General features: G+C 41.4%; 4 protein-coding genes, 1 long non-coding RNA gene, 1 other non-coding gene and 3 pseudogenes across 12 annotated transcripts; 3 read left to right on the forward strand and 6 right to left on the reverse strand.

The window, feature by feature from the left end:
- The first annotated feature begins 3696 nt into the window (after window positions 1–3696).
- On the forward strand, window positions 3697–213261 carry CRYBG1 (crystallin beta-gamma domain containing 1). The gene is made up of 22 exons (XM_003824339.5): window positions 3697–4055; window positions 91476–91614; window positions 154989–156598; window positions 162692–165029; window positions 168702–168749; window positions 168837–168955; window positions 170867–171032; window positions 173738–173877; window positions 182655–182781; window positions 184835–184870; window positions 186309–186466; window positions 187439–187565; window positions 187656–187801; window positions 194702–194828; window positions 195034–195066; window positions 196295–196407; window positions 198607–198736; window positions 201317–201456; window positions 203628–203751; window positions 204167–204325; window positions 206584–206746; window positions 211287–213261. Exons 1-22 carry the CDS (start codon window positions 3883–3885, stop codon window positions 211379–211381), a joined length of 6411 nt encoding a protein of 2136 aa, XP_003824387.3. The 5' UTR covers window positions 3697–3882; the 3' UTR covers window positions 211382–213261.
- RTN4IP1 (reticulon 4 interacting protein 1) lies at window positions 196163–273212 on the reverse strand. 7 transcript variants are annotated; one of them, XR_008625741.2, is made up of 12 exons: window positions 271768–272332; window positions 265867–266018; window positions 264474–264542; window positions 262303–262427; window positions 245932–245980; window positions 235212–235348; window positions 230444–230627; window positions 226111–226203; window positions 214826–214915; window positions 214387–214501; window positions 213776–213879; window positions 202217–202912 (listed from the first exon to the last, which is right to left on the reverse strand). XR_008625741.2 is itself a non-coding variant. In XM_055113997.2 (11 exons), exons 1-11 carry the CDS (start codon window positions 272892–272894, stop codon window positions 202838–202840), a joined length of 1107 nt encoding a protein of 368 aa, XP_054969972.1. In that variant the 5' UTR covers window positions 272895–273212; the 3' UTR covers window positions 202217–202837. The 7 variants fall into 7 exon arrangements, 6 of the variants coding, with proteins under 6 accessions (XP_054969971.1, XP_054969972.1, XP_054969973.1 ...); XM_055113997.2 differs by lacking the exons at window positions 213776–213879; window positions 271768–272332 and adding an exon at window positions 272861–273212 and having other exon boundaries at window positions 202217–202908; window positions 214399–214501; XM_055113998.2 differs by lacking the exons at window positions 213776–213879; window positions 271768–272332 and adding an exon at window positions 272548–272653 and having other exon boundaries at window positions 202217–202908; window positions 214399–214501.
- On the forward strand, window positions 250769–250868 carry LOC112440213 (U6 spliceosomal RNA; annotated as a pseudogene).
- Window positions 272572–309675, forward strand: QRSL1 (glutaminyl-tRNA amidotransferase subunit QRSL1). Its single transcript, XM_003824337.5, has 11 exons — window positions 272572–272723; window positions 283690–283849; window positions 284164–284262; window positions 286341–286437; window positions 292370–292546; window positions 295530–295705; window positions 295788–295903; window positions 298051–298243; window positions 298937–299054; window positions 306293–306498; window positions 309093–309675. The coding sequence occupies exons 1-11, from the start codon at window positions 272700–272702 to the stop codon at window positions 309311–309313; spliced, it is 1587 nt and encodes a 528-aa protein (XP_003824385.1). The 5' UTR covers window positions 272572–272699; the 3' UTR covers window positions 309314–309675.
- A 71201-nt stretch (window positions 309676–380876) lies between these two features.
- LOC112440180 (U6 spliceosomal RNA) lies at window positions 380877–380983 on the reverse strand. The gene has a single exon (XR_003028368.1). It is a non-coding gene; the product is annotated as a U6 spliceosomal RNA (small nuclear RNA).
- Window positions 380984–388268: 7285 nt separating this feature from the next.
- LOC130541606 (uncharacterized) lies at window positions 388269–429576 on the reverse strand. The gene is made up of 4 exons (XR_008955689.2): window positions 429264–429576; window positions 398098–398254; window positions 391565–391715; window positions 388269–389210 (listed from the first exon to the last, which is right to left on the reverse strand). It is a non-coding gene; the product is annotated as an uncharacterized LOC130541606 (long non-coding RNA).
- A 63644-nt stretch (window positions 429577–493220) lies between these two features.
- LOC134730557 (protein GVQW1-like) lies at window positions 493221–506249 on the reverse strand (annotated as a pseudogene).
- A 16441-nt stretch (window positions 506250–522690) lies between these two features.
- LOC112440296 (small nucleolar RNA U13) lies at window positions 522691–522771 on the reverse strand (annotated as a pseudogene).
- A 51203-nt stretch (window positions 522772–573974) lies between these two features.
- Window positions 573975–574392, reverse strand: LOC100976289 (non-histone chromosomal protein HMG-17-like). Its single transcript, XM_034963365.3, has one exon. It carries the CDS (start codon window positions 574257–574259, stop codon window positions 573987–573989), a length of 273 nt encoding a protein of 90 aa, XP_034819256.3. The 5' UTR covers window positions 574260–574392; the 3' UTR covers window positions 573975–573986.
- Between the last annotated feature and the right edge of the window lie 2324 nt (window positions 574393–576716).

The following is a 576716-nucleotide window of genomic DNA, read 5'->3' on the forward strand; positions in this document are numbered from 1 at the left end:
GAGTGGTGTTTGTCAAAACAGCTACCTGGAGTGGTTGAGGATGCTTGGGCTTCAGTCTTGCTCTTTGGCTCTGTCGAATATTCTATGGGCCACCTAAAATCCCGTGGTAGGTTAATTTACTGCCTAAATAAGTCTGAGTGGATTCGTTCTTGCAGTGACTGAAAAACAACAACTGACCCACATTGGTTAGGACACTTACCAAGTTTCACTATTCATGTTTTCTTAAGTATCTGTCTCTCCCACTACATTACTCTCAGGTACTGTGTCTTATCCTTCTATGCAGAGTTCTACTTTCTTAACTCTTATAACAAATACATGTTGAGTGCCTACACTGCGCCATACGCTGTGCTAGTCATTGAGGACATAATTGAGAAAAAGAGACTTGTAAGATTTTTTCTTATGAAGTGTACAATTTAAAAAATCTGTCTGAGACCAGGCATGGTGGCTTATGCCTGTAATCCCAGCACTTTGGGAGGCTGAGGCAGAAGTATCACTTGAGCTCAGGAGTTCAAGATCAGCCTGGGCAACATAGTGAGACCCCATCTCTTAAAAAAAAGAGAAAAAAAGACCTGTCTGAAACATCCTAGGTGTCCAACTGAGTGAGTACACCAATTCATTTAATTACTTACTTTACTTACTGGACATTTGCGTCTGGAAAATATAAGAATAAATGAGAAATGTTCTTAAGTTTCTCTGAGGCTAATAGGAGATATAGAAATGTAAGCCAGTTTGATGCAACCTGAAAGGTGTGATAACAAAAATATGTTTCTGATTCACTGGTGGCACAAAGGAGGGGTGGAGTGAAAAATTCTGCTTGGAAAAGCCAGGAATGAAAGACTAAGTTACTGAACGTAGAAATATTTTTGAGTGTGCATAAAGATTTCTTCTTGTCCCTTTTCCCCCTTTTCTTCTCTTTTCCCTTCTTCCCTTTCCCTTTTCTTTGCCTTTTCTTACTGTTCCCTTTGCCCTTTAAGGTTCAATCCAGGGGCCATCTTCATAGTAAATCTTTACTGACCACTCCCCTTCCTCCCTTCCAAACTACCACACTAAGTTAGTAACTTTTCTAAACTCCCCTAATACCTTGTACTTACCACCACTGATTCTTTTAGCCTTTGATGTGTGTTTGTGTACATATATATATGTATATCACATGATATATATATATCAGATGATTATATATATATATATATATATATAATCTATGCATCTGTCATTGCCTCCTCCCCCAAGTCAGGGCCTGGCACATAATTAGTACGGTACTCAATAAGTTCAATAACTGTTTCTTGAGGAAATATAAATTAAAACTGCAATGTGATACCACCACATCCCCATCAGAATGGCCACAATGAAAAGGATTGTTAATATCAAGTGTTGATGAAGATATTGAAAAACTGGAAATTTCAAACATGCTAGAAAGAATATAAATGGGAAACTTTTTTGGCAGAATTCACTAAAGCTGAACATATGCATATTGTATTACCCAACAATTGAACTTCCGGGTATAAGTATCCAACAGAAATGAACGTGTACATCTCAGAAGGTTCATATCAATTTTATTCATAATAGCCCCAAACTGGAAACAACCTAATGTCCATCCACAATAATGGATAAATGAATTGTGGCATATTCATATCATGGAACAGTATACAATAATTTTTTAAAATGAAAAACTGCTATGGGTCAGGTGCAGGGGCTCACCCCTGTAATCTCAACACTTTGGTGGGAGGCTGAGGCGGACAAGTCACTTGAGCTCAGGAGTTCGAGACCAGCCTAGGCAACATGGGAAAACCCAGTCTCTACAAATGTACCCCCTCCAAAAAAAAAAAAAAAAAACCCGGTCCTGTGGTGTGTGCCTGTAGTCCTGGCTGCTCAGGAAGCTGAGGTGAGACGATCACTTGAGCTCAGGTGGTCAAGGCTGCAGTGAGTGCAGTGAGAGGTGATGGTAACAGTGTACTCCTACCTGAGTGACAGAGTGAGACCCTGTCTCAAACAAAACAAGACAAAAAACTGCTACAATATAAGCAACAATATAGATGATTTTTACCGACTAATATTGGGCAAAGCAAACCAGAAACAGAGTACATATTGTGATTTTCCACTAAAATGAAATTCCAGAAAAGGTCAAATTAATCTCCAGCAAAAGAGGATGAAATAATGGTTAACTTTTACAGGTGGGAGGGGTAATGTACTGGAAGAGGACAGTAGGGAGATTTCTAAAGTTTTGAAAGTAGTCTATATTTTTATAATTATATATATTTACCTATTATTATTATTTGAGACATAGTCTCATCCTGTTGCTCAGGCTGGAGTGCAGTGGCGCCATCTCGGCTCACTGCAACCTCTGCCTCCTGGGTTCAAGTGATTCTCATGTCTCGGCCTCCCGAGTACCTGGGATTACAGGCGCACCTCCACCACCACGCCCAGCTAATTTTTTTTTTTTTTTGTATTTTTAGTAGAGAAGGGGTTTCACCATGTTGGCCAGGCTGGTCTCAAACTCCTGACTTCAAGTGATCTGCCTGCCTCGGCTTCCCAAAGTGCTGGGATTACAGGCGTGAGCCACCGCTCCTGGCCTATAATCATATATTTAAAAGCCACATACGGAAGAATTTTCTAGGACAATGTCAACTCTCCATTAAAAAACTTTTCACACCCCAACCACATAAATATGTAAAAATTTGAGTTTTACCCTTATGATTTGTGCATTTTACTGTCTATAAATTACATCTTGATAAAAATGTAAATAAAAACAAATAAAAATGAATGTTCCTTGAATGAGTGAATAAACGAATGAATGAGTTGTGTTTTCAAAGAGGAAAATAAAGACATTACCGTGAAAGAGGATCTTGCACTGCATTGAATTTTTAAGTAGTGCTTAGTTCTTGCACTTTCTTTGCTCTAATGATGCCCAAAATAATTGTTCGTTTACTTACTTTGCTTAAGTATTAATTTCCTTTGCTATTTAGCCACGACTGTGAAGTTAAGACAAGAAAGTCATCAACAGTAATGCAGATGATGTAAATACCTTGTGGGACTGGCATTTAATTTACTGCGAGGGATCTATTAAGCTCTTGGGGAATTGGGGAATATGCCTAATTCCCTTCTGGCGTTTTTAATTTTTTTAATCCTTTTGTGTTTTATGAGATGTGAGTACAAATTAATTATTCAGACTCGAGAGAGGAGACGAGTTGGCGGAGTTGCCACCCGTGTTCACGAACAGGAACAGAAGCCACCAGCACATGACATTGCCCAAGCCACCCAGAGATCAGAGTGGAAGAGTCCTAATTGCTGGGCGGCCCAGCCCCGGGATGTGCCTCTCCCATCCTTCTCCAGGCGGAGCTCGTGGCTAAGCAGCGACTCACCCTGCCAGCCTGTCACAGGCCAAGAGCGGCCAACAACTCCGCAGGCGACAATGGCCGCTGCACCCCAGGCGCTGTGGAAGCCCGACCCAGCTCTGGGTCCCATCTTAGAGCCTGGGTTGCAGTGTCGGGAGTCGCGGTGCCCAGAGCATCCAGTAGGTGTCGCTGTCCCACGGCCGCCGCGCGCCCCCGGGGTGGGGAGCCGGGGCGTGTCTGCCTCACCTGGGGCTCCCGGCGCGCGCGCCTCACCTGGGCTAGCGCCCCTTGCCGCCCGCGCCGCGCGGGGGCGCTCTTCCGCGGCTGGGTCCCCGCCTCCGCCCCAACAGCTCGGGCTGCAGTGCTGCTCGCGCTGCGCTGGGTGCTGGTTCTGCAACCCGCTGCCGTCCCCCGCATCCGCGACGAGGGGCGGGGTCCCACGGCGCGCTGAGAAAGGCGGGCGAGCTGGCGCTCAGGTGTGTTCTTCCATAGGGCCCGGGCGGCAGAGAGGACCGCGTCCCGGCAGTCGGAGCGGGAGGAGGACAAGACGATGCCGCTGTCCCCGCCAGCCCAGGGCGACCCCGGGGAGCCCAGCCCGTGCAGGCCCCCTAAGAAGCACACCACCTTCCACCTCTGGCGCTCCAAAAAGAAGCAGCAGCCGGCGCCGCCTGACTGTGGGGTGTTCGTTCCGCACCCGCTCCCGGCGCCTGCCGGAGAGGCCAGGTGAGCTCCTCTCCCGAGCCCTCCAGTCCCACCTCCTCCTCCTGCTCCTTCTCCTGCTGCGCTAGCCCTTGGACTCCTGACCCCACTTGGAGGAGGGGAAAGCCCCGGGGTCTGTTTCACTCCGCAGGAGGGTACCCGGGTCCGGAGGGGAGCGATCGTAGCCGCTGGGGTTGACGAGGTTCCTCGCGGCTTTTGGCTCAGACCAAGCACCGGCGAGAGGAACTTGTGCTCACGCATGTGGCCTTTAGTATGACTGCAAAGTTTTCATGCAGGAGCCTCCCGCATCAGCCTGCTAACCAGAGCGGCGGGGAGTGAGGGTTGTTACCGTCCTAAATGATGGCGGGAACTCTGCTTTGGGGTTAGGCACTGCTTTTGAGCTAGTGTCTTTATTGTAAAGCTCTTTATTGTGAATATCTGTAAGATCTGTGCTCTTACAGATGTTATACCCCCATTCTCCTCGCAACATACGAAGGGAGGAGGAAGTGGCAGGAATGGTTACCCCCATTTCATAGGTGGAGGAACTGAGACCAAAGGATAAATGGCTTCTCCCCATTGGAGCCAGTGGCAGAGCTAGAGAGCACCTAGTTATCAAAACTGTAGTTACCATTGTGCTTTTTGATTTTTATCATGGTTTTGAAGTGGTTTTATTCTATATGTATAATTATTCAACTATACCATCAGAGTTTATGCATTCGTTGAATAATAATCAATTTGAAGTAACAGCGTATTTACATGGCTCAGAGGTGTGAAATATTTATAGTGATGGACAATTGACAATGTCCAGTAAATCCTTCTATATGTGTTTTTAAAATACACCCTATGAGGGCCAGAATAAAATTGTGCAAAATTTGCATTTTAGACATGGTTTTCCTTTTATTTATTTATTTATTTATTTATTTCTTTTTTTTCTGAGACGGAGTCTTGCTCTGTCGCCCAGGCTGGAGTTCACTGGCCCAATCCCGGCTCACTGCAAGCTCCACCTCCCGGGTTCACGCTATTCTCCTGCCTCAGCCTCCCGAGTAGCTGGGACTACAGGTGCCCGCCACCACGCCCGGCTAATTTTTTGTATTTTTAGTAGAAACGGGGTTTCACCGTATTAGACAGGATGGTCTCAATCTCCTGACCTCATGATCTGCCCGCCTCGGCCTCCCAAAGTGCTGGGATTACAGGCGTGAGCCACCGCGCCCGGCCTCTCCTTTTATTTCTAAAAAAAGTCAATTTTACGATCTATTTTCATTCACTTATTGTATTGAGTACCTTAGCTAAGTGCCATGTACTGCGATATAAAAAACAATGAGAGACAGGAATAATTGTGTCATCAAAGAATTGTTAGTCTCTTGTGGATGCCAAAAAATGCAATGATAGATGCCAGCACACAGGAGGGGATCAGGGAGGCTTCCTGGAGGAGGATAGGTGAAGTGGCTTAGGCAGAAACAGGGAGGAGCAGGGAGTTCCAGGCAGGGGCTGCACTGTGCACATCACCAGCACTTAGAAGAGCGTGGCACTTCCTGAGAAGCGCAAGTGGTTGGAGCGGGGAGGTCTAGGTGTGAGTGGGTAAGGGTAGGAAAGCTAAGAAAGAAGTCATTTTATTTTTCTCTCATATTTTATCATCCACATTGGTAATCAGTTGTAGTAGAAATATATTACCTATTCAAACATTTACTGTGCCTAATTATAGATTATACTTTCTAACAAAATACAGTATTTAATGTACCCAACATTGAAGTTCTTTTCTATTACCTCAGTAAATATTTTAAACATTTCCATCGTGGTTTTCCTTTTAAGATCTAGTCTTATCATTTACTGTCTATCCAAACATAATAATACACAGCTATAGGTAATTTATTCAAATGTAAATACATTTTAGTATAAAATTTAAAATAGGAGATTTGCTTCTCTCCTTGAGTTTTTTTATATTTTAGTGCAGTCTTGAAACACTTCATTTTTTCCTTCAGAACCATGATGAACTTCGTATTAATAAATGTTCTGAAAAACTAAACGTACTAGTCTGTCTTTGGGATGTTTTTCTAGTTAGATCATCTTTATAAATATTTCATTTACTTCTAAGAGAGTGTACTTCTTTCTGGTTTAAAGAGAGTGGCAAAAGCACCCTTAGATTTCTAGCCAGTTTGCCCAGTGTGGCTCTCTTAAGCCTCCTGACTATATCCCTTCATTTCTGTCCAGGACTTGGAAGTGATGGAATTTGGCTGGAATGTGCAGCACTCACTGTGGTTTTTGTCTCTAAATAAGGAGGGGACAGTCAGGTAGCCACCCATATTTGCTTATTTGATTAATATTATGGGTGTTTAGGTCAGAAAAAAATGAATTTATCTATTAGCTTTGTGACCTTGGGCAAGTTATTTCACCTCTTAAAATCTCAATTTCCTCATCTGTAATATGGAGACAATAGGATGCTGACTCTGTAGGGTTGTCATGAATATTAAATGAAAGTTTATGTTATTAAGTGCAAAAACCTTAACACACTTCTGAGCACAAAGTAGAAACTCAGTAAATGCAAAAGCATCCTGGTCGTCATCATCATCATCATCATCAAAGCAAAGGTCTAATGGAAGAAATGGAAAAAAAAAGGTTTGGATAGGGGAAAACCAACTCTAGGAAGATCTTTTCCTAGAAAAGTTTACCAGTCCAGCTGGGTGCAGTCACTCACGCCTCTAATCCCAGTACTTTGGGAGGCCAAAGCAGGTGGATCACCTGAGGTCAGGAGTTTGAGACCAGCTTGGCCAACATAGTGAAACCTCATCTTTACTAAAAGTACAAAAAAATTAGCTGGGCATGGTGGCTCACACCTGTAATCCCAGCTACTCAGGAGGCTGAGACAGGAGAATCCCTTGAACCCAGGAGATGAAGGTTGTGGTGAGCCAAGATCATGCCATCGCACTCCAGCCTGGGCAACAAGAGTGAAACTCCATCTCAAAAAATAAAAAAAAAAAAGAAAGAAAAGCTTGCCAGTCCAAAGATGATTTAAAGTTTATTAAAGTCAGATTTTCGTATTCTGCAAATATTTGTGGCTTTTGGTATAGACATTCTAATCAATTATTTCTTTATATGAAATAATTTGAACTTGGCTACTTCTCTTTCCAAAATTTACTCTTAAAGTTTTTTTTCAGCTTGGTTTTGGTAAACATGGTCATATGATGTTATTTTTCACAAAGATAGAGTTGCTGCCCTCCTGAGTCAGCCCCATCCCCTGTCTAGTCCATAATTCTCTTGCCATTAGAGGGTCTAGTGGTGTGGTGGAATGAGCATGGCGAGCTGTGGCCAGGCCACTTAGCGCCACTAGTGGCACTGTCATTTACCACATTTTAAATTATACTCTGTCTTGTGAATAATGTGCTCAGAATGTGGATTCTCTACTTGGATTTAAATTCTTGTTCTTCTGTTAATACTTACCATGACACCGAATCCTATCATCCTAGGAAAGTTATTAACATTTTTGTGCCACAATTTTCTCATTCACAAAATGGGAATCATAAGAGTTGTTATAAAAATAGACGAGTTAATGCATTTCAAGTGCTCAGAACAGTGGTTGGCACATAGTATGTGCTCAACCAATGGGAGTTGTTTCTCTTTTTCTTACTAGTATCTTGCTTATGCCTCCTTTGGAGTAGGAATTTTGTGTGTTTTTCTGCTATATAATGAAAGTGGTACTTTCTTTTTATCTATTCAAGCCACTTTGTGTTATTTTGGTTTTTTTTAATATTAAAAATTGTAAAAATATTAAAACATAAAAAGGCTGCATGTGGTGGCCCACACCTGTAATCCCAGCACTTTAGGAGGTGGAGGCGGGTGGATCACCTGAGGTCAGGAGTTCGAGACCAGCCTGGCCAACATGGTGAAACCATGTATGTAAAAATACAAAAAATTAGCCAGGGGTGGTGGCGGACGCCTGTAATCACAGCTACTTGGGAGGCTGAGGCAGGAAAATCACTTGAACCTGGGAGGTGGAGGTTGCAGTGATCTGAGATCGTGCCATTGCACTCCAGACTGGGTGACAGAGTGAGACTCTGTCTCAAAAAAGGCAAAACGAAACAAAACCAAAAAAAAAAAAAAAAAACACCATAAATAGAGACAGGGTCTCACTATGTTGCCCAGGCCGGTCTCAAACTCCTAGGCTCAAGCAGTCCTCCCGCCTTGGCCTCCCAAGTGCTAGGATTACGAGTGTGAGCCACCACATGTGGCCATACTTTTTGTTATTTTGATTAGAAGTGGGTCCTTAGCTAAAGGTCAAAAGCAGTGAATTATTTCCATTGAGTTCTTTGTTTAAGAACCTATATTTTTTTTTTAAAAAGCAGTGAATTAAAAATTATCACCATTGAACTGAATTGAACTCCACATCTAGAAACAAGCATTAATACTCCCTGCAGGAGAGCCAAATTCAAGCAGTAGATGGGTCTCATAATCCTGTGAAAATCAGCTCGCCTTGTTTCAGTTGGAGGAAAAGTGTAGCCAGTGTCAAGGGCAGAGCATCCTCATTGGGCAGGCAGAGATCTACCTCTGAGTGAAGGCCAGCAGGCTCAAGTTTCAGAACTATAGACAATCCCTTAGTTTTTCTGTACTCAGTGGACCTTTCCCTTCTATGAAGAGAAAACAACTAACTCCCTGTTTATATCACTAGAATGTTGTAAGGATAAACTATTGTTATTGGGAGGGTTTTTCTTTTTTCTTCAGAAGAAGAACAGTCATTTAAAATGTTATTTGAAAGCATTCTGGAACTGTAGAGTGTTAGTCTTCATAACTTAAAATTGATTCTAGTTTCCAGTCTTTTGTGGCTGATTTGGTGCTTAGAACGCTAAACAGGTTTAATTATTTTCTAGCATAAAGAACATAGCCAGGTAAGTCTATTTTTGTTTTATGTAATGTTAGATTTAAACTGGTTAGTACTGAGTTTTCCCTCTTATTTTCCTTATACTAAAGGAAAGAGTTTTAATTTTTAGGTTTATTTTATTTAACCAGTGATAAACCAGGAATTTAAAAGTAAGTCTGCCACTAGCTGTGAGCTTCTTGGGAAGTTAGTTTACCCCGATAACTTCTGTTGTATGATCTGTGACCTACCTCTTAACGTTGTTTTTGAGAGTTATAAATATATTTTTTTAAAAAATGACTAGCCTAGTGCCTGGCAGATAACAGAAACTCAGTAAATAGTACCTCTGAAAGCATGCCACAGTCAAAGGATAGTAGACTTTGGTGTTGGGCAGACTTAGTTTCAAATCTGCCTCTGCCGTTGGGATAGATTTTTAACGTCTTTAAGTCTCAGTTGCTCTCAGGAGTTTGAGAGCAACCTGGTCAACATAGCGAGATCCCATCTCTTAAAAAAGATACATACACACACATACACACACACACACACATCTGTCTTAAAGTTTGAGTTCAGCTAAGGGGTCAGTTATGTTTCAGGAATGTCCATGCAGAAGAAAAGTGATTTATGTATTGAAAATCTGTGTCTGGTCAACATGAGACGATCGTTTGAAGCTTGAATGGTGTGTTCTTCTGTCTACCTTGAAAAACTTGTCCCAAAGTGAGTTTTCAAGATACAGGGTGTATGACTGTCTAATGCTTGTGAGGAGCTTGGCAAGAATGACTAGCAAATTGCTTATGAGTCTCATTAGCTCATTTACAGTTGCCTTAAAACATAGCTGCATTGGGCTAACCCAAATGCCTCATCAACATACCTGTACAGATTCAAATATATGAGAAGTCTTCCCTCTAGAGAGTGAGCCCTTGCTTAGTGCTGCCTTTACAGCACTGTGCATCTTCTGGATTGTTCTGTTCAGTGGAAGAGAAGCAATGACCCCTCATAACAGAGACCTAGATTGAGTTGCTAATTATTCAGCCAGTATACAGTATATACTATAGTGTAGTTACTGAGATACTGAATAGTTTAAGAGTTTCTGCCATAATTAGTACCTCACCTACTACTTAAAAAAAATAAATAACCATAACTTAATTCATGTTTTCAAAAAAAATTTAAAGCTTGAAGGAACCATATTTATAACAACAAAATGTCACTTAAAATGATGGAGCCTATGCAAGAACTCCCTTTACAGAGCTTGAAGTAATGCTAGTAATGTGACACATAATATATTTTATTCATGATTTGTCATTTAAATGTGTTCAGAATACTGATGGATTCATAAATATCTCATGAAAGCATACATTTTGACAAAGTACCAGGAGGCCCAAGGACATACAAATGGGGCAGAGAATCAGAATCCATTTGCAGTGTCCCCGACCTCTCTCACTGGCATGTTACAGACAAGTAAAGGTTGCACCCGTAGCTAACACACACAAAAAGAAACACAATTAACAAGTACCTTTTGTTTGTTACCTTCTCATAAATGGCAATTAAATGAGCAAAAGTAGGTTGGTGTTAAGCTTGGCAAAAGATACTGTGGGGAAGAAAGTTGGCTGCTGGTTGTGTTTATTGTTTGTGCCATTTCAAGCTAGCAACCCTAACTGAGTCTCAGTCATTAGAATTTAGGTTTATTCCAAAGGTAATATCGACAGCTCAAATATGAGATTTGGCCAACAGTTACATAAAGTCACCATGCAGAGTATACCTCTTAATTTTTTTCAAATTTGTTTATAAGTAGTAGCATAAGCTCATGATAGTCTTTGGATTCGTTTTTTAATCTTATGATTAGGATCAAGCGTCAAAATAATATATGCTGCATATAAGATAAGAAAATAGAGGAAGCATGTGCTTTATAATAACTTTAGACCATGTCTGTGAAAACATTGTTTCCCATCAATATTTGATTGAGAGATGCAGTTTATTCAATATGCACTATGTATCAGACACTGTTCTAAGTGCTTTACAAATATTAACCCACTACAGTTAATTTATAACTTTCCTCAGAGGTAGGCACTATTATTAGTCCCATATTGAGGAAAAATCAGGCACAGAGGGGTATGATTATTTGGTCAAAGTCACAGAGCTCATTAAGAGTGAGGCTGGGATTCCCCAACCGGTGATCTTGAGTCCTTGTGGTTAATCACTGCAGGTAAATCACTGCAAGTTAATCACTGTGGTTAATGGTGCTTTCTTTATATTCTTATATGAGTTCATTTAGCCTCTAGATCTCACAAGTAGAAATTAAAATACATATGATAAATTAAGTTTTGGTACTAGACAATTTCTTTGTTAAGTAGTGGAAAGAAATATGTTAATTAATAGAAATATAAGTTCATTAAAATCTTAGATGAAAAAAGATTTTAAAACAGAAATTCAAAAGTATATATTATAAATGAAAGTATCATGTGTAGATTCTGAGTTTGGGGCTTCTGCCCAAGCTGTGTCAGAAAAAAGCATTACCAAGAGGTGGACCTACTTCGTACCCCTTCTTCTGCCCTGGCACAGGCAGGAGAATGCAAGGTCAGAGATAAGTGGTAGATAGGGGGCCCTCTAGTTGCTGCCCATGCTAAAGAGGCATGGCAGAATTTCTCAAGTAGTTGCTTTACCAGTTGCTGCAGAAAGCTGCTCCTGGCTGCTCTAACTTTAGGCCTCTAGAAGCCCTGCTGCTTGAATCCATTGGTTTTACCTCCTGACTTATTCTTGAGGATTCCCTGGCAATGAATACAGGTTCCACCTTACATTGACCTTACACTTCAAAGATTGTAAACCATTGCTGATACTTTATCCCATTTGAGGCTTATAAGGGTTCTGTGAAATAAGCCCATACCCTCATTCTGAGGATAAGGAAACTGAAGTTCATGGAAGGTAATGCAGGTGGAGGAAGCAGGACTAAAACTCAGATTTTCTGATTTTTTCTTAGCTGTTCTTTTGGGTTCTCTTGCATTGTGTACTATACCTCCACTCCTGGCCTGTACCCACCTTTGACAGGAGCCCAACTGACTCATCTGACTTCCTGATGACTATTCCCCTGGAAATCTTCCCTTAGTTTCATAAACTAACAACGATGAGACTGTCTGATCCCTAGATTGAGTGACTAGTTATTCAGCCGGCACCTATAGTCTGGTTATTGACATACTGGATAATTTCTGGGTTTCTACTATAATTAGTACCTCACCTACTACCTAAAAAAAGCCAACAAAAATAAAAATAACTCAATTCATGATTTTTAAAAAAGCTTGCACAAGCCATATTTTATAACAACAAAATGTCACTTAAAGTGATAGAGCCTATCAGTATGATATTGTACCTATGCAAGAACTCCCTTTACAAGGCTTGAAGTAATGCTGGTGCTGTGACACATAATATAGTGTATTCATAATTTGTCACTTAAATGTTTTCATAATACTGATGGATTCATAAATATCTCATGAAAGCACAGCTTGAGTTTTTGCATCTGCTATTAGTAAGAGGTATGATAGTTGAAGCAACTGTTGACATTCACACTGAAATTCAATGTCTCCTTTATCATGCATGTCATTACAAACCTAAGAACGGGCCCTTTTCAAGCCTGGGCAGAGGAGGCTCACCCAGGCCTTGCCAGCCACTCTTGGCTCTACTGCCTTGCATCTTTCCCCACTGTTGGCTTCCTTCCCACCATTTAGCTCCCACGAACTAAGCGGTTGTTATTATCAGCAAAACAAGAAAATGTAGTTACTGCAAGGGTGGGATTACCGAACTATTCTCTTTTGTATTGGCTATCCAAAACAATTTTGTCTGGAGTGGACTCAATTATCAATCAGGAGTCCTTCACTGGAACATACTTAGGGTTTGAAACAAGAGCACTTGTATTACTGTGTATCAGTATACATGTTTAAACAAGCTTGTCTTAAACTAGATTTTGGATTTCTTTCAAGATAAAAGCAAAGTAGGACTGAATGTCTGCATTTGCTCAAAAGTTTTGACCTTTACTAATTTGCATTTTGTGATTGTCGTAATGTTGCCCTGTAAAAGGTTTCAAGTACTTTGGCCTAGAAGTCTTAGTAGCTAGGTGCATTGCTGGCACTTAATTATATCCTTTCCCGTTGTTCCACTTTTATTAAAAGCTTTTTTGTATGCCCATGAGGAAACAACCAGTCACAATAGCTGATAACTGTTGACGACGTAGAGAGGCGATGTCTCCATCATCATGTAGTTTCTTCCTACAGAGACGCTCCTCAGGAATTTATGCATCCGCTTTCTCACTGCAGGATTTCTGGTTGCCTTTCTGTGTATAAGCATACATTGGCTACAATTCCACTAATTTACAAAGCCAGAAGTTAAACAAAGAGGAGCACCATTTTATATCTTAATGCCACTCCATAACTGATCAACAAAGAACAAAAGTATAAGTTGGTGCAAAAGTAATTGAGGTTTTTGTCATTACTTTGTTTTTGTCATTACTTTTTTTTTGTAGATAGGGTCTCCAGTTGCTCAGGCTGGAGTGCAGTGGCACAATCTCAACTCACTGTAGCCTTGACTCCCTGGGCTCCGGTGATCCTCCCACCTCAGCCTCCTGAGTAGCTGGGACTACAGGCATGTGCCATCACACCCGGCTAATTTTTGTATTTTTAGTAGAGACCGGATTTGGCCATGTTGGCCAGGCTGCTCTCAAACTCCCGACCTCAGGTGATCTGCCCACCTTGGCCTCCCAAAATGCTGGGATTACAGGCATGAGCCACCGCGCCTGGCCTTTTGTCATTACTTTTAATGGCAAAAACTGCAATTACTTTTGCACCAACCTAATAAAAACAGTTGGGTTTGAGCATGTTCACTGAGAAAGATGGGTGTGGCATGCGGGAATGAAGGGAAAGGATTCTTTTTGGCCAGATAATTCTCAATCTCTCCTATAAACTAAATAAACATAAGGAAATTTTGTCAATTGTGTATAAGACAAGGGACATGAACAATTCCTTATTATGTGACAGTTGCTTTCGTATCAGTGTATCTCATTCAGTCTTCATAGTAGCTGTGCCAAATAGGTATTTCTACCTTCATATTTATAACTGAGAAGACAGAACCTGAAAGAAGTATTTTAGCTAATAAATGACAGAGCAGTATTTGAAATACTTCTTTCTGGCTCTAAACCTCAAAATATTTTCACCACACCATGAAAAAACTAAAGCTCATTGAACGAGTAGTTGGTAGAGGCTGTGTGTGTGTGTACAGGGGAGGTAACTAGCTAATGAATAAAGCTTCCCGTAGAAATGTAGGTACCCATTTACTCTCAGAGCTATCTCCCTGAGCAGGGAAGCATTTCCTCCTTTTGATTACATGCACCCTACTTGGTCCCATTGTACAGAAGGGTATCCAGGAACAAAGAATTCATATGCCTTATAAAGTTAATGGGGCATTCTTGTTTTCCTGGGAACCCTTGACTTGAAATGATTCTAAGAAGAATCTGTGACTCAGTTCCTGAAGTGTTAACTAAACCTGTTGCACCTGATTTCCAATCTAGCCACAAAGTCTTAGTACCTGCTACTGGGATGATTCACTGAGTATGTAAAGGAATCTAAGGTGACAAATGTTGAGGATTTTTCACTCTGCATAAAGGTCACAGCCCCAAAAGAGGAAAGAAAATGCTGGTGACCCAAACTTCAAATTTGTAGGCGATACAGTTGGCGTGAAAGATGTAGATCTACAGAGTTTGATGCAAAAGGATTATGAAAACCTTGTAAATAATCTTTGTCTTTAGTACCCATTTCTCTCAAAACTGAGCTTTATTTTGATTTTCATGTATGTGAGTTTTAAAATTATGTTTAAGAATGTTCATTAGTTTCTATGAATATTATTATATACACAGAGCTAACTTCTATGTCTGTAGGTCACAGAAAAGAGTAACTTTCTGTTTCCATTTTACCAGACTGGAAATTTATATGCTCTGGTATTTAGATTACATGTTGTTGGCTTAAAGCCTAAATGATTATAGTCATTAATACTGTTCATTTTCCAAAGTACAACTGGAAATTTGCTACTTTGTCTTAAACCACTCTCTTTTATTATAGACTTTCTCTAATTTTAAAAACAATTACCCAGTGATAATGGTAATTGAAGCAGAAGGTTGGTTTGCTTCTTTTATGTGTGACTGTAACTGAGCAGATGTTACTACTTCTCTCCAAAGTGGTCTTGATGTATGGTTTTCAGTGACTGTGCTTGTCACACTCAGAAGGGTAAGTAACTGTGATAGTGAAACTGCACTAGTATAATTCATTTATTAAACAAACATTTATAGACACCTGCTGTATGTGAGGCCCTGGAGTGTGGGCTGGCAAACCAGTTCAAGTTCTGTGGTTGGCAAATTGAGTCTCACTCCCCTATCTTCTAGAGAAGCTGTAATATTCACCATTAAAATGATAAAAAGTTGCTACACTTACCGCTATAATAAAAAAGAGATATTCAAATATGCATAAGACAGCCTGGCACGGTGGCTCATGCCTCTAATCCCAGCATAATGTGAGGCTAAGGTGGGAGGATTGCTTGAAGCCAGGAGTTGGAGACCAGTCTGACCAACATAGGAAGACTATATCTCTACAAAATAAAAAAATTAAAAACAACTGAGCAGGGTGGCATGCACCTGTAGTCCGAGCTACTTGGGAGACTGAGATGGGAGGGTTGCTTGAGGCCAAAAGTTCAAGGCTGCAGTGAGCTATGATTGTGCCACTGCACTCCAGCCTGGGCAACAGAGCAAGACGTCTCGCTAAAAACAAACAAATATGCTCAAGACAGAGGCTGAGAGATAAAAGAACTTAATCCTCACAGAGGATGAAGAATTTATAATTCTTGAGTGTAGTTGTTACTGCTAAAGGAATTCCAGAGAACACTTGATGATGTTAGTGTATATAAATTCTCTAAATGGATGGTTCTATTTATATCTATAAAGATATACATATTTATATATATGTTTGTATATATAGACACATTCATACATATATACACATACATACATTCTAGCACTAAGTTCTTTACTGATATATGTACTCAGTGCTAGATTACCTACTTAGTAAATTAAACATGTACTTACGACATCAGCAAAGCAGGAATGAGAGAGAGAAAAGCCAAAATATGCCTGAAAGTTCTGTGTTATTTTCAGATATTAAATTTTGTTGTAGGGTTTAGAATGGTTTTTATTTTGAATGACATATTGAGGTGGGGGGGGCATAACCTTTTTGATGATTAAAGTTTCTAAAGATAATGATGCAGACCTCTGTATATACCTTGTTTAAAGAGCATTGTGGCCAGGCATGGTGGTGGCACATGCCTATAATCGCAACACCTTGGGGAAGCTGAGGCGGGAGGATCACTTGAGGCCAAAATTTGAGACCAGCCTGGACAACATAGTGAGACCCTGTCTCCATAAAAAAAATTTTTGAAATTAGCCAGGCGTGGTGGCATGTGCCTGTAGTCCCAACTACTCGAAAGGCTGAGACAGGAGGATTGCTTGAGCCCAGGAGTTCAAAGCTGCAGTGAGCTGTGATTAAGCCACTGCCCTGCAGCCTGGGAGACAGAGTGAGGCCCTGTCTTTAAGTAAGTAAGTAAGTAAGTAAATAAATAAATAAATAAATAAAAGAGAGCATTGGCAGGGGTTAGGGTGGAGGTGGGAGAAAAAGTATGATGTGAACTGTGGAAGGTAATAGAGAAATATGCCCCATTTATTCTTGTGTTCATCTCATGAGTCGGATTCTAGGCCCAAAGGTACCACTTTATCTTCCTTAAAGAGGCTCAGTTGGTTAGCATCACTTGTTAAATGTCCTGTCCAGTTGTGTGGAAATGGTCAGATCGGTGAACTTCTCAAGTAACTGTTCTTTTATGGTTTGAGACTCCAGTTTTATTTTTTGATACATTTACTTTTCGATACACTTGGCTTAGCTGTTTTGGAGGCTTCACCATATTGAGTAGTTCCCCTTCACCCCTGGGGGTGTACATGCCAAGATCCCCTGTGAATTTCTGAAACTGCTGATAGCACTGAACCCTCTATATACTATGTTTTTTCCTATATACATGTACCTATGATAAAGATAAATTTATGAATTAGGCACAGTAAGAGATTAACAATAGTAAATAATAAGATAGAACAATTATAACAATATACTATAATAAAAATTACATGAATATGGTGTTTCTCTCTCTCTCTGTCAAAATATCTTATTGCATGTAACATTTTTGGACCACGGTTGACTGAGTGACTGCAACCATGCATAAGGGAGGACTGCTATAGTTATAATAATTCACAATCTCACTATTTATGGATAACACTGTTAACATTGTGTTCCTTTTTGGTACATATTTTCACATAGCTTAGCAGTAAAGATGAAATTATAGAGGGAGTAATTTAGATGGCTTTTGTATCTTGTTTTGTTTTTCATTTCACATTTTATCATAAGCCTCTCCCTACTTCATTAAAACATGTAAAATAATTTCCTTACTCATCTCCCTCTGTGTAAAACCTTTATCCACATCTTGAACCTCAGTCTCTGGATATTCTCTATTTGTTTTTCCAGACCCACTCTCCACCCTCCTCTGTGCTCAGAGGCTGTATTTAATGACTACATGAACCTAGCTCTTTGTCCTCTGGCTTCTATAACAGTTAGGTTCTGCCAGTGGGAAGCTTTGGAGGAGAGGGCAGGAGTGGGAGGTCAGGCTGGAGTTAGGTAATGGTTTTGTTACTTCGCAGAAGGCCACAGGTTCTGATGGGTCAACCTCTTCTATAGCTCAGATCTTGGCAGTTCCAGTACTCACTCCCTCCCCTTGCCTTTATGCTTAGGGGTAGTAGTGGCTTCCTGCCATTGGGAGCCCTGGTCTGCTTACCATTCCTTAGTGGTTTTCCCTTACCTGTCCACATCTTGTAACTAGTCAGTTATTTAAACACTTCTCAATTATCTCTTTGTGTGTACCATCGATTCTCTGCTGAGAACCTGGCTGACATCTGAATCCAAGTGGTACGCTCTTTATATTTTAGGTTTAGGGCTTTGTACTGCAGAAGGATAAAAGATAATTCAGGATTAGGTAAGGGAGTTAAATTAGTTAAGATCTGAGCTGGTGTTACTGAAAAATGGCATAGACTAAATTAAATGACACTTACAGAAATATAAGCAAATTGTTTCTGGAACAGAGAAAAAGGAGCAATCAATTCTTGCAAGCATTGTATTGAACACCTGTGCTTAAAAGGCAAGCAGGATACCTTCCCTGCCAAATGTTTCCAGTTCTCTTGTCTTATTTGGATAGTATTAGTTCAATTGTTTCATTTCCCTTTTCAACCTGGGCTTTTGTGACTAATTCCCTTCTGCTTTTCCTCCTCGCTTCTGGGCAGTTTGCCTATCCATACATACAGTCCTCTATCTCCACTTGGATAGTCCTTCTTCATTCTTGTGTTGCTCCCTTGTAGAAAGCACTCTCAGGGTTTTGTGAGCTGAATGGATACCATGTTTTTGGCATGCTCCCTTATATGAACAATAACCTTTTCTTCCTTAAAGGAGACACAAAGCATGTAGCAAAAAGTTAACTTCATTCCGTTTTGCTTCAGCTCTAGATCTGAGTCATGACTTTTAAAAACAAATGCCAAAGCGGTCATCAGACTTACTAGGGGCTGTTAATACTTCACAGGCCTTTTAAATCCAATAAATGTAACGGAAGAATGTCAGTGTTTTCTGTGATTACCAGGTTATCACTGACAGAATCTCTGACTGAGAGAATATTAAGGCTTATTCCATGGCTCACTGTGTAACTCATAAGTCCTAGTGGTTATATATATATATATATATATATATATATATATATATATATATTTTCATTTGCAGTCTATCCAAGATTTAAATAAATTTTGTCTATTTTTAACCTACTTTTAAAAATGTCATTGCTGATCAGATATTCACATGATATTTCATGCTCTTAGAAGTGTGAATTACTCTTAGTGTATCCTACCACAGGTATAAATAAGTATAATTTACTTAAAATTCAGTATACAAAATTTCCATCATTTACCAGTGACCATTGATGGCAGAAAAGACAAAAACAAAAATTTATTGATATAGAAATGAGAGGACTTGGGTTTTAATTTTAGATTTCTCAGTTACAAATTAGGTGACTTTTAAGCAAATCACCTAAATTCTTTGTGCTTCAGGGTATTTTTCCACAAAATGGGGATGATCCCAATCTCCCTGCTCCCTAACCAGCCTGTTGAGTGGCTCCCTTGAAGCCATGTATGAGAGCATGGTGAGGAGTGGGAGGCCTAAGGCTTAGGGGAGCCCTGTCACCCCCCGGTCATCCCTCACACAGCTCTCACCACTTCTTTTCTGGAAGCCTTGAGCATTCTTTTCCCTCTTCCTGTGGTCTTCCCAGAGGTGAGTAGACAGAGGGCAGGATTCACTTTCCCCTACCTTGTGTCCATTCTAATCTTCTCTCTAGCTATTCCTCTCCAGCTTCTCAACTTATTTCTGAAACATCTCCAAAATTCTGTTCTGAAGCTGGTACAGGGCATTCCCATTCATTTCCCTGTGCAAAGTGGCAAGGTGGAAGTGTGGGGCCTGTAGATCCCATCACTGCCACTGCTCAGGGCTCGGTCCTCGGCACTGTTCCCCACTCACCTCGGTTTTGCACCACCCAAGTGCCTGTGGGGATTGCTGTGCCTAGACACACATACCCATATTTCTTCTTTAGCTGCTGCTACCAGGTTGCCCTCTCTTACAGACACTACATATTTCAGAGGAAGCACATATGGGCTTCCCAGATAATTTCCAGAGGTAGTTAGGTTTGGTTGTCTCCATTTCACAGATTAAACAATTGAGGCATGAAATTGTTTAATGAGAGTTGCAACTGTATCTTCAGAATTTTAGCTAATGCCTCTTCCACTGTAGCTCCACAAGTATTTCACTACAGTAGATAGAAAGAGAAAAATCTGTTTTGTAGTTTTACTGGTTTATTGCAATGTCTTTTTTTCCTCCTCCTCCTGTTCTTCTTCTTCTTCCCTTTTTTTAAAACTTAAAATTAATGGAATAAAATGATGCTGGCCAGGTGTGGTGGCTCATGCCTATAATCCTAGCACTTTGGGAGGCCAAGGTGGGTAGATCACCTGAGGTGATCGAAACCAACCTGGCCAAAAAAGCGGTGAAACCCCGTCTCTACTAAAAATACAAAAAATAGCCAGGCTTGGTGGCAGGCGCCTGTAGTCCCAGCTACTTTGCTGAGACTGAGGCATGCAAATTGCTTGACCCCGGGAGGCAGAGGTTGCAGTGAGTTGAGATCGCGCCACTGCATTTCAGCCTGGGCGATAGAGCCAGACTCTGTCTCAAAAATAAATAAATAAATATAAATAGAACAAAATGATGTTGAAGTAAGAGAGTAAATGAAAACACTTATTTGATTAGTAAAGTAAAATAATAACCTTTTTTTTCCTTTCTTTTCTTTTCTTTTTTTTTTCGAGACAGAGTCTCTCTCTGTTGCCCAGGCTGGAGTACAGTGGCATGATCTTGGCTCACAGCAATCTCTGCCTCCCGGGTTCATGCCATTCTCCTGCCTCAGTCTCCCAAGTAGCTGGGACTACAGGCAGCTGCCACCATGCCTGGCTAATTTTTTGTATTTTTAGTAGAGACGGGGTTTCACCGGGTTAGCCAGGATGGTCTCGATCTCCTGACCTTGTGATCCACCCGCCTCAGCCTCCCAAAGTGCTGGGATTACAGGCGTGAGCCACCGTGCCTGGCCTCTTTTCTTTAAGAGATGAGGTCTCACTCTGTCATCCAGGCTGGAGTGCAGTATACGATCATAACTCACTGAAGCCTCCAATTCCTGGGCTCAAGCAATCCTCCCACCTTAGCCTCCTGAGTAACTGGGACTACAGGTGTGCACCACCATGCCTGGCTACTTTTAAAACAATTTTTGTAAAGATGGGGGTCTCACTGTGTTGCCCAGTTTGAGGATTGCTTGAGGCCTAGTCTCCAACTCCTGGCCTCAAAAAATCCTCCTGCCTTGGCCTCCCAACGGGCTGGGATTACAGGCATGCCTGCCATGCTCAGCCATGATTTTTACATTCTAATTACAGATCACACTAAGGTGAACATTACAATTTTAATATAATAAATTCTATATGTAGAAAATAATGAATTGTCGTTAGTAACAAATGGCTGGCCATTGAATCCTTAGTTTGACTCTCACTTACTTTGTGCTCTTTTGAAATACACTGTCTCTAGGGCATTTCCATGTTTAGAGTTTGATAACCAAAGACACTGCCCTGACTTGTGCAATTTCAAAAAAGAAAAACCCCAGAAGTTGTCACCCCACAAGATACCTTTCTGATCAGAGCTGTTCATATTCAGGTCCCAACATGCAGCTTCAGTTTTTTTCTTAAGTTGAAATTCAGTACCATTGAACATAATGTATTTAGGAAATTTAAATATTGAGCAATTTCAAATATCTCTAGAGTAATTTCCTTTGGGAACTTGTGATTTGAAAAGGTTACTATTTGAATTCCCAAGAGATTCTGGAACCTAAAATTCAGGGCTTGGATGTGGGACAGGAACCCAGAGTAACTGAAATCCAGCTTCTCTGAGGCATCACAGCTTGGTCATGGGTCAGAGGGCTGATGGACTAGCCACCTAAATGACTCTAATGGGTTAGCACAGAGAGGAGGGTGTGATTAGGTGATGTTACCTGTTTCTGTGACAACCTTTGGAAATTCTTCTGTGTTCTAATAATTTAGATGAATTCAGAAAGAAGATGAGTAATCAAACAATAAAGAAATCCAGAGACTTGGATCTTTGCTAATATTAGCTATGTTTATTCAGTGATGCCACTTGACTTTCTTGAGGCTTAGATTCCTCATTTATAATAGGAAGGGTGAATTCAGTCTTTTATCATAGGGTTTGTTCTGGTCTTAAAGTCTCTGAATTACATAGGTTAGTTTATAATTTTTACAGGAAAGTTTGTCATGTAAGTACAATAAGCAGCAATGTGTAATGTGTAAGGAAATTGAATTCATTCCAATGATAGTTATTTCCACCCTTTTCAGTGGGGGTGCCCTTGATGAAATGTAGAGTCATCAAAATCAAGATGTTTCAAACCCCTTCTGAGTAGAAATCGTAAACATCTTGCGATTGCAAATGGGAAAGAGGAAAACTGCAAAAATTATGTATTTATTTTAGACACATAACATGAAAGAGTGGATTACATAAATGCTATTTCAAGGAATCTCTTAAGATGTACATACATTTGTGTCTGTATGTTTGATGATCACTTTACAAATTCAGCATAGGATCATAACATAGAAACTGAGGTATGTCCAGACACTCCTATATGCAGCATAGAAGAATTTAACTAATGACAAAAATTCAGGGGACAAAAAAGTTTACAAAATTTGTGTCTGGCTTCTTTGTAGTCATAATGTGTCTGTTGACTTAATAAAATAGCATATTGCTTTCTTTACAGGTTTGAATCATTGTGTCTTGTGGCCAAAATTCCTAAATTCTGCTCACGGTTCAGCCATTTCCTGGGTGTGTTACCTTAGGTAAAGCATTTTACCTCTTTGGAGCTCAGTTCTTTCAACCATGAATCCTAAGTGCTAAAAACCATATCCAGTGAAAGACAGTTTTACTGAGAGAAGGTTACCTAGGAGATTGGCATCTTAGGTGAGTTCAGCTAGAAGCAAACTCTATGACAAGGATGTAAATATAGATGTAATTTAGGAAATACCTGTGGGAAGTGAGTAAGAAGCCAGCCAGTAAAGGAGAAATTATAATGCCAGTTTCCACTGTTGGTAAATAGAGGTTGATCCTCTTGGGAAATTCTGGACACCATTGCAGAACTCAGAACTATGCCGTCTTTGGGCAGAGGAGCTGGAGTATTAAAACACCAAGTTCTGCCAGTCATTGGTTAAGGGCCGATCCTGCAGGCACTATTTCTCTGGTACTTTCTGCTTTGGGCAATGTGTGCTCCTGCTGGCCAGAAAGCCCCCAGGTGGTTGGAAGTCCAGTTGTCCCAGGCTATATTATCTTGAGGAGATATGGACAGGGCATGGACAATGTCTGACATAATCTACTTACAGGGGTACAGCCAGAGTACATCTAAACTGCTAGACTATGGTGCACCAAGGGAAGATAGATACGCACTCACTTCTAGAAGGAAACACCTCTAAGAGACACTGAAGCAGGACACCAGGAAGCAATGAACAGTCCTCCTCAGCTGTGTCAGTTTCCTGTCTACCTCTAAACAAAGGCATGCAACAGCCAGGGAGGGGCAGGCTTCTGAGCTCTTAATAGCCTTAGATTTGGGAGGCCAGCCATGGGCATTGCAAAAAACATGTTGACAGTACACGTGTGGTCAGTAGTCAAAATTGCAGGGCCTAATTGCTGGCTACATCTAGGACATAGCACTTTAAGGGGAGTAGTATCCATGAGGACTTTGTTGATGCAAAGGGCAAAACTACACAGGGAATCTGATTTATTTTGTGGAAATTCTTCTTTTGATGGAGAAAGAAATTCTCTGGTATGTTGTAAAAGAATATTAGGAGATACAGAAATTTTTATTAGGTTTTATGGGAAATCAAACCAGTTATTAGCAGCATTCCTGAAAGATTTTGAAACATCTGGACTTTGAAATTTTTGTTCCTTCAGTGTCACCAGTTTTGTGAAAACTCCCTATTGCTTTCTAGGTAAAGTTGGCTTCTAAAAATGAATTTTTTGGCCAAGCATGGTGGCTCATGCCTGTAATACCAGCACTTTGGAAGGCCAAGAATAAAATAAAAATAATAAAAATCAAATTTTCTACCAATTGCTCTTTATACAATGGAAAAGAATGTAATCTCTGTTAGAATTATAATTTTCTTTCATATTTTTGTAATAATTTTGATTTTATTTTTAATATTTATGCCAGAATCAAAAGCCAAGTGTTTGGAAATAGTTTCTGTGCTATTGGCATGCAAAACCTAGCTTTGGATGATAATCCATACACTTGTGATTATTATAAAAAATTGTGATTAACTATAACATTACCTGATGAATCATTGTCCTTGAGTTAGCCACATTGCAAAAGACAATTGTAATTAGAACATCATGACTTTATTATTATTAAGTAATCTGCTTACTACAAAATTATTGATATCCAAGTAGGGCTAATGGGAAATCCTGCAATTTTTTTTGTGTGTCTCTATATCCACGAAAGGCAAGTAAGTAATCAAGCGAGCAGAAAGACTCTTGAGGTAGCTTTTTCCAGAATGGAGGTAGTGAGTTCAACTTGAACTAGTCATGGAACCAGAATTTTAAAGATTTTTTAAAAGTATATGAAGATATTACCTCATCTAGTATTTCTCAAAATGTGTTAAATATCCAAATCAAAATCACTCAGGTGTAAAAAGCAGATTTCTGTTCCTCTAGAAATTCAAATTTGACAGATCTGAGGTCTGCATCTTAACCTCCATAAGTAGTCATTAAAGTTTGAGAACCAAGGATCTAGCCCAGTTGGGATTAGGAAACTGAAATCCCAAAAGGGACTTGTCAAGGGCACCAGGCTATTCAGTGGCAAAGCTGGGGCCAGAACCAAGCTTTCTCTAGTTTAATGTTCATAAATGCATGTTCCAAACTTATCCTTTGCTTAAGTGATGATAAGTAATCTTTTACTATAGAATCAAATACAGCAGATGTATTAAGTCTCAATCCTTTCATAAATGTAAATGTGTAAATGAAATTTACACAGACTAGAATAATAGAATAGTTTATAGTTTTGAAAGGCTGGACTTTAGTTCCTGAAAGACTGTGAAACAAAGCAGACAAAAAGTGCTGGTATGAACAGATCTCTAACAAGGCTCCCATATGAATGTATCATATGATATGTCACACATGTTTTTCCTCTGATCAGTTCTTTATTTCCACATCTATTGCTCATATTTGGCAAGTTTGCAACAGATAACTTCCTCCTGCAGTTTTTCATATGCAATCTCCTAAGTGTTCCAATGTGAATACACTACTTAGAACCACATTGTTGATGACTATCTGGGCTGGTGAGTTTTTGAGATTAGTACATGGGGCTAGGGAAGTTATAATTGTGGTTCTCAACCCTGTGTGTGGCCAGTCAGCTTTGCACAGAGAGGAAAAAAAGAAGCTTCCTTGTTCATAAACTGCATTTCTAACAAGGCAAGTCTTCCTGCAGATGTGTAGTGTTGGCCATGCAGGTACCAGGTGACAGCAGGTGTGAACTCAGCACAGCACATCACCTCTATTGAGGAGCAGCTTGCAGAGCACTTACTGCTGATGGTGTGAGGTCAGTGTCACCTTTGTTTAGGATGGAAAATAGCATGAGTTTAAACTGTGACCCAAAACAAGGCTACAGAGACTCCTCTTTGACCTACTGGCCTTCTGGGGACTTCCCATCGGTAACTGAGGCCCTGTTCTTTAGAGCAGTGGTCCCCAACCTTTTTGGCACCAGGGACCAGTTTCATGGAAGATGATTTTTCCATAGACCGGGGGAAGACGGGGACGGGGATGGTTTCAGGATGATTTAAGTGCATTACACTTATTGTGCACTTTGTCTCTCTTATTACTACATTGTAATATATAATGAAATAGTTATACAACTCACCATAATGTAGAATCAGTGGGAGCCCTAAGCATGTTTTCTTGCACCTAGGTGGTCTCATCTGGGGGTAATGGGAGAGAGTGACACTCGAATTGCGTTGTTTATGTCCAGTCTACTCCGTAATCTCATTTTGCTTGCAGTCACTGAAGAAAACCCTGCTTCACAAAGATAGGATGTTGGAAATGGAAGCATGCTTCTCAGTGCTTTTGTGGCAATCTCAGAATATTCTGGCTTGATTCCATCCAGAATGTATGGAGATTTGAAGTTTTCTCATACTTTTAAGTATGTTAAGTATGTTTTAAAAGTAAAACATACTTTTAAGGCCACCCTCATTTGTGATCTCAAGCAGGTGATCCTCTTCTAACTCAGACAACATCAATTCACCTGGCTTATTCACAAATGGGTCACAGATACATTCTTCCCAGTTCAGGTGTCTTTTGTGGTTGGGGAGTAATGCTCAAACTCTTTTGAAAGCTGAGATAGGTGATCATGCACCAACTGGGAGAAAGAAGGCCCTGGCTCAGTCTCTTTCAAAATCTCTGCTAATGTTTGAAACATGTGAGAAATCCCAATGTTCACTCATCACTCCCATAATTCCAGCTTGGCTTTGAATGCAGCCACTTTATCTGCCGACTTGAACATAGTTGTCATTCTCCCATGAAGTGACAGATTGAGTTCATTGAGCAGGTTGAATATGTCACACAAGTAAGCAAGTTTTGCCACTGATTCTGTGTCACTGAAATGTGCTGCCAGTGGTGACTATTTTTCTAAAAGAAATCTCTGAAACAGCTCTCATAACTTAAAAACTCTGGCCAGTGATCTACCTTTAGAAAACCATCTCACTTCTGTGTATAAGAGAGACATGTGTGCTCTGCATCCATCTCCTCTCAGAGCTGCTCAAACAGACCTGGGTTAAGGGCATGTACTTTAATGGTGGTTGATAATATTAATCACATCCTGCAAGACATTGTTAAGTTCAGGTGACAATTTTTGGCTAGCCAGCATTTCTCTACTGGATAACACTGTGCATAGCCTCACATTCAGAAACAATCTCTTTGACCTGAGCAGTGAAGCCAGAAAGCCATCCAGTCATGGCAGCTATTCTGTCCATGCATATACTGACACAAAATGACCAATTCAGTTTTCCTGATACATAATCATTCAAAGACTTGAATAGTTCTGCAGATGTGATGCTGGTTGGTAATAACAATGCACATAACATATCTTCATGCACATCCTCCTGAAAAATATATCGCACAAAAACAAGCATTGTTGTTTCATTGTAAACATCGGTAGACTCGTCAACCTGAATTGCATACCACGGTGACTCATTAATCCTCTCTAACAATTATGTTTCAATATCCTATTCATCAGTTCGTCTAGTTATGGTGCTAGCCCAAAGAGGAACACGTGCCACCTTTTGAACCACAGCCCCTCTTAAAAATTCATGACAAACGTTCTTAGCAGCAGGCAGGATCAACTCTTCACCAATAGTAAAGAGCTTCTTGGCTTTAGCAATGCAGTTAGCCACTAAGAATGATGCTCTCAGTGCAGGCACATTTGATGATGATGGCCTTCAATAACTGCTTCTGTTCTTGGTGTTCACATTAAAACAAAACAAAACAACAACAACAACAAAAAACCTCCAAAGGCTCATCTTTTAACACAGGGTGCTTGGTCTCCATGTGGTGAAGCAGTTTTGAAGGTTTCATGGCTTCATTGGATAGCCAGTCACAACATATTATACAAAGTGGGCTTACAGAATGTGAATAACCTGTTGCAATGAACCTGTAACTTCAGTAGGACTCGGTATTTTCTTTTAAATGCAGCTTTCTTTTTGTTGGCAGTCTTATAGGCTTCTGCTGTCTAATCACTGGGTCTTTCCCCGTTTTTCAAAGAAGCTCTCCAGTGACATTTGTTTTTTACTAATTTTGGCTAAGGTTGGCTTGTGAGCTTACCAAAACTGTGACTGAGACAAGTGCATAGTGCAGGAAAGAGGTGTGGACAGAAGTGGTAAATAAAATAATGGATAGGCTGTGTGTGGACTAAAATAAGTGTCAGATTCTGACATAAAGCCTGCCACCAGTTGCAGCTTAATTGTCACTTGCCACTCACTGTTAGGGTTTTGATATGAGTCTGCAAGCAATTGATGTATTATGGTCTCTGTGCAGACCTCTCTGCTAATGTTAATCTGTATTTGCAGCTGCTCCCCAGTGTGAGCATCACTGCCCCAGCTCCACCTCAGATCATCAGGCATTAGATTCTCATAAGGAGCATGCAACCTAGATCCCTTGTATGTACAGTTCACAATAAGGGTCGCACTCCTATGAGAATCGAATGCCACCGCTAGACATACCATCAAGAGGCAGAGCTCAGGTGGTAATGCAAGTGATGGGGATCGGCTGTAAATAACAGATGAAGCTTCGCTCACTTGCCTGTCATTCATTTCCTGCTATGTGGCCTGGTCCTTAATAGGCCCTGGACCACTGTCCGTCCATGGCCCCAGGATTTGGGACCCCTGCTCTAGAGGAGACAGAGTTGAGACAGGGTTGATTTGGAAACAGGGTTGATTTTGACATTGCTTAAAGTAAAATTGAGACAATAGCTCATATTTCATCTACTCTCTTTTCTTTTATTCTTGTAACTGTATCTTTAGTAAGGATTTCAAGGGATTTACCATGGAACATAAAATATAACAAAGTAGCATAATTTAAAAGTATAGTAAAACAAGGAAGAAAATACCCAGAGGTGGAACCCAAGTTAATAAGGAATAAGGCTAAGCCAATTGGTCATAGTCTAGGATCTGATGTGCAAATTAATAAAATATCAGTATGAAGTTGTAAGGATTTATGGAACATATTGAATTATCAGAATTTCCATAGTAAGACTGTCACTGGAATTAGAAAATCTTTGAACTCTGAATGGAAAAAAAGTTTGTGATACAAATACTGGGAGAAGTGAGGAGGGAAAAGGAAGCTGAGGAAGATAATCTTGTAACCTGCTTTCATACCCAGGAGAGATGGAAGAGACTCTGCTCCCCTCATGGGATCTTAAGCATGAAAGGACTGTACGTCCCTCTATACTCACAGCCAATTCCTACAGGCACCATTGCTCCTTCCTCCTGCTGTCACCTCCCTGTCTCTTTTTTGCTCAACAGGTACTAATTACTTTTATTCTTGTCACACCTCCACCCTAGTAAGGGTTTTAGATACTCGACAGGACATTTGCTATCCATGCAAAGTTTTTTCTATTGCTGTGTACAATTCTGCTCAACCCCAGATGGATAGGTTTAACAACGGGTTAACTCAATTGGGTTGAGTGAGGGTAGGAAATTTTGTTGTGGGGAGGGGTGTCTCTAGCACTCTATGCTTGGTATAGTGCAAGAAAGGAGCTTTTTAGATTCTCATGGTAACAAAATTATGAAGACCCATAAAAATAACTCAAAATTATGAAGACCCATAAAAATAACTCAAAAATAGCTTTTTCCTGTGTACTATCATCCATGAATGTCACTTGTGAATTCTCAGGTGCTCTAAAGATTATCAGTGACCTTTTATTCTTCCATTGGAGCAATTATTTCAGGTCCTGTCTGCTACTCTTTAAAACATTTATTAAGCCATGAGTGTGCCAGGTTAGGGCATTGGTAGGAAGGCCATGTGTCCTGGTTTATGCCTGTTTTCCCTCGACAGTTATTACTGGCACTCCCTTTGACTCTGAGCAGATCCTTGTTTGGATGTCTAGTTATGCCACCTCACCATGAACCTGGCTTGTACTATGAATCCTTTTCAAGCTCCTGCTGCCACAATAGTAGAGGGGTAAATCACGTGCACTTCTTTTCTATGTATGTTGAAAAACTTCCTCAGAAGTCTGAAAATCACTGTGTAGATAGGCTTGCCATGTTCATTTTGGCACCTCCCAAATTTTCTAGGTCCTGAACTATCCTGGGGCTAACATCAAGTGTTTTGGCCATGCACTTATTTAATAAATTTAAGGAAAGAAGGAAGGAGAGAGTTGATCCCCTTTTCCACCTGCCCCTCCCTCTACCCCCAGCCCAGAACCTGTCTTCTTTATAAATTTTTGGCAAATGTTTTGTTGAATTGCCCTTTCTAACTTTATTATTAGCAACTTAAGAGCAAAGGCTCTTATGGTTTAATAATATTTTGAATATGTAATTTTGTGTGTGTTAAAAAGTTTCATTTTAAGCAGGAGCCTCTTAAAAAGGGGAACATACTTCAGTTCTAGAGTAGAATTATAATTTCTGGCATCACTCCTCATTGTGCAGAGAAAAATATCATCTGACATATGACCTTATGAATTATGCTTTTTACTTTATAGGTTCCAGTTGGCAAGTTTATTTCTCAAGTTGTTTCTTTTTATGTACTTTGCTGATGATTAGAATAAGATGCCACCATATAAGAAACAATATTTTGGTTATCGCCATCTTGTAAAATCACTAGGTTTATATCAGAGGGATGACTAGCTGAGAGAAAGATCAGTGCTTTTCACAATATTATTTACTTTAAAAGAAAAACCGAATTCTTTATCATGATAGTTAGGACTATTTTGTACTTTTAAACCTAAAGAGACTGTGCCTAAGCAGAGAAATTGACACTGGCATAAAGTCAGTACCATTTTCACCAATTTTTTAATTGCCAGAGTCTAGTTTATGTTTATTTTCACCTAGTTATCCTCAGCTCAGTACTGAAGTGACACTTGGGATTAAAATTTCTTTCCCAAATCTTCCTTCATAGTTTCCTCTGTGACTTTTTATCATTTTGTAAATCTTTTTTTTTTAGATTAAAAATTGCTTTTTGTTATATGATTTGTGTTTGTTTGATTACTAGGGAATTAGAAAATTGCCATATATATTTATTGGCCACTTACTTGTATTTATTCTTTTGTGGAATGTTCTTTTCCCATTTTAATATTGGTGTGTTTGTGTTTTCTTAATTGATTTGTAAGAACTCAGTGGTAAAATTAAATCGGGCACCCTTGATTTGGCTCGAGTTGGACAACATTATGCTTTTTCTTAAGATTATGAGTGAAACTAGTTTTCTTTTACAGAATTCAATTCTACATGTCCAATTAAAAAATTTTAATCAACCATAGTAGTGTTCCAAAATTTGTCAAAATTAATGTATTCTTTCAAAAATATACTATGAAATAAACAGATCAGTTGCATTAAAAAGCAAGGTATTGATCTCATTTGTTTAGTTTGTCTTTGCAAGTCACATTTTAGAAAAATAGCAATTTTTTACCTCTGTCTCACAGATGAAGTGTGAGCTTTCTTTCCTGAGCAGGAATATGAAGTAACTTATATATGTTAGCTGGGTACTTTTGTCTGTGGGAGAGATAGTTGAGTCTTTTTGGGTAGTTGCTTTTATGGATATACTTATATATAATATAAAAGCATATTTTTATCACTTTATATATTTTTGCATATGTTTTGGTTCAGTCGACTCCTATAGTGAGAGGCAGGTTTCTGTTGTATTGTGATGTTTTAACTTTTTTCAGCTGCTACAGCTTAAGCCCTTAATATGAAATATTAACTTTATTTCATAATAGCTATGAAAATATTTCGTTGTTCACCCTTTTGGCAAAGGATACTTTTTGTGTAAACCTTTGGAAAAATTGTTGTTTTTGTATGCCTATGCTGATTTTAATTGGAAATAATCCCTAGGTCTAGGTAAACAGTTTAATTAATTTTTTTGAACATTATTTTTCCAGGTTCCAGGCTTACAGTTTAATTAATTTTATCCATGAAGCCTGTTATTGTTCAGGGACAAATAGCATTAAGATGAATCATTTATAAAATGGAGCTGTAAAGAAAACTATGTTCTGATCAGAAATACCAAAGAACAAATATCGTATTGTTTGGAAATACTACTTGGTTTTAGGGACTTAGTATCAAAGCAGGAAATAGGATTACAAAAGTTACCATTGGTTCTTTGGTACTTCCTTACTAAATCACATTGTCTAAAGCAGTGACATGTTATAATAAATCTGATCTCCTCTCCCCTCCCCTTCCCTCCTCTCTCTCCCTTTTCTTTCTTTTCTTCTCCCTTCTTTCCCTTCTAATTGTGGTATATCTTACATAGAGCAAAATATAAAAATATTAAGTGTAAAGATCAATTAATTTTTACATTTGTGTATATACATGTAACCACAATCCAGATAAAAATATGAAACATTACTGTTACTCCAGAAGGCTCTCTTGTGCACTCCCCCTATGCCCCTGTCATGAAAATAACTACCATTCTGACTTCCATTCACCGTAGATTAATTTTGTTCTTTTTCTTTTCATCTCATTGGAATCATATGATATGTGTCTGGCATCTTTCACTCAATATTATGTCCATGAGAGTCATTCATATTTTGAATAGCAATAGTTATTGCTATGTAATATTTTATTTTATGACTGTGTTACAGTTTATTTTATACATGCTATTACCATTGGATATTTGGGTTATTTCTAGTTTTTTACTACAGTATTATGAGAAAAGGTCCTATGAACATTTTCATGTGTGTCTTTTGGTGAACATAAGTATGTACTCATTTCTGTTGGGTATATACTCAGAATCTGAATTGCTGGGACATGGGGCAAACATATGCTTCATTTAGTACATACTTTCAGACTGTTTTCCGAAGTGATTGTATCAGTGTACACTCCTACCAACAGTTAGTGAAGAGTTCCAGTTGCTTGTCAGTTCTTTCTTTTTTTTGAGATGGAGTCTCGCTCAGTCACCCAGGCTGGAGTGCACTGGCGTGATCTCGGCTCACTGGTTCAAGCCAGTGAGCTGCCTCTGCCTCCCAGGTTCAAGCAATTCTTGTGGCTCAGCCTCCCAAGTAGCTGAGATTACAGGCATGCACCACCACACCCAGCTAATTTTTGTATTTTTAGTAGAGATGGGGTTTCACCATGTTGGCCAGGATGGTCTTGATCTCCTGACCTCAGGTGATCTGCCCACCTAGGCCTCCCAAAGTGCTGGGATTACAGGCATGAGCCACCGTGTCCATCCAGTTCTTTTAATTTTAGCTATTTTGATGTCCAGTGCTAGTTGATAATGTATCTCATTGTGGTTTTAATTTCTATTTTCCTAATGACTAATGATGTTGGACAACTTTTCACAAATCTATTGGCCATTTGATATCCTTTTGTTGTACCTGTTCAAATATTTTGCCCATTTTAGAAACCAGACCATCAGTCTTTTTTTTTTTACATTATTGATTTATAGGCATTTTGTATATATATATGCAAATATTCCATTTTTGAATTACATGTCAGGATCTTCTTAAAGGACTGCCTTATTTGTCTAATGCTTTTTGGCCACATGAAGTGAGCGGAGAGTGAGGGAGCTTTGCTGGCCCTGGGCCTAGGGGAAAGAAATACACAATGGCTTTGGTGCCTGATATAAACTATACTGAAGCCAAGGGGCAGAGCTCCCCTCAGCTCTGCCAGCACACCACACTTGCTTCGTTCTTGCACTCCAAATTCTTGTCATTAGAGGTGCTCCCACTGGCTAGATCACAAAAGTGGAGTCGTTTCCAAAAGCCTGTTGTTTAAAACGCGTGTGTGTGTGTGTGTGTGTGTGTGTGTGTGTGTGTGTTTCCTGAAAAGGGGCAGAAAGCAAGAGAGTTAATCATCCCTCAGAAAAACGTGAGCAGCTGTGAGGATTCAGATAAGTTCATCATATTAGCTGATTATTACCCCTTAGAAAATGCAAAGACAGCTCTCAGTGCGATGAGGTTTAGTCCCCGCGAATCTGTGTGGCTGTGAGAGTTACAATGGGGGATGGGAGAGCTTGGGGAATAAGTTGGGCTTTTTACCCCAATCTTTTCTTTGGCTTGTTCAATATATAAATTGCCCTTTGCTCCCCAAGCCTGCTTCTCCCCTGCCACATACACAATAGTGAGAGAGGAAAGCTACCCCATCATCTTGAAAAGGCAACCGAATGAAAATGGGAATCTCCCGCTCTCCTCATCTATTATCTCTTCAGTGTCTGATTTCTCATCCTCTTTCTTATGTCAGGACAGAAAAATAACAAGGCAAATAAAGAATCAGAGTAAAGAGGCAGCAGACTAGAGGTAGGACTTAGGGAGGCCCAGTGAAGGCAAAAGAGAATCAGGAAGGGAAAAGGACAGTGGTAAGAAGGGAGTGGGGGACACAGGAAAGAGATGGTGGAGGGGGAGATCTGATAGGACTGATACCATCTTGAAATTTTGAAAATTAAATTAAACAATGTGTTTATCTAAGATTAAATTTTTCTCTGTAATATAAAATAGGAAGAAGGAAGTAAAGGGATTATGACAATGAGATCTTCCACGAATAAATTTTACCATTGTGCAAAGGACAGCCGTGCTAAGAACTGTTCGAACTTTTGGTTATTTAAAAGAGAAATAATTTTTTTTTTTTGAGACAGAGTTTTGCTGTATTGCACAGGCTGGAGTGGCTGGAGTGCAGTGGCACGATCTCAGCTCACTGCAACCTCCGCCTTCTGGGTTCAAGTGATTCTCCTGTCTCAGCCTCGCGAGTAGCTAGGGTTATAGGTGCGTGCCACCATACTTGGCTAATTTTTGTATTTTATGTAGGGATGGGATTTCACCATGTTGGCCAGGCAGGTCTCGAACTCCTGACCTCAAGTGATCCGCTCACCTTGGCCTCTCAAAGTGCTGGGATTACAGGCATGAGCCACTGCACCTGGTAATACAATTTTAGATTTCAAAACAATAAAATCTCTGTACTAGAATTTTGTTTATTCGTAAGTCTTGTTTTAGTCCTAGAACATGCTGTTGGTTTCTAAATTGTAAACATTGGGCTAGCTCATCAGAGTTCTGAGATGGAACATGGAGGAGCTGTGGTACCTTTCTCTAAAAAGAGAAGGCCCGGTAACATGAATCAATGATGCACAGGGGGTCCAGGGAGTATGGCTGTCGTGCTCTCTATAGCCCATATAATTAGGGCACCTAGCACTGACCAGTATGCACCCGTGCAGCCTCACCATCGTTAAAGGGTTGTAACGCTAACATAGTGGTGAGCAAATAAGTTCCCTGGGCATTCCTCCTACAGCCAGCTTCCCAGACTCCTCTGAACTTCCTTGGGCTTGCACTGCAGGGGGCACTTCCAGGCAGTGTCTGAGCCCTGCATGGGCAGGGATTGGATGGTGCACAGTCCATACCTCTGTTAAATATTTTGACTATTACCACTGCTCTCAGTTTTAAAGATGTATGATTCTTTGTTGACGTCTTCCATTTGTGGATTCATAAGGCTGTGTAATAGCTCCTTACTCTGTTTCTTCATTTCCTCTTCCTTTTTTTTTTTTTTTAGGAGTCTTGCTCTGTTGCCTAGGTTGGAATGCAGTGGCACGATCTTGGCTCACTGCAACCTCTGCCTCCCAGGTTCAAGGAATTCTCCTGCTTCAGCCTTCCAAGCTGGGACTACAGCCATGTGCCACCATGCTTGGCTAATTTATGTATTTTTAGTACAGATGGGGTTTTGCCATGTTAGCCAGGCTGGTCTCGAACTCCTGACCTCAGGTGATCCGCCCACCTTGGCTTCCCAAAGTGCTGGGATTACATGTGTGAGCCACCACCCCTGGCCTCCTCTTCCTTTTTTGTCTTGTCCTACCTTTAGACTACTGAGCAATAGCACTTTTATCAGAAATTGAATGAAAGGGTATACGGCCAATACTGGATTTCAGCACAGCCTAGAATAGTCTGTCACTTCTAATCCATGCACTTAAAGTTTATCTAGGCTGCAAAGCTTTAGGTACACTTGATTCAGGTGCCCTGACATCATATTTCTTTGGCGTTTCTGAATGTAGCTTATTAATAAATGTCTCTACATCATTTATCCTTGTCCTCTTTACCCTTATATTCTTAGGTTTTCCAAGGGTTCTGAAGGAACATATTTCATTTTTCTACCTTTCTTATGATACATATACAACAGTGTCTTACACTCATGAGTGCTCCGTGACCCATTCAATGTCTAATTAATGTCTGTATTTTCTGCGTCATGTTCATTTCCGTTTATCACATATACTTGAGAATTTATTGTAAAAATGCTTTTTCTTGCACATCTCCAAGCTTCTCTAATGTTCTTGTGACATTATCTTAAAGTTGTTACTAAGGGATTGTTTTAGAGGCTGAATTCTAAGTAAACCGAACATGAGGGCACATTGACTTTTATTCCCAGCATTGTTAAGCAAGAAAGGAATAAAGTGATTCTAAAAGTTGTTTCTGAAATATAAGCTTGTTTTTGAAGGTAACACAGTTTTTAAACAAGTATGTTAAGTTTGTTTCCTAATAGTGCATTGGAGTTAAATGAACCATGTAATTTCTGCTCATGGATGTTAAGTTAGAACACAAACATTGAGGAAAGCTTGACAGGCTTAATCTTTCAAAGAAGAAAAGAAGAATATCCTTTAGTAGGTAGTGCAGTGCCTTAGAGAGGTTTTAACAATAGTGTGTTAAATGCACACAGCAGAATTTTTTTTTTTTTTTTTTTTTTTTTTTTTTTTTTTTTGAGACAGTCTTGTTCTATCACCCAGGCTGGAGTACAGTGGTATAATCTCAGCTCACTACAACCTCTGCCTCCCGGGTTCAAGTGATTCTCCTGTCTCAGCCTCCCAAGTAGCTGGGATTACAGGCATAAGCCACCACACCTGGAAATGTATATATATATTTTATAAAATTTCTACCGTCTTTCAATTTTCAAATGTATTAATGTAATATTTTTATTATTTAAAAAACTGCTTCTAGGCTGGGCACAGTGGCTCATGCCTGTAATCCCAGCACTTTGAGAGGCTGAGGTGGGCTGATCGCTTGAGCTCAGGAGTTTGAGATCAGTCTGGGCAACATGGTAAAACTCCTTCTCTATAAAAACAATTTTAAAAATATAAAAAAAATAAAAAACTGCTTCAGTTTTTATACTTAGGTTTCTCTATTCTTAATATTTTTCATTTACTTTTCCTCTCATTCTTTTTTATTTTATTAATTTCTGATCTTATCTTTATATTTGCTTCCTCCTCATTTGTTTGAATTTATGCCATTATTTTTGTAGCTTTTTTAGTGAATGCTTAGCTCATTAATTTTCAGTTTTTCCTTTTTTAACATATATTCATTTTTCAAATAAATATGTATGTGTATATTTTAATGCTATAATGTATCTTCTAGATATTGCTTTATCTGCTTACCTTTAATTTTGTTATATAGTATTATTATTTTTGTTCAATTTTGTTTTACAAATTTAATCATGATTTCTACTTGGACCATGAATAATTTAAAAGTGAGATTATGGATTTTCAGAAGTATAGGATTTTTTGGTTTGCTTCCTTAAGTGGTGATTTTGCCATCCCTGAAGGAGTCCTATCTATTTGAGATCAATTTTTATATTAATCCTCAGTTTGGGATTATTACATTACAAAGATACTATATATTCAGACCCCATATACATATATATATAGATTTGGGGTCTAAATCACTCTCTGGCATTTTATTTTTTGTTGGAGAATTTCTTCTCTACCCTGAGCTCTAGGCAAATGACAAGCTCTAGGCAAACGATAATACTTAGCTGAGGCATTGGTCATGTTTCCGCTTCCATTTTCATGGAGGAGATAACCCATCCCTGGATCCAACCGTATGAAAGGGTCTTATTTCCAGCTCTCTGCCTTGCATGATCCAAGGGCTATGTCTCTGATCCCTTCATAGGCATTGAAGTCCTAGTCCCTAGATATAAGAACTTATTTCTGGATCTGCTATTTTACTAGGATGCCTAAGTGCCAGCTTGTATACTCATTGCTTAGCTTTGAGTATTTTATTTCTTATGCCAGGGTAATTTTTTTTCCTTTGAACTCAGCTATGAATTTTAATTTATTATGTTTTATTTCACATTTCTTGTGTTTATAGTGAAACAGTATCAACCACTGATTAGTCTCCCAGCATCCTTTCCAAATAGAATTTTGACTACTGTTTCAGTGTAAACACTGAATGAACTTATAAATTCAGTGGAAAGCAAATTCTTTCATATTTAAACATCATGAATTACAGTATTATCATCTATATGTATGACTTCACCAACCTCTAGCAAAGGAGAATTCTACAACTTTTGCTGGAATATGTAATTTCATTTCCAGCATTTCAAGGACTCATTTATTCTTTCTGACAAACTTAGCACCAGAGATAGAAAAACCAGCACGTAAAATCTCTGGCATACCACTCTTAGCATGGAGTAAGAGGAAAGGTCAAGTTTAATGGTATTGCTTCTTGACCACATGTACAGACTGTGGACTTTCTGAGGACCTGTTCTACCAGAAAAACAAGACCTCAGGGCAACACCTGCTATTGAAACATAGAAATTTGGAGTCTTGCACTGTTGCCCAGGCTGGGGTGCAGTGGCATGATCTCTGCTCACTGCAACCTCTGCCTCCCAGGTTCAAGCAATTCTCCTGCCTCAGCCTCCCAAATATCTGAGGTTATAGGTGCATACCACCACACCCAGCTAATTTTTGTATTTTTAGTAGAGCCGAGGTTTCACCATGTTGGCCAAGCTGATCTTGAACTCCTGACCTTGTGATCCACCCGCCTTGGCCTCCCAAATTGCTGGGATTACAGGCATGAGCCACCACGCCCAGCCAATACATGGATGTTTTTGATTGATTACGTCATGGTATGTAGAGACATCCAAACTAAAGTTGCTGTGACAATTACATGAAGTCATAGTATTAAGAGCTATATTTTTCCAAATGTCTTTTATGGATTCTTTTTTCTTTCCCCAAGCTTTACTAAAGTGTAATTGGCAAATAAAAAGCATATATGTTTAAGATACACAACATGGTGTTTTGATACAAGTATATATTGTGAAATGATTACCGCAATCAAACATATTTATCACCTCACATAGTTACCTTTTTTGGTGTGTGGCAAGAACATCTAAGATCTGTCTTAGCAAACTTCAAGTATGCAGTATAGTATTATTAATTATAGTCACCATGCTTATTATAATGAATTAGATCTCTAGAACATATTCATCCTGCATAGCTGAAACCATTTTATTTTTAATATGTGTGTGACTATAGACTCAAAGAGAACTTGGAATCATTGTTTTAGAAATTGCGTCAAATAAGACAAACATGAAGTAAGAGGTTAGGAGCTTTATGGGTTGGGCACTTTTAAGGAGCTTGGTTCAGTTCAGTGCTTCAGCATAATCTTTCTATAATCCTCAGCTTTAGCTCCTCATTTCTGATAAAGGGCAGGGTGTGACCAAGGAACACAGAGTTCAGTAGTCAGCACATTATTCCCAGACTGAAATGGTTTAGGGTCAGTGGAAGGCTACTGCCTCTGTGAAACCAGCGGGGCATATCACCACTAACTCCATGACTACTGAGTGACAATCTCTGCATTTGGAATGTTTCTAACAAGGATTAACATAGAGATATGTTAGTTAGAGATAAACTTTAATGGTCACCTATTCCCTGTACGCTTCCAGGAAATCCTATATTTTTACCTTTTGCTGGCATAAATGTGGGAATTTGAGCTGCAGTATCTCAGTGTCAATGGAAACTATGGATATTGACTATCTCTGTATCAAATTTATATGGCCCCACCTTCTTTAGCCCTCAGTGTCATCAAGAGAGGTACTCATCTTATAGTTTATCAATAAGTACCAAAATACATTAAGTACCAAATTTTGACACAATAAGTACCAAAATCGCTCTCACTGAGCTATTACACACAATTGCTTTCATTTTTTTCTCCAGGAAGTTTTGAAGTGCAATATATAGATTGAATCCTTGCCCATCTTCTCTGCTTTTAAAGGTTCTCAGATCTACCAGACATGGGCATACTAAACGGAGAGAACAAAATAACAATTTCAAAATCCAGCAAACCGGCCAGGTGCGTTGGCTCACGCCTGTAATCCCAGCACGTTAGGAGTCCAAGGTGGGAGGATGGCTTGAGCTCATGAGTTCAAGATCAACCTGGGCAACATGGCCAAGAGGCTGAGATGGGAAGATCGCTTCAGCCTGGGAGGCAGACGTTGCAGTGGGCTGAGATCGTGCTACTGTACTCCAGCCTGGATGACAGAGCAAGACCTTGTCTCAAAAAATAAATAAATAAATAAATAATAAAATCCAATAAACCAACAACCGGTGAACCAGAAGCCAATTCAGTAATTGGTAGCAAAAATCTATTCTATAAAATATACAGGAAGTACATTCTTTTGAACTAGAAGGTCCCCCAAGTATTCAAACACTTCTGTTAGGAGGCCTTTTTTCTGACCTCTACGCTGTCTTGAACTCTTATTCATTCATTTCCTTCTCCAACTTCTCAGTGCTGGAATGTTATCTTTTCAATGTGATCTTTTCTATGAAATCTTTTTCGTTTGCTCCAGTCAAAATCAACCCCCTTCTTCTCTTTTTCCTATCTTCTTAGTCCCTCTGTCACAACTCCCACAATGCTTTCTTTCATGTTTGTTTATAGGCCTGTTTCTCTCCACCAGAGCCTAAGTTCCTTAAAGACAACTGCCATCCTTTTATCCCTGATGCCTCACATGACATGTGGCACATAGTATGTTTCCCATAAAGATTTGTCGAGTGAATAATTGAAGGCTGGGAAGTAGTCCTCTGGTGAAACATGCCTTAAGTGCTTTTTAACCAACATGCTATTAAGAACTACAGTTTACCTTTCCATTAAACCTTCTCAGTGAGGAAGTTTGCCCAGAGAGCCAGTTTATTTTGCATAGTAGAAGGTAACAAATATATACCAGTACTTGAAAATTCCAATTTAATTTCAGCCATTGAAGAAGCCTGATGAATCACCTTCCCACTTCCTGTCAAAACCGCTTCACCTCAGAAAAACCTTTTGGTCAGCCCTTTGTTAATTTTGTATGCAGAAAATCCTGACATAAGCCACTAAATCCGATAGTATAGTCAGTTTTTTCAAATTGCATAAAATAAATTTCAACTTTCCACCCTTTAATCATATAAGTTGTCATTTATCTCATGCTTTAGTTTGCCCTTCTAACTTTCTACAGCAAAAAGATAACTCACTACTTTATAACTTATTTGATGCCCTTGTTATATCCCAATCATTAAATGTCAATAACTTAGTTCACATCTCTGTTAGTGTTGAACTTGCCAAGAATATCTATTTGAACAACTTTCTGGATGCGTGACATAGGTATGTTAAAAACGTTAAAGGCCATATGGACCTAGTGAAGGAAACTTGCAGTATTCTCTTATGGCTTAGTAAGAACTTTTCTGTGTGATAACTTCAGTCTGGGTTTTCCGATCGGTCCTTTTTTTAGTTTTTCTTTCTTTTTTTTTTTTCTTGAGACAGGGTCTCACTCTGTTACCTAGCCTGGAGTGCAGTGGTGTGAACACAGCTTACTGTAGCCTCAAACTCCTGGGCTCAAGGCATCCTGCCACCTCAGCCTCCCGAGTAGATGGGACCGTAGGCATGCACCGCCATGCCCAGCTAATTCTTTTACCTTTTGTAGAGAAAATATCTCCGGCCGGGTGCGGTGGCTCACACCTGTAATCCCAGCACTTTGGGAAGCCAAGGCAGGCAGATCACCTGAGGTCAGGAGTTTGAGACCAGCCTGACCAACATGGTGAAACCCCGTCTATACTAAAAATATAAAAATTAGCCAGGCGTGGTGGCACATACCTGAAGCCCAGCTACTCGGGAGGCTGAGGTGGGAGAATCGCTTGAACCCAAGAGGCAGAGTTTACAGTGAGCTGAGTTCGTGGCACTGCACTCCAGCCTGGGTGACAAGAGTGAGACTCCATCTCAAAAAAAAAAAAAAAAAGAGAGAGAGAGAGAAAAGGTCTCCCCATGTTGCTCAGGCTGGTCTCAAACTCCTGGGCTCGAGTAATGCTCCCACCTTGGCCTTCCAAAGTATTGAGATGACAGGCATGAGCCACCATGCCCCACCCAGATCTGCCCTTTAAGATGCAATATTAATTAAATATGTTCACTTGCACATATAACGATAGACATTGTCAAATCTTACTTGAGACAATGCCCTTTTTTCTTTATCTTTAATATTAGTGTAATTGTGCTTATGTTTTCTTCATCTTTTCTTTTACTTTATTGGATCTCAGCAATGGATGAAGAAAATATTTCAGAAGGATAGGAATAGAAACAAACAACAGAAGCTTGGTCAGAGAGTAGGCAGAAAATTTGTAAGTGTTATGGAAAGATTTGCCTTGGTGTTGGAGGAAACTGAATGACTTAACAGCCTTTTAAAGGGAGACTCTATAAATATTCAGTAAATCTTCATAGTATACAGAATAAACCCTAGTAAGTATCAGGCACTATACCAGAAGTAAGAAAAAATGAATATGATACAATTCCTGCCTACTTGGACCTCATAATATAGTGAGATAGACAGACACTATTTATAATGCCAAAAGAAAATTACAGCACCTACAGTGTCAATGGGGACAGAGAGGAGGGTGATCAGTTCTTTAAAGGGAAGTCAGAGGTTTCACAAAAGACACATGTGAACTAAGTCGCAAAGTAGGTGCAAGACCGTAGAGGAGGGTAAGAGGAAGAGCATTTCAAGCAAGGAAAGCAATGTGACCAGAGCAATGAAAGTGCACGGGCTTTGGGGAGCCGTCTTTCTTGCCAGCTAGTTGAGATACTGTCAGTGGCCTAGTGTGCTATGCTCTGATGAGACAGTGTCCAGCAGACACTATATTTCCTCCTGCAAGCTCCTACATCATCCAATGGCCTTTGGGTCATAATTGAATTTTCACATAAAAGGAAGTGCAAAAGGAAGATTGTCATTCTTCTTGATACTAAATCTGAAATTATGAAGATCCTCTTACCCGTTTTCAACCTACAGAGCAAATAATAGAGTTGGATTCATTTTTTAATGAGTGACTCTTAAGTAAGGACTGGTGAATGCTTTGGACTTTACTTATATTTTGTACGGATTATCTACTACAGAGAGGGTATAACCTTCATTCAGATTCTGAGAATTTCTAGTCATATTTTCTATTATTAGTGATATCTTTATTTTCTTGTTTGCTGAATGATTCTTTAAGAGTCACTCAGGATCATTCAGAGAATGGTGGAGACATGTCAGGAAGGGTGACCCTGAGGAAATGACTACCGAGCCCTTGATCTATGGCCTGAAGGGGTGATAATTAGCTCAACAGTGTGCAGGATGAGTGAGGGGAGGGTGGGGGAAGAATGCAGCCATGTGATGAGCACAACCTCCGACGGCATGGCACATGCTGGATTTAAGGACTGAAATGTAAGCTCTGTGAGGGCAGGAAACTGGTCTGTTTTGTTCTCAGGACCGTCTCATGTACCTAGAACATTAACGCACAGCAGCTTCTTAATGAAAAGATGTTTGTTGAGGAGGAATTTAAAAGGTTTTGGCTGGGTGCAGTGGCTCACACCTGTAATCACGCCTTGGGAGGCTAAGACGGGGGAGGATTGCTTGAGGCCAGAAGTTTGAGACTAGCCTGGGCAACAAAGCCAGATACCTTCTCTTAAAAACAAACAAACAACAAACAAACAAACAAATGGCACAGCAGCATGTGCCTGTAGTCCCAGCTACTCAGGAGGCTGAGGTGGGAGGATTACTTGAGCCCAAGGCTACAGTGAGCTATGATGGTTCCACTGCACTCCAGTCTGGCTGACAGAGCAAGACCCAGTCTCAGTAAAAATAAATAAACAAATAAAAGGTTCACTTGTGACTGGGACACAGAGAGCAAGGGGCTGCGTGGAATAACGTGATTCCGCGTTGTGGGATCATGGGTTGTGCAAGGCCCTGTAGTTCACATTAAAGGTAGTGAGCTTTGTCTTCTCAGTGGGTCACCATTAAAGGATTCTAGGCAAGGGAATGGCAATTGGATTTGTTCTACAGTGCGGAGCACCACTTTCTACCTTTTTTATTGTAACCAACAGTAAGAAACACATTTTATAGTGTAACCTAGTAAAACACACATATATACACACGCACTTGAAATACTTTTTTATGAACAATGGGTGGCCTTACTAAGCGTGATGTGCTCCATTATTTTCTGTCCTATTGGATATTTGTAAAAAGTAGTGGTCAAAATCAGTATGACTCATGAGTCATAAGTATGGTGTGAAAAACACTCCTATGAGGAATGGATACCCTAATGATGAAGGTTATGTGCCTAAAATAATTAAAAATAGCAACTTGAGGTGATCTAAGAAAGGTCAAAACATGGTAGCTTAAAAACAATGTGCAAAACAGAAATCTAGAGAGATGCTAGGAATTTGAGAAGGGGAACTCATGAGAGAATGTGAAGTGTAGAAAGGATGTTAGGCATTCTAGAATTCAGCTGAAAAGTATCAAAGTTAAGTAAACTTGCTCAGAGGACATGGGAGTCCTATCAGAAGAGGGCTCTGCCCAGATTTCTCACACATCTGTGATCTTTCCTAGGTTCCTTTCAGCCTCTGCTGTTGGTGCTTTTCACAGCAAGCTATGGGGCACACTGGCTTGGTGGTGTTATGACCATCTTATAAATCTGGAAAGTGAAGTTGGGAGGTGACTTGCTGCGAGGTTAGATGCCTAGGAAGAGGACAGACCAGGACTGGCATCCAGGCTTCCTCATCACTGGTCTGGCAATCTTCCCATTGTACTACACTGTTTCATACATATGCATGAAAAATTAATTAGGATTACAAAATAACAACACAGCATTTCAGCATGTAAACATTTCTGTGCTGGAACTCTAAGAGTTCTGCTGCTAATATCATTTAATTGATTTGGTATTAAAATTAAAATTGAGGTGTATGAATTTCTTCAGGAATCTAGTAACATAATATTTCATCTGTTTCATAAAAAGAAATATTCTATCTGAACATCCAAATCTCAGTCACATAATATCTTCACTGATATCTTGGCTGAAAGAGTGGGAGAGTAAGAATTAGAAATGTGGGGGGCTGGCAAGATGCCCAAATAGGAACAGCTCCCATCTGCAACTCTCAGTGAGATCAACACAGAAGGTGGGTGATTTCTGCATTTCCAACTGAGGTACCTGGCTTATCTCACTGGGACTGATTAGAGAGTGGGTGCGGCCCACGGAGGGTGAGCAGAAGCAGTGTGGGGCATCACCTCACCCAGGAAGCGCAAGGGGTTGGGGAACTCCCTCCCCAACCCAAGGGAAGCTGTGAGGGACTGTGCCGTGAGGAACGGTGCACTCTGGCCCAGGTACTACACTTTTTCCACAGTCTTCGCAACCCACAGACCAGGAGATTCCTTCGTGTGCCTACACCACCAGGACCTTGGGTTTCAAGCACAAAACTGGGCAGCTGTTTGGGCAGACACCAAGCTAGCCGCAGGTTTTTTTTTTTTTCATACCCCAGTGGTGTCTGGAATGCCAGTAAGACAGAACTGTTCACTCCCCTGGAAAGGGGACTGAAGCCAGGGAGCCAAGTGGTCTAGCTCAGCAGATTCCACCCCCATGGAGCCCAGCAAGCTAAGAACCACTGGCTTGAAATTCTCGCTGCCAGCACAGCAGTCTGAAGTCAACCTGGGATGCTCAAGCTTGGTGGGGGTAGGGGCGTCCACCATTGCTGAGGCATGAGTAGGCAGTTTTCCCCTCACAGTGTAAACAAAGCCGCTGGGAAGTTCAAACTAGGCAGAGCCCACCGCAGCTCAGCAGAGCCACGGTAGCCGGACTGTCTCTCTAGATTCCTCCTCTCTGGGCACGGCATCTCTGAAAGAAAGGCAGCAGCCCCAGTCAGGGACTTATAGATAAAACTCCCATCTCCCTGGGACAGAGCACTTGGGGGAAGGGGCGGCTGTGGGCGCAGCTTCAGCAGACTTAAACGTTCCTGCCTGCTGGCTCTGAAGAGAGCAGCAGATCTCCTATCACAGTGCTCAAGCTCTGCTAAGGGACAGACTGTCTCCTCAAGTGGGTCCCTGACCCCCGTGCCTCCTGACAGGGAGACACCTTCCCGCAGGGGTCAGCAGACACCTCATACAGGAGAGCTCTGGCTGGCATCTGGCGGGTGCCCCTCTGGGACAAAGCTTCCAGAAGAAGGAACAGGCAGCAATCTTTGCTGTTCTGCAGCCTCCACTGGTGATACCCAGGCAAACAGGGTCTGAAGTGGACCTCCAGCAAACGTGCAGCAGTAGGCCCTGACTGTTAGAAGGAAACCTAACAAACAGAAAGGAGTAGCATCAATGTCATCAAAAAGGATGTCCACACAAAAACCCCATCCAAAGGTCACCAACATCAAAGAGCAAAGGTAGGTAAATCCACAAAGATGAGGAAAAATCAGTGCAAAAAGGCTGAAAATTCCAAAAACCAGGACAGCTCTTCTCCTCCAAAGGATCACAACTCTTCTTCAGCAAGGGAACAAAACTGGATGGAGAATGAGTTTGACGAATTGACAGAAGTAGGCTTCAGAAGGTGGGTAATAACAAACTCCTCTGAGCTAAAGGAGCATGTTCTAACCCAATGCAAGGAAGCTAAGAACCTTGAAAAAAGGTTAGAGGAATTGTTAACTAGAATAACCAGTTAAGAGAAGAACATAAATGACCTGATGGAGCTGAAAAACACACACGAGAACTTCGTGAAGCATACCCAAGTATAAATAGCCGAATCGATCAAGTGGAAGAAAGGATATCAGAGATTGAAGATCAACTTAATGAAATAAAGTGTGAAGACAAGATTAGAGGAAAAAAAAAATGAAAAGAAATGAACAAAGCCTACAAGAAGTATGGGCCTATGTGAAAAGACCAAACCTACATTTGATTGGTATACCTGAAAGTGATGGGGAGAATGGAACCAAGTTGGAAAACACTAAAACACTCTTCAGGATATTATCCAGGAGAACTTCCCCAACCTAGCAAGGCAGGCCAACATTCAAATTCAGGAAATACAGAGAACACCACAAAGATACTCCTCAAGAACAGCAACCCCAAGACACATAATCGTCAGATTCACCAAAGTTGAAATGAAGGAGAAAATGTTAAGGGCAGCCAGAGAGAAAGGTCAGGTTACCCACAAAGGGAAGCCCATCAGACTAACAGTGGATCTCTCTGCAGAAACCCTATAAGCCAGAGGACAGTGGAGGCCAATATTCAACATTCTTGAAGAAAAGAATTTTCAACCCAGAATTTCATATCCAGCCAAACTAAACTTCATAAGTGAATGAGAAATAAAATCCTTTGCAGACAAGCAAATGCTGAGATATTTTATCACCACCAGGCCTGCCTTATAAGAGCTGAAGGAAGCACTAAATATGGAAAAGAACAACCAGTACCAGCCACTGCAAAAACATACCAAATTGTAAAGACTATTGGCACTATGAAGAAACTGCATCGACTAACAGCAAAATAACCAGCTAGCATTGTAATGACAGGATGAAATTCACATATAACAATATTAACCTTAAATGTAAATGGCCTAAGTGCCCCCAGTTAAAAGACACAGACTGGCAAATTGAATAAAGAATCAAGACCCATCAGTGTGCTGTATTCAGGAGACCCATCTCACATGCAAAGACACACATAGCCTCAAAATAAAGGGAAGGAGGAATATTTACCAAGAATATGGAAAGCAAAAAAAAGCAGGGGTTGCAATCCTAGTCTCTGATAAAACAAACTTTAAGCCAACAAAGATCAAAAAAGACAAAAAAGGGCACTACATAATGGTAAAGAGATCAATGCAATAAGAGGAGCTAACTATCCTAAATATATATGCACCCAATACAGGAGCACCCAGATTCATAAAGCAAGTTCTTAGAGACCTACAAAGAGACTTTGACTCCCATACAATGATAGTGGGAGACTTTAAAACCCCACTGTCAATATTACACAGATCAACGAGACAGAAAATTAACAAGGATATTCAGGACTCGAACTCAGCTCTGGACCTAATAGACATCTACAGAACTCTCCACCCCAAATCAACAGAATATACATTCTTCTCAGCACCACATCACACTTATTCTAAAACTAACCACATAATTGGAAGTAAAACACTCCTCAGCAAATGCAAAAGAATGGAAATCATAACAAACAGTCTCTCAGACCACAGTGCAAGTTAGAACTCAGGATTAAGAAACTCACTCTAAAAAACACAACTACATGGAACCTGAACAACCTGCTCCAGAATGACTACTGGGTAAATAACGAAATTAAGGCAGAAATAAATAAGTTCTCTGAAACCAATGAAAACAAAGACACTATGTACCAGAATCTCTGGGACACAGCTAAAGCAGTGTCAAGAGGGAAATTTATAGCACTAAATGCCCACAAGAGAAAGCAAGAAAGATCTAAAATCAACACCCTAACATCACAATTAAAAGAACCAGAAAAGCAAGGGCAAATAAACTCAAAAGCTAGCAGAAGACAAGAAATAACTAAGATCAGAACAGAACTGAAGGAGATAGAGACAGGAAAAACCCTTCAGAAAATCAATGAATCCAGGAGCTGGTTTTTTGAAAAGATTAACAAAATAGATAGACTGCTAGCCAGACTAATAAAGAAGATAAAAGAGAAGAATCAAATAGACACAATAAAAAATGATGAAGGGGGTATCATCACTGATCCCACAGAAATACAAACTACTGTCAGAGAATATTAGAAACACTGCTATGCAAATTAACTAGAAAATCTAGAAGAAATGGATAAATTCCTGGACACAAACACACTACCAAGACTAAACCAGGAAGAAGTCGAATCCCTGAATAGACCAATAACAAGTTCTGAAATTGAGGCAGAAATTAATAGCCTACCAACCAAAAAAGCCTAGGACCAGGCAGATTCACAGCCGAATTCTACCAGAGGTACAAAGAGGAGCTGGTACCATTCCTTCTGAAACTATTCCAATCAATAGAAAAACAGGGACTCCTCCCTAACTCATTTTATGAGGTCAGCATCATCCTGGTACCAAAACCTGGCAGAGACACAACAAAAAAAGAAAATTTCAGGCCAATATCCCTGATGAACATTGATGTGAAAATCCTCAAGAAAATACTGGCAAACTGAATCCAGCAGCACATCAAAAAGCTTATCCACCACGATCAAGTTGGCTTCATCCCTGGGATGATGCAAGGCTGCTTCAGCATATGCAAACCAATAAACATAATCCATCACATAAACAGAACCAATGACAAAAACCACATGATTATCTCAATAGATGCAGAAAAGGCCTCAGATAAAATTCAACACCCTTTCATGCTAAAAACTCTCAATAAACTAGGTATTGATGGAACATATCTCAAAATAGTAAGAGCTATTTATGACAAACCCACAGCCAGTATTATACTGAATGGACAAAAGCTGGAAGCATTCCCTTTGAAAACTGGCACAAGACAGGGATGCCCTCTGCCACCACTCCTATTCAACATAGTGTTGGAAGTTCTGGCCAGGGTAATCAGGCAAGAGAAAGAAATAAAGCGTATTCAAATAGGAAGAGGGGAAGTCAAATTGTCTCTGTTTGCAAATGACATGATTGTATATTTAGAAAACCCCATTGTCTCAGCCCAAAAATCTTAAGCTGATAAACAACTTCAGCAAAGTCTCAGGATACAAAATCAATGCAAAAATCACAAGCATTCCTATACACCAATAGTAGACAAACAGAGAGCCAAATCATGAGTGAACTCACATTCACAATTGCTACAAAGAGAATAAAATACCTATGAATACAACTTACAAGGGATGTGAAAGACCTCTTCAAGGAGAACTACAAACCACTGCTCAAGGAAATAAGAGAGGGCACAAACAAATGGAAAAACATTCCACGCTCATGGATAGGAAGAATCAATATTGTGAAAATGGCCATACTGCCCAAAGTAATTTATAGATCGAATGCTATTCCCATCAAGTTACCATTGACTTTCTTCAAGAATTAGAAAAAACTACTTTAAATTTCATACAAAACCAAAAAAAAGAGCCCGTGTAGCCAAGACAATCCTAAGCAAAACAAACAAAGCTGGAGGCTTCATGCTACCTGACTTCAAACTATACTACAAGACTACAGTAACCAAAACACCATGGTACTGGTACCAAAACAGATATATAGACCAATGGAACAGAACAGATGCCTCAGAAATAACACCTCACATCTATAACCATCTGATCTTTGACAAACCTGACAAAAACAAGCAATGGGGAAAGGATTCCCTATTTAATAAATGGTGCTGGGAAAACTGGCTAGCCATATGCAGAAAACTGAATCTGTACCCCTTCCTTACACCTTACACAAAAATTAACTCAAGATGGATTAAAGACTTAAATGTAAGACCTAAAACCATAGATACCCCAGAAGAAAACCTAGGCAATACCATCGGGACATAGGCATGGGCAAAGACTTCATGACTAAAACACTAAAAGCAATAGCAACAAAAGCCAAAATTGACAAATGGGTTCTAATTAAACTGAAGAACTGCTGCACAGCAAAAGATACTACCATCAGAGTGAACAGGCAACCTACAGAATGGGAGAAAATTTTTGCCATCTATCCATCTGACAAAGGGCTAATATCCAGAATCTACGAGGAACTTAAACAAATTCACAAGAAAAAAACAACCCCATCAAAAAGTGGGTGAAGGATATGAACAGCCACTTCTCAAAATAAGAGATTTATGTGGCCAACAAACATGTGAAAGAAAAAAAGCTCATTATCACTGGTCATTAGAGAAATGCAAATCAAACCCACAATGAGATACCATCTCACGCCAGTTAGAATGGTGATCATTAAAGAGTCAGGAAACAACAGATGCTGGAGAGGATGTGGAGAAATAGGAACACTTTTACACAGTTGGTGGGAGTGTAAATTAGTTCAACCATTGTGGAAGACAGTATGGTGATTCCTCAAGGATCTTGAACCAGAAATACCATATGACCCAGCAATCCCATTACTGGGTATATGCCAAAAGGATTATAAATCATTTTACTATAAAGACACATGCACACATATGTTTATTGCAGCACTATTCACAATAGCAAAGACTTGGAACCAACCCAATGCCCATCAATGATAGACTGGATAAAGAAAACATGCCACATATACACCATGAATACTAAGCAGGATGGGTTCATGTTTTTTGCAGGGACATGGATGAAGCTGGAAACCATGATTCTCAGCAAACTGACACGGGAACAGAAAACCAAACACGCATGTTCTCACTCGTAAGTGGGAGTTGAACAATGAGAACACATGGACCCGGAGGGGAACATCACACACTGGGGCCTGTTGTAGGGTGGGGAGGCTAGGGGAGGGATAGCATTAGGAGAAATACCTAATGTAGATGACGGGTTGATGGGTGCAGCAAACCACCATGGCACATGTATAATGCCTATGTAACAAACCTGCACATTCTGCACATGTATCCCAGAACCTAAAGTATAATAATTTAAAAAAAGAGTTTAAAATGTATTCATCATAAAAATGCTAAAGGTAGAAAACCCCTGGGAGATTGATTTTAATCTTAAGAACTGGGTTAAAAAAATGATAAAGTGTGGTTAATAAGTAATGTTTGTACATGATCAGAAAGCACCTGGTATGCTGAAGTAAGGTAATAAAATGCATTTGAAACATGCTTTCTACCACAAGCTGCTGGGTTTCTAGAGGAAATTGGCTTTCGGGGCCATAATAAAATGTTAGACTAATATTGACCTACTTTTGATTGGGAAAACTTGTCTGATTCGAGCTTATCTTTAGCAGGGGTTGATTTACATGGGAGTCCTATGTGCACCCTGTTCTGTAGGGGTTAACCTAGAGGCAGCTTAGCTTCTGCCTACTGTTTTCATCAGGACTCGGCAATTTTGATTAGTTTAGTTTCTTAGCTCAGAGTCACATATTTGTATCTACATAGACTTTGGGTCTTGAGTTTTAAATTATTGTTTTTGTCACTCTTCACACTTTGTCACCAGGCTAGCAGGTGAAATTCTTCTAGTCCTTTTTATTAGTCAGGATTTTCCAGAGGGACAGAACCAATAGGATATATGTATATATAAAAGTGAGTTTATTAGGGAGAACTGGCTCACTGGATTACACAGTGAAGTCCCACAGTAAGCTGTCTACAAGCTGGGGAGAGAGAAGCTGGTAGTGGCTCCGTCCAATCTGAAACCCTCAAAACAAGGGAAGCCAAGAGTGCAGCCTTCAGTCTGTTGCCAAAGGCCTGAGAGCCCCTGGGAGGCCGCTGATTCAAGTCCCAGAGTACAAAGTCCGAAGAACCTGGAGTCAGATGTCCAAGGGCAGGAGGAGAGGAAGCAGGCATCTGGCACAAGAAGAAAGAGAGAGAGCAAGAGGTCCCAGCAAGCTGCTTCTCCCTCTTCTTCCACCTGCTTTGTTCTAGCCGGACTGGCAGCCAATTGGATGGTGTCCACCCGCATTGAGTGTGGGTCTTCCTCTCCCTGTTGGCTGACTGAAATGTCAGTCTCCTCTCACAGACACACCCAGAAACAGTGCTTCACCAGCCATCTAGGCATCTCTCAATCCAGTCAAGTTGACACCGGGTATTAACCATCGCATCGTTATTCACAGATAGGACAGCTTTTTCAGCACTGGCATTTGTGTAGGAAGCCCAGTTTCACCTTCCTCACTGTGGGGCACCACCCTGGTGCTGACATTAAAGACCCAGCTTGACTGAATGTATTTGTTCCCAATACTACATCAGGCAGCCTCACACTGCTTATGCTGATGGCTTGAGTTTCCTCTTCTTTTGCCACTTTAAAATTCTCTTTCTTGCTTTTGAGTGTAATTATGTATTTTAAATATTTTATTATAATTTATCCAGATTTTCTATGTATTTGGAGAGCAGAGAGACTTCTTGAATACTTCATTTTATCATCTCAACCAAAGTCCTTTCTATTTCTTTAAAAATCTGACTTTGTTAAGGAAAAACATATGTTATTACATTACCGTTTTACCCCGCACATGTGTAAGGTGGCATGGATTGTTACTGAAGGGTGGTGTGCTGGTCATTGTTGCCAGGTTATGATGTCTAGAGTACTTTGTCACTGATAGGAATGAGAAAACACATGTCCTGCAATTACTATTAGGGACATCTGTCTTTGTTGACATTGTCCTAACGTAAGTTGGGAAACATTAAAACAAAGAAAATAAGACAAAGATTATTATCCTTTATTTCACTTTTAACTCTGAACCTGATGAGGCTCCAAATGTCAGTGCTTTCTTGTGTGGCAGATTTCTTACCAGCGGACACCTGAAGATGAAAAGGCTGCAGGAGAGCCTTCTATCTGTCCAGCAGAAAGTAAATTGAACATTGGACATGGTTACCCAGGCATCTGTCAGTACAGAAATCCAACAGAAATTCTTAAAAAAAAAAAAAAAAAGAGCTTTTGGATTACATATCTGAAAATTTCAAGGTGGTTCTGGCTGTAAGAAAGACTGGGTCCAGAGGTTCATTTTGTCATCTGCTTTATTTTCCTGTGAGAACAACATTCTCAGGTAACCCTGCTCCCACCCTCTGTCATGAAGTGGCCTCCTCAACTGCAGTCTTCCATCACCCCCATAGCCAGCAATTCCTGCAGAAAGAAAACTTCCTGGTTTGGGTTACATGTCTGTGCTTGTGAAATCAGTATATTTCATCTTCCTGGCCACAATGATTATGCCAACCCCTGGCACTGGGCACTGGTTTGGTCCCAGCAGAATCACACAGTCAGAGCAGGTAGGAGTGGTTCCTCAAAGAAAAATCACTGTGCTGTAACTGGAAGAAAAGTGGATGAAATTCTGGGACAACAAAAGTGACAGATGTTGGCCAGGCATGGTGGCTCACACCTGTAATCCCAGCACTTTGGGAGGCTGAGGTGGGTGGATCGCCTGAGGTCAGGAGTTTGAGACCAGTCTGGCCAAGATGGTGAAACCCTGTCTCTACTAAACATACAAAAATTAGCCTGGAGTGGTGGTGTGCACCTGTAATCCCAGCTACCTGGGAGGCTGAGGCAGGAGAATCACTTGAACCCGGGAAGCAGAGGTTGCAGTGAGCCTAGATTGCACCATTGCACTCTAGCCTGGGTGACAACAGTGAGATTTTGTCTCAAAAAAAAAAGTGGACACATGTTCACTGCAGGCAAAGCAGATCTCTGTCATGAGAAGAGGGTGAATGTTTGAAGGATTTAACTACCAAAATTTGGATTTGCTCCATCACAAAAGCCTCGTTTTTAAATATTCTGAAAGTTTTTATTGCCCTGCTGGGTAAAAGAAATCACATACAATTGGACAGATGATGGTAAAGCTGTGTGATCTAAAATTTACAGGCTGTTTTAGGTTTTCTTGCAGAGGAACAAATTGTACCAGACTCTCTGTCATATTACATTAATTCCAGAGTTGCTGATGTTTCTTCTAGTTTTAAAAGCAGATTTTAAGGAAATGGACAATTATTTCATTTCCTTTAGCATCCAACTCAGTGAAATTACTGACATCTCTCAGCACAGCAAGCTCCGGGTTTTCCTTCATCCAGTGCAACTGGTTCCACCTGACAAGAATTTCTGCTGTGCGAGCCCCTTTTGGATACTTACAAAGATTTCTGCTGTCTTTGAAAGAGTGAAAAATTACCATTGCAAACAACGCTTCAAGTGGAAGTGAATCTTGACCTTCTGTGCACCTGGAGAACTCCTCTGATGCTTAGCAACATATCTGGTTTGCTCCTTTGGGAGAAAGAAGCTCCACAAGGAAGATGGCTCCTTGACTTTTGCATCAGCATGGATTGGCCTTGGCCAGAGGAAGCCTTGTCTACTGCTGTCTACTCCTGCAGAGCCACAGCCTGGAATTACCTCCTTTTTGAGAAGTTCTCCCAAGAATTGGAGGCAGACTATCAAGTTTTTCTCTACTACAAAGGAGGTCAATGATGCTAGAAGACAAGTTTGAGTTCTTCAAAATGTCCACTTTCTCTTTGAGAGAGAGAGATAAGAAAAGTCCACTCAGTGAGTAGACTGGGAGTGGTCATTTTTGTCTTGGCTTACTTGGTGTATATTTTTGGCTTTACCAATGATGCGAACTTTAGTATTCAAAACACTGCAGGCAATGTTAAGGATGCTGCAACTGGACCAGAGAGGAACATGGTGAGAGTGGAAGAAGAAATTGGAGGAGTACAACTATATGCACTTTGCAGAAGTGGAGGAGGTGTTGAGGCAGGCTTTTTATCACTTTCTCTGCAGGCAAAAGTCACCTGGAAACACTATGAAACTCCTTTGAAGGGTACTTTTCAACCCATGTGACTTCAAAATTAAAAGTAGATTTATAATCCCTTTTTTTCTGATAGAGGCTACACAGGGACACAAACCCTGCTAAAGATGACCTCATTAACTTGAGAATAAAAGAAATAATACAAATGCATTCAACTAGCAGAATTTTGAAGAAATCCTCTTCTTTTTTTTTCACATAAATGTGTCTTTAATCTGACAAAGTGAGAGATGGGAGCTCTGATTTTACCTGCTCCTACAATCTTTGAGTCCAGGCTTTCACTTGTGGTTGTCATTAATATGCAAAGTCAAAACTGGCAGAATGTCAAAGACTGTCTTGTGATTTCAGCTTCTTACTCGAATAAAATAATATCATGTTTCTCATGAAGATACATGTTTATACATTTTAAATGTATTTGTTTTCAGGATGTGGCCATTATTTTGCTTTTGCATAGAAATAATAGTGGATTATGTAATTCTGTGTAAAAAGTGACTTTAATAAGTCTGTTTATATAAAAGTAATCTCCAGCGCTCTTTCTCTACCTCTGCCCTCAAGGTTGGGCAGGGAGGAGAGGAATTGCAGGAAATGGAACAAAAGTCCTTCTGCTTAGTATGCCAGGCATGGTGGTCTACTTAGTAGGCTCATGCCTGTAATCCCAGCAGTTTGGGAGGCCGAGGCAGGCAGATCGCTTGAGCCTAGGAGTTCAGACAAGCCTGGGTAACATGGAAAAATCCCGTCTCTACAAAAAAAAATGAAAATTAGCCAGGCATGGTGGTATATACCTGTAGACCCAACTACTCAGGATACTGAGATGGGAGGATTGCTTGAATCTGGGAGGCGGAGGTTGCAGTGAGCCATGATCATACCACTGCACTCCAGCCTGGGTGACAGAGTGAGACCCTGCCTCAAAAAAAAAAAGTTTTTCTGCTTAGTTGGTGCACTTTGACTGTCTTCTCTTGACCTGAACATATGACAGGCATTCAAATGCTGGCTGTCTCTCTCTTGGGATGAGGTACAGGCACTTTTCTCCTATAACATTTCCTCATGTGGGCAACGATGTGCTTCTCCTCTTCGGATGCCTTCCCTGAGCTCTGCCTGGCAGTCCACCCCATTCCTCTTTTTTAGTGCCCAGTTCCCCTTGCTCGAGCAAGCAGGCCTCTTAGGGGGGCCCAATCACGAAAGCATAAGCCTGCCAGCTTTGCGGTGCCCATCTGGAAAACTCCTGCAGAGTTTATCTGCTCTGTTCCCCCCACCCAAGACTGTTCCCTCTGCTGCCCCCTTTCTTGGCCCCACAGCTTTCAGAGTTCTCCTGGCAGGAAGCCAGCACTACCCTCTGTGTCTATCTCTGTCCCCGGATTCCAGAACATACTGGCCAAACCCTCTCAATACCACTCCCACTGTGGACCCACGGAGCTCCAGGGCCCAGAGTCCATAGCGTGATGAACATGCATGGGGAGGAAGTTCTGTCTTTCCTTCTTGCAGGCATTCCTAATTTCTGTATTTGGTTTTCTTGGGGCTTCCCTCACTTGGTTTGCAGCAGCAGGGAGAGAAGCATTCACTGTTCCCCCTATGGGAGACGGGAGACACCCAAGCATGAGCTTTACATCGATGGTACTCTTCAGTCTTTCAGATTTCTAGTTTCATTTTATATAAGCCTGAGGTTAAAAATGGGGCTTGACAGTTGCTAGGCTGGTTCTCCTGTATGTTAGTACCTCTGGCACAGATTTTTCCGATATCTTTCTTCAGAATATATTGCCCAATGTTCTCCAATGTAGAGCTTTGGTTGAAATTTTGAGATGAGGAGGAAAGGTGTAAATATTTGAATAAATGAATGAATGTTTATGTCACAGTGATTTATAAAAGTGAAAAACTAGAACCATCCTAAAAGTCCTTCAGTCAAGAATTTGCTAAACAAATTGTAGTATTCATTATACACATTGTGTGTTTGTTGACATAAAAGACACTTGTGATATGCTGTTAATACTTTTTAAAAAGAACAGTGTATAGTCTAATCTCATTTTGGTTGAAAAACATATGGGAAGGGGCACTGAAAAATATGTTATCTCTAGGTGTGACATTATGGGGATTTTATTTTCCAGCTGATTTCTGTGTTTCTTGAATTGTTTTACATTGAGTTTTTTTTACATTAATTGAGAACAAAGGCAATGATGAGATTTACTTTTTTTTTTTTTTTTTTTGAGATATGGTCTTGCTCTGCTGCCCAGGCTGGAGTGCACTGACACAATTACAGCTCACTGCAGTCTTGACCTCCCAGGCTCAATCCTCCTGCCTCAGCCTCCTGAGTAGCTGAGACTACAGACATGTACCACCATGCTCAGTTATTTTTTTTTTTAAGACAGGGTCTGACTAAAATTTAATTTCTATATTTAAAAAAATTTAAAAAGCAGGGCTACAGACTGGCAGATAAGCTATCGAAGAGGGAGGAAGAAAATGTGGCAGCTGAGCTGGGAGAGACAAGAGAGGCATCTAGGGCATAAGATGTAACGCTCAAGGTTGTGCAAATGACCTGAGGCAAGTGGCCTGAGGGTGAAGGCTGTATTACATTTGCACCCTAGATGCCTCTCTTGACTAACCCTATTCCTAGCCTTGTTGAAAAGAAACCAAAAAGAATGAAACGTGGAAGGTAGTACTCTGTCCCCACAGATTACCACCGTAGATATAAAGGTTTGGATGTCCCTTAAAGTCTAGTTTCTGTAAAGATAACCAAGGCACTTACCCTTGCTCTCCGCTTTATCTTCTTTCATAGGTTAGGGATAAAATGAATATCTTATTGACACAGGAATTTTCTCTCAGCCCCTTTGCTGGACTCGCAGCAGGTGCATCCTGTCTACTTGGCCTGCCATACTCAGTCCCTTGTGGGAGGGAGAATGTGAGAGAGCGAGTGCAGGAGCCAGCTGGCCACTCCAGGTGCCAACACAGGAGTAAGCTCCATGTGGGGCCTGCAGCCAGACCAGGAGTGTCACCTTGAGGGGAACATGCTGTTGCCCAGGCAAGGGTGCCTGCAACTCTGAAGCCCCAGAAGGTATGTTAGTGTGCTAATGAGCTCTTTTAGTTCCCCCGTCCACAGCTCAATGGATGGCAGTGTGTTGGCAGCTCAGTCGGCCCCTGGCCCTGTCACATGGAGTGGCTACTCTCTGCCGGTGAGGGCAAAAGGTCAGTGTGACAGTCTTTCTGAGTACCGGCACTCAGTGGGTCCTGAGCTCTTGTCCAGCATCCAAGAAGAATGAGGATATGCTGACAATAAAACAGTGAGCAAAGCAGAAGTTTCATCTAGTGACAAAACAGCTTTCTGTGGAGAGGGGACACAGGGGTGGTCCCCCTACTTGAAGATGGGAAAGTCCCCCCAATGTGGCTGAGTCTGGAGCTTTTATGAGCTTAGAATAGGGGAAGGGCAGGCCATAGCTAGTATTGGAAAAGGCAACATTCAATTGGTTAAAAGGCATTATTCAGAAAGAATCAAATGGGAAAGGGCAGGCAAACAGGAACAGAAGTTCTCACCCTGTGTCACAGGTTTCATCTGGGACCAGCAGTCTGATCTTTCAGGCTTCAGGCTGTTTTTTGGCTTGAAGGTGGGGTTTTACCGGGGACCCACCCCTATCTGCCTAGGCATTTGACTGACTCTTGTTGCTATCATTATCAGTTCTTTACTGTTAACAACTCTAAAATTTAATTCTAAATTCCTTTTTCAAACTCCACTATTGTTTTAGCCTGAACAACCTCACCATCAACTTACAACTATTTTTCCAACCTGTTAACTTGCCGTCATCACAGGTGTCTTGGCAATGACTTAGGTTCATAATTGTAGATTCAGTAGATATTTGTTATATGTGTAGAGTAAGCATTGTACCATTGAAGCAATGTTATTCGTCTGGGGTAATATCTGAGGTTTGTTGCCTCATGCCAAGGAAATCAAGGACATGGACACATGTGGAATGAGGTTAAGAGCAGAGGTTTAATAAGTGAAAGACAGAGAAAAGAGAATAGTTCTGTCTCCTGCAGAGAGGGGCACCCGAGTGGGTCTTCTGTTCCCATGGTGAAGTGCACGGGGTTTTATAGACTGGCTTGAGGAGGCAGTGTCTGATTTACATAGGGCCTAAAGATTGGCTGGACCAGGCATGATGTTCACATAGTACATGAATAAGCTGGCCACCCTACCCTAATCTTTTATTATGCAAATCGGTTTTTTACCTGGCCAGTGCCATTTTGTCTGCCCCTTACTGTACACATGGTTGACAAAGAAAAGGGAAGATGGAGCCACCATGTTGAACATGCCTAGCTCCCAGGTAGCATTTTTCCTATTGAAACAGCTGCTGGCATTCACCTGTACAAGCTTCCACCTTGCTTATCTATGTCTGCAGCTCAATTTTACAGGCTGCTCTTTGTTAGAAAAGAAATGATTTGGAGGCTGCTTTTCATTAAAAGGGAAACCTTACCAAGGACTTTCGTACCCTTACTAACTACCTAACTTCTTTTTAACTCCTATGTCACCATGAGAAAGACAAAGAAATATAAGAATAAAACCTAACTCTTCCAAGTTTTGCTTGTTGGTTTTTGAGACAGGGTCTCAGTCACCCAGGCTGGAGTGCAATGGTGTGATCACGGCTCACTGCAGCTTCAACCTCCTGGGCTCAAGCAGTCTTCCTACCTCAGCTCCCTGAGTAGCTGGGACTACAGGCACATACAACTCTGCCAGGTGAATTGTTAAAATTTTTTGTAGAGATGGAGTCTCACTATGTTGCCTAGGCTGGTCTCAAACTCTTGGCCTCAAGCAATCCTCCCAACTTGGCCTACCAAAGTGCTGGGATTACAGGCATGAGCCACCCCACCTGGCCTCCTTACAAGTTTTTAAGTGATTAGGGGGTCATACCAGAGAAGTTAAATACAGAAATGTTCTATTATGTCACTCACTCAAAAGATAGCCTCCAGCAAGCTCCACTCTGACTTATAATCAAGAATCTTGAGGCAGGAAAAAAATCATCTGAGCAGGCAAATATAACTATTTTGAAGTCTCTATTCCTTTCCATACAGAAAGCTGAAGTTGCCTCTAGGCCAGATGATATTGATTTCAAATTGTGTATCTATAAAGTCACTGATCTAATAAACTTGGCTCTCTGATTTACTCTGTGGGTCTTCCTGAATCTAGCAGATGAGAAACCTTTAACATCAACTTACAGCAAGGCATGAGCCCCACAGAAGTCCTCCCAGCTGGCTCTGACTGTGCAATGCAGTAATTTTGTACATTTTGATATCACTCCAAGTATTGAAGTATAAACCGAAAAGTGACTGAGGCAGGTCTCAAAACAAATACAAGTTTATTTAGCCAAGGTTGAAGACACACCCAGGAAAAAATATAAGCATACAGGAGCATTGGTGACCTGTGCTTTTTCTAAAGGGGGCTTTGGGAACTTCAGTATTTAAAGAGGAAAGAGCAATCTGGAGGGAAAAAAAGAGAGGGTCATAAGGCAGATGGCTACGTTCTTGCAGGCTCTGATTAGTCTCAGTAAATCTACATTTTACATGTAAAAAGAGGAATGGAGGAAAAAGTAATTACACATTGTCTTGTGCTCAGTAAGTCTGCATTTTACGTAAGATAAACATGTGAAAAGAGGGAGTACAGGAAATGAAGCCATGACACAAGGTTGTGAAATGACATCTGTCTGTTTGGGAACAAAAACAAAGCACATTTTGCATGCCTCAGTTCCCAAGCTTAACTTCCCTTTGGCATAGTGAGTTTGGGGTCCTGAGATTCTATTTTTCTTCACAGAAGGAAAAGATGAAGTACCTTCAACATACTCTGAGGGCAAAGAAGCACATAATCCCTTTCGCAAAAATTTCTGTCAAAATGGTTGTGTCTGGCTGGTCTGAGTGCAGTGGTGTTTACAACTAATTGATCACAACCAGTTACAGATTTCATTGTTCCTTCCCCATGCCTACTGCTTCACTTGACTTGCCTTAAAAAAATAAATAATTAGAAAAAAAAGGTGTTTTTTGGTAAAGTTACATTTTTGGTAAGCCTCTATTTTCTAGTACATCCATGTATGGGTAGAGCCTCAATTGCTGATAATGCCAAATACCAGAGGAGTCAGGGTAAGTGTGAAATGTGCCAACAGAGCAGCGAGGAAAGTAAGAACCCTGGACCTGTTCAAATGGGAGAGACCTCTGAGCTTCCTGCGATTGTGGGGAGGATTCCTGAGGGTATGGGTCTGTGCTGGAATGGGGACAGGAAGCCATCCCACTTTGAGAATCTGAGGCAATCAACACACTTAGGAGATCTGGAGTGCAGTGCACTTGAGGCCAAGGAAGGTGAATAGATGAGATGATTGTTACTGTTTAGGCCTCAGGGTATAAGATCCTGGATTTAAGAGGCAACAAAGGCAGTGGAAAGTAAGAGTCAGATATGAGCATAAGAATGGAGGGAGAATCATGATGAGGCAGCAGTTGGCTGGATGTGAGTGGCGTGGGAATAGAAGAGTGGAAAGCAGTTCCAAGGTTTCAAGTCTGGGTGATGCATTACCCTTGCCATGCTTGACAGAACTTCATGTAAAATCATTTTTGGCAGTGAGGAAGATGGGGTGGCGGAAACCATAGTGTTTTATATATGTTCAGTTCAAGATGGTTGAGGTCTCTATCTGGATACTCTCTTTAGGAATTTGGGTTCGGAGTGCTTTTAGTACCACTAGAGCTGAGCCTAGAGAGTAGGGCCTCTTCATGAGGCCCTCCAAAGGGGAGGGCTTTGCATGAATGTCATTTGGACCCTGCCTCAGATGTGACTCAGTCTTGTCCTGTTAATCTATGGGCTAGGATCTCAACATTCCTGTGGTTTCTTTCTGCTCTCACGTTGTCCATTTTTGGCATCCACAGCTGTATTAGTCCATTTTTGTGCTGCTGATAAAGACATAACCTGAGACTGGGCAATTTACAAAGGAAAGAGATTTAATGGAGAACTCACAGTTCCACTTGGCTGGGGAAGCCTCACAGTCATGATGGAAGGCAAGGAGGAGCAAGTCACATCTTATGTGGATGGCAGCAGGCAAAAAAAAAGAGCTTGTGCAAGGAAACTCCCATTTTTAAAACCATCAGATTTCCTGAGACCCATTCACTATCATGAGAACAGCATGGGAAAGACCCACCCCCATGATTCAGTCATCTCCCACCAGGTCCCTCCCACAACACATGGGAGCTACAAGATGAAATTTGGGTGGGGACACAGAGCCAAACCATATAAACTCCAGATTCAGCTTTCTTTCAGTGTTCTGGGCCTTGATGTCAGTCTGTGGGTTTTTTCTGACCTCTTCTCATTAGAATTGGTGACTCCCTTTTGGATTCCTGCAGCCTATCCACACATATTTCCTTTATGGCCACAGTCCTGTTAGAACTTAGTCTTCACATGACCAAGTAGTTGTTAAATTCTTGAGTGCAGGGATCTTGGTTTAATGCCTTTCTAATCAAAATCCCAACAGGGTTTTGTTATTTATTTATTTTTTGAGACAGGGTCTCACTTGGTCACCTAGGCTGGAATGCAGTGGCACCATCATGTCTCACTGCAGTCTTGACCTCCCCAAGCTCAGGTGATCCTGCCACCTCAGCCTCTGAGTAGCTGGGACCACAGGCCTGAGCCACCATGCCCAGCTAATTTTTGTATTGTTTTTTAGAGAGGGTGTTTCACCATATTGCCCAGGCTGATATTGAACTTCTGGCCTCAAGTAATCCACCCCCCCAGCCTCCCAAAGTGCTGGGATTATAGGTGTGGGCCACCCCATCTGACCTATTTGTTCAAGAATTTTAAAACACATATTTCATCATCTTCTGCTACTGTGACTTGGGACAATTCATGTTGCATGCCTTCATTTACTCACTCATTCCATAATGTTTATTTGGGGGATGTTGAAAGATGGTTCCTGCCCTTAAGGGGTTCTTTTCAAGTAATGGGGACCGAATCAGCAGCTGGATAAGGAAGTGATAATGCTATCAACAAGGCACCATGGGAGCATGATTAGGTGCCCAAAACTAGTGTGAATCACATTATCACCCTTTTTAGGAGCTTCATTTTAGAAGTGAAGTAGATTAAAAGTGGCTACTTTTTAAAGGCCTTCAGAGATGGATAGTGATTAAAATACTCTGGAAGTGAATTGCTCCCGTAGATAAGTTCCACAAAGCCTTGGAGGATATCAGACCACCATTTGGTAATTTGCTATCTTGATGTAGTTACTTCTTGGTGTTATGGAAAGAATCCATTTACCTTTTAATGAATGATCCCTTGATCTACAGAAAATAATGAATTGACTTCAGAGAATCACAGTTGGGTTGAAATAGTAGCAGGATTAATATTACCTGCAGACTAAAAGAAACTTGCCTCATCAAAGTAAGTGCTAGAGTTGGCTGGGTTTTTTTTTTTTTTTTTTTTTTTTTTTGCTATCAATAAAACTTTTTCATAACCAATACATTTTGCTAAGTTACCTCCTGGCCACAGTTCAATCATTCAACTTTAAAATCTTCCTTTGCATTGGCTAGAGTCACAGAATTAAAAAAAAAAAATTCCTTTATCTTTCTTAAATTCTGTAAATTAAAAAGTTTGATCTGTAGAGCAATTTCCATGTAAAACTGCAGCAGAAACATTTTTACCTGTGTTATAGATATAAGCATAACATTTATGCTATTTATGTCAGTTCAAGAGATGCATTGAAGCACTAGAATGATATAAGTTTGGCTCTAGTGAACTTTTCCAGTTGAACTGTGGAGGTACTATTTTTTAAATACTAAAGGATTTAATTCACTTTTACTTTTTAAATCTCTTCTCCTCCAGCCCTCCAGTCCTCAGTTCTCCCTCCCTTTTTTTTTTTTTTTTTTTTTTTTTTTGAGACAAGGTCTCACTCTGTCACCAAAGCTAGAGTGCAATGGTGCGATCACGGCTCACTGCAGCCTCAGTCTCCGGGGTTCAACTGATCATCCTGCCTCAGCCCCTCAGTGGCTGGAACTACAGGCCCACACCACCATGCCTGGCTAATTTTTGTATTTTTTGTAGAGACGGGGCTTTGCCACATTGCCCAGGCTGGTCTTGAACTCCTGGGCTCAAGCAATCTGTGCACCTCGGCCTCCCAAAATGCTGGGATTACAGGTGTCAGCCACTGCGCCCAGCCTCTCCCTCCTTTCCTTCTCTCTCTCTCATGATTTAAGATAACCTAATATGCAAAAGGCAAAATATTAGAAACAAAGCAAAGGATTGTTTGCATTACAAAGGGTCTCCACTTTTTGAAGTAATTTAACTTCTTTTAACTAGCAAGCTATACATAATATTTGGTTTATAAAATTTCATATCCAAACTACCTTTCTAGGAACTCATAGTACAAAACACAATAAAATGTATTTTTTTCTCCTATTTGGCACCCTCTTTGAAGGATACAGTCAATTGGCTTTTCCTAAGCTTTCAAACAAAAATACAAACATTATTAACAATGTATATTTCAATAAAAACCTAATGATTACACAAGACCATTTTACTTACATGACATGACCATTTTACTCATCCTCCCTTCCCACTGCATATGGCCTGGAGGACCAACCCCAGAAGGAGGCTACTGTGAGAACTGATTACCCACCACCTCTTTTTTTTAAGACGATTTTTACTTTTGTCACCCAGGCTGGAGTGAAATGGTGCAATCTCAGCTCACTGCAACCTCCGCCTCCCGGGTTCAACTGATTATCCTGCCTCAGCCTCCCGAGTAGCTGAGATTACAGGCACCCACCACCATGCCCAGCTAATTTTTGTATTATTAGTAGAGACGGGGTTTCACCATGTTTGCCAGGCTGGTCTCAAACTCCTGACCTCAGGCGATCTGCCCGCCTCAGCCTCCCAAAGTGCTGAGATTACAGGCATGAGCCAATGTTCCCGGCCTACCCACCTCCTCTTAAGAGACCATCAGGACTAACACCACCAGTCCTGTCTGCCCATCACCACAGAAGTCCAGCCTCTCTGCACTCCTTGTCATTGGCATCTTCACCCTATACTTTCTGGAGACTCCTCACCTCTGCCTCACCCTCAAGTCCTTCCACTGTGTCCTCTGGAACTTGGTGTGCATCATCAGAAAAATCCCCTAGACTCTCTGAGGTGCCTCCTTTCTCTGAGCAAAACCTGTACCTCCCCTGAGGATGTTACCTTTCTTGCCTCCCTCGTCAGCACCAGCATTGACCATCTTTCCTTTCTCAGCTCTACCTGTCACCCAGTGGAGAAAGAGGTATTTTTCTTGCTCCTCCTGGCTCTTTCCAGACCCTTATTCTGCCTGCTTCCTCAGCCCCTTGGGAATACATGCCATCTTTGCTACATTCTAGTCCTCCTGAGTGCTGCCCCTCATTCAATGAGGAGTAACACCTGAGCCACCCTCTCTCCTTCCAGCTCTGTTGGTAGTGATTTCAGTATCCAAGTAGAGGACCCATCCTTGCACCTTTGCTTCTCAGTTTCGCTGCCTGTCCCACCTCCGCCACACTCACTGTTATCTTATCATTACCAGCAATTTTATGACCTCCAAAACCTCAATTTATCCTACTCCTTGACATTCTATACTTGCAGCTAACTCCCTTCAGTGTAGGGTTTTTGGTCCATTATGATCATGCCTTTGCATACAGCCTCAGCTCCCTCACCCCCTATCTTATTACAGTCATCTGGGAAAATTCCAATACTGACATATGCAGTTCACTAACTAAATACACTTTCTAACGCAATGTGACTGGAGAAAAGTTCACCACTGTGTTGACTGGTTTCACTTTATCTGTTTATTTATTTATGAGACAGAGTTTCGCTCTTGTCATTCAGGCTGGAGTGCAATGGCGTGATCTCAGCTCACTGCAACCTCCGCCTCCCAGGTTCAAGCAATTCTCCTGCCTCAGCCTCCTGAGTAGCTGGGATTACAGGTGTGTGCCACCACACCTGGCTACTGGCTAATTTTTATATTTTCAGTAGAGACAGGGTTTCACCAGTTGGCCAGGCCGGTCTTGAACTCCGGACCTCAGGTGATCCACCTGCCTCAGCCTCCCAAAGTGCTGGGATTACAGGTGTGAGCCACCGCTCCCAGCCAGTTTCACTTTAAATTCATGACCACATATGCTGCATGGGCCCTAAGTGCTGACCTGGCAATCCTACTGTATTTCCTTACATCTTTTATTCTCCCATCTCTTCATCTCTCCTCAAAACTGTAAACATCACTCCCCATCTCAGCTGATGCCCTTGCTTTTTATTCTGAGAAAACTAAATATATCATATAGAATCCCACACCCACCACCAACTTGTCTTCATTTGTACCCGTGTCCTCAACTTTTCTCCTATTGTTATGGATGTCCATGTTCATGTCTAAGTCAAGCCTTTCACTCGTGCTCCTGACCCCATGCCCTCTCACCTACTCAAAGTTCCCTCCTTCCCAAGTCATTATTCTTCCTTTCTCTACTGGGGCATTCCTATCAACATACAGATGTGCTGTAACATCATATATCTTAAACACACACACACACTTTCCTAGACCCCACAGCCACTCATTTATCTGATCCTCTTTACAGAGAAAAAACCCACAGAAGAGTGTTTATACTTGCTATTTTCATTTCCTCTTATCCCACTTTCTTCCCCTTTCTGGTTGGAACCCACTCCAATTGGGCTCCTCTGAAACAGTCTATGAGGGCCTTGAGGTCTCAAATGGATGCCTAATTAATAACACTCTTTTCTTTTTTTCAAACCCACAGCCAACATCAGAATAATACTATTTCTTGCCTGGGTTCTAGACAGATTAGGAGAGCTCAGGTGTCCCCAGTGGGCAGAGTCTGCCCCTGGAGAAGCAGAGGAGAATGCCTGTTCCCTGTACGCAGCTGGCTCCTAAGAGGAGGAAGAATGCACCAGGCATGCTCGTTAATTCTACCCAAATTTATCAACCAGAGAAGTCACTGTCTCCACAGAGGCAGAGAGAGAAGAGCGACTAAGAGTTGCCTAAATGAATTCCTTCAACATGGAAGGAAACATCAGGTTAAGGGGCTGTCATTTACTTCCACGCTGCCAAATTCAGTAATTAATTCTTAGACCTCATTTTACTCAAATTATCAGCAACATCTCGCAACGCCTCCAGGTTTCCTTTTTTTCTCTGGTGTCCTATGACACTAGGCCCTTCTCACTTTCCTCCTGTCTCTATGAACTCTCTTTTTGCCTCTTTTGCTGGTTATTCCTCCTCTTCCCAACTTTTAAATGTGGAAGGGCCTCAGGGCTCAGTTCTTGGAGCTCCTTTCTCTCTGCATTTACTTTCTAGGTGAGCTTTCTGGACTTACAGCTTTAAATCATCTGTATGATTCTGACTCCACATTTATATCCCCAATATCCATCTCTGTCTGCATCCCAGACACATGTATCCAACAGCCTTCCCAGCCTCTTGACTTGAATGTCTAATATGCTTTTGTAATATATTAAATAACAGGTCTAAAACCCAACTATTGATTAATTCTCTCCCAAGACCTGCTCCTTCCTGATTGTTCCCTATCTCAGCAAATCTAAATAATTCAGTATTTCAGGCCCCCAAATCTTAGAATCATCCTGGAAACCTTTCGTCCTCTTACACCCCACCTTCATTCTGTCAGTATCATTCTATCATTAAAATATGTCTAGAATCTGACCACACTTCTTAGCTCATTCCCAGCTGCTATCATCTTAGTCCATTCTTCTGTGATATCTAGCTTGGATTATTCAAAGAGCAGCCTTTGTGGTCTTCCTCTTTTGTCTCCCGCTGCCCTACTGTCTCCACCGAAGTCAGTTCTCTATGTATTAGAGAGATTCTTTTATTTTTTTAATTAAAAAACATTTTTTTCCTCAGAGGGATTCTTGAAAAACCTAAATGTAATGGTGTTTTCCCCCTGCTCAAAACCCTTCAGTGCTTCCTCATTACACTCAGAATAAAATCCAGAGCTACCTGGCTCATGTCCTGGTCCCTAAAACTGCATCACCTCCTGCCTCTGTCTGCCTCTTGCAGCTCTCCCAGGCACACTTGGCCTTTTTCACTTTCTGGACCGCATCGAGCTCAAGCCTTTGTGCTTGCTGTTCCCTCTGTATGGTAGTGCTCTTCCCCAGATGTTTGCTTGGCTCATCTCCCTCACATTATTTAAGTCTCTGTTCAAACATTTTCCTCCTGAGAGACCTCTGTTCATCTGCTCTTAAGACAGTACCTTCCATCACTTTATCGCCTGAAGCCACTTCATTTTTCTTTGTAGAACTTATCAATACCTGACATTATAATTAATATTAGCTTCCTTTTGTGTTTATTCTGTGTCTCTCTCATTCAAAAGTAAGCTCCCTGATGGTATTTTATTCACTGTGGTAAGTCACACAAAAATTTTTTTTGTTGAAAGAATTAATGAATATTTCCATTGAATTGGACATAGTGTATTAGAAATTGGTCAGGCATTAAAAATTAACTATCTCCACTCTTCTCACTTTTTTATGTCTTATGTAAACAACCAATATGAAGGATAATAATATCTGGTATATTTTACTTTTCTTTTTTTTTAATTGACTTCTTTAGACTTTCAGATCTGCTATATTTTCTTTGGAACGTTGAAGGCAGTATACTCATGTGATATATAGTAAAATGTTTCTGGGAAACTTATAAGAATTAAAATTTGTAACAAGGTTTGCAGTTGACAAAGTGCAATCACATGTACTATCCCATTTAATTCCTCTAACAACCCTGTGTTGTGTTGTATGGTCATCCTTATTCTACAGGTGAAGAATCTTAAAGTCAGAGAGAGAAAGTATCTTGCCTAAGGTGATACAGTTAGACACGGCAGAGTTGGCATTTATGTAAGGTCTTCTGATACCACATCAGATTCTCATTTTACTCTAGGAACACAAAGAAAATATTTGGCATAAGGCAGGTGTTTCAGTCCTTCAGTTCATTGTCGTTTCTGTGCATCAAAGCATCACCCCAAATTCTAGCCCAATTTGGCAAAGCTAAGAGGCTGTGAAGGAGCTTTGTGGAAGTAAGAGATCAGGTGTTCTCAGTTGAGGCATCTCTCCAACTTTTTATCAGATAAACCAGAGTATCCTTTCCCTTGATCTTTTGAGAATGCAAGTTGCTCATTGAAGTTCTAGAAACAACCCAAGCTGCTGTTCACTTGGTATTAGAACAACTTCTCTTTATGGAGATTTTTACAGTGTTTTAGACTCTTTGAAATGGATAAAACTAATCTGTAAGGCTGGCAGAGTTGATGACCTGAACATTTTAACCTTTGGCAAAATTATTTTCCTTTCATTTCCTTCTATTTTCCATCTCTATGTGGAATATATCACCTATTAGCCTTGCTAATCAGGGTTGTGCCCTCTCTGAATAATGAAAGGATGACATGTGCTTGAGTAGGGGGAGAGTTGATCTGGATAGATCATTGAAATGAGATGGTTGTGTCTCAGTTCTTCCTTTTATAAAACAAATACTCTTTTAGGGACTATAAAATAAACTAACAAAAGGAAAATGTCCATGCTGTATGTAGGAATTTCTCCCACATCCATATATATATATAAAAAATATATAATTCTAGAGGAACTATGTGGCATGAGATGAGACTGGCCAAATACCATAGTTTAAATGCAAAAGGATGCCAAGTTGCATACAAAATACTTTAAGTCACTTACTCTAGGCCAAAATATGGCTTTTATTTTTAGCTATTATTGCTGTGGGATATATTCCTTTCTGAGCATGAAAGTAACCAAATGATGAAACCATTTTATTATTAAAGGTGGAGACCTTATAATACAGTAAATAGTTAAACAGCTTTCAGATCACGCCGGACAGGTTCAGATCCCAGCTCCACAACTTCCTGTGGACTGTAGGCCCATTACTTAACCTCTTTTAGTCTCAGTTTCCTCCTCTGCATAAAATGCAAGTAATAACACCTATCTCACAGGTTTGTTGTGAGTATTAAATGAGGTAACAGATGTAAAATGCATACTTAGCACAGGGCTGGGGCTGTAGCAATCACTGGATAAAATGTAGTTATTACTATTAAACTAAAATTGTCAAGGTGCTTAGTACCATTGAGTTGATTCTTTATTTGTCCTCTCCTACTGCCCTGTTCATTTAAAATAGTAAGAGATCAATTCAGAAATATATTACATATTATTTTTTAAAATCCTCTTTGAATATATCCATCATTTCTAAAATATATTTAGATTTCAGGTTTCTCCTAATAAATGCTTAGAACAACTGGATTTTCTATGGATGATTTTCATAAGAAATGACCCAGTATAATATTTTTATTAAAAATTGATTTTAGACTGGGCATGGTGGCTCAGGCTTATAACTCCCAGCACTTTGGGAGGCCAAGGCAGAAGGATCACTTGAGTCCAGGAGTTTGAAACCAGCCTAGGCAACGTAGCGAAACCCCCATCTCTACAAAAAAATTTAAAAATTAACTGGGTGCAGTGGCTCACGCCTGTGATCCCAGCTACTTGGGAGGCTGAGGCTGCAGTAAGCCATGATGGTGCCACTACACTCCAGCCTGGGCAACAGAGCAAGACCCTGTCTCAAAAAGAAAAAAAAAGAAAGAAAAAGGATTTTAGCACAAGGCTATGTGACTTTAGCCTGCTTCGGTTATCTATTGCTGCATAACATCTACCCCCACATTTGGCGAACTAAAATAATGATTCTTTATTGTTTGTAATGATTCCATGCATCTGGGACTTTCTGAGGTGGGAACGTGTAACATGGCTCCTACAGTCACATGCCTGATGCGTCAGCTAGGGTGGCTTGAATAGTGGCAGCTGGCTGAGCCACTCCACTGGGGTCACATGTATGGGGCCTCAGTTCTTGTTGTCTGTTGGGTTCAAAGTTTCTTCCCATATTATCTCGTGGCCTTTCCCTCTCCATGGGGCGTCTGTAGCCGGGTAGCTGCACCTCTTACAAGCAGCTCAGGAGAGGAAAATAACTATGCTTCAACATGAAGAGCAGCATGCAGTACAGAGAGGGGGCAATTGTCGGAACTGTCTTTGTTTTTGTTTTTGTTTTTGTTTAGAGATGGAGTCTTGCTCTGTCACCCAGGCTGCAGTGCAGTGGCGTGATCTCGGCTCACTGCAACCACCACCTCCCGGGTTCAAGTGATTCTCATGCCTCAGCCTCCCGAGTGGCTGGGACTACAGGTGTGTACCACCATGCCTGGCTAATTTTTGTGTTTTTAGTAGAGATGGGGTTTCACCATGTCGGCCAGGCTGGTCTCAAACTCCTGACCTCAGGTGATCCACCCACCTCAGCCTCCCAAAGTGCTGGGATTACAGACTTGAGCCACCACACCCGGCGTAAGGACTGTCTTTGGAGGCAAGTTACCACAGCCTCCTAAAAATGAATTCATTTACTCCTCTGCCGTGTAGTCTCCTAAACCCCACTTTGGAATAAACCTCTCTCAAAATAGTCAGCAAAGGTATGATATAAGTACATTCTTAGCTGGACACTTTAATCTTTCATTTAGTGCAGATTCTTTCTTCACACAGTCTTTCTAAACTAAAGCATTTAAATTCTAAGCCATCTTGAGAATGATGTCTGAGTTACACTGTAAGATAAGGAGATAATTCAGCATCACACGATATACCTTTGGGACAAGCCTGCTCAAGCCCCCCAGTTCTAAAATAAAAGTTGAAAAAAAATAATAAGATGAGATTATAAACCTAGATGGGCAAATAACTTGCTTGTTCCAGTTAAACAAATACACCAATCTGAAAAAAAAATCACTGTGTTCTCTTTTATTGACTTAATTATTCTACCCGTAGGTGGACAGACTACACTATGAGGAGAGAAAAATACACACAGAAATGGCCACACTGTTTTGTAGTGTGCTATATTTTTGTTATTGAACACCCTAAGTAGTTTGTCATGGGACTTGCCTGCAGAAGTGACAAAGGGGCCCTTTGGAATGTTTCCATACCCTACAGCACCCACCCTACAGAGGGCCAGCTGGCTCCCTAGGAATTCTATCAAGGCTAACATCTCATATGGGCCCACTCTAGCTTCATAGAACCAGATATCATCATCAGATGCAAATGACATGATGAATTTGCCACCCACAAGGCTATGTTGACATGGAAGGGTTTCTTTACATTGTTTACTTAGGCATCAGATTATAAGTGCTTGTGGGTAGGACCCTGTTTTAGTGAAAACAATGATCTAAAAACTGATTATGTTCTTAATGACCAGAATATTAATTCTAGGGTGGCAAAAATCATTGCTGTCTTCAAAATGCCTCTTGTCTCTTGAAGCTCTTTGAGAGTGAAATATTCAAATAACAACTCTTAATTGTACCTCATAACCTAGATTCCTTGGGGGATGAATCACTGTCAATGCGAAGAGGAGTTTTCCACCCTACTTTGTACTTTCATTAATGCTTTCTGCATGACTTTGCTCACTTCAGAAATTTTCAACGGAAGGAGGTCCATCAAGAGAAATTATACAACTTTGTTTGAAATAGTTTGCAATACAGTAGATTATATAGTTTGAAGAAAACCATATTGTACTTCAAACCTGCTCTTCACTCCCTTTCTCATTTTCTCCCTCCTATCCCTTCTCAGACATCTGTTGAGGGCCTTCTATGTGAATTCATTGTCCTACAGCTGTGGTAGGTACAAAGATGAAAGATGACCCAGTACCTACCCCCCAGGGAGTTGAGTATGTTCCAAGGGAAATCAGTAGGTTATTGGAGGGCTTGAACAATTGGGAGTTAAGGGTGCAAATCTCTAACCCAAACATAGGAGTTATGCTGGTGAGTGTACCTGGGCTCTGCTAAACAGGTGCAAAAAAATGGAGTTCTCTGGTAGACTCTTGGCAATGTGCCCACCACGTGCACCTCTGCCTGTCCTCCTTAACCCTTGATTCGGCCTTTGAGGCCCCTCCATTAAACCCCTGGGCTTTACACATTCTTTGTAAAACATCCTAATATGTCACAAAAATAATCAGATACTATTTTCTTTTTCTTTTCTTTCTTTCTTTTTTTTTTTTTGAGACAGAGTCTCACTCTGTTGCCCAGGCTGGAGTGCAGTGACGCGATCTTGGCTCACTGCAACCTCTGTCTCCTGGGTTCAGGCGATTCTCCTGCCTCAGACTCCTGAGTAGCTGGAACTATAGGCATGCACCACCACACCCAGCTAATTTTTCATATTTTTAGTAGAGATGGGGTTTCACTCTGTTAGTCAGGCTGGTCTCAAACTCCTGACCTCATGATCCACCCTCCTCGGCCTCCCAAAGTGCTGGGATTACAGGCATGAGCCACCATGCCCAGCCGCTATTTTCTCTTCTTACACTAATATTATTGCTCTCTGCTTTTACAAAAAATAAAATGACTCTTATTTTAAACCAGCAAGTCAGGGTTGCTGTGAGGATAAAGAGATAATATACATGAAAGCACTGCTTTTCAAGGTATAAAGTGCTATACAAATATAAGACAATCTTCATACTGTGCACCTCTTCTGGTCAAACTGGGGGAGAAAGGAGACTAGAAGCTGTTTGGAAGCCTGAGAAGTTTGACCTCTGGTTTCCCTATGCTTTGGGATCTGGGTTGTCAATATGTACTCGTGGGTTATCAGTCCTCCTGGGGTGAATGTTCTGTTGATTCCAGTGCCTCCATATTATCTGGGATTTAATTCTTTGACTAGTGTCGCTATAGCAAAAGAGTGGAGTCATTGAAACCTGCTGTAATGGCTGATATTGGAATTGTTATAGTATAGAGGAAAGTCTCCAGTTGGTTTGAAGTTCATGATATTTCTGGGCTTGAGACCTGAGCTAGATCTAATTTACAGTCCATTTGAAGGAAAAGATTGCATCTGACAGTTTTTGTTTGCTTTTAATTGCTAGAAACTGGGAAATATATATATATATATATATAAACATACACATACATACATATACATACATACATATATATATGCAGTAGTAGTGGCAGAGGTAAAGACACGAATTTTCTACTGCCATGTAACAAATTACCCCAAAACTTAGTGTCTTGAAACAACAAACATTTATTATGTCTCAGTTTGGGCAGATCAGGAATTTAGGAGCAGCTTAGCTGATTGGTTGCAGCTCAGGTTCTCTCTTAGGTTGCCGTCAAGCTGTCAACCAGGGCTCTAGTCATCTAAAGGTTTGACTGGGACTGGAAGATCCATTTCCAAGTTCACACATGAGGCTTTTATCAGAAGGCCTCAGTTCCTCAATGGCTATTGGCTAGAGGCCCAGAGCAAATGATATATCAGAGAGAAAGAGAGAGAGAGAGATTGAGAGAGAAAGAGAGAGAAAGAAAGAGAGAGAAAGGAGAAAGAGGGACACACTGTTATTACCTAGTCTTGGAAGTGAGGTATCACCACTTCTGTATAAGAGAGGACACGGGCGTAAATACCAGAAGGTGAGGATCATGTGGGATGTTTTGGAGGATAGCTACAACAGTAGTCAAAAAAATTAAGTAAATTTAAGGATTATTCAGATTTTGAACTGCATTTAAGACTGTGGGCAATTTTTTCCTGTCTTTAAGTTTATCCAGGATTGGATAAACTTGACCTTGATTTGTAATATAATTATCTGATAATACTGATTAGAGTTTTAGGAGTGCTTATTCCTCTTCAATGAGGGTTATAAAAGTGCAAAAAGAAGACGCTGTGCCAAGCAAGCCTCTAGACTCCTAAAACAGAGGTTGGCAAACTTTTTCTCTAAAGGTCTAGGTAGTAAGTATTTTAGGCACTGACAGCCACACAGTCTCTATTGCAACTGCTCAACTTTCTCCCATTGTAGCAGTAAAGCAGCCATGGACATGGCTGTATTACAATCGCTGTGTGGCTCTTCCAATAAAACTCTATTTACAAAAACAGGTGGTGTGCCAGAGTTGGCCTGCAGGCCTTAGTGTGCTAAGCCCTGATGTAAAAGAAAAACTAGAGAATAATAAATCAGAAGATTTTATCCTGGATCAGTTTGCAAGGGAAAAGATTTACTTGTAAATCTCTACCAGTTTCAGTTTATGGATTTGTTGATTTGTTCTGCAAAATGTGTATGGATAACAAAAAGAAGCTGTAGGGTAAATGAAGAGATACAGATCACTGAAAAACCAAACAATGAATGGAATCAGCATGCCCCTTCATTATTTGTTCCCTGTCCCCTGTTTAGGTAGAATAAATGATTTTGAAATGATGCACAACAGGAAACAAAACAAAACAAAACCTTCTCCTGTTAATTTCTGTGTTCTCCTGTCCCACTCCTCAATCTAGCTGCCAGCACTACAAAGTCATTATTATTATTATTATTTTAGAGACAAGGTCTCCCTCTGTCAACCAGGATGGTGTGATCATAGCTTACTACAGCCTCAAACTCCTCAGCTCAAGCCATCCTCCTCCCACCTCAGCCTCCCAAGTAGCCAGGACTACAGGGGCCGCCACACCTGACTAATGTTTTAAATTTTTGTAGCAATAGGGCCTCACTATGTTGCCCAGGTTGGTCTTGAACTGCTGGGCTGATATGATGCTCCTGCCTTGGCCTCCCAAAGTTCTAGAATTACACACATGAGTCACTGCCCCCAACCTACAAAATTACATTACAATCATTTGTAATGATTGCTTTTTAATTCTCTGACAAGTGTCAAAACAGATGTTGGCTGCATCATACAGGGTGAATTTCTCTGCAGTATTGTTTTCCTTGCAAATTTAATTAATTAATTAATTATATTTATTTATTTTTGAGATGGAGTCTCATGCTGTCACTCAGGCTGGAGTGCAGTGGCGTGATCTTAGCCCACTGCAACCTCCACCTCCAGGAGTCTGAGTGATTCTCCCGCCTCAGTCTGCCACCATGCCCAGCTAATTTTTGTATTTTTCGTAGAAATGGGGTTTCACTATGTTGGTCAGGCTGGTCTCTAATTCTTGACCTTAAGCACTTTGGCCTCCCAAAGTGCTGGGATTACAGGTGTGAACCACGGTGCCCAGCCCTTGCAAATTTAAAAAACAAATCGTGTCTTGGAAACCATCCAAGAAAAAATTAGTGAAGTATTCCAAGATCTAGATTGGGAATTATTGGCCTAAGAAACTGGGAAAAAGAAATTGAGACTGGCAGGCAAAATCTATGCATTAATATTTTATTAAATTATGTAAAAAGGTCTGTTCCATCATCGGAGTTTTACCTTCTATTACTGCCACTCAAAATCTTTATTTAAGCTTCCCTGAGGAACCTATTAGGAGTTTTAAAACATTTTTATTAAATGTTTTTCTTATTATAAGAGAATGAATGTCAATTTCGGAAAATACAGAAAGAATAGAAATCAGTCCTGATCCAACTAGCCAGAGAATTCCTGTTCAGATTTTAGTGTTATTTCCTTTCAGTATGCTCTTAGATATGTAACATCGTTGACATGCAATCTCTTTTTTTTTTTTTTTGAGACGGAGTCTTGCTCTGTCGCCTAGGCTGGAGTGCAGTGGCGCGATCTCGGCCCACTGCAGGCTCCGCCCCCCGGGTTCACGCCATTCTCCTGCCTCAGCCTCCCTAGTTGCTGGGACTACAGGCGCCGCCACCTCGCCCTACTGTTTTGTAATTTTAGTAGAGACGGGGTTTCACCGTGTTAGCCAGGATGGTCTCGATCTCCTGACCTCGTGATCCACCCACCTTGGCCTCCCAAAGTGCTGAGATTAAGGCGTGAGCCAACGCGCCCGGCCGCAATCTCTTATTCTACTTTTCTACTTAACATTATATCACAAGTTTGCCCCCATGACTTAAAGGATAAATGGCATTCCATAACATGGATATGCAATAATTTACTTAGTCATTACCTGAATGGGTTGTTTGCAAATTTTGTTATCATAAATAATATTACCATAAGCATATTATAAATAGATCTTTGAATGCTTTGAAAATTATTTCCTTCAAATCATTTCCTAAAAGTAGAGTTATAGGGGATAGGTATAGTAGCATTTTAAGTCTCTTGATAAGTATGAATAAATTGCTTACTAAAAGACTGTAGCAATTAATATAACCCCCCCACCCCCAAGTAGTATGTTAAACCATTGGACATTATCAATTTTAAAATTGTATCCCAAGCCAGGTGTAGTGGTGCACACCTGTAGTCCCAACTACTTGGGAGGCTGAGGCACAAGATTCGTTTGAGGCCAGAAGTTTGAGACTGCAGTGTACTATAATTGCACCTATGAATAGCCACAGCACTCCAGCCTAGGCAACAGAGAGACCCACTTCTCTAAAAACAAAACAAATAAAATTGTATCCTATTGTTACTTTAATTTGCATATAGGGAAGTTGAAGTTGGGAAAATATTTTCATTAACACTTTATTTCTTCAAATGCTTTATTTTTTTCATTTCCCTTGTTCATCTCATTGGGTTTGCTAATATTTTTCTTATATATTTATATGGTTTCTTTAGCATGGCTCTTAACTAATCATCAGGTATACTTGCTGAAAGTATTTTCTTGGCTTGTTATTGCCTTTAATTTTTTAATGTATGGAAATTTTTATTTTTGCATAGTAAAACTACCAATATTTTTCTTCTTCTTTTCTTTTTCTTCTTCTTTTTTTAAGAGATAGCATCTCACTCTGTCACCCAGGCTGCTGGAGTACAGAGGTACAATGTTTGCTCACTGTAACCTCAAATTCCTGGGGTCAAGCAATCCTCCTGCCCCAGCCTCCTGAGTAGCTAGGACTACTGGCAAGCTCCATCACACTCAGCTGATTTTTGTTTGTTTCGTAGAAACAGGGTGTTGCTATGTTGCCCAGGCCGGTTTTGAACTCTTGGGCTCAATTGATCCTCCTGCCTTGGCCTCCCAAAGTCCTAGGATTACAGGCATGAGCTACGGCACCTAGCCTTTCTTTTTTATTTCTCTCATTGCTTTTAATCTTAGGAAGTTGTTTTCCTTCCCTTCTAATATGCCATAATATGCTCCTAATCTTTATGATTTGATGTTTCTGCATTTAATTCTTTAGCCACCAGGAATTATCTTTGATATGGTATAACTTGGCTGGGATTTAAAGGAATGGATGATATAGAGATACACAGTTCTCTTTAGCTCAGAGATTCTCTCTCAGTACTTCTTGATTTTATTTCAAGGTTTCTTAGTTCCTGAGACAGCACCTTTTTATGTTGGGACTTTTGGTGTCTTTGGAGTGCCTGGATGACTTTAAAGGGCATGTACATCTTTTTATTTATCTTTCTTCCTTCCACAGGGCTTAGTAGAGTGCTTTACTAAGAGACAGCCCATTCTACACCTCCCTGGAAGAGACTGGCACATGCCAAGCCTCATTTAAAAACTACTCTGAAGGCCAGCGTCCCTAAAAAGATCTCTTCCTCTGAGTTATTACTGATGCCAGAAATACCTGTTATTTCATCTCTGTGTTAAACGTTGCCCTCTCCTCAAGCTGTCTTTTAGAATGCACATTCACGTTGGGGTAGCGTGGTATATTAGTTTCCTGGGATAGCTATAACAAGTTGCCGTAAACATGGTCACTTAACAGTTTTTTCTCTCTCACAGTCTGGGGGCTAGAAGTCCAAAATCAAAGTTTCAGCAGGACCGTGCTCCTTCTGAAGGCTCTAGGGAAGGATCCCTCCTTGCTCTTCCTAGCTTCCCATGGCTGCCGGCAATCCTTGGTGTTCTCGTTGGCTTCCCACTGCGTCACTCCAGTCTCCTCCTGCATTGTCACAGGCGTGTGGCTCTGTCTATAAGCAAATAGTAAATCCATAATCCATATGTGTTTGCTTTCCCATAACATGCTTACATTTTAAGCAGAGAATCAAAGTTTTTGCATGGTATTTCTTTGGTTGATCAATATCTTCCTTTTTCTACTAGTAAAACAGATAAACTATTGATAGGAAGGTGAGAGGACAAAATGAATAATCCATTGGAATGATTCATGTAATGGTTTGATGTCAAATATTTTCGGTTTTCAAAAATAAATGAATTAATAGTAATTGCAGTTATGTGATTTTCTCATATTTAAAGTCTAGTAGCATAAATTGTAACTGTTAAATTTGATAACAAGAGAAAAATATGGTCAGGTGCAGTGGCTCATGCCCGTAATCCCAAAATTTTGGGAGGCTGAGGTGGGAGGATCACCTGACCCCAGGAGTTTGAAACCAGCCTGGGAAACATAGTGAGACCTGGTATCAATTTACTTAAAAAATGAAAAAAAAAAAAAAAAAGAGAAAAATATTTTGAGTGGTTCCCAAGTGAGGAAAACCTAAGATTTTCTTCTTTTAAAGAAAAAAAAGGATGACAGATTGGGAAATTAATTTTGCTAATAAAATATTTTGATCCTTTTCAGTAAAAAACAACTATCAAAGCTGGGAAAAATACCAATAGCCTTTATTCTTCCCTTTTAAACAATGTGTGAAATAGAAAATTTTAATAAAATTTAATTATCTCCTTTTTAATTTTATGAATTTCTCATTTTTAGAAGCATCTTTATATGTCCTACCATTATTCAGTTTATAAAAAACAAGTTTGTTTCCTTTTTGAATTATTGTTAATATTCTTTAAAATTTGGTACAAAGACAATATGAAGATATTTTAACTGAAGAATATGAATACAGTGGTTCTTTCTGTTAGATTGTGCCCAATTTTCACAAGTGAAAGTTTCTACCTTCGTCTTGACTGCAGGAATAAAAATCTCCTGTGAGCAGAGATTGTTGACTCAAGAGTCCTCATCATTCTACCTGATGAGATAACACTCCCTAATTTAAAATATTGTTAAACAAAATAAATATTTTCTTGGGACAGAATGCTTTGTGGTTTAGTGACTCAACTCTCTCTGTACTGGAAGCCTCAACCAGTGGTACAAGAAAAAACTTGTTTTGTATCATCCCTGACTGAAAAAAAAAAAGCATTTGTTTTATACCCACTGAGTACAGGTTATAGAGACAGAAGGTGATATGGTTCTTAGCTCCTAAAAAGCCTATGATTAAATTGAGAAACTGATATATGTTCCCGGAAAACCTAGATGAACACTTACTAAATAGCACTAGGTGCAACTATATGAAATTGCCATATTTGACTGGTTTTGACCTACAAAAATGGTATTTCATAATGTTGAACCTCGAAGTTCAAAACCACTTACTTTCTCTCCCCTGCATTATGCACATCCTTCAGTTCTCTGTGTCAACAGCTGTACAAGAAGCCTGTGCTAAGCCTGGCAGTCCCAGCACCCAGCCCAGGGAAGACGTGGGGCTGGTGGCTTTCCCCTTCCAGGGCTGTGCACCTGCTGTGCTGCCTCTCTTCTTTTGCCCTCTGCTCTCCCTCAGCTACATTATTTCCACATATAGAATTTTCCTTCCTTTAAAGCACATCCTCACCTTATTTGAAACACTTTCCTTTCTTCCTCTCTCTCTCTCTTTTTTTTTTCTTTTGAGACAGAGTCTCTCTCTCTGTCACCCAGGCTGGAGTGCAGTGGCATGATCTTGGCTCACTGCAACCTCCGCCTCCTGGGTTCAAGCAAGTCTTCTGCCTCAACCTCCCAAGTAGCTGGGACTGTAGGCGCACACCACCATGCCCAGCTAATTTTTGTATTTTTTGGTAGAGGCGGGGTTTCACTATGTTGCCCAGGCTGGTCTCGAACCCCTGATCTCAAGCGATCCACCTGCCTCAGCCTCCCAAAGTGCTGGGATTACAGGTGTGAGCCACTGCACCCGGCCCCTTTCTTTTTTTCTTTCCATTCTTTGTTTCCCCTTTCATTCCATTATTAATCACTATCACTCAGTTGATGGCTGTAAAGCCTAAAAGTAAAGCTAGTGATGCATTTGTGTGACGGAAAGGGAAAAACCATGAATCTTGATGTGAAATTAGAAATAATAATCATCAACATGTGGTAACAACAAAAGCTCTGTAAAGTCATGTTATAGCCTCTGAAAAATTCTCCACCCACCATCTCTTTCTGATGAAACTGATGTTTCTCAATAATCCCTATTCTTAAAAAGAGAATAATCTACACTTGAGAAAAATAGACACTATTTCTCACACCATTTTATTGCTTTCTTTTTCTTTTTAAAAACTAGTATTGAAACAATTCTGTGATTTATAACGACGTCCTTTTCTTTTTGCTGTAGTGTAATATTTCAGCTACATGAAATTGACTTTTAGGGGCTTATGAAACAGGATTTATTACAATCAGGGAAATCTTGGAGGAAGTGAATTTTGAAATTAGACTTGATGGAATTTGATAGCCAAAGATTACAAAGAGGAGAGGCAAAAGCATTAATAGAAAACCCAAGCAAAGACATATAAATAATGAAGCAAGTTGTATGTATGGGAAGGGCAAACAAATCTGTCTGACCACAGCTGGAAGTCTGAGGTGGAGGGAGGGGAGAAGGAGGTTAGAGTGGTATTGGAACACCCTTAGGGTGGGAATTTGAAGCTGACATTTGGAGCTTGTGACTAGCATCTTTGCAAGGACAACTTTATTTGGATAGATGGAGAGCAGGGATACTGTGATAATCTCTTTTTCCCTCTGCTTGCCTCTGCACCTTAGAGAATTTCTATTCATGAGAGCTGAGGTGATAAATATCAGTCCATCTCAGATTCAGCTTCACAGCCATTCCATTGTCTTCAGTCAGCAAAACTGTATCCCTGATGTGTTGCTAATACACAAAGATTTTTCATGAGAAATGATTTTAAATTAGAGTTCTCTTTTGAAACATTAACACCAGTTAACTGAACTAATTCATTAGGTATTTGATGACAATTCTAGTCGCTACATAAGGATATATCTAGGAAGCCTTAAAGCAACTTTGGTCCCTTGTGGAGTTTACCCACCTGGTGCAGGTGAGTGAGAGAAGCCAAAGATATGATTCAGACAATTATGAATTATGTACTAATTACTGATCATTTCATATTAATCATCAGACAACTAGCAGGTGCTTGGAAATTGAGTAAGTGGAACATGATGAAACTGACAGTTATAAAAATTAATGTAAAAAATGAACCTCCATAAGAATTATTTTGAAAAACTAAAAAATATAAGGAAACCTCTCTCATATTGAAAATGATTTTTTTTAGTTTTATATTATTATCAAAAGGCATTTACTATAAGCACCATATTATGTGTAGGAATGTTTTAGAGGTCTTGCAAGTAACCTTTAAAGACTCAATTCTCACTTCTAGGTTTATAAAGATTTATAGACCACCATATAAAAGAATATATTGAATAGAGCCTTGAAACCTCTGAATTATAGCTGTGAGAAAGTTGAGAGTATATGATCTATAAGAAAAGTAGGTGTTTGTGAGTTCAGAAAATACAATAAATGCTTAAAAATGTTTGATACAAGGAACAGTTACACAATTTCTCTTGAAACTTTATTGCTTCTAGAAATGCCATGAAGTAATGATGATTGCGGCAGTGTAAGTGCCATCAAAGCTCAGGATTGATGAAGATAATTATTTGAGTGCCTGGAAGGATTAACTAAGGCAGACGAGTTTCGTGCCAGGTTGTTTAGGGACCCCAGAGTTTAAGAGACTCTTACTAATTGTTGCTGGCATGAGTTTTGGACTAGAGAGCTAAGGTGGGGCAAAGGTAAACAAAATAGGCAGATGATGCATATTAAAGATGCTATAAAGTTAACTTCAAAGTGTGTGCCATCACCACAGACTTCTGGAAAATAATAACCAACAGACCAGTTTTGCATGTAACTATCGTGGTTAGGAGGAGGTGCTTTTGAACCAAAGCTTTATATTGACATTATTTGAAACAGTCATAAACAGCAACAGGCTCTACAAGCAGCTGCTATCTTCATGACTCAAACCACCTTTGCAGAAAGCGCTTTGTATTCACTCAGCCAGCAAACTCTTACAGAGCATCTGTGATGTGACAGATGTTATTATATGCCGTGGCAGAAACAAAGGGACTCATACCCAGGAGCCCCTTAAAGAGATGAGATGAGAGAAAGAGCCATCAGTGATAAGTAAGCTAAAATATAACAAAATTGCCTGGAATATAGGGTGTGTAGGGGAGCTACATTTGAAAAGTTAGACTGGGTCCAGAAGGTGAAAGCACTTGAATACCAGACAATGAAGTTAGGGCTTTATTCTGTAGACAGTGCTGAGCTATCTGTTGGTTTTCAAACCAGACAGTACATCAGGAAGATCAATCTATTTGTAAAGTTAGAATGGGTTAAAGGCTGCAGGAGACACTCAGTAGCAGAGAATAACTGGAATCTTACTAAATTGAAGGCATAATGAAGTTTAGAAGTAGGATAGTAGTGGTTGGAATGCACAAGAGTAGATGGATGTCATACTGGTGAGATGGAAGAAACAGTTTTCTTATATTTATAACTGCCTCCCTGTCACTTCTTCCTCTAAAAGATTTACAGTAGTTTGCATCCAATTAACAATGCAAATAAATACAGATCAGAAAACTAAAAGAATGATAGTGTGATAAGAGAAACAATTACTTTACAGAAACACACATTCATAAAGTTCTACATAATTGTTAAAATTGATTCATGATCAAGTACATGGACCTCATTGTCTAAAAGACAAGGGGTGAAAAAGAGAAAAGCTTTTCTTGGCATTTCAGAATGAGAGAAATCTTTCCCTTCAGTCTCCATATAAAGGATATTAAGTAAGATGGTACCTAACATCCTTCTTGGCATCCCTGCAATAGATCCAACCAAGAGTTCTACGTGGCTGCATCTTATAGTGTCCCTCAAAGCAAGTTCAAATGTGATGACAAAGGACCCCTTGATGAGTGATCAGAGGTGGATTGACTGGAGCAGGAGGGCTCAAAGATGACTCCTCAGGGTTGCCCCTGGTACTTTAGGACTATTTCTCTACCCTTGTGCCTATAACCACATAATTTTTTTTTCATTTTTAGTTTTTGTGGGTACATAGTAAGTGTATATATTTATAGAATACATGAGATATTTTGATACAGGCATATAATGTGTAATAATTGCATCAGGGTAAATGGGGTATCTTTCACCTCAAGCATTTATCCTTCCTTTGTGTTACAAACAATCCAATTATTTTCTTTTAGTTATTTTTTAATGTACAATAAAGTAGTGTTGACTGTAGTCACCCTGTTGTGCTATCAAATACTAGATCTTATTCATTCTATCTAACTGTATTTTTGTATCCATTAATATAACCATATTCTGCCAGGCTTTTTCCTCCTTGCCTGCTCCATGGTAATATCACCAGAAGCTTTGTTTGGTGCTACAAAGGATAACAATTGAAAATACCCTCTTTTGCATTATTAATTTGTTATTCATGAGCTTAGTAAGATCATTAGTCTTTCTTTGGGGAGTATAGACACTATCAAAATAAAAGCTACATTTTCTCTTCTCTGCCATTAGATGATAAGAATTTGAATTGCCTTAAAAGGAAAATTCCAGCAATCAAAAAAATCTTCTTTTGTATTTCGACAACTGAAAACAAAACTTGTCCAACTTGACTGTTATAAAGAGAAGCTGAAAAAAATGCCATGATCTTCAGCTTCTCTAAATCAGAGCATGTGCAATCACGCGTGAAACACAATACTCTTGATAAACCCGAGCCTTTCCTTGAGGCACAGACCTCGGTTCCTCAGTTCTCCTGGGGATTTGCACAATTCTCCTGGTTGTTTGGTCCTCGGCCTTGGCTTCTCTTTGCTTGTGCCCAGAATGAAATCATTTCTTCCTCTGGGACCAATGCTAATAAAGCCAAACCTTGTGGAACCTAGCCTGGTTCTGGGTGAGTTTCATGGTTCATTAATCATGTGGAGTGATCCGAAATGATCAAAATCAACATACTAGTGGTCCTGGGGTATCTTGCTTAACTTTCACAGACTTGGTAGCACCCAAAGCCTCGATTTCACAAGATAGAAGTATTAAGGCAAACATTTCCAGCCTTTGTTGGAGAGATGATTTGCATTCCACTGGTCAGATGTGAGGGGGAACTTAGACATTTCTGCACCACACAGCATATTGGGAGATGGCTCCCAGCCTTCAGGCTGCCATTTTGAAAGACTTGGTGGCTCACACCTGTAATCCTGGCACTTTGGGAGGCTGAGGCAAGACAATCATTTGAGGCCAGGAGTTCAAAACCAGCTTAGGCAACATAGCGAGACCCCGTCTTTACAAAAACCAACAAAACAAACAAACAGACAAACAAACAGAAACCATCAAAGTGCCCAGGAAGGTGAATGCAATCAGGAAGTAGAGGCTGACTGGACAAAAAAGGATGAGTAGAGGAGTGATATTCTTGTGCAACCACTAGATGGCAGAGTTTCTGCATTCTATTACCATTGGCAACACGAAATACTGGGGTTAGTGGTGTAGCATCATTTACATACCTGTAACTTTGAGGATGCTTTGTATTTTAAAAACTCAAATGAGCATAGCAAATTGTTTTCATTTCCCCATCCAACTTGGAATTTTGTGATCATGAAACTCATCTACTGAGAATCTAAAATTAGTCTCTGAGTGAGGAGTTGGGTGGGTTCTCTACTCCTAACTCTGTCATTAGCCATGTGACTTTGAACAATGAATATCTCTGGGCCTCAATGAACTCATCTGAAAAATGGTATGGTTGGGTCACTAGATTATCTCTAAGGGATCTTCCAACCCAGATATTCTCCTTTCATATTTGAGCCTGATAAATATGCTAGCTCAAAGTACCATCTATAGAATTCCTTATAAATTATTATTCAGGACATGTCAACTGACATTCATATGCATAATTACAATAGCTGATACTTATTGAGAACCTACTATATGGCAGTACTAGGCTAAGCATTTTACCAGTTTTACCTAATTTAATTCTCTTAACAATTTATCACTCCCATTTTGCAGATGAAGAAACTGAGGCTTAAAGAAGTGACTAGCTCAAGATCATATAGCTAATGGCCAGGCTGGTGTGACTCTGAAATCTGTGTGTATACATTGCTATATTTGATCCTTTATTCAGCTGAGAAAAAATATAAATTTGAAGACAACACTGCTTCTGAAGGAAAAACCCATTCTGTAAATCCAAAATTCTAGATTTTCCAAGGGAAATAGATTGTGGGGTTTTGTTTTATTTCTGGAGATGGGAGAGATTTACATGACTCTATCCTCACACTGTCATTAGATGCCTCTTTGTGAGCCTGGGCTTCCAGTACCATGTACATGGGTAACCAGCAGGCGCAACACTGTCAGTCAGTCATATGGTTTCCGAGGAACAATGTCTCTTCAAATCTGCAATAAAGTGACTGAACCAGGTAATCACCAGGGACTTTTTCAGGTCTAGCATTATCTGATGGTATGTGTCCGTAATCTAATACAGGGTCTAATGTTAGCAGGAAAGAGGTTGCTCAGTAAATGGTTGCTCTCTACCATTTAGCAGTTGCAGTAAAGAAACACCATGCACATTATTAGTGCCATTTGTTAGTGAATTAAGTTTTCTCCTTCCTTTGTGGCCAGAAAACTTATGCATGTTACAACCAATGCCTTAATTCAGAAGAGTGGTTCTAGTATCTGGTGTCTTAGGTTCCCTTGAGGAAATAATTCAATTCAATGCAGGTGGAAGCCTTTTTGGTAACTTTGAAATCACAACTCTGAGGCTCAGTTGAACACAGTAATAATTCTTTGGATAGACAATAGATGGCAGTACAGCATCAATTTATAACTTATAAACTATAGTTAAACCTAAACTTTTATGCTACATTTTATTATTTTGGATGTACATTACTATAAAACAAGAATTATTAAAAAACTTATTTAACTTGCCTTATATTAGGCTACACATATTTAAATGCTTAAGGAACAACTTGGTGGTGTAGATCAACATTAGGAAAACTCGAACTAGATTTATCAGGGCCACTTTCAAGGGCTTTGGAGAGGCCCTAGCACTGTCAATCTTGAGAAAGTAAGAGATTCTCTTTTCTTTTTATTAAAGAGGCCCGCCCCCTTCTTATATAAGCTTTAGGTCTCACAATTCTGGGATTTGTCTGAGAATAGCCATGTGGCTCTTTTAACTTGGGAAAGGGAAGACAGTCTTGCCGTTATTAATTTTGCTACCAACTTAATCTCCAGGGAGAGGGGCAATCTGGTTTTTTAAAGTAAGCCAAATAAAAAGGAAACATAATTGAATGAATTGGCAAATGTTCCACTTACTTCTAAGTCTGAGTAAAATCAAGTACCATACTTAACACTGAAACTTTCACTCTGGCAGTATAATATCTGTGCTAAAAAGAAAAGGGAGGTACAAAGGAGTATAATTAGCAAGTTAATAAATTATCCTCTGCTAAGACTGCAGACCAATATGATAGCATTTGGCGGTTGTTTTATGTTATTTACCCAAGAGGTTATTGTCGTTAATAAATGACCAGTTGTGACTATTCACAAAGGAAACTGTGCTTCCATTGGCACATAAATTTCTCATCAGGGAGCCAAGCTTAGCCTCTGTTATGACCACCTACACCCTACTCATCAGGAGTAAAACTAAAATTAACCCTTTGGGTACAAAAATAATAGAAAGAATGAATAAGACCCAGTATTTGATGGCACAACAGGGTGACTATAGTGATAATAATGTAATTGTACACTTAAAAATAACTAAAAGAATATAATTGGATTGTTTGTAACACAAAAGATAAATGCTTGAGGGGATGGATGCCCCATTCTTGATGATGTGATTATTACACTTTGAATGCTTGTACCTCATGTACCTCATAAATATATATATATATATATATATCTACTATGTACCCACAAAAATAAAAATAATAATGAAAACATTACCCTTTGGAAAAGAAAAGTTAACAAACTTTCCAATTGGTCTTTCCTGTTGCAAACATTTATTAAGGTTGGCTTTTAGGCTAGGGAGACTTATCTATGTGTAGTTCCAGAGGTAACCATTATTCGGAATCGAAAATATTTCTGCCCATTCGATAAGCCCCTATGTCTACTAGACCTTAATATCCTTGAGGGCAGGGAGTGGAATTGTTCACTTTTGTGTGCTTTGATATATGACATGTCATGGAAGATCTAGAAAATGTTGAAAGAATGAATGCTAGATAGTGTTACAAAGTTGCTTTAGGTCTTAGAGACCTCTTGGCATGATTTCAAGTGTATTATTTCTGTGTAATACATTGTGAAGGTTGTGTTTCAGGAGACAAACTTGTCCAGTAAGCTTGCTAGGAGTAGAAGGCCTGTGACTGACTCTAGAGAGGAAGTAGAACATGCTCCTGGGACGGCCTGAGTTTCCGGGGCTGGGTGAGAAGCTGCCCTGAAGCAGAGTTCTGTTTGCGAAGCCCTCTCAGCCCACACATCCCGTGACCTTGCCTCACCTCCAACCAAGTCCTGGAGCAAACTGTGAAATCATGGCGTCCATGGCCAGGTGCACAGCAGCACTGTCTGGATCTGGGTCACGAGGAAAGGGAATTTAGCCAACACCCCATCATTCTCCTCCTCTCAAAGGGAAGCAGAGGTTATTGGGTATACCACACACACTCAGCAGTTCCTGTTTTAGAATGATGGTGAAGCAAGGGCCTTCCCTGGAACTGTCTGTGATAGTCCTCACCTCCTCTAGCCACTGAAAAACTAAGCCTTCCCCCAGGGCCATGTGTACCCTCCCATCTGGGAGATCATGACCCCAAGTATAGAGAACTGACTCTTGGATAGCACACTGTGTCGACTTAGTTTATCCCCCAAATCAGGAGAGCAGGCAGGTTTACAGGGTTCAACACGCTACCAGGCCCAAATTATGAAAGTTCCTACTCTGGTAGCTCAAATTCCATCTTAAATATGTGTCATCTCTACCTCTCCCAAAGCGTAGCAAGTGTGGGGAACATATTTCAAGACAAAGCTAGGGAGAGGATAGAATGCACATCGACATCCATTTCTACCCTCTCCCTTCTCCTTTTTTCCTAATTGAACCTCAGCTTCTTCAGGTGCCTAATTTCTGCACAGTAGTGTCCTTCAGGTCTCAGCCTCAAAGGGTTGGGTCCGGTGATCGGTTTAGTGCAGGTATGAAAAGAAGCCTGCTAGGTGACTTCTAGAGGAGATTTCCCCCACTTCTAAGCAAGTTACACAGGAAGGAATTATCATACCTCTATGTGACAGCTAGAAATGTAGCAGTGACTAAATTCAGCAGCAAAGGAATACACAGTTTAAACCAACTCAGTCTACCCCTTTTGTTTTATATGTGATAATATATTTTGTTTTTTATCAGGCTTCTGTGAGTTGGACTGTTATTTGCAGGCAAAAGGATCCTATGTTTTAAGCAGGGATTGTATCACAAGCAAAATACATAGAAAAGGCTACTCTTGCCAGCTTTTAATTATGTAATACATAAGTATCTAGGAAGAAGAGATAGGTCTTTTTTGGAGTGCCCGTCTCCGACAATACAAAGCTTAGGAAGCACAGGTAGATTGCTTTTATCTCTGTTGTCACTTGGAGTCAGTCAATGGGCACATATGTTTTTCCAAAAAGGAAAAATATTAAGGGGAGCAGACTGCCTAACATTTGTGGTTGACTTTTCACAATGTGTAAGTCTAATCTATGGCCACACCACCCTAAATGCACCTGATCTTGTCTGATGTCAGAAGCTAAGCAGGGTCGGGCCTGGTTAGTACTTGAATGGCTGACAATGTGTAAGTCCACAGCAGTTGGAATAAGCTTTCAAGTCCTAGGAGTCTTCTCTTGTTTGCTACTTCTTTGGCATATTTGTGAGCAGAAGGACAAGGTGAACACTAACTTAGGGTACTGGAACAATTAATAAAAATAGGTCTTGATGTAAGACACATTCATGGTGAGACGATGACAGCATTTCAACTTTAAGGTATTTTTCAGTTGTTACTTAAATTCTCCTGAGCTATATGTGTTTCTCTTTCTCTTCAAAAATACCGTATTTAAATTCCTAAGAAGATATTAGCCTCACAGTTAGAAATGTATTTTTATATGTGTTTATATATGGCATAATATATTGTCTTTACTGTACACAAGTATTACTTTCATAGTATGAAACTAAAGGAAAAACAAAAAGAAATATATTGCTGCTAATGTACCTTTACATTTTATATAATGCAAACAATAGTGACTTTTTTAAAAAGTATGTACAGGGGCCAGGCACAGTGGCTCACACCTGTAATCCCGGCACTTTGGGAGGCTGAGGCAGGTGGCTCACTTAAGGTCAGGAGTTCGAGATTAGCCTGGCTAATATGGTGAAACCCTGTCTCCACTAAAAATACAAAAAAATTAGCTGGGTGTGGTGGCACATGCCTGTAATCCCAGCTGCTGAGGCAGGAGCATCACTTGAACCCGGGAGGTGGAGGTTGCAGTGAGCTGAGATCATGCCACTGCACTCCAGCCTGGTGACAGAGTGAGACTCTGTCTCAAAAAAAAAAAAAAAAGTACACAATAGAGTTCCACAAATTATGCCCATCTATATCTCCCTTGCTGATATTACCATATTGATTAGATCTTCCTGCCCTTCTAAAGTGTTAACACTTTGCTCTATTCCTCTTTATATCCTTGCAACATTGTAGAAATCCCACAAAAGCTTCCGTTTCTGTTGCGAAATGCTGAGGTCTTGCATTTTTAGTTCTCTTTCTACTTTACTGGCATTCTTCATTCAAAGCTGTCATTCTGCTCTGGCATCTTTATTCCTGTGCTTACAAAATCTACCAAACCTTGGATCAGGTATGATGCTCAACTGCAGACAACAAAGAATACCCAAGTCAAAATGGCTTGAAGAATAGGACGTTTGTTATCTAACACAACAAGAACTCCAGAGATAGGTAATTCTGCTTCTCATTTCAAGAAATCAAGAGATAGGTATTTCCTCTCTGCTTTTTCCTCAATCTAGTCTCCTTAGGCTAATCCTGCACATGGTCCCAAGATGTTCTATCATATTCATCACATGCAGGCATGACACTGGCCTGCAGGAAAGGGAAACTTTTTCTTCTTGTAGAAGACCTTTTCCCCCATTTCTTCAGCAGACGCCTCTCACATCCCATTGGTCAGGACTGGGCCAGAGAAGCAGGGCAAAGTATGAACATTTTAGAGGGTCCGGGAGACATCAATCAATGTGGTAATATCAGCAAGACAGTTACATAGGGGCATTTGCCTAAATCAATTACTGGTGAGGGAAACTGGACACCAGGGTTAGAGCAATCCTGACTGACTACTGGGGCTGGGAGCAGCTTTCTCTGAGGCATATGGAGGATGAATTGCTGAACAAATTTAGGATTATTAGCAAAGGCAGTGTGTATGGGGGAGGTGGGAGAACAGTGAAGGGTTGAATAAAGGGAATGGCTTTGGGGTAGGCAACCATCAGAGTCTGTAAAACATTCTTTCTGCCTTTATTAGTTTCCATTCCTTTTGAATCTGATAAATATTATAATCCTAGGAACAGTTCCCATTTCCTGGCATAGTCTAGATTGTTTCTCTAACTGGGATTCAGTTCCCACTTTATTTCCAGTGTTCAGGAAACTTACAAATTTCTTTTTGTTATTTCTTAAAAGCCATGACATAGAACAACCAGGAAACTGGAAAATGAAATTGGATTACTTTCATGCCAAAATCTGTCTCTCCATCTAGTTTCTGTCTACCTCTATCTATCTCTAATTTGTTTTCTGCATAGGATTTAAAAGAATTCAGTTAGGCACAGGGTGAAGTCATCCAGGTTTATTTATAAATGTGCTATGAGAGCACCAAATTATCTACAATGCCGTGTAGGTTTTGAAGAATGATTCATTATTTGGGCTGACTGGAAATATATTAATACATGGAGAAATATGCCTTTGGGTTTCTTGAGATTTTGGCATTGTTCATAGCGTATTGACATGACTGTGGTTCCGTTCTTTGCAGAGCTTTGGATGTAGTAGATGGAAAATATGTGGTTCGAGACTCCCAGGAATTTCCACTGCACTGTGGGGAATCCCAGTTCTTCCACACCACCAGTGAGGCGCTTGGTTCCTTACTTCTAGAGTCTGGAATATTTAAAAAGGTAATGCTTCATTTCTAATGTTTGACTCCCAAGAATAAACCCTTTAAGGAGTTAAAGCACTGTAAGATAGCCTGTCTAAGAAACATATACTTAAAAGTAATGGTATATATTGTATATCATAAATTATATATATCATATGTAATATATGTTATATAATATGTATTCTGTAATTTTCTATATAATTATATTTAACAATATAATAATTTATTATGTAATATATTTTTATATAATTATTATATATATCATATATAACATTATATATCAAAGCACCATGATAATAAAGAATGAGCTTGGCCGGGCCTGGTGGCTCACGCCTGTAATCCCAGCATTTTTGGAGGCAGAGGCAGGCGGATCACTTGAGGTCAGGAGTTTGAGACCAGCCTGACCAACATGATGAAACCCAGACTCTACTAAAAAAAAAAAAAAAAAAAATACAAAAAAATTAGCTGGGTGTGGTGACGGGCACCTGTAATCCCATGTATTCAGGAGGCTGAGGCAGGAGAATCGCTTAAACCCAGGAGGTGGAGGTTGTGGTGAGCTGAGATCATGCCACTGCACTCCAGCCTGAGTGACAGAGTGAGACTGTCTCAAAAAAAAAAAAAAAGAATGAGCTTAATAAATGAACTTGACTCTTTGCTTTTTGCTGCCTTCAGGTGTCTTCCTCCTTGTAGGTGCCTTTTGCGCACGCTTTTTTCTTTTATACAAACTGGGCTTTAATGCAAAGGCATATAGATTAATACGATGTCAATATTTGGAATTAATTGTTCTTTCCTATAAAAAGCACTTATGCTTTTTTCTACTGTAAGGCATTTTCAGTTATTTTATCAATAGTTACTTCTTAATATCTAGATGCTTGTACAGAAAGTTCTGACTTAATTATATTGCCTTAAAAGAAAAGTTTTCTCCAAGGTGGGAGATAGAGAAATGTACTCATGTTAACTGCATTCCTTCACTTGTGGAAAGACATTACTCATGCACTTACTTGTCTGCAGGATGGGAAAGTAGAATGATATCTTTAGTCACAGGGTGAGTGAGAGCTAGTTTAGCTGCCAGGCCTGAAGGTTGTATAATACATTTCTTGTTATAACTTATTATAAGATCAATGAGGGTTAATAGTGAAATATATTTGTCATGAAAGAAATGCTCTCCTCCATCCCAAAAGACATTTGCTTTAGTAATACCATATATTAACGGTTTAAAAAATTACTTAGCATGAGATAGAAAGAGTTCTGGAGATTGGCTGCACAACAATATGAATGTACTTAAACTACCGTTAGTGTAGTTAATATATTGATCTGCATAGTTCTGTATAGTTAAAAATGGTTAAGATGGTAGATTTTGTTAATGTGTATTTTACCACAATTAAAAAACGTTAAAGCTTACTTAGTGATGAAAAGCAGTAAAAAGGACATGAAGAGATTATTAGCTTATATTTTATATTTCATTAGAACATGACAAAAGTAGGTAGTGAAATTCAATACAGAATGCTTTGTAACTCAAAATAGCATAATATCAATAAGGGTACCAGAAATATAAAACATTTTATAAGATATTGAATTTTAAAACCAAATTTAAATTTAAAAAATTAAGTAAACTGGCTTACCGTACTTCATACTTACTTTCAAGTTGGTTTTACATTTTATTCTTTTCTCTTTATAAGAAATAATTTATAACTAGGGGAAAAAAAACCCTGATAAACCCAGTCATTGGCCCTAGCCAGAGTTTCAAGTTGTTTCCTATATTTGTCCTTCAGTAAGTATGCCTTTTATAACATAAAACAAAAATAATTATTGGAGCATAATGCAATTACATATCCTATAATGTCTGCTGAAGTCCAGGAAACAATTCGTGGCAGTGTTCAGAATTGAGGCAAAAAATAAGTTCCTTGAGGTAGGTGGCAAGGAAGGGTCTGTTGTGACCTCCCTTGCAAAAAGCTCTGGGCATTGGGCTGCCCACAGGAGCAGCCCCAAGGCCAAGCCAAAAATGTCAGGGAAGGAAGGAGGCCAGTTGGTATACCTGGGAGAGGCGGAGGCTTGAAGCCGCAGATGAACTGGGATCCCAGTGTAGGGATGGAGCCGGAGCAGGGAGAAGAAGGGCAGGAACTTGAGAGAGCAAGGAGAGGCAGAGTGTGGTTCAGGCGACCCTGTCTCTAAGTGTCACTGGAATGGGGTCAGCCAGGCGCTGTCTCTACTCTCTACTCACTGTACCACACCCTCCACCTCAGAGAGGCTCAAAATCTCTACAACCGAAGAATTGGCTCTGGGAGCCACTTACCATCTGCCTGTTGTCTCCCTCTCTCCCCATCTCCATCATCCCTTCTCCCCTCTCTCTTTTCACCCTTGCTCTCTTAGGCCCTGGCTGTCTTAATCTTTCTCACTCTGCATATCATACCAGGGCCGGAAGGAGGCAAGAGGCAGTACAACAGCCTTTCTCTTCCCCACTGATGTGTTTTCAACTCTGTCTCTTGAGATCATGGCTGAGAGATTTACTGAACCATTAGCTCAGAAGTGCAAGACCCCACCTACCCACCCACACACACACCCCACTACCACCTCCCTGGCCAATATTACTGGGAAACAAATGTTGACTCCATTTAGATTCTGGGTAGTTTATATTCACAGTGAGTTCTAGGGTGCCAGGGGCACCTCCCATACATTCCAAATTACCCTTCTCTGAATCCACTCTCCCCAGTGAGCCTGAGCATTTCCTGCAAGATTCAGCAGGTTTGCGGAGGGAGTTATATCAAGGACCACCAATGACCTTCTTTCCTAGGCAGAATAAATTATATCTATTTATTCAAACTAATGCTCACATTTTTAATTTGTATTATAGCTAAGCAATTTACATTTTCCAAAACAACCAGAATTTACCCATTTTTATAACTGTTCCATATGTTCTATGTTATTGTATTTGTATATTATTTTTAACACGTTGTAACAACATTTCTTAGAGTAGACAATATTGTATTGAATCTTTCAATTAAATTAGAAAACATGCTGGTCCGAGTGCAGTGGTGTTTATAACTAACTGATCACAACCAGTTACAGATTTCTTTGTTCCTTCTCCACTCCCACTGCTTCACTTGACTAGCTTTAAGAAAAAGACATTTACTATACCTGCTTGTATAAACAAATACGGATTTATAGTTACAAATACAATATTGCCTCTCAAATTTACATATACAACAACTACAGGAAAAAGTGTAACTACAAATTAGAATATTGCTAGAATTTAAATCTTAAGTGAGAAAAATCATCAGGGATTGTATATTTATTTATACAAAACAAGTTTTCCTTTAAACAATTGCATTAAATATTTAGTTGGCTTTAGCGTAGAAGGTATGTTTATTTAAAATATTTATATTTCTAACAGACCTTTTTTTTCACGAGAGAAAAGCATAAGAAAGTGGTATCATTAAATAAAAACATATCATGTATTATGTGACAAACACGAATTGGATAACTCTTTGCATATAAGAGTGAATTAACATTGTAGATTATTATGTGTTTTTTGTATTTATTTTCATATATCTACTTATATTTATTATGTTATATTTATTGCTTAACTCATTTTGGAAGTGAAAATGTCTTGATTCCACTATGAGGAGGTATTTCCAGGACATGAAGAGATACCCTTTATGAATTAAAGTGTTTCTTTAAAAAAAAAAGGAACAAGAATATTGAGTAATGTATTATTAATTAAAGTATAATATCTTCAAAGAGAGTACTTGCCTTAATGAGAATTTCAATGATTTCTAGTATAAAAATATTTTAATCCTCCTTGAATTCTAATCACTTATTTTCATCTAGAAATTATATGTGACTATAGTGATTATAAATTAAATTGTCATATTTTCAATTATTCTCGCCTCACATTCAAACAAGTAAAATGGAATAAACAGTAATTATTTTATTAATTCAAGCAAAAAAAGGTTTTTTGCTTTAACCGTTTGGATCTTTTCCTTCTTGGTGGCCTGAATAAAGCTGCTGTTTCCCATTTTCTACTAGTGCATGTGTGTGCATGTGTAGAAGTTTGTGTGTGTACTTTTTAGGAAGAAAATTAAGCCTCTCCTTCCCCCTCAAAACAAAAGTAACTCTAATCTATAGACTATTGCTAAATCACTGCTGCTCCTTTATAAGTCACTTGTCTGAATCTTAGTTCTTGGTGATGCTTGTCTGCCCCATCATTCAGGAAACATCTGTGAATCTTTAATCTCACTCTTGAGATTGTGATGCTCCCAAATCATCCAAAACAAAGAAGTATCTGCTTTATTCTCAACTATCTCAGTGGTTCTAACCACTATTGTTTTTGACAGCTTGTTTTTGTTTTTGTTTTTTGAGACGGAGTCTCACTCTGTCGCCCAGGCTGGAGTGAAGTGGTGTGATCTTGGCTTATTGCAACCTCTGCCTCCCAGGTTCAAACAATTCTGCTGCCTCAGCCTCCCTGCTAGCTAGGATAACAGGCATGTGCCACCATGCCCAGCTATTTTTTTTTGTATTTTTAGTAGTGATGGGGTTTCACCATATTGGCCAGGCTGGTCTTGAACTCCTAACCTCAAATAATCTGCCTGCCTCAGCCTCCCAAAGTGCTGGGATTACAGGCGTGAGCCACTACACCTGGCCTTAACAGCATTTTTCATTGCCCAGTTAATCTTACAATTATAGAGGTAGTATGTTTGCCAGTTTCTAGCCTGGTTATTCTAATTTAGTCAATAAGCAGAGCAATTCAGTTCAACAAACATTGGTTGAAGTAGCAGAGAGGAAAAAACATTTTCTAATCCTTTCGTTTTCCATGTTTCCCAGGTAAGTGGTCACTTTGAGAGGTGATCTATCCCTCTGTTTCATTTCTCTTCTAACTCCTGTTATTTCCTCTTCTTTCTCTTTATGCCTGTTCCACAAAGGTCCACTGGTGTTTCTCTCAGTGCCCAATACCCAATCTCACCTTGTTTCTTAGACTAAACCAAAACCAAAATATAAAGTATTTAAGGGGCCTCAGACTCATTGACCTCACCCCAAACCTGCTCCATCCCCTGGGCCATATGTTGTGACTCCTCCACTGTTGGGCTGGCCTAGGACACACAATACATCAACATTATCACTGGGCACTCACATTGTGTCTCAAGTCACCTAGGCTGCTAATCTCACCAAGCACAGTTCTCAAATCATCCTACAAGAAGTAAGACCTCCCCAGATCTTGAGGTACAACCCACAACCCTGCCATTAGGATGTTTACTAACTGTTTTAGTCTATTTTCTGTTGCTTATTAAATAATATCTAAAATGGGTTAATTTATAAGAAAAAGGAATTCATTTCTTACAATTCTGGAGGCTACATCCAAGGTCGAGGGGCCACATCTGGTGAGAGCCTTCTTGCTGGTAGGGACTCTCTACAGAGTCCCAGGGCAGTATAGAGTATTACTTGGAGAGGTGACCGAACATGCTAATGTGCTAGCTCAGGTCTCTCTGCCTTTTCTTTTAATGCCACCGGTTCCCCTCCCATGATAATTTATTAACCCATTAACTCATTAGTTCATTAATCCATCAATGAATTAGTCCATTCGTAAGGGCAGAGTCCTCATGACCCAATCACCTCTTAAAGGCCCCACCTCTCAATATTGCCACATTGGGGTTTAAATTTCCACATGACTTTTGTAGGGCACAAATATTTAAACCGTAGCACTACCTAAGGTTAGAACTTCTCCATAGTGACTTACTTAAAGGACTTACTAGTGTCATCCATCTGGACACCCCAGCACTTCTATTGGGATGTCATTTTAAATGACTTGTGCCATCTGGTGTGATTAGAGATTGCTGAGCCCTTGGACCTACCTTGTCCCAAATCTCTGCTTTCATCAGCAGTCAGATCTTGCCATCATTTCACCCCACCCCACTCTGGAACCTGTTCTATCCACATGGGTAGATCTAGTACCTAGCTTAAATCTCTCCGCCTTTCCATAGTGTCTGCGTTGTAGGAGTCCCTCTGTGCTCTATCAGTGCTGATCTAAAAGGTCAAATACACTTAGGGGAAAAAATGGAAAATAGAGAGCAACGTATATAGCATGTTATATTTTGTGCAAAACGGGGGAATAGTGTGTGTATACATATATATGTAGATACATTAATAAACTATGGAAATATACATTAAAAACTAATAATAATTACATGTGGTAAGGTGATAAGGGTGGGGGAAATAAATGTAGGAAACACAAGCCTTTTACTGTGTACTTTTTAATACTTTTATTTTTGAGCTATGTGAAAGTATTGCCTATCCAGAAATTTTCTGAAGACGGAGGAGTGGTTTAAGTTGTATTGTGACTAAAGTTAAATTGAAATGGTTTAGGTATCCATGTCTAATTGTTAATGATTTTCTGATGTGCTGTAAACTATGCAAACAATCCTGATTGCATTGTCAGAAGGCTACTATTGTTTCCAAGTTACCTTACTGGGCCATTCTACTCTTTTTGCACAGACTCTTTCCCATGCCTACAAAGTTTTTCCATTTTTTATGCAGCTGCAGTCTTCTACTCGTCCTTTAAGATCCTGCTCAAACAGCTCCTTTTTTGTGATCTCTGCCCCAGGAAAGTTGTTTATTTTCCCCTGTGTTGCCACTTACCTTGAATGTACCTTGAACTCAGTACTTATTGTACTGATTTACAAGTCTCCTTCCTTGTCAGACTAGGAAGCCCTAAGGATCAGACTGCATTTGTATGACTGGAACATTATTTATAAATTTTTTTTCATGAATGAAATGCATATATTCACAGTTTTTTAAAAAGTAGAAAATACTGCTGTAACAAATGCACAGTATTTCAGTTCTAGTATGAATTTTACTTTTGTTTAGGCTTTTGAAGTTAGAGCAGGAAATCTCACCAAATACAAGCACATAAGCCTGCTGCGTGCGGCAGAAAGAGAATAAGGTAGTTTCCAGAGCATGATACCACCCTTCTCCTCCCGCACATGGGACGTGGAGGTGCCAAGATGCAGGTGAACACAGAGCACAGTGGCATAGGAAGCAGTTCATTGTCCCCAGAAAAACCCGATATTACTGAGTGCAGCAAGCAAGAGCTGCCTTTCCGTACACACAGGTTCACAAGTTGGGCATTCTCCAGGCTGGAGGACGTTGCTTTGGTATCCTAAGTATGGCATTAAAGACTGGGACACCATATCTCATGGCACACTATATCTCATAAAAGCTAGATATCTTATATTGTATGAAAAAGATTGGTTGCCTATGTATAGCCAGCTTTGGAAAAATCCAGGTTATCTATATTTATTTGTGATGTTTCCATTTGAAGGTATTATGGTCACCAGGATGTAACAGGAAAGCTCAGTGAGTGATGTGTTTTGCTTTCTACCACAAGTAATGTGTTGTTTTCTTTGAGGCACTGACTATGGGTGCTCTTTATTTACATATGTATAAATAAACATATAAATATACAGCAGCCAGTCCATTTCCTGTATTAACTCAAATTAGAAGGCTTTATCTGTTGTAGGGTGTTTTTTAAGAAGAGCATGGTAATATATTTGTTATTTCTCTTCTAAATATTATATTAGCTTGCTGCAAAAAAAAATTCCAAGAATACTAAACTCATAAAATAAAGACGTAAATTCTTTCCTCACCCTGAGAGGTAACTATTTTGGTATGCCTCTCAGGGTAAGGAGAGAAAATAGTCTAAATGGACTAAACAGAGTTAGTCCATTTGTGGGTTTTTTTTTTTTTTTAACTGAGAAATCTTTGTGATCATCTTCCCATGTCAGTCTCTATAAAAATGCCTCTTTAGAATTGCTGAGTAGTGTTCCATATGTAGAATATGATGGATGTACTATCACATAGTTTACCACTCTTTATTTGTGAACATTTGAGTTGCTTCTACATTTTTTTTCTTTTATAAACAACACCATCTCTATGCTTTTTTTGGTCAGTTATTTTTGCGGGATAAATTCCCTAGAAGTGGAATTGCTGAATCAAAAGCTTGCATATTTAAAAATGTAATAGATACTATCAAATTGTCCGTTGAAAAAGGTTTATCAACTTACACTTCCAACAGTAAATAAGTCTATTTTCCCACCACTTTATGAATGTTATATATATTAATATTTTCATTTTGCCAACCTGTTGGTACCTCATTGTTTAAATTTGCAGTTCTTCAACTAAGAATGAGTCTGAGCTCTTTTGTTTTTGTTTGTTTGTTTGTTTGAGACAGAGTCGCCCAGGCTGGAAGCTCTGCCTCCCGGGGTCACGCCATTCTCCTGCCTCAGCCTCCCGAGTAGCTGGGACTACAGGCGCCCGCCACCACGCCCGGCTAATTTTTTTTTGTATTTTTAGTAGAGACGGGGTTTCACCATGTTAGCCAGGATGGTCTTGATCTCCTGACCTCGTGATCCGCCCGCCTCGGCCTCCCAAAGTGCTGGGATTACAGGCGTGAGCCACCACGCCCAGCCAGTCTGAGCTCTTTTGTACACTTATTGGCCACTTGTATTATTTCTTCATTGAATTATCCTTTCATATTCTTTGCTCACTTTTGTATTGCGTTGTTTACCTTGCTGAAGATATTGTGCTAAAGTGATAATCATTGGTATTCAGAGCTGATCAAAATTATATTTTTATATGGGACATTTTTATCTTCTTTGTAATTTTTTTGGAAAATATCTTAGTGTTCCGTTATCCAGTCAGGGTTTAAATTTGTTGTGTGTTTATGGGGGTGGGGAATTGTGAGGGGGAAAAATTGTAATGAGAAACCCAGAACGCTGCCCTGCCCTTACTCTAGAGAGGATATCCAGAGATGGGGAGCAGGAGTGGGGCTTTTGAAATCATGTTTTGTGGTCACTCATATGCAATGAAACTAAATGAAGGTCTCAGAAGAGTAACTGAAATGCTCCTCCCTCTCACTCACTCCAGTTCTGCTCCTGCGACTTTCAATCCCTTTGTTTTGTTGTTTTGTTTTGGTTTGGTTTCTTGAGACAGTCTCACTCTGTTGCCCAGGCTGGATTGCAGTGGCTAGGTCTTGGCTCACTGCAACCTCTGCCTCCCAGGTTCAAGTGATTCTCTTGCTTCAGCCTCCAGATTAGCTGGAATTACAGGCACCTGCCACCATGCCTAGCTAATTTTTGTATTTCCAGTAGAGACAGGGTTTCACCATGTTGGCTAGGCTGGTCCTGAACTCCTGACCTCATGATATGCCTGCCTCAGCCTCCCAAAGTGCTGGGATTACAGGGGTGAGCCACCATGCCCGACCTTTGATCCCTTTGTTAAAGTAAATTTCTTGCTCTTAACATGAAAAAATATTTACAATTGCCTTTGATTTAAAGCATCAGGAACTGAAAGCATTTAAGTTAAATCCTTTGGGATCCTATTTCCATCTCTAATCAAGACAGGTGACTTTCCTCCAGGAATACTTGAGTGGTAATCACCCTGACCAGCTGCCCATGTAAGGAATTGCTAATGATTCTAAACCATGGGGCAAATACAAAGCTTTATATAAGTGGTAATTACTGTTATTGTTCTCTGACATCCTTACATTTCAAGCTGAGTTCCTTCCAGCAAATGTAGTACAGGAGAAAATTAAAGCTCTGGTGACATCATCCTCATAATAAAGAGGAGTCACTGGCCAGAGATGCTCACTTGTGTTTCTGAGGCCATTGAGAGAGGATCTTATCATCATTTTGACTGGAGAGATGAAAACTTGGGGGTTTGTCTTCTTTTGAGTTGTTACAGGGTCTTTCCTAATCGTGATAGAATATTTGTTTTGGTCAGAAATCCCTCACTGGGGGAACTCCCTTCTATTGCCAAGAAAAAAGGCCACTGGCTGCAGTGACTCACTTGGGACTATTGGCACCATATTGGGGTGCACATGTAGCTCCGGACACTCCAGCTCTCCTACAAAACTTCCTGTTCTCTCTCGGGAAAAATCGGAAGGCTGATCCGATCCAGAGCCTCCATGGGGGGTTCAACCTGCTGTGGGTGTGGCTGTGGCAGGTGCAATGGGTGTGCTAATAATCGCAGCAGGAACATTGACTCTCGGCATAGGCGTCCTGACTCCTGGAATAGATATGAAAATCCCAGAAACAGGTACTATGACCGGGATCTTGAGGTAAGTCCTTGCTGAGGAAATCCTTCTGAGGCATTGATTTGTCCAATATTTCTTTAGTGATGTTTGAGTATTGATGACTGTGAATCAGCATGTGTTACTATTATGCAAGGCTAACTAAGTATTTCAGTCTCATATATTTGAAAATATCCTGGCAACTGTCTATCAAGATACTCATTTAGCTATTCTTTTTTTTCTGAAGTTTTTTGTTTGTTTTTGTTTTTTGTTTTGTTTTTTGTTTTTTTTTGAGACGGAGTCTCGCTCTGTCGCCCAGGCTGGAGTGCAGTGGCGCGATCTCCGCTCACTGCAAGCTCCGCCTCCCGGGTTCACGCCATTCTCCCGCCTCAGCCTCCCGAGTAGCTGGGACTACAGGCGCCCGCCACCATGCCCGGCTAATTTTTTGTATTTTTAGTAGAGACAGGGTTTCACCGTGGTCTCGATCTCCTGACCTCGTGATCCGCCCACCTCGGCCTCCCAAAGTGCTGGGATTACAGGCGTGAGCCACCGCGCCCGGCCTTTTCTGAGTTTTAAACAGTGTTTTTGCAGCTGGTTAGAGTTTAACTAGCAAAGTAAGTAAAAGTAGTTCCTGCTGGGTTACGTTCTCTGAGACTTAGCCCTTACACCAAGTTTTTCAGAACCTCTAATGCTAGAGAAAGAAACAAGCTACTTTATATTCTCTCAAAAGCCACTTTCCTTTGGGCTGGGCTCATTTGCAGCATACCAAGTTCTTATTTGAATCATATGGTAATAAATCACAAAGATGCTTTGAGGAGTGGAATAATTAGTTTAAGATTCTGCATCAACAGCTCATAATTGCTTTGTGTATACTGGACTTGACAGGTGATGTTGTCTTAAGATTGAGTGGCGAATCAAGGTCTTAACCCAGACTTTACTCATTATCCCCAATTCCTGTTTGTAAAAGCTAATGTGGACAGGCTCAGTGGCTCACACCTGTAATCCCAGCAGTTTGGGAAACCAAAGCGGGAGGATTGCTTGAGGCCAGGAGTTTGAGACCAGCCTGGGCAATAAGCAAGACCCTATCTCTACAAAAAAATTTAAAAATTAGCTAGGCAAGGTGGCCCATGCCTGTAGTCCTAGCTATTTGGGAGGCTCAGGTGGGAGGATCTCTTGAGCCAGAGTGTTCAAGGTTGCAGTCAGCTAGGATGGCACCAGTACGCTCCAGCCTGGGTGATAGAGAAAGACCCTGTCTCTAAAAAACAAAACAAGCCAGTGTGCTGTTTTAGTATTAAATCTTCTGTCCTGTGCTATTCGTACAAATGAACCTGAGGCAGGAAAAAAAAAAAAAAAAAACAACTTCTGTCCTACTTCGTAAAGTGGGAGGTGGCCATCACCACCAGCCTGAACTCACCTTTGATGCTTGTTTTTCCTTCTCTTCTCTACTTGTAATAGTATACATTTGCTTTGTTTTGCACATGATGCCTTTGAAGCTATTGGATGGAATGTGTAGAATGTTTGTCACCCTAGTTTTGTAATGTGTTCTAGGAAAAAGCATGCCCTTTAAACTTATGATCTATTCTTTATTTTCCGTCTCAGGGTGCTGATTATCATATAACTCATAATTTAATGAAATAGGTAATTGATTTTAAATATATGTGTTTGTATGTGTATAGATATGTGTGTGTATGAAGCACACTTTTGAAAAACATCTGAATGCTGAAGTGACAGTTGGAGATGGAATAAAACATTTGATGTTGGCAGTTTGTTGAGCATATCAGTCAGATAAAGCCTTTAGTTGTTTCTTGCATTTAAGACTGCAGGAAAGGGATTTAGTATTTTAATTATTCTGTTTATTCCCATGACTACTGATTTTACTCTCATTTTCTGTTAGTGGACCTTTGATGTCACTCTGCCATTGTGCCTAATGACTCTTTTAGAAGCTTTAGTCAAATACCAGCTACAGAGAGGTCAAAAAGTCACTGTGTGTAGATTCATGTCCATGGCTAATTATTGGTTAATTATCAGTTACCAGTAGATATTTTAAATAATTTTCAACCAGTCACATGAAAGAAAATCCCCGGAAAAACAGGGAAAAACCAAAATGTGTGAGTGGAGGACAAATGGACAACTGTAATTTAAATGCTTAGAGCCTTTGTGACAACTTGTGGTTGTGGGACAGCTCTCAGTGTGACAAACACAACCAGCATGAACAGCTGCAAGGCAACCTGGGTCTTCTCCGTAGACACTGGACCTGTCTAATCGAACGCCCTTCTTGACTTCAAACAAAGATCTTAGAAATCTAAAAGCTGGCCAGGCGCAGTGGCTCACACCTGTAATCCCAGCACTTTGGGAGGCCAAGGCGGGCGGATCACAAGGTCAGGAGTTCAAGACCAGCCTGACCAACATGATGAAACCCATCTCTACTAAAAATACAAAAAATTAGCTGGGCGTGTTGGTGCACACCTGTAATCCCAGCTACTTGGGAGGCTGAGGCAGGAGAATTGCTTGAACCCGGGAGGCAGAGGTTGCAGTGAGCCAAGATTGTGCCACTGCATTTCAGCCTGGGCGACAGAGTGAGACTTTGTCTCAAAAAAAAAAAAAAAAAGAAAAGAAAATCTGAAAGTCAACATGCTATTCATGGAATAAGATCCCTAAATAATGAGAAACTTTTTCCTATTTGATTTTGTTTCATTAGAATCTTAAAATGAAGATTTCCAACTTAGAAAATGAGAGAATTAGGGACTGTTCTGAGCATTGATGCTATAATTTCTAATTTAAAGCATTTCCCTAGTGATGACAGTACCATTAAAACCAGTGCAGAGGATTTTGCCCTTAGCTTTCGCTCATAACCTTTGCCTCAAATAACTAAAAAGAATATCAGAATACTTCTTCCGAGAATTAACTTCAAAGAGTTTAGAGAATTAAGTGATATTTCACCAAAATATATATGTTAATTCAAAATATTGAATTTGTTCAGATATTTTACAAAATGACAATATGCATCATAAAAATAAAAAATACCCTTAAAACATCTTCTTTGCTTTTCTATTTTATTTTAAAATGGCACTTATCTAAACTGGCAATAGTAATCCAGTAAGTATCTGTGAATGCAAAAAATATACCTGATCAATATTTATTCATCTTTAAAACTCTTTATTAAATATTATCTTATTTGCGAAGTTCCCCTAATTCCCAGCTGGCATTGTCTGACATCTCCCATGTTCTCATGGAATTTTGTAATATCTCAAAAAATTTATCCATATTATTATTCGGAAATTACATCTCTTCTCCACGTGACCATTTGCCTCTCCAGGGTGGGGAACTAACATCTTATTGACACCTATTACAGTGCCTGGCATATAGAAGACTGTAAAACTGAAGTATAAAGCACTGAATATGGCCAAAAGACCAGAGTTGCGATTTCAGCTCTTCTCCAGACGGCCTGTGATGTCTTAGGTTAAGTCATTCATCCTTTCTGGGCATCAGCTTTTGTATCTATAAAAGAGGGAAAGGGAATTGGATTAGATAGTGCTCTGTGGAGCCCTAGGCATTCCTTTGAGGTACCTCAGGGCTGCAACAGGAGGAAGGAGGAAGCTGAGGGGAGAGGAACTCAGGCTTGCAAGCTCCATGCCATGTCTTCACTCAGAGAAGCTCATCTCTATCTGTTTTGACAGATCGCTGAATCTGTGTAGATTTCTTTGGAATAAAATGTTGTACTGCTGGAAAAAAATCTTAAAAACAACTGGACTAGATTATAATGTTTTTCCACCTCTAGTATCTAAGATTTTATGTAACTGTTTTATTAATTCATCTCATTATTATGTTGCTTTTTAAAAGAAACTGTATCACATTGTTATCATTAACTTGTTATTTATACCCTGCCCTCTCAAATACAGGTCTTTTTTTGCTCTATTTTTACTTAGCCGGCTTGTCTTTTATATCTTGTAATTACTCTTTAAACCTGAGCAAGTTGCCCATCCCTATTGGATTTTCTTTAGTTTGTAGAATCACTCAAATTTAATGAATTGTTTTGAATTTTGTTCTTATCTATCTGTGCATTAGCAACCTTAAATATCTAGATTCATCCCTTCCTTCCAGTCATTTGTAAAGTCACTGAATAGAATGATATTCAAGTTGAAATTACTGGGGGCACGGATATTTGAACAAGCTAGTATTCTGACCTTCCTATGTTGCTAGCTGATCTTGCAAATGAGTTGTCTTCTCTACCTTCATGTTTTTTAAAAAAGGATGTTTGAAATAGCAAATATTTTCAAGGTTACGAGTAAATATTCAATGGCTATCACCCAAAGTACTAAGTGCAGCCTCCCATGTTTTCACAGCATAAATAGTAATGAAGGAATTAGTAGGTGGATTACAGGAGAAACAGAAAGGAGCACCAGAAGGTCAAAGTATATAAATAAGGAGAGGGATTCAAGTACCCATGTGCTCAACATTCATTCAAAGCTCACTGAAAGTCCCTAGTGCTTCTGCAATTTTAATGCTAACATTCTGCCAGTGGCTTATCCTTTGTTCCTTATGTTTGGTACATGTGCTATTTATTTATTCACTTCGTGCCTGTTAATGAGGTGCCTTGGGAGTTTCTTCTTTCAGCAAAAATGGAAGGGAATGAAAAGGGAATTGTTGGAAGTACATTAACTAACTTTGTTACATACATTACCGACAACTTAATCTAAACCAAGCCTTTAGAAATGAAAAATAAACTAATTTTATTTATGAATAAAGGAAAAGATAGTGTATTTAGTTGCATTTAATACTGTGTTGTTCTTTCTGTCTTACAATTAGGAAAGGTATCAGAATCAAGGTACCAGTTGAAGACATAAGAGAACAAGTTAAGTAGAATGTGTTTGGCTACAGAGAATGGTACAGAAAGGAACCTTAGGAAGTAGAATTTTTTTAGGAATAAGTGTAGGGTAGAGCCCAATCTTTAAATTCAGACAAAGAAATTGCTGTAAGATTTTGAGCAAAGACATATTTGTGATAAATGAAATATTTCAGAGACGGCATTAGTATTTCTGACATGATGGAGGAGTTGGGTATAGAGAAATAAAAAGCTTTGAAAGCAGATGGGAACTGAAATCTCAGAAACCGACTGAGAGGCCACTAAAACAGTATGGGCTTGTATTAAGATAGAGGCTGTTGAGTGGGATGAAGTCAAGAGATTTCATGATAAATTACATGTAGAAGCAAAAGTGGATAGAACAAAAAGATTTTAGTAGTTTAGGAAGCTAGAAAAATGGTGTTCCTGGTAACAGATGAAATTCTTGGCTGAGCACGGTGGCTTATGTCTATAATCCCAGCACTTTGGGAGGCTGAGGCAGGAGAATTGCTTGAACTCAGGAGTTCGAGACCAGCATGAGCAACATGCTGATTTTGGAGAGATCTTGTCTCTCCAAAAAATAAAAAAATTAGCCTGATGTAGTGGTATGTACCTATGTTCCCAGCTACACAGGAGGCTGAGGCAGGAGGATTGCTTGAGCCCAGAAAGTTGAGGCTGCCGTGAGCCCTGATCAGGCCATTGCACTCCAGCCTGGGCAACAGAGTAAGACCCTGTCTCAAAGAAAAGAAAAAAGAAAAGAAAACAAAAAGAGAGAAAGAAAGAGAAAATAAATTCTTCATAAAGGGAACCTGCTTGCAAGGACAAATCCATTTATTCTTTTAAGAAAATGTTGATTTTGAAGTAGTAACTTGAAAACCAGGTAGAAAGTTTTAAGACTAACAGAGCAGTACAGAGAAATATATTTAGAATATCATAAGAACAAATTAGAGAAGAATTTCTAAGCTTTTTCTCTTACTTTTTTTTTTGTAAATTAACATCAAAATTTATTTGCCAGCAAAATCTGACCTGAACTGATATGAGGTAATTTATTGCCTTTAATTGTCCCACTAAGAGTAAACAGTTATACATTTTTGCTGCAGGAATATTGATATATTATGATATTTGCATATAGTACATTTCCAAAATCTGAATATTCCTACTTTTTAAGTACTTCTGGCCTCAGTGAGCTTTTCACCAGGGATTATGGTCCTGAAGTAAGTTTAGAGAAAGAGTGGCAGGGAGGGTGTCTTAAATGAGGGAGTCTTACAGAATCACACATAACTGGGGGTCATCTGTAAGTGTTGAATAAATGGTGAGAGTAGAATACATGATTAAACTGAAAAAAGAGAAATATGATACTCACACCAGTAGAAAGTAAAAAGTAAAAGAGGAAATTAAAGAAATAGCTAATGAAGAGGATATTGGATTTGGCAAGAAGAAGGATATTGTTGAATCTGTCCAGCTCTTGACAGTTTCGGGAATCGAGGAAGATAAGCAATGGGAACTGGAGCAGGAGCCTGAGCTTTACGTACAGGTTGAAAGAGGGGTAAACCCTGGGAAGGGAAAGGTTAACGGCTGTCAAAGGGGTAGCACAGTTAAGGGAAGGTCTGCATGCTAAGATGGGACAAACTAGGCAGTTTTAGAAGCTGGCGGGAAGTCATCAGGAAATTGATGGCTGTCCAAAGGCCCAGGATGAATTAAACACTATAAATCTAAAATCCAGATGTGTGCAAAGTACTATTTGGCCGTGACTATCTTCTTATTTAACACAATCTAAAATTTCCTAATCCACAAAAATGTGAATTAGCCGGGCATGATGGCGTGTGCCTGTAGTCTCAGCTACTGGGGAGGCTGAGGTAGGAAGACCAATTGAACCCACTAGGTGGAGGCTGCAGTGAGCCATGATAGTGCCATTGCACTCCAGCCTGGGTGATAGAGTGAGACTTTGTCTCAAAAAATCATAATAAAATAAAATTTAAAAGTGGCATCTTTTTACTCTCCCAGAAAACATGTAGATGTGATACATGAAATGCACACAAAAAATCATTTGTCATTATTTTTCCCAATAATATGCAAGTAGTGATTCCAGAACCATCTAAAGACAAAACACGACATTGTAAGGGTCTCCTAATTGGTCTTCTTGCCCCCTTCTTTTGTATTCTTACTCCCTATGCTTCTCTGTACACAGATCAGCCATCTTTTTATCTTTTTACAGGATAAATCAGATCCAACTACTCCTCTGCATGTAACTTTCCCAGTGCTTTCACACACTTGGAAGAGAGCGTTCCATTTCTCTGTGGTTTTACAGGCCTTGCGTGGCCTGGCTCCTGCCCCTGCCCAACTCACTGGCCCTCTCCCCACCACTCACCCCTCACTCTGCCTCAGCCACATGGGAGCAGTTACTTGAACACACAGAACCCTTTCTTGCCTTAGGAATGTGGTATTACCTGTTGGCTCTGCCTAGAATGCACTTGCCCCTGTCCTCACAGAACTGATTCCTTCTTATTGGTCATGTCTTAGCTTAAAGTCACCTCTGTAGAAAAGCCACTCAGACACGACTGCCTCAACCTACATGAGTTATTTGCAGAGTACATATTACTGTACAATGTTTTCCTGCTTGCTTGTTGTCTTTCTCTTCTACAATATAAATTCCACAAAGCAGAGAGTTTTGTCTCTTTTGTTCATTGCTTTATCCCCATTCCTACTACTATGTCTGGCACATATTAGGTGCTTGGTAAATATTTCTTGAATGAAGAAATGTTTTCTCTGTACCTTTTATTTTCAACTTAATTTCCTTAATAATTTTATTTCTCAAGGACTACTTAATACTTAGTAGGTATTCAGGAGTTTGTTCAATTTTTTGATTTGGTTTGATTTATTGATTTCAGTTGACACAGTAAATAGAGAACATTGCTTCTCTTTTCTACAGTTTTGTAATCATTGATGTTAACCATCCCTGGGCAGTCAAGTCCAAAACCTGTTTTGTTCCCTTGTGCCACAATCTTCCCATCCACTGCCCCACTTAATGGCATTAAAAGAAAAAAAAAAAGAACTTTTTTTGTAGCTATCTTACATAACAGAAAGTCATTATTTTTGTTAGGAAGCAGTTTTGTAACCAACAGCTTTGACAACTCTGCCCCAAGGCCCATGAAGACTCAGTGTGATGGGAAGGCCTGGAAGAGTTACAGGCAGAGGAGCAGGAGATCTCATTTATGCTATGGGGCTGTCACTTGTGCCGACAGAGTAGAGGGTGGGGAGTGCAGTGTCTCTGCTGAGCATTCAGGCTGCCAGGCCAAGTCCTGACTTTTCCTCGGGGACAGGGCGCTTCCCTCCTCCCTTTGGTCCCCGAGGTGTAGGTGCAGTCACTCCTCTCCAGTCTGCCCAGCAATAAGCTGGTAAACACAAGGTTCTGTGACACACCCAGAAGAATTTAAAATAATTCTCAGAGCCAGGTGTGGTAGCTCACGCCTGTAATCCCAACACTTTGGGAGGCTGAGGAGGGAAGATCCCTTGAGCCCCAGGAGGTCAAGGGTGCAATGAGCCGTGTTCACGCCACTGCACTCCAGCCTGGGCAACAAAGCAAGACCTTGTCTCAAAACAAAACAAAACAAAACGAACAACCCTCAGCCTACCATTCCTTCATTGGACTGACAAAAAATTGGCTATACCTAAGGAGGAAAAGAAATATAAATTAAAAATTAGCCGGGCGTGATGGCGGGTACCTGTAATCGCAGCTACTTGGGAGGCTGAGGCAGGGAATTGCTTGAACACAGGAGGTGGAGCTTGCAGTGAGCCAATATTGCACCACTGCATTCCAGCCTGGGTGACAGAGCAAGGCTTCATCTCAAAAAAAAAAAAATTATATATATAAATACTTCTGCACTATAAAAAGATGAGTCTAGAGCAGGAACACAAAAGCAAGTATATAATCATAAAAATGAAGTAAGGCAGATCTACTTAGACCGCCTTTCTCAAAGTAATTGACACAGATGCCCTGTGCTCTAACACAGTATAATTAATGTGTATCACTCTTAAAGGGCCACATTGCCTGCCTGTACCATGAAGCATCTTTAGAGTTGGCACTGTACAGTCATTAATTACATGAGCCCCTGAGTTAGGTATCATTATCCCTGCTTTGCAAACAAGGAAAATCAAGGGTGTTGGTGCCTAGACTCTAAGCAGTGTGTGGCTGGGCTCAATAAAGAATCCTGGAATTTCTGACTCTTAGCCTGAACTTGGGTTTTCTGCACTGTGGAGTCAATACATCATTGAAGACAACCAAGTGGAAACAACCCAAATACACATTGTTCTTGCAGTATTTCAGCCCCACCCTTGTAATTTTCTACATGAAAGGAGACTGCTGTCTGTTTGGCATGTTTGAGGGCTGGAGGAGATGGACTGTGGAGCTCAATGAGGAGGATGGCATGGTGAAATGGAAGGGAAATTCATTGCATGATTTCTGGTCTTTAGAAAGGCTACCCAAGCTTGGTTTCTTGAGAATGATTCTAGTCTGCAGGCTGACCACGCAACTTGGCCTTCCCTTCCAGGATGCTCCTGGTAAATCTCAGAAGAAAAGAGCAGACAAGTTTTATCTGTAAAGGAAGTACTCCAGCACAAGGATGTAAAGATCTATGAAAATAGAGCACATGTACACCAATGTGTGGGTCTTCTTTGCGAGCATTTCAGAGGCAGCTGCCTAGTCTGCTGATAGCTAATGCTGGTCTGGTTTCTCCTATTCGGGATCATATCTATTTTAGTCTCCTCTATAAATTATTCAAATGAGCCCAGAAGCCTTTCTGTATCAGATGGGTAAAGAAGTGGCTGGGGATTAATTTCTGAAACATTACCCTCCAAGAAGAATACTTTTAGGAGAGTGCTTGGTACAATTTTTTAAGTACAAGTTACTCTCCCAAGCAGGCTGCAGCACTAACAACCAGGTGACAGGTGGAGTGTGGGTCATCCTGGAAGTGACGTGGCAGCCTCTGGGCTATGTCAGTTCTTCAGGCCTCCCCACCCCTACCCCCCAGCCCCACTCCAAAGGGTGTTTTAGCTCTATTAAGCATTCTTTATGCCAGGCAGTTAAAAAAAAAAGAAGAAAATTAAGAGTCTTATTTATTGGCATACTATAGACAAAAAGGAAAAGATAGAATATTTTACCCCCTATCTCTCATCTTTGGTCTTATTTAGGGAGATAAGTTTAATAGTAACTATGGAAACATTACTTTCAACAGATTGAGCTGACCAGTAAAAACTTCACTGATTGAGATATATTTTTCAGCAAAACATACTTACTCTCTGAGTGCTATGCATATCAATATGACTTTAGCTTCCCTTTTGCAGAGAGAAAAATATCACAGTATCCTATTAAAGTTTTTGCAAATATAAACTGTTATCTGCTTTATGTTTTTAATCAGAAGTAGAATTTAGAAAAAAAAATTTCATATAGTATTTTTTCTTCACAACGCTATTAGAGTAGGAACTGATTTGGTTGAATTTTTTTCCTAAGTTAAATCTGAGACTCTCATGAACACAAAATGTATGTTTTTCATGGAAATATAAATTAAATATTTTGGAGAATTGGATGTCTATAGATAAAGTATAACACTTGGCTGTCTAGAACCTGGGGAAATGAGTTATTCAAAACAACTGAGTTTCATAGATGACATAGTGTTTATCTTGATAGGTTAAACACTTTAAAATGTTTACCATTTTGAATAAAAACTATCTAAAGATGTGTTTGTTTATTTTTCTATTTTTTAAAAAACAGTATGCTAAACATTTTTTAGCTTTTTCTTGATGATTCATGATTATTATTATTATTATAGAAAAAGCTTTTTATGGAATTATAGTAATGTTTATTGAGAACTTATTGAAAAGTATATTCTGGCCAGGCACAGTGGCTCATGCCTGTAATCCCAGCACTTTGGAAGGCCAAGGCGGGCAGATTGCTTGAGTCCAGGAGTTTGAAACCAGCCTGGCCAACAAGGCGAAACTTCATTTCCACAAAATATTTAAAAAAAAAAAAAAATTAGCCAGGTGTGGTGGCATGTGCCTGTAGTCCCAGCTACTCGGGAAGCTGAAGTGAGAGAATCACTTGAGCCTGGGAGGTGGAGGCTACAGTGAGCCAAGATTGTGCCACTGCACTCCAGCCTGGGCAACAGAATAAGACTCTGTCTCAAAATTAAAAAAAAAAAAAAAAAGAAAGTATATTCTGTTATTACAGTAATTATCATTTCTGTGTTATTTTTAATAGGCTTTTTCTAAAGTTTCTCTCTTGTTACCTGTCATTTCTTACTTTTGTCAGCACGTACCTTTTCAAATCTTGGGGTTGTGATTAGTATTGTGTTTGGAAATTAGCTAACAGTGCTCATTAGATTGTTCTATAAAGGAGGAATAAAATGGGCTTGGAGTGAGGCCAAGATGCCCTCTCCAATTTTAACTATTCTTTTTCTTCTTAATTATTATAGAAACTTTAAAACATACACAAAATAGAGAGAATAGAATATAAACCACCACCCCACTCCACTTGACTTTCCACTTCATCCAGTTTCAACAGCTACCAACTTCTGGGCAATCGTGTTTCCTCTCTACCTTCCCAACTCTTTCATCCCACATCACTCCATAATTGGATTAAAAGCCAGTTCTAGCATCGGTATGAACTCATGTTTAATTTAACATAGATGCAGATAGTTACATATAGAAATATTGAGATATATTGGTCTATACAGTGGTTAGTATACACAGATATATTTCCTTGCTCCCTCAGCTGAGAGGGCCTAGAAACAGTGATACTCTTAAAGAGAGAACCAGGCGATGGACACAACACAGTGAATCAAAAAGACAGGAGACAACAGGGGGGCAAAAGACATTATACACTATAGAGAGAATGCCACTAACAATATTCTGTGCCCCAGGGATGTTAACCACTGACCTAGACGATCTGTTTTGCCATTCCTTTCTTGAATGGCAAGAATTTTAAATATGGTAATATTCCTGATCTACTCTTAATGCCAACTATAAACTATGAGGATAAGAGTAAGTCTTCTTTCTCAATTGTTTTCTTACTTCTGTGGCACATGACATAATTTTCTGGACATGTAATTTCAAGACATGTTGGTCTGTTGTCATCTGAGCTAACCATGAAATAGACTTGTCCTACATAAACTGAGATAAACATGTATTTACTTACTCACCGGAATCCAATGCATAAAGTTTACATATGATTATGTCTTTATAAGAAGAACACTGCTTGCTTAGGTTGGAGAATATGACTACATTTGCCAAACTATGGCAAACTAAACTATGACTCAGAAGCTAACTTAGAGTAGGATTGGAAAAACAAAAGAAACTGTATCTTGTTGATTACGCAATGTATCTGTAGTCCTTGTAGTCCTTTTAAAAAACTGTATGTTCAGATATTGTCAACACTGACTGTTACACTTCTGCCAGTGCGTTTTTACTATAAACCATCTTGCTGTTAAAATATCAGCATTTTGCTGGGCATGGTGGTGTGTGCTCTTCAGGAGGCTGAGATGGGAGGATGGCTTGAAGCCAAGAGTTCGAGGCTGCAGTGAGCTATGATCATGTGCTTACACCTCAGCTTGCGTGACAGAGAAAGACCTGGTCTCTAAAATATAATAATAATAATCAGTATTTTGTTGGGAATTGTTATAGTGTATAATAACCTGCAAATTTGTATAGTTATGTTTCTCCTTTTTATGTGCTTTCAGAAGAAACTTCTTTTAAAGGCTTAATTGATTTTTTAAGTCATAAACGTTTTACTTTTTATTTAGTATTTTAAATATGGTAATTTATATGAAGAAGTGAAAAAGAGTAGATTCAATATCTCCCTTAGATCCACGCAAGAGTGTCTTCGCTTTTAAAAGGCCTATGTGTACTTCCTGTCTATCCCTCTGAGGGCAGAGGATGGTGTGTCTCTTAGGCAAGAGAGGTGACCAAGGGGAGGCTGTGTGCAGGGAATGTGTCCAGAGCTTGGATGTGCAAGCTGAGATGTTCATGGGCAGGCATAGGAGGTCACTTGTAGTGTGGAACGGAGACAAGGGAGGGCAGAGAAGGAGGCAAACCTGAGTTTCAGTTCATTTTGAAGGTAAATTTTTAAAGGCGAGAAATTAGAACACACTGTGTTTGTTAACTTGATTTGAAATTTTAAAATATTTAAACATATGGTATGTGAGCTTCCACTTATGTTCTTATTTCCCTTTTGCCACCAATGTTGGGGGAAAACAGGTAGACTTTTTAAAAACAAAACAAAAAAGATTGGACTCACATGTTCCTAGTTTCTTAATTCTTTTAACCTTTTGATAAATACTCTGTAACGTTGTCTTTGAATTTAACCATGAATTATAGGTAAAAGATTCTACCTAAAGATATATTCCATAAACTTTTAGGTTTTCAGAATAAATATATAAAAATCACCCGAGTGTTTTAAATGCCAGATCTTCAAGGAGAATATGGGGGAGGAGAGGGATAACTAAATAATCAGCTAACTGAAACTTACTTACTTATTTATGTGTTTGAGCCACAGAGGGCAGATTTTTAGCCTAAGAAATGTCCCTTGCTCTAAATGAATGTATAAACTGAATGGAAGGGTAAGACAAATGTACATGAAAAAATTAAAACAGAACAGCAAATATGAAATCAGTGTTACCAGTGATAAATGCTTTAAGAGAAGGATTTCAGTAAGCTTAGGTAGTCAGGGAGGCCTCCTGGGCTGGGCTTTGCTGTGTGAATCAGAGTTGGATTGTCACAGGCAGATGAGGTGATATTTGGGAAGGAAAAGTCATGTGGGCAAAGATAAAGAGACAGGCAAGCACTACGTGTGTTTGGGGAACTGTGAACATACTAATTTAGTTAGAGTGGACGGTCTGTGTGGGTACATAAAAGCAGGATGACTTGAAAGATACATAGTGCTGTCTCTGTTTAAGGCTTTGAGAGTCGGGGCTTTATCCTGAAGAAAGTGGATAGTCACTGAAGGTATCTGAGATACAGATGGTAGGATTAAATCTGTGATTTGGACAGAACAAACAAATGGCTTTGTTTAGATGAACTGGCAGAGGGAAACAAGAGGCAGGCAGACCAGGGGATTCCTGAGCTCATGGACCGGAGAAGAGGCCAAGGATCTGACATTTTAAAGAGAGACACGTTTCCTCTGTCACAGAACTTAAAACTCCGTCTAGTGGTTTTTAGAGATATCACCAACAATTTCCACTGTGAACAAATGATAGATGATGAGACAGAATAGAATAGAAAATGAGTACCTGTGTAAGTAGGATAAAAAGTAATACACATTTACCATTTACCACATTCATATTTCACGTCCTCCTAGTGTATAATGATGTTACTTCTCTAAATGAAGAAAGATAAGCACCACCTAACTCATATGGAAGTAGATAAAGTATATTTCCAAAATTAAACCCGTGGAATATAATTATCTTAACCTTGTCCGTACAGAGCACAGGGACATGTCTTTAGCCCCAGGTAACAAGAACATGTTATTTTTTATATGAAGATGTCACACGGGTGGGGTGAGCAGCATGGTGGAGAAAGGCACTGGGCACTGGGCAGTGTGTGAGTTTGTTCTCGGGATGATCTTTCTGACTGGCTCTAGGATCTGGGGCAACTCATTCACAGCCTCACTTAAGGAGATTAAATTCTATAAACGTCAAGGCCCTTTTCAGCTCTAACATTCTATAATTATATAAGTTAGATCTAACACCAAAAGACCATTTAATGGAATAGATTTCTAAATGCACTTTGACTCATACTCTTTGGTTAAATTTCCTGGCAGCTATGACACTAAGGAATGACACAGCTATGGGCTTATCTATGATTAATTGTGGGAAACTTGAGGTGGAGATTTTTTTAATGCTGATTTTGTATCAAGGTTATTAGGTCATTTGGTATGTGAATTATATTCCTCCTCCCCATGAATCACTATTAAAAATAGGTTAGCTTATAGATATAATTCAATAGATCATATTCTTTTTGTGAATTTTTTAGGAACTGCCCATGAGGGACATGAAGTAAGACCAGTTCCCAATGTAGAACCACACACACCTTGGAAAAGACGAAGAAAGACTATGGCAAATTGGTTTAAAGCATAGATTTTAAAGTCACATCTGCTCAGGTTCAAATCCTAGCACTGCCACTTGATAGCTGTGTGACCTTGGACTAGTTGCTAAACCTTGCTGTGCTTCAGTTTACTCATCTACCTCATCAGGTCACTGTGAGGATAAATGTGTTTATTACATGTAAAGTACTTAAAATACCACCTACCATAAGTATTTGGTATTGTTATTATTATTGGACCCCCAGAAAATATTTAGGAAGGCATCCTGGCATACAGAGCTGTAGGCATAATTATGTGAACCCAACATTTCTTTTTCAAGATCAGTTCAGCTGTTTTGGTGATGTGTTTTGGTATTCGTCCCATTGTAATTCCAAAGCCACAAAGATGACGTTGTTTTAATCATTGTTTCATCCTATTTGCATTTTACTAAAGATAAATATATTAAATATTTAGTCTGTATGGGGTACATACTTTTAAGGAGGAATGTTCTACAGAAAAGTACAGAAAGAGGAGGTTTAGAGGCAGAAGAGGAAGTTCAGAGACATGAAGGAAGTGGTTCTTACGTTTGCTTTGTGCTTTCAGTAGGTAGTTAATATCCATTTAAAGGATGTTTAGTGGGGGAAAATTCTGCTGGGACTAAAATTTCATGTTTAGCTGAAGCAATGCATCAGGGTTTTTAAGTATAGTTTTATTCAGTCTACTTCATCTTAGATAACAAACTGAGGTTGGTCTTCAGCCCATAGTTAATGAATTACCTATTACTATCTCAAATTAAACTTCATGTATTTCAGCCTTAGAAAACTCCTAGCAAAACATCTCTCTCTCAGTTACCCATGGTGGTCTGAGCTGTGACCAAATAGCCAAAGAAGAAAAAAAAAGGACACCCATGGACAAAGGTTCCGTTCGTGGCCCCATACTCTTCTTTCAGACTCTTGCCCTGTTGGCAAGTGACTTTCTACCCAGGTTTTCCTGAATTATCTCTCTGTTTCTCAGTCTGAGAAGGAACCATTTTTGTGGGGTTCATCAGAAGTGGGTGTGAAGGTTTTCTTCCTGTGTAAAGGATCTCACACCATGGAAAGATCTGGAGCACGGAGCTGTGACTGCTTTGGAGGCATGTGCCAAGGCACCAGTTCCATTGCCACAGGGCAGAGAAAAGCTCGGCAGAAGTTCCTGTCGCTGCACAAAGGAGGAGGGCACGGCTGTTGTACTCCCTGCAAGGAGCCAAATGTCAGTACAAGTGCCAGACTGTGCCCCTAAGCTGGGATGTGAGTGGGTGAGATCAGCTAGGGGAGGGATGTTGGTTTCCACCACTGCTCCTTTGGGTTTGGAAGATTTCAGGATAATCCTTCACACCCTTTAACCCTGTTGGGTTATATCTGCACACCACATCAAAGCTGTTCAATAATGAGGGTGCACAAAAATTAAAAAGAAAATAATGAGTGTGTATGTATTATCCTTTTGTGTGAAGATTAGATCTATCTTATCTCTTCTTGTAAACCTTCATTCCAATTATGTTTGTAATCAAAGCGAGTTAAACTCTGGTTTGGGCTCAGACTGATGACAGCTACAATCTAGAAACTGATGCATATACTGAATTATAAAATCTTGTGCTGAAAGTAATTGTCATGTGGGACAATGCCTGAAGGTTTGGGTTGTTCCTCTTACACATCTGCTAAAGACAGTGTGACATTTGGCAGCACACAAATCAATGGAAAGTGTGTCCGCATCGAAGGTATTTTGTATCCCAACATACCATTTTTATAGAACACATGTAAGTGCCACATACCTTCTTTGAAAACCAACCACAGAGCCATAGATCAGGGGCCCCCGACCCCTGGACCATAGACCAATACCAGTCCATGACCTGTTAGGAACTGGGCTGCACAGCAGGAGGTGAGTGATGGGCATGCAAGCAAAGCTTCATCTGTATTTACAGCCATTCCCCATCACTTGCATTACCACCGGAGCTCCACCTCCTGTCAGATCAGTGGCGGCATTAGATTCTCATAGGAGCACAAACCCTGTTGCGAACTGTGTGTGCAAGGGATCTAGATTGCATGCTCCTTAAGAGGATCTAATGTCTGATGATCTGCCACTGTCCATCACCCCCAGCTGGGACTGTCTAGTTGCAGGAAAAGAAGCTCAGGGCTTCCACTGGTTCTGAGTGGAATTATACAATGTGTAGCTTTTTGCGTCTGGCTTCTTTCACTTAGTATAACATTTTCAAGGTTCTTCCATGTTGTAGCATGTATCACTACTTTATTCCTTTTTATTGCCAAAAAATGCCACCTTTTATTCATTAGTTGATGAACATGCGGGTTGTTTCCATTTTTGACTGTTATGAATAATTCTGCTACGAACATTTATGTACAAGTTTTTGTATGGACATATATTTTCAATTCTCTTGAGTATACATTTAAGAATGGAATTTCTGGGTGTCTTAGCTTGGGCTGCTATGGCAAAATACCATAGACTGAGTGGCTTATACAACAGATATTTATTTCTTACAGTCCCATCACAAGGGCACAACCCTCATGACCTATTCCAAACCTGATTACCTCCCAAAGGCCCCACCTCCAAACAGCATCCCACTGGGAGTTAAGGCTTCAATATAAGAATTTTGGAGTGACACAAATATTAGCTCATAAAACTGGATCGTATGGTAATTCTACATTTAACATTTTGAGAAATGGCCAAACTGTTTTCCAAAGTGACTACATCATTTAACAATCCCACCAGTAATGTATAAGGGTTCCTTTTTCCCTACATCCTCACCAACACTCGTTGTCTTTTTTATTTTAGCCATCCTAGTGGGTGTGAAATAGTATCCCACTGTGGTTTTGATTTGCATTTCTGTAATGATTAGGGATATTGAGCATCTTTTTATATACTTGTTGGCTATTTGTATATCTTCTTTGGAGAAATGTCTATTGAAATTATTTGCTTATTTTTAATTAGGGTTATTTGTATTTTAATTGCTGAGCTGTAAAAGTTCTGTATGCTAGACCCCTATCAGATATATGATTTGCAAATATTTTCCTCCATTCTGTGGATTCTCTTTGCATTTTCTTGAAAGTGTCCTTAGAAGCACAAAAGTTTTTAATTTAGATGAAATCTAACTTATCTATTTTTTTTTTCAGGTTGGTTGTACTTTAGGTGTCATAAGAAGCCATTGTTAAATTCAAAGTCACAAAGATTAAAACTCTGTTTTCTTCTGTTTTATTTATAGTTTTAGCTCCTCCATTTAGGTCTCTGATCCATTTTGAGTTATTTTTTGTATGTGGGGTGAGATAGGGGCCACCACCATTTTTCCTAGAAATACAGTCTGTTTCTCAGTGACATGATGCCAGGGGAGACGTTAATTGAAGAACTGATTGCCAAGACTTAAGTATGAAGTTCATAAGCCCAGTGCTATGTGGTTCTGGTTAGGCACAGTATGATAGGGAAAAGTGATGCAGGCCATAAAAGTGATGCAGTATGATAGGGAAAAGTGATGCTGGCTGGCCCTGTGACTAAGTTAGGATTGCACACTGTAGCCTGAATTTTAGAGGATTTGGATATTAAAATAAATTGTGAGCCGGGCGCGGTGGCTCACACCTGTAATCCCAGCACTTTGGGAGGCTGAGGCAGGCAGATCATGACGTCAGGACATTGAGACCATCCAGGCTAACACGGTTTTTTTTTCTCTACTGAAAAAAAAAAAAAATTTAGCCGGGCATGGTGGCATGCACCTGTAGTCCCAGCTACTTAGCAGGCTGAGGCAGGAGAATCACTTGAACCCGGGAGGCGGAGGTTGCAGTGAGCTGAGATCGCACCACTGCACTCCAGCCTGGGTGACAGAGCAAGACTCCATCTCAAAAAAAAAAAAAAGAAAAAAAAAATTTGGCACCTCTGCATGGTAGCTCACGCCTATAATCCCAGCATGTTGGGAGGCTGAGGCGGGTGGATCACTTGAGGCCAGTAGTTTGAGACCAACCTGGCCAACATGACAAAGCCCTGTCTCTACTAAAAGCACAAAACTTAGCCAGGAAGGGTGGTGTATGCCTGTAATCCAGCTGCTTGGAAGGCTGAGACATGAGAAGCGCTTGAACCTGGGAGGCGGAGGTTGCAGTGAGCTGAGATCATGCCACTGCACTCCAGCCTGGGTGACAGAGTGAGCCTCTGTCTTAAGAAAAGAAAAAATTGGCTGCTCCAATGGAGGTGAAAGTTTAGCTTACTGTCATTCTGACAAACTAAATTTATAAAGAGAACAACTACCAAAACTTACCAGCCATAGAATTAAATCATGAGAGGTAGATAAGGTACACTTGCCACCCCATGCTGGTCTTCATGGTGACTGAGGTCTCACCCCTTCCTTTCCCTAATCTCATCTGCATCTCCTCTCTCTGAAAGAGAGGGAGAAGCCCCTAGATATCTTTGCCTTCTCTCCTGGAGACCCTCTGTTTGTCCTTCCAGGTCCTTCTCCACCCTTCTGCATCCTACTGTGTTCTAGATGGACTGCATCAACCAGTTGTCTCTCATTGATCGGCAGGCTTCCTGTTGGGGGTCAAACAAAGGGAAGTCCTGGCAGGAGATAAGAAAAAGGGAGGGAAATGAGGCTGGGGTATTCATACTCCTGGTTCCCTCCCTGTGGGGCCACTGAAGGCCAGCCTATCCCTCAGGCCCATCAGGGTCCTTGCAGCACAGCCCTCTCTGTACCTGTCCTGGGAGCTGCTCTCTCCCTGTCCTTCATGCCTGCCATTAGTCCTGGGGTAGGATACTACTCGTGGGGGTTCCCCAAGTCTTGTGCACACGTTTGCCCCTTTATTAGACTGTCATCAGATCAACCCATTTCTGTACTTTCTTTCTTACAGGACCTGACTGATACACGTTCTCTCCCAGTCAGGTATTTATGTGCGTGATACACTCCCAGGTTCCTGCTGTCTGGTGTACTTTCCCTGTGTCCTCTGCACAGGGTCTTGCAAGGCTTCAGTCAAGGTGTCAGCTGGGGCTGCAGTTTCATCTGCGGCTTGGGGTCCTCTTCCAACCTCACGTAGTTGTTGGCAGAATTCATCTCCTTGAAGTTGTAGAACTCATAGCAACTTGCTTCTTGAAGGCCATTGAGAGAGACAACCTGTGATGCTTCAAATCTTCACCTCTTTCAAGGGGCTCACCTAATTAGGTCAGGCCTACTCAGGATAATCTCCCTTTTGAGTACTCCAAGTCAACTCATTAGGGAATAATTTCATCTGCAAATTTCATCCTTCATGCCTGCCATTAGTCCTGGGGTAGGATACTACTCGTGGGGGTTCCCCAAGTCTTGTGCACACATTTGCCCCTTTATTAGGCTGTCATCAGATCAACCCACTTCTGTACTTTCTTTCTTACAGGACCTGACTGATAAACGTTCTCTCCCAGTCTGGAATTTATGTGTGAGATACACCTTCTCTCCCAGTTCCCAATTATGTGCGGAACAGGCCAGACTTTAAGCTTTTCACTTTAGAACAAGTCTGAAAAATGCATTTATTTACTCTTCAATGTTTTTGAAGTACCTATAATATATTTGAAACGCCTATTATAGGCCAGGCATGGTGACTCACGCCTGTAATCCCAGCACTTTGGGAATCTGAGACAGGTGGATAGCTTGAGCCCAGGAGTTCAAGACCAGCCTGGGTGATATGGTGAAATCCCATCTCTACAAAAAAATACAAAAATTAGCTAAGTGTGGTGACACACTTGGGAGGCTGAGAGGTGGGAGAATTGCTTGAGCCCAGGGGGTTGAGGCTGCAGTGAGCCATCATCACACCACTTGCATTCCAGCTGGGGCAGCAGAGTGAGACCATGTCTCAAAAAAGAAAAAAAAAAAAAAGAAATGCCTATTATGAGCTCGCTTTTTCAGACACTGAGGATTTAGGGTGAGCAAGATGGATAAAATCCTTGCTCTCAAGGAGCTTCCATTTGAATAGGAGATAGACAATAAACAAACAGCCATGCAGTATATCATTAGTGACAGGTGCTAGAAGGAAAAATAGCACAGACTTAGGGAGTAGAAGATGATTACAGGAGAGTGCTACCTAGATATGATGCATGGACAGCCACCGCAGGCCTCTCTGAGGAGACTGAAGTGAAGAATGAGCATGTGGAATCGGGGGAGGGCATGCAAAGGAAAGCACAGTGTGACTGAAGGCCCTGGCAGCATAAAGGAGTGGTGAAGAGACCATGGAAGCTGGAGGTGAGTGAATGAGGCAGAGAGTAGGAGGATTTGAAGGCAGAGAGGTAGGCAGGGGCCAGATCATGCAGAGGCTTGAGGATCATGGTAAGAGCTTTGAATTTCATTCTGAACGTAATGGAAGCCATTGGGAGAATTTTAAGCCTGGAGTGAGGAGCTCTAACTTTCAATTTGAAAAGAATCACCCTGGCTGCCATGTGTAGAAAGACTAAAGGGGCAAGTGTTAAAGCAGAAAGAGCAGTTAGGGCAGAAGCAGTGGCCCAGGAATTGCCGGACAACAGATGGGTGCTCTGGCAGCCATCTTGGCCACTGCCTGCCTTCAGACAGAACCATTCGTGTCGCTAGGGAAAAAGCATCCCTAGAGAGCACCCAGTCTTGCCTCTTCCTGTGTAGCCTCAGACACATCTCCTAACCTCAAGGAGGCTGAGGATCTGATGTGTAAAACGAATGTGACTTGGTGTCTATGGCATGGAAATGTAGGGAGAGAGAGGCACTCGGAAGATGGTGGGGCACCTCCAAGGGTCAGCAGATATTGCATTATGGGTGGCGAGGGAGGGTAAAAAAGAAAATTGATAAGTGGAAGATAAGCAAGAAGGTTGTGAGAGAAGTCGTGAGGGATCTCAGAGCAACAGAGTGGTTTGTGGTTGAGCAGCATGGTGGCAGCTGGCAATTCAGAAGGGTGGCTACGAACATGTGGAATCCAACAGCCCTGGACTTGAACCTGGGCACTGCATAATTCTGCACCCTTGGGCAAGTTACTCACCTTCCCTGAACTTGCTTCCTCATTTCTAAAATGGGGCAATAATTTGTACCTCCGCAGATTCAGTGAGCTTATGGATGTGAAGTGCTTAGCAAAACGTATGGGACCCAGTTAACCCTTACGGTCACAGCTCATAAAATATAATACAAATATCTGTTATCTGGTATCCCCCCAAGACTTCCAACCACGTGAGAGTACCCTTATTCCACATGCTAGGCAAAGCCAAAGTCCTCCCCTATCCCTGCCCCTGTTACCTCTGGCTCTGACTCTTCTCTGAGGACCACTCTGTCTCTCTCCCCTGTTACCTTGTAGTCATGAAGCTAGTCTCCTTAATTCCCCCAAATCACCATAAAGCTAGTCTCCTTCATTTCCTCAAAGCAGCACTACCTTAGCGCAGTCATGTACAGTCAGCTTTTACCGAGGGCTTGACACTGTATGGTAGACAGTTGAAAATTACATCTTGCTCCCTGCTGTTGATAAAGTTTCCTCAGCTATTCCACATACTGGGAATTTCTCACTAGTCTTTAAGTCCCAACTTCTTGCTGTTTCTAGAGACCAGTCTTCAATCCTCTAAATTCTCATTCTTTATTTTTTGAAGATCTCTACTTCCTACTCTGACTGGGACTAATTTTAAATACATAAATATGTTTTAAAAAATTTTCTGCTAAGCCAAGGGCCGTTTTATTTTAGGCCTGTATTCACTAAAATGCACGGAAGATTTTGAAACTATTATCTTTTTAGCATCATCAAATTCTTAGGTGTGGTTCTCTTAAATAGAGGACAGCAGTAGAGATTTATGCTATCTCCTGCCACCCCCACTCCCTGCAGAAATGGATACAGTTAGTGTTTTGTGGCAAAACGTAAAAATTCCTGTTAGTAAATAAGTCACCTGGGATATCATTGGGAAAAAAAAATCTAATGTTTACTGCATAACCTGAAGATTCCCAAGAAGCCAGAAGCAGAGAACTGTGATACCAACATCTAAAAAGCTTGAGAGAGCAAAGCAAAGGACCTCTTATCCTCTTCTGTAGCAAGAAAGTGGTCAACTTTTTCAAGAACCCAGAAGGAAATGCATATGCTTGCTGCCTTTGTTAATGTACAAATGTGCTTCTCCCAATCTCTTCAATCTGCCTGTTGACTGTGGGATAAGTCCCAGCCATCCCCTTTGGGAGCCCTCTGTCTCAGCTGCTCCACTGGCACCTCCCTGAATAGACGGTGAACTTTTCCATCTTCATTTTGCTCATGCTCTCCTCTTTGCCTGGGAAGTTGATCCTTCTGTTTCTGCCTAACAAAACTATTTAAACCCTAGCGTGGGCCACCACTCTCACAAAGCCCCCTCTCTTTCTTCACAGTTGCTCTCTTTCTTCACATTTCTAAAATTCTTAGTTGATATGACTCACACAGATACATGCTGCTTTATTTTGTCATCAGGTACCTATATTATGGCACCCAGTGGATTAAAGTTCCTCAAATGCATAAGCTAATCCTTATACTTTCTTTTAATCCTGTGCAAAATATACTAGAATGCCTAGACCATAAAGAGTGGCAAATACATATTTGCTGAATATTGGATTAGCTTTCTGTTCCTGCATAACAGATTATTACAAATTTAGCAGCTGCAAACAACACATATTTGTTATCTCAGTTTCCATGGGTCCAGAGTCTACACAAGGCTTGGCTGTGTCCTCTGCACAGGGTCTTGCAAGGCTTCGGTCAAGGTGTCAGCTGGGGCTGCAGTTTCATCTGAGGCTTGGGATCCTCTTCCAACCTCACATAGTTGTTGGCAGAATTTATCTCCTTGAAGCTGTACAACTCATGGCAACTTGCTTCTTGAAGGCCACTGAGAGAGCCAACCTGTGATGCTTCAAATCTTTACCTCTTTCAAAGGGCTCACCTAATTAGGTCAGGCCTACTCAGGATAATTTCCCTTTTGAGTACTCCAAGTCAACTCATTAGGGAATAATTTCATCTGCAAAAATCCCTACACCTTTGCAGTGGAATGTAATCTGATTATGGGAGTGTCATCCATCCTATTCACAGGTCCTGTAAAGGGATGGAATTACACAGGGAAAGTACACCAGAGAGCAGGAATCTGGGAGTCATCTTAGAATTCTTCTGGCCAGGCGTGGTGGCTCATGCCTATAATCCCAGCACTTTGGGAGGCCGAGGGGGGTGGATCACAAGGTCAGGAGATCGAGACCATCTTGGCTAACACAGTGAAACCCCGTCTCTACTAAAAATACAAAAAATTAGCTGGGTGTGGTGGCGGGCACCTGTAGTCCCAGCTACTTGGGAGGCTGAGGCAGTAGAATGGCATGAACCGGGGAGACAGAGGTTGCAGTGAGCTGAAATCGTGCCACTGCACTGCAGCCTGGGCGACAGAGTGAGACTCCATCTGAAAAAAAAAATAATAAAAAAGTAAAAATAAAAAAAGAATTCTTCCTACCACAGATATTTTTGGGCCAACATTCTTTAAATTTTTTTTAATTGACATCTTGTACATATTTATGGGGTATAATTTGATGTTTCAATGTATGCTGTATACTAATCAAATCAGAGTATTTAGCATATTCATCACCTCATGCATTTATCATTTCTTTGTGGTGAGAACATTCAAAAGCCTCTCTTCTAGCTATTTTGTAATATACAGTACCTTACTGTTAACATCACCTTACTGTGATGTTATAGAAAATCAGAACTTATTCTTTCTATCTAATTGCCACTTTGTACCTGTTGACCAGCCTCTTCCCATTCACCTCCAATCCTCCAATCTCTGTCAGCCACTGTTGTACTCTCTGCTTCTATGTTATCTACTCTTTTTTGTTTGTTTGTTTTAGATTCCCATATAAGTGAGGTCATGTGATATTTGTCCTGGCACTTGGCTTATTTCACTTAATATGATATCTTCCGGGTCCATCCATATTGCCTCAAATGACAGGATTTCATTCTTTTTATGCCTGCATAGTATTCCATTGTGTGTGTATATATATATATAACGTTTTCTTTATCTACTTATTTATTGTTGGACAGTTGAATTGATTCCATATTTTGGCTGTTGTGAATAGTGCTACAATAAACATGGGAGTGCAGATACCAATTTCATTTCCTTTGGAATACATACCCAGCAATGGGATTGCTGGATCATATGGTAGTTCTATTTTTAACTTTTTGAGGAATCTCTATATTGTTTTCCATAGTGGCTGTACTAATTTATAATCCCATCAACAGGGTGTAAGTGTTCCCTTTTCTGCACATTCTTGACAACACTTGTTTTCTTTTATCTTTTTGATGATAGCCATTCCAACTGGAATAAGGTGATAACTCATTGTGGTTTTGATTTCTATTTCTCTGATAATAGCAATGTTGAACAGTTTTTCATAAACCTGTTGGCCATTTGTATGTCTTCTTTTAAGAAATGCCTATTAAGGTCTTTTGCCCATTTTAAAATCAGGTGATTTGTTTATTGGTTGTTAAGTTTTGTATTTTACAAATCTTATTTTAAAAAATCTCTGCCCAGCCTGATGTAAAGCATTTCCTCTACATTTTCTTCTAGTAGGTTCATAGTTTTGGGTTTTACATTTAAGTCTCTAATCCATTTTGAGTTGATTTTTGCATATTGTGAGAGGTAGGAATCTAGTCTCATTTTTCTGTATGTGGCTATTCAATTTTTCCAGCACCATTTATTGAAGAGACTTTTTCCAAATGTGTGTTCTTGTCACCTTTATTGAGAATCAGTTGGCTATAAGTGCACAAATTTTGGGGGTCACTATATTTTGTTCCATTGGTTTATGTGTCATTTTTTATGCCAATACCATGCTATTTTGTCTACCATAGCCTTGTATTGTATTTTGAAGTCAGGTAGTGCGATGCCTCCAGCTTTGTTCTTTGTTTGTTTGTTTAGAGGCAAGGTGTCACTTTGCCACCCAGGCTAGAGTGCAGTAGCATGATCATAGCTCCCTGCAGCCTCAAACTCTCAGGCTCAAGCAATCCTCCAGCCTCAGCCTCAAGCAATCCTCCAACCTCAGCCTCCCGAGTAACTGGAGCTATAGGCATGTGCCACCACACCCAGCTAATTTTTTTCTTTTTTGTAGAGACAGGGTCTTGCCATGTTGCCCAGGCTGGTCTCAAACTCCTGGCCTTGAGCGATCTTCCTGCCTTAGCCTCCCAAAGTCTGGGGATTACAGGTGTGAGCCACAGCACCTGGCCCAGCTTTGTCCTCCTTGCTCAGGATTACTTTGGCTACTCAGGTTCTTTTGTGGTTCCATATGAATTGTAGAATTTTTTTTTTCTGGCTGGGTGTGGTGGCTCATAACTGTAATCCTAGAACTTTGGGAAGCCAAGACGGGAGGATCACTTGAGCCCTAGAGTTTGAGTCCAGCCTAGGCAATGTAGTGACATCCCATCTCTACAATATGGAAAAAAAAAACATTAGCTGGATATGGTGGTATGTCCCTCTGGTTCCGGCCACTCAGGAGGCTGAGGTAGGAGGATTGCTTGAGACCAGCAATTCAAGCCTGCAGTGAGCTATGATGGAGCTACTGTACTCCAGCCTGGGCAACAGAGCAAGACCCTATTTAAAAAAAAAAGGTGGGGGGGATTTCTTTTTCTATTTCTATGAATGTCATTGGTATTTTAATAGTGATTGCATTAAATCTGTAGATTGCTTTCGGTAGTATGCCCATTTTAACAATATTATTTCTTCCAATCCATGGACAGAAGATAGCTTTCCATTTCCATTTGTGTTCTTCTTCAATTTCTTTAATCAATGTTTTATAGTTTTCAGTGGAGAGATTTTACTTCCTTGGTTAAATTTATTCCTAGATATCTTAATTTTTTGTAGCTATTATGAACAGAATTGTTTTCTTGATTTCTTTTCCAGATAGCTTGCTGTTGGCATATATTAAATAGAAATGCTACTGATTTTTCTATGTTGATTTTGTGTTCTATGACTTTACTGAATTAGATAATTAGTTCTAACAGGTTTTTTTGGTGGATTCATTAGGGTTTTCTAAATATAAGATCACATCATCTGTAAACAAAGACAATTTAGCTTCCTCCTTTCCAATTTAGATGTATTTCTTTCTCTTGTCTAATTGCTCTAGCTAGGACTTCCAGTATTATGTTCAGTAAGAGTGGTGAAAGTAGGCACCCTTGTCTTATTTGTGATCACTGTTTCATACATTCAGTATGACGTCAACTGTGGGTTTGTAATATATGGCCTTTATTGTGTTGCAGTACATACCTTCTATATCTAATTTGTTAAGAGTTTGTATCATGAAGGGATGTTAAATTTATCAACTGCTTTTTCTAAATCTCTTGAAATGGTTTTTGTCTTTTTGTTAATGTGATGTGTTGCATTTATTGATTTGTGTATGTTGAACTATCCTTGCATCCCTGGGATGAATCCACTTGATCATAGTGGATGATATTTTTAATTGCCGTTGATTTGGTTTGCAAATATCTTGTTGAGAATTTTTGCATGTGCATTCATCAGGGATACTGACCTGCAGTTTACTTTTTTTGCAGTGTTTTTGTCTGGTTTTTGAATCAGGGTAATGCTGCCTTCATTTCCTTTCTTCTACCAATTTTGGGTTTATTTTGTTCTGTTCTTCTAGTTCACTGGGGTACATGGTTAGGTTATTTATTAGAAATCTTTCCTCTTTTTTGTTGTAGGTGTTTGTTGCTATGAACTTCCCTTTTAGAACTGCTTTCGTTGTGTCCCACAGGTTTTGATTTGATCTGCTTCCATCCTCATTTGTCTCAAGAAACTTTTAAATTTCCTTCTTAAGTTCTTCATTGACCCATTGATTATCAAAGAACATATTATTTAATTTTCATGTATTTTTGAGGTTTCCAAAGTTTTTCTTCTTCTTAATTTCTAGTTTTATATCATTGTGGTCTGAAAAGATATTCTATCTTCTTAAATTTTTCAAGGCCTGTTTTGTGGCTTTACATGTGATGATCTATCCTGAAGAATATTCTATGTGTGGTTGGGAAGAATGTGTATTTTGCAGCTATTGGATGGAATGTTCTGTAAGTGTCTGTTAGGTCAATTTGGTCTATGACATAGTTTGTTGATTTTTCTGTCTAGATGGTCTGTCCATTGTTGAAAGTGTAGTGTTGGAGCCCACTATGATTACTGTATTGCAATCTCTCCTTTAGAGCTCTCCTTTAGAGCTAATAATCTTTGCTTTATATATTTGCTCTGGTATTGGATATATATATATATATTTAAAATAGTTATAGCTTCTTGTTGACTCAATCCCTTTATCATTATATAATGATCTTCTTTCCCTCCTTTCACAGTTTTTGACTTAAAGTGTAATTTATCTGATATAAGTATGGCTACTCTTGTTCACTTTTGGTTTCCATTTGCATGGAATCTTTTTCCATCCTTTTATTTTCAGTATATGTTTGCCTTTAATGGTGAGGTTCATCTCTTATAGTTGGGTCTTGTTTTTTATCCATTCAGTCACTCTATATCTTTTAACTGGAGAATTTAATCCATTTACATTCAAGGTTGTTATTGATAGGTAAGGACTTACTCCTGCCATTTTGTTAATTGATTTCTGTTTTTTTTGTAGATTGTTTATTCTTTTCTTTCTCTTTTTGTTTTTTACCTCTGTGACTTGGTGGTTTTCTGTAGTACCAACCTTTGTTTCCTTTCTCTTTATTGTTTGTGTATCTATTGAAATTTTTGTGTGTGTGATTACCGTGGGGTTAACAAAACAAGTCTTATAATTATAATAGACTATTTTAAGCTGTTAACAACTTAACTTTGGTTCCATACAAATACTCTAGGCTCCTCCCCAACCTTTTTGCATTTTGGTTGCTTAATTTACATCTTTATCTTTTATGTGTTCTTTAGCCACTTAACTATTGATGTTTTTTACCTTTTTGACTTTAAATTGAAGAATTTACATGGTACCATTACAGCACTGGGGTATTCTGAGCATGGTTATGGATTTACCTATATTGGTGAGTTTTGTACTTCCATGTGTTTTTATGATATTAATTATCACCCATTTGTTTTCCTATTGTAAAATTCCTTTAAGCAATTTTTGTAAGCCTGGTGTACTGGTGATGAGTTCTCTCAGTTTTTGCTTGTCTGAGAAGTTCTTTTATTTCTCTTTCTAGTCTGTTGTTGAAGCTCTCAATGGTATTTTTTATTTTTGTTTGTTTATTCCTCAACAGAAGCCAATTTACTGTATTTTTTATTCACTGTATTTTGTTCATTGAATTTTTCAGCTCCAAGATTTCTGTTTGGTTCTTTTTTATGATATGTATCTTTTTGTTGAATTTCTCATACAGATTATGAATTGATTTCCTGCTTTCATTGAATTGTTTGTCTGTATTCTTATATTTCACTGAGTTTTTTAAGATCATCATTTTGAATTCTTTTTCAGGGATTTCATAAATATCATTTTTGGGAGGATCTGTTAATAGAGACTTATTGTGTTTTGGGGGAGGTGTCATCTTTTCTTGCTTTTTCCTTCTTGTGTCCCTACATTGATATCTGTCCATCTGGTAATACAGTGGCTTTTTCCAATTTTATGGAGTGGCTTCTGTAGGAAGAGGCTTTTTCCTATACATGGGTCTAGGGTGTTGGTTGGGAATGGTGCATTGACTTTGGTTCTGGGTGAGTAGACTCAGTAGTGTGGTCTTCATAAAGATTCTTCAGCTGTGATCCTTACCTGCAATGCCTGTGATTAGCTCAGTGTCCCAGACTGCAGTCTATGACTGTAGTGGTATGGTTTTGCAGGGGTCAGGGGCACTAAGCTGGTTGTTTGCTGGACATGTGCAGGTGTGGCAGGCCAGCAGATTATGTGGTGGGCTCTCCTTAATGGCATGGTCACCACTGTGCTATCTGTCAGGTCTGGGTCAGGTGCATATAGGTTAGGCAGCTGAGTGGGCATTCTCTCCAGTGGTATAGGGTCCCCTCCAGGCTTGCTGTCAGGCCAGGGAAGACATACATGGCCTGGTTGCTGCACAAGATCCCTTCCTGTGGTGCAGGGCCATCTCCAAGCTGGCTGTCAAACCAGGGGTGGGTAAATGGCCAACAGTTGTGTACAACTCTCTCTGGTGAGGTGGGGCTGGCTATAAGGCCAAGGGCAGGCACATGTGGGTAGCTGCTGCTGGTAACCTTCTATGGTGGGGTGGTGCCACCTTACCAGTTGTCAATCCTGGGGCAGGTGCTTGCAGGCCAGAGGCTATACGCAGCTCTCTCTGGTGGGGTGGGCTGACTTTAGGCCAACTGTCAGGCAGGGGGGTGGGTGCCTGTGGGCCTGATATCTGCACATGGACTTCCCACTGCTGCACAGTTGGCTTGTGTCCCTGGGTGATAAGGTGCCTCATGAAATTGGGCGTGGGTGTCCCAGTTGTTCCTTTGGGCCTAGGTTCTGGGTAGCTGGGGTATTGGTATTGTAGGCACCTGTGGGAATTTAGTGTAATGAAAGCAAGGTGTCAGGGATGGATTGGTGGAAGGCAGTATACACTCCAAATATGGGTCCAGTTTCAAGATGGTGTTGTGCTGTAGTGGCTTAGATCCTGGGGATGGGAGGTGTCAAGGGAGTTCTTGCTCTGGGAAATGCAAACGCAGCTGTTTAGACTCCCAGCAACTGTTCACACTGGACTTAGGGCCTTCCTGCAGCAATGACTACTAGAGTCTGTGGCAGTGTGGAGACTGCCAAGGGTCTGCAGCTTACTTTTTCTCATAAGAAAGGTCTCTCCAGCTCTGACCTGATCCCAGCGAGGAGACAGTGTGGCAGAGGCAGGATTCCTTACTCCCCTTTCTATGGAGCGAGCTGTCCTAGGCTTCTGTGATCCACAGGGGTTTTGTGGTTTTCCTAGTGCTCTCCAGCAACTTCCTCAGTCACTCCAGTCAGAATATAGCCGTTTATTCATTGTTTTGGTTTCTTTGGTGTTAGGGGGATGAAAGCCAGGCAACTCTAGTTGGCCATCTTGCTGATGTCACTCTCAGTGGGCCAAGGTCTTGATAAAATGTTGGTTTGATTGTGTCACAAGACCAAAAATTGCTTCAAAATAGAAAAAAATCAATTACTATTTTTAATGTAAAAGTCTTTATATAATATATAGGAAAAGATATAATTCCCTTGTCATTTTTTTGGTAGATTGAAAAAGAAAACATTGGCCAGGCACAGTGGCTCACCTATGTAATCCCAGCACTTTGGGAGGCCGAGGCAGGTGGATCACCTGAGGTCAGGAGTTTGAGACCAGCCTGGCCAACATGGTGAAACCCTGTCTCTACTAAAAATACAAAAAAAAAAAAAAAATTAGCTGGGGGTGGTAGTATGCACCTGTAATCCCAGCTACTCAGGATGTTGAGGCAGGAGAATCGCTTGAACCCAGGAGGCGGAGGTTGCAGTGAAACAAGACTGTGCCACTGCACTCCAGCCTGGGTGACAGACTCTGTGTCAAAATAAATAAATAAATAAATAAAACATTGATAATTGTGAATCATTTTAGTTTGGTTGTAGTTTCTGTTGTTTGGAGTTGGTTTCAGTTCATTTTATTTTATCCAGAAATAAGAACACAAAATTATCCTCTGTAAATGATGTATTGAGTTTGTTCATTAATATCTAGAGAAACAGAGATTAAATGCCTAAAACGTCTAAAATTGTGCATAGGTGAAGAAACATAAAGAACTATAAGAAGACTTTGTCTTCTATGGAGAGACTCATGACTCCAGCAGGGTGTGAAAAGCCAACCAAAGAGGGGAGTCCTTAGTCCACATTACAGTTGTCATTTCCCTCTCAGAATGTCTACCTACTGTTTAGTGAAATATATCTACAAAGCTGGAGTGATGTAATGCTGTTGGCTTCTTAAAAGAGCCAGGAGAATCCCTCCTTCACCCTGGTGTGAATGCAGGCTGTTTCCCCTGCATTTCCCCTTTGGGGAAGCAACAAATGTGGCATAACCATCTTTAAGCCAGGCTTGCCTGGCATGAGGTTTGCTAAAGGAATAAGGACAGAAAGAAAATTCTGTAGTTTAGTTTAGGGGGGAGCAGTACACCAGGTAGGCTATGAAAGAGGAACTAATCGAAACCTAATAAAATAGATTGAGGAGATTAAAATAAAGGATAGTGAATTAAAGATTATATCTTTCAGAAATGTCATATTTTTTACACTCAGAAGATTTGTAGGGCCCTATGAACACTTTCTCTACATTTATCCACATGTACATCATCTGTGACTCGTAGCTGAAATATGTTTATATGAATTTTTTTCCAATATGATATGGAAGGGCAGGGCTAGCAAATGTGGGAGGAACATCAGGTGCTGGCAATTTTGCTTTTCTTTGCATTTAGCCCCACCTCTGTGCATTGCAGAACTCAGTCATAGAGTCAGGAGCAGGAATACAGATTCACAGAAAGAATGAGCATGTGAGGAAAGTCCTCAAGCTAGAATTGACCCCTGGTAAATTTGGCTAAGGGGGCAGAAAGTAGAAGGTGTGCCAAATTCCCATTCCCTTTCTCACACTCTGTGAAAAGGCCTGTTGCTCTTGATGAGCACTTGATCATTTTTCAGCTTGTACTTCAAAAAATGTGTCCTCATGATATAGTATAATATCTTGATTAAGGCTGGAAAGTAACTAAAACTGGCAGGTCTTCCTGTAATTGCTGTGTGATATTAATTTAATGAAGCCTCCTCTTGCAAGAGAATTTCATTGGTTTGTTTAAAAACAAAACTACAGGCTTGCTATATTTATTTCATTCATTATGATAACCACAAAGCATTACCCTTTTTTCAAACACTTTATTTAAACAAAATGATGAAATACTCACAAGTCGTGTCAGAGCAGTTATTGCGTATGCTTATTAATGAAGGTCTCAGTACAAAGGCTCCTCAGCATGAGCCACCTGTGTGGAGGCTGCATGCAAAAGGACTCACTCCTGATCAAAAACTGGAAAATGCTGATGGAGGCTGAAGGCAGGTAGATGTGTCTTTTGTCTTTTACAGGGAACATTGCCCTATAACAGAGTTAATAATGCCATTTACAAACTGGAGCTTATATTTTTTCCTACCAAATTGTGATCTACTATGAGACTGACTTAGGGCTGAGATAAAGCATAGAGGCATAACTTTGAGAGTGAAACCTACATGGTCTGTGGCCATTTCCACTGAGAAATATTAACTTCCCCTAAGTTCAACATGACCCAAGCTGGACTCCCTACCCTCCGACGGAGCTCTCCAGTGCTCTTCCAGGCCTCGAGACTCTGCGTCATGGAGTTCCTTTGGATTCATCTCTCTCTCTCAGTGTCTGCTTTCCTTCAGTTCTTTCTTTTCCTCCCTCCATTTCCATATGTGGTGGTCACTTCAGGCCTCTTAACACCTTATGTCTGAACTGCTGACTCTAGGTCCTCATCCACTTGGGCCCACCAGGGGCTGCCATGCTTGTCTTTCTCCAACACTGCTGCAGATCATGTCGCCTCCCTGCTCAGAAACCTTAAAAGCTTTCATATTTCCCATGACATCACACCTAAGCTTCTTGACTTGCCTCTCAAGGCTTTCCCCAAACGAGATCAATCATACTTACTCAACCTCCCATGTATCCATTCCACCAATCTTCTTCATGCCTTATAACTCCAGTTCGACCCCTGTGCCTGGTGTCATTTGGTTGCCTTTCTTCAGTCTGTTCCCCTCACCCAGAATGCCTTTTCTTGGCCCTCATCTTATTAAATCCATCCTTTAAGGCTAGTACTGTGTTCTTCCTGTGGTCTTCTGACTGCACACCCTCACTAATCTCTTTCTCTTTGAACTCTTAAAGCATTACACATATCTCAACTACATACTTTAGCAACTAATTATATGCCTGTCTGCACATTAGTGGTTGTTTTATAGACAAGCCTATAAGCTTCTAGATGTCAAAATAAGTCGTATTTTGTCTATCCATTCCATACTGAGTACATGGTAGGTGCTGTATAGAAGATACTAATTGTTTCATATCTTTTCTGTGCAGGTTGGGTTAATAGAAGAATTCTTATTTTCATATTATGTTTTCAAGTACTTATAAAGTAACAGTACCAAACAAATGTTTATAATATGAATGATTGTTAGAGAATTAGATTAGTATTAGATTATAAGGGTTTTATCTGCTATCAGCCATAATACTTCTGAAGAAAGGAAGGAAGTGGGAGAGGGAGGGAGGGAGGAAGAGAGGAAGGAAGGAAAGGAAGGAAAGGAAGGAAAGGAAGGAAGGAAGGACCGACCCAGAGCTAGGGTGCTTGTATTTTAAGGATTTATTCAAACGCCGCATTCTCAACAAAGCACTGCTTCTTCTACGCAGGCCATCCATATATGGTAGTTATCATATGGCACTTATCATATACATACCTCTAAATATTATAACAATATCCCCTTGTATTTTCTTCACATATCAATCCTTCTTCCTTCCCTTTTACCTCAAACTGAGTTCTTAATGTAAGAGACTTGTCCTTTAATCCCTGAATCTGCAAAGCTGGCAACCAATAAATGCTTGTTGAATGAATAAATGAAATACAGGAGCACTCATGTAACCATGAGTGTGACATTCTGTAAATATAGTCATGGTAGGCAAATGACCATTGAGTCTTTTCACAAATTAACCTTTTTCTATTTTTAATTTTTTTTTTTTACTTTTAGGAGGGCCTGTTAATCTATTCTATTTTTATCCTTTTACATAGACTTACAGAGAAAATTACAGCAGAGTTTAGATCAGGAAAAAATGAATCATTTCTTGCCAAGCCTGGGGGATTTTGTAATATTTTTGTAAAATTAGATATCACTATCTTTTTTGTATAACCCTTCTGAAAAACAGAAACAATCTTTAAACAATGGGCAAAAGACTTGAATGACATTTCTCCAAAGATAAACAAATGGCTAACATGCATAAGAAAAGATGCTCAACATTATTAATCATTAGAGAAATGCAAATTAAAATCACAATAAGATATCACCTCACATCCATGAGGATGGCCACTATCAAAAAATAATAAGTTGGTGAAGATGTTGGGAAACTGGAACTCTTATGCACTGTTACTAGGAATATAAAATGGTGCAGCTACTATAGGAAAGAGTATGGCAATTCCTCAAAAAGTTAAAACTAGAATGACCATATAATCTACCAGTCTCAGGGTGTATATATCCAAAAGCATTGAGAGCAGGATCTCAAAGAGATATTTACACACCCATGTTCACTGCAGCATTATTCACAATAGTCAAGAGAAGGAAAGAACCCAAATGTCCATCAACAGATACATGGATAAAGAATGTGTGCCGTAATAAAAGGAACGAGATCATGTCCTTTGCAGGGACATGGATAGAGCTGGAAGCCGTTATCCTCAGCAAACTAAGGCAGGAACAGAAAACCAAACACCGCATGTTCTCACTTATAAGTGGGATGAGAACACATGGACACATGGTGGGGGAACAACACACACTGGGGCCTGTCAGCAGGGGAGGGGGAGGGAGAGAATCAGGAAGAATAGCTAATGGATGCTGGGCTTAATACCTAGGTGATGGGTTGATCTGTGCAGCTAACCACCATGGCATACGTTTACCCATGTAACAAACCTGCACATCCTGCACATATACCCTGGAAGTTAAAATATAAGTTAAAGGGGAAAAAAAAAGAATATGTGGCATATGCATACAATGGGGTATTATTCAGCCATAAAAAGAATGAAGTACTGATAAATATGCATGTATCAGTCTGCATACATATGCATACAACATAGATAACCTTGAAAACATTATGCTATATGAAAGAAGCTAGTCACCAAAAACAAATGTATGATTCCATTTAGACGAGATACCTAAAGTAGTCAAACTCAGAGTCAGAAAGTAAAATTGTGGTTGCCAGGGGCTGGGGGTAGCAGGGGGTGGGCAGAGGAGAATGGGAGTTTCTGGATGATTATAGATTTCAGATTTTCAAGATGAAAAAGTTCTGGAGATCTATTGTACAGCAATGTACATATAGTTAACACTATAGAACACTACACTTTAAAAATGGTTAAGATGGTACATTTTATGTTTTGTGCTTTCTACCACAGTTAAATTTAAAAAAATGAATAGCATTTCAAATGCATATTCACCATCACCAATACGCTGACATGAGCCAGCAGATGCTTAACATATGTTTCTAGTACTGGTGGTCATGATGAAAGAAACAGGAGAAGATTTTTTCTTGATGTACATCAAAGACTTAGGTAATTAAGAAGTCTGATAGTAGTGTCATTATTTTGTGGAAGAATGTAACTTGCTATCAAGTACTGAAAACTTCTGATAAGACATATAGCAAGTAGAAACTATAGACTAAATGTTATGATAACTTATAATTATCGAATTATATTGATAAATTTAGGTGTCCATTATTTAAGTATTATGAGGTGAGCATAATTTTTGCCTTTTCAATTATTATGTTGCATGCTTGGACACATTTTTGTAATGGCACATGGGATGTAGTTTATAGTGTATAATGTATATTTTTGTTTTTTAAAAAAGTGTAAGTAAATAAAAGCTGGAATTAAAATAAAGCAAAACAAAACACACAACATTAAATAAAATTGGCCTTGTTCACCAGAGAAGGAAAATCAAAGGTACCATATCCTTCTTTCTCTATCTACTTCCTATCTACCTATAATCCTATAATCAGGTTTTTCATGCAATTTAATGTACGCAGGGCAACTTTCTACAAACTACCTACTACTTCTTCTGTTGTCTTTTCAGCAATTTTGGTTTAGCGTCACACCCAAAAAAGGGCACACCTCTTTAACACTTTCAACTCTTGAATCAAACACACCCTTATTAAATATGCTTTTCACATAAACAGTCAGTGTCTGTCATTCAGCTCTGGGAGAGAGCCGGCTCTGGCTCTGGGAGAGAGCAGCACTGCTGAAGGTGAGCTGATGAGAGCTCACCAGGGTATGCTGGAAGGAGGAGGATGAGACAAGGGTAATTTGAGAAGTAAGAAGATTGATATGGTAATGCACACACGGCTACGTTTTACTTCCCATATTCTCTTGGTGTATCTATAGAAAACAAAAAAGAAGCAACACTATGGTAAGAAACTAACTGAAGTTTTTTCTTTTCATTGTCTAAGACTTTGTTTTGGACTTATATAGTATTATTAATAACATCAAGTAACTTCACAATGTATTTATTGTCTAGATCTGATAGTTTTGGGGGGGCTCAAAAATCTGAAGCATTTGTGAATATATGGAATATAGTGGGGGAGCTGAGTACCCTTGGATACTTTGGCTCGAAGCAGAAATAAAAATGTCCAGTATAGGATCTGCTGCTGTCTGTGCTTTTCTAGGTTCTTTAAAATATTACAGGTAATCATTAACAAGCTACTCTCATTGAATATATTTGAGTTAGTTCCATCAGTCATTCTTACAGCATCTATTTTATAGACCCATTGTTGAGTGTACTATAAATAACTTATTTAATCCTTTTTTTCCTTGAGTAAAAAAAAAAAAAACAAAAAAAAAAACTTTCCCCCCTGCCCCCTTTTCAAATTTCAAAGGCAAAGTGATACTCAACTCCTTGGAAAAAGACTAGTAGGGAAATATTGCTTTGAGAGTAAGGATTGATTTTCTTTTTCTTAATGGTAGGCAAAGTTAGAACTCTACTACACGTTCTCTTAAAATGTAGGTTATCTTTCAAATGTGTTCCCAGTGGGTGTTGACGGCCTTCTGCCCTCATCAGCCTGTCCCCATAACAAGTTATTATGTATTGCACATACTTTCCCCAAACAAGGTTTTATTAGGACCCAAAAATTTATTGGAGACACTGGGCTTCTTACAACCCTGCTATTTAACAAGTGGTTGGGATTAAAATAAATTATAAGAAAAAGCAATCCTGTAAACTTTTAAGAAAAAGAAGTTTACATAAGACCTATTAAACTTTGCTTCACCAGTTTGGTCATAGAGGCATAAATATAAAGCCCCGATTAAGTGTTGGGCGTTATTAGCCTTCCTTTTCTTTGTTAATAGTTTAATACTTAACACTTTCCTTATCATTTGATATTTTAGACACAATGGCTTAATAACTACACTGACAAATCATCTTTACACTAAGGTATAAGCTCTTCATCTTCCCCTAGAAATCATAACAGAATTAATACCTCGTGACTTAAAACCTTTTTTGAAACAATTTGCCAATTTTTTTTTAAATCTAGGTTTAAGAGCGTCATGACTATGAACCTTCAAAAATAATTTTAAGTTTAATTGAAATTTCTGATATTTTGGTCAACCATCTTATTAGAGACTAATTATAAATATCTAAAAATCTACTAAGCAGATTGACTATAGCCTATGTACATTGATAGGTAAACTTAGGGTGGCGAGAATGGCAGGAGGAGGTATTTTGGCCAGGCTGATCATTTTGAAGGTTGTTTGTCTCTTGAGTTTCTCTGTGATACAAGATAAAGATACATGGCAAGTGCTGCTGGTACTAACAGCGTAGTGGCTAGTGAGACGACATTTTAATTTTCATTCAAAGTGTTGAAATGGGCAGGAACCTGCTGCCTGTGCCTCCAGGTGTAATCAGGACTAGAGCAGGGCAGGAGAGCCTGGCGCACAGGCTTGTCCACCTCAAGCCTGTACAGGAGCAGCGTTTGCAAAATGCAATCCAGAGGCACAAGCCAAGGCAGAGAGAAGGCATCTGAGGCTCCCGCTGCCTGCCAGGAACACTGTAGTAAGAGGGTGATGAAATATTTCACTTTTCAAAACCGAAAGAGCAGGAAATTTCTCACCATCAGCCCACTCCTGACACATATAGTCCTAACCTCTGCCACCCTCCCCACCCCCCATCACACCAGCCCAAGACAGAATCTAATGGAATGGGTGAAGAATAAAACCAAATTCCATATGGGGGAAATCAGGCCGGTCTTCCTGAGGGTAGAAAGAAACTGAGTGGGAAAAGACATTCGATGTTGCATGAAAACCCTTACAAGAATAATTTTATAGAATATATTCACCCCAACGAGAGGAAGTGTGAACTGCTTCCAAGTTCAGCAGTTCGATGTGGCTTTTTGGGCTCTCCTGGAACTGTCCTTCATGGCCCCTACTCCTTGGTCTCCATGGTCTATTTCCTGTCTTTTACACTTGTCTGCCTTCCCCCTGCACCCCTTAGTAGCAGGCTCTGCTTCCAGCTCTTTCTGTGTCTGAGGGGACCTGCCTTGTTCATCCCTGTTCATGTTTACATGTGTGTGCGCACACATGTGTGCGTGTGTGTGATAGTCAAATACAGCCCAAAGGAACAGAACAAGCAATAGAAGAAGAGAAAGAGCACAAACATTACTAGGCATCTTCTAGTCCCACCAGCTATGTGTGACCGTTGGCAAATCCCTTTTCACCCTGCAGTTTTTTCAAATGTGAAATGAAGATAACAATTATCACCTCACATGACTGTTATAAAGTACTTGGCACACGCAGGTTCTTAAGAACTGTCAGCTGAGGCTGGGCACAGTGGCTCATGCCTGTAATCCCAGCACTTTGGGAGGCCAAGGCGGGCAGATTGCCTAAGCTCAGGAGTTCTAGAGTGGCCTGGGCAACATGGTGAAACCCTGTCTCTACTACAAATACAAAAAAACATTAAAAATAGCTGGGCATGGTGGCGCACGCCTGTAGTCCCAGCTGCTCAGGAGGCTGAGGCATGAGAATCGCTTGAACCCAGGAGGCAGAGGTTGCATTGAGCCAAGATCACACCACTGCACTCCAGCCTGGGCTACAGAGCGAGACTCCGTCTTAAAAAAAAAAAAAAAAAAAAAAAGTCAGCTGAAATAAATCACAAAAGAGGAAAAACTGAAAGGCCAATAGGTATATAAAACATAGTCAATGCCATTAGAAACCAAAGAAATGCAAGCTACCTAGTTTTGCAAAATATAGCTTACACTAGAAAAGTGTATGAACATACAAATAATGACTAATTATAAAGCAAACACTTGTATTACTAGACATAATTCAAGAAATAGAATATTGCTGCCACCCGTTAAGTCTCCTCCTGTTGGTCTCTCTGATCAGGTTTTGATCACAGTCCCTAAAGACACAATCCGGAATGCCATAATCCTGAATGGGGTTGTGATCCAATCCCATTAGGAATGTATCTTATGGAAATAATTAATGATATGGGTAGAGATAAGCCAGGAATACATTTTCTGCAGCCTGTGATACGTTAAAAATAATATAAATGAACAACTGTAGCAATTGTGGTATATCAGCATAATGGAATTCAATGTGACCATCAGAAATATTAATATCGGTCACACCTGTAATCCTAGCAGTTTGGGAGGCTGAGGTGGGCAGATAACTTGAGGTTAAGAGTTCGAGACCAGCCTGGCCAACATGGTGAATGACCATCTCTACTAAAAATACAAAATTAGCCAGGTGTGATGGTGAGCACCTGTAATCCCAGCTACTCAGAAGGCTGAGGCAGGAGGATTGCTTGAACTCAGGAGGCAGAGGTTGCAGTGAGCCAAGATCATGCCACTGCACTCCAGCCTGGGCAAAAAAAGTGAGACCCGTCTCAGAAAGAAAAAAAATAAATATAGAGGTATATTTATTGGCACAAACTCAGTGAAAGGACAATATACCAAACAACATATACAAAATGATACTGTGTAATGCCCTGGGGAAAAATAAGCCAAGAAAAAAAATAGTAAAAATGATATTTTGGGATGAAAAAATTAAGGATAATTTATATATTTTTCATTGTAGTTATTCATATATTCTGACTTTCAAATGTAAATTTTTTTTTGCATTTTTTTTTGTTTGTGTGTTTTTTGTTTTTTGTTTGTTTTTTTTTTTTTTTTTTTTGCTTTTTTGAGACGGAGTCTCTCTCTGTCTCCCAGGCTGGAGTGCAGTGGCGTGATCTCAGCTCACCGCAACTTCCGCCTCCCGGGTTCAAGCAATTCTCCTGCCTCAGCCTCCCAAGTAGCTGGGATTACAGGTGCCGGCCACCACACCCGGCTAATTTTTTTTTTTTTTTTTTTAGTAGAGATGAGGTTTCACCATGTTGGCCAGGCTGGTCTCGAACTCCTGACCTCAGGTGATCCACCTGCCTCAGCCTCCCAAAGTGTTGGGATTACAGGAGTGAGCCACCGCACCCAGCCTGTGTGTGTTTTTTTACTTAAAAATTTTTAAATTTAAATTTAAATGTTTAGTTGACAAATAATTTTATATATGGGGTATAATGTGATGTTTTGATGTATACATTGTTGTATACATTGTAATTGTATACATTGTGTTGTATACATGGATGTATACCTTGAAATTATTGTATCCAGAAAATTAACATATCCATCACCTCAGATACTTATTTTTTGTAATGAGAACATTTAAAATCTATCCTTTTAGCAATTTTTAAATATGTAATACATTAGTATTAACTATGGTCACCATGCTGTGCAATAGATCTTGAAAACTTATTGCTCCTAATTGAAACCATATATCCTTTGACCAACATCTCTCCAAACTTCCCCCAACTCACAGCCTCTGGTAACCACTATTCTACTCTCTACTTCTGTAAGTTTGACTTTTTAAGAATCTAAATATAAGTGAGATCATGTGTTATTTATCCTTCTGTGCCTGGCTTATTTCACTTAGCACAGTGTCCTCCAGGTTCATCTATAGTGTTCCCAATGACAGAATTTCCTTCTTTTTTAAGGCTGAATAATAGTCCACTGTGCATATATACCCCATTTGCTTTATCCATTCATCCACTGGTGGACACTTAGGTTGATTCCATATCTTGGCTATTGTGAATAATGCTGCAATGAACACAGGGGGCCAGATATCTCTTCAACATACTGATTTCATTTCTTTTGGGTATGTACCCAGAAGCAGGATTGCTGGCAGTTCTATTTTTGTTTTATTGAGGAACCTCCACACTATTTTCCATAATGGCTATACTAATTTATATTCCCACCAACAGTGTATAAGAATTCCCATTCTCCACATCCTCATCAACAGTTATCTTTCACCTTTTTGATCACAGCCATTCTAACAGGTGTGAAGTGATAGTTCATTATAATTTTCATTTTCATTTCCCTGATGAACAGTGATGTTGAGCACTAAAAAAAAAAAACAAAAAACAAAAACAAAAAAAAAACCTCTTGGCTATTTGCATGTCTTCTTTTATGAAATGCCAGTTCAGATCCTTTTTCCATTTTTTAAATCAGATTGTTTTTGCTGTTGAGATGTCTGAATTCCTTGTATATTTTGGATATTAATCCCTTATCCAATGTATGATTTGCACATATTTTCTCCCAATCTATAGGTTTTCTCTTTACTCTTTTGTTTCCCTTCCTGTGCAGAAGCTTTTTAGTTTGATACAATCCCATTTGTCTACTTTGTGCTTTTATTGCCTGTGCTTTTGGGTCAAATATGTATTTATTTCATGGTTTTCTTTTCCATTTCCCTTCTCTTCCCCAGAGATTGTATTGGGCATTTTACAAACATTTCAGTTTATCCTTAAAATAATCCAGAGGAGGAATATTTTAGAAACTAGATTTTGGGGAGTCATTTGAGAAAGAGAATAAGGCTAGAGACAGGCCTTTGTTTCTATCTGAAAGTTGCTTACTCAGGTTCGGTGATAGGTGATTGCCCCAAACCACTGTCCATTCCATGATACACTGTTGTCTGACTCTTGATTGTTGATAGGCTGGAGGATAAAGGATTTCTGGAAAATATGTACATTTGATAAATATTTAAGTGCCTATTGGTACCAAGCATTGATGAAGAGGTAGGGACACAGGTGAACAAAATAACGTTCTTATTCCTCACGAAGCTTATGTTCTGTAAGCAGACACAACAATAAAGAAATATACAAATATATATGCAATATGGTTCAGGTAATGTTAAGTGCTATGAAGAAAAATAAAGGAGAATAGATCATAGAAAGTGAGGGTGCTGTTTTACATAGGGTGATTCAAAAGTGTTCACCCTGCGTAGTTTGCATATCCTCCATACCTTATGAGCTGCAAAAAAGAGATTAAAAAAAGAGTAGGCTTATATTGTTTTCTTTATTCTAGCCATGACACATTAAAGATGAGTGCTCATGAGCAATGATATGCCAAGTTCTGCAGACAAATTAGCTCTGTTAGAAACTACATCTGATAAAGCTGTTATTTTCATCTCCTTCTCACCAGTTGAGAACCATAAATTCATTGTGTTACTTACTTAGCTTCTATAATTTTAACTTGAGCAAAACATCAGCAAAATATCGCACTGTTAATAAAGCCAGCCATCACTGTCATAGGCTACTTTGTGCTTTTCAAAAGATGTTCACATGTATCATTTCACATGAATTTCTCAGTACCCTGTATGATAGATGTGCAACTTTTGAGAGAATAAGTGATTTGATCCCATTTAGTAGTATTCCTGAGTTCTGTTCATAGAAGTGTGAAATCTACTTCTTAATTTGCAAAGTATTGGTAGAAAGTCAACAATTCTCGCTAGAAACTACAGGAAACTAAGACATTTCTGGGCAGTGTATATTAATGGGAAAGATAAAGATTGTTCCATTTTCTAGAAATAAATCCACTATTAAATCCACACTTACAAACATGGCTAAACTGACCTGAAGTTATGAGGTCTCAAGGTCACTAGAAGTCTCAGAGTCAGCCTAGCTAGAGTCCGTGCTGTGTTGGAGAGGCTTGTCTGTTCCTCTTCTCCAGCTCTCATTTCTCTTCTGGGTCCCAGTCAGCCCCAGGGCCTCTGACTTGGCTGTAGCTGTGCCTGGTCGGGGCAGGCAGGCTGTGTTAGTTGTCTCCAAGGGCCACTTCACCCTCTTCCCCCCAACTTAATCACCATCTCCTGCATCATATCATTTATACATGGATGACCCAACTGAAGTTTAGTCCTTGGTTCTTCAGTACTTAGATTCTGAGACTCACCAGTGGCTTCTAAGTGCTTTAAAGTAACCATTCTTGATCTTTGACATGAATTATTGCACAAGTCATTCTTTTTAAATTGCATAAGGAATGTACTTTCTGGGTTACAAGTTAATAAAAAGGAACTAATTTGATGACTTCACAAGGAACACATTTCCATTTTCCAGTTTGGCTAAACTTTAGTTAGGAACTAACTTGTCAGTAATTTGATTATGTTAATCAGGATATGCATATAATCCAGGAGGTAGAATAAGAAATACTTTTGCTATAAATTTCAAACTCCTCTCTCTCCTTTTAGTTACACATTATGCATAAGAAAAAAAATCACCAAATTAGGATAATACATCTCAACTGTAAAGCAAATTAATTCAGCCGGATAGCTTTGTGAGAAAAAGAGAATGTTGGGGAGACTATTCAAAGTACAGGTAGAGAAACCTTCTGGGGTACTTGTTAGTCATAATTAGGCACACAGTAGAATTAGTCAGGATCCCAGCACAGGAAACATATAGCACACTCAAGTTGTATATTTAAGGAAGGTAGTGAAGGACTATTTACAAAGTGTGGGTGAGGTTTTAGGGAAGCCAAGAAGGGCTAAAAAAAACCTTAGGCTTCAGGGTTCTTCATTCACGTGGCCTCTTCCAAGGCCCTCTCCTTAAAATCTATAAGCCAGAATTTTGTGTTATTTGTCTTAAAGAAAACTCTCAAAATAACATATGCCTCATGCCCCACAAAACTTCATTCTACCTCAAGCAATAGCTAATGAAGCCTTCCCATCTGGCACATGGTGAGGTCCTTTCCCGTCTTAGGCCTGAAGGAGCAAGAGGGGAAAGCGGCTCGGGAATGTGGGGAGAGAGAACAGCGGCGGAGGTGGGCTGCCTGGCAGAAGCCCTGGTCACACCCAGCCACACCCAACCCAGAGCCCAACTAAGAGATGGAGAGATTAGGGGGGAAATCAGGGCCTCCCACTGGCTGAACCTAACCAAATCCTAAGGACAAGAAAGTCAGTTTCTAACTTCCATCATAACTGGGAGCCTGGGGCGCAGACAAGGCTGAGGGAGGGTGAGCCTACGGAAAGATCCAGCACACTCTATCTACAGTTACCTGGATTCTAAAGACAGAGCTCCATCACAAGAGAGGGCTCATTGGCTGTTTATGCTATCACATCCATTGCTGTACTGCATGGCCTAGAAGAAAGCATGTAGGCTATGCCTTCATAAAAGTGACACATTAATCATTCTAGTAAAGTCTTATTTTTCTAATGATACATTATAATTTCTAACAGGAAAAAATACTGAGCTACCTTTTAGAAAGCCTGACTTGTGTCTTAGAAAAAATAATTCGATTCTACAGGCCACAGGTTGCCTCTTTAAGGTGAGGAGAAAATTCTGGCACAACGTAGACGCTCAATAATTATCAGTGGAATGAATGAGTAAATGATCCTACAATTCAGACATTCCATGATCTTATCTTTTATCTTCCTGTCTGATTGATCATGTGTCAATGGCTTGAAACAATTAGGTTTCACTTCGTCTCTGTCAAAGTATAAATGACTTAAAGACAATACCAACCCGAAACTGGGAGTCTGCTTTTTAAAAGAAGCTTTTTGGGAGAATGAAATTATAAATTATAAATTAACTTTTAAATTGATGGCTTTTGTATTCAGTGACACCTCTTTTTCAGGACACAGGTTAATCTGGAAGTTAAAAAGTCTGTCACTATTCTTTCACCCAATAGTATACCTTTGATTGTACCCAACAGGATGATATTATTGTTTGGCCTGAAGTGACAGCATTAGAGAAAAAAAAAAAAACCACAACCGTTGAGGTATAAGTAGAGAGGTATGTGTTATATTATGTTGAAATGACAGAAAAAAGATTTTTTTTAAAAAAGAAAAATAGCTTCAGAGATGGGGTGGGCACTAGAAGTGGTGACAAATATTAGAAGCAGCATGGGGCAAGCAAACATTCCACCCTGGGAGACTGGGAGGAGTGACATCGGAGAAGAAGGTTCTGAAGCCCTAACATCAAGGATTATTGGTTATATCATATGAAATTGGACTGTAGATAAAAAATGGCCAAATGTCACAGTTTCATATACCTTTTCATAAGAGATCTGCTTACTACCAGACAGTGTTACAGTCTGTGGGTCATTTAGTGTAAGCCGTAGTCTTCACTCCTTCTAACAGCCCTGGAAGAAATCACTATTGTAGCACAAATGTAGTAACAGAGGTTCATAGTTCTGTCTCCAGAATCATAAAGAAGTAGATAAATTATATCTAGTATACTGTTAGGTAACTGAATCATATATAATAGAAAATATTTTAAAAGTTAAAATGAAAAGCTTCTGTGCTTAGTAGATCAGAGTTCATTTATGTGAACATTTCTTTATTCTTTTTGCTGTGCGTGTGTGTGTTTGTGTGTGTGTATATGTGTGTGTGTGTATAGAACAGGCCACATATATTATCCCAATCAATATCAGAAAGGAAAACACAAACGGAAAGGTGGGGAGGATAGTTAATTTATTTTTAATGCCTATTCCGAATCAATGTCTGTGGTATCAGGGATCTGTATGTGGATCCTCCCTTAAACTTAACTTCATCTGCCTGGTGTTTCTGATACTGAGATGATATTCTGCCATACATTTATCATGGGAAAATACAATTTTAACTTTAATTCTAAAAGTCTTCAGAATGAATATCCTGGAAGTTATTAAAAAAAAAAGAATCATGTCTCATAAAAGTCTTTCTTTAAGGTGGACTGGAGTGCAGTGGTGCAATCTTGGCTACTGCAGCCTCTACCTCCTGGGTTCAAGTGATCCTCCGGCATGGGACAACAGGCATGCCCCACCTCACCTGGCTAACTTTTTTTTTTTTTTTTTTTTTGAGACAGAGTCTTGCTCTGCCAGGCTGGAGTGCAGTGGTGCCATCTCAGCTTACTGCAACCTCTGCCTCCCGGGTTCAAGCAATTCTCTTGCCTCAGCTTCCCAAGTAGCTGGGACTACAGGCACGTGCCACCACACCCGGCTAATTTTTTGTATTTTTAGTAGAGACGGGGTTTCATCATGTTAGCCAGGATGGTCTCGATCTCTTGACCTCGGGATCTGCCCACCTTGGCTTCCCAAAGTGCTGGAATTACAGGCATGAGCCACCGCACCCGGCCCAATTTTTGTATTTCTTAGTAGGACAAGTTTCACCATCTTGGCCGGTCTGGTCTTGAACTCCTGACCTTAAGTGATCCGCTGGCCTCAGCCCCCCAAAGTGCTGGGATTACAGGCATGAACCACCATGCCTGGCCTTGTTTTTCTGTGTGTGTTTCTCCTTTTTCTCCCCCTTCCCCACTCCCCATCTTCGTTCTTTAGTTAGCTGTCACGAGTCTGAAGTCTTTCTTGCTTCTATTGAACAGAATTTTCTAACCCCTATTTTAACTTTTAAGGTTGAAGTGTAAAGTAGCTCAAATTCCTAAATTTTTAAGCCACACAACTCATGCTATTTTTTTTTTTTTTTTACAAAAAAACTGCTCAGGAAAAAAAGTTGCTCACTAGCACAAACACACATATGCATATGTTGTGAACAAGTAACATGGCCAATCCTATCATTTACAGTAATATCCAGTTGACTCATTCGCATGTGGCTGAATTGAAAAGCTAAGGTATCTTTCAGAAATCAACAAAGTGAGAGCTCTTAGGGAATCACACGTGTTTAAAAAAAAAAGTTACTTTTGTACATTGATGACCACATTTTAGAAGGATGCACAGGTGAGTACATGTAACAAGATTTTGTTCCACTTTCCTGAGTCAGATTTGGGCTGAGAGGCTGCAGTAAACCTGTGCACCGGTAGCTCCATCAACATGTGGAATCCTCACTCAGGCAGAATAAAGCTGCCAAGTCTTGACCACACTAAGTTTTAGGCAGATAAGATTTTCATTCTGATTTGTTTAGAACAATGTTTCTAGTTGTCTCCAAGAGCATTGACAACTCCTTTTTTGAAAGGCAGGAGGGATGTTACTAATTCTTTAGTAGCAGCAAATACTTTATGTCCACCTCTAGCTGTCAGTCCCCCATGCTAGCTGTTGGAAAGGCAACAGAACATTTTTCCTGTTCTCAAGGAGCTTACATTCACTGGGGAATGAAAAGGTGGGAAACATAGGAAAACTTATTTTTTTTTAATAAGAAACATCACTTTACTCAAAATGTTATTAGATTTCTTGTCACTTTTTTTTTTTTTTTTTTTTTTTTTTTTTTTTTTTTTTTTTTTGAGATGGAGTTTCGCTCGTCAGCCAGGCTGGAGTGCAATGATGTGATCTCAGTTCACTGCAACCTCCGCCTCCTGGATTGAGGCAATTCTTCTGCTTCAGCCTCCTGAGTAGCTGGGATTACAAGCAACCACCACCATGCCCGGCTAATTTTTGTATTTTTAGTAGAGACGGGGTTTCACCACATTGGCCAGGCTGGTCTCGAACTCCTGACCTCAGGTGATCCGCCCACCTCGGCCTCCCAAAATGCTGGGATTACAGGTGTGAGCCACTGCACCCAGTCTAGATTTCTTAAAGATATAAACAGATTATAAACATAAAACAAATGTCAATGACCCATAATTGTATTAAAATTTAAAAACTTAGTTTTGTTCCCATAGTTACTATAAAAAGGAAAAACCCTTAGATAGTCAAATTTAGCAGAATTTATTTAAGCAAGGAAAAAAAGAAAAATTCATGATTCGGCCAGCTTCAGAACCAGAACCGTTTCAAAAAAACTCTAACATTTACATTATCTCCTTAACTAATGGGTAGCAAATGTTACAAGGTAACATTTGCTAAGTGGTAATAGTAGTAATATATAGCAGTATATATAGTAGGCGCTGCCACACCACGAAGGTTGAGAATCACCTAATAGCACTGCAGCTAGTGCTGCCTGGGCCTCTACACGCTGCTGGAATATGATCTCATGGATGGTTACATGTGCCCCTAATGAGCCACATTTCATATTAGCCAACAAGAACACTCTAAAGCAGGTCCTAGCACACAACCCATGTGCCACCTCTACAATAGTCCTGTTGTGGACTGCTACGTCCCAGTTGGACATGGATGATGGAAGGGTGCCAAGTGCAGGTTCTGCACTGTAAGGTGTGCAGGCTGCCTTAAGTAAGGTGGGCAGAAAATACACAGTAAAAAGGTAAATACAAAGGAGGACCCAGGATTGCATGTGCTCTGAGAACACCCAGCCTGGGAACCCTCAGGACCCTGCCCAGGCCTGTGGGAAAGTCAGGGGCAGAGGAATCTGAGGAAGCATGAAGAAGCTTGATGGTCACTCATGGCCTCTTTGCAAAACACTCCCCTTCCTAGCAAATTATCATCAAGCCTGGAAAGGTGGTGGGTCTGTGGCTTCCCATCCTAGGTTTAAGACCCCAGACCCAAAGGCTCAAACCTAAGAAGGTCCCTCTCTGACAACTCCCAGGCCAGCTAGTTTTTTGTTCTCCATTTGCCTTAGTTTCCCCATGAACAATGGAAAGAAACAATTCCTGGTTGAAAAGAAATACGTATCGCATTTAGGAAGGGGTGTTCTTCAAAGATGTGACTGAGGACTTTACTCAGGAGGCATGGGGCATTCTGAGCCCTGCTCAGATGATCCTGTTTGGAGATATGATCCGGGATATCCACAGGGACCTGGTCCCGTGGGAGAAGACTGCATTCCCCTGTCAACGAGTCTATCATTTGAAATGACATGAGATCCCTCATTAAGAACTGCATAACGTGGCTGGGTACAGTGGCTCACATCTATCATCCCAGCGCTTTGGAAGGCTGAGGCAGAAGGATCACTTAAGCCCAAGAGTTTGATACCAGCCTGGGCAACATGGTGAAACTCTCTACAAAAAAGTTAAAAATTAGCTGGGCATGGTGGCACATGCTTATAGTCTCAGCTACTTGGGAAGCTGAGGTGGAAGGATCACTTGAGCCTAGGAGGTTGAGGCTGCAGTGAGCTGTGATCGTGCCACTGCACTCCAGCCTCGTCAATACAGTGAGACCCTGTGAAATGTGCACCCAAGACAGATGGATTGTGCCACACAGTGCATTTCTATTCTTTATTTCCCAGGGGAAAAACTCTGTTTTAAAGAGATTGTATCTTAACTTCATTTATATATACCCATCTTAAATGTACAGTCTGATGAGTTTTGAAAGATAAGTACTCATGTGTAACCATCACCACAATCAAGATATAGAACTTTAACCCTCAACGTTCCTTTGTGCCTCTTCCCTGTTGCACCACCACCACTTACCACCCACTGACCCCACCCTCAGGCAACCACCGACCTACTTTCTATCATTATAGATTAGATTTGCACTGTCTAGAATGTCATATAAATGTAACCATACAGTATGTAACATTTGGAGTCTGCTTCTCAAAAGCATTTAGCATCCATATCCTTACATGTTTCAGAAGTCTGTTCCTTTTTTATTGCTGAATAATACTCTGCTGTGTAGATGTACCACAATTTGTTTATCTGTTCACAAGCCGTGTCCGGTGACTTTGAGCTGTTTCCAGTTTTTAGCTATTATGAATGAATGAAGCCACTATGAACATTCATGTATTTTTAGGAAATTCAGCAGTCTGGCTGGTGATAAACAGGCTGCCCCTCTGAGGGGAGGAGGAGTCAAGTAGTTGAGCCAAGTTGAAGAGCAAGCAACCAGTTTTGTAAAAAGCATCTAATAGCCAAAAAAAAAAAAAATTTTTTTTGTTTTAATGCCTATACTAAGCATAGAGAGGACTGCTTGCTGATCAAGCGTCTTTGCTGCATGGGAAAAGCAGATTGCAACATCATTGGCAGGACAGAGTAATACATATACTTAGTTGGTTTATTTTGACAGGGAATGGAATTAAGCCAAGACTCAAACCTATTTTCCCTGGCTACTTCTTCAAGATACGTTTGAAGGCCTGTCCAGACAGCAGAGACACAGAGCTCTATGTCAGAGTCAGACTTTACCTGTGGTGGGACCTTGGACAAATGGGCACTAAAAAAAGACTACCTACCTAGCTGTTGGGAAGATAAAATGAAAGTGTGTGAATCACAAGGGCCTGACCCATAAGGATAGCTCAGTAAACATGTATTATGATTTAAAAATCATGTCATACCTTTGACTTGTAAAATAATCCAAATGTTTCCTTAGGAAGTTACAATATTTTAATTTTTTCCCTTAAATCATACTTCGAATTCTTCCTATATTATATAACCATTGAAGAATCGGATTAATCAAAATCTGGTTAGATTTTTTTTTTTTCTTTTTTTTTTTTTTTTGAGACGGAGTCTCGCTCTGTCGCCCAGGCTGGAGTGCAGTGGCGCGATCTCGGCTCACTGCAAGCTCCGCCTCCCGGGTTCACGCCATTCTCCTGCCTCAGCCTCCCGAGTAGCTGGGACTACAGGCGCCCGCCATCACGCCCGGCTAATTTTTTGTATTTTTAGTAGAGACGGGGTTTCACCGTGTTAGCCAGGATGGTCTCGATCTCCTGACCTCGTGATCCGCCCGCCTCGGCCTCCCAAAGTGCTGGGATTACAGGCGTGAGCCACCGCGCCCGGCCAATCTGGTTAGATTTTAAAATCGTATGACGTCGGGTACAAGAGCTCCGAGCGGCTGCACCATTGGTTCATCGCAGCAGCAGCAGCAGCTGTCTAGTCCCAAAGCGCCCACCAGGTGCTTCTAAGACCAGGAGAGTCTTAGAACCTTGAGAGCAAATCTGATTCATGCGCACTTCCTCGGGAGCTGACTCTGCGGGGTGGGTGACCCGTAGTCTGTTCCTCTGGGCCGACTGTGGTTCTCAGGTGGCGGCAGAACCTCCGTGGCCTCTAAAAGGGGCCCCTGTGGCTGAATGGAAGGAGCATGGGGTGGGCAGGAGGCGACTTGGATTTGAATTCTGACTTTACTGCTCTGACCGCCTCTCCCCCCCACCCCAATTTTGTGTCTCTTTATAGGCTGGCTGAGCTTCCTTTCCTCATCTGTGTGGTAACAGCATGACCTTACTGGGCTGTAGCGGGGTGACACTATGTTACAGTACCAGGACTGTCTCAACAAATGCTTGTTGACCTGTTAATTTCATGCGTTATCTTTCCTATTTCCCATCGCCAAAGTCCATTTGCTGCATGTAACTCAAACGCAATGGAGCTTCAAAGGGTGATTGGGGAACCTCCCCGTAGTCGGTACTGTCCTGAATGTTCCTTTTCCAGGAAAGGTGGGGCTCTTTCCTGCGTCGCCAGGACTCAAGCTAGCACCTGGGTTTTGAATGTTTAAAAGTTCATTCTTAAGAAATACAGTAGCCGCACGTTTGGCCTGGTTTCAGAGGAGTCCTTACGCAAATACACTTCCCTCTCCTAGGAGCCAGGCTGGGCTCGCCGCCCCTGCTCCCCCGCTTTCCCAGGCTCGCCTCCTCCTCTTCCTGCCCACCTCTATGCCCCGCACCTACCCAGTCCCCACTCTGGCAAACCCCGGAGCGCCACCGCGCCCATTGGCGGGTTTGCTTTTATTGGTTTGTTCTGCGCTCCCTCCCGCCTTCTGGCGCGGGCACTGGATGCTAGCCGTTTTGCTCCAGGAGATATAAGAAGCCCAGATTTTCCCCCTTCCTGGGAGCGCTGCGGATCATTCGCAGGCGGCCCGGCACCCTCGCATAGGTGGGCCGGCCCCTGGGGCTCCAGCCGTGCGCCCCCGGAACCACACGTGTGGCGAGGAACAGGTCCCGGGGCGGAGTAGGCAGAGTCCCAAGCGCATCCTTCAGCCACACCTCCTCGGCTCTAGGGGGCGGTGAGCAAAGGCGGTCACCCCTGCAACCTCGCCCGCTACCCCCACGCACTCCTCCGTGTTCACATGGTAGGAACTCCCACAGGCAAAAGCCTTTCCGATGCGCTCAGCAGCCGCGGGATCACTCGGGTGTTTGAACGCTCGCGCGCTCCTCCCATTAGAGCTCCGGCTAAGGCGGGGCCCAGGTGCTTGCTTCCTCCGAGCTTGCTTAAGGTTTTCATGTTGCAAGTACTAGATGTTGAACCCAGGTGGCTTCTTACTGTTCTGGAGGAGAAGGCTGCTAGGACTGGTTTTTTTTCTTTGTCCTCCTTCCCTCCTACAAAAAGAAAGGGGGGTGTTTCGGGAAAAAGTCCGCCTTAGGATACTTTAGTGTGTTTACTGCTGCCCCATGGTCACATGCGCGGCTGTTTATAAATTGCATCTTTATTGAGGAAGAAGGTAAAAAACCTAGAGAGGGCAAGGAACTATTTATTTTGTATATGTGATTATTTGGACCGTTCAAATTTTCCTTTAAAAAACAAGAATTATAGTTCAAAGAAAATGCTATTCTGACTACTGCCAGAAACTTAAGGTGTTTAAGCAAAATTCAAAAGTAAAACCAGAGTTTATTTTGTTGGAATGAATGTAACATAAACATAACTTTATCATTTTCAATTAGAAACTCTGGTCTGTTATCATTTTGGCTGGTGGTTCTGTAATGTACGTCTAAGGGGAAAAACACCAGATTCTCATATGTTCCCTCCTCATCCCTTTTATTTTTCAGTCCAGAGCACAACCTCCAGAAGACAACAGAAGGAAGCCAGTTTTGGGGAAACTTGGCACTCTATTCACTGCAGGAAGGAGAAGAAACAGTAGAAACGGGTTAGAGAGTCCCACCAGATCAAATGCCAAACCACTCTCTCCCAAAGATGTGGTAGCCTCTCCTAAGCTCCCAGAGAGAGAGAGTGAGAGGAGCAGATCTCAGAGCAGCCAACTGAAGCAAACGGACACAAGCGAGGAGGGCTCCCCCCGGGAGAATCCCCGAGAGGCAGAGGGCGAGCTCCCCGAGAGCGGTGGCCCCGCAGCCCCCCCTGACGCCGAGCTGTCACCTCGCTGGAGCAGCAGTGCAGCGGCTGTGGCTGTGCAGCAGTGCCATGAAAATGATTCACCCCAATTAGAACCTCTGGAGGCAGAGGGAGAGCCTTTCCCAGATGCCACCACCACTGCCAAGCAGCTGCATTCCTCGCCGGGAAATTCCTCCAGGCAAGAGAACGCAGAGACGCCCGCCCGCAGTCCGGGGGAGGACGCTTCACCAGGTGCTGGCCACGAACAGGAGGCTTTCCTGGGTGTGAGGGGTGCGCCAGGGTCGCCCACCCAGGAGCGGCCCGCGGGAGGACTAGGCGAGGCCCCTAACGGAGCCCCCAGTGTGTGTGCCGAAGAAGGCTCCCTGGGGCCCCGCAACGCCCGCAGCCAGCCCCCCAAGGGCGCGTCTGATTTGCCAGGTGAGCCTCCGGCCGAGGGCGCAGCGCACACGGTCAGCTCCGCGCAGGCAGACTGCACAGCCCGCCCCAAGGGTCACGCCCACCCTGCTAAGGTGCTAACTTTGGACATCTACTTGAGTAAGACTGAGGGGGCACAAGTGGACGAGCCGGTCGTGATTACTCCCAGAGCGGAAGATTGCGGTGACTGGGACGACATGGAGAAGAGGTCCAACGGCCGTAGGTCGGGGAGGCGGAGGAGGTCGCAGAAATCCACCGACTCCCCCGGCGCGGACGCCGAGCTCCCTGAGAGCGCTGCCAGGGACGACGCGGTGTTCGACGACGAGGTGGCGCCAAACGCGGCCAGCGATAACGCCTCGGCGGAAAAGAAAGTGAAATCTCCGCGGGCAGCCCTCGACGGGGGCGTTGCCTCCGCTGCGAGCCCAGAGTCCAAGCCCAGCCCCGGTACCAAAGGGCAGCTCCGAGGGGAGTCGGACCGGAGCAAACAGCCACCCCCGGCTTCGTCCCCCACGAAGAGGAAGGGCAGGAGCCGTGCCCTCGAGGCCGTGCCCGCCCCGCCCGCCAGCGGCCCCCGGGCTCCCGCCAAGGAGTCCCCACCCAAGAGGGTGCCCGATCCCGGCCCGGTCACCAAGGGCACTGCGGCCGAGAGCGGGGAGGAGGCGGCGCGGGCCATCCCCCGCGAGCTCCCGGTCAAGAGCAGCTCGCTGCTGCCGGAGATCAAGCCCGAGCACAAGAGGGGCCCGCTCCCCAACCACTTCAACGGCCGGGCAGAGGGAGGTCGAAGCAGAGAGCTAGGCAGAGCGGCCGGAGCGCCTGGAGCTTCTGACGCCGACGGCTTGAAGCCCAGGAACCATTTCGGCGTGGGCAGGTCGACAGTGACCACTAAAGTGACCCTGTAAGTAGCCGCGCAAGTCCCGGCCGAGTTGCTGTCCGCACACGTGCTGGGGGTCCGCTCTGAGAGGCTCGGGGTATCTGCATTGTGGAAGAAATGTTTGGTCACTGAACTTTCCCCTCCATGCTGAACTTAAGATAGTGAAGGGCCAGTTTACACAGTCAAGATTTAAGATGACACCTGTGGCAGCCTCCTCAGTTAATTCCCTTTTTAACACAAGATTTAAGTTTAACGAATGTAAAAATAGGATATCCGTTGAAGCTCAACGTTTATGTAGATGAGAGATAAGACCTCACGGCCTGACATGAGCTGATTCTATTCTTTATTCAAAATGTACAAGGGTGTTCCAAGGTGGGATGTTCTTAAAATGCATGTGCTGTGAATTTCAAAATATGGAGCAAACAGTAACATGTTAAATACGATCCAGTAGCTTTGACATGTGTGAGTTTTAAGAGAATTTGCAGAACCTTTTATGGCACTCAGTGCATTTATTGGCAAAAAGCTTAAAAACACACACACAAGAAAAGTTCCTAATACAAGTATCTTGGTTGCTTCTTCCCCTTTATAATGTTAGGGAGTCTGGTGATACTTTTGGACCCAGGCTGAAAAGTAGTTTTCAGTTACTGAAATAAAGATCAGTGTTCTTACTGGAAGATTATTTGCTACATGAAAGCAGCTGTGACAGGTGTGAGTTTAAGATAATTCCAAAACATTTTATGGAACTTAGTGCATTATTGGCCTAAGCCTTTTTCAAAAAGTCCCTAATTTATGTATCTTGGTTGCTTCTTCCTCCTTGTGCTGCATGAAAGCACAAAACAACTGTGACTACTTGCTGTTGAGTTTATTCATTTCACAAGTAATTTATTTAATACTTTCTGTGCAAGATATTGTGCTAGTCACTGTGGGGGAAAAAAACTCTACAACTGTGACTCAGGATATTGCCCTGAAATTTTTATAGCCCCATCTGGCACACAAAAAGCACACAAATCAAATAACAATACAAGATGATATCTGATGAAACTGCCAAACGAATGTTACCTTCTGTAAATCCTGGGGAAGTGCTAGCGAGCAAGAAATCACTGCTGGTGCTTTGGGGGAGCTGGGCCTTGTGCCTTGATGATAAATGCAATTTGTATAGGTGGACAGGATAGGGAAGGTACTCTATGAAACTGATAAGACCCTCCCTTCTCACACTTCTGCTCCCTCACCACTCCCACTTAGCACAGGTGAATAATGATTAAGTGCTTAAGTTTTTCCTCCATTCACATATTTGTTCAAAGAGTGGGTATTTTAACAACATTATCATTATAATTCTTGAACCTAATGGTTTCTTTCATTCTATTTGATTTCTTGGATAAGTAAGCTTAAGAGGAGGAGAGTTCTGATTGGGAGAACTCTGAGAACTCTGAGAGGGAAGTATGCTTAATGAATAACTTGACTACCTCACCAACCGCCAACCTGGAGACCTTTGATATAGTCAGTGATTTATTCTGTAATAGTAGGTAGCATCAGAGAAATGAGCTGGGTGAATGATGCCTATTATTTATAGAAGACCAGTATGATTGAATGCTAAAGCCTCCTAAACGTGAGCCTTAGAGAAACATTGCTGTGTACCTTATGAAGGATGGTTCACCTGTCTTCCAATTAGAAGACACCAGTAGAAAAACCAGAAATGTTACACTGTGAAATAGTAGGCTAAACAAACAGGAAAGATGATCTTATAATGAAATTCTTCGTTTGCTGTTCTCTGTAATAGAACTAAACCAAATATCTCTTTCCCAGTTCTGATTAATTTATACCTAAAAATTTTCTTTACCAGACATTCAATGTATTTGTTTTGCGCAGTGCCTTGCACACGGTCATTTGGCAAATTATTGACTTAAAAATTAATAAGTATTTCTAGTCCTTTGACCCATTTCTTTGTGACTGATGGTTTTTTCAGACCCTTTAATTCTTCCTATGACCGTATCACAAGATGTTAATCAGATTATTCTTTAAAACAATTTGAGACTGAAGAGTAAGAAAAACTATTTCGTATTTCTTGAAAAATGACACTGAAGTAGCATGTTCCTTTATGCTGTTAGAAAAATTATTCCTTCAAGTTCTCTACCAAGTGCTGAATGTTGAAATTCTTAAAATGGTATATGTAGAATAAGGAGAATTTTCCTCTTACAACTATGGCTTTTTGGACTCCAAATTATTTTCCCCTGTCTCATAATGAAGGCATTACAACATGAATTATAGGAGCCTTCCTTTTAATCAGTCTGAAGTAGGTTAATTGTAGTGACTCTTGGTAGCACAACTTAATAGCACAGAAAGTTTGGTTGTAAAATTTATTCTGATCTTCGTGTAAATCTTTAATGTGCAGATACGTGTTTCCTGTCCTTAAGGTAGCCTGTTGGCTAACCTGTAGTGTTTTCTATTTACATCATAAGATATACTTCGATGTTTGAATTGAGTACCCTTCCTTGAAATGATTACTGAGAATTTTTAAAAAGTATATTCTCTGGTATGTGACCATCCCTCATTAACTGATAGCAAATTGAAGCTCTCTATTTCTAATCATCTCACTAGTTTCATAATGTGATCTTTGACGAAATGCTTATAAATTAATTTTCCTTTTAAATTTAAGGTATGGGCCTGCAATAAGGGAGCCTAAGTATCTTATGGAGATATTGGGGAAAGCAATGCCTGGGAGAAATTTATGAGCAGAGATCAAATTAATTTATTTATTTATTTATTTATTTATTTATTTATTTATTTATTTATTTTTGAGACAGGATCTCACTCTGTTACCCAGGCTGGAGTGCAGTGGCGTGATCATGGCTCACTGCAGCCTCGACCTCCCCCAGCTCAGGTGATCCTCCCACCTCAGCCTCCCTAGTAGCAGGGACTACAGGCGCACCACCATGTCTGACTAATTTTTGTATTTTTTTAGAGACAGGATTTTGCCATGTTCCCCGGGCTGGTCTCAAACTCCTGGGTTCAAGTGATCCACCTGCCTCGGCCTCCCAAAGTGCTAGGATTACAGGCATCAGCCACTGATCCCAGCCTCAAATTTAGTATCAAGTAAAATTTGTAAAAATTAAAATCTGAATTCTCAGTGCTGCTTTTGGAGAGAATATTTTATCCAGAAGGATAAGTTGACTCACCAGCAGTCATACTGCCTATCCCTTCTAGAAGCTCCTTAGGCCCAAGCTTCTTTTTTTTTTTTTCTTTTTTTTTTTTTTTAGACAGAGTCTCACTCTGTCGCCCAGGCTGGAGTGTAGTGGCACAATCTTGGCTCACTGCAACCTCCACCTCCCAGGTTTAGGCAATTCTCCTGCCTCAGCCTCCCAAGTAGCTGGGATTATAGGCACATGCCACCACACCTGGCTAATTTTTGTATTTTTAGTAGAGACAGGGTTTCACCATGTTGGCCAGGCTAGTCTGGAACTCCTGACCTCAAGTGATCCACCCGCTTTGGCCTCCCAAAGTGTAGGGATTATAAGCGTGAGCCACCACACCCAGCCAGGCCCAAGCTTCATGAAGGCCAAGTCCATGAAGGAGAGGCAGTATGGGATTTCAATGTCTCCACTTGTATGTTCTCATTATCAAAGTGGCCTCTAAAGTCTATGTTATGTTATGGATCTCATGATAATTCACTGACTTTAAATGATAAAGATGGAAAGAACCAGAGGAGCTCATTCAGGTGGGTATAGTCCAAGCCTATCTGGGGAAGCAGAATAGTATAGTGGTTGGGAGCATGGCATCTGAAACCAGAGCACCTCACTTCAAACTGTGGCCCTGTCACTTATTAGCTGCATAACCTCAGGGAGTTACTTCTCGACACTTCAACTTCCTCAGCCAAAAATAGAATGTATAAAGTTGTATATTAATTAAGTAAGCCCGATGAAGCATTTCTCAAGGGCTTGACAATCACTGATTGTTAGTGGTTATGCTTTATCTCTCCCGTTTTATAAACCACTGGACTAATGGTTTAGACTTTTTTTTTTTTTTTTTTTTGAGACAGAGTCTCACTTTGTCACCCAAGCTGGAGTGCAGTGGCACGACCATAGCTCACTGCAGCCTTGATCTTCTGGACTCAAGTGATCTCCCACCTCTGCCTTTGGAATAGCTGGGACTACAGGCACGCACCACTTCACCTGGCTAATTTTTTTGTTTGTTTTGTAGAGACTGGGTCTCAGTATGTTGCCCAGGCTGGTCTTGAACCCCTTGGCTCAAGCGATCCTCCCTCCTTGACCTCCCAAAGTACTGGAATATATATATACATATATATATATACACACACACATATATATACACATATATATACACACACACATATATATACACATATATACACACACACATATATATACACATATATATACACACATATATACACATATATATACACACACACATATATACACATATATATACACACACACATATATATACACATATATATACACACACATATATATACACACACATATATATATATACACACACACACATATATATAAGCTTTGGAATCCTTTCTTCTAAGAAAGTTTAAATAGGAGCAATAAATAAAACAGATACTGGGAGTGTTTCTGCTTGAAAGGAGAGTGGACAGCCCCATCCTCATCCCTACTTTCCCCAACTGCAGCCCTTGAAGAGAACCCCAGGGATTCCTTCAACCATAAGTTGGGGGAAATAAAAACAACTCTGTTCTAAACCATCTCATTTTTTTTAAAGATGAAGAAGTTAGAGTCCAGAGAGGTAAAGTAACTTGACCAGGTTCACACAGATAATTAGCATAAAAGCCAGGACCAGAGCCAGAGAATGCCAAACAGAGCACATTTTGTTTCTCTGAAAGAAAGCACTGTGTACATTCAAAGACTTATTATTTCCACTGGGGGTAATTATACCCAAGAAATGTGACGGAGAGAGGGGAGACTCTCTTGCCCAAGAAGTGGTGACAAAACCAACAGTTGCATAATTGATAAGTAAATGATGGTACATCCATATGATGGACTTCCATGCAGCATTAAGACAACTTTTCAAACCAATTTTTTGGTAATCTGAAAAATGTTAACTATAAGGTTAAGTCATTTTATTTCTTGAAAAAGCAAGATATCAAATTATATGAACAGAATAATCTCAATTCTATTCAAAATATTTAATTATGCATATAAAAAGATTAGAAACATATAAAAATGTTAACAGGGATATTGTCTGACTGGTAGGATTATCAGTGATTTTTAAATATTATCCAAAGTTGCTATAGTGAACACACTTATAATCAGAGAAAATCTTATGGGGGAAGGATGAGATGAATAAAATATCCAAAGCGGTCAATAGTAGATGAATTTTTAAAATCTATCCTTTTGAGATAATATTTAAAAAGTTATGCTAAAATAAAAATACATAATTGATGTTGGAGTATGGGAATGCATTAAATATTTAAATTTCTTCTAATGTTGTTCAGGCCTTAAGATGTCTTCCAACTCTAGTGCCAAGCACTGTGCATACATGCTACGTACTCAATAAATTAGTTCATCCCTCATCCCTAGAGTTTCTTGGCTATATAATCTTCCGATCCCTCATATGCAAGCAAAACACCCATTAAAAATAGTTGGTAGTGTACTTAGGACTATTTAAAAATAGTTTCATTAAAAAACAAATGTGGCAGAGAATGGTGGCTCATGCCTGTAATCCCAGCACTTGGGGAGGCCAAGATGGAAGGATTGCTTGAAGCCAGGAGTTTGAGACCAGCCTGGGTGACATAGACCCCATTCTACAAAAAAATAAAAATAAAAAAATTAGTTGGGTGTGTGGTATGTGCCTGTAGTCCCAGCTACCTGGGAAGCTGAAGCAGGAGGATTGCCTGAGCCCAGGAGTTCGAGGCTGCAGCAATCTATGGTCACACTGCTGTATTCCAGTCTTGGCGACAGAGCAAGACCTTGTCTTAAAAACACATGTGTGCACACACACACACACACACCACACTCCAAATGTTATATATCAGGGAGATGCTGGCTTTTCATAGTTTTATAATTAATTGGTTTGTGTGTTCACTTTTTAAAACTAGGTCAATAACTTTATCTTCCTGCTTTTTCCTCACAGCCCTGCCAAGCCCAAACATGTGGAACTAAATCTTAAAACCCCTAAGAATCTTGACAGTTTGGGAAATGAGCACAATCCATTTAGCCAGCCAGTTCACAAAGGCAACACTGCCACCAAAATCTCCTTATTTGAAAACAAACGGACAAACAGTAGCCCAAGACACACTGACATTCGAGGCCCAAGGAATATTCCTGCCTCTAGTAAAACGTTTGTTGGGAGGGCAAAGCTGAATTTAGCCAAAAAAGCCAAAGAAATGGAGCAACCTGAAAAGAAAGTAATGCCAAACAGTCCCCAGAATGGTGTGCTGGTTAAGGAAACTGCTATAGAAACCAAAGTTACTGTCTCAGAAGAAGAGATTCTGCCAGCAACCAGAGGAATGAATGGAGACCCTTCTGAGAATCAAGCTCTTGGTCCTCAGCCTAACCAAGATGATAAAGCAGATGTACAAACAGATGCTGGCTGCCTTTCAGAACCAGTGGCTTCTGCTCTGATTCCTGTCAAGGATCATAAGCTCTTAGAGAAGGAGGACTCAGAGGCTGCAGACAGCAAAAGACTTGTACTTGAAAATGTAACCAATACAGCACAAGACATCCCCACCACAGTGGATACCAAAGATTTACCTCCAACGGCCATGCCAAAGCCGCAGCATACATTTTCTGACTCACAGTCCCCTGCTGAGTCATCTCCTGGGCCTTCTCTTTCACTGTCTGCACCCGCTCCTGGGGATGTTCCCAAAGACACATGTGTTCAATCACCCATAAGCAGTTTCCCATGCACTGATCTAAAAGTGTCAGAAAACCATAAAGGATGTGTTTTGCCTGTGTCTTGTCAGAACAATGAGAAAATGCCACTTTCAGAACTTGGAGGAGAAACAACCCCTCCTTTGTCCACAGAGCATAGTCCAGAAGCTGTGGGAAGTGAGTGTCCATCCAGAGTCCTCGTCCAGGTCAGGTCCTTCGTGCTCCCCGTGGAGAGCACCCAGGATGTGAGCTCCCAGGTCATCCCAGAGAGCTCTGAAGTTAGAGAAGTGCAGTTGCCAACTTGTCACAGTAATGAACCTGAAGTGGTTTCCGTTGCAAGTTGTGCTCCCCCACAAGAGGAAGTACTGAGCAATAAGAGCATGTCACCCGAACACTCTCATTGCACAGCAGAGCTCGCAGCAAAATCTGGCCCACAAGTCATACTGCCAGCATCAGAGAAAACTCTGCCTATTCAGGCTCAAAGTCAGGGCAGCAGAACACCCCTGATGGCTGAATCCAGTCCCACCAACTCTCCCAGCAGCGGAAATCACTTAGCCACTCCTCAAAGGCCAGATCAGACTGTTACAAATGGCCAGGATAGCCCTGCCAGCCTTTTGAACATTTCTGCTGGTAGTGATGATAGTGTATTTGATTCTTCTTCTGATATGGAAAAATTCACTGAAATTATAAAACAGATGGATAGCGCAGTTTGTATGCCCATGAAAAGAAAGAAGGCCAGGATGCCAAACTCTCCTGCTCCTCACTTTGCCATGCCTCCTATTCACGAAGACCATTTAGAAAAGGTGTTTGATCCCAAAGTGTTTACCTTTGGTTTGGGGAAGAAGAAGGAAAGTCAGCCAGAAATGTCACCGGCTTTACATTTGATGCAGAACCTTGACACAAAATCCAAACTGAGACCCAAACGTGCATCTGCTGAACAGAGCGTCCTCTTCAAGTCCCTGCACACCAACACTAATGGGAACAGTGAGCCTCTGGTGATGCCGGAAATCAATGACAAAGAGAACAGGGACGTCGCAAATGGTGGCATTAAGAGATCGAGACTAGAAAAAAGTGCACTTTTCTCAAGCTTGTTATCTTCTTTACCACAAGACAAAATCTTTTCTCCTTCTGTGACATCAGTCAACACTATGACCACGGCTTTCAGTACTTCTCAGAACGGTTCCCTATCTCAGTCTTCAGTGTCACAGCCCACGACTGAGGGTGCCCCGCCCTGTGGTTTGAACAAAGAACAGTCAAATCTTCTGCCCGACAACTCCTTAAAGGTCTTCAATTTCAACTCGTCAAGTACATCACACTCCAGTGTGAAAAGTCCAAGCCACATGGAAAAATACCCGCAAAAAGAGAAAACTAAGGAAGATCTGGATTCACGAAGCAACGTACACTTGCCAGAAACTAAATTTTCTGAATTGTCAAAACTGAAGAATGATGATATGGAAAAGGCTAATCATATTGAAACTGTTCTTAAATCAAACTTGCCAAACTGTGCAAACAGTGACACCGACTTCATGGGTCTTTTCAAATCAAGCCGGTATGACCCAAGCGTTTCTTTTTCTGGAGTGTCATTATCAGACACAATGGTAAGTAGCAATGTGTTATTATTTATTTGGGGTATTTTTAAAGCAAGGGAAGAGAGGGATGATGAGCAACTCATGTTATTCTTTTAGAAATGGTTAAGCTTGTGTGCTATAGTTTTTATTCATTCATCACATATTTGAAAACCTGCAATGTACAAGGGACCGTTAGAGTGCAAGAAAAAAATGTACTAAGAGTCTTCACTGAAGGCATCTGTAGTCTTGCAGGGAGATAAAGCTACAAATGCTCTAAGGCACATGATCTTTTTTTTTTTTTTTTTTTTTTTGAGACAGAGTCTCGCTCTGTCACCCAGGCTGGAGTGCAGTGGTGCAATCTCAGCTCACTGCAACCTCCACCTCCTGGGTTCAAGCGATTCTTCTGCCTCGGCTTCCCTAGTAGCAGGGAATGCAGGCGCGTGCCACCACGCCCGGCTAATTTTTGTATTTTTAGTAAAGACTGAAAATACAAATACGGGGGTTTTACCATATTGGCTGGGCTGGTCTCGAACTCCTGACCTCGTGATCCATCTGCCTCGGCCTCCCAGAGTGTTGGGATTACAGGTGTGAGCCATCCTGACTGGCTGGCAATAAATCTTTTAAGGCACATGTGAATTTATATGTTGTATTATGAAAGGTATAGGTAAGCTTTTGGAGTTCAGAGACAGATGAGATGCTTTTTCTTACCTATTCTATGTAAAAATGCTCAGTGCTATACTTAGAATTTTGAAGATTTGTGAAGCAGCTTCCTCTATTTGGGAAGTCCCCAGCCAGGGAAACTTTTTCTTAATCCTTCTGTCTGTGAGATTCACTCTTTGTTCCCATAAGTAGCAATAGGTGTTTATCCTATGCAATTGAGACAGCATTTTCTCTTTATTGGGAATTAGTTTTCATTAGGGAAATATTTTTTTACCCTGCAAAGCTGTGGGGAATAAAGAATTTTGGTTTTCATTGGATCTTTTCTTAAATATTAGAGAGAAGACAGCAAAACATGATTTTGGAGAATAATTTTGATTTCTGCATCTTCTTTTATCTCACTTCAGATGTTTACTTTACTCGGTTTTTGATGTGAATTTGCGCCTTTTTGTTACCAAGCTTATTTAAGGTGAGAGAGGACTATGCGAAAGGAAGGTGGAATATATGTTTAGTGATCAGCTCTGCCAGGCTAGAAACCTGAGTAGGGTTTGTATTCTGGTGGTCCATCCTGTGAACCCGGCTGTCTGGCAAGTGTGGACCTCAATCCAACACAGTTTATCTAGGCAGAAAATCCCTTGCACCTTTCCTCGTCTGTACAGGGTACTGCAGCATGGTTCAATGTATTGTATTGGCTTTTGCTACAATCCTGTCAGAGAATGTGATGTTGCAAGCTCTTTCAAAATATATGGTTGGGTTTCCAGCAGAGGTGCAGATCCCTTTTTCATGTGATTTCATAAACTTTCATAAAGTTTGGGTTTCAGATGTTTGGTGTTAGGACCCTTTATGTTTAAAAATGATTGAGAACCCCAACGAGCTTTTGTTTGTATGGGTTCTGCCTATCAGAATTTATTATATTATAAATAATTGCTGAGAAAATTGTAAAACACCAGAACGTAGAAGTGCACACTGCACCAGTGCTCAGAGCAACGATGTCATCACACATCACGGAGCCTTGTACTCCGCTGGACATTTGAGACAGAGATGAAAAAGGCAGGTGACCTCTTCTTATTATGAAAATAGTTTTGACCCCATGGACTACCTGAAAGTATCTTGGAGACCCCCGCAGTGGCCTCTGAACCACATTTTGAGAACCACTGCTATAAACAAATAAGACTGAATCAGCCTATGGTACTCAGAAATCATAAAATTCTAACTATTTCTATTAATAGTTATATAATAGAAATATTAACTATTTCTCTCAAGCACAAAATTTCCACTGGTCCACTTCCCATTCATTACTACTTTGTTCTTTTTAATTGTTCTTAGATCGCTTTCCTTATTTAACTACAGTCTGACAAAGTTGATAACAGAATATACAGTTTCCCTATGAAAATCAAGTCAAATGACATAAAAAGGAAAAATAAAATCTTTATACTTTTTCTAGGCCTTTTTATGATTAAAAAATATGGTCTTTCTTTAGGTCCTGGGCTTTTATTGATTGTATATTCAATCATGAAGGTTTTACCTGAATTTCGTTTTAAATTTTAGGCTTTTTCTTCAGTTTATCTACTTCTAGTGTGTATATATACATAAATAGGTATATACCATCTGGCTTCTGATAATGCTCTAGGGGGGCCCTTATGGACTTTTTTTTTTTTTTAACAGTCAGAATCTCGCTCTGTCACCCAAGCTGGAGTGCAGTGGCATGATCTCAGCTCACTGCAACCTCTCTGCCTTCCAGGTTCAAGCGATTTTCATGTCTCAGCCTCCCAAGTAGCTGGGATTATAAGTGAGCGCCACCACGCCCAGCTAATTTATGTATTTTTAGTAGAGACGGGGTTTTGCCATGTTGGCCAGGCTGGCCTCGAACGCCTGACCTCAGGTGATCTGCCTACCTCAGGCTCCCAAAGTGCTGGGATTACAGGTGTGAGGCACTGCGCCCCAGCCTTTTGTGGTCTTCTGGGAATATCACACTCTGGTGTGATGCAAGAGCAGTCAGAGCAAAGGCAGTTCCTAAAATAGGCATCCTGGTCAGCACTGAAAGTAGTTCACGTTTTGTAATATTTTTACATGTATAATTACTATTTTATTATCTTATGCATTTCTGGTTTTACTGGTCTTGTCAGATGGTCTTGAAAATGATTAGTTTTGGAGCCATATTGAAATGTATTTTGTCTATCAAAAAAGCGGGATTAGGCCGGGCACGGTGGCTCACACCTGTAATCCCAGCACTTTGGGAGCCTGAGGCAGGCGGATCACGAGGTCAAGAGATTGAGACCATCCTGGCCAACATGGTGAAACCCCATCTCTACTAAAAGAAACATACAAAAATTAGCTGGGCCTGGTGGCACGCGCCTGTAGTCCCAGCTACTCGGGAGGCTGAGGCAGGAGAATCACTTGAACCCAGGCGGAGGTTGCAGTGAGCCAAGATGATGCCACTGCACTCCAGCCTGGTGACAGAGCCAGACTCCATCTCAAAAGAAAAAAAAGGGGGATTAAATATACTATGTGCAATGTACATTATGAAATATACCATATATACCATAAACACTTCTATTTAGACTAGTGGTTGTTATATGATTGTAGATTTACTATGAGAAAACAATATTGATATGGATTCAGATAGGGTATGTATATGAACACAAAATTGATTCAGCTCTTTCTAGGTAAGTGATTAATATATTCTAATTTATCTTTATTTGAGATGATACTGATATTATTTGAATTAGAATCTCTTAGCTGAGTTCCTATTCTGTGAACTGACATGAAACATATGTGCCCTGAATTTTCTAGCATTGGTGGAAATAGCCTAGACATTTAAATTAGGAGAAATTGAAATGGCAAATTCAGTTAGAGGTGAAAAAACCTCAATTTAAAAGCATAAACTCAGAGTTCTAATACAACTTTAGCATCCATTAGAGTGGAGGTTTCAAAATCGATACAATGTGGGAAAAGTGTGATCTACCTAGAGGATCGTGGGTGGAAAAAGAGGATCGTTATGTGAAGTTGTAATTATTTGTTGTGTTTTTGTTCATCTGATTGCAGACACTTAGAGGAAGTGTCCAAAATAAACTCAATCCCCGACCTGGAAAGGTAAGATTATTTTCCGTTTCTAGTCTTGATTCTATTTTGGTCTGACAGAGTACAACAAAGTGTGCTACCACTTTCGTTTTCTTGCAGGTAGTGATATATAGTGAACCCGACGTCTCTGAGAAGTGCATTGAAGTTTTCAGTGACATTCAGGATTGCAGTTCTTGGAGCCTCTCTCCAGTGATACTCATGAAAGTTGTTAGAGGATGGTAAGAATGGCACTTTAAGTTCCTGATGTCAAGTGTTTGAGTTTTACATACTTAATTACCTTTTTAGTCCTCACTACTAGTTTAAAATTATGGCTTTAGCAATGAAAAGCACAGGAAATACTACTCGTGGTAAGATAAGGGATTCATATCTTAACAATGTCATTTTAAATCATGTTTCTGATTATAGCAGTGATATATGTTTATGGGAGAAAAATCAGAACAGTACAGTAGAACAAGCTTCTTTTTCCCATGCTTCCCCATAATATTGCTTTGGACTAGTCATATATCAGGGCCCATAACATACTCTTGGTTGATGACCTTTAAATGAGGTTGATAAGAATTGCACTAGTCATGTTGATAGGCCAGATACGACTTTTCAAAAACCTATAAGGAAACTTGAGAACACGTAGGAAAAGGCAAAGTAAAGAAACAATAAGGAAAAAAAATCTATAAGGTAAAACAAAAATAATCTATAAAGAAAGGCATTTTTCTAACTTTTTAATGACAGTTCAATGCAGCACTAACTTAAAATTTAATTTACTTTCCAATATTTCCACAAAAGATTGTTTTGGCTAAGTAAAGAAACTGGTGAAAAAAAATAAATATTTTGACAGTTTCTGAAATCATTTTATCAGCTTCATTGCCTCTTGGAGATACACAGGAAGTTGGGTAGAGAAAGGCAGCTTAAAAAAAGAAATCGCTGATCTGGCATAATAGTTATCTTTTGGTGCCTACTTGTAAACTTGTTTGAAGTAAAGAGGGTAGACCTCTGAATGTTTATGGATTTACAAATTCATAAGCTTTTCTTTTGGTCTCCATTTGATTAAATATGCAGCAGCTTTCCTATTAGATTTTTAGGTGTTTTAATATTTTTTCTTATATATCCAACATAGTCATGAGAAAAACAAGATTTGCTTTTATTCTTAAATTTGAAGACAAATGCTATTTTAATTGCTAGACAATTGGCCACTAATATACAATATATAATAGTGGCAATTTTTTACACAAATTTTGTTTTTATGGAACAGTACTTTTTCCTTTCTTTTGCAACTTTTGTCGGCTTCTTTTTCTTGAAAGCATAAGCATTTACACTGCCATATATTGACATGAGGTTTTTCTTTAGTGTTTGGCTGTTGTTGGGAAGAATATTGTTAAAATGCTTTCCATTACCATATCTATAGTCTTTTGTGCCAACATATTCATTGATATGACTGTAATATGTAAGTTAAAGTCTCTCTAAGAGAAATGTTTTCTACACATATAAGGAGACAAAAGGCCAGACATGGTGGCTCATGCCTGTAATTCCAGCACGTTGGGAGGCCGAGGTGGGCAGATCACTTGAGGCCAGGAGTTTGAGATCAGCAGGCCAACATGGGGAAACTCAGTCTCTACTAAAAATACAAAAATTAGCCGGGCTTGGTGGCACATTCCTGTAATCCCAGCTACTAGGACAGCTGAGGCAGGAGAATTGCTTGAACCAGGGAGGCGGAGGTTGCAGTGAGCCGAGATCGTACCACTGCACTCTAGCCTGGGCAACAGAGCAAGACTCTGTATCCAAAAAAAAAAAAAAAGAGACCAAAAAAACACCTAGTACAGTAAACATCCATTTATCTGACATATTATCATAAGTCTCTACCACTTGGCAATTACTTAGAACATTAGTAGCTCTATAGCATTCATATAGGTAACTCCAAAGTTCTCTAAGATCCTGATATAGTTCATGAGTTATCAGAGGCTTAATTATACCCAGTAAAATATTAGTGTTAGGGAGAGTTTAAGCTATTTTAATTGCTAGATAATTGGCTGCTAATATTCTATATATATATAAAATGGCAATTAGCCAGGGTATTTGAGTAATCCAAACCTCTCTCACGAAGACTGACTAATGGTTTTGCTGTGTTTTATTGTTAGTTGGATTTTGTATGAGCAACCAAATTTTGAAGGGCACTCCATCCCCTTAGAAGAAGGAGAATTGGAACTCTCTGGTCTCTGGGGTATAGAAGACATTTTGGAAAGGCACGAAGAAGCAGAGTCTGATAAGCCAGTGGTGATTGGTTCCATCAGACATGTAGTCCAGGTAGGTTGTGGTAAATATGGATTTTATTTATTCAGCTAATATTTATGGATTCTTACTTTAAGGGAAATGTTCATTTTATGAAATATGTGATTGGGAAACATATTTGGTGCCTTATGGATATATTTTCTGTATTTTAAGTATTTGTACACTTTAAATAATTTAAAAAGAAACATAATTGTTTAGATAATTTTTCACAATAAACCCTTTAGGTAAATCTTTTATGCCTGTCCTTCTATTCCCATCTTCCAAATATATTTTACCTGGTAACTTGGTTTAAATGAGTTCTGCATCTATGAACAGGTTTTTCATTTATTTAGTGTTTTTGTTTGCTGTGTGAGTTCTGATTACTTTGAGTGGTTTATAGGAATTCTATTTTGGAAAAATAAATAATCCAAAAATAATTTGGTTGATTAACTCTGGGATTTCATGTGGGTTTAACAAAATATTATTTACTCTATTTGAGGCCACTTTATGGGTGAGGTAAAATTTCTTGGTTTCTTGTTATTTGATGAGGAAAGTGTTGTCAGAGTCTTTCTTTGTGGCTCTTGGGATTTGATGATTCTTTACCTTAAAAATGCAATTAATGATGTCTTCTAAGTAGAAAATTAAAATCCCAAGTTTTAATGGAGACGAGTGTCAAGATGCAATACAGGGAAAAGGAACATTCTTACATGAGAATGAGTAAGGATGAGTAACAGTTTTGGCAGAGGAAAGCATCGCTTACTTCCTGAGTCAACATTTCTGAGTAACTTAGGTGGTAATTGGTATGCTAAATGATTTATCTTTTATTTGTTTTAAGTATATAATACGAGAAGACTAAGTAAGACTTGAGAAACCCTATTTCAAAATGTCCTCATTAGTGGAATATTTTGCTTAGAGTTTTTATTTACTGCTCAAATAATATTGGCAATAAAGCAATGTTTAAAAAGATCATCTGATTCCCACCATCATGAAGTGTCCTCTCCCCTTTTATTTTTTGAATTTTCTACCCTTTGCTGGCCATATTCTAGTCTGCTTTTTCTGCAGTAATAATCATAATACAGGTACAATGCTGTTCCACCCTTGTCACCTAACACTGTGGTTCTCAATCCTTTTTTTCTCTTTATACCACTTTCCTGAAAATCACACTCCCCTTGGTAACATCTTTGTGATTGGCAACTGGGGAAGGTATCAGAATCTGGTGGGGTGAGGATTTGGGTGCATTCAGGAAGATGGGGAAGGGAAACGAGATCTCTTGTTTTGTCTGATAATAGCAGACTTACTGTAGCAAATGCTTTTCATGTTACCACATGTTTAGGGTTTAGCTGAATACCATATTCCATTGAAATGATACATTATTTATTGTTTAGTACATAAATGAGGTACCATTATTTATTTATTATTTCTTCTTTCAGTGAATCTTAAGGTTGTTTCTAGTTTTTTACTATTATAAGTAATGCCACGAGAATGTTTTTGTGCATTTAATAATTTATAATTTTCTTTTTTTTTTTTTTGAGACAGTCTTGCTCTGTCGCCCAGGCTGGAGTGCAGTGGTGCAATTTCAGCTCACTGCAACTTCTGCCTCCCAGGGGTTCAAGTGATCCTCCTGCCTCAGCCTCCAGAGTAGCTGGGATTACAGGCACATGCCACAACACCTGGCTAATTTTTGTGTTTTTAGTAGAGACGGGGTTTTGCCATATTGGCCAGGCTGCTCTCGAACTCCTGACCTCAGGTGATCTGCCCGCCTAGGCCTCCCAAAGGGCTGGGATTACAGGCGTGAGCCACTGTGCCCGGCCAGTAATTTATAATTTTCTAATTTGTTTCCTTGGGGTACATTTTTCTGAATGGTGTCATGTTAAAGGGCTATGATATGTCATGGCTCCCGATATGTCATGGATTATATTTTCTTCACAGATCGTGTGCATGGTTTCTTGAAACATAAAACATAAGTCACAGCATGTATTTTCAAGGTTACCTTTTTAGCTCATTAGAGTTGTTCCTTTTGATAATATTTGAAAAGCCTCATCTGAGCTTATTCAAGTGTTAATATTTCTTCTGTCACTCAGTTCACCCAACTCAGCTGCATAGATGAGTTTCAATAAATATTCCATTAACGCTTAGGCACTCGACCAGAAGAGGCCTTTTGAAGACTGTTTGGACCACAGATATGCGGGGCATGGAACAGTGACCAAAGTACAGAGATTTGTAAATCACTATGAATGTGTGCTTTTGCTTTTACGACTTAGATCAAACCAATATCATAGAAGTTTACTCAGTCAAGGAGAGTTACCACAAAGCAACAGAGGGCTTATGGACACAAAACAGTGGCTGAGGAAGACTCCAAGAGCAGCCATTCTACAGACTAGAGTCTCTGTGCTTGGATAATTATATCAGAGCAAAAGAACCAAAACCCCAGACCAAGGAGGGCCAAGTGAGGATGAGAAAAAGAAATATATTCCAAAACTCAAATAAAATACATTTCTGATAATCTTTGCTTGAATGCAACACTGAGTTATATAACTAAAGCAAGTGTGTCTGCCCCGAAATAGGTGTATTATTAATTCATGGATGAAAACAGGAAAGGGCTAAAATGGCAGGTGCTCTGTGAAATGTGTTTGTAAATTTAAAGCTCATTTTGATTAGTTGTAAGAAGAAGAAGAATGAGCTTACTAGAGAGTGAAATACATGGTGCAGTTCTTACTATCTATGCATCTATATTTTTTCAGGATTACAGAGTTAGTCACATTGACTTATTTACTGAACCAGAAGGGTTAGGAATCCTAAGTTCCTACTTTGATGATACTGAAGAAATGCAGGGATTTGGTGTAATGCAGAAGACTTGTTCCATGAAAGTACATTGGGGCACGTAAGTATTTTTTTTTCAAACACAATTTTGATGATTTTTTTTGTGAGTGTAGTACTAGAAAAAGAGGACTTAAGATACTCTGACTCTAATTTGTCATCCTGTTAAGTAATTATTAACTGTAAGGTATATTTTTATAAGGCACGTAAAATTCTGATTCTTTTGCACCTATGTTATGATTCATCTGTCTTAAAAACAATATCGATTTATTATAGGAAATGGGGGGGGGATTGAATTTTTAATGTAAGGCTTTCCTTGTCACAGAGAAATCTGATTTATTCAAAGGTGAGTAGCAGATTATATTTTCATGGTGATTCAGAGGAGGTAATTCAAAGCACATGCCCCTGATATTTCTGGGGGGGATGGAAGCCAACACACATGGTACTTCCTTGAATATTTTCACACAATGCTGGTTCAAAGCCCCTAGGAGGTTGGTTTCACAAATCACAGGAAACAGCAAGAATATTTTGAAGGAAATGGGAATACCTCAGATAGGGGAGAAATGAGGATAGAAAGTACAGACTGCAATACTGAAGAATGTGGTCTCCAAAGTGAAGCACAAAGCCCCAAGGCATGTGAAAGACATTCACTGAGATGCAGGAAAAAACACTAAAGCTTCTTTCTATTTGATTAAAGTCTCCACCTCTTAAGATTTTATTTTTGTATATGTTTTCTAATATGCATAATGTATTAGTTCAGTGGTAATGTATATAATTTATAAATATTCATATATTCAGAGAATGCTCAAATGTTTTTACTAATGGTTTATACAGTCAAAAAAGTTTACAGTCTGTCCCTAAAGTGGTATGGAGTATGTCTGCAGTGAACAATAAGGCACTCCTTAATCATGCTTTTTGCATTCTATTTATTACTAAAAGCCTTGGTTTGCCATTGTTCATATCTTAGAAAAATGATTTGCTTGTGTAAAAGGTAGGAATAGGATAAGCTACAGATCGTAGAATCTGATTTTTGATCCTCAGAAATGAGAAACTAAAAACTTCTAGGCAACTTAACAGGAAGTGTGGCTTTTGAGAAGCGGTAGCAGCTATCGTTGAATAGTTGGAAGGTGGCCATATAGAAGAGATATTACACTTGCTTTCTGTTATTCCATAGGCGGTCCCAGGAAAAACCAGCAGAAATTAGAGAGATGGATTTTGACTTGACCCAGGGAAGAACTTCCTGATGGTTAATACAGTTAAAATGGAAGTGGGCTGCCTTGTTAGGTAAAGAGTTTCTCATCGCAGGGAGTACTCAGGTAGAGGATGGACAAGGATTTATCCAGAGCTTTGTAGGGAAAGGAAAGTATGAGTTAGATACCTCCTTTACGACAGTTTGTTCATTTATTTATTTACTTTTAACATTTTGAAATATAAGACGCCTAGAAAAAAGTTCACAGAAGGTAAATGTACACTTAAACAAATAAAGTGAGCACCCAAGTAGACACCACTTGAGCCAAGAACTGGAACATTACCAGCACCCCAGAAGCCCGATGGTGTTCTTTCCCTATGGCAGCCCGTCTCAGAAAACAACCTTCCTCTCCCAGAAGAGTGAGAAAATAACAAGGGAAGACTATAGTGATGGTTCGTCAACATACAAAGGTGTAGTTATTAGGGCAGAATTTGGGGTGTAGAGAACAATATTAATTTAAATATCTCCTCTTGATGTATAAAGTTATTTTCCAAGGATAGTATACATTTTACTGCTTTTTAAATTATTTTTAATTGACACATAATAATTGCACATATTTATGGGGTACAATGTGAGGTTTTGATACCTGTATACATTGTATAATGATCAAATCAGGGAAATTAGCAAATCCATCACCTCAAACACGTATTATTTCTTTGTGGTAAGATCATTCAGAATCCTCTCTTCTAGCTATTTTGAAATATAAAATATATTATTGTTAATCATAGTTACCCTACTGTGCAATAGAACACCAGAACTTATTCTATTATATATTTTTACCACATTTTCTTTATTCATTCATCTGTTGATGGACACTCAGGCTGATTCTGAATCTTGGCTATTACAAATAGCACTGCAAGAAACATGCAAGTGCGGGTATCCTTTGACATACTTGATTTCATTTCCTTGGGATATATACTCAGTAGTGAGATTGCAAGATCACACAGTAGTTCTATTTTTAATTTTTTGAGGAGCCTCTATACTGTTTTCCATAATGGCTGTGCTAATTTATATTCCCACCAATAGTGTGGAAGAGTTCCCTTTGCTCCACATCCTCACCAATACTTGTTATATTGTGTCTTTTTGATAATAGCCTTTCTAACTGGAGTGAGGTGGTATCTCATTGTGGTTTTGATTTGCATTTCCCTGATCTTGAGTGATGTTGAACATTTTTTCATATACCTCTTGGCCATTTGTATATCTTCTTTAAATAAATGTACTGTTTTTTGTGTACATTTTGAGTTACATCATTTGGTACCCCGTAGTCCTTGAAAGGCTCTGAAATTTTTAAAGGTGGTTAGTTTAGAAGTAGAAATTAGGAAAGGCTTTTATTTCCTCTGCATACCCTGTCTAAATATGACAAGAAATTGGGTCTTTACAAATATAAACCCAAAAGAGTGTCTATGAGATGTATTAAATATATTCAGTAAATCTGTTAATCAAGCATCTACCATGTGCCAGGTGCTTTTCTAGTCACCAGGAATACAGCAGTGAAGACATAAAATGATGTCCCCATTCTTCTGGAGCTGTCAGTCTAGCAGGAATAAACAACACAAATACATATATAATGTGTCAGATGGCAAAGGCTACAAGAAACATAAATTACAGAGGGGCAGGCATGTTGCTATTTTAGATAGGATAGCTAGTAAAGGACTCTGGTGACATTTTAAGGAGGGACTGGCAGGAAGGGAGGGAGTCTACCCTGGAGCTAGCTGAGGGAAGAGGGGCAGGGAGCCTGTCCCAGAGAGGAAGCACACCATTTGCAAAAGCCCTTCTGGGCATGCTTGGGCAATAGCTAAGAGGCCAAGGTGGCTGAAGCTGAGTGAAGTAGGAGGATAGGGATAGGACAGGGCTCAGGTCACATCTGGCCTTTCAGGCCTCGGGGAGGAGGATTTAGATTTACTCTACATGGCATGGAAAATCATTGGCGAATTTTTATCTAACTTGTGTTATTAATAGAAGGATCAGCCTGACTGTTCGCGTAGAAAATAGTCTGTAAAGAGGCAAAGGTAGAAGCCAAGAAACCACGTAGGATGCACTTGCAATCATACAGCCAAGAAGGGATGGTGGCTTAGACGTGCGATGGTGGTGGTGGGAAATGGTCAGATCTTGGATGCATTTTGAAGGTAGAACTAACAGCATTTCTGACAGATTGTGTGTGAGGTATGAGGGGCCAAGACATGCCCAGGGTTTGGAACCCCAACATTTATTGAGACGAAAAAGACTTGGAGGAGCAGGATAGGAGAGAGAGTGAGATTCAGGAGCTCAGTTTTGGACAGGTTAAGGCTGAGATGCCAACTGCAAATTCAGGTAAGTGGGCAAGAAGGTGACTATGTGAGGCTGGAGTTCAGAGGAGAGGCTGGAGGCATAAATTTAGGAGTCACTGGCAAAGAGAATGTATTTAAACCAGGCACAGGACACAGTCCCAAAAGGGAGTGGGTATAGTTAAGGGAAGAGAAGGCACTTTCGTATTTAGAGATTGGGAAGAAAAGTGGGAATCTAAGCAAAAGAAAATGCCTTCATCTCTTGCTGCCTTTAATTTTTTTACATGAAAGAAGTCTATACAGTTTTTTTTAAAGAATTGGTGTCAGGTTGAGAAACATCACTTTCCTTAGAAAAGAATGAAAAAGGCATCTGCTATCATATTTTAATCTCAGTGTCTGGAAGGTGCCATGACTCAGGCTTGGCTATGTTGAAGCACATTAATCTACCTTAAATGATATTTCTTACCTTTGCAGTAAGTTTAGCTTTGCCTCCTGGGTGGTAGTTACCAGCCTGTCACAGCTTACAATTTATGATAGGTTTGTGTTATGGTGGGCATCTTTTTTTCTGGCTGTTCATTTCTGTTGAACACTGCCTCAGATGTTAATTCAAAGTTTGGGCTCGTTGAACTTGGTTGGTGAGCTTAGACACCAGGTCATTAGTGCTTTTATAGATCTCAAAGGAAAGTCTCAAGGGGTTGAGAAGATGTCACTGATAGTAAGTACTGAAGCTCATTTTGCTTCTGTTGATGCACTGGTTCCCCTGAACTGGGATAAGAAGTCTTTGCTGTAGAGGGAACTCCTTCAGAATCCATTAGGTAATTTATTCCAGGGCCCATTCACTCTAGATTAAGCTCTTCTACTCATACACAAAATAAGGGTGTTACTTGTCTTGTCAAATTGTTGTTTGAGGAAATGAGTAATTTCTAACTAAACTTGCCTTTCAGATTCTGTTGAGAGTAATTTGTTTTTAAATCTTTCTTTTAAGCAGCTGGCTAATCCTAGCACCCATCCTCCCAGAGGTGAAAGCATATTGGGTTTTTTGGGGGCGGGGTGTGTGTAGGGGTGGAAGTGGGGGGTGGTATATTTATGACGAACAAAAGCAAAGAAGTTTAGAACTTCAAAGGGAGTATGAAGATGATCTGGCCCAACACCATCATTTGACTGAGGAAGACAAGCTTTGGTCACTTTCTCCAGACTAGGGTTAGCTGTTAGCAGAATGTGTACTAGAATGCAGGTGTTCTAAAGTCAAGGGACTTCTTTTTTAATGGACAAACATTATTTGATCATTTTTACTGTGTAATATTTGACATATACAGAATAATATATGTATATAGGTGAACTATGAAGCCCAATAATAAAACAATCCCCCGTGGACCCACCACCCAACTTACAACCTAGACCATTACCAACATTGCTGCCCACCGTGGTTACACATGTAACCACACTCCTAAGATTACTCATATTGATGGGTACATCTCTATGTATTTTTTTCATTGCTGTGTAATAGTCACTGTATATTTCATTGTGGAATATACCATATCAGAGCCCAATTTTTTATTATAAAAGTTTTCAAACATACAGAAAAGTAGGAAGAATAGTTCAGTGAACACCAATGTACCATTCACTTTGACCCAATAATTGTTATCATTTTGCCATATTTGTGTTATTTTTCTGAGCACTTCAATGTACATTGGAGATATCATGACCCTTCATTCCACATAGGATTCAGCCTGACTCTCTTTCTAATGGTATTCCCCTGCATAACTATCATTATTACACTTGAGAAAATTCACAAAGTGTCCATGATAATATCTGTTCAATAGCCCATCACCAAATTTTCCCAATTGCTTCAGGAATGTCTCTTATAGATTTGCATTTTCAAATCAGGATCCAATCAAGGTTCATATAAATGCGTTTGATTGTTCTGTCTCTTTTAAGTCTCTTTTTAAAAATCTCTAAAATACCCCATCTTTGTTTCCCAAGCCACTAACTTTTAAAAAGATTTAGGCCAGCTGTCTTAGAGAGTGTGCCACATTCTAGATTTGTCTGAGTGTTCCCTCATGCTACTATTTAGTGTGTTCTTCTGTTGTCCAAATTTCCTATCTACTAGGGCTTAGGTCTCGAGGTATGGTTAGGTTCAGGCCAAACAGTTTTGGCATGCATACTTCATATAGATAGTGCCATATATTTATGTTGTATCACAGCAGGTGGCATGTGCTAACTAGCTTGCCCTTTAGCAATACCAAGTTTGATTGCTTGGTTAAAGTGGTGCCTCCTCCATCTTTCCATTGTAAAGGTTCATTTTCCCCTTTGACATTCATAGCCCCCTCTCTTGTGAATAACTTCAAAGTCAGTACATTCATATTTAATTTTTCAAGTATCCAGTTGGTTTCTGTGAATGGCCAATATTCATGTACAGCCATGTCTAGGGAACACAACTTAAGATCCATCTGGAAGTGCTGTTTTTGTTTAAGAACAAGTGAACAAGATAAGACTGATTTTTCTTGTGTGACTCAAAGGGTATTTCTAAAAGAGTAATTGGACAAATATTTTAAATAAACATATAGATGGCCATTGTTATTACTTTAACAATATTCATTTGTAGGTATACATTTGTTTGTTTAAAAAATAAGCTTGGGATTTATAATCATACTGTTTGTTAAGTACGACTATAAAGTTGTACTTTTTAATCTATATTGGCAAAAGCTCATGACCTAAGTACATGGGAAAATAAAAGATTACCTTTAGAAACTGAAATAACCCTGCCTGGAGATAGTTTCCCCCTCTCCTGATGGCCTCATAAATAATGTATCTTATTGGAACAGAATTTAGAAAAAGTGAATCATACTCTGCATATGAGTTTTCAAATTCAAAGTCCACCCAACATTAATAAATGTCTGTTTGAATTACCCAGCAGGCCTTCAGCACTCATTTACTAAGGAAGAACTTTCAGAACAGCAGTCTTTTCAAATGCATTCATTTATGTTTTCAGTTTTTTCACAAATTCCCCTCTACCCAGAATGACTTTCCTTCCATGAATGTTATGCAGCTAAACCACATGCTTCAACAGAAGTGAAATGTTTAGTATTAGACGAATAAATCCCCTCTGAACTCAAGCTATAGAAGGAAAGACTTAATGAAAAGGGTATTTCGGTAAGAACCATTTCAAAATCTCAGATCGCTTGCTCGTGAGCCATACCTTCAGTTTTTGAAAAATTAAACCTGTTCACTTGTAAAGAAGTCAGACTTGGGACCTGCTTGGTTAGCCTAACACCATAATGTGTTACAGAACTGCCATTATTTTGTTAGAGAACAAAATCCATGGGTACTGTGCCTGTGATAGCTTTGAGCTCCAATATACATGTAACGTATCCTTGGCTGTCATGCTTTAAACATAAGGAAGTGTAAAGTACCCTATTCTTAGCGTCTGTTTTCTTGTGGTTTAGAAGCATTACAGTAGTATTTAAAAGATAAGCCTCTTTTTTTCCTTAAGGTAACTTTTTTTGAAGCATAACATTTGTACAAAAAGGTACATAAACCCTAAATATATAAGCTGAGTGAATTTTCACAAAGTGAATACACAAGCGCAGTCACCATTCAGATCAAGAAAAAGAACATTCCCAGCATCGCAGAAACCCGTTTCTTTCATGCGTCCTCATAGTCATCCTCACGCCCTCTTCCCCAGGAACCATCATCCTGACTTCTAACACTGTAGTTCTGACCTCCTACCCATATCCCACACCTGGCCTCCCAACATTCTTTCACGTATGTGTTGTCAAATCATCAGTAGGAGCCTGGTTGTAAATCTCTGTATAATTAGAGAGTCTAGAGAAGTTACCAGTTTATCCAGCGGAATCTTCACAAAAACCACCGCCAAAAATGTGCCTTGGGCCAAAATTGGGAAGAAGAAAAAAGCAAAGAGGGAGGTGTCAGACCCATTTTGTTGGTAAAAGATTTCATTTACAGCCACTCTCTTCTTGGCATGGTGTTCTGGGGAACACAACATGGTGCAGTACCACGGCTAGGACATTTTAGCGAAACTAACCGAATTGGTGAGTGTAAGTGATCACTAAGAAGTCTATGTTTGTTTATGAAGCAGGTACATTAACCCCTCTTTTATAGAAAAGTCATTTCTTCAGCATCCTCACCTTCTCAGAACCCTTCCCAGGAACGAAGATGTTTACAAGAAGACCTTGTAAACTTTAGAGACAGGGCTAGTAGGCATGGTTTTCTGGTTTCCTGATTTCTGGCACATTAGAGGAGGGTGGGGCTGCTGGTTCCCCAACTGAAGCAGAAGTGACAGCTGACAAGCTGATAGAAGGGTGTGGTATTGAAAAGCCATAACAATCAGAACCAAGAACTCAAAAAGCTTTGCGGCCTGGGAACAAGCAGCCCCACAGAACTTCAGAGCCCCTGAGGACACCACTGTGCATTAAATAATGCTCACAGTGATGATCCTGAGTAACTGTGAAAAGAGTAAACTGTGTTCAATGCACTTCCTGCAATGAGAAAAATTGCCATCACAAAAATGATTAGGGCTGGGCATGGTGGCTCACACCTGTAATCCCAGCACCTTTGGGAGGCCGAGGCGGGCGGATCACCTGAGGCCAGGAGTTTGAGACCAGCCTGGCCAATATGGTGAGACCCCCTCTACTAAAAAAAAAATGCAAAACTTAGTCGGATGTGGTGGTGTGTGCCTGTACTCCCAGCTACTTGGAAGACTGAGGCAGTAGAATCACTTGAACCAGGAGGCAGAGGTTGCAGTGAGCTGAGAGCAAGCCACTGTACTCCAGCCTGGGTGACAGAACAAGACTCCGTCAAAAAAAAAAAAATTGATTAGGAACCTGGTTCTGGAATCGGCTTGAATCATTCCAGCCTTTCATACTTATAGCTGTGTGGCCTTGGGCAACTTACTTAACTTTATCTATAAAATGGGGACAATAGCTTCTCTTCCTCATAGCATTGTTGTGAGGATTAGATGAAATTCTGAGTGGCATTCCTTGTAAGCTCTAGGGAGATGTTAGCTGTTACTAATGTTTGGCACCATGACAAATGATTAGATGGAACTTTGGAGCAATTAATAATATAAATTAAAATAAGGGGACAAAGCCAGCCAAGGAGAAAAGTAAAAGATCAAGAATAGGGGCATATAATGGCTTTATTTTTCCTTGAGTCTAGTGTGATTCTAACACCTGAGTCCAACCATTCATTGTGTAGGTCCGTATCCTCTCCTGTTCTTTTCCTCTCATCCTGGGTACCAGACAGAAGGAAAAACTGAAACAAATGATGAGTCGGCTCCCTTTCTTTCCTTCCATGGTGGCTATTTAGGTGGCTGATTTATGAAGAACCTGGATTTCAGGGTGTTCCTTTCATCCTGGAACCTGGTGAATACCCTGACTTGTCCTTCTGGGATACAGAAGCAGCGTACATTGGATCCATACGGCCTCTGAAAATGGTAAAAATGAAATCCAAATGTTCTTGTGGTGATTCTTTGTCAGCTTGACGTGGTAATTCACAGGGTGTGACTTTGAAGCAATAAAGCTGACTTTTAAGAAACAAATTTGTAGCAGATTGGACCTATTGCTCAATAGAAATCATGGAAATAATAACTTGCTAGATGCTATAGATTAAAAAAAAAAAAAAGGCAGGTAAGACTATGTCCTTTGTCTTTAAGGCATTCTCAGCCCTGCAGAGCTGCAGATGGGTGCGCAAAGCTTCAGCGCAGTGTAGGTTTAACAAGTGAGGAAAGTGAAGAATTAAACATTGGTGGAAAAACAGGACAAAGATACATACAATTCCAAGTTGTGGGTGATGTGACAGAAAAGGGATAATTAGGAAAGCTTCATGCTAAATTAAATTCAGTCTTAAAAAATTAGCAGGATGATTTTTTAAATGGAGCTGTCGGTGAATGCACTGTGTGAGCTAGGGTGCAGCCTGGGAGAGAGCAGGGCACGCTGAGGACTGGCTCGGCTGCCGTGACACGAGTGGGTGGTGGCTTGGGGGTCGCTGGGGCTGGACCAAATGAGTGTTGTCCTCCCAAGTATCTGCTGTGGAAGCTTTGTGCTTCCTCTCCCTTGTCCCAGTGTCTTGCTTTGTTCTTTGTTTCTTCCGCTAGACTGTCAGCTTTGGGAGGAAGCAGGCGGCATCTGTCTTGTCCCCAGTGTTGAGCGCAGTGTGTGCTGCAGCATGGAAGTTGTTCCCTAAATACCCACAGTGAGATGAGGCTCCCATTACAAACATGTTTTTGAAGCTGCACTTCGCAGTTGTCTTCTGAGACAGTTTGAGACAAATTAGAAAGTTAGGAAGACAATTTTTTTAATGTTAATTTTACCTGTCCTTCCAAAGTATTCGGTTTAATTATCTGTATGTTTGCTGGTCTTAATGCAAATGATTTGGGCTTTTGTTTCTAAAATTAAACTCACTTTCAAAGAACAAAGTTTTGTTAGTTTTGTGAATGTATGAAAGAATTCATCCAGGTTTTAGGAGCAGTTTGTAATGATGATGAAAAGTCTCCAAAGTCTATGGTGTTCGAACAGGATTACTTTTGAAAAGGTCATGTGCTTAGTTGTATAATCTCTGGTTTGCTGATAATATCAGCCACATTCCTTTTTCCTTTTTTTTGCTTGTTTTTTCATAAAAGTTAAGGAAACCAACACATTCTTTTATAATTATAGTTCATTTGGTGCCTTTGAGCATTCTTGGCGGTACTTTTTTTTAAAAAGCTATTAAAGATATATTAATTTTTAAAAAATCCAACTTTCCCATTGCTGATTTAAACTCTTGACCTATTTAATATTTTTGTGCAATATCTTTTTAATGTAATACCATTTCTCTGATTTTAGTGAGTTTTTTTGTTTTTAAAAAGCTTTTTATTTTATAACAACCCCTCATAGACTCATCCTTTGGGATGTTTTAAATTTTATTTAACAGTTTATCTAATTATTCCATGAGTCCTCCAGATCTTATTATGTGAACTTCAACACATAATAGTTTCGTAAGCCCTGGTTGCAAAATCAAATACCTGCAGGGGCCAGGCAGCAAATACAAATGGCTGAGAGTTAAACCGAAGGGAATGGTAGAGACGGCAACCCCGGGCCTGTGCCCAGCTGAAGGATGAACTGAGGGCAGGATCGTTAAATGCAGAAGCCGAAGACAGCGGCCTGGGAGAATCTGGGTCCAGAGATGTCAGCTCTTGGAACTGCTTTTTCAAGAGAAGTATGGATTTTTATGATAAATTTTCCAACTTAAAAACACTTACTAGGTCAAAAAACACTCCTACAACACAGATCAGCTTATAGACTGCTTGTGCGAGGCTCCGTTCTAACCTGCCTTCCTCGTGTCTTCATCTGTATTGTTGGTAATTTTAGAACTATCTCACGTAAGTTAAAACAAACCGGAACGTAGTCACACTGAAATTCAATGGCTTAGTATAAACTGCTATGGCTAATATAAAATGGTAATGTATCAGTGAAAAACTATTTTTCTTACTATGTTATTTTTTTTTTCAGGGTGGCCGTAAAGTTGAATTCCCTACAGATCCAAAGGTAAAAATATATATGTATTTTTGTATGTATGTATATGTAATTATTTAAACATATACACATATATATGTACTTAATGTTATTCCCACTCCATCTCTATGAAGATATCGCTTATGTGACTTCTCGTATTAAACCTCTGTCACACATAAATGCAGCCAAAGGAAGTTGCCAACTTACACTTGCCATCCTTCAGGGTGGAAGATGATGCTAATGGCACTGGTTATCACTAAGAGTACATTTAGCCATGGCTCAGAAGGGTCATTGTTATATTGAGTTAACAATTTGCAGTTGTATTTACTAATTGCAGGGCTTCTTGCTGCTTGCCAGTTAGCCAGGAAAAAACTTTTTCAAGACAAAGTTTCCCTACTCCAAAATACCCTTTCTGCTATTCCCAATTCCCACATCGATGCCACACACTATAACTTTTTTCAATTTTCAATTTTAACACTACTTTAGAATCCTCTGGCTCCTTCTATGTGGTTCTAAATATCAGTTTTATATATACATATATATGTGTGTATATATATTTATTTTATATATATGTATATAAATTATTTTAAAACTGTTTGGAACCATGGCTTTGGGCTATACCACATTAGGGGAAAAAAAAAGCCAGATTTTTTTTTTTTCTTTTTACTATCTTATCAGATGCCATTATTTAGGGTTTTTTTTGTTGTTGTTGTGGAGACCAGGCCTTGCTCTGTCACCCAGGCTGGTATACAGTGGCACCATCACGGCTCACTGAAGCCTCGATTTCTCCAGCTCAAGCCATCCTTTTGTCTCAGCCTCCTGAATAGCTGGGACTATAGGCATGTACCACTACACCCAACTTTTTTTTTTTTTTAGCAGAGATGAGGTTTCACCATATTGCCCAGGTTGGTCTCAAACTCCTGAGCTCAAGTGATCCTCCTGCCTTGGCCTCCCAAAGTGCTGGAATTACAGGTGTGAGCCACTGTGCCTGGCCTAGTTAATTTTTTAAAATATGATTAGAACATTTTATTTTATTTTATTTTATTTTATTTTATTTTATTTTATTTTATTTTATTTTATTGAGACAAGAGTTTCACTCTGTCACCCAGGCTGGAGTGCAGTGACGTGATCTTGGCTCACTTAACCCTCTGCCTCCTGAGTTCAAGCGGTTCTGCCTCAGCCTCCTGCGTAGCTGAGATTACAGGTGTGCATCACTATGCCCAGCTAATTTTTGTATTTTTAGCAGAGATGGGGTTTCACCATGTTGGCCAGGCTGGTCTCGAACTCCTGACCTCAAGTGATCCACCTACCTCAGCCTCGCAAAGTGCTGGGATAACAGGCGTGAGCCACCGCGCCCAGCCAGAAAATTTTAATTTGTGTGTCAGGACTTAGTGATATTAAATGACTGATTTAATGTTAAGCTGTTGGGATACTTCTTACAGATTACTGGTATATCTCATTTCTATTGTAGGTAGTTGTTTATGAAAAGCCTTTCTTTGAAGGAAAATGTGTGGAACTAGAAACAGAAATGTGTAGTTTTGTCATGGAGGGAGGTGAAACAGAAGAGGCGACTGGAGACGATCATATGCCGTTTACGTCAGTGGGGTCTATGAAAGTTCTAAGAGGCATGTAAGTACATGGGTGACTTGTTAGGATTTCTTTTTTTTCCTAAATATTAAGTAATAAATGTGCCCTTTCCCCCCTAAAAACAACATTCCTGATTCTACAGTATGGTGAATTTTGACAGTTATGTCCACATTCTCCTCAGCCTATAGTGACTGGATTTAAGACAGCAGTTTGAGGCTGGGTGTGGTGGCTCACACCTGTAATCCCAACACTTTGGGAGGCCAAGGCAGGCGGATCACCTGAGGTCAGGAGTTCAAGACCAGCCTGACCAACATGGAGAAACCCCATGTCTACTAAAAAATACAAAATTAGCTGAGCGTGGTGTCACATGCCTGTGATCCCAGCTACTTGGGAGGCTGAGGCAGGAGAATCGCTTGAACTCAGGAGGCAGAGGCTGCGGTGAGCCAAGATCGCACCATTGCACTCCAGCCTGGCCAAAAAGAGTGAAACTCTGTCAAGGAAGGCTGATACATTGGCCTGTTCAAGTTGATCAAATCTACAACCTTGCTTATTAGAATTATGCTACAAGCTATTGAACAGTTTGATAGTTCGCTTTCTGATTTTTATATTTTTGCATTTTATAGATCTTGCACATTTCTCATAGAAGTGCACACTAAAATTGCTCTTGTAAATCGCTAACTATTCATAATATTTTTGTTACTATTTGAAGTGAGTTTATCCAGTTTTGCTTGCTGAGGTTCTTTTGAGTCAGCCCTGATTAAACACACACATACACACCACTCACACACACACTCCCCTTCCCTTTTTTATACAACTCTGATATATGTCTCTTAGGTTATTTTCTTGGGGCCATTCTGTTATTCTCCTAAATTTTAAAGAATTCCAATGATAATAAAGCAGAAGTTCATGTCTAGCTTTATAACTATTTGTATTTTTCAATGAAATTGATATGTACCTTGAAAAAAATGTTAACATGTCTGGAAATGACTATTCCTCGTGTTCTTTATGTTGCAGTTGGGTTGCATATGAGAAGCCTGGATTTACAGGTCATCAGTATTTGCTAGAAGAAGGAGAATACAGGGACTGGAAAGCCTGGGGAGGTTACAATGGAGAGCTTCAGTCTTTACGACCTATATTAGGTGTAAGTAAAGGACAAGTTAATGGCTAATACTTGGTCTTCTTTGGATAATAAATGGCTAGCCTTTGAATTTTGAATTTTTTTTCTCAATAGGATTTTTCAAATGCTCACATGATAATGTACAGTGAAAAAAACTTTGGATCCAAAGGCTCCAGTATTGATGTATTGGGAATTGTTGCTAATTTAAAGGAGACTGGATATGGAGTGAAGACACAGTCTATTAATGTACTGAGTGGAGTGTAAGTGAAATAATCCAATTGGAATTTTAAACATGGGTTTTACCTTGGTTTGTTTTAAACTGGTAAGAGTCTATCACAGAGTAGGCATTCAATACACAAATATCTCAACAGCTTAACATTAAATCAGTCATTTAATAGTTGCTGTCATGATATTTTCATTAACTCTCTTTAAAAATCGTTCTCATACCATCTCTTCTTTTTATGTTTGGGGTAGGCTTTGGGTATCATGATAGAAATCTACAGATCTGTTTCCCTTGTCATTCTGCACAGAAAGATAGTGAATTTTTTAAATGATGGAGATCAAATAATAATAATAGTAATCTAACATAAACCTGAGGCTGGGTCAAAGTCCCAGTAGATTTTCCTGTGGTCCTACATCTGTTCCAGTATATTTCTTCACTATTAGTTTGACATAAAAATAATTGTTCTATGTACGTGGAGTTAGCAGTTGACTGTTTTATTAGTGGTGAAGCAAGTTTTTATTGAAAGATGTTTAGTCAAGATTCTTTGGGATGAAGTGACTGCAAGCCAAGCTAAATTGGCTCAAGGGATTAAAATGGAACTTACTGCCTTAAGTAACTAAAAAGTCCTGGAGAAGATTTTGCTTCAGGCATGCCTGGATGCAGCGGATCAAACACTATCAGAACTTGGTCTCTGTGTCTTGACTGGGCTTTTTTCTGTGTTAACTTGACTTTAGGTAGGCCTTTTGCATTTGGTGGCCTGTGGCCACATTCAGCTTTTGTTCTCCTAACTCTTTTTTTTTTTTTTGAGGCAGAGTTTCACTCTGCCACCCAGGCTGGAGTGCAGTGGCAAAATCTCAGCTCACTGCAACCTCTGCCTCCTGGGCTTAAGCGATCCTCCTGCTTCAGCCTCCCAAGTAGTTGGGACCACAGATGTGTGCCACCAGGCCTGGCTAATTTTTGTATTTTTTTTTAGAGACAGGTTTTTGCCATGTTGCCCAGGCTGGTCTCAAACTCCTGAGCTCAGGTGATCCACCCGCCTTGGCCTCCCAAAGTGCTGGGATTACAGGCATGAGCCACCATGCCTGGCCCCAGCTCATTTCTTGCAGTGGAAAGAGCTTCTCTTTCTCACAAGTTCCATGTTTGACTTTGCTTTCCTAGGCTTGGGTCATGTGCACATGCCTGAACCAATCACTGTAGCCACAGAGATGGCTGTGTCTGGGCTACGTGTCCATCTCCGGAGCTGAGATGTAGGGTCTATCCCATAGGAGCCACTTAGATATGAATGGGGGTGGTGGTTCCCCAGGGACATCAGAAAGAGTGGGGAGATAGATGCCAGATGGGCAAAAACAGCAGATGGCTGTTATAGGGAGTTACATAATTATTCTTGTAATCCAGGCTAATGTCTATTCTAATTTGTTATAAGTGAGAGTATTCTCAAATAGTTACATGAAATAATGTGACATTGGTTATGCTGAAAGTGTTTGGTGTTAGGTTTTTGTTGTCATAGTGACATAGACTATTTGAATCATCCTAGCCTCAACCCCATTGTATCTCATGGGGCCTCCCACAATAGCCCTGGATATTTGAAATGTGTGTACAATGTACTAAAAGTTGATGAACATGCTTAACTTTTACTCTTAGTAAATAGAGTAAAAAAAACCTTGTTCAACAAGTTCTTGTCTAGGCCGTTGCATGTGGTGCCATTTTGGCAGAGTATCAGTGATTTCCGGGTATTCCATTCTCAGCAGGAAATGCCTACTCTTGGGTCCTATTCTGGAGCCCTAACATTTTAGAATCAGTAGCCTGTTTGCAAAAGCCAGAAGTCATCTGAAATATAAGGTACAAGTTATCTGAAATGTTGCTGGGGCTCTGCAGTATTTTAGATTGTCTTTAAAGCTAATTATTTAGGAGGAAAACATAGTGACCAACTTAGTCTGGTGAAACAGTTGTACATTTTGATACTCACCAGTTGTGTTGGTTCTATTAGTCAGAGCCTAGTCATCCACCTTGGCAGAGGAAGCAAAAGGATGCTGGGTAGAATGAATTCCCTTAGGTATTTTGTAGATGATGCTATTAACACAGGTAGAATTATTGTGCCTTGAGCCAATCTCCTTTCCTTTTTAACCCAGGCCTTGCTTACTTGAAATCAGTTTCCTTTATAAAGTGCTGCTATTATATGTTTCTATTTTTAGTCATTTCTAATTGCATTTCCTGGCTTAAGCTTTTTTTTTCTGGCTGTAGCAGTTAAGTTTTGGTAGAAGGGGGAAGTTGAAGGGAGCTACGTACACATACATGGACACACACACACACACCCCACTTCCTTTGAAATTCTTTGCATATGGAAGGGCTTTTGTATTTACCAGGGCCAGGTGCTTCCTCATATTTTGTTCGATTTGTCATTTGACAAGTATTTATTGAGGTCTATTATGTGCAAAGCATTGTATTATGTCCTCAAAGAAGTTACGGTATTTATGTAAAACATAATTATTGCTACAAAAGAGGTACAGATTAAATGCTCTGGGAATCCACAGCAGAGAGAGATTAATTTCCAGTCTGGACACAGGGAAGGAAGACTTTGTGGAGGAGGTGGCATTGGAGTTAGGCCTGTGGGATAGGATAGGAAGGCTGACATGAGCCAAGATGATGGAGGAGGACTACCTATTCACTTTTAATAGTTTCAAAGGAAAATTATTGTATTTTAATGGCTTTATTTTTATTGGCAATTAAGTATTTTAGCTTGGTTCTTTATTTCTTAGTATGGCACGCATTGTCAGAAAAAAACTCTTCTGAAGTTCTTGTTCCATGAAAGTATCTCCCAGGAGGCTCACCATCACACGGGTAATACATCCCCTGGGCAGTAAACTCATCATTAGTCCTGAAACAGAGAAGCCTTCAGGAAGGATGCCCATGAAACCAGCAACTGAGGTTTTTAGGAACTGCATTTGATTCTTACTGGAAATGTCGAAAGAACTCCCTGCTTATCAGTTTCTAGTTCTATGCTATATTCTTGCTCAAATAGTGGAAACTGGGCTAGTTTTTTAAAACTAGGAGCAAAATGAAATATTTCTGGTATTCAGATGAAAACGAAAAGTGTTGTTGTTTTAAATTCTTTTTCCTTTGGCCTTCCACGGAAGGGCAGGTTTACCCTGCTGCCCTTATCTTCTGAGCAATTATTCCACCAGGTTGGGACCTGCTAGTACTTGTGTACATGCCTTTCCCCCGTCTCCCCACCAGTCTTTAGAGGAGTGTTGATTCATGTGTACAGAATACATGTGGACAAGGACGGGGAGGGATTTTCTTAAGAGCCCCAAGTGTAAGTTGTAAGTAGACTCTCGGATCATAGAGCAGAGAATCTCAGATCTGGGTTTTGCGGCTTCTCCCTCCCCCACTCCCCCCTATTCATGGGTGATTCATCAGGTATCTTGGAGGGAAAACAACACTACTGTCAGTTCAAGTAACATCTTAATAAATTATTTTCCGGCTTCAGCTTCAGTGAATTAGAGATAGGCTTAGCTGGGTGTTGGGTATTTACTTACAAGTAGTTTAGTTTCATAGGAAAGTACAGTACCCATACTTGTTAGTAAAAAGAATAGAGTACTGGCTAAAGCTGCTTCCAGGGCTGTCCTCTCTCCTTGGCATTCAGCCTCCCACCTCACTGTCTTTTTTCCCTCCAAACCTTGAAGTCAAACAGAAAGGCCTTTAACCCTCTGATCTCTCTGCTTGTTACAGACTCGGAGCCCTGGTGAGAACCCTTTTTTTGATGTGGCTCTACTTCTTTAATTGTTCGTTGTTTTTTTAAGTCCTAGTGTTTGTAATGTAGATTTTCTTTTTTTTTTAATTTTATTATTATTATACTTTAAGTTTTAGGGTACATGTGCACAACGTGCAGGTTTGTTACATATGTATACATGTGCCATGTTGGTGTGCTGCACCCATTAACTCGTCATTTAGCATTAGGTATATCTCCTAATGCTATCCCTCCCCCCTCCCCCCACCCCACAACAGTCCCTGGTGTGTGATGTTCCCCTTCCTGTGTCCATGTGATCTCATTGTTCAATTCCCACCTATGAGTGAGAACATGCGGTGTTTGGTTTTTTGTCCTTGCGATCGTTTGCTGAGAATGATGGTTTCCAGTTTCATCCATGTCCCTACAAAGGACATGAACTCATCATTTTTTATGGCTGCATAGTATTCCATGGTGTGTATGTGCCACATTTTCTTAATCCAGTCATGTAGATTTTCTTGATGTGCAGACACTCCTCCCACATAGCAGTGCTCCCTGCTCTGGCTTTACTGTTGCTTCCTTTCATGCTGGGGGTAAAGCCTGAGGCCCTGTGGGCGGAGGCAGCACATGCGGGTACCCGTGTGCTGTACAGCATCACCTGGTCAGCCCGGGGACCTTGGCCCACTCTCCTACTTACACTTGAAAGTATGAACTTTCACAAAGGTTAAGTGAGTTCTTCAAAATTATCTGAAAGTTAATGTCATGGCCACAGGTGGAGCCAGGTCTCCTATCTCCTCACCTCTCAATGATAAAGAATAGGTTTTTAGGCCGGGAACAGTGCTCACGCCTGTAATCCTAGCACTTTAGGAGGCTGAGGTGGGTGGATCACTTGAAGTCAGGAGTTTGAGACCAGCCTGGCCAACATGGTAAAATCCTGACTCTACTAAAAAAAATAAAAAATAAATAAAAATAAAAAAGAACAGGTTTTAAAAATTGCTAGTGAGGTTCTGAAATCGGGGGTTGGGGGGTGGTAGGGGGCTGTATTTCCTGAAAGACTGAGGGGTGCATACAGCAGCTTCTCCATTTGGATGGCCGGGAGTGAGTGCACAGATGTTGGCTGTCATTAGCTACTTCTCACGGAGATTTTGGCAGTGTTCTTTTTTTCCTTGATGGCTGTTCATATTCTAGTAATTACTGTACTTGAGTTTTTGTTTAAATCAGCCCTTTGGATAGTAAAATCATAATCTGCCCTAATTATAAAGTGTGTGGACTGTTTTAGGCATGGTTTACTAGAACAGTAAATGAAAGGGAACTTTCCAGGGCACATGGCGAGTTGGGTCACAAAGCAAGGAGAGCCTGGTGGGCCTCAGGACAGGTAGGTTCAGTCACGTTCTGGCCAATAGTCGATTGTGTCACCCTGGACAAGTCATTTCCCATTCAAAACAAATACCAACAAATACTTCCATGTGATGCTTCTTACCCATCTGTGGGCTTTGGAGGACAGAGATTTTGTCTTTTTCATCTTTGTATATCTAGTGCCAGTCTAGTTCCTGGCACCTGGTAAATGAATTAACTTACTGTGTCTTAGGTTTTTCCCATCTGTAAAATGGGAACACCAATACCTCCCTAGGAGATTAAATGTGATAACAGATGTGGAAACATTTTGCAAAGTTCTGATCACCCTACATAATACATACATAGATATTATTCCTTTAAGCTTTGAGAGGATCATGAGAATGATGAATTAATTGAAAAGATACTTAATGTCTTCAATATAATGGTATTAAGTATCTCTTTAATATAACAGAACTGAAAAACCTTTTCCTTTCAAAGACTTTATCTTTGCATAGGAAATAGCATCATTAAATTGGTTTTGTTGATTTTCCTCTGGGTGTAGATCACTTAAAAGAGAAAAAAACATTCCAAAAGAGATTTATTTTTAGTATTTCTATGAGTTTGCTCAATTTTGTTTATTTAATTTTTACATATTTATGTGATGTTGGAAACACTGTTGGAAACAATATTTTAGTTCTGCATTTTTAAAAGCATTTCTTCTGTTAACTTCTTTTTCAGTGTGGTTTGTTGTGTAATAGACACAGCTTCCTAAGATTTTTCTGCAAAAATATTTTAAGGTTGAGAATGAAAGGACTTATTGATTGCTTATTAAAAGAACTAGGTTCTTCTTGAAAGTCCTGTTTGTTTTGTTTCCTTAGAATACAATTAGAAAAAAAAAGCACAGAGAAGTACTGCCTTTGTAGCTTTCTCAAGAAATAGTATTTGATAAGCGAGAACGCCAAAAAGTTCATGTCAAGATACCCTTAGGCTTACCATTTCTTTTGCATTAAGTTTTTTTTCAACTCTTATTTTAGATTCAGGGGGTACATGTGCAGGTTTGTTACATGGGTATATTGCATGATTTGCTGAAGTTTGGGGTACGGTTGAACCCGTCAACCTGAGCATAGCATGCAACAGGTAGTTTTTCAAACCCCCCTCCCTCCTGGCCCCTTTTGTAGTCCCCAGGGCCTATTTTTTTTTCTTCTTTATGTCCATGCATGACCAATGTTTAGCTCCCACTTATGGGCAAGAACATGCTCATAAGTATATGTTCTTGCTCATAAGTATTTGGTATTTGATTTTCTGTTTGTGTTAATTCGCTTAGGATAGTGACCTCCAGTTGCATCCAAGTTGCTGCAAAGGACTTGATTTCATTCTTTTTTATGGCTGTATAGTATTCCATGGTTTATATGTACCACACTTTCTCTATCCAATCCACCATTGATCAATGAACACCTAGGTTGATTCCATATCTTGATATTGTGAATAGTGCGGCAGTAAACAAGACACGTGCAAGTATCTTTTTGGTAGAATAATTCGTTTTCCCCTGGGTATATCCCAGTAATGGGATTGCTGGGTTGAATACTAGTTCTATCTTTAGTTCTTTGAGAAATCTTCAAACTGCTTTCCACAGCGGCTAAACTAATTTACATTCCCACCAGCAGTGTATAAGTGTTCCCTCTTCTCTGCTGGCTTACCATTTTGATTTGTCCTATAGACAAACCCATCTGCTTCTAAAGGTTAATAGAGAATCAGAAAAATTAAAATTTCAATTGGCAAAACAAATGAAAGTTTCTGTATGATACATAGTTATCCAAATATGTGATCGTTTTATATGTAAAATATGAACTCCAACAAGTTATTGCTTTTGTTTCTTAGATGGGTAGCCTATGAAAATCCTGACTTCACAGGAGAACAGTATATACTGGATAAAGGATTTTATACCAGTTTTGAGGACTGGGGAGGCAAAAATTGTAAGATCTCTTCTGTTCAACCTATATGTTTGGTAAGGAGTTATATTTTTGTATGAGAATATTTAACTGAATTCTGGATTTCCTTAATGTGTGTTCCTGGTTCATGTAATAGTAATTGCTATGGAAAATATTCTGAGTTTATTTTTAGCAGTAATTGCTAATAATCTAGAAGAAAAAAACTTTTTCAATGTGTTTGTTCTATTCATTTCCTTTTCTCCTTCCTTTAAAAATTTTTAGGATTCTTTCACTGGCCCAAGGAGACGAAATCAGGTAACTTTAAAAATATTCTTTTATATTAATATATGAGGGGCCTTCCATTGAAAAGCTGAACTTATGTTTCAAATGTCAGACATTTGGGGCCGGGTGTGGTGGCTCACGCCTGTAATCCCAGCACTTTGGGAGGTCAAGGCAGGCGGATCACTTGAGCTCAGGAGTTCAAGACCAGCCTGACCAACATGGGGAAACTCCGTCTTTACTAAAAAGACAAAAATTAGCTGGGTGTGGTGGCTTGTGTCTATAAGCTCAGCTACTCAGGAGGCTGAGGCAGGAGAATTGTTTGAACCCCAAGAGGCAGATGTTGGAGTGAGCCGAGATCGCACCACTGCACTCCAGCCTGGGTGACAGAGACCCTGTCTCAAAAAAAAAAAAAAAAAAATCAGACATTTGGGACATTTTGTTAGTTTTACTCATTTTTATGCCTGAAAGCATAATTGTATTTAAAAAATAAGATTTAAGTTTACTTTAATGGTTAATTGACAGTACTGACCCATGTCTAAATAATTCTTATAAAATGCTCTTATTGTATAAAGCTGAATTTTATATCATTACATTGACTCAGTTTATATTAATACATTGAGATTAATATTTCAAACAATAGCATCTAGTTATTGTGATGGTAAAATGAATTTTCAGATTTGCTGTGTCGACACTAGACATTTTTTATGGTCTCACTCAAGCTTTCTGAATGCTGATTCTTAACATCATCTGGAGTGTACATTTGTTATTTCGGCCTTTTAATGGAAGTGTCCACAGAGCCATAATTATAGAGGAACAAACACCACTGTAGCCTCCTTTATTGGCATTTACAGGATTCTGATAAGTCAGCAAGTGTCTTCCATTGAGAAGGAAGGAAACTACACTATGTCTTTCCAAAATACTGTTTGTCGTTAATGTCAGAACTGATGAACAATGATTTCTGACCACAATAAAGCTTTAAAATACCTCACAGCTTCACAACAGGGTGTTCTATAGAAAGTTACCTTTGTTGTTGCATTTTACTTTGATGTCTCTGAATTAAATAAATAGTCATGAAAGGTCCAGCTAACATGTTTCTAACTGATCATGAATGTAGACATGGAAAATTAAAGGATTTATAAAATTTATACCAGTTTACTGTAACAAAAGTCAACAGGTCATGTTTAGGTCATCATTTCAAAGGCTAAATTAGTTAATGTGTTTAGGAAAATAATTTTATGTGTTTCTGTTTACTTTTTCAAAGATTCACTTGTTTTCAGAACCACAGTTTCAAGGTCACAGTCAAAGTTTTGAAGAAACAACAAGTCAAATTGATGATTCATTTTCTACCAAGTCTTGCAGAGTTTCAGGAGGCAGGTAAGTGAAACAATGGCCTGGCAGAGCTGAATCACTGGAGTAAAACAGAATTCACACATCAGCAAGTATTTAGTGGTGCCTGTTAGGTGCTTGGCACTATGCGAAACCACCATCTTAGTCCAATGGCGTGCTTCGCGACATCTGAGTACTAGACGCCAGAGGACGCGGGCTTCAGGTTGGTTGGAGAAGCTGAAGATCATCTCATTGTGTAATGGAATTCAGAGCAGGTTCTTTACTCTGTATGTCTTCCCATCATCTAGAAAGGGAGAGTTGGGCTCTAGTTAATCCAAGGTACCTCCCAAGGTGGATTGTTCAAAGGACAGGATCAGCACTCTGCATTAACAGGAAGGTAGAAAGTACACGCTGGAGTGGAGCTGGTGGACACGCGAATCAGGGAGCACACCAGTCCGGCTTGCTGGGAGGGCTTTGTACTGGGAGGAGAAGCAAAGCTGAGCACACTGAGTTTAGATGGCTTCCACAGGAAACACAAGACTCAGGGCAAAGGCAATGGGCTCAAAGTGCCATGCTGAAACAATCCTTGTACAAAAGCTTCATGGAGAGGGGAGAGCCCAAGGTCAGGGAAACTCGGTCAGGAAAGCCTTGGAGCAATCTGTGCAAGAGGTGTTGAGGATTTAAGTCTCTTAATAATAGTAGTAATAGTGCCTTTAATCATGTGGTTCTTTATGGTTGAAATAATGCTATCCTATCCTTTAGTATTGCACAGCAAAAAAGCACTGACTTTGCATTCAAATACACAGATGGAGGCCGGGTGCAGTGGCTCCTGCCTGTAATCCCAACACTTAGGGAGGCCGAGGCAGGCAGATCACTTGAGGTCAGGAGATCGAGACCAGCCTGGCCATCATGGCAAAACCCTGTCTTTACTAAAAATACAAAAATTAGCCGGGCATGGTGACACACCTGTAATCCCAGCTACTTGGGAGGCTGAGGCAGGAGAATTGCGTGAACCCAGGAGGCAGAGGTTGCAGTAAGTTGAGATCATAGCACTGCACTCTAGCCTGGGCAACAGAGCAAGACTCTGTCTCAGGAAAAAACAAAAAAGGCAAATACATAGTTGGATAGTAAAGCTTCCTAGTTTGTTGGACATACTGCTACCACATCCCCACTCCTCGTTATCCCCTGCCTGCTTCATTTATTACCTCCAGTCCTGTGCATGTTTAAAATTACCTGTCTCAGCTCACTAGAGTATTAACTTCAGGAGAGCAGGGACTTTGGTTCTCTGCTGTATCCCCAGCAATAGAAAAGTACCTGACACACAATCCTCAAAAGCCATTTGTTGGGTTAAAAACAACAACAACAGGGCCAGGCACGGTGACTCACACCTGTAATCCCAGCACTTTGGGAGGCCGAGGTGGGCAGATCACCAGGTCAGGATTTCGAGACCAGTCTGGCCAATATGATGAAACCCCGTCTCTACTAAAAATACAAAAATTAGCCAGGTGTGGTGGCATGCACCTGTAGTCCCAGCTACTCAGGAGGATGAGGCAGAAGAATTGCTTGAACCCAGGAGGCAGAGGTTGCAGTGAGCCGAGATCATGCCACTGCACTCCAGCCTGTGTGACAGAGCGAGATTCTGTCCCCCGGCCACCAAAAGAAAAGAAAAAAAGGAAAAAAAAAAAAAACCCACAAACTTCTAGGGAAGCATGGTAAATCACCATTTTATGAATAATGTTGATACCAGAGAGGCTAAGTGACTTGTCTAAGTCAATATAGTATTTTGACTCCTGGCCCAGTGCAGAGGTATTAGAAATGAGGATAGAGGAGTGTGCGAGAAATTTTGGAAGGAAATCAATAGACCAAATCAATAGGCCTTGGTGATTAACTAGTCACAAAGCTTGAAGAAGGATTATTCAAAAAGGACTTGAGGGCTTGAAGCTCCACTGGCTGGGCAAACGGTGGCACCCATGAGAAGAGCAAGGAAGGCTGGAGGCTGGGGAAGTCAGAAAGAATGTGGAGAAAGAAGTTTGTTTCCCAAATGCAAAGTTAACTGACTTATTATGAATATTATTTTGCCACAAGCAGAAATGCAATAAATATATCCAAATATTTTTGAAGAAAGAACTCTGTTTGCCACAAGCATTGTGTTTATTTTATAGCAGGCCACCTCTAAAAATCAGACTTCTTGAATGGGAGTGCTCAAGTTGCATATTCTGTGCATGTGTGTGGTTTTTCCCATTGTAGCTGGGTTGTATATGATGGAGAAAATTTCACTGGCAATCAGTACGTGTTGGAAGAAGGCCATTATCCTTGTCTGTCTGCAATGGGATGCCCGCCTGGAGCAACTTTCAAGTCTCTTCGTTTTATAGATGTTGTAAGTATGTCATTGTGAATAGTGTTGCAGAAATGTATGCCTCATATAGCTGATGGTCAGAGTGAGGTAACCAGCCGGTAGAACCTGCTCTTAAAGTTAGTTAAGGGCTTGGAGATGGAACTGTCCATTTGGCTCTGTGTACATCTAGTTTATTGATTCTAACTGGTACACGTTTTCCACCACCCTGTTTTACTCACTTAATCCTCATATGCATATCCCTATGGACCTGAGTGGGAGTCTCTTGGACTATATATTAGGAGTAGAATTACTGGATTTCACATGTAAGAACAGGCAGTTTCATTCAGTACTGCCAGATCCCACCACTTGAAACTCCCACCAGCAGTACACATTGTTGCCATTACTGAATATTCTCTCATTCTAATTTTTGTCAACTTGATAGAATGAGCAGAAAGCAGTATGTCGTCATTGGGTTAATTTGTATTTCACTATTAGTGAGGCTGGTATCTCTTATTTATAATTTGCATTTTCTATTCAAGGAATTGTGTATTGTAACCTTTGCAATTTGGCTTCCTCTACCTTTGGTTGTTATTATTGAAGAAATTCCTTATAGGTTTTTAGTCTATTATTATTGTGTGTTTTAGAGATTTGCAATCAAATGACTTCTCCCAGTTTGCCACTATGTGCTAATCCAGATTATAGTGCCCTCTTTTGGACAGAAATCTTTCAGTTTGATGTAGTGGAAGTAATATTCAATAGAACAAAACTGCAAGATCATGTTCAGATATTAAAGTCTGGAAGTATCTGTCGTTTCTGACATTTTTATTAGTTTTTGGTAACTGCTTTCTCATAAAAAGCTTTAAACACACATAATTGCTCATTTTAGTTTTAAAGGTAGGAAGAACATATGTGAGTTGGTTTTCATCTCATCCCTGCCTGCCTGTTTAAATAGCAAAAATGCTACTGAGACATGAAAATAGTAACAAAGAAACATGAAATGAGGTAGTAAGATTCATTAGCTTACAAGTAATGAATAAGACTTTGATTGTTATTCTGCCTAGAATTCTAAAAGCTACCTACAAGTATATATTTGAAAATTTCAATGCCTTCCCTCAACCAGAACTTGGCATATATGCTCACAACACTCTAAGGCTATAGATGACATCTTTTTATGTTTTAATTGTGAGGAAATGAATGTTTTACCCATATGAAGACTACATATCTTTGTGACTTAATACTTCAAAATTATTTAATTGCTTTTTAATACTAAAGTGTTTAGAACATTTTTGGGCATGCCATCTCAAAAGTGCAATAAAAGTGCAAAGTAGTAATACTACTATAATTTTTGTCTTCTTTCCTCCGTGTATGTTTTATATAAACTAATTCCTAGACCACACAAACTACTTCTACACACTAACATGCTCTGTTTACTGACGGACAAAATCTTTTTACAAGTCAGGACACATCCACATAAATGAAGCAGTAAGGTACCGCACCCTTTCCACAAACTTTAAGCAGGATAGGGAAAAAATTGTAATCCCCACATGCTTTTTTTTTTTTTTTTTTTGAAATGGAGTCTCACTCAGTTGCCCAGGCTGGAGTGCAGTGGCATGATCTTGACTCACTGCAACCTCCGCCTTCCAGGTTCAAGTGATTCTCTAGTCTCTCACTCAGCCTCCAAAGTAGCTGGGATTACAAGCATGCACCACCATGCCCGGCTAATTTTTTTGTTTGTTTGTTTTTGTATTTTTAGTAGAGATGGGGTTTCACCCTATTGGCCAGGCTGATCTCAAACTCCTGACCTCAAGTGATCGGTCCACCTCGGCCTCCCAAAGTGCTGGAATGACAGGCGTAAGCCACCTTGCCCGGCCTCCCACATGCTTTTTAATGCATCATTTATGATCTTAGCAGTACTATCATTAGAGATTAATGTAGAATCAAAAGTGTCTATAATTTGAAAAAACAGGCATAAGCTGCCAACTTTTCATTTTGCTGAACAGTGAACGTTTGTGCTGTTGTCCTCTTTAAAATGATTGACAGTTTGAACATAGAGCTTCCATCCTGTTGTTTTTTTTCTCTCCTCTTGACAATGATTCCTACAGGAAAGTTTGGGAGCATGAGTACACAGAATCATTGTCTTAGTGATGAACAGAAAAAAAAAAAAGACATTTGAAAATACATACAAGAGGAAGGTTCCCTGATTAGGCAATACCACTGTACACCAAGCAACTAAACATCAGATGCCACAGCCCTCTGACCCTCGGCAATTATGTCCATGACTTTCCAGCCCCTCCTTGTCCCAGTGAAAATGGCTAAGTCAAAAATAAATGCCATCAGAAGTGTCGATATTCCCAGCGTATACCTATTTCTCTTTTTTTTTCCTGTTTTACAAACTATTTATATTTACCTGCCTTCCTATGCAATGGAGAAACTAACTGCCCCTCTGTGCTTTCTCTCTAGCTTGGAGTACACAAACATCCAGGCTCCCTTGGAAAAGGAGTTTATGGAAAGGCCAAATCTAGCAGATTTTTTGTGTTTTGTCCTTGTAACAAGATGATTTTCACATAAGTTTGAATTATTAACAAAGATGAATAACTGAACATTGTTTTTGTTCCTCAATAGGAATTTTCTGAACCAACAATTATTCTCTTTGAAAGAGAAGACTTCAAAGGAAAAAAGATTGAACTTAATGCAGAAACTGTCAATCTCCGATCCCTGGGATTCAACACACAAATACGCTCTGTTCAGGTTATTGGTGGCATGTGAGTTACCTACTTGTTGACTCAATAAAATAGATCATTTTAAAAATCAAGTTTGGGCTGGGCACAGTGGCTCACGCCTGTACTCCCAACACTTTAGGAGGCCGAGGTAGAAGGATCATTTGAATCCAGGGGTTCAAGAAAAGCCTGGGCAACAAAGTGAGACCCCATCTCTACCAAAAATTTAAAAATTAGCCAGGTGTCGTGGCACATGCCTGTGGTCCCAGCTACATAGGAGGCTGAGGCCGAAGGATCACTTGAGCACAGTAGGTTGAGGCTGCAGTGAGCCGTGTTCACGCCACTGTACTCAAGTCTGAGTGACAAAGCAAGACCCTATCTTAATTTAAAAAAAAAAAAATTGATCAGATTTCTCCCTCTCTTATATTATCTTAAACTAATTGACATATACCCTCTCTTTTTGTGAGGGTTAATAATTATGCACCTTTGTAGAACACTTTTCCACTGGGAAAAGTCATATGTAAAGCATCTTTTATTTCATTATCCAGATTTTTAGTTTATTTAAGGTAAGGACTTTGTCTTTAACACCTCTCATAGTCTAGCAAGTAAGAAAGAGCTGACTTTACTTATCCCTTTAAAAAAGAGCAAGTCCTCTGATTTTGGAGCTCAGGGTTGGGATTTTCCTTTAGCTGGGAATGACTGGCAGATGTTATACAGATGATTAAAGGTCAACTTGGAAAGATTTTTTCCCCTCAACTTCGAATGCTTTTGAATAAGATATAAAAATGAATGAGTACCATCAATGTAATACATGTTTTTAAGAAAGTATTTTTCTTTTATTCACAAAAACAATAGGTATGGTCTACCTGTGTACAACAGATGTTGGGGTGGACTACATCTATTTAAAAAATAATCAGGCCGGGCTGGGTGCAGTGGCTCCTGCCTGTAATCCCAGCACTTTGGGAGGGCAAAGCGGGTGGATCACCTGAGGTCAGGAGTTCAGGACCAGCCTGGCCAACATGGTGAAACCCCGTCTCTACTAAAAAATACAAAAATTAGCCAGGTGTGGTGGTGGGGCCCCTGTAATCCCAGCTACTTGGGAGGCTGAGGCAGGAGAATCACTTGAACCCGGGAGGTGGAGGTTGCAGTGAGCTGAGATCACACCAGTGCACTCCAGCCTGGGTGACAAGAGTGAAACTCCATCTAAAAAAGAAAATAAAAAAAATCACAGAAGCTGGGCGCAGTGACTCACGTCTGTAACCCTAGCACTTTGGGAGGTCAAAGTGGGCAGATCACTGGAACCCAGCAGTTCCAGACAAGCCTGGGCAACATGTTGAAACCCTGTCTCTATTGAAAACACAAAAATTAGTCGGGTGTGGTGGTGCAGGCCTGTAGTCCCAGCTACTCAGGAGGCTGAGGTGGGAGATCACTTGAGTCTGGGAGGTTGAGGCTGCAGTGAGCTGTGATCGTGCCACTGCCCTTCAGCCTGGGTGAGACCTACCTGGAAAAAAAAATTATAGAATATTAGGGTGGTAGAATTATGGGTGATTTTTTTGCAGTAGGTTTTAATATTTTGTTTTTATGATAAGATGACTAAAATGATAAAATTTTATCCAGGATTTAAGTTCCAGTATTAAAAGTAGAGTGCATTCTTCCCTGATGTAATATGCAAGAGAGGAGGGCGCTGGGCTGCTTCCACGCCAGTCTGCGCTTAAACCCGTAATTCCTCAGGTGTGCAGCGGTAGCATCTGAGCGGAAGGGAACTGAGTATCTTAGCAGTTTTTTAGATTTAACAAAGATTACTCTCACTGCAGACAAAACTTATTATTTAACCCTATTTAGCACCTACTAAGAGCTTTGGAAATATTAACAACTTAAAGATCCATTATTACAACTGAAGCTATTTTATGAATAGTTCCCTGGAAGAACTGAGGAATCCACTAAAAGACAATATTTCATTGCTTTATGGAGGAAAAAACTTACCTATTTCTCTTCAAGAATGGAACTTTTTGGCATAAGTACTCATGTAACAAAAATTTGCTATTTGCAAGAAATTACTTCTTTTAAGTGTTCTAGAAAAGATCTTCATTTTTCCCCCAATGTATGTTAAAAGTATATAGTTCAGTCTAGAAATGGAAAGCATTCTAAAAATAAATGTAATTGGGGTCCACTGTCAAATGAAAATTGCCACTTACTGTGGTTATTTTTGTTTTCAGATGGGTTACTTATGAATATGGCAGTTACAGAGGGCGACAGTTCCTGTTGTCACCTGCAGAAGTACCTAATTGGTATGAATTCAGTGGCTGTCGCCAAATAGGTTCTCTACGACCTTTTGTTCAGGTATTTTCTTCCTTTCCATGCTCTGTATAGACTCTTCTCTGAAATTTTTTTGTAAATGCAATCCAACTTTTTATCCAATTTTTTTATTCAAAGTTTATAACTGGCCTCACCCCATAAACTCCTTCCCTGCCCCAATAATCTGGGCTCAGTTTCTGGTGCTAAGAGGTGTGGCTGCTTCAGAAGGCCATCAAACTGAACATCAAACGCAGTTATCCACAGGCAGGCACCCTGCCTCAGGCGCTTTGACATTTTGTCAAACTCTTCTCATTGAGAAAATTTAAAACCTCTGAGACTCTTGAGTATGGTAATTACCCTTAATCCATATCTCACTTTGGATTCTTCCTGATATTCATGCTTGTTCAGTGCTTCCAGCAGCACATCTGGTATAACAACTGCTGGGGGTTTTGTCTTCTAGAAGCGAATTTATTTCAGACTTCGAAACAAAGCAACAGGGTTATTCATGTCAACCAATGGAAACTTAGAGGATCTGAAGCTTCTGAGGATACAGGTCATGGAGGATGTCGGGGCCGATGATCAGATTTGGATCTATCAAGAAGGATGTATCAAATGCAGGGTGAGCTTTAGGATTCCACGGGGGCCTGTGATGGCTTTGCTAGGAGGTGACTCATCCTTTCATATGCTTTTGATCTTTTCTTCAAGTAGATGCAATTTCACAATTCCTGGAGTACTTTCAGAAATGAATTTGTTTTTTTCATGACAGTATATCCTAGCTCTGATAGAACCAGTCTAGGAACTTAAAATGAAAGGTAAATATAGCACTGATCCAAGATAGAATATTTATTTCTATGCTTGATTTTTATATAGTAGTAGAAAAAGGAAGTGTGTTATTCTTCCCTTTTTCCTTAATGTAACTGTTACAGAAACAAACTATAAGCTCCAGCCCTGTCAACAAAAATCACTCTTGGTTTGTTTTGGGGAAATCCACAGAACGGGATGAAGGGTAAAGAGATCCCTCTGTGTGCTACACAGTCCATTTCCTAAGTGTCATATGTTGTAAATTAGAAAATGGCCCATGTCCCTCCTGCATCATTCCTACTATTAACAGACACTTAAAAGCTGACTGTAGTAAGATTTTTATGAAAGAAGCTCATGCTTCTATGGTAGATAAAACTTTTTTACTCCTTGATTTTGTGAGCTTGACCGTTGGCTCCTGATTTTCTTTAAAAAAAAAAAACAAAAAAAACCTGGTGCCCCGTGAGTCAGCAGAAGGAACACAGCCTTGCGAAAAGGAGTACAACTCGTTAATTGGGTCTGTTGTGCTGGAGGGGGAATTCTTTCAGTAAACAGAAGTACTGTTTGGACATGCATAGAAGGACTAGCAGGAGAAACAGAAGTAGTTGTAATATGGAATCATGAAAAGAAGCTTTCTGCCTTTGAATTGTCTTAAACAATCCAAGAAAATGGTGTCTTTCAGCAGTTATTTCTAACAGACATTTCAGTGATGTTATTTAACAACTTTGAATTCAATAGGTCAATGAGAAAAAGTCTCCTAGATTATCGCAGTGCTTTCATCTCAATATAGAAGAATACACTTTATTTTATTTTAATTTTTTTAGACAGGGTCTTGCTCTGTCACCAGGCTGGAGTGCAGTGGCACAATCTTGGCTCACTTCAACCTCTACCTCCCGGATTCACGCGATTCTCCTGCCTCAGCCTCTTGAGTAGCTGGGACTACAGGCGTGTGCCACCACGCCCAGCTAACTTTTTTGTATTTTTAGTAGAGATGGGGTTTCACCTTGTTGGCCAGGATGGTCTTGATCTCCTGACCTTGTGATCCACCTGCCTTGGCCTCCCAAAGTGCTGGGATTACAGGCATAAGCCACTGCGCCTGGCCTACAATAATACACTTTTAACAGGCATTTTTATAGCAACATTGTTTTGTTTTTGTGTTTGAGACAGAGTCTAGCTCTGTTGCCCAGGCTGGAGTGTAGTGGTGCAATCACAGCTCACTGTAGCTTCGACCTCCTGGGCTCAAGGGATCCTCCCACCTCAGCCTCCTGAGTAGCTGGGGCCCACAAGTGCATGCCACTACACCTGGCTAATTTTTAAAACTTTTCTGTACAGATAGGGTCTCACAAGTGATCCTCTCACCTTGGCCTCCCAAAGTGTTGGGATTACAGTTGTGAGCCACTGTACCTGGCCAGTAATTTTTGTTAATGGCATGTGAACATGACTGCCATATATTATTTATATATTAAGGGTAGATTCACTTCAGGGAAGGGCTCATAAAATCTTTGCATTAAAACACCCTCTAGTGAGTCTGCATTTTTCTGTTTTCATAGCTGGAAAGCATGCCTGTTTAGAAAATTTTAATTCTCATGAAGGAAAGACAAATGCTAATAAATGCAATTCCGAGTTTTAAAATGATAAAATGCCCTTTAGCCACCCAGTGCTACAAAATTAGAGGTGCAGTCATATACTGGAAGGTCAGGCCAAGCAGAGGTAGAGATGTCAGAGGGAGATATAGCTACAGAACCTGCCTGGGATCATGGTCACTTATGACAGGGAAGAATATGATGGGCAGTTCTAATGTTATGAGGCTTTCCCTACTAGTAAGATAGTCTTGCAAAGGGCAGAAGTCTCTGACGATGCACAAACATTGAGATTTTCCCATCATTCGTGTCATCTGAAATAAATGGCATAAATATTTATTGTCCGATTCTAGTTTGCTAAGAGCTGAACTGCCTCATGTGGGGTAAATGAAGCTAGGAACTAAGATAATTTTAAAGCTCAATGTAACCAGAGAAATAATTGTTATGAGACTTACAGCTGGATACATATTTAAGATATCTGGTCTTTTCCACTGAGCAGATAGCAGAAGACTGCTGCCTGACGATTGTGGGCAGCCTGGTAACATCTGGCTCCAAGCTAGGCCTGGCCCTGGACCAGAATGCTGACAGCCAGTTCTGGAGCTTGAAGTCCGATGGCAGGATTTACAGCAAGTTGAAGCCAAATTTAGTTTTAGATATTAAAGGTAAGGGTCACTTCCTTTATTTTCTTTATCGTAATGTGTATGTCTTTTAGTTAAGGAAAAATCTATTCATAACTTTTGAAAATGATGAATGTATTATTAGTAGTAACAGTAAGAGAGCCCCTACTGTGTGCCAGCTGCTGTGCTAACCACTTTCAGTACAGCATCTCCTGTCATCTTCACAGCCGCCCTATGAGGTCTACATTATCCCCTCTCCCTCTTTTCTCCCCAGTTTTACAGACAAAACAACAACAACAAAAACAACAACAAAAAAACCCCCGGAAGCTCAAAGGGGTTGGCCAGTTTGGCCACAATCTCACAGCTGTAACTGCTGAACCAGAATCTGGCCATAGGCTGACTTCAAACATTTATTTTATTATAATAGTGTTAGGCTAAAAATCATAAGCTGAAGGGCTGTGATTGCACTTAGTTCAGTAGAGTTGATGATTCTCATGTATACACGTGACCTTTCGTTGAAAAGATCTAAGATCTCAAAGGAATTAACACAGCCTACAGGATTTCAATGCAACATGTGTTCAATGAAGCTAATAGGGAGTGAACTGATGGTGCTTGGGGGAGAATAAATTTAGGGTGGTTGTCCTCAAACTTTATTTGCATCAGAATCACCTGGAGGGCGGGTTAAACTAGACTGTGGGGCCACATCCTCAGAGACTGAGTCTGTAGGTCTGGGGTGGGGCCTGATAATTCCTTTTCAACAAGTTCCCAGGTGTTGCCAATGCTGCTGGTCTGAGGCCCACACCCGGAGAACCACTGATGGTCATTTAAAAATAACATAAGAATGACCTAACCTCTGTGTGGGAACTCAGTGAACTAGTGTGTTGCTATTGACAGGTGCAGATGGTGTGTTCATGTCATCTGGGGTAATTCTGCTTTAAATTAATGGGCACTTTTTTATTCCCTATCAGGAAAGTCAGCACAATTGTGTTTTGTAAATTTAGCGAACTGGTGATAATGTAACCCTACTACATACTCCATTAATTTTTTTTAATTTTTATGAGTATATTACATACTCTATTTTAAATCATCACTACAAAATGACTCAATTTTACTTTAATCAGGGATTTAGGCCAATGCTGTCATTAAAGTTTATGATGTAGGGGTAAAGAGCCAGGCGCCATGGCTCACGCCTGTAATCCCAGCACTTTGGGAGGCCCTGGTGGGCAGATCACGAGGTCAGGAGATCGAGACCATCCTGGCTAACACGGTGAAACCCCGTCTCTACTAAAAAACACAAAAAAATTAGCTGGGTGTGGTGGTGGGCGCCTGTAGTCCCAGCTATTTGGGAGGCTGAGGCAGGAGAATCGCGTCAACCCGGGAGGCGGACGTTGCGCTGAGCCGAGATTGTGCCACTGCACTCCAGCCTAGGCGACAGGGCAAGACTTCGTCTCAAAAAAAAAAAGTTGTAGGGATAAAGAAAGTGCTGTAATCTGATTTTTAAAAAACAACTTTTCTGGATAATGGAGAATGAATCTGGACATTTTCATCAGGGGCTTTGGTAACTGTATGGGGAGCAAAAGTGGCTGTCACTTCTGAATGATCTCCAGGTAGGTAGCTTGGCCAACCCACTTAAAACAGTGGACTTAGGATCACACAGAATCTGAGAAGTTGGAAAGATGCTCAGAAGCAAACAATGCCTTTGCCTTCATTAAAGGGGGCACTTAGGGAACACAAACTAAGCACTGCAACTACAGGCTGGATGGAGACCACAAAGATCATATAAAATGCAAGCAGTACCCTTGGATATAAGAAAATAAATGCAATATTCAGAAACCGAACAGTAGCATATAGTACAGCTCCCTCACCTTACATTTGGTACAACAGATTTGTCAATATGTAGACAGGTGAAATACTCATTTTATAGATGATCAACCTGAGGTTCAAACTAGTTAAGAATTATGCAGATCTTTGTTTATTCTTATTTTGATAAACTTTATTGCACTAGAGTGCTTCAGTGTTGACAAGAGTTTCAAAATCTCCAGAGACACCAAAGAAATGTGACTCAATTGGAAAAAATGGAGTTTTTGACGCAATGTTAGAGAAAGTAGGGTATGTAGTTCTCAAAGGAAATCTGACCAAACCTTCCTGTTTTTTACAAATGTGATCTGCTTCCTATGTCCAGGGTGGACAACACTATGATCCTTAGCTAGAGCTTTCTTCTCTTATTCTTTCAACATGTATTCACGGGGTACACACTATGTGCCAGGCTCGGTGCTAGACACGGAGGGCACCAGAGTGAAAAAAAAAAAGCCTCCTCCTTGGCTTCAGACAGTTTACGTTCTAGATGCGCTAGGCACACAGGATGTCCCTGACTTGTCACATTAGCAGTGGACCAGAAGGAAGGACACCTCACTCCTTGTCTTGGCTCTGACATGAACCGTGGGACTCTAGGTTTCTTAAGACTTCTTTTTAAAGCTCCAGAGCCCCTTCCTAAATGACACTATATAAATTACTCAAGTGCCTGCTGAGTAAGCATAATGTCCCGTATATTTGTGAAATCTCAGTATCTAGCACGGTAGCAACAACAGTCTTTTTTTTTTTTTTTTTGAGACGGAGTCTCACTCTGTCGTCCAGGCTGGAGTGCAATGACACGATCTCGGCTCACTGCAACCTCCGCCTCCTGGGTTCAAGCGATTCTCCTGCCTTAGCCTCCTGAGTAGCTGGGATTACAGGTGCCTGCCACCACGCCCGGCTAGCTACAACAGTCTTAACTCCTTGTTAAACTGAATTTAATTTTCTCAGACTGGGAGAATGGTGCCATCTTGTGGACATGAGAGAGCAGCGCCGCACGTCCCACACCCCATGCAAAGGAAAATATAAACACTTCTCGTTGGTGCACTTACTAGCAGACCATGATTTCCATTAGCTACAACTACTGAACCATTTGTTATCTATTAAAATTGCCCTTAGAGTTATTAGATCATGCATCTGTCTTCTAGCTCATCTTCTTGTGTTTGGGAAATGAGTTCTTTTGGTAGACATTCATGTATTATTCCAGACCACATACCTTGTAACAACAGTGGAAGCTGATTCATGTTCACTTTAAAAAACATGAAGTCTGCACAATTTAAATACTCTCCAAAGGCAAGAGAATGAATCAAATTATTTCTCAAGAACTTTCTAGTTTTCATGATTCTAGTTGAATTTATATGAAAGTATTTTAAGATACTTTACTTTTAAAATACAAAAGATACTCTTAAAATACAAAAAGTATTTTAACATACTATAATGAAGAATGAAAAGAGACATTGTGACTTTAATACTTCCTGAAATTTCAGTGGAGTATGCTGTGTGTGTCTCTGTCTCGGCAGAGTATAGGGTTTGCTGGTAGTTTTTTCCCTACTGCTACAAACTTACACATAAAGGCCCAAAACACCTTACCCTTGTATTCTATAGTACATCTAGCCATACATCTAGCTGGGTAGAGGCTGTAGATTACCAATGATGATAAATCAGTGTCTCACAAGAGAAGAGACGATTTCCTTCCTCAACTATAATACCTAGATTTATTGTGTAAATTCTCAAACCTTTTTCGTATTTTGTAAATGCTTCAAAGGCGAAAAGAATGTTTATTTCTTCTTGATCCAAGGAGGAAGCATGCTTTCAATACCAGTCACTCCCTGCATCAAAATGCACAGATTTTTACTTTGATGGGGTCTTTGTTGATACATCCTTGGTGCTGAGGTTTATGCTAAAAAAAGGATAAGCCATCTGAAGGGATCTTTATTCTACACTGGAAAAAAAAAATCAGATAACCCTTTTGTTAATGATACTTCTCCAAAGAAAGAAGCCATGAGGCTGTTTTTAGCACTAAAGTATCTGAAACATCCAGTAAGCACCTTTGGAAAATCTTACAAACATTCTGGTAACAGGGAGAGAGTTCATGATAATAGTTTTACAATACTGTGGTACTCAGCATCTTAAATGCTATGAAATTTTGTCCACCAACTGAGTCCCCAGTAGTGACAATGCTACCGCGTCCCTTTATGTACTTCCGGGTGTCATCCAAACCTCCCCTTTGACCTAATACAGCCCGTTTTCATTGTTCATGCAAGTGCTGTTCCTCGATAACCATTCCTCCCACCTTTCCACCACTGCCAGGACTGCCTGCTCTTTCCTCGCTGGTGTCTCGAATCTACCATCTCACCACCAAATATATGTTAGTCTCTTTACTCCTTTTCCCTTCTCTCGGGTTTTCCCAGTTCCCTTGAATTTCAGACATTGTAAGAGTGACTGTGGACTAGCTCTTAAGAACTGGGTAGAAAAAGGAGCCCGTGAGGTGGGATGTCCTGTGTGAAGGTGCTGGTGCCCCGATGGTGGGATCTGGACAGATTCACCCATGGCAGGTTGACCCTCTCATCCCACAGGGGCCCAGGCTTCCCTCCCTGCCTTGCCTCCTTGAGGCATGCAGTTCTACACCTTGTTTACTTGCTTACTTTTGCTGTACTGGTGTTAGGGGAATTGTGTCTGCTATAGACCCTTCACCATGGGCACATTCATCTTTTATTATTTTCCTTTCTTTTAGGGGGCACACAGTATGATCAAAATCACATTATCCTCAACACTGTCAGCAAAGAGAAGTTTACACAAGTGTGGGAAGCCATGGTCCTATATACCTGAACAAAGAAGGAAGAAGAATCTTCTGGAGGTCCTTCCAGCCACCTTATTTCTTAAAAAGGACAAAGCTGATGGAAGACCAGACTGGAAAGTGGATCGACTCCTCCTTCATTGATTCTAAATTCAACCTTAAATCATGCTGCCATGACTCAGAGAACTTACTCATCGTTTCAAAAGACTATCATAGCTTTAAACCAATAATTTGTCCTCCTTTCATTTCTTGCCTTTCATTTTTGGTAGCTGCTTAAACAGGTTGCCTAATTAGCAGCTTTTGGGTGATTTTGTAAAATGTTATATCAAGACTTCAAGACTGTGTACATTTTAAATTATTTCCAAAGATAGTGACAGGAGAGAACTGGAACAAATTTACCAACTTTGTGGACCTACAAAGCCCTTATGCTTTAAAGGGTAAGACAAAGGCTTAAGTTTGAAAGGTAGAGAACTGTTTAGCATCTGAGAAGAAATACTTTATTAGGCCTGTAATTTTGGTTCTTGGCCTTAAACACTTTCTGGAACCTTTAATATGCTGCATAGCACAATGGGAAAGCCTTAGGTATTCACACATTTAAGGAACTCTAAACAAAATACTATTTTCTTTTAGTTCATATTAAAAATTAATACATTTTAAAAATTTAATGTCAAAGTCTGGTAACATTTGTTAGTAGGATTTGAGTTATTATTTTTTGAGACAGGATCTCAGGCTGGAGTGCAGTGGCACAATCACGGCTCACTGCAGCCTCTACCTCCCCAGGCTCAGGTGATCCTCCCACCTCAGCCTCCCAAGTAGCTGGGACTATAGGCACACATCACCAAGCCCAGCCAAATTTTGTTTTTTTTTTGTAGAGATGGGGTTTCATCATGTTGCCCAGGCTGATCTCAAACCTCTGGGCTCAAGCAATTCACTCGCCTCAGCCTCCCAAAATGCTGGGATTACAGGCCTGAGCCACTGCGCCCAGCCAGGATTTGAATTATTTTAACTCATCCATGGGCTGCCCTAGAATGTCACAAATGAGGGTTGTTTAATGCCTTTCTTATAGCTGCTACTGGAACACTATTATGACCTAATTTATGAGCCATCCTTACTCATCTACAAGTGCTGAAGCAATGTTACATACTTTTTTGCTAAACTCAGATTTTTTAGCCTAATTTCTTGCCCTCCTATCCACCTGCATCCACACATGGCCTGCATGGGGCTGCCTTCCCTGCAGTGTTCCACAGCCATGCTTCAGGGTATAGCTGTTGGTGGACAGCCTCAGGTCTTGGGGGCACTATAGCCACTAAACGAGGTGTGAAAGGCTCAAGAGGATGACCAGCAATTAATTATCCCCAGAAAGTGAAGGAAAAGAGACCTTTAGGGATGTTGCTGGTCAAGTCTTGATTTGACCGGAGTCAAATCAATCTTCAAGCAATCTTGGAATCCTCAACTGCAGTAAGCATTTCAAGAATGCAAACAAACTGCTTAACAACTGACAAGACACCAGCCCATATGCTGCTCTTCCAACAGTGGGTTCTAGCTTTGAACAAAAGTGCTAAATATTTCCTTGAATATATTCTTCCTCTTTTTGTCCTCATCACTCAATACTGGTGCTCTTGTCACAGGTAGAACAGCTTGTTTCTTTTCCATCTATTCAAGTGTGTTTCTAATTCTAAAATGCTGATCTTCTCTGGAGTCTATGGTAGGCAATTATGGTCACTGGAATAGTTTGTCTTGTTTTAAAATATTATTGGTGCATGTACAACAGCGTCCAACATATCTGTCTTGTTCCTAGATGTATAGCTCTGATTTTAGGCCTTTTGTGCATACCATTACAATATGGTGGGGTAAGACATTCTACAGTAGCCTGTGCTGAACTGATCTCTTAAATAAACTTGCTTCTGGTTAACTATGTTGATGAAATCTGAGAGTCCATTCAGTAGCCCTCATCTCACCCTTCAAAGAGAGTCAGCTAGCAGATTAGAAACAAATGTCTGATTAGGATGAAGCAGGTTTGAGGGGTGCTGGTATAATAGCAAGAAAGATTTGCTGACCACTCTCTTTCCAAACTCCATAGTTTCTGAGTGGAAACGAGGATGAGTGAGGTCCTGGCTCAAGTATTTTACTCCCACTACCACCTGGGAGCCCTCCAGGAAAAGAGCTGAGGCTGCTCCAGATGGAAGTCAAGAGCAGCTGGTATTTACACCTGGAAAATCGATTTTTTTTCTTTTGCAATAACTCGGTAGTAAGACCAGACCAGCAATTTTAGAGAAAAGCCTACATCTAACATACATGCTACCAAACAAGTGTCTAACAGGAATAAACCAAGCAGAAATCTCAAAACAGGTCTACATCAAAAGTTACAAGCAAGCATATCAGGTGCAATACTGAGGATGAGTATATTAGGAAGTAAAAACACTTACCGTAAATGAATATTCGAAGTGCACACTGCAATGGGTTGATTGGAGAGATATCTAAATGTAAACATTTGACATCAAAGTGGCAAGCTTTGGGCTCCATTGGAAGGCTGCAATTTCCATGGAAAAGCCCTCAGAGAAGCATGTTTCAATTGCCGAAACAGGCCTAATCCTTATGCAAGATGTAAGGGTTTTAAAAAGTTAGAAACTCTGCCCTCACCTTTCAATATTAAGAGCATAAACAAATGAATCACCAGGCAGATTTTTATATATGACACTAAGAGATTTAGAACTTTAAGAGCTGTGGTGACCACATTATGGTGGAGGAACAAAAAAGGAAACCTTGGCAGTTAGAAAGGTGCTCAGTGATGAATTCAAGAAGGAACCAGCTTTAAATTATCTCTTCACGCCAACATCCATCTATACACTGAAAGTTTTAGTATCGTACATTAAGACAATCAGGCCCAGCAGGGTGGTTCACGCCTGTAATCCCAGAACTTTGGGAGACTGACACGGTGGATCACTTAAGCCCAGGAGTTTGAGACCAGCCTGGGCAACATGGCAAAACTGTCTCTACTAAAAATACAAAAAAATTAGCTGGGTGTGGTGATGCATACCTGTAGTCCTACCTACTTGAGAGGCTGAAGCAGGAGAATCGCTTAAGGTCAAGGCTGCAGTGAGCTGTGATTGTGCCACTGCACTCCAGCCTGGGTGACACGCGAGACCCTGTCTCTAAAACAAAAAAGACAATAAAGTAGTTTAAGCTAGTAAAATAGAAGGTGCCACAGCAACCTGCAAAGCCGGTGTGAAGGAACAGCTTGAAAAAACCTAGAATTTCTACTGACTACAGACAAATCCAAGTGCTGATATTTTTATATCAATTACTGGCCAAAATGGTGTGTTTATTTTTTAAAGCTTGTATCATGGAATGTATAATCTAATCTGGAAAAATGTTTGAAAGGGATGGCTAGAAAAAAATTTGGGCTCACAGGCACTCACCAAATAAGAACGTCAACAATCACTAAACTGCATTTTTATTTAAACAACGTTAATTACAGTCTTTCCTCGTGCGTGTCCTCTTTCCACCTTCAGGAAGGCTTCTGGAACTTTAGAAAAAGGAAAGGTTTGTTCAATAACTGGCCGGATCTGTAAAACATAAGAGGTTGACCGGTGGATAAAAAAGCCTACATCTTTCAAGGCAGATGACATTGCTAATTAGTTTCTTGACGGTGTCCCTCAAGCCACAGTCTCTCTCGAGTGTCTCTCCAGTGGACCCAGGTCAGGCTCTCACAAGGGCCATGATGCTGCCTCCACTCCTGCCTCACTGCTGCTTCTCTCTTTATGGCCCCTCCCACCCCACTGCCCAGTCTTACTTCTCCTCCATGCTGGTCTTTCACTCTCCTACTTAGAACCGTTCAACAGCTCCCACTCCGGCATTCGAAGACCAATAGCATCCTGAGCTCAGCCCTCATCCAGATTCCATGCTTTGCAAAAACGCTCTACCTGTCATTTTCTCCACGTGGTATGTTTATGCCTCTGCTGGTACGAGTCAGTAAGCCCAGAAATCCTTCTCTGAAAATTCCACTGCCCTTCCCGCCCAGGTCTCACACTGTGTTTCCTCGTGCCCCAGTTTGCAACGTGTTGTCCCTTTCAACTCCCACAGGAACCATGTGGCCTTCCTCACAGACTGTATGTACTTGTTACAGCTGAGTACACATCTCAGCCACTCTGTGCTGTGTGGTAAATACCAAAGAGAACATCCCAAGGTCCTTGCTGTATGTATCCATCTGGCTCCTTACAGAGAGTGCATGGAAATAGTTTTGTTTCGTTTTTTTTTTTTTTAATTTGTTAAGTGTTTGGCATATCTACCCAACCAGAGCATAAAGTACTTGTGGGATAGGGGACTAAGCCACTTTGTTTGCATCCCCCACAACACCAGGCATAATGCTAGACATACAGTAGGAGCTTCATCAATGTCACTTAGGTGAAAGCTAATAAGGTAAGTGGGAAAAACGCACCTCATGTGAGCTTTCTGGGCTTCGAGAATACTTGGCCCAGGCTGGAGCTGCCCTGGCAGGCTTTGCTAAACAACGGTGCAGCTGGTTACAATTTACAAGAAAGCCATTCCAGCCAGCTCATAAATGTTTCAATGCTGCTGGGTCTTTTCACTGTACTGTCAGTAATGCCAGCAACCTCCTTCTGAAACTAGGTCCCAGGTAACATCCTCTCCATGCAAAAATCCAACTGAATTCTTCCTTTTCAAAACTTGAAGCAAAAATCAATAGTTATCCACCAGGTATCTCAGTGGCCTGCCTCTCATAGCTCCACTGGCAGGCATAAGTTATCAGAAGGCATAAGCCAACTCATACATTTTACGCTTTCCTTTTACAAGAGGAAGAAGTGTTTTCGTGGCATTCAGATGCATCTGACGAAACTTCCTCTTGGATGAATTTCACAGCCACCAGAAGAGCATCTTAGACTCCAAAAGTTCCCTTCTCCAAAGAGCTCAAAATACTTTTGTACCCACAAATCACAATAAGCTCATAATAAAAGCAACAGCTGGCACATACTGGCCTCACTATGTGCCAGGCACTGTTTTAGGGGCTCTAGAGATTTCATCCCATTTAATCCCCATAACCATTTTCTGGGGTCAATACTGTTATTCCCATTTTACAGATGAATAAATCAAGGAACAGAGTTAAATAAGTTGCCCTATGTCACACTTCTGATAAATAGCAAGTCAGGATTCAATCTGGTGCCATCATCTGCTGTCACCAGTATGCACTGAGCCTTTCCTATAGCATCTGCTGCTGTCTACACCTACCCCTAAAACCTTAAAGGAAGGGAAAGGTAGCCAAGGACTATAAGGATTTATCATAGCCTGCATGTTGGCCTGCCTTCCTTGTGCCAGCTGAGGATCTGGTCTCTCGACCCTGTGTCCAGGCCACCAAGATGACAGATGTGTGGTACACGGGTGCCATCCACGCCTATGGAGGACATCACTATTGCTGATCCCCCACAAGCTGAGCATGACCTCAGAATCTTCACCACTGCAGCCACTATTAACTGCTCTGAGCTGGCTTGTGAGACAAAGCCTATTTGTCTTCTATTCTCTCCAACAATAAGGCAGAGGGCTGTGGTGAGTCCCACTTTAGGGTGGACTGCATTGATGTTGCAGAATGGAATGCATTAATGTTTCTTGGCCCAGCGCAGTGGCTCACATCTGTAATCCCAGCACTTTGGGAAGCCGAGGCAGGCGAATCACCTGAGGTCAGGAGTTTGAGACCAGCCTGGCCAACATGGTGAAACCCGTCTCCACTAAAAATACAAAAATTAGCTGGGTGTGGTGGTGTGTGCCTGTAATCCCAGCTACTCGGGAGGCTGAGGCATGAGAATTACTTGAACCCGGGAGGTGGAGGTTGCAGTGAACTGAGATCGCGCCACTGCACTCCAGCCTGGGCAACAGAGCGAGACTCTGTCTCCAAAAAAAAAAAAAAACAGTTGTTTCCTGTATGTCCCACATGAAACCTGAACCTATCACTCCTCCAAAGCCCCTGGGATGCTGTTTTCAGGATGCTGTTTACCTGGAAAAGGAATCACCTGAATGCATGCCTAAAATGCAGAGTCCAAGGCCTCCTGTTAGAACAACTCCATCAGAACCTGTAGGGGTGGGGCAGAAAAATGCTTCCCCAGTGATCTGTATGCACCCTAAAGTGGGACTCACCCAGCCCTTTGCCTTATTCCTGGAATCCCTAACTTGTACCATGCACATACCCATCCATTCCACAGACTGACAAAGTGCCTGCCTCCTAAGGCACTAAACCAAAACAGGCTGAACTCAATGTTCAATTTAGAGCTCTGACCGGGGACACAGATCCTGAACTGATGACACAGGCAGCTTACAGTTACTGCCCACTTTAATCTGGCTGGTCAGGCCTATTGTGGCAAATAACCCGAGAGGGCTGACCACGGCATAATGAGTCATTCAGCAATTCCCGTAAGTGACAATGGAAAAAAAGGTTTCAAATTGAAGGCAGGCAAATGCCACTGCTGGCTGAATCCGTGACAGCAAACAGAGATTAACTGGATAATGAGACAGTGTCTATGTACAGCCTCACATCAGACCTAGAATACTTGTTTGTTAAGGACAAAGGGATCAGAGTTAAAATCCAGAGGGGGGAAAGAAAGGTTACTCACAGTGAAGTAGGGATGTTTATGTGATGACGCTGCTATAGTCCACCTGGCACAGGGAGCCCTGTTATAAAGCGGGCAGGCTCAACACCATGCTTCCCACTGCGCAGACACACGAGGCTCACGGCCGGCCAGGGACGCTCACAGCAGCAGCCCTCATTCAGTCTTGGATTCATGTGTGGGGTGCTGATTGTGCCTCGCATCCCTGATACAAAGGCTGAACCAAGCCAAGCCCCAAGATTTGGCACCTGCTGCCTGACATCACTTCTGTGAAAACGTAGGGACGACGGGAACCTTAACCTCTCTGGATGTGGCCTTGGAATATTGCTGCTTACAAGCCGCTAGGCAAGTCCTCCTTCCTGCTGAGGCAAAAACCCTCTCTAACGCTTGAGGGGAAGACGGTACAGAAAACCTCTCACTACTGCAAGAGCATGAAGCTGCTGGTGGAGAAGGACACTGTCTAGGCAGCCATGGCAGCAGGCAGAGGTTTTCCCTCAATTCCCGTTTTCCCAGTGAGAATCACAAAACAGCAGAGTTAACACATCCGAGTGGGCCTCTTTTGATAGATTAGGAAACTGAAGTGCAAATGATTGAGTGGTAAGTGCAAGGTCAGAGCTGTCAATAGCAGAGCCAAAACAAGGACCCAGGACTCCTAATGTCATTACTGCATGGGATGGATGTAATCTGGGAAGTCACAGTCTGCTCCACTTCTTTTCCTAGACCCTTGGCCTCTTCTTCCACCAGGCACAGAGGCTGCAGATCTCAGAGGGTGAGGTGTGTGAGGGGACACTGACAGGTGACAAACACCAAGGAAGCCCTAAGGGCTCCTGGTCTGAGTCCAAATCCACACGCCTGTGGACAGGCACCAGGACCGCAGTTCCAGCACTACCTCCTGGACAGGTATGCCCCTGACCTCTGTGAAAGGTTCAGTATTTCCTGGGTTGGGGTAAAGGGGAAGAAGGGGACTTAAACTCAGTCTTCCTTTAGACAAAAAGAAGACAAAAGGAAGAGGTGAATTTTGCTCTCAGTTGCTGTTTCTCGGAAACTTCCTGCCCCAGATGGCAAACTCAAAACTGGAAGATGGAGTGAGACAGGAGGGGGATGGCAGATGGGGGAACTCTCCAAGGGAGTAAGTGTGCCATTTGGGAAAGCATCAAGGACTTGTCCCTAGGTACCCCTAAAAAATGCACTTCCAACAGCCAGAAGGTGAGAGGAGAAACCCCATATAAATTTCCTCATAGAAACAATTTCAGTAATATCAGAAAAACCTCAGAAGCATTGAGGCCATGGGATCCATGAGATACTTGCCACATCAGGCAAGGCAGCCCTCTTCCAGTGGTTCTAGGGATTCAGTCCCTAATCACTACATTCTTTCTATGGAGCAAAATCCAGTGGCAATAAGGAACTTAAGGTTTAGAATGTACTTCGTTGCTAAACGAGGGCCCAGCTATTCAAGATGGACCTGGGAAACCACCTACCTCAGAACTCATTACATTTTTCTCGAAAGCTGCAGTGTCCAATATGGTAGCCTCTAGACACGTGACTATTTACGTTAATCAAAAGTAAGTAAATAAAATGAAAAAGTCAGTCTCTCAAGTTGCATTTGCTACATTTCAAGTGCTCAGTGGCTTAGTGGCCACCAAGTGAATACTGCAGACAGAGAACATCTCTATCACTGCACAAAGTTCTAGAGGACAGGCTGCTCAAAAGGTAACTGAGTGTGACCAACACATTTCTCCACCATCTACTGGGTCAAGTAAGTGCTAATGGGCCTTCAGTAAGTGTTCTGAATTGAACTCAAATATGGTGCATAAGAACTATTCTGATGCTGGCTAAAATAAATCCACTGAGAAATCTATATCACTGTTCAACCAAGATGCTTGGCTGGCATCTAAGATTTTGAATATACCTGTGAACATTAAGCTCCTAACATCAGAAGGCTTACTAATTAGATGAAGAATATACATGTATAAATAAACATTCAAAAATATCTTCCTGGCCGTGTGCAGTGGCTCACACCTATAATCTTAGCACTTTGGGAAGCCCAGGCAGGCAGATTGCCTGAGCTCAGGAGTTCAAGACCAGCCTGGGCAACATGGCAAAACCTTGTCTCTACAAAAAATACAAAAAATTTAGCTGGTCAGGGACATACCTGTCCAAGAGGTAGTGCTGGATAGTGCTATATGGGGGGCTGAGGTGGGAGGATCACTTGAGCCCAGGAGGTCAAGGCTGCAGCGAGGTGAGATCACACCACTACACTCCAGCCTGGGTGACAAAGTGAGACCCTGTCTCAAAAAAAAAAAAAAGATCTTCCTCCCATACTTGATTTCTAGCCATCTAGGTTCCCACCTCAGGAGCAACCAAGGTTTCTAGTTGCTCTCATATCCTTTTTGAAGCATTTTATGCATTGTGGTAGGCAGAATAATGGCCCCCAAAGATGTTCACATCCTGATTCCCAAAATGTGTGAATATGGCACCTTACATGGCAAAAGGACTTTGCTGGTGTGATTAAGTTAAGGATCCTGAGATGCAGAGATTATCCTGGATTATCCAAGTGGGCCCAGTGTAATCTCAGGGTCCTTATAAGAGGAAGGCAGGAGGGTTAGAGGTCAAAGATTAACAGAAGCAGAGGTTGGAGTGATGTAGCCACGAGTCAAGGGAGGTACAGCCTCTAGAAGCTGGAGAAGGCAAGGAAACAGATCCTCCCCTATAGCCTGCTTCCAGGAGGAATGCAGCCCTGCCCACACATTTGGACTTCTGACCAAAATCTTATTATTATAAGATAATAAATTTGTGCTGTCTTAAGCCACCACATTCATAGTAATTTCTTACTGCAATAGGAAACTAATGCATGCATATATAAGCAAATATGTATAAATATTTTCCTTCAAAACACAGTTACACAGTCCTTCTTAGCAGCAGGTATCATCTGAAGACTGCCTCACCACCACCTCCTCTCAGTCCTGCAAGATGCTGAGAAATACAAGATGATAGAGTAAAATACCAAGAACTCAAACTCTAGGTAACAATGTCTGGATGATTATTTAAGCAGAAAACAATGAAGACTGTAGAAGGAACTGTCCTAAGGGTCAAGAGACCTGGGCCCTGCCTATGTGACCTTGAACACATCATTTAATTTCTTAGGGCCTCTGTCCCTTCAAATGTGACATCACAGCAGGATGAGGGATAAAGGGATGAAGACAGTAAACTAGACAAGTGCAAAGCTTTCCTCTTTCCAGTCTGTGAGTATGCTATTCAATGGCATATGAGTGACCTGAATATAATTTTTGCTATATCTCCTCCCACCAAAAAGTAAGTGTGTTAAATAGTATGAAAACAGGAACTGTTTTTTGTGCTTAGGAGAAAATGCCAATAAACTGTAGGCATGAGGCACGTCAGTACCAACCCATTACGCTTAAGGGGATAATTATAAATCATTCTTTTTGAGAATGCCCAGAACAGCAGTTTGCAAACTAGTGTCCAAGAGCCCAGGGCTCCTTGGCTGTGTGGAGCAGCTGTGGGGAAAGAACATTTGTGGGGGAGGTCACTCCCTGCCACCATTTCACCAGCAGAGCAGCTCCTCCTCTGCCTATTCTGTAAACTGGAGCTTGGCCTGACTGGGTTTCAGTTAAAAAACATTTAACTACTAGTTTAAGATAAGGATCGGCAAACTTTTTCTGTAAAGGCCTAAATAGTGAATGTCTTAGGCTTTGCAGCCTTCATATGGTCTAAGTTCTTCTTCTTCTTCTTTTTTTTTTTTTTAACAAATCTTTAAAAATATAAAAACCAGCTGGGCGTGGTGGCTCACGCCTGTAATCCCAGCACTTTGGGAGGCCAAGGTGGGTGGATCACGAGGTCAAGAGATTGAGACCAGCCTGGCCAACATGGTGAAACCCTGTCTCTACTAAAAATGCAAAAAATTAGCCGGGCATGGTGGCAGGCGCCTGTAGTCCCAGCTACTCAGGAGGCTGAGGCAGAAGAATCGCTTGAACCCAGGAGGCGGAGGTTGCAGTGAGCCGAGATCGTGCCACTGCACTCCAGCATGGTGACAGAGCAAGACTACATCTCAAAAAAAAAAAAAAGTAAAAACCATTCTTGGCTCAGAGGATGTGCAAAAACAGGCCTCAGATTGAATGTGGCCCACAGGCTGTAGTTTGCCAACCACTTTATCTAAGATAGAATGAAAATACTAGGTAACTTAAAATTCAAACTGAAATTGTGCCCAGATAGGATGAATATGGAGTCCTACGACATGCAATAAGGCTTCGTGATGACAGTCATTTGAAAACAATGCCTAAGACTGGATCTCCAGGAAAAACAGACTGTGAGGTCCCCACATATTTAGGAAATTTCAGCTCCTCTTCACTTTTGAGCCTGACAATAGTGAGCACATTAAAGGCAGGAAACCAAAACATTTACTGAGTGCTGCACTGGGAGAAAGCAAAGGTAGTGTTGGTGTTCATAAAGAAGGTAGAAGGACAATGCTATTAACAGATTGACAGAGAGTGCTCATTATTGTGGATATTAACTCGGTGGCTTCTCCATTTTTACTGGGGCATGCAGGGCTAACAAGCAGAATTTAGACTGTATCAGTAATACTCATTAATCCAGATTCTTTTTTTTTTTCCTTGAGATGGGATTGCCCTATGTTGCCCAGGCTGGTCTTGAACTCCTGGGCCCAAGCAATCCTCCCACCTCAAACTTTTAAGTAGCTGGGATCACAGGCATGAGCCACCACACCCAGCTGAGATATTAAGATAGTTTAGGCCGGGCGCAGTGGCTCACGCCTGTAATCCCAACACTTTGGGAGGCTGAAGTGGGCTGATCATGAGGTCAGGAAATCGAAACCATCCTGGCTAACACGGTGAAACCCCATCTCTACTAAAGATACAAAAAATTAGCCGGGCGTGGTGGCGGGCGCCTGTAGTCCCAGCTACTTGGGAGGCTGAGGCAGGAGAATGGTGTGAACCCGGGAGGCGGAGCTTGCAGTGAGCTGAGATCGTGCCACTGCACTCCAGCCTGGGCGACAGAGCAAGACTCCGTCTCAAAAAAAAAAAAAAAAGATAGTTTAAATAACAAGTGACCAGTAACCAGACCTTCTTCACATTCTTAAAAACAAGTCTCTAATGAAGTAAAATGGTTCAGAGGGTAAGATAATGGGTAAGTAAAGAGAGAATGGGCCTAGAAGGTAGGCCACAAGATAAATTCCAGACACTAAATATATATACTAGATTTTCAAAAGCTGTCTATTTTAATATCTATCAAAGGCTAAGTGCGGTGGCTCATGTCTGTAATCCCAGCACTTTGGGAAGCCAAGGCAGGTGGATCATTTGAGGTCAGGAGTTCAAGACCAGTCCAGCCAACAGGGCGAAACCCCATCTCTACTAAAAATATAAAAATTAGCCAGGTGTGGTGGTGGGCACCTGTAATCCCAGCTACTCAGGAGGCTGAGGCAGAAGAATCGCTTGTACCCAGGAGGTGGAGGTTGCAGTGAGCTGAGATCACACCACTGCACTCCAGCCTTGGCGACAGAGCGAGACTCTGTCTCAAAAAAAAAAAAAATCTATCAAAATTATAAATGCATATCTCTTTTGACTCAGCAATTCCATTTCCATGAACAGAAATGGTTATATATACAATTAGGTACTAAACATAAATATTGGGTTATCCACTGAAGCATTGTTTGCAAAAGACTGAAATTAAACAAATTATGGTACACCCATACAAATACTATGTAGCTGTTAACAAAAAAGGAATGAGAAAGCTTTTATATCCTGACATAAAACAAAGTTGAACATATGCTGTTAAAAAAAAAAAAAAAGCAGGTTGCAGCACAGTATGTTATCCATTTTGTTAGGAGAGAAAGGAGAGAGAGGAAAAAAATTATTTTTCCTGTTTTGATAGAGTATCTTTGGAATACCCAAGAAACTAGTAATATTGGTTGCATCTGACAAGCAGAATCTCAGTGACTGAGATATAGCAGTCAAAAGAAGATTTCTTGAAATAACTTTTTCCATTTTTAGGGTTTTTGAACCTTATGAATGTATTTTTTCAAAGTTCAAGTATTTTAAAAGAGTTGGCTCTGTTGTTTCACAGCTTGTCACGATCAAAAAACAACTGTAGCTTTTCTAACAGTTACCTGCTAATGAGAATCATGAAGCGCTCAGTCAAAGCTTGGAAGAATTTAAATGTCCTCCTCCAATTTAACAAATCTCTACCAACCACACAACATATAAGTAAGATCTGCTGTGTCATTCTTTCTAATTTCCCAGGATAAAAAGGCAATGACCTCTCACATCCACACAGAAGCAAGGACACGACAAGAGAGCTGGCCTCATCAAGGCATCCAGTGCCACATACCAACTTCACAGTCCCAGAACCCCTCATTGCCAGAAATGACTCCCAAGCCCAAACAGCCTGTGCAGGAGAGGAGAATCAAAGCACAAGGCACATTTGCTCACTCAACCTCCTTGGAGAATACTTCAAGGACATATTTTTTGTTGTTGTTTATCATGTCCTATTTTAGCCATTACCAGTTATCTGCCAAATGTAATAGGTAGATATATACAAGTCACCTCTCATCTCTGTTGGGTAAACAGTAATTTCCAGGCAGAGAGAGAGTCACAATATTTTGAATACAAAAGAGCAGTGGTAAGCATGTGGACAGCCTGGAGCAGATAGCAGGACAAGCACAATCGTGGACTTCTAGAGGACAAAGACCTCTCTAATAATGGGGTTCCAACCACATGAAGCACTTATTTGATGATAATTCATTCTCTTCTTCCTAGAAATAAAATAAGCATTCCTGTGGGATGTGGGAGAACCCCACAAAGAAGGAGTTACACAGTCACAATAACACTGAGCCCCTGTCCCTATCAGAACACACCAAAACTTAGAAGTCCATGAAAAGACACATAAGCCTGGAACCCAAATATTTGGGAAATAATAACAGGCCATCCTCTTTCTTATATAGTTCCTTGGCTGTGAAAGAAGAAAAACCTTAAATACATAAAAAGCAGCCATTAGTTCCCAAAAATATTCCTTTCCAAAATCGAAATGGAAAGATGAAATATGCCAGCAAGGAGCAGGGGCCAGAAGAAGAAAGCCCACCTCCAGGGGCTCTGTCCAAGTGTCTGAGTGGTTCACGCAATGCTAATGCTAGCCTACTCTAACTCCAGTCCCTGCCCACTGCAAAGTGACAAAGATAAGACAATGTATGCTGAAGTCCCAAATCAGCTTCAAGCACTAAGAATACAGCTGAAAGGTGGAGAGGGAAAAGCACAAGAGTTTTGGTTCCATTTCTGCAAGTTTGAGCATGCCCCTTTTTCTTGGTGAGTCGGCTTTTTCACCTGTAAAATGAGAATCACCCTATCTATGATCTCACACAACCCTCTAAAAGTTCTCCATCCTATAAGTCCATATAATCTCTCAATAACATAAAAAATATCAGCACCAGAATACCACCTTCTGGGTTATTCCTCTAGAGATGGGATGTCAAGGTGGTTTAGACCATGTAAAAACCCAAATAAGCAGGTGGCAGCTGAGGAGGCTTTCAATCCCCAGAATCCCTGAAAGACCTTTTGACATCCAAAAAACGATGACCAGATGATAAGCAACAGTCCCTTTCCCACAGAGTCCACGGCAGGACAGACACTAGTAGGCAGAGTACACCAGCCAGTTGTCTTCACCCAAATCCCCATCAATCCTCACTCACCCTAGCCCTGGCCACTGACTGTCTCAGATGGACTATTTATTTGCCCTTGATTTTATTATACCCACCTAGAAATCAGGAGACCTGGGGACCTGATAAAATATTAGCAGCCCAATGTAGCTCACAGCTGTGCTATGATCTAACCAAGTGTCTTTGGGGGAATCCTATAACCTCCCTGGGCCCGCCTCTTCATCTACTAAACCAAGGTGGTTTGACTAGATGAGAGAAGCTCTTGTGCAGATGGAGCAGTCTGTGTCTATGCCTCCCATGGAGACAGAACCAAAGACACAGCATGTAAACTTGGCCATGTAAGGCAGCACAAGGTCAGGTGAGCAGGCTACCTCTGTAGAGTCCCCACTGACGAGGCTCAGTGGGCAGGTCTACAGGAGGTGCTCTAGAAATACAAAGGCTTCCAATCCAGGTTTCCAGGTGCACGTACCTTTCCCGCATCCACCAGTTCTGCAATGTCATCTAAACATGGGCCACTGGCCATGAAAAATGCCCAGCGATAATGGACTCCTTTCCAGAAATGCTAAAAAGAAGAAAACAAAACATGTCAAATACAGAAAAACATAAAATCTGACTAAATGCAGATTTAGGGAAAAGCATTTTCTGGATGACTACAACAAACTGATTTCTCATTTCATGCTGACAAAATGTGTGCACAGCACCTTGGCACAATGACTGACAGAGAATGGATGCTCCATAAATGTTTAATAAATAAATAACTGAACAAAGACATATCCATGTCACTCAGGCTCCTTCTCTAAACTGTGATTGAAGAACAAGTAAGCACAGGAAAGCTTTCCTTAAAATGATCGTCTAAATGGTTTTCCACAGTGGGTTTCCTCCCCATGAGGAATCGGGCTGAGACCTCTAGGCTTTCCCTACTAAGGTTTGAATAAAGCCCAGAGGCACTAGAAAAGAGGTTTTCACCAAATTCAAAAATGTTTTGGGGACAATAAGGCACCAAAATATGATCTTAGACAGGAAGCCCAATCACAATTTTTTTTTCTGGCTCTGACAGGAATAAAGTGGCTTTAAAGGGAAAACAAAGTGCAAAGTTCCTTATACATCACGGCTGAATCTTTCCCTATGGTTATGGCAAATACAAAGCCATCTCATCTGTTACAGGGCAATACCCTCCAAATGAAGATGAGTACAAATCTTACACCAAGAGGGTTCATGACCACTCTACTGCCACTTATAAATGTTATTCTTTGTTTATTTAATTGAGAAAGGGTCTTGCTATGTTGCCCAGGTTGGTTTTGAACTCCTGGTCTCAAGCAATCCTCTCACCTCAGCCTCCCAAAGTGCTAGGATTACAGGCGTGAGCCACTGTGCCTGGCTGTAATTGTTATTCTTTATGTCAAAGGTAGGGTAGGCCATTATGGAAACAGCAAATGAGCTGAGGTTCTCCATGATACCTCAATGACCTGCCCAACCAAACCTTCATCAGATGGGAGCAATGTGAGGTAGCAGAGGGTCAGCCAGTACCACAGTGCTGCCCTCTCAACAACTACCCACAACTGCGAGGTAAGCTCAGACTTCTTTGCCATTGAGCTTACACTCAGTATGATATAAGCTACTATCATGGCGTGAGGCTGAAAAATGCAATGGAAACCCCCTACATCAGCACTTACTAGTTGCATTATTTTTGTTTTGTTGTTTTTTTTAGTTATGTTATTTTTGTCAGGCTACCTCTTTCAGCCCATTTCCTGTAGAATGGTGGTACCACCACCTAGCTTGCAGGATTGTTGGAAGGATTAAATGAGAATGTATACAAAATGCCTCACACATAGAAAGTATTCTATCAATACTTGTCCAGTGCTGAAAGTGAAGCTTATTGAGGAAAGACTGAGACAATACCAATTCAGTTTAAGAATGTGGAAAGAAAGAAAAAACTAAGCAGTTGCCTAGGCAAAGCTTCCCACTGGGTGTGCCAGGATGGCTTACTGAGTGAGTGAACCTATAGATTATCGTCTAACCCAGAAAACCTGTGAGAGTTAAAGGATTCATCATTAATAATTACCCTAGGACTACAGATGTAAAGAGAGTCAAGCTTACTCTAGAATTGGTGTGATGAGATATTGACTCCCCTTAGCCCTCAGCATAGCCAGGCAAAGCCAGGGCTGGTAGAAGTCTCCAGATAGGCTGGTCTTGGAGGAGCAGGGCTTGGTTTGTTCATCTCTATTACCCAAGGCAGCCTCTACATGCTGTTCAAATACTATCATTTTCTATGTCTGTCATGGCATGAAAGATGTTGAGATGCACTGGTTTATGCAACTAACTTAAAAAGAAGAGGCCAGGCACACTGGCTCACACCTATAATCCCAACACTTTGGGAGACCGAGGTGGGAGGACTGCTTGAGGCTAGGAGTTCAAGAGTAGCCTAGGCAACATAGCAAGACTCTGTCTCTACAAAACAAGAAAAAGAAAAAAGCTGTTTGAAGAATTATGTGGCTAAATGCCAGAAGCACTGAGAATGTCCCAAGCTTACTGTGGATCCAGTAAATGACAATCACAGAAGATCTGTTCAAATACTTTTCCCTAAGGTCTGGCTTCATAGACTGCAATTAAAACATTCTGGTAATTGTTTAGGGTATTAAAGAAGGAACAGAAATGGTCACAACTGCCACATCTGTAACTCTTCACAGCATGTGGCTCTGTAAAGTGAAACTTTTGGTCTGTAATAGCAGAATTTTTATATTCTGCTATAAGAGGTCTGTGTTTTTCCCCCCCTACCCAGGCCACTATAGGAGAGAAAGTAAACCAAAGCAGGTAGGAGAGTCAGAAGCATGACAATGAGGCTTTAACTACGTGCACAATCAGAAAGACATTGAAAACTACTTAAAAGGTTTTCACATGAGATTACCACTATCATCTTTCAAGTAGGAGGAAAAGAGAATGAAGAGAGCTGTGCCTGTTTTACTCTCCGAGGACAACTCTGAAGGTTAACTTGTAAGAGGTCTCACTGGAGTACAAACTGAAATCTTACAGAAAACTTAAACTTACATTTTAAAGCACTGGAAAATCTGGGTTTTGTGAAAGAGAAAGAAGAGACAAAGGACAGCTAAGAGCCCTTTCTCCACAAAGTACCCTGTGGACACTGTTTCTGGCTACTGTCTGAATCAAATGAAAATACAGAACACCACAGTGCAGCGCTTGGTTTGTTCATTTCTATTACCCATAATATTTCATAAGAATTGAGTCGTGGTCTCCTCCATCATAGCTCTTTGTTATGACCTCTAAGTACTTAGTACACAGAATTCAAGAGACCAAAGTCCTAAGTTTCATCCCCATAAAAGGTCCCAAATTAATATCTGGAATAAATGAAATGCTAAAGATAATTATCAAGCCAGTCATCTCACAAACATGAGTCAGCGTTGGTCGGACTGACACAGCGACTCACAGCCTTTTTACCACTGAGGAACTTTCTACTGCCTTGTTGCAGAGTCTCAAGTATTTTGCTTAATTTTAAAAAATAGAATTTGTGTTTTTTTGAGACAAGGTCTTCCTCTGTTGCCCAGGCTGGAGTACAGTGGCACGATCACGGCTCATACCCTCTGTCTCCCAGACTCAAACCATCCTCTGGCCTCAGCCTCCTGAGCAGCTGAACTACAGGTATACACCAACATACCTGGCAAATTTTTTTATTGTTTTGTAGAGATAAGCTCTCACTATGTTGCCCAGGCTGGTTTTAAACTTCTCAGACTTAAGCAATCCTCCCATCTCCACCTCCCAAAATGATGGGATTACAGGCATAAGACACCGTGCCCAGCCTATCTTTATTTTTTCTATCATGTATTCCATTTTAACATCAATTCATATTTTAAACCAATGATCTATAATTACCACCAGTTTATCCCATGAAATTATAAAAGCCTCTGTCCCCACTGTGATGACAACAGGCTACGAGGTAAAGTAGAGAGCAGACGCTCAAGCTCTGCTATTAGTCTTGTAACTGAGGCTCATCTGCCCTAGTCTCCAAGGCCCACCACTCACCAATGTGTGCAATTTGGGTGAGATGTATTCAGTTTTGAGCTTCATACAGCCCTGGTAAAAGTGGCCCTGTTTCAGAGTCAGGCTGACTAACCAAGTCCCAGAAACTCCCATCATGCCATTAATAGCTGGAGTTTCAAATTTACACGGAATACGCAGTGTTAGAACAAGTTGATACAATCCCAGCAAAGGCATGAGTGGAGGCTTACTCAAGTAAAAGTACAACTTGTTTTACTCATAGACCTCTAAATGTCAGAAAGCCCCAGTCTGGGAATCGCTGGTCTATCCCAATATAACGAAAACAGCAGCTGTAAGTTTTCATCTTTATATACAAGAGACTTTAAGTGTTAAGACATGAAACAGAGAGAGGGTCATCAGGTAGAGACAAGAAGGAAGCACAGACAGTACATCAGATGTAATCAAGAGAGGCAATAAGTAATAATAAAGGCAACATTTAACAAGGGCTTTTTATGTACTAGGCATTATGCCATGTCTCCATATGGACTACTTCATTTGATCCTTACAACAATGTGGTAAGGTAGATCTATTAACAGCCTCATTTTACAGGGGAAGACATCGGGGCTTAGAGACATTCAGTAACTTGCACAGGGTTACACAGCTACTAAGCAGAGGTCAGCTACTAAGCAGAGTCCATGCTTGCAGCCACTGTGCTATGTGGCCTCCAAGAGAAGAGAAACTGGCTAGGTGGCAAACCAACTTCTAGCAGCAGGAGGCTGCCTGCAGTCACCAACCAAGACCCTTCTTCCTACCTTTAATGCCTTTGAACCTACAGTGACTCCTGTCTGCAACATGCCATCTGCTATGCCCAATCGGTCCATGTTCAGGAGGAAAGGAGTCACCAAAGTCACATAGGTGGCTCCTGACCATTTCTTGAGAAAATCTGGAGCCCATGTTTCAGTGGATCCACCAACATTATCAAGGATAAAATCAAACCTGGAGAGGAAGAACCAAATCAAAACATGGTTGTCAGGCTTTACACTGGACTCTGATCCTCCTTCCCTTCCAGTACCAGTTGGCTTAGGGTTTATTTCAGTGACAAATCTTAAACTGTGCTGCACCTCGCCATCCTGCAGAGGGGTGGCTGCTTTGATGGAGACAGAAGGACATACTCATTCACTGGATCTATGACTTTTCTCCAAGGTAAGTTGAATGTGACTAATTTTTGTCATAAAATCATTTCATTTTCTAGTACTTTAGAATGGCTTCAGCAAGTAGTTCTGAAAAGAGAGTGGTTTTGGCTCACTACAATGCACAGAATAGCCCCTCACAGCTAAAAAATTTTCCAGCCCAAAATGTCGATAGTTGAGAAACTAAGGTTGCCAAGGTTGAGAAAGTCTGACTTAATTAAGCTTTGTAAAAAACTGCAAAACTTTCCATTCGCTATAAAGTGTTCTTTAGTGCACATGGATACTTGAAAGTAAAGTATGAGATTTTCACCTACAAGAATGATTTGCTTTTATTCTCTTTACAGTCAGAAATGCTCATGGAAGCATCCTCTTCACCTTCTGGAATTTTCTATCATTTGGTTTCAGGTACAGCATCAGGACAATGCAAAAGGAGAAATGAACAGCCTGTTCTAACATGCCAAAAAAATTCAGTCATAATGGAATCCACAGAAACTGACAGATATTCAACTTCTTACATCTAAACTAAAACTTCTGTAATCACTATATTCTATTGAAAAGGGATAAAAATAAGCTTTGAAATAATTTTGAAAACAAAGATCTATATAGAGAATACATGCAAATAAACTGAGCAAATCAGTTGATGAATTCCTCTTTGGTAAATCTTTTCTCCCAAATTCATCTGGATGATGTCAAACATTAAAGTTCCTAAAACCGCTTTGGCCAACTTTGTGGATCTTGAGTATTTTATAGAACTAAAATGAAGAAGGGCAAGGCCGGGTGCAGTGGCTCATGCCTGTAATCCCAGGACTTTGGGAGGCCGAGGCGGGTGGATCACCTGTGGTCAGGAGTTCGAGACCAGCCTGACCAACATGGAGAAACCCTGTCTCTACTAAAACTGCAAAATTAGCCAGATGTGGTGGCACATGCCTGTAATCCCAACTACTCAAGAGGCTGAGGCAGGAGAATCGCTTGAACCCGGGAGGCAGAGGTTGTGGTGAGCCGAGGTCATGCCATTGCACTCCAGCCTGGGCAACAAGAGCGAAACTCAGAAGAAGAAGAGGAAGCAGAAGAAGAAGAGGAAGAAAAGGAAGAAGAAGAAGAAGAGGAAGAGGAAGAAGGAGGAGGAGGAGGCGGCGGCGGAGGAGGAGGCAGAGGAGAAGGAGGAGGGAGGAGGAGGAGGGAGGAGGAGGGAGGAGGAGGAGGGAGGAGGAGGAGGGAGGAGGAGGAGGGAGGAGGAGGAGGGAGGAGGGAGGGGGAGGAGGGAGGGGGAGGAGGGGGAGAAGGAGAAGAAGAAGAAGAGGAAGAGGAGGAAGAGGAAGAGGAGGAAGAGGAAGAAGAGGAGGAAGAGGAAGAGGAGGAAGAGGAAGAAGAGGAAGAGGAAGGAGGAGGAGGAGGAGAAGAAGAAGAGGAAGAGGAAGAAGAGAAAGAGGAAGGAGGAAGAGGAGAAGGAGGAGAAGGAGGAGAAGAAGGAGAAGAAGGAGAAGGAGAAGAAGAAGAAGAAAGAGAAGAAGAGGAGGAGGAGGAGGAGGAAGAGGAAGAGGAAGAAGAGGAAGAGGAAGAAGAAGAAGAAGAAGAAGAAAAAAGGCAATTGAAATCTAAGGATATGAAATGCAGGAGCATGATGACCTTAATAGATGACCATTCTTTTCACTAAAAAAGTGTCTACTTCATTTCCAAGTTTTGAATGTACGAATCTGAGGATACTTAACTTAAAGAAAACTTAAGGGCAGCCTGGTATTATAGAACAGGCATTGTCTGAGAAAGAAATCTGGAGACCAGGTTGTGGATCCAGCTCTCCCAACAAATGACTGGTGGCATGACCTCAAGTATGCAAAAATTCATAACTCCTCTGCCCTTCACTCTCTCAACTACAGCATCATAGGGTTGGACTGAAGGATTTCAAAGCCCCTTCTTGCTATAAAACTCTAAGATTCAAATACCTAAAAAGCTGCTATTTGGAAGGAGGAACATATTTATCCTAGGTAGACTGAGAGGTCAAACTCCAGGCAGAAATTACAAAGATCAATTTTAACTAAAGCTATCAAAGAAAAGAAGTAGTAACAGCATGCATTTATAAGTCACGAAGGTCCCCCTACAAGAAAAGTACAAGCGAAAGGAGCAAGACCACTTGCCAGGAAGAGATGCCAAGGAGGGAAGCATAGCACCGGTTTGGGAGCCTAGACTGAGTGTCCTCTAGCCTTCCGTCTGTCAAGTTCTCCTATTCTCTGGTGACAAATTCCAGACATGTATAAAATTTAAGGTAGGCCAGGTGCAGTGGCTCATGCCTGCAATCCCAGCACTTTGGGAGACCAAGGAAGGCGGATCACCTGAGGCCAGGAGTTCAAGACCAGCCTGGCCAACATGGTGAAACTATCTCCACAAAAAAAAAAATTGAAAAATTAGCCGGGTGTGGTGGTGGGTGCCTGTAATCCCAGCTACTCAGGAGGCTGAGGCACAAGAATCACTTGAATCCAGGAGGCAGAGGTTGTGCCAAGATCACGCCATTGCACTCCAGCCTGGGCAACAGAGTGAGACTTCATCTCAAACAAAAACAAATACAAAAAAAAAAACAAAACCCCTTAAGGTAGATAGAGGGGAATGGGTAGAACTTGGCCCCAGTATCATGTTGCTATTCCTAGAAGCATCAGAAGATACAAGATCGGGCTGGGCGCGGTGGCTCACGCCTGTAATCCCAGCACTTTGCAAGGCCGAGACAGGTGGATCACGGGGTCAGGAGTTCGAGACCAGCCTAGCCAACATGGTGAAACCCCATCTCTATTAAAAATACAAAAATTAGCCAGGTGTGGTGGCGCACACCTGTAATCCCAGCTACTTGGGAGGCTGAGGCAGGAAAATCACTTGAAACCGGAAGGCAGAGGTTGCAGTGAGCCAAGATCGTGCCACTGCACTCCAGCCTGGGCGACAGAGTGAGAATCCATCTCAAAAAAAAAAAAAAAAAAAAACAAGATCAACCTAAACTACTGCTTTCTAGAAGCCAGATCTCGGAAACCTGTCATGTCCTCACTCTCAAGGCGCTCAAAGAGGCTTAGGCCCTGACACACAGACAAGAGGGTAGCTGACAAAATCTCTGAAAGGGACATTGTTAGTCCTTAAACATGCCAGGCATGTTCCGGACATGGGAGCTTTAGGTTTGCTGTTCTTTCCAGCTGGAACAATTGTTCTCCTAGATTCCCTCAATAATTAAATAAATATTATTGAGCACCTACTACATGCTACTACACTCTTCCAGCTGGAGGGATACAGCAGGGAGCAACACACAAACACACAAATCCCATTCATTTGGCTTGCTCACTAAAGCCTCCACTCAAATGTTGCTTCCTCAGTGAGGCATTCTTTAACCTTGCTATTTATAACAGCCTCCTCCCTATCTATTCCCTTTCATTTTTTTTCAGAGCACCTACCACTAAAACCGCCCAAACAAGAATGTAAGCTCCATGAAAGTGGGCATTTGTCTGGTTCACCACTGTAGCTGGTGTTTGGAACCCTGCCTGGCAAGAGGAGAAGCTCCCTGAACAGTTGAAGGAATGATGAGTTGGCTGGCTGCTGCTGGGTGCACTACCAAACTACTGCTAGAAGTTGGTGGCACTGGCTGAGAAAGGCCGGGCTGTGTCAGATAAGGACTCCCTTTTTTTTCTTTTTTCTTTCTATTTAAAAATATACTTCTACTCAATGTGGTCAAGAGTAGTTGACTTCTGAAAACTAATCAAAAAAGGGAAAACCTTTTAAACAGAAGCAGTAAAATAGCTTTCCAAATACTCCTCATTTCTGCTCTCAGCTTCAGCTTGGTCTTGGCTGGATAAAGGTCAGATGAATAAGCTGGAGTCACAGTCAGAATCAACATGACCCAAGAGAATTCCTGAATGCATTCCTGCTTGGTACCTCAGGCCAAACCACAGCCTGGCATTCAGACACACTGGGAACATCCACAGTGCTCCCATTACCAAGATTTAGACTTATACTGTTTCTCTTAAGCCTTTTTTAAGCCAAAATATGGAAAGTATGTTTTGGGCTAATCATGTATTTCATGAACTACTCTATATTCTTCCTGTGGTGACAGATGCCACAGAAGGGAACACATTTCCAATTTTGTCTTCAGGCCTCTTACAAACCAGCATGCTAACTTAAAAATTAGCAAAGACCATGTAAGCAAAATAACTTCCTCAGTGCCTATCCACATGCTGTTACTGTGTTGTATTAACATCTGGAATTAAAACAGAAGCCAACCTAAGTAACTTCTAGTGACATGGAATGTTTTCATAGACCCTTCTCAAGATTCCAACATGATTGTAAAGCCACCAAGCCATCTCAGACCTGCATAATCAACTGTCCTTGTTCCCACTCCCAGTGTGAACATTGTTCTAATACATACGGTTTTAAGCATTTCAACTGCTCTTCCACACTTCCAGATTTGTAATCAATTACATCGTCTGCACCAAGCTTCCTTACAAGTTCACTGGCATCTTGGGAGCAAACTGCTGTCACATGAGCATCCCATGCTTTCATTACCTGCCCCCCACCAAAAAGAAAAAAAGAATAAAAAAGGGAGAGATTAGAAAAACTGACTGCATTGAAAAAAAAATCATTGGCACCATGTATACATATATCAGACTAATCTCTAGAGAACTTTAAGTACGTCATCTTAACCAGAACTATAGGAAGCCATCTGTCAGAGACTAGTAAAAATGGTTAAACTTTTGTTCAGTAAGAAAATCCCAAGAAAGAGATCTCATTTTCCCTATATGAGACAGCCAGCCACCTTATTGTCATGAAGTTATAACTAATCCACTTAGAGAGGGACTCAGTGCCTCAACAGTAACAGAAAAGACAGGAGTTGAAAGCCTCAAATTTGCCAGGTGCGGTGGCTCACGCCTGTAATCCCAGCACTTTGGGAGGCCGAGACGGGTGGATCACCTGAGGTCAGGAGTTCGAGACCAGCCTGGCCAACATGGTGAAACCCCGTCTCTACTAAAAATATAAAAAATTAGCTGGACGTGGTAGCGGGCGGGCACCTGTAATCCCAGCTACTTGGGTGGCCAAGGCAGGAGAATTGCTTGAACCCCGGAGGCAGAGGTTGCAGTGAGCCAAGATCGTGCCATCGCACTCCAGCCTGGGGTACAAGAGTGAGACTTCGTCTCAAAAAAAAAAAAAGCCTCAAATTTAGCACTTTCAAGGATAGCAAAGTTAAATGGCCCCAAAATAGCAGGTCTTCAGAAAAATGACTATTTAAAATGTATACAGAACATTAAAATGCCACATATCTTCATTTGCATCTCTAATAAGTGTTAACACAATATTGAATCAGAAAGCGTGTCAAAGTAACGAGCTATTAAGTAATAGGTAACATACGAAAAGGTTCTCTTAAAAAAGGGAAGAAACTATAATCATTTTTTCTTAAAAACTTGGATCAGGTCCTCTCCCTTGGAGTAAGAAAACCTAAATAAATGTTACCCAGGTTTTAAAATACAGATACCTTATATTTTAAAATAATAAAGAATAACTAGATTTAAATTAAAAGGAGAGCTAAATTCTAATGTTATTCAGAATTAAGTATCCAGAAAGCATCCTGCTCCAAAATTGCTAAAATTCTTTTCTATAATGTTAATTTCATAGACTTAAAAGGGGGCTATTTTCAGCTAATTTGAGAATAGCCACTTGAAGTTTACTAAGAAATTTTTGTGCAGATAATTATAGATCATAAGAGATCACTTGTTTTCTCAATCTTGTCCTAAGTATCAATTTCCTGAACTTCCTTAATATAAGATGTAAAGGCTCACTAGAATACAAGGGATCTGTGTTTGTCTGGTTCACTATTGAATCCCTACTCCATGGCACACAAAGGTGCTTAGTAAATTTCTGTTAAATACAAATGTAAATAAAGGGTTTTTAACTTATTCATAATCTTACCCAATTTCTCACTTTTAAAAAGCAACATTGACCAAAGACTTATATATCCTGAAAAACTGTGGGGAACTGAAATATTTAGGAGTGATATGATATACAATTTATTGTTTATGGGCTGCAAACAGAGACACTTGAGTGTAATGATATGTTGCTTTTCACAGCAAGTCCTAAATCAAATTCAAATATGTGAAGAATATAATCCAAGATGAATAGCTCATTGTGACCATCCTTTCTCTAATACCTATATTAAAAAAGAAACCATTGAGGAAAAAGAAAAGTATGTTCTAAGCACCCACATTTAATACATGTTTTTCTTTAAACAGTATTAAATCCTCAGGAAGAATCTGTCACATGTTGAAACAGGTTTTTTCCCTCAAATTTCTAGTTTTCCCCCTCAAATTTCTAGTTTTTCCTCTCAAATTTCTAGTTTTTCCTTTCCCATTTAGAGCTATTTATTATCTTTGAACATTATGAAAATGTTTTAAAAACAGTTTTACTTAATAAAAGTTTTTCATGTAATATAAAACACAACTATAGAAAACACCTATAGACCGGGTATGGTGGCTCATACCTGTAATCGCAGCACTTTGGGAGGCTGAAATGGATGGATCACTTGAGCTCAGGAGTCTGAGACCTGCCTAGGCAACATAGTGAAACCCCGTCTCTACTAAAAATACAAAAAAGTAGCTGGGCCTGGTGACGCATGCCTGTGGTCCCAGCTACTCAGGAGGCTGAAGTGGGAGGATCGCTTGAGCCGGCGGGGGTGGAGGTTGCAGTAAGCCAAGGTCGTACCACTGCACTCCAGCCTGGGTGACAGAGTGAGATTCTGTCTCAAAAAACAAAAAACAAAGAAAGAAAGAAAACAGCTATAGGGTGAACACCACCCAGATAAAGAAGCAGCACACTGGAAGCTATGCCAAAAATTCTCCTATGTGCCCCAAACCACAGAAGCCCCTCCTATCCTTTCCCAAAATAATTATTCTGATTTTTATAGTAATCACCTCCTTGCATTTCAAAAGGTTTATCACCCAACAATGCATTCTCTAGACACTATAGTCTTGTGCATTCTTAAAATGTGGTATCTTTTAAATCTCTTTTTTTATTATTTATTTTTGGGTTTTTTTGGTTTTTTATTTGAGACAGTCTCACTCTGTTGCCCAGGCTAGAGTGCAGTGGCATGATCTCGGCCCACTGCAACCTCCACCTCCCAGGTTCAAGTGATTCTCCTGCCCTCAGCCTCCCGAGTAGCTGGCACTACAGGCACGTCACACCACGCCTGGCTAGTTTTTGTATTTTTAGTAGAGATGGGATTTCACCAGGTTGGCCAGGCTGGTCTTGAACTCCTGAGCTCACGTGATCCACCTGCCTTGGCCTCCCAAAGTGCTGGGATTACAGGTGTGAGCCACTGTGCCCGGCCTTAAGTCTCTTTTAAATCATAGGCTCCTGTTCTATCCCTTTGCTTTCCTATAATTTATCTGTGGAAGAATCTAGGCCATTTGATCTGTGGAGTTTCCCACAGTCTGGAATTTCTAACTGCACACCCACGGGACAGTTCCACACGTTGCTCTGTCCTCTGTATTTTTTGCAACTCGGCAGATGGATCTGGAGACTAGATCTGATTCCATTTCAATCCCTTTAGCAAAACTATGGACAGTGTCTGGCAAAACTAGAGGAGGCACATCATGTCTGCTTGAGGCTCTCTTTATTATCTTAGCAGCTGTCAATGCTTAATACCCATATCTGCTTATTGGTGGTTGCGAAATAGTGATCTTCTAATTCTACTTATTTTTATTTAAGTAGTTGGAATACTTTCTTTCTTTCTTTTTTTTTTTTTTGTGGGGGACAGTCTCGCTCTGTCCCAGGCTAGAGTGCAGTGGCGTGATCTCTGCCCACTGCAACCTCTGCCTCCTAGGTTCAAGCAATTCTCCTGCCTCAGCCTCCCGAGTAGCTGGGATTACAGGTGCCCACCACCACGCCCGGCTAATTCTTGTATTTTTATTAGAGACGGGGTTTTGCCATGTTGGCCAGGCTGGTCTGGAACCCTTGACCTGAGGTGATCTGCCCGCCTTGGCATCCCAAAGTGCTGAGATTACAGGCATGAGCCAACGCGTCCAGCCTGAATACTTTCACAAAATAACACTGCCCCTCATATCACTGCCCCTCACATATTATTTTGTCTGCTCAATTATACAGTTCATGTAGGAAAGGCAAGACAAATGCTTAACTGTTTTTCTTTATCAGTTTATAAGATAATAAATTGGTTCCCTATCAAATTCCAAAAGTGACCTCTTTTGAAAAAAGTATCATGAACTCATGGATTTAAATATATTTAAAAGGTTTCAACCCATTGTAATGGTCATTATTATTACTGAAGCTCAAATTGTTACATCTTTGGGCATTTCTTCAAGTTAGCTCTTGAGTCTTTTGACATGACCTGACTAGTCTTTGATATCTTCCTTGCTATTTAATGTATTCCAGGTTAATTCTTTATATTTGTGCCCTAGATCTGAAATCAGCTACTTCTCTAAGAAGCCCTGCCTTGTTTCAGTGAGAAATGATATTTCAAGTGATGGCTTTACATACACACATACACAAAATATCTCTTGAGTTCATATTGACACTTCCAATTCTAATTTGAGACTACAAAATCCCAGCACTTTGGGAGGCTGAGGCAGGAAGGTTGCTTGAGGCCAGGAATTTGAGACCAGCCCAGGCAACACAGCAAGACCCCGTCGCTACAAAAACGTGAAAAAATTAGCTGGGCATGGTGGCATGTGCCTGTAGTTCTACCTACTCAGGAGTTTGGGGTGAGAGGATCATTGAGCCCAGGAGGTTGAGGTTGCAGTGAGCTGTGATCATGTCACTGCATCTCAGCCTGGATGACAGAGCAACACACCGTCTCAAAAATAATGACAACTATTGCACTGTATTTACCTTGTCAGAACATATGGCTGTTCCTACACTCTCTCCTTCTAAGCCCTCATTTAGTTTTGTTCTACAGGTAATTGTGCTGAACATTTACCACTAGTCCTTAAAATGTCTTCATAGTCATTCCTAGTCAGAAGCTCATTATCTAGTAGATTCCTCAGAAAAGGATCAGAAGAACGATATTCCCCATGTTCTTGATGTTGATAACAGTCTGTATGTGTCCATGATACCTGAAGGCCTGTTTTGTTGTATAAAAGATTCTTGGCACACTCTTCCTTGAGTATCTGAAATATGTTACTCCATTTTTTTCTGCCAAAAGTGTTACTGACAAAAAGTCTCATGATAGTCTAATTTTATTTCTCTTATAAGTCACGTCATCTTTTTTCTTATATGGACACATAAGTAGCACATGTGCTATTTTGTCTAGATTTCCAAAGGATCTTATTTCTTTTTTCTTTAAAGGCCAGTAATTTCACTATAATTTTTCTCCACATTTTTATTAGTAATTTTCCTTAGTGTTGCTCAGTCTGGGTCCATGTCCTTAGAAAAGTGATGTGGCTATTCAATATGTAATTTCAAATCATTTAATTTCAGGACAGTAGGAAAGTTTCTTTAATTATTGTTTTAATATGGGTTCAATTCCCTTGCTTTGGTTTTCCCCTTCGAGGACTCCTAGTATCCATATATCAATTTTCCTTGCCTGTCATCAATATTTGATACTTTCTCTTGAATCTGTTTTTATCTTTTTCTGTTTTTTTGAGATAGGTCTCACTCTGTCCAGGCTGAAGTGCAGTGGTGTGATCACAGCTCACTGCAGCCTCGACCTCCTGGGCTCAAGTGATCCTCACACCTCAGCCTCTCCATAGCTGGGATTACAGGTATGAGCCACCATGCCCAGCTAATTTTTGTATTTTTTGTAGAGACGAGGTTTTGCCATGTTGCCCAGGCTGGTCCTGAATCGCTGAGCTCAAGCAATCTGCCCTCCTCAGCCTAGCAAAGTGCTGGGATTACAGGGTGAGCCACTGTGCCCAGCCTATCTTTTTGTTTCTTTTGTAATTTGAATTTTTTTCTGCATTTTGCTTCTTTTTTTTTTTTTTTTTAATTATACTTTAAGTTTTAGGGTACATGTGCACATTGTGCAGGTTAGTTACATATGTATACATGTGCCATTCTGGTGCGCTGCACCCACTAACTCGTCATCTAGTATTAGGTATATCTCCCAATGCTATCCCTCCCCCCTCCCCCCACCCCACCACAGTCCCCAGAGTGTGATATTCCCCTTCCTGTGTCCATGTGATCTCATTGTTCAATTCCCACCTATGAGTGAGAATATGCGGTGTTTGGTTTTTTGTTCTTGTGATAGTTTACTGAGAATGATGATTTCCAATTTCATCCATGTCCCTATAAAGGACATGAACTCATCATTTTTATGGCTGCATAGTATTCCATGGTGTATATGTGCCACATTTTCTTAATCCAGTCTATCATTGTTGGACATTTGGGTTGGTTCCAAGTCTTTGCTATTGTGAATAATGCCATAATAAACATACGTGTGCATGTGTCTTTATAGCGGCATGATTTATAGTCATTTGGGTATATACCCAGTAATGGGATGGCTGGGTCAAATGGTATTTCTAGTTCTAGATCCCTGAGGAATCGCCACACTGACTTCCACAATGGTTGAACTAGTTTACAGTCCCACCAACAGTGTAAAAGTGTTCCTATTTCTCCACATCCTCTCCAGCACCTGTTGTTTCCTGACTTTTTAATGATTGCCATTCTAACTGGTGTGAGATGATATCTCATAGTGGTTTTGATTTGCATTTCTCTGATGGCCAGTGATGATGAGCATTTTTTCATGTGTTTTTTGGCTGCATAAATGTCTTCTTTTGAGAAGTGTCTGTTCATGTCCTTCGCCCACTTTTTGATGGGGTTGTTTGTTTTTTTCTTGTAAATTTGTTTGAGTTCATTGTAGATTCTGGATATCAGCCCTTTGTCAGATGAGTAGGTTGCGAAAATTTTCTCCCACGTTGTAGGTTGCCTGTTCACTCTGATGGTAGTTTCTTTTGCTGTGCAGAAGCTCTTTAGTTTAATTAGATCCCATTTGTCAATTGTGGCTTTTGTTGCCATTGCTTTTGGTGTTTTGGACATGAAGTCCTTGCCCATGCCTATGTCCTGAATGGTAATGCCTAGGTTTTCTTCTAGGGTTTTTATGGTTTTAGGTCTAACGTTTAAATCTTTAATCCATCTTGAATTGATTTTTGTATAAAGTGTAAGGAAGGGATCCATGCATTTTGTTTCTATTAAGGAGCATTATGTGTTGTGTTTACTTGCTATTGAGTTCCTCTTAGTTTAGTCTTCTATTACTAAACGATTTTTTCATTTAGTTTTACTTTTTTCCTATTCTGATTTATTTTGTTTTTTTCACATCTTGTATTATATTTTTAATGTCTTTTAACTTGCTTTGAAATAGTAGGTGACATTTCAGGCTGTTCTGTAGGCATGTATTCTGATGTGCTTTTATTATAGGGCATGTTATTCTACACCTTATTTTCCCTTTCCTTATAATAGCTTTGTATGGGATTTAACCTTGATGCTTTTCTATTACTTTTTAATTTTATTACAATTTTTTGTTGTAAAATATAATACAAATAAAAGCATACAGAATATAAATATACAGCTTAACAAATTATTACAAAGCAAATATTATTATAACCACTATTCAAAATTAAGAACTAGAATACCACCTGTGCCCCTAAGCCTCCCAATTAAAACCTCCTCAACTCCCTTAAAAAGTAACTACTAACTGGACCTTTAGTGTAACCCTTTTTGCTTTTTTTTTTTTTTAAGAAGTTTTACTAAGTAGACACCACCCTTAAACACTAATGCTTAGTTTCACCTGTTCTTGAATGTCATTAAATGGAACCATATAGGATGTACTTTTGCATCTGATTTCTTTTACTCAACACTCGGTTGTGGTATTCATCCACTTCACTGTGTGCAATTATAGTTTTTTCATGGCTGCATAATATTCCAATGTAAGAATATACCACAATTTACTTACTCATCTTACTGTTGATGGACATTTGGGTTTTTCTAGTTGGGGAATTTTAACAGGAATAGCCCTGCTCTGAAATTCTGGTACAAATCTTTTGGTAAACATACTTGTATATCTATCTATAGGTTATAATCCTAAAATAGGAATTCTTGTGTTGTCCTTTTTTTTTTTTTTTAAGAAATTTTACAATTTATATTGACATTTAATAGATGCCAAATGGTTTTCTTAAGTGGCTGTATCAATTTATACTCTAACCAACTGTGTATGATATTTCTCTTTTCTTTTTGCCTCTCTCCCTCTTTTCCTTTCTTCTATTTATTTATGTATTCAACTCATATTTACTGAGCCTCTGGATTGGATTCTGGTTATCAAATGATGAGTTAAAAGAAGTTAAAGTGTGCATCCCAGGAATCCTCGCCTCCTTCACCTAGTTCAGTCAGCAGACAGACAGGAAGCCTCCAGCACCATCTGGGTTCTCAAAAAGTCTAAGCTGGGTCTGGGGTGGTCTATAACACCCAAACCTCCCTCCTGGAAAGTAATGTGGCAGAGCCTCTGAGGCTACTCGCTGCCCCCTACTGGGGAAAAGAATCTCTCCCCTCATCCTGAGAGAGGCTTAATCAAGCTCCCTCTTCTAGGAGCCAGTCAGTTACACATCTGACCACAACAGGAGCAGTCACTGGGCCCCATCATGTTTCTGGAGGCTTGGGGAACTTTTGGTTTGTTTTGTTTTATTTGAGGTAAAATTCATATATATCACCATTTTCACAATTTTAAAGTATTTAAAGTATACAGTAGTCTCTAGTACACTCACAATGTTGTGCAACCATCACCACTAATTCCAGAATATTTTAAGTGCCCCAAGAATAAGCCTCACACTCATTAGGTAGTCATTCCCCACTCCCTTCTCCATCTACCCCCAGCCCCTGACAACCACTAATCTGCTTTCTGTCTCTGTGGATTTGCCTATTCTAAACATATGATATAAATGGAATCATACAATATGTAGGACCTTTTGTTTCTGGATTTTTCTCACTTAGCATGTTTTGAAGATACATCCATGCTGTATCATGCATCAATATTTTATTCCTTTTTATGGCTGATATATAATATAGACATATAATATTCCATTATATGTCTATACCACATTTTGTTTATCCATTCATCAATTGATAGAGTTATTTCCACTTTTTTTCACTATTATGAATAATACTGCTATGAATATTCATGAATAAGATTAGGCTTAAATGTATGTTTTCATTTCTCTTGGGTATATACCTAAGAATGGAATTGCTGGGTCATATGGTAATTCTATGTTTAACATTTTGAGGACCCAACAAACTCTCCCACAATGTCTGCACCATTTTAACTTCCCACCAGCAATGTATGAGTGTTCTAATTTATTTACATCTTTGCTAACATTTTTCATTTTCTGTGTTTGCTTTTTATTGTAAGACACAGTATCTCACTGTGGTTTGGATTTGCATTTCTCTAATAAATAAAGATATTGACCATCCTTACATGGACTTACTGGCCACTTGTATATATTCTTTGAAGAAATATCAATTCAAGTTCTTTGCTAATTAAATACTGTGCTGTCTTTTTGTTGTTGAGTTATAAGAGTTCTTTATATATTCTGGATACTAGACTCTTACCAGATAAATGATATGCAAATATTTTCTTCCATTCTATGGGTTGTCTTTTCACTTTCTTGATAGTGCCCTTTGACATACAAAAGTTTTTCAATTTTGATGAATTTTTTTCTTTGGTTGCTTGTGCTTTGGGTGTCATATCTAAAAATCTGTTGCCAAATCTACAATCATGAAGATTTTGTCTTATGTTTCCTTCCAAGACTTTTTTTTTCCCTTTCCCTGCCTACTCTTCTAAGAGTTTTACGGTTTTAGTTCTTATGTTTAGATCTTTGATCCATTTTGAGTTTTTTGTTTTTGTTTTTGTTTTTTGAGACAGAGTTTCACTCATCACCCAGGCTGCAGTGCAGTGGCATGATCTAGGCTCACTGACACCTCCGCCTTCCAGGTTCAAGCAATTCTCCTGCCTCAGCCTCCTGAGTAACTGGAATTACAGCCACATGCCACCATGTCCGACTAATTTTTGTAATTTTAGTAGAGACAGGGTTTCACCATGTTGGCCAGGCTGTTCTTGAACTCCCGACCTCAAGTGATCCACCCACCTTGGCCTCCCAAAGTGTAGGGATAACAGGTGTGAACCACCATACCTGATCTTGAGGGTTGTTTTTTTTTTTTAATATGATGTGAGGTAGGGGCTCAACTTCATTCTTTTGCATGTGGATATCTAGTTGTTCCAGCAGTATTTGTTGAAGGAACTATTCTTTTCTCCATTTAATGGTCTTGCCATTCTTGTCAGAGTCAATTGACCACAAGAGGTATGGGTTTATTTCTGGATGCTCAATTCTATTCCATTGATCTATAAGTTCACCCTTATGTTTTGATTACTGTAGCTCTGTAGTAAGTTTGAAATCAGCAAGTGTGAGTCCTCCAACTTTATTCTTTTTTAAGATTGTTTGGCTATTTGGGGTCCCCTGTGATTCCATATGCATTTTAGGATCAACTTGTCCATTTATGAAAAGCAAAAAAAAGCAGTTGCATTTTGATAGGGATTGTACTGAATCTATAAATCACTTTAGGGGAGTATTGCCATCTTAACGATATTTTGGCTACTATATTTCTATACAAATTTTAGAATCAGCTTACCAATTTCTACATTTTGCAGGCTTTTTAGCCTGCAAAAATTTTGATTGGAAACTAGTATTGGTTTTTGACATTGGCTGTTTCCTACTAAATTGCTAACTTCCATCTACCTGCACTGCCCATGGTCTTCCTTCTTAAAAGCTTTCCTACATCTGCTATCAAGGACATCCACACACCCACTCATATTAAACTACTACAAAGCTTAATGCTTCCTTCTACATTAGAATATTTTCCTTACAGTGAGCTATGATTGTGCCACTGCACTCCAGCCTGGGTGACACAGCAAGACTCCATCTCTAAAAAATAATTTTTTCTAATTAAAAAAAGAATATTTTCCTCTTACAGAACAAGCTGAAATTACAGCGCATTTACCAGACCTACCTTTCTCTCAGCTTTTAAGGAGAAATAATTTATCTTAATTTATAAATTCATGCAAACAAAATCCTCCTATTCACAAGATTAAAAAATGGTTTTACCTGTATAGCAAAAGTACCAACTCCGCCTGAAGCGCCTAAGATTAGAACACTGCAATGCAAAGGAAACCACAATTAATGAGAATCTAAAGCAGATATAACTGGATAAACGTTTTCAACATATAACTGGTTGATGATAAGATGATAAATAATTCTAAAAGAAAATAAAGTTATTCAGCTTCCCAAGATATATGACACAAGGATTTTTATTTTAGGTTCACCAAGAAACTGCAGTTGCTTAAAATAAAGACATTCTATGAGCTCTGTACCAAGAATATCAAATACCGAAAATACCAATAATTTGTTGGTTTAAGATAGCTCAGATGGTCCTTTGTAACATCTGCCTTATAATTTTTCTAGGCTGAAATTGTTAGAGCTTCCTCTATGAGAGGGAGATTTGGGGCCCTTTTTAATTTGTTATGCTTAGCTGTTCTCTAAGAAAAATCACATTCCTGACTACATTCTCACCAAAGTGAAATAAACATCTTTTGTTCAGACATGTCAAGTTCATCAACTTTCATAAATGAAAATCAATTCCTATCCTCGATGTGGCTTCCTGTTAAAGCAGAGGAATCTGTCCAACCAGCACAACCATCCTCATACTGCATGTTCTTACCATGTTAACTCACAATAGCCTTGAAGACCAGGGTGCTGAGCCTGGATCAGTCAGGGCAGGAGGGTGGGGTGGGACAAGGGTGAAGGGGTGAGGGGTAGGGTAAGGGATAATGAACTCTCTGAAATTGTGAATTTCCTAAAATAACATGTAAAATTTGTGCGATGATGCATATGCTTATTGACAAGGAAAGGAATCTAGACCTATCATCTATTTCCCAAAGACGTGTGCAATCCAAAAGAGAATCACCAGTCAAAAAACTGCTTTCCATGCTCTTACATTTTATTCTTAAATTAAGGTAGAGCTTCAGAGAACTGCCTACTTGGACTGGATGGTTTCAAGTCCCAGAAAATTGTTTGTACTGTACTTTGGTGTCATGCTACTGATTGAGGCTGAGGGACATTATAAAAAGTGATTGTTTGATATCTGATACTGTATTAGCTAAGGGGATATTGTTGACAGAATTCATGAGAATTCTCTTTATGACGGCCTACAAAAAAAACATTTTTCTGAACACTAAGTGGTGGCATTATCTGTCCTATTTAACATCACCATAAATTGAGTAACTGCTAGTGTGGGTCCCTACTGCCTTGGCTGCTGGAAAGTGCAGGGAATTTTGCCACCTATCTCTAGTAAGTACACCAAATCTTGGAATGCGCATTCTATCTATAACCTTCACCCTAGTTTCATTTCATTTTTTTCTATCTTGCCCAAATCATAGAAGGCTGTTTATCACCCTTATTTATAGCTTAACAGTCACTACTAAAATTTTTGAGCCAGTTGTTCCCTTTGAAATTAAAACCATTAAATGTAATTAAGCCAATTCTCCTTCCAAATTGTGTTCCTTCTAGAAGGATTTATAATTTCCAAAATTATAAAGACTAGAAGAAATTTTAAAGATCCTGTTAGGGTTCAGAAAACAATACCCCAGAGTATGTCACTTTGACATGCTGAGTACTTTGAAGTAAAGAAGCAGCCTCAGAACGAAGGTCTCTCTGACCTTCTCTCACCATCCCGGCCACGGTCTCTCATCCCTTCCCTTTGTCTCTCCTGAAGTGCAAAGGGAGGATTTCTCTGAAGTTCGCTCAGAAGGAATGCTATTTTCTTGGGCCCCCTCCCTATAATCTCACCAAACACAGATTAACTCACATGAAAGAAGACTAGAGTAGGTGCCACACCCACAGCCCAGATAAATTTTGTCCTAGGCTACTGTCTGTTCTTTGGGCCCATTCATCTCCCCTCAAAATAATTTGCTCTTCCTCTAAAATTGCCTACATACTCCCCTTCCCTCCACCCTATGAAGACGGTATGTAGGCATCACCCATTTGGCCCTTCTTTGAGGTTCATACCTTGTGTGACTTCCATGTACCTGCACCTTATTACCTGCCCAGGTCTGCTGCCACCAACACTGACAGTGACCCCACCCCTCCAGTAGTAGAGCTGCCACACTGCCATGCATGCAGTGCAGAGACTAGAGGACCAGTTCACCTGGGGCCCACAACTACCACTGCTGGCCCTCATGCACAATGACCACAGTGCTGAGGACTAGTCCACCCCAAGCCTGCCATCCACACCAGCAGCAGGAATGCCATGTAGCTGCATATGTCACCTAGTGACCTGAGGACCAGACTGCCTGGCATCCCTATGTCCAACAAAAGTGCCCAACTGGCCAAGCGCGGTAGCTCATGCCTGTAATCCCAGCACATTGGGAAGCCGAGGCAGGCTGATCATGAGGGCAAGAGATCGAGACCATCCTGGCCAACATAGTGAAACCCCGTCTCTATTAAAAATACAAAAATTAGCTGGGCACGGTGGCACACGCCTGTAGTCCCAGGAGGCTGAGGCAGGAGAATCATTTGAACCCAAGAGGTGGAGGTTGCAGTGAGCTGAGATGGCACCGCTGCACTCCAGCCTGGCAACAGAGCGAGACCCTGTCTCAGAAAAAAAAAAAAAGTGCCTAACAGCCTCCACAAACTACAGCATAAGCCACTGAGGAATTACTGACACGATTGATAGTGATTACAGCCAAAGAAATCATACAAAGATGCTGGGTGCGGTGGCTCATGCCTGTAATCCCAGCACTTTGGGAGGCCGAGGTGGGCAGATCACGAGGTCAGGAGATCGAGACCATCCTGGCTAACATGGTGAAATCCCGTCTCTACTAAAAAAAATACAAAAAAATTAGCCAGGCATGGTGGCAGGCGCCTGTAGTCCCAGCTACTCGGGAGGCTGAGGCAGGAGAATGGCATGAACCCGGGAGGCAGAGGTTGCAGTGAGCTGAGATCACGCCACTGCACTCCAGCCTGGGCAACAGAGCAAGACTCTGTCACAAAAAAAAAAAAAAAAAAAAAGAAATCATACAGAGACTACACTACTGCGCTCACCCAGGAACAAAGCCAAAGCACTCTACTCAAACAACACAATAGATACATCTACAGGAAAAAGTACTGGAAGCACTAGCCAGAGCAATTAAGCAAGAGAAAGAAATAAAAGGCATCCAAATTGGAAAAGAGGATGTCAAATTGTCCCTCTTTGCAGATGACATGATCTTACATATAGAAAAAACAAAAGACTCCACCAAAAACCTCTTAGAATTGATAAACAAATTCATTAAAGTAGCACAAAATCAACATACAAAAATCTGTAGCAGCCAGGAGCAGTGGCTCACGCCTGTAATCCCAACACTTCAGGAGGCTGAGGCAGGCAGATCACTTGAGTCCAGGAGTTCAAGACCAGCCTGGCTAACACAGCAAAACCTATCTCTACTAAATACAAAAATTAGCTGGGCACAGTGGCACACGCCTGTAGTCCTAGCTATTTGGGAGGCTGAGGTGGAAGGATCACTTGAGCCCAGGAAGGCGGAGGTTGCAGTGAGCTAAGATCGCGCCACTGCCCTCCAGCCTGGGTTACAGAGCAAGACTCTGTCTCCAAAAAGAAATTTTTTAAAATAAATAAATATAAATAAAAATTTAAAAATCAGTAGCATTTCTATATACCAACAATGAACTAGCTGAAAAAGAAATCAATTTCATTTACAATAGCTACAAAAAAACCACTTAGGAATAAATTTAACCAAGGAGGTGAAAGATTTATATAATGAAAACTAGAAACACTGATAAAAGAAATCAAAGAGGGCTAGGCACGGTGGCTCACACCTCTAATCCCAGCACTTTGGGATGCCAAGTGGGGGAGGATCACTTGAGCTCAGGAGTTCAAGACCAGCCTATCTCAAAAAAATACATATAAATTAAATAAATAAATAGAAAAGAACACAAAAAAATGGACATCCTATGCTCATGGATTGGAAAAATAAATGTTGTTAAAATGACCAAACCACCCAAAGCAATCTACAGACTTAATTCAAGCCTTATCAAAATATCAATGACATTCTTCACAGAAATTTTTTAAATCCTAAAATTTGCATGGAACCACAAAAGACCTTGAATAACCAAAACAATATGCACAAAAATAAAACAGCAGGAGGCATCACCCTACCTGACTTCAAACTATACCACAAAGCTACAGTAACCAAAACAGCATGGTACTGGTATAAAAACAGATACACAGACCAATGGAACAGAATAAAGAACCCAGAAAAAAATCAACCTATTTATAGCCAACTGATTTACGACAAAGGCAACAAGAATTGATGTTGGTGAGAGGATAATTTCTTCAATAAATGGTGCTGGGAAAATTGGATATCCATATGCAGAAAAATGGAAACTAGATGCCCATTTCTCACCATATATAAAAACCAACTCAAAATGAATTAAAGACTTAAACATAAGAGCCAAAACAAAACTATTAGAAGAAAGCATATGGGAATACAGGCAAAAATGATATAGGTAAGACTTCAAAAGCACAGGCAGCAAAAACATTAATAAATAGGACTATATCAAACTAAAAAACTCTGTACAGCAAATGAAACAACCAATGAAGAGACAACCTGTAGAATGGGAGAAAGTATATTCAAACTCTACAACCAACAAGGGACTACTACCCAGAATATATAAGGAACTCAAAAAACTCAACAACAACAAAAAACTAGTAATCCAATTAAAAACGTGCAAAGGATCTGAATAGACATTTCTCAAAAAGAGAAAAATGATCAAGCATAGGCAAAAAATGCTGTACATCACTAATAATCAGGGAAATGCAAATTAAAACCACAATGAGATCTCTCACCCTAGTTAGAATGGTTATTACCAAAAAGACAAAAAACAGGGCTTGCTTAGGCAGCACATATACTAAAATTGGAATGACACAAAGATTAGCATGGTCCCTGAGCAAGAATAACATGCAAATTTGTGAAGTGTTCCATATAGAAAAAAGACAAGAAAAAAAAAATATTGGAAAAGATGCAGAGAAAAGGGGACTCTTATACACCTTTGGTGGGAATATAAGTTAGTATAGCCAATATGGAAAACGGTATGAAGTTTTCCCTAAAAGTAAAACTATCATAAGATCCAGCAATCCTACTACTGAGTATTTATCCAGAGGAAGGAGAATCAGTCATATCAAAGAGATATCTGCACTCCCATGTTTAATACAACACTATTTGCAATAGCCAAGATATGGAATCAACTTAAATGTCCATTAACAGATAAACAGGTAAAGAAAATGTGGTATGTATACACAAGGTAATACTATTCAGCCATAAAAAAGAAAGAATGAAATTCTGTCATATGTGGCAACAGGGATGAGCCTGGAGGACATTATGTTAAGTGAAATAAGTCAGGCACAAGAAGATAAATACCATGTTTTCACTCAAGGGGGAGCTAGACAAGGTTGAAGTCACACAAGCAGAGAGTAGAACTGTGGTTTATCAGCCGCCGGGAAGGGTAGCAGGGAGGGAAGAACAGGGTGAGGTTGGTTAACAAATACAAAATTACAGCTAGATAGGAAGAATAAGTTCTAGTACTCTATAGCACTACAAGGTGAATATAGTTAATAATAATTTATTGTATACTTTCAAAAAACTAAAAGAGAGGATTTTTAATGTTCCCAGCACAAAGAAATAATCAATGTTTGACTTGAAGGATATGCTGATTGTTCTGATTTGATCATTACACATGGTATCCATGTATTGAAATATCACACTATGCCCCATAAATGTGTACAATTATTACATATCAACTAATATTAAAAGGAAATAAATAAATAAATGTGTATAACTTTTCTCCTATTAATCTATTATCAGTTGATTTCAGCATACTCAGTTATAGAAACTTCAGAGGGCAGAGGTAAAGTACCTTTTGCCCTGACAATTCAAACATAGCTTTAGTCTTCCTAAATGAGGGGGAAAAGTATGAAAAGTGCTTCAAAAATACATTCAAAAATGAATTCCCCCATGAAATATTTCACCCTCTTACTTTTGTCCATTCTTATAGAAGTGTTGCTAGTCAAATTCTCATTTAAGTTCCTCACAATATATTACCTGCACTCTCCAACTTTTCCTCTCACTATTTCCTGAATGGAACTCTTCCTCTGAGACTCTGTTCCCCTCATTCTTCCCCCTACATTGCACACACACTGGCCCATTCCTCCAGGCTCTAGAATGCTATAATTACCTGCTGAGGTCTCCCTTCCCTTGAAGGCCCAAGTCCCAGTTTTCCTCTACAATACCCTTAACATAGCCTGGAACCTGTTATCTATGCCACACATCCTACTTCCCAACCTATTCTGCAAGCTCTTAAGGTCAGAGACCTCATATTATGCTCTGCACTGGCCACAGTGCCCTGGATGTAGCAGATGCCTGATCAAAGTTTCTTGACTTTCAAAATCAACCATGGCCAGACATGGTGGCTTACGCCTGTAATCGGGCACTTTGGGAGGCTGAGGCTGGAGGATTGCTTGAGCCCAGGAGTTGAAGATCAGCCTAGGCAACATCATGAGATCACATCTCTACAAAAAATAAAAAATAAATTATCTAGGTATGGTGGTGCTGAGGTGGGAGGATGGCTTGAGCCCAGGAGTTTGAGGCTGCAGTGAGCAATGATTGTGCCACTGTACTCTAGCCTGGGTGACAGAGTGAGACCTTGTCTCTAAAAAAAGAAATCATCCAATCATCATTATGTCCTACAATCAAGGCAACAACTGCTACTACCTCAAGTGAGGGGATCGCCTGGCTACTTGAAAGACTGCATTCAAGTTTCTTCCAGTAAAAAAAAAAGCTTGAAAATAACTTCTAATTCTCTCTCTGTGAATGCTGGATACTAAATATAATGGCTACTTCAGGATCCAACTGCCAAATACATCTCCGACCTCATCATTGTCAGTTCATCTCTTCCCTATAACTCTTGATCCAAAGCAACTTCATTCCCTCAAATAAAAAAGCAAAACTGTGTTTCACAGCAGGGCTTAGCAAGAGTGGTTCTGCAATAGCAGCTTCAATTCTTTGTGTTGCCACCTGATGGCGACCCCAAGTGCAAAAGCAGCAAGGAGCAGGTCCAATGAATGAAGCGCTGTTAGCTTGTAAAGGAGCCCTGAGGACATATCGTTTGCTGGTCCTGTAAACTCCACATTTTGTGCAGGTTTCAACCACATCTTTCTTCAAAGTCCCCAAAAAGAGAGTAGGCAAAATAAATTTTTTTTTTGAGACGGAGTCTCACTCCGTCGCCCAGGCTGGAGTGCAATGGTGCAATCTCAGCTCACTGCAACCTCCGCCTCCCGTGTTCAAGGGATTCTCCTGACTCAGCCTCCCAAGTAGCTGGGACTACAGGCGCCCACCACCACACCTGGCTAATTTTTTTGTATATTTAGTAGAGATGGGGGTTTCACCATGTTGGCCAGGCTGGTCTCGAACTCCTGACCTCAGGCAATCCGCCCACCTCAGCCTCCCAAAGTGCTGGGATTACAGGTGTGAGCCACCACACCCGGCGGCAAAATAAATTTTCAAGCCAACAATAAGCCGGTCGGTCTTCTAAAGTCTGAAGTCTTGTGGCTCAACTAATTATTCTTGTTGTATTCTTCACAGCACATTCAATGCAAAGGGAAGCAACTGCTGTTGCTGACCTCCCAACGGCCCTTCACTTAAGTCCTACATAGTGGGAATACTTTTTACCTAGCTTGCTGTAATGGCCACACTATATATTCGAATCTCACTGAAGTAGAAGCCTATTTGTCATAGTGAAGAAACGTGTGCTGTATTTGTTGGTTTATATAAAGTGTACAGAAATACTCTACTTGAAAAAAGCACTGTTATTCAAAATCGCCAAGGTTTTTAATTGCATGCCTCTATTACTTCTTAAGTACACATATAGAGCTTCTTTGGAAGTCAGAAGGGAGTATACTAGTGACAGATATTTTTTAAATATGGAGAAAATATGAATCAGTATCACACTACTTAGGCATTCTTAAACCCTAAAATCTAACTTGCTCTGTCCTTTTTGCCTAATCTCTGAATTCTCCCTAAACATACATTAAGGCACTGAAGCAATGTTGGCTTCTTTTCCATGACTGAGTCACTTTTTATTTGGCATTTGGGCACCTAAGCCCTCTACAATCACAGTTTTCAGTATTGTAATCTTATGAGGTAGGGCACCAACCCCTTAGCTGCCTTACAAAAAAAAAAAAAAAAAAAAAACACGAAACATGCTACAAAACAGCAAGACATCAAGAAGTAGAAAATCATCTTCAAGTTTCTATATTCTGACTTGATCCCAAAAATCTTTGAATGCCAGGGCTGGGTATCTAGAGTCCCGGGTTCAGGTCTCAACTCTCTCTCTAATGGAATCCCTGGCCCTCAGGTCTGTCACCTACAAAATGATGATGACAGAAGTGTACCCTGGGAGTCAATGAAAAAGAACAGGTGCTTTCCATCTAATTTAAGCTTATATTTTGTTTCTCCACCTTTGAAACAGACATATATGGCCTTCAAAATTGCCCCAGATTTATAGTGAAAAAAAGCCACATTATAAGATTAGAGTGTCATCTATTAAATCCTAATGACTTACGAACAAAGATGATTTAAATATGGTGAAATCGACCATCAGTAGAAACAAATGGTTTTAAGAAATAAGGATTATGCTGAAAATGTATCTTATCTTTCACCTTCACAAACTACTTTTTTTCTCAGCCTTGTGGAGGTTCTGAAACACACATGACTTTTAAATCGGGGGGAAAACATATAAAAGATAGCAAAGTATCTTAGCATAATATGCCAGGTTTACTGTCTTAAAGTGAGTGAGAAACTTAATCTGAATAAGTGGAAAAATATAGCTACAAAACAAATCAACCAAAGGAGACCAAGATAGCCTAGATTTATGTGTCCTCTTCTTCTAAGCCTCTGTAATGCATGTTGACATTCCCCAATTTACAGAAGAGTTTGTGTGTGAATTAAATATTTAGAAAGTTAAACACATTTTCCCAAGAAAACAAAGCTATTTATATATCTTGGTAAGGTGGCCAGGGTAAGCCATTTATGAAGACTTAGTTAACCCATAATCGACGAAGAACTTTATACACAGGATAACAATGGCTTTGTTATCCGAAGTGTATTCAGAATTTCAACCAGGGGTACTGGGAATGTATCCCCCCAAATGGGATACGCAGTGGGAACCATCCCAAATCACTGGTTCCTTCAATCTTATACAGAAGCAGATAGAGGGAATAAATGTTTGTGATGGGCAGGGCATGGTGGCTCATGCCTGTAATCCCAGGACTTTGGGAGGCCAAGGCAGGTGGATCACCTGAGGTCAGGTGTTCGAGACCAGCCTGGCCAACAAGGTGAAACCCCATCTCTACTAAAAATATAAAAATTAGCCAGGCATGGTGGCGGGCACCTATAATCCCAGCTACTCGGGAGGCTGATGCAGGAGAATTGTTTGAACCTGGGAGGTGGAGGTTGCAGTGAACCGAGATCACGCCACTGCACACCAACCTGGGCGACAGAGCAAGACTCCGTCTAAAAAAAAAGGAAAGCTTGTGATGGGTGACAATAGGGCATAAGACAGAGAGAAGTAGTGAGGTCAGAGGATTTACCATGGAGCCAATGAAGCCGAAGCCCTTCACTTACACAAGGCCCAGAGAGGAACCCTAGCAATATTTTGCATAGACATGTTAGATACGAGTTCTAAATTTCTTTTCAAATAATTAATATGTCAGTATGTTCTATTCTTTGCCTTCTACTTTTAAACTTCCTCATAAAGCAACCTTTTACAATTACCTACTCCACCCTAACTCATGCTGATCACCTGCTCCACCCTGACTCATTCCAATCACCTGCTCTACCCTAACTCATTCCAATCACCTGCTCTACCCTAACTCATTCCATCACCTGCTCCACCCTAATTCATTCCGATTACCTGCTACCTGCTCTGCCCTGACTCCCACCAAAGCACTCACCCCATCATTCTCTTTAAATTAGCCAATCGGAATTAGTTTAGTCTGTGCGGTCTAACCCTAGCCAACAGGGGAATGACAGAGCAGCAGGGCACACGTGCATCAGGGATAAGAACCCCTTACCCTCCCTTGTACAAATGTGCGCTCGCCATTGTTCCATTTGTAAGGGCGCACCCTTCTATATAGAAGTAACTGGCCTTGCTGAGAATTAAAAAGAAAATTTTATATTCGAGTGCTATTTCTTTTGTGGCACCGAAACTTTATATGTAACAGACATATGTTTTTGTAAAATTTGTAAAAGATATGCTAACCACAATCAGTTAAGATTGGTCTTTTTTCACTCTTACTCATCAGTCTTGCTTTTTTCTCAGGTGATACTAGATCTAGCTAAAGGGAAGTTGATTGGAAATATACTTGTTTGGGGTTTAGTGGAAAATACTGATGTGGTTCGTAGTCACTTCTGTGTAGAGTTAAGTTATCCCTAGCTGTCCTAGTTTAAGAAATGCCTTCCAGGAATTTCTTCCTACCTCTCACTAAGTCAACTCACCTAAGCCACATGACATTTCCTTAAAGCTGTGTATCACTGCACACAGCACAGGGTCATGTGAGTAGTGAAGGAGAAAGAAAGTTAAACAAGGTTTGAAATGTACAAAGCCAGAAGCTAGTCTGTGGAAAATTCCTCCAATTAAAAAAATGTAAGAATTTACAAGACAACACTATATGGAAGAGGTTAACAACAAACTAATCAGGATTGTTCATTAAAATACAACAGTATTTTAGGCTTATTCACTACACAAGAAAACGTGAAATGCCTTGAAATCTGTAAACCAAAAACAAAATTCTAAGGCCCCAGCCAACTGAATGGACTCCTCTTTTTGGCCAAGGACATTCCAGAGTTGCCTGAAAATCTAGTTCTGCTCATGATGGCAGAGGAGGTTGCAGGCCTCATTATACCCCTGCAGCATTAACATCAACACAGACCTTCAATCTGATAGGAAACATTTACAGTCTATTCTCTCTAAAGCTGGCTACTTGGAGGCTTCATCTGCATGACAAAACCTAGGTCTCTACAACCCCTTAGCTTAATCCAGACATTCCATTTCACTTATAATAAATCTTTCAACCAACTGCCAATCAGAAAATTTTTAAATCTACCTATCACTTGGAAGCCCACCCCTCTTCAAGAGGTCTCACCCTTCAAGATCAGACCAATGTAAATCTTATGTGTATTGATGGATGTATTGTCTTCCAAAAATATATAAAAGCAAGTTGCACCCTGACCACCTTGGGTGCATGTCATCCTGAGGCTGTGTCACAGGCGTGTCCTTAACCTTGCCAAAATAAACTTTCTAAATTGACTGAGACCTGTCTCAGATATTTTGGGTTCACAAATCTTATAGCTGGCATATAAAAGGAACTTGGAAGACATTGTTCCAAATTTGGCAACAATCTTACATTTTACATGACACGAACAATAATGACTAGTGCTGAGGAAGGTGAGAGAGCAGGGTTTATGAAAAATGTCAGGTTTTGACTTAGGGTAAACCACAATTAACTGACATTAGGATTACAGAGGAAGAGTTGCGGTGGTAGTTGGTAAGCGTTGTTTTGCTCAAGTTGAGTTTGAGATATAAAGAGAACATCTAACTGGAACTCAGTAAGAGGACAGAGTTAGAAATATAGATCTGTAAGTTACCAAACTATAAGTAGAAGTTGGGAGTAGATGAGATAACCCTGGGAAACAAAAAGGAAGAATAGAGTGGAATACTGGGAAAACAGCACATTTAAAGGGCTGGAGGAAGAAGTGGGGCTTCTAAAAATGACAAGAAATGGTCAACAAAAAAAGAAAACTTAAAAGTCTTAATGTCCCTGAAACCATATGAAAAGTAAGTATTTAGGAAGTGGTCAACAATGACAGCTACTTCAGAGAGGTCAAATTAAAATAAAATAAGAACTGAAAAATGTCTTTGGGCTTGGCAACTTAAGTCACTTAAGTTAGCTACGACCCCAGTGAGGGCAGATGCAATTGAAAGGCAAGGCTAGAAGCTAGATTACAGTCCATTGAAGAGTAAATGACTTATAACCTCACGAGATAGTTAACCTAGTCACTTAGAAAGCTATTGTATAAAACACAAATTTCCAGGAGTGAGGTTTCTGCTATTCTTTTAAGTGCCCACCGCCCCCGCCCCCCGACCCAGGACTCCCTGGAAAATAGACCTGAAGCAAAGGAAGATTCATTTCCATCACACTGACCAAGCCAGAGCCTCCACTCTCACTCTCCTTGCCTCCTCAACCCCATACTTTGTTTATGCAAGAAAACAGCTGGGGTTTCTTTCTACTTCCCCTTACCCCCCTAACAATACAACCCAGTCAGGTGCAAATGAAAACTTAAAGTGCAAAAGGGTAATGGGCTTGGGGAGTGGGAAGAAACAGGTGGTGGTGGGGTGAAGAAAAGGCCTTAGAATGCATTTGAAAGAAGAAGGCTGTCATTTTAATTTTAATATAAGCATATTGGTAGGGAATAAACCCAATGTTTTTAACTCTGGGCCTAATTCTATAATTCTATATCAGAATTAATCAGACACCTAATTTACACTTACATGACAAAATTTTACTGCCATAAAACCTAATATCAAAAAAAAAGTATTCCTAAATTCACTTCATTGAGTTGCAAGTATACACAATTTAAAAGTGAAATTTATTTTGTGGAGGAGGAATAGTTCAATTCCTAACTCTGTTGCCCAGGATGGAGTGCAGTGGCATGATCTCGGCTCACTGTAACCTCTGCCTCCCGTGTTCAAGCAATCCTCCTGCCTCAGCCTCCTGAGTAGCTGGGACTACAGGCACGCAACACTACACCTAACACCTTTTAATACTTCTGTCAAACAGAGTGAAGTACAACTTTCCCGGCAAGACATGAATTTCAGGCAGAGCATGAAATATTCAAGTGCACCGATGACACTACCAATAAATAAAACCATCAAATCTTACCATATTCAAAAAATATCCGGTTGTAACAACTTTTTAAAAAAATTTCTACTTATCTTGAGAGCCCTAAGTTATCTATGTGTTCCTACTGAACAAATCATGAAGAAACTATAGATGGGCTGATAAAAAGGAAATAATTTTCACTTGACATTTTCTTTTTCTTTTTTTTTGTTTCGAGATGGAGTCTTGCTCTGTCACCAGGCTGGAGTACCGTGGCACAATCTCAGCTCACTACAACCTCCAACTCTGTGGTTCAAATGATTCTCCTGCCTCAGGCTCCTGAGTAGCTTGAACTACATGTGTGTGCCACCACGTCCAGCTAATTTTTGTATTTTTAGTAGCGACGGGGTTTCACCATGTTGGCCAGGATAGTCTCGATCTCCTGACCTCTTGATCCACCCACCTTGGCCTCCCAAAGTGCTGGGATTACAGGCGTGAGCCACCACGCCTGGCCTCACTTGACATTTTCTAATGATATCAATGTGTGGACAAAATGACAGTATTATATGACATCAAGAATAAACTATTTCCTTGGTTCACTGATACTCAGCTGCTGCAGAAAAGTAACTACAGAACAAAGGGGGGAAAAGGTAAACATCATCGAACCCTTAGAAAGATTTGTCCTAATTTCAAATAAGCTGTTTGTTATAAAGAAATCCTGTAAAATCTTCCAAGGTGCTGATAGGTGTTTTTGTCATTGTTAATTTTTTTTTTTTAATTAACTGATTAGAAAAAAAAGATGATTCATCTTTGATAACAAATACTGATCTGCTTTGTGCAGACTAAGGCATGCCTTAATGCCAATAGCTAACAGAAAAAGAACAGTTATTGTTTACCATATTGAAGCCAAAATATGCTCCATCAATTACAATGAATAGTCAAATGGAAAATCCACTTTGGACACTGGAACTTCTGAGTTTAGGTACAATAAAATCTCATTATAGAATTTCTTCATTAAAAGTATTTTTACAGTATTTTAAGGTGCTCACATCTCTCATGTGACTCTCACAAATAAGCAGTTAAAAGAAGTAGGCCATTATTATAACCCATGTGTGGTAATTTCAGTAAACCGAAATTTCTGAGAGCAGCAAGTACCAAGTGCTATGGTCTGAATGTTTGTAATGTTTGTGTCCCACCAAAATTCGTATGTTGAAATCCTAACCCCCAGGGTGATGGTATTAGGAGGTGGGGTGATTAGGTCATGCAAGCAGAACCCTCATGAATGGGATTTGTGCTCTTATAAGAGAGAGAGACCCCAGAGATATCCTCACCCCTTCCAGAATATGAGGACAAGCGAGAAAGCACTGTTAAAGAACCAGAAAGTTGGTCCTCACCAGACACAAAACCTGATGTCACCTTGATCTCAGGCTTCCCAGCCTCCACAACTGTGAGAAATAAATTTCTCTTGTTTTTAAGCCACCAGTTTATGGTATTTTGTGATAATAGCCTGAACGGACTAAGACAGCAAGGTCTCACTGTGCTCACTGAGTCACTCAGGACAAATGTGTCCTACAGATCACAACATGTGAATGCAGCAGAAGTCCATGATGTGAATTATTGAGACTCTTTGCAATGGGTTTCACTCTAGATTGGTTAACATTGGCTAAATCAATAAACAGACCCAACTCAATATAAGATATCATCACCTAATAAGGTCTAAAACTTTCCATTTCTCAAAGCTCTCCTCAAAACCTACACTGTCCTATACTCATAAACTCAGAGGAAACCACAAAGAGACCATAAATATATAGCATGTGGTCACCTGGTTAGTTAATGGCAGAACAGGACCCAGGGCTCCAACTTCCCAGTTCCAGGCCATTGTTGCTTAAACAGAAGATAACAGAGTACCAAAGAATTACCCACAAAGCCAACAACAAACTGAGGACTCACACCAATGTCTCTAAGAAGAGACAGACCTTTGTCTCTAAATTTTTAAATTTTTTCTTATCTTCTAAATTGTTTTTTACAGTATATTAAAAGTAAGTCCACAGAGCCCTGAACCAGTAAAAGAAATGAGAGCTCTCTAACAATAGTGCACATACAGTCATGCAGGCATAGAAAACATAATGTTTTTAAAGGAAAAAACAAAACAATAAAACCAATGCTGTTGCAGAGTCTACAATTACAATACAGGTCTAAAAATCTTCAATAAGGTTTTTGCAAGGTTATTAACTAAGAGAAACCATTAGAAAAATCTATGTGGTCAGAACTAATTTAATTTAAACAAAGTGTTGACCAAAATGGCAACTTCAAGAAAGATAAGCCACAATAGCTTAAAAAGTAAACAGGGTTGACCTTTAGAATAAATACTTACCTTGAATTCTAAGATAAGGAAGGGTAGTACCTCACTAGATGAATAGCTTTTGTAAGTTTTCAAAAATACAGCTATTAAACTTTCATAAAATTTAATGCTCTATCACCGAACACATTAAATGTAAAGTGCAATGTTTCATAACAATAGAACAGAATCACACAGACTTCAGTTATGTTACCAACACAATCCTTAGTAATAAAAAAAAAACTAGGTTATTTTAATTTATTATAGTTTGACCTACAGCTCCTTCCTTCCTTACAATTGTTAAACGGTCCTTAGTATCTAGTTTTCTCAACAAAAAACAAAATCATCAGTTTTCTCTATGATGGCAACTTTCTAAAATACAAGGAACACCACAATCTCCTTGCTAACAACAGTAGCCACCATTTACTGAGTGCCTCCCACGTGCCATAAACTGTGTCACCAGTTTAATGTGCATTACCTCATTTAACCTTCAAAACAAAACTCATTAAAAAGTGAGTGAGTGGGTCACCCAGCTGGAAAGCAACAGAATCTACATATAAACTCAAGTACATCTGAGACATTTCTGGTCACCATGTTGCTGCTAACCCAAATGAGTACACGCTCAAGGCATTGGGGAATCAGAATTGACCTAATGGATATTAGGCATTGAGACTGAGAGAACTTAAGAATATTCAATAGTTATGCAGTCCCTTTATAGAAATATGCAAGCGTGAGAATAACTCCTGGGAGAGGTAGGGAAAAAACATCTTCACCTTGACATCATTCTTTAGAAACTGTATGGGATGATTCTTAACCTTTTTAGGAATTTCATTAAAAAAAGATATGGATCTTCTTCCTAGACAATCACATATAAAATTTTGCATTATTTTAGAAGGTTCTGACTCCTAAAGTCCATTCCATCCACACATCTCAGTTAAAAAATTCCCAAGTGATTGGGCTGAGAATCCACAGAATGAAGCTAAGAAAGTGCAAACTGACACAAATAGAATGCTTTGGAAACTGTTTTCAAATGTTAGTACAGCTCTGTTCGTGTAAATGATACTAAATTTCAAAGCTCTGACAAATCTACTGCAAGGAACTCACAGAAGGAAAGAAAAGAGGTTTAGATGCTGCCACTGACTGATACACTTACCGTTTTCCTGTGCAATTCTTGTCATTCAGGCCACCAACTTTGTTTATAGCAGACCAGGCTGTGAGAGCCACATACGGCAAAGAGGCAGCTTGAGTATGAGTGAGTGATTTGGGTTTGTGAGAGACCTACATTTGAAGACAACAGTCAAAAATAAGCAATGACTTGCAAACCTATGAACACAATTAAGCACATTTACCTTCACAGGAATCCAGCTGACCCTTGAACAACAGGGGTTTGAATTGTGCAAGTCCACTTATACGTGGATTTCCTGCCTCTGCCACCTCTGAGACCAGCAAAACCAACCCTTCTTCTTCCTACTCCTCCTCTTTCTAGTAACTTGAAGACAACAAGGATGAAAATCTTTATGATGATCCACTTAATGAATAGAAAGTATACTTTTCTTCATTTTTTTTTTCTTTTTTTTGAGATGGAGTCTTGCTCTGTCGCCCAGGCTGGACTGCAGTGGTGTGATCTCGGCTCACTGCAAGCTCCGCCTCCTGGGTTCACACCATTCTCCTGCCTCAGCCTCCTGAGTAGCTGGGACTACAGGCGCCCGCCACTGCACCCGGCTAATTTTTTGTATTTTCAGTAGAGACAGGGTTTCACCGTGTTAGCCAAGATGGTCTCGATCTCCTGACCTCGTGATCCGCCCGCCTTGGCCTCCCAAAGTGCTGGGATTACAGGTGTGAGCCACCGCACCTGGCCTATAATTTTCTTAATAACATTTTTTCTAGCTTCCTTTATTGTAAGGATACAGTATATAATATACATAACATATTCTAGCTTCCTTTATTCTAAGAATACAGTATATAATATACATAACATAGAAAATATGTGTTAGTTGACTTTTTTGAGACAGAGTCTTGCTCTGTCACCCAGGCTGGAGTGCAGTGATGCAATCTCAGCTCACTGCAACCTCTGCTCACTGCAACCTCCGCCTCCCAGGTTTAAGCGATTCTCCTGCCTCAGCCTCCCAAGTAGCTGGGACTACAGGCACCCGCCACCATGCCCAGCTAATTTTTGTATTTTTAGCAGAGACAGGGTTTCACCATATTGGCCAGGCTGGTCTCGAACTCCTGACCTTGTGATCCACGCACCTCGGCCTCCCAAAATGCTGGGATTACAGGCGTGAGCCACTGCACCCAGCCTTAGTTGGCTTTTTATGTTATCGGTAAGGCTTCTGGGCAACAGTAGGCTATTAGCAGTTAAGTTTTAGGAGAGTCAAAAGATGTAGGTGCATTTTCTACCTCACAGGGGTAGGTGCACCAACTCCTGCATTGTTCAGGGGTCAACTGTATTTTCATAGATAAATCTATAAAATCATTCCAGTTCAGTGTTTGTTGCATATCTTACTCCAAGATTATCCTTAATAAATATTGCATAGCTCTATCTGTTGCATATCTTGGAGTAGGGTAAGCAATATGCATACCCTACTCCAAGATTATCCTAATAAATATTGTATAGAATAGTTCTACCTGCCTCACAGATGTTCAATAATGTTATGTAGGCTACATTATCAGATATAACTACTTCATTGTTTATAAAAAGACCACATCAATATTCCCATTAGTCCTGAAGTAAATCCAAATAAACCTTGAAGTCTCAAAAACACATCCTAATTAATTTTTGAGATCAGCTGTTTCCTTTACTCTCATTTTCTGGAAAGGAAATCTTTCTAGGTTTTCTCTAATCTCAGTAACAACCTTTTTCCCTTTCCTGCCCTCCCTTCTGTAGCCAATTTCCTCAATGTTAACCCCTTTCTCTCTATTCAATTTGTTGGTCTCCTGACTGTATTTGATTAGACTCCTGTTTTTAAAGTTATTCAAAACCGCTGGATATTTCCATGTCTCCATTGATGACTAATCCATCCTCTCTACTGCCTATATCTGCTTTCAACTATTTATCTAGGGTAAAATCAAGCAACACAGTAGGGTTCTAGGTCTCATTCCAAAACCCTGCTCTATGAGAGAAATACAGCTACGTTAGCAGGCAGTGTTACTGAATGGCATCAAATACTTTTTTAATCTCTCAAAAATTCCTATATTTTATATTATCTCTTTATAAACTGCCCTATCAAACATAAACTAGATCTAAAAAACACCAATTATTTCAGATATTTGCCAGTCTTTGTTTAAACTTTCTAACGCATTTCAGCAGAGTTGGTAAGTTACCTCATTCCCACTGACTACAACAAACTCTGAAAGAGTGCCTTGTTTCCAAGGAGGAACTGCAGCCCAGACCTGAAACACACACACACAGACAGCTTCATTAGAAACACAGATATTTTTTGACCAAAGCTAAGCATGAAAGTGTTCCCTAATATATACCCTGTGCTGTGAAAAACACAGAGGTCAGCACTACACCAAGCAGGAGTGTTATTTTCATGATATAAATTTATTACTTAGTATGATTCTGGATTTATCAAGTCAAACCACGCTGGAAGCAGATGCCAGCATATCCTGCTGCATTTACTGACTACTTCGAGTCCCAATAAGACCACAATCTCTGGGGTTTGAGTCCTGGCTCCACCACTTATTAGCTATGAGACCTCTTTATAGCTTGGCTTCCTCATCTATAAACTGGGCCTAACTTTATCTACCTCAGAGGGACTAAATGACTTATTTTATAAAAAGCAACCAGAACAGTGTTAGCTATGATTATGAACTATCATTTCTTGGTACAAAAGTTCAAAGTGACAAGTGACAGGTGATTATACCAAACTTAAGCTATTTTAAAGCCATCTCATCCATAAGGTAGAAATTGTCATTTAAAGGCCCTTTCAAGAAAAAAAAAAATACCCTAATCCTATATATTTTAAAGTCTTGCATTTCTTAAGTACTAAAATTAGAAAACACAAACTCAAGTACAGTCAAGATATTTTGGAATTGTTTGTGAAAAAATGTAACAACAGAACCAAAAAAGTGATGGTTCTAGTCAAAGCTCAGTATATTTGTTGAAAAGAAGAAAAAAGTTCAACAGCATAGAACATACTTCTGAAACAGAATGAAATTTGCACATTTAGTAAAGGAATATGTGGGAGTTCAGTCAGGGTGGTGGGAAAAATTGTAAGAGGAAAAATTATAAAGATAGTTACAGCAAGTAGACACAAACCTACTTGGAAGGCCGGGGGTGTTGCACAGCTTCAGTAAAACATTTGGCTGAAAGCAGCCTAATTCTCTTTACCTTGAGTTGATAGCAATAGAGCAAATACCTAGGGAATGTGGGGGAGTTTATCTAAATAGTTTGTTTACTCAAGTGGTCCTAAGACCAATCTTTGATCTTTCATGGATGCATGATTGCTCTCTACTGTTGCAGAGGCAGGGCACGGTCGGCAATGTTAATTACCCTCTAGTGGTGTTTACTCGAGACCTACGTCATTTAATCTGTACTAAATAAATGCAAACTTTGTCAGTTTAGGGGGCGGATGCTGCAGATTCAGGGAGCAGAAGCCCCTTAGCTGCACTGACAGGCAAAATATCTGTGTCAGTGTGCGTCTCTCATCCGTCGCTGGATCAGGGTCTCTGGGTTGGATCCCCGTAGGAATAGTGGCATTTCCTAACTCACCTCATCTCCAGGCTTGAAGTATTTCACATCAAGCCCACATTCCATCACCACGCCAGAGACATCCCGACCCAGAGTCAGAGGAAATTCTTCTCCTTTGATTTTCATGTGTAAAGGATCACGCTTCATATTTAAAGCTGTAGCTCCATAACCACCTGTAAAATACAATTTATCTGTTTCCTCCAAATGTAAGTATGAAATGCTTTTAAAAGTATTACAGGGTTATAGTCCAGTACAATTTTAGGTCTTCAAGATGTAGATTATAAATCATTCCATTACAAAGACACATAAGTGTATGTTCACTGCAACACTATTCACAACAGCAAAGACATGGAATCAACCTAACTACCCATCAATGACAGACTGGATAAAAAAACTGTGGTACATACACACCATGGAATACTATGCAGCCATAAAAAGGAATGAGATCATGTCCTTTCCAAGGACATGGATGGAACTGGAGGCCATTATCCTTAGCAAATTAACACAGGAACAGAAAACTAAAGTGGGAGCTAAATGATGAGAACACATGGACACATAGAGGGGAACAACACACACTGGGGTTTTTCAGAGGGTGGAGGGTGGGAAGAGGAAGAGGATAAAGAAAAATAACTAGTGGGTATGAGACTTCATACTTGGGAGATGAAATAATCTGTACAACAAACCCCCATGACACAAGCTCACCTATGTAACAAACCTGCACTTGTACCTCTGAACTTAAAAGTTTTTTAAAAAAGTAAATCAACCTTATAATTTTTTGCCATTACATGGGAAAGCATAAAAAGATTTTCTTTAAAAAAAAATTTACTTGGAAAGTGATAATCACTTATTAAACTAAAGCCACCATTGTTCAAAATATTTTTGAAATTCAAATTTTGAAACTGTCTTCAGAACTTTTAGTATTATCTTTCATACAGTTTTGCTTTGTTCTTTGAAGATGATGTCTTCATTAACGTATTCATGTCTTTATTAACGTACTCATTCACGAACTTTTTAAACAACAAAATATTTGGTGCCAGGTCTGGTGAAGACAAATGTTTAAGCTGTTTGAAGTCAATATATAAATAAGGCAAGAATATAAAGTACTTGATGCTGACAACAGTTTACGAGTAATGATCCCCACATCCTTAAAAATGTTTCTAGAACAACATCTTTGAAATAAATTGGAATAAATTCCTGAGTGATAAAAAGCCTCTTGGCTGCATCTGTTCTGATGTGTAAAATCAAGTTGTTTTATTTCACATCTTTTTATTTATTTATTTTATTTTTTTGAGACAGGGTCTCGCTCTGTCATGAGGCTGGAGTGCAGTGGCGTGATCTCGGCTCATTGCAACCTCTGCCTCCAGGGTTCAAGTGATTCTCCTGCCTCAGCCTCCCGAGTAGCTGGGACTACAGGCACACACCACCACAGCCAGCTAATTTTTGTATTTTTAGTAGAGACGGGATTTCACCACGTTGGCCAAGATGGTCTCAATCTCCCGACCTCGTGATCCGCCCGCCTCGGCCTCCCAAAGTGCTGGGATTACAGGCGTAAGCCACCGCACCCGGCCTATTTTATTTATTTTTTTAAGAGATGAAGCCTCGCTCTGTTGCCCAAGGGCAGTGATGTGATCTTGGCTCACTACAACCTCCACTTCCTGGGTTCAAGCCATTCTCATGCCTCAACCTCTGGAGTAGTTGGGATTACAGGTGTGCGCCACGTCTGGCTAATTTTGTAGAAACAGGGATTCATCATGTTGCCCAGGCTGGTCTCAAACTCCTAGGCTCAAGCGATCCACCCACCTTGCCTCCCAAAGTGCTGGGATTACAGGCGTGAGCCACCACACCTGGCCCATATCTTTTTATTTTTAAGAATATTTACAGGCCAGGTGTGGTGGCTCACATCTGTAATCCCAGGACTTTGGGAGACCAAGGTGGGAGGATTGCTTGAGTTCAGGAGTTCAAAACCAGCCTAGAGCTCATCTCTACTAAAAATTTAAAAAATTAGCCAGGCATAGTGGTACATGCCTGTAATCCCAGCTACTCAGGAGGCTGAGGCAGGAGGATTGCTTGAGCCCAGGAGTTTGAGACTGCAGTGAGCCATGATCACACCACTGCACTCCAGCCCGGGTGACAAAGCAAAGCTCTGTCTCAAAAAAAAAAAAAAAGAAAGAAAAAGAAAAAGAATACTTATATAAATATCAGCTAAATAAAACTGAAAACATTCTTTTAATTTTTTGGTTCAAGTAAATTTGCTACTCTATAATAATCCAGAGTAATTTATTACATGGCTTCCATATACAACGTGACTTTTCTCAGACCCAAAAGTATCTGTTATTCTCTCTTCTGCTTGACCTTTTTTTGAGAACATGTCTGCCACGTGAGGCTTTCCATGATAGGCACCCTGCCTACCTCTCCAGTGTCATGTACCACTCACTCCCTGCCCCACAACGCATGCTCCACAGTCACTAACCCGCTCTGTGTCTCCCCTTGCCCCGCACCCACTCCTGTGGGCAATCCATTAGATCTTAGGGATGAGGAGAAAGCAGCAAAGGAGACTAAGGTGGCAGTTTAAAGACGTTCAATGCTGCTGACGGGAGACAGGTTTTCAAATAAGGTCCAAAGATGCTAAGAGGCTTTAAAACAAACAAACAAGCCCGGATCTAACAGACCTTTGGTAACGCTGCCAGGAGCAACTGCTGTGTAGTGCGCTTTTGAGAGAATGGGAAATAAGGGACTGGAGACATGAGAAGACTGAACTCTCTTTAAAACAGTTTTGTTGCAAAGGGAGCAGAGAAATGGAGCAGTAGCTCGAAGTGGCAACTGGGATGGACAGAGGACTTTTGAGTGGCTTTTTTTTTTTTTTTTGAGACAGAGTCTTGCTCTGTTGCCCAGGCTGGAGTGCAATGGCGTGATCTCGGCTCACTGCAACTTCCGCCTCCCGGGTTCAAGCGATTCTCCTGTCTCAGCCTCCTGAGTAGCTGGGATTACAGGCATGCGCCACCACGCCTGGCTAATTTTTAGCAGAGACGGGGTTTCTCCATGTTGATCAGGCTGGTCTCGAACTCCTGATTTCAGGTGATCCACCTGCCTCGGCCTCCCAAAGTGCTGGAATTACAGGTGTGAGCCACTGTGCCCAGCCTCTTCCTTCTTCTTAAGGAGAAATAACAGCAAGTCTGTATACTAATGGGGATGATCCAGTAGAAAAGAAAAGACTGATGATGCAGGAGACACCTGCTGGAATGATATCCCAGAGTAGGTGAGAGGGGATGGGATCAGAAACACAAGCCGAGGGCTGGCCTTATGTGAAAGCAGTGACAGCTAATACATACAGCAGGAGGGAAGGTAGAAGATACGGAGAGAGATGCTGACAGGTGGGTAGCTTGCATGAGTTGTGTTACTACTAAAAAATCAAGACACATGGGATAAAGTGTTTGAAAGGTGGGAAAGTCCCAGAAAATCTAAGCTGATGGCCATTATACCAACATTACAACGTTTGCCATCTGGGGAGTCAGGATTATACTCTGTCAAGGAAAAAAAAAAACAACTTCACTTGTAATATTCACAAAAGTCATGTGCTTCACTTTTCCTGCCTTACATTCCTTTTCCACTGCTAAAGATAATTAAACAATTATTCACTGAAACTTCTATGTGGTTTGAACAACAGAAGTGGACATTTAGTCGTGTCAAACTTTAGCTGCTGTTTAAGAGCTGCAGAAAGGTTTCAGTCCTCTTTGAGGTACAGAGCCTGCAGCCCAAGGTTGTTTTTAGTTTTCTTGGTCCCCTGATATGCTAATACATCAACTGAGTAGCCTTGGCTCACTGTTACTATCTAACAAGCCCCTGAACCCAGAATGTAGTCAGCTGGCAGTTAGTAATTGAGAACCTGTTTGGTGACACGGATGACTGAATGGGGCCCTTAAGTGTTCCATCCTATTGACAGGGGTTGACACCTTGACTTGTTCAGAGAGTTGGGCCAATTTGAAAAATCCTAAATCTGTCATCAGTTTAAAGACTTTAATCCCATCTAAAGACACCAAACTTTGTTGGTATGATGCTGTTGGCTGCATTTTTTCCCCATGTAAAAATTCTTCATTTCTTTAGCCATTTCTATGATTTATTATTTTACATCCAACAGTAGTGGCTGTCTCCAGAAAAACAGCCAGCCTTCATCTTTCAAATAAAATAGACATGTCTCTTGCTTTCTTGCCAAGGGAAATAACTGCTTCCTACAGTTTACAGTCTTCTACTCATTATTTTATTTCCCCAAGCTACTGTTTCAGATATCTTCTGCAATGACAATAAATATCCTCAAAAGGTAGGAGAAAAAAAAAGAGGATAACTTGAGAATAATATTACCCATTCAAGTCATAAAAAACTAAGATGTTTCAAGAATACTATATAAAAGTAAAATGTTTTACAGTGTTATATTATTAAACAGCAGCCAAGAAAAGTCTAGATACAGCCATTCTGTTTAAATGAAAATGTACACGGCATGAATTTCGCATGTGCATTTAAAGAAATAAAAAGCTAACAGACCTAAACGAAGACAAAATGTAAAAATTACTCATAGATAAAATACTGCTAATTTAAGTTTGTTATCTTAAGTCAGAACAAAAATATAAAAAGGCATAGAAATAGTGACTGAATGACAACTGCATATGTGAAGCACTGAAACAGGTTGACAAAGCATGGGATCGATCTTGAAAGAACTTACAATCAAAGGAGATGAAAAAACATGCTGATCATTGAGTAAAACTTACCACTAAAAGACATATCTTATAAAAAACTGAATTCTCTTCAAGCCTAATATAAAAAGAATAAAGGAAAACGGCATGCCCAACTGGTAGTAGCAATTACTACTTCAAAACAAAGAATACAAATGTAGACTTCATGAGACAATCACAGTAAAGTCATTTCAATGCTTTTTTTTTTTTTTTTTTGAGACGGAGTCTCACTCTATCGGCAGGCTGGAGTGCAAGGGCGCATTCTTGGCTCACTGCCACCTCCGCCTTCCGGGTTCAAGCGATTCTCCCGCCTCAGCCTCCCACCAACACAGTGAAACTCCCGTCTCTACTAAAAATACAAAAATTAGCTGGGTGTGGCGGCGCATGTCTGTAGTCCCAGCTACTTGGGAGGCTGAAGCAGGAGAATCGCTTGAATCTGGAAGGCGGAGGTTGCAGTGAGCCAGGAACGCGCCCTTGCACTCCAGCCTGCCGATAGATTGAGACTCTGTCTCAAAAACAAACAAAAAACCCCATAAATTCTAAACTGACTAGGAAACAACTATACTTCCGAAGCCTGTGACGGATCTCAGAATACCACAAAGTTCCCTGGACAGAAATTTAGCTACAAACATAGGCCGGGCGCAATGGCTCGTCTGTAATCCCAGCACTTAGGGGGGCAGAGGCAGAGGATCGCCTGAGGTCAGGAGTTCGAGACCAGCCTGACCAACATAGTGAAACCCCATCTCTACCAAAAATACAAAAAATTAGCCCGGTGTAGTGGATTCACCTGTAATCCCAGCTACTCGGGAGGCTGAGGCAGGAGAAATTGCTTGAACCCAGGACGCGGAGGTTGCAGTGAGCTGAGATGAGGCCACCGCACTTTAGCCTGGGTGACAGAGTGAGACTCAGTCTCAAAAAAAAAAAAAAAAAGTTAGCTACAGACACAGTTCTCAAGTCTGAACTTACATATTTAAGGACGCATGAAAACAATCAAGCTTATATTTTGTCAATACAAATGGCCAGAAGGATTCCCTGGCCATTGCAATTTCAAAAATTTTGGAAATATTTGCAGAGGTATTGTTAAAAACCTAAATGATTCATTTATGTTAACCAAAGAAGCGTAGTCAATTTTTTAAAACGGCATACCTTATGAAAGTGATTTTTTAAAAAAATGTAACAATGTCTTTTGAAAACTTACTTCTCATATTAACGTCTATAGGATTTACACTGGCAGCGTGAACTTTGACAATGACTTCATTTGGATAGTGTATGATAGGCATCATCATGTTCTGAGTGAATCGAAGCACTTCATTCTTCCCATATTTATCTATCACCCAAGCAGGCATGACAGTGCTCCTTGGAGAGGTAGTACTAATCCTTCTAACTGAAGGCTTTTGGACAACTTTGCTTCTCCAGAAGCAAACCGCAGTGCATGCATTTCTTCTAAGTACACAAGTCTTCAGAAATTCCATTGTAAACACTGGTTGAACTGCGTGCTCAAATTCAAATACACTTGGACTGGATCAAACTCTCACCCCTGAATTCAGTCAAATTCTGCCAAACCACGGGCTAGTTTCAAAATTAAGCATGCAAAACGGAGCATTCGAAAATGAAGCTAATCTAATGGAAAAACTGAAAGAAGAATACGGAACTGTTATTCCGCTCTTCGCATATGAAATGCTCGAATTAACGTTCCAGTCAGTATTCTGTCCATTCTCCTCCCTCACTTTCACCCCCTCCACTTTAAAAAAAAGGGGGGCGGGGCATTAAAAAGCAGGTGCGCAAACCCCCTAGATCCCTGCCCTGTCCTGGGAGCCCTCGGCGGGACAAGCAGACACCGCTCGCGATCCAACGCCAGAGAATCGAACGCTTGCCGACTGCCGCCGCGACCCTGGCCCGGAATCTCCTTGCCTGCCCACTCTCCTTAGCCGCCGGGATGGCTTTGCGGCGCCAACCAATCGCCTACAAAGATCATTACCTCGGGCTGCAATTCAACCAATCCAAGTACTCGGTGTTGAAGGGCTCAGTGACAATTAAAGATGGCTGCGCCCATGTAACATCACTAGCCACCGGTGACCTCTTTTTCCCCCCTTGCCTGGCTCCTGTGGTGGCAGGCTGGGCACGAGGACCATGCTGGGCCGGAGCCTCCGAGAAGTGAGTGGAATTGGCCCGCTGAGGCCCCCGGGAGGGCGGAAAGTTTAACGGACTTCGTTGACAAAGAGTCCCTGGGCCTTACCACGCATCTTGGCCCACCTCGCTGCTTCCTCTAGAACTGAGTAGGGGATAAGTACCTTTCGATTCTTCGGGTGTACTCGCCGTACCCATTCAGGAGTTAGGACCTTAGCAGGGAAATCTCTGCACCGCGGATCTGTAGGGTGGTGAAGCGGCTTCTCACCATTAGACATTTGCTCTGGTGTAGGTCGGGATCCGGATGGTCTCGGAGTGGGCTTTGCCAAAGGGGGCTTGCGGGGCCACTTCAGTCTCTCTTCTGTCCCCGACAGTTAGCTGCAGTTGTTGCTAAGAAGCCCGGCGAAACTGTAGTTTGCGAAATTCAAATGAGTAATTTTTGGCTTTTTTCAAAGAATTCGTTCTCTAGGATTTACCTACCACTAAGATACCAGTGATTTCCTAACCCGTGTCTCCATGTCCTGGACGTCGTGTTTGAATTCTAGACTGTATTTGTGAATGCTTTCTGGGCAGTTCTTCTAAATGTCACATAAGCACCCTCAAATTCACTTTAATCAGTGTTGAAGTAATCATTGTAACAGGACTTACCTCTCAACCCCCGTCTTAAAAAAGCTCTGGTATTTCTGAATTCTTAATAGACTCTTTTTAATGGCACAACTATTATCTCATTTGCCTTTAGATTCTTCCTCATCTTTCATATCCAATAAATCACTAAGCCCTCTTCATTCTATCTTGCAGATATGGCTGGAATCTGCCCTCTTACGTTATTTCTGCTGTTATAGCTTTAATTCGGGTCTTTTTGCTTCCTGGTTCACGTCACTCAACCTTAGAACTGTCTGCAGGCCCATTGCTATCAGAGTCACATAAAGCACCTGTTGAAACTAAAACTATGCCCCACTCTAGACTTAATTAGAGCTGTGTGGTAAGTTCGGGAGTATGGTTTAATGGAGGCTCCAGGTGATTTCTGGTAAGAAGTAGGCGCTGATGACCTAAACTGCCTTCCATCTTCCTTTTTATTCCACCCTAGAAGTTGTCGTTTTGTTTGTTTCCCAGCTGGCAGCGTGGAATTATAATTATAGATAGCTGTAATATATAATGAGAAATTTAAATCCACAGGCTTTAAATAATAGTTCTTCCCCCAAAATACATTATTATGTTATCATTTTAAATTGCATCTAATCAAATTTGTTCTTTAAAAAATAAATATGCCCGGCGCGGTGGCTCTCGCCTGTAATCCCAGCACTTTGGGAGGCCGAGGCGGGTGGATCACGAGGTCAGGAGATCGAGACCATCCTGGCTAACACGGTGAAACCCCATCTCTACTAAATATACAAAAAATTAGCCGGGCGTAGTGGCGGGCGCCTGTATTCCCAGCTACTCGGGAGGCTGTGGCAGGAGAATGGCGTGAACCCGGGAGGCGGAGTTTGCAGTGAGCCAAGATCGCGCCACTGCACTCCAGCCTGGGCGACAGAGCAAGACTCCGTCTCAAAAAATAAATAAATAAAATAAAAATAAATAAACAGACAACACCCAAAACTTGTTTTAAAATTAAATACAACCTATAAAAATATGTTATTTCCTTTTTCTGCCTTTTCCACTGTCAATCTAAGTAACAGAAAGAGACTCTAAAGAAAATATTTATTTTGGAGTAGCAATGCAATGGGAATATGTGTGATATTGTAAACTATGTGCCTATTCAAGAAGGTTGAGGCAAGGGATGTTTTTAAAGACAGAATGAGAAGGATTACTTAAATTATTTTGAATCAGTTATCCTTGGCCACAAGGATCAGTGACAAAGGTGGCATCAGTCCAAGGTTGGATGGCCAGTTGCTGGACAGACATTCTTACAGAAGTACTCGTGTGTGTGGAAGGTTGCAATGGCCTTTGTGCAAGGTTGTGTTTTTTGCAGTCTTATGATTGTTTTTGAAAAAAAATTTTAATGGGTACATAGTAGGTGTATGTATTTATGGGGCACATGAGATATTTTGATACAGGCATACAATGCATAATAATCACATCAGAGTAAATGGTGTATCCATCACCTCAAGCATTTATCATTTCTTTGTGTTACAAACATTCCAGTTATACTCTTTTAGTTATTTTTAAACATACAATAAACTATTGTTGACTGTAATCACCTGCTGTGCTATCAAATACTGTATCTTATTCATTCCGTCTAACTATATTTTGTACCCATTACCCATCCCCACTTCCCACCCCTACTACTACCTTTTCAGGCCTCTAGTAACCATCATTCTACTCTACCTCCACGAGGTCAATTGTTTTCATTTTTAGCTCCCACAAATAGGTGAGAACATGGGAAGTTTGTCTTTCTGTGCCTGGCTTATTTCACTTAACATAATGCCCTCCAGTTCCATCCATGTTGTTGCAATTGACAAGCTCTTGTTCTTTTTATGGCTGAATAGTACTCCATTGTGTACATGTAGGACATTTTCTCTATCCATTCATCTGTTGGTAGATACTTAGCTTGCTTTCAAATCTTGGCTATTGTGAATAGTGCTGCAATAAACATGAGAGAGCAGATATGTCTTTGCTATGTTGATTTTCTTTCTTTTAGGTGCATATATACGTAGCAGTGGGATTGCTGGATCGTATGGTAGTTCTATTTTTATTTATTTATTTTTAATTATTTTTTTTTTAGAGATGGGGTCTCACTATGTTGGCCAGGTTGGTCTTGAATTCTTGGCTTCAAGCAATCCTCCTCCCTCAGCCTCCCAAAGTGCTAGGATTACAGGTGTGAGCCACTGTGCCCAACCAGTAGTTCTATTTTTAGGTTTTTGAGGCACCTCCATACTATTCTCCATAGTGGCTGTAGTAATTTACATTTCATCCAACTTTTCTCCATCCTCACCAGCATTCATTATTGCCTGTCTTTTGGATAGAAGCTATTTTAACTGGAGTGAGATGATATCTCATTGTAGTTTTGATTTGCAATTCTCTGATGATCAGTGATGTTGAGCACATTTTCATATACCAGTTTGCCATTTATATGTCTTTCTTTTGAGAAATGTCTATTCCAATCTTTTGCCCATTTTAAATTTGATTATTGGATTTTTTCCTGTTGAGTTGTTTGAACTCCTTATATACTTCGGTTATCAATCCCTTGTCAGCTGGAGTGTGACAGTTCTTCTTATCAGGCATTCATGCGTGAGAACCCTCTCTTCTTGACCTTCCTTGGCTCCATTTGTCAGGATTTTAACACAAGTCACTCTATTTTGATTTTGACAACTGTCATAGCTCCTTAAGTGCTACCTTTTTTAGTGCTACTTCTCTCTGGTGTCATTGAGTTAGCCATTGTGAAAAACAACTTTTGCCGCATGGGGGGAAAAAAAACTATTTAGGAGAGCTGACCCAGGGGAAAACCCAGAGGTTGCCTTGGCATGATTACTTTTACTTTATCACTCCTTTAACAAATACTGATTAATGCCTAGCATGCAAAATATTTGGTGGTTATTTCCCCAGCTCTAAAACTACCTTCTTTCTACTTTGTATTTTTTCCACATCACTGTACTGTTGCCCTAAATTCTACCAATTAGAGATTAATTAATTCATACATATTATCTTTTAATTTAATTCTCTTTTAAATATGTACAGATGCCTGGGAAGGTTGAACAATTTGTTCACCCATTGTTGTAAATTATAACAGTTCAAATTTCTTCATAATACCTTAATTGAGATAATCAGTTGAAGAGGGGGAAATTTGCTGGGAATTAGGGAGAAGGGCTGGAAATGATGGCAGCAATTTGGGGGATGTGAGTGGAAGCTTATGGTAACAGGAGTCCTGGGAATAGGCACAAAAAGGAGGTAAAATGCCAAATAGGTAAAATTCCCATTTGTAAATTTTACCCAAGTACATTCAGAAAGGGGGAGGAAATCTCACTTTTACCTTTGTCTTTTGTGGCATGATCCCAGTGTTTCTAGGAGTGAGGCACCAGGCTAATATTATTAATCCTAAAGTTTAAAGAATGATATATTCATTTGGCTTCTTGGAGCTTCAACTTTAGAAAAACTAATCATTGTTCTATAGGGAAATCGATTCTAAATTTTAAACAACTGTTATTCATTCAACTAACATTTAGTGAGTACCTCTGTGTTCGAAGTACTGGAGGGTAGCATTAAAGACGGACAGAAGCTCCTGCTTCCTGAAACCTAACTTTTTTGTGTGGAAACGCAGCCATTAAACACTTTAAAAAAAAAAAAAAGTAAATGATATAATTTCAGGTAGTATAAGTACTATGGAGAAAAATTAAGTAGATCATAGTATGAGAACTAGTTGGGGGAGCTGGACATTTTAGCTAGAGTGGTCAGGGAAGATTTCTCTGATTGAGTGAATAATACTTAATAGAGACCAGAAGGACATGAAGGGGGAACACTGGGCAGATCTGAGAGAATAGTGTTCCAGGCAGATGGAACAGTAAGTACAAAGACCCTAAAAGAAGAGCAAGCTTAACATGTTCAAGGAATAGCAAGAGGGCCAATATGCCTGGAGAGAAGTGAATGAGGAGAGCAATGAGAGAAGAGGTTAGGGAGACAGGTAGGAGCCAAATTGTGGAGAACCTTTGAGGCCACAGTAGGGAGTATGGATTTTATTCCAAGTGTAATGGGAATCTTCTGGAAAGTTTTGAATCTGTGGACATGATCTGAGTTAAAATTTTAAAAGCTCCTTCAGATGACTCTTAAGGGACCATGATCTTTAGAAAAGCAAGTAATAAAGCACAAAGACTGACCGGGTGCAATGGCTCACGCCTTTAAACTCAACACTTTCGGAAGCTGAGGCAGGCTGATTGTCTGAGCTCAGGAGTTCAAGACCAGCCTAGGCAATGTGGTGAACCCTGTCTTTACAAAAAATACAAAAATTAGGCCCGGCGCGGTGGCTCACGCCTGTAATCCCAGCACTTTGGGAGGCCGAGGCGGGCGGATCACGAGGTCAGGAGATCGAGACCATCCTGGCTAACACGGTGAAACCCCGTCTCTACTAAAAATACAAAAAATTAGCCGGGCGTGGTAGCGGGCGCCTGTAGTCCCAGCTACTCGGGAGGCTGAGGCAGGAGAATGGCGTGAACCCGGGAGGCGGAGCTTGCAGCAGTGAGCCGAGATCGCGCCACTGCACTCCAGCCTGGGCGACAGAGCGAGACTCCGTCTCAAAAAAAAAAAAAAAAAAACAAAAAACAAAAAAAATACAAAAATTAGCTGGGCATGGTGGTGCATGCCTTTAGTCCCAGCTGCTCAGGAGGCTGAGGTGGGAGGATCACTTGAGCCTCGGAGGTTGAGGCTGCAGTGAGGCGAGATCACATCCGTGCACTCCAGGCTTGGCAACAGAGCAAGGCCCTGTCTCAAAAAAAAAAAGCAAGAAAGCATGAAGACCAATTAGAAGCCTGTTGCATTGGCGAGATAATGGGAGTGGATATTGTTTTTTAAGTCAGGGTTTGCAGATGTTTTGGATATGGGGTTTGAGGGAAAGAGAAGAATCAAGGAGGATACTTAGGTTTTGGGCCAGGGCAGTTGGGGAAATGTAACATCAAGATGGGAAAACCTCTAAAGGGAACATGTTTGGAAGGGGAAGGTTATCAGGAGTTTTGTTCTGGATGTGTTAATTTTTAGATGCCTCCTAGATATCCAAGTGAAGATATCAGTTAAGCAACTAGATACAAGAGTTCAGAGCTCAGAAAAGAGGCTAGGTAAGAGGATATACATTGGCCAGAGTGTAGAAGATAATTAAAGCTATAGGGCCAGATGAGATTACCTGGGAAGTTGAGTGTAAAAATAGAAGAAGACCTAAAATTCCAACATTTTGGAGGTCAACAATAGGAAGTAAAGCCAGCAAAAGAGACTTGAAAGAATGCCCAGTGAGACAGGAGGAAAACCAGGATGGCATGGTGTCCTGAACACGGAGAAGAATTGTTTCAAGGAGGGAGTGGTCACTTGTGTTGAATGCTACTAAGGAGTACTATAAAATGAGGGCTGGTGCTGACCAGTGGGTTTAGCTATGTGGAGCTTGCTGGTGATCTTGATACGCAGTTTCAAGAAGCAAGAAGGCAAAAGCATGAATGAACTGTGTTAAAGAGAGGATGAGTACCCATCACTGGAACACTCAGCCCTCAAGAGCTCTCCTGTACCTTCAGCACTTACCAAGGCAAATTTTTTTTAAAGACCATTCTTTTCTGGCTAGGCACAGTGGCTCTCGCCTATAATCCCAGCACTTTGGAAGGCTGAGGCGGGCAGATCACGAGGTCAGGAGTTCAAGACCAGCCTGACCAACATGGTGAAACCCCGTCTCTACTAAAAATACAAAAATTATCCAGGTGGTGGCACACGCCTGTAATCCCAGCTACTCAGGAGGCTGAGGCAGGAGAACCGCTTGAACCCGGGAGGCCAAGGTTGCAGTAAGCCGAGATCGCACCACTGCACTCCAGCCTGGGCGACAGAGCGAGACTCCGTTTCAAAAAAAAAAGAAAAAGACAGTTCTTTTCCTAAGTGTACCTCTAATGTTGCCTGTTAAGTTAATTAAAATGTCTCCACTTCATTACAGAGAAATAAATGCCAAAATGTCTTGCATAGAGAATAATTATACAGGTTGAACATCCCTAATCTGAAAATCTGAAATGCTCCAAAATCCAAAACTTTTTAAGCACCAACATGATTTTCAAAGGGTGTGTTCAAAGGAAATGCTCACTGGAGCATTTTAGACTGGAGATTTTTGGGTTAGGGATGCTCAACTGGAAAGTATATAGTGCACATAGAGTACTCCAAAGTCTGAAAATATCCGAAATCTAAACACTTCTTGTCCCAAGCATTTTGGATAAGGGATACTCACCCTGTAGTATAGTAAGTAGTTCAGAGCATGAGTTTTGGAAACAAGATGAGTCCTCGGTTGAATCCCAGCTCTGCTACTTTTTTTTTTTTTTTTTTTTTAAGGCGGAGTCTCGCTCTGTCTCCAGGCTGGAATACAGTGGCACAATTTTGGCTCACTGCAACATCTGCCTCCCGGGTTCAAGCGATTCTCCTGCCTTAGCCTCCCAAGTAGCTGGAACTACAGATGCACGCCACCACGCCCAGCTAATTTTTGTATTTTTAGTAGAGACGGGGTTTCACCGTGTTGGCCAGGATGGTCCTGATCTCTTGACCTTGTAATCTGCCCGCCTTGGCCTCCCAAAGTGCTGGGATTACAGGCATGAGCCACCACGCCCAGCCAGCTCTGCTGCTTTTTAGCTATGTGACCTCAGGTAGGAACTTCAGTTTTTTTATCTGTAAATGGAGATAATAATAGCTTCTCAGTGTGGATGTAAAGATTAAATGATATATTAAGCACTGAGGACAATGTCTAGAACTAGGTACTAGCTATTATTAACATTACTAAATTATATGTATTTGCATTTTTCCCTTCCCTTACTTTCTAAGAAGAGTGGTTCCTGAGCAAGATTTTAAAATTTTTCTAAGGAGGTATATTAGTTGTCTATCGCTGCATAAAAAATTACTATAAACTTTGTGGCTTAAAATAACATAATCTCAGGATCTCACAGTTTTCTGGGTCAGAAGTCAGGGCATGGAGTAGCTGGGTTCTCTACTCAGGGTCTCACGAGGCTGAAATCCATGTGCTGCAGTTGCACTGCAAGGTATTGCTAGGGCTAGAGTTCCATCTGGAACTCCAGCCCTCTCGACCTCGGTTTCTGGCAGAATTGATTTCCTGTGGTTGTGGAACTAAGGTCCAATTTTCTGCTGGCTGTGTGGATAGTAAAGTAAGTGAGCTGAAGGGCTGGAGACATGGGATGGCTGGAGTTGACATTTTGGAGATCAAACGGATGTTAGTAATGATGTATATAGTCTAGACAGTGACCAGGAGAGTTGGCAACTGGGGTGAGGTGAAGGAAAAGTTTGTGCAAAGTGAGATCAAAGAACTGAAAAATCAGATGTTGGTGTACATGGACTTGAAATTTGATGTGAACAAGGGAGAGGATAGGAGCAATAGTAACAAAGATGACAGTGCGCTAGCTAACAAAATTGTCAATGAATGAAAAGTAGTACCAGGAAGGCTATAGGTCAGCATACTGGGGAGCGTGGTGTCATCTCCCAAGGCATGTGCTTTGGGTGAGCGGAATGTTTGAGAGAAGAGGGAAGAGAAGCATTGAGGAACAAGGAGATCATCTGTCCCCTCTCCCACTCTGGACTCTGTGGTATGTGGTAGGTAGGCACTAAACAGGAGAAGCAGCGGCTGCCAGGGAAGACCTAATTTCCGTTAGAGAAAAGATGTGCCAGAGAGAGAATTTTTTTTCTTTTAATAAAAACTTAAAAGTTAACTTCATTTTATATTCAGATTTGACACCTGCAGTTTTGTCCTGGGGAACTGTATATGTGATTTATGTTTCCTGCTTCTTATGCTCAGTCCATTTAGCTGATTAGCATCTTTGTTTTCACTTCTCTTCTCCAATTCCCTTATTTTTTTTTTTCTCAAATCTAGAGTTCCTAAAAATGGTCTTAATGCAAATCGGCACCATTTAAAGTGAATATCCTAGACAATCTTATTTCTTGCTGTTCAACCACAATTGTAACACCTTAGCTTTTATCCTTATACCAGTCTGGAAGCAGCTTGAGGATTGTAGGCATTAGGGGACTTGAGAGGAGTCAAGGAAGGAGAGAAAGTGGCAAATGCAATTTTCCTCATTGTTACAACTTAGCCATGGGATGGGCCTGCCTACGTATGTTTGTCTCTCTAGCTCTGGGTTTTTGTTAGTTCTAACTCTCTTCCACCCAGCCTACTACCATCTTTGTTCTTCCCATTCCATATATATGATGTTAAAACGCACTGCTCTCTTTTATTCCTTCTAGCTTCTTTCTTCTAGAGGGTTTACATTTCTTTTTTTTTCTTTTTTTTCTTTTTGAGACAGAGTTTCGCTTTTGTTGCCCAGGTTGGAGTGCATTGGCACGATCTCACCTTACCGCAAACTCTGCCTCCCGGGTTCAAGCGATTCTTCTGCCTCGGTCTCCCGAGTAGCTGGGATTACAGGCATGCACCACCATGCCTGGCTAATTTCGTATTTTTAGTAGAGATAGGGTTTCTCCATGTTGGTCAGGCTGGTCTTGAACTCCCAACCTCAGGTGATCTGTCCATCTCAGCCTCCCAAAGTGCTGGGATTACAGGCGTGAGCCACTGTGCCTAGCCAAGGGTTTACCTTTCATACAAACCATTAGATGAACTCTCTCTTCTTGTTACTATAAAAGTCACTTCCTTAAGTCGGACCTTGCTGCCCTCCTTATCCCTGCAGCAGTCCTGCAGCCTCCCCATGGAAGTCCTTTTCCTCTTGTCGGTGAGCATTAGGGATCCTCTTGATGACCTCTTCCCACTGCTTGTTGCATTTAAAACCCTCAGCCCCAAGAATGCCATTGCGTTGATGATTTACTCAGTAGCTAAGAGCAGATCATTTGGAGATTTTCCCCTCAAATGCAAACTTTTGTTGCTTTATGGAACACGTGGAAACACTGTCAACTTGGAGGACAAACTAAGCTTCCAATAGAGTAGAGACAGAAATGGTGAAGACTGTATATTATGAGGTCACCTTGTCCTTTACTATTTGTGTGACTTTGGGCAAATCACTCAAGGTTTCTGAGCTTCAGTTTCTTTATCTGTCAAATGAGACAAACAGTACCTAACTTGTGTGGTTATTTGTGTGTTTTGTTTTTTTTGTTTGTTTGTTTTTGTTGTTGTTGTTGTTTTTGACAGAGTCTGGCTCTGTCACCAGGCTGGAGTGCAGTGGCGCGATCTTGGCTCACTGCAACCTCCGCCTCCCAGGTTCAAGTGATTCTCCTGCCTCAGCCTCCCAAGTAGCTGGGACTACAGGCACGTGCCACCACACCTGGCTAATTTTTGTATTTTTAGTAGAGACAGAGTTTCACCATGTTGGCCAGGATGGTCTCCATCTCCTGACCTTGTGATCCACCCGCCTTGGCCTCCCAAAGTGCTGGGATTACAGGCATGAGCCACTGCGCCCGGCCAGTGTGGTTGTTTTAAGGGTTAAATGAAGTAATAATGCATGTAAAGCAACAGTGCCTGGCTCTTGGAAAATACTCGGTAAATACTATTCCTTCCCCTATTCTCCTTTTCTCTCAGCTCCCATCTAATTCAATTATCTTTTCATAAAATCTCCAAAGTTTTGGTGTCATCTTTTACTTCTTGTTATTCATCCCTTTTATCTGATTAGTAAGTACATGTTATTATTACTTCCTACAGGAAATATTAGACACTCATCACTCCATCTCAGGCCCTACTTCCTGCCAATATACACTGGTATTCACTACTTCCCAGTCACTTTCGGTGCAGTTTTTTTTTAACTCCTTCTTTACCAGTCTTCCCAATGTCTTCCCTAAAGACAGAATTTCAGAAAAGTTTGTTTTTACTTTGCCTTTGAACCCGTATTTTATAAGCATTTCTCTTAATTCATAGTGTCTCTTACTTGAACTCCACAATAGGTATAAAGATCTTATTTAGAGAGCCATAAAAATCCTGCAATGCCTCGTCCAGTTCACTTCTCTTTTTTTCTCTCTGGACTGCCTGTGTTGCAGCTAAGCTACCCTCTGTACAGAATCTGCCCTCAGCCATCCTTCACCCATGCTGGGCCTCAACTCCCCCTGGACAGGATGGTTTACCTAACTTGCTGCCGTTGTTTGTATAGCCTGACTTTGAAACCAAAAGTTAGCTAAGGAGAAGAATGTCATGTCCTCCACCTGTCCTCAAGCTGATCAGTGCATCACCCTTCATCCACTACACTAAGTGTAGAGGTAATAGGTTCTCTTGATTTTGAACCCAAGCCTCACTTTAAAATGTTATACTTAGCCACTCCATCTCCCCCCACCCCCACCAATATAACATTTGAAACTTCTGCAGACTCAGTAAAAGGTTTTTGAACTGTATACGCTATAGGTTTCTGCGGCACTGAAACAAGGCCAAATTACACCAACAGAGCTCTGTCAAAAATGTCTCTCTCTTATCAAGAAGACCAAGTTTCTAAATGCCTACATTACTGTGTCAGAAGAGGTGGCCTTAAAACAAGCTGAAGAATCAGAAAAGAGATATAAGACTGGTAAATTGCTTTTAACTATACTTAATTGTTATATCTCCAGAGAAGTTTAATTGTTTGTAGCAGTCTCCATTTGGCAAGTGAAGCTTTAAACATAAAACATAGCCTTATTTAAAGAACTTGCCATGAGGATAATAAAAATGAGGGTAATGGCTATGTGATCCTTCATAATGTCCAACTGTATTAATTTCTGCCATAAATTTGATTTCTGAAGAAGTATCTTTGCGAAAAACTAGTAGTTACTGTAATAACATGTATTCATGTATCTTTATATTTTAAACTATCTCCTTTATCACTCTTTTGGCTTTTTAATGCAGGACAGTCACTTGGGGATTTAGATGGAATTCCTATTGCAGTAAAAGACAACTTCAGCACTTCTGGCATTGAGACAACATGTGCATCAAATATGCTGAAAGGTAAAGTTTAACTGATCAGAGCATTGATAATTTTATAAAAATAGGTATTTTTCGCTTTAAGGACAATAAAGTACCAAGATAATCTCAGACTAATTATATCTTTGAAGGAAATATTTAGAATATAATATCACGTTTTTTTACTATTTGCTCTTTTAGAATGCAGAATTTTTCTTTAGAGGTCGGCCAGCTTAATGAATGCTATCTCAGAAGTTTTCAAAAATTCTATTAATATTTAGGAAGACTCAGTTCAATAACTAATTACCAACTGGGTGCATACCTGTAGTCCCAGCTACTTGGGAGGCTGAGGTGGGAGAATCACTTGAGCTCAGGAGTTTGAGTCCAGCCTGGGCAACATAGTGAGACCTCATCTCTAAAAAACGAAATAAAAAAACTGATTACCAGAAACGTACTATATAACCTCTACCTTCAGCTCATTGATAACATGGGAATAAGTATGAACTGGCCATCATCAATACCCTTCTCCTGTGGATGATGTGAGGATTCATTAACATCTACTGACCAGTTATTTTTTATTTCCTGATTCCTCTATCTCTTATAGCACAGTATGGCAATGCTTAGATTTATTCTTTAGAGTTTGGTCAAAAGAAAGCAGGTTTATCAAGATATTTGGATCCTAGGAAGAAACAGAAATAGAAAAAAGGTTATTCAGAGTACTAGACGCTAAAAATAATATTCTATGAGGAATATGCCCCACCTTCCTCTAATATGCAGACTGTTGTTAATTATTTTGGAATATACGCTAGAGCTTTTCAATAGCTAGAGAGAATTTTAGTTGAAAATAAAGATCTATTTCTACTGGAAATACATAAAAATTACTGTGTGGTATAACATGAGAAGAAAAAATCAAGTACAATGAGCAAAATAGAGATTTACTATTTCAAAAATACTGGGTTCATCTCTGACTATCATGCAATATTTTGTAGAACTAACTGGTAAAGTCAGTGTTTTTAGATTATAAAAATAGTGAAGGCACAGACTATCTTTGGAAAACATACATTAGCAGTAGAAAAAAATTACTGGAAGGAAGTACAACTGATTATTTAAATTAGGAATAATGAATACATATCACTATGAATTGCTTAATTGCAGTTTAGACTCTTGATTTTTTGTTTTTTGTTTGTTTGTTTGTTTGTTTAAGACGGAGTCTTGCTCTGTCGCCCAGAGTGGAGTGCAGTGGCGCGATCTCGGGTCACTGCAACTTCTACCTCCTGGGTTCAAGTGATTCTCCTGTCTCACCTCCTAAGTAGCTGAAATTACAGGCATGCACCACCAGACCCAGCTAAATTTTATATTTTTAGTAGAGACAGCGTTTCTCCACATTGGCCAGGCTGGTCTTGAACTCCTGACCTCAGGTGATCCGCCTGTCTTGGCCTCCCAAAGTTTTGGGATTACAGGCGTGAGCCACCCCACCCTGCCGACTCTTGTTTCTTACATATGATTTACATGTTCGCTGTTTTGTTTCCTATAAAAAGGTAACTGGCCTTTTGGTGGGAACCACCATCATCCAGTAATTTACCAAAATGATGAACACAAAGGGAAAGAGGAGAGGCACCCGATATGTGTTTTCTAGGCCTTTTAGAAAACAGGGAGTTGTTTGCCACGTACATGTGAACCTGTAAGAAAGGTGATGTTGTGGACATCAAGGGAATGGGTATTGTTCAAAAAGGAATGCCCCACAAGTGTTACCATGGCAAAACTGGAGAGTACACAGTGTTCCCCAGCATGCTGTTGGCATTGTTGTAAACAAACAAGGGCAAGATTCTTGCCAAGAGAATGAATGTGCATATTGAGCACAGTAAGTACTGTAAGAGCTGAGATAGCTTCCTGAAACGCATTGAGGAAAATGATGAGAAAAAGAAGGAAGCCAAAGAGAAAGGTACCTGGGTTCAACTGATGTGCTAGCCTGCTCCACCCAGAGAAGCGCACTGTGTGAGAACCAATGGGAAGGCTCCTGAGCTGCTGGAGCCTATTCCCTGTGAATTCATGGCATAATAGGTATAAACAAATAAAAGACTTCTGGACTGTAAAAAAAATAATAGTAACTAAATTTTTTTCAGGTTATATACCACCTTATAATGCTACAGTAGTTCAGAAGTTGTTGGATCAGGGAGCTCTACTAATGGGAAAAACAAATTTAGATGAGTTTGCTATGGGGTAAGTAAAATTGAAATCTTCTCTTGAGTTTCTTCTGTCTGTGCCTTTATTTTCACTAAATGTAGTTACCTAAAAGGATTGAGGATCTAATGCCAGTTTCTTAGTCCCTCTGTGAGATTATGTTAAGTTGTTTAATAGATATATAGTCATCTCTAATTTTGCTTTTGGCTTGTATTTCCCTGATGACTAATAATGTTAAACATCTTTTCATGTGTTTATTTTGCCATCCCTATATCTTCATCAGTGAAGTAGCTGTTCAAATTCTTTGCCCATTTTTTGAAATTGGGTCATCTTATTATTGAGTTGTAAGAATCCTTTCTGGCTCATGCCTGTAATCCCAGCACTTTGGGAGGCCGAGGCAGGTGGATCACCTGAGGTAGGGAGTTCGAGGCCGACCTGACCAACATGGAGAAACCCCGTCTCTACTAAAAACACAAAAATTACCCGGGTGTGGTGGCGCATGCCTGTAATCCCAGCTACTTGGGAGGCTGAGGCAGGAGAATCGCTTGAACCCGGGAGGTGGAGGTTGCAGTGAGCCGAGATCGCGCCATTGCACTCCAGCCTGGGCTACAAGAGTGCAACTCTGTCTCAAAAAAAAAAAAAAAAAGAATTCTTTCATATATTTTGGATTCAAATCCATTATCAGATAGGTGCTGATTTGCAAATATTTTCTTCAAGTCTCTGGTTTATCTTTTTATTCTCTGAACATGCCTTTCAAAGAGTAAAAGTTCTTAATTTTGATAAAGTCCAGTTTATCAATTTTTTTCTTTTTTCTCTTCTTTTCATTCTTCTTTTGGAGACAGAGTTTTGCTCTTGTCATCCACGCTGGAATGCAATGGTGCGATCTCGGCTCGCTGCAGCCTCCGCCTCCCAGCTTCAAGCGATTCTCCTGACTCAGCCTCCCAAGTAGCTGGGACTACAGGCATGCCCCACCATTCCCAGCTAATTTTTGTATTTTTAGTAGAGATTGGGTGTCGCCATGGTGGCCAGGCTGCTCTTGAACTCCTGACCTCAGGTGATCCACCTGCCTTGGCCTCTCAAAGTGCTGGGATTACAGGCATGCGCCACCACGCCTGGCCTTCTTTTCTTTCTTTCCTTTTTTGTTTTCTTCCTTTCATATAGACAGGGTCTCACTGGGTTGCCCAGGCTGATCTCAAACTCCTGGACTCAAACTGTGCTCCCAACTTGGTCCAACAAAGTGTTGGGAGGCACAGGCAACTGTGCCAGGCCCATTTTTTCCTTTATTTTTTAAAGATGGGGTTTCACTGTGTTACCCAGGCTGGTCTTGAACTCCTGGCATCAAGTGATCCTCTGACCTCATCCTTCCGAGCAGCTGGGACTGCAAGCACACATAACCTCACCTGGCTGAATTTTTTTCTTTTATGATTCATGTGTCCTAAGAAATCTTTTTTGTTTGTTTGTTTGTTTTTTTGTTTTTTGAGGCACAGTTGCGCTCTTGTTGCTCAGGCTGGAGTGCTTGGAGTGCAATGGCACGATCTCGGCTCACTACAACCTCCACCTCCCAGGTTCAAGCGATTCTCCTGCCTCAGCCTCCCGAGTAGTTGGGATTACAGGCGCGCACCACCAGCCCCAGCTAATTTTGTATTTTTAGTAGAGATGGGGTTTCACCATGTTGGCCAGGCTGGTCTCAAACTCCTGACCTCAGGTGATCTGCCCGCCTGGTCTCCCAAAGTGCTGGGATCATAGACGTGAGCCATCGTGCCTGGCCAAGAAATCTTTACCTAACGAAGGTCACAAAGAATTTTTTCCTAGAAGTTTTATAGTCTTAGCTCTTACATTTAGATCTGTGATTCACTTCGAATTAGACTTTCGTATATAGTATGAATAAAGTCCATTTATTCAACATACGGATGTCCATTAACTCCAGCACTAATAATAAAAAAGATTATCCTTTTCTCGTTGAATGATCTTAGGTTTTTTTGTCAAAAATCAAGCACATTCAGTAGGTCTGTTTCTGGACTCTGTTGCATCTCTGTTTATTCCAGTGTCACACCATCTTGATTATTATAGCTTTATAGTAAGCCTTGAAATTATGTAGTAAGAGTCTTCTAACTTTGTTCTTCTTTTTCAAAATCATTTTACATAATCTAGATCTGTTATATTTTGATATGTTTTAGAATAAGCTTGCTAATTTCTACAAACAAGTTTAATGGGATTTTGATTGTGATTGTGTTGAATTTATAGATCAACTTGGGAAGAATCGGCATCATAATACATGTCTTCTCATCCATTTTGTTTTACTCAGGAATGTTTTTATGATTTCCTGCATATAAATTATACATATAATTTGATTTATTTGTGTGTTTTATGTTTCTTTTCTTTTTTTTTTTGAGACAGAATCTCACTCTGTCACCCAGACTGGAGTGCAATGGTGCAATCTCGGCTCACTGCAACCTCTGCCTCCTGGGTTCAAGAGATTCTCCTGCCTCAGCCTCCTGAGTAGCTGGGACTACAGGCACGTGCCACCACGCCCGGCTAATTTTTGTATTTTTAGTAGAGACAGTGTTTCACCATATTGGCCAGGCTGGTCTCAAACTCCTGACCTTGTGATCCGCCCGCCTCATCCTCCCAAAGTGTTGGGATTATAGGCGTGAGCCCCGCCCCCGGCCATGTTTCTTAATGCTATAGAAAATTGTATTTTTTTCAGTTTCTAATTGTTTATTGCTAGTACATTGAAACATAATTGATTTTTCTATATTGACCTTTTATCCCATGACCTTGTTAAAGCTTGCTTATTAGTTCTAGTTGATCTTTGTGGATTCTGTAGAATATTTTATGTAGCAAATTGTGTAGTCTACAAATAGAGTTAGTCTTATTTCTTCTTCTTGCCTTACTGCACCAGTGAGGGCCTTAGGTGCAATGTTGAATAGAAGTGGTAAGAGCAGATTTCCTTGCCTTGATCTTGATCTTAGGGAAAAGCAGTCTTTCACCAAAAGTACTTTATACTTACCCTTTTATGACACTTGTCACATTTGTAATATTTGCTTGGTCATTGTTCTCTGTTTCATAGAAACAAGAGTCCTTGCGTGTGTAGTTCAGAGTGGTGTATCTTGGAATTCATTATATATATGTTGAATGAACTAATCCATGGGAGTATATTTGAACAAAGGCTTTTAGGAAATTGCCTTCATCAGCTGATCAAAATTAACATCACCAGTGAGGGTGAAGTGGACGTTATGTGCCTCTAGATGTAATTGTCTGAGGATACAATATCACCTATGTAATATTCCAGCTGAGAATGTGTAAGCTGACTCTAATAATGGGGAAACAAAAGATAAATCCAAAATGAGAACCATTCTATTAAAATATCATATGAAAACAAAAAAAGGGCTGTGAAAATCTTCCAGGATAAGAGATAAAGAAAGTAAAACCTAACATCATAAAACTCAAGAAAATGTAGGGGATGCTGGGCCTGGTGGCTCATGCCTGTTATCTCAGCACTGTGGGAAACTGAGGCAGTAGGATTGCTTGAGCCCAGGAGTCCTAGATCAGCCTGGGCAACATAGACCCTGTCTCTACAGAAAAAAAAAATTTAAAAAAACAGGGAAAAGTATTAGTGACCTTGAATTAGTCAGAGTTCTTTTAGATAGGTCACATGAAGCACAAATCCACTTTAAAAATTGATAGACTTGGCCGGGCACGGTGGCTCACACCTGTAATCCCAGCACTTTGGGAGGCCGAGGCAGGTGGATCACAAGGTCAGGAGATTGAGACCATCCTGGCTAACACAGTGAAACCCTGTCTCTACTAAAAATACAAAAAATTAGCCGGTTGTGGTGGCGGGCGCCTGTAGTCCCCACTACTCGGGAGGCTGAGGCAGGAGAATGGCATGAACCCGGGAGGCAGAGGTTGCAGTGAGCCGAAATCGCGCCACTGCACTCCAGCCTGGGTGACAGAGCAAGACTCCTTCTCAAAAAAAAAAAATAATAATAGACTTCATTAAAATTAAGAACTTCTGTACTTTGAAATATGCTACTAAAAAAGTGAAAACGCAAGCCACAGACTGAGAGAAAAATATTTGCAAAACATGTATCTCAGAAAGAACCGATATCCAAAATACATAGAACATTTCCCACCTCAATAAGAAAACAAGCAACTCTATTTTTAAAAAATGAACAAAAGATTTAAGAAGACATTTCATCAGAGATTAAAACATAGTTGACAAACACATGAAACAATGCTTAATATCGTTGATCATTAGTGGAATTCAAAATTAAAATCACAGTGAGCTTGGGCACAGTGGCTCACACCTGTAATCTCAGCACTTTGGGAGGCCAAGGCATGGTAGTGGATGCCTGTAGTCCCAGCTACTCGAGAGACATGAGAATCGCTTGAACCTGGATCACTTGAAACCAGGAGGCGGAGCTTGCAGTGAGCCAAGATCGTGCCACTGCACTCCAGCCTGGGCAATAGAGCGAGACTGTCTCAAAAAAAAAAAAAGAGAGAGAGAGACAATGATAATTAAATGGAAGACCTGACTCTAGATTTGATCCAGGAAGGAGATAAAATGCCATAAAGTACTTTTTTTTTTTTTTTTTTTGAGACGGAGTCTCGCTCTGTCACCCAGGCTGGAGTGCAGTGGCGCCATCTCGGCTCACTGCAAGCTCTGCCTCCCGGGTTCACACCATTCTTCTGCCTCAGCCTCCCGAGTAGCTGGGACTACAGGCGCCTGCCACCACGCCCGGCTAATTTTTTGTATTTTTAGTAGAGATGGGGTTTCACCGTGTTATCCAGGATGGTCTCAATCTCCTGACCTCGTGTTCCGCCCTCCTCGGCCTCCCAAAGTGCTGGGATTACAGGCGTGAGCCACTGCGCCCAACCAAAGTACATTATTGAATCAGTTGACAGAATTGAATTACATACAGTAGATTAGATAAAAGTATTGTAGGCCGGGCGTGGTGGCTCACCCCTGTAATCCCAGCACTTTGGGAGGCCAAGGCGGGTGGATTACGAGGTCAAGAGATTGAGACCATCCTGGCCAACGTGGTGAAACCCCGTCTCTACTGAAAATACAAAAATTAGCCCGGCGTGGTGGCACGCACCTGTAGTCCCAGCTACTTGGGAGGCTGAGGCAGGAGAATTGCTTGAATCTGGGAGGCGGAGGTTGCAGTGAGCTGAGATCACGCCACTGCACTCCAGACTGCCAGTAGAGCGAGACTCTGTCTCAAAAAAGAAAAAAAAATTATTGTATTGATATTAATGTTACTGAGATTGATAACTATACTGTGACTGTATAATGTGATATCCTTATTCTTAGGAAATACACACTAAAGTATTTAGGGATAAAGGGCTATGATATACATGTAAGTTACCCTTAAGATACCCTTAAGTTTCTATCATACTTTGTGTGTATATGTACATATGTACAAACGTACACAGAGCACACAAGTGGTAAAGCAAAGGGATAAAATGTTGACCGTAGGTATGTCTGGGTAAAGGGTATAAAGTGCTTTATATGTTATTTTTATTTTTGCAATTTATCTGAGAATAAAATCATTTCAAAAATTTAAGTTATTAGCATTCCACTTGTAATGTTTTTCATAGAACTTCTGGTTAAGGGAGAGATTTCCTCAGAAGACTTAACTGTTTGAATGTAACCCTTTTCAGCTGGAAGACCTTGATTCACAAGGGAAATCATCTTCAGTTGAATTGGATGATCAAAAGAGGCAAAATCTTTTCTTAGCAGATTAGCTTTGTCTATTTTCTACCACAAATGCTCTTCCTTCCCATCCTCCGCAACTGTCAATTAATGAAAGCTACATCTGAACAGGCTTCCCGCCTTTTTCAATTCAAGCTACAGTGGGTTCTTAAATGCTCAATGAGTGTCAGAAGCAAATAACATACTCAGAAGATGAAATTTTCACATAAAATGAAAGTTTTACTAAGGTATCTTGCTTCACTTCTTCATCAGATCTGGGAGCACAGATGGTGTATTCGGACCAGTTAAAAACCCCTGGAGTTATTCAAAACAATATAGAGAAAAGAGGAAGCAGAATCCCCACAGCGAGAATGAAGATTCAGACTGGCTGATAACTGGAGGAAGCTCAGGTGGGAGTGCAGCTGCTGTATCGGCGTTCACATGCTACGCGTAAGATGCTTTTCTCTATCTGTATTTTAAAACCCACCCAAATACAAACAGTCATAAACTGTATCCAGCAATAGAGTAGTTCATACCCTGGTATTTTTCTTTCTAGTGAGCTATATGTGCTCAAAGGTATATCAAAATTATATCTTGAGTTGCACTCAACTGTACAGTATACTATGTATATTTAATACTTTTAACTTTAAAATAACAAATTTTTCTCCATAGTATCTGGTTCTCTTAAAATATGATTTTGTGGATCTTGCAGAATAAAGCATCGAACATAAATGAACTTCATTGCATTTCATTTTTAAATAATTTGAGTGTGTGCTCACTGATTATACAAATATTTAGGGACTAACATACAATGGCTTTAGTTGAGTGCTGCTGAACTAAACTGTTGGTAATGTTTATCCTTCAGCAAGATCAATCTTTTGAAAAAAAAGAAAAAATGCTAATATGTATTAATAAGGTATTTTAAATAGTGTTTTCAGGAATCTGCAATTAAAAATGTACATCAGTAAGTAAAGTTTTTTCAAGCTTGTTAGGTGCTGATTCTGTTTATCTATCATACTTTGTATTTGGTAAGAATCCATTGATCATATTTTCAGTTCCATTTGTAAAGCATTTCTTAACTACCCAAAGAAAAGAAAGTAAATATGGCTGTTGCTGTGTTTATCAGTCTCAATTTAATCAAAATGAATGTGTTTCTTTAGTAATAGTTTTGTATGTTATCTCCCCTTAATTATCCATTAAAACTAAGTTCTTTCACACACATTGCAATCCATAAATCATTTATATTTTTTTAGAGCTATGGAGATGTGAGTTCTACAGATTTTTTTTCAGTTTTCCTAAAATCTTATTAACAAGTAAAACCATTTCATTTTATCTCTGTGAAATTTTATAGCATTGCATTAATATTAATGTGAGTTCTGACAAGTTAGGACTGCAGGATTAGGTGCTTTTTTTCTGTCCTCATCATCCCACTTAGTGTTCATCTTTCTGAATGTGCTTTTGAGTAGATGGCATTTTGACACATAATTCCTATGGAAATGTAAGTTTTACTTTTACATAGCCGTCAGTGAATGCTAATAAGAAAATGTATCTTTTAAAATTGTGAAAGCAACAGTCTGATTTTGTAGCTTAACTTGACACTGTAAGAAAGGAAATCTAATTTGCATTTTCTGTAGGGCACAAGTGCCATGTTATTGTTAGGAGCATTGTTCAGTCCAAAGCTTCACTTAAATATAAGCAACAGAAGTACAGACCAAAAATAACTTCAGATTGAATGTATCTCAAACTGTAAAGTGTTCTGCTTTTGTTTCCTTCTTTTTGATTTGTTTACCCCTTTTTGATTTGTTTCTTTTACAATAGCTTTTAAAATAGGAAGATTCCTGGAGTACTGTGCAGCCACTAAAAAGAATGAGTTAGAGCACTATGCAATGACATGGAAAAATAACCAAGATAAATTGTTAAGTGAAAAATAAGTTGCAGAACCCATTTCTGTTAAAAGTAACAATTGCATAGGTATATATGTCAGTCATTGCATGGAAGTACTGCATGTCTGGATGAATGCATGTCAGAACTGGTAACGGTTATTGTGGGGGCTGTGATTATAAGAGTAATCTTACTTTATACATCATATAGTTATATAATATTTTAATTTTTATAGTAGATATGTACTGTTCTACAGCACAACTTCTGTTTTCCTGAAATGGTTTTTTAATTGTGGTAAAATGCACATAACATAAAACGTACCAGCCTAACCATTTTTAAAAGTACAGTTCAAAAGTATTAAAAACGTGCAATCAGTCTTCAGAACACTTTTCATCTTGCAACGCTAAAACTGTATACCCTTCAACCCTCTCCCAGCCCTGGTAACCACCTTCTACTTTCTGTCTTATGAATTTGATTACTCTAGTTATCTCATGTACGTGGTGTCATATAGTATTTGTCTTTCTGTGACTGGCTTATTTCATTTAGCATAATGTCCTCCAGGTCCATTTTTTGTTTTTTTAAAATAAGAACAACACAAACTCTGTAGGTAACTGGGTAAAGAAATGAACAGTCACTTTGTAGTTAAGTAATGCATGTATAAATAACTGTGCAAAATTATTTAAAATGCACATTAATAAAAACTTTTTGGTTATCACACTAACAATTTTAAAAATTACTAGTACTCAGTGACGGTACTGAAACTTTAAAACACAATCTGACTCACTGCAACTAGGAATATAAATTGGCATAATCTTTCTGACAAGTAATTTGACAGCATATATCAGAAACTTATGTGCACTAAGTCTACTTCTTGGAAGCTAGCCTAAAAAGTACTCACACATAAGCAAAAATTTATGTTCAGAGATTTTCATTACAAAGTTATTTATTAAATAGTTATTCTAGTTAGAAACAACGTGTTTAAATTATTAAACATCTCAATCCATGATTCTAAATGGGGTGGGTAGCAAAGGGCTGTATCTGAATTTCTAGGGGGGACATATTTAGTCTGTAAAAGCATACTGCAAAATTGCCATTAATTTGATTTGTTTTTAATATCAACATCAGAAGAAAGTGCAAGATTTATATGTATATTGAAAGGAGAATGGACTTTAAAATACCAGGAATCACCAATTTATATGATGGAATATTACATATACTTTACATTTTCAGGAATTTTAATGACATAGTAAAAAGCTAATGTTAAAAAAGGGATGGATACTCATGATTACAGAATTATCTCAACGGTGAAAAAAATGCATTTTTAAAAAGACTTGAAGTTAATATGCCAAAATGTTAACAGTGTTTTCCTCTGGGTATTGGAATATTGAGTACCTAAAGTTTTCTGTACTTTATGAATTCTCTGAGATGAACATGTGTTACTTTTGTGTAATCAGAGGAAAATACAGTTTAAAAATATACAATTGAAAGGGTAGATTCCAAATATAATTAGAGATATATCATTCTTCTAAAGATAATTCCATTTAAATTCCAGGGCTTTAGGATCAGATACAGGAGGATCGACCAGAAATCCTGCTGCCCACTGTGGGCTTGTTGGTTTCAAACCAAGCTATGGCTTAGTTTCCCGTCATGGTCTCATTCCCCTGGTGAATTCGATGGATGTGCCAGGAATCTTAACCAGATGTGTGGATGATGCAGCAATTGTGTTGGGTATTTATATAATTCTATATCATTTGCAACAGCTTCTCTATAAAACAATATATCTGTCATTCATAAGTATTGCTCCTTACAGGTGCACTGGCTGGACCTGACCCCAGGGACTCTACCACAGTACATGAACCTATTAATAAACCATTCATGCTTCCCAGTTTGGCAGATGTGAGCAAACTATGTATAGGAATTCCAAAGGTAACTTTTTCCTTTCGTTACTTTACAGAAATACTGTCAAGTCCAATACAGAGCACAGACTTGGGAGGCGGATTGGGTGGGTTTGAATCTCTGCTCTGCCACTTTTATTAATCATGTGAATTGAGTATGTGACTTAATCTCTTTTAGCTCAATTTCCCCATCTGTAAAATAGGAATAATAAAAATACTGACTTCAGAGAGGTTTCTGATGATCAATTAGACAGTCATGTTAAGTCTGTAAATTGTTTCTGTAATGGGCAAGATAGCAAATATTTTAGATTTTGTGGACCATGCAGTCTTTATCATAACTGCTTAACTGCCATTATAGTGAGAAAGCAGCCACAGACAATATGTAAATGAAAAAGTGTGTCTCTGTTCCAATAAAACTTTATTTTCAAAAACCAGCTGGCTTGTCACATCTGGCCTATGGGCCATAGTTTGCCAATCCCTAATGTAAAGAAAGGACTTTAGCCCAAAGCCATAACTTGCATAGTAATGCCTCAAAAAATGTTAACATCTTTACTGTTATTATTATTACTACTGCATCTATTACAGTAGCAATTGAGTAATGAATACATGAATGTTATAATGTTAAATTACTAACCTTTTAAAAATATTAAGCCTTGCAATATATTAATACTTTAAATCTTTTAGGAAGATAAGTTACCCTGCAGAATAATGAAGTTTCACAACCTCAGCACTGTTGGTGTTTGGGGCTGGTAATTGTTTGCTGTGGGAGACTGTCCTGTGCATTGTAAGATGTTTAGTTGCATCCCTGGCCTCTATCCCTACATGCAAGTAGTACCCCACCACCAAAACCACAATCCCACAACCAAAAATGTCTGCAGACATTGTCAAGTGTCTCCTGGTTAGGGAAAAGGAGACAAAAGTAACCCCCAGGTAAGACCACTGCTATAGAGAAATACTACCTTATTTAAAATCTTCCATTAAGGTAATATATGTAAGGCCAGGTGCATACACCTGTAATCCCAGCACCTTGGGAAGCCAAGGCAGGAGGATCGCTTGAGATCAGGAGTTTGAGATCAGCCCGGGCAACATACAGAGACCCTATCTCTACAAAAAGTTTTAAAAAAATTGTGGGGTGTGGTGGCGTGCACCTGTGGTCCTAGCTGTTTGGGAGGCTGAGGGGGGAAGATTGCTTGAGTCCAGGAGGTTGAGACTGCCGTGAGCCATGATTGCACCACTGCACTCCACCCTAGGTGACAGAGCAAGACCCTATCTCAAAAAAAAAAAAAAAAAGAAGGCAATATCTGTGCATTCTTTTTAAGCATTTATTTATAGAGAGCATAGGCTTTAAAACAGACCCAGTTTGAAATCCTAGACCCTTTACTTACCTGCTATTTAACATTAGGAAAATAACTTCTTATGTCACGATTTTTCATTAACAAAATGAAGGATTATAATACCTACATCACAGGCTTGTTAAAAGCATGAGATGAGAGAATCTTTGAAAATCATCTAACAGGCTGGGCACGGTGGCTCACGACTGTAATCCCAGCACTTTGGGAGGCCGAGGCGGGCAGATCACGAGGTCAGGAGATCGAGACCATCCTAACACAGTGAAACCCCGTCTCTACTAAAAAAAATACAAAAAATTAGCCGGGCGTGGCTGTGGGTGCCTGTAGTCCCAGCTACTCGGAAGGCTAAGGCAGGAGAATGGCGTGAACCCAGGAGGCGGAGCCTGCAGTGAGCTGAGATTGCGCCACTGCACTCCAGCCTGGGCGACAGAGCGAGACTCCGTCTCAAAAAAAAAAAAAAAAAGAAAATCATCTAACAGGGTACCTGATACATGAGCATTTAACATATATGCTGATATATGCTGATATGCTGTTAGGTTCCTGATACATAATGAGCATTTAACAAATATTTTCCCCAACCAGATCTCCAATCTTTAATGTTGTTATATCCAGATCATAATATCTAGTACTGTGCTTTGTCATACCATAAACACTCTGAAATGGATTTAGTCTTTCTAGCTACCTACCAGCAATTTTATCCTATTTTCTAATGTATTACCAAAGGTCCTGAAGTGCAGATTTTTATAAAATCATCTATACAGATGAAGTACAAATTTTTATAAAATAATCTATACAGTTCCAATTTTGTATCTTGACTTTTTGCTATAAGGAATATCTTGTACCGGAATTATCAAGTGAAGTACAGTCTCTTTGGTCCAAAGCTGCTGACCTCTTTGAGTCTGAGGGGGCCAAAGTAATTGAAGTATCCCTTCCTCACACCAGTTATTCAATTGTCTGCTACCATGTATTGTGCACATCAGAAGTGGCATCGAATATGGCAAGATTTGATGGGCTACAATATGGTAAGATGGCTGGGTTATTTTATTTTTAAGGTAGTTGTCGCAAACATTTGAAAAGTTCACTTATTAGTGACAAAAAAGTTAATGCTTGAGATAATGTTAATGATTCAGAAAAGTTCATCAGTGAATCATTTTACCTTTGTCATTTTAGACTTGTACTTACACTATTTGTCATAAATATCTGTGTATGTTTGGTTTGCTTCTCAGGACTGTGAATAACTTGAAGGGATAGTATCTTGTTGTTATATGCTCAGTCCCGCTAATGTAGAGCTCAATAAATGTTTGAATGAATGAATGAGGGAGTGAACAAATGGAGTTTCTTTCTTGGTTCTTTTCTTTTCTTCTCTCTCCATGACCAGTCCGTCAGTCAAAAGGCAGATGGGGAAAAGAAACCATTAAGGGCAACTCCCTAAACTTTAGTATTGGTGACAAAAATGTGAATCTAAATAAGCCAGGCATGGTGGCGCATACCTGTAATCTAAGCTACTCAGGAGGCCAAGGCAGGAGAATCACTTGACAAGGGAGGCAGAACTTGCAGTGAGCCAAGATTACACCACTGCACTCCAGCCTAGGTGACAGAGTGAGACTCCATCTCAAAAAAAAAAAAAAAAAAAAGTGAATCTAGGCCTGATTTTAGCCAAAACTTTACTGACTTTACTTCCTTTCAAGTAATATTTACCCTTTTCTTGTTTTCAGGTCACAGATGTGACATTGATGTGTCCACTGAAGCCATGTATGCTGCAACCAGACGAGAAGGGTTTAATGATGTGGTGAGAGGAAGAATTCTCTCAGGAAACTTTTTCTTATTAAAAGAGTAAGACAACTCATTTAGGAATTTTCTTCATTCTTGAAACCTCAAGTAACATGTCTCTTCTCAGGTCTTATAAGTCAAGGTATTTAGTAAAGAAACAAAATCTTTATGATTTGAATTAGAAAAGACCTGTTTATGGCACTTTTGGGTCCTGGTATTCAAAAACAAAAGAAATGTTGGTACTTTAGCTAAATGACTGGTACAAATTACAGGCAGTCCTCCATATCTGTGGGTTTTGCAACTTTGGATTCAACCAAACACAAATCAAAAATATTCAAAAAATAAAAAATAACACCCAACAATAAAAAGTAATACAAATTAAAAAGCAATACAGTGTAACAACTATTTACCTCGCATTTACATTGTATTAGATGTTACAAGTAATCTAGGGATGATTTTAAACGTGCAGGAGGTGTGCATAGGTTTTATGCAAATACTACACCATTTTATATGAGACTTGAATATCCTCAGATTTTGGTATCCACAGGGGTCTTGGTACCAAACCCCCAACGGACACCAAGGAATGAGTGTAAGTAGGAAGCCATTAAGGATTTTAATCTCATTAAATGTCCTTTGGGTATTACCACATTGGTTTATTGCTGTTAGAGCCTTAAGCAGGGAGTTGTATTGTCTCTTAAAAAATGTATTGAATCAACTTAGTTTTTCCTTGTATTATGTATGTCTTTACTCTAAAAAAGAATTCAAAATGACTATGACTCCTCCTTCAATTGTCTTCATTATGAGTTTATTCACGATCTTGTGAACAGGCCTCATCTTCTATACCACCAAGTGTGTCTAAGAGGACATGAGAAGTGTGAAAAAGCAAGATTGGTTATTGTAATGAAGAGCTTCTTGGAGTTTTTCTCCATGCCCTCAAGGGCAGAAGGCATTTTATTCATCTGCGTATCCTCTCGGGGCCGATAGTTAGAATTACTTTTTATTTTTGAGACAGGGTCTCACTCTGTCACCCAGGCTGGAGTGCAGTGAAGTGATCGCAGCTCACCGCAGCCTTGACCTCTTGAGCTTAAGTGATCCTCCCACCTCAGCCTCCCTAGTAGCTGGAACTACAAGCATGCACCACCATGCCCAGCTAATTTTTGTATTTTCTGTAGAGACGGGATCCTGCCATGTTGCCCAGGCTGATCTCCAACTCCTGGGTTCGAGCAATCCACCCACCTCAACCTCCAAAGTGCAGGTGTTACAGGCATGAGCCACCATGCCAGGCCACAGGATTACTTTTTCTAAGAATACTGTTTGAGGCCGGGCCCAGTGGCTCATGCCTGTAATCCTAGCACTTTGGAAGGCCGAGGTGGGCAGATCACCTGAGGTTAGGAGTTCGAGACCAGCTGGCCAACATGATGAAAGCCTGTCTCTACTAAAAATACAAAAATTAGCTGGGCGTGGTGGTGGGCACCTGTAATCCCAGCTACTCAAGAGACTGAGGCAGGAGAGTCACTTGAACCCAGGAGGCAGAGGTTGCAGTGAGCCAAGTTCGTGCCACTGCACTCCAGCCTGGGCAACAGAGTGAAACTCCATCTCAAAAAAAAAAAAAAAAGAGTACTGTTTGGTTATGTTCCAGATTAAAAGACTGTTACCATATTGACCAGATGCTTGTAATGACTTTGGAGTAGGAAAACAAAAGGAAATAATTTTCTAAGTGAAAACATTTATTAAGCTAAAGATGTTACTTTTGCCAAATATTACTGATTAGAACCATATTGTTTATCTCAGGGCACAAGTTGATGAATTATATAGGTCATTGTAACAGCATAAAAAGAAATTGAAGGAGAGAAGTCAGAAAGCATTCCTCATGATCACCATTTGGGGGTTCTGATAAAAGGAAGTTAAAATTACTGCTGGTATCCCTAGCTCCTGAGTCAGTTCCAAGTTGGGTCAACTTGGGTAGACAAAAGTGATAGGAAAAATGGGATTCGGAATACTTTTTTTATTTTAAAAAGTCAACTTTTGTGCCAGGAAGAGTTTATTTATTTATTTATTTATTTTTGAGACAGAGTCTCGCTCTGTCACCCAGGCTGGAGTGCAATGGCACGATCTCAGCTCACTGCAACCCTGCCTCCTGGGTTCAAGCAATTCTTCTGCCTCAGCATCCTGAGTAGCTGGGAGTACAGGCGCACGCCACCACACACAGCTAATTTTTGTATTTTTAGTAGAGATGGGGTTTCACCATATTGGCCAGGCTGGTCTCAAACTCCTGACCTCGTGATCTGCCCACCTCAGCCTCCCAAAGTGCTGGGATTACAGGCGTGAGCCACCACGCCCGGCCAGGAAGAGTTTATTTTTAATTGACATAAATATTTACTTATGTAACACATTTATATCTACCTTTTGCTATTTATCTTCTGTTTGTCCCATCTGTTCTTTTTTCTTTTAACCTTTTCTTCTGCTGTCTTTTTTTTTCTTTAAATAGTAATTTTTCTCTTAAAAAGATCTAAAATGAGAAAAATAGTGTCATTTATATTTACCTACATATTTAGTATTTCTGGTGCTTTTCTCTCTGCTCTAGAGATATAAATTTCCATCTGGTATAATTTTGTTTTTACTTGAAGAACTTTCTTTAATGTTTCTTGTAGTCCTGTTGGCAGTGAATTCTTTCAGCTTTGGTTTATATGTAGAACTCTTTATTTTGCTTTTAATTTTGAAAGATATTTTCTCTGGGTTTAAAAATGTAGGTTAAGCTGGGCACAGGGTGCACTCCTGTAGTTACAGCTACTCAGGAGGCTGAGGTGGGAGGATTGCTTGAGCCCAGGAGTGAGAGCCTGCAGTGAGCTATAATCGCACCGCTGCACTTAAGCCTGAGCGACAGAGCGAGAGCCCATCTCTTTAAAAAAAAAAAAGTATAGGTTGCTTCTTCTTTCTGTACTTTAAAGGTTTTGTCCATTGTCTTCTGGCTTACATAGTTTCTGAGAAGTCTATTGTCATTCTTATGGTCATTCCTCTGTATATAATGTATCCTTTTTTCCTCTGATTTTAAGATTTTCTTTTTATCATTGGTTTTCAGGAATTTGACTGTGATGTGCCTTGGTGTGGTTCTCTGCATATTTCTTCTTCTGCATAGGGGTTTGTTAAGCAGCTTTGATCTGTTGGGTTATAGTTTTAATCAAATTTGGAAATTTTTGGCTATTATTTCCTCAAATATTTTTTCTGTCCTCCATCTGTCTGGGACTCTTTTCACATGTGTATTAATCTGCCTGATGTTGTCCCACAGCTCACAGACACTACATTCTTTTTTTTTGCCCCCCAGTCTTTTTTCCTTCTCTGCTTCCTTTTGGCTAGTTTCCATTACTGTTTTCAGAATCACTGATCTTTTTTTCTGTTATGTTGATTCTTTCCAGTACATTTTTTATACATTATATTTTTTTCTCTAGAAGTTCCATGTAGGTCTTCTTATCCCTTCAATTTCTTCATTATATTTTCTTCTACCTTCTTGAACATATAGAACATATTTAGGCTGGGTGCGGTGGCTCACACCTGTAATCCCAGCACTTTGGGAGGCCAAGGCGGGTGGATAACTTGAGGTCAGGAGTTCGAGACCAGCCTGGCCAACGTGACAAGACCCTGTCTCTACTAAAAATACAAAAATTAGCTGGATGGGAAGGCGTATGCCTGTAATTCCAGCTACTCGGGAGGCCAAGGTACAAGAATCACTTGAACCTGGGAGGCAGAGGTTGCAGTAACCCGAGATTGTGCCACTGCACCCCAGCCTGGGTGACGGAGTGAGACTCTGTCTCCAAAAAAAAAAAAAAAAAAACATATTTATAGTAACTGTTTTAATGTTCTTATCTACTCATTCCATCATTTTTGCATCTGTGTGTATTAATGCTTTTTCCCTCTCTGGTTATGGGTCATATTTTTTGCTGCTTTTCATGTCTGTATATTGTGAATTTTACATTGTCATTTGCTAGACTTTTGTTATATTCCTTTAAACAGTGTTGGGCTTTTTCCCAGGATGCAATAAAGGTGCTTGGAATTTGTTGGCTCTTTTCAAGGCTTCTTTTAAAGCTTTGTTAAGATAAATCCAAAGCAGCCTTTAGTCCAGGGCTAATTTTACTTTACTTTGAGGTGATGCTTTGATGCTGCATATATTCGAGTCTTTCGCTTTGGCTGTTCGAAACACAAACTTATTTCCGTCCCTGTTTGAGCTCTAGGAATTGTTCAGTCCACTGCTCTTTGGGGATTGTTTCCCCAGCCTTGGGAATTTCTTCTCATGCACTCATAGATCAGTACTCAGCCAAAGACTCAAGGAATCTCCCTGCAGATCTATTGAGCTCTCTCTATGTGCCACTCCCTTCTATTCAGCACCCTGCTTTGCAAATTCTAGCTGCCTTTGCCTCCTTGAACTTCAGATCTCTGTCCCTTTAACTTACCCCCCACCCCACATACTGTTTAGCTTCCTCTCTGGAATGAGGCCTGAAAACTGCCCCTAGGCATTAAGCTGGGGAAATCAAAGGGCATATCTCATTTTCTTTTCTTTTCTTTTTTTGGAGACAGGGCCTCACTTGGTCACCCAAGCCGGAGTGCATTGGCATGACCATGGCTCACTGGCAGCCTCGACCTCCCAGGCTCAAGCTCTTCTCAGCAACCCTCAACACTCCCCACCCCCCGGTGAAGCTAGGACTACTGTAGTTTTTTTTGTAGAGATAGGATCTCCCTGTGTTGCCCAGGCTGGTCTCGAGCTCCTGGGCTCAAGGAATCCTACCCCCAGCCACCCCACAGGCATGAGGGACCACACCTGGCCTGGCTTACTTCATTTGTTTCTCTTCTCTCACAACTTTTTCTCCGGAATGTCTGTTGCCTAATGCCTGAAAATGGTCATTTCATATATTTTGTCCAGTTTTCTATTTGTTTAAGAAGGCAGAGTGTCTTAGTTCTTTTTTTTTTTTTAATCCCCTATTCTAAGAAGCAGTCTTAGTTCATTTTTGCTGCTATAACAGAATGCCTGAGACTGGGTGATTTATAATGAACGGAGATTTACTGGCTCACAGTTCTGGAGGCTGGGTGGGAGGTCCAACATTGAGAAGCCAGCACCTGGTGAGGGCCTTCTTGCTATGTCCACACATGGCAGAAAGCAAGGGTGGGGAGAAAAAGAGGGAGAGAAAGGGAAAGCACATGGGGGGCTGAACTTTCCCTCTTAGAATGGCACCAATCCCACTCAAGAGTGGAGTTGTTATGGCCCAATCACCTCTTAAAGGCCCCATCTCTTAATACTGTTTCAGTGGCAGTTAAATTTCAGCCTGAGTTTTGGAGGGGACAAGCATTCAAACCATAGCACAGGGTAAATCCCATCTCCATTACTCCATCTTGGATGGAAGCAGTTCTTCTTCTGAGCCGTATTTAAAGTAGGAAGAAATTTAATAGAAAACAAGTATTTGTTTTTTTTTTTTTTTTTTTTTTTGAGACGGAGTCTTGCTCTGTCGCCAGGCTGGAGTGCAGTGGCGCGATCTTGGCTCACTGCATCCTCCACCTCCTGGGTTCAAGAGATTCTCCTCCTGCCTCAGCCTCCCCAGTAGCTGGGACTACAGGCGCCCACCACCATGCCCGGCTAAATTTTTTTGTATTTTTAGTAGAGTCAGGATTTCACCATGTTGGTCAAGCTGGTCTCGAACTCCTGACCTTGTGATCCGACGCCTCGGCCTCCCAAAGTGCTGAGATTAAAGCATGAGCCACCAGGCCCAGCCAGTATTTGTTCTTTATAAAATTCAGGTTTTGGAATATGGTGTTTAAACCACTTAGGTGTTGTCAGTGTGTAAATTATATGTGATGCCTGCATTGGTCTCTCTGTAGACCTGGTGGTCAAATAAGAGTAAGGACCTATGATATTTCTGTACCACTCTTTTAGAGTAAAACATATTTCACGTTTTTATCGTATTTTATTTGGCCCTCAGTAAAACTGGAGCAGGTATATCCATTTTTACTGTTGTGGAAACTGTTGTGGAAAAGAACGGTTAGTTCTTTTTTTTGAGACGGAGTTTCGCTCTTGTTTCCAGCTCTCCACACTGGAGTGCAATGGAGCGATCCCAGCTCACTACAACCTCCGCCTCCCAGGTTCAAGCAATTCTCCTGCCTCAGCCTCCTGAGTAGCTGGGATTACAGGCATGAGCCACCATGCCCGGCTAATTTGGTATTTTTAGTAGAGATGGGGTTTCTCCATGTTGGTCAGGCTGGTCTTAAACTCCCAGCCGCAGGTGATCCACCCACCTCGGCCTCCCAAAGTGCTGGGATTACAGGCGTGAGCCACTGCGCCCGGCCTAGAACAGTTAGTTCTTGCTAGCCTCTCCTAACAGCTTCAGAAGAATCTAAAGGATTTTTTTTCCTTTTCTTTGTATCATTGACTTATGGTTACTCCTATGTCTGGCTTTTTCTTTAGTCTTTTTAGTAAAATAAGCATTCTTGAATTTCACATTTCTACCCCTGGGCTATACCTATCCGTAAAATACAAAATTCAAATACTGCATAGTCTACCGCTGTCTATCTTAGTAACCTTTAGAAAGTCATTTGTTGCTGTGTACTTTACTTTCCTCACCAATGAATATTCTGGTTTAATGATAGCCCTGGAGTTATTAATATTTGAGATTATACGTGTAGAATTGCATCTACTAGTGAATTCTGAATTCGGATTGATTAATTTATATATACAAACTTTCAGAGTGACAACACAGTGGAAGAGAATTCATTTTTATATGTTAAGAATCTTAATGGTGCCTCCTCATAAAAGCCAAGAATCCAGTGGTTCTTTTTTTTTTTTTTCCCTAAACAATGCCTAAACTCTTTATTTAACCAACCAGTATTTCTGGTTTTCTTCCTGATGCAGGATTTTAAAACCTTAGAAGTCTATAAATACTGCATTCAGACTTTCCACATCAAGAGAAAGGGGCCCAGGGCAGAAGATGTCAGGCCCCAGGCTGTTTTGGGGTGGGAAAAGTGGCAAAGATTTCTCAACAGTCTGTTTCAGTTTTCTAACTTAATTGAAATGCCTTTAAAAAGCTCTGCTTCATCCCCAAACTTTCCCCTATGGCGTCTATGATAGAAAAACACTCCTCTCATATACGCCCCACCACTGGGGAGCCAGGGGGAAGGGAATGGGCATTACCCAGGCAAGCCAAACTTTTTATTCAGCCAGAAAATGGAAATCCAATGGTTCTTTATCAAGCCTAATGTAAGATAATTGATTAAAAGAAAAATACAAAAAATCCTTAAAAACGTCACCTACTTTTTTCCCACAGAAACTATGAAAATTATTTTGTCAAAGCACAGAAAGTGAGACGCCTCATTGCTAATGACTTTGTAAATGCTTTTAACTCTGGAGTAGATGTCTTGCTAACTCCCACCACCTTGAGTGAGGCAGTACCATACCTGGAGTTCATCAAAGAGGACAACAGAACCCGAAGTGCCCAGGATGATATTTTTACACAAGCTGTAAATATGGCAGGTGAGGATTCCTCAGGAACATTCTGATTTTCTTCAAATTCTTAGGCAGGTACCCTGGTCTTCAACTTAAGATTCTAGCTAGATGGTTCCCGAAAAGCAAAAGTCTATCCTTTTGGAATGCTTAGGAGTGTGTGTGTGTACATGTATTAGTCTGTTCTCACACTGCTATAAAGAAATACCTGAGACTGGATAATTTAATTTAAAAAAGAGGTTTAATTGGCTCACAGTTCTGCAGGCTGTACAGGAAGCTGAGCAGCTTCCACTTCTGGGAATGCCTCAGGAAACTTAAATTCACAGTGGAAGGTGAAGGAGAAGTAGCCATGTCTTACATGGCCCAGCCCAAGCAAAAGAGAAAGGGGGAAGGTGCTACACACTTTTAAAACAACCAGGTCTTGTGATAACTCACTCACTATCATGAGAACAGCACCAAGGGGAATGGTGTTAAACCGTTCATGAGAAACCGTCCCCATGATCCAGTTGCCCTCCACTAGGCCCCACCTTCAACATTGGGGATTACAATTCAACATGAGATTTGTGTGGGGAGATAGATCCAAACCATATCAGTACACTTGCGTGCACTCTCACCACATACACACAAACACAACACACTTAGTAATTTTTTTTTAACTTTTATTTTGAAAAATTTAAAACCCACAGAAAAGCTGAAAAAGTGGTATAATGAATGCTGATATGCCCTTCACCTGGATGTAATCTTGTTAACATTATATTTGCTTTGCCCTTCTCTTCCTCTTTCTACACACCCACACTCACACACACAAACAACTTTGTTTTTACCTGAATCATTTGAAAGTTTCAGATGTCATGACACTTCACCCCTAAATTCTTTTGCACAAATCTTATAAGGATAAATTCTCCTACAGAACCACAATTCCATTGTCATACCTAAGAAAACTAACATGATTGAAGAATAATTTAAATATGGTTTATATTCAAATTTTCTCAGTTCTACCAAAAGTGTCTTTTATAAGTTGTCTTTCCTTCTGATATATTACATTGGTTTATGGTATCTTTTTAAAATCTAGAACAATCACCCCACCTCTCATTTTTCTTTAAAACCACATCAGGCTATGCTATAATTTTTGTTTCAATCATCAAACATAATGTAGAAAACTTAAGAGGAAAAGGAAAGTCTATTACATTTACCTATACTTTTGCTTACTGTGTTCATTCTTCCTTCCTGAAGTACCAAGATTCTTTATTTTGTCACTTCTGTTTAGAGAAATTTCCTTAGCCTTTCTTTTAGGATAGGTCTGTGGATGAAAAATTATCATAGCTTTCCTTTTGAGAATGTGTTGATTTCCCTTTGATTTTTAAAGGTTATTTTTGCTGGATGTAGAACTCTGGTTCAACAGTTCTTATCTTTAGCACTTAAAAAATGTTAAGAGCCCAGTCCACTTGTGCTGTAGGATGTCCCATCCATAGTCAGGATTTGTCAGATTGCTTCCTCATGTTTGGGTTGAGTTAAACATTTTTGGTAGAAGTACTACATAATCTTCATGTCAGGAAACAGTTAATATCAGTTTGTCTCACTTTTGGAAACCAAGTTGATCACTTCGCTAAGGAAGTAACTGCTAGATGTTTCCTTATAAAAAGGTACATTTTTCCTTTTATCATTTTTTAAGCAATTTCTGGGGTAATATTTTGAGACCATGTGAATATCCTATTTTCCAATTATCTTGAACCCAGTTTTAGCATTCATTGATCATCCTTGAAATATTAGCTGGAGAATTACAAAATTCTGGCTTTACTAAATCTGTCATTCCTTCTACATTTATTAGCTAGCAGTATTCTCTAAAGAAGAGCCTTCCTTTTTTTTCTTTAATTCAATGTATTATAAGCAATTACTGTCAGTATTGTTTTTGATGCTCAAATTGCCTTAAATTTGGCCAATAAGAGCCCCTTCAAGTTATACGTATCCTTTAAAACTGTACCCATTAATTTTTGAAAACTTGTTTTATTGTATAACAAGATGGTCTGGGATTTTGTACTTTCTCTGCCCAAACCTGGAATTAAAACTACCCTGAGCTAATTTCTCATCTAATGGATTGCCAAAAATTCAAAAACTGAACAACACACTCTGTCTGCAAGGCTATAGGTGGAAGTTCAAAACGGTACAACTTCTTTGCAGGGGAATTTTGCAATATCTAATTACATATGCATTTGTCGTTTGATGAAGCAATCTCCTCCTCATCTAAGAAAATTTCAAGAATACCAAAAAAATACATACACAAGGTAATTCTCTGGGGCATTGTATAAAATAGCTAAATATTGAAAACAGTCTAAATAACCAACCACAGAAGACTGGTTTACTCAATTATGGTAAAACCAAGTAATGGAGTACTATACAGCAATAAGAAATGAATGAAGAAGGTTGCTGTGAACTGATACAGAATGATTTCCAAGATGTATTGTTAAGTAAACAAAACATAGTACAAAAGCATTATATAGCATAATATTTTTGGTTGTTTTTTAAACCTTATCCTGTATTGTACTTATTAGCACTGGAAAGTGGAAGAGGTCTCTGCTAATTAGGGTGGAGAATTAATCACCTACTGGGTTTCCTTCTTTTCCCAGGATTGCCAGCAGTGAGTATCCCTGTTGCACTCTCAAACCAAGGGTTGCCAATAGGACTGCAGTTTATTGGACGTGCGTTTTGTGACCAGCAGCTTCTTACAGTAGCAAAATGGTTTGAAAAACAAGTACAGTTTCCTGTTATTCAGCTTCAAGAACTCATGGATGATTGTTCAGCAGTCCTTGAAAATGAAAAGTTAGCCTCTGTCTCTCTAAAACAGTAAACATATCTTACAAATTAAAATGACTTTTAGGCTGGGTGCAGTGGCTCACACCTGTAATCCCAGCACTTTGGGAGGCCAAGGCGAGCGGATCATGAGGTCAGAAGATCTAGAACAGCCTGGTCAACATGGTGAAACCCCATCTCTACTAAAAATACAAAAATTAGCCAGGCTTAGTGGCGGGCGTCTGTAGTCCCAGCTACTCAGGAGGCTGAGGCAGGAGAATCACTTGAACCCCGGAGGTGGAGGTTGCAGTGAGCCGAGATCATGCCACTGCACTGCAGTCCAGCCTGGGTGACAAAGCAAGACTGTATCTCAAAATAAATAAAATAAAATAAAATGACGTTCAGAGATTCTATACTCTAGAGAGTCAAATGGTCTTGCTCAATTCTTGTAATTAGCTTCTTGTTAATACAGTCATTCCATGGAATTACTTTTTAAAATTCCTGTGACAATTAATAATAAATAACATGTCAGCATTTAGTAAGCATCCACTAAGTGTACAATACTTCTACAATAACACAAGATACCTGTTCCTCAAAAACAATGCATTCTGCCATAATGTTCATTAAAGAGTTTACAGTAAAAATAAGATTAGGGATAAACTTCTCAAAAATTGTACATCTGTGTAACTAAAGCACTAACAAAAACATGAATAGTCCTTCTAGAGGTAACTTGGATAGCCTAGGCAGGCAACTTATCATGTGGTGAAGGCCGCCTCAGGGGTTGTTAAAAATGCACAGAAACAATTGAGTGGGATTATTGGCTTCTGAGCGCTGAGCAGAGCAGGTGGAAGAGGAACTTTGAGCACAGGAGGAAATGCAACCAGTCAGGGCCCAGAATCATGCAAATCTCAGGGGTATGCCTCTCTGGGGAGGAGCTCCAGGTGCAGGGACTCCTTTTATTTCCCTAAGAAAGAGCTGAAATGACTGAGAACTTTCCTTTCCTCCTTAGAGTTACAATTTTACTTCTGCTATTCCAGAGCCCATGCCTAGAAGCCAGAACAACTCCATGTTACACTGAGTTCATGCTCCTATTTACTGATCACAAATGAGCTCATTAATGTCATCGAAACATTTATTGTAACCTAACAGACCATCACAGATTGGAAACTTGGTAGATAGCAGAGCATGGTATTAGTGAAAAAGGTTCAAAATACACAAGTAACATACACTCTGAAAAACGTGCAGATAATTTGCTGATGATGCCGAAGAGGGGATGCGCATGGCAAGAACTTGCCTTACCCCAGATTCTCTATATCTCATGGTTTCCTTTTCCTCTTGACTGTCTTTACGAGTGTTTTTTATTTGGGCCCCTCGAGCCCAGAGATATTAATGGAGATCTGTATTCAATATTTGACAAAATCTAATGGAAACCATCCATTTACTCATGATAAGGCTTCATCACTGGATTTCTGTGTCTTCACTAGAACACCATTGTCATCTCATATTGATCAGGTATTTTAATCCAGCACTTACATATTGTTGATAAATGAAAGCTGAATTGTTACTTAATAAATTCACTTTGTTTAGTAAGAAAAAATTGTTTTCTAAATATGACGTTCATGAAGAGAAAATAATGAGTCAGAATCATCTGCAGAACCACTGGAATGTTTCATCGTCACCTGTTAGTTTTCATAAACAGTTTTCTGTCCTCTCTGAGATCCTCCCGCTCCCAAATAACCTGATTAACTTCACATAAAAGTTTTATGTGCCAGGCTTAGTAATATTCCTATAAATTTTGACTCTGAATCCCTGAAAGAGGAAGAAATCCGTAAGAGAGAAAATTGCATTACTTTATAGCAAGAGGAAACCGTTTTAAGTTTTTTAATTGCTCAGACACCACAACATCCTAGATGGAGGAAACCATTTTAGTTGAAGGAGCAAATATGATGTCAAAAGCAAGTAAATAAACAAACCGTTGCCCCAATCTGTTTTTATGTAATGAATTTAAAAAAAAGAGAGAGAGAGAGATGGGCTCTCCCTATGTTGCCCAGGCTAGTCTCAAACTCCTGGGCTCAAGTGATCTGCCTCCCTCAGCCTCCCAAAGTGCTGAGATTACAGACGTGAGCCACCACACCTGGCCGAAATAATAATATTCAATATTATATATTCAATGATATTATTCAGTATTATTTCAAATAATATTAAATCTCTTGTTCCTGTATCTCTACATGAGCTGCACTAATAATTTGAATCTGGAAATTAAAAAGTGAAACATTTACCGTTCTCATATACTGATACCCAACTACCATGAAATGATACCTAATTTGTTTATCTTTTCTCTTCATTTTTACTCTTAATCTAGTAGGTCTCATTTTGCCAAGTCACTGTCTGGGAATTTAAGTGGCAAATACTTTCTTTGTCTCAGCTAATTAAACTCTAAAATTATTAGCAACAGAACTTCCAGAACAGAGTGTTTTTGAAAGGTAAAGATGTCTATACGTGTAAGATGAGTTCCTTGATAACACCTGAAAGACCCAAACCAAAGCAAAAGTTTGAACACATGTCAGAGTGAAAAAATGATGTGATCATAAAACATGGTGCCCTGCCACCACAGAGAGCCAAAGGAGCAAGCGGGAAAACCGCTGTTCCACGCTGGCCCACACTTAGTGTTACCAAGAAAAGCACCTGAAACCCAGGAGGCAGAAAGTTCCCTTTGAGTGGCTGACACCAGGTCCTCTGTGATGACATCAGACTGGGCTGTTTAAAATTAAAGATGGCATGGTATAGAAGAGGAGCTTGCAAAATGACAAAAAAAAAAAGTGCTTATTCCTATTAGGAAATAGCTGCACCTCCTAATGTAAATAAGTAACTTTAGGATTTTAAACAGAATCTGAAGGATAGTGAAAAGAGAAATAAGCAGGTACTAATAAGTAGACCTCGGGATTCAGCAAGCCATGTGCCATACCTTATTCGATTCAAAGCAGGGGAGTAGGCCAGGCGCGGTGGCTCACGCCTGTAATCCCAGCACTTAGGGAGGCAGAGGCGGGCGGATCACGAGGTCAGTAGATCGAGACCATCCTGGCTAACACGGTGAAACCCCATCTCTACTAAAAATACAAAAAATTAGCCAGGCGCGGTGGCAGGCACCTGTAGTCTCAGCTACTCAGGAGGTTGAGGCAAGAGAATGGCATGAACCCGGGAGGCAGAGCTTGCAGTGAGCCGAGAGTGCACCACTGCACTCCAGCCTGGGCAACAGAGTGAGACTCCATCTCAAAAAATTTAAAAATAATAAATAAAAAGCAGGGGAGTAAAATAATGGAACTTTAAAAATATCTCTTATTATAAATTTTCATTCATTAACTACTTTTAATCCCCCTCCCTTTTTTTCTTTTATTATTATTATTCTTTTTTTTTTTTTTGAGACAGGGTCTTGCCCTCACCCAGACTGGAGTACAGTGGCACAGTCCTGCTTACTGCAGCCTTGACCTCCTGGGTCCAGGCAATCCTCCCACCTCAGTCTCCCAAGTGTGGCACCACCAGGCCCAGCTAGTTTTTTTAATTTTTTGTAGAGTCAGGGTCCTGCCATGTTGCCCAGGCTGGTCCTGAACTCCTGGGCGCAAGCCATCTGCCCACCTTGGCCTCTCGAGGTGCTGGGATGACAGGAGTGAGCCACCGTGCCCAGTCCCCCTCCCTTTCTTCAAACATCTGGTTATCTGTACCAAGGCACAAGCCTAGGAAAAGACATATCCGTTGTGTTTAGAAGGACCCAGAGGAAGTTTAAAATAGAAGGCTGTCCTCAGTTATTTAATAACTTAAGCAATGTGTACACTAGAACATAAACCTGAAAATTTAATAAAGGCAAATAACACGAAAAAAAAACCAAAGGCAACATTAAGTAAAAGTAATTACTACAGGATTTCGGAGGAGCTTTTTTATGTGTTTTTCTTTGTACCTCAATAGAATATAAACCCAAAAAATATTTTAGGCAGTTTATTAAAAATATATTATTACAAATGTATAAAAGTAAATAGTTGAGGAAATCCATGAAGTGATAATAAAAGTGAGGAAGAAGAATAAAACCAGAAATAGATTAAAAACAAAAAATGCTTGTCAGGGTATCTATATAGATGCTTAATATTGGATAGTATATGATATGGTGGGAAATTAGCTTTCCTAGTGGGGTAAGGCCACCAGATTTAAAAATCAGACAACCCTGAATTGAATCTTGTTGCTGCCATTTCCAAGCCGTGTAACTTGTCTTGAGTTTCAGTATCCTGACCTGTAAAATAGGGATAATATCCCCTCCTTGGGGTGGTCGGAGGGATTAAATTTAAGTGACACACTGAAAGCACATAGCATGATACCTGACAGAATAAGCACGCAATATTTTGTAGCTATAAATAAATGCATGCAATCATGAATTTCAGTCATTTTCTTATAGAGGCCTCACAGTAAACTCTTACAGACGCCACAATTTGGCTATGCCACAATTTGGCATGTGGCCAAATTATAATTTACTGAAAGCTTATACCAGAGACCAGCTATATATTTCCCTGATGATCTGGCCTCCCCTGAGAATGAAGTTTAAAATATCTGGAAGAACTGATAGACTACATTTTTTTTTTTTTTAATGGAGTCTTACTCTGTTGCCAGGCTGGAGTGCAGTGGCGGCAATCTCGGCTAACTGCAACCTCTGCCTCCCGGGTTCAAGCAATTCTCCTGCCTCGGCCTCCGAGTAGCTGGGACTACAGGCACGCGCCACCACGCCCAGCTAATTTTTGTATTTTTGGTAGAGACGGGGTTTCACCATGTTGGCCAGGATGGTCTCAATCTCCTGACCTCGTGATCCGCCCGCCTTGGCCTCCTAAAGTGCTGGGATTACAGCCATGCGCCACCGGCGCCCGGCCACTAGACTACGTATTTAAACAGCAATTTCCAGAGGCTTGGCGAGGTGGCTCATGCCCATAATCCCAGCACTTTGGAAGGCCAAAGTGGGTGGATCACTTGAGTCCAGGAGTTTGAGACCAGCCTGGGCAACATGGTGAAACCCCGTCTCTACTAAAAATACAGAAAATGAGCTGGGCGTGGTGGTGCACGTGTGTAATCAAGATCACTTGAGCCTGGGAGGTGGAGGTTACAATGAGCCGTGATCGCACCACTGCACCTCAGCCTGAGCAAAAAAGTGAGACCTTGTCTCAAAAAAATTAAAATAAGCAATTTCCATGAGTTTTTGATAAAGAATTGGCCATTCCAGTGATAGAAAACCTGAAAGTCTTCGTGACGTGTGAACCAAATGAAGAACAGGGCTGACAGGCGTTTTAAAGAATGGAGGTTCCCGGCCGGGCGCGGTGGCTCACGCCTGTATTCCCAGCATTTTGGGAGGCCAAGGCGGGCGGATCACGAGGTCAGGAGATCGAGACCATCCTGTCTAACACGGTGAAACCCCGTGTCTACTAAAAATACAAAAAATTAGCCTGGCGTGGTGGCGGGCGCCTGAGGCAGGAGAATGGCATGAACCCGGGAGATGGAGCTTGCAGTGAGCCGGGATCACGCCACTGCACTCCAGCCTGGGCGACAGAGCGAGACTCCATCTCAAAAACAAACAAACAAACAAACAAACAAACAAAAGAATGAAGTTTCCCCCAAAATGGTCAACCCATATTCCTATGGGGAAAGTGTTTTTGACAGAATCAAATTCTTCCTCATAAAAAGCAGTTCCATTCTAACATATAGACATAATCGAGGCTCCAAAATAACTGTATCTTCAGTGCAATTCCTTTAACATGGGAAAATTTTAAGGTAAATGTTACCAGCAGCCAATTAGTACATTCCTCAGGGAAAATAAGTTAATGAAGGACCCATGAGTCGTCTAATTGTAAGCAACTTCACTCCTTGGTGAATCTTCCATAATAAGTTAGTTGCAAAATGGGCCTGCAGGTCAGTGAATAATATGATAAAGTTGGTGGCAGATATCTGCCAAAATGATAATCGGCAATTTTACCATAGTTCACTTAGCAAGGCCAATTGTCTATAGAGGCCAGTCATAGTTTAGAATACTTATCTTTCTGTTGTCTATGATAGGGGCATATACATCTAAATTATCCAAAACTGCTTTCAAGTAATTAACATACCAACTAAAAGGAAGTGAGGCTGGAATTCAGAGTTTGAAGACTTAGAATAACCAAGGATATTCTAATTCTAATACGGTGCTCTGTCAGAACAGTTCTATAGACAAGCATGTAAGAAAAAAAAAATCTATTTTTTTTTCAAATTATGTGCAAATTATCTTCTTAGCGATAGCACTTCATTTCTCCGTGGAAATGGCCACTTGGATACCAGGTAATTGGTGCAGAATTAAGGTGGTGCTAATGGTAAAAGAAGTGAAGCACTAGAAAGTGAAAATTAGAAGAATGTAGACCATAATTGGATTAGAGGATAGGGGAGAATGGAGGGAAAGAAAAATTATTTTTATCCTATGAAATGTTCGCAGCTGGAAGAATGGTATTACCATTCATATTAAGTAAAAAGGGAAAGCAACAATAATTTGTAGGGACTGGAGAATTCTACAGCCAAATGAGAGGCCTAACAGGCAGGGGATAAACAGGCAATTAAGTAAGATGGAGTTTTGGGAGTCAGAGCATAAATAATGAAGTCTTTATATTTGTTTCCTTTTTTTTCCGATGTTTTGTTATTTTATTATTCCGCACCAATTACCTGGTATCCTAGTGGCCATTTCCACGGAGAAATGAAGCGTTACCACTAAGAAGATAATTTGCACATAATTTTAAAAGAAATAGATTTTTCTTACATGCTTGTCTATAGAATTGTTTTGATAGAGTACTGTATTAGAATTAGAATATCCTTCGTTATTCTAAGTCTTCAAACTTAATTCAAGCCTCACTTCCTTTTAGTTTGTATGTTAATGACTTGAAACCAGTTTTGGATAATTTAGATGTGTATACCCCTATCATGCATATATACAGCAGTGAACACCCACATACCCACCACCTATTTTAACAGGTTTTATTTTTCTAATTACAAAGGTAATGCATGTTCTCTGTAAGAAAGGAGAAAAAGAAAAGCACTATAAGAGAAAAAAAATCACTTGTCACCTCACCATCTAGTATGTATATTGTTAAAAACTTTAGACAAAATAAATATGTTGGAGTTCATCTAAGCAAAAAATGATTCATGAATCAAGAGCATTTGGAGCCAGAAGAGGTTCTGAGAACTCTAAGTAGTAGCATGAGCAGTGAGCTTTTATAGGCTGAATACAGAAGCAAAGTAGAGAAATCATCTGATTGGCTACAGCTAGATGTTTTCCTTATTGGGGCGTCATATGATGAGCCATTTGCCTTATTTGGGTATGGTCTGATGAGAGGTCCCTAACCATATAACCAGTTGGTTGGTTGGCTGTTTGTGATTGGCTGAGGCTTTTTTTTTTTTTTTTTTGAGGCTGAGTTTTGCCTCTTGTCGCCCAGGCTGGAGTGCGGTGGCGCGATCTTGGCTCACAACAACCTCTACCTCCTGGGTTCAAGAGATTCTCCTGCCTCAGCCTCCCGAGTAGCTGGGACTACAGGCACCTGCCACCACGCCCAGCTAATTTTTGTATTTTTGGTAGAGATAGGGTTTCACCATGTTGGCCAGGCTGGTCTTGAACTCCTGACCTAAGGTGATCCACCCACCTTGGCCTCTCAAAGTGCTGGGATTACAGGCGTGAGCCACCGCGTGTGGCCTTTTTTTATTATTTATTTAAATTAAATAAGTTACAAAAAATGTTTGCAAGTTAAGTCCCTGTGTGCTTATTTAAGACCTCTGGGTACAGAAGCAATCCCATGAAAATAGCTTCCTGCTTATTTTGCTTAAATAATATGTATATGCTTATGTAATTATATGTATTTTATTAATAAAATTGGTGTGGCTGGGCACTGTGGCTCACGCCTGTAATCCCAACACTTTGGAAGGCCAAGGTGGGTGGATCACAAGGTCAGGAGTTCGAGACCAGCCTGGCCAAGATGGTAAAACTCCGTCTCTACTAAAAATACAAAAATTAGTCAGGCGCAGTGGCGGGTGCCTGTAATCCCAACTACTCAGGAGGCTGAGGCAGGAGAATCACTTGAACCTGGGAGGCGGAGGTTGCAGTGAGCCAAGATCACACCACTGCACTCCAGCCTGGGCAACAGAGCAAGACTCCGTCTCAACAACAACAACAAAATTGGTGTTATACTTCACACAGTTATGCAGGCATCACCACTTGATTCCAGAACTTTCTCATTACTTCAACAAAGAAACTGTACTTATTAATAATCACTCCCCATTCCACTCCTCCCAGCTCCTGGCAACCACTAATTTACTTTCTGTCTCTCTGGATTTGCCTGTTTTGGACATTTCATACAAATGGAATCATACAGTATGTGACCTTTTACATCAGGCTTCTTTCACTCAGTACAATGTTTTCAAGGTCTATCTATGTTGGAGCATTTATCAATATTTCATTGCTTTTTATGACTAATATTCTGATGGGTAGATACATTACATTTTGTTTACTCATCATTAATTGATGAACATTTGGGTTGTTCCCACTTTGTTGCCATTATGAATAATGCTGCTATAAGCATTCATGTACAAGTGTTTCTGTGAACATATTTTCATTTTGCATGGATATATACATAGGTCTGGGATTGCTCAGTGCTGTGGTGTGAATGTATCCCCCAAAAGTTCATGTTAGAAACTTGGTCCTCAACACAGCAGTGTTGAGAGGTGGGACCTTGGGGAAGTGAGTAAGTCATGAGAATTCTGCCCTCATGAATAGATTAACCCACTCATAGATTAGTGGATTAATGGGTTAGTTTTCATGAGAGTGGATCTGTTATAAAAACCTGTTTGGCCCTCTCACCATGTGATGCCCTGTCCCACCTCAGCACCCTATGGAGAGTCCTCACGGTCTAAAAGAGCCTCACCAGATGTGATCCCTCAATCTTGGACTTCCCAGCCTCCAGAATTATAAGAAATAAATTTCTTTTCTTTGTAAATTACCCAGTGTGTGGTATTCAGTTATAGTAACAGAAACAGACTGAATCATAGGTAACTATTTAACTTTTTGAGGAACTGCCAAACTCTTTTCCAAGGTGGCTGCACCATTTTACATTCCCACCAGCAATGCATGAGGGTTTCAGTTTCTTCACATCCTTGCCAACAATTTTTGTTTTCTCTTTTTGATTTTTGCCATCTCAGTAGATGTGAAGTGTATTTCATTGTGGTTTTGATTTGCATTTTTCTAATGACTAATAATATTGAGTATATTTTCATCTGCTTACTGATCATTTATATATATTCTTTGGAGGAGAAACTTCTATTCAAATCCTTTGCTCATTTTAAATTGAGTTATTCGTCTTTTTATTGTTGAGTTTAAAAGGTTTTTAAAGAAACACATCTTTTAGATACAAGCCCCTTATCAGATGGTATCTGATTTATAATTGTTTTCTCGCATTCCATGAGTTGCCTTTTCACATTCTTAATGCTTTTCTTAGGAGCAGGAAAGTGTTCCTTTTTTGTGTTATTATTTTTTTGCCACACACTGCCAGGGGAAAAGTTTTTCAGTTTAATGAAGTCCAATTTATCGTTTTTACTTTTGTGACTTTTGCCTTTGATATCATATATCAAATCTATCTGTAATAATTGTTAGCAAATGATATGAGGAAGGGACCTAACCTTTATTAAAAATACCACATAACCCAGTACCTGTCCACACTATTATTCTAGTCTAAATGCTTCTATACACTCAGGTCTGATTTACGGCCATTGTTGAAGCTTTGTTGGTTTTTCTTAAGGTGACCCCAAAGTAGCCTGATTATAACATTCAAAAGAAACAGTGATACCTACAGTTTTGCTATTGCCCTACCTTTGTATAAACAAGTGTCTTGCAGTCTAAAGCATGTATTCAGTGTCTGTTAAATTAAATTAAATTGAAAATCAGTTTTAGGGAGGAGAAATGTGAATAATCATAGAGTAGCCAACACTGTGATCCAGCCTTGTTCACACTGTTTCCATTTCTGTTGAGGTCATCTCTGTTCTGAGCCAAAACTGTTCTTTCAACACTTTTTTTTTTTTTTTTTTTTTTTGACAGAGTCTCACTCTGTCGCTCAGGCTGGAGTGCAGTGGTGTGATCTCGGCTCACTGCAACCTTTGCGCCCGGGTTCAAGCAATTCTCCTTCCTCAGCCTCCTGAGTAGCTAGGATGACAGGTGCCTGCCTCCGTGCCCAGGTAATTTTTTTTTTTTTTGTATTTTTAGTAGAGACGGGGTTTTACCAACTTAGCCAGGCTGGTCTTGAACTCCTGGCCTCATGATCTACCCGCCTCAGCCTCCCAAAGTGCTGGGATTACAGGCGTGAGCCACCATGCCCGGCCTCAACACATTTTCAATAGAATCATGGTAATCATTAGTTTTGTTAGTCAAATATTTCCAGTTCTCTCCAGTTTCAGACCCTCTTATGGTTAGGTGGGATCTTGTGTTTAGTTCCAACCAATGCATCGTAAGTGGAAGTGTCATGTATCTGGGCCAGAGTTTGCTAGGTTGATATCCTCTAGGGTTTTCTTCTCCCTCCAGCAATGTTCAAAATGGTGGCCCCTCTATCAGCCCAAGTCCCTGAGTGACTTAAGTGTCAGAGAGCTCTGTCAACCTAATGGATGGGTAGCACAAGCAAAAAATAAAACTTTTTCCATTTTTGTTGTTTTAAGCTGCTGAATTTTGGGGTGGAATGTTAGTGAAGCATAACATGGCCCATCCTGAGCGTCTACCAGTCACTGTCATTCCGACTTTTCATTCACTGGTCTGCTTTTCAAACCAACCCAATAGTACCATAGATAGTTTTGGGTTTTTGGGGGGTTTTTTTGTTTGTTTTTTAAATGAACATAGAAATTGACCCTTCTGGCCTTAAAGCTTGAAACTTATATTTGTTTTATCTGAGTCCCTTTCTCAGTAACCACCTTCAGGCCTCTCAAAAAAAAGTTTCAAAGAACTGAAACTCTCCAGATCACCATATCCAGACAATGAGATGCCAGACCCCTCAGGACCCCTCATTCATTGTGATTGCTTCCTTGCCCCTCCCTAGTTCCTGTTTTCTTACACACTGTTACATTTCTTCCCTGCTATATAAACGTCTAGTTTTAGCTGGTCAGGTAGATGGATTTTAGACTCAGCTCCCACTTCCTTGGCTGCCACACCCGATTAAAGACTTCCTCATTGGCAGTACTCATTGTCTCAGTCATTGGCTTTCTGTGTGGCAAGCAGCAGGACCAAACCCCTGGTTTTTCAGTAACGCTTTCTTGAATGAGAGGTAAAGGGTTTCAGGTAGAACATGAAGAAATTGGCCTGGAAATGATTTCACAGTTGCATCCTCAGTCACTCTTCTCATATGCATGACAACTTCAACTACATTTCGGGAAAGCCCACCATCCATATATAGATGTTGTGTGCTCCAGAAGTGCCTGAGTGCCCAAAAAAGTGAAATGCCTGGGAAATTAACATTTCCATAAAAGGTAAAAGAAACATGGACTTAGTTACATTGAATGGGTAACAATTTACAGAGAAAAAGACAGTCTGTGTTATGGGGCAAAACCTTCAACACAGTCCAGAAAGATCACTATAAAAAAATGTGAGATTAGAGTAAGTCACCAAATTTGATAGTTATTTATCATTTTCAATCCATTCCATGGCCTCTTATGTTTCTATTTCATGGACGTTCACAAAACCCTTGACATTCATGTTGTGTCCATTTCCCATATACGCTGAACTTTGAGGCCTCCGCAAACTGGTATAAACTTTATAATAAATTAATATTGCGTATGTAAAATTTGACAAATTACTGTCTTTTGAAAAAAAAAAAGTGTCCCACTCTGTCACCCAGACTAGAGAGTGCAGTGGTACAATCTCAGCCCACAGCAACCTCTGCCTCCTGGGCTCAAGTGATCCTCTCACCTCAGCTTCCGAAGTAGCTGGGACTACAGGCACATGCTAATGCACCTGGCTAATTTTTTTTTTCTTTTTGTATTTTTCGTAGAGATGGGTTTTCTTTCTTTCTTTCTTTCTTTCTTTCTTTCTTTCTTTCTTTCTTTCTTTCTTTCTTTCTTTCCTTTCTTTCTTTCTTTTCTTTTCCTTTCTTTCTTTTTTGCCGTATTGCCTAGGCTGGTCTCAAATTCCTGGACTCGGGTGATCTGCCTGCCTCAGCCTCCTGAATTGCTGGAACTACAGGTGTGAGCCACCGCACCTGGCCAAGTTGCTGTCTTGACGTAGAACTTTCATAATACTAAGGCTTAATAATCGTGACTCAGATGTTATTAGAGAAAGAGAGATAATTAGCTTCGCATATCAAAGAGTTTCAATGTACACTGGGTTGTTTTTTTATTTTGTTTTTGGCTAGATGATTAATTAAGGCTACTATAAAATTGACTTTGAAATCAGTCTATAAGCTAAATTGCACTGCAACCATTATAGGCAGGTGACTTAAACATTAGTTGAAACTATCATTTTTGTTATTATCGTGCTATTTTTTATGAAAACTCTCACAGTGGCCAAAGACAAATGTAGTTTCAAAATATTCCTGATCAGATCATGATGTTGCAGAAACATTTGATCAAATGCCTATACCATATCTAAAAAGTAAACATTATGAATCAAAAAGAAAAATAATACTAAAATATTTACATATAGATCACTTGCTATCTTCTTTGTCTGAAATCCACATCTTCTCTTCCACCTTTCATCACACACACACACACAAACACACCACTTATGTTGTCAATGCACCACTGCTTCCATAAAACTAAAAGACAAAAATAAATAGAAGTTATATTAATTGGAAGGAGAGAGGTAAAATGATCACCTCTGATTATACAATTGCATACCTGGAGAACCCAAGAGAATCAACTAAAAAGATATCACAAATAATAGAAGACTTGAGTAAGGTGAGTGGGTACAAAATTAGTGTTCAGAAACCAATAGCCTTTTCCATATACAAACAGATCTGTTGGAACTGCACTGTGCAACACAGTAGCCTATAGCCTCAGGTAGCAATTTAAATTAACTTAAAATTTGGTTCATTAATGACACTAGCCACATATCAAATCCTCAATAGTCACTTGAAATTTGGGGAGAAATAGAAATTCTGGAACTACTTTCCACAGATCACATTGAAAAAAATAAGTAATAAAAGCCCAGAAATTCTTTTGGAAAGCCCAGATTATTCTTTTGGAAAAAGAATAATCATAAGAAACAGCCCTATCAGATATTCAAAACACATTTTAAGGCAATAATAACTAAAATGTCTGCATTTACAAATACAAATAAAACAATAAAAATTTACTCTAACACATTTATAAATTTTGCTTATAAAGGGAGGTGGTTCACACCTGTAATCCCAGCACTTTGGGAGGCTGAGGCAGGTGGATCGCCTGAGGTCTGGAGTTCAAGACCAGCCTGGCCAACATGGTGAAACTCCATCTCTACTAAAAATACAAAAATTAGCCAGGCATGGTGGTACACACCTGTAGTCCCAGCTACTCAGGAGGCTGAGGCAGGAGAATCCCTTGAACCAGTAGGCGGAGGTTGCAGTGAGCCGAGATCATGCCACTGCACTCCAGCCTGGGTGACACAACGAGACTCCGTCTCAAAAAAAAAAAGAATGCCTTTCAAAATAGTAGTAAAAGATTAATGATTCCATAAATCATGTTAGGATAACTTGGTGGCTATCTAGAAAAAAATAAATTTGTATCCCTATTTTACTTCTTATTCCAAAATAAATTTCAGCATAGCAAAGATTTAAACATAAGATAAAACTATATTACAGCATTGCTTCATATAGCAAAAGATTGGAAGCAATCTAAATGCCCTTTAATGGTTAAATACAGTATGATATGTCCATTACATTTAAGATGATTTTGCCACTGGGAAAGAAAACTAGTAGCTTTATTATTGTAGAAGAGTATATGTAGTAAGCTGCCATGTGTGTAGAATCTATATAGAGGCTTGTCCATGTAGGGAATACAGGAAATTCATTTCCTCTGGAGGGGAAAACTAAGTAGCTTTGGGATGGGTGGAAGGAGGCTTGGTTTTTACTGATGACTCTTTTGCACCATTGAATTTGTACTCTCTCTCTCTATATATACACACACACATATGAGTTAATGTTTTAAAATAAACATAATTTATTATAAAAACCAAGGCCTGAAATTTATAAAAATATTGTATCTCCCTTACTTTAGTATCACCTGCCCCAGATTTATTTCAGTTCTTTACATAAGAGCTTCAAAAAGTCTATGGGCAGCAATTTCAGGCTTCAGTGCAGTAAACTCTTGTCTAGAAGATTCAAATTTAACAATTTACTTAATAAGGGTTTAGCTAGTAATGGGAACGTAATATTAATACCCTCAGTAAGTACTTGCTCAAATGTAATTTTTTATTATTTAAAGAAGACTTAACAGCAAACAAAAACAAGTACTTTGTTTTACAGCAAAAGTGAAGGGCCAGTGGTCTCTAGTCATTCCATGATGTAAACATATAAATGGACTAAATGATGAGGTGCTGAATGAGCTCAGAGAATTCTAATCAGAAGAATGCTTCATAGACTGGAGCCAAGTGGCACTGTATGCAACTGCCACCGTTAAGATGCTGCTAAGCACTGTTCACAACAGCAAAGATACGGAGTCAGCCTGTGTCCAATAGTGGACGAATGGATAAATGAAATGTATATCTACACAATGGACTATTATTCAGCCATGAAAAATGAATAAAATCATATCATTTACAGCAACAGGGATGGAACTGGAGGTCATTATGTTAAGTGAAATAAGCCAGGCACAGAAAGGCAAATATCACATGTTCTCACTCATATGTGGGAGCTAAAAAAGTTGATTTTACAAAGGTAGAGAGAATAGAATAATAGATGCTAGAGACCAGGAAGGGTGTGCAGGTGGGAGGGGGGATGAAAAGAAGTAGGTTAATGGGTAAAAACATACAGTTAGATAAAAGATAAAATCTCTGTTGTTCAACAGCTGAGTAGAGTGACTATAGTAAGTAACAATATATTGTATATTTCAAAGTAACTAAAAGAGAGGACTTGAATTGTTCCCAACACATAGAAATGATAAATACTCAAAATGATGATACCTTTAATACCCTGACTTGATCATTACACATTCTATGCATGTAACAAAATATCACATGTATCCCATAAATATGTAAAATATTATTTATCAGTTTTTTAAAAAGAGACTGCTAAGCCTTGGGAGTCTCCTCCACCTCCCAAAACACTTCTATTTTGCTTTACATTTTCTAAACTTACACCAAGCATAACTTATGTCTCATTTGCCAATAGAAATGGAATTGTCTAATTCCAAGATTAGCTGTTTGACAGCTCAGACAATTTAAATCTTTTACAAGGTACAGAAAGTTTTACTGGGCATTGACATGATGTTCTTGAAACTTGAAGAAATTATTCTAGAACAAGCTTATTGTCTGTGAAAGACTACCATAGAAAACCCTTGGGTAGAAGAAATATCTGCTATGCAGCACAATTTAATATTTAGGCAATTTCTTTTTTTTCTTTTTCTTTTTTTGAGACAGAGTCTCGCTCCGTCGCCAGGCTGGAGTGCAATGGTGCGATCTCAGCTCACTGCAACCTCCGCCTCTTGGGTTCAAGCAATTCTCCTGCCTCAGCCTCCCAAGTAGCTGGGACTAGAGGCACACGCCACCACGCCCCACTAATTTTTGTATTTCTGGTACAGACGGGGTTTCACCATGTTGGCCAGGATGGTCTGGCTCTCCTGACCTTGTGATCCACCCGCCATGGCCTCCCAAAGTGCTGGGACCATGCTTGGCAAATTTCTTTTTTATCAGCAGTTGTTTTAAAATTAAAGACAACCAATTGAAACATAAAAGAAATCTATTGATAATTAAATTTATTGTCCAGCATTTGTCAACAGATTTCATGGTAAAACCCAGCCCCTGTGAGCCTCAGTTTCCTCATCCATCTAATAGGGGTAATAACATCTGCTCCATTGACACTGGAGAATTACCATGAGAACTGAAGACATGAAAGCAATTTGAAAGTTGCCAAACCATTTTATCTTATTTTATTTTATTTTTTTTTTTGAGACAGGGTCTCACTCTGTCACCTAGGCTGGAGTGCAGTGGCACAATCACAGATCACTGCAGCCTCAACCTCTCAACCTCCTGGGGTTCCAGCAATCCTCCTGCCTCAGCCTCCTGAGTAGCTGGGACTAGAGGCTACTACAGGCATGTGCCACCACACCCAGCTAATTTAATAAAAAAAAATTGTAAAGATGGAGTCTGGCTACATTGCCCAAGCTGGTCCTAAACTCCTGGGCTCATGCGATCTTCCCCGCTTAGCCTCCCAAAATGCTGGGATTGCAGGCATGAGCCACCGTGACCGGCCTACAATTTTAAATAGACCATTATCATTACTTATTTAAAAAGAGGCAACTAGTCCCTTCTAAATACATCCGAATTGCCCAATTCATCTGTCTTCACTGACACTAGGGTTGCAGTGTTGAGCACTGAATTGGTAGTTTAATTTCCTGTCCAGGAAAATGATAATGTAACAACTAGATGCAAAATACCCAATCCCCTTCCCTGCCTTTCCTTTCCTCCCACAGGGATTGATCCCTAGAGTCCTCCCTAGTCAACCTCCTGCCTGCCAGTCTGTCTCTGAGTCTGCATACTGAGCAACCCAATCTGTGATAATTTCGTACCAGAAATGGTCTGAGAAAGCAATGCTAAGATGGGATTTTGGAGCTGGATCACATGCCATCTGGTTGGCATTGAGAACCCCATTGCCAGTTGTGGGAGAGGCACAGACAGCACAAGGCAACAGTGCAATTGTTAAAACTTTTACAGGCACGGTGGCTCACGCCTGTAATCCTAGCACTTTGGGAGGCCAAGGGGGTGTGGATCACCTGAGGTCGGAAGTTCAAGACCAGCCTGGCCAACATGGCGAAATCCTGTCTCTACTAAAAATACAAAAATAGCAAATTAGCTGGGCATGATGGCACATGCCTGTAATCCCAGCTACTCTGGAGTCTGAGGCAGAAGAATTGCTTGAACCCAGGAGGCGGAGGTTGCAGTGAGCTGAGATCACCCCACTGCACTCCAGCCTGGGCAACAGAGCGAGACTCCATCTCAAAAAACAAAACAAAAAAAAACTCAACTTTCATTTGTGGTGGCAAATGTACTGGCTGGTGCATTGTACCAGGCATTTGAGCAGTGTAGAGGAAATAATCACTACAAGGACAGTAAAGGTGGCTATCACTATGCTCAACCAGTGCTTTGGAAAAAGAAAACAAAAGACTAAGAGTGATTAATCAACTTTCAAAAGCTAAGAGTGGCAGCCAGAAGGCCTCCTTGGTAGCATATGATGAATCTCTTTTCTCCTGCCATAGGGGTGCAGAGAAAGCTGAGGACCAAGCTCAGAACTTCTCATGAAGGTAGATTTAAAGGTTAATCTCTCAACCTAGGCAGGTTTGCTCTGCCAAGGTCAGGGCTCTGATTGACAAAAAATAGGAGCCTGACAGTAGGACGGGGGCATCTGGGTTGAGGCACCTACAGAACTGAGGTCCATCCCTCCCCCATTATGGGCTACTATTCCCCTCTTCTTGAAGACAATGCAGACGCTGCTCCCCTGCATAACAACATGTGCCCCCTAGATCCGTCCCAACTTCCTATCCTGGCCACTAGGCCAATCCCTAGGTCTAAGTCACCACATAACTCAGCTGGGGAGGAAAGGGACTAGACACAAAAGAAATTGTAGGACCCGGTCAGCAAGTACAGGCAGGAGCCAGGGGAGAAGACATGGGACAGGATGTCCGAGGGTGCTGGATCAAGGCAGGCAAAACGTTATTTTGAATAAGAAAGTGTTTATTGAGAGCACTACTCTGGCATACAGGATTCAACACTCTGGCAAGGCCCCAGAAGATGGTGCAAACATGCTGTTAGGAAGCCAGGGAAAAGCAATGGTCCATGCTAAGTGTGACTGAAATGCCAGAATTGCCTTGGCAGATGGATCACAAGGCTCACAGAAGTGGACATGCTAGAACAGAATAGATGTGCCATGTAAGGCATGGATGACTATGCTCCGCGGGAGAGTCCAGAGTCTACACAGTTCGCCAAGGGAATAAGGAACAGCTGGGGAGAGGGCACCAACATCTCTAAGGATTCAGTAGTAGCTCTTCTTTGCAGGCCAGGATCCCTTGTTAAAAAAAATTACTAAGAATTTTGGCCAGGCACGGTGGCTCACGCCTGTAATCCCAGCACTTTGGGAGGCTGAGGCGGGCGGATCACAAGGTCAGGCGATCAAGACCATTCTGGCTAACACGGTGAAACCCCGTCTCTACTAAAAATACAAAAAATTAGCCAGGCGTGGTGGCGGGCGCCTGTAGTCCCAACTACTCCCCAGGCTGAGGCAGGAGAATGGCGTGAACCCGGGAGGCGGAGCTTGCAGTGAGCCGAGATCGCGCCACTGCACTCCAGCCTGGGCGACAAAGCAAGACTCCATCTCAAAAAAAAAAAAAAATTATTAAGAATTTCAAGAGGGTAACAGTCTGTCTTTACAGGACTGGGCTCACTGTGTAGCAATGAGGATGATAGGACAGTTCCCACTTCCCCCTACAAACACCCTCCATAGAGGCCAAGTGGGAGCACTTAACCATCAGTAGCCAGGTGGATGCAATTATTGTAATGACTGGCAGGGTGGAGTGGCAGCCAAGAGGCCTGACCTGCAGAGAGGTATGGAGATGGTTAACGAATATAATGTGCTTAGGGAAAAACACATGAGGAGACAAAAAGAGTACTACATAATCTGTACAAACAAATCAAGGATGGAGGTTCAGGACAGTCATTCCAATGAAAAGTCAGGATGTCTTGCCCAGTTTTCAGAACTGAGCCAGTTTTGGGTCCCAGAACCCATGAATTGAAAGAGATTCTGGGGCCAGGCGCAGTGGCTCACACCTATAATCTCAACACTTTGGGAGGCCAAGGTGGGTTGATCACCTGAGGTCAGGAATTTGAGACCAGCCTGGCCAACATAGTGAAACCCCATCTCTACTAAAAATACAAAAACTTAACCGAGCGTGGTGGCACACCTATAGTCCCAGCTACTTGGGAGGCTGAGGCAGGAGAATCACTTGAATCTGAGAGGCAGAGGTTGCAGTGAGCCGAGATCACACCTGCACTCCAGCCTGGGTGACAGAGCGAGACTCCATCTCAAAAACAAACAAACAGACAAACACAAAACAAAAGAAAGAAAGAGAGGCTGGGTGCCCAGGAAGGCACAAGTATTCACAGTATTGATTTCCCGATTCTTCCTCAGAGAGGTGAATAGCCATTTAATTTGGTAACTTCACACTGGAGAAAGGGGACTATCCAAACATTCTGAGGACCACTGGACACAGACTCCAGGTTGACAGTAATACCCAGAGACCTGAACCACCATCATGGGACCCTGTTAGAGCGGGTGCCAGGGCCAGCTTTGTGGATGTACGACGTGTGCAGCCACACAGGACTTCGCATTTAGAAGGTTCAATGTGTGGTTTAATTATTGGTTTAATGCTCTACTGTTACCCTCTTGAAATTCTTAATAATTTTTTTAACAAGGGGTCCTGTATTTTCAGTTTCTGCTAGGCCCCTTAAAAATATATATGCAGTTGGTCATGGTGGGGAATATATGAGGGGCCTGGTAATAAATGGAGTTATGGTTCAGGTGTGGCTTACAGTGAATTCATTGGGTCTGCACACTCATCCATAGTCATTTCCTAGTCTCTGAATGTATGTTTGGAATAGACATTCCTGGCAATTAACACAACCCCACACTGCTTCTTTGGCCAGTGGGGTAAGAGCTATCAGGGTGAATACAGCCAAGTGTAAAGCTCTGAAATTGGTACCCTCTTACACACACACACACACACACACACACGCAAAATAGTAAAGCAAAAACAATATTGCATCACAGAGGGTCTGGCAGAAATGAGTGCCACCCTTAAAAACATAAAGAATACAGGGGTGGTGAACCCCATCATATCTCCATTTAATTCACCATTTTGTCCCCTGTAAACAAACAAACAAAAACAATTTGAAGGGTAACTGTGGACTAAGAAGTAGCCCTGATTGCAGCTGTTGGGCCAGATGTGATATCTTTGCTAGACCCCATTTAAATTTCACCAACTGTCCAAACAATGCCTCTTTTTCTTTTAAGGTATAGGAATCCCATATGAAAACATACATTGCACTTATGTGTTGGTCCAGAACAATTCTGCAGCATTTCACCCTGTCTCATATTTTTTTTTTTTTTTAGACGGCAACTCTTGTTGCCCAGGCTGGAGTATGATGGCACGATCTTTGCTCATTGTAACCTTCGCCTCCTGGGTTTAAGCAATTCTCCTGCCTCAGCCTCCCGAGTAGGTGGGATTACAGGCAGGTGCCACCATGCCTGGCTAATTTTTTGTATTTTTAGTAGAGACAGCATTTCTCCATGTTGGTCAGGCTGGTCTCAAACTCCCAACCTCAGGTGATCTGCCCGCCTCAGCCTTCCAAAGTGCTGGGATTACAGGCGTCAGCCACCGTGCCCAGTCCACCCTCTCTCAGTTTAAAAGTATAGGCCTTTCATTTTGTAGGATGATCATCCACTTGGGTGTGTCCAGTGTTTGCCCATGGCCAGACTAGAGCCATAGATTCTTGGAAGGAATACTGCAACAGTGATTCTGTGCTCTTTCTTAGCCCATCACATCAGGAATACAAGGCCAACCCGTCCCACCACTGGTGACATTTCCCTTGATCACTCGTATTTGGAGTCTGCCAGTTTTCTCGACTGTAAAGTCACCAGTCCTCCCTTTGCATTTGGTTGGTTATTTTGTGCAGAAATATTCTGAGATTATGCCAACACCTGTTCCTCACCAAACTTCTACCTACCAGCCTTAGCATCCATTGATGACCTCATCTCTATCAGCTACCACAGATTGGGCTGCCAAATGGTAATTATCTATTTCCATTATTCCTTCTACAATTATTAGCTGGCATTCTACTGAAAGGAAGTGTTTTCCCTTTCTCTTATTTGTTTATATAATCATGGATTCATGGATTTCTATTGTAATCAAGGTTTACAATTCTATACTCTTATTTATTTTTATGCTCAAATTGTCCTCCCTTTGGCCAGGGGATACCGCTTCAAGCTAGCTTCTATGTTCTGTCTTACCGCCTCATCACTCTTTGCACATTTTTACTTTTTCTGACACAAGAGGATATTTCTGTGCCCCCAGTCCAGTGGGGGCCCGCCTTGGTATTTGGAAACCAAGATCTGAGAAGGGAAGCTTCACTTAAAACATTTTTGAACTTTGCATCTGCTCCCCAATATTTTTGTTTTCTCTAAGTTCCTTCTTGTTTCTTTTTTTCTTTTCCATGCTGGAGGCTTTCTTTAAATGCTTGGCCATTCTTGGCTGTCTATTTGCATGGGAGTGAGGCATTGAAAAGCCTGTGATTAGAAGATATGTATGGAGAAGAGAGGGAGAGGTCATTGACTGGTAGATTTTATTTTAGGGTTTTAGGGTGATCTGGCCAGGCCAATTCATTAAATTTGAGTGACAATCGATTTTTTTTCTGTTTATGGCTCGGTCAGTTTTTATCAGAAGAATCTTCCAGTCTCCTCCCTAAAAAATAGGTACCTAGATGCCAGTGTTCTTAGAGCTGAGTTGAGCAAAGAGCTAGGATCCCACACCTGTTTAGTAGATTCCTATATAATGCCCACATTCTGTATGGAAATTTCACCCTCAGCTGTGCCTGGTGTCGTCAACCCTGGAGTCCCCAAGATTCAGCCTCTTTAAAGAATGAATCTTTAAAGCAGAGGACATACAGAGCATTCAACCTACCTCTTTTACAGATTTTTAACCAGTGCTGTTTTCTGCCTGGTGCCTCTAGCTCCTGAGCTTTTTATTTTGGGAGGTTGGGGGTGAGGGGAGTGAGGCATCCTTTGGCCAGAGTAAGCCTGGTTCTAGACTTTTCCTGGGGATACATTTTGATTTTTCTTATTTCCCAAATCAGTGGTTCTCAGCCAGCGGAATTTTACCCTCAGGAACATTTGGCAATAACTGGAGGCATTTTTGGTTGTCACAACTAGGGAGGGGTGCTACTGGCATCTAGTGGATAGAGACCAGGGATGCTGCTACAGATGCCATCTACAGTGAAACATTCTATGGCTCAAAATGTCAATAATACCAAGGTTGAGAAACCTTGCCCTAAATCATTTAGTGCAAACACTTCCAGCTTCTAGTTTTTTATGCTACTTCATTTTTTTCTTTTGTTCTCTTTGTTTTTCTGACTTTTAAAATCACATTGCCTTTTAAAATTATTTAATGTCATTTAGGAGTTGTTTCCAGAGGGAGTGATAGTAAACATAATTGTCTAACTGGCACATTTAACCAGAACTCATGTGGTGGCATGTGAATTCATATTTGCAAAAGTGTTTCAATTCCTGTCTCAAACACCGGCATAGACAAATGTTCAGTGTTAGGAAGAATGTGTTAACCCAGGAGTGAAACAGAAAGCATGTGGAGTCGGCTAGAAAGGGACTTTGTGTCTTATGTAACATACAATTGCTCTGAAGGTAGGCCGTTAATTTTTTAAAATAAAAATGCAGAAATAAAAGCTGCAGGCTACAACAGCAGTACATTCGCAGTCGAAATGTAAAAATACTTTTTTATTTTCACAGGGGCTGAACAGAATTTTTATGAAGGACATTTGGCTCCTGCGCCTACATACATTATGGGTTTGTGGGGTGTTTTTTGTTTTGTTTTGTTTTGTTTTGTTTTTTATTGAGATGGCGTCTCGCTGTGTCTCCCAGGCTGGAGTGCAGTGGCACCATCTCGGCTCACTGCAAACTCCGCCTCCCGGGTTCACGCCATTCTCCTGCCTCAGCCTCCGGAGTAGCTGGGACTACAGGCGCCCGCCACCACGCCCGGCTAATTTTTTGTATTTTTAGTAGAGACGGGGTTTCACCGTGTTAGCCAGGATAGTCTCAACGTCCTGACCTTGTGAATCTCCCGCCTCGGCCTCCCAAAGTGCTGGGATTACAGGCGTGAGTCACCGCGCCCGGCCTGGGGTTTTTTTGTTAATTAAATTAAATTAAATTTGTCTGAGACAGGGTCTCACTCTGCCACCCAGGCTGGAGTGCAGTGGCGTGATCTCAGCTCATAGCAGCCTCAACCTCCAGGGCTCAAGTAATCCTCCCACCTCAGCCCCACACCACCCCAAGTAGCTGGGACTACAGGCACATACCACCACGCCTGGATAATTTTTGTATTTTTTGTAGAGATGGGGTTTCACCATGCTGCCCAGGCTAGTCACGAACCATACATTATGTTTAAACTTACCACGCGTGCCTGAGTCATCAGCATTTCCCATTGGTTGCTCTGGTCAGTGGTGTTGGCTTAAGCTGAGACTAGATAACATAGGACTTGCTGCATTTACACTGAATCTTAAGACAGGAACCCAGCAGGCCATCACTAAAGAGGTTTGTAAGTAACTAAGTGTAAGAATACAGAATGGGAACGCTTTCGTGTGTACCCAGAGACTCCATTCTCTCCACACCATGGACTCGTCATTCTCTGAAAGCTCCGTGTGCCAACAGTGAGCATGCATTGGGCATATTAAGTGTTTTGGTCTTTTATTCTGGCACCTCATTTAAAAGTATAACACTTTCGTGAAGTCCTTGACAAATTAATAAACCCACTTATTTATTTAAATAAAATAAAAACTTTTTACAAAGTCTAATTAGAAATTGCTCTGGACTAGAAAACAGCTTTAAAATGATGTCGTTCTTTTTTGTTGTTGTGTTGTTTTTGTTTTTGAGACAGAATTTCGCTTTTGCTGTCCAGGCTGGAGTGCAAATGGCACGATCTTGGCTAACTGCAACCTCCACCGCCGGGGTTCAAGAGATTCTCCTGCCTCAGCCTCCCGAGTAGCTGGGATTTATAGGCGCCTGCCACCACGTTCAGCTAATTTTTCGTATTTTATTTATTTATTTATTTGAGACAGAGTTTCGCTCTTGTTGCCCAAGCTGGAGTGCAATGGCATGATCTCGGCTCACTGCAACTGCCTCCCGGGTTCAAATTATTATCCTGACTCAGCCTCCCAAGTAGCTGGGATTACAGGCATGCGCCACCATGCCCGGCTGATTTTTTGTATTTTTAGTACACGGGGTTTCTCCATATTGGTCAGGCTGGTCTCGAACTCCCGACCTCAGGTGATCCGCCAACCTCGGCCTCCCAAAGTGGTGGGATTACAGGCGTGAGCTACCACGCCCAGCTAAATTATGTAGTTTTATCATTGCTAGTTTTCCAGTGGACTTGGGAAATTAATATATTCCCTATGAAGGAAAATAAATTAAGTAAAAGAATCAATCACTGTGCTAACAAGAATGACTTTTGCATACCTCTGCAAAATAAGCTCAGTGAGTTTTTGTGAAATCAAATGTATGAAATATAAGTTAAAATAAAGTTTTGAGGAGCAGCTTTTTTTTTTTTTTGAGACAGAGTCTTGCTCTGTTGCCCTGGCTGGAGTGCAGTGGCACCATCTCGGCTCACTGCAAGCTCCACCTCCCGAGTTCACACCATTCTCCTGCCTCAGCCTCCCGAATAGCTGGGACTACAGGCATCCTCCACCATACCCGGCTAATTTTTTGTATTTTTAGTAGAGACGGGGGTTTCACCGTGTTAGTCAGGATGGTCTTGATCTCCTGACCTTGTAATCCGCCCTCCTTGGCCTCCCAAAGTGCTGGGATTACAGGCGTGAGCCACTGCGCCCAGCTCCGAGGAGCAGTTTTTAAGTGTATTCCCTAAGATTTTTTTTCTTATTTTAACTCAAGCTTTTTCTTATTTTTGGTCAATAAGGGTTTTTATATAGTTAAGAAAATTATCCTTGTTAAAAGCTAAGTCTTTGGTTGAAAATCATACACATACTCTCCCAGTATCTCTGGATGTGTCCTTTTCCATGAAAAACCTCTATGGTTCTCAAAAACACAGTAGAAATACCTATATAAGGAAAACTTGATAAATTTACATATTCAATATTAAAGAATTGCTTCAATTGTGTAAATAGTTCCATTTGCTATTATTGGAAGAGAAAAGTATTTAGGCAGCCTAAAAAGGAAATGTAAGCCTGCATTCATGATGGTGTTTATTATAGATAAAATGCTTCTGAAACTAAATGATTTCAGTAGTCCTTGACGTAAAAGTAAAGGCAAAAACATACGATATCATTTCTTTCTGATGTCATTTCCCATTCTCATAAAGAAAGCAAGTAAACATAATTGCATTTCAAATAAAGTATCTTGGTTGGCTAAGGTTAAATCAGGTTTTAAGCTATCAGGAAATTTCTTCCTTCAGAGAGATTAGAAGACCTACCTGTTTCTCCTGGACGTGAAACATAGAGTTCCAGTAACCATAGCCATACAGAAGATATGTCTCCCAGAGCCACACTAAAGTCATCACGTCCAGTCACTCTCATCTAAGACATTGGTAGTTAAACACATTTTAATCTGTGGCATTGAATAAAGGTGATATTTCTATGCTGTCAAGTGCTAGCAGAGTAAATGAAAGACTAAAATAACAAATTGAAAATGCTCCTATCTTTGAAAAAAACCTTTTTTTATTATTAAGAATATCAACCTCTTTATTAAAAAATTAGAAAATGCAAGTAAATTAAAAGAAGGAGCCTGTAATCCCACCATCCAGAGGAAACATGGTTGATCTGTTTCTATAGTGTATATTCTTCTAGACTACTGAATAATCGTATGCACCTTGAAAAACTTACATAATATAGAAAAAAAATCTTTTGCACAAATAGCATTATATCCAGTCCTTTTAAAATAATCTGGACTTTTAATTTCAGAGGTCCTGACATGATCTCTTTCCTTTGAAAAGCAAAGCCTGCCATCTGGTTTCTGCAGGTCATTAAAGGGTTTTTGCTGGAGTTTATCCTGGCAGGGGACTGCCAGGCAGTTGGGCTTCGGTGGCAAGTCCTGACCCGCCAAGTCGGCGGCATCACATGACAACTTGCTCCAGCCTCTCCTTTGTAATGAATTTGGCTTCTACTGCTACACAAAACACTCTTGGAGACTAAAACCTACAAATGTTATGCATTCCTAGACTTGGAGAGAAACTATAGCTACCAAGCCCATTCTTTGTCCTAGATTCAAATGAAAACACTGTAATGTGACCTCCCACGGGTTTTCCTCGGTAATAAACTTACAGAACTTCTGAAAAGATTACTAATAATTAATTATTTCCTTGTCCCCTCCCACCCCTTGTCAAATGACTCTGAAATCTAATTTCTTTTCCTTCTGACAAACAGAAAAAGGAAAGCTACGAAAGCTCCCTGTACAATTCCCTCACCTGTTTACAGCCCATTCTTATTTCAACAATCCTAGGAACTGGCAGAAAGAGAGGGTGCAGGGAAGAAAGGGTGTTACTTGTCACCCAGTGCAAGCAAACAAGATGTTGTGGAAGAAATTATGTCCTTCCAAAATTTGTATGTCAAAGGGCCTTTAAAGAGGTAATTAGGTGGCCGGGCACAGTGGCTCACGCCTGTAATCCCAGCACTTTGGGAGGCCGAGGTGGGAGGATCACTTGGGCCCAGGAGTTCAAGACTAACTTGGACAGCATAGTGAAACCCCACCTCTATTTGTTTTTAATTTTTTAAAAAGAGGTAATTAGGTTGAATGAGGTCATTGGGTGGGGCCCTAATCTAATCTGACTGATATCCTTGTAAGAAGAGGGAGAGGCACCAGGGGTCCACACCCGAAGAGGGATAACTGTGTGAAGAGGCAGCAGGAGAGCAGCCACGTGCAAGCCAAGGAAAGAGACCTGAGGGGAATCCAACTCTGCTGGCACCTTGATCTTGGATGTCCACCCTCCAGGACTGCAAGAAAATACATTTCTGTTGTTTAAGCCACGCAGTCTTTGGTACTTTGTTCTGGCAGCCTGAGCAGATTAATACCCAAGGCAAAAGAACACCTAAAACGTTTCCCTGAAGAACTATCTAGACTGTCCCCTGGATGAATCTCCTCAGTCCAGCAACCTTACAAAGCACACACACACACACACACAAATGTGTCTAAAGAAGTTCAGTAACTACCAAATGATTAAACTTAGAGCTTGACTATTTACAATCAACGCTGTCTTCCAAAAGGTTACATCTTAAAGGCTCTTGTCTGGTGTGTGTGTATTCTTCCTTCTAGCTCTCCAGTCATGCTCTCTTGAGTCATTTCACAGCTCCCTAATTGGTTTTATATTTTTCCAAGTGCCAGTTTTCTGATAAAAGCTGTTTACAGCCTCACCACTTTTGGCAGAGGAGGTGGAGGGAGGTGGAGGGACTGTTGACAGAAGCTGTTTCTAAGAAACTCATCTCTTGTTTTCCATTGATACAGTCTGTGATGGAAGAAGAGTCCTAAGGGACAAACTTAGGGAGCAAAATATAAAATACCAAGCAGGGGAGTGATTCCTTGCAGGGCGATATTCACACATCATTCAACAGCTGTGGATGGAACTCCTCCTCTGTGCCAGGGCGGTAATATGACCTCCCATGGGTTTTCCTCAGTGATAAACCTATGGGACTTCTAAAAAGATTATTAATAATTAAGTAACAGTTTCCTTGCCCCCCTCCTAACCCTTGTCAAATGACTCCAAAATCTAATTTCTTTTCCTTCTGATGAACAGAAAAAGGAAAGCTAATCTTGAAACTCCCTGCACCATTCTCAAACCTGTTTACAGCTCATTCCTGTTTCAACAGTCCTAGGAACTGGCAGAAAGAGTGGGTGCAGGGGATCTAGCCATGAGAAGTTAGCCATGAATGACTTAATGGTCCAGTTAAGTGTGATGTTTTAATTAATGAACCCTAAGACTAACGCTGCTTTAAAACAAAATTGCATGCATTAAAAAAAAATAAAATCTCACATTCTGAAGGCACCATAGAGATGTTTGGTGATTAGAATGAGGAAAGGAGGAGAGGGGATGGACTCTCTGGAGGGCTAAGAGGCAGGAGTGGAGTGAGGCAGTAGTTCCCTTAGAAGGCAGAGACAAGAGGAGGCAGGGGCTAAGGAAGAGGAAGACTTGACCTTCTCTCAGCTGTAACTGCAGGGCAGGTCGCAGCTCAGCACAAATGCTGGGCTCCTGGCATGGCTTCCTCTGGTAAAAACGTTTTCTGACAATGAGATGTGAGTTTGGACCATGTCCTCTTGGTTAATTAACATGTAGCTGTGATGCCTTCTCTGTGGCGGGCACGCCTTGCTGGTATCAGGCTCCGCCAGCCCTCTAGGGGAGAGAAGTGACCCTTGGAGGCAGGCCTAAGCTCGCTATTTCTCCGCCAGGAGAGAGAAGCACTGGTGCATACATTGCAAGCCCCAGATCAGCAGTCACACTGAATACCACTCCCCTTACCCATTCACCCACCTCAGATCTTCCCCTATACCCACCCCATACACCCGCACTATGGGGCAGAGAGCAGCTCCCCAAACAGCACCCTGGATCAATCAAGCCCAGAGCTGTTTCCTTGGGAGGTTTTCTAGATCTATACCTATGGAAGATAATCAGCCCATAGAAAACTAAGGGTTTTACTGCTTCAGGAGACAGAGAAATAGAGGGAAAGACTACATAGGAAAAGTACCGTACTAGACAGTAAAAGAAAAAAATGACCATGGAAATGAACTTCCTATTAGAGGCCTGACCCAGGGCCTTTATGACTCTTGGTATCTGCTCCTGAGCCTCCCAGTTTAAAAAACTGACAGGAGTTCAACAGATAAATTTGACCTAGAGTTGAAAGAAGACATTCAAATTCCCAAAAGACAATGGCTTCCAGGGACACTTGTGGGGGTTTCTGTTACTTCATAGTTTGAACCTTTAAATCTTACAGTACAGGGGATACGATAGAACTCTCTTAGATTCAAATAAACCTTCAGATTCTATTTCTACCCCTCAAAACAACAGCCAGGCCAGTCTTTTTCACAATTCTCATGCTCATCTTGGCTGATCCTGGTGTGTTTTCTTTACTTTGATTTTCACATGTACCATCTCCTGCAGCTAAGCTTCTGTGTTAACCTCCTGTCATCGTCTCTTTCATGGGCAGCCCAGTAAGCCACACCTCCTGAGACTCATGCGCTTGTACAGTCTTCTCCTCTTGAAGCTGGGCTGGCCCTGTGACTGTTTTGAGCAATGCATACAATGTGGTGAAAATTATTTCTGGGACTCCTGAGTCCAGGCACCAAGATCAGGAAGCTTCTCCTCTTGTATTTAGGGGAAGCTGGCCACATTGTAAGAAGTCGGACTATGCTGAGACTGTCATGATGACAGAAAACCCAAGCTAGCCAGGTGGAGAGATCACACAGAAAGAGATGTCTGGCCAGTTGTTACCTGATATGCCATCATGTAAGTAAAAAGTCCACCTTGGATGGTCCAGCTCATAGATGCCATGTATAGCAGAGGTGAGCCATTCCTGCCAAGCCCTGCCCAATTGCAGAATTGTGAGTAAATAAATAATTACTATTGTTTTAAGCCACTATATTTTGGGATGAGTTGTTACATAGCCATTGAAAACCAAAACACCTCTCTCCACCAAGTCATTTCCATCACTTCCTTCAAGACGGAGGCCAAGTCACCTACATTGGAAACGTACCTGACAAGCTCAATACAGCTCATCTTATTTTAGAATTTGGTAGAGTTTGGATTATGCAGTTCTATGCCTGCTTTTGGTCAGTTTCATACATTTACCTATCCCTAAAATTAATAATGACAATGGCCAATGCTGAGCATCATGGATCAGGCACTGTGGTTGGGAATAATGTTATTACTATTTTACAGATGAGGAAACTGCGGCACTGAGCGGTTAAGCACCTTATCCAAAGGTGGTTCTGTATAAGTACCCTTCCCAATGTCCTTGTCCCTCTATTGCTTTGGTGATACGCACTTTGAACTTGAAGTGCTAAAAAGGAAGCTGATGTGGAGACAACAGAATGGCATCTGTTTTGCAGGCAAGAAGATAAAGGAAGGACAGAGGTTAAACTAAGAGATGCAGAAATTATAGTATATCAGCCAGGTGTGGTGGCTCATGCCTGTAAACCCAGCCCTTTGGGAAGCCGAGGCGGGCGGATCACAAGGTGAGAAGCTCCAGACCAGCCTGACCAACATGGTGAAACCCTGTCTCTACTAAAAATACAAAAATTAGCCAGGCATGATGGCGCCTGCCTGTAATCCCAGCTACTCAGGCGGCTGAGGTAGGAGAATCGCTTGAACCCGGGAGGTGGAGGTTGCAGTGAGCCGAGATCGCGCCACTGCACTCCAGCCTGGGCGACAGAGCAAGACTACATCTCAAAAAAAGAAAAAGAAAAAGAAAGAAATTGTAGTGCATCAGTGATGAGTACTGGAGCAGTAAGGTCATATGGGCTTGGGGGAATTGACTGGGCTGATTTTGTCATTTGTGGGTTTGGGATGAGATTTATATGAAGAGTGGTTCTACTTTGATTGGGATGCGTGTGAGATGACCTGCTGCTTTCTATTTAGTTTTTGTAACAAGCTTTCATTTGTACTAACTTGGATGGGTTTCTCTCCATTGCCATGAAAAGATTTCTGGCTAGGGTCGCCTCCTAAAGATCCTGTCTAGATGACCAGAGGAGATGGCCATAAAATAAGACGTTATAAAATATGTTTACTGGATATGCAGCTTTCTACCCAGTGAAACATAGATTTCCTGACAGATTTTATGTTAGGAGAGAAATGAAAGACTATGCCAGGAAACATGAAGTTCTTAGGAAATAATTTGGTTATAAACATATTTCCTTAATAGGATACAATTTGATTCTAACTCTCATTACCTTTTGACAAGAATAGTAAGACACTGGTTGTTTAGTCAGTGATTCGTGAAGCTTTCGCAAATGTTCACAGCCCACTGGGGTACACAGAGCAGATGCCAACATCCATCCTCATTTTACTGACGGGACTGAACTAAAGGGCTTGACGACTGCCCGAGATCACATATGTAGTCGGTCAGAAGCTGGTCGGATCTTCAGGTTCCTGGATCAGTGCTCTCCCTAACACTGAGCATTATTCCATGCTGTCTTTTTCACTCATGTGGATGTCAAGGAGATTTCTTTCTGGCTGTACAGGTCTTCAGGTTCCATTAAAGTCTCTCTCTAGTGCTAAGTGTTTTGAAGATAGACGTCGTTATTATATCATGGTCAGTTGGGGAGCTCTTCAAAATATAATGCTGATCATGAAAAATATAATGCTCATCATAAAGTCATGTGCTTGCAGATGTTTCCCCTCTATGACCAAAATTTTCAGTGCTCTGAGGGGCATTCTAACTTTGAAACATTTTATGGAACCCACTTCTACCAACTTTATGAAGATTACTGGAACCTCTATTGTTACCACAAAGGTGGCCATATAATCAAACTTTTTGACCTTCCTAACTGTGGCATAGCATTCAAATGGGACAACAGGGGAATCTTTATTCACTTCCTGTGGATATTATGAAACTTTTTTTTGTAAGCCACAACTACCTTTTGCTCATAAAGTGGCAAGGTCAGTGTATTCTGTATACTGCCATTGCCCCCTCCCCAAACCAAGAAGGCTATTCAATTTTTGTATCATTTTGAAATGTTTCAACTTCATAATCCTAATCTTGTGGTCTTTCATTAGTCTTACCAAAGATGGTTTCCGCCCCGGAACAAGGAGGGGATCAGTTTAAGGAAGGAACTGTTATCATCCTTGCTTCAAAGTTAAACTATAAACTAAATTCTTCCCGTGGTTAGCCTGGCCTGTGCCCACAACTAAGCAAGGATAGCCAGCCTGTGAGTCTAGAAACAAGATGGAGGTGGCCATGCTAGACTTCTCTCATTGTCATTATCTTTGCAAGGGAGGTTTCAACTCCATTTACAACTTTTTTTTTTTAGCCATAAAGGAAAGCATTACTCCTGGAGCTAAGAGGCTAAAGGGACTGTGCTAGTTCTCTTGTGCTAGTCCTCACCTCTGCACGGTTGGCATTTGAGGCCAGATAACTCTGTTGCAGGGACTGTCCTGTGCAATGTAGGATGTTAAGCAGCATCTCTGGCCCTACCCAGTAGATGCCAGTAGCACTTCCCACTCCCACCAACACACACACTAGTGTGAAAATGTCCCCTGGGGAGCAAATCACTCCAGGTTGAAATCTGCTGTGTTCAATACATGGAGCAAAAGGCCTACAGGGAGCTTTCCCCTGCAATCTCCATCTCTTGCAGGGCTTTCATGCAACTCTCTGCCAATGACTGAATCTTGGTTTACTTGCAGTAATTCTATTCATGTAGCATTCCAAAATAAAATGTATTGAGCATTCACCATATGACAGACTTTTTAGTGAGGGCTTGTCACACATTGTTTCATTTAATCCTGACAATACCCTGAGAACAATTGTGAATGATCCCCCATTTTACTTTTTATTTTTATTTATTTATTTATTATTATTATTATTATTATTTTTGAGATGGAGTTTCACTCTTGTTGCGCAGGCTGGAGTGCAGTGGCACGATCTCGGCTCTCCACCTCCCAGGTTCAAGTGATTCTCCTGCCTCAGCCTCCCGAGTAGCTGGGATTACAGGCATGCGCCACCACGCCTGGCTAATTTTTTCTATTTTTAATAGAGACGGGGTTTCACTGTGTTGGTTAGGCTGGTCTCAAACTCCCAACCTCAGGTGATTCACTGGGCTCGGCCTCCAAAAGTGCTGGGATTACAGGTGTGAACCACTGCGCCCGGCCTATTTATTTATTTTTGAGACAAAATCTCGCTCTGTTGCCCAGGCTGGAGTGCAATGGCATGATCTCAGCTCACTGCAGCCTCTGCCTCCCGGGTTCAAGCAATTCTCCTGCCTCAACCTCCCAAGTAGCTGGGATTACAGGTGTGTGCCACCACGCCCGGCTAATTTTTGTATTTTTAGTAGAGACAGGGTTTCACCATGTTGGCCAGGCTGGTCTCGAACTCCTGACCTCAGATGATCCACACGCGTCGGCCTCCCAAAGTGCTGGGATACAAGCATGAGCCACCGTGCCTGGCCGACCTCCCATTTTAAAAGGAGGAAACGGGCTTGGCAAGGTGAGGTGACTTGCCCTTGATCACCTAGAGAGTTGTTGGCACAGCTAGGAATGCAGAGGCGGTGTCCAGAGCCACCCCTTTGACCACAGAATGCCACTGTCCCTTTTCTGCAGACAGTGAAATGGTTAAGTTGGGATTCATAACAATCGGGCAAAAAAAAAAAAAAAAACAGACTTAGTGGGTTTAATGGTTTCTAAAAACTCTTTTAAGTCTGTGTAAGTCTGTCTCCTTTCATTGCAATGTTTTTTATAAACACCAGGGGAGCAATAATCATTTGAGCAGTTAAATGGATTTAGGATGGTAAAAATCTATATTTTTTTAGTCTTGAAATTATATCAAATCATTTGCCATTCTCACTGGACTATGGCCCTCCAGCCCCTGCAGCTACCCCTCTTCTCTCCCGCTGCTCCTCAAGCCCCATTACCTGCACTTATAGTTTTCTTTTAATTTTCCAAACAAGATTGCATTTTGTATTTCAGATATTAATCCAAGGAACAATACTGAGGAATTTTACGGACAAAATACTAAGAAGGAAATCAAGTGAATCAAGCAGAGAAGAAAGACAGTGGAAAAAGAAAACTGAAAATAAAAATATTTTCTAGACCCCTTGAAATAAAGTTTGAAAAACCACAGTGTTTTGCAAAATATCACATTCAATTGCTAGCTAAAAAAAAAATTCATTGGAAGTGCCATTGGGACAGCAGAGGATGAGGAGGTCTGGTAAGGTCTCTGGCTGGTCCTGTAAACCACACCCCAGGGTTGGGGCCAGGGTTTTTAGGCTCAGGCCTCTCTGATATGGTAGGAAGGTATGAAGAGAATCTTTTCATCTTTTTTTAACCATTAATCTTTCTCAATGCAGCAGGAGACCATGGGGGTCCTGGGTCTGGGGGTCTGCTTTTCTTCCGAAGCTCAGCCAGGCTCAGTATCAAGGAGCTGACATCAAGACACTAATTGTGAGGGAAAGGAAAGAACATCTTTAGATAAGCCTACCTGCCCTGTGATTGCCTGTGATGGGGTTCAGGACACACTGGCCCCAAATATGGCACCTTGGCATGGGAGAAAATGGCAGAAGCAGGAAGGTCTCTCTCACCTTCCCCTCGCCCTTCTCCCTTGAATGTTGATGAAGATATGAAATAAGGTTTGCCAAATTACCTGCTGTATTTATGACCTCCCTTGAAGCAAGTCATAAAGCCATCATTCCAGAGATGCCCTCCCATACCCAGACCAAAGAAGCCTCCTTATTTCTGAAGACACAGGGACACAAAGAAGAATCTGAACAAACAGGCCTTACTAAGTTTTCCCCAGTTAATTCCCATTAGACATGCCCTTTTTCCATTCATATTTCTCCACAACCATTTACTTCTTCAACGACCTACACAAAAAATATACACAGGTTTAGTCCTTTCTTTGGGTCTTCATTCCTGAAGGCTGCTGTGCCACAGAAAATGTTAATGCTTTTCTCTTGTTAATCTGTCTTTTGTTATAAATGCCTCAGCCATTAACCCAAGATGGAAAAGAAAAATATTTCTTTTTCCTGCTCCTAAGAGCCCACCTAATGTGTTGCAGACCAAACCCACAGCAATCCTGTTATCTGGGAGTTCATCTGTGATCTTGATTAGAACTAACATAGGAAATAGATAGATGTGAGTTGCTTACAGAATAAGATTAGAATATGAAATCACATTTAAAATTTAAAAGCAACATGTTAGCAACGGCTCTAACCACAGTTCTCCCTTCTTTTTCAAAACCAGGGGTCTGGTCCAGATCTTGTATTGCCTGAAGAAGGTCCTAGGTACTACCTTTCCTGAAAGAAAGACATAGTCCTAAAGCCCCTCCAACCCACCTTTGCTCTTCTCTTACCTCATAAAATAGCGAGCATCAAATTATTTGAGGAAAAGCATTAAGAATTTTTTTTTTTAGAGACAAGTTCTTGCTCTGTCGCCCAGATTGGAGTGCAGTGGTGTGATCTCAGCTCACTGCAGCCTCAAACTCCTGGGCTCACGCAATCCTGCCACCTCAGCCTCTTGAATAGCTGGGACTGCAGGCATGCACCACCATGATTGGCCAATGTTTAAATTTTTTTGTAGAGACAAAGTCTCCCTATGTTTCCCAGGCTGGTCTCAAGCTCCTGGGCTCAAGTGATCCTCCCACTTCAGCCTCCCAAAGTGCTAGGATTACAGGCATGAGCCACCATGCCTGGCTGGGTATAAGAATGTCAATATGCTTAGGTTTAGATACAGTTTCATGTTTTTCAAATGACAGATTGCAATCCCTTAAAGGTTAATAAAATCAATTTGGTAGGTTGCAAACAGCACTTTAAAAACAAAACAAATAAACAAACAAACACACTAGTATCTGATGGCAGATCTTGTCTTATCTAAAGCCCTGCAGCGTGAGGCATATCCAGAAAAGGTCAACCCTGAGTCCCATCTGGAGGGGCATCCTCTCTAGGTCACCATTTGTCACAGTCAGTTTTAGGGCTTGAGGAAATTTAATTTCCATTTCAGAAACTCACTAATCTAGTTGTGACCAAACCTTTTCCTACCAATCTAACCAAGTTTGCTTATAAACAATCACACTGAGACCACAGCCTTCTTCCCCAACGTAGGTGCAGATGAAATAAAGAAGTTTAGAGCAGTTTTTTCTAACATGGGCTCTGTAATAAAAGCCTGCTACAGTCAAATATTTGAGAAACACTCCGTACTGTTATCTTCTCTTATAGATTCCTAGCCTATAAAAGAAGAGACCCATTTAACTTTGTTTCACCCGTTATGTCCTAAACTTTTTTGATTGTGGAGTAACCTCTCTTAACAATTCCACTACCCTAGCCTGAGCCCTTAGCCTGATAGCTACTCCCTTTTGGGCTGACTGCAGCTGCCTGCGTCTTAGCTTTGTGACTATTGTCACACAACATACGGTCTTTACTCAGCAGCCCATACTAGGTCCTCACCAATTTCTTGATGGAGTACGAAGTAAGGTTTGCCATATTACCTACTCTACAATTTGAGGACTTTAACCATTGCAAGCCCAATCATCACTCTCACTTCTTAGCTTTTATTTAAAGAGTAAGTTTCTATTCTAAATTGATTTCTACAACTGCTGTTTATGGAATTAAGATGAATCCAGTGGTGTTCAGCTGATCACGTGGGTGAAGTCTGTTGGTTGCTTTTTACAGTATTTTATGTTCCTTCTTCTCTTGCTTCGTGTGTGCTGTGCTGTGAAGCGTGACAGAGCACCTGCCTGTGTGTGCACAGTGCCGTGAACTCAATCTTTCAGCCACTTTCTTTTTTTTTCATGTTTAAATAAGAGATAAGCCACGTTGGCCAGGGCATGTGGACTCTCCATGGAGTTCACTAACAAACCGAATTTATGTATCGTTGCAAAATAGTCAACACTCCAGTCTGTTAGAAACAGGTGCCAAGAGAGGAAATGTTTAATATTTTCCACGTGGCATGGGCTCTGTCAGACAGTGTTTCCAACCGGAGTCTGTTTACGCAGTTAAATCATAGGTTCAGAGTCTTCCTTTTGCCTCAGGAGTCTGTCTGGTGGCTGGCTCGCAGCTAGCTTCTGCACAATCCCCTCACTCTGACCCTGCATCTTCAATGCCGCCATTCTGCCGAACCACTGCTACTTCTGGGTGAAAACCTAGTTCTAGCTCCCTCCAGAGTTAGCTGGTTTGGCTATTTGAAAGCTACTCCTTCAATGAACCGTTCTTTGTCATTTCAGAAATGAACCCTGCTTTCCAGCATTTGGGCTGGACAGGGTTCTCCAGGCTTGCTAACTGCAGCAGCTGTTTTCTGTCCCCAGTAAGAGCCAGGGTGACATACCTACCTGCCCAGAGCCACCCTTGACAGGAGACTCAGGGAGAAGTGCCCCCAGGACCAAAGTAAGTAGTGCCATGGCCCAGACTTCCTCTTAGCCCATCCTGCTTCTTCCTCATCCCCTACTTCTCATCCTCTCTGTTTTAATTTCCACTTATTAATATTTTCTTCCCACATATTTAAACAGCTCCCACCAAGGAAATAATGTCAGATGTGTTGCTTTTTCAACTGATGGGTTCTAATCATCATGTTACCAAATTCTGCACATCCTTGCCAAGTAAGGCTTGGCTCTCTAAAGGTTTAGTTTGTTCTTTCTATCAATAAGTATTGCCTCTAACTACGTACTAAAGAGTTCTGGACTCTATGTACCAGACACAATCCTTGCCCTTGTGCTTATGTGCTAATAAGGAAGACAGATAATAAACAAGCAAAACATATAGAATGTTAGCGATAAATGCTCAGGAGAGAGAATAAAGCAGTGATGGTGGGTTGGGGACAGGGGTGGGGCTGAGATTCTAGATGGGGTGGCCAGGGAAGGGGAAGTCCTCTCTGACAAAATGGTATCTGCAAGACCCTTAAAGAAGAGCTGGAGAGAGATATGTTGGGGAAGCACGTTCCAGGTGATGGATTTCAGGACATATTTTCCCAAAGTATGAACCTTGGAATTAAAGAAAACAGCAGAAGCAGAAGACCTCGCCTGAAGCAGGTCAAATTAAACCTAGGAAGGATTTTTCTGACTTTCCCCTGAAGCAGGTCATAAGACCCTCATTCAAGAGGTACCCTTCCTATACACAGCGGAAAGGGACATCCTTATCTCTGAAGACCCAGGGACACACGGAAAAATTTGAGCAAAGAATCCTTGCTAAGTTTCCCCCAGTTTATTAGCATTAGGTCATATTTCCTTTGTCCAATCATACTTCTCCATCAAACTGAGCATAAAAAACACACGGGTTTACCTGTTTCTTTGGGTCTTCATTTTCTTATGAAGTCTCCCATGCCACGTAAAACTTATATTAAATACATTTTTATACTTTTCTCTTATTAATCTGTCTTCTATTATAGGGGCCTCAGCTGTGAACCTAAGATGGGAAGGAAAGACATTTATTTTCCTCTACATAGGTCTAGGGGCCATCCTATGCCAAGGTCCTGGGGTGGGAATATGCCTGGGAAGATTAGTGTGGAGGGGGTAGCAGGCTGCTGTGACGATTAAATGTGCATGACATGCCTGGCATATAGATAGCACTTAATAAGTGGTAGCTATAATTATGAGTCACTCATCAGTTGTTTATGGTTTGATTCATAGAAACAGGTGCATAATTATCTGATTAAGTAGGCCCAAGTCTGTTTCTTGGCTTCAAGAGGAGTGTTCAAGGCTGGGCATGGTGGCTCATGCCTGTAATCCCAGCACTTTGGGAGCCAAGGTGGGTGGATCACCTGAGGTCAGGAGTTCACCATGTGTGGCCAACATGGTGAAATCCCATCTCTATTAAAAATACAAAAATTAGCAATGCATGGTGGCGCGCACCTGTAGTCCCAGCTACTTGGGAGGCTGAGGCAGGAGAATGGCTTGAACCCAGGAGGCAGAGGTTGCAGTGAGCCGAGATCGCACCACTGCACTCCAGCCTGGGCCACAGAATGAGACTCTGTCTAAACAAACAAACAAACAAACAAAAAAAAAAACGAAGAATGTTCAGCATGATCCCAGCATCCATCCCATCAACATTCCTAGTTTTTCTCCATCAGAAAGTTAATGAGGCCATTGCCCACACAAAAAATATGTTGATGAGAGGATTTCCTTTACCTACCACGGGGCAGTCATTCTCACAGTGTGGCCCCTTAAGCATCAGCATCAGCATCACCTGGGAACTTGTTAGAAATGCAGATTCTCAAGCTGCACCCAGATCTACAGAATCAGAAACTCTGGAATGGGGCTTGGCTATCAGTGTTTAAAACACTGGGTGATTCTGACGTGTGCTAAACTTTAAGAACGACTGCCTAGAGTTTCTCTGTTCTCAAAGGCAGGGGGAAGCTTCATTATGTCACTCAGTCATTTCCTTTGCCCTCTATGGAGTAGTTACTGAAATGCCAGGGATTTGGTCTAGGTCCTGTTGCTCACTGCACAGAAAGCCAATCACTGAGTATTGCCAGGGAAGAAGGCTTTATTCAGGTGCTGCAGCGATGGAGAATGGAAGATCAGTTTCAAATTTGTCTCCTCAGCTGACTAAAATTTGGAGTCTATATAGCAGGGAAGAAATGCAACTAATTGTGGGAAAACAGGAATGAGGGAGGGGATAAGGAAGAAGAGCTGATCCACAGGCAGCAGTTAGGCAATCATGATGGGCAAGGGGTCTGGTGTTTCCCAGATGTGGTGATTGGGTAAGTTTCCATTCCTTGACTCTATCTGGGAGGCCTGATGGCTGATGTCCTGAGAAAAAAGAACTCAGGTTAGACAAATGTTAGTTTCTCAAGTTTTAAGATTGGGAGGATCAATTTCTGTGTTTATTCAAAAGAAACCATAAACATAAGTTCTATGGAACCAGTGCGCCCATTTGAGAACCACGTTATGAGAAGGACACTTTGTTCTTATTGCTGTTATTTTAAGTTTCCTGAGATGCTCTGTGGCTCTGTATGGTTGTTACTCACCAGGATCTCTAGAGACAGCCCATCTCCCTCCCTAGATTGATGTCACCAAATTCTGAATGAAAACAACTCCAGGTAGGCTCTGAGACCCACCCAGAGGATTTCCTCTACCCTGGTTACTTCCTCCAGCATTTGCAAAAATGGTCCTGATCACCTTGGAGAACTATTTTGATTGTTGTTATTATGGAATTTAAACAAAAACAACAAAAAATAAACTTTCAAAACCAGCTTCAGGTTTTCAGACAAGACCCAGAATTTATTCCTTTCCCTGTCTCAGGATGATGTTATCTTGCTATGTTCTGTGAATCAGATGGAGCGTGATGCTCCAGGAACCAGGGCCACTTCCAGTAACCTTTCCAGCATTGAGAGGCCAAGTGGCCTAACTTTTCCATAGGAAATGGTGCAGTTGACTTATGAAACAACCCTGCTGGTCCTGCATTGGACTGACTCGGGGAAGGGTGGGCTGGAGGCAGAATGGAAAGGAAGGGTCTCTGGAAATCTGATTTATTGCTCCTTAGTTCAAACCCTTCTGGTAATTACTGTTGGTATAAGTTGGCATTCTCAAAATTACCCCAGAATGGAATTACCTGGGGTTCTGTTTAAAATGTCAATTTTGGGGACTCCAAAACAAGTGCTTCTAATGCAAGTGGTCCTTCACATTTTTGGAAATATAGGAAAGATATGGCCTAAATTTCTTAACTTCACAGAAAAAGTTTCTTCATGATGCAGGGGCTGCTACTTCTCTAGAACAATCTCTTACCAGCCTCCTTTTGCCATTTAGAATAATATTTGTTCTTTTTTTGGTAGTCTTTTACATATTTTATTTTATTTTATTTTACTTTAAGTTCTAGGATACATGTGCAGAATGTGCAGGTTTGTATATATATATGCAGGTTTGTATATACCTATACATAGGTATATATGTACCATGATGGTTTGCTGCACCTATCAACCTGTCATCTAGGTTTTAAGCCCCACATGCATTAGGTATTTTTCCTAATGTTCTCCTTCACCTTGCCCCCACCCCCCAACAGGCTCCCCGTGTGTGTTGTTCCCCTTCCTGTGTCCATGTGTTCTCTTTTTTCAACTCCCACTTATGAGTGAGAACATGCAGTGTTTGGTTTTCTGTTCCTTTGTTAGGTTGCTGAGGATGATGGCTTCTAGCTTCATCCATGTCCCTGCAAAGGACATGATCTCATACTTTTTTATGGCTGCATAGTATTCCATGGTGGATATGTACCACATTTTCTTTATCCAGTCTATCAGTGATGGGCATTTGGGTTGGTTCCATGTCTTTGCTATTGTAAATAGTGCTGCAATAAACATACGTGTGCGTGTGTCTTTATAGTAGAATGATTATATTTCTTTGGGTATATACCCAGTAATGGGATTGCTGGGTCAAATGGTATTTCTGGTTCTAGATCCTTGAGGAAACGCCACACTGTCTTCCACAATGGTTGAACTAATTTACATTCCCACCAAGAGTGTAAAAGTGTTCCTATTTCTCCAAATCCTTGCCAACATCTGTTGTTTCCTGACTTTTTAATAATCACCATTCTGACTGGCGTGAGATGGTATCTCATTGTGGTTTTGATTTGCATTTCTCTAATGATCAGTATGATGAGTTTTTTCATATGTTTGTTGGCCACATAAATGTCTTCTTTTGAGAAGTGCCTGCTCATATCCTTTGCCCACTTTTTGATGGGGTTGGTTTTTTCTTGTAAATTTGTTTAAGTTCCTTGTAGATTCTGGATATTAGACCTTTGTCAGATGAGTAGATTGCAAAAATTTTCTCCCATTCTGTAAGTTGCCTATTCACTCTGTTTGCAAATGATATGATTCTATATTTAGAAAACCCCATCGTCTCAGCTCAAAAACTCCTTAAGCTGATAAGCAACTTAAGCAAAGTCTGAGGATACAAAATCAATGTGCAAAAATCACAGACATTCCTATACACCAACAATAGACAAGCAGAGAGCCAAATCATGAATGAACTCCCATTCACAATTGCCACAAAGAGAATAAAATACCTAGGAATACAGCTTACAAAGGACGTGAAGGACATCTTCAAGGAGAACTACACACCATTGCTCAAGGAAATAAGAAAAGACACAAACGAATGGAAAAACATTTTGTGCTTATGGATAGGAAGAATCAATATCATGAAAATGGCCATACTGCCCAAAGTAATTTATAGATTCAATGCTATTCCCATCAAACTATCATTGACTTTCTTCACAGAATTAGAAGAAAACTACTTTAAATTTCATATGGAACCAAAAAAGAGCCCATATAGCTAAGACAATCCTAAGCCAAAAAACAAAGCTGGAGGCATCATGCTACCTGACTTCAAACTCTACTACAAGGCTACAGTAACCAAAACAGCATGGTACTGGTACCAAAACAGACATACAGACCAATGGAACAGAACAGAGGCCTCAGAAATAACACCACACATCTACAACCATCTGATCTTTGACAAACCTGACATATATTTTATACATATAGTTTCTTCTTAGAAATTTTATTAGAAAGGTCTGCTAAAATTTATTTAAAATATTTTCAGCATCAATTTGATCATTTCTTAAAATTTAGCTTATTTATTTAGAGACAGGTTCTCACTCTGTCCCCAGGCTGGAGTGCAGTGGTGTGATCATAGCTCACTGCAGCCTCAAACTCCTAGGCTCAAGCAATCCTCCTGCCTTAGCCTCCTGAGTAGTTGGGATTACAGGCATCAGCCACTGATGTGTGTGTCTGTATGTGTATAGATAGATAGATAGATATAGATAGATAGATTATTTATACAGAGAAATGTTACCATTCTCATTCCTCATCCTCTGTGTTGGCTTGATCTTTCACTGTTTTGTCATCAGTGATCTACAATATCACAATGATGTGCTTTGGTGTTGGGTATTTTTTGTCCTTGATGCTTGGTTCTGGGTAGACACTCACTCTGTTCTGGGAAATTTCCTTGAAAATTTTATTTCCTCTGTTTTCCCTTTCTGGAACTCCTTGTCATTCAAATATTGGACTTCCTCAACTGATTTGATTTTTGGATTTTATCTTTTCTCTCTTTATTTCTCTCTCTCTCTTTCTTTCTCTCTCTCTCTCTCTGCTTTCTTGGAGACTTCATCTTCCAACTAGGGTTACCAGATAAAACACAGGATACCTAGGCAAATTTGAATTTCAGACGAACTAAATCTTACATGGGACACACTTATACAAAAAAGTTATTATTTTTATTTTATTTTATTTATTTATTTATTTATTTATTTATTTATTTATTTATTTTGAGATGGAGTCTCACTCTGTTGCCCAGGTTGGAGTACAGTGGCATGATCTCGGCTCACTGCAAGCTCCGCCTCCTGGGTTCACACCGTTCTCCTGCCTCAGCCTCCCGAGCAGCTGGGACTACAGGCACCCACCATCACACCTGGCTAATTTTTTGTATTTTTAGTAGAGACTGGGTTTCACCGTGTTAGCCAGGATGGTCTCAATCCCCTGACCTCGTGATCCACCCATCTCAGCCTCCCAAAGTGCTGGGATTACAGGTGTGAGCCACCGCGTCCAGCCTTATTTGTTGTTTTTATAAAATTCAAATTAAATGGAGAGTCCTGAATTTTTCTTTGCTAAATTTGACACTTTTTTTTTTTTTTTGAGATGGATTCTCGCTCTATCATCCAGACTGGAGTGCAGTGGCACAATCTCAGCTCACTGCAACCTCCACCTCCTGGGTTCAAGCAATTCTCCTGCCTCAGCCTCCCTAGTAGCTGGGATTACAGGTGCACACCACCATACCTGGCTAATTTTTGTATTTTTGGTAGAGACAGGGTTTCACCATGCTGGCCAGGCTGGTCTCAAATTCCTGACTTCAAGTGATCCACCCACCTTGGCCTCCCAAAGTGCTTGGATTACAGGCATGAGCCACCATCCTCTGGCCAATTTGACAAAACTTCTAACTTTACTATTGAATTGTTCCTTTATGTGGTCCCTTTTTTAATCTCCAAGATCTCTCAATTGTTCTCTAAATGTTTCATTATAATAGCCTCTTTTGTTTCTTGAATAGGATACCTTCTCTTTTCTCTCTAGAGAGATTGAGGGCTTTTAAGAAGCTTCCTTCTGTCTGGGAGTGGTGGCTTACGCCTATAACACCAGTACTTGGGAGACTGAGGCAGGTGAATAGCTTGAGCCCAGGAGTTCCAGGATCAGCCTGAGCAACATAGCAAAATAAATAAATAAAAGCTTCCTTCTGCTGCCACTTTCTCTCTCTGGCTCTGTCTCTTTTTTTTTTTTTTTTTTTTTTTGGTCTCTGCCTTTCATGTTAGATTTCCTCACATGTCTGGTGGTCCTTTCTTAACAGTAGCAAATACTTCTGTTCATATTTAAGAGTGATGCACTAAATGGCTATTTGGGAGTTGTTCAGGGATGTAGGTGGAACCTGTTCATTGATTGGGCTCTGTACCACTATCTGTTTCACTGGGGGCTTCTGTCGATATCTTTAAGTCTTCTCTCCTTAGCTGGTCAGGTTCCCAAAGAGAAACCCTCTAATTTCCCTCCTGGAAGGGAGAAGCGTGACTGTTAGCATTCTGGGAGGTAAAGTCTAGGAAGACTAGGGCCAAGCGGTCTCACTTTTCTGTAACTAATCTCCTAATCCCCATTTTCAGCATGGGATCCCTGCCTCAGTGTGCCTGGTGTCCCTGAGTTCAGAATCCCTCTGGCTCAACCTCTTCAGAGAGTCTTGCATCAAGAGGAAGTAGAGGGCCCTTCATCCTGTGTAAGGCAAGGGAACTGACCTGGGAGACTATTCCTTATGTAGATTTTAAATTAATTTTCCTGTTTTTTCCACTCCTCTTAGATCCCCCATTTTCAGAGGTACTTGATTCTTCCAGTTCCTGAACATTTCTGGGGGCAAACTTACTTCTGGCTTGGGTTTCAGCTTTCTGTGATCTGCTAAGTCAGTTACCACTTGTACATGTGTTTTCAAACTTGCAAAATTTTGTTGCTGTTGCCTCCTCTCCTATTCTTTTTGTCCTTCAAGTTTATGCCTCTCAAATCATTTTACTGTCATTTTATCAGAATTTTGGGAAAGAACAGTAGCAAATACTTCTGTTCACTACATGAAGCTTAACCAGAGGTGGTGGCTGGTATTTCATTTAGAAACTTGCATCCATTCATAAGTAAGATTACTTTATAATCTTCTATTCTTTTAATATCTTTTATCAGGCTTTTGTATTACAGATTTGCTGGCCCACAAAGTAGTTACCTTTTCATCCTTTTCTATGGCCTGGAGTAATTTAAATAACATGGAATTATCTGTGTTAAAGATTAGATAAAACATGGCTATGAAGTCATCCAGTCCCCTTCCCCTGCCCCTTCTTCTTTCCCATCCCATTCCCCTTCCCCTTTCCTTTCTCCCTTCCTTTTCCCTTTCCTTCCCTTCAAGACTGGGTCTCACTCTATAGCCCGGGCTGGAGTGCAGTGGCACAATCACAGCTCACTCAGCTTTGACTTCCCGGGCTCCAGCGATCCTCCCGCCTTAGCCCCCTGAGTAGCTGGGACCATAGGTACACGCCACCATGCCTGGCTAATTTTTGTATTTTTTGTACAGATGGGGTTTCACCATGTTGTCCAGGCTGGTCTCAAACTCCTGGGCTCAAGCGATCTGCCCACCTTGGCCTCCCAAAGTGCTGAGATTACGATCATGAGCCACCACACCTGGCCTTCTTTTTGCAATGGTAGATTTTTTTAGTTGCATTTCCAATCTCTTCTATGGAAATTAATCTATTCAAGTTTCCCACATTTCCTTGGATTCATTTTGTTAATTCATATTTTGCTAGAAAATCATTCATTTTCATTAGGTTTTTATACTTGTTGCCCCAAGTTTCTTATAGTAGTCTCTGATGATTTTGTTAGTCTTTATTTGAATTATATCTCCTTTCTCATTCTAATTCTTGCATATTTTTCTTCTCTTACTCCTTTTTCTTATCAGGCTTTTGAGGAATTTATCTATCTTATTAGTCTTTTTGAAGAGCCATGTTTTGATTTATACTTTCTCTCTCTATATATATTTTTTGGTTTGCTTTCTATGTAAGATTTTATCTTTGTTAATTTCCTTTTCCTTTTGGTTATTGCTCTTTTTCTAATATCTTAAGATGAATATTTAGTTTCTTTATTTCTCATCTTCTTCCTTAAAAAATATGAAGCTATAAACGTTCCTCTGAGTAAACCTCCACTGTGTCCCATAGGTTTGGTATAAGTTATTCTTTTCCTTGCTTTATAGTTTGTAATTTTCCTTTAGATTTTCTCTTTGATCCACCTGCTATCTAGTAGCACATTTCTCAATTTCCATGTCATTGAGAATCTTTTAATTACATTATTTGTGTCTCAATTCATTGAATTATGATCATGTGATCTGCTAGATCTCACTTTTTAAAAATGTATTTTCTTAATGATCAAATACAGAATTTTTTATTCTTTTTCATGTTTCATAAACACAGCAAAATATGATACTCTCTATTTGAGGGATATAATGTCTACATATATCCATTAAGTCAATATTATTGATCATATTAGTCAATTCCTTTCTGTCCTTAATTATTGTTTATCTATTAGACCTGTTCACTTATGAGAGAATATGTTGAAGTCCCTCACCTTCATTGTACAGTTTTGTTGGGTTGTTGTTGCATTTCTGATTGTTTTTGCTTTAGGTTTGGCTTCTATATTGTTTGGTACCTAAAGGCTTTTCACTGTTATATTTTCCTTAATGATAGTATTTCTTATATTATCATTACATAGTAACCCCTTGTAGTGCTTTTCTTCTAAAATTCCACTAGGCATTAACATTTCTACTTCTTTCTTTTTGTTTGCATTTGCCTACTCTTTGATTTACAGCCTTTTTTATTACTATATTTTAATTGTTTCTTATATAAATAGGTTTTGCTTTTTTAATCCAGTGGAATAGTTTGTCTTTTAAAGAAAAAATTTAGTCTTCACATTTTGTGTGTGACTGATATAGTACTTGATTTTATTTCTTCCAACTTACTTTTTTTTTTAATTTTTTTTTTTAATTGAGACAAGGTCTCACTCTGTCACCCAGGCTGGAGTGCAGTAGCATGATCTCGGCTCACTGCAACCTCTGCCTCCTGGGTTCAAGCGATTCTCCTGCCTCGGCCTCCTGAGTAGCTAGGATTATAGGCATGCACCACCACGCCCGGCTAATTTTGTATTTTTAGTAGAGATAGGGTTTCACCATGTTGGCCAGTCTGGTCTGGAACTCCTGACCTCAAGTGATCCACCCGCCTCGGCCTCCCAAAGTGCTAAGATTACAGGTGTGAGCCACCATGCCCACCCCAGCTTACTTTTTCTGTAATTTATTTTTAGTGTTTTTTTCTCTCTTTCCTTTATATTAGCTTGCCTGAACAAATCATTCTTTCCTGGTTGCATTCTGACACATACTCCTCTACCAGCATTTGAAAACAAGACACTATTATCCTCACCAATACTCATCTTTTACCCCACTGAGATGCTTCCGCTTCCTCCTGATCCCTTCACTCTAACAAGATGAGAGCTTTAGGATCATTTTACTTTCTCTCTCCTCCCCTCATTAGCCCCTTAGAATCTTATTTCTCCCTCTCCTTCCGCCCACCAAAAGTTGCTATTTTCTCATTTAAGCTCCTATCCCCACCCCTCCCCGACTCAGACACTCTTCTCCAAGCTTTAGTTTGCTGGGAGTGTGTTCTGCTTTTCTAACTGATTCTCCTCTCTCTCTGGCTGCTGGCCCTTTTTAAAATGGGTTGTTATTTTTTTCTGTGGGCTCATAGGTCTCAGGGTTTGGTGGCTTATGTGTTCTAAGTGGCGGGAGCCCCACAGGTGGCAGAAGGTCCCCACAGACTGAATTGTAGAAGCTGCCAGCACCCTGCTAGTCACCTGCAGGAAACTCCCCAAACTTCTCACACTGCCCCAGCTTCCAGGTAGAGGACTCAGTCTCCCGTTCAGCTCCTCCTCGGCCCCTTCAGCTAGGAAAACTCAGCACAGTCACACTAGGCTTGTGTTGACATTAGCCCTGACAGCCCCTCTCCACTCAGGATTGACTGTCTTCCCTTGTTCACCTTTGACATTATTCTCTAGGCACCTGCCCAGCCCACTGGAAGAAGGAAGCTTACAATTCTGTATGCTTGGAACCCACCAAAGCCTGAGGCCTCACTGGCACCCAGCCATCCACAGGAGTTAGCAGCTGTTTGAGTCCAGAAGGAAGAACTTTTGGAGTCGGAGGTGGGAAAGATAGAAATTGCATCCAAATTATCACATTCCCAGAACCCTCTTTTGGCCCTGTAAGTTATTTCCATAGCCATTGATCATGCAATAGCCTGGATGAAAAGAGTAGAGCTGGAATGAATAGCTACAGTCCTGGTTAACAACAGCTTGAATACAAGCTCATTCCACTCCCAAGTTTCAGGCTGGCCTATCTGGGAGACAAATGCCAACTACTGTGGTCCTACACATTTTTACCACCACTGCATGCAGAGATAAGAGAGAGTTACTGCACTTTCATTATGAAAAAAAGCAACCAAAATGGCTTGGAGTAAAAATGTAAATTTTTCCTAACCCTGCTTTATCTGATGAGATATCCACCTGCAGTGAGGAATCACTGCCAGTTTCCCCTCAGAAGGTGTAAAGATCAGGCTAGTTCTGGGAAGGAAGATTGAGTGAGCATATTATTAACCTAAATGGAATTAGATTTCCATTTCAATAAAGATTCCCATTAAGGCTGAAAGCAATAAAGCGACAGCAGTGCAGCCATAGCCACCCACTGCCTGTAGGAAGATGTGCTTGAATTACACCTGGCTGTGCACCCCATTATCACTTCACAAAAGGTAGTAACTTGAGGTGGACCTCTGTGGTCACCATGTCCTTCTGCTGATGCCACAAAGGAATCCTAGCTTGGATGCAATCAATAATCCAAACATACATTACTCATGTATCAGCATATGACAAGAGGATGGCAGTGGTTAATCAACTAATTATGACATGCTCTTTTCATCCCATAGTGTATGACTTATTGAATATTCTTGTATTTTTATGTTTAGTTGCAATGGAAAGGGTATGGCAACTATATTTTATTCAAACTGTGTCCATCAAGAAGGGCAAGTCCGTATGTATGTGTGATTTTGTTTTTGTTTTTGTTTTTTTTGAGACAGAGTTTTGCTCCTCTTGCCCAGGCTGGAGTGCAATTGCGCAATCTTGGGTCACTGCAACCTTCGCCTCCCAGGCACAAGCGATTCTCCTGCCTCAGCCTCCTGAGTAGCTGGGATTATAGGCGTGCACCACCATGCCTGGCTAATTTTTTTGTATTTTTAGTAGAGACGGGATTTCACCGTGTTGGCCAGGCTGGTCTCAAACTCCTGACCTCAGATGATCCACCCAACTAGGCCTCCCAGAGTGTTGGGATTACAGGGGTGAGCCACCACAACCAGTGAAATCCATGTTTTTATATCCCTGGGGAAGGCGTTGCCAGGGCCTGCCATACTGGGGTAAGCAGCTACTCCAGAGCCTTTGTCCTGTTTACCTATTTCAAGTCTAATGAAAATGTCAATTCTCTTTTAAAAGACTTAGGAAAGACGTCACACACTGGCATCCTGTGAGCTGCTGCAGCCCTCAGATTTGTTTTGTATGAGCAGCAGGTTTTTTCATTGTGTTTTTGTTTTTGTTTTTTTCAATGAATTCACTGCCAGTCTTCAAAACTCTGCCCTCAGATTTGTTTTGTATGAGCAGCAGGTTTTCTCATTTTGTGTGTGTGTGTGTGTGTGTGTGTGTGTGTGTGTGTGTTTTAATGAATTCATAGTCTTTAAAAAAAACTCAGAAAATCTAACAGAACAGTCTGGACTTCTAGTTTTTCTTGGAAAAAAAGATTGTCTGGCTATCCTGGGCCCAAATTCCCTCATGCTGACAAATGGCAAGACTGAACAGCAACTGTTTCTGCTCTCCCGCTGGCCCCAGGGGAGGACCGCTTTTTTATTTTACACCCAGCAGCTTCTTTCCCTTTTATCACCTGGCTAGCTGCTGACTTGAGAGTACCATAAGGTAGAAACAGTCACCAGAAGACCACTGTTCCAGTCCCCACTGCACTGGGAAACCCTGGGCACCTACCATCACAATTTTAAGCCCTTCTTGCATATGAGGAAACTGGAGCCAGGGTGGTGAAGTGGCTTGCCCGAAGGCATTAGCCCAGTGTTCTTTCCAATGCACCAGTGATGAGCAACCTAAATGCAGACAAAAGTGCTTCTGTTGCTCAGAGAAAAGGTAGGGCACCGGGAGCTGAAGGGGCAGGGAGGAGGGTGCGGTGCAGGATGACTGCCTCACTTGCCAGATGTGTCTAAAAGGAGAATCCCCATTCTCTTCCTGTTTCCTCTATAGACAAATAATGTTCACCACTCCACTTCCTTGTTCCTTCACACCTGCTACTTTGGATTCAGACGAGAAGTTCCAAGAATCCCGGAGTCCACAGCATGACTCTGGTTTGCAGAACCTCTGTCCAGACCAGCCAGATCAGAATACAAAAGAAGGTGACACATCCTGGGTCTCAACCCACTTCGTTGGGAAGTCTTCCTGATAAATTTAGAGATAACCTAAAGCCCTTGGGGACTTCCTCTTGATTTGAATCTGCTGAACACCTGCCCCCCACCACCGCACCCCACCCCCCACCCACCCACCGCAGATGAAAACATCAACTCTGCAGAATTAATGGATATGGGAATCACCTGGGGACCTCTCATTAAATTGCAAATTATGATTCAGAGGGTCTGGGGAGGGACAGAGACTCTGCATTTCTAACAAGCTCTCCGGTGGTGCCCACGTATCACCAGGGCCGGAGAACCTTCCATCATTCCAGCAATGCTCACCATCACTGCCATTCTTGCTCTTCTTTCTGGGGCCCTTGCCCATTTTCTCCATGGTATCCTTCTTTTTTCCTATTCTTTTCCTCTTTTAATCCTTCTTTTTTTCTTCCCAGCCAACTCACTATTCCTATATCCCTGCTAACCCCCAATGCTCCTTCACTCAGAGATGAAGAAACTCCTGCCCTTTCTTCCTCCAGACATTCATCTCCCTCCCTCCTCTCCTCAGCTTTGTAGTGCCAGGAAAAGAAAGATCACCATTTATTGACAATTTTGTGTGAAGCACTGTCCCAAGTGCGTTACCCATATTACTTAATTCTCACAACAATCCTGCAAAGTACACATTATTTCTGCCGTTTTAGACATGAGAAAATTGGGACTTGGGGTGGTTAAAGAAATCTTGTCCTCAACCAGGAAGTAGTGATCTGAGATTATAATTTAGATCTGTCTGAGGCCAAAGTCTACAACTTTTATACTGCACCATGCTCATATAAGGTGAACAATCTAGAAGGCAGCTGGTAGGAGTGGCTTCAGTAAAAAGGAATGGAATACCACGAGCTTCACCCCATTTGTGCATCCTGAACACTTCACTCCACTTTTGCTAAGTAGATGCTCTATGAGACGGTTTGACATACCAATAATGAGAGCTGTTTCAAGAATGCCCAGATTAGCTAGGATGGTTGGGACCTGAATAGCACAGTAGTAATATTAAAGCCCAAAGTTGCCAATATGCTCAATTTTCAATGTAACCTTTTATTATAAATTAAGACCCATAACTGTACACACACAGTCTGTTACCAAAAAAGAAATTCCTTCCATTGGCCAATTATTCAACCACATGAAGTCTGCTAAATGATGATGCCAAGGCACCCATCAGTCCACACAGGATCCATCTTGGATGGATAGCCAGTTCCTTTTTCTCTCTCTAGTTTCTCTTCCTTGATTCCACCTCTAGGATCCCCTCACTCTCTTATTGTCCTTTGCCTTGTCCTCAAGATCCTACCAAGAGTCCTGGCTTCCCACCTGGGAGCATGTACCAGTTCTTCAAACCTTTGTGTGTTTCTGATTCCTCAGACTACAGCATCTACAAAATAGGTAAACCGTTCTCTTGCTTATACTGGCCCTCTCCCTCCCTTGACTTTTATTAGATACATCAAAACAAAACAAAAACTCCTTTTAAATTCTGTTAAAGATCCTGCAAGGTATGAAGGGAGGAGAAAAGGCAGGGGCTGGGTATGAGGAAAAGTCCATCTTGACATACAAAAATGTTAAAAGTCTATATACTCAAAGGAGAAGTGAAGAGTCAGACTTTTACATGTGGAACAGACAGGGAAACTGGGAGCAATATGGTGTAGTCATCAGATGTGGGTTCTAAATTCATCTCAGCTACCAACCGGCAGTGCAACCTTGGATAAGCTGTGTATTTTTCTCAATACCAGTTTCTTCATCTTTAAAGTGTGGAGATTGGATTGAACAATTACTAAGATTCCTTTGTTCTCTACTCTGCAGTGTCATCTCTAGCACCTAAAATAAAATAAACCAGAAATTAATGAAAGAGTGAAAATAATATTGCTCTAACCAGAAACTTAGATACTTGATTGAGTAAATGCATGAAAACAAGAAGGTAAAGAAACCATGATTAATAATATTAAATGAATAATAATAACAATAAAATATAAAAAATTAAATAAAGACAAAAATGAATGAGCCTATAGTTTTACTTTTTAAGAAGATGTTAAATGCCCTTCCAAAGTGGCCACTCATTATCCATAGCTATCAGTTACTTGTAAAATACACTGTTGGGACAATGCATATTCTATTCAGAAGTATATTGCCACTTAAAAACCTTGTTTTCCAATAAAAGCATTGAGTTATAAAATCAACCAACATTTTTATTCTAAATTATGGTAGGTAGATCAGAAATAAAATTAGGTCAACATGAATAATTTCCTTCATGGCAGGTTACGGAATTTAATGTACGTGATATTTTCCCTCTTTGAAGTTAACATGTAATTATGTTTGCTTTATGCCAATTTATCTGCTTCTAAATGTTCCAAACTGAAAAAAGGAAAACAAAGCCTGCCTGTAGCTGCCTCTTCCTTCATATACACACCAGGCCAAAAGACAGAATGGCTGGAGGCATGGTCTCCAAGTGTGTGCTTTGCGGGAGGCCTACCCACCCTAAAAGTATAAGGGTAAAAGTGTATCTCTTTGTGTTTGGAGCTGACTGGCTCAGTAAAATTTTCTAAGTCAGTCTGCACGTACACCACTTCCTCAGTCTTATAAGTGAGGACGCCCTCCTGTATCTGGCCCTTAGAAACCTGACCCCTCCTGATTGGTCATCACTTATTTTCTGGGAATCAGCTTTCATCAGCCCAAACCCTTCCTGCAGAAGGATGCCCCAGCCTCTCTACTCAGGGGATATCTTGGCCAGGAGAAACATTTTTTGTGATGATGTTCTTCTCATTCTCTTCCTTCTGTAACCCCATCCTGGCCTCAGGTACCCATGGCCTCTATGCCAAAATCACAGGTGAAAATTATATTTTGATTATTTGGCCTAGATTCTCCCCAGGCCTGACTTTCAACTACCATTGAAATGATTCTCCTAAATAAATATTACCTGAGAAAACCCAAGTTCCACCATTTGGGTCTGTCATGTTCCCAGATGAGGGAAGCAACAGGCATCAAGAATTCCAGAATGTTAGAATCCTTAAGTGGATCAAAAGACAAATTTGAAGGAAAATCTTACCTCTTGCCACCCTCCACTAACAACTAGGGCTTATTCGTTTTTTACTCTTCATCAAGAACAATAAAAATAAAATATACAGCTGGGCACGGTGGCTCACGCCTATAATCCCAGCACTTTGGGAAGCCGAGGTGGACGGATCACTGGAGGCCAGGAGTTCGAGACCAGCCTGACCAACATGGTGAAACCCCGTCTCTACTAAAAATACAAAAATTAGCCGGGTGTGGTGGTATGCACCTGTAGTCCCATCCACTCGGGAGGCTGAGGCACAAGAATCGCTTGAACACAGGAAGCAGAGGCTACAGTGAGCGGAGATCGTGTCGCTGCACTCCAGCCTGGGTGACAGAGCAAGACTCTGTCTCAAAAAAAAAAAAAAAAAAAAAAAAAAAAAAAAATATATATATATATATATATATATATATATATATATATAGCTGAATATATGGGTTGCAAATTGACCTGAGCCAATTTATCACTCGAACCTGGGAGGCGGATGTTGCAGTGAGCCAAATCGTGCCCCTGCAATCCAGCCTGGGTGACAGAGTGAGGGTCTGTCTCAAAAAAAAAAAATATATGTATATATATGTGTGTGTGTATACACACACACACACACACACACACACACACACATATATATATATATATATCCTTGCTCCCAGGTGGTTCATTATGATGAAAGCTAGTCTTAGGCCAGTTTCTGACAAACTTACAAAGCTTTATTAGCAAGCAGGCCCCCAAATCATCATGGAACCCTTCTTCTAGTCTTGGTTCTAAGTCCCCCCACACTGATACTAACAAGCACCTTGCATGAGAAGGAGACAGATACCATGCTATTCTGACAGCAGCTCAGTCAGGCTTCTGGGAAGATCAGGCAACAGAGTCCCTCATGCAGGAGAAGGAGGCAGGGCCAGATGGGTCTCTGGACCTGGGGCACTGCTGCAAGGTGTACGGCTCATGGGCTTCCTGCAAAGGTGTGCTATTCCCGGGCAAGGATGGTGGGACCTAGTACAATCTATCCAACCTCATAGCTAGAAGACTATTAGTTTAGCCAATTAAAATTGGCTAAACACACTCTCTGGTGTAGATATTTATAACAATATTTATAAAGCTTACATAACCACTTCTAGATCATGGTTTCCTAATTAGGTTCTTTCAAATGCTATCCATGCTGCCTAGAGTGATATTAAAGTTAAATTACACAGAGGTATATCATAGTGGCTATGCAGAATTATTTTATTTTATTATTATAATTTTTTTTGAGATGGAGTCTCACTCTGTTGCCCAGGCTGGAGGGCAGTGGTGAGATCTTGGCTCACTGCAACCACCACCTCCCGGTTCAAGTGATTCTCCTGCCTCCGCCTCCCGATTAGCTGGGATCACAGGTGCTCGCCACAATACTCGGCTAATTTTTTGTATTTTTAGTAGAGACAGGGTTTCACCATGTTGGCCAGGCTGGTCTCGAACTCCTGACTTCAGGTAATCCACCAGCCTCGGCCTCCCAAAATGCTGGGATCACAGGTGTGAGCCACTGTGCCGGCCCAGAATTATTTTAAATTAGAGATATAACTTTCTGACATATCCTGCCTATACATTTGACATCTTTGTACAACATAGTAACTATAGTTAATAACAATGTATTGTATTGTGTTCTGAAAATCACTAAGAGTAGATTTTAAGTGTTCTCACCACAAAAAAAAAGTATGTGAGGCAATGCATATGATAATTAGCTTAGTTTAGCCATTTTACAATGTATACATATTTCAAAACATTATGTTTTATATGATAAATATATACAGTTTTACTTGTCAATTAAATATTAATTAATTTTTTTAAAATTAACCTCTTAAACCCCTCTATCATTCCAATCTATCATATTGCTGGAGAAATTGTGGAAATATGCAAATAAAATAACACAATTTTTGTTTTAGTTTGCCTACCATCTCAATGTCCAGCCATTACAGAAAATTTATTTGAATAGAGTACAGAGAAAGGAAAGCACATGAAAACAAGGTGGCAAAAGAAATGACCTGGGGCCGGGCGCAGTGGCTCATGCCTGTAATCCCAGCACTTTGGAAGGCTGAAGTCACTTGAAGTCAGGAGTTCAAGATCAGCCTGGCCAATATGGTGAAACCCCATCTCTATTAAAAATACAAAAATTAGCTGGGCATTGTGGCACATGCCTGTAGTCCCAGCTACTAGGGAGGCTGAGGCACAAGAATTGCTTGAACCCAGGAGGCAGATGTTGCAGTGAGCTGAGATCGCGCCACTGCACTCCAGCCTGAGTGACAGAGCAAGACTCCATCTCAAAAAAAAAAAGAAAGAAAGAAATGATCTGGGAACCTAGGGAGTTGTTTTAGCTTAATGAAATTATTTTAGCAGAGCAGAGTTTACTAAAAAGCATGGCGAGGGATGGAACAAGGAAAGGGATGGAAGAAGATGTGGGTGGAGAGCATTCTTCTCTACATGCATTCTCTCTGCAAAAGGAGCCTAAGCCCCTTCACAGAAGAGAGATTTACTTTCTGGGCTTTGTAGGTTAGACACTGGCTTTATTAAGAGTGGCTCTTGGAGCCACTGCTCAGGTAAAGAACACAATGAAAGGGGCCATTGAGCAGAGCTGCTAGATCCAACCCTCCCCTGTTAATCAAAGGAACAAACTGAGTTATTTACCAGAGTCATTTACCTTGCAGACAACTCAGACCATTGTTCCCTGGGGCAGGATGATGACTCACTTGATCAATCACCTCCCCACCAACCCCGCACTGTGCCACCCCTGCTTTATCAGTTACAATAACTCATGCCTTGCTGCCTTCTACTCACCGTTGACATTTGCTTTGGATAATCAATTCATAGATTAAAAGAGCAGTATCGTTTTATTTAGCAAAACCTTCAGGAACACATTCAATCCTATTCCCCATTATTTTACTTAATTATCAATTGATGGTGTTGAGCTTTCACCTATGCATAGAACGGAGAAGAGTGGGAAGAGCAGTGGACAAGAAAAAGGAGACCTAGATTCTTGTCCCAGCTCCACCACTCACTAAATGTGTGACGACAGCCTGGTCCTTCTCTGAATTGAGACCAGACCAGGTGACCTCTAAGGTCTCTTCTGGGACACAGCATCCATTCCTTCAACAGCTATTCATTGAGCATCTCCTGCATGTGAAGTATTGCTCTAGGCTGTATCTGGAGAATGCAGTAGTGAATAAAGGAGATGAAGTCCTTAACCTCGGGGAACCCACATTCTAGGAGAGGAAGAAAAACAATAAATAAGAAAATAAATATAGGCCAGGCATGGTGACTCATACCTGTAATCCTAGCACTTCAGGAGGCCAAGGCAAGAGGCCAAAGTTTGAGACCAGCCTGGGCAACATAGCAAGACCCCATCTCTACAAAGAAGAGAAAGAAAAAGGAAATACATACATAATATGTCACATTATGTGATAACTGCTATGGAGGGAAATAAAGCGGAGTAAGGGGAATAGGGTCTGGTGCTATGTTGGATGGAAAGGGAAGACCTCGCCAACAAGGGAGCATTTAATCAGAGACCAGGAAGAGCTGAAAGAGTGAACCCTGTGTTCACTGGGTGAGGGGTATTCCAGCAGAGGAAATGGCAAGTGCAGAGCCCCTGAGGTGGGAATGTGCTCCGCATGGTCAAGGAACAGCAAGGCAACCAGTGTGGCTGGAGTAGAGTGAAGAGGGGAGAAGGGTGGGGATGGGCTAGAGGGCTTGGGGCCGGGGGCGTGTAGGGCTTTCAGGCATGGAAGATCTTTGGCTTGAACTCTGAGGAACTTGGGAAACCACTGGAGGATTTTTGACCTGAGAACTGCCATTTTCTGACTTTTATTGAAACAGATTCTCTCTGGCTACTGACTATAGAGAAGATTAAAGTACAGAAACAGGCCAGAGATGATGGTGGTTCAGACCAGGTTGGCAGTTTGTAGAGGGGGTAAAAAGTGGTCAGTTTCTGTTTCTGGATCTATCTTGAAAACAGAACCAACAGAGTTATGAGACAAAGAGGGGAGTCAAAGACAACTCCATGGTTTTTACAACTGGAAGAGTGATGGATTTTTTCTGTTACTGAGGTGGGGAAGAGTGGATTAGTTTAGCTCGGGACATGCCAAAAACAAGATGCTTATTAGCTGTCTAAGAGATGTTTCATAGCCCATTGTACATATGAGTCTGAAATTCAAGAGGGGTTTGGAATACAGACATACAGCAGGCCCTGACGGTGTCTTGCCAGTCTCTATGTGGCACACCCTGGCAGTTACCTTGACAGCTTGACAGATTGCTTACATACCTGCTGTTGCAGACAGACAGTTAAGGAAACCTCCATGATGCCTGCCTCTAGGCGTTCTCACTTTCGGGTGATGCTTTCCCCGTAAGTGTGGGACCTGTGACACAAATGGAATAAGATACATGTGATAAGATGTGGGTACATGTGGATACATGTGGGTAAGATACATGTGATTATGTATACATGATTACGTGATTACATTCCATAGGAGTGTAGTGCCCACCATGCTAGTCTTTCTCTTGCTGACTATGCGGAAGCAAGCAGCCATGTTGGGCAGTCCTAAATGGCAAAGAACTGGGGGTGTCCTCTGGGAGCTGAGGGTGGTCTCTGGCCAACAATCAACAAAAATCTGAAGCTCTTGGTCCCATAACTACAAGGAACTGGATGCTGCCAACAATTGTGTAAGTGGAGAAGTAGATCCTGGAGACTTTCCCTGGTCATAGGACTATTTCTGGCTTGTTCCCAGAGCATGGCAGAAGTGCAAGGGAGTTCATGTCCCCAGGAGCAACTTTTCACCAATGAGTAATAAGAATTGGTGGACGAATAACCCAGCTTCTTCAATCCTTGTTGGGACAAATCTGAGGTGTGCAGTAAAGGCCCAGGACAAATAGCTCAAAGGAACAGAAGGGAGAGAGTCAGAAGCAGATGCATACTTGAAGGAACACTTGATTATGACAAAGGTGGCACTGAAGCATAGTAGGAAAAGAGTGGTCATTCACATCAATGATGTTAAGTTAATAAGACAGTCAAATGGGAAAAAGCAAAACTTGACCTCTACCTCACTCCATATACAAAAATCAATTCCAGGTGGATTGTAGATCTAAATCTGAAAGGTAAAATAATAAAGATTCTAGACAATAACATAAGAGAATAATTTATTATTTTTTAAAATTTATTTTTAATAGATGTATCTTTTTAGAGACAGGGTCTCACCCTGTCACCCAGGCTGTAATACAGTGGCATGATCATAGCTTACTGCATCTTTGAATTCCTGGGCTCAAGCGATCCTCCTGCCTCAGCCTCCTGAGTAGCTAGGACTATAGGTGCATACCACCAAGCTCAGCTAATTAAACAAATTTTTTTTTTTGTAGAGATGAGGGTCTCAGTATGTTGCCCAGGCTGGTCTTGAACTCCTGGCCTCAAGCAATCCTCCCACCTTGGCCTCCCAAAATGCTGGGATTACAGGCATGAGCCACTGAGCCAGGCCATAAGAGAATAATTTTACATCCTTAGGGGCAGGCAAAGATTTCTTAATCAGGAATTGTAAAGCACTAAATATAAAGCATACACTGTGATAAAACAGTTTCACTCTGAGATATATACCTGAGAGAAATGAGTCCATTTGGTCACCAAAAGACATGCACAAAAATGTGTTAGCAAGATAATTTGTAATAGTTAAAAATAGTAACAGCTTACATGCTCATCAGTGGTAGAACGGATAGACTAAGTATGTCCAGTTACACAGTGGAACATTATTTGGTCCAGAAAATCAACAAACAGCTGCCTCACACAACACCGATGACTCTCATGAGTCCCATATTGAGCAAAAGAAGCCCTTGGGGGAAGGGATGCAGAATGAAACATGAACTTCAGCTTTATCTAAGGTGTTGTCCTCATTTTGTAGAAAACTTATGTATGAAACAAAAGTGGAAAATGGCTAACATTTATTAAGCCTGGATAATGAGAACACAGGGGCTGTAGCATTCATCTTTGTACTTTTGGGGGTATTTTAAAAATATGCAGCCTCCTCCAAAGACAGAAACAAGCTAAAGCATGATACATGAGCAGAAGTAGTAAGGATGTCCCCAAGAAAGTCCAATTTTCTTCTCTACTAAAGCCCCTATGTTTTATACCACACAGTTAAGTATCCAGTTACTGATTATCTTGCTTCACTGGCGTCTTAATTCTGGCTGCCATAACAGAATACCATAAACTGGGTGGCTTGAACAACAGAAACTTATTTCTCACAGTTTTAGAGGCTGGAAAGTTTAAGACCAAAGTGCCAGTAAGGCAGGTTTCACGCTGAGGCCTCTTCTCTTAACTTGCAGGCAGCCTCCTTCTCATTGTGTGTTCACGTGACCTCTTTGTGTGCTCACATGTGGAGAGAGAGAGACAGGGAACAAGCTTTGATTTCTCTTCTTTTTTCGTTTTGTTTTGTTTTGTTTTTGAGATGGAGTTTCTCTCTTGTTGCCTAGGCTGGAGTGCAATGGCACGATCTCGGCTCACTGCAACCTCAGCCTCCGGGTTCAAGAGATTCTCCTGCCTCGGCCTCCCAAGCAGCTGGGATTACAGGCGCCTGCCCGCCACCACGTCCAGCTAATTTTTTGTATTTTTAGTAGAGACGGGGTTTCACCATGTTGGCCAGGCTGGTCTCAAACTCCTGACCTCAGGTGATCCGCCGGCCTCAGCCTCCAAAGTGCTGGGATTACAGGCGTGAGCCACCGCACTCGGCCTGATTTCTCTTCTTACGAGGGCCCTAATCCCCTACAAGGGCCCACCCTCATGACCCCATCTAGCCCTAATTACCTCCCAAAGGCCCCATCTTCAAATGCTATCAAACTGGGAGTCAAGGCTTCAACATGGGAATTTGCTGGGGGGACACATTCAATCCATAACAATTGGCTAATTGCTTCATGCGTATTATTCTTGCTACCCAAACTACACTATAAATGCAGATCACAGACTGAGTAACAGTTCTCCAGTATTTCCTCTGTTTCTTGAGTGATTGATGGATTGATTGTCAGAAGTAAATTTGGTAATCTCAGACAAGACATGTAATACTGCCTGCCTCATTTTGCCCATTCGTGTAAATTCTTTCCTGTGTACTTTAATATGCATTCCTTATTTCCCTAAGGTTTTGCTATAATAGGCCTCAATAAATATTTATTGAACAAATAAATGAATTTTAGGGGAGATCCATATACAGAGTCACATATTTTTCCCCATCTGGCAGATGCAAGGAATTTTAAGCTGCATTTCTTCTATTGGCTGTTGAACCTGGCAAAATGCCAACATCTCCATAGAAGTAACACTTTAAAATGTTATTAGCCATATACACTTTGGTGTGAACAAAGAAACCGAAGCTAATTCCTGATAGAAGCCATTTTGAGCTCTAGAAGTCTAAGGAAGGACAATAGTGAGGGACTAGAAGGGGAGGCTTGAAGACACCAAAGAAAAATAACAGCTCCTTTGCAATTTTGCCTAAAGCTCTAGAATATTGGTAAGCAAAATAATAACAATCAGATATCCTCTTGCTGTTTGTATTATTTCATGGCATTGATCTGAAAAACAGTCAATTATCACTAAAGCTCTTTCTACCTCCTTACCCTTGATTCCCTCAAAACATTTATCCTGTGCCTATGTGATGTACTGTAAAAGTGCCTGGCCCCATTCCCCTCCACATTCAGCCTTTTGAGGGCCAGGGCTAGGATCATCCAGGCAGAAAGGAGGTAGAGCCAGAGAGCCCTTGAGGCTACAAGCTGAGCCTCTGCTGAATCCCTGGAGAAACTTGCCCTGGGGGTGGTGGCAATAACATAGGCATCTGTCAGGCCCTTGCCATCTCCACCCACAGCAATCCCTGGCAGCAGCACAGGCCTAACTGTGGGGCCCCAGGTTGGGCAATGTGTGGATAATGCAGGACTGCCAAGGGCCTGGAGAGGTAAGGGCCTCTCTTAATGCAAGTGGCTTCACTAGTTTGGACAAGAAACACAAAATCACAGGATTCCCATGACTGGTATATATTTGAGAAACTCGCTTATAAAAAAGATGCCCCCCAGAGGACATGAACAGACATTTTACAAAAGAAGACATACATGCTACCAACAAGTATATGAAAAAAAGCTCAACATCATTGTCATTAGAGAAATGCAAATCAAAACCACAATGAGATACTATCTCACACCTGTTGGAATGTTAGGCTTTTATTAAAAAGTCAAAGAATAACATGCTGGCAAGGTTGCAGAGAAAAGCAAATGCTTATACATTGTTGGTGGGAGTGTAAATTGGTTCAGCCATTGTGGAAAGCAGTGTGGTCGTTCATCGAAGAGCTAAAAACAGAACTAATTCAACCCAGCAATCCCATTCATTACTGGGTGTATACCGAAAGGAATATAAGTCATTCTGCCATAAAGACATACTCACTCAAAAGTTTGTTGCAGCACTATTTATGATAGCTAAGACATAGAATCAACCTAAATGTCCATCAATGACAGATTGGATAAAGAAAATGTGGTGCATATACACACGGCATGGAATACTATGAAGCTACAAAAAAGAATGAGATCAAGTCTTTTGAAGGAACATGGATGGAGCTGGAGGTCATTATCCTTAGCAAACTAATGCAGGAACAGAAAACCAAATACCACATATTCTCACTTATAAGTGGGAGCTAAATGATGAAAACACATGCACACGTAGAGGGGAACAACACACACTGGGGCCTATTTGAGGCTAGAACATGGAAGGAGGGAAAGGATCAGAAAAGATAACTATTGGGTACTAGGCTCCATACTTGGGTGACGAAACAACCAGTAGCGCAAACCCTCGTGATACGAGTTTACATATGTAACAAGCCTGCACATGTACCCTCCAACCTAAAATAAAAGTAAAAATAAAAATAAACAAGATGTCCCCAAGGACATGGATTCTATGGCTCCCCTCACACTTTAAAGGATTCAGGAATGATAAATACCAGTTGCCCTCTCGGTTAATCAAGAGATTATTCATATTCTGACCTCAAATTGTTTAAGCTGAATCTAATCACGAGGAATGAGGAAACAATCAGGCAAATTGAATTGGAAGTTGGAAATTGAAGGATGTTCTACAAACCAACCAGCCTGCCCACCCCAGCCAGTCATGGTCAGGGGATGGGACCATGATAATTGACTTAGAAGTTGGAAATTATCTTGAGCTGTGGCCAGGTCACCTTCCCCTTAGCTGGAGAGAGCTGGACCCCTAAACAGCACTGAGGTCCTGTTTGGCAGGGAGAAGGGCCTGCCACCAGAACAGTCAGCAACAGAAGGGCTGGGTCCAAGTCTGAATATTGACATATTTGAGCAGGTGGAGAAGGAGGGAGGAAGTTAGGGGAAGCTTTGTAAACAAGAATGCAAAGTAGCATGCAAGAATAGAAATGCGTTCTACTGGGTGTGCATTCTTTACGTCATGAAGGACACAATCTAACAGGATGCAAAAATAGAAGCAAGTACAGGTAGAGCGTGGTGGCTCACGCCTACAATCCCAGCACTTTGGGAAGCCGAGGTGGGAGGATGGCTTGAAAGTTCGAGACCAGCCTGGGCAACAAAGTGAGAGTCCGTCTCTACACAAAAGCAAAAAGTTAGCCAGATGTGATGGCATATGCCTTTGGACCTGTGGTCCCAGCTACATAAGAGACTGAGGCAGAAGGATCACTTGAGCCCAGAAGTTTGAGACCAGCCTGTGCAACAGAGTGAGGGCCCATCTCAAAAAAAAAAAAAAAAAAAGAAGGAAAGAAGGAGGGAAGGAAGGGAGAGAGAGAAAGAAAGAAAGAAAGAAAATAAAGAAAGAAAAGAAAAGGAAAGAAAAGAAAAAGTAAGTATAGTGCCTGGTGTCCAGTGGAACCAGCGAGATGATGGGCTGGACTAGAACTTATGACAGAAGTTCACAGGTGTGGAGGATAAATGGGAAAGACAGCTACGGAAAGCCTTGATGAGCCAGGAGAGTTCTTCTAATCGAATCCAAGGATACAGGACAGCCACCGTGGGTCCCTTGGCAGTGGCTTGGTGAGTAGAGACCCTTATTTTAAGAAATGCCAGTCTGAAATGAGCCAGCAATTTAAATATTTTTAAAAGTTCAAATACTGTTTTAATTTTATTCCTTTTCTCCGCAAGCCCGGGGCACAGAACCTGGAGATGTAGCCGTTTCTCTTTAAAAGTGTTGCTGCCAAGTGAAGCAGGCCTGCCAGAGAATGCGACCTGCAGTATAGAAGAAACTAGCGCATGCATTCTAGATTATTCCAGTGGAATGTAGCATCTACTTGAATTTTGCTAAAGCAATGCCAAGTTTTTTCTCTTTCAGTGAGTTTGAGTTCCTATGGGCTAGAGAAATCGTTTTTCAACTCCTAAGCATAACAGCATCACCGTGGAACCAGCAGGAATTAAGCTTCACCTTTCCCATTCCTCTCACTTTTTAAACTGTTTTACCACAATTTACCTCCCTCAGGACACTTTGCCCTCTGAGCAACCCAGAGATGCTAAGCCCAAGTCCACGTAGCACTGCCCTGTGCCTTTTCTCACGACTGCAGGGCACAAGCCACCCCACTTCTCAGCCTTGGCTCATGGCTCATTAGCCACCAGGACTTAGTTTAGGGCCAAATTCAGCTCATATTGCAACCTTCTGGCTGCCAGGGCAGAGACAAAGTTTGAAGGTTGTTCTGTCCAAACAATTTGCTCCACAGAGCAGATTAATTTCTTACTGGCAAAATCCATACAGTTAATAATTATCTAGACTGGGGGAAAAGTACTAGTAAATCGACTGCCACATAAAATACAATTTAAAGAATAGAGCACAAAGAGAAGAAATCTGGGCGTGTTCTTCCAGCTATTCCAAACCAGATTCACATATAAAGACCTTCCATCCTGTATCTACTGCCCCACCTTGTCTTGTAGGCTCCAGAACTATATTTCAACCTTCACTTTCAATGGCTCCTTTTTGCCCTTAGTAAACTAATCAGCACGGGTAAACAAAGCAACAGTAAACCAACCAAGCCCCTTGTGAATCAGCCTCCTGCTGACACTCCCCTACCCATACCTACCCCATATAGCAATCACACACAGGAAATCTCTTGCAAGTCAAAGGCACCATGCTCTCCTGGGCCTCCGTGCCTTTGCACGTGCTGCTCCCTCTGCCTGGTGCCTTCCTGCCTGGCTCACTGGATCATCCTTCAGAATGCAGTTCAGGGAGCATTTCTATATGACATCCCTGACCATCATGCTCTGGCTGAAGTGCCTGTCTATCCCTTGCCATAGTCCCTGCCATGGCTGTATCTGATGAGTGCGTTGATCTGTTTAGCTTCACACTAGGTTTAGTGGGGATCTATCTGGGCCTTTCATCCTTGTACCCCCAACCCAGGCCCTTGTTATCTATTCCAGGACCTCTGCAGGCACCTTCATAATAGGTCTTGATGCTTTCAATCAACATCTCCCCTTCCCAGTTCTTCCTTTTCACTGCCTCCAGAGTTGTATCTCTAAAACACTTCATTCCCCCTTTATGCTGCTTACAAACCTTCTATTGTTCCCCATTGCCCCAACTCTGTGGCAAGCATTCAAGACTCTTGCCAACCTGATGCCAAATTTCTCCTTTATGTTCTTCTTCTACCGTTTCAGGCCATAAATCCATGCCACAGTCAAGAGTTCCCCAAAGGGGCCACAAAATGTCTTTTCCACATTGGCTCATGAGGTTTTCTCCTTTTCTACACCTGATAGGCAAACTTCAATTGTAAGACCAGGTAAAATGTTACCAGTAAATAGCTCTCAGCTCCTGAGCCAGAATTCATTGCTTCTGTAGGGGCTGGTAACTTGGTCCAGTTCTGCTCAGCTGCTCCTTTGTTGCAGACTGAGCCCATAACAAGAAGCCTCAGCTGCTCCAGCAGATGGTGGCTAGAATTTTTTGAGTTGTTTTTAACCTGGTGCTCTGAGACTGGGGTGAACCTAGGGAGCTGAAGCAGCAATGCCACGTCCCCAACACATCATACACACACACACACACACACACACACACACACACACACACACCAGGCACACACGTAACATGGACTTACAACATGCCATCATGTTGGCATGATGGGCACGTTATAAGGATGGGCTGGCAGGGCGCGGTGACTCACGCCTATAACCCCAGCACTTTGGCAGGCCGAGGCAGGCAGATCACTTGAGGTCAGGAGTTTGAAACTAGCCTGACCAACATGGTGAAACCCTGTCTCTACTAAAAATACAAAAAAAAATAATAATAATAATTAGCCAGGCATGGTGGTGGGCGCCTGTAATCCCAGCTACTCCAGAGGCTGAGGAAGGAGAATCGCTTGAGCCTGGGAGGCAGAGGTTGCAGTAAGCCGAGATCGCGCCATTACACTCCAGCCTGGGTGACAGAGTGAGACTGTCTCAAAAAAAAAAAAAAAAAAAGAAAGAAAAAGAAAAGTAAAGAAAAGAAAAGGATGAGACTCTTGTCTTGAGCACTGACCAGGTACTCCATTCCTCCTTGTTCAGGACTGGATTCTGTCCTGAACTCCATCCAATATGGCCAGGGCACCTCCTTGGTGCTCTGTTACATGCTTTGTCATGAACCCCATCTTGACCCCAAGTGGAATGACCACTCAGTCCACTGCAGGCAGCCTTCATGAATACACCTTTCTATAGGAGGATCCACTTAATCTTCCTGAAGAGGGCACAAAAAACAGGCTCTTAAAACCTGCATCTGTCCTCTCCAACTCTTAACACATTCTGGTACACAGTTTTCTCAGGCAGCCCATGCAGAGTGGGTAAGTGTGGAGATGTGTATTATTCTAATCCTTCCAACACAGCTTCTCCAGACATGCCTTCCCAGGGCCAGTTCAGAGCAGGCTGGATGGACAGTGCGGTGTCTACCCTTGATGTGTAGTCGAACTTACTCAGTGATGCTTCCTGCTGCATGTAGATGCCTACAGCCGGTGGTGTTCCAAGGTGAGAAGGTGGGAGGGGAGCCAGATACATGGTTTGCTATAGGTGCAGACAGTAGAGGTTTATAAGCAATAATAAAACCAAATAAAAGGTAATTCACTTTTTATGAAAAGCCTATGAACTGGCAATTGCCCACAAATGGGCAATTCTACATAATGGCTGTGATAAAACACCTTCCTCGCAAAGTAGTTTTTGGGTTTAAATTCTAAACAATTTCTGTGAGTTTTAGTTAAATACATGTATGCTTCAAATTAGCAAATTGTATTACTTATCCATTGATATGCATTGTTCTCTACATGAAAGCGAATTTTGGAACTCCCTGTTAGTCATACTGTCTCCTAATACACACAGACTCACCTGCACAGTCTCAGTGGCACCAGGATAAGTCCAGAAAGGACAGCGTTTCCACCAAGGCAGTTGTTTGTCCACCTCCTGGGTACTATATATGTCTGCCTTTACATAATGCATTTGAAACAAAGAGAAAACAATGATTGTAAAGATAAAGAAATAGAACTTCAGTTGCTTCAATACTGCCATTCCACGTAACCACTTGTAGTTTTTATTTGTATTTTTAAAAATGTAGTAGTGAAACAGAGCATGCACTTCAAGGTATGGTATTTTTTAAACTTTTTTAGAATGGAGGTGAAATTTATAGAACATAAAAATAACAGTTTTAAAGTGTACATTCCGTGGCATTTAGTAAATTCCAATGTTGTACAACCATCACCTCTGTCTAGTTCCAAAACTTTTCATCATTCCCAAAGAAGATTCCATGCCCATTATGCAGTCACTCCCTGTTCACCCCCATTTTTGGTTGCAAGTACAAATTTTAGTTCACACATGAAATTTTTTACCAATTTTAAAATGCATATATATATATATATATATATGTATGTATGTATGTATTTTTTTTTCTTTTTTTTTTTTTTTTTTGAGACGGTGTTTCTTTCTTGTTGCCCAGGCTGGAGTGCAATGGTGCCATCTCAGCTCACTGCAACCTCTGCCTCCCAGGTTCCAGAGATTCTCGTGCCTCAGCCTCCTGAGTAACTGGGATTACAGGCGCCCATTACTACGCCCAGCTAATCTTTTTGTATTTTTAGTAGAGACGGGGTTTCACCATGTTGGCCAGGCTGGTCTTGAACTCCTGACCTCAGGTGATCTGCCCACCTCACACTCCCAAAGTGCTGGGATTACAGGTGTGAGCCACCACGCCCAGCCATAATATATTTTTAGTTTGAAATTTTCTTTATTATTATTTGTTATAAACTGTAATTTTATCATCTCATACTACAACAAACATGTAGGTATAAGTCTTCCCTGTTTTCAAAAGTCGTATTAATGTTATAAAATATTTAATCTATTTCTTTTTATTTTACTATAATATTTATTTCACTTCTTTTTTCTTTTTTTCTGGTGTAACAGTATATATGAAGTTCAATTTTTAAAATTTACTGACTTTTTTTCCTGGACATTGTTATTATCTATTCCATTTTTATGATTATTACTGAAGATAATTTTGTTGTATAGATGAAGATCGACAAAAATCAATTCATTCTGGGCATCAAACAAGCCAGATACACACTGACCATAGCTGCAGAAATGTAGCTTGGTCCCTGTTTGATCATCAGTCCTTTCATTGCTGTTTCTGCTTGCAGTTGGGGTCACATACCTTGCTGACTCCTCCTACTCTTTAGTCATGCATGGGGAGTGTAGAGGAGGAAAAAACTTTTTTCCTCTTCCTCCTGGGTTCTCCAGCTGGGGGCCTGCAAATGAGACTGACAAAAGGCAGTCTAAAAAGCAAGAGAAAAACAGAGTTTATTAACATATGCAATGCACATACTCACAGAAAAACTCAGTGATGAGCAAGTCAAAGGGATGGTTAGAGGTTGGGGCTTATATAACACCTTAACAAAGAACAATAAATTTGTAGAGAAGTGATGAGACAAAGGAAAGGATTTTAGCCTTCCAAGGTGCTATGGTTTCAATGCCCTTTCCAAGATTCACGTTGAAATTTATTGCAGGGCCAGGCATGGTGGCTCATGCCTGTAATCCCAGCACTTTGAGATGCTGAGGTGGGAGGATCACTTGAGCCCAGGAGTTCAAGACCAGCCTAGGCAACATAGTAAGACCCCATCTCTAAAAATAATTTATTGCAGGAGGTGGAGCTTTTAAGGAGTGATTAAGTCATGAAAGTTTGGCCCTCATGAATGGATTAATGCTGTTATCACAGAGTAGGTTAGTTACTGAGAGTGGGTTCCTGATAAAAAGGAAGGGTTTGGCCAGATTTCCTCTGTCTCTGTTTCATGGACTCACTTCCACCTTCCTCTCTTTAACCATGGAATGAGCCTTGACAGATGCAGGTGCCATGCCCTTGGACTTCCCAGCCTCCAGAACTATGAGCCAAATAAATCTCTTTTCTTTATAAATTATGCAATCTGTGGCTTCTGTTATAGCAGCAGGAAACAGACTAAGACACAAGGGCAGAAAACTGTGGGAAGATAAATATATGAGGGAAACTAATAGAAAGTCAGGATTGTCTTAGTAAGGTTTGTGGTATAGATTCCCCTCATGCTGTCACTGAGCTAAAAAAAAAAAAAAAAGTCTGGCGATTAAGCATCTGAACCTACTTCTAGGCAAATGGTGGGGGAAGGAGAGGAGAGTGTTTTTTTGGTATCCACTGTTTTCAATTGTCTTCAGCTTCAAATAATCCTTATGCCAAAGTACAAATTTTAGGGTGGCATATTCTGATCCCCTACAGTAGCCATCTCTAGAGCTAGCTCCACTCAGGAGAGACTAATGCTCCTTTAGCTTCTTCCTCTTCTCTGAGTCCCTTACTTCATAGGGAAGCCCAGTGTTTCCAGCTTTCACTGCCCCTCATTAGAAATAGGTTGGAGATCCCCTCCCAAAAAACTGGCTGGGGCAGGTGAACTCAGCACATGCCCTGGGGGCACAGTTCACAGAGTGGAGCAAGCCCCAGCCCATCCAGAAGATTTCATGGAGCTTCTTTTTTCAAACACTCTCCTTAGTAGACAGGCTATAAAAATATATAAAACTTTATATAAAAATATATAAAGTTTGTTTATATATTTTGTTTATAAAAATATATAAACAAACTTGAAAGTATTGCAAAATATTTTCTCTCAACAAGTATAACTGAATGATCTTACCTTGCCAGAGGCGTGAGGACTTCCTAACCTTATCTCCACGGGTCTGGCATGTTTACACCCAGCAGCCCTTAGCCTTAGTGATGGGAGATTACTTGAGCCAGTTTGGCGATCTGGGTGCCCATTATTTGAGGACAATTTTTTAAGTTTAGGTATATGTTTTAGTATTAAAGAGAGTGCTGAGATAGTATCATCAATTATCTATCCCAATGAGCCCAAGAGGTGTGATAACCAAACGGGCTTAAAAACTTTCATCTCCTCACTCTGCATACAACATTGCCGAGAACCTCCCCATAAATGGAGGCTAATCCACAGACAGGCTGATAAAGCTTCAGCGTTGGGGCTCCTCACTTGTACAAGCTTCTTCCAAAGCTCCATACCTAATTGTGTATTCATAATTTGTGTTCTTTTTCTTAAACAGGTCTGAGGGGAAAAAGAGACAAACTGTTTTCTCCTCCTATGCTCTCACAACATAGAACGTTTCTTTGATGAGATATTTCCCCACATACCAAGCAATTCTCCAGCAGACACCAGCTGGGTGTCCTCATTCAGTTTAATTCTGACACCGTCTACCTGGTGATAGTATCAGATCCCACTGGTTAAGGGCTCAGTCCCACAAGTTTACCCCTACCCCCAACTTCAGATGCCCATGACAAGCCCCAGATTGTGACCTGTGCTTCTGACCACCAGCTATAAATTGGGGTTCCCACAACTCCCTCCTTGGGTTTGATTTATTTGCCAGAGTGGCAAACAATTCAGGGAAACACTTTACTTATGTTTATCCATTTATTATAAAGGATATCATGAAGGATACAGATGAACAGCCAGATGGAGGAGACACACAGGGCAAGGTATGTGGGGAGGGGCACAAAGTTCCCATGCCCTTTCTGAGCATGCCCTCCAGGTACCTCCACATGTTTTGTAATCCAAAAGCTCATCCAAGCCCTGTCCTTTTGTTTTTTTTTCATGGAGGAGTCATTATATGGACATAACTGATTAAATCATTGGCCATTGGTGATCACCTGAACTTTCGGTCCTTCTCCCCAACCTAGACATTGGGGGCTGGAGCTGAAAGTCCCAATTCCCTAATCATGCCTTGGTCTTTTGGTGACCAGCTTCCATCCCAAAGCTATCTAGGAGCTCCCAGCCACCAGTCATCTCATCTGCTTACAAAAAGACACTTATCCCTTTAGAGATTCCAAAGGTTTTAGGAGCCAGGTGTCAGGAACCAGCGGCAGAGACCAAATATGTATTATTTATTATACCATAATATCATAACAGAGTTCCCCAAATTATATAAACTTCAAGCCCCACAAATCCTGGATTGACCCCTGCTTCTACATATCCCTTTAATGGACCTGTGTGAGAATTTCTAAGAGACCTATGCCCTGAATAGACACTTAATTTGATTAGCTAATGCCGGATCATTCTCCAACCTGTGCTCCCACGAGCAGCAGGAAAATCTTATTCCCACACCTCTGCCAGCATTGGCATTCTCAAGCTCTCTAAATTCTCTAGGCTAATAGCTGTGTAATAGCCTTACAGCCTTATACAGCCTTGAGTTATTGTAAATTGTCTGAATATGTCACCCATTTTTCTTTTGGGGTACTATCCAGAGTTCTTTGTATATTCTAGATATTCATCCCCTTTGTCACTTTTAGACCTCATAATCTCTTCCCAAACTGTCATCATCTCTTCAGTTCAACTGCGATGTCACTTGTTCACAGAAATCCTTAATTTTGGTGTAATCCGATCTACCAATTTGCCTTGTGGCTTGCACTTTCGAAGTCTTGTTTAAGGATTTCTTTACCCCTTCCAGGTTGCAATGCTTTTCTCCTGTTAACTTTATGATCTTATCTTTCACCTTTAGGTCTCTTGTCTGTTGGAGATCTCCTTTGTATGTGGGGTTAGATATGGATCCTACTTTAATTTTCTCTATCCTTTCTTTCTCTGCCTATTTTTCCATCACCATCTACTAAACACTCCATCCACCCCCTAATTAAACTGTGGAGCCAACTCGGCATTGTATGAAATTCACAAGTAAATGCAGAGCTACCTGTGAACCGTCTATTCCACTCCACTCCCACATTCAAAACAACTTTGTAGGGTGTCTTGCTATCTGGTGGGCAATTTCCCCTCTTTATTCTACCATTTGATTTAGCTCCTTGTGGAACTTATTTTTTCCTACACATTTTATTTATTTATTTTTAAAATATGGAATGCTTCACAAATTTGCATGCCATTTTTGCACAGAGGCCATGCTAATCTTCTCCGTATCATTCCAGTTTTAGTATAGGTGCTACCACAGTGAGAACTCCTATACATTTTAGAACAAATATATCAAGTATCTATAAAAAAATTACAACTAGGATTTTAACTGGGATTGCACTAGATTTATAAGTTAATTTGGGGATATTTGACATCTTTATAATTTAAGTCATGTCATCTAAGACCTGGCATGTCTGAAGGGAGAGAATTGTGAGAAGAGATTGAAATAGATATTAACGAATGTCTTGGAGAGGGTCCCAAGTCCTGTCCTTACCATCGGCCTTGCTTGAGTTTGGGGGCTGGGCAATAAAAACCCATTTTAGTCAAAGAAGAACTGAGTGCAGAGGGAACTATGCTTCGCTTCCCTGGGTGTGAACCAGAGGCTCTGCAAGCGTATAGGAGAAGCCCCCATCTGGCAAGGACTGAGTGAGAGGCCAAGGAAGTCAGTGTCTCAGAAGCCCCCCCAATACCCAGCAGGGGGAAGAAAAAGCAGCCAAGCATGCCCAAGCACCACAGGCTTGCAGAGCCAAAGGAACCTGGGAATATGTGGGCCTGGTGACGTGAGGCCATGGTGGATTTGGGCACAAGTGGTAGATGCCAGCGCATGACTAAGAGGACAAGATGTGCCAAGTTTCAGCTGAGTCAATGCCAATGGAAGGCAGAGAATAGTGTGAGCCAGAAACTCCCTCTCACCAGCGCCTGGGTGCTGCAGTGCCCTCTCTCTCTGCACAGGAACTGTGACAGGCTTCAGGGAGAAGAGGACCTAGGAGGAGGAGAAAGATCCAGAAATTGACTATTGATTCAAGGAGTCGTGAGTTTTAAAGCAAAAGTTATCTTGAATTGATAGGTTCAGTTTTGTGGAAATAAATAGTCACATTTTATTTTTACCCGAGATACTGAACTATGGTGGTTATATAAATTTCATATCCACTATACAACTTTTAGTTTCTGCAGACTGGATTTCAGTAGTAGAATAAAATCTGTTGAGGAGGGACTTAGAGAATTAAATAAATATGATGTACCTATAGTAAGGCAGGAAGAAATTGAGGCATAGGCCGGGCACAGTGGCTCACACCTGTGATCCCAGAACTTTGGGAGGCTGAGGCAAGAAAATGGCTTGAACCCAGGAGGCGGAAATTGCAGTGAGCTGAGATTGTGCCACTGCACTCCAGCCTGGGTGACAGAGCGAGACTCTGTCTCAAAAAAATAAATTAAAAAAAAAAAAGAAAGAAAGAAATTGAGGCTTAAAGAAACCAAAGGCTTTGCTTCTCATAAAAGTGAATTAATGGCAGACAAATGTGGACAATTTTATCATTTCCAGGCCTTACTGTTTCTAAACTTAAACAAATACTTTGAGGGGATTCTGGAATAATCCTCCTGAGACCACAGCCCTACTCACAGAGCTCTTCTAGTTCGTGGAAGCTGACCTACAGAAGGGGGAGCACTTCAGTGTGGCCACCTCTCTCCAGAGTAAAGTCATTGCCACACAAGAAGTGTCCAGAGCACAGAGACTGGCTGGGTTTCCTGCTGTTGCCTGGAGATGCCCTGACTCAGACAGAATGTGCAGCCCCTCGGGAGGTCAGGCATCCTGCAGCTGGTCTGGGAAGACCCCTGGTCCAGTGGGAAGAGATGGGTGTGGCTTTTATTTTAAGAGATGGGGTCTTGCTACGTTGCCCAGGCTGGTCTTAAACTCCTGGACCTCCCAAAGCATTGGGATTACAGGCGTGAGCCATAGCACCCAGCCTTGTGTGGCTTTTAAATATCCCTTGTTTATGGACTAAAATGTTCTCTAATGAAAGGTAGATACTGCTTCTAAGATGCACTCCATTTTAGTTCTGGCATTGGAGGAGTTTGGAGTGTTTTCTGTGTACAACCCTCCCTGTACCTCTAGCACAAACAGACAATGAGACCCTCTCTCCTACCCCTCACCAGCTCTAGGGAACCCAGAGGAGTGGAGGCAGGCCACTTCTCCTCTGAGGAGAGCCTCCTCCAAACTATGCAGTCTTTGGGCATCAGCTGCTTCCCCTGCTGTATTGGCCAAGGGGACCCCATCTTGTAATGGCCTCTGGTTGTAGAGTCCAGGCAGATCTCGCCTTCCAACCCAGTCTTCTCTGAATTTGCTGGCCAGCCATCATCATCTTCTTCTCTCCTTTGAAATGGAGGCTCAGGAACTTTGACTCTTTGTCCTTATCATTTGTAGGGGCCTGTCACAAAGCTGGCTCCAGGGTATTCTGTCCAGGCCCCTTGGCCACCGTTGCTCTGCTGCTCTGGTACCATGGGGGACATGAAGCTTCACTAGGGCTCACAGTCACTCCAGAACTCACCTTGGGAAGGGAGACCCTAGTCTTTCCACCCTGGGAGCCCCCCATGTTGACCTGAGGCATCTATTCTACAGCCTGTTCCCCCAGCACTCAGCTAGGGTAGGAAGCAGGGACCCCAAACCTGCGTCCATGTTCTCATCCTCTGATTTGATACAGCTCACAATGCAAGGATGGTTTTTACGTTTTTAAATGGCTGAAAAGAAGAATAATAGTTTGGGACACATGAAAATTATATAAAATTCAAATTTCTGCACCTGTAAACTTTTATTGGAACATAGTCATACTCATTCCTTCACATATTGTCTATGACTGCTTTTGTGTGACCATAGCACAGTGGAGTACTTGCAGTGGAGACTATGGGGCCCACAAAACCTGAAATATTTACTGTTTGGCCCTTTGCCATAAAGGTTTGTGGACCAACCCCTGGTCTAGGCTGAACTCTCCCTCTTCTGATAGCTGTGTATAGTCAAAGCTACTAGTGCTCCCAGAATGGTGGGGAAAAGCAGATGAGACAACTTCTGCCACCAGCCCAGCAGCTGCCAGAGTAGGGACTGTGGCTTTTATCATTGTTCTTAGGACCAGTACATATTCCTCTGCTGGTAAATAATTTTCAGTAACTCCAAGTTCAAAAGTTCTCTTCATAACCAAATTGATTTTTTATATTCCTTTGGAAGAAAAGGTTACTACTACCTTGTAATAAGTTACTTTTTTACAGTGTTATAAAAGAATGAATTGATGAAATAACTTCCAAGCAGGAAGATGTTCTCAAACCAGTTCTTGTTAATTTTTAGCTCAATCAGACAATTAGAACCACAAACTCAGGTATTAAAAACACTGAAGATGGCCAGGTGCGGTGGCTCACGCCTGTAATCCCAGCACTTTGGGAGGCTGAGGTGGGCGGATCACGAGGTCAGGAGATCCAAACCATCCTGGCTGACACGGTGAAACCCCGTCTGTACTAAAAATACAAAAAAATTAGCTGGGCGTGGTGGCGGGCACCTGTAGTCCCAGCTGAGGCAGGAGAGTGGCGTGAACCCGGGAGGCAGAGCTCGCAGTGAGCCGAGATTGCGCCACTGCACTCCAGCCTGGGCGACAGAGCGAGACTCCATCTCAAAAAACAAACAAACAAACAAAAACACTGAGGACTGTCCATATATTAAAATAATTTTGAGTGTGTGTGTGTGTGCGTGTGTGGGCTGATCAGTTCAACAAACTGGATTGAGAATAGGAGTAGAGTGTTTGTCCTCTTGAAGGAGATTTTGAATCTGATTCTAGATTTGTATTGTTTAAAATTTGCAGTCCATCTCTAAACTCATGGACTAGTAAAAGGCTTTGGGGGACGCTAGGAATGTAGCCATCTTTTGTTCAACTTTGAGAAAGCCAAACTGAAGACTTTACAACATAACAGTAAGTGTATGAACTTGTCTGTTCCTTTGGGCTTTCAAAAATTCGTTTATTCAACATTCATTTACTGAGAACTCATCACTTACCCTTACAATGCATTATATTAGAGGCAAAAAGCTACAAAGATATATGCCACCATCTCTGCACACAGAGAGAATCCAGTAAAGTGGGCGGGTTTTCTTGATTGTAAGGAGCAGACTCAGCTAGGTTAGCTCAGGAGGGAGATAAACGTGGAACATTAATGGAGTTGGTCTTCCACAGAAGGAAGGAAGAGACATTGGAAGGGATAGGCCTCGCTGCCCTGGGACTGAGGAGCCACTCTGGCTCCAGGAGACTCCAGGGCTCTGTGGCAGGAGTTAGGGGGCCATGTCCACTGGCCTAGCTCAGTCTCCTCTGAGCTGCTTCTTTCCCTTGGCCTGAAACTCTTCTCTCCACCATCACTACAGCTTGCTCATAGTTTCAATATTTTGCAACCGGGGCTTCTTACAACCTATTGTAGCTCCAATTCTTATCTTTTCATTTCAAAGCATCCTCCCAAGTCTTTTCTTTTTTTCTTGACCTTTCTTTGGTTAAATTTCCAAGGTAGAAATGGCGTTTAACCCAGCTTTTATGTATGCGTCAGGTTATGAGAAAAGTTGCTGACCAACCTATCAATTGGCTGTCTTTTTGTTAGGTGTCAACCATGAACCAATCTGCTCTAGGGACAGGGTCATACAGGGCAAAGTATCCTCACTTAGAGCTGCTCCTTTGGGCTGTCCCTAGCAGGCTTAGTGGGAATGACAGACAATGGGAATAACTTGTTTACCATGGAAATAAATACATATAAATTAGCTCTATGCTATGATAATACTATGAGTCAAATTCCTTGGGCCAACATAACTGCCCAGGTGGTGGGGAAAGAAAATAAACCATAACCAGGTAGGATTAGAGCTGGGGGAAGCTCTTGTCAACAGGGCTTGCTCTTCCATGGGTAGCCAGGAGGGCAACACCCAGTGGAGTAAGCAGCTTCAGGCTGAGTATTGTATCCAAGGTGTTTCCTGGCAGTCAGCCATCAGGAAGGCATTGTAAGAATTAAAGAAAGAGGAGAGAAACACGAAGGGTGGCTCAACAGTTAACAGGTTTATTTTAAACCTGGGAGGGACTTCTGATCAAGTTAGGTCAGAAGCCGCACTCTCTTGCAGACTAAGAGTTTTTAAAGATTCAGGGTGGGAGAGTTTGTCAGAGGCTTGGACTGCTTCTGTGTCTCTTTGTTGTGCTTATCTGGGAGGGAGAGTTGTGTGTCTGTTCCCATACATCTTTCTGTAGCTGCAGGCATATCCCCCCAATCTGCCTTTAGCCTCCCTATCTTAGTGCACCTGAAAGGAAAGGAATGTGCTTATTAAGGCCCACTGTTTTACTGGGGCCCATTGTATGAGGGTGAAGTTTGGCAGTTACCCAAGAGACTTTCCTCCCACTTCCCTCTGTGCCCGTCTTATCTGTATTTTACTGTCTGCTCTTTCTGGCTGCTTGTAATGAGAAGACAAGTGATTTTCTTGAAATGCATGAGGCTAAAAAGGGAGCTGGAACTTAAAGTGGCAGTGTTTGTCCCAGATGATGGTGCTCCTGTCCTGTCAGGCATAGTTCAGGGTGATGAGCTCCCTGAGAGCCAGTGATTGGTTGTACCATACTGAGGGTAAGTTCCAGTCTGACAAGGAAGAGCAACCAAAGTTAGGCAGGATCTCCAAGTTGTCTGAAGCTCAGAGAAAACAACTAATCCCAGTGGGAAACTGGTGGGCTAAGCAGACACCAAAAATAGAGGCTCCGTCTTATAGAATGTGCATATTGTGTGGTGCATGTATGTGCATGTGTGTGTAGGGGAAAACACTGATACAACTCTGAGGACACATATCAGTCACAATAACACAAACGATTCCTAGTGGTGCAAATGACTTGAGACCTTCACCTGCAACATGGCTAAGAGGCTACAGAAGACAGAAATTCAGAGGAGTGAGTGAGGATTCAGGGCAATTATCACAGACAACTCTTCAGCTGACCTTAACGTATGTATTTATCAGAAACAAAGGGAGGGAGGTGAGGAAACTCGGTCAGTAGAATCAAAATGTTCTGGCTCATCTGATATCTTCCCCCTTGGGCCTGAAATCACCTACATAGCTAAGGGGGTTGTAAGAGAACCCAGAAGGTAAATTACTCCCAGTTACTTGCCACAGAGTGAGGTCCATGTGGGGAAGCCAGCTAGTAGACTGAATCTCCCCTGAGGGTTGGTAAGAACATGCAAAGAAAAGAACCCTGCAGGGCTAAGTCATCCTCTTCTTCATTTTCATGGAGCAGGGCATCATGGGCCTTTTTCATCACTTTTCAAAAGTCTGAGCTGCTTCTGTTGCTTCCATTTGTTCACCATGAAAAAATCTACTTAGGTGGTCACCCCAAGTGCTTTAACTCTCTTTATCTGGAGTCAACAGCAGAAGCTTGGCTAATTAACAAAATGATAAAAATCATAATGATAAATAATAAAAATGGCTTCTCATTGGTAAAATTAGTGATCAGTTAATTAACATGAAGGAAGTGAGAAATGGGCTTTTACTATTGAACCTAATGGTGTTCGAGACAAGTGGACTGGGGAAAGCATTAGGGACAGTCTCTACTCTTACGTAAGCTGGGTGTAAGATTTTGGCCAGCCCTTCACTTGTCACCTTTCTAAATGGCATAAGAAATATGATTCTGACCTTGTCCTGTGTTCAGCTGTGAATTCAGACAATTCAGTTACCTGGTGCTATTAAAATCTGGTCTTTAGAATACTGCCCTGTCACTCTTAAGAGGCCCTTTCATGTAGAGTGTGGACAAAGCACTGAAAAGGTCAGAGGGCTGGAAATTTGCCAAGCTTACAGAACCAGCTGCATGAACGATTTTGGATCTTCTTACTGATAAATATGTACGTGTGCCAGCATTTGGGCTGAGATCTGCTTTCATTATAATATGATAGGAAGTAGGGTTATGAGGAGATGAGGCTAATCAGATCCCACTGCTTCTTGGCCAGGCTTGGGAACCTTAATGATGCAGAAAAGGGATTTCTATAGAGTCCAGGCAGCATTATTCATTTGTCCACTTGGCAAATGTTTCTCACATAACTTCTATATGTCAGGCATGTGCTCCTGTGTACCACACTGAGGGTACAGTGTTGCATAGGGCAGATGTGCTCCCCTCCCTCAAACAGCTTACAGACCAGGAGACAAGTGATCAAGCAAGTAATTACGACCAGTGGTGAGTAATATGGCAGGGAAATGCAGAGAAGTGGGGACACAGAGCAAACAGAATACCCATGGGTGGGAGGTTGACATAGTGCCTCCTTTCTGCTGAAAAAACTCAAGTGCTAGAACTTATCCATACACCACTGGACAAATGCCTGAAGGCCACTGGTGGGCCTGACCCTATTACAGAATTTACAGCTCAAGGACATTTTGAAGTCCTATGGTCATCCTCTTCCCATCAGCTTGGGGTCACATGGACACCTGGTCCCCTCCTATTTTTATTCCAGAGGGCACTGAGGTTCAAATACACACGCTGTGGTTGGCAGATTTTATCCCTAGAGACCAAAGCATGAAGAGGCTCCATGACTTGCCCAAGGGCATTTATTGAGTCAACAGTAGAAATGCGAAGAAAATTCTGTCACCTGACACTGGGGCCAGCTCCCCTTCCCTTGACACGTCATCTAAGGGGGGAAATAATCTTCTGAAGTATCAAATAACTCTGGTATTTTGATGAGTGAGCAAGCTGGTAAGCAAATAATGAGAAAAGTGAGTGTTGAATTTCCCTTGACATAACCCTTTTGGAAAATGCAGCGGCAGATGCAAGAAGAATGTGACTTATATTATAATGAAAGCAAAAATATTTTCAAATAGATTCAGGGGGCTAATAAACAGAAGGGCTGGCTATGAGTGTCAGCCTAAAGGAGAGCAGAGAAAAAGATCCTAGAGTTCTCAGCCAGGCAGGATGACTGCTTACAATACACAGCTTTCATATAGGGAGTGAGTGTCCTTTTTCATCCTCTTAGTTACGGAAGGGAAAGGGAAAGGCATTCTTCAAACACAGATCACTTTAGAGTAGTCTCACTTGAGAAGCTAGTGACGTGTGCTGATAAAATGACGGGTGCTGGATTCTTGTTGAGATGAGGAAACAATGCCTTTGGGGGTAGAGGATCTGTGAATCACTCCCTCTGTGCCAAAGAAAGGGACCAGGAGAAGCCTGGCCTGAATGCTATGAGTCCACTGACCCCTCAGTCACACTAAATATCTATGAGAACCATGAAGGAATGGGCTTCTACATTTCAGATTGCGAATTCTGAAAAGAATGAAATTCCTTACAGAAGTTTATCTTTATTTTCTATTGGGTAGAATTTCTAGAAGCTTCTTTAAAAATTGTGGTTTCCTTGGCCTTAAAGAGTGATAATAACTTTTCCCTCAGCATAATTCTGCCCCACCCTAAAACAGCACTGTGTCTGGTGCTTCTTGTTTGTCCCAATGGCAGCACCTAGGATTAGGTTTCTTCAGTCTTCCTGTAATAAAACAAAACAACATTGAAATGAGTTTCTATGATGGCTACTTTTATGTGTCAATTTGACTGGGCCAAGGGCTTGCCCAGCTGGTAAAACATTATTTCTGGGTGTGTCATGAGGGTGTTGAATTGGTAGCTGCATAAAGAACACCTGCCCTCACCAATGTGGGTGAGCACCATCTAATCCATGGAGAACCCAAGTAGCGTCAAAAGGCAGAGTAAGGGTGAATGTGCTCCCTTCTTGAGCTGGGGCATCTATCTTCTGGCCTCAGACATCAGACCTATGTATATATATCAGGCCTATGTGTATATCTCTCTATATATCCTATATATAGATATAAGATATATATCTATATAGATCTATAGATCAATAGGACAGATCTATATATAGGATATATACATCTATATATCCTATTCCTATATATAGGATCCAATATATAGATCTATATATCCTATTGCTTCTGTTTCTCTTGAGGGCACTAATACAGCTTCTTTAGGATCTTTCCATTTAAAAGAGAAAAGGAGGATGGCAAGGAAAAGATTTTCCTTTGACATTTAGTTCACTTGGAGGACTGTATTTACTGAAACATTTCTATGGGTTTCATTTTATAAAGGCAACCATACACAATCTGTCCATGTCAGTAGACACATAACATCCACACCCCCAGGCAATTTAAGATTAGAAAGCTCAGATCTGGTTGGCCTCGGTGTGCTCATTTGACTCCATTTTTCTTTCCTCATCTGCAAGATATTCAAGACTATTATGTCAATGGATTGATTGTATTGGGGAAGAAGAGGAGATGTCACTAAAGTTGGACATCACTACTTTTTTCCCGGTTTTTCAAAGATTTGTAGCATGGAAACAAATCTCTCTAGACTAAACTACACAAGAAGCCAATCCCCTTCATATGAAAAACATTCCACTTGACAGGACAAATCCTTTGATTTTTCTGCAAGGAAATTTTATGAAAGAGCCTGGAAGCTTGTTTACAGAGACTAGAGAAGAATAAGCTCCGTGGAGAGCTCTTTCCTGAGACCTGAACACCCAACTGTCTACTGGACATCATTTTCTTAGACACCCCCAAATTCAACATGTCTAAAACAGAACCTATTGTCTCTTCTCCCTACCCCTCCAACCCTGCTCCACTGAAGTTGCTATCTCATTGATGCCACCATCTTCCACCCAGGTGTCCAAGCTAGAAACCAAGGAATCCTCCGTGAGGCCTTTCTCTCGCATCCTCTCCGCTATCCAGTTAGTTACTAATTCCTGTTACTGCTGCTTCCTACATTTCTCAAATATTTATCCACTTCTCTTCATTTTCACTGCCTGCCCCTCCCCTGGTGGCGGCTCTGAGCATCTCTCATCTGGATCACTGCACCAGCCTCTTAATGGGGGGCCCTACCTCCTGCCTTGCCCTCCATCTGTTCCCTACATGCAAGAGAGTGATCCTTCTAAAATGCAAATCTGAACCCATCAGTTTTCTGCTGAAGATCCTTCCATAGCTCCCTACTGGGAATAAAGGTCAAACAATGCTTAGAAAGAACTTCTTTGTTTGAACCGGTTTATCTCTTCAAAGTCTTGACTAACCACTCCTACCCTCTCCTACTCCATCCTTGAGCTGTGAAAACTTGTAGGTCCCAGATTAATCTGCCTTGCAGTCTGTCTCCTCTTGGCCTTTGCATATAGTAGCCTCACAGCATGGAACACTCTTTACTCTCACTCTTCGCCTAGAAAACTGCTACTGCCCCTTCAGATCTCAGCTTAGAAGCCTCTTCTCAACTTAGCTTACATGCTCCCATAGCACAGCCTGTATGTCCCATTTCAAAGCTCTTGCCTCACTTGGGAATGCAAATGTCTATTTACTCATTTGGCTGTATTCACTGCTAAAATATATGCTTCTTATATGACATGTTAGAAAAGGCAAAACTATAGTGACAGAAAGCAGATCAGTGGTTGCCAGTAGCTGGGGGGAGGGTAGGAGATTGACTACAAGCAGCGCAAGCAATCTTTTCAGGGTGATGTAAATATTCTCTATCTTGATCCTAGTAGTGGTTATACTACCCCGTGCATTTGTCAAAATGCATCAAACTTTACACTTAAAATGAGTGAATTTTATTGTATAGCAAGTATACCTCAATAAAGCTGGTTGTAAGAAAAATTAATATGTGATCCTCTAGGGCAGGTTTATACTTAGAACCATCCCTGGCTCATAGTAAGTGCCTACAATAGGTAATTGTTAAACCAATGAATGGATAAACAAATCAATATTATTTCCTTTCCCCTGTTGTTTTGTACAATTGGCATAAAATTATTTTTTTAAGGATGTGTTTAAAAAGTGTTCATTTATGACCTACCTTGTCATCCCATCAGTGGAATCAAATTTCTTTCAGTGAAACATGTAAACGTAAGACCTGTGCATGTCTTATGGGAGAAAATGTTTCCAGGATGAACTCAGAGGAGGAGACAGCATTACAGTGGCGCCAGACAGCCGCAGCTCTACTTGCCCTAGGCACGAAGAGGGTGAGAAACAAATGCTTCAGGGGACTGGCTAGCAGCAGTTCTGAGGCCTGCTGCCCTGAAGCTTCTTTTCTGCAGCTCCTGGCTGATCCGGGTTCTGGATGCATCATGTCTTGAAGGCACTGACAATATCCACTTCCTATTCCTTAGCTGCATATGTCTTCCTTCCCATGGACTAGGTAGCTCAGGAAAAACAGAGTGGGAGCTCCTGCCCAGACCACCACGTGAAGGCCTGGGTGCTGATGCAGAGAGACTAACTAGAGACAAGTAACTGCTTTGGCCTGAGACATCTTTGACCAGAGGCACAGGATGTACTTGCTTAACGGTAACCTATACCAGGCTTAACCCTTGCCCAGCTGTTCCAGGTTAGGAGCCCTTTCTGCACTGACAGTCTCCTTCAAGAACAAAAGAATATTTTGAATTGGAAAAGATTAGCTTGCTCTTTCCTTCATTTTCAGTTGAGGAAACTGAGGTCAGAAAGGGTGAGAGACTTGGCTGGACTATGACGAGATCACTGGGACTGGAACCTTGTTTCTGCACTTGAGGGCCAGCTGCCAGCAGCCTCCCTGCACCACTCCCAGGTGGTTTGCTCGTCCCAACGCACTGCAGTGCGGGGAAGGAGTGTGCTCTCCTTCTTAACCCAGCAGGGATTAACGCAGGCTACTTAGCTGAATTTAGAAAGTACTTGGTGAATCAATATAATGAATCTCAGAATTCACATTTTCTCTCAGATTTTACTATTGAACAAATGAAAAGAACAAAAAGTAAAAACAAATGGACTGATTTTTTAAAGATCACACAAGTCATCACCATTCCCAGCTAACGGATGGACTCCCTTGGAAGGTGACGGCTTCTCCCCCACCTGTCTAAGCACACATAAAACACATCAAGTCCTCCGTGTGGCTCAGCACCACCTCTTTTCCTCTCACACACCTGGTGGAGACTGTTGAATGAATAAACAGACAACCTCATTTGTAAGTAGGTGGCTTGGAATCCAGAATGCATTTTCCAAAGGAAACGACGTCATAGGAGGGCTTGGGTTTCCTGGGCCTGCCCACAAAGCCTAATTAATCTATCACACTACTGAAAGGCTATATATTTTCAGTAGGAAATAAGGGGAAAAAGAAGTACAGTTACCATAATCATCATAAAATAAACATAAAAACCTGAACAAGAAATGCTTGCCTAGGGCAGACCTTATCCCCACTACCCAGCTCCACTCAGAAGATGGAGCAGAGCCTGTCTCTCTCTCTCTTAAATGAGTGATCATGCCTCAAAATTAGTGCCTTCATTTACTAATAGCCGAATCTCTCTCTGACAGCTGCTCAGATTAACCAGGCATATATTACTTTCATCTTTAATAAACAGGCACTCTAGAGTCGGTGGCTGGTCTCCATGGCAACCAGATGAAGTTTTCCCGCTGATGTTGGGGGCAAAAAGACAGAAGGAATAGACGCTAAGATGGCAGGGGAAGGTACATGTGGATTATAAAGTACTGTTCTCCATTTCTTTACTGGTCCCAGGCTACCTCCCAGCAAGAATGGAGAGTGGCTGTTTCTACCTTCTACTGCACACAGAGGAAAAGGGGTCCTGATCAGTGCTATCAGTACAATGGGAAAGGGCTGGGTTACAGAGCTTAGTGCACACCAAGGCCTGCACTGCCAAGGAGCTACATGCAATTGCATCCATCCAACTGCATTCTCATTTCCTGCGTGTGCCTGGCCCTGTGCTTCGTGCTGCGGAGGTGGTTTACAGTAAAAGCATGTAGACTAAGTGAGGAGAGGTGCCAACACATATCATGGGGAGGGCAGGAGGAGGTCCAGCCCCTGCCTCTCCAACCAGGAGCAGCTGCAGCTCACAGCACCATTTGCCCTCAAGCTAAGCCACACCTACTTCTTGAGCTCTGGCCAGAATGACTTTAGCCTTGCCAATCTAGCAGCTGGTCAGGCTGAATCAAGCGTTTTTTGATAGTTCATGGATGCAGCATCATCCACTGGGCCTCTAACACCTGGAGACCCACAGAATTCCTGCCTTCCCTCAGCCATGACTGGTGGATTGACTTGGCCTGCATGACTGGGATCTGACTCACATTCCTAACCCAGGCTGGGGCCCTGACACCCTGCCTTTCTCTTGCCTGCATCTTACCTCGGGCACCTGAACCTAGTTTCATATCCCTAGGCAGGTTCCTGCTCTAAAGGAATGGTCGCCCAGAACCACCCTGACAAAAGCTTTCATACTGTTTCAGCTACTGTTTGCTGCTGGAACTGCCTGCCTCTATGCCCCAGCAGGGGGACAGATTGCTGTGGGCCCTGAAGACTGGACCTTGGACCACTCGCACCCACTCAGGCCAAGGCCTGTCAACTTCTGGTACCAAATTCTTCCTCATCCCTACAAACCAGGGATGCTGCCAAAATACCAGAAATCCTTATTCCTGAGCCTGAGGTGGTATTTGAAATGGGTCTTGAAGGGTGGCCAGGATTTGGACAATAAAAGAGAAGACTTTCTCTGTCAGCACCAGGGTCCTTGATGAGAGTCATAGGGTGATGGTGTAATTCATTCAAATCTCTATTAGGTAACCCTAACCTCTGTCTGTTTTCCTGGTGCTTTCTGCTGGACTCTCCATCCCTCTGCTGTGTCTCCTGCCTGCTCCCCCTCGGGTGCTTCCCTGTATTCCTTTTCTCCTGTACTTTTCCACTTGCACCCTACGTCAATGTTTCCTGAGCTCACCTCTCCTTTTCCTACTCTCTGCTCCGATACTGAACACGGGGTGGCGGGGGGGGGGGGGGGGTAGTGGGGAGGGGTGGGGAAAGCTGCTTGCTGTGCCTCAGGTAATTCTCTCATCCTCACTGCCAGCTTTAAGGGGAAATACTGGTCCCAGAAGACAAACCCTTCCTCCTGTCCGTTGGAAACAAGTAGGTTGATTTTTCCATCACAGGAGTGAAACAGCAAAGGCTGTTGGTTGTACCAGTGGATCCAGCGCCTACTAAGAGCTTACTACACATTTCTATCCATTTAGTGTGGCATACTCCAGAAGATTCTCTTGCCTCTCCCTTGACCCAAAATACCTCCTCTACTGGTGCCTGAAAGCCTACCATTAACCTAGTCATTCCTTTGTGTTAATCATTACTTTTTCCTAATGGTCTTCCTTTGAACATAAAAGCACTCCCAGAAGGGAAAAGATTTGCTTCCTAATGCCTCTATGCAAACGAAGAATGGAGGGGAAAGTGCCGAAGGTTTCAAACCTTCCCAATGGGGTTGGAGTATAAATCTAATTTGACTGGGTGGAGAATTAACAAAATACATTGAAATTATAGAACTGCTGATGTTCATATAGTCATTTTTCCATTTTTTAATCTTCTTCATTTAACTATAACATACATACAATAGTCTACAAATCTTAAATGTACAGCTTAATACATTATACATATGTATATACTCATGTAACTACCACCTAGATTAAATATATTTCCAGTGCCCCTGCGTCTCTTTCTGGTCAATATTACTCCAAAAATAACCACTTTTCTGACTTCTGTTACCCTAGAATAGTTTTGCCTATTCTCGAGCTTCATGTAAATGGAGCCATGTGGAGCCCAGACTTTTTGACTCAATATAATATTTTTGAGACTCATGCATGTTGTTGCACATATCAGTCATCTGTCCTTCTCTATTATTGCTTAGTATTCCGTGGTATGTATTTACTACAATGTCTTAATCCATTTTTCTGTTGATAAACACTTGAGTTATTTCCAGTTTTGCAAAAAGCTGTTTCCTATTTTGAATAAAGCTGCTGGAACATTCTTGTACAAGGTTTTGTGAACATATGCACTAATTTTTCTTGGACTATACCTAGCGGTGGGATTCTTGTTTCATAGAGTAGACGTGTACATAACTTTATTAAAAACCATCAAATAGATTTTCAAAGTGATTATATCCTTTTGCATTCCCACCAGCAAATGCGTGACAGTTGCAGTCACTCCACATTGGGTCAGTCTTTTCAATTTTAGCTATTCTGGCAGAGAAAATTTTGCAGTACTTTTGCTACAAGAGGTAAATTCCTGAGCTGGGGCTCATCGGCAGGAGAATAGAGGCCTCCTATCCATGACAGATGTGGAAGTAGAGTTCTGATGAGTTTTTGTTTTGTTTCATCTTAATAACGAGAAACTGTGGGGCTAGAAAGCTAGAGAAATATTTTTTATCTTGTATCAGTACCAACTAAAAGAAAGCCAATTCTGGGGGTGGTGGGAGGGTGTCACCAGTGGAGAAAAGGGCTAATTTAGGCTAATTCTAGGATAATACTCCCGGTAGGGTGTTAAGACAATACTGCAGGCCCATGTCTGATGATCCAGTCAGAAAGGGAGCTCAGACCAGGATGCTTGGTTGCCAGTAATAGAGACTAGCTTGAGCTATTAGGTTGGTGCAAAAGTAATTCTGGGTTTTGCCATTAGAAGTAATGCCATTACTTCTAATGGCAAAACTCGAAATTACTTTTGCTCCAACCTGATAGCATGATCAAGTGGGAACGTATGAAAGGATATTTGTGTACCCACAGAATTGACAGAGTTGAGAGCCTGGCCTAGAGATGAGCAGGAACTGAGGAGGATCCAGAAAGCCAGGAGCAGGCAGCTCAGTCGATCAGTGTGCTTCCCTGTTAACTGTTCCTGTCATCCTTGTGTCACCTGTTCGAGGTTCAAAGATCCAGAAGTGTTTATCAGATTTGGTTGAGCTTAGGCCGCATGCCCACCCTCAGGGCTGGAGGAAGCAGAATCTGGCCACTTCACAATCTTCCATGGTGGGGAGCAGGCGCCTGGATTTATACCCCATTAAGGCTGCATCCATGGGAATAAGTAATTCCCCAAAAGAAATGAGATGCCATCAGGAAGGAGGAATGGATGTTGAGTAGCCAAAGAAATGCCACATGTTCACTACAGGCCTGCCTTCAACAGCATCAAATTCACACTATCGTGTTAATAGCTTTGGGAGGATGAAAGGAAACTGGCCTGGACCTATAGGGTGAGCAAGGAAAGAGAATTTGACATCAACAATAAAGGCCTAGCCGATTTGCTCACCGCTTCTCAAATGGACTTGAATAAGATGATACTGCGTGACACAAAATTTCTTCTTTTTTTTTTTAATATTTTTTAGATGGAGTCTCACTCTGTCACGCCCAGGCTGGAGTGCAGTGGCACGATCTCGGCTCCCTGCAACCTCTCTGCCTCCTGGGTTCACGTGATTCTCTTGCCTCAGCCTCCCGAGCAGCTGGGACTACAGGCACGTGCCACCACGCCCGGCTAATTTTTGTATCTTTTTAGCAGAGACGGGGTTTCACAATGTTGGCCAGGATGGTCTTAATCTCCTGACCTCGTGACCCACCTGCCTTGGCCTCTCAAAGTGCTGGGATTACAGGTGTGAGCCACCACACCTGGTCACACAAAATTTCTCAATTTGTCATTTCTGGCATATCTGAGTCACTCTAGGATCCCCTTGCAGTGTGGTACAACCTGTGTGAGGGGATCCTGGGTGGAGGTGGTGGGAGGTGGAGACTGTGGAATGGGGTGAAGATCACAGCCCAGGTATGGCACTCTTTTTCAGGTGTGAGCTTCTAAAGGCCTAAGCAAACGTCTGAGACTTGAGGACAAAAATTATGGGTTTCAAAATACATAAATCAAAATACCCATGATCTCAGCACTTTGGGAGGCTGAGGCAGGAGGATCACTTGGGGCCAGGAATTCAAGACCATCCCAGGCAACATAGTGAGACCTCATCTCTACAAAAAATTTTAAAAATAGCCAAGGGTAGGCTGGGCGCGGTAGCTCACACCTGTAATCCCAGCACTTTGGGAGGCCGAGGCTGGCAGATCACCTGAGGTCGGGAGTTCAAGACCAGCCTGACGAACATGGAGAAACCCCTGTCTCTACTAAAAATAAAAAAAAATAAAAAAAAATAAAAAAAAAAAAATTAGCCAGGCATGGTGGCGCATGTCTGTAATTCCAGCTACTTGGGAGGCTAAGGCAGGAGAATCACTTGAACCCGGGAGGCGGAGGTTGCAGTGAGCCGAGATCGCACCATTGCACTCCAGCCTGGGCAACAAGAACGAAAAAAAGAAAAAAAAAATAGCCAAGGGTGGTGGCACATACCTGTATTCCCAGCTACTTGGGAGGCTGAAATAGAATAGCTTGAGCCCACGAGGCCAAGGCTGCGGTGAGCCATGATGGTGCCACTGCACTGCAGCCTGGGCAACAAAGCAAGACTCCATCCCTCAAAAAAAAAAAAAAAAAAAAAGATAAGAGAAAATAAAATAGCAAATTCTAACTTTTAAAGTGCTCCATTCAGCATTTAGGCAACCTTTCCCACTCTTAGGTGGCACTCCTACCTCAGCTCAGAGTTTCTCAGCCTCCAGCCCATTATGCATTGTTCCAAATGAAAAAGCCACCAGAAAAAAAGAGACAGCACAGGCTCAAGGGACCCAGTTCTCCACAACAGGTTGCCACATCTTGATCTGCATCTGAAGCAAAGACTCAAAGTCTGCTCTAGAAAACAAACAAACAAAAATGACAAAAACCTTAACCGCATGGTTCAGACATCTAGTTTTTGGATCCATTATTTACTTGGAAGAGTATTTCCATTGTTCAATGGAAATAACTCAACATAGCTTTATATATAGAAAAATTATGAAAATGTCTGAGTTACCCAGTATTGGGTCAGCCTGGACTTCTGGAGCATGCATTTTTCTACAAAGGAAAGAAAACTGGTCTGGTTATCAGAGGACCTAAGTATAATCCAGGCTTTGTCATGAACTCATTACATGACCTTAGGAAAATCACAACCTTTATTCTTCAATTTCCTCTTCTATAAAATGAAGGCAATTGACTAAATGGGCACTGAAGTTTGTTCCACTTCCATGATCACTTAAATTCTTAAATAAAAGAAGAAAGAAACCACGTTAGTCTCTCTGACACATCTCCCCTAAGGCACTGCAGAAGACCAAACACAAAATAAAAAGTATTTCAATCCAAAAAACCATGCTCAATCTCCAAGTCTCTGCAGCCTGTGATTAGTAGAATCTATCTTGCCATAATTGAGCAAAGTAGTTCTAGGAAAAAATTATACCGAATTTTACTAAATGTGCTTTCATTTGAAACCAGAGCCTTCCTTGGTTAGCCAGACCACTAGGACTGACATACTGTACCGATTACATAATGTGAGCACCATCAATATCCTTCCATTTTAGGAGAATTGGCTTTTTAGCCATCAGTCTAGAGCCCGCTATAATTTATTTTCTTTGTGGTAAGCGGATAACATGTCTACATTAGTTAAATTACTTTAATACGTGGTTGCTTTAGGCTCAAAAATTCTGACCACTCTTTTCAAGGAAACATCAACCCACGACATGTGGACTAAATCTCCATTTTTATTTCTTTGTTCATTTTTGTTTTTTCCAAATGACTTCATTTTTGTTGTGAATGCTAAATCAACTTAAATTTTGGATCTTACTAAATACTCTGATATTTGTGCTTGTCTTTTAACCAAGTACGTTGCATCCTTTTGCACCCCACCACTAGGCAACACAACTGTGATCAACTATAAATCGCTGGATGGTGAGTTCTTTATTCTGTCCACAGCAAGATAAATGACTTCCTTGCCTAACCAACTTCTCAGGCAATAATAATCTGAACTCCTCTCACTCTCCGTCCTTCTCAGAGGAAGCCAACACAAGTCATACAAGTCATGCTGCTGATCCACGTGAATGTAATTTGAGCAGTTTCAAAATGTGTAAACATATTATTAGCAATGTGTTTAAACAGCACCTTTCCCTTTGGTGTTCATAATCCTTTAAAGTTATAATGTAATACTCCTTCCAGCATCACTTGAAAATATATACAGCACAGCAAGAATTATATTTTTCAAGAAATGTGATGGTTATGAATAAATAAAAATGATTTCTCATGTCTCACAAGCATTTTTATTTATTTATAGGATCTATGTATCCCTTGCTTCTTTCAAAAAGAATTTGAAGCAACTTACAAACTAATATGTATAGCCCAATTCTAATAAAATAAGAATAAAACCAGGATGGGAAGTAGAAAAGCTCTTCCCAAACACGACAGGAAGACTTAAAGGAAAATGTGACAGATGTGATTACACAGAAATCTAACAGTTCTGTGTTGCAAAGATCAAGCAGCAGAACAACAGATAAAGGGTAATACCCACAACTGTGTAAAACTGCCTGTGAAATGGTTATGGTTGGCCATAGGAGGCCAACCACTCAAATGTTTTGTGCAGAGAACATGATGATTAGGTCCAGAAGAAATACAAATAGCGAAAAGTCTTATAGAAAAAAAGGTGTAATTCTAGCTCCTACGGAAGGAGTTTCTTTTCTTTCTTTCTTTCTTTCTCTCTCGTTCTCTCTCTCTCTCTCTCTCTCTTTCTTTTACAAGTCTCGCTCTGTTGTCCAGGCTGGATAGAGTGCAGTGGCGCGATCTCGGCTCACTGAAGCCTCTGCCCCCCAGCTTCAAGTGATTCTCCTGCCTCAATCTCTCAAGTAGCTGGGACTACAGGCGTGCACCACTACGCCCAGCTAGTTGAGATGGGATTTCCCCGTGTTGGTCAAGCTGATCTCTTAACTCCTGACCTCATGTGATCCGCCCACCTTGGCCTCCCAAAGTGCTGGGATTACAGACGTGAGCCACCACACCCGGCCAGGAGTTTCAAATTAAAACAAGATGACAGTTTTCACTCAGCTGAGTGGCAAAAAATAATAAATAAATAAATATAAAAATAAAAAGAGCTGTAGCATGTAGTTTTATATGAACCTTTTGGTTGTTTAAAAATTTTTTAGTGCAAATGATGCTGCAATGAACATCCTCGTACATATATTTCTTAGCAAATACATAAATATTTCTATAAAATAGGTTTCTAACAGCAAAATTGAATTAAAATTTATATGCAATTTAAAAATTGATACGTACTGCCAGGTTTTTTTGGTGGTGTTGTTTTATTTTTTAGAGAGGGTCTCACTTTGTCACCCAGGCTGAAGTGCTGTGGCACCATCACGGCTCACAACATCCTCGACTTCCTGGGCTCAAGCAATCTTCCCACTGCTCCCCACCCTCCACACTGCCATGCCTGAGTAGCTGGGACTATAGGGGGGTGCCACCATGCCTGGCTAATTTTAAAAAAATTTTTTTTGTAGAGACAGTGTCTCACTGCATTGCCTAGGCTGGTCTCAAAATTCTGGGCTTGAGCGACCCTCTTGCCTTGGCCTCCTAAACGACAGACGTGAGCCACCATGCCTGGCCTAATACTGCCAATTTACTTTCCTAAAATATTGCCCTACATTATATTTACATCTGCAGAATATGCGTATGACCATTTTCCCCGAAACATGCAATTACTATACATCCCAGTAATTGTACTCTTGGGCAATTATCCCAGGGGATAAAAAAACAACAACAACTTATGTTCACATAAAAACTATACATAAATATTCATAGCAACTTTATTTATAATGGCCAAAGATTGAAAACAATCCAGATGTTCTTGAATGCTGGTTAAACAAACTGTGGTATATCCAAATCGTGGAATACTACTTAGCAATAAAAAGGTGATACACGTACCAACTTGGATGAATCCCCAAGAAGTTATGCTGACTGAAAAGAGCAATCCCAAAAGGTTACAAACCAAATCAAACTAAATGATTCCATTTATATAGTTTTTTTTTTTTGAGACAGATCCTCACTCTGTTGCCCAGGTGGGAGTGCAGTGGCACGATCTTGGCTCGCTGCAACCTCTGCCTCCCAGGTTCAAGCGATTATTGTGCCTCAGTCTCCCAAGTATCTGGGATTACAGGTACACACCACCATGCCCAGCTAATTTTTGTAGTTTTAATAGAGATGGGGTTTCACCATGTTGGCCAGGCTGGTCTCAAACTCCTGGCCTCAAGTGATCCACACGCCTCAGCCTCCCAAAGTGTTGGGATTATGGGCATGAGCCACCACGCCTGGCCCCATTTATATAACATTTCTGAAATGACCAAAGTACACAAATGGAGAACAGATGAGTGGTTGTCAGGGGTTAGAGATGTGGGGAAGGGGCAAGACAGAAGAGGGTGTGGCCATAAAAGGATAACAGGACAAATTCTCCTGGTGATGGAACTGCTCTGTATCTTGACTATGATGGTCGATACATGAACCCACACTCAGGATACAATTGGATAGAACTAACACACAAATAAGTACAGAGAAAACTGGGAAAGTTTGAAGAAGATTGATGGATTGTATCAATGTCAATATCCTAGTTTTGGTATTGTACCATAATTTTGCAAGATATTACCATGGGAGAAAATTGGTAAAGGGAACAGGGGATCTCTCTGTAACATTTTTAAAAAATGCATATGGGGGTCTCTCTACATTGCCTAGGCTGGATTCAAACTCTTGGTCTCAAGCAATTGTCCTACATCATTAGGACTACAGGTACACATCATCATACAGTGCTAATCGTTTCTTACAACTGCATGTGATCCTACCATTGTCTCAAAGTAAAAAGTTTAAGAAACATATATAAGGTGGATCTATATAACATACTATGAGGTCTATGATATACTGTTGCATGAGAAAAGCATCTCACAAAAAAATAGGAGCAGAGTATGATTATATTTGTAATAAACAAAGCCCTATATCAGATTGTATGTGAGCAAATAAATAGAAAATGGTGGTTATCTCTGGAGAAGAGAAAGGGAAAAGAAACTTAGTTTTTGCTCTGTATTATTCTGTATTGTTGCAATGGTTTACAACAACATGTCTTACTATCATGATTTCTAAAAATGTTTTCATTTTAAGGATAAACTAAATATGCCAATAATGGTTGATTACAAATCTCTCTAGATTATGGGATAATGAGCAGTGTCTCAAGCGAGCTGGGATCAGGGAGAGGCAAGTTTCTGTAAAGACAGCAGAAGGCTGTAGACAGGGGAGTGGAATCTGCAGCAGAACAGGGCTCTCAGGAGAGTATCCTATGAAGAGTTTGAGGAAGGTATATCAAGGGTTGAAGGTAAGAGGGAAGCTGGAAAGGTATGCTTTTTGGGCTATCTAATGGTGACAAAAATACAATATTGCTTCGATTTTCTTTTGGGAGTGGAGGCAGAGAGGTGGTGGCTAGTATCTGGGGCTTTCTTTTGGTCCTTCCTACCATAATAGTCCTCATGGAACCAACATGGGGGTTCAGAGAGTTACTAAGTATGTCTCCTTACACTATACAGTCTAGGACAGAGGCCAGGCGTGGTGGTTCATATCTGTAATCCCAGCACTTAGGAGGCCAAGGCAGGAGGATCCCTTGAGTCCAGGAGTTCGAGACCAGTGTGAGCAATATAGTAAGACCTTGTTTCTACAAAAAATAAAAAATTAGCCAGGCATGGTGGTGCACACCTGTAGTCTCAGCTACTTGGGAGGCTGAGGTGGGAGGCTCCCTTGAGCCCAGAGTTTGAGGCTACAATGAGCTATGATTACACCAATGCCCTTCAGCCTGAGTGACACAGAAAGACCCTGTCTCAAAAAAAAAAAAAAAAAAAAATCTATGGCAGGAAATTACGTGGGCAGTTTCACTGAAGTTATACAATTTCAACACAAATAACCATAGGCCATCATTGACTCCAGGCTTTGAGTCAATCTAGCAGACTAAAAACACAACTTCCTGGTGCTTGAGCAACTTGTGAATCCTAGATGATGTCCCATGTCCATAAACTTAGCCTGACAGAGCCTTACATAGTTTCCCCCTTGTTCTAACACCCCCAGAAACCTCCCCATTACATGTACTCCTCTGGCTCCCATTTGTCAAGATCTTGTAACTCTTTCAGTGGATAGTCTCTATCACTCTGGAGCAGGTCTTATATATCTCTCTTTCTGGGCTATGTTGGAATCTAATTCTTGTTATAGAACCAGAGGTAAAAAGAAGAGAGGGAGTGGGTCTGAGACTAGGCATCAGTTCCTGAAGCAACGGTTCCAGGTGTAGTCACTGAAAAGTATTTTTTTCCAGAAAGAGGTCTTCGGGAAATTTAGGATTCAAAGTTCTCACCCTCATCTATGGCCCACTAGTGCGTTTCATTAGCACTAGAGACCTGGCAAGGTTGAACCTTTAATTACTGCAGAAATTCTGCAAACCTTGCAATGAGGCCCAGGGCTTGACTGTGAACTGCAACACCAATAGATTGTTGCGATCCCCTCAAGGTTTCCACAGAGGCTTGACTCTACACACAAGTATTCTTCAATATATAGCTATAGCTCTTAATTTATCTTTTTGTCTATATATGCTCTCCATAACTATAAGACATAGCCAGCTGGCTCCATAATCTTTAAAATCACTACTTTTGACAGAACAATGAAGTGTCACTGCTATGGTTTGAATGTCCCCTCCAAAACTCATGTTGTAATTTAATTGCCATTGTGACAGTATTAAGAGGTGAGACTTCTAAGAGGTAATTAGATCATGAGGGCCCCAACCTAATGAATGGATTAATGCAGTTATCACAGAAGTGGGTTAGTTATCTTGAAAATTTGGTTTCTTCTCCTGCCCTCTCTTAGGTGCCCTCTAATGCCTTCCAATTTGTTATGACACAGAAAGAAGGCCTTCATCAGATGCAGCCCTTTCAATCTTGAACTTCCCAGCCTCCAGAACCATGAGCCAGATAAACTTCTATTCTTCTTTTTTTTTTTTTTTTTTTTTGAGACGGAGTCTCGTTCTGTCGCCCAGGCTGGAGTGCAGTGGCGCGATCTTATCTCACTGCAAGCTCCGCCTCCCGAGTTCATGCCATTCTCCTGCCTCAGCCTCCCAAGTAGCTGGGACTACAGGTGCCCACCACCACACCCAGCTAATTTTTTGTATTTTTTAGTAGAGACGGGGTTTCACGGTGTTAGCCAGGATGGTCTCGATCTCCTGACCTTGTGATCCGTCCACCTCGGCCTCCCAAAGTGCAGGGATTACAGGCGTGAGCCACCACGCCTGGCCACTTCTATTCTTTTTAAATTACCTAGTCTGTGGTGTTCTGTTACAACAGCAAAAGATGAACAAAAACAGCCACAGTCACTTCATCTCCCAGTGTCTTGTTATGATATTATGATACAGATATTGGTTTTCATCCATAGTTCCTTGCTCCTAACTCCCATAGTCCTTTTATAATGTTGGGGCACTTTAGACCTCAGGAAACAGAATCTCTCTCTCTGACCTTCTCCTCTCCTTCTTTCACCTGCCTAAGGCAGGACTGTAATCTGATTGTGGGTCAAAAAACCTTCATTCAGAGAGAGTCCTGCCCCATACCCTAGAGGAAGGAATGGTACACAGAGAGGCCAAGTAAAGTCTAAACAGATGGGCTTCGTGGGGTTTAGATAATGCACTTTTTGTCCAATCACATTTCTACACAGTTGTCAATCATGCCTACGTAATGAAGCCTCCATAACAACCCGAGAGGACAGAGTTTGGAGAGCTTCCAGATAGCTGAACACATGAAGGTTCCTGGAAGGCAGTGTGCCCAGGGAGGGCGTAGAAGCTCCATGTCCCTTCCCTCATACCTTGCCCTACACATCTCCTCATCTGCATCCTTTATAATATCGTTTGTAATAAACTCTAAGTATGTTGTTTCCCTGAGTTCTGTGAGCCATTCCAGCAAATTAATGGAAACCAAAGGGGGGTTCTTGGGAACCTCAACTTGAAGCCAGTTATTCAGAAGTTTTGGAGTCAGGACTTGTGGCCAGTATGTGGGGAGATGGGAGGGAAGTTGCAGTCTTGGGGACTGAACCCTGAACCTGTGGGATCTGACACTATTTCCAGGTAGTGTCAGATTTAACTGGAAGACACCCAGCTGCTGTCTACTACTGATATGTGAGGAACCCATCCCCTCCCACATTTGGTCACAGAAGTCTTCTTCTGTACTGATTGTTGTGTTGTGGTCAGAGAGCAGAGGAAAAACCCAGCTTGATGGTTTTCTGAAATACTTGCCCTCCCCTTACTCTCCATCCATGCTATGACCACTGATAATGTGCATAATGCTACTGCAGGCAGATTACTAGCATTCATGTTTATCCTTCAAACCTCCCCACTTCCCACAAGGTTATATTTCAGCTCCTCAAACATGATCAACCCAATCCCAAATCCCATTTTGAGGATCTATTTCCTAGTAAAAATTCTAGTATCAGTTACTGTATCAGTCTCATTGCCAGCAAGAAACAGGTGGTACATTCAAACTAGGATGATTGAAAGAGGGAGGTGTTTACAGTGGTGTAGATGGGGCACAGGGAAATCCCAAGAGAGAGGGTGATAACCAAGAGCTAGCAGTGGAGCATAAAGAGAAGAGAGGCAGTGACCTTCAGTCCAGAGACTCAGACAGCCTGTGGCAACCTCACAGAAACAGAGCTGAGGGAAAAATCACCTTGACTTCACCCTCTCCCTAATTTCCAGTCTCCTGCCAGGGATCCCCAGTGGCCATACCCAGGGCAAAGCTAGAGGCAAGGGAGCCAGTGGATGTAGTCAACTATGACAGCCTCCTGGGTAGAGAGTGGATCTGGAAGGGAAAATGCAAAAATCTCAAACACATTAGGAAAGGCAGTGATGTTCTAAACAACCTTAGTATGAGGTGCTTGTGCAAAGCAGGTACTTACATGGCTCAGGAGATTGGAGGAAATTCTGGGCTGTCGTATAAATCTGAAAGCTCTCAGCATAGAGGCAAGGCCATATGGGTGGTTGAGATGATTTAAGCAGCTAGGGTGAGAGAAGAGGATCTAAGATTGAACCTGAGGAGTTCCAATGTGTAAAGGTCAGGTAGAAGAGGAAAAGCTGGCAAAGGGACAGAGAAAGAGAGCCAGAGAGAGACACAGCTGGGTGTCTTCCAGGAAAGTGTGGTAGTTTGGATACCAAGAAAAATAGCTTTTTCCAAAAGAAGGGAGGGTCAACTTTGTTGAAGTAGGCTGAGAGGTCATATAATACAAAGACCAAGGAGTACCCATGGGATTTCGGGCCATGGAGGTCACTGGGTCCTTCAGCAAAAAAAGTTCTAATAGAGGAATAGGGAAGGAAGCCAGTTGGAGGAGGCTGATAAGTAAACAGGCAATGAATAAGGGCAAACAATGACTGCACAACTCTTCCAATCAGTTTAGGAGTGAAGGGGAGGAGAAAAACGGTAGAACTGAACAGAAAATTTGGAGTCCAGGAATAGAATTTTTTAGAATGGGAGTGACTGGAACATGTTTAGATGCTGATGAAAAGGGCCCATTAGAGAGGAACAATTCAAAGATAGAAAAAGGGGAGGATTTATGATGTACCTTTCCTAAGAAGGCTGGAATCCATGGCATAAGAAGAGACTTGACCTTTGTAGGAGGAGAGACATCAGTTCCATTTTGCCAGATGGGAAGAGCAAAGGATGGGTGCAGAGGTGCAGGTTGGTTTATAGGAGCTGGTGGCAGGAAGTGAGGTAATTGCTACCAGAGCGCATCTATTTCCTCTGTGAAGTAAGAACAAAGACATCTACTGGAGTGAGCGATGAGATGGGGGCTCAAAGCTTTGAGAAGTGGAGAAAGTTTAAAATGGTCATTTCAGAGACAGAAGGGTGAGGGACAAGAGGAGGACGGTGAGATTCCCTAGGGGTGAAGGAGGTTTGAGAGTCAGGGAAGGTGGTGACTGGGTGCAGGCTGTAGGCTGGGATATTTCTCTCTAGTCATACTTTGCTGCCTAGGGAGAGACATAAGTAAGAAAGTATGCTGTTGAGTTCTTCTAGGATACCCCCCGCCCAGGTGGACGTGATGAAAGGAAAAAATAGGCCAGTAAGTTTAGGGTATTGGCAAGACAGTGACTAAGATAATGGACTGTGGAGTTTAATGTGGCTTCAAAGAGAAACAAGGGCAGAGTGGGTTAATGGATAAGGAAAAGTAGAGTGGCCGGGGTCTAAGGACCTTGTGTGGTGAGATGCAGAGCAGGTGTGCAAGTGGACTGGAATGAGGGAGCTGTGGTCAGAGAAGGAGATGGAAGAGGTGACAAGATCCAGGTGCCACTGAGAGGTGGGTGCTGGAGGTGGTGAAGTAGATTAAGGCATTGAGAGGCCAGAGTGTTGACTAGGTCATCCATGGGTACAGTAACGCTTCTCCGGAGGATGACAGGGTTGAGGTGTGAGGGAATACTAGAAGCAAGAAGGGAAAGTCCTTGGGGAACAAGAGGGAGTTTCCAGAAACCAGTGGACAAGAACAACACTACCTGAACTTCAGAGGAACAACCATTTTTACAGGAATGCTTGGGGGCTGCATTAGGGAATGAGGAGGCAGCCACATCCACATCCCAATCTAGGACATGTAGGGTGTGGAAAAGGACTCCAGAGGGCTGCAAGAAAAGCAGTGCTCTCTGGGTAAAGAAGAGTTTTAATTCAGGCAAGGAGATGGAGGAGAAAATATCAGGGTTGAGATACCAAGGTCTCCTGAGATAAGCTGAGGCAGCAGAAGTAACCAGGGAAAAAGAGGTGATGCTTCAACTTGAGTATGTTTGGGTCACAGCTTGTGAAAAGAATTGCCATTAAAATGATTTCAAAATCAGTGTCTGTCTCCAGAAAGCGCTATTCCTTTTTCAAAGATGCACACGTACTCCCAACTCCAGTTGTCCTTCACTTTCAGTGGTGGCCTCTGTGTGTGTGCTCTGGCTCTGGAGAACAATGCCTACCCAGCACTATTTTCTCCATGCTCAGGGCTGTCCTTGAGTTTCTTTCATTCCAGCTGCTGTTTGCTGAGTCTGGCATGATATTTACCTTCATCTCTTTATTTCCTAGTTTACCAAACACCGTGGTTTCAAAAGAACCCCCCGCCCACCCCCATCACCACCACCAAGGATTGCTTTAGGCCAGTGTTCTCTGGATGGTTTTCTCTATGTCTCTGTCTCAGCCCATCATTTGACCTTGACTTTGTATTGTCCTGCAGTGATTTTCTCCGTGCCATTTTACCTCTGCTTCACTTTGGCTTGGGTATCCACCCTCTGCTTTCACCCATTCTCGGCACCTCTAGAGCAAGGAGGGGGTTAGTGGGCAGTGAGGGTGCCTCCGAGGTTAACAGGTGCATGGCAGTATAACTGACATCTGTTATTTATAAAAGAGATGACGTAGAACTAAACTCTCAGGACTTTCATTTGCACCTTGGATGACAAAACAAATTCTGCAGTTAACATTAAGAAAAACAAGTCAATATGTAAACAGTAAAAGTGAATTTACCAATTTTTCCCTTTGCCTTCCCAGAAACTCTTTTTTTCTTTCACTGTGGCTTGATTACTAATTCTAATCTGGAAACGAATTCTAGATTAGAATGCTAGATTAGAATTAGTAATCATCTTGACAACTAGGTAATCACAAGTGTTTGCCATTCTCATTACCCCGGAAGTATACTCATACCACACAGTGGATAGGCCAACTAGAACACAATCCAATCAGGTGTAAAAAATGTACTTTGGGCCCGGTGCAGTGGCTCACACCTGTAATCCCAGCACTTTGGGAGGCCAAGGTGGGAGGATTGCTTGAGCACAGGAGTTCCAGATTAGCCTAGGCAATACAGTGAGGCTTCATCTCTACCAAAAATTTTTAAAAATTACCTAGGTGTGGTGGCATGTGCCTGTGGTGGCATGTGCCTGTGGTCCCAGCTACTCAGGAGGCTAAGGCAGGAGGCTCGCTTGAGCTTGAGAGATTGAGACTGCAGTGAACTGTAGTAGCACCACTGCACTCCAGTCTGGGTGACAGAGTAAGACATTGCCTCAAACAAAACAAAACAAAACAAAAGGTACTTAGCAAACTGGTTTCACAATGCAACAGGATGGCTTAGTCACATTAGAAGTTACTGCCATCTGAATATTTCCAACAAAAATCTTCTCATAATTTTTAATTCATCAAATTCAGTGTTCCCTCTTTAATTTTGTTTTGTTATTATTGTTTTGGATTTTGTTGCTCCTTTTGTTAGAGTCCTCAATATTTTCTGGGTGGTCCTGTGACTGGATTGACTTTATCATTGGCACTATGTGTATTATTGTCTATCACCTAAAATACTTACAAATGGTCTCAAACACACCAGTTGCTGCCTAATAGAACATGCCTCATTTGAGGAATTGGAAGATTGTCTAATACTAGAGAAAGTCCCATGATACAGGCAATCAGGAATTACTAAATTCAAATCAAAGCTTCAACAGCAACTCAATGGGTTCATCATTTGCTCTTTAGCAACACAAAATAAATTAAGGCATAATTAACTGTTGCTAAGGGAGATTTACTCATAAATTATCAAGATATGTAACTCCAGAATCTCCCTAATATCAGAGGCCCATGTTAGGAAACTGTATAGAAACACAGACTTGAAGGTACCCAACCAGTATCAGTTCTAAAATCTCATTGCTACTACCTAAGACAAACTACCTTTTTCCTTATAGGTACAACTTAATTTGGTTAAATCAGGCTAAAGCGAAGGACTTGACACTCCTTGATCAAGGGAAGAGTTTTCTTGTTTTCTCTTTCTCCTGCTAGATATGACGAGGTATGCACATGTATACTTGACACTTGAAGGGAACTGACCTTAAGGTGAAACCTTTGACAAGAAGAGCAGAAGAGGGAAGGAAAGACATGGGTCCGTGTTGGCATCATTGAGCTTCTGAATCAACCAGCTCCGGATTTGTTCAGCCAGCCAAGTGTGCAACTCAACACTCTGTTTAGCTATTCAAGGTGCAACTTAAAAGTCCTGAGTTTAGTCCTAAAATTTCAGTTTTGTGAAATAACAAATCTCCTCATGTTTAAGTCAGTTTGATAAGTTGTTATGATTGTGATGATTGTTGTTGTTACTTGCCACAGAAAGCATCAAAAGTGCCACAGGGACTTATTAGTTCCTGACCCATGTAACTAAGGGCCCCCATCAAGAATGTGTGCATCATTGTGGGGGTAAATCCTGCCAACTTTTTCTTCATTCCACTCAACCCAATTCTTGATAAGGGGCTATCTATGCTTTGGGTTAGCTTTACTCTAGCTCTTTTTTGCCTCATTTTCTCTAGCTCCCAGAAATCTATTCTCTATCTAAATATACCTTTCCTTTAAGTAGAATTGAAGCTAAAGTCAAATCAACCTAATACTTTCAAAATATTATGGAGCCCGTCTCAGGGTGGCCTGAAAGAGGACTGTCAGATCCTTCCGTAGGAAAAGTATACTCTAGACTTGTTTTCTGGAGTCAGCAAGATTCTGAGAAGAAACCCGTGGAATTTTTTCAGTGTCGGCACTGCCTCTGAATATCTGTACCCTCATCTCAGGCCCTATTATCCTTGCAGAAATTCTTGGTCCGTATATTACCTTGTGTCTTGTCAGTGAGTTGGGTGGGGCTGGGTTTTGGGTCAGAGACATCTAAATGGCTGAAATAATTCTACTGGGAGTTTGCTGAGGTTACTGTTTTTGATCAAACCGGAAGATTTTCCTGCCAATATTTCTTTTCTTTCTTTCTTTTTTTTTTTTTTTTTTTTTTTTTTGAGACAGCATCTCACTCATCACCCAGGCTGGAGGGCAGTGGTACGATCACGGCTCACTACAGCCTTGACCCCCTGGGCTCAAGTGATCCTCCTGCCTCAGTCTCCTGAGTAGGTGGGACTACAAGTACACACCACCATGCCTGGCTAATTTTTTAATTTTTTTGTAGAGACTGGGTCTTGCTATGTTGCGCAGGCTGGTCCCGAACTTCTGGGCTCAAGTAATCCTTCCATCTTGGCTTCCCAAAGTGCTGAGATTATAGGTGTGAGCCACTGTGCCTGGCTTTCCAGTCAATATTTCTTCAAATACTTTTTCTACTTCATTCTGTTTCTCCTCTCTTTCTGGAGCTCCAAATATACATATGTTAGACTGCTTGATATTATCCCACAGGATTTTTAGGCCCTATTCTTCTTTTTATTCTAATCTTTTTTTCTCTCTGATTAAATAATATCCATTGACTTGTCTTCAAGTTCACTGATGATTTCTTATTTATTTATTAATTTTTTTTAAATGTTTCTTTTTGAGACAGAGTCTTGCTCTGTCACCCAGGCTGGAGTGCAGTGGCGTGATCTCGGCACATGCAACTTCTGCCTACTTGGCTCCAGCAATTCTCCTGCCTCGGCCTCCTGAGTAGCTGGGATTACAGGTGCCCACCATCACGCCAGGCCAATTTTTGTATTTCTAGTAGAGATGGGGTTTCACCATGTTGGCCAGCCTGGTCTTGAACTCCTGACCTCAAGTGACCTGCCTACCTCGGCCTCCCAAAGTGCTGGAATTACAGGCGTGAGCCACCGCATCCAGCCTCACTGATTTTTTATGTTGTGTTCATTATGCTGTTAATTCCAAACTAATGCATTTTCAATGTCAGATATTGTATCTTTCAGTTTCAGGATTTCCATTTGGTTCTTTTTTAAAGTTTCCATAGCTCTCTTAAAATTTTCCGTCTCTTCAGCTACTACAGATATATTTTCCTATAGACTCTTTACCTTATTATAGTTATTAAGTCTTTTGTAATTCTAACATCTGGGTCACTTGTGAGTCTATGTTTATCACCTGTTGTTTCTCTTCACTGTAGGTTACATTTTCCTGATTCTTTGCACAATTAGTAATTTTTAAAAATTGTATGCTGAGCATTTTGGATGATATTAAAAAGACTTTGGAGTCTACTATCTTCCTTAGAAGAAATTTGACATTTGTTCTATCAAGCAGTTAAATTACTAGCATAGTTTCTTGATCCTATGGAGCAATGCCATTCAATAGAACTTCCATGATGATAGAAATATTCTGTAGTCTGTGCAGTCCAGTATCATAGCCATTAACTACATGTGTCTGTGAACATTTGAAATGTGGCTAGTGTGTCTGAGGAACTACATTTTAAATTTTACTTAGTTTTAATTAAATTTGAAATGCCATGTGTGCCTAGAAGTTACTATATTGCATAATGTGGCTATGAAGAGTTGGTTTTAGGCTTTGTCAGGGTGGGCCTATTTTGGTTTTGCCTTTATTCCTAGGACATAGGCTTTAGTCCTGGGGAGTAATCATTACTCCTTCTGTAGTCTCAGTAGAAAGCTTTAGGTGTTCTCCAGAGTCCTCTAACTTGGTGAGAACTAAACCCTAAGCACCATCTGCTCAACACAAGACAACACCTTTTTAGCCTTCCAGCTGTTATTTCTCCCTCAGCTCCTTGAACCTCACCCAGATGCACAGTTTAGGAATCAGAAAAGTTTGTACACAGATTTGGGAGCTCCCCATCTGAGACTCCCTCCTTTGCGAGATTCCCTCCTTCCCAATCTCCTGCTACTGTGGAAGCCCCAAATTCTAACCTCTAACTTTTTAACTCAGTAGAACTGCCACTTTCTGCTGAGCTCTACCTCTGTCCACTGCAGGAAATGGATAGAGCTGCCAAAGGAAAACCTGATAAATGTGTATCTCACCATATGTGATTTCCTTTTTTCAAGGGTCATGTCTTCAGTTTTTGTCTGCAGAACCAAACCATGTTGGCCAGTTTCAAGAACCTTCAAACAGGTTTTGTTGTTATCATTGTGTTTTGGGTCCAGAATTTACCATTGTCTTTGGCAGAAGGGTTAGTTAGATATAATTTACTTGGCCATTACTAGAAGTTGAAACTTATCTGAATGGCCAAAATTAGGCACTGAAATACTGAGTTTGATGGGAAAACTTGGCTACACTCTCCTCCTAGCATACACTGCCATGTCTATTTGCATCAGAAGGGGCTCAGTATTTGCTGAACAAATCCTGAAAGCTGAAAACTTTCTTGAAGGAGTCATACTTTGAAGGATTATCAGTTATTAATAATTTAGAATGGAGAATCCTTTCCTGAAAGTGGGTTTTAATATGGGTTAATGAGAAAGAACAGGAGCTTCTTGGGTGTATCTGTCTTCTTCTCACAAGTGGCAAAAAATCTGCCATGACTTTGCCTTAAATGAAAAGATAATTTATCAACCAGCTTAGGTTAAAAATTCCACAGTAAGACTGGCTCCAGGCATAGATGGATTTAGGGCTCATATATAGTGTTATTAGAACACAGGTTTTTTGCTTTTTTGTTCTCAGCTTTCAGATCTGCCAATTGCGTTGTTACAATTAATCCCAGCTTCCTGTAGCCACAAGAGGATGGTAGCAGCTTCAGCCACACACCTTCTCTGGTGTACATTATAGAGGGAAAAGTGAGACCCTCTTTCCTGGAAGTACCTGGAAAGAGCTCACTGCCTCTCACAGGTTCCACCTGGGTCATGTTCCCATCCCTGAATTGGTCATGTGGTCACAAAATAGGATAAAATGATTGGCCCAGGTGTGACTCACATGCTCCACCCCACAGTCCAAGAAGTGTCATTTCATCAGATCCCCAAGGACTGAGAGGAGAGTGGGAGAAGTTCTCCTGATAAATATCTTGGTTCTTTGTTAGAGATATCCTGGGGCAGAAACAACAGAAGCTCACTAAAATGGGTACTGGAGGAGAATGGAACGAAGACACGTAGTGGGGGTTAAAAGCTTACACACTGGAGAGGCAGAGAACCTAAAAGAGAAATGCTGACTCTTTCCATTTTGCCCCTTGGCTCCGGGCTGCTGGAAGCAGGTGCTGTGTGATATCACTGCTTCGTGGTTAGCATGCTTGGGGACCTGCAATGAGTGAAATCCATGAAATTTACACACTGCAGCGGTATCTTTAAAAGGTATCAGGTGGAGAATAGCTTTTAATGTGGAATCCAGGCCCCAATTAGAGGCTTATTCCATTGCTAAATTTGGTTTGGGTTCAATGCCCACTGACCTCTTGTCCCTAGAGCATTTCAACACCGTAATGAATACGCAGGAACAAATCCTCCTTTCCCCTGCCCTTTCTAATGGTACATAATCTCTATACCATTAGAAATCTGAATTATTTTTCCAGATAAAATTGCCAGGCCCTCCTCTCAATCCTTTCCATTAGTGAGGAAGCAATCCAAGGAAAAAAGAAGCCAGTGCCAAGTGCAGCCATGCCCTGAATGTTCACTCGGCTTAGGCAGCATCTGACCAGCATCCCCCACGGCTACAAACCAACTAACAGCTTTTAGGGTAGGGAGAATTGCCTTTTCTCTCTCCTTCCGGAACACCAGGGAAAACATAGAGGACCCTAGAGACCAGTGGAAAATACCTTGGGAATCCCTAATTCACTCAATCCTCATTGGTTGCTCCTAAGCACCTTCTACTGTGAAGTTTTGAGTAGCCTAAAGAAGGACTTCCCCTCATGACTAGGAGGACTCTCCCTGATTTTTAAACAATGTCTGCACTGTTTAGGGACTTATATTTTTCTCCAGTAAACAGGCTTCACTTTTGCCACAAAAAATGAACATGGGTATGCAAAATTTAAGTATTCCCATCAAGCTTTTCTACCTTAGATAGTCTCTAGCTGACCAGTGACTAACTGGGAAGTCGCTGCTCACAGGATCTCAGGCTTTTTCTGTCACTACGAATAAATAATAATAAAATAGAAATACATTTTTAGCCAATTTCAAAATGCAACAGGGCAGGTGCCTCCTGGAATGAAGAATTCCTGCAGCTCCCTTCATACTGGTATTCCGCATGTGATAAACCTCCAGTCCTTTCAGGAAATTATTCTGATCCTTGCTTGTTTCATGAAACAACCAGCTCCCTTCCCTGAGTTTCACCTTCCTGAGGAGCTGGTCTCTGGAAGGGCCAACTGTTCTGTGTCCTGCACTGGGGAACTTCGGGTAGGTTCCCACTCCCACTACCCACCTGGCTTCTTCACTTTCTCTGCCCTCCTACCGCCCTGAGGACACCTGCTGCTCACTGCATTCCCAGCTTTGTTTGTTTCCCCCATAAGATTACTGGACAGGTGCTGTAATCTTTGGTTTGCTGGGCAGTTGCCTCAGTGCAGTTGCTGTGACCTGCACTCTTGAAGAAGCAGACTTCTTCATTATTCATGATGGCCTGGAGGTCCAGTTACCAGCAGCGTCCACCGCAGAGGCCAGACTGAAACTTGTTTAGCCAGTTTCCTTCTTTCCCTAGGCTGTTCCAAAACTGACACACACAGACTAACAAAAACTCTGAGAGTTTCTGTGTTCCCAGGAATTAATCCCACCAGAACAAGCCTTGGTCTGTTGCTAAACTCTGATTCTCATTTCCTCCCCACCTCCCTTTGCTACAAAGCTATGGACCATCAAGTTTTAAAGCAGTGTTGAGCTGTTGATTAAAACAGCATGTTATCTTCGGAATGTCAGACAACATATGACAATAAAGTAGGCGTAAAATATCAGGAAAACAAATGTGCCCCTGCGTCTGCACTGGATGCAAATGCACAAATGGCTGAACTTTAAAAGCTTCCATGTTCCTAAGAAGTCTTAGAGCATTAGAATTGATGATGGTGATTAGGTTGCTTTTCAGAGCAGCAAAATCTGTATAACTGAATCCTCATGGGTTTAGCCATTCTCAGCCCAGGCATATAAACTTGGCCCGCTGTGAGTCTGCTTGTGTATACACACATGCAGTATTTAACCATGAGCGCAGTGGGCCCCAAATTAAAACCATATTTTGTTAGCATCACATGTTCCAGCCTTGACTGTATTTATCAAAGGGGACGCTGCTGGACTTATTGAAAGAAATGAACTTTGCCAGGGTCTGGCAGACTCAACCCCAGTAGGGAGTTGTTATTTTTACCCTCTGTGCCCAGCAGTGCTGTTGCTGTTGGCTCAAGGCTGTTTGCTCACTATGGACACAGTTTGCTACGTACGGATCCCTCTCCGCTGGTCCAGTGTGCCTGCCTCCCAGCAGCCTGCACCTCATGGGATGTCATCAGCTCCACCTCCATGTATTCTTCAAAACCTTGTTTACGTTCCCTTCTTTTCTGTGAAGTCTTTGCTACCTAAACCCAAGGTCATTTCTTCTTCCTCTGATCTCGCCAGCCTGGGTCCAAGAACAGCTGGTAGAAATGCAGATTCTCAGGCTCCACCCCAGACATCCTAAATCTGCATGTTAGCAAGATCCGTGGGGGCATTCAAGGGCACATGGAAGTGTGGGAGGTGCTGCTCTGCCTCCACTTACCATCTCTACTGGGGTCTCTCAGTGGGAGTCCTGCTACCCCAACAGGGGCATTGGAAATGTAGAGAGGATGTTTTTGACTGTCACAATGTTGAGTGCTGGCGGGGAGGACTACCAGCATCCATCAGTGGGGTCGATGCTGGACAGCCTGCGATGTACGGTACACTCTCATATAGGGAAGAACTGGTTCATATGTCACACAACCTTCTAAAGAGCTGCCAGGCAGTCTGGTGGGTGAAAAAATCTATTTTTAATTATTTGAGCCTGGAACCTAATTCCTGTTTACACACAGAGTTTTTTGTTTGTTTGTTTGTTTTTGAGACGGAGTCTGCTCTGTCACCCAGGCTGGAGTGCAGTGGCATGATCTTGGCTCACTGCAACCTCCGCCTCCCCAGTTCAAACAATTCGCCTGCCTCAACCTCCCTAGTAGCTGGGATCACAGGCACCCGCCACCACACCCAGCTAATTTTTATATTTTTAGTAGAGATGGAGTTTCACCATGTTGGTCACCAGGCTGGTCTTAAACTCCTGACCTTAAGTGATCCACCCGTCTCGGCCTCCCAAAGTGCTGGGATTACAGGCATGAGCCACCACACCCAGCCCCCTTTTTATACCCAAAGTATTGTTTGCACAGTTTTAATACACACCACATTTCTAGGAACTCAACTTTTGTGAAAATTCAGGGAAAAGCGTTCTTTGCTTCGTTCAGAACCTTACCTTTAGTCACTGCTTTGGAAACACACATTATCCACAGTCACGCTGCTCCCAGTGCAATCTCTGGGACAATATATCTCTATTAGTTTGCATTTGTAGCTATCCCAGTCATAGCAGTTTTGTATCTGACTACTTCATTGTGGTTTTTGGTGTAAATGTGCCTGAACATTTATATGTTGAAACACTTTTTTTTTTTGAGAAGGAGTCTTGCTCTTGTTGCCCAGACTGGAACGCAACGGTGCGATCTCGGCTCACTGCAACCTCTGCCTCCTGGGTTCAAGCGATTCTCCTGCCTCAACCTCCTGAGTAGCTGGGATTACAGGGATGTGCCACCACGCCTGGCTAATTTTGTATTTTTAGTAGAGATGGGGTTTCTCCATGTTGGTCAGGCTGGTCTCGAACTCCCGACCTCAGACTTTTTTTGTTATAAATTGCTTTTATTTTATTTCTTCTTTATATCAGAGTTAAGGAATTTATTACACTGATTTTGAGTGAGTTATATCGTTCATATGTAAGTTAACTATATTATTCATGAATTCCAGTTCAGAAAAACTGAGACCATTTGAAATTATTTGTTATAAAAAGGGTTTTGAGCCAGGTGCAGTGTTTCACACCTGTAATCCCAGTACTTTGGGAGGCTCAGGTGGGTGGATCACCTGAAGTCAGGAGTTCGAGACCAGCCTGACCAACACGGTGAAACCCCGTCCCTATTAAAAATACAAAAATTAGCCAGATGTGGTGGTGGGTACCTGTAATCCCAGCTACTCAGGAGGCTGAGGCTGGAGAATTGCCTGAACCTGGGAGGCAGAGGTTGCAGTGAGCTGAGATCATGCCATTGCACTCCAGCCTGGGGGACAGAGCGAGACTCTGTCTCAAAAAATAATAATAATAAAAATAAAAAGGGTTTTATAGGTTGGGAAAGTTGCTTGTGTGTATATCCTTCAAATGGCTCTTATTACATATTGTCTTGTAATCTTGAATATATTTTTAAGAGACCATGAATCATCTGCCTACTAGATTATAAGTATCCTTAGGGGCTGGGAGCAGTGGCTCATGCCTGTAATCTCAGCACTTTGGGAGATCGAGGCGGGTGGATCATTTGAGCCCAGGAATTTGAGACAAGCCTGGGCAACATAGCAAGACCCTGCCTCTAACACACACACACACACATACACACAAGTATCCTTAGGGTGGGACTGAGTTTTATAAACTTGGTATTCTACTCACCACTTAGTTCAGTGTAATGCATATTATCTTAGTCTGTTTGGACTGCTATAGCAAAATACCACTGACTGAGCGGCTTAAACAACAAACATTTATTTCTCACCATTCTGGAAGCTGAGAAGCCTAAGGGGGTGCCAGTAGATTCATTGTCTGGTGAGGGCCCTCTTCCTGGTGTGCAGATAACTGCCTTCTTGCAGGGCCCTTACATGGCAGAGAGAGGGGGCTCTGGTCTCTTCTTCTTATAAGGACATGAATCCCATCCTATGGCCCCCACCTCTCATGACCTAATCTAAACCTAAGTGCCTCCCAAAGGCCCCATCTGCACATATTATCATATTGGGAATTAGGACTTCAACATATAAATCCTGGGGGAGGGCACAAACATTTAGTCCGTAGCATACATATTGAACAATAAGTAATTGATCACATGACTATGTGAATACCACTCCATCCTCTCCTCAAATGCTCTTGATAAGTTCCTACTATGTGCAAAGCACTGATAGGCTGGTGACAAAGGTCTTTAAGGAAGAGTTTGGTACTTTGTTACTCATGGGCCAGGCACAAAGCTCAACACATAAAGAATTTTGATATGGAGGCTAGAAGTAGTCCACAGGGGAAACAGAAACAAAATTCTGTGGGATTGTAGAGAAGGAAACAATTCCAACACAGATGAGTGTGGAGTGGCAAAGGCATTCATGAGTTCCTTTCCTTATATTTGTTTTTATTTATTGGATTGCCCAGTATCTTCTTTGCCCCATTGAATGTACGCTTCTTGAGAACCAGTCTCAAGTACTCAAATTTCTTCGTATTGCTGCCAAGCTCCAGTTTGTGTCAAGCAAAATCCCTTCTGTTTCTTGGAACAAATTCCATAAGCACAGTCTTTTCAACTGTATATAATAAGGTGTGTGTGTGTGTGTGTGTGTGTGTGTGTGTGTGTGTGTGTGTAGGCTAAATTGGTCTAGTAGTCAGGGGATCTGTATTTTATAGTATTTTATTTTATTTTGAGATGGTCTTGCTCTGTTGCCCAGGCTAGAGTACAGTGATACGAACATGGCTCAGTGCAGCCTCAATGATCTGGGCTCAAGCAGTCTTTCCACCTCAGCCTCCCAAGTAGCTGGGACTACAGGTGTGCACCACCATGCCTGGCTTTTTTTTTTTTTTTTAATAGAGATGGTGGGGTGGGGGGGGGGTCTTGCCATGTTGCTCAGGCTGGCCTGGAACTCCTAGGCTCAAGTGATCCTCCACTGTGCCCGGCCTGGATTTTAACCTGCTGTTAATTTGATGAGATCATTTCACCACACTGTGCCTCATTTTCTTCATCAGCAGAATAGAGAGGAAGGGCTAGAGTGATGGTTCCCAAACTTATCTGTTTTGGAGGGTATTTTTTAAAAATACATAGTTCACTGGGCTCTGCTCCAAACTTGTTGAAACAAACTTTGGGAATGGAGCCCAGGTAACTAGATTTTAAAGTATATCAGGTCATTCTGGTAGGTGGCCAATTTGCTTTTCAAACTTCAATGTGCCTACAAATCACCTGGGGAATCTGGTTAGGATGCAGATTTTGATTTGTCAGGTCTGAGTAGGATCTGAGAGTCTGCACTTTAACAACTCTCAGGTGATGCTGATGCTGTTGATACATGAACCACACTTTGAGTAGCCAAGAATAAAGCATTTTTAAGTCTTTCAGCTAAATATTCTCCACCTGCATCAACTGCTAGTGAGTAATGTTATACAAGATAACCCTTAAAATTGTCCATGTTTAGTGTAAGATGACCTAGCTAAGTTAAATTGTCATGATAGAGTATGGAATCATTATTTGTTTATTTATTTATTTTAGAGATGGGGTCTCACTATGTTGCCCAGACTGGTCTCAAACTTTTGGGCTGAAGCGATCCTCCTGCCTCGGGCTCCCAAAGTGTTGGGATTACAGGTGTGAGCCACCACACCCAGCCCATTTTCTTCATTTACAAATTGTAAGTGATATTTGCACAACCATAAAAAAGAATGAAATTATGTCCTTTACAGCAACATGGATACAGCTGGAGTCCATCATCCTAAGCAAATGAATGCAGGAATAGAAAACCAAATACTGATGTCCTCACTTGTAAGTGGGAGCTAAACGTTGCGTTCTCATGGACACAAAGATGGCAACAATAGACACCGAGGACTACTAGTGGGAGAAGGAAGGGAGGCCACAAGGGTTAAAAAACTAACCATTGGGTACTATGCTCACTACCTGGGTGATGGGATCAATCATACCCTAAACCTCAGCATCACATAATATACCCATGTCTGTTACCAAAATGCCAGAGGTTCAGTCTAGGTCCTGCTGCTTGCCACACAAAAAGCCAATCGCTGAGACAAAGCGTATTGCCAGGGAAGAAGGCTTTAATTGGGTGCTACAGCCCAGGAGATGGGAGATCAGTCTCAAATCCATTTCCCAGACTGACTAAAATGAAGAGTTTATATAGCAGGGAAGAAATGAAGCCATGTGTGGGAAAATAGGAGCTCAAGAGGGGTAAGGAAGAGGAGTTGGTCAACAAGAAGCAGGTGGCCAGTTAGGCAGTCATGATAGGTGAGGGGCTCTGGAGTCTCACTGTCCAGATGCTATGATCTGGTAAGTTTTAGTTCCTTGCCACTATCTGGGAGGGTTGATTGTTGGTTTCCTGAGAAAGAAACTCATATAAGACAAACGTAACTTTCTCAAGTTTTAAGACTGGGAGGATCAATTTCTATGTTTATTCAAAGAAACCAAAAACATCAGTTCTATGGAACAATTGGGCTGGTTTTAGTCCTCCGCCCCTCTTTCTACTTATCAGTCCTTGATATGGTTTGGCTGTGTCCCCACCTCTCATCTTGAATTCCCACATGTTGCAGGAGGGACCCAGTGGGATATAACTGAATCATGGGGGCAAGTCTTTCCCATGCTGTTCTCATGATAGTGAATAAGCCTCACAAGATCTGATGGGTATATAAAGAGGAGTTCCCCTGCATAAGTTCTCTTTCTTTGCCTGCTGCCATCCATGTAAGACATGACTTGCTCCTCCTTGCCTTCTGCCATGATCATGAGGCCTCCCCAGCCATGTGGAACTGTAAGTCCATTAAGCCTCTTTCTTTTGCAAATTGCTCAGTCTCAGGTATGTTTTATCTGCAGTGTGAGAACAGACTAATACAGTAAATTGGTACCAATAGAGTGGGGAGCTGTTGAAAAGATACCCAAAAATATAGAAGCAACTTTGGAAAAATATGGAAGCAACTTTGACAGAGGTCGGCACAGTATGGAGAAGAAGACAGGAAAATATAGGAAAGTTTGAAACTCCCTAGAGACTTGTTGAATGGCTTTTTCCAAAATGCTGATGATATGGACAGGAAATCCAGGCTGAGGTGGTCTCAGATGGAGATAAGGAACTTGTTGGGAATTGGAGCAAAGGTGACTCTTGCTATGTTTTAGCAAAGAGACTGGTGGCATCTTGCCCCTGCCCTAGAGATTTGTGGAACTTTAAACTTGAGAGAGATGATTTAGGGCACCTGGTGGAAGAAATTTCTAGGCAGCAAAGCTTTCAAGAGGTGACTTGGGTAGCATTAAAGGCATTCAGTTTTATAAGGGAAGCACAGCATAAAAGTTTGGAAAATTTGCAGCCTAACAATGCGATAGAAAAGATAATTCCATTTTGTGAGAAGAAATTCAAGCCAGCTGCAGAAATTTGCATAAGTAACAAGGAGCCGAATGTTAATCCCCAAGGCAATGGGAAAAATGTCTCCAGGACATGTTAGAGACCTTTGCAGCAGCCCCTCCCATCACAGGCCTGGAGGTTTATGAGGAAAAAACGGTTTCATGGTCTGGGCCCAGGGTCCTTCTGCTGTGTGCATTCTAGGGACTTGGTGCCTGTGTCCCAGCTGCTCCAGCCATGACTAAAAGGGGCCAATGTACAGCTCGGGCCATGGCTTCAGAGGGTGCAAGCCCCAAGCCTTGGCAACTTCCATGTGGCATTGAGTCTGCAAGTGCACAGAAGTCAAGAACAGAGGTTTGGGAACTTCTGCCTAGATTTCAGGAAATGTATGGAAATGTCTGGGTTCCCAGGCAGTAGTTTGCTGCAGGGGTGGGGCCCTCATGGAGAACCTCTGCTAGGGCAGTATAGAAGGGAAATGTGGGGTCAGAGTCCCCACACAGAGTCCCTACTGGGGCACTGCCTAGTGGAGCTGTGAGAAGAGGGCCACCATCCTCCAGACCCCAGAATGGTAGCTGCACTGACAGTTTGCATCGTGTGCTTGGAAAAGCTGCAGACACCCAATGCCAGCCATGAAGGCAGCCAGGAGGGAGGCTGTACCCTGCAAAGCCCCAGGGGTGGAGCTGCCCAAGACCATGGGAACCCACCACTTGCATCAGCACAACCTGGATGTGAGATGTGGAGTCAAAGGAGATCATTTTGAAACTTTAAGCTTTAACTGCCCCGCTGGATTTCAGACTTGTATGGGGCCTGTAGCCCCTTTGTTGTGGCCAATTTCTCCCATTTGGAATGGCTTTATTTACCCAATGCCTTTACCCTATTTTGTCTAGGAAGTAACTAACTTGCTTTTGATTTTACAGGCTCATAAGTGGAAGAGACTTGCCTTGTCTTGGATAAGACTTTGGACTGTGGACTTTTCAGTTAATGTTGAACTGAGTTAAGACTCTGGGGGACTGCTGGAAAGACATGATTGGTTTTGAAATGTGAGGATATGAGATTTGGGAGGGGCCAGGTGCAGAATGATATGGTTTGGCTGTGTACCCACCCAAATCTCATCTTGAATTCCCACATGTTGTGGAAGGGACCCAGTGGAAGGTAACTGAATCATGGGGTCAAGTCTTTCCTGTGCTGTTCTCATGATAGTGAATAAGCCTCATGAGATATGATGGTTTTATAAAGAGGAGTTCCCTTGCACAAACTCTCTCTTTGCCTGCTGCCATCAATGTAAGACATGACTTGCTCCTCCTTGCCTTCTGCCATGATTGTGAAGCCTCCCAGTCATGTGGAACTGTAAGTCTCTTAAACCTCTTTCTTTTGTAAATTTCCCAGTCTCAGGTATGTCTTTATCAGCAGCGAGAAAACAGATTAATTCAGTTCTCCATCATGAGGAATCTGGTCATCAATCTTTGTGGCTGCTTCATGCTGAGGAGGGGCATTGTGGGCAGCTCCATACCATGGCTGAACACCTGGCTACCCAGGAATCCAAGGTTAATCTAACACTATAATTTTCTTCTGAACCACAATCTTTCTCCCCTGCCAGTTCCCCTCCTCCCCCAAAGACAAATCACTGCAGGGCCATCTTTTCTTGATATTACACAAACATTTTATTCAAAAGTAAAAAAAAAAAAAAAAAATTTACCCCAATATAGTCTCAGGTATTTTGCTATAGCAGAACAGACAGACTCAGGCACTTTGCCTGCTCACCTCTTATCTTCAGGTGAGAGGCGTCAGGCATCTCCACCCCACAGTCCTGCTGACAGCACCCTAACATACTCACAGGCAGGAAGCAGGAACGTAGGGGTGGGTACCAGGGAAGAGAGGTGTCATGATGAGAAACACTTGTGGGGCCTGAGCTGACCTAGGCGGCCGAGGGAGGGAAAGAGCATCAGGCAGGAGAACCAAAGTGGACATGAGGAAGAGAGGAAGGTGGGCAAGCCCCTGGATGAGAAGGGGCCACCACGATGCCAGGCTCACCTCTGCCATTGAATAGCTGCTCGGTGACTCCTCACAGTCTGCAAAGCAACCTCCTTATAATCTATAGCTCACCAAGTCAGACTACCAATTTAGGACGTAAACAAGGCTGAGGAATTTTATCTTTCTTCCCGCAATCTAGGCACTCAGTCTTCCCTGCAAACTTGTGCGTCTCATGACAGCCACACTTAAGGACAGCAGCGGGCAGCTGGAGGATCATTCCCTCTGGCTGCTGCCCCAGCTGTATTTACCTCTGGGCATAGTGACTATCTAAGATCTGGAACAACCTCTAAGAACAGGGTACAACCTTGACGTCTGAGAGAACATTACAGCTGGGGAAAGCTTGCTCCAGCAACTTCCCTCTCACTGTGTTCTCTTTGACCTCTTCATCACTTTTCCTGAAAAGGGAGGGAGCTAAGGAAAAGCATACAAGTCGCTTGGGTTATTGAGGCCAGAGGAAAAGAGTTCCAGATTTAAACGATATCAGTCCAGCTATAAACCACGCGATCCGCTGAGTATCAACTGACATGCAGACACAAAAGTGAATCCTCGCTTAAACTAATGTGAGGGGAATGAAAATTATTCTGCTTTTACAGGAGCACTGCCTGGCTGAGCAGGCGGTCTGGGCCAGCCACACAGAGATTGGTAGAAGGACTCCTGTCCCTGTCGACTCACAGCCAATGGACTTGGCTCCTTTCTTAGGGCCCTCCAGGATACAGGCTCCCCATTGTGCCTTGAGAATGAAGTCCATTTGCGCTGAAGAGGGAAGAGGGAATTTTACATTTGCTTACATTAGAAGGCACTGTAGCCAATGAGAGCCAAACAACCCAAGAGTTTTGGCACTAGAAGGGACTTTAGGCCATTTAATTCACACTCATCATTTTAGACAGAGAAACTGAGAAAGAAAGACGGAAGAGATTTGTACAAATTCACTGGTAAATCCTCAGCAAAGTTGAGTCTAGAATCTAGCAGACACTCAGACCCATCCTCCTCCCTTTCCCTGCTGCCTCCATGGAAAACTTGGTGGTTTTCCTGGCTTGTTGTGGTTTTCTGAAAGCCCTTGGATTATCAGAGCTCACATTCACCCAGGCTTATTTCCTCAACTCACCAGCTGGGGCTGAATGAGGCTCAAAGACCAGTGGGAAGAGAGTGCTTGCTGAAGGGTGCATGGTGGACTGAGAGAGAGGAACTATGAATTAGATTCATGACTTTACACTACCTACTTGAGAACTTCATTTTCAAATGTGCAAGGAGAAACAGACGCTCTTACTACACCCAACTAATCATTCAGCATGTGTCAGGTCCAGTGAGGAGGTGAACAGATGCAAACAGAACTCTTGGGGCATGCTTGATTCTGCATCAGTAAGCCATGATCTCACCATAAAAAATATCAGTCACCTCCTGTGGTTGGACACAAGTAGAGACTGTAGGTCCCCACCCTGATTAGCTTGCTACCAAGTGGAGCTGTTGCAATAAATGCAAGTCTCAGCTCAGACCACATTTCATCAAATGCAGGGATCTTTGTTAGATACCAGATTATATTAATCTTTTAAAACCTTGCTAAGAGGAGAGGTCTCTCTCTCTCTCTCTCTCTCTCTCCTTGCAATCTCCGGCTCCCCTAAACAAAAAACAGCAGAAATACCCAGGCAAGAGAGAGTTGCTGTCCTAGGCTCTGTCCTTTAAAAGGTCTCTTTCTGCCCCTCCTATGCACCCTCTTTCCATAGGTGATGAATCACAGGGCTCAGGGAATGTGTCTGCACCTGTGACTCATCACCAGTGGAAAGCCCATCCCATATCCCACCTAAACCACTCTTTGGTGCCCAGGATCCCAAGGGCCCTGAACTCACTTCAGGCCTCTTCAGGGGGTCTGAGTCCTGAGGATCATCTGTCTCATGGCTGTCCTCATCCCTAGGCCACCAGGCAGCCATTTATAAAGAATGGGCTATGCAGACTGGGGTGTCTTTAATATGGGATGAGGGATGCAGCTGGGAGCAGACAGAGAACGGAGACACTGGGACAAGCAGATGGAACTCTGAGTCGAAGAATTCTATATCCAAACTTGATATTCTAGGTCCCTCTGAATATATATTTTTCAAGGCAAGAGGATAGAGTATGTTCTATATTATGGTTTCTTGGCTGGATTTATAGCTTTTAGATGTTTAAACATATGCTATGTGGGTCTCCATTTGCACTCTTGCCCCAGCCTGCAAATGTTGGAGACAAGTTTTTGAAGCAAATGCAAAGACTGGTTTCCTATGGTTAGATGGTGGGGGGCAAGGGGAGAGTGGTCTTATCCTTGGAGATGTCACACCAGTACGCTCTAGACTCCCAGCCCTACACAGATGGCATAATTATTGGGCTTGATCATTTTTATCCCTTATTCACACAAGACAATTAGTCCCATTAGATTACTCCTAACCAAACAAAAAAAAATCTGCTGGTTTGCCAAATCAACAATTACTTTTAACACTTTTGTGTGCAAATAAAGGAAACTCAGTTGTTGACACAGACTAGAGTTCACTTTTTTGTGTTATCCACTAATTAATCAACCCTAAAGAGTAAAAGCAGATTAGGATTAATTGATTTACACACATATTCCATTACTTATACTACAGTATTTAAAAATAATGACCACAAGGCCGGGTGCAGTGGCTCATGCCTATAATCCCAGCACTTTGGGAGGCTGAGGTGGGCAGATCACTTGAGATTGGGAGTTCGAGACCAGCCTGACCAACATGGAGAAACCTCGTCTCTACTGAAAATACAAAATTGGTGGGGCGTGGTGGCGCATGCCTGTAATCCCAGGTACTCAGGAGGCTGAGGCAGATGAATTGCTTGAACCCAGGAGGCAGCGGTTGCGATGAACTGAGATCGCACCATTGCACTATAGCCTGGGCCAACAAAAGCGAAACTCCATCTCAAAAAATAATAATAATAATAATAATAGTAATAATGATCACAAATACAGCATAGCAGCCAGCCTGCCAGAGTCCCCCTTTTGTTTCTAAACTGGATACACCTACGTGGGGTGGTGGCTGTGGGCAGCAGCTCTCAGGATGAGGAATCTACAAGACTCCAGAAGCCCAGAACAAAGGCTCCTCTCCCCTCCAGAAAGGGCATGCCAGCCCCTAGGATGATGTATATCACCGTTTCAGACAATCCTTCTTTAACCCAATAAACCACATCCCCCAGGCCTATGCCCCAGGTTTGGGGTTCTAAGAGACTTACTGCACAATGTTTATGTAAAATCATTCTTCTTTTCTGTGCTGGTGCTCCATATTAAGCAACTTCCCTTTATCTGCACTTATGTTACAGGACCTAATTTTCTACTTACATCCACTTAGGGGCTTTCCATGGGCAAATCTGGCCATGACCCATCACATGCTGTTTTTCCAGCTCTTTTCTGTGTTTACTTTTCATGTAAACTTGGGTTATTCCAATAATTGTTTTTCGGTAATTTGGAGAGTTACAGGAATGCAATATTGAGCCCAAGAGGCAAGATCAAAACTAAAATTTGTGACATTAAATATCCAAGAGTTCTATCCAAAATCTTCTAGAAAGTTAATGAGAACCCCAGGCAAATCAACTGGAAGAAAAATATTTACCATTTAGCACTAGACAGTTGCAGGTACAAATCTTAGTCTACAGAAATGTCGACAAGCTAATCAGTGGGTTCCATTCCCATTCACCCAGGACACACAATACCACATTCAAGAATTCCCTAATGAATATACAGTTCTTACTTTCTCTGTGACCCACCTCCCCCACACCAAGTCCCCAGATACTGGAGACAGGGAGCTTCAAGTGGAGCACCACATATTCTCCTAAATCTCTTGTATAAGTCAGAGTCCTTCCTTTATACACAAGGGCTTTAAAAACTCAAAAGCCAGGAAAATGGGCTTCTATATCTCTGTCCCCTGTTTACCATCCCTTCACTAAGACAATGAGGACAGAGTAACCTTGCTCAAAAAAGCAAGAAGTACTTTGGGAGGCCGAGGCGGGGGGATCACCTGAGGTCAGGGATTCGAGACCAGCCTGGAGAACATGGCAAAACCCTGTCTCTACTAAAAATACAAACATTAGCTGGGTGTGGTGGCACATGCCTGTAATCCCAGATACTTGGGAGGCTGAGGCAAGAGAATCACTTGAACCTGGGAGATGGAGGTTGCAGTGAGTGGAGACCATGCCACTGCACTCCAGCCTGGACAACAGAGTGAGACTCTGCCTCAAAATAAATAAATAAATAAATAAATAAATAAATAAATAAATAAATAATAAAAACAAGAAGAGAAGTAGGTGAGAGGGTTAAGAAAGAAATACAGGAAGAAAAAAACTATATAATACTTCAAAATTAATATCCAACCATAATACTAACAGTTTTGAATATATTTCCATATAGCCTGTTGATAAAAAAAATCTTTCTTTAAAATATATATATGATTACAAGCCTCCAACAGTTACATGTTCCCCACAAAGGAAGTATTAGAAAGATCCTCCTACATTTGGAAAATGAAGTGCTGGCACCACTGAGATATTTGTCTGGGAGACCTACTATTTGCATGGGCAGAGAAAACATTCACATGGAATATTCAACCACAAAAGCATCAGATCCTGGGAACAAAACTAACAATTTCCCAAACACTTCCAAAACATAGCTCTGACCTCTACTCCATCAAAAATTCTGATTTAATTTTAGGAGATTCTGCTCTATTTCTTAAATCAAATGTCCCTATCTCTCTTGCACCGTGAATGCTCTGAATCGACCAGTAAGACAAGAACAACATTAAAACCAACAGTGAGGGCAGTTTCAGCATCATCTTGCTCTCCTCCAAGACTTCCCCTGGTTACCTTGCTCCTTTCTCCCTGCCAGACCTTGAGTTCTCTTTTCCAAAACATGGCTTGAGCACCTCCTTGAAGAAGTCTTCCTCATGTCTCTTATCTTGTTCTAATCATCCCATGGCTAGCGTAAGTAGCACAGATCCCATCTGCATTCCAGCTATATGTGTTCCTGTTGTTTCTTCCTGTCTTCTCATTAGCCTATAAGCTCTATTGTACAAGGTCTACACACTCACATCCACTGTAGTACACATAACCATGTTGCACAATATTCTGCATACAGAGGGAACTTAATAATTTTTGCAGTTTGACTTTTGGGTCTCTATTCTGGCTCCTGGGTAATCATTTATCAGCAAACAAATTAGTTATCAGTGAAACAGCCATGGTTTCCAGAGTTAATCATTTGTATTTCCACTGCTGGAAAAAACAACACATACCACTTTCCTTGCAGAGAGGCATGCGGTCAGAACGTCACTGGCAGATCTCGCCTGAGAGTTTTGACGCTGGTAACTCTGCCCTGGAAAGGTGAATCAACTTTTATTTTGATTCATGTGTTTTTCCAGGTTCCTTTAGCCTAAATGCATAAAAGTCAGAGAAAGTCATCACCATAATACTGATAACAACAATGACAAAGATATACACATACAGTCACTGGCTGAACACCCACCAGCAAGATTGCTGGAAACCAAGCCGCACCACACCTGCCGGAGCATCCAGGACCATCTACTCAGTGCAGGCTCAGCAGCCATGCCTACCTTTGTCCATCCCAGGTATGGCTCCCCCAGGTGCCAGGGCTACTTCTCTCTCTTCTAGAGGCTGCTCTTCTTGCTGGCACGCAGCACCTGCCTCCCAGCTCTAAGCCTGTGGGGCAGCCAGGAGAGTCTTGCCTCTGGCCTCCATTGGTCCCATACTTCCTGCTGAGTGGCTTTGCACGGCAGCCCAGCCCTGGGGAACTTTTCAAGAGAGAGGGCTTCTTTCCCTCCCTAACTCCCTTACCCTCACCCAACCCCACTCCATACTGGCCCTTTACCATCGCCAGTTGTTGCCTTGCCAGGTACTGTGGAACACCTACATCTCTCCCTATCACAGGGCTTGGACACACAGGCGTTGGAGTCAGATACGCTGTGTTTCAATTTTCAACCCCCTACACCAATTGCTTCTCTTTTCTGAACCTCAATTTTGTCATCCACAAAATAGAGATAGTATAATAATACCTGCCTTATGGTGGTGTTGTTAGAATTAAGCAGTAATGTCACTCGTAATGATAACAGCTGTACTGACCAAGGGACTTGTACGTGCTGGGTGCCATGCAGTGTTTTGTACCTCTTCTTGGAGCCCAGCATGGCGTCTAGCCCAGAACAAGTAGTCAGCAGCTTCCTTCCCCCTCTTCTTCTTTCTTTTCTCCTCCCTCCTTCATTCCCTAAATCAAATAGGACCTGGGGGTGCAGCATCTGGTCCCTTATGGGGGCTTTTTCCTCTCTGCAGCATCTTCCCTTCTTCTACAGGCCATCTGAGAGAACCCAGACCCCTACCCCCAGACTCTCCACCCACTAGAAACAGGAGCCTTTTCTCTCTCCTGCCCAAGTCCTCCACCTAACAGGGTAGCTCCATTTCTGTTTCCAGCCAGGTTTCCAAGCTCCATCCCCATGCTGGGGCTCTGCACCTGGTGTTCTGTTGCTCCAGGGAACACAGATGGCCAATAGCTAGAGATAAGGCCAGTTCTGTGTCCTCCTGGACCACAGAATGTGCCCCTAAGAGCCCTTTCCTTCCACTTCAGCACACAGGCAGGCCATTTGCGCCAGAAATGCTGCAAAACACTGACTGGACACAGATAATCAATGCTTAAGCATAATGGTCTCCAACGGAGCAGGAGAAGGTCAGGAACCAGCAGGGCATAGCCATCCCCCTATCCTGGGGGAGGCAGTCAAGAGGAAGGGCCCCTGGGGAAAGAGGGAGCTGCACCTCGCATCAGGGGAGGGAGTGAGTGGAACACCAAGATTTACTGGACTTCAGGGGCCATCCTATTGTGGGCTAGCCTCTGAAGAACCTTTAGTAGATTTTGCCGCACTTGGCCCTGGCTCTGGTGCACATGCCTCCATTGCCTCAGCAAAGCTGCTGAGCTCTCCCTCTCCCTCTGTTCCATTCTTGCTTACATAAGGCCCTGAACAGCATCTCTTTGTATTTATTCATATGCACCAAATCTCATCCACAACACACTTCAATAGTCATAGACACTTTAAATCCGACTGTTAAAATCCATTTCCTTGCTTCTATGCCATTCCATTACTTCCACTCTCTCCCAGTTGTTCTCAAAGGAAACCATGCATCAAACATTTGAGGCTCCCTCATCAGTTCTTACTCCAAGTCTCCAGGGCCATGTGACTGTCTATGTTCTAATTTCCTATGGGGTCAATATACAATTCAAACACTTCATCAACAGACCACAGCAACTGTGGCCTCCACTTTCTACCTTCTTGTCCTGGGCAGGGCTAGGCCTGGTCACTTTCAGGACACTGAGACTCTTTCCTGCCGTCCACATCAAAAAAAGGGACCACTTGCAGCAGAGGCAAAGACTTCAAGAATGTGCCCTGATGGGCAGTACTTACCTCCCTCTGTCCAGGAGGACAGGAACAGCAGAAACTCTCACTACCTAACAAGAGGAGAAACAAGGTTGAATGTCTCCAGAAGTTGTGAAGTCAGAGAAATCATACGAATAAACAGACACTAAGCTCTGGTGCAGTCTAAGTGATTGATGTTCACTGTATCTTTACAATAATCCTGGGGGTTAAGTACTGTTACTCTCCACTTCCAAAGTAGACAAGTAAATAGTAGACAAGGAAATGGAGGCTCACCATGGCTCTATAACTGTCCCATGGTCACACAGGCCAAAGCACAGAGGAAAATGACGGATGCATCCCTCCCCTTTTGCTTTAGGAAGGGTGGTCCCCAGGGCCTGGTCTGGAAGACAGAAAAAAAATTAAAAAGAGCTGGACTACTCAGCATAATAAAATGATGGAGGGTTGCCAAATTGGCCCTAGCACTTGAAGAAAGAGGATGGTTATTGAAGAGAGAAGGGGCTTTCCAGAGAAAAAGGAAGGAGGTTTTGGTACTTAAAACAACCTGTTAGAAATTTGTAAGAGTTTGTCTAGTGTGACTTGGCATGTTTTTGTGCTGCATTAGGTAGAACTGTAATTTTCTTCTGCTACCCCAAATCTTCAGTGAAAGTCAGCCAAATGTGCCAGCACTACCCACCATAACATTTGTGAACAGATGTAGGTGTTGCTTGGAGAACAAAAGGAGGGAGCAAAGTCCGGCACGGAGGAAGCAGTGTGGAGAGAGGACAGTGGCTTTGATGGGCAAACACTGGGCCCAAGACCACACTGGGCAACCGAGAATTGGGTCTGAGCAGGAATGGGAGGGAAAGGCAGGCTCTGCAAATGCGAAGGCCCTGGGGAATCTTTGAAAATGCTGAGGGGAAATGCGATTCCCCGTGTAATTTCGGATGGAGGCTTGAGCCATTCGATGTGGATATTAAAGAAAGTGTGACTTCCAGAAGGCTGAAGGTTTGGAACCCTTTGTTATACCTCTTGCAATTCTATCAACAACCCATGAGATAAAACTTATTTTCCCCTTTGTACAGATGAGAAAGCCCAAGTCATTTAAGAGGTGGATGTAGCCTGGAACCAAAAGACAGGGCCGGGACAGATCGTGTCTGTCCAGTCTGCTCTGAGAACTGCCCCACCGTGGAGCACTTCACCCGGCCAGCAAGCTCCGCTCACTCCCACACAGAACTGCTCAGAAGTCCTTCGTGCTGAATTTTGTATTCCACCCTATCCCCCATGTCACTGCAATCTAAACCTTTTCCTTGAGGACTTCAATGTTAGAAGTCCTGGCTCTGACTCAGACAGCCTAGTTGAGTGACCTTCACATGACTTGGACTCAATTTCCTTGTCTATAAAAATAGGTAATACCAACATCTATTTCATAAGAGTGTTGTAAGGATTAAACAGAAAAAAAAAGTGAAGGACCTAACATATTGTTAGCTTTCAGTAAATATTAATAGAATTAATATTTTTAGTTATTAATTAAATTATTAACTAATTAAAATAATAATTACTATTATTGTTTTTCCTTGACTTAATGTCCTGTGTACTTTTAGTTTCCCTCAATGCTAACATCCAGTACAAAATCAGAACATTGATACTGGTGCAACCCACAGAGTTCATCGGTTTTGCATGCTGTCATTTGTGTGTGTGTTTGTGTGTGTGTGTCCCTGTACCATTTTATCGCCTGTGTAGATGCGTGTGACCACCACCACAATCACGATACAGAACGGTTCCATCAGCACCGAGGTCCTTGTGCTTCCTCACCTCCCTTCTTGCCCCTCCTTTATCCTTGCCCCCCCGGTTATTTTTAGTCCCCACGAAGTGTCTCAGAGAAATCTCAGACATGTTTTCCCACTCCAGCCTGTTTGACCTTGTTGCTTCCTGCAAGCCACCAGGGAGGCCAGGGGCTGCCCCTTTGTCATCAATCTCCTAAAGGCCTGTGCCCTCCTGCCCAGGATACTACCTCCACGTTCCTGCGAAGCTGAGGCACGTCAGGTATGCCAAATGGAGCTACAGTGTGTGTCAATTACACAGGATGTTCTGTAAGAAATGGGGAGACTGTCCATTCCCCAGCTCTATGTTGCATTTGGCCACATGAGTCCCAAAGCAGATTGCATCTGCCCAAACCATACATCCCCTACCCGTTCTGACTGCAGTTGCCTTGTTTTCGAAGGTCAGATCCAAACCCTGGGACTGGGCTGGGCAGACATTGTCTTTCCTCCTAATCTCTAAACCTGTGTCCTCCTGGGGCCTCTGTTCAAAGCTTCTTTTATTTTTTTTTTTTTTTTGAGATGGAGTCTTGCTCTGTCACCCAGGCTGGAGTGCAGTGGTGCGATCTTGTTCAAAGCTTCTTCAGCACAATTTTGGTTTTCCTGGATAAACAGATGCACAGGGGGTTCACCACATATAAGCTCATCAGACAGACCAAGCTACATTGCAGGATCACAGTTTAGGCTTGGCTGGGGTGCCTGACTCCTCTCAGGATAAATTTGACAGCATTAAAAACAGATGAAATAGCCAACCTAAGCTCTCAGGAAAGAAGTCCTCAGGTTTGTAGGTTCATAATTTAATTCAAAATAAAAGTTTTACTGAGTCTAGCTTTGGTCAAAAATATTTGATTGTCTAAAGAAGGTAATTACCTTCTCTTAGTCACCTACCATCTAACGTAAGATGTGTTCATGGTAATTAACCTGTATCTCAGTATTTAAGTTACAGAATAGCAAAGGGGAAATGTGACTTCGCTAGAGGAGGATTAACATCACCCAAAGATAGATAGAGAGACTTAAAACCTCTTTGCAGAAGCGAATATCATGTTTTAGGCAGTACAAGAAGAGTTGCATCATGTTAGGCAAAAGCATAATGTTGCTATTGTCTTTATTGGGAAGTTAAACATGGTTAAAAGAAGTGTGTGTGAATGCCAAGTTTACAAGGAATAGACTGTGGTGGCTTTGTACCATGACAACTGAGCTTAACAAAACCTGTGTTTTCAAGAATTCCCTTCCCTGTGTAGTTCTAGGTTATGGTTGGCGACAAGACATATTTTCCATCAGACTTGGAAGGTGGGCATGGAGCAGTGGCCATATTTCCTATGCCCTGAATGTAGCAGCAGGGCAGCAGGTGCTGTGGCAGCTGGCAAACATTGTCACTGACGTGGTGTGTGTGCCCAGACCCACAGCTCCTCCAGCTCCTGCCAGATCTCCTCCATCTGTTTCTCTGAATCCTGGGCCAGGTGATAGTGCAGCTCCATGGCGAAGGGCTCCAGCTTCTCCAGCAGGTCATGCAGAATTGAGGCTGGAGTGGATGGGAGAGGGATACCTGGGTTCCAGTTGGTCTGTCTTCGTGGTTTCTAATTATCTTCGTGGGTTCCATTTCGTCTTTGTGGTGTCGTGTTTGTCCTTCTTCTTATCCACACCCAGCTCCCATTCCAACTGTCTCTCTGTCTGACCCATAGGACTTCAGGTCAACAGTAGACACCACAGGGGCAATGATGGGCATAGATCGCCTCCCCCAATCTCCCTCATGGCAAAACTAGGACTCTGCCATCCATTATTCTATATCACTTACATTGGTTCTGCATCTTTGATCAAACGCTGAATGATACAGAATTATGTACTGATTACTTCTCAGAGGCACTATAACCAACTGAATTTGGTATTTGTTGATTGAACAGAAGATCAAGTTTTAACTGCATATTGATTGAAGGGGTGAATGATAAGTAAGAAATTAAAATACCCTTTGGGGGTGCACAGAAATATATATTCTCTGCCCTGGAAAACAAATCCTAGGTGACTTTGACCTTCAATTCTTACACTCAAATATCCTGCCTATTCTTCAAATAGGAAGCATCTTTGTAAATGTCTAAGCATTTATTTATTCAACCAACTATGCATTGTTTACCTCTCTGTCCTATGCATTGTTTACCTCTCTGTCCTATGCATTACCCCACAACTGGACTCCAACACACAGAGGATGGTTCAAGAAAATTGCTGAGGCATTTTCCTTCCTCCCTCCAGAGCCTTGATCCCAATCTCCTTTCACTTTTATTTTATTTCCCAAACTCCAGACTCTAAGTTCTGAAGACCTGACTCAAATCCCTGCCTTTGGGCCCCCTGGATTTCACATCTACCCATATACACCCTGGCATTTGATCCTTTGTCCTCCTTGTGGACTCTGGCTTCACTTGATCCTTCAGGCCCTGTCACCTCCCTTGATCTTGGCTGGACCTTGCAGCCCCAGCTCCTACCAAAGTCACCGCCTGCGTTTGACTACCTGGATGGTGCTTCCCAGTGAGAAAGAGAATAGGTGACATCCAGACACCACTCTCTAGAGCCTGCAACCTGGTGGGGGAAGTGAGTTATACACAGAATACAAAATAAGCATCGAAGAAGTCTGGAAAAAAGCATAATCCCTTTAACCCAACCTAAGGTCATCAGGGGAGTCTTCCTGGATTAGGTGACCTTTGGAGGGACTGGTAAAAATGTAACATAACCCCAGCTATATATAACCCCAGGAGATGAGTTGGGAAAGTAGGAGGGGGAAATGCTAGGGATAATGGAGAAAGCCAAAGAATTGGAGCATGAGGCCTTGCACAGACAAAATTCAGTTAAATCGTTAAAAGAGTGCGGAGAAAACATTAGGAAATACAGACAAATTTCTGTCTCCTGTCCAAAAAGAAGTAGGGAAACTATAACCACCACAAATAAGCCTCCAGTTTATCCATGACTTAAGACTCGTCATTCACAAACCGCTTGCTGGGGTGACAAACATCTGAACAGTGAATGAGAGGATGAAAGGAAAAACTGGATGATCATGAAATGTTAGTAAGTTGCCCCGAAATTAAGAGCATACCATTTCCACAAGGCTGGGAGAGAAGTCCCAACTCTGAGGCTTTGGCAGCTCAGGGAAGCAGAACACCTCTCTGGGACTCCACGAATGCTCTTGGCGACTGAGCTGTGAACATTGCCCAAGAATGCATTTTTGAAAGTCATAAATAATACAACTTCTCGAGTTAAACACACAGAGAAAAAATGACTGAAGATATGTCTGTTATAGATAAATATGCTGCCACATCTTTTTGACAGCTTATGGCATTGGAGATTCTTCTAATAAAAAATTCAATTTGAAAGGCCACCAGCAAAATCACTGTTCCCTCTAAAAGACAATTCTAACTACATTTCTACAAGACAAGCATAGGCTTCTTAGGATTCTCTGCACAGGAGGATGGAACAAACCTGAAATATTTGGGGTTGTTTGTTTGTTTTTGAGATGGAGTCTTGCTCTGCCGCCTGGGCTGGAGTGCAGTGGCACGATCTCCGCTCACTGTAACCTCCGCCTCCCAGGTTCAAGCGACTCTCCTGCCTCAGCCTCCCAAGTAGCTGGGATTACAGGCATGTGCCACCATGCCTGGCTAATTTTTGTATTTTTGGTAGAGACAGGGTTTTGCCATGTTGGCCAGGCTGGTCTCAAACTCCTGACCTCAGGTGATCCACCTGCCTCAGCCTCCCAAAGTGCTGGGATTGCAGGCATGAGCCACCATGCCGAGCCCCCAAACCTGAAATATTTTGAAGCTCATCTAATAGATATTAGCTAGCCAATACAATTAGAATATATTCCACATGTCCTCATTATTTAAACAAACTCCAATTGGAAAATTTCTGATTCATGGTAATAAAACAGTTCCTCTTGGATTCATCAGGTTAATTAAGTGACCCCTGAGGTGAACTGTGTCTAGACTTATTGTAGACCCATCCAAATTACTGTGATCTACTGCAGGATAGCCAAATCCTGATGCCATGAAATATAATATTGTACCTCTGAATGGAGCGAAGTAGAAAGCCTCAGAAAAGCAGGGACACAGGAATATTTCTGGGGTATAACCTGTATAAAGGCAGGATCCAAATAGTTCAGCCTCAAGATGGTAGTCAAGGAATACAGCCTGACACAAGAAGGAATTTAAAAGACTCAAATTATTTATTTTGAGATTCTTGGAAACCACAAAGAGAAGGCAAACATAGAGCATACAGCAACACTTATGAATTTCCCTTTCTTCTGCACCCATTTCACTCATATGTGCTGCATTTGTTCTGAGGTGTCCCTCATCACAATTTCCCGAAGGCTTTCTCTAGGCTGAGCTCCGCACTTGCATTTTCCTCTCTTTACTTCCTCTCTTATGTCTATCCTTTGACTATAGTCATTGATATTGCCTCTCTCCCCGTGATTAAAAAGGGAATAAAAACACTTCCTCTTTGGGAGAGGAAAGAAGGGAGGAAATTTGGCAGACCATTATAGCGTGAGTTTTTGGTTATCTGGGAAAGGGAGGAAGCCAGCAGACATTCCCATCTTTATTCCATTTAGCTCCCTCTCTGCCAGACAGTGATAAGGGAACTTAATTTACACCAAAACCAGGGATAGGGAGCCCAATTCAGAGGCTCAAATGAATATACGGCCACACATTCCTAAAAAAACAAAAATAAAAAAAACAACAACTCACCTTTCAACCATCTTTTGTTGGTTGACGTATGATTTCCTTATCGTAAGAGAGTAAGTATGAGATATTAAACAGCACATTTTTTGTTATTTTTTGTTAGTTTGTCTTTTTGGGACAGAGTTTCACTCTTGTTGCCCAGGCTGGAGTGCAATGGCGCAATCTTGGCTCATTGCAACCTCCACCTCCCGGCGGAGGGTTCAAGCGATTCTCCTGCCTCAGCCTCCAGAGTAGCTAGGATTACAGGCGCCCAGCACCATGGCGCACTAATTTTTTTTGTATTTTTAGTAGAGACGGGGTTTCACCATGTTGACCAGGCTAGTCTCGAACTCCTGACCTCAGATGATCCACCCACATTGGCCTCCCAAAGTGCTGGGATTACAGGCGTGAGCCACAATGCCCAGCAACAGCACGTTTTAAAGTTAAGATGAGGCAACATAAAACTTGAATTAATAAATGTGACAAACAAAAATAACAATAAAATAATAAATTATAAATCCCAACATGAATACAATTATATTTCTTAATTTTGACAGTGTGAACAATAGACTTAGTGTTAGATCATTTGCAGCACGGTCAGATAAAAGAATTTTTTCCCTCATGTAAAGACTACACCCTAACTCAGGCATGGGAAAACATCATCTCATATAAGCCTCATAAACCCCAACTAAGCCAGCTCTTAGGGCCACACCAGTGTTCCAACATCTGTAAAGCCAGTTTTCATCTAAGTTTAATTTTAAAAAGCCAAAATGTTGAGTAAAATATTGTTCTTGTACATCCACTCTGGGGTGGGTTTTTAGTGTCCTGACCTAGAATGTAGCTGGGATGGAGCAGGACTGCTTGAGGAAAGAGGGTTGCTGGGCTCACCTTTTCAGTTTGGCAGAAGCATTGAAACTGGTGGGGGAAAGAGGCCTGGTAAGGAACTGGGGTTTGGAGCCCCTTCAAATTACTCAAAGCCAAAAAGGCGCACAGAGAGAGAAGAGCAAGAACCTAACAGCCTGAAGTGGCATTTCTGGCATGTGTTCAGGCAGCTTTTTTCGTCTGTGTTCCATAAAGACCTCTCTTGCATAAAGCTCATCCAGGCCTCTGTGAACTGGTTGAGCCAGGGCAAGATGCACAGTCTCTGGGACTGTAAGTGTGAGTAAACAAGATTCTCCACTTACCCCACAAGCCTACCCCTGCCCCGAAACAATTCAGCACAGAGGTATACTTCAAAGGCCCACAGCTCTCCCCAGCAAACAGACAAAGCACTGCAGCCTTCAGATAGAGACTTCATCCTCAAGCCAGACAAAGACTTCATCCTGGTGGGAAACTGATGGGAAGAAGAAATGGCAATAGTAATGTGTATACACATACGCACACACAGGTTACAGGTACAGGACTCTAAAATTGCAGTGTGAAGTCTCTTGATACAAGCCACATTCTCTGGTCATCTGTTTATCCAAACAGAGTTCTACACTAAGGTCAAGAAGTCTTTTTAAAAATTATAGGGTACTGTGCTTTGCTAAATGGCATCATGGAATGAAGACAACACTGGTGATGCTACTAATTATGCAGCTTGAGAAAGCTGCTCACCTGCGCAGAGCTTGAGTTTCCTCATATGAAAATTGGAGATGATAAAACCTACCCTGTAGGATTTTTATGAATATTAAATAAAATAACATGTAAAAACAACTGGCCAGAAATGGTAACAAGCAAGAGTAGAATTTGGAAAAAGGGTTTGCTTGATTCTAACAGATGTTCTCCAAAGGTGCAAAATGAGGTTGTTGAGAAAGGTGGTGTGTGGCTGGTTGATGCGAGGCTTTGAGTCTGCCTGCCTGTGAAGTTTGATTTTGAAATCTCAGCCTCTTAGAAGCCTCATGTAAGGGGATGGGTGGTCACAAAGCCACATCTTATAGTGTGGTCTGCAAGGATGCCTATAAAACACTCAAAGCTTATTGAAAATTCCCCTGCAGATCTCCTCGTCTGAATTCCTCCCCACCCCACACCAATGAGCCACTACACATTCAAGGAAAACAAAGAGACAACTCTAAAGCCCTAAGGAGTGGCCCAGCTAGGCCAGTAGTTTTCCCCAGAGGGAAAATGTGCTTCCAGACACACTCAGCTGAAACTGACTAGAAACTGGACTGTGTTGACTGAACAAGTTGAGAAAGATTTGCCTCTGGCTTTAATAAATTACGACATCAGCTTTTGGCATTTAAAATATTCAACTGTTTACCTTAAAAAGTCTCTTGCGGCCGGACACGGTGGCTCATGCCTGTAATCCCAGCACTTTGGGAGCCCGAAGTGAGTGGATCACCTGAGTTCAGGAGTTCGAGACCAGCCAACATAGTGAAACCCCATCTCTACTAAAAATACAAAAATTAGCCAGGTGTGGTGGCGGGTGCCTGTAATCCCAGCTATTTGGGAAGCTGAGACAGGAGAATCACTTAAACCCAGGAGACAGAGGTTGCGGTGAGCCGAGATTGCGCCACTGCACTCCAGCCTGGCTGACAAGAGCGAAACTCCAAAAAAAAAAAAAAAAAAAGTCTCTTGACATTAATTTCTTTTCTGGTTTGAATAAAATAGCCTTTTTCCAGGTTGTATTAATTTGCAATAAAAGTGTTCTGACCCTGTATTTTTCTTGTCTGTAAAATGGACTGAGACGCTATTAAGGTTCCTTTGGGCTCCGAGAACTATAGGACTTGGGGACAAACAAACCAGGTGGCTGATTCTACTGAGGGCTTCACTGTCACCTGTGGTTTCTGCTCCTTCAAAGGAGTGAGGATTAGCTGCTATTTAGACACAGGAATGCAGGTCTTTGATTATTTGGGTGTCTGTTTTCACAGGCGTTGGACCTGACCCTGCAGCCTGGGAGCCCTGACCGGACCTCTCCTCTGATTTGAAAGTACGCAGGCCTGGCTGACACCAGACACCACAGAGGTGTGGCCCCCACCAGACACAGCTACCATTAAACCCCATCTTGTTGCTCACTGGGTGTGTGGCCTTGGTTAACCACAAACCCGCCTAGATGCCTCACTGGCAGGCCAGCTGAAAGCCATCATTTCTTATCCAGCCCCTTAGGGATAGGATTAGAAGAGTTACCTAAAATGTAAGATGTTGCATTCCTAAAGCCTTGGCTGTAACCCAGGGGGACTCCAGGCAAGACGGCTGATCCCAGCGACTTCACTCCTAAATGAAACCAAAGTCACCTAGTATCCTTGAGTGGCAGACATGGAGAATGGCAAGTGAAACCAGAGCCTTCTTGGCAGTTAACTGAGGTGCTCTGAGAAGGTGGCAAAGGAAGAAAGCCTTGGCTTTATTTAAAGGGGCAATTAAAGTTCAGGAAGGAAAGGAAGTGTTGTTATTCTTAATTTTTCACACTCTCCCTGACCCCAACCTCCATTCCACAAATAGCCCAGGATTGCATTTGCTGCCAGCAGAAGTATATAGATATCTCTGGAAAGCTATGAATGATTTACAAGCTGGGTCAATAATTAAGTTACCCGGGGATGTGCAGACATAACCAGTCTTAACTCTTTAAATCTCAGAAGACTTGCTCCCCAGCCTGGCAAGAGAATAATGGTTAGAAACCAAACAAAATCTCCATACAGATTTGAAATGCTTTGAGCTAGGAAAATGTTTCAATCCATTATTTGGGAAAGGCTGATGAGCAGATTGTGTTTCTCATCTTGGTCTGTGATTATTTCTAGGACAAAAGAAACATATTAAGTTGGTACAGAAGTAATTGCCATCTTTGCCATTGCTCTTAATGCAAAAACCACATTTACTTTTGCACCAACCTAATAGTTTCTGGATTCAAGTACCCAAACTCTCAGCTTCGATTCCAGCTCACTCCGGAAGGCCAGGTGATTTTGAGGGGGGCCACTCCCTGGAACTGGCCGTCCTCCCTCAAAGACCTCCTCATGAAGATTTTAATCAATGATGGATCCAGATCCTTCCAAAGGGAAAAAGCATCATTCACGTGGGGGAGGGGAGTTTGTTTGAGAGCAGCCCCTTTGTTGGCTGATCTGTGGGAGGAACAGCCCAGTGGTCTATGCTAGTTAAGGGGTCAAAGCTAAAACTCCTGAAAGAGTTAGCAAGATGAGACTGCATATGTGCAAACTGGAGAAATTCTGAGAAGAAAGTCGCCCAGGGCTTAAGAAGGGCTTTCATGTGGGGCAGGGCTGGACCTGAGCCTGGAAGGACTGGCGGGTGAGGAGCAGGACACCTCAGAGACAGGCATCATTCCGGTCACAAACCTGTGCTGAGTCCTACCTTCCATGTCCAGACATGTACCTGTGCTGCAGGTACATGAGCCAGAGAGGATTGAGCCTCTTATGGGCTGAATTATGTCTCCTCAAAATTCATATGTTGAAGCCCAAATCACCCAGTACCTCAGAATGTGACTGCATTTGGAGATAAGGCCTTTAAAGAGGCAGTGAAATTAAAATGAGGCCTTTAGTGTCAGCCCTAACCCAATCTAACCGGTGTGATCATAAGAGGAGATTTGGAGACACAAAGAGACACCAGAGAAAAGGCCACCTGCAAGCCAAAGAGAGCGACCTCAGGAGAAGCCAAACCTGCTTCTTGAGCCTTTGATCTGAGACTACCCACCTCCAGAACTGCAAGAAAATTAATTTCTACTGTTAAAGCCCCCTGGTCTGTGGAATTTGTCATGGTGGCCTTAGCAGATTCATACAGCGTCCTTGCCCTCCGAGGGCTCCAGTGTGTTGAGGAGGCCAGACAACAAACAAAATCCTATGAAACCCATACATTCATGACAGCTGTGCAGGGCACTGGGAAGGACAAGGAAAAGGTGCTTTGAGAGTATCTGAAGAACAAAACCGGGGTGAGGAAACACCCCTGGGCCTGGAATTCCCGCCTCAAGGAGAGGAGAGCAGGGAAGGCAGGCTGACCCGAGCCACCACTGAAGAGGTGGGAAGTGAATGACAATGGGAACACCAGATTGCAGAGCGCCTGGAAACAAGCAGGAGTATTCTTGCTGGATCTCCAAGGCAATGTGAAGCTATTTTAGATTTCCAAGTGGAGGAACGGCCCAAGGAGAGCAATGCTTTAGGGAGCTCTTTCTTACAAGCATGTGCAGAAGGAGCGCAGGCCTCAAAGCACAGGAAGAGGGGGTGCCGGTGAGAGGGCTGGATCGAGATGCCAGCAGGCAGGCAAAGCGGGGGAGGAGCTGCATGCAAAAAGCATTTTGAAGAAGAAAATGACAGGTCTTGGTGATTGATGGGAAACTCTTTTAAAATTGTCTTGTCCCTGAAGCAGCCCTTCAAGGCTGTGGCTGACCTATAGGAAGGCCCCTGGTAGACCCCTCTCCAGAGTGAGGTGGTTGCCATGGCACCCAGATGTGAGCAAGGGGGATAAAGACCAAATGGCACATTCATTTCATACCCTTCCTTTACCATCCCTTTGTGGGATACCAATGAGACCCACAAAGCTTCCCGAATCTGCACGATGAATATCATCAGAAGGCATTTGATTACAGCTCTGAGACTCAGTAAGAAAGTAACACCTGGGTAACGTCCATAAAGCCATCTTGCAGATTTCTCTGTGAGGGGCTTCTAACTTCTGGCTGCCTTTCAGCTATTCACAGCTGGGGGGAAGTGGAGGGGACAAGGGGATGTGGGTAAAAGAACTTCTCATACTAGCCTGTGAAGGGATGTTAATGTCTGACTGACAGGAGTAGGACACTGGTTGCTTGATCCAGCCCTCCTGCCTTCTGCTGGGAAGGAAACAAAAATATGGAAAACACGGGGGGCTAAAGTTCCAGAGCGCCTGCTGTCAGCTGAAGCCCATAGCCTCACAGAAGCAACCAGACAGAGGAAGCTGTGAATAGATCCTGCCCCGTCAGGTGCTGGATGAAGCTTGTTTCCAGTGTGAAGGAAAGGGGACCTGGTCAGGAAACCATGGTTTCATGAGCCAGACTTTACAACTGCAGGCAGCTGCCAAGGCCAGAGCTCACGGTGAGTGGCAGACAGAAGAATACCAGCCCTTCATCTCATAGTGCTCCGCCAGGCTCATTTTCCATCCATCAGCAGCCGAGGGTTAACGTGGAGATCAGATTAGAGGCACTGCTCTCTAAGAGACCTACATTTGAAGCACTAGGCAAAAACTGATATAAGCACATGTGGAAATAAAACACAGGGTAAAAGAGTCCAGCAAAAAATCCTGGCATGGCAGCTGACTCTGACTGCACAGGACACAGTACACTGACACTCTCTGAGGAGAAGAGTATCTTTAAAGAGTAGACTATTTAAGTAAATTATTTGTGCATGGCTGGTAGAATTCATTATTGTATTATTATTATTTTTTTAAGACAGGGTCTTGCTCTATTGCCCAGGCTGGAGTGCAGTGGTGCAATCACGGCTCACTGCAGCCTTGACTTCCCAGGCTCAAGCAATCCTCCCACCTCAGCCTCCCAAGTAACTGGGACAAGTGTGCACCACCACACCCTCCTAATTTTTGGTATTTTTTGTAGAGACAGGGTTTCATCATGTTGCCCACTTGAGCCCATCTCAAACTCCTGGGCTCAAGTGATCCACCCACCTTAGCCTCCCAAAGTGCTGGGATTATAGACATAAGCCACCACACCTGGCGCCATTATATTATTATTTTTTTAAAGTCTCTTTTAGAACTGTAAGACTTCAAGATGCTCCATTTGCTCTGGATTGAAAAGCTGATAAATGTTATTTTGTAATCAAAATGTGGTCTGAGGACCAGCTGCATTGGCACCTCCCAGGAGCCTGATACAATTTCAGAATCTCAGACCCAAATCCAGACCTGCTGAATCAGAATCTGCACTTTAACGAGATCCCTGGAAGCTCTGCACGAACATTAAAGTCTAAAAAGCACTGCCTTGGAGCAGGTTAGGCAAAAAGAAGAGCTGAGAAGGGTTGGGTAGCTAAGATCTGGCTTAGCAATACTATAGCCAGATCAGTGCCCACTTCTACTCACTAGGCAATGGCCCCTATGGCTACAGTGAGAGGGTTTAGATAGTAATACAGGGTGCAGAGGAAGAGGGCCAGGCTTCTGCTGCATGACTGAAAGAACCCAGGTGCCCCTCCCGCTTAGGTGCTCTTATACATTCTCAGCCTTTATCCTTACACGCCCAAGGCCCATATGAGTCTAGATTATGCAAAATAAGTCTAAGCAATGTAAAAAAAAAAAATGATTTTTTTTTTCCAATTAGCAAAGGGTAATGAGCACTTTCCAGAAATTGTGCTTGGTAGGATATGTCACATAAGTAAATTTTCTTTTGTTTATTTTTCCAAAGAGGCTGCACCAGAACTATCCAAGATAATTACTTTGCCTTCAGTCTGGTTGAGCAGCAGCTGTTTATGGTACCTATGACTTCCTCTGTAAGATCAGTGAGATGTAATACAACAACAAAGGGATTTTGAGTAGACAAACCTGTGCTTGAATCCTGGTTTGGATTATTTCCTGAAATTCAGATAGTAAACTCTAAAATGCTGAATGAATTTACAATTAATTATTCATTATTGAGTGGAAATATAGCAGCATGGCTTAGCCTGGCTTGACTAATAGCACCATTATTATGTCAAGGAGACTAAAGCTTTGAGAGATATAGCTCAATGTCATACAACTAGAAAGTGGCAGAGCCCAGACTGGTAGGTGCCAGGTCTATTGGCCTCAAGAGCCCAGAAGACAGTTAAACCTGATACCATTGCTTCCATGGGCCCAAGGCCTTACTCCCTTCCAGTGCCTTCAACTCTGCCGCATAACTGATGCTCTCACAGTTTAAGACAGAATTGCAAGTGAGCCAGATTTACAAAGGCAGTCATCTTACTACCTTCATTTATCTTACTACCCTTCTGACTTCAAAAGTCATTGCTAATATTCTAAATTGTGGCCTGCTCAGTCTTTGCTCTCCTTTGCTTCTAAATAATTTTGTTTTTTCATCCTCAAAAAATCTAACTCTTCATGTCAACAAGAAAAATCTCAAAATGAGATGGTAAAACAAACATTCCATTGACTTTCAGACTATTAAATAACTAACCCTCTCCCTCAGTCTCCCTATTCCCCATCCCCCTCTCCCAGCTTTTTTCAAGTGCTCCCTCCCAGGCTGGAGAATAATTATACTCTCGGGTGAAACAGAGAAGGTAGAAACTGGAAGACTGAATAGATTTGAGTTAATACAACTTTCTCTCAAACAAAAGCATTTAAGAGTTCAGCAAAGGTTAGGCACGCAGAGAATGCTGCATTTCCTGGTATCTTCTGATTAGCTTTTAAGATAATTAATGGAGATGGGAGTATTATTGCTTGAACAACTACCGCATTCCTGGAGAGAAACAGGAAGGACAGAGCCGAGAATCCTGAGCATTAACCCCAGTGGCCAATCAGCTTCTTTTGCATTTGTAAATTCCCTCTGTGGCTCCAGTGACATCTATGTGACCCCATGGTTAGGTGACAGGCAAGGTCCTAGCACTTTGCATGCATTACCTTAACTATACAGCACACTTCTTTTCCGGGAGAGAAATAGCCATACCCATTTTAGGAAAGAGGAAATTGCTGCACACACACAGCCCTTAAAACAATCTAATGTAGCAGCTGCTATAATTATGCCCATTTTGTGGATGAGGAAACTATGGTCTACAGAGACTTAGCAACTTTTCCAATAACACACCATAAATATTGGGGCTAGAATTAAACCCAAATCTGTCAGACTCCAGAGCTATCATAAGAGGTAACATTTCTGCCTTATCCTGCTTCCTTGTTTTATATCTACAGTTCCATAACTGAAGGGCAGCAGAGAGATGCAAACATCATCACAACAAAAATGTCATATATGTCCCCAGTAACCACTAGGCTTCTTTTTGACCATCTGGCTGGCCCAACAGCCAAGCAGTCACCACCAGATGATTCAACCAACTCTGGCTTCTTTCTCTTTCCTCAGACTGTGAACTCCTTCTGAGAAATGATCGTATTTTTCCATTTTTATATCCCTCTCAATGCTGCCACATTATAAAAGAGAAAAATTGGCACTTGCTGAATATATATCATAAGCTATGTCAGCTATGTAGCACAGAGACTGTCACTTACCCCTTCAACATTCCAACAGGCATCAGTAATCAATCATAGTGCTCTTCCCTAGTAAGGCCAGAAAGAGCCTCAGCATCCTTCTCAACATAATACTTTAGTCAGCTACTATCAACCAATCAGAGTTGGTACACTAGGTGAAACCTATTTACTCTTCCTTACCTAAATTCTTGACTGGATACTTTCTCATGGTCCTTATGATATTGAGAGGTGACAGCGTGCTGGCAGTCCTCAGAGTCCTCGCTTGCTCTCAGCGCCTCCTCTGCCTGGGTTCCCACTTTGGCGGCACTTGAGGAGCCCTTCGGCCCGCCGCTGCACTGTGGGAGCCCCTTTCTGGGCTGGCCAAGGCCAGAGCCGGCTCCCTCAGCTTGCAGGGAGGTGTGGAGGGAGAGGCGCCAGCGGGAACTGGGGCTGCGTGCAGCGCTTGCGGGCCAGCTGGAGTTCCGGGTGGGCGTGGGCTTGGTGGACCCCGCACTCAGAGCGGCCAGCCTGCCCCGGGCAGTGAGGGGCTTAGCACCCGGGCCAGCGGCTACTGAGGGTGTACTGGGTCCCCCAGCAGTGCCAGGCCACCGGCACTGTGCTCAATTTCTCACCGGGCCTTCTAGCTGCCTTCCCATGGGGCAGGCGTAGGGACTGCAGCCCGCCATGCCTGAGCCTTCCCCCGCCTCCGTGGGTTCCTGTGCAGCCCGAGCCTCCCCCACGAATGCCGCCCCCACTCCACGGCACCCAGTCCCATCAACTGCCCAAGGGCTGAGGAGTGCAAGTGCATGGCGCAGGACTGGCAGGCAGCTCCACCTGCAGCCCCAGTGCGGGATCCACTGGGTGAAGCCAGCTGGACTCCTGAGTCTGGTGGGGACGTGGAGAGTCTTTATGTCTAGCTCAGGGATTGTAAACACACCAATCAGCACCCTGTGTCTAGCTCAGGGTTTGTGAGTGCACCAATTGACACTCTGTATCTAGCTGCTCTGGTGGGGCCTTGGAGAACCTTTATGTCTAGCTCAAGGATTGTAAATACACCAATCAGCACTCTGTGTCTAGCTCAAGGTTTGTAAACGCACCAATCAGCACCCTGTCAAAACAGACCACTCGGCTCTACCAATCAGCAGGATGTAGGCGGGGCCAGATAAGAGAATAAAAGCAGGCTGCCGGAGCCAGCAGTGGCAACCTGCTCGGGTCCCCTTCCATGCTGTGGAAGCTGTGTTCTTTTGCTCTTTGCAATAAATCTTGCTACTGCTCAATCTTTGGGTCCACACTGCTTTTATGAGCTGTAACACTCACCGCGAAGGTCTGCAGCTTCACTCCTGAAGCCAGCGAGACAACAAGCCCACTGGGAGGAATGAACAACTCCAGACATGCCGCCTTAAGAGCTGTAACACTCACTGCGAAGGTCTGCAGCTTCACTCCTGAGCCAGCGAGACCACGAACCCACCAGAAGGAAGAAACTCCGAACACATCCGAACCCCAGAAGGAACAAACTCCAGACGCGCCACCTTAAGAGCTGTAACGCTCACCGTGAGGGTCCGCGGCTTCATTCTTGAAGTTAGTGAGACCAAGAACCCACCAAGTCCGGACACAATATGAGCATTCCTACCTAAGTTTCAGTTATAACATTACCCAGAGAAAGTGAAAGCGTAACATAAAACTATTCACTAAAAGAATTGACCACTTTTCTATTTCATCTCAACTCTGCCACCCCTTCCTCCCTTTTAACAGTAGCCATTACCCGTTCAGTAATAATGAGTTATGCTCTTTGTCAGCTGTTTTGCATAGTATATACATGCACAAATGCAAATAATGGCAAATCTTGGGAAATTTAAATTTTTTATAAAGTAGGTGAAAGTGTTATTGGCAAATTGCTCAAATCAGACACTGGAAGCCATTGACAAATGAGAATCTGGGAAAGTTATACCGGTTAACAACTGGAGATGAGAAAATTCCAGGGTGATGACAAGATATGTGCTTCAAAAGACATCATTTGAATATCAAAGGATTGAGCTGAACCCTTGGGAAAACTAATAAAGCTCTGGAATATTTTTGCAAAGAAATGACCTTTTTATGAATGTACTGTGAAAATCAAACACACAGTTAAAGATTGTACCATACCCCTATACGAATTTGCCAAAAAATAATTATTCCAGGAGAAACAAAACTCCAATAGTCAACATTTTTGGTTTGTTTAAAGAATCAGGGCAAGTTGTGACTGTAACATATTTTAGTTTAATAGTTGGGGAAAAAAGTTATTTCCAAATGAGACAGAGGAGAGATTGGGCTTAGCTTCAGCTCACTCCCACTAGAGGATTGCCACTGATCACAAAACCCACACCACTACCTCTCTGATGCCATAATGTTCAACCATGCTTTTTACTTAAAGAATTCCATGTCCAAGCACAGTAGCTAACACCTGTAATCCAAGCACCTTGGGAGTCCAAGGCAGGAGGATTGCTTGAACCCAGGAGTTCGAGACCAGCCTAGGTAATAGAGTGAGACTCTGTCTCTACAAATAGAAACACTAGCTGGTCATGGTGGTGCACACCTAAGGTCCCAGCTACTCAGGAGGGAAGGGAGGATTGCTTGAGCCCAGGAGGTTGAAGCTCCAGTGAGCTGTGTTCACACCACTGCCCTCCAGCCTGGGTGACACAGCAAGACTCTGTCTCAAAAAGAAAAAAAAAAAATCCAGAAACTGGACTTAGAAGATAACCAAGGCTGTGGAGTGTCCCATCTTGGGAAGGAATGCTGAACAATTGATTTACAGCCTTGTTGCCACCAGCCAAACCACCAGGTGGCCCACTACTGAAGATAACCATCACAAACAGATAATGCTGCCCTGCATACCCCACCCCTCATGTGCTCTGCCCAGCTCAGCCCACGTACCCTACCCCTGATGTCAATTCCTGCACTTTGCCTAATAAAAAAGCCCGATTGGCTCTTTTCAGGGGAGTCAGTCAGGGAATCTCTCTCTCTCTCTCTCTCTCTCTCTCTCTCTCTCTCTGTCTCTCTCACTGCCTCCTTTATGTTCAGGCATAAATTTCTATTGCATTAAGAGCCCAAGAACCCATAATGGATAACATATTCTTTGGGGGCTCATCCAGGATCACAGGATGTATGGAGCCTTTCTCATCCCAAGGGGAAGACTTGTGAGCTGAGAGGACTGCTGGACAAGATCCCTTTGCAGCTGACAAGCAGCTGCCTGAACTACTGACTCAGTGTCACCATGAGTCTTTCTCCGGCCTCCTGGACTTCCTCACCTTTCCATCAGGAAATGCTTTCCTCCCTTCCCTTTTCCCCCTGCTCTCTCTTTTTCTCTTTTCCCCGTCTATCTTTTCTGTCACCCAGTTGCTTTGCCTCTCTTCTCCAAATCCTTACTGCTTTTGGCTGCCTGAATAACATCCTTGCAGGATGGATTAAAATGGTTGACTATTGGGTCTGATCAATCCTACGGGCATTGGAATGGATCACACCCCTCCTCTGGCCTAAGTTGGTTTGGTTTTGAGTACCATAAAAAAAAAAATATATCCCTCTCTCTTTTCCTCTCTCTCTCTCTCTCTGGCATCCTGGCCCTCTCTATTCCAAACCCATCATTACTTCACTTCCCTTTTTCACTTCTGGTAGGGAAGGGAGGCCTGTAATGTTTTAGGGAGTCTGTCTGTCTGAATGTGTAGTCCTGTCAGTTTGGGGAGGCTGCCTCAGACAGGGTGCTGAGGATGCCCAGCTGGCCTTCAGGAAGGCACCAAGGACACCTGAATGTGACCATCAATACTGGTTTCTTATTGTACAATAAGAAAAGTTTAGAGCTCAAATGGTTAATCTGCAACTATAATGTTAAGCAGAGTAATTTGAGAGGATTTTGCCTATGTTTCCATAATGGAAAAGATTTTTTGTGTGTTTTTTCCTTTTTTTTGGTAACGTAGCTTGGCCCCCACAGCTATGTCACAGTGAACAGGGTCACCACAGTGACTCAGTGAAAGGAAACCCAAACTCCTGGCATGCTGGCAAAAGAATTTCTTACCAGCCAGGCTTCTGGTCTGTCTCTCTGTGCAAACGAGTTAAATGAATGAGGAAAATTATTGTTTGTCTCCTCTGTAAAGTTTTGATTAATGGGAAAAAGGATTTGTCTGTGTGATTCTGTCATGGAGAGGGGTACTACAGGATAGAACACAGGCCTAGGACTTCTATAAACCCACTATTTGAGGCTGCCCAGCAGACTGGTCAGTTATAAGCTTTACTGCAGGTCTCTGAAACAAAAACTGGATGAGGTTTCCGATTTGTCTTGTTTTATGTCCTTGGGAACATGATATGACCATGTGAGGTATCCTTGGTCTTTGCCATCCAGAGAGTGAGAATTTTTGGGGCCATGTCAGGTGGCTGGTCAAAAAAGATCAGGATTCTGAGACTCATCAGCACACTGTTGGTCCAAATGTGTCAAGCCGTAGGGTGAGTATTGTCTTAGGGGCTTTTTCATCTTCTTCCATCTTATGCCCATTTCTGAGAGTGAATTCTTGGGGGTCATGGAGATGCCTCCTCTATCCTCTCTCTAGAAATACCTCTTGCTTATATGATTTGTAAAACCTAAAAAATTATCACTGGGCTTTAAAAGATTTTGGAATGAGTCATTATAGGAACTAAGAACACCATTAAAAGAAATGGGACTTTAGAGATATCTTATTCTCAACAATTTTTTTAAAAGTTTAAATTTTAAAAAGAGGCATACTAATGCCATGGTTAGCCTTAAAAATTATCTTGAACTTCAAAGATTGAAGAAACATTAGCACACAAATATGAGAAAGAACACAAGGACTCTGACAACTCAAAAAGCCAGAGTGCCTTTTTTCCTTCAAATGACTACACCACCTTTCCAGCAAGGGTCTAACTGGGCTGAGATAGCTGAAATGACAGAAATAGAATTCAGAATATGGAAAGGAATGAAGATCACTTAGATAAAATAGTACCTTGAAACCCAATCCAAGGAAGCTAAGAATCACAATAAAATGATACAGGAGCTGACAGAAAAAATAGCTGGTACGGAAAAGAATGTAACCAACCCGATACAGCTGAAAAACATACAAGAATTTCATAATGCAATCAGAAGTATTAATAGCAGAATAGACCAAGCAGTGGCAAAAATCTCAGAGCTTGAAGACTGGCCTTCTGAAATAAGACAGTCAGACTGAATAGAAAAAGAAAAGAAAAAATGAAAAGGAACAAATAAAACCTCTAAGAAATATAGAATTATGTAAAGAGACCAAATATACAACACACTGGTGTCCCTGAAAGAGATGGGGAGAGTATAAGCAGCTTAGAAAACATATTTCAGGATATCATCAATGAGAACTTCCCCAATTTAGCTAGAGAGGCCAGCATTCAAATTCAGAAAATGCAGAGAACCCCAGTAAAACACTTCACAAGAAGATCATTGCCAAGACACATAATCATCAGATTCTCCAAGGTCAAAATGAAAGAAAAAATATTAAAGGCAGCTAGAGAGAAAGATTAGGTCACCTACAAAGGAAAGCCCATCAGACTAGCAGTGAACCTTTCAGCAGAAACCAGAAGAGATTGGAGGTCAATATGCAACATTCTTAAAAAAAAATTCCAACCCCAAATTTTATATCCAGCCAAACTAAACTTCAGAAGCAAAGGAGAATTAAGATCCTTTTCAGATAAGCAAATGCTGAGGGAATTTGTTACCACCAGACCTGCCTTACAAGAGTTCATGAAGGAAGCTAAATATGGAAATGAAAGACTTATCAGCCACTACAAAAATACACTTGAGTACACAGACCAGTGACACTATGAAGCTATCACACAAATAAGTTTGCATAATAACCAGCTAACATCATGATGACAGTCTCAAATCCACACATATCAATACTAACCTTGGATATAAACGGGCTAATTAAAAGGTACAATGCCCCAGTTAAAAGGCAGAGTGGCAAGCTGGATAAAGAACCAAGACCCATTGGTATGCTGTCTTCAAGAGACCCATCTCACATGCAATGATACACATAGGCTCAAAATAATGGAATGGAGTAAAATCTACCAAGTAAATGGAAAACAGAAAAAAGCAGGAGTTGCAATCCTAATTTTAGACAAAGCAGACTAAACCAGCAAAAATTAAAAAGACAAAGAGGGGCATTAATAATGGTAAAGGGTTAAATTCAATAAAGAAATCTAACTGTCCTAAATATATACGCATCCAACACAGGAGCACCCAGATTCATAAAGCAAGTTCTTAAAGACCTTCAAAAAGACGTAGACTTCCACACAATAATAGTGAGATAATTTAATACCCCACGGACAATATTAGATCATTGAGACAGAAAATTAACAAAGATATTCAGGACCTGAGCTCAGCACTGGATCTGTATTAGTCCGTTTTCACACTGCTGATCAAGACATACCTGAGATTGGGAAGAAAAAGAGGTTTAATTGGACTTAGAGTTCCACATGGCTGGGGAGGCCTCAGAATCATGGTGGGAGGCAAAAGGTACTTCTTACATGGTGGCAGCAAGAGAAAATGAGGAGGAAGCAAAAGTGGAAACCCCTGATAAACCCATAAGATCTCATGAGACTTATTTACTATCACAAGAATAGCATGGGAAAGACCGGCCCCCATGATTCAATTACCTTCCCCTGGGTCCCTCCCACAACACGTGGGAATTCTGGGAGATACAATTCAAGTTGAGATTTGGGTGGGAAAACAGCCAAACCATATCAGGATCAAAGGAACCTGATAGACATCTACAGAAGTCTCCACCCAAAAGCAACAGAAGATAAATTCTTGTCATCGTTGCATGGCACATATGCTAAAATAAATCACATAAATGGACACAAAACACTCCTCAGCAAAGGCAAAAGTACTGAAATCATAACAACCACTCTGTCAGACCACAGAGCAATCAAATTAGAAATCAAGACTAAGAAATTCACTCAACACCATACAATTACATATAAATTGAATAACTTGTTCCTGAATGACTTTGGGGGTAAATAATGAAATTGAGGCAGAAATCAAGAAGTTTCTTGAAACTAATGAGAACAAACACACAACATGCCAGAATCTCTGGGACACAGCTAAGGCAGTGTTAGGAGAGAAATTTATAGCACTAAATGCCCACATCAAAAAGTTAGAAAGATCTCAATTTAACAACCTAACATCACAACTAAAAGAACTAGAGAACCAAGAACAAACAAATCCCAAAGCTAGCAGAAGACAATAAATAATCAAAATCAGAGCTGAACTGAAGGAGATAGAGACACACACAAAAAAACATTTGAAAGATTGACAAATCCAGGTTTTTTGAAAAAGTTAATAAAATAGACCACTAGCTAGACTAATAAAGAAGAAAATAGAGAAGATCCAAATAAACACAATTAGAAGTGACAAAGAGAATATTACCACTGACCCCACAGAAGTGCAAATAACCATCAGAGAATATTATGAACACCTCTATGCACATAAACTAGAAAATCTAGAGGAAGTAGATAAATTCTTAGGCTCATACACCCTCCCAACAGTGAGGCAGGAAGAAACTGAATCCCTAAACAGACCAATAATGAGCTCCAAAATTGAGGCAGTAATAAATATCCTACCAACCAAAAAAAGTCCAGGAGCAGATGGATTCACACCTGAATTCTACCAGATGTACAAAGAAGAGTTGGTATCATTCCTATTGATACTATTCCAAAAAATTGAAGAGGGAGGACTCCTCCCTAACTCATTCTATGAGACCAGCATTATCCTGAAACCAAAACCTGGCAGAGACACAACAAAAAAGGAAAACATCAGGCCAATATCCTTGATAAACATTGATGCAAAAATCCTCAACAAAATACTGGCAAATCAAATCCAGCGCACATCAAAAAGCTTATCCACCACAATCAAGTAGGCTTTATCTCTGGGATGCAAGGTTGGTTCAACATACACAAATCAATAAATGTGATTCATCACATAAACAGAAATAAAGACAAAAAAACACATGATTATCTCAATAGATGCAGAAAAGGCTTTCAATAAAATTCAACACCTCTTTATCTTAAAAACTCTCAATAAACTAGGTATTGAAGGAACATACCTCAAAATAATAAGAGCCATCTATGACAAACCTACAGCCAGCATCACACTAAATGGGCAAAAGCTGCAAACATTCCCCTTGAAAACTGGTTGAAGACAAGGATGCCCTCTCTCACCACTCCTATTCATCAAAGTATTGGAAGTTCTGGCCAGGGCAATCAGGCAAGAGAAAGAAGTAAAGTGCATCCAAGTACGAAGAAAGGAAGTCAAACTATCCCTGTTTGTAGGCAACATGATCCTACATCTGGAAAACCCCATAGTCTTGGCCAAAAAGCTCCTTTGATTAACAACTTCAGCAAAGTCTCAGGATACAAAAATCAATGTACAAAAATCCCTAGCATTCCAATACACCACCACCAACAGTCAAGCTAAGAGTCAAATCAAGAACATAATTCCATTCACAATTTTTACAAAAAGAATAAAATAATTAGGAATGTTGCTAACCAGGGAGGTGAAAGATCTCTAAAAGAACTGTAAAACACTGCTCAAAGAAATCAGAGATGACACAAACAAATGGAAAAACATTCCATGCTCATGGATAGGAAGAATCAAGATGGGTAAAATGGCCACACTGCCCAAAGCAATTTATAGAGTCAATGGTATTCCTATCAAACTACCAATGACATTCTTCACAGAATAGAAAAAACTATTTTAAAATTCATATGGAACTGGGCTGGGCACTGTGGCTCTCACCTGTAATCCCAGCAATTTGGGAGACCAAGGTAGGCAGATCTCTTGAGCTCAGGAGTTTGAGACCAGCATGGGCAACATGGTGAAACTCTGTCTCTACAAAAAAAACACAAAAATTAGCCAGGCATGGTGGCATGTGCCTCTAGTCCCAGCTACTGGGGAGGCTAAGGTGGGAGGCTCACTTGAGCCCAGGTGCTCAAGGCTACAGTGAGCCAAGATTGCACCACTGTACTCCAGCCTGGGCAATAGAGTGAGACCCTGTCTCAAAATAAATAAATAAATAAAAATTCATATGGAACCACAAAAAAAGCCCAAATAACTAAGGCAATCCTAAGCAAAAAGAACAAAGCTGGAGACATCATGCTACCAGACTTCAAACTATACTACAGGTCTACAGTAACCAAAACAGCATGGTTCTTGTAGAAACATAGACGCATAAACCAATGGAACAGTATAGAGAGCCCAGAAATAAGGCCGCACACCTACAACTATCTGATCTTCAATAAAGTTGACAAAAACAGGCAATGGAAAAAGGACTCCCTATTCAATAAATGGTGCTGGGATAACTGGCTAGCCAAATACAGAAGAATGAAACTGGACCCCTTCCTTATACCATATACAAAAAATTAAAGAACGTATTAATTCTTTTTCCCTCCATGGACAGCTTCTGATTCCCTGTCTTGAATATTCTTTTCTCCGAACTACCTTAGGGGCAATTCTAAATCTTGTAACAACGCTTGCCATCTCTTTGGAGACAACTTGTATATCCATGGTTAAATCATAACCTTAGTTAAGGCTTATTGCTTTCACTTGGAAAATACCTTCGGGGGTGTGGGGGAAGGCTTAAAAGGCAATGGTGTCTGTTCAGCTAAAGTATGGTAATAAAAGATTTTAAAAGATTTTTTAAAGAGCTCTGTATATAAGTCAGCGTATTTCTGAAAGGACTTTATGGTTTTTTTCTCTTCTTGGATCTTATTTTGTGAAAAAAAAAAAGTATTTTTTCTTCTCAGTTGACTGAATTGTTTCTCCATTTACTTCTTTCTGACTTCTTGCCACCTTTTATGCCCACAAGAGAGGACCTCAGGCAATTTCTGATGGCATAAGACTCCTTGGGAGAAACAGGAGGTGCCACAGACCCCATTTTGGCAGAAAAGTCCCTTTTTCCTGTAGAACCCCAAGAATTATATATGGACAGATCCCTCTTAAAATCTCAGACTTAGCTCTGTTTTGCATTGCATTACCTGACCTTTTTTACTTTTGGAGGCATCAAAATTACTTTGCATTGTGAGAAAACTTTTAGCCTTGATGTGTAATAGCTACATAGGAAATACACTTTCAGGGATGGCTAATGACAATTGCTTAAAATGAACGGTTATTACTACAGGGTGAAACTCCTCTCTTTGCACATTTAGATAAGAAAAGCATGCTCTTGGCCACCAAGAAAGTATGGAATGGGGAATGGGCTGACTACAGAGTGGGCTGATTGGCACTGGATTGCCCACCAGCCTGGGAGAAAAGTCCTTGCAATGAACTACACAATAGAAGTGTGTCCGGAATTGGTGGGTTCTTGGTCTCACTGACTTCAAGAAAGAAGCCGCGGACCCTTACGGTGAGTGTTACAGCTCTTAAGGTGGCGCGTCTGGAGTTGTTCGTTCCTCCCCGTGGGCTCCTGGTCTTGCTGGGCTCAGGAGTGAAGCTTCAGATCTTCACAGTGAGTGTTACAGCTCATAAAAGCAGCGTGGACCCAAAGAGTGAGCAGTAGCAAGATTTATTGCAAAAAGCAAAAGAACAAAGCTTCCACAATAGGGAAGGGGACCCCAGCGGGTTGCCAATGCTGGCTCGGGCAGCCTGCTTTTATTCTCTTATCTGGCCCCACCCACATCCTGCTGATTGGTAGAGCCAAGTGGCCTGTTTTGTCAGGGCGCTGATTGGTGCATTTACAATCCCTGAGCTAGATACAAAGGTTCTCCACCTCCCCATCAGATTAGTTAGATACAGAGTTTCCACACACAGGTTCTCCAAGGCCCCACCAGAGCAGCTAGATACAGAGTGTCAATTGGTGCATTCACAAACCTTGAGCTAAACACAGGGTGCTGATTGGTGTATTTACAAACCTTGAGCTAGATACAGAGTGCTGATTGGTGTATTTACAATCCCTGAGCTAGACATAAAGACTCTCCACATCCTCACCAGAGCAGCTAGATACAGAGTGTCGATTGGTGCACTCACAAACCTTGAGCTAAACACAGGGTGCTGATTGGTGTATTTACAATCCCTGAGCTAGATATAAAGACTCTCCACGTCCCCACCAGACTCAGGAGCCCAGCTGGCTTCACCTAGTGGATACCTCACCGAGGCTGCAGGTGGAGCTGCCTGCCAGTCCTGCGCCGCGCGCTCGCATTCCTCAGCCCTTGGGTGGTCAATGGGACTGGGCGCCGTGGAGCAGGGGGTGGTGCTCGTCGGGGAGGCTCGGGCCGCACAGGAGCCCATGGAGTGGGTGGGAGGCTCAGGCATGGCGGGCTGCAGGTCCGAAGCCCTGCCCCGTGGGAAAGCAGCTAAGGCCCGGCGAGAAATCGAGCGCAGCGCCGGTGGGCCAGCACTGCTGGGGGACTCAGTACACCCTCCGCAGCCACTGGCCCGGGTGCTAAGTCCCCCATTGCCCGGGGCCGGCTGCTCCGAGTGCGGGGCCCGCCAAGCCCACGCCCACCCGGAACTCCCGCTGGCCCGCAAGCGCAGCAGGCAGCCCGGGTTCCCGCTCACGCCTCTCCCTCCACACCTCCTTGCAAGCTGATGGAGTGGGCTCCAGCCTTGGCCAGCCCAGAAAAGGGCTCCCACAGTGCAGGTGGGGGGCTGAAGGGCTCCTCAAATGCCACCAAAGTGTGAGCCCAGGCAGGGGAGGTGCTGAGAGCAAGCGAGGGCTCTGAGGACTGCCAGCATGCTGTCACCTCTCAGAAGCACTGCACTGTCTCCCTCTTGCAGTGTTTCCCTCTTTTCAGGGACCCAGGATTCGAGGTAAAACTGGGATTTTTAATCCCTGGGGATCTGTTTTACCTTCCAGCTGTGCTTGCTTATTAGGCCCTAGAAATTGACTTTCTTGCCCTTTTTCCTTAAAAGGCTCCACCCTAAAGCCAATAATCCAATTAAAAATTTTTCATCTTGGGCTGGGTGAGGTGGCTTACCTGTAATCCCAGCACTTTGGGAGGGCAAGGTGGGCGGATCACCAGGTCAAGAGATAGAGACCATCCTGGCCAACATGGTGAAACCCCGTCTATACTAAAAATACAAAAATTAGGTGGGCGTGGTGGTGCATGCCTGTAGTCCCAGCTATTCGGGAGGCTGAGGCAGGAGAATTGCTTGAACCCAGGAGGTGGAGGTTGCAGAAGGAACTCTCCATATGTAAGTGTAGTTGCTTTTCCTGGCCATCTTAACTTACTCACAGCGTTTTTCCTTGGTTGGAGAAAATATGAATTCTCCACCTTGTTTCACCTCAGAGTTGTCCCTTTAAAAATCCAAGTTTAGAGTTGCCAAGCTGACAATTGTTTAGGGCAGGGAACAGGTAATCAAGAGACTGGTGATCTAAAACGAAAAAGAGAAGCTTAAAAACTGGCAAATGATAGAAGGAGAAGATCTGTCTGTGTATTTATATGTGTTGTGCGTGTGAAGTTTACATAAAAGAGCTCTAATTAATTGGCTTAAAGCAAAATAAGTACTCAAATAAAATATTTTGCCAAAAAAATTAAAAACTTTAATGTCTTTTAGTTCACTTGATGTTAGTAATCTTTGGTAAAGACAGTTTTAACGATTATTAATAAGATAAAATAGGCTGGGCTGGATGGCTCACTCCTGTAATCCCAGCACTTTGGGAGGCCAAGTCGGGTGGATCACCTGAGGTCAGGAGTTCAAGACCAGCCTGGCCAACATGGTGAAATCCTATCTCTACTAAAAATACAAAAAGTTAGCCGGGCATGGTGGCAGGCACCTGTAATCCCAGCTACTCGGGAGGCTGAGGCAGGAGAACCTCTTGAACCCGGGAGCCAGAGGTTGCAGTGAGCCGAGATAGCACCATTGCACTCCAGCCTGGGCAACAAGAGTGAAATTCCATCTCAAAATAAATAAATAAATATAAAATAAAATAAAAATGTCTTCAAAATCTAGGTATTCGTTCTGCAATGTCTGCTTCTATTAGGGTAGAAAAGACAAAAAAGAAAGAAAGAAAAGAAAACCAAAATCTAGGCATTTGGTCTAAATTAGACCGATCAGATACTGTCTTTACTAGATGCTTTAAAGTCATGAACTGCTTCTCTGACTTTCGACAATTGTTCAACTTGCCTGCTTTAGAGCCATTTGATTCTAAGGAAGGCCTGGGGACATGTGGAGTTAGACATGTCCCCTAGCTATGCTAGAAAGAGTCAGACATTATCTGTGGTTCTGTCCTGTGTCCTAGACTCTGCACCTGATACATAATTACAATTATGTATTGTAATTGTAATTTAGATAATTGCAATTATCTAAAAATAAAAATCATGTGTTTTTGGTAAAAAGGCATGGAAATTTATACGGTTTCTTTTAAGAGAAAGTAATTTTGTCTAATTTAGAGGGTTTAAAGATTGTTTTAGGTTAAAAGAGAATAAAACTGAAGGTTTAAAAAGTTGTAAGATTTGTAAAATATTAATCTTGTAAGGAAATTTCTATGTATGAACAAATTGGCCAATTTGAAGGGGATTATTCAGTTTTTCTGTGGACTGAACATTAAGACAAAAAGCACACTGATGCTGGGCCAGAATCTGGGCCCCTGTGTCTAAATAACAGTGTTTTTGTGGAGCATTAATCTGCTCTCTAATTAAAAAAAAAAATTATAGGGCTGGGCGCAATGGCTCACACCTGTAATCTCAATACTTTGGGAAGCCGAAGCTGGAGGATCACTTGGGTCCAGGAGTTTGAGACCAGCTGGGGAGGGAGACCCCGTCTCTACAAAAAACTTAAAAATTAGCTGGGTGTGGTGGTGCGCATCTGTAGACTCAGCCACTCAGAGGCTGAGGCTGGAGAATCACTTGAGCCCAGGAGGTCAAGGCTGCAGTGAGCCTTGATTGGATCAGTGCACTTCAGCCTGGACAACAGAGCAAGACCCTGTCTCAAAAAGAAAAAAGATAACTTTACAACGCTTTACAATTATAATTATTCTTGCTGTACTTTATGCAAATAATCAGGCCAAGTATATTAAGACTAAGTCTTATTTTGCAAATAAGTGTGTCCTACTATGATTTGTCTTTAATAGAAATGAGGACTGGGGAAAGAAAAATTATATTTCAGAAAGAAGCTAGAGTACTCATGTTGTTTGATTCCAGTCTTGTCTGTTGTTTTCGAAGGTTTTCAAATATTATTTTCTACAAGTTGGATTGAATCTTAAATTCTTTCCAGGTTACAAGTCTCCAAGGTAATGTTTTCAAATTTTTCTTCTATTTTTCTGACTTCAGCATAATATAATTGCTAGTATCTTTTTCCTGAGGTCCAATGAGCTTAAGCTTATTTCTGTTGGTATAGGTGAGAAGAATGTGTGCAAGTACCACTACCTTCCTTCTCTGTAGCTAAAGATGCTTTGAGTCTAACATCTGGATAGATTATGCTCACCATTAATGTTTGTTTTTCTTCTGTTACCATAGAAATACTTATTAAAAGTCTGTTTGCCTTATATTTCAAACAACAGGAGACTGGTTTTCCAGTCTATTCACTTAAATTCCAAATGGCATCTGATCTCTTCTTATAAGCATTATTAAACTGGGCTTCAGCGTTTTATTAATTATCACTGGATAGGGTTTGATTTTTAAATAATTATTTCTTATATTCAACAGGGATGCAGACAGTTATAAAAGTTTGTGTCTTCCAGCCTTCAACATTCCATGTCAAGCTGATAGTTGTGCAAGGATTCCAAACCCTCCCATCCCAGGAAGAGCCAAGCCCCTATAAAACATTAAATCAAAAGATTTTTGTGGCCCCTAGGGTTGGGCGAGGACGACAACCCTGTTCAGCAGAAAGTAGCTCCAGAAGACTAGACTGCTGCCCTTTTTCCTTAAGAAGAAGGAGGATAAAATGTCTCAGTGTGGCATGAGGCAGAGGAGAGGCAGAACTTGGCTTCAGCTCACCCCCCACAGAGCATTCCTGCTGACCACAAACCCCACACCACTACATCACTGCCACCATAATGTTTAACCATGCCTTTTACTTAAAGAATTCCAGGAACTGGCCTTAGAAGATAACCATGGTTGTGAAGTGTCCCATCTCTGGAAGAAATGCTGAACAACTGATTTACAGCTTTGTTGCCACTGGCCAGACCACCAGGTGGTCCATTACTCAAGATAATCATCACAACCAGATAATGCTGCTCTGCAAACTCCACCCCTCATGTGCTTTGCCCAGCTCAGCCCACACATACCCTACCCCTGATGTCAATTCCTGCATAGTGCCTAATTAAAAAGCCATACTGGCTCTTTCTGGGGAGTCAGTCAAGGAATCTTCTCTCTCTCTCTCTCTCTTTCTCTCTGTCTTGCTGCCTCCCTTATGCCCAGGCATAAGCTCCAGTGAAGCTTTGTCTGGGAATCTCTTTCAGCCTCATGTCAATTTCTGTTAACTTGAGAGCCCAAGAACACATGGTGGGTAACACAAACACAACATGAAACTAAAGTTTTATTTTCCAAGACAAAGCCCCAGTGGAACCTTTCCTCGCTATTTCCTGAGACATGTTGTCTGCCTTTTAAGAGGATACATGTGAGTAGCTGACCCCCAGAACTACTCTTTCCCCACATAATGAGGGCCTCCCATGTCTCATTTGTTTTTAGAGCTCCATGACCAGCTATGTCATTTGGGCTTGATTTTATAGGTGGAGAAACTGAGGCCCAGAGGACACATATGGGGAGTGCATGACCCAGTGTTTTGCCCAGGTCAACTTGACTCCCACAGTCAAGCGCGGCCCCGTTAGCTGATTCCCAGCGGACTGATAACCGTCTCTGGAATGAAGCAGGGAGTGACTGAATCAGGAAACCCATCAACAGTGCTACCTACCCGTCTACTTGGAAAAGAAGAGGAATTCCCACAAGCAGCTCTGGGAGACCTCTTAATGCCCAGGGACACCTACATCTCTCTGTCAACTTCTTCTCCAGGTCGGCTCCAACTCTCAGGGTCTTTTCAGGGGCCTGACCCTCCTGCTTCGGCCCCCCAGTGAATGAGGCCTCTCCTGGCCTGCCCCCTTCTCCCCGCCTCCCCAGAATATCCCTTTCCACTCTTTCAAATGAACCTAATCTGTGTCTGCTCCTGCCCAACCGCATCTTCTGCCAGGCAGTTGGTGCCTGAAACCAGCTCATGAGAGTTTCTAGCCCTGGAGAGAAGTGTGCAGCACATTGGCTGCACCCATAGCTCTGGCTTTTGTGATCTGACCCAGAAAAGCCAACAGAGGGAGGCAAGTCAGGCCAGAAGGGGTGGCTCTCATCTGCCAAAAGTGGGGAGGGGAGGTTGGGGGGCAGATTCGCCCAAGGCAGATCTTCACTTCTGCTTTCATATGGAATTTAAAATTAATTCAGGCCAGGCACGGTGGCTCAAACCTGTAATCCCAGCACTTTGGGAGGCAGAGGCAGGTGGATCACAAGGTCAGGAGTTCAAGACCAGCCTGGCCAACATGGTGAAACCCCATCTCTACTCAAAATACAAAAATTAGCCGGGCGTGGTAGCATGCGCCTATAATCCCAGCTACTCAGGAGGCTGAGGCAGGAGAATGGCTTGAACCCAGGAGGAGGAGGTTGTGGTGAGCCAACATTGCACCACTGTACTCCAGCCTGGGTGATAGAACAAGACTCCATCTCAAAAAAAAAAAAAAAAATTCAGGAGTTTTGTTGTTGTTGTTGTTGTTGTTGTTTAAGCAGAAAATAAACTCAGTCTGCCTGGCGTTGCGGCTCATGCCTATAATCCCAGCTCTCAGGGAGGCAGAGGCAGGAGGATAGCTTGAGCCCAGGAGTTTGAGACCTGCCTGGGCAATATAGCGAGACTCCGTTCTCCACAAAAAGGAAAAAAAAAAGAAGATAAACTCAGTCCAAACCTTTTTACAGATGAACTGACTGAAATTCACAGAATCAGTGATTTGCTGAGGTCACACAGCAAGTTGGAGCCAAGACATGGTCCCAGAGACCCTGAGGATCAGTCAATTTAACATTTTCTTAGTCATGCCCCTGACCTGAATGTATCCACATCTAGTAAGGAACTAAATTCCTTAGTTCTCCAGAGGTGCTGATGGGAGTGATGAGGCTGGGTCAGATTAATTTTGTATAAAATTGCCTGGGCACAGTGGCTCACGCCTATAATCCCAACACTTTGGGAGGCTGAGGTGAGCGGATTGCCTGAGCTCAGGAGTTCGTGACCAGCCTGGGCAACATGGTGAAACGTCATCTCTACTAAAATACAAAAAATTAGCCAGGCGTGGTGGCATGCGCCTGTAGTTCCAGCTACTCAGGAGACTGAGGCAGGAGAATTGCTTGAACCTGGGAGGCCGAGGTTGCAGTGAGCAGAGATCACGCCACTCCACTCCAGCCTGGGTGACAGAGTGAGACGCCATCTCAAAAAAAAAAAATTGTATAAAATTACCTACAGATAAAACTTCACCAAGAATTCAAAGAAAGCCATGAATCCCATCTCCTGACCCATCACATTTTTTTTAACCTGTCAGATCTCCAAAGAGATTAGGTAACTCTGGAGGATTCCTTCCAAAACTGGTTGGGGTAAGGAGTCAAAAGTCAGGAGGAGCCTTCTAGGTGAGGGCTCGTGGGCATTGAGTCGGATGGAGTACAGCGTGGCTCCATAACTTAGCAGCTGTGTGACCATGGGCAGGTGAGCTAACCTCTCTGAGCCCCAATTACCCCAGCTGTAAAATGGAGATAGTAGCCACCTCACAGTGTTGTGAGGTTTAAGTCAGCCAACGTGTGCAAAGTACCCAGAGTAAAATTCAAAGGTAGGCTTCTTCCTAGCCCACCTCACTAGGGCCTCATTTCTCCAAGCTTAGTTTAGTCCAGACTTTTTTTTTTTTTTTTTTTTTTTTGAGACTGGGTCTCACTCTGTTGCCCAGGCTGGAGTGCAGTGGCACCATCACAGCTCACTGCAGCCTTGACCTCTCAGGCTCAGGTGGTCCTCCTGTCTTAGCCTCCTGAGTAGCTGGGACCACAGACATGCGTCGCCACTCTCAGCTAATTTTTAAAAATTGTTTGTAGAGATGGAGCCTCCTTCTGTTGTCCAGGCTGGTCCCGAACTCCTGGGCTCAAAAGATCTGCCCACCTGGTCTCCCAAAGTGCTAGGTTTCCAAGTGTGAGCCACCACGCACTTCCCCCTCATTATGTAGGGGAAGAGTAGTTCTGGGGGTCAGTTCAGCAGTAGTCCAGAACTTTAGAGATGCTTCCTCTCCCCCAGTTATAATGCTGCAAACTTGCAGTGGAAACTGCGATGCTGAAGGTAGGTAAGAGCAAGAGGCTGAGGGAGCCTAGCTGGGCTCCCGCTGCCCCTACCCACTATGTGCCTTTGTGATAGGCAGGGGCCGAGCCCTTCTGTGAACCCTGCAGGATGCTTTTCTTAAACTCTACTTCTTGTCCAGGCTGCCAAGCAGAACCTCTCAAGAGTCTCAGGCCCAAAGTCCCGTTTCCAAGTGGCCTCTGCTCTAAAGCCAGCTCCCACAAATCCCGTCAGCGCTGCTCAGCCAGGTGATCACATACCTGCCTCCAAAGCCAGGAAATGAGGCGCCTGGGTGAAACACATTCCAAGATTGAATGGCTATTTACAGTCAAACACAAGCACGGCAGCCCAGGTAGGTAGGCTGGCGAAGTGAGGGGTGGGGCTGGAGGGGGAGAGGAGACACCAGGCGATAGCATTTCACTGGGACACAGACTGCTTTAAAAGAAAGGGCCCAGGTTTGGTGTCAAGAGCCCAGGTCTGTGTGCTTGGTTTTGTCACAATCTATCAACTGTCTATTTCATTATCTGTAACAGGGTTTCTAAAAGTTTCTGAAAGTGTGGTCCAAGGACCCCTGGAGGAAGATTGCAAGGTCAAAACTACTTTCATAAGAATACTACGATGTCATTTGTAATTATTATTATTTTTTTTTTTTGAGACAGAGTCTTGCTCTGTCGCCCAGGCTAGAGTGCAGTGGCGCGATCTCAGCTCACTGCAACCTCCGCCTCCCAGGTTCAAGTGATTCTCCTGCCTCAGCCTCCTCAGTAGCTGGGATTACAGGTGCGTGCCACCATGCCTGGCTAATTTTTATATTTTTAGTAGAGATGGGGTTTCACCATGTTGGTCAAACTGGTCTCGAACTCCTGACCTCAGGATCCGCCCGCCTCAGCCTCCCAAAGTGCTGGGATTACAGGCATGAGCCACCACACCTGGCCTGTTCTTTTAACTCTTAGTCTCTCACTAGTATCCAGTGGAGTTTTCCAGAGGCTCCGTACTGCTCTGATGTCATCGGTGCTCTGACAAATGATGGAATGTGTTTGTGTTTTCAAATTTTCTCAGCTTTAATTTCTAATATGGTAAAACTCAACCAATAGAACCTACATAAACTGAAGCTCTCTGGGGTCAGCAATAATTTGTAATAGCCAAAATGGGTCCTGGGACCAAGAGGCTGCTCTGATGAGGTCCTTAGCCCTTGGCCCCCAGCCTCCTGGAGGAGCAATGAACCTAGTAGAGGCCACATGGTTCCTCTGCTCCCTGCAAAAAGCCACCTATTGTAATCAGTGTTCCATTTCCTTCACCTTCTGAATGCTCCATGCCAAGAAAGCACAAGCCTGGAGAAGGGAGGCTGGGTTACACTCAGGGAACTGCTTTCTGAGTGGGGGAGAGAATGGCGGCCTAGTCAACTCATCCGCCAGCAGCCAAGTGAAACACCAAGTGAAGGCAGGAGGAGGGGTCAGGAGGTGCCTTGCCATTTACACATAAGCCACATGGTGAGTCAATCCCAGGCTCCTCACAAGCTCCTGGTTCTCTGGCAGTTGTGAATTTGGAGGGCAGGGCCTTGGGATGAGCCTCAATCCAACATATTCCAAAGCCCCAGGCCTGGGGTTGCCCTGTAGTCAGCCTTCCTTTCCCACTCCATTTCTCTAACCTCTCCCTCTGCCAGCTTCCTCCACCATCCAGACCAGCAACATCCAGTAGAAAGAGAATGGGAGCCACTCATGAGATTTAAAGTTTTCTAGCAGGCACATTTTTAAGAAATGGGTGAAATTAATTTTAATAACATCCTTTATTTAACTCCATCTATCCAAAGTGTTATCATGTCAATTAATAGTGAAATATTTTACATTCTTTTTTGTATTAAATCTTGGAAATCCAGTGTGTATTTTAGATTTTCCATACATCTCAATTTAGACATTACATTTTCATTAGGAAAACGTGATCTGCGAGGTCAGGAGATCGAGACCATCCTGGCTAACACAGTGAAACCCCGTCTCTACTAAAAATACAAAAAATTAGCCGGGCGTGTGTGGCAGGCGCCTGTAGTCCCAGATACTCGGGTGACTGAGGCAGGAGAATGGCGTGAACCCGGGGGGCGGAGTTTGCAGTGAGCCGAGATCGCGCCACTGCACTCCAGCCTGGGCGACAGAGCAAGACTCCGTCTCAAAAAAAAAACCAGAAAAGAAAAAAGAAAAATGTGATCTGACTACAGATGTTATGAAATTTATACCTGAAAAAGTAGATTCACACACCCAAGTTGTTCCAAGCATATTTAGAAGTGTTCCAATAACTGAATGAAGCATTTAGATATCAATTATCAAATTTAAATTAATCTAATTAAATTTGAAATTTAGTTTGTTGGTTGTAGTAGTCACATTTCAAGTGCTCAATAGCTACATGTGGCTACTAGCTAACATATATGCAGTGCGTATCTAGACTGTTATCTCTTTAAACCCTGCTCACTCTTTGTAGGTAGATGTGCTTTGAAACTAAAATAAATGTATGAAAGCAACACATGTTCACTATTCAGAATCCCAACATTACAGAAACATAAAGAATAGAATGTAATACATCCTGTCCTCCCGTCCCTCATAGGCAACTAACAACTATTATCAACAATGTGGTGTACATTTTCTCACTTTTGTCTACATATACGTATATTCACTGTTATTAGAAAATAATGTTTATAAAAATGGGATAATTCTATTTATTCCTCCCATCACTTAAGCACCTCTGTATTATGTACAGTAGTAACAGACTATAAAGTCTTGCCTACTGAGGCTCACATTCGAGTAAGGCAAAAAGAAAGAGAGAGAAGAAAGAAAGAAAAAGAAAGAAAAGAAAGAAAAAGAAAGAAAGAAAAAAAGAAAGAAGGAAAGAAAAAGAGAGGAGGGGGGGAGGGAGGCAGGCAGGAAGGGAGGGAGGAAGGAAGGAAGGAGGGAGGGAGGGAGGGACGGACGGAAGGAAGGAGAAAGAATCAGCAGGTAGGGTTATAAGCACTTTAAAGAAAGTTAAGGCTGGGTGTGGTGCTCATGCCAGTGCTTTGGGAGGCCAACGTGAGAGGATCACTTCAGCTCAAGAGTTCAAGACCAGCCTGAGCAACATAGCAGACCCATTCCTACAAAAAATTTTTAAAAATTAGATAGGCTGAGGTGGGAGGATCGCTTGAGCCCAGGAGTTTGAGACTGCAGCAAACTATGATTGCACCACTACACTCCAGTGTGGGTGACAGAGCGAGATCTTGTCTCAATTTTTTTTTTAAGTTAAATAAGGAAATGAGTTGAGGAGTGACTTGGGGATTACTAAGGAAAGGATGATGAACCTGTCTAAAGAGGTAACATTTAGGCTGAAAGCCAGATGACAGTAAGTAGCCAGATATGGAAATCTATGGAAGCAAGTGCAAAGGCCCTGAGGCAGCAACCACACATGTGCTTTCGCAACTCCTTTTTTCATTGAATACTATATATTTGGACTATTAGTCCAATAAGTGTAGTGTCTAAGTGTACTATTACTCTTTGTAAAGGCAGCTAGTTTTCTCATACAGTAAAAAAAAATTCAAACAAGACAAAACAGTGTACAACAAAAAGAAATTTTTCTCACCCAATTCCCCAGTCCACTGCCCAAGATACAACCATTATTAATTATTTTGTATCATCTTCCAGAAAAATCTTTATATGTATGTATGCATATACTTCATATATTTCATCTAATTTATACTAAGACCATATAATAAACATCATTCCACACCTTGCTTTTTTTTTTTTTTTTTTTTTGAGATGGAGTTTCGCTCTATGGTTCAGGGCTGAAGTACAGTGGCACGATCTCAGTTCACTGCAACCTCTGCCTCCTGGGTTTTAAGCAATTCTCTCTGCCTCAGCCTCCCGAGTAGCTGGGATTACAGGCACCTGCCACCATGCCCAGCTAATTTTTGTATTTTTAGTAGAGACAGGGTTTTGCCATGTTGGCCAGTCTGGTCTTGAACTCCTGACCTCAGGTGATCCACCTACCTCGGCCTCCCAAAGTGCTGGGATTACAGGTGTGAGCCACAGTGTCCGGCCACCTTGCTTTTTTTTTTGTTTTAACAAATTAATTAATACATTATTTTGAATAGGTAATGCATATATACGTCACTAAATTTAAAAGGAACAAATAAGTACACAATGAAAAGCAGGTCTTCTACCCTGTTCTGTAACCCTCTCTCCTGAGACAGGCACAGTCACCCTCTTCCTGTGATTTCTCTCCAAGGTGGTTGCTATCATCTGAATGCATGTATGCCCCCAAAATTCATATGTTGAAATTCTAACCAAAGCCCTAAGTAATGATAGTGTTGGGAAATGGGCCCTTTGAGAAATGATTAGGCCATGAGGGTGGACCTCTCATGATTGAGATTAGTGCGCTTATAAAAGGGACCCAAAAGTGCTAGCTAGCCACTTCGACCATATGAGGACCCAGTGTCAAGGTGGCATCTATGAAGCAGGAAACAAGCCATCACCTGACATCAGATCTGTTGGCCCCTTGATCTTGGACTTCGTGACCTCCAGAATTCTGAGAAATAAATTTCTGTTGTTTATAAGCCACTTAGTTTCTGGTATTTTGTTATAGGCTCCCAAATGGACCAAGACAGTGGTCAAAGAACATGCAGACATATACATGTCTCCATGTTTGCCACACAAATAGCATTGCATCATATACCTGCCATCATCTGCCTCCAGCACCATATCTTGGCAGCTGCTCCCCATTACTGCCAATTCATTCCACAGTCCAATTAACCAGACCCCCATTGAAGGACACTGGGGTTGTCCCTCCATCTCTTGCTACTTACAAACATGCTTCCATGACTATCCCTGTGCAGATATCCTGTCACAAAGTATATGTCTACATCCTGCAGTATTTCCTTATGAGGGGAGGAGGAGTGCATAATTTATTTAGCCAACTCAATATTGAAAATCATTTAGGTGATTTCCAATTTCTATGAAACAAACATTGCTGCATGAACATCCTTGTACATAAATCTCTTAGAATAATTCCATAAAAAGAAAGCGTTAGGTCAAAATGTATTTGAAATTTAAATTTTTGTCAATATTGCCGATTTTCCTTCCAAAGAGCTTGCACTAACTTATACCTCTCCCAACTGTGTTTAAGAGTGCCTCTTCCCCTGCGGCCTTGCCTAAAGTGCTTATTATAAAAACTGTGATCTTTGACAATCTAATACATGAAAAATATTATCCTGCTGGTAAGTTTTAATTAGCATTTATTTAATTATTCATGTGACTGGCCATTTTCTCCTTATGCTTATAAATCATCTCTCTGTCTCTAGTTGTCCTTTGCCCTGTTCTTTTTCCTGTTGCATTGTAGGTCCTTTTCTTATTGAGTTGCAAAACTTTTAAAAATATATTCAGTAAATTAGCTCTGTCTCCTATACATATGAGTTTATGTGTGTGTACATGTGAGAGGGTGGAGAAATAAAAATAAAATCCTAAGCCCCTCAACCAACTGAATGGATCCCTCTTGGCCATTGGGACACCAGAGAAACCTTGAAAACCGAGTTCCCAGCCATGATGGGGTGGGAGATCAGAACAACTCATTCTACTCTCTCCCTCGCCAACCACCATTAGGCTTCTTCCCTAAGTGTTAAACAGAAACCAGCCCTTTTGAAAGACTGGCTCCACAACTGATATCAATCAACTGCCTGATGCTGCCTCTCCCTTTTTGCGGTCTCAACACAACTGACCAGCATTCTCTCCTGATAAGATACCACTGACCAAGGAGTGATTCTGGCCAGTCTACAGGGGCTGCACACAAAGGGCCTTCGTGTCCTCTACTTCACCTGTTGAAGTCAGAGGGCCAGAAACCCCACCCTCAGATCCATGAGGAGGCACGAAGCTCAGTTGCACATGTGCATGTTTCTCCTTTCATAAATATTTATGACTCCTCTGATAGCTTATTAATTATGTACATCCAGCCATCTCACTCAGCATAAATTCCCATTCCTGTTACCCCTCCCATGAAGTGCCTGTTACTGGCTTCTGACCGGAGGCTGTGCTTCCCAGCCTGTCAGAATGGCCACCCTGCAAGCTGCAAACCTTTAGGAGAAATGAAGCTCTCCTTTCCAAATTTATGAACCTTATCATTCTTTAGTTGATAATGTGTATAAAATATATTCCTTAGACTTTTATTTGTATTTTGTGCCAGTCATGGTGGCTCACACCTGTAATCCCAGCATTTTGGGAGGCCAAGGTGGGTGGTTCACCTGAGGTCAGGAGATGGAGACCAGCTTGGCCAACATGGTGAAACCCTGTCTCTACTAAATATACAAAAATTAGCCCAGCATGGTGGCACACGCCTGTAGTCCCAGCTACTAGGGAGGCTGAGGCAAGAGGATTGCTTGAACCTGAGAGGTGGAGGTTACAGTGAGCCAAGATCACGCCACTGCACTCCAGCCTGGGCAACAGAGTAAGACTCTGTCTCAAAAAAAAAAAAAAAATTATTTGTATTTTGAATATCTCTGTGGTAATTCTTTGCTATGCAGAAATCTAAATATTTTATGTAGTTAAACTTGCTGGTCTTCTGCTGCTTCTAATTTTGTCATAGATGGACTAAGAAAGTCAGGATCCACTGAGATAATCAAATTATATAGAATTATTTCATGTTTATTTCTAGTATTTTAAAAAATCATTTAACTATCTTACCCTTGTTAAATAAAAACCGTAAGAGGTATCAACCTCACAAAAGACACTAGAGAAAATTATCTTTAAATATGTGGGGTTTTCTCAGGAGTAGAAATAAGGGTTATAATCCATAACACATGAAATGGCAAGCCACCAGTGCATTTGATGAGGGAAGAGTAAAGGGAGCTTTAATTAGCAAAAAGAGATTTACATATGCTGATTAGAAACAGAATTGATTGGTTCCAAAGATTCAAAGCCACAGTTGTTGCAGTCACTGGGCAAGTGCTCTTTTGGGAACATCTTATCTGAATTAATGCAGTCCTTATCAAAGCAGGAGATGCATGAAGAATATGAAAAGGTTAGAAAGGCCTTGGAAATAGCTCTTATCTCAGACATGTAGGATATGAGCCTACTCTCCTTTGGGCCTTCCTGACCCTATTTTGTCTGGGTCTCACAGAGGTGATTTCACCCTAGTAGCTGCAACTTTCACAGAGACCATTGTTTTGGACTAAGCTCCTCTAATAGGCCCCAACCAATCAGACTAAAAATCAAAATGGTGCCACTTGTGCTCAGGTTCCACATCACTAAACCGAAACTGAGTTTTTCTCTGACCTTCTAAGAAATCAGGATAATGAAGTTCCCTCTGCTTTAATCCTTACCAAAAAAACAAAAGGTAACCTGAAGTAATCTAATGTTAACCAATCGGTTATTTCTCTATTGTTCTGTTTTTCTGTTCCTGCCCCACAAGAAAAGTAATTTTGAAATGACCAATCTATGTTTTGTTCTTTGCTTCTGCTTTTTTCAGCCCTTTTCTGTCTGTAAAATCAACCTCCTCTATTCAGCTCATTGGAACACTTTTTCTAGTTTATGGAAAGAAGAGTTGCTTGAGTTTAGAATTGCAATAAAGTCAGCTGAGATCTTTAAGTTCATTGTAATTTTGTTTTTTGACACACTTAAGTTTGCGATCCAATTGGAATTTATTTTGATATAAGAAACAAAAAAAATGATACTTCTTTGTTTGTTTGTTTTTGAGACAGGGTCTCACTCTGTCACCCAGGCTGGAGTACAGTGGCATGATCATGGCTCATTCTGCAGCCTCAAATACCTGGGCTCAAGCAATCCTCTCGTCACAGCCTCCTGAGTAGCTGGGACCACAGGCATGTGTCACCACGCCCTGCTAATTTTTGTATTTTTTGTAGAGACAGACTTTCACCACATTACCCAGGCTGGCCTCGAACTCCCAGGCTCAAGCAAGCTGCCTGCGTCTGCCGCCCAAAGTGCTGGGATTACAGGCATGAGCCACCATGCCTGGTGGAAAAAAATCAGTGATACACTTTTTTCAATGGAATAATCATTTAAACCAACACCATTTATTGAATTATCTATCCCCCACTGATTTGAAGCAAGCTGTTTGTTCGTTTGTTTGTTTGTTTGTTTGTTTGTTTTTTGAGACGGAGTCTTGCTCTGTCGCCCAGGCTGAAGTGCAGTGGCATGATCTTGGCTCACTGCAACTTCTGCCTCCCTGGTTCAGGTGATTCTCCTGCCTCAGCCTCCTGAGTACCTGGGATTACAGGCACGTGCCACCATGCCCGGCTAATTTTTTGTATGTTTACTAGAGATGGGGGTTTCATCATGTTGGCCAGGCTGGTCTAGAGCTCCTGACCTCAAGTGATCCACCCACCTCGGCCTCCCAAAGTTCTGGGATCACATACGTGAACCACAGCACCCAGCCTAAAGCAAGTTCTGATAGGCTTTGCCACAGCTCTTAGACAGCATCAACATTGGACCCTATAACCTGAGACACTGCACACACTACAATAGCCGTGTGCCCCCAGATGTGAAGCTGACCTCTTCCAAGGAACGTGTTAACATTCACGTCTGTGTTCCTGGTTAGGTCTCCTCCCTCTCAATACGCAGTCACCTCAGGTGCCCATGTGTTCCTCCTAGTCGGCACTCCACACCACCAACCTAGCGGGGCTCCAGGTACTATTTGGCAGCCACAAATAAAACTCCTAATTAAAACATCACCTCAAAAATGAGCATGGTTACTAATGTAAGAGAAGCAATGTATACAACTTCCTTCACCAATCTTGAAGCAAAAACTCAAAGGAGAAGGAACTTGAAAGCATCATAAATAGGCAGCCAATCAACCAGGATAGAAAGCAAGAGCTGTGGGCTCTTGCTCCAGTTAACATGACTTTTGACAAGTCTTCTCCCCTCTTGGGGTCTTCCCTTTCTTACCTATGGAATATCAGAGTTACGCTAGAAAATCTCTAAGGTTTCTTCAGCAATAATAATAACTGAGATTCTAGAAGAGGCTTGGAGCCTCTTTCCAAGGTTTATTTCTCAATTCCCATGGAATCTTTGATGAGATCTCCTAGTTGAAGCTCATGCCCCAAGGGTTCCTTGACTTTGCTTTGTTCTGGCGGCCTCAGATCAGGACTGTAGAAGGAAGCCTCTTGTTTGTGTTGTCATCATTTTCAAAAGCCGCTTCAAAAATTTCTCACGAAACCAGCAATCTCCCACCTTCCCGTGTCTTTCCTTTGAAAGAAACAGTACATTAAGATGGCCACCCCAATCTTAATAAATTTCTCATTTCAGCCAAGATGCTAGACACTGAGAGACACAAGCACACGGTGCCTGCGATGGCCACCCCAATCTTAATAAGGTTCCCATTTCAGCCAAGATGCTAGACACTGAGACACAAGCATGTGGTCTCTGCAGGGAATTTGACCCTTGGAAAAAAGGAAATGCTGAGTCTATCTCTTAATAACAGGAACAGGCTTCTTCTGAGGACCCTGGATGCAGCCTGCATGACCAAGGAATGGGTATAGAATGCAAAAAAATCCAGGTTATGGCTGTTTCTACCCTGAAGCAACAAAATCAGGAAGTTCTCAAAGCAGTTATTTCACAAGAAGTTTTGGGAATTTGGAGTATGGGAACGATTACTACCTGTTTGCTTGTTTCCAATAGTTAGGATTTTTTTTAAGTGTACAGAAGTACACATCTAACACACAAAGCAGGCTGAAATTAGAAACCCAGAGCTTTATATTGATGAGTCTTGGCTAAGAGTTCATTTAAACAGAGGGCTGCACAGATACAGATGGAATTGTGGAGGAGGAAAGGAGATCATTAAATGCTATGAATTTTGATACGTGTGAGTTTCAGAGCAAGTGAAGATTCGCTATACACATATTTGTTAGCACTTTACATTTTCAGATAGAATAGAGAAGTGACAGAAAAAAATGAAAAGAACGGAGCCTCAACATCTACAGGCTTTGCTATTAATAATTCAGTGGCATATTCTGGTTGTCCAAGAAGCTTCTGGATTCCATTTTGTGGTTATAACAATCTAGCATGAAAAGACCTAATTGCTATTCATTCATGTTACGTAGAAAAAACCCTGAAAGGACTCATTTCAAATGCCAGCAGTGTTTCCCTCTGGGAATAAGACAAGGGTGAATGAAAAAGAAAGGGAATGGAAACTTTCACTTTTTACTTTATTTCTATGTGTTTTATTTTATTTATTTTTAGTTTTTATGGGTGCACAGCAGATATATATCTTTATGGGGTACATGAGATTTTTTGATACAGGCATGAAAGGCGCAATAATCACATCATGGAGAATGGGGTGTCACCAACAAATGTTGGTGAGGATGTGGGAAAAAAAGAAACTGTACACCGTTGGTGGGAATGTAAATTTTAACTGGGGTGAGATAATATTTAATTGTAGTTTTTATTTACATTTCTCTGATAATCAATGATGCTGAGCACCTTTTCATATACCTGTTTGCCACTTGTATGTCTTCTTTTGAGAAATATCTATTCAAATCTTTTGTACATTTTAATCAAATTATTATATTTTTTTTCTAAGTTGTTTGAGCTCCTTATATATTCTGGTTATTAATCTCTTGTCAGACGAGGAACTTGCAAATATTTTCTCTCATTCTGTGGGTTGTCTCTTCACTTTGCTGATTGTTTCCTTTGCTGTGCAGAAGCTTTTTAACTTGATGTAATCCCATTTGTTCATTTTTGGTTTGGTTATCTGTGCTTTGGAGGAATTACTCAATAAATCTTTGCCTAGTCCAGTATCCTAGAGGGTTTCCCCAATGTTTTCTTTTAGTATTAATAGTTTCATGGTTTGAGGTCTTAGATCTAGGCCTTTAATCCATTTGGATTTAATTTTTGCATATAGTGAGAGACAGGGGTCTAATTTCTTTCTTCTGCATATAGATATCCAGTTTTCCTAGCATCATTTTTTTTTTTGAGATGGAGTCTGCAACCTCCACCTCCCGGGTTCAAATGATGCTCCTGCCTCAGCCTCCCAAGTAGCTGGGACTACAGGCGTGCACCACCCTGCCTAGCTAATTTTTGTATTTTCAGTACAGATGGGGTTTTTCCATGTTGGCCAGTCTGGTCTTGAACTCCTGACCTCAAGTGATCTGCCCGCCTCAGCCTCCCAAAGTGCTGAGATTACAGGCATGAGCCACCACACCCAGCTGCAACATCATTTATTGAAGAGACCATCCTTTCCCCCAATGTATATTTTTGGAATCTTTGTCAAAAATCAGTTCACTGTAGATGTATGGATTTATTTTTGGGTTCTCTATTCTGTTCCATTGGTCTGTGTCTCTGTTTTTATGCCAGGACTATTTTGTTTTGATTATTATGCTCTGTGGTATAATTTGAAGTCAGGTACTGGGATTCCTCCAGTTTTGTTCTTTTTGCTCAGGATAGCTTTGGCTCTTCTGGGCGTTTGTAATTTAGAATAAATTTTAAGGTTGTTTTTTCTATTTCAGTGAAGAAAGTCACTGGTATTTTGACAGGGATTGCATTCAATCTGTAGATTGCTTTGGGTGGTATGGACATTTTAACAATATTGATTCTTCCAATCCATGAACATGGAATATCTTTTCTTTTTTGTGTGTCCTCTTCAATTTCTTTCATCAGTGATTTACTGTTTTCATTGCAGAGGTCTTTCACTTCTTTGGTTAAGTTAATTCCTAGGTATTTAATTTTATTTATAGGTATTGTAAATGAGACTCTTTTCTTGATTTTTTTTCAGATTGTTCACTGTTGGCATAGAGAAATGCTATGGATTTTTGTATGTTTATTTTGTATCCTGCAACTTTACTGAATTTGTTTATTAGTTCTAATAGTTTTTTTGGTGGAGTCCTTAGGTTTTTCCAAATGTAAGATTATATCATCTGCAAACAAGGATAATTTGACTTCTTCCTTTCCAATTTGGATGCCCTTTCTTTCTTTTGTCTGATTGCTCTAGCTAGGACTTCCAGTACTATGTTGAGTAACAGTGGGTGACAGTGGGCATCCTTGTCGTGTTCCAGATCTTAAAGGAAAGGCTTTCAGTTTTTCCCCATTCAACAAGAAATTAGCTGTGGGTCTGTCATTTATGGCTTCTATTGAGATATGTTCTTTCTGTACTCAGATTTTTTTAGGGTTTTTTTTTAATCAAGAAGATGTTAAATTTTATCAAATGCTTTTTCAGAATCAGTTGAAAGGATCATGTGGTTTTTGTCCTCCATTCTGTTGATATGATATATCACATTGATTGATTTGCATATGTTGAACCATCCTTGCTTCCCAGGGATAAATCCTACTTGGTCATCATGAATGTTCTTTTTAATATGTTATTGAATTTGGTTTGCTAGCATTTTGTTGAAGATTTTTGTATTAATATTCATCAGGGATAACAGCCTGTAGTTTTCTTTTTTTGATTTGTCTTTGTCTGGTTTTGGCATCAGGATAATACTGGCCTCATAGAATGAGTTTGGAAGTATTTCCTCCTCCTCTATTTTTCAGAAGAGTTTGGGTAGGATTGGTATTCATTCTTTAAAGGTTTGGTAGGATTCAGCAGTGGAGCCATCAGGTCACAGGCTTTGCTGCAAGACTTTTTGTTATGATTTTAATCTCATTACTTGTTTTTGATCTGTTCAGGTTTTGAATTTCTTCATGGTTCAGTCTTGGTAGGTTGTATGTGTCTAGGCATTTACCCATTTCTTCTAGATTTTCCAATTTATTGGCATATAGTTGCTCGTAGTAGCCACTAATGATCCTTTGAATTTCTGTAATATCAGTTTTAGTGTCTCCTTTTTCATTTCTGTTTTTATTTATTTGGGTCTTCTCTCTCTTTTGCTCAGTCTGGCTAAATGTCAATTTGTTTATCTTTTTAAAAAGCCAACTTGTCGTTTCATTGATCTTTTATATTGTTTTCTTCATTTCTATTTCATTTATTTCTGCTCTGATCTTTATTGTTTCTTTTCTTCAACTAATTTTGGGTTTAGTTTTCTCTTGCTTTTCTAGTTCTTTGAGATGCATTGTTAGGTTGTTCATTTGAAGTTTTTCTTCTTTTTTGTTGTAGGCACTTGTAGCTATAAAATTCCCTCTTAGTACTGCTTTTGCTGTATCCCATAGGTTTTGATAGTTGTGTTTCCATTATCATTTGTTTCAAAACATTTTTCAATTTTCTTCTTAATTTCTTCATTGACCCACTGTTAGTCAGGAGCATATTGTTTAATTTCCATGTATTTGTACAGCTTCCAAAATTCCTCTTGTTATTGATTTCTAGTTTTATTCCATTGTGGTCAGAGAAGATGCCCTGGAACCACTTGAGAAAAACAGCAAACATGCCACAGACTCCTCTTTTTGAGAGGAACCTCTGTCTTTCCTGATGGATCCCCAAGAATTCTAAGTGGACAGATTTCTCTCAAGTCTAAAGCTTTACTCTCTTTTGCATTCAACTCCTTGATCTCTTTGGCCTTTAGATGCATACATATAGACATATATGTTATATGATGTGTCTACATGTATGTATATGTCTATATATATTTGTATATTGTCTACATGGTTCCAATTAACTTAAAGATAAATGAGTACTCATTCATTAAATAAATAAGCCCAAATGTTTTTCAAGTTCACAAGACTTGAATAAGTCTTTTGATTTATAAGACTAGTTTAATATTGTTGGATTGGTTTGTTTGTTAATTTTTTTGAGACAGAGTCTTTCTCTGTCACCCAAGCTGGAGTGCAGTGTCTCGATCATGGCTCACTGTAGCCTCGACCTCCCAGGCTCAAGGGATCCTCCCACCTCAGCCTCCCAAGTAGCTGGGACTACAGGCATGTACCACCACCTGGCATTTTTTTTTTTTTAATTATTATTGTGTGTGTGTGTGTGGAGACAGGGTCTCACTATGTTGCCCAGGCTGGTCTTGAACTCCTGGGCTCAAGTAATCTTCCCACCTTGGCCTCTCAAAGTGCTGGCATTACAGTTGTGAGACACCAGGCCCGGCCATATGTTTGCTTTAATGAAAATAACTCTGTCTTCTGTGGTATTAGCAAAATATATGTGTATTTAACTTTAAAGTTTCTGCTTTTGTGATACTTGCCTAACATACAGTAATATAAAATGGTTAATAGAGGATTTAACTTGAGATAATGGCTAGATTTGTCCAATGTCTCATAAAATCTTCCAAACATAATTGTTAAAATTAAATAAAATTTAAATTGTTAAAATAAAATAGATGTATATGAGATAAAAGTTTTAAAATGAACTTTTTAATAATAATCATGTTTTCTAATATGTTTGCTTAAAAAGGTTTCTCAAATCTTTTTGATAGCTATATGCTTAGAATTTTGCCAAGCAAAATTAAATGATGGATATTCATTTCTAGGTTATTTCCAATAAGATCTAATGTTAAGCTATTAATTACTAAATATGGGTTTAAGCTTACATATTTTTGGCTTTTGTGTGTGTGTGTGTGTGAGACAGAGTTTTGCTCTGTCACCCAGCCTGGAGTGCTGGAGTACAGTGGCATGATCTCAGCTCACTGCAACCTCCACCTCCCATGTTCAAGCAATTCTCCTGCCTCAGCCTCCTGAATAGCTGGGACTACAGGCACATGCCACCATGCCTGGCTAATTTTTGTGTTTTTAGTAGAGATGGGGTTTCACCGTGTTAGCCAGGCTGCTCTCAAACTCCTGACCTCAAGTGATCTGCCTGCCTTGGCCTTCCAAAATGCTGGGATTATAGGCATGAGCCACAGCCCCCAGCAGGCTTTTTATTTTGGAAAAACAAAAGATAGTTAAATCTGTTAGCAAATATGTTCTGTTCCACATTTAAAAATTGTTCCATTAGAAAGCCTATGTTTCTAAAAATCATAAAATGTGTATTCATAAATTGTTATTATGTGACTGATAGTTAAAACTTGCTTACTTCTTAAGTTTTCACTATGAATTAAGGTTACTAATAATTAAAATTCTGACTAGTAAAATGAGATAAAAATGGAAATAATTCTGTATACAGAGTATATAAGGAAAGTACGACATGTTTTATCAAGGAAATTATGAAGTATGAGAATATTTATTTTAAAAAGTGATTTTGTGTAGTTTACAAGTTATTTGAAAGTTGTTTCAGAAGAAATAAAAGAATGGAAAAATGAGCTAGATAAACTGAATGGATACAGAAAGTCAGGGGAAAGAAAGCGAGGGGAAATATTTTATAAGTGGTTATAGAACGTTTATAGAAATCTTACATTGTGTGGTAAAGCTAATTGTAATTAGATGGATATGATAGATTTGTTTATAAGGTTTTATTGAAATTGTTTAGTGTTAATAATATAACTGATACAAAGGTAGAATTTGGTTTTCTTTTTTGAATAAGATTTTTATGTAATATTAACAAGAGACAATAAAAGACTTTGGTTCACCTTTTGAGTAAACTGAAAAAAAAAAAAAGGGAAGAGAGTTTGCTTCCTGCTGTCTTTATTAGATCTTTTGTTTGGAAAATTGAGTCTTCCCTCTATCAAAGAGTAATGGTTTTTATTTTCTGACGTCTTCTAGTAATCACTTGGCTAAATGAATGACTTTTATTTTACAGTGATCTGTGATTCTATTTTAATCAAGTGTTTTAAACTTTTGTTACACTTAACAGCCTTCCCAAGATCAAATTTCGTATTCTAAATTAAGTGTTTTTTTAGCCTCAAACTAGTTTTTTGACATTCAACAGACGGGCCCTTGGAAGTCCAAGAGAGATATATTAGTCTTATTTGGTATGTTAAATTACACAGGAGACATTGTCAAATAAAAAATGTTTAATCTTCTTTGAGTTATATGTATATAAATGTATTTTTTAATTTAAAAATAAAAAAAAAATAGTGACGGGGTCTTTCTATGTTGCCCAAGCGATCCTCCCACCTCAGCCTCCCAAAGTGCTGAGATCACAGGCATCAGCCACTGCACCCAGACTAAATGTATTATTTTACATGTGTTTAACATTGCGTTAGTTTTTTTTTTTTTAACTCTGATAGACTTGCTTGATGTAGGGTTGCCACAAACCTTCAATCTGTAAAAAATGCAGTTTCTGTAAAGTGCAATAAAGTTAGGTGCAATGAAACAAGGTATGCCTATATTTATTTTCTTTTTCTTTTTTCTTTTTTCTTTTTTTTTTTGAGAAAGAGTCTCACTCTGTCACCCAGGCTAGAATGCAGTGGCTCAATCATAGCTCACTGCAGTCTCGACTTCCTGGGCTCAAAGGATCCGCCCACCTCGGCCTCCCAAAGTACTGGGATTACAGGCATGAGCTACTGAGCCCAGCCAAATTTTTGTATTTTTTGTAGAGAAGGGGCCTCACCATGTTGCCCAGGCTGGTCTAGAACTCCTAGGCTCAAGCAATCCTCCCACGTTGGCCTCCCAGAGTGCTGGGACTACAGGCATGAGCCACCACACCTAGGCTTATTTTCTTTAAGTGTTTTTAAAACATTTCTTTAAACTAAAGACAGAGTCTCCCTATGTTGCTCAAGGAGGTCTCAAACTCCTGGCCTCAAATGATCCCCCTGCTCTGGCCTCCCAAATTGTTGGATTACAGGTGTGAGCCACAACTCCTGGCCAAAAACATTTTTATTTTTACTTTATTTTATTTTAACGTTTTGTAGAGAAAGGGTCTCACCATGTTGCCAAAGATGGTCTCGAACTCCTGTGCTGTAAGAATCCTCCTGCCCCAGCCTCCCAAAGTACTGGGATTATAGGCATGAGCCACCACACCTGAACCTAAAACATTTTTAAAAATCCACATTGAGTCATTATACTCCATGCATGGGGAGAAGGGTTTGACCAGACGAGATTGTCTCAGATTCTCTACCCAGAGCTTCCGGTCTCTGCTGAAGGCCATCCCTGTGGACTTGTCTACCAGCTCCTCTCCCCTATTTTTGCAGGGATGATCGTAAAGTTCCTTTGCTGACCTGCCCTTCAGGTTGTGGTATGAGTTGGGGGCCAGAAGGGCAGTGTGAAAGATTGTCCTGGTAGGTTGGCAGGGAGCTGGGAGTGGTGAAAGACTCAAGGTCAGCCGGTGAGGTCAGAACCAGAGACACCCGCATCTTTGCTGGAATTCTTCATCTCTGTCTTGAACGAGCCTCTAGAAAGTGAAGGACTTTCAAGGTGAAAATTCCACCTTGTAGAATGAGGCAGCCTCTTGAGCTTACCAACCTAGCAGGCTAAGTGAGAACCCAGATGAGGAGGTGGGTCTGGGGGCGGGGGGAGTGGGGGCAATTGGGCTGTATTCACAGGAGGGATTCCCCTTCCAGGAGGCTGGAGAAGCTTAGGATGCAGCAGGTTTCTTGCTAAGAAATGCACCAGCATGGAGCATTTAGAGAGGTTCAAGGTGACGAGAACGAGATAAATCTCCGACTCTAGCCCCCAGTGACTGTGGGTGACTGAGCAATATTCTCAGGGGTCCCACTGTCCAGCCAATGGATGTTGATATTATTTTCAGTGCATTAAATCACTTTTCAAAATTCTGCATTCAGATGGGGCACGGTGGCTCACGACTGTAATCCCAGCACTTTGGGAGGCCAAGGTGGGCAGGTCACTTGAGCTCAGGAGTTCAAGACCAGCCTGGGCAACATGGTGAAACCCCATCTCTACAAAACATACAAAAAACTAGCTGGGCATGGTGACGCACGCTTGTAGTCCCAGCTACTCAGAATGCTGAGGCAGGAGGATTGCTTGAGCCCAGGAGGTGGAGGTTGTAGTGAGCTGAGAAGGCACCACTGCACTCCAGCCTTGGCAACACTGCAGGACCCTGTTTCAAAAAATTAATTAATTAATTTAATAGAATAGAATAAAATAAAATAAAAATTCTGGGTTAAATTGTGCCCTTTATGCTGGGAAGGTGGGGGCAGAGGAGAATGGAAATTACCTGGTTTAATTACATATAATTAAACTATGCCTTTCTCCCACTCCCCAAATAAGAGCAATATCAGTTATCATGCCACGAGCATCATTGGATGTTTACAGCATGTACATTTTGCATGTACAAACATACAAAAAATTCTCCTCTGAGTTAGACTTTCCGATGTTTATACTCCCTTGACAACCCTGCTTCTTGTCTGAGTCCACCTCTGATCCCTACCTACTGCTTCCACCATCTTCAGCCTCAAATTCCACATCCAAACATTGAGCCTGGATAGTTTAGATAGCTTTGTACCTTGTTACCCTACTCCTCAGTATCCTTTTTTTTTTTTCATACAGAGATTTCCCACATACCCTCTTCCCCACACTTGCAGAGCCTCTCCCCTTATCAACATTTCCCCACCAGAATGGTACATTTATTAAATCCGATGAATCTACATTGACAAATCATCATCAAATCATCACCAAAGTCTATAGGGTTTTTTTTGTTGTTGTTGTTGTTGTGTTTTTTTGTTTGTTTTTTGATGGAGTTTTGCTCTTGTCGCCCAGACTGGAGTGCAATGTCACGATCTCGGCTCACCGCAACCTCTGCCTCCCGGGTTCAAGCGATTCTTCTGCCTCAGCCTCCCAAGTAGCTGGGACTACAGGCATGTGCCCCCACGCCCAGCTAATTTTTGTATTTTTAGTAGAGACAGAGTTTCACCATCTTGGCCAGGCTGGTCTCGAACTCCTGACCTCATGATCCACCCGCCTCGGCCTCCCAAAGTGCTGGGCTTACAGGCGTGAGCCACCGCGCCCGGCCAGAGTCTACAGTTTACATTAGGTTTCACTCCTGGTGTTGTACATTCTACGGGTTTGAGAAAATGCATAATGACATGTATTCACCATCATAGTATCATACAGAGGCATTTCACTGCCCTAAAAATGCTCTGTTCTCTGCCAGTTAATTCCTCCATTCTTCCTACCTAACCCCTGGCAACCACTGATCTTTTTACTGTCTACATAGTTTTGCCTTTTCCAGAACGTCATATAGTTAATCGTACAGTGTGTTGTCTGTTCATATTGGCTTCTTTTACTTAGTAATATGCATTTAAGTTTCTTCCGTGTCTTTTTATGGCCTGACAGCTCAGTTCTTTTTGGTACTAAATAACATGTCATTGTCTGCATGTACCACAATTTATTTATTCATTTATCAGCTGAAGGACATGTTGGTTGTTTCCTAGTTTTGGCAATTATGAATCAGATTGCTATAAATATTTATCTGCAAGTTTTTATGGAGACGTAAGTTTTTCATTTCTTTGGGTAAATACCAAACAGCATGATTGCTGGGTTGTACGGTAAGAGAAGATTTACTTTTGTAAGAAGCTGCCAAAATGTCTTACAAAGTGGCTAGACCGTTTTGCATTCCCACCAGCAGTGTACAAGAGTTCCTTTTGCTCCACATCCTTGCCATCGTTTGGTGTTGTCAGTGTTCTGGATTTTGGCCATTCTAACAGGTGTGTGTTGATATCTCATAGTCGTTTTAGTTTGTAATTTCCTAATGACACATGATGTGGAGTTTCTTTTCCTATGTTTGTCATCTGTATACTTCTTTGATGAAGTGTCTGTTTAGGTCTGAACCTATTTTTTAATCAAATTGTTTGTTTTCTTTTTGTTGAGTTTTAAGAGTTCTTTGTATAGTTTGGATAACAGTCCTTTAACAGATATGTGTTTTGCAAATCTTTTCTCCCAGTGTATGGCTTATCTTTTTATTCTCTTGACAGTGTCTTTCACAAACAATTTTTTTTAATGAAGTTGAGTTTCTTGATTTTTTCTTCCTCAGTATCCTTTTACAACTTAAATCTGAGGTTACAACACTTTACTTCAATAACTTGTTCTTAAACAAAGACTGGAGCAGTGAGCACATGGCTGTGGACCTCATCAGTGTCATCAAATTGATGACATTGACCAACTTTTTTCCTGGGTTTGGATAGTCTTAGAGATTTTTAGATCGTCTCTCATAGAATTTCAAGAAATCTTTCCATAAAATACCTACCTCTAACTTCCGCCTCTTAAGTGAGAAAAGCAAAAATTGAATTAGCGTTTTATGTCCTGCATGATCTCCGTGGAACCCGTACAGATCCTGAGGACTAAATGCGCTGACAAGGACACAGGCACAGGCTTTACCGGCCCAGGGACGATGGGAGGAATTTAACCTAAGTGAAAAATTAATTCTCAAACCTATCCTACCCTGCCAAGATTCACAATCCCATTTTTGCCCTGTCTCTCTGCCACATCCCATATAAGCAACAATTTAACCGAAAACAGACTTGAAAATTAATTGTACATCATCCAAGTCAGCGAGATCTTCAGCCCCCCAATTTAGCATCATTGTCCTGGGCAACCAGGCTTGTGGCTCATCCATTTACCCAAACAGAACCAGCAATATCTTACCCTGGACGAATAGGTGGTAAAAAAAAATGATTTTGCCCCTCCCTTTGGATCTTTCTGAGGACAGCTGAGTTGATTAAGAAATAAAAGTTACCAGCTGGTAAGTATCTTGGATCTGTGTTTTGAAGCCGAGGTAATAAGCCTTTTGAACAAACTGCAAAATAAAGGACAAGGAGCAAATTCAAAAGGACTTTTGTGCAGATTCTTTCCTATCATTTCATGATATGGTTTTCACATCAGATATTTAACAGCTCATCAATCTGATTATAGTACCATTAGTCCCACTTCTAAGCCTGATGAGCCACTCTGGTCTTGTTTCTTACAAAAATTAATTTTAGGTTTTTCTCAATTGGGATTAAATGTCAACCAAAATGTACTACATGAAAAGTCTTATTAACATTATCATAATAACAACTTATGCTCCTTACACATTAAAGCACATAAGACATTTGCCTACAATGTGTGATTGAAATCCTTTTCTTACCAACCTTAAAAGAAAAGCAAAAGATGCTGGTACTGAATATGAATAAAACATTCTGTCAAGAGCTTTTTTGCAAATGCTGCTCTAATTCATGCAAAATCAAATTTATCTCCATTGGATTAAATTTAACTGATTCAGATCCACATGGCTGACCAAGATGGGGTGTTAAATTCCTTTAAAAAATGGTAACTTCGGAAATATCCATTGGATTCCCGTACTCTTCTATTTGAACAGTCAAATGCCCTTTATGAATTAGCAATGAGATTTGACAGAACTGATTTTCCTTGGAAATTACGTGAGATGTTCTATTTTTAACCAGAAGCTAAAAAAGTGTGATGAGATCAATGCTTTAAATTAAGTCTGCCTAAAACCTCAAGAAAAAGTTCTCATCAAAGGAACCAACAAAATCACAAAAATGAGGAGCAGACTGGGGAAATCCTGGCTAAAATTCTTGATAGACAATAGTTGTCCTGTTATTCTTCTTTGCCAAGGTAGCCAGGTGTCACTGTGATGGCTTAAGAAAAGAAAAGAAAAGGAAAGAAATGACAACACAACTTCCACATGAACAGCCAGAGACTAGAGGAAATCCCCAGTTACTGTAACTGAGCTAACTTCAGCATTTATATTCTGAACCACTTCTAGAAATGAAACCTTAAAGGCAAAACTTGGGATTTTAATCTGACAGAAAAAGGAATTGGAAACATCTTTAATTTACATTTTAGAAAATGAAGAAAAGCATGTAGAAAAAAAATTGAAAGCCTTACAACCCAGGAACCTAGAAATAATAACTCCTGTATTTCTAATATTGTAGGCATTCCCAACCAGTTTTTGTTTTTTTTGTTGTTTTGTTTGTTTTGTTTGAGGCGGGGTCTTGCTCCGTTGCCCAGGCTGCAGTGCAGTGTCATGATCACAGCTCACTGCAGCCTTGAACTCCTGGGTTCAAGCCATCTTCCTGCCTCAGCCTCCCAAGTAGCTAGTACTATAGGTGAGTGCCACCACATCTGGCTAATTTTTAAATTTTGCGAGGAGAAAAAGTCTTGCTTTTTTGCCCAGGCTGGTCTTGAACTCCTGGGCTCAAGCGATCCTCCCACCTTGGCTTCCCAAAGTGATAGGATTTATAGGCATGAGCCACTGCACATGGCCTGCTTATTTATTTTAATGTAGTTTTTCTTAAACCTTTGAGGAAAGTCATCACTCAACGATTATTCCAAGTTGGAAGTATTCAATGGCACAGCACCATCAAAAAGCCCTGAAAAAGGCATTCTCCAGTCTGAAAAGAGAGCTGAAATAGCCTCTCCCTTAATAAAAAGTGCCTGTAATCCCAGCACTTTGGGAGGACAAGGCCTCAGGAGGATTGCCTGAGCCCAGGAGATGGAGGCCAGCCTGAGCAATACGGCAAGACCCCGTCTACAAAAATCAAAGAAATTAGCCAGGTATAGTGGCTGACAACTGTGGTCCCAGGTACTTGGGAGGCTAAGGCAGGAGGATCTCTTGAGCCCAGAAGGTCAAGCCTGCAGTGAGCCATGTTTGCAGCACTGCACTCCAGCCTGGGCTACAGAGCAAAACCCTTTCTCCAAAAAAAAAAAAAAAAAGAACAAAAATAATAATGATAATGATGATTTCCAGAGGAACTTCTGCAAGTAGGGAAAGCCAGCAGTACCTACAAGCCTCAATTCATCCTGTGTCCCCTTGCCTCCACCATGACCCAATACCCGCTGTTGCTCTGACAAGTGGAACGGGTAGAGTCTTGGGGAAACTTTAATAAGCATTAGAGAGAGTAGAAGGGAAATCAGCACAGAGAAGTGGAGGTACAGGCTGGTTTAGGAGGTGCTGGCCTGATCTGCCCATAGCTGGCTGTTCCCAGGTCTTGGTGTGGCCTTCTCTCAATGGTAAGCCATGGGCAGCCTCAGTCATTTGCTGAGTTCCAAATGGAAGCCAATCATGAACATCCTCAGCTCAGTCCTGGCAGGCCCCAGCTGCTCTTGCTTCCATTGCTTAACTTCTTTCCTCATTTCTCTGCTCCAGGCCCACCCTGGGCAAAATTGCAGAGTAGATTCAAGATCCCCTTCAGCAACCTGGTCTCGTGGTTCTGCCCAGAATAAATGGGTGGGATGACCCATTCTTTATGAATTGTCTTTCTGGAATTGGAGAGCTTTGTAGAGATTAGAAAGAGGCCTCATCTGGGCACACACAGCACTTGACACAGGTGTCCCCCCTCCTCCTGCTGAAAGCAGCCGTAGGACACAGTGGAGAGCAAGCTGGATCTCTATCCCACAAGCCTCTCAGCCTTAGGCCTTTGTGCAGGTCATGAACCAAACAGTTGAGGCATTTGGGGGTCAGGGAACTTTCCTGGTGCCTCTGAAATTTCTTCACAGGGGCAAGTGTCTTTTCCAGTCACCTAAGCAGACCTTGTTCTAGGCATCCCTGGACCAATATCATGGATTACCTTTGAGTTTTTCCTAACTGTTACAAAATGCTTTATGGAAAAGTTGTTTCTTTTTGCCTAGTGTTTATTTCTGTCTCCAAAGCAAGCTTGCTTTCATTTCTTCCACTTTTCACAATTTGGCAGAAAATGCTTTTCTCATTTGCCTCTTATCTGAAGATTTTTATCTTCTCACTTCCCCTTTCTTTTCTTCCTAGAAACGTCTTATCTCTTACCATCCCTGAATGTCCCCTCCAAGGTAAGGGAACCAGCTCTCACTTTTGAGCGTTTACCGAAAAGTTTCCATGCCACGTGGATGTGTCTCCTCGGGAGGGAGGTGCCTCGGGAGGGGGCTGGCTCCTTGGGGGCCTAGTCAGGCCTCGGGCCTTTCCTGGGCAGAGGTGACGAGGACAGCCAACCTAAAGTAACTGGGTTTCTGGGAAAGCCTAGAGGCCCCAGAGAGTCCTTTCACACAGTTCTCCACAGGTTACCATAGATATAAGGAAAATTTTTTTCAGCACTGATTTGCTTAAGCACTCTGTAAAATGCTGTTTTGAATTACAAATGAAGATGTGTATACCTTACCAAACACAAATATTTAAAATGGCAAATAAAAGAGTTAAGATGATTTAGAAATTTTAATGACCTAAACAATGTATTAGTACAGTTTTGGTTGGGAGTTGGAGGACCATGGTAGATTAAGGTGAGAGAAAATACTGGGTGCTCAGTTGTTCTAAGCTGTATAATGTTTTGCAAAGTATAATCAAATAGAAAGTTGAAAGGTTCCTTGGTAGCTTTAAAATGTAAACTTTATACAAATCATGCAAAATGTTGTTATACTACCCTTCAAGTTATTTCTGATATGTTACACTTTACATAAATACCTACATTAAGCTTGACTTCTTGATTAGAAAGCAAAGAGGAAAGGAAGCACATTAAAGTGTTAACACAGGTGATATGGTCTGGCTCTGTGTCCCTACCCAAATCTCATCTTGAATTGTAATCCAGATTGTAATCCCCGTGTGTTGTGGGAGGGACCTCATGGGAAGGGATCAGATCATGGGAGCGGTTCCCCCATGCTGTTCTTCTGATAGTGAGTGAGTTCCCCCATGCTGTTCTTCTGATAGTGAGTGAGTTCTCATGAGATCTGATGGTTTTATAAGGGGCTTTTCCCCACTTCGCTCAGCATTTCTTTCTCTTGCAGCCATGTGAAGAAGGACATGTTTGCTTCCCCTTCTGCCATGATTGTAAGTTTCCTGAGGCCTTCCCAGCCATGTGGAACTGTGAGTCAATTAAACCTCTTTCCTTTATAAATTACCCAGTCTTGGATATTTCTTCCTAGCAGCATAAGAACAGACTAATACAACTGGGCATCAAAAATTCAGGATTTGAAAATTTGGGCATTAAGAGGAGAGGGGCAATATTACTTCCCACCAAAGCAATATACAAATCTTATTTTTAAATTTGCTAATACACGTGATATTCCTTCCGACAATTACATTACTTTTTAAAATCTAAACTATTTGTTATTAAAATGTACAAAAGACTTTCGGTAAAACATTTAGATGGCAGGCAAAATGAATGAACCAAACAATTGGATAAATCTCATTGGTTTAATAAATGGTAACTAAAAACTAAAGTGCCAAAAGATTACATACAATATTATCCACACCCTTTTCACAACATTTAGAATAACTACAATAAAAATATACACTTCTTAGGAATATGTGCAATAAAACTCTATAAAAAGGAAAGCAAGGGTATGAGGAACATGGAATTCAGGAGGAAGATGATCATGGGTGGACAGAGGATGAGGCAGGAGTGAGGGAACCAAGTAGTTAAATGTAAATTATTTTAAAGATCTTAGCTTTTATTTTGAATGGTGGCTTCCCAGACACTAGCTGCAGTATTAAAGTGACTAATCCAGGAAATAAAGAAAAGGGAAAAGATAATATTGACGGTATCTAGAAATGTACAAATATATAAAACATATTGAATTTCTAGACCAATATCCCATAAGTGTCCATTGCTGACAATTTTCTCATATCTTTCCCCAATTTTTAATCTTGGCATTTTAAAGCATATCCTAATTCCCCAATTAAAAAGCAAAAAATAGCACACACGCCCAGAGAAAAGGCCATAAGTGAAGTCACTTGTGTTAACAGTGATCATAAGAAGAGGCTATTGCATAAGTTACAATATGTACAGTACACTAAAGTCTTTGGAAAGCACGGTAGAGTTAAGTCTTTTGCAAAAGACCTGAAAACTATTGGTGATGGCAACCCACAGCTTCCTCCTAACTCAATTCAGACTGCTCTCTGCCCTCAGAGCTGCTGGACAGATAAGTCTTGAAGCTGTTTCTGTCTGACCTGAACTCCTAGGTTTAGACTAAAGCAAGGCAGCGGGGCTGGCGAGGACAGAAGGCTCTTAACAAATCATCATCCACCTCCTCACCTTCTAGAAAACAACAGACTCTTCAGCATCCAGAATCCAGCAGAAGAGAGACTGAAGTTTCTCTTTTTGTAAGAGAACTGGGTATAATAAATAAATAAATAACCTTTGTAGGTCTAGACCCCAAATGGAGAGAACATATTAATTCCTTGTTTAGTCTCCTCCTGGGACAAAGGTCCCACTCAGTCCTTTCTAATGGAGACCATGGCTGTCATTCTCTAAGCAGGCTACCCCTTTAGCTTCTCCATAGAACAGATCACCAGTCTGCTTCCCAAACAGCCTACTTTCTCGATCGTATCTTAAGGAAGTCACATATCTCACACCATAAGCTTGAGCTGCATGTGGGGAAAGTGGGAAGGAAGTGGAGATGAAAGAGGAAATTACACCCCTAGCAGTTACAAATGACGGACTTAGATAGCATTGTCTAACCCAGGCCATTGGAATTCTGCACCATCCCCACTGCCCCTCTGCCTCCAACTGGGTTGCCACCATCTCTTCAATAAGCAATTAGATTTAATTAACATTGCACCCCGCATTTAGATTTTAGCAAATAGCGTGCCAGCAGACATTTAACAATTGGTTCTATGAAGAAAAAGCATTTGTAACGTGTCTATTTCCATGGTGTAAATGCTCTCGTGGTGGCCAATTTCAAGCTGTCAACATGATGTCACCAGATGCAGATTGGAAGCTGATACCACAATCAGGTCTTGTGAGCTGCATTGAGCTGGCTCCCTCACACCACTAACTGTAATGCTTTCATTATAAGGTATTATTATTTTGGTAAGTGGATCTACAATTGGCCAATATTTTGCAGCCATGCCTCAGTTTCTTCATTGTTAAAAATGGTAAAATAAGAACCACTTCTCCAGATTATCATGAGAGTCAAAGTGCAAAGCACATAAAATTTTCAAACCTTGTCAGTCCTGACTGGTTGCAGTGGCTCATGCCTGTAATCCCAGCACTTTGAGAAAGCCATGGTGGGAAGATGTCTTGAGCCCAGGAGTTTAAGACCAACCTAAGCAACATAGCAAGACCCTGTCTCTACAAAAAATTTTAAAAAATAACCAGTCTGGTGACACATGCCTGTAGTCCCAGCTATTTGGAAGGCTGAGGTGGGAGGATTGCCAGAGCCCAAGAGTGTAAGGCTGCACTGAGCTATGATCGTGCCACTGCATGTCAGCCTGAGCAAGAGAGGGAGACCTAGTACTTTGGGAGGCTGAGGCAGGAATATCACTTGTGGTCAGGAGTTCAAGACCATCCTGGGCAACATAGTAAGATTCTGTCTCAAACAATAACAATAATAATAATTTAAAAATATATACATCAGGCTGGGCGCAGTGACTCACGTCTGTAATCTCAGCACTTTGGGAGGCCGAGGCCAGTAGATCACCTGAGATCAGGAGTTCAAGACCAGCCTGCCAACATGGTGAAACTCCGTCTCTACTAAAAATACAAAAAATTTGGGCCGGGAGCAGTGGCTCACGCCTGTAATCCCAGCACTTTGGGAGGCCGAGGCGGGCGGATCACGAGGTCAGGAGATTGAGACCATCCTGGCTAACATGGTGAAACCCCGTCTCTACTAAAAATACAAAAAAACTGGCCAGTTGTGGTGGCGGGTGCCTGTAGTCCCAGCTACTCAGGAGGCTGAGGCAGGAAAATGGCCTGAACCCAGGAGGTGGAGCTTGCAGTGAGCCGAGATCGCACCACTGCACTCCAACCTGGGTGACAGAGTGAGACTCCATCTCAAAAAAAATACAAAAAATTCGCCGGGCATCATGGCACATGCCTGTAATCCCAGCTACTCGGTACTCGGGAGGCTGAGACAGGAGAGTCACTTGAACCAGGGAGGAGAAGTTGCAATGAGCCAAGATCATGCCATTGCACTGCAGCCTGGGCAACAAAAGCAAGGCTCTGTCTAAAATAAAATGTGTATGTGTGTATGTGTATATATATATATATGTGTATATATATATATGTATATATATGCACACAAACACACACACATACACACACACACACACACACACACATCAGTCCTGCTTCCGTCATCCTCCTGTCTTCTCATGTTGCACTTTCATTCCTAAAACTACTTTTGCAAAGATTGTGACAGTCAGAGGAATCTAGCATGGCTGACTCCATCTTGCTTCACAGGCTGGCTATCCTTGCTCATTCCTGGGCATAAGCCAGGCTAACCATGGGAGGAATTTTGTTTATAGTTTAACTTTGAAGCAAGGATGCTAATAGTCCTTCCATAAAACTAATTCCCTTGGCCAGGCGTGGTGGCTCATGCTTGTAATCCCAGCACTTTGAGAGGCTGATGCAAGTGGATCACCTGAGGTCAGGAGTTTGAGACCAGCCTGGCCGTTATGGTGAAACCCCGTCTCTACTAAAAAATACAAAAATTAGTGGAGCATAATGGCGGGCGCCTGTGATCCCAGCTACTCAGGAGGCTGAGGCAGGAGAATCACTTGAACCCGGGAGGCAGAGGTTGCAGTGAGCCAAGATTGCACCACTGCACTCCAGCCTGGGTGACAGAGTAAGACTCCGTCTCAAAAAAAGAAAAAAAAACAGAAAAACTAATCCCCTCCTTGTTCAGAGACTGAAGCTACCTTTGCAAAGCTAACTGTGGGAAGAGTCTGAATTCTACTAAAATGTAGGCATGATTTCTATCATCCCTTACTGCTCAGAAGTCCTGCAGCCAGAGGTCACAAAATCTGTGACTTCCCCAGTTGCTCCTATAGGTAATATCACTGTTGTAGGACCTAAGGTTGGTCTTTGAGATGGTTTTCAGACTTTTGCATTCTGGCAACCAGCTGACCCCATCTGGACCAGTGATTCATGACTCAACAAGTTCTGTGGCCCCCACCCAGAGGCAGACTCAGTGCATAAAGACCATTTTCCACACCTGTATGATTTCATCCCCAACCAGTCAGCAGCACCCATTCTCCAGCCCCCTGCCCATCAAATTATCCATAAAAACCCTAGCCTCTGAGTTCTCAGAGAGACTGGTTTGAGTAATAACTCCAGTCTTTCCAGTTGGCTAGCTCCACATTAATTAAACTCTTTCTCTACTGCACTACCATGGTGTCAGCGAATTGGTTTTGTCTGTGCAATGGGCAAGAAGAACCTGTTGGGCAATTACATTCCTCTTCCTCATTGTGAAGGCACAATCCCACCAGGGATGCAAGTCCATGGAAGCAACACTTGGAACCTAGGAGATGGAGATGTGCTCCAGTCAACAGCTGGTTGGAATGCTGAGAGGTTATTTTCTTATAGGAAGATGTTAGCAGACTCTATATGACATTGAGTTCAGCACAGTGAATGAGTCTACCTGTAAAGGGTTCTGTTTGTGCTTGGTATTCCCCATAATGAAACTCTTAAGGATCCTTATGGAAATAAGTAATGGGTCTTCTCTGGTGACAGATTCTACATACCAGTGAGCTTCACACTGAGGGAGATTCTACAGTAAGACTGGCACTATCTTGCCCCACAGATACAATGTAGGTTAAGTAGGTTTTGGTGGGGTTTCTCCATTTGCTATGGAAGGCAGTTTTGTGAAAAATTGCATTCCCAATTCCAAACCTATTTAACCCATGTTGAATTCAACCTGTTAATATTTGGGGGACTATAAATATATAAAGATACAGACCCTATGTTAAATGAAAATTATAGATTTAAGAATTCTTTCTCTACTCTTCCTCTTCCAATAATGAAGTCATATCCCTCTTTCTTCATTGCCAAGTTTCTAGAAAGAGTGATGTACCCTTGCCTCCACCTCACTTGGTAGACCACACAGGCAGGTTTTCATTCTGTGTGCTTCCCTGACATGGCTCTGGCTTTTGTAGTTGTTGTTGTTGTTGCTGTTTCGTTCTGTTTTCTGAGACAGGCTCTCACTCTGTCACCCAGGCTGAAGTGCAGTGGTGCGATCTCAACTCACTGCAACCTCTGCCTCCCAGGCTCAAGCAACCCTCCTGCCTCAGCCTCCCAAGTAGCTGAGACTACAGGTGTGCACCACCATATCCAGCTAATTTTTAAATATTTTTTGTAGCAACAGGGTTTCACCATGTTGACCAGGCTGGTCTCAAACTCCAGAGCTCAAGCAATCCAACTGCCTCGGCCTCTCTGAGTGCTGGGATTGTAGGCGTGAGCCACCGTGCCTGGACTTTGTAGTGTTTTTTAATCCATATATTTATAAGTTCTTGATAATTCAAGCTCTGGAAGGACAGAAACTGTGTCTTCACCTCTGTAGACCTAGCACTGAGCACAGGCAGGGACATATAGAAGGTGCATATACCAGTAGCTACCGTTTGTTGAGCACTGTGCCAGACATTGTGCTATGAGCTTTATGTGTACTCAATCTTTTAATCTGCACAATGGTTTTATGAAGCTAGGGCTTGCATTATCTCCATTGCATAGATGGAGATACTGAGGCACAGGGAGGTTAAGAAGTTTGCCTGAGGTTGCACATCTAGTAAGAGGCAGAGCAGGGATTTGAACCTGGGCTGTCTAGAGCCCACACTCTTAGCACTTATATTCTATGGCCTAACAACTAATAGTGGTTAATCTTCATAAATAAAACTAAGATGTTACCTTATAACATCTTAAAATCTTTACAATTAAAGATTTTTAATGATAAATAATGTAATCTTTGTAAATAAAATTAATATTTTGCACGCAAAATCACTTTTGGGGCCCCAGGAAGGTCATCCTAATGCTGTAGGTTTTCATCCTGTAAAGCAGCTGAAACATGAAACCATTGTCAGGGCAGCACAGGCAATAGGTACGAAGGAGCCATAGAGAGAGAAACCTATAGTGTTTCACCTTTGAGCCCCAAACCAAAAACCACAAGAACAAAGGCTTTGATGGACCAGGATAAATTTGCAATGAAGCTCCTTCTTGCATGGGCCACTGTCATGGGTCAAATTGTCTACTCCCAAAAAAGATATACTGAAATCCTAACCTCCAGTGGTTCAAATGTGACCTAATTAGGGTCTTTACAGGCCTAATTGGAAAATAGAGTCTTTACAGACCTAATTGGAAAATGAGGTCATTAGATTGGGCCCTAGGCCAATATGACTGGTGTCTGTTTAAAAAGAGGAAATTTGGACACAGAGACAAACATGCACACAGGGAGGGAGAACACCCTGTGAAGATGAAGACAGCCAGTGCGGTGACCATCTCTCCACAAGCCAAGGAATGCCAGAGATGGCCAGCACCAGAGGTAAGGAGTGAGACACAGAACAGACTCCCCCTCACAGCCCTCAGAAGGAACCAACCCTGCCAACACCTTGATCTGACTTCCAGTCTCCAGAGCTATGAGACAATAAATTGCTGCTGGTTAAGCCCCCTCCCACCCCAAACTGGGCTCCCATCCCACAAGCCCAGTTTATGGTGGTATATTGTTATAGCCTCCCTAGGACATTAATACAGCCACTCTTTGCAGGTGTTCCTGGATTGTTAGAAGCTGGATTGACATTGGTGGTACATGATTCTTCTGATTCATAAAAGGAGGACAGTGAGGGAATGAAAAAGCAACAAAGAAGGGATAAAGAGTATAAATCACTGTGGGCTGAGGAGGGTTTCATTAGATCTCAGGCCTGACCTACCATGTTGAAAGGGGGATAAGACTGAGGCAAACAGAGAGAAGAAAATAGGAAGAGTGTCCAGTGTGATCAAAGGAGCAGAGGGCGAGTGTGCATAATGCCTCAGAAATAGTAAGTAGACCAGCACAACCAAATACAGGGCTCTGGCGGAGAAGAATCTGGATGGCAACGGCTTACCAAATGAAAACCTTAAAATATGGCATGATTCCATATGCCAGACGTCAATACAGAGTGGATATAAAGCCTTTTATTCATTCAACAAGTACTCTTGCATGCTTAGTGTGTTTGTGATACTATGCCAAGTGTGGGCATAATTCATGAAATCTCAAGGCAAACAAAATGCTGAGATTTCAGCCAAGCTTCATCTTTGATGACAGCAGCAGTCAATTTGACTTTCCAATGTTCAGCCGAGTTATTTCTTAAAATAGTCCTAGTACTAAACTCCTCTGAACACTTTGAATAAGGAAACAAGGTTTCTATTAAGGGACCCCAGATATGGGTATAAGAGAGTCACATAACTTTATACACTTTATACAAGTACTAAACTAGAGTTACCCTATCTGATACTATCACTTAGAGGATTTTGAAAGGAAATTGATATTTTCACTACAACCTTCCTGAAGTCCTCCTTCTGATAAAGAAAACCAGGGATGAAACCCAACCCTCTAAATGTATTTTTAATAAAAAATCAATGGATGTCAATTTTCAGGTTGGAGGTTTATTAAATGTCTTCTTGTGTACTCTTCAATCTTTCTGCAGTCACCGTCTGTTTTATTCAACTCATGACTGCCTAGCTATACTGCTAATCTAAGTAATATTTACTTTACCACTCATCAATATTTGCCACTTTTAGTAAATATTATACCATTATACTACTTAAAGATTTATTAAGCAGTTAAAATTGAGTCTTTACCTCATTTAGTATTTATCTTTGAACAGACTGAGTACAGCATAAATAGTCATAGCTGAATTCAGAATTCTTATTTTTAGTGTAATTGGACCAAAAATCATTCTGCACACCTGGAAAGGTGTTGACCAAAGCATCAATAAAGACGAAGCCTGTTTATTAATGACCCCAGCTCCAAACCTTGCTGGAAAATACTAGGTAACCTTTAATTAAAATTACAAAAAAACTTTTAATCAATCTTAAAGCGTACACTGACTGAGTTTGTCAGTAAACTCGCACCAACCTAATACTTTGAACAATTCCTCATATTCTACAATTCTTTTTCACTGGGTGAAATTCTGAAAATCCAATATTATTTCTCCTATAGCCACAGTGAGTCAGCTTCTGAGTGGCCAAAGAAAACTCATAGAAGGTGGAAAGGGGCGATAAGACTTGCTTCCTTGACACCCGTAAGTGCTTCAAATTCCACTGAGAAGGAAAGAAGGAAGGGGCACGAACCCCTGGTGAGTCACCGGTGGACCTGTGACCCAAAGGTCATTCATTCTGCAAACGTTTATGAAGCAGCTACTATATGCTAGGCACAGTGCCAGGTGCTGAGGCTATGATTTTGCATAAGACAGACCCTATAGGTTCTCGTTGCCTTGTGGAGAGACAGAAAATAGCCAAATAAGCAAGAAAAAACTCAGAAGCTGATCATTCCAAGAAATTTTAAATAGAATAATTTGATAGACAGAGTTGACTGGTGCCTCTGAATTTCAGGTCAAGGAAAACCTCTCTGAGGAGGTGGCAGCTACGTCTGAAAGATGTTAGTGCAAAGGCCCTGAGGCAAGAAAGAACTTGAAGGCAGCTTCTGGAAATAAAAAGAAAGTCCACCCCCCTACCCCCAGTGTGCGCAATAATCATGTACTATTTTATAATGAGAAAAAATGTTACTTTGGGGGGACAAACTTCATATCCTTTAACACTTGTGGACATCAATCTTAACGAAATTCTAAATGTAGAAAAAAACCTTTTCGGCACAATGATATTCACAGCAGCATCATAATAGTGAAAAAACAGAAACAACCTAAATGACCAACAACAGATAAGTGGTTATATAAATTGCAGCATATCCATTTTTTAGGGATTCTATACTCAAAATTATTAAGGCTTCTTTTCTATCTGGTCTTTTCTATTTTCCAAATTCCCTTTAATGAATATGAATTACCTTTATGATTTAAAAAAAAAAATGAGCTGGCCAGGTGCAGTGGTTCACGCCTGTAATCCCAGCACTTTGGGAGGCTGAGGCAGGCAGATCATGAGGTCAAGAGATCGAGACCATCCTGGCCAACATGGTGAAACCCCGTCTCTACTAAAAATACAAAAATTAGCTGGGCCTGGTGGCGCGTGCCTATAGTGCCAGCTACTTGGGAGGCTGAGGCAGAAGAATCACTTGAACCTGGGAGGCAGAGGTTGCAGTGAGCAGATATCATGCCACTGCACTCCAGCCTGGGCAACAGAGAGAGACTGTTTCTCAAAAAAAAAAAAAAAAAAAAGTCAACATGGGAGATTAGCATCCAAGATGGAGTTCCTTTAGCCTCCAGGCTAAAGGTTAATCATGGCTGTGGGTCTAGAATCCAGAATCACAAGAAAACTAGGGTTTGAGTGGTGTCACAGATCGGATTTCCTGGGAAACAGATTCTGAGAGGGAGATCTGCAAATAGATAATTTGTTGGTGTTGTGGGTTGAATGGTACCCTCTCAAAAGATAGATTTGTTAAAGTAGGCAGATAGCTAGACATGAGCAGGTGGGGCAGCCCCTGAGAAAAGGGAGGCCTGGAAAATCTCACACCCCAGAGATCACCCAAAACATGCATGCGAGATGTGAGCAGAGAGGAGGGAAAATACCTTGGCAGAAAGGAACGCCCCTTAAGACCCCAGTAATTGCTCACTCTGCAGTTCACCTGTCACATTGTCGCTAGCTACATGCTAATAGGGCAAAGGAGAAATTCCAAAGAGAAATGCAGGCACAATAAAATTTGACCACTGTACAACATTCCTTGAGTGGCAGTAATGAGCAATGCAGCCATTAGGTAGAATCCATATTCAACACGGAACCCACACGTGTGCACCATTAGTAAGGGAGGGTCCCACAAGCCTGGGGTGGGAACTAGGTATGAAAAAGGTAGGGACTTAAGGCAGAAGCAGGAAAATTAGACAAAGAAAAAAGGCAGAGACTTAAGACAGAGGTGGGAACGCCAAGAAAAAAAAAAATCAACATCATAAAAACCCAGCACAGAGTTCTCGGGCTGCTGCTGGCCCACTCTCTTTCAGCAGCCTGCTTGGGCTTATCTTTCAGAGTGTCCTGGCTCTCTAAATAAACTCTCTGCTCTCTATTTTCCTTCAATAAATTCTCTTTTTTGAGTAAATTAGTTGCTTGGCAGAATTCCTTCTTCCAAGTAAGACTAAAAACCAAGGATCTTGAAACTGTCATTGCAAAATTATAACTGAGACAGTGAAAGAGAGCTAACCTAAACAACTTCATCTTGTTTCTAACTTCCAAGCTGTCCATGTTCACTCCTGGGCATAGGCTGAACTAACTTTGGGAGGAACTTAGTTTATAGTTAAACTTTAAAACAAAGACAATAACAGCCTTTTCCCAAAACAAATCCCCTTCCTGCCTGGGGACTAGACTGCCTTGGTAGGACTAACAAATTATCCGAAAGATGAGAAATTATGGTTTAGGAGTCATACAACTGGCGGTTACAAGAGTCTGGAGTCTGACCCACCTCAAATTGCTCCTTGGCATAACATCACTATTGTAAAGCCTAAGGTCAGTGCTTGAGTTATTTTGCAGACTCTAAACATGATGGATCATCTGGCACCACCTACATTGATAAACTAGCTCATCTGGTCTTGTGGCCCTCACCCAGGAACTGACTCAGCACAAGAAGACAGCTTCCACTCCCTATGACTTCATCTCTGACCCAACCAATCAGCACTCCCGACTCACTGGCCCCCCGACCCAGCAAATTATCCTTAAAAGCTCTGATCCTTGAGTGCTCCAGGAAACTGATTTGAGAAATAATAAAACTCCAGTCTCCTGCACAGTCACCTCTGCATGAATTACTCTTTCTCTATTGCAATTTCCTTGTTTTGACAATTCAGTTTTGTCTAGGCCATGGGCGAGGTGAACTTGTTGGGTGGCTACAATTCCCTTCTTTCTGGTAAAAGGTTGAAGTCCTAACTCCCATCCCTGTGACTGTGGCCTTATTTGGAAACAAGCTCTTTGCAGATGTACTTAAGATGCATTCATACCAGGTTAGGGTGGGCTGACTGATATCCTTATAAGAAGGAAATGTGGATACAGACACATATACATAGGGGACATCATGTGAGAATGCAGGCAGAGGTTAGAGTGGTGAATCTACAAGCCAAGGAACACCAAGGCTTGCTGGAAACATGAGAAGCTGGTAGACAGGCATGGAGAAGATTCTCCCCCAGAGCCTTCAGAGAGAGCATGGCCCTGCCAGTGACTTGATTTGAGACTTCTAACCTCCAGAACTGTACTATAATGTTTCTGTTGTTTTAAGCCACCCAGCTTGTGGTACTTTGCTAAGACACCATTAGAAAGGAATAATGTTGAGTCTTGCTCCCAGGAACTACACATATTGGGGAGGGAGGGAGAGAAGCCAAACTAGGCAGAGGGAGAAGTTGAATGGTGATGCAGTTGGCAACAGTGGGTTCAGAACCCATATGAAGACCCTGTGGAAATGTCCCAAATGGAGGCAAGGGGCTTTTCTTCCTCCAGCATAGATCTGTCATTGGATGAGAGCTGCCCTTGGTGGAGGGGAGAAAGTTTGGGTTGAGTGAGGCAGCTTCCTTCCACAGAGGCAAATTCTGGAGAGGGACTCAGCTGTGAGCCCAGCCAAGAGCCATTCGGCCACAGTCAACACCACTGCAGCTGGAGCTGGGGAAAGGTGAACGTCTATGGCCAGAAGGGAGAGCTGAGTGGCACACCCAGCACCCATGATCAGTGGCCATGTCATCTAAACAGGGGAAGGACTTCAGAGGCCCAGAAACAAGAGATCAACTGACTCTGGAGAGAGAACTGGAGGTAAGGGACAGACAGAGTGATCAGAGAAGACAGATCTGGCTCTGAAAGCATAAAGGGGTTTCAGAGACCTTTGATCCAATCTCACAACCCTACATGGGACTCTGTCCAAAACCAGGAAAAAAAAATGCAGTCTCTGTTGTGTTGAGTGACCCTCTTCCCTGGAGGATGGAATATACTTCCTTATTGTCAACCAACACCAGCATTCCTATGACTCAGAGTTTTTCCCACCTTACCAAAGTGTGCCATTTTCACTCTGACACCCACCAATTCCCACTAGACAAAAAGATTTGTGCATTTTCTTTTTTGTAAGTTGCTCTGCAACTTTTTCCAACTACACACATTGTCTCCTGCCACCTTTCCCAAACTGTTGTTGAGGTTCATTGCTCAGGAGCACCAGAAAACATGCCTCCCTTCCTCTACATGGCAGCTTTTCAAATGCTTGCAGACACTTTTTCTGTCCTCCCTAAATCTTCTTTTCTCCAGGCCAAAATCCTCAGGACTAGAAAAACTCTTCCTGCCCTGCTATACAATTCTATTATACTAGGAGATTCCTTGATTGTCTTCCTGTGACATTGTTTCAAACATTTATTCAATCATCGTATATTTATTAATCAGGTTCCTGATGTTATGGGATCTTTGGGGTGTTGCTTCTCTGGCTGGAAAAAAGGGCTAGTGGCACTTTTGCCGAAGTTCTTTTCCCGTGTCCAGGAAGAATGAGGTATGCAGACAAGTGGAGGGTGAACAAGACAAAGAGGAGCTTTATTGAGCATTACAACAGCTCAGGGGAAACCTGCAGTAGGGTAGTCTTCTCTGCAGCAGGTCAACCTGATGAGTGTTCAGCTCTCAGCAGAGAAGGTAGCTTCTCTCTGCAGCTGCTTATCCTGTTGTCTACAGCTCTCAGCAGAAAGGAGGCCCTGGAGAGGGTAGCTCCTCTCTGCAGCTGGTCATCCTGACATCTCCTGCTTTCAGCAGAGGGGAGGCCCTGAAGAGGATAACTCCTCTCTGCAGCTGGTCATCCTGACGTCTCGCCTGCTCTGGCTGAGTCCAGGGTTTTTATGGTCTTCAAAACCATGCTGATTGGTCCATGGGCAGCCATGGCCAGGCCCCAGAAAAAGCACCAAGAGATCCCCCTCCATTCCCCAGGACTGGCAGCCTGGCCTCCAGGCTTCACTGAAGCCTGAAGGTAGGGCTTCACTGATGATATGGTTTGGCTGTGCCCCCACCCAAATCTCATCTTTTTTGGGTTTTTTTTAGATGGAATCTCGCTCTGTCGCTCAGGCTGGAGTGCAATGGTACAATCTTGGCTCACTGTAACCTCTGCCACCAGGGTTCAAGCAATTCTCCTGCCTCAGCCTCCTGAGTAGCTAGGATTACAGGGACCTGCCACCTCACCCAGATAATTTTTTGTATTTTTATTAGAGACGGGGTTTCACCATGTTGGTCAGGCTGGTATAGAACTCCTGAACTCAGGTGATCTGCCCACCTCAGTCTTCCAAAGTGCTGGGATTACAGGTGTGAGCCACTGTGCCCGGCCTCCAGATCTCATCTTGAATTCCCACATGTTGTGGGAGGGACCTGGTGGAAGGTAATTGAATCTTGAGGGCAGGTCTTTCCTGTGTTGTTCTTATGACTGTGAATAAGTCTCATGAGATCTGATAGTTTTAAAAATGGGAGTTTCCAAGGTCAGGGGCAGTGGGTCACGCCTGTAATCCCAGCACTTTGGGAGGCCAAGGCATGCAGATCACCTGAGGTCGGGAGTTCAAGACCAGCCTGACCAACACGGAGAAACCCCATCTCTACTAAAAATACAAAATTAGCCAGGCATGGTGGCGCATGCCTGTAATCCCAGCTACTTGGGAGGCTGAGGGAGGAGAATTACTTGAACCCGGGAGGCAGAGGTTGCGGTGAGCCAAGATTGCGCCATTGCACTCCAGCCTGGGCAACAAGAGCGAAACTCCATCACAAAAATAAATAAATATATAAATAGGGAGTTTCACTGCATAAGCTCTCTTCTCTTGTCTGCTGCCATGTGAGATGTGCCTTTCATCTTCCGCCATGATTGTGAGGCCTCCCCAGCTACGTGGAACTGTAAATCCAATATGCCTCTTTCTTTTGTAAATTGCCCAGTCTTGGGTATGTCTTTATTAGTAGCATAAAAACAGACTAATACAGTAAATTGGTACCAGTAGAGTGGGGTGCTGCTGAAAAGATACCCAAAAATGTGGAAGCAGCTTTGCAACTGGGTAACAGGCAGAGGTTGAAACAGTTTAGAGGGCTCAGAAGAAGACAGGAAAATGTGGGAAAGTTTGGAACTTCCTAGAGATTTGTTGAATAGCTTTGACGAAAATACTGATAGCAATATGGACAATAAGGTCCAGGCTGAGGTAGTCTCAGATGGAGATTAGAAACTTGTTGGGACCTGGAGCAAAGATGACCCTTGTTATGTTTTAGCAAAGAGACTGGCAGCATTTTGCCCTTGCCCTAGAGATATGTGGAAATTTGAACTTGAGAGAGATGATTTAGGGTATCTGGCAGAAGAAATTTCTAAGAAGCAAAGCATTCGAGAGATGACTTTGGTGCTGTTAAAGGCATTCAGTTTTAAAAGGGAAACAGAGCATAAAAGTTCAGAAATTTTGCAGCCTGGCAATGCAATAGAAGAGAAAATCCCATTTTCTCAGGTGAAATTCAAGCCGGCTGCAGAAATTTGCAGTAACAAGGAGCCGAATGTTAATCCCCAAGGCAATGGGGAAAATGTCTTCAAGGCATGTCAGAGGTCTTCACAGCAGCCCCTCCCATCACAGGCCTGGAGACCTAGGGGGAAAAAGTGGCTTCGTGGGCCAGGCCCAGGGTCCCTGTGCTGTGTGAAGGCTAGGGAATTTGTGCCCTGTGTCCCAGCCACTCCAGGTGAGGCTGAAAGGGGCCAACATAGGGCTCGGGCTGTGGCTTCAGAGGGATCAAGCCCCAAGCCTTGGCAGCTTCCAGATGCTGTTGAGCCTGTGGATGCACAAAAGTCAAGAATTGAGGTTTGGGACCCTCTGCCTAGATTTCAGAAGATGTATGGAAACGCCTGGATGCCCAGGCAAAAGTTTGCTGCAGGGGCAGGGCTTTCATGGAGAACCTCTTCTAGGGCAGTGCAGAAGGGAAATATGGGGTTGGAGCCCCCAGACAAGAGTCCCTACTGTGAGAAGACAGCCACTGTCCTCCAGACTCCAGGATGGCAGATCCACCAACAGCTTGCACCATGTGCCCGGAAAAGCCACAGACACTCAACACTAGCTGATGAAAGCAGCCAAGAGGGAGGGGGTACCCTGCAAAGCCACAGGGGCAGAGCTGCTCAAAGCCATGGGAGCCCACCTCTTGTGTCAGTGTGACCTGGATATGAGAGGGACCTGGTGGGAGGTAATTGAATCATGGGGGCAGGTCTTTCCCATGCTGTTCTCATGATAGTGAATAAGTTTCATGAGATCTGATGGTTTTAACAACAGGAGTTTCCCTACACAAGCTCTTTTCTCTTGTCTGCCGCCATGTGAGATGTGCCTTTCACCTTCTGCCATGATTGTGAGGCCTCCCCAGCCATGTGGAACTGTAAGTCCAATAAACCTTTTATTTTGTAAATTGCCCAATCTTGGGTGTGTCTTTATCAGCAGCCTGAAAACAGACTAATACAACTGGGGATCTACTCCTCCTGCCCAGGAGCCTGTCTGCCTCCTGCTGCCATTCATGGTGCCCAGGCTGTTTATGCCAAGAAGCGCCTGCAGGCCTGCACTGAGCTGCCTTCAGCCCCACCTCGACTTCTCTCCCATGCTTGTCAGTACCCAAAGACCAGAGGGGGCTGAGGAAACAGAGGGCTGGCATGTCAGTGCTGCCCCAAGTGTGTGCCTACCCAGTGGGGTTGCGGCAGCACCCAGGTTTGGCCCAACCTTGCTCCACAATCAGAGTGGGTGCCAGGAGAAGGGAGAGGCCAGGCAGCAGGAGCAGGCACTTCTGAGCCTGAGGTGGGCAGGGAGGCCTTCCCGGGCCTCCCACAGCACGAAGATGCCTGAGTCCACAGCTGGGCTTGAACAGCTGTGGCTGCACCTGCAGGGAGCTCCTGCCCCACCAACTCAGGAGTGGCAGGGCTCCCACTTATCCCCAGCTCCCATCAGCTCCATGGAGCATGCAGCCCTGGCCATGCCTCCAAGATCAGAGCAAGCGCCAGCAGTGGGGAGAAGCCAGGCAGCAGGAACAGGCACTCCAAGCCTTTAGGGGACAGGGGGGCCTTCCTGGGCCCCAAAGAGCACAGAGATACCTGGGTCTGGAGCCGCAGCAGGGCAGCTGCAGAGGCACCCAGGGAGGGAGAGGTTCCTATTTGCTCCATCGAGTGGGAGACCTAAGCCTGCCTCCCCACTGCAGCCAGCATCTTGGCAGTGGCCGCTGCTGCTATCACTGAGTTTATGGGGGGGAATATACATATATATATATATTCATCTACTTATTAGGAACTTACTTTGGACCAGTCACTTGGGGATATAACAATAAACAAGGAAATCTCAGCTCTGTGAATTTCAACATTACAGGAGAAAAGATAAGGAAAAACCTTTCTGGTACATGTGCAACAAAATGGCGATGAGGACTGAAGACAGAGCATGGGATATAGAGTTGTACTGTGTAGATTCTATTCCCATCTCGACCACCCACTAGCTGTGTGCCTTTGAATTATTTAATCTCTCTTGACTTTGATTTTTTTCATCCTTCAAATGGGGATAATAACATGACCTCATAGAATGGTCTTGAGGGATTAAATGGGTTAATATATATAAAGCTCTTAAAATGGTACCTGCACATAATAAGGACTCACAGAAAATTACCCTTGATGATTAAATTATTATTACTGTGCAATTGTAAATTCTATGCGAAAGCAAGGCATCCAGGATGATGCTCAGAGTTTTACCTGAGCTACTAAGCGGAGGGTAGAGTCATTGACCGAGACAAGAACTCAGGAGAGGAGCAGGCTTAGGGAGAAAGTGATAAGTTAATTTTTGTACATCTTAGGTTGGAGGAAACTGCAGGATATTCAAAAACAGTTGTCCAGAAGACAGTTGGATATCAGTTTCTGGAGGTCAAGGGACAAGTGTGGGTTGGAAATGTTCATAACCTCTCAATATCTTAACTACCCTTTTCTGAACCCTCTCCATGTTCTTAGCCTCTAAAAATAAGGTGCTCAGAACTGGACATACAGCCCTCAGGTGTGGTCAGACCAGCCCAGAGTACACACAGATAGGAAGAAAGGTAGTTCTCTCAAATGGCGGAAAAGTCAGGACACTAGTCAGGACTACACTGGGGGCTGGGCATATGAAGAAAGTAATACACAGTTGCTGCCCTGTGGGAGTTTATTGCCAGTCAATTAATTGTTACTGGGGTGAGTATAAAGCTCTATCCACAACAAAAGAGTAAAATGTTCTTTGTTTTTTGAGGTCTTAATTAATTTTTAGTAGGGATGCCCCCATTCCTATGATGAGGCAGAAACTTAATTTTAGTCATTTTGGGTTCCCCTTGCCCTTTCTGAGGGATTGTGTCTAGGTTCCAGGGTATTTCCAGAGGCATTGAGAAGGAGGTCTCGGAACCTCACTGTCATCTGTGCATGCTTGCTTCTACTGAGAGGGCCATCAGCCCTGGTCCTCATTTACAGGCCGGTTCTGGCACCTGCTAAGCCATCCTTCTATTCCTCAGCTCCCACAGGGCCTTTCAGATCTAGGATCCTTTCTTCTTCCCCTCTCCTGTAGGGAACAAGGGAAAAACTTCCCCTTTGCCCTCTGAAATTTTGCTGAAAAATCAACTTACAAAAGGTAGATTTGATCGGGCAGGGTGGCTCACACCTGTAATTCCGGCACTTTGGGAGGCTGAGGCAGGCAGATAACTTGAGCCCAGGAGTTGGAGATCAGCCTGGGAGAAACCCCATCTCTACAAAAAATTAGCCAGGTGTGGTTGCACACACCCATAGTCCCAGCTATGCAGGAGGCTGAGGTGGGAGGATGGCTTGAGCCTGGAGGTCAAGGCTGCAGTGAGCTGTGATTGTGCCACTGCACTCTAGCCTGGGTCACGGAGCAAGACCCTGTTGACAGTGGCAGGAGGCAGACAAATTCCTAAGCAGACAGGGACAGGTCTCTGGTGAAACCTAATCTTCAAGCCAAAGACAGCCTGAAGCCTGAAAACGAAGTTGCCAGTTCTGGGTAGAGTCCACAACCAGAGTGACAACTTCCTTGATGCCTTTTAGCCAATGGAATGGTGCTTTTTCCAGGGGCTGCCCATGGACCAGTCAGCACTCACGCCCCCGTTCTGACCCCATAAAAACCCTGGACTCAGCTTCACTGATGGCTACACACTTTGGGGCCCCCTCTCACACTGAGGGCTACCCACTTTGGGTCCCCTCTTGTGTCAAGAGCTTTTCTGTCATTCAGTAAAACCATTCTCTGCCTTTCTCACTCTCCAGTGTCCATGAATCTCATTCCTCTTGATCACGGGACAAGAACCTGGAACCTGCCAAATAGTGGGTGCAAAAAGAGATGTAACACTGTAACCCTCCCTCCCACTTGCCGAACAATGGTGAAGAAAAAGCTGCTGGGTGCCACATGTCCCCACTTACTAAGCTGCAGGTGGCGGGACCAAATGAGAGTTGTAACACTTCCAGGGGCTCAGACCTTGGGAATCCCTGAGCAAAAGCTGTAACACCACTTGGGGCTCCATGGTTGCTGGCATCTCCGAGTTTTGGGGTGCCACCATGTCCCCCTCATCCAGACACCGGTGCCCAAGGTAGAAGCTGGTCACGGCATGCCCGGACCAGTTGTGGGCTGAGCGCAGAGCTGTGGCAGGTGCGGGATCCAGGCGAGTAGTGCTAGCTGAGCGCAGCCCTCCAGGCTGAGGGGGCGGAGCAACCCCAGCAGGCCCTAGTGAAGCCCGGGCAGAGGCACCACCAGCTGCAGAGATTTCTGGCTGGCAAAGTGGCACCGAAAGGATCCTGTGTCACTGTCTCAAAGAAAAAAAAAGAAGAAGAAGGAGGCAGATTAATTGGAGAACAGGCATACAGATTTATTAACGTGCACATGGGGAGAACAACAGAGTGGTTATCCACCACTCAATGAGGGTCAGAAGCTTATAGCCATCTTGAAGTTACAGAAAGAATGGGGCCTTGGATCCTGACAAAACAGGTTATGGGAGGTGTGAGAAGAGGAATTCTGTTGAGAGGCAGTAAAGGATTAATGGATCAGGGGCACAAGTTAACTTGTAAATAGTTCTCTTTGGAATTCGAGTGGAGCCTAAGGGACAGACACTATCCTGTAAAAGGGTCTGTTTAGGTGTGGTTACCTTCTTGGTGTTACAGGAAGGAGGAGAAAAACACAATTTGTTTTTCGTTTTTTGTTTCTTTTTTTGGTGGGTACAGACTTCAGACTGATAAAGGAACTTTAGCCTCGCTTTGAGGGAGTCAGTGAGGGTTGAGGGGGGTGGCTTAGAGAGACTTTGAGGATTCTTCATCAGTTCAGTATGTCAAAGTAAACATACTTATTTTGAAATATCAGTTTGAGAACATATTTTGGGATATTGGTTTCTGAGTCCCAACGTCCCTCATCTGTCTGTCTTCTATGCCTCTTTTAAGTGGTGATGGAAATGCTAGGAGACCAACTGAGGCCTTGTCGAGCTCAACACATCACAAAACCATTTCTCTCATAGGTCCTCCAAAGAAGGCTGAGCCCAGAGAGGGGCAGGGTGCAAGATGGCCCTTTATCTGAGACCCACATTGTTTATTCACTCAATTCCTCTCCAAAACAGGTCCCAAAAGTAAAAGAAATACTGGAAAATAAAACATTTCTTACTATTTCCAAGTGGTTCAGCCCATCTCTGCCCCTTGAAGCCAGGTGGACCCACCTGAGAGGCTTGACTCCAGCAATATTTTGATTCCCATGTTTTTTTTAACCCGAACTCCTCTCTCCATTGCCAGACTCCTGTTCTGTGATTTTTTTTTTAATTCTGATTATTCCCAACATGTGGAACTTGGTGCTCCAACTTAGTTGGCTTCTCCACCTTCAGTATCTCCTAGTGTTTCAGGCAAGAGAGTGAAGTAATCAAAACCAGAGGCTGGGTGTGGTGGTGCATGCCTGTAATTCCAACATTTTGGGAGGCCAAGGCAGAAGGATTGCTTCAACCCAGGATTTTGAGACCAGCCTGGGCAACATAGTGACACCCTATCTGTACAAAACAAATTTTTTTAATTAGCCAGGCATGGTGGTGTGTGCCTGCAGTCCCAGCTACTTAGTAGGGTGAGGCAGGAGGATCACTTAGGCCCAGGAGTTTGAGGATGCAGTGAGCTATGATCATGCCACTGCACTCCAGCCTGGGTGAAAAGAAAGGAAATAAAAGAGGCAGGTAGGAAGGTCTGAGAATGCTTGCCATAGTTTTGCAAGATGTGATAAAGACTTATTCTTAGATAGGCCCAGTGAGGGTTCAATGTTCTTCCCTCCAGGAATACCAAGGCCACTCCAAGAAGTTGGGTGGAAGATATAGTTCCTCAATTAAGGCTGATGATCAGAGGAATCAAAAAAGCAGGAAGGAGCTCAAGGGGATTCTGGAAGTAGTATGTAGATGTTCCTGGTGGCTTTTAGTGAGATCCTCAAGCAGACCTGGCAGGTGCATCAATTACATTGGAACGGTTGGCATGGGGGCAGTTATGGGAATAGAAACAAGGAATAGGGGATAGACTTATCTACGGAATCTGGTAAGCAGTTGATATAGGGAGCAAAAAATCTGATAAATTCAAATTTCATATCATAGGGAAGGAAAAGGACTTTCCTCTACCCTCTTATATTAAATGAGTGGGACCAATAAATTAAACTGAGAAAAGACAAATTAACAAGAAAAATGGCTTACGTGTGTGTGTGTGTGTGTGTGTGTGTGTGTGTGTGTGTGTGTTTCTTTTTTAAGAGACAGGGTCTCACTATGTTGCCCAGGCTGGTCTCAAACTCCTCAGTCCTCCCACCTCACCCTCCCTAGTAGCTAAGATTATAGGTACGTGCCACCATACCTAGCTACAAATTGTATTTGATGTTAATAGTGTAATTTTATTAGGTGCGCAAAGGTCTTCATGGAGAAAAAGAAAGGATCAAAAGAGGCAGTTAGACCAGGGGTTTATATACCACTTTAACAAAGTGTGATAAAGTTGTGAAGAAGTGACAAGACGAAGGAAAGGGGGTTTGGGCTTCTAGAGGTGATGAATTGCTGAAAGGTAAATATATGAGGGAAACTAATGACAGCTGGGGCTTTATTTTAGTAAGGTTTGTTTGTGCGGTCCCATCTTAGTGCCAGTTTTTCTGTCTCCAGTGATAGGGTTGTTCTTCTCTGATACGGGAAAGGGGAGGGGGAACATCTTCACATAGGGAAATTTATGTCCTGCTTTTAGACAGAGAGGAGGAAGGCAAAAAGCTCTTCCTACATTGGCTGCTTCTTAGTTGCCTCCAGCGCAAAACACTCCTTATGACAAATTGGCATAAGGGTGAGGTAGTATATTCAGAACTCCTTCAATATTCAAGTCTGGGGTAGTAAGGGGAATAGGAGGGGAATATCCAAGTTTCTGACTTGAAGCTAGGTAGGAAGTCGTGGGACTCACTAATGTAGAAAGAAAGGAAGTTGGTAGCAACAAGAAGTGGATGCATTCAGAATAGGTGAAATAGAGAGTCAGAAACAAGAGCTGAAAGACTGTGCTTAGACAGCATGATGCTGGAAGTGCATGTGCTGAAGCAGTCCTGAGTAATAGCAAGGTCCAGGATGTGGCCATGATATCCAAGAAGTTGAAACTGCTTGGAAATGAGCAGGTCTAGGGCCTGAGAGCTGAAAATGTTTGGATGAACACAGAAGCTGCTCAATATGTGGCCTCCTGGCATTACAGCTTTGCCTCCCCATAACTACACACAGTAAATGAGCCATCTCTCTCAGCTTTGGCCTTATGAACAATCTATGAACATTCCTTTCACATTACTTTTCAAGCTGCTGATAGAAATACTAAACAGGCCTGAGGCAAATACTTACCTTGAGTATGCTTGGAGAATTCCAAATATGCCTTGATGGTTTTGAAGTATTTTGTTTTATATGGTTAGGGAGCATTGTCAAGATAATGTTCAATGTAGCCGAGCATGGTGGCACATGCCTGTAGTCCCAACTACTCCGGAAGCTGAGGTGGAAGAATGCTTGAGCCCAGGAGTTTGAGGTTACAGTGAACTATGATCACACCACTGCACTCTAGCCTGGGTGACAGAGCCAGACTCTGTCTCTAAAAAATAAAAATACAGAAGATAATGTTCTATGTATTCAGGGGACTAATCCCTCACTTCCAGTTATTTCCCACAACAGGTTGATTGTAAGGCATGGCACATGGAGAAGGGTGAGGTATTTATCTTGTGATTTATTTCCTGGATTTTATAATTTATAGGTAAGTTATATCACCCCAAATTTACTGAGCCCAGGTCCCACTAATAACAAAAAGCTCTATATCTCCCATTAAGATATATGCAACATGCAAAAAGGCTCTTGGGCTTTTTAGCCATTATGTTTTCTGTTGCACTTGGACCTAAAACCTCAACTTCCATATTCAAGCCTGGGATGATCAAGGGGGTGGAGGGGAGTGCAGGGAGGTAGAATGAAGGGGTGCTACTGTCGGTAGACAGACTGAGATGGCAAGGAGCCTAGACAAATGAAGATAAATTGAGTCAGAAGACCTGGATTCTTGCCCAGGTCTGGCTCTTCTTAGCTCTGTGAATTGGGCAGGTCACTGAACATTGTCTACTAAGTAGGAGTTGTATTAGTTTACCATGCCTAGTTCAATAGGTTATCGTGGGTACAAAGGTGGAACAATGGATGGGAAGGTGCTTTGTAATTACTCATTCATTAGAGATGAGGGAAGAAACTGTTGGCACTTTTTATGAGGGAAGAATCTGTTGGGCCTGCGTTTCCAACCATCTGCAAGACTTTGCTACATATTAACTCTGCCTATCACTATGCATAATCCTTCCCATTGGCAAGATCCTTTGAAAATCGAGGGCTGTCAGCAGAGCCACTTGATTCTGGTTATTGAGAAAAGCTTTTCCTGCCAGTTCAACCTAAGCCTGGGCCTTCCCTAGGCCCATTTTAGCACCAGGTGGCAGAAAAAAGAAAATCTGAATGTAAAACATCTTAAAGAGTCATTTTACATTTCCTGGAAGTCTTAGGGCAGGAGGCTGTAGCCCAGAAAGAGGAATTACACTCCTATAACACACAGAGAAACACTCTCAAATCCTAGTTGGAAAATCTTCTCCCCTAGGCCTGTCATGAAGACAGCTGCTTCCCTAAGTCCCTCTCATCTTCTCCCATACTCTTGCCTTCTCCACCTCTGCTCTCACCTCTTACTGAACTTTTTCATCCTAATTTGGATAATTTTCTGATGTTTTTCTCCATCCACAACCCAAGCAGCCCAGTGCAGCCCAACAGCTGAGCTTTGTTTGTGTATTAGAAGAAACTTATGGGCCAGGCTCGGTGGCTAGAGCTTGTAATCACAGCACTTTGGGAGGCCAAGGCGGGCAGATCTCTTGAGGCCAGGAGTTCAAGACCAGCCTGGCCAACATGAAACTCCGTCTCTACTAAAAATACAAAAATTAGCCGAGCGTGGTGGCACACGCCTGTAATCCCAGCTACTCAGGAGGCTGAAGCAGGAGAATCGCTTGAACCCGGAAGGCAGAGGGAGGGAGCCAGCATTGCGCCACCGCAGTCCAGCCTTGGCAACTAAGGGAGACTCTGTCTCAAAAAAAAAAAAAAAAAAAAAAGGAGTATGAATACCTACTTTTTTTCCAGCTGCCTCCGCCCTGGACACACTTTTCCAGCTGTCTCTGCCCTGAAGCTGTGTATATGCCAGGGCATGGCCTGAGAAGAGATAAAGATCTCTCCTTTAGATCCTGGGAAGTGCGTGCCAACACCGGAGAGCTGCCTGCTCTCAGGAGCTGGAGGCCCTTGGGTAGGCTGTAGGCCCCACACTGTGGCCCACTCCCTTCCTTCTCTTCTCCTAATAACCACTGCTCAACAAGTTTGAGTCCCCAGGCAGGTACGTGGCTCATAAATTCTTCAGCAAAGGGTGGCTGTTAAGATGACTAATAGTGTGCCATGAGCTGTAGGGGTATTCAAGGGAAATATGACCCAACTCTGCCTTGGAGAAGTTTAAAATCTATCAGTGTAGGTGGGTAGTGTTTCTTACATTCTAGTACTGACAGAACCTTAAATCTGGTTGGAACAAGGGTCCAGTCCTCTGCCTTTCAGCAGGAAAAAGTCTTTAATTTACATATAAAGCCTTTGAGTCTTGGGCAAGTTAAGTAATTTTTCTCAAGATCACACATTTGGCTGGGACAAGAACTACATCCTCTCTTAGCCTTCTGGCTCTCCATAAGAGACAACATTCACATGTTTTCTGTTCTTCAAAAAGTAGCAGTTGCCTTCTAAACTTATCTGGTACAAAGTTGTGAAAATTGATCTGTCTATTGTTTTGACTGCCCTTGCAATATTTGGGTCATCTCAAACTGAGGCTACCTAAAATCCCAGAGCTGTGTCTCCAAGCCAGTGATAAGCCAGATGGCAGAGGATGAAATGTTATTAGACTCCATTTATCCAGAAGAGGATAGCTATACCATTAAGAAGGAGGAGAATAAATTAGTAAGCAATGTAACTGCAACATGGCAGCAGAGGAAAGATTTTGAATGTATTAACAGCATTTTCTTTAAAAAAAAAAAATGGCACTGTGAAAAGGGGAAGAAGCAGGAAGTGGCCTTAAAAAATATGAGTACAAATACATATTGATTAAGAGATATGAGTAGTTCCATGAAATAAATATAAAAGAAAAGCCAGGTCAGCTTAAGACTCTGCCACTTCAAGGAATTAGTGAAGATGAACATAACCTATCCTTCCTTTTGGTCTCTCTGGATCTCAGGCAGGCACTCTCTCTCCCATCTCTCTCTCTCTCATACACACGCACACACACACACACATACACACGTGCACACAGACGAGTGGGATAAATATCGTGAATCCAGCACAGACCACCATCTTAAATCTCATAATCATTCTATTTCAAGGTTGCTCAAGTCTGACAGCTCTAACTACAACTCCAGAACTTCAGAAGGTTTATTTGAAGAGCTGTTCAAGTGCTATGAACTACAAAGGCTTCTGGGCTTTTCTATTCCTTGCCTGTAAACTGAGTTGAAAACTTCTTTTCTTCTTCCCCTACCCCCCTTAGAGGGCAGTCTGTGATACCATTAGTAGTTCTAAAATGGTGAACACCAGAATGCTGTTCAATTGACCAGTAACTTAAATCCATTTAAGTTTAATGATATAAACTAAACTGCTGGACTCCTGGGTGCTAGGAAACACCACATCAGAAATATGCCATGTGGGGCCGGGCGTGGTGGCTCACGCCTGTAATCCCAGCACTTTGGGAGGCCAAGGCGGGCAGATTGCAAGGTCAGGAGACTGAGAACATCCTGGCTAACACGGTGAAACCCCGTCTCTACTAAAAACACAAAAAAATTAGCCAGGCGTGGTCGTGGGCACTGGTAGTCCTAGCTACTTGGGAGGCTGAAGCAGGAGAATGGCGTGAACCCGGGAGTCAGAGCTTGCAGTGAGCCGAGATCATGCCACTGCACTCCAGCCTGGGCAACAGAGCGACACTCCGTCTAAAAAAAAAAAAAAAGAAATATGTCATGTGGTTACTTAGAAAGATTCATGTTTGTGTTGGTCATACTTTCCCTGTCTCCCCTCATGGCATCCTTCTTCCCACACTCTTTTCAGATCTATCTTTTTGTTTTCTTTTAATTAATAGACTTATGTTTTGAGCAGTTTAAAGTTTTTCAGAAAAACTGAGTGGAAATTATGGGTTCCCATGCAACCCTCCCATGACCCCTTCCAGCTCCCTTATTGTTAACATCTTAGTGCATTAGTGTGGGACATTTGTATTCATTGATAAGGCAATACTGAAACATTATTATTAACTAAAGTCCATAGGTCACATTAGGATTCACTCTTAGTGTTATACATTGTATGAATTTACACATACATACAATGGTGAATGGCATATATTCACCATTACAGTATTGATGTGGTTTGGATCTATGTCCCCACCCAAATCTCATGCTGAATTGTAATCCCTAATGCTGGAGGTGGAGCCTGGTGGGAGATGATTGGATCACAGGGGCCGTTTCTAATGGTTTAGCATCATCCCCCTAGTGCTGTTCTCATAATAGAGTTATCATGAGATCTGGTTGTTTAAAAGTGTGTAGGCCCTCCTCCCATTCTCTTCCTTCTGTTCTGCCAATGTGCCTGCTTCCCCTTTGCTTTCTGCCAAGATTGAAAGTTATCTGAGGCCTCTCCAGAAGTTGCTGTGCTTCCTGTACAGCAGGAATTATGAGCCAATTAAACTTCTCTTTGTAAATTACCCAGTCTCAGGTATTTCTTTATAGCAGTGCAAGAATGGACTAATCCAAGTGTCATACAGAATAGTTTCACTACCTGTGTTAGCCTGTTCTCCCACTGCTATAAAGAATTACCTGAGATTGGGTAATTTATAAAAGAAAGAGGTTTAATTGGCCCACAGTTCTGCTGGCTTTACAGGAAACATAGCAGTTTCTGCTTCTTGGGAGTCCTCAGGAAACTTACAATCCCAGTGGAAGGTAAGCAGAGAGCAGCACTTCACATGGCCAGAGAAGAAGTAAGGGCAGGGTGGGGGGTGCCACACACTTTTAAACAGCCAGATCTCACGAGCACTCACTCGCTATGATGAGAGCAGCACTAAGGAGGAAATCTGCCCCCATGATCCAATCACCTCCCACCAGGCCCCACCTCCAACATTGGGGATTACAATTGAGCATGAGATGTGGGTGGGGACAGAGATCCAAACCATATCATCCCACCCCAACCCCTCCCAAATCTCCTTTCCCTCTTACAATGCAAAATACAATTATGCCTTTCTAAGAGTCCCTCAAAGTTTTAACTCATTCCAGCATTAACTCCAAAGTCCACTGTCCAAAGTCTCATCTGAGACAAGGTTAGTCCTGTCTGCCCATGAGCCTGTAAAATCAAAAATAAATTAGTTATTTCTAAGATACAATGGGGGTACAGGCATTGGGTAAATACTCCTGTTCCAAAAGGGAGAAATCGGACAAAAGAAAGGGGCTATAGGCCCCATGGAAGTCCAAAATCCAGCAGGGCAGTCATTAAATCTTAAAGCTCCAAAATAATCTCCTTTGACCGCATGTCTCACATCTAAGGCACACTGGTATAAGGGATGGGCTCCCAAGGACTTGGGCAGCTCCACCCCTGGGTCTTTGCAGGGTTCAGCCCCTACAGCTGCTCTCATGACCTGGTGTTGAGCGTTTGTGATTTTTCCAGGTGCAGGCTGCAAACTGCTGGTCAATCTACCATTCTGGGGTCTGGAGAATGATGGCCCTTTTCTCACAGCTCCACTAGGCAGTGTCCCACTGGGAACTCTGTGCAGGGGCTCCAACCCCACATTTCCCCTCTGCACTGCCCTCGTACAGATTCTCTTTGAGGGCTCTGCCCCTGTAGCAGGCTTCTGCCTGGACATCCAGCCTTTTCCATACATCCTCTGAAATCTAGGCAGAGGCTCCCAAACCTCAAGTCTTGTATTCTGTGCACTCACAGGCTTAACACCAGGTGGAAGTCATCAAGGCTTATGGCTTGCACCATATGACTAAGCTGTACCTGGGCCTAGAGCCCATCCGGAGCTAGAGCAGTTGGGATGCAGGGCTTCATGTCCTTGAGGCATATCTGGAGCTAGAGCAGTTAGGATGCAGGGCTGCATGTCCTGAGGCTGCACGGTGCAGCAGGGCCCTGGGCCTGGCTGGCCCATGAAACCATTCTTTTCTCCTAGGCCTCTGGGCCTGTGACGGGAGAGGCTGCAGCAAAGATCTCTGAAATACTTTTGAGGCATTTCCCTCATTGTCTTGGCTATCAGCATTTGCCTTCTTTTTAGTTATGCAAATTTCTTTTTTTAATTATGCAAATTTCTAAGTTATTTATTCTAGTTATTTCTAAGACACAATTCAAGTAGCCTGCTTGAATTCCTCCCCTGAAAGTGGGTTTTTCTTTTATACCATATGGCCAGGCTGCAAATTTTCCAAACTTTTACACTCTGCTTCCCTTTTAAATATAAGTTTCAGCTTCAGGTCATTTATTTGCTCACACATGTGAGTATGGGTTGTTAGAAGCAGCCAGGCTGGCTGGGCACTGTGGCTCATGCCTGTAATCCCAGCATTTTGGGAGGCTGAGGCGGGTGGATCACAAGGTCAAGAGATCGAGACCATCCTGGCCAACATGGTGAAACCCCATCTCTACTAAATATACAAAAAATTAGCCAGATGTGGTAGTGGGTGCCTGTAGTCCCAGCTACTCAGGAGGCTGAGGCAGGAGAATGGCATGAATCCGGGAGGCAGAGCTTGCAGTGAGCCGAGATTGCGCCACTGCACTCCAGCCTGGGCAACAGAGCGAGACTCCATCTCAAAAAAAACAAACAAACAAAAAAGAAGCAGCCAGGCTGATTCTTGAACACTTTGCTGCTTAGAAATTTCTTCCACCAGGTACCCTAAATCATCATTCTCAAGTTCCAAGTTCCACAGATCCCTAGGACAGGGGCACAATGCCTCCAAGTCCTTTGCTAAGATATAACACATGTGACCTTTGCTCCAGTTCCCAATAAGTTCCTCATTTCCACCTGAGCCCTCCTCAGTCTGGACTTCACTGTCCATATCACTATCGGCACTTTGGTCACAACTATTCAACAAGTCTCTAGGAAATTCCAAATTTTCCCTTATATTCCTCTCTTCTTCTGAGCCCTCCACACTCTTCCAACCTCTATCCATTATCCAATTCCAAAGTCACTTCCACATTTTCAGGTATCTTTACAGCAATGCTCCACTCCTGGGTTTCAATTTTCTGTATTAGTCCATTCTCACATTGCTATAAAGAAATACCTGAGACTGGTAATTTATAAAGGAAAGAAGTTTAATTGGCTAGCAGTTCTCCAGGCTATACAGGAAGCATTGTGGATTCTGCTTCTGAGGAGGACTTAGGAAACTTACAATCATGGTAGAAGGTAAAGGGAGAGCAGCACTTCACATGGCCAGAGAAGGAGCAATACAGAGAGAGGCAGGAGGTGCTACACCAGATGGTTTTAAACAACCAGATCTCGTGAGCACGCACTCACTATGATGAGAGCAGCACTGAGGGAGAAATCCGCCCCCATGATCTAATTACCCCCAAGCAGGCCCCACTTCTAGCATAAGGGATTACAGTTGAACATGAGATTTGGGTGGGGACACAGATCCAAATCATGTCACTGCCCTAAAAATCCCATGTTCAAACTATTCATCCTTCCCTTCTTCCCTTCCATCAAACTCCTAGAAACCACTGTTCTTTTTATTATCTCCATAATTTGGCCTTTTCCACAATGTTATATATTAGTCATTAAAATGATACAGTATGTAGATATAGCCTTTCAGATTGGCTTCTTTTACCTAGCAATATGCATTTTCATGGTTTAGTAGCTTATTGCCTTTTAGTACTAATATTCTATTGTATGGATGTACCACAGTTTGTTTACCCATTAACCTATTAGAAAACACTTTGATTGCTTCCAAGTTTTGGCAATAGTGAATAAAGTATGTGCTGGTTTTGGTGGGGACATGTTTTTAATTCATCTTGGAGTACCAAAGAGTACAATTGCTGGATCTTTGGTAAGAGAATGTTTACCTTTTAAGAAACTGCCAAACTGTTTTTGAAAGTTGTTGTACCATTCTGCATTCCTGCCAGTAATGAATGAGAGTTTCTGTTGCTCCACATTCTTGCCAGCATTTGGCATTGTTAGTGTTTTGTATTTTACCCATTCTAGTAGGGTATAGCAGTATCCCATTGTTGTTTGGATATGCATTTCCCTGATGACAAATGATGTGGAACATCTTTTCATTTGTTTATTTGCCATTGGTATACAGGCATACCTCAGAGATATTGTGGGTTCAGTACCAACCACCACAATAAAGTGAACATCTCCATAAAGCAAGTCACATGAATTTTTTGGTCTCCTAGCACATATAAAAGTTATGTTTACACTATAAGTGTCTATTAAGTGTGCAATAGAACTACATATTTTTTTAAAGTACATACCTTAATTTAAAAACATTGCTAAAAATGGTAACAATCATCTGAGACTTCAGTGAGTCATAATTTTGTTGCTGGCGTAGGGTTTTGCCTCAATGTTGGTAGTTGCTGACTGATCAGGGTGGTGGTTGCTAGAAGGTAGAATGGCTCTGACATTTTAAAAAATGAGAGAAAACTGAAGTTTGCCACATCAATTGACACTTCCTTTCACAAAAGATTTCTCTGTAGCATGCAATGCTGTCTGTTAGCATTTTACCCACAATAGAACTTCTTTCATCCTCTCCAACTGTGCTACTGCTTTATCACCTACGATCATGTAATATTCTAAGTTCTTTGTTGTCATTTCGACAATGGTCACATCATCTTTACCAGGAGTAGATTCCATCCAAAAAAAAAAACACTTTGTTTGTTCATCCATAAGAAGCAATTCCTCATTCCTTCAAATTTGTTCATGAGATTGCAGCAATTCAATCATATCTTCAGTCTCTACTTCTAATTCTAGTTCTCTGCCATTTCCACCACCATCTGCAGTGACTTCCTCCACTGATGTCTTGAACCCCACAAAGTCATCCTTTAGGACTGGAATCACCTTCTTCCAAACTCCCATTAATGTGGATATTTTTACCTCCTCCCATGAATCATGAATTTTCTTAATGGCATCTAGAATGAAGAATCCTTTCCAGAAGGTTTTCAGTTTACTTTGCCCAGATCCATCAGAGGAATCACTGTCTGTAGCAGTGATCGCCTTACTAAATGTATTTCTTAAATAAACTTGACAATCAAAATTACTCAGTGATCCATGGGTTGTGGAATGGATGTTGTGTTAGCAGGCGTAAAACAACATTAATCTCCTTGTATAGGTCTTGGGTGACTAGGTACATTGTCAATGAGCAGAAATATTTTAAAAGAATTTTTTTTTCTGAGTAGTAGATCTTGGTACTGGGCCTAAACATTCAGTAAACCATGCTGTCAACAGATGCGTGATCATCCAGGCTTTGTTGTTTCATATATAGAGTATAAGCAGAGTCGATTTGGCAAGATTCTTTTTATTTTATTTTATTTTTTAATTGAGACAGGGTCTCGCTCTGTCTCCCTGTCTGGAGTGCAGTGGCATCATCATAGCTCACTGCAACCTCGATCTCCCAGGCTCAAATGATCCTCCTGCCTCAGCCTCCCAAGTAGCTGGGACTACAGGCATGTGCCACCATGCCCAGCTAAAGATTTAGCATAATTCTTAAGGGCCCTAGGGTTTTCAGAATGGTCAATGAGCACTGGCTTCAATTTAGAGTGACCAGCCACATTAAAGTGATTAGCCCTTAATAAGAGAGTCAGCCTGTCCTTTAAAGCTTTGAAGCCAGGCATTGATTTCTCTCTAGCTATGAGAGTCATAAATGGCATCCTCTTCTAACAGAAGACTGTTCGTCTACATTGAACATCTGTTTAATGTAGCCACCTTCATCAATTATCTTAGCTAGGTTTTCTGTATAACTTAGTGTAGCTTCTCCATCAGCACTTGCTGCTTCACCTTGCACTTTTAGGTTTTAAAGTTGGCTTCTCTCCTTAAATCTCTTAGCTTCCCACTTTTCTTCTGTAGCTTCTTCATCTCTCTCAGCCTTCATAGACTTGAAAAGAGTTAGGGCCTTTCTCTAGATTAGGCTTTGCCTTAAGGGAATGCTGTGGCTGGTTTTATCTTCTATCCAGACCACCAAACTTTCTCCATATCAGCAAGAAGGCTATTTAGCTCTCTTATTATTTGTGAGTTTACTGGAGTAGTGCTTTTCATTTCTTTCAAGAACTTTTCCTTTGCATTAACAACTTAGCTAACCATTTGGTGTAAGAAGTCTAGCTTTCGGCCTATCTCAGCTTTTGACATGCCTTTCTCACTAAGCATAATCATTTCTAGCTTTTGATTTAAAGCCAGAGATGTGTGATTTTTCCTTTAACTTGAATACTTAGAGGCTATTGTAGGGTTATTAACTGGTCTAATTTCAATGTTGTTTTGTCTCAGGGAAGAGGGAGGCATGAGGAGAGGAAGAGAGACGGAAAGGGCCAGTTGGTGGAGGAGTCAGAACACACACAACATTTATCAATTAAGTTTAGAATCTTACATGAGTGTGGTTTGTGAACCCCAAACAATGACAATAGTAACATCAAAGATCACTCACTGCAGATCACCATAATAGATATAATAATAAAGTTTGAAATATTGCGAAGACTATCAAAATGAGACACAAAGACATGAAGTGAGCACATGCTGTTGGAAAATCGAGGCCCAATAGACTTGCTCAATGCAGGGTTGCCACAAACCTTAAATTTGGAAAAAAAGAAAAAATGCAGTATCTGTGAAGCACAATAAAGTGAAGTGCAATAAAATAAGGTATGCCTATATTTTCCTTGGCGAGGCGTCTTTTTAGGTCTTTTGCCCATTTTGGATACCAGTCCTTTATCAGATCTGTGTTATGCAAATATTTTATCCCATTCCATGGCCTGTCTTTCTATTTGTTAAATAAAATTACAGGAGGCTATTGTTTTATTTTCCTTTCTTCTTTATCAGTTTTTTCTTTTCTTTTTTTTTTTTTTTTCCTTTTTCCTGTCAGAAAGGTTTAGAGGGAGGCACATCGCACACACAAGCACGAACATCCAGTCATCACACTTATGAACTATGAAAGGAGAAGGCTACTGTTTTGGGCTAACCTCCTGTGCTAGGCCCCAACAGACCAGAGTAAAAATCAAAATGGAGTCACTCATGCAGCGTTTCCAAGTTGCTAAACTAAGTTGTTATCTGACCTTCAAGAAATCAGGAGAGAGGGATAACAGTCATTTTTCAAAACAGGCCAGTTTCAATCTTTAATTGGCATGATAATGATGATAAGTTCCCTCTGCTTTAATCTTTACACACAAAGGGTAGACAAAAGTAACCTGATGCTAACTAATCCGTTATCCTTCTATTGTTGTTTTGTTTTCTTGTCTCTGCCTTACAAGGAAAGTAACTTTGAAATGACCAATCTGCTTTCTTCAGCCTTTTCTGTCTATAAAGCCAACCCCCACTGTTCAGCTCATTGGAACACTTACTCTGTTTTGTAGGATGAAGTATTCCTCGATTCTAGAATCATGATGTAAATCAAAAAGTATCTGAGACAAGTCTCAATTAATTTAGTAGTTTATTTTGCCAAGGTTAAGGACATGCCTATGACACACCTCACGAGGTCCTGATGACATGTGGCCACGGTGGTCGGTCTGCAGCTTGATTTTATACATTTGCAAGGAGACATAAGACATCAATCAATACACGTAAGATGTACATTGGTTCAGTCCAGAAAGGCGTGACAACTGGAAGTGGGGAGTCCCAGGTCATACGCAGATTCAAAGATTTTCTGATTGGCAGTTCATTCAGTTACTACTTACAGATCTGGAATTTAAGAAGGGTGCAGTAGCTCACACCTGTAATCCCAGCACTTTGGGATGCCAAGGTGGACGGATCACCTGAGGTCAGGAGTTCGAGACCAGCCTAGCCAACATGGTGAAACCCCATCTCTTCTGAAGGTACAAAAATTAGCCGTGTGTGTTGGTGGATGTCTGTAATCCCAGCTACTCCAGAGTCTGAGGCAGGAGAATCTCTTGAACCCAGGAGGTGGAGGTTGCAGTGAGCCAAGTTCACATCATTGCACTCCAGCCAGGTGACAAGAATGAAACTCAGTCTCAAAAAAAAAAATCTGGGATTTTATTTAAAAAGGAATATCTGGGTTATGATAAGGGGTTGTGGAAACCAAGGTTTTATGCAGTTGAAGCTTCCAGGTAGCAGGCTTCAGAAAGAATAGATTGTAAATATTTCTTATCAGACTTAAAGAGCCTGTTCTATCAGTCTCAAGGTCTGTGTTGATGTTAATGGTAATGAGGCATATCCAACTCCCCCTTCCCATCATGGCCTAAACTAGTTTTACAGGTTAACTTTGGAATAAGTTTTACAGGTTAACTTTGGAATAAATTTTACAGGTTAACTTTGGCTGAGAGGAGGGGTCCATTCAAATGGTTGGGGGACTTAGAATTTTATTTTTGGTTTACAGCAATAAAGCCAACTGAGATCATTAAACTACATTTGTTGTAATTCTGTGTTTTGATGGATGAAAGATCTATTTTATCCTTCTAAATTAAATGACTTCTCTATCCTTTTTCCTCCCTGTTTCCTTGGAAAGGTCTTCTCTATTTCTGAAAACTGGAGAAAAGGAAGCCTCTGTATCAAAACTCTCAAGTGTCCTAGGAAGGAAATCAAGCAAACCAGAGTCCTGAAACAACCTGACAATTCCAGTTCTAAAGAGAATCGATTACTAACAGCTATGGCACTGGGCCCAGGAAATAGAAGTTCTCCAACTTCTGCAAAGCCTAGAATGAAACACATAGGGGCAAAGGGGAAGACTTCCCTGAAAATCACTGACAAAAATCAGATTAATCAGAGAAAAGGCACAGAATTATTTATCATGGTTTTATGTGACATGGGAGCCTTCAGAATGAAAACCCAGAGACACAGGGGAAACTGTTTGCTTTTATGCTTAGGTTCCACAAAGCATGGACAGATGTGTAGAAATATGATTGGGCAAAAAGGATATGAGCTAATGGTAATAGACTCAGTGGGGAAACCCAGCAAAACCTCTTTTCAGGTTGTTCTTGGCCTCTGTGCAGGATTCCTGCCTTCTGGGTATGGGCAGGACCCTCTCTGGAATAGAGTTTTTATAACCTACAGTCAAACAAGGTAGGTCAGATCATTTCTTTCTCTTTCTTTTTTTTTTTTTTTTTTTTTTTTTGAGACAGGATCTTGCTGTGTTGCCCAGGCTGGAGTGCAATGGCACAAGCACATAGCTCACGGCAATCTCGAATGCCTGGGCTCAGACAATCATCCTGCCTCAGTCTCCTGCTAATTTTTATTTGTTTTTTTTTTAAGAACAGAATGTCACTATGTTACCCAGGCTGGACTTGAACTCCTGACTTCAAGCCATTCTCCCGCCTTGGCCTCCCAAAGTGCTGGGATTATAGGCGTGAGCCACTGCACCTGGCCAAAATAATTTCTTTATGGCCAGTTTTTATACAAAAAGGTGGGGGGCGGAATTAGAGTAATATTTTTTGGTCTTATGGCTGGTTTGGGGGGAAAAGGACTTCTGGTTTCTATGACCCCCCTTGGGGAAGAGGAATTCTACCTTCCATGGCTGGCCTTAGGGGAAAATGAGGAGCCAGAAACAGGAGGTCAGGAAAAGGTCAGAGAAAAACTTTTACTTCTGAGGCCTTTAAGATATCATTTTCTGAGTCCCAACAAACATCATGTAAGAATATGGAAACTGTAAGCAGATTTTAAACTCTCAGAGAGAGCTCCAAGCACAAGGGTGGGTGTAGTACTACTCAGTTGCCCATTTTCTTCATTCACAGGGCCTGAGAAACCTGTGGCTGAGAAGCTGCTGGCCCAGCTGGTCCTCATCAGCCCATAAATACTGCATGCAAAAAGGATTAATAAATCAAATCTAAGAGAATTAAGAAGGGATATGACTACATCTTACAATTTAGCTCATTATTTTCCAAATTGGCTCATCTCTGGACTGTATTAAAGAAATCGGTGGTGTTATCTGACACATCCCAGACTACCAGAAGAGGCAGCGTTGCAGCATTAACAACAATCACGTGTGCACATAAGCAGGGAAGGCTCAGAAAGACCAAGAAAGTACTCAAGGTAATGGAGACCCAAGATGTGGTGATTCCAGAAGAGAAGCCTGCAATCTTGTTGTAAACTATACAGTCTCACGTTTGCCCTGCTTACCCTGTGGAAACAGGACAGACTCGTTGGGTAGGTTTTACCCATTTGTTGACTTTTCACTATTGCCAAATATAGGTCTCAGGAATTGCATTTTGTTGCTGGCTTAGTCTCATGCCTTTTTGAACCGCTCTCTATTAGGCACAGTAAAATAGAAGGAAATAGCCCCTATTACATTGTAATGAGTGGCCCCTATAAAATCAGCAATAATGAGATTGTGGGGCAAAGCCATGAGGATTCATCTAAAGGGCAAATTGCTGCCTCCTATCCCCTACCCACGTCATTCAAAATAAAAATAAAATAAAACCATAAATAAATGTAGAAGAGTTCAAAAAATTCTGATATTTCTTACAACTACATCAACACTTTTGTATTTGTATATAAAATAATATATCCCTTCCAAAATCTCTCTCTCTCTCTCTTTTTTCTCTTTCTCTCTCTCTCTTCTTTCTCTTTCTCTCTCTGTCTCTTTCTTTTTCTCTCTCTCTCTTTCTCTCTGTCTCTTTTTCTCTCTCTTTCTCTCTGTCTCTGCCTCAGCTGCTGGCGACCTCAACATGGGCTTGTAGCTGACTTCAAGGATCCCAGATGGAAGCTCCCAGCTACATCCTGGGGTCCATTCCATTATTACCCAAAACCGTAGAACGACCCAGTGCAGTCAGGTTATTATAGAGTCCTGAAGAAGACCCCTTATTGACAGATGTCAACAATTCTTAACTGTTTTTATCATCTGCCCCCACAATTTCTGTCATAAGCTAAATAAATGTACTTTGGTGGCATGATGTTTAGTATGATGGTTGCTAAAGGAGGAAGGGTTTCTGAAACTCCTGCGGAGTTTTCTTTCCCTGTTACTAGATACTTCTTCCAGGTAGCTGATAAATCTGTTAAAACAGAACATTTGTTTCTATGAACAATAAATACTACTGAATTGTCACATGTTCTGGCTTCTTTGCCATTTAACCAATAAAATGAGAAATTGCTGAAAGATAAATTTTTAGAAACTTTCAGGATTGGAAAATACTAATTTTCTTTTTTCTTTTTTTTTTTTTTTTGAAACAGTCTCACTCTGTCGCCCAGGCTAGAATACAGTGGCACAATCTCAGCTCACTGCAACCGCTGCCTTCCAGGTTCAAGTGATTCTCCTGCCTCAGCCTACTGAATAGCTGGGATTACAGGCACCCACCACCATGCCCGGCTAATTTGTGTTTTTAGTAGAGACACAGTTTCACCATGTTGGTCCGGCTGGTCTCGAACTCCTGACCTCAGGTGATATGCCCGCCTCAGCCTCCCAAAGTGCTGGGATTACAGATGGGAAATACTAATTTTCTACCGGGCTTAAGATTGTAATTTTTTTTTCTGTGAAAATTTAACCTTTAAATTGCCTTTCAAGCTAATCTGACTTTGCTTTGTTTTCTCCTTCCTTCTGTTATCCTGTTTACAATTCTCCCAGTATGTGCTGACAATTTTCTGTCATGGGAGTAAGAGCCACCTAGCATGCCAGGCCTGTCAGCCACCCAGCAAAGTAGGGCTCTTTCTTATTGCTGAGAACACAAATGTAAAACGCAGCTCCTATTTGCACAGGAGTGAGTTACTCAAAGAAACACGGGATAGAGTCTTTTCAGAAATAATCCTCTAGCATGACAGGCAGGTTGGTTCAAGTACTGCTCTGAGACTTCTGCCTAAGGCATCTGTTTCAGGCAATCAGCACAATTTATCTGATTGGATTTAGAATGCAAGGTAACTTCTACCATCACAAATGGCCAATTTCAGATCTCTCACCTCAAGGAAAACCCCTTAAGGTTGCTGTTCACAAGGTTATAGAATATTTTTATGAGAGTCCCATTAACATTGTTGAAAAAGGGAGTGATTCTACTCAAAGCTGTGAGCGACATAATCAGGCTCAGCCTACGATGACAAATCTCATTCTCATTTTCACCAATTTGCTCGTTAAAATTCTGATTGTTGGGGTAAAGTAATTACGTACTGGAGGAGCTATTTATTACAGCTGACATTCTAATCAAGCAGCAGCACGGGGCTAATCGACCAGTGTTATTGGATAAAGAATTACAAGTTGAAACAAAATTATAAATAAATGTCCCACTACAGTCACAGAGCTTGAATATACTAAAATTGATGACTAGGACCTGGTGATGCAAGTAATTTTGATATAATGCCCAATACAGAGTGGCACTTATATGTCTAAATGCTGCATCTCCCTGTGCTATGCCCAAAACAGAAAAACAGGGCCGTAGAAGGACTCAGAGCCTTAGGCACCAGACCCTTGTGCCTAACACATATCTCTCAGTCAATATCTCCCAAATCTTCTGGAATGCACCTGAAGGATGCAAAAATGTAAACCACACTTAGAAGATAAAAGTGTTCTTTTTCATGCTGAGGAAGTGAAGAGTTGCTAAACATATGCAAATTTCACCCTAAATGCCTGGACTAGCTGGCAAAGGTATCATTTGGGCATTCATTCAAAGAAAATGTTTAGTGCTTCTAGAGGACAGGTAACGTTTCAAAACAACCGCCGCCCCCACCACAACAAAACCGTCAAAATATAGTTTATGTATAAAATGTTGACTCTTTTAATATGGATTTATGTTTTCACAAGTATTCAGTAGCTGTTCAAGTATAGCTCTAAAATTACTTCAATGGTCTTTTTTGCTGTCCCTTTTAAACCCCATCAAAGCAACTGAAACTCTGTATTTAATTTTTAAAAAGCATTCTAAAATGTCCAGGTTCTTAAACCCCAAAGGAAAACACAGCAAAGCTAAGTCCTTCACAAGCAGTAACAGAAATGATCTCATTACGCACCATTGTCCAAACACAGCCGCTCTTCAAACAGACCAGGCAGGGAAAGATCAAATGGAGGTGCTGGTTTCTATTTTATCTCTACCTAAAGGTTTTTCTGTTAAGTTGAAACTGAAGCTTATGCTTTTTACAGAGCTCAGTTGTTTTAAAAGGGAAGAAAAACACCTCAAAGAAATTACTTTAGAAGCTAAAAATTATGGTTTAACTAATGTTAACACCATTGATCATAACTTGAAATACAAAATCAGCAATACAAAAAGACCGGTTAAATGTTCCTACTAATTTCCCCCTCATCTTGGTTTCCTGGCTCCACAAGAACTCTGTTCACAGCAGTTGTTTTAGGGGAAAACAAACCTCTGTGCCACTTAACCCATTAGGAGCTAGTTAGTAATTTGTGTGCTTGATTCCATTCAATGAATGCTTTGTAAGTCTACTAAGGGCTTGGGACAGATCAGTGGAAAAAAAACAAAAGAATCACTGCCCTTATGGAGCTTGAATTCCAACGGGAGAAGGCAAACAGTAAACATTATAAAAAGTAAACTATACAGTATGCTTGCATTGTTGGAGCTCAGAAAACAATACCCCAAAGTAAAACTGCCATTGCAAAACTGTAACTGAGACAGTGAAAGAGATCTGACCCAACCAACTCCATCTTGCGTGCTCCAAACTGTCCTTATTCATTCCTGGCCATAGGCCAAACTAACTTTGGGGAAAATTAGTTTATATTTTTTTTTAATTTTTTTTTTAATTTTTTTTTTTTTTTTTTTTGAGACAGAGTCTCACTCTGTCACCCAGGCTGGAGTACAGTGGTGCGATCTTGGCTCACTGCAACATCTGCCTCCAGGGTTCAAGCAATTCTCCTGCCTCAGCCTCCCAAGTAGCTGGGATTACAGGCACCCACCACCATGCCCGGCTAACTTTTGTATTTTTGGTAGAGATGGGGTTTCACTATGTTTGCCAGGCTGGTCTCAATGTCCTGATCTCAAGTGATGCCCCTGCCTTGGCCTCCCAAAATGCTGGGATTAGTTTATACTTTAAAACAAAGATGATAACAACCCTTTCCCAAAACAAACCCCCTTTTTGCCTGGGGACTGGCTTGCCTTGATAGAACTAACAAATTAGCCAAAAGATTAGAAATTATGGTTTAGGAGTCATGCAGCAGGAGGCTACTAGATTCTGACCCTCCCCAAATTGCTCCTGGGAATAACATCACTATCGTAAAGCCAAAAATTAGTGCTTGAAATATTTTGCAGACCCTGCACATGATGGATCAGCTGGCACCACCCAGATCGATAAACTGGCTCATCTGGTCTTGTGGCCCCAACCCAGGAACTGACTCAGCACAAGAGGACAGCTTCCACTCCCTATGATCTCATCTCTGACCCAACCAATCAGCACTCCTGACTCACTGGCCGCCCACCCACTAAATTATCCTTAAAAACTCTGATCCCCGAATGCTCAGGGAGCCTGATTTGAATAATAACAAAACTCCAGTCTCCTGCACAGTCAGCTCTGTGTGAATTACTCTATCGCAATTCCTGTGTCTTAATAAATCAGTTCTGTCTAGGCAGTGGGCAAGGTGAATCCATTGGGCAGTTACAAAAGTATGGTGCTTTGGAGGGCTGAGTACTAGGAACCAAAGAAGATTGGAAGGCCTCAGAAGCAAGGTTTCTCTGACCTTCTCCTGTCCTCCTGTCCTCTGCCTGTCTTTATCCTCCCAAAGCAAGTCATAGAAACCAGATGATTTCTCTTCCCCAAGGAGGGGTCATAGAAACTAGAACCTTTCTCCCCAAAAGCAAGTCATAAAACCTAGAAAGGTCACTCTCTCCCTTCTCCCTTAACGCCCTCACTCCAGAGGGGTCCTGCCCCATATCCAGGGGGAAGGAAAGCTACACAGAGAGGTCAGGAAGAACCTGAACAGACAGACCTTGCTGCCCTGCCCTCAGTTTATAACTGTTAGATCACACTCCTTTGTCCAATCACATTTCTATGAAGATGTCTATTCTTCATCAAACCTAAGCATAAAAACAGACAGTTCTCCCTGGGGCTTTGGGTTTTCATTTCTAAAGTTTCCTGTGTCATGTAAAACTTTGATTTTGATAAAATAAACATTTATTTATATAGATAGATAGATAGATTTTAAATATATATATATATATATAATATATATATATTTATTTTTGGATGGAGTTTCACTCTTGTTGCCCAGGCTGGAGTGCAATGGCACGATCTTGGCTCACCACAACAATATGCCTCCTGAATTCCAGCGATTCTCCTGCCTCAGCCTCCCAAGTAGCTGGGATTACAGACATGTGCCACCATACCCGGCTAATTTTGTATTTTTAGTAGAGATAGGGTTTCTCAATGTTGGCCAGGCTGGTCTCGAACTCCCAACCTCAGGTGATCTGCCTGCCTCAGCCTCCCAAAGTGCTGGGATTATAGGCATGAGCCACCACACCTGGCCTAAACATGTTATATTTGTTAACCTGTCTTTTGTTACAGTAGTGTCAGCTGTGACCCTTATAATGGGTTGGGAAAGACATCACCCATTTCCACCTCTCCAAATATGTTAGAGTGGACAAGTATTAAATAGAGTAGGCAGCACTGGAGGAGCTGAGGGGGTTAGCAGATTGGACATCTCACCCAAGAGTTTTCCAGACTGAGGGAGAGCTAGAGTGGATGCCAGGAGGTAGGAGCATAGCTGGAATCATCGAGGAATGGCAAAAACCCAGTGTGGCTGCAGCAGGGTGAGCAGGGCGGTGGTGAGAGAGAAGCTCAGAAAGGTTAAGAAGGAGCCTTCAAGGACCCTGATTTCTCCTTCCTAAAGGCATATTGCCAAGATGGCTGTATCTTGAAAGGTGACACATCCTACTGAAGAGCCCTGGGCCCAGAATGCTTAAACCCATGTCTTCAAATCACAGAAGATAATACACTGTTTACACTGCTTCATTTTTCTAACTTGCAGAAGTCACCCTGCAAATCTCCATTTATTGCCACTTTCCATCCTTAATATTTCACTTGGAAATGCTTCCCAGCAATAGTTCTTTCTTTTTACTTGCAAAAAAAAGATCTTCGTTTGGAACTTCCTGCCTTCAGATGAATGTTGTAAACTTTACATTTCTGTTGGCTACAGAGTTGTTGGCTCTTAAAAATGGCATTTGCTTTTAGTTCAGACATAAAACTTTCTTCTCCAGCCTTTCATCACAATTGTGAACCTTACCAACTAAGACATTGAAGGGGATCAGAACGTCCCATCCCAAAATACACCACTTTGTCTTATTTTATTAGCATTTTATTTTTTATTACAATTTTATTTTTATTTTATTTTATTTTTATTTTATTATTTTATTTTTGATTATTTTGAGCTGAAGGCAATTGAGAAACAAGTACTCTTTGCCCTTCCTCTTTCTGCCTAAAACCAGAACATGCATTTCCCATGAGAAAAGTAACTTCCCAGTACTAGGAAGAGAACATTCTTATCACCAGAGATAAAAAGTTGGTGCCAAGGTGAGTCTGCACAAACACAGCTTATCTTCCATTAGTTTCCCCCAGACATTTCCTAGTCACATTCCCACAATTTACTGCCCCAGAAGCTCAAACCTCTTTCTTTTCTAGTGACTTCCACACAACTTATCACCCTTTGCTAAAATAGTATATAAACTTATCACCCTTTGCTAAAATAGTATATAAACCCCTGAGTCTAACCAATTTTGGGGGGTTTTCACTTCTTTTCTATGAGGCCCCCTGTGCCATGTAAAAATACTAACATCAAATAAGATCTATATGCTTTGTCTCCTGTTAATCTGTCTTTCGCCATTTTAATTCACAGGCTCAAGAGGGTAAAGGAAACATTTTTCTTTCCCTACAATATTTTATCTCATTCCAATTCTTAGTCCCTCAATCCTCCACCTTCCACCCTACAGGCCTCTTTTCTGTGCCTTCTAGAAAGAAAAATTATTTTTCCATTGTTCAGAGGGAGGCTATCCATCTTGTGGTTCATTTATACTCTTTGCCTACTAACTTCTTTTCCCATTTTGGTCATTTCAAAGTATCATTATCAGAGAAAGTTGGAGATAATATTTTATAAAATACATTTACATACATTTGATAAAGTATCATTATTTCACCAAAAATCATTTTATTTTTCTCTTACTGGGCACTTGGGAAACTACATTTTCCAGCTCATCTTGCAGTTCTACTGAGGCCATGTGACTCAGTAGTGGCTAGTGGGGGATGGGTGGAAATGACATAAGTCACTCCCAGGTCTGAACATTAAAAAGATATCATGCAGTCCTCATCCTCTCTTTGCTTTCGTCAACAATCTTGGAGGTCACATGTTGAGGTTACATCACAAGAAGATGGAACCTGGATCCCAGGGTCTCCAGAAAGAGAATCCCCATTGGCCCACGCGTCAATCAACTTTGGTTGTACCAAGCCATTGAAGCCAATGAATTTCAGAGTTATTTAGCTCTGTAACACAACCTAGAATGTTCTATTATTATACTCTTATTTAATTCTTGTTCTGCTCCTCCATGCTGCCCCAAAAATATTTCACAGATGGAGAAGCCAGTCAGTGAAGCTACTAACCTGGCTAAGCTAGCACACCTAGTAAGTGAGCCACTCCTCGGTTCTCTCTACATCATAACTACCCTGTTGCTAGTGCTCTTTTGTGTAAACTTTCTGTGTAGAAGAGGAAAAAGAGCCCTCCTAAGTTCTCCAGCTGGGACCCTGTAGATTAAACTGACAAAAGACAGACTAACAAGAGAAAAACAAAGTTTATTAACACATCATATATATACATGAGAGGACTCAGAGATGAGTACTTAGTGTTTAGAACTTGGACACATACAGCATTTTAACAAAACAACAGGGCTGGGCGCGGTGGCTCACGCCTATAATCTCAGCACTTTGGGAGGCTGAGGTGGGTGGATCACAAGGTCAGGAGATCAAGACCATCCTGGCTAACACGGTAAAACCCTGTCTCTACTAAAAATACAAACAAAAATTAGCCAGGCATGGTGGTGCACACCTGTAATCCCAGCTACTTGGGAGGCTGAGGCAGTAGAATCACTTGAACCCAGGAGGTGGAGGTTGCAGTGAGCCAAGATCACACCACTGCACTCCAGCCTGGGCGACAGAGCAAGACTCCATCTCAAGAAAAAAAAGAAAAGAAAAGAAAAGAAAAAAAAACCAATACGTATGTACAGAACTGGCAAGGCAAAGAAAGGGATTTTGAGCTTCTAGAGTGACAAATTGTGGAACACTAATGTGTGGGGGAAACTAATGGATGATAAGGGATAGTTAGTAAGTTGAGTTATATAGCTTCTTCTGATCCCTTACCAACTTCTCTGGGCTGATAAGGGTCTACAGTTGCCTCTAGTGATTAACCTTTGTCCTTCCTAGGAGAGAAGAAAGGGAGACTATCTTTATGAATTTATGTTCTGCTTTTAGGTGAACTGGGGGAGCAAAGAGTTTTCCATATATTTGTTTTCTCTTAATTGCCTTCAGCTAAAAATAATCCTTAGGCTAAGGTGTCATATTCTGTTACCCTTCAGTAGTGGTCTACAACCCCCAGTGGACTATTCATCCCAAAGTATCATACACTTAATCTCTTTGGAAAGGTCATTTATTATTATCTGCCACTACTCTGTTTAACATGCAATAAGGGCTGGGTGAGGTGACTCACACCTGTAATCCCAGCATTTTGGGAGGCCAAGGTGGGCAGATCACAAGGTCAGGAGTTCGAGACCAGCCTGACCAACATAGTGAACCCCCCATCTCTACTAAAAATACAAATAATTAGCCAGGCATGGTGGCGGGCACCTCCCAGCTACCCGAGAGGCTGAGGCAGGAGAATTGCTTGGACCCAGTAGGTGGAGGTTGGAGTGAGCCAAGATCACACCATTGCACTCCAGCCCCAGCAACAGGGCGATACTCCATCTCAAAAATAAATAAATAAATAAATAAATAATTTTTTTAAAGCATGCAATAAGAGACACACTGTAGCTATGAGGTCATGATGGGAGATATCATAATGGGGAATAATATCAGACCTCTCTGATACTCAGCTTATAGAGCCAGAATAGCTCACAAGTCTCATGCTTCCAACCACGATGGCTAAATAAACAAAAAGCCATGTATCACAACAAGGACTATAAAGAGAGACCAGAGCAAAATTCATCATGTACTATAATGGGTGGAAGCAAATAATCAGAATTCAGCCCTTTCTAGTACCATGTGGGTTAGAACCTCAAAACCACCTCAACATGTTGCAGCCCCACTCCCATCTATAAATAATGATACCACCCAAAAGACATGAGAAACATAATTCTCCATTTACGTGTGTGTGTGTACATGTCCAGGCTTTAGAGATACCTTTGCACACTTCCTTATATCTATCCTTCCCTCTCTATATAGATGGCACCATCATCTACCCAGTAATGGAAACCAGAAACCTGAGCATCGTCCCTGACTTATCCATTTCTTTCACCCAATATCAGGTCCAATAATTCTTCCTCCAAAATAATCTTCATTCCAGGCTTTTCCTCTCCGTCTTCAATATCACCTCATCTCTTTCCTGAGTTAATGGAGTATACTATTAACTGGTCCCCTGGCTTTCACTTGAAATCTCTGCTAGTCCAATCTCCTCAACAAAAGGGATCTAAAAACATAAGTCAGATCATGTCATTTCTTCACTTAAAATTATTTTTGGTTGTTTGGTTTTGTTTTGTTTTGTTTTTGAGACGGGTCTCGCTCTGCTGCCCAGACAAGAATGCAGTGGAGAAATCACAGCTCACTGCAGCTCCAAATTTCTGGGCTCAAACAATCCTCCTACCTCAGCCTCCCAAGTAGCTGGGACCACTGGCACATACCACCAAAACCAGCTATTTTTTTTTTTTAAATAGAGACATGGTCTCACTACGTTGCTCAGGCTTTGTCTGTTCTCACATTGCTATAAAGAACTACCTGACACTGGGAAATTCATAAGGAAAGAGGTTTGATTGGCTCACAGTTCCACAGGCTGTACAGCAATCATGGCTAGGGAAGCCTCAGGAAACTTACAATCATGGCAGAAGGTGAAGAGGAAGCTGGCACGTCCTACATGGCCAGAGCAGGAGGAAGACAGAGTGAAGTGGAGTGGGGTGCTATACACTTTTAAACAACCAGATCTCGTGAGAGCTCAATCATGAGACAATACTAGGGAGATGATGCTAAACCATTAGAAATCACCTCCCTGATCCAATCACCTCCCATCAAGTCCCTCCCCCAACACAGGATTACAATTCAACATGAGGTTTGGGTGGGGACACAGAGCCAAACCGTATCAGGCTTCCACATAAAATTTGTAAATGCTTTCTTATTGCACCTAGAATGGAATCCAAACTCTGTATGGTGGTCTCCAATATTCCATATGACCTGGCCCTGCCTATCTCTCTTGCCTCATCTCACAGAGTTTTCCCTGCTCCCCACTTTCCAATCACTGTCCCCTCAGCAACTTTCTCTCATCTTTGCCTCTATATTTGTTCTTACCTGTGTCTGAAATGCTTTGTCCTGTCTCCCCTCATGGCCAGCTTCTCATCCCTCAGGATTATATTTAGATGTCACCCCTCTAAGGCAGCCATCCTGACCACCATACCTGAAGAAGTTCCCTTACCCATTATTCTCTGTCATGATATTCAATCTCTTCAGAAAACTTACCAGTTTGTGCAGCCATAAAAAAGAATGAGTTCATGTCCTTTGCAGTGACATGGATGAAGCTAGAAGCCATCATTCTCAGCAAACCAACACAGGAACAGAAAACTAAACGCCACATGTTCTCATCATAAGTGGGATTGAACAATGAGAACGCACGGACACAGAGAGGGGAACATCACACACTGGGGCCTGTCGGCCGGTGGGAGGAAAGGGGAGGGAGAGAATTAGGATAAATATCTAATGCATGCAGGGCTTAAAATCTAGTTGACGGGTTGATAGGTGCAGCAGACCACAATGGCACATGTATATCTATGTAACAAACCTGCAAGTTCAGCACATGTATTCCAGAACTTAAAGTAAAATTTTAAAAAATAATAAATAAATAAATAAATGAAAATTTACTAATCTGCAATGATCTTATCCATCTTGTGTTTATTTGCTTACCTTCCCCACTGGAATGTAATATTCCTAAAGGTAAAATAACAATAATGTATACTTTCTTTGTTTTTTGTGACAGAGTCTCACTCTGTCGTCCAGGCTGAAGTGCAATGGTATGATCTCTGCTCGCTGCAACCTCAACCTCCCGGGCTCAAGCAATTCTCCTGCCTCAGCCTCCCAAGTATCTGGGATTACAGGCATGAGCCACCACGCCTAGCTAATTTTTTTATATTTTTAGTAGAGACAGGGTTTCACTGTGTTGGCCAGGCTGATCTTGAACTCCTGACCTCAGGTGATCCACCTGCCTTGGCCTCCCAAAGTGCTGGGATTACAGGTGTATGCCACCATGCCCAGCAATAACAAATACTTTCTTTGCACCAGATACTGTGTTAAGCACAAATATAGCCTGCCAAGTATCTCCCAGAAACACCTTTTGCTTTTAATACCCAAACTTCATAGAATGTATGTATCTCTGGATACAGAATTCACTTGTTTATACAGTAGCTATGATCCCAAAAGTCACCAGAGGAACACACATGTTATGTTGTAATCTTTAGATACTGCTGTTGCTAAGAGTGACTGCAGAGCCTCATGCTCAGCGTGAGTCATACTAGGCTATGCACAGGTGCTTGTCTTGAAAACATTTCCCAGTGCCTTCCATTTTGAGCCATTGTTCTGCCTAGAGCTGTACAATGAGTACCAGAAAAGTTGATAGCTTTGAAAAGAATTATGGATAAGGAATTAAAAAAATAAAAATAGTGATTACAATGGAAGATATGGTAATACACATAAAGCAACTGTTTTAATTTTCTGATGTTTAATGTTTTAAACATTTTACATTCTAATGTAATCATTGTTTCTAATACATAGGCGTGTGGGTGGGGGAAAACACTTTCTATAGCCTTTTTTTTTTTAAAGACAGGGTCTCCCTCTGTCACCCAGGCTGGAGTGCTGTGGCATGATCTCAACTCATGGCAGCCTCCACCTCCCAGGCTCAAGCAGTCCTCCTGCCTCAGCCTCCTGAGGAGCTGGGACTACAGGCACATGCCACCGCACCTGGCTAATTTTTATATTTTTTGTAGAGACAGGGTTTCATTATGTTGCCCAGGCTGGTCTTAAACTCCTGAGCTCAAGTGATCCGCCTCTTGGCCTCCCGAAGTGCTAGGATTACAGGCATGAGCCACCCTGCCCAGCCTTCTGTAACCTTTTACGCTTACTGATTGGGGCCTGCGAATTAAACTCACAAAAGACAGATTAGCAAGAGAAGAGATCGATTTTTATTCAAGTAAGTATGAGGGAGGTCACAGAAAAATATGACTCAAAGAGGCAGTTAGAATTTGGGGCTTATATACATATTAATAGGGGATAGGGAGGAGCAGGGAATACTCCTGGGAGAACAAATGAGTTTGTAGAAGAGGGAGGTAGCAAGAAGGGCACTTATGGAAATACAATGACTTTTTTGAAAGCTAAGTGGCCCCTTAGAATAGATGAGAGATATGATAGTTTGTACCAATGTCTGCCCAGGTATGGTACCAACTTCTTGGCCCACAGAAGGAAGATTAGAGTTGCTCCTGGAAAGGGGATTTATGACAATTGTGTTCTTCGGGGAGGCTCTGCTTTTAGGCAGAGAAGAGATTTCAGGAAATGAAATTCCTTCAGCTCAAAATAACTCTTATGCTGAAAATGGCATACTTTGGGATGGCATATCCTGATTCCCTTCAGGTGTCTTAGTGTCCTTTAGAAACTTGGTTGGGGATTTGGGGTTGATGTGTAATGTATTATAATTTTTTTCTTTTAAAGTAACATGAAATAGAGGCCAAATAGCACAAAATGTCTAATTTTCAGACATAGAGTACTGATATTTTAAAAGAGATGCTGGTATTAACTCATTCCAAACAAACCTCTATCTTGTGTGGTGGGTATTCTCATTCACCTTCCCGCTTTTTGTAAGGCATAGAAAGGTTAAATAGCATGCCCAAGACCTAATGAATTAGGTAATAGAGCTGGAAACTGAACCTAGATATTCTATATCTGAACACACTATAGAAGATTCGAGGCCGGGCGAGGTGGCTCATGCCTATAATCCTAACATTTTGGGAGGCCAAGAAGGGTGGATCACCTGAGGTCAGGAGTTTGAGACCAACCCCGTCTCTACTCAAAATACACAAATTAGCCAGGTGTGGTGGTGGGTGCCTGTAATCCCAGCTACTCAGGAGGTTGAGGCAGGAGAATCACTTGAACCCGGCAGGCAGAAGTTGCAGTGAGCTGAGATCATGCCACTGCACTACAGCCTAGGTGACAGAGCAAGACTTGGTCTCAAAAAAAAAGAAAAGAAAAGAAAAGAAAGAGAAGATTCGAGGGCTAGGTGCAGTGGCTCACACCTGTAAGCCCAGCACTTCGGGAGGCCGAGGTGGGTGGTGGATCACTTGAGCTCAGGAGTCCAAGACCAACCTGGGCAACATGGTGAAACACCATCTCTACTAAAAATGCAAAAAAATTAGCCGGGTGTGGTGGCATGCATCTGTAGTCTCAGCTACTCAGGAGGCTGAGGCAAGAGTTCTCCATACCTTGAGCCAGGGAGGCAGTGGCTGCAGTGAGCCGAGATGGCACCACTGCACTCCAGCTTGGGTGACAGAGTGAGACCTCATCTCAAAAAAAAAAAAAAGAAGGCTTTAGGTGCCTCTCCTAAGGGAAAGCCCACCTCCATCTCATACACTGTGCACCTCAATGCCTGACCGGGCTCAGCATATAGTATTAATAAATGATCAATTAATATCTATCCTGAATGAATGAATTAACAAATAGATGAATGAAAACACACTAAGTTTTGCCTTAATAAGCCTGTACTCTTCAAAAGTGTCAAGATCCTGAAAGTCCAAAACAAAGGAACTCCTCGATTGAAGAAAACCGAAATTAAATGCCACGAGCGATCCTAGATTGGATCCTTTTGCGCTAAAGGATGCTATTGAGGCAATTGGCAAAACTTGAACGGAGACTCAGGATTAGACGGCAGTAACTGTGGGGACCGACAACCCACCTGAGTGATCTGAAGATTTCTTCAAAGTGAAAAAAATCTGAGCTACAACAAATGCAGAAAGACATCTTATCTGGCCTTTCCTTATGAGAGCTTTAGGAAGGTCATATGCCACAGCTCCTCCGCCTCCCGCACCTACAATCCAGGAGAACTGACCTTGAGCACCGGTCATTCCAGAGGATTGTGTAAACAAGCCTCATCCAAACCTTCCATCTTTTGAAGCTGTAAACACTACTTGCTAGTAAGTAGATCTACACACCCCTCTCTCTAGCTGTTCTCTAGCTTCATCTGAAAACTCCTACATGTGTAAATAAACTTTTCTCTGGTTCATCTGTCTATTGTTAGTTAATTTATGGGGGCCCCCATGAGCCAAACCTAAGATGTTAGAGGAAAAATTTTTCTCCTAACATAACCTATCAGTGTTAATTTCCTGATGTTGATGGTTGTGTTACGTTTATTTAGGAGAATGTTTTTGTTTATCAGGAAGAAAACTGCTTTCTGTGAACATGTTTGCCATGAAGTCTACAGAAATTTTTTTTTTTTGAGTTATGAGGTGGATAAAGTTTGCATTCCCTCACAGAAGGAGATGAGCAAGTTCTATGGTAGTGGAGGAATGAGTACAGATAGCCACAAATATTAAGGCTAGTGGCCACACCTGTCAACAGAGGTAGAGTTGGTGGAACCCAGGAGAATTTCCTGCAGGCTCAGACCTCTGAACATCAAGTGCAAGCAGCCCCCATGTGATAACAGCCAATTAGGAGAGGAGCCCAGGGTGAACTTTCAGGTGACTTCCTTATATCCCCACCTCCAATCATTAACATCACCGTCTGCACCCACTCTAGAACCCACCTGAGTTGCCCATAGTTAGGCTGTAATTGAAGAAACAGTCTTGTGTGGATCATCAACTGTCCCTAATAAAGTCCATTTGGGATGACTCCAAAGATGATTGCCACCAAAATGGAATTTTCCTTTCTTTTTCAGAAGATTTGCTATCATACATCTACCTGGATTTTTCTCAACATCAGCTGACAAAGGAAGGTGCAGACCCGACCAAATGTATAGCAGTCTGTTTTCCATGACGAATGTCTTCATTTGGGGAATAATTTAGATTCTTGGCTCTCTGACTTCTTGCTGACACTCAAATAAATGCTGCCAGTCTTGGAGACTTATTTTAATTCCATTTTATATATTAATTTGATGCAAAGACATCATTAACTCTTCCACCATACCTTTTTCTCTGGATGCTTCCCTTAACTACCTGGGAATCTTGCTGATTCTCACAGATTAACGAGGGTGGCTCTAACTTTTGGTACACTTAAGAGGCCCAGTGGGGCTTCTTGTTTCTTCTTCACCTCCTAGTATCAGCCATAACTCCCTAAGTGTATGTTCTATTTGTTGAGTATCACTTTAGGCTTTATTCCCACCGTGTGGAGGATTTTATCACCATGAATCGACCCAGTTACTATGCACATTTAATTATATTGCCTAACTTTTTTCTTTGGATAAATCTTTCAAAATCTTAAGAAGGCATTTTAGAGAGTGATCAGGCTGGTTTCCAGGGTTTTAACCTTCACACTTAAGAATTTTATTTAAAATGAGCATAGTTAAAAGCAAAACAAAATCTAGACATAGAAAAATTATTGGAAGAAAATGCATCAAAATATGTTTTCTTTTTTAATTCCTATATGAGTTATATAATATTCATAAAGGAAAAATACAATTACCTTGTTAAATAAAATTTTTTAAATAAAAATACAGAAATTACCTTCCTCTTTTAAAAATTTTATGCATGTCTTTGGATCAATGTGAAAATAGAGTAGCCCTAGTTTGACACAATACTTTTTCCCAAAAAATAGCTATAAGGAATATTTCTCTGATACAGAACTTATTTCCTATCAACTCTCACTATAAAATAAATAATGTGGTCCCATTGGGAAAAAAAAAATCCCTCACTAAACTAAGTTTTAAAAGAGTTGAATAAGAAATAAAACTCTCAGTAGTGATCTTACAGTACTTTTAAAACTTACAGATATACTCAACAGATAGCATAGTTTCTGTTAATAAAAGTCTCATCCTCCCACCTGTCCATCCAATCAACAGGTCACCCAATTCCTGATCTGCTGGTGTCCTGGAGAAGCCCTGGTGAACAAGACAGGCCATCTTTCCACTCTGAAGCAAGCAGGTCGCTGCCTCAGTCCGTCCAGGCTGCTGTAACAGACTGCCATAGAGCAGGCAGCCAATGGACAACAGAAAGTTATTGCTCACAGTTCTAGAGGCTGAGAAGTCCAAGATCAAGGCACCAGATTCAGTGTCTGGTGAGGGCTCACTTCCTAGTTCATAGATGGAGGGCCGACTTCTCACTGTTAGTTTCTCACATGGACAAAGGGGCAAGGGACCTCTCGGGGGTCTCTTTAATTAATTTATTTATTTACTTATTTATTGAGACAGAGTCTCACCCTGATACCCAGATTGGAGTGCAATGTATCCGCCACCATGCCCAGCTAATTTCTGTAGGTTTAGTAGAGACAGTTTCACCACATTGGCCAGGCTAGTCTTGAACTCCTGACTTCAAGTGATCTACCTGCCTCAGCCTCCAAAAGTGCTGGGATCACAGGCATGAGCCACCACACCCAGCCTGGGGGTCTCTTTTAAAAGAACACTAATCCCTTTCATGTGTGCTCTGCCCACATGACCTAATCATCTTCCTAAGGCCCCACCTTCAAATACCATCACAGTGGGGATTAGGTTTTAACATATAAATTTAAATTTGGGCGGCAAAGACACATATGCAGTCTACAGCCACTGTAAATGATTACAATTAGTGGGTACATGGAACCCTGAGAGCAGAAAAGGGGGCAGCTGGAAGTAGTGAACAGACTTTTTGGACAATGTCCTGATAAATTTACTTAGAATTTCTTATCCTTTTGTAATATTTTTTAGCTGCAAATTTCCATGTAAATCTCATTGGTTCCCTGTTTGGCTAGGGGAACAGATCCCTTACAATAGCCTTCCTATTGGATACTGAAATTATCTGCTCCCTCCCCCTGGAGAGCTGAGACCATGTGTCCAGTTCATCTAGTCCTTTCAGGGCCTGGCTCAAATAATATATTTAATAAATGTGTGGTTGATATAGTTTGGATATTTGTCCTCACCCAAATCTCATGTTGAATTGTAATCCCCAGTGCTGGAGGTCTCAGGTATTTCTTTATAACAATGAAAGAACAGCATAACACAGAAAATTGGTACCAAGGAATGGGGCATTACTATAAAGATACATGAAAATGTGGAAGCAACTTTGGACCTGGGTAACAGGTAGAGGTTGGAAGAGTGTGGAGGGCTCAGAAGAAGACAGGAACATGAGGGAAAGTTTGGAACTTCTTAGAGACTGATTAAATGGTTATAACCAAAATGCTGATAGTGAAATGGACAGTGAAGTCCAGGCTGAGGAGGTCTCAGGTAGAAATGATAAAATTATTGGGAACTGGAGCAAAGGTTACATGTTTATACCTTAGCGAAGGATTTGGCTGCATTCTGTTCGTGCCCTAGGGATCTGTGGAAGTTTGAATCTAAGAGTGATGAACCAGGGTATCTGGCAGAAGAAAAGCAACAAAGTGTTCAAGATGCGGCCTGGCTGCTTCTAACAACCTAATTTCAGATGCAGGAGCCAAGCAATGACTTAAAGTTGGAACTTCTATTTAAACAGGCAGCAGAGCATGAAAGTTTGGAAAATTTGCAGCATAGCCATGTGGCAAAGAAAAACAAGCTTTTTGATGAGGGGAATTCAAGCAAGCTGTGGAACAACCACTTGCTAGAGATACTTGCATAACTAAAAGGGATCCAAGTGCTAATATCCAAGACAATGGGGAAAAGGCCTCAAAGGCATTTCAGAAATCTTCATGACAGCCCCTCCAATCACAGGCCCTAGGGTCTAAGAGGGCTGAATGGTTGTGTGGGCCAGACCCAGAGTTCTACTGCCCTGTGCAGCCTTGGGACACTGCTCCCCACGTCCAGGTCACACCCCTCAAGCTAGGGCTCAAAGGGGCCAAGTTACAGCTCAGGCTGCTACTTTGGAGGGCACAAGCCATAGGCCTTGGTGGCTTCCATGTGGTGTTAAGCCTACAGGTACACATAATACAAAGTGGTGGATTCTTGGCAGCCTCTGCCTAGATTTCAGAGGATGTATAGAAATGCCTGGGTGTTCAGGCAGAAGCCCACTGCAGAGGTGGAGCTCTCACAGAGAACCTCTACCACAGCAGTGCAGAGGGGAAATGTGGGGTTGGGGGCCCCACACAGATTTCCCACTGGTGCACTTCCTAGTGGAGCTATGAGAAGGGGGCCATCATCCCCTAGACTTCAGAATGTAGAGTCACTGACAGCTTGCACCCTGTGCGTGGAATAGCCACGAGCACTCCTCTCCAGCTTTTGAGAGCAGCTTTAGGGGCTAAACCCTGAAAAGCCACAGTGGTAGAGCTGTCCAAGGCCTTGGGAGCCCACCCTTCTTATCAGTATGCCCTGGATGTGGGACAAAGGAGATTATTTTGGAGCTTTAAGATTTAATGACTACACTGCTGGGTTTTAAACTTGTTTGGGGCATGTAGCCCCTCTCTTTTAGCCAATTTTTCCCTTTTAAAATGGAAATGTTTGCCCAATGCCTATACTCCCATTGTATCTTGGAAGTAACTAACTTGTTTTTTCATTTTACAGGCTCATGAGTAGAAGAGATTTGCCTTGTCTCAGGTGAAACTTTGGACTTTTAAGTTAATGCTGGAATGAGTTACAACTTTCAGGGATTATTGGGAAGGCATGATTGGATTTTACAATGTAAGAAAAACATGCAATTTGAGAGGGGCCAGGGACAGAATGATATAGTTTGGCTATTTTGCCCCACCCAAATTTCATATTGAATTGTAATTCCCAATGCTACACGTGGGTCCTGGTTGGAGGTGTTTGGATCATGGGGGTAGATCCTCCATGGCTTGGTTTTGTTTTTGTGATAGTGAGTTCTCATGAGATCTGATCATTTAAAAGTGTGTGGCACCTGCCCCTCACTTTCACTTGCTTGCTCCTGCTTTCCTCATGCAACATGCCTGCTCCACCTTTGCCTTCCACCTTGACTGTAAGTTTCCTGAGGCCTCCCTAGAAGCTGAGCAGATGCCAGCACCATGCTTTCTGAAAGCCTGCAGAACCATGAGCCAAATAACCCTCTTTCACTATAAATTATCCAGTCTCTGATATTTCTTTATAGCAATGCAAGAATGGCCTAATACAGTGGTGAATTGTTTTCTGATGGGTAACAGATGGCACATCCTTGCCTTCTATGAGGATACGTGAAATTCACTCTGTGAATCTAAATAATGACAAATTAGTGAGAATGATTATTCATTACTGGTAGAAAGTGGGGGTGGGAGAGCTTAAAGGTATTATTCTTACTTATGTACTCTGTGAACACTTCTTCTGATCTTATCCAGATAGTGGCCATAGTGGTGACCTGGGATGGCCCAGGCATGGTGAGAGCCTCAACAGATCAAAGGCCGCCACTCATCTACATGTATGCATATAGCAAAACAAAATGTATTAACATTGGTGTATTCATCAACTTGTCTGCTCCTTTCATTCACCAAAGAGGATCCCAAAATTTCTGGTCCAACTTCCCTTCCTTCCAGCTACACCCAGCCTCTGAGGAGAGGCCACTCTGCACAGTTCCTCCTGAAGTTTATATGAAAAGGAAGTCAAAGGAGGAGGAAGAGTTTGTAGGGAAGAAAAAAACCGTTTTTCCTCTACCCTCCTGGGTTCTCCAGCTGGGGGCTTATAAATTAGACGACAAAAGACAGATTAACAACAGAAGCCAAACAGAAGTTATGTAAATGCATGCATCGGACACACACATGGGAGAACTCAGTGATGAGTAACTCAAAGGGGTGGTTGGAACTTGGGTTTATACAGCATCTTAACAAAAGAACAATACATGTTTAGAGAAGGGACAAGACAAAGGAAAAGAACTTTTGAGTTTCTAAAGGTGGAAAATTATGGAGAGGCAGATATCTGGGGGAACTAATGAAAGATAAAGACTAATTAGTAAGGCTTGTTATGTAGATTTCTCCTGTGCTCTCTCTCGGCTGAAAGGTCTAGAATTGTCTTCGGTATATAACTTCTGTCTTTCCTGGGAGAGAGGGGAGGTGGGGCACCTTTCCAAATGTGTGTCCTGCTTTTATGAAAATAGGGGGAGTGTAGAGCTTTTCTTGTATCTGGATCTTTTCTATTGCTTTTAACTCAAAATAATCCTTATGCCAACATGGCATATTTTGGGGTGGCATATTCTGCTACCCTCCAAGTTTAAAGAGATTTAGTCAAGCCACATCTTGGAGAGATCCCACAGCTAGGAGCGAATACACTCAGGCTGGAGAGAGAGTGTTTGAGGTAATATGGTGGCCAAAAAGAAGCTGGAAGTGTGGGTTATGACACAGCTTGTGGAACAAAAAAACGGGGACCTGAGAAGGGCTGCTAGGGAGTATGACAGTCTTCTTTATCAACTTGAAGAGAACTAAATGAAGAAAATAAGCACATATGTATCTATCTGTCTATCTATCTTCTTTGCCTTTTGGGACCACACTTATTTAAACGTGACATTTTTTTCCGGGACTGAATGCTGAAGTCACACAGCATACCTAGACACCTCTGCTTGGTTCTCATGAGAACAGATGTGTGTCTCCCACTCACTGTGTCCACAAATGAACTTCTGATCTTCCTCCACAATCTGCTCTACCCACAGCCACCCCTCCTCAGACGATGACAACTTCACCCTTCCAGACACTTAAGCCAAAACCCGTGATATTCTCCATGACATCTGCCTTCATTCCAACATCCAATTCATCAGGAAATCCTGTAGGCCCTACCTTGCAAATATATCCAGAATCTGACCACTTCTCACCACCACCAGGGCTCCTCCCCATGTGAGCCTCCATGGTCTTGGGTAATAGTAATATTAGGCCTCCCAACCTGCACCCCCTGCATCCACCTTTGCCTTCCTACTATTCTCAATACAGCAGCCAGAGTGATCTTTCTAAAAGTAAGCTAGCACATTTTCCTCGTAAGCTCAAAACACTGCAATAGTGTTCCTTTCTCTTAAGATAAAAGCCAACATCCTTTTAACAGCCTAGCAGGATATGTCTTTCCCCACCCATCTTGCTTCATTCACTACTCTCCCTTGGGATGACTACCCTTTGGCCACAATGGCCTCCTCAATCTTTCACACCCTCACTGAGTATGCTCCAGCTTAGGGACTTAGTAGCCTTAAGGCTCAATAGCCTTAATAGCCTCAAGGCTAACTTCCTCCTCTCCTTTGTAGGGCCTCAGAAAATCATACGCCAAAATGAAGCCCTCAGAAACAGCCTCAGAAACAAGAGTCTCTCTAACCTTCTGCTGCCCTCCTGTCCCTGGTCCCTCATCCTCCCCAAGGCCAGCCAAAGAAACTAGAATCCTTCTTTCCCAAGGCAGGTCATAGAGACTGAACCCCTTTTCCCAAAGCCAGCCATAAAACCTAAAAATATCATTCTAACACCTCCCCCACCTTTCTGTTTAAAAACTGGCCATAAAGAAATGATCTCACCTACCTTGTTAGACTGTAGGTCATAAGACCCCTATTCCAGAGAGGGCCCTGCCCCATACCCAAAAGTCAGGAATGCTACACAAAGAGGCCAAGAATAATCTGAACAGACAAGCCTTGCTGTGTTTCCCGACCCAGTCTATTACCATTAGGTCATACTTTTTTTGTTCAATCACCTTTCTACACAGTTGTCCACACTTTGTTTGAACCTATAAATAAACATAGACAGTTTCCCCATATCTTTGGGTCTTCGTTCTGAAGACTCCCATGTCACATAAAACTATGATCAAATAAATTTGTATGCCTTTTTTCCAATTAATCTGCCTTTTGTCAGTGATTTTCAATGAGCCTTCAGAGGGTGATGGGGAAGGTTTCCCTTTGCTCCTACGCTTTCAAGTCTGCTCAAATGTCACCTTCCTAATGAGATGTACTGCTTTAAAAATTTGCCACTGTCTCAGCCAGGCATGATGGCTCACACCTGTAATCCCAGCACATTGAGAAGCCAAGGTAGGCGGATCACTTGAGGCCAGGAGTTTGAGAACAGCCTGGCCAACATGGTGAAACCCCCTCTCTACCAAAAATACAAAAATGAGCCTGGCGTGGTGGCGGGCCCCTGTAATCCCAGCTACTCGGGAGGCTGAGGCAAGAGAAATCACTTGAACCTGGGAGACAGAGGAGGTTGTGGTTAGCCGAGATCGTGCCACTGCACTCCAGCCTGGGTGACAGAGCAAGACTCCATCTCAAAAATAAATAAATAAATAAATAAATAAATAAATAAATAAATAAATAATTGCCACTCTCCTGTAAAACCCCCATTCCTGATCCCCCTTACCCTGCTCTATTATTTTTAGTACTTACCACCTTATCAACGGTGCTGATTGTTTAGCCCAACCAGAGTGTAAGCTTCGTGAGTCCATGAGGGCAGTGACCTCTGTTTTGATCCCTACTCTATTCCTATCACTTGGAAGAGTGTCTAACACAGTGTAACAGCACAGTAAGTATTTGGTGAATGAATAAATAAGTAAATAAATATAATTGGTTTATACCAACAAGCAATCAAGGATGGCTTCAAGGCTCGGGGACCTACCAGTGCCAGGAGCAGCCATTGTGAGCTGGGCTGTGAGGAGCTAGTCTTACCCCATGACAGATGCCAGCTGGGGCTCCGAGTCAAGCTCCGGGGCACCAGACACACAGACTTTTATCTTCATTATTAATCTGCTTTGCAGCAGGACAAAGGCAAGGATATTAAAGTTGACACAATTCAATGACAACTCCTACAGCATTGGTGCTTCTCTTTGTTCGATGGCTGGAAATGCAGCAGGCCCCAAGCTCCAAGCCAGATGAGGGCAGTGGATGGTTTCAACAAAAATCTTGGATATATGGGATAAACTCAAGTGTGGACACGTTTTATAAATTCCTTTCAGGAGGTCTGAGTGCCGAAGCAACTGGACTCCAACACAGTGTCTGGCAGCAGTAGGCAAGGTGGAAAGGAAAGCCAGGGGGAACCTCAGGGGTCTCTTCATCTTTTCTGGGGAGAAATGTCTACCTCTGCACTCTCAAGGTAAGAACAAGCAATGTTTACCCCTTTCACCGTGAATCAGGAACAAATGTACCTAATGCTGCAGTTACAGGGCCTCACCAGGAGCCGAAACCCAGCCCTGAAAATGAGCACGGTGAGAACTGTGAGAAAGAGGGATCAATAAGCTCTGTGGCTGGGTGGTCTGTGAGGGGGGCGCTGCACACATAAGAAAATTGAGCTTTTCTCAGCTTTGAACTTAAAATACCTGAAGGGAACGACGATAGAACACAGGATACATTTCACTGAGTGGCCCTACAAACAGCTCAGTTAATTCTGCTTGCTTGTGTTTTGTGTGCTGTGTGTGAGTGTGTGTGTGTGTGTGTGTGTGTTTTATGTATGAAAGTATAAGCCAGGTGTGTTGGCTCACATCTGTAATCCAAGCACTTTGGGAGGTTGAGGTGGGAGGATCACTTGAGCCCAGGAGTTTGAGACCAGCCTGAGCAACACATAAGGAGACCCCATCTCTACAAAAAATAAATAAATAAAATTAGCCAGGTATGGTGGTGCACGCCTGTGGTCCCAGCTACTCAGGAGGCTGAGGTGGGAGGATTGCTTGAACCCGGGAGGCAGAGGCTGCAGTGGGCTGTGATCGTGCCACTGCACTCCAGCCTTGGTGACAGAGGAAGACCCTGTCTCCATAAAAAAAAGTATGAGTGTGTATATATAATACAAATATATTATATATTTGTAAAAGAAAATTGCTATTTTTCAAGATAATCAAATGTTGTGAATTGAATTATGGCCACCCCCGCCCCACACACCAAAAACATTTATGTGTTGAACTTCTAACCCTGTGTTCCTCAGAATGTGACCTGATTTAGAGATGGTATCCTTACAAAGGTAAGAAGTTAAAACAAGGTCATCAGAGCAGGCCCAAATCCAATATGACCAATTTCCTTATAAAAAGATGATATTTAGACTCTGGCATACATAGAGGAAAGATGACGTGAGGAGACACAGGGAGAAGGTGGCCATGCACACACTAAGGACAGAGGCCTGGAACAGATCCTTCCCTCACAGCCCACAGAAGGAACAAGCCCTGCCAACACCTTGATCTCAGGCTTCTACCTCTAGAACACTGAGACAACACATTTCTGTTATGGAAGCCACCCAGTCACAGCACTTTGTTATGACAGCCCTAGGAAACTGATAGATCAAGAAAAGTACATTCCACTGTGTAGTTAATACTCTAATCCCGCCTCAGCTTACTTCATAGCTATTTCAAAACTCACTTTGACCTGATCTTTCAGGTTATGTAGCAATGGGCCATGGTGGGCACTGCCAAAGCCCCAAATACTGATTTCAGTGTTCAGCATGTTACAAAAGGCTGTCATTCACCAGGAGAGCTTGTTCGCATTACCTATGGCTGCCTTCACTCATCCTCCATTTCCCTTTCAACCAGGACTTTCACTCAAAGCTTGGAAAAACTTACCAATGCCTCCAACATCCCCCACCCCCTACCCCATCCCTCCTCCCCAAGTCTCCCTTGAAGAATATGCTTGACGAGTGATTCCTTTTGGCAAAACCAGATTACTCTTTTTCTCAATTCTCCCTGAACCATAAATTCATGCCTTTCGGGGTGGGCCTTCCACAGCCCATTCCACAGCAGATTTATTGCCCACTCCAGCTTCCTTTTGCACTACTTAATCTGCTGTATTTTAATTGGGTAATAAAACTCTGTGTGCCACCCAGAAAAATTCCAGAGCAAGCAATCATCAGGGACATTCTCTCAGCAGCCAATTTCTAATTATTTATTCAAGCCCAAAGCCTAATTCCACCCCTGAGTGTGGTGGTTCTGAGCTGCTGCACTCCCTGTGTAGAGCCAGAGCCAGAGCGTGGTGGGGGTGAGTGGCCAACACTGGAGCGCATCCCTGGACAGGAGACTGTCTCTGAGGCAGGCGCTCTTCTCTGGGATTAGGCAAATAGGAGGAGTGCCTTGGGGCTTTCCCTTGTCAGGCCCCATGTTACTCAGAAATGAGACTGCCACAATTAATAAGGGAGTGTCCTCCACTAGGTCATGCTTTAGAAAAAAAAGAGACTAGCCAGCTACCAGCTACCAGGACAACTGGATAGGCATCTGTTCCATTTCATTCCATTCATTTAGATGGAATTTACACAAGATAAATTTACACAGGATAAATACCATCTAAATAAAAACATTATTAAAAAATTAGTATATTAAAATGTTAGGATAGGATGGGCACAATGGCTCACGCCTGTAATCCCAGTCCTTTGGGAGGCCGAGGCAGGAGGATCACTTGAAGCCAAGAGATCAAGACCAGCCTGGGCAATATGGTGAGACCCCATCTCTACAAAAAAAAAATTATTTTTAATTAGCACCTACGGTCCCAGGAACTCTTGAGACTTAGGCAGGAGGACCACTTGAACTCAGGAGGTCAAGGCTGCAGTGAGCCATGATCACAACACTGCACTCCAGCCTAGGTGACAGGGCAAGACCCTGTCTCAAAAAAAAAAAAGATTAGGTCTTTCTAACTACAAAATCCAAAAATCTTTCTAACTACAGCACAAAATCCTAAAATCTTAAAAGAAAAGATTAACAAATTTAACTATATAAAAAAATTAGAAATTCTAGGCCAGGCATAGTGGCTCATGCCTGTAATCCCAGCACTTTGGGAGGCCAAGACAGGCGGATCACTTGAGGTCAGGAATTCAAGACCAGCCTGCCCAACATGGTGAAATCCCCTTTCTACTAAAAATATAAAAATTAGTCAGGCGTGGTAGCGTGAACCTGTAATCCCAGCTACTCGGAGGCTAAGGCAAGAGAATTGCTTGAACCTGGGAGGCAGAGGTTGCAGTGAGCCAAGATAGTGCCACTGCACTCCAGCTTAGGTGACAGAGTGAGACTCTGTCTCCAAAAATAAAAAATAAATAAATAAATAAAAATAAATAAAAATTTAAAAATTCTAAAACATGCATTCTCCCCCCCCAAAAAATTATGAACAAAGTAAGAAGATAAATGACAGATTGGCAAAAATCAAATCAATAAGAAATATTAACAACCCAATAGAAAAATGTACAGACATTTAAAAAGGGGTTTATTAAAGAGAAACAATGACTAGCTCTTTAAAAATTTTTAAAAGCCGATTATAAGAAAATGAAAATTAAAATTACAAGGAAATAACATTTTTCACTTATCTGCAAAAACTCAATCTCATACATTGTTGGTGGGAGTATAAATTGGTTCAATTTCTGTGAGGAGCAATGTAGCACTATCCAAGGTACAAATATATATGTCCTTTGATCCTAGGAATATGTATTCTAGATATGCTCACACATAGGAAATAGCACATTGCATAGGGTTACTTATGAGACAGTGTCCAGAATAGCCAGATTGGGAAAACCTTAAATGTCTATCAAAAGGGAACTGATTTGATCAACTGTAGTAAATACTTACAATGAAAGAATCTTTAGCTGCAATAAAAGAATAAACAGAGTCTTAAAGAATCAGTACAAGAAATCATGCATACAAATACCAAAACACATAACATCCACGTGGGTAAGGCAGACAGCCACATATGTAGAAAAAGTGAGGGAGAATTAAATATGTCTTTATGAATTACTTATTCATAAAAAAATCTAAAAGGACAAACAAGAAAGAAATAATATAGAACTGGATCTAAAATAGTTGTTAACAAAAAAGAAAAAAGAAAGAACAGTAGTTACTTGTTGGGGATAGGAACTAAATGATGATGGATAGGTGGCAGAGAATCTTTTTGTTTTATGGCCTTTTGTACTTTTTGATGTTTGAACTATGTGAATATGTTACTTATTCAAAAAACTAAATTTCTGTGAAGAATTTCATGGGTAGGGTGAGAAAGACGGAGAGAACTCAGAGACTGATCATATACGTAGTGTGGTTTCCTGGCAACCAAACCTCACCGAACCTCATTCCCTCCCTCCAGAGCCTATCGTGGTGATGATAGCCACAGGAGGTCGGGGTGGAGAGAGGAGAAGTGGGAAAGGGGGGGTACAGATTTAACCTGACCCCACCATCCGTGTAGTTCTGCTTTTGATACTACTGTCAAATGGAATTATACACACAACATTATTGTCAAAGGAAATTAAACACAAAACACTGTGTTTGTATGTATGAAAGTTTATGGTTAAATGAATATTTTGCAACTCTGTTTTGTCATTTTCTATGTGTAAAAATATACCAGTAGCCTAAAATAAAGGAAGCAGCCTTTTATTTAATGGCCTCTTTGGATTTCTAAGAAAACCTACCCATGGATCTTTTGTCACATTTCCCTTTGTTCTTAAAACTTCCTCCTGAGTGTTGACTCTAGCCAAATTTCTCCAGAACACAAATATGACATGGGGCACTCACAGAAGCCTCTCCAGGAACTGCACTCCCCTAGGAGGCCCCATCCCTCTAGTTGCAGCTCAGGGAAGTAAACAGAGGCCAGATGCTGCTTGCCCAAGGTATCCGTGCTGCTTCTTAGTGATTCAATATTCAACAGCTATTTGGTGCAGCACTGCTTGGTAGGTATTTTAACACACTGTCAACTGAAGAATCATGAGGTTGATAAATTTGGAAAGGAGAACTTTATTTCTCATAAAGGGTTGCAGTTTGCAAGGTAGCCGTTCTAACAGGCTGGGAAGTGTAGCTTCTGGTCAGAAGCCAGAAACAGCACTTCAAGGGAGGAGTAAAGGGAACAGGAATTTATGCTGAGCAGCGTGACCGAATATACATATTGAATAAACTTTAAGACGAGTCATGAATAGTTACGAAACGAGAAACACAACCCTGTGTAATTGAACTTTATGCTCTTCATGGATCCAAGGATGGAGTTTGGGGCCTTCTAATGTCAAAAGGCGAAGCAGAGGACATGAAGGTATTCAGTGCACATCAGCTGTAGACTGGCCAGGACCACTCCACAGGCAGTGGTCTCTTATCAGGAAGGCAGGCTTATCAGTGTGTCAAAACCACAAAAAGGGAGGGGCAGTGTCAGGGAGTTGGTTGATATCCACAGTGGAGTCTTTCAAAAGGGTTGGTTTCTGTTTAATCTTTAGGGAAGAAAGACTAATGGCAGTTATCAAGGGAGGGGGTATAATGACGCATGTCTGACCTGTCTGACCTCCCATCCCATCATGGCCAGGAACTCAGGTTTCAAGGTTTCTTTGCAGTCCCCTTGGCCAAAATGGGATTCATTCAGTTACTTGGGGGGGGCTTAGGTTTTATTTTTCTCAGTATTGAGAATTTTACCCATAGGGCTTTCTGAGGCAAAGCTTCCCATTTTGGTTCCATTGTTAGTTATTAATGAAAGGTAAGAGATGTGAATTTGTCAGCAAAGAAAGGAAATTTGATGTCTTTTAAAAACAAAACATGGCATGAAGAAAGAATAACAAAATCAGAATTCCTCTGGGAAATTCACTCCCATTGGCATATATACTGTTTATTTAGGGTGTCGCACAACATAAAGAGGATTTAGCACCTGGCAGGAAAGACTGAGTGTTCCAAAGATGGACTAAACATAAGATCCTATAAAGAATTGCTAGTGAAAGACTCCATCTGCTTTCTTTGGCTGGAGTGACTGGTCACAAGGCAATTTTGAAGATGATTTTGAGTAGAAGAAGCCATATCCATGCACTGTTTGGTTTGGGGAGGGAGACCCAGGCCAGGGAAGAGGGGTTCAGCAAGTTCCAGGAGGTGAGGGCAGAAGCCCAGGAACTACACCATTCCACCCATGGCTCTGAAAACTTGGTAGAAGAAGCCCTCCATACTAACATGCACCAAGGCCCCAGCTCGCCTGCCCCAGCAATGCCAGCATCACCCTCCCTGCCCACCCGCTCTCTCACCTCGGCACTCTTACCAGGTTCTAGCACTGCTGCCTTGATGACTGCAGAGCTTCCAGCGGCCATCACAACAAAACCACAGTCATTTTGCACCTAAGATGTAGAGCCTTGACCTTGGGGAGTCACAGAGATTACATTAAGAGATACAGAATGCAAGGAAATGCCCACTGGGGTTTACTCTTCTTGGGCTGCTCAAGTCCTGAGGTCTTCATAAAAGCAAGTTACTATGAAGATGGGAGGCAGCCACTGTCTGGCCTTGATTGTCCTCATGGGCCTCTGGAGTGGAAGATGAACCTTTAAAGGGGCTAAGTGCACACCATGAGGAAGAGAGTTTTAAGTGTTATACTGTGGGAGGAAAAGGCTGAACAGAAATTCAAAAGGCTCGTCTAAGTGCCATATTGAAAAAAAGTGAGAAAGCATAAGTCAGGGACCAGGAACAAGTAAGGCCTTGGGAACTTTCTGGAATCTTTTTAATTTCCTCATGTTTGCTTCTTCTATTATCTTCCTAGTATACTTTCCAGTAACACAACCTTTTCAAAATGCTTAAAGCAAAAAGGATCTGTGTGTTTGCTTTGGGAACAACAGTTAATCATGGGCTGGGGCAGCCTGAAAGAAGAAGGAAAACCTGAGGAACAGGGTGAGTCGGGAAGCTTTGGACAGGACACATAGTTGTCATAGAAGGAAGGAGAAGCAGCTGGGCCTGTTAGGTGACCCAGAAACTTAGTAATAAAGGAGTGGTTTCTCCGAAGTTTTTATTTTTATGCCCTTCTACAGTTTTGTATATTTCTATATAACCTATTTTTTGTTTATAATCTACTTTATTCCATAAAATATTTAAGTAGTCTATAGGATATAAGAAATATATTCAATAAAATATAAAGTCAAAAAAATGCAAAATGTTTTAAAAGGTTATGACCAGGAGAAAATTAGAACACGTGTTTGCATAAGGCTGTACTCTGTCACTAAACAGAGGCTCAGATTTGTCTCTGAACTTCCAGGCGCCTGAGACAGAACAGAAATCAGATACGTTACCCGAATCTCATTGTTCACTAGAAGACAAACAAACAATTGCTGAGGTAAAGTAAAAGATACTTATAGGACCTCACAGAGTGGTTGAAAAAAAAAAGTGACACCTCCACATTATCATCAAGAGGAAAGTTCACGAAGTTGTCTCTTACATGCTAAGAGGATGACTCAAGATGTAACTCAGAGTTTCTGTGGGAACTCTCCCCTCCTCACCTAACTAGAAAGCGGCAGAGCCAGATTTGGAATACAGGTCCTGTGACCTCAGCTCCTGTTTGCTTTGTACCTCATTTCACCTAGCTGTTTCCTACTTCTCTTGCAGTCTCAGTTTAAACTTCACTTCCTGAAAAAGACCTCTCTGGCCCTGGGCTGGACTAGGCCCCTGTTAGGTTCTCAGCACCCTGGGCCTTCTCTATCTTTCACACATCACATTCTTTGTTCTCATTTGTTTGATGTCTGTCTTTACCAACAGAATGAAAGCTCATGACAGGAGGGACCATCTGGTCATCTTTTTTTTTTTTTTTTTTTTTTTTTTTTGAGTCTCGCTCTGTCACCAGGCTGGAGTGCAGTAGCACGATCTCAACTCACTGCAACCTCCACCTCCTGGGTTCAAGCGATTCTCCTGCCTCAGCCTCCTGAGTAGCTGGGACTACAGGCATGCACCACCACACCCAGCTAATTTTTTGTATTTTTAGTAGAGATGGGGTTTCACCATGTTGGGCCAGGATGGTCTCGATCTCCTGATCTTGTGATCCGTCCACCTCAGCCTCCCAAAGTACTGGGATTACAGTCATGAGTCACAGCGCCCGGCCTTTTTTATTTTATTTTATTTTGTTGAGACGGAGCTTCACTCTTGTTGCCCAGGCTGGAATGCAATGGTGCGATCTTGGCTCACTGCAACCTCCACTTCCCGGACTCAAGCGATTCTCCTGCCTCAGCCTCCTGAATAGCTGGGATTACAAGCACCTGCCACCACATTGGGCTAATTTTTTGTATTTTTAGTAGAGATGTGGTTTCACCATGTTGACCATGGCTGGTCTCAAACTCCTGACCTCAGGTAGTCTGACTGCCTCGGCCTCCCAAAGTGCTGGGATTACAGGTGTGAGCCACTGTGCCTGGCCCATATGGTCATCTTAATAGATGCTGACGTCCAGGTGTGGTGGCTCACGCCTGTAATTCCAGCACTCTCAGAGACCAAGGCAGGAGGATCGTTGAACCCAGGAGTCCAGGGCCACCCTGGCAACATAGAGAGACCCTGTCTCTTAAAATATATATGTATTTATGTATTTATATATATATATATATATATAAAGAAAAATAGATGCTGAAAAAGCATTTACAAAATTCAACACCCATTCATGATGAAATCTGTCAGCAAACTAGGACTAGAAATAAACTTCCTCAACTTGACAAAGAACATCTGAGAAAAACTTATCATTAATATTAATATCATAGTTAATGGTGAAAGACTAAATGCTTTCTCCTGAAGGTCAGCAAGAATGTCCGTTCTAACCACTTCTATTCAACATTGTACCAGAGTTCCTAGCCTGTGAAATAAGGCAAGAAAAAAGAAATAAAAGGCACCCAGATTGAAAAGAAAAAAAATAACACTGCCTTTATCACAGATAACACAATTATCAATGTAGAACGTCTTGAGATTGATTTTTTTAAATCTGTGCCTATTAGTAAATAAAACAAATATGAAAGACAAAAGGTTAATTCATAAAAATTAACTGTATTTCTATAGAACAGTAATGAACAATTTGAAAATGAGTTAAGAAACAATAGAGTAAAATAACCTCAAAAATGTGAAATACTTATGGATACATTTAACAAAATGTATATGCAAGACATATAAACTGAAAACTTCAAAACATTTCCTTGAGAAATTAAGAATGATCTAAACATATGGAGAGACATTCCTTGTTCATGGATTGGAAGACTCAATATTGTGAAGATATCAATTCCTCCCAAATGGATCTATAGATTCAAAATAATCCCAAATAAAATTCCAGAAAATTTTTTGTAGAACTTGACAAGCTAATTTTACAACTTATATGGAAATACAAATGACAAAGAATAGGCAAACAATTTCGAAAAAGAATAGTCAGAGGACTTATACATGACCTGATTTCAAGATTTATTATAGGCCAGGAACAGTGGCTCATGCCTGTAATCCCAGCATTTTGGAAGATCAAGGCAGGAAGATCACTTGAGCTCAGGAGTTTGAGTCCAGCCTGGGCAAGAGAGTGAGACCCTGTCTCAAATAAAGAGAAAGAAATAGAACCACAGATAATGCATGTGGTTAACTGACTTTCAACAAAGATGCCAGTTTAATTCAATGGAGAAAGAATAATCTTGTCAATAAGTGGTATTAGAATAATTGGATGATTCTTTGGGAAAAAAGAAACCTGGACTTTCACCTCAAATCATATAAAAAAAATAACTAAAATAGATCATAGACCAAAATGTAAAAGCTACAACTATAAAACAACTGGAAGAAAACAGAGGATAAAATCTGTGTTCTGGCCGGGCACGGTGGCTCATGCCTATAATCTCAGCACTTTGGGAGGCTGAGGCGGGTGGATCACGAGGTCAGGAGATCGAGACCATCCTGGCTAACACGGTGCAACCCCGTCTCTACTAAAAATACAAAAAAAAAAAAAAAATTAACTGAGCGTGATGGCGGGCGCCTTAGTCCCAGCTACTTGGGAGGCTGAGGCAGGAGAATGGCGTGAACCCAGGAGGCGGAGCTTGCAGTGAGCCAAGATTGCACCACTGCACTCCAGCCTGGGCGACAGAGTGAGACTCCATCTCAAAAAAAAAAAAAATTTGTGTTCTTGGTGACACAAAAGTACTCAGTGTGTACTCAGCGGATGGCATTATCTGAGCCAGTGGGGAGAACACTCAGTCCTCTCTGAGTCCCCTTCATTTTTCTTCTACTTGTAAAATAGAATCTGACAGTTCTTCCTCATACTTGCCTCCTTCTCTTTCCTTTTCCACACTCTCTCTCGGAGTGAAAAAAAATGGTGACACAAAAGGAAAGGGCAGGGAGAACAATTGTCCTGAGGCAGGAGGTAAATGTCCAGTTCTTTTCCTCCTGCCTCACTCTTTGATACTAATTTCATAAAGGAGTATTTGGGAGTGTGGGTGGGAAATGAAGGTCCTGTGTGATCATTAGGGCATGTACTAAGTTCTTAAAATGATACTAAATTCAACATTTGCATAATATGACTGTGATGGTTACTTTTATATATCATCTTTCTGGCCACTGGATTCCCAGATGTTTGGTTAAACATTATTCTGGGTGTCTGTGAGGGTGTTTCTGGACGGCATCCACATTCGAATTAGTAAAATGAATAAAACAAATTGCCCTTATCAGCATGGGTGGGCCTCATCCAACCTGTTGAAAGCCTAAATAGAACAAAAGGCACAGTTAGGGAGAGTTCATTCTCTCTACCTGATGATCTTTAAGCTGGGACATTGATCCTCTTTTGCCTTCAGACTTGCACTCAGACTGGAACTTACAACATCTGCTCTCTTAGTTCTCAGGCCTTCGGACCCAGGCTAGAACTATACCATTGTTTCTGCTGGGCCTCCACCTTGTGACCACAGATCTTTGGGATTTCTTAGCCTCCATAATCACCTGAGCCAGTTCCTTAATTCTTTATAATAAATATCTTTTTATACAATACATATATATGATATGTATAAATAGAATATATATAATATGTGATATGTATATATAGAATGTATACTATAGGTATATTATATATAATATATGTATATAATATATTATATATTATATGAATATATAATATATTATATATGAATATATAATATATTATATATTCATATAATATATAATATATAATATATGCATATATAATATATGCATATAATGTATTATATATGAATATATTATATATTATATATGAATATACATTATATAGACAGAATATAGAATATATAGAATATACCATATATTCTATATATATATATTCTATATATACATATGGAAAACTAGAGTTGGAAAACTCTAATACAATGACTCAAATGTATACAAATCAAATCAACTGCAAACAAGACTAAGTGTAATCATATTTTGTTCCAGGCTTTGTGATTCTCCATACAGAGCTGTGGGACTTGGTTCTGCTTTGATCTCTTACCCCTAATCTTTAGCAAAATGTTGAACGAGAAACTGGAGGTGTCTGAATGAGCTGCACATTCATCCCCATCTCCCTCATCTGTCACAAATCCATTCCATCAACTCCCCACAGCATAAAATCCTCATAACAGTTAATCCTCTTCAGCCCAAAGAGAACCTCATGAGCCATATGTAAAATACAGTCTCATTTTGTTTTTCTTCTCCCTGTTTAATTATTCACTTCATTTAGTTTTATTTTTCTCTTTCTCATTGGGCAAAGACAACTTTGTATTTGGGTAAATTAGACTGAGGTCTAATGATAAAGGAAAAACATTTCTCTATGACATTTATTACTATGATGAAAATTCCCAAATGTGCCCCAACCCATTAATATTTATTTCTTATTACAAACAAGCTCAGATCTTTTCTCTCATTAAGCACCTAAGATAATCCCATTTTCCTGCCAAAATAATTCCTGTTGGTTTTCTGTTTAAGCCATTGCAGAGAGAAGCAGCTGCCAGTGTCAAAAGGAAACAGGTGGCCTTGGGAACATGCTTGCTCAGAGGAGTCGGTGTGTGTGTTTCCAAGGAAACTCTATTGCATTACACTCGGCTGCTGCATGTTGTACATTTTCACATGTTTTATGTTTTTGTTTTTGTTTTTCCCCAGAATGTCCTTTCCTACCATTCCAGACTCCATCACAGCTGACTCCAGTCCATGGCATCATTCTTCCAACCTGGAAGTGCCTCCTGGGGTTTTTCCTAATGGATCACTTTTTCTAATGGGAACCACTAATCGCTTTCCTTTCCAGCACTACGTTTTGACAACCAAATGAAAGCAGTGTCCATGAGATGTGAAAATATTTCTTTTCAGAGGCCTCTAAGCCACTTCATCTGGCACATCTGACCTGCCTCTGCCCATATGAAGGAAGAGGAAAGATTCCATTTTCTCATCCCACAAAAAATTACACAAAAACTCCGAGGCTATGCATGGCTATGTAATGTAGTCAATCATTTTCTTTCCTTTCCTCTTTATTTTTTCTTAATGTCTGCTCACATCTACTTCAGTTTTGGACTTGTTCTATTATGAAGCCTTCCTTTTTTTAATATAAGGACTTGATATACATTGTACTTTAGAAATGGAAGAACTTTTTTGTAAAATAAGAATCAGCTGAGAGTAATACTTGTTTCTCACCTGACTAATGTGGTTTAGTGGATTTTGTGCCACTACAGGATTTTCTACCACAAATCCTGTCACCCTAGACTGGCTTTCTGGCAAAGTCTAAACAATTAATGACATTTAATATATTGTAGTTCACATGGACACGTTAGGGATTGCCACCTGCTTGAGAAATGGTTATAAAATTAAGTTTAATGTGATAGTTGCTTTCAATAGCCACTCATTTCCCACTGTTTATATTGGCTGCTAGTTCCCAAATATGATCCAGACATGGTTGGTGGTAATTAGCAAAATCTGTTAGCCATTTTGTATTTTTTATGTAATTCTTTATCTCAAGGCAGTTTCTTTCCTGTCAGAAAAAGAACACAGCAATCCTAGGCATCATGGAATCCAGTGTCTCCATTTTACAGAGGGCTACTGAGGTCCAGACGATGTTTTAATGTTGGATAATCAAGTAAAGATGGCATCATAACATTTGTGCACAGCCTTAACCATTTTCTTTCATCTGATCTTCACAAAAATCCCATGAAGTTGTGCAGGATCCGGATTTTTAAAAAAATCTTATGAGATAGGTAAGACAACTGCTGTCATCACCCTGTATTAGTTAGGGCAAAGGCTGAGCTACTATATGGAGACTAACAATACAATGGCTTAAAGAGCAAAGAAATGTATTGCTCATTCACATAACAGTGTTGAGGCGAATGGTCGAGGTTGTGGACACAGTTCTGCTCCACACAGCCATTCGGGGATTGTGATTCCTCCTGTAGTGCAGCTCCGCCATTCTCTCAGGTATTTTTATGGTCAAAATCTGGGAGGCCACAGATCCATCCCTGGCAGGAAGATGGCACAGATGAAAGTTACCCACTGTTTTAAGACCTAGACCCAGAATTGCCATATATACCTTTCACTCACGTGCCACTGGAAAGAACATAGTCATGTGTTCCCACAGCCCCCCCTTGACTGCTGGGGGTGGGAAATGCAGGATAATGTGTCCATGAAGAAGGGGAGAGTAGATTTTGGTGGATGACTAACAATTTTTACCATACTTCTCTCATTTTACAGGTGAGAAAATTAAAATTGAGAGAGGTAGCTTATAATACAGAAGTAATTAAGTAGTTTCACTTGCAAAATATCATATAATTTTGAATGGCATGTATACAAAAAAAAGAGTATGGTCAATATATTAGTCAGGGTCCTCCAGAGAAACAGAACCAATAAGATGTATGTAAATAGAGGGAGAGAGATTTTTTAAGAAACTGGCTCATGTGATTACGGAGAATGGCAAGTTCAAAATGTACAGGTTGGCCTGGCAGGCTGGACCCAGGAAGGAGCTCATGTTGCAGTTCAAGTCCAAAGGCAGTCTGCTGGCAGAGCTCCTTCTCCCTCAGGGGATGTCAGTCTTGTTTTTTGTTTTGTTTTGTTTTGTTTTTTGAGACAGGTCTCACTCTTTCCCCAGGATGGAGTGCAGTGGCACCATCACAGCTCACTGTAGCCTCAACCTCCTGGGCTGGGGTGATCCTCCCACCTCAGCCTCCCAGGTAGCTGGAACTACAGGCATGCTGCCACCATGCCCGCCTAACTTTTTGTATTTTTTGTAGAGACGGGATCTCTCCATGTTGCCCAGGCTGGTCTTGAATTCCTGGACTCAAGCGATTCACCTGCTTCAAACTCCCAAAGTGCTGGGATTATAGGCATGGCCATCATGCCTGGCCAGTCTTATTCTATTAAGGACTTCAGTGGATGGGATGGGACACTCTTACATTATGGAAGCTAATCTGCTTTACTCAAAATCTACGAATTTAAATGTTAATGTCATCCAAAAAAAACAACCTCATAGAAACATCCAGAATGTTTGACCAAATATCTAGGCACTGTGACCCAGCCAAGTTGACACAAAATTAACCAGCACAATTAACAATTCCATAATCCCCCAAAATCTCCCCTAGATCCCTGATTACATGAAATGTACCTGGTATCTAATTGCACCTCAGTAACTTTAACATGCTTGACCATCAGCTCACTGCACATTAGAAATGGTATTGTTGCTATTTCCCTCACACTGAGAGCATAGTAGGAAGTAACAACACATGTGGCTATGTGAAGTTTTTTGAAATTTTGAGCACCACCAGTCCACTATTTCTCCCACAGACCAGTATTTTCTCAGGAGGCCTAGGGACATAACTTTATTTTATTTTTAAATTTTAAATAGAGATGGGGTCTCACCATGTGCCCAAGTTGGTCTCAAACTCCTGGGCTCAGGGATTCACCCACTTGGGCTCCCAAAGGGTCAGGATTATAGGCATGAGCCATTGTGCCCAGCCAGGACATAACTTTATAAGAAGGCTAGGTGCAGTGGCTCATGCCTCTAATCCCAGCACTTTGGGAGGCCGAGGAGAGAGGATTGCTTGAGCCCAGGGGTTGAAGACCAGCCTGGGCAATGTGGCAAAACCCCATCTCTACAAAAAAATACAAAAATTATTCGGATATGGTGGTGTGTGCCTGTGGTCCCAGCTACTCAGGAGGCTAAGATGGGAGGATCTCTTGAGCCCAGGAGTTGGGGGCTGCAGTGAGCAAAATTGCACCACTGCACTCCTGCCTGGGCAACAAACTCAAAAAAAAAAAAAGCAAGAAGAAGAAGAAGGAAAAGGAAAAGGGATGGGAAAGGAAAAAGCAAAGAAGGTGAGAGAAGGGTTTTTCCATGCTACCTCTCTCACCTTTCCAAATGCCCACTGTAAAAGCATTGCATTTTGCCTAGCATTTTTCTCATCAAAAATTAGCTAAGTGTCTTCTACCGTATTAGCTGTTGTATCCAGCTAAGGGTATGAACATCAGCTAAAGCCGACTTTAAATTAGAGTGCTTGGAAGCATTAGCTTCCAGGTGTTTTACCAGCTGACAAAGAGGGATGATTTCAAAATCAATGTCAATAATTTCCAGTCATTTCCTTAAAAATTACTTTTCATCTACACATTGCATAGTGTTCTGGAAAGTGGTGTGTTGTGTTTCACTCTGTTCTGTTCTGCCAGCAAAACCCTGAAACCTGCATCCTGCTCATCTACTAGGGCTGTTTAGTTTGATGTGACTATCTATGTGTCCTTGAGTTTGGGCTCTCCTCCTAACCCAGGCTGACTGCCTGCTCCATCCCCGAGGATCCTGCTCTCCTTCCACCATCGTTACCTTCTTTGTACCTTCTCTGTTACCCAAATTAATTTCTTTTATTTTCTTTTTTAAGAAAAAAAAAAACAGTCTCACTCTGTCACCCAGGCTGAAGTGCAATAGCCCAATCATGGCTCACTGCAGCCTCGACCTCCCCAGGCTGAGTTGATCCTCCCACATCAGCCTCCTGAGTAAATTTTTTTTTTTTTTTGAGACAGAGTTTCGCTCTTATTGCCCAGGCTGGAGTGCAATGGCGCGATCTCGGCTCACTGCAACCTCTACCTCCCAGGTTCAAGTGATTCTCCTGCCTCAGCCTCCCAAGTAGCTGGGATTACAGGCGCCCGCCACTGTGCCTGGCTAATTTTTGTATTTTTAGTAGAAACGGGGTTTCACCATGTTGGCCAGGCTGGTCTCAAACTCCTGACCTGAGGTGATCCACCCGCCTCGGCCTCCCAAAGTGCTGGGATCACAGGCTTCAGCCGCCACGCCTGGCATTTTTTTTTTTTTTTTTTTTTTTTTTTTTTTGGAGAGATGAGGTTTTACTATGCTGCCCAAGCTGGTCTCAAACTTCTGAGCTTAAGCAATACACCTACCTCAGCTTCTCCAAGTGCTGGAGTTACCAGGCATGAACAACTGCACCCGGCCTGAGATTTATGCACGTTAGAAATTAGTTTTGGGGCTGGTCACAATAGCTCACACCTGGTAACCCCAGCACTTTGGGAGGCCAAGGCAGGCAGAGTCCTTGAGTCCAGGAGTTCGAGACCAGCCTGGGCAACATAGCAAGACCTTATCTCTACAAAAAATACAAAAATTAGCCAGGCATGGTGGCACAACTGTAGTCTGAGCTACTCAGGAGGCTGAGTTGGGAAGATCACCTCAGCCTGGGGAGGTCGAGGCTGCAGTGCACCATGATCAGGCTACTGCACTCCAGCCTGGGCAACAGAGTGAGACCCTGTCTCCAAAACACAAAAAAACAAACAAACAGAAAACAAAAAAACATGAATCTCTAAGGTGGTTTTTTTTCAAAGAATCTTACCGCTTATGATAAAATACATGGTGTTCACCTTTTTCTTGTAGTTGTAGACTGTCAAAACTGGAATAGAACTTAGAGTTGTTACCCTTTCCACAGTAGTCCCTGAAGTTAAACAAGCCCAGTGATGGGGAATTCGCTGCTTTCCAACGCAGCCCAGTTCCTCTTTATAGCACACTGATTTTTATTAGTCTTTCCATTACTGGGCTTTTGTTAGTCTTCTCTGTATCTACTCTGATTAATTAGTTGGGACTATACCAAAAAAAAAAGGTTTATCCTCCTAATCTTCTCCCCACACACAAAGTAGAAAACTTTTTCAAGATTAAGTAGATAGTTTAAAATATACTTACTAGCATAACCCAAAGTAGTATAATGTCCCATGAGTCTAAAAATAACAAAAGTGTATGTGTGCGTCGCTGTGTGTGTAAAACCAAGTTATTTGGGTGATTTTTACTGGACTTTATTTTTTAATATTAATAATAGTATTGAATGGTTCAAAAATGAAAAAGAATTAAAAGGCCATATAGTGAGAAGTCTTCTTATTTCTGTCACTCATCCATATAATTCTTCCTATCTCCCCTTTAAACTGGGAGGCACTATTACTAGTTTTTTGTGTGTCCTCACAGAGACTTTTTATACAAACAGATACAAACGTATATTATGCTTCCCTTCTTAAATAACCATAAGCATACCATGCACACTTTTTTAAGAGGAAGTGACTTACAGATACATAATATTCCATGATACAGATATACCATAAGAGATTTAGCCAATCCACTATTAGTAGACACACATGTCATGTTCTATTTCTGCTGTTACAAAATGTGCAACAATAACTAACATTGTATAGACATTTTGCATATGCCCAGTGATATCTATAGACTAAGTTCTTTAAAGTGAGTTGTTGCATCAAAAAAGACATGCATTTCAAATTTTGATTGGTATTGCCAAATTGCCCTCCATAAATGTTGTATCAATTTATATTTCACCAACAATATAAAGGAAGGCCTTGTCAACCCAGTGTTTTATCAAATATCTGGATTTTTGCCTATCTGATGTGTGAAAATGGTATTTAAGTATAAATTTGTGTGTCTCTTATTATGAACGATGTAGAACATTTCCTTTAAAATATTTAACAACAATTTGCATTTCCTTTTCTGTGAATTCTAGACAGAGCATTGTCCCACCTTTCTTCTGAGTGCTTGTTTACTTTTCCTATTGATTCATAGAAATCGATATGTTAAGGAGGTTATTCTATTATCTGTGACATGAGTTGCAGATGTTTTTTCCAGCTTGTCATTTGTCTCCCAACTTATCTGATAGTAGCTTTATACAAACATTTTCATGTGGTTGAATCTATCATTTTAAAATAATTTTAAGAGATTTTTGCCCTATTTTGAAGTATTTAAATGATTTTCTGTGTTCTTTTCTAGTCTTATTATTATTTACTCTTTTTTTTTTTTATCACCTTTGAGCTTTTTAAAGAAGTATGAGGTATGGTACAAATGTATTTTCTTCCAGAGAGCTAACTCTGTTGTCCTAAACAGTTAGTGATGATTATATCTCCTCTGTTAAGGGAAGAGGCCACCCCTCATATTGTCTTATGCCCAATTTCTGCCTCCAAAGAAAGAAGAAGTAAAAACTAAAAGGCAGAAATGAAATCCACAGGGAGACAGCCTGGCGCCGTGCCCTGGGCCTGGTTAAAGATTGACCCCTGACCTAACCGGTTATGTTATCTATAGATTCCAGACATTGTAAGGAAAAGCACTGTGAAAATCCCTGTCCCGTTCTGTTCCGTTCTGATTACCGGTGCATGCAGCCCCCGGTCACGTATCCCCTGCTTGCTCAATCGATCACGACCCTCTCACGCAGACCCCCTTAGAGTTGTAAGCCCTTAAAAGGGACGGAATTGCTCACTCGGGGAGCTCGGTTTTTGGAGACGTGAGTGTTGCCGAAGCTCCCGGCCAAATAAAGCCCTTCCTTGCTTAACTCGGTGTCTGAGGGGTTTTGTCTGCAGCTTGTCCTACCACACTGTGAACTTTATTTAAACTATTATAACATAGAACAAGGGCAGATGAACTATGTTATGAGGGACAAATTTGACCCACAGCTTGTCTTTATACACAAAGTGTTACTGGAACATAGCTTTGCCCATTTGGTTATGTCTTGTTAGGGCTGCTTTTGCACTACATGGGGCAGAGTTGAGTAGTTGCAAGAGACAGTATGGCCTGCAAATCCTGAAATATTTAACTTTCTGGCTCTTTACAGGAAACGTTTGCTAACTCCTAATACAGAAGAAGAACAAGGAGAAGAGGAGGAGGAAAAAGAGAAAGAAAAAGAATGGAGGAGAAGAAGGAAGGAGGAATAGCTCAGCGAGGAAGAGAAAGAAGGGAAAAGGAGAAGACATTCTGAAAATAAATTGGGTTCTCTTGGCATAAATGTGTGGAGGAAAAAAATATTCCTTAGGAGAAAAAAAATGAACTGAGATGGTGGGTTTATTTTCCTCTTTTAATAGTCTTCTCCCTCGGTAGGGCCTGAGGTGATTTGTTTCGGTTTTATATTATACCGTGATCCACTTCATACAACCCACAAATCTCTCATCATTTTCTCTGCCAGGCTAGGCCAGAAGTCTCTACAGAGGTTCCAAGTCTCATGCTTGTTCACGTATTTAATGAGGTGTAGGATGGCCTCAGGGGACCCCTTGGAATGTGGGAAACTGGAGTTCCTTTTTTAAAAACACATCCCTTTAGGGGTACTACCACCTTTCAAATCTCCTTCTGTCTTTTAGGGCTGACAAGAAACCCTTCTAAACTGGCTTTTTAAAATTATTTTTTAAATATGTTGTAACAAGACCGCCAAAACTTTTTTCCCAGAAAGTATAGTGTTTCTTCCTTCTACATATCCAACAAAGGATTTCCCTTTCCAGTGTCACAGTGGGTTACACGAGCATTTTAATGATCCAGCTGTTTTCCCTTTTCTTGTACACTGCAGTTTTCCACAAGTTACTGAATAATCTCATTAAGCCCTTCCAATCAGCTTGAGCATGCTTCACCTTTCTTTGAGGCAGCTGAAAAGTACCCATTATTAAAAGGCAAAAATTATTCTAACTGCATGAAGGAAAAGACCGCAAAAGGAAGTGCAGGATAAAGTTATTTTTATATCATAGCCACGCTACAGTGAAAAACTCTAAAATACCTCCCAAATATTTAATTTACTTTTTATTATCATTATTTCAGAGTTATGTCCAGTTCTAAACTCCAAAATTCAGGAGGAAGCATATGGAGAACTTAAAGTGTCCATACATTACTAAAATACTAGCATTAAACATCGTATATGAAGAACACATATTTTTCAAAACACCTTTACATACACTATTCTATTTGATTCTCAGGACAATCAAATGCATATGACTATATCCAGACTATATCCAAATGGATATGACTATATCCAGACTATATCCATTTCACAGAGAAAGAAACTGAGTCACAGATAATTTATTTCATTTTTATTTAAATTTATTTATTCATTTTTATATAGTTGATGAATTCACATTATTCAAAATTCCAAAAGTACATAAAGGCGTATGCTGAAAAAAGCTCCCCTCCACTTCTCACCTCTATCCACCCAATTTCCCTTCCTAGAAGAAACTGCTATTTCTTATTTCTAATATATATCCTCCTGGAGATATTGTACGCTTAGTACAGATGGCTATACATGATTTTTCTTCTTTTTATGTAATACCTTAATATAGTCCTTGTTCTGAAACCAGCTTTTTTAAATGTAATATATCCTGGAGATCTTTCATATGAGTATATAGTGAATTTCCACTTTTTTATGGTTTCTTAATATTTGATTGTACAAACTTATACTTTATTTAAACAGTCTTATATTGATGGAATTTTTTTCTTTTCAGAGGCAGGGTCTCACTTTGTCATCCAGGCTGGAGTGCAGTTGTGTGATCATAGCTCACTGCAGCACCAAACCCCTGGGCTCAAGAAATCCTTCCACCTCAGCCTCCTGAGTAGGTGGAACTGCAGGCGTGTGCCACCATGCCCAGCTAATTTTTAAAAGTTTGTTGTAGAGATGGGGTATTGCTATGTTGCCCAGGCTTGTCTCAAGTGATCCTGCCACCTTGGCCTCCCAAAGTTCTGAGATTACAGGTGTGGGCCACCATGCCGGCCTGTTGGATCATTTCTGTGTTGGAGTTGTAGGGTCAAAAAATATGTGCATTTAAAATTTTGAGAAGTATTGTGAAATTTTCTCCATTTTCTCCAAGATTAGACAGAGATCTTAGGTGACATAGCCAAGACTGAATAGCTAATTTTTAATGGATATAAAAGTTACAACAAATGTTTTCCAACCAGTAAAATAGAGGATGTGAAGAATGGCATAATTGCATATTTTCAGGGCCACTAACCCTTTGTGAAATAGATTTAATTGAGGCATCTGCAAGAGAAGAGAGGAGTTACCTCTCTTGCTGATTCCATTGTTCTTCATTGCCTTCTGTATTTTGTTCCCTGAACCCTAGAGCCAAGTGATGAATTAACTTCAGCAGGCCTAGATGAGTTTGCCTCCTGTCAGCCTGAGCCCCTCCTTCTCATAGACTACTGAGATGTGGGCTCCTCTGCCTGCACCAAAAAGTTGAAGTCTTAACGTCATCTACCTCAATAAAATAGAAGGCTAAGAAGAGAAGGGGAATGAATTGATGAAGACTTTCAAAGATATTAAAAAGGTCATCAACATTCTCTACTGGCAAGTTATACCTCTGTACAATGCTTGCCAAGCCTGATGAGCCGCTGTCCGTGGTGCTGACAACAGCCCTATGGCCTGAGGCATGATTGCTTTTCCTATTCCTAGGGCATTAAGAATCTTATACAAACTCTCCTAGGCATTCTGAACCAGGTGAGAAAGGAGGAAACAAAGGGAAACAAGAGGGGCAAAGGGACAAGGGCTACTTAGAGAGGCAGAATATGTGTGAGGTTGGATAAAGAAGAGAGATTGGTCTAGGATTGGTATTGTTTACAAATCATCATAGATACTAACAGATAATTCTGCCCCCTTCATGATGGGAAGAGGGTCATATGTACTTTGCTTTATGCTTTCCATTTGTTATATGCATATATCCCCTGAGGATTTAAAGAAAAATACGGTTATAAAAAGGACCATGGAAAGAGTTATGTGGAATTCCTTGAGTGGACAATTTTAGAAATAAGATGGATTGCCATCTGCCTAAGCCGGTTTAACTGTAATCCTGCCAAAGACTGGAAATAGACTGGATAACCTCCTGAGACCCTCACAATATTTGAAGTTAGGACTTCAATGAAAACATTCATCCTACTCTTGCTCTTTATCTCTGTTTGGGCTTCAGGCCAGACTGGATTTAAACTAAAGTAACATCACAGGCTATACTGATTATTTTGTCTTATCTAAAGTCAGTTGCCTTCAAGTGTTGTTTTAATACACACGAGAAGTTAATAACTTTTTCAACCTGTCACTTCTTTCCCTAGCAGCACAAGAAGATAATACAGAATGTGAATTCAATAAATTCCATTTACTCCTCAGTGCTGCGCTGGAACCAATCTTCCATTCACATGATTAAGTTTGAAAAAATTTATATTTTGGTGTAAAAAAGGAAACATTTGGATTTATATAAAGTTTAAGTATAAAAATATAACTGTGGGCCAGGCATGGTGGTCACGCCTGTAATCCCATCACTTTGGGAGGCTGAGGTGGGTGGATCACCTGAGGTCAGGAGTTCGAGACCAGCCTGAGCAACATGACAAAACCCCAAAGCTACTAAAAACATGAGAATTAGGTGGGCATGGTGGAGCATGCCTGTAGCCCCAGCTACTCAGGAGGCTGAGGCAGGAGAATCGCTTGAACCCAGGAGGTGGAGGTTACAGTGAGCCAAGATTGCACCACTGCACTCCAGCCTGGGCAACAGAGAAAGACTGTGTGCCAAAAAACAAAACAAACAAAAAAACAAATTAAAGAAACCTGTAGTTACATTTTTATACTTGGTTTTGTTTTTATTTTTTTAAAGGGTGGATTTTCAAATTGGAGAGAACATATAATATTGGAGATTAGGCCAGAGATTTCATAAGTTTTAGAATGTATCTTTCAATATTTTAAATGGCCTCATTGGCAATGCAGTTGGCGTTGTAGGCCTGGCTGTCATTATAATTATTGCTGCTATAGGGATACATAGGTTTCAAGTTGTCTGAGCTTGGGGTGCACTTATCTATGAGCAATCAAAGCAACATCCAGATGTCAGGTCACCAGACATGGTCCTCAGAGGCCCCTGTTAGTGTATCTGCCTTCACATAGGGTGAGATCTACCCCCAGGTCATGGGGAAGGGAATCTATTCCCCCCAAGGGTTATCTAATTCTGCCTGGGCACTGACTCATAACCCATCTGATATTCTAAGCTTAAGGACTGTCTTCACATTCTATTAAATTTCTCTATTCCAGAGCTGGTTGACTTAGCTCCAGTGTAAATCCATTTGAGAAAAAGAAACATTTAAGGAAAATGGTATTGTCCTTTCTTACAGATCATTGGTTCTCAACATTTTTTCCTTACACGCAGCTAACAGAATGACCATCTGTCATTACACTGCAGTGGTTCTCCGCCAAAGTCTGAGTGGGAAAGGCAGGAGGGCAAGTCCCTTTCTGCTCTACCCAGAGAGGCTTATCAAAATGGGGCAAGGGTGAACTCTATAAAGCTCCCCAATTTCCAATATGTCCTCCTGGCTTGATAGCTTCCATATGTCCTTTCTTCATCCTTTCTCTGCACCAGAAGGCTAACAAGCACCACCAGACTCCCTGTGCCTGCCCTTAGCTTCTAGTTGAATTCAGCCAATGAAAAGCACCAGCAAGAGATCAGAGGGAGTAGGTGGAAAGTTAAAGGTATTTATTTCCTTGGCTTTCTGTGGGGGTACCACAGGCTGGATTCATCTCTTGACTAAAAGTCACTACTCCTGTCCAAGAGCCTTCTCTGCTCAGTCTCGGTCTCCAAGTTCTCTTCTGGTGATGGGATCTTCTCTTTATCCCTTTCAAGCCTAGGAGAGTAACAGTGCCCCTTGTTACCAGCCCCGCAGAACTGCACAATTCCTTATGGTTTCCCTGCATCCTACATACATCTTTGTAAAGAGTCCCTTTATCAACTCGAATTACCTTCTCTTTTCTGAAAGGATCCTCACTAATACAATCTCCACCTCCCATCCCCCCCCAAAACAAAACAAAACAAAACAAAACCTTACTCTGTAAAATCTAAATACTACAATCTAGGTTTTTGTTGAAGAAAAATATATAAATTGTCTACATGAATGATATTTCTCTATCTTTCAGAAACTATGGTTAAATATGTGGCTCAATGTTTCTTGTATAATTAACTACATGATAATTTTTTAAGTTAAATATTTTTAAAACTTAAAATATTTTATCCCAAGGAACTTATCTCTCTGTTTGCAAATAATGAGAATTCTATAGTTTATAACCTATAACCTATGCTATCATAGCTTGACTACGAGGAAGCTTACAGAGAAATTTATACATAAGTCAGGGTAAAACATTAGCTTAGATTTCGCTCTACTTATTTCTCCATCCTTCGATCTAGAATCTAATGATCGATTTTCATTTTAATGGTCATGTTAAACATGTCTTTAATTGCAACTGCTTTGAAGTTAGAAAGTCCATATGTCACATATAAATGCTTGTTGTAGTTCTTAATGATTATTCATTGTGTTCCCAGTTATACTAATGTGGAACTTTTTTTTCCCAAGCCAAACTGTATCCAGCTTTATTAAAGATACTTTCCATAAACAATCATGGTATTTAAGGCAGGACAGGGCAGACAGTCATTAACGTATACAACTTTCAAACTCTCTTCTTCAGTGGACTACCAAAAATTGGAAAGCCACTATAAAACCCAATGAAGTCTTCATCTGATGCTCTGAACAGGGAAAGCTTAGAGTGAGGGTTGACAGTTCACATTTAGCATGTTTTTAACAACTTTTCACAAGCCAACCCTGACTTTCAGAAAGTGAAGTGAAAATGGCAGAATTTATCTGAAGATCCACAATCTAGAAATGGAACCACTGCTCCTTTTGACAGGTGCCATCTCAGTGGCATCACTGGAAAGTCCAGATTGCCTGACACACTGGTAACCAATGATTGGAGGTCAGGTCCCAACAGATGTCTGGGCTTAAGGGAGTTAAGTATATGCTGAAAGATGGAAAGGTCGAAGAGGACATACAAACGAATTTGTTTTTCCATACCATGAGGCTTTTGTGCCAAGAGGCCACGTGTGTCAAAGTCAGGGAATCCCTCCTCCTGGGAGCCAAGAGGAAGTCTCTCAAAACTAGAAGGGAAAGGTGTTTCCCCCACATCAATCCAGCTGCAGAGACATTCTATTAGTGACATATGCCCCTTCCCCAAAAAACAACAATGAGGTGGTCTGTATGCTAACAACATAGCTTCAAAAAAAGGTAAAACAAAATTCTGCATTTTTATAAAACTTGATAAAAATAGTATTTCAAACTGTACAGTCACCATACATACACAGTTATCAAAAATCCACACACTTCACTTGGCATCTCCAGCACCTTCAGCTTTCTGTGCCTGGTCTGTTTTGGCATCTCCATTTTCTGCAGGGCTATTCCCCTCCTTGCCAGCATCAACTTTCCCCTTTTTCTCTTTGGGTACCTTCTCTCCCTTCTTTGCAGGGGCCTTTTTAGGTTTGGGCTGTGGCTTTGGAGGAGCAGGTTTAGCAGACAACCTCGCAGATCTTCCCTGTGGTTCATCCTTCCCTTTGGCTTTATCCCCTTTAGCATCCCCTTCAGCCTTTCTCTTGGGCATGGTGGTGGCGGCGACAGCGGCACGACATAGGCACTGGACGCGGGGCTTTGGTCAGTCCAGGGGTCGTTCTAGCCTCTTCTTCTTCTTCCAATGTGGGACATTTTTTTACACTTGAAAAAAGACTCAGCGATAAGGCTCTTCCTATAAGCAAACACTCTAGTCAAAAATTTTCTTTGAAGAAGTCTAAATTGAAATGAAATAGGCATGTCAGTCAAACATTTGTACCCACACTTCTGATTAATTGAAGTTTTTGTTTCTTCATTAACCATCTATTTTTAATTTTTTAAAAGCACACTAACTTAAAAAGCTGTTTATAGGCCAGGTGTGGTGGCTCACCCCTGTAATCCCAGCACTTTGGGAGGCTGAGCTGGGCAGATCATCTGAGGTCAGGAGTTTGAGACCAGTCTGGCCAACATGGTGAAACTCTGTCTCTACTAAAAATACAAAAATTAGCCGACCATGATGGTGGCTGCCTGTGAACCCAGCTACTCAGGAGGCTGAGACAGGAGAATCGCTTGAACCTGGGAGGCGGAGTTTGCAGTGAGCCAAGATTGCACCACTGCACTCCAGCCTGGGTGGCACAGTGAGACTCCGTCTCAAAAAAAAAAAAAAAAAAAGCTGTTTATAATGTCCAAACAATATAAACATACTACTTTATGGTAGAAACCTAACCTGATGATTATGAAAACTTAATAAGAACTTTTTTCACATTTACCTTGTTACTCTTAAAAATCAGATACAAAAAGTCACTTATAAGAGCCTTCTTAATGAAAACAGCAATAGTCTCAAACTGATGACTCTTTAACTGTAAAACACTCATTCCCTGGAACATCCTCACCCTTGACATTCGTGGGCATATGGTACATATTCCATAAATGTTTACTGAATTGAGAAAGGAAATTTATATACATGTATTGAGAAGTGTTTTCAGAAAATGCATCCCTAAAAAATCCATCCTTTAAGTGACTTACATTGCATTTATGATTACACTTTTTTTTGAGGGGGGGACGCAGTTTCACTCTTGTTGCCCAGGCTGGAGTGCAATGGTGCGATCTCGGCTCACCACAACCTCCACCTCCCAGGTTCAAGTGATCCTCCTGCCTCAGCCTCCCGAGTAGCTGGGATTACAGGCATGTGCCATGACGCCCAGCTAATTTTGTATTTTTAGTGGAGACAGGGTTTCTCCATGTTGGTCAGGCTGGTCTCCAACTCCTGACCTCACGTGATCCTCCTGCCTCGGCCTCCCAAAGTGCTGGGATTACAGGTGTGAGCCACCGTGCCCGGCCTCTTCCACTATTCTTATTTCAGCATGGCCGTTGAATTTCCCTCCTCCCATCTGACAGCATATGTTCCTGTTTCTTTAGTTGCTTCATAGGGCCTTTACCATTCCTTCTCCTACTTGTAATAGAGCTAACAATTGAGCTAGTTTGGCCAGGTGTGGTGGCTCACACCTGTAATCCCAACACTTTGGGAGGCCAAGGTGGGCAGATCACTTGAGGTCAGGAGTTCAAGACCAGCCTGGCCAACATGGTGAAACCCCGTCTCTACTAAAAATACAAAAATTAGCAGATGTGATGACGCTACTCAGGAGGCTGAGACAGGAGAATTGCTTGAACCTGAGAGGCGGAGAATGCAGTGAGCCAAGACTGTGCCAAGCACTCCAGCCTAGGTGACAGAGTAAGACTTTGAGACTTCATCTCAAAAAAAAAAAAAAAAGTTGAGCTAGTTAGAGATGCAAACATCCAGAATCAGGGTGTATCAGTCGCACCATCTCCTCTTCACCATCTCGTACAGTGCTCTTCTGAGAAGACACTTGCATATATATTGTTTTTAAACTCTGATTTTGGCTTCACTGGCTTACTAACTTCATCTTCTATGGATGATTTTGTTGAGATACTATGTATTTTTTAAAAAGTATTTGTTGGCTGCGCATGGTGGCTCACGCCTGTAATCCCAGCATTTTGGGAGGCTGAGGTGGGCAGATCACCTGAGGTCGGGAGCTCGAGACCAGCCTGACCGACATGAAGAAACCCCATCTCTACTAAAAAATACAAAATTAGCTGGGTGTCATGGTGCATGCCTGTAATCGCAGCTACTCAGGAGGCTGAGGCAGGAGGATCGCTTGAACCTGGGAGGTGGAGGTTGTGGTGAGCCGAGATCGCATCATTGCACTTCAGCCTAGGCAACAAGAGCAAAACTCTGTCTCAAAAAAAAAAAAAAAGTGTTTGTTGATTAACAGTTTGTTAAAATCATAAATGCAATGTAAGTCACTTAAAGGATGGATTTTTTAGGGATGCATTTTCTGAAAACACTTCTCAATACATGTATATAAATTTCCTTTCTCAATTCAGTAAGCATTTAGAGACCGTCCTGACCAACATGGTGAAACCCTGTCTCTATTAAAAATACAAAAAAATTAGCTCAGTATGGTGGCACGTGCCTGTAGTCCCAGCTACT

Source organism: Pan paniscus, chromosome 5 (assembly GCF_029289425.2).
Source record: "Pan paniscus chromosome 5, NHGRI_mPanPan1-v2.0_pri, whole genome shotgun sequence".
NCBI lineage: Eukaryota > Metazoa > Chordata > Mammalia > Primates > Hominidae > Pan > Pan paniscus.

Coding starts and splice junctions, on each gene's coding strand:
- CRYBG1 (XM_003824339.5), top strand. CDS start 3,883: ATGCCGCTGTCCCCGCCAGCCCAGGGCGACCCCGGGGAGCCCAGCCCG. Junction 171,033..173,737: donor CCATCAGACATGTAGTCCAG/GTAGGTTGTGGT, acceptor ATATTTTTTCAG/GATTACAGAGTTAGTCACAT. Junction 194,829..195,033: donor CTGTTCAACCTATATGTTTG/GTAAGGAGTTAT, acceptor AAAAATTTTTAG/GATTCTTTCACTGGCCCAAG.
- RTN4IP1 (XM_055113994.2), bottom strand. CDS start 272,041: ATGGAATTTCTGAAGACTTGTGTACTTAGAAGAAATGCATGCACTGCG. Junction 264,543..265,866: donor ACTTCAAGCCTGGAGATGAG/GTGAGTTAGGAA, acceptor TGTGTGTTTCAG/GTCTGGGCTGCAGTTCCTCC. Junction 235,349..245,931: donor TTGGTACTTTTGCTATACAG/GTAAAACCATTT, acceptor GGTGGGGGGCAG/GTAATGAAAGCATGGGATGC.
- QRSL1 (XM_003824337.5), top strand. CDS start 272,700: ATGCTGGGCCGGAGCCTCCGAGAA. Junction 284,263..286,340: donor TGCATCAAATATGCTGAAAG/GTAAAGTTTAAC, acceptor AATTTTTTTCAG/GTTATATACCACCTTATAAT. Junction 306,499..309,092: donor ACAAGCTGTAAATATGGCAG/GTGAGGATTCCT, acceptor TTCTTTTCCCAG/GATTGCCAGCAGTGAGTATC.
- LOC100976289 (XM_034963365.3), bottom strand. CDS start 574,259: ATGCCCAAGAGAAAGGCTGAAGGGGATGCTAAAGGGGATAAAGCCAAA.